Source organism: Eschrichtius robustus, chromosome 2 (genome assembly GCF_028021215.1).
Source record: "Eschrichtius robustus isolate mEscRob2 chromosome 2, mEscRob2.pri, whole genome shotgun sequence".
Taxonomy (NCBI): domain Eukaryota; kingdom Metazoa; phylum Chordata; class Mammalia; order Artiodactyla; family Eschrichtiidae; genus Eschrichtius; species Eschrichtius robustus.
The window spans coordinates 47,415,735-47,949,204 of NC_090825.1; the positions used below are offsets into that span (position 1 = coordinate 47,415,735).

General features: G+C 38.3%; 4 protein-coding genes and 1 non-coding gene across 11 annotated transcripts; 1 reads left to right on the forward strand and 4 right to left on the reverse strand.

Annotated features, from left to right (window-relative positions):
* Positions 1-28,187: 28,187 nt before the first annotated feature.
* On the reverse strand, positions 28,188-97,480 carry ELOVL7 (ELOVL fatty acid elongase 7). 3 transcript variants are annotated; one of them, XM_068535371.1, is made up of 8 exons: positions 97,354-97,480; positions 51,549-51,646; positions 44,507-44,697; positions 41,058-41,138; positions 40,111-40,167; positions 37,750-37,855; positions 32,690-32,826; positions 28,188-30,861 (listed from the first exon to the last, which is right to left on the reverse strand). In XM_068535371.1, exons 2-8 carry the CDS (start codon positions 51,610-51,612, stop codon positions 30,652-30,654), a joined length of 846 nt encoding a protein of 281 aa, XP_068391472.1. In that variant the 5' UTR covers positions 51,613-51,646; positions 97,354-97,480; the 3' UTR covers positions 28,188-30,651. The 3 variants fall into 3 exon arrangements, with proteins under 3 accessions (XP_068391472.1, XP_068391473.1, XP_068391474.1); XM_068535372.1 differs by lacking the exon at positions 97,354-97,480 and adding an exon at positions 90,450-90,521; XM_068535373.1 differs by lacking the exon at positions 97,354-97,480 and having other exon boundaries at positions 44,553-44,697; positions 51,549-51,559.
* Positions 97,481-116,161: 18,681 nt separating this feature from the next.
* Positions 116,162-116,267, reverse strand: LOC137760319 (U6 spliceosomal RNA). Its single transcript, XR_011073280.1, has one exon. It is a non-coding gene; the product is annotated as a U6 spliceosomal RNA (small nuclear RNA).
* Positions 116,268-123,962: 7,695 nt separating this feature from the next.
* On the reverse strand, positions 123,963-202,895 carry ERCC8 (ERCC excision repair 8, CSA ubiquitin ligase complex subunit). Of its 2 annotated transcripts, XM_068535374.1 has the most exons (12): positions 202,771-202,895; positions 182,622-182,717; positions 177,513-177,614; positions 173,817-173,940; positions 163,513-163,594; positions 161,989-162,057; positions 160,733-160,799; positions 157,070-157,170; positions 155,438-155,562; positions 147,264-147,461; positions 137,081-137,161; positions 123,963-132,341 (listed from the first exon to the last, which is right to left on the reverse strand). In XM_068535374.1, the coding sequence occupies exons 1-12, from the start codon at positions 202,845-202,847 to the stop codon at positions 132,273-132,275; spliced, it is 1,191 nt and encodes a 396-aa protein (XP_068391475.1). In that variant the 5' UTR covers positions 202,848-202,895; the 3' UTR covers positions 123,963-132,272. The 2 variants fall into 2 exon arrangements, with proteins under 2 accessions (XP_068391475.1, XP_068391476.1); XM_068535375.1 differs by lacking the exons at positions 177,513-177,614; positions 202,771-202,895 and having other exon boundaries at positions 182,622-182,710.
* Positions 202,896-203,033: 138 nt separating this feature from the next.
* Positions 203,034-385,319, forward strand: NDUFAF2 (NADH:ubiquinone oxidoreductase complex assembly factor 2). Its single transcript, XM_068535376.1, has 4 exons — positions 203,034-203,234; positions 309,563-309,652; positions 343,830-343,870; positions 383,668-385,319. The coding sequence occupies exons 1-4, from the start codon at positions 203,108-203,110 to the stop codon at positions 383,917-383,919; spliced, it is 510 nt and encodes a 169-aa protein (XP_068391477.1). The 5' UTR covers positions 203,034-203,107; the 3' UTR covers positions 383,920-385,319.
* A 3,271-nt stretch (positions 385,320-388,590) lies between these two features.
* On the reverse strand, positions 388,591-392,564 carry SMIM15 (small integral membrane protein 15). 4 transcript variants are annotated; one of them, XM_068535381.1, is made up of 3 exons: positions 392,484-392,564; positions 391,051-391,177; positions 388,591-390,139 (listed from the first exon to the last, which is right to left on the reverse strand). In XM_068535381.1, the coding sequence occupies exon 3, from the start codon at positions 390,125-390,127 to the stop codon at positions 389,903-389,905; it is 225 nt and encodes a 74-aa protein (XP_068391482.1). In that variant the 5' UTR covers positions 390,128-390,139; positions 391,051-391,177; positions 392,484-392,564; the 3' UTR covers positions 388,591-389,902. The 4 variants fall into 4 exon arrangements, with proteins under 4 accessions (XP_068391482.1, XP_068391481.1, XP_068391480.1 ...); XM_068535380.1 differs by lacking the exon at positions 392,484-392,564 and adding an exon at positions 392,353-392,477; XM_068535379.1 differs by lacking the exon at positions 392,484-392,564 and adding an exon at positions 392,105-392,477.
* Positions 392,565-533,470: the final 140,906 nt, after the last annotated feature.

The following is a 533,470-nucleotide window of genomic DNA, read 5'->3' on the forward strand; positions in this document are numbered from 1 at the left end:
TCAGCTTCCTGTGTTGTTCTTTTGGTAGAGTAGTCTTCCCCTGGAATTTGAGTTCTTTGTTTTTCGTATCTGACTGAAATTTTCAGTCCTATGCCACAGGGCTCTGAGTTCATTTTGCTGCTCAGAATTTTCCCCCTAGGAATTGATGGTCTGATTTGCAATTGTTCAAAGGGATAAATGAGGTCACCACTCTATGCCTACAAGTTCAAAGTTCAAATCTCGTCACCTCAGCGACCATTCAGGATGAGATATCATAAGAGATAAGGAAAGGATCAGATTCTCACCCTTTGTTAATACTCTTCCTGCATTTGCTGCCCTAGATATGTATTTAGCTGCATTTTAGAAAGACCCAAAAATTCCTGAGATGATACATACTTGTAAAAGTACATTACATACTTTTGTAATCAGAAAAAAGCAATAAAGATATTTTTTTACTTCCAATCCTTATCAGAACTTTCTCTTTTTTTTGGACCTCTAAACTCCATGGAAGAAATATTGCTTGTCCTTGACAAGGGACACCAATGGGGCACAAGAGACAGAAGGAGAAATTTCAGAGCCTTGTCCATCTGGGAATTGTCAGCACCTGCCACAGTGGTGGAACTGTGATCTGATACAAGACATCATGCCCTGCTTCCTGAACATTCTCCCAAGAGTTGGTCATGAGCCAAAGACAAGATAGTTCCTTTTTCTGGAAAGGCGTATCTCCCAATGATCTACATATCAGAGGCCACAAAGACAGTCTTTGTAAATGTAGTTTAAATTAGACAGCTGATCATCTACCAGTCTTTCAGCATCACATAAGTCAACTGGGAAATTTCTCACCTTCTCTCTGCCCTAAAATGCCAGTGCTTTCCACCTTTCTGACCTATGTTTCAGCCACAGTGGTCCTCTTTCCATCCAAACCTCACAGTCCGCTTGGTTCCCCTGCTGGGAATGTTCTTTCCTCAGCTCTTTGCAAGGCCGTCTCCATCTCGCCATTCAGGTCTCAGTTCATAATGCTGCCAACCTTAGAAAAGCCTTCCTTGACTTTCCTGTATAGAGAAGCCTGACATGCCCACCCTACTCTTGCACTGTTTTATTTCCTTCTGAGCACTTACCTGTAACTAGAATTACTTATTTTCTTCTCTTCTACTTCTACAATAATGGTTGTCAAATGAAGGGGTTCCAGCTTCTGGGAGCATTTGGGCATTGAGGTTGTTTTCTGATCTTCTAAAAGGTAGGAAGGCCAGTACTGGTATTTTGTGGGCAAGGGCCAGGGGAGCTAGATGTCTTCTGGTGCTTAAGTCAGGCCACACAATCTACAATTGGCCCATGTTCTACATGCCTTTTTATTGTCCACTGGACATTCAGGTAAGTGAATAACCTGTTTGTTATTATCTGAGCCTAGAACCTAACTCTGTTTTACATGTAAAATAAAAAGTAGTTTTGGCCGGCTAGAGTACGCACTGAAGATTCCAGGAATATCATACCCTGTCCCATTTGGGATTGTACCAAAAGTTGCTCGCCATGTCACAAGAGCATCAGTAATGGCAACGCAGCTAATGGTATCTGAGACATGTATCTGTGTCATTCTGTATCTGCAACTGTTGAATTCATGAGAATTATGCATACAGGTGCTGTATACTTATTTAGTCCTTATTTCAAAATGTCAAATATAAAGGAAGAATGACAAGAATATTCAGTTGACTTTATCTTTACTTCTCTTTAATCCAAATTTATTTATTTATTTATTTTTGGCTGTGTTGGGTCTTCATTGCTGCACACGGGCTTTCTCTAGTTGTGGCGAGCGGGGGCTACTCTTCATTGCGGTGTGCGGGCTTCTCATTGCGGTGGCTTTTGTTGCGGAGCACAGGCTCTAGGCGCGCAGGCTTCAGTAGTTGCGGCACGTGGGCTCTAGACCACAGGCTCAGTAGTTGTGGTGCACAGGCTTAGTTGCTCCGTGCCATGTGGGATCTTCCTGGACCAGGGCTCAAACCCGTGTCCCCTGCATTGGCAGGTGGATTCTTAACCACTGTGCCACCAGGGAAGTCCCCCAAATTAATTTTTATAAGTAGATGCAAGTACTTGCCTATCTCATTATATCTTTCTGATGTAATCATGCTTAGGTATTTATTTAAATTTTGAAATGAATATTGCTTTATTATGAATTACTTCCTTTTTATTTCACCGTTATATAAAAAAATGTTAATTTTAATTATGTGTAGGTTGGTTACCTGTGAATTTCATTTCAGCAGAATAAAGAGTATTGGCCCTGATCCAGTTGTGAACCGTTGCTCTGTCTAGACTATAAACTCCATGAGATCAAGGACCTCTTGTTTCCCACTGTACCCCAGTTCCAAAAACTGTATCTGATACATAGTAAACACTCAATAAAAAAAAAATTAATATATAACTTTGTTTTAATGTAAAAATGTTTTAACTTACTCAAGTAAAATTGAAGCAGGAGGGAGATTCTACAGTTTATCCTCTGGCTTTCCATGCCTGAGCATACCATAATCTTCCTTCCAAATCAATAGGCACCGCAGTTGAATAAGCACAAAAAATGCTAGTTTATTTTTTTGTTTGATAGATTAACAACTATAAAGAATATAATGGTGCATTATTTCATTTTTCTACATTTATTTTCTATGTATTCTGTGGTATTATATAAATACATCGTAAGTTGACTCAGTTCCTTTTTGGAAAGAGTTACCCACTACTTCTAAGAAATAAATTACAATCCTTACAGTTGCAAAGCTGCTTGCAAAGCTTTGTCACATTATCTCATTTGATCTTCAGAACCATATGAATATGCAAATATGGATAATCCCATCCTACTGTTGAGGAAGCTAAACTTCAGAGACTAAGTGACTTGCTTAACTAGAGAGGTTAAGTGTCCCACAGCCAGTAATTGACAGAACTTGGAACTGAACCTATACCTTCTGCTGCCAAAGCCTGTGGAGTTTGGTTTGCTTTGGTTTGATTGCTTGGTTGGTTGGTTTTTACTAATGCCTTCACAAATCAAAAAGGATAATTTCCAAGTGTAAAGTAGAATTTCACATTTATATTTATGCAAAGACACATTTCAGGAGGGGGGAGAAGGATAGAAACCTTTCATAAGTTTATCCAAATGATCATTCCTAGGAATGAGTTTCATAAAAACCTGAGTAAAAAACTTGAGTTTCACAAAACACTTGAGTTCTTTTCAACCCTCTGATTATAGTTTGGCTTGTTACTATGTTTGTATTCATTGGGATTGATTGCATATGAAATACGTATTAACTCAGATTACTACCCCCCAAGAAAGTTGAACTCTCAGTTATGTCTCAGTTAAATAATTAAAATTTATTTCCACATTCACAGTGGAAGCAATTTTAATAAATTGCTGTGCATACTCTTCTTGGCATATATAAGTGTAAGGCCATCAAGATCCTGTAGCAGCTTTGCCTCAGCCTCAGAACATCTTTATAAAGTGAGTATTAGCACATTGAGAATGGGCAGTTTCACCATCACCACCTGACTTGTCACTGATATTAGGAAGTTCCAAGCTATGGTGCAAGAAAGCAACATAGGCCTCAAGTATATTGTGGGGTTGGAAGCTGTGTTTCTCAATCATGCCCAGTAGGGAACAGTTGGGAGTGGTGCCCTCACTCCCCAGGGGATTCCTGACTGCTACATGCAGTTCTGCTGCTGCCTGAAAGGTCTCCCAGCCGATTGGATGGGTCATTTTGAAAGAACTCCTCTGCTGAAACCCAAGTCACTCAGTTCCTACATTCAACTTGAGCTTTTCAGATTGTACTACAACTACATTCAGTTGTGTTTGTTGGCATTTAAGCCATCAAGACTGTCTATTTGCCAAGGTTCTTAGAAGTTGTAATATCTATGACTTGATTCCCATGGCTATTGGTCTGTACTGTCACTGTCCTATTAGGAAATGTTCCCCCAGAGCTTGTATTAACCCTATTCACTAATAGGAACATCATATTCTTTGGGGTATGGGTGAAGAAGAAAGGATAAAAATATATGGAAAACATAAAACCATACTATTTCATTGAAACTGTTGAATAATATTTTTATTTCAGTATTTAAAAAATAAATGTCCCAAAGAAATAGAGAATTTATATTCATTCATTCACTTACTCAACAAGTATGTATGAGTACCGACTATGTGCCAGGCACTGTTCCAATCACTGAAATACTGAAGTAAATAAAACAAAGTTCTCATTTCTAGAAGCTGACATCCTAGTGGGGAAAGGGATGACAAGCTAACTATAATACATAAAAATATATATAATATATCAGGTGGTAATTGGGTGCTGGGAAGAAAAGTAGAAGAAGAAAGAGAGGAGGGTGGAGGGAGTGGATGCTATTTTGGCTCAGGTGGTCAGGAAAGTTCTCTCTGATGAAGTGACATTGGGTAGACAATCTGAGTGGAATAGAGGGGTAGCTGTCTAAGGGAGGACCTTCCACGCCAGTGGAGCAACAGCCCATGTGAAAGCCTGAGGTGAACACATACTTGCCACGTCCAGGGAACACGGGAAGGAGGCCAGTGTTACTGGAATGGGGTGCGTGAAAGGGAGAGGGGAGGAGATGGGGTTGAATACAGAGTGGAAAGGAGCTTCTGAGGCCACATTATGAGCCACAGGATTTGGATTTTACTCTGAATTTGTTGCAAATGTATTAAAAAGTTTTGAGTGTGTCAAGATCTTAAATAGGGTTTTTTAAGCAGCACTCTTGCCATTGTGTGGATAATGGACTGGAATGGGTGTAGGTATGGAGTGGAAGCAGGAAAACCAGTTAGGGATACTGTTGCAATACACTTGCAGGAAAAATAAATAAATTTGGTTGGCACAGTGCTTGGCACATAGTGACATTCCACAAATATTTGTTGAATGAATAAATGAATGAGCAAGTGAAACTAAGCTTCAAAAAGTTATCTCGGGACTTCCGTGGTGGTGCAGTGGATAAGACTCCATGCTCCCGCTGCAGGGGGCCCGGGTTCAATCCCTGGTCTGGGAACTAGCTCCCACATGCATGCCTCAACTAAGAGTTCACATGTCACAAGTGGGGAGCCCTCGTGCTACAACTAAGGAGCCCACCTGCCACAACTAAGACCCAGATCAACCAAAAAAACCAAAAAGTTATTCATCTCCTAAAGACCGATTCATTTTATCTATAAGTGTATTTCTTATAGGTATGTACTCTACAATATAATAGCTAACTTTTATATTTTCAATTTAACCTATACAATTTGCTGCTGAACCTACTATTCTGGTAGGTCTTATTGTTAAAGGATTATCTATTCTTGCTTCTCCCTTTTGAGTCTGGTAAGATATAGGGTTAGCCAAAAAGTTTGTTTGGGTTTTTCATAAGATGTTACAGAAAAACCCGAACGAACTTTTTGGCCAACCCAATACAATCCATACCCCAAGCCTTGTGTTATAATCATGCACATGCAAACACACACACACACATGCACACAGACTTCCTGCCACCTCACAATCACACCATTATAGTTTGAAGTTAGCATAAGAAAATCTTTAGCAAGGACCTAACTGAATGGTTTCTCATATTTGGACACAAGTTCAGTTTCTGGCATATCATAGCCATGCCTCTGTGTTGCTATGGCTAAGTATAATTCTCTACATCTAAGAAAGTGATATGATAGAAAAAAAATTTTTAAACGAACATTTGTCTGGCCAAGGAACATAGGATTCGAGGAGGAAGATCCTAGAGACAACAATCACCAAGGTAGCTTGTTTAAAATCCTAGGTACCTAGATTCCACAGGTGATTTATGGTTTTGACTCCTTACCAGCAACTCCAAAGATCCATGTACGTATTTCTAATTTTGATGAGGCAAAACTTTAAAACTCCCACCTTGGAGGCTGGTATGCAAGAGAATGTCATCCAGCTTGTACATGAGCCTAGCCAACCCCTAGGATCTCATGTCCAATGTGACTTTGATATTCTCTACTGTTTGTGTTTATGTATCTTATGGGGACAATATTATGCTATAGTTGTATTTCAGAATTACCCAAGTCAATGGACCTATTCCTCATAAATGCTAAAAGCCAAAAGAAGTTGGAATTTGGATATGCAGCCTTTGACTGACAGTGAAACATCCAAATAGAGGTGACCCATGGTTGAAAATGTTAGGTGAAGAGGGCAGGGTAGAGTTGGGGAAGTTGAAGACCTACAGATAAATGAGGACTTTGAGGAAGGAAGAATATAGAGAGAAGAACAGAGGCCTTCACTGTCCCATTTCAGCCCTTTAGCTTACTACCCTGACTGACAAGTTTCTCTGGCCCTCAAACCTGCTGTTTCAATAGAAAACTTCTGTTGGTTCTTATAAGGTAAATTTAAATTTGCCTTGCCCCATGACAGTCTAAAAAATTATATGTCTCATTTATCTTCATAAAGACCAAACACTTTAACAGAGCAGCCATTTGTTGTACAACAAATTAAATTATTTTTGAACTATCTTCCTGTCGTCACCAAACATCTTTAAAGTCACCTTAAAATTAATGTTATCTTTTTGATAAACTTTCACAATATCTGCTTTGTTGCGGGGTTTAGAATATTTCTTAGATGTGTAGTTCTTGTTTCCATACAAAGAAGTGTGTGTAAAGTTAAATAGAATAAGATAGTAGTGAGAATTAACTGTTTGTTCTAGCTCTTAAAAAAAAAAAAAAAAAAACCTGCTGCTTCACCTCTGAGTCTAGGCTTGTCTGCCCACTCCAGGCACTTCATCTTCTGCGATTCCTCAGTCTGTCCTGGGCCAGGGATAGCTCAGTTAGGGGATTACCCCACTCTCTTGGTTCCCTCCCTAGAGGCTTCAACTCTGGGCATTCATCAAAGACTTTCTCCTCTATTTCACTGTCAAAGGCTCAAGATTCAAGTTTTCACCTCAGCAGAATTACAAATCATTACATGTTATTGAACTTTCGGGTAGCGAACCAATAGTTAAATGATAAATTCTAGTATCAGTACATCAGTTGTCTGACCCATAGCCCCTAAGCTCAGTTTTAAGAAAAATCTAAAGGTAGGATAAAATTATCGCACTTTTAAAAGATGCATCACAAATGGTCCCTGAAATAGCAAATATACTTAGGATAGCCCCCAAAGAATTCAATTTACAAAAAAAAAAAAAAAAAAAAAAAGTGGAGAAGGGGAAGAATGTGCAGAACTTTTAGAAAACGCTGCTGCCCGGTCTCACAGCCAGACGCTTGTAAGTAGTAAGGTGCCCAGGGCAGAGGTGAGATACTTAACAGGGAATCTCCTACTCCTGGAGGCAGCAGCAGAGGACCCTGGGAGCCAAGGCCCATGGACCACAAACAAACACAAGAGCCCAGAGAAGTGGGACAGCAGGCGGCAGCACCAAGCCAGAGCAGGATGAAAATGAGATTGGGAGGTGAAAGCAGTTGGGGAACAAGGAAGGTCTGTGAGCTGGGGCAGGGTGTCTGTTATGTGTTGGGCTATCTTGAAGGGCTAACAAAGGCAACAGTGGTTATTGTGTTCGCCTACGACACTGCCACTCTTATTTTCTTTCAGAGGCAAGTAGCTGAAACTGGCTTGGATATAAAAAACAAAGTTATTTTAAGCATTTTGTCCTTACCGATGATTACTTTATATTTTTCTTTGTTTATTTCTGACACAGACCTTTTTCTTTTCTTTCTTTCAACTTTTTATTGGGTTATAACATATGGAGAAAAGCACTCATTATCTGTATAGGGTTTGAGAAATTTTCACTAACTGAACCCATCCTTGTAACCAGCACCCCAATCAAGAAACAAAACATGACCAGGACCTGAGCAGATCTCCAGTCTCTACCTGCCTAAAGATAACTGGTATGGATCTTCTACCATGTAAGAAAAAAAGAAACAAGAAAGAGTTTACCCCAGACTAAAGAGGGAACAAGAGCCAACTCACAAATTACCAGGAATTTAGTCCATCTATGTTGTAACCCAAAAGCCAACTATAAAAAGTGGAGGGGGGAGGTGACAAAAGGATTTTATTTAGTGGACAAAACACAGCATTTGGTTTCAAGCTTGACCGGATATACCATCTGTGGATTTTTGTGGGGTTTCCCTTTTCATTTAAAATGAAAGAGAGGGGCTTCCCTGGTGGCACAGTAGTTAAGAATCCGCCTGCCAATGCAGAGGACACAGGCTTGATCCCTGGTCCGGGAAGATCCCACATGCTGCAGAGCAACTAAGCCTGTGCGCCACAACTACTGAGCTGAGCTCTAGAGCCCGCGAGCCACAACTACTGAGCCCGTGTGCCACAACTACTGAGCCTGCTCTCTAGAGCCCGTGCTCCGCAACAAGAGAAGCCACCGCAATGAGAAGCCTGCTCACTGCAATGAAGAGTAGCCCCCGCTCTCCTCAACTAGAGAAAGCCTGCGCACAGCAACGAAGACTCAGTGCCACCAAAAATAAATAAATAAAATAAATAAATTTTTTTAAAAAGGAAAAGCATTGAAAAAATATATCTTACTGTATGTAATATGGCAAAATAAAAAAAATTTTTTTTAATTAAAGAGAGACTTTCTGGACATTCAAACCCGCTTGACTACACTTCCTTATCCAGCTGTCTCTGAAAAGTCAATGACTGGGGACTTCCCTGCTGGCATAGTGGTTGAGAATCCGCCTGCCAATGCAAGGGACACAGGTTCGAGCCCTGGTCCGGGAAGATCCGCCATGCCGCGGAGCAACGAAGCCCGTGCGCCACAACTGCTGAGCCTGTGCTCTAGAGCCCGCGAGCCACAACTACTGAAGCCCGCGCACCTAGAGCCCGCCCTCCGCAACAAGAGAGGCCACCGTAATGAGAAGCCCGCGCACTGCAGCGAAGAGTAGACCCCGCTCACCACAACTAGAGAAAGCCTGTGCGCAGCAACGAAGACCCCACACAGCCAAAAAATAAATAACTTAAAAAAAAAAAGTCAATGATTGGGTTGCTCCTGGAATTAACAACAGGGCAGTGCTGTGATCCCAGCTCCAGTGAGGGATTAGGAGGGAGAGTAGCTCCTCAGAGCTCACTATGAAGTGACCTCCAGCCTGTCTACATGCCAGAACCCTGGACACTCTTACTTAAAACACAGATGCCAGGCCTGACTCCAGGTCTCCTGAAAGTAGCTCCCTCGGGGCATAGGGGCACCAGAGGGGTGACCACAGATATGCCATTATTATCTGATCCTCTCCCTCAGACAAGCTGAGGGCTGGAGGCGGGGTTCTGCAGGCCCTGCCAGGAGTGTCCTGAGGACCTGGGCAGCATTCTAGGAGAAAGTGCCTCTTACCTGTTCCTCTTTGCATGATGATGAAGTTCCAGAAGTAACATCCTAAAGGAATGTTAAAGGCCTTGAGGAGAGTCAAGTCAGGCCTCCCAGCGAGGCCAGGAATAATACAGAGCCCAAGGAGATGGGAACAGGGGGGTACAATGAGACAGGAGGTTTGAGGCAGAACCTAGAGTAACTACAGAGCTGCAGTGCAAATAGCTAGCATCAAGTTTTAGCCAGGAGCTTTTAAAGAGACAAGGATCACAGCTTCATCTACTAAGGATTCTTGCCCAAAAAATTGAAACTAAACCTGACCATACCTCATTTTTATGATGCAACTACCGATTTACAGGAAATGCAGAGGACGGAAAAATATGGGGAATTGCAATTGGCAACGTCTGGAATGTGGGGAAGTCTATAAGTGACCGGGTATTTGCAATTACAAGGAAGGGGGGTATGGAGGGTGGAGGGAGAGCCCATAGAGGTTTGAGACAAATCAACCATTCACAGCATGTGGAGTTATTTAGATCATAATTCAACCTACTGTAAAAATTATAAAAACTAAAAATTTTAAAAAGCAATTGGGAGACAATTGGAAGATGGAATACTGAACAGATATTTGAAGATAATCAAGAATTATAGTTTAAAATTGTATTGTAGTTATCTTTTAAAAGACTCAGTCTTTAAGGGCTGTAGTTTTAGAACTTTAACATGCATCAGAATCACCTGCAGGACTTCTTAAAATGCAGATTACTGTGCCTCACCCCCAAGATTTTCTAATTCTGTAGAACTTTGTTGGACCCCGAAAATTTCCATTTTTAACAAGCTGGATGATGGGTACATGAGGGTTCTTTATTCCTATTCTGTCTACTCTTGTTATGTTTGAAATTTCTATTTTAAAAGTTTTTTTAAGATAAGGGAAGAGAAAAAAATAGAAAAAGCATTTGACAATATCCAATTCCTGATTTTTAAAAAAAATCTATCAACGAACTAGAGAATACAAGGGAGCTTCCTCAACCTAATAAGAATCTATGAAAATCCTCAGGTAACGTCGTATCTGATGAAAGATTGAATACTTTCTCCCTAAGATCAGCAGCGAGACAAGGATATCTGCTCTCATCATTTCTATTCAACATTGTACTGGCTAGCTAGTACAATGAGGCAAGAAAAGAAAGAAAAAGCATCCAAATCGGAAAGAACAAGTAAAACCGTCTTTATTTGCAGACAGCATGATAGCCTATGTAGAAAATCCTTTGAGGTCTACAAAACAGCTGCTAGAACTAAGAAGAAGGTTTTGCAATACTGTGGCAAGGACAGACACGATGGCTGGGTAGGAGCTGGATGGCTGTGGGGAAGGGCTTTCTATCTTTATTTTCTAAAGCCCCTAGGAGCTTTTTTTCCTTCTGAGCTTGCATCCTATCACAACCTGGGGGCCTTCCCTGACTGATATTGAGAGTGAAGACTTATTCCTTACTTAATCGTATTTCTCCAAGGAGAAACTTCCTAAGAGCCATGGCTCTCAAACTTGTCTGCACACTGGAATCACTTGGGGAGCTTTGAAAACTCCTGCTGCCTGGGTTCCACCTCCATGGATTGTGATTTAATTATACTGAGGTATGGCCTGGACGTAGGATCCCCAATTCTGATGTACAACGTACCTTGAGAACCACTGCCCTACAGGAATATTTCTGGTCTGATAACTTCTCTGAACAGTGAGTTTAGGAGGTGAAACTGGGCAAGCATGGCTCAGGCTCTACTGGATTTTCTGTGGGATCTGCCTGCCTTTAAAGTTTACTGATTCTGTTCTGCTACTCTGAGCCATAAATTGTACGGCGAGGGGCAGAGGGAACAGGAGGTGGGAGAAGACTATGGCTGTCCAGGAGTGACTGACTATGACAAGGTAAATCTAGCTAGTTCAGATATAAGGAAGTCCACTTAGTCAACAGACTTAAAGCCATCTACTCCTAAAACCTTACCTCCCCAACTTTTATTTGGAAAAAGTTCAAAGCATATATACTCGCCACATACATTCAGTACATTCATCAGTTGTTAACGTTGTGTTCCATTTGTCATCTTTCTCTCTCTTTTTTTTTCCTTTTTTTGGCTGAACCTATATAGTTCAATAGGTATCTCTTAAGAACAAAGGCATTTTTCTACTTAATCATGATACAATTTTTACCCTCAGGAAGTTTAACATTGATACATTATTATCTATTATACATTCCATATTTATATTACCCTAGTTTACCTCAAAAGTTCCTTTATACCTGTTTTAAAGACCGCACACTGCATTTAATGGTCTTGTCTCTTTACTATCCATAATCTATAGAATAATCTCCCTCCTTTTCAGGAGACACTGACCAGTTTGAAAAGGCCAGACTATCTGTGTCATAAAATACACCATAATGATGCTTCCTTATGATTAATTCATGTTAAATATTTAGCACGAATACCAGGTTTGTGATGTCGTATGCTTCCAATTGCATCACATCAGGAAGAACACAATGTCAGTTTGTTCCAGTATCTCCGATGCTGGATTTAATCACTTTGGTTAAGGTGGTGCCCACCAGATCTCTTCATTTTAAAGGTATCTTTTCCCTTTATACTTAATAAGTAACCTGCTGGGTGATACTGTGAGCCCATACGAATATCCTGTTCCCCAACAAACTTATACCCATGGTTTTAGCATCCATGGATAATCAGTTATTACTGATTGCAAATAGTGATTTGCAATAGTGGTGTTTGCAAATAGTGATTTTCTAATTCTATCATTCCTTCTACATTTTTAACTGGAGTTCTTTTATAAAAAAGAGCTTTCCTCCGTTCCCCTCACTGCCTGCATTTCTGAGTATAATTATGGACTCAGGGATTCCTTGTTTATTTATCAAATTATGATCCATTTCTGTCATTTGTCTTTTTGAAACCAGCTCTTGTGTTGTTTCCATATATCCCCATTAGTTTTTAAATAGTGTCTTTATTTCTGCTACAAGATATTTTAAGCTCATGTAATATATTTCCTTCTCCAGACCTGGAAGCAGCCATTTCTCCAAGAAGTTCCCATTCCTTTTAACTGGAAATGGTATTTATTATGCCATTTCTCTTTGATACAATTTTTTTTTTTTTTTTATCTTTATCTGCCTGATTCCTACATCTATCTCCAAGTTTGTTCCAAACTCGGGCAGGTGAAAAATAAGGTGTTATGTATTAAACCCTTTACCCTTCAATACCTGACCCAGTGTAATATAGAATAGGCTCACAACTTATCTTTACAGTTCTATATTGATTCAACAAATATTTTTTGAATGCTTACACTGTGCTAAGTACCCGGGATAAAATTTGAAGCAAGACACACACAGTCATGGCCTTCCTGTGCTTACAGTCTAGTGGAGAAGGCAAATATGAATCAAATGATCATATAAATATTTAACTAAAAACACTGTAAGTCTCTAAAAATAGGCACACTGAGTTCTAGGCATACATCAAGGAGTCTGGCATATTCTGGGTTGGGAAGGGTTCCCTTAAAATAGGAACTTAGAGGGACTTCCCTGGCAGTCCAGTCATTAAGACTCTGCACTTCCACTGCAGAGAACACAGGTTCGATCCCTGGTCGGGGAACTAAGATCCCTCATGCTGCACGGCGCAACCAATAAATAAATAAATAAATAGGAACTGAGATCTAGGATCTGAAAAGTGGATAGGAGTTACTCAGTTCAAGGGGGAAAGGCTCGTGTGTGTGTGTGTGTGTGTGTGTGTGTGTGTGTGTGTGTGTGTTGGGGGTAGTGGTGCTGGTGGCAGAGGGTTTGGGAGTAGTGAGTCTAGCAGGTTCTGAGGTAAAGAGAGGAAATTGGAATATCTGAGAAACCAAAAAAATGCTGAGGTCTTTATTGTCATAAGCTAGGGTAAGGGACTGTGGGGTAGCTGGCAGGCTGGGCAGGTGCTCACTCCATAGGACCCTGAGGGCACAGAAGTGAGATTGGAGTTGATAATGGTGAGAGTTTAGGAACACATAGGTACACAAAGCCAACAAACAAACATGCTCCAAAAGCCTTCAAAGGCAGGGTGGAGGTTTCTGGAGGAAGAGAAAGAGATGGATAAGAGCTGGAATTTTGTTTGGATCTTTTGCAGGGAGGAGGAAGGGATGGGTGAGAGGTGAAGGGAGGGAAGAGTCTGAGCACAGGGCTGACCTTCACCCTGCCCTTACTCCGAAGGATCTGCCCTTTTGCTCTCCTAAGATGTGGCACCACTGAAAACCTGGTCTGTCTCAGCCCTGGAGAGGTGGAAAATTTTAGCAGTGATAGCTGGGAGGAAGGGAGTCCAGAGAATAATCTGAATGATTCCTTAAAGCTACATACAATCTGTGAGGCATGTGGAAGTGCTCTAAAAAAAAATTCTTTTTTAAGTTTTCCAACTCCTTTTACAATGCTAGCAGAACTGACACCAAATCTGATTGACATAGTAAATGCAAAGAGAAAGGAGTAACATAAAAGTTACCATCTTAACCATTTTCAGGTGTACAGTTCAAGTAGTGTTAAGTACATTCACGTTGTTGTGGAACCAATCTCCAGAACTCTTTTCATCTTGTGAAACTGAAACTCTGTACCCATTTATCCATCAATGGACACTTGCGTGGCTCCCACCTTTTGGCTAATGTAAAGAATGCTATGAACATGGGTGTACAAATACCTCTTTGAGTCCCTGCTTTCAATTCTTTTGTATATATACCCAAAGGTGGAATTGCTGGATTACATGGTAATTCTATTTTTAATTTTTTGAGGAACTATTATTCCAAACTTTTCTCCATTGCAACTGCAAAAGGATTTCAATTTCTCCAATTTACCAATCTTTATTGGTTCCTGTCTGGTTTTTCTTTTACATAGTGGCCATCCTAATGAGTGTGCATTTATTTTTAAAGTATACATGTTTATTGTGGAAATTAGAGATACAGAAAAATATAAATGAAAGAAAAAAGTAAAAACAAAACTTTTTAAATGTTCCATTTTAAAATGAGAAAGCATAGGGTTGCTATGTAAACATAAAAAGAGCCTTTGTTTAAAGAAATGCAAAGAGATTAATTAATAGAAGAGTGAGCAAAGGACAGCCACGGGAAGGTTGCCAGGGATGAAACAGAAGTAGCCAATATTATGTAAAAGGGTTGGTATCTGTTATTGGGGAGACAAGAGTGGGAGCCTGCCTAGTTCACTGGCTACTTCCACCAGGTGAGGACACTGTGGAAGGGGCCTCCTGCAGCTACCACAGCTGGAGGGGTGTCAAAAACACTCTGTTCTGCCCTGCACAGACTATAACCCCAACCGGTTTATCCACTGACTACAAAAAATGGAGGCTAGACAGCCAGAGGAAACATTTCCTTCCCTAATACCAAAACAAATGATATATTTGGAATGCTCCACAGAAAATACAGAAGAGAATCGAGCCCTTAAAAAGCTCTAAAAACACAAATGAGGTGGTCAAACTACACATTTTGTTTTAGAGATAAGAATGCTGGGAAAGAATTTTGGAAAAGCAAGAATATTAAAGCACTTTGTCCAGACTGCAATGCCAGACAATAGTTTACCCTGCACTCATTCAGTTATCATGCCGATAGTGAAGCAGCTCACCTGGGGAACTCTGAAGGTGCAGCAGCTCCCACTGGAATCTGAAGCTATGTGGTGGTTTTAAAACAGGCCCCAGAATGCTTGGAAACACCTCCCGTCAAGAGGCGGCCGCTCTGTCTCCCGAATGAATCCAGTGGGCTTATGACTATTTCAGCTGATAGAGTAGGACAGAAATGATGCCATGTGATTTCTGGAGTTGGGTCCTGAAAGGCTATGCAGATTCCCCCCAGTTTTCTTGGACCACTCACTCTACAGAAGTTTCTTTACTGGGTCCTCACTCTAGAAACCCAGCCGCCATGCTGTGAAAAGCCAAGCTTGGGAGAGGCCAAGTGTTGGCACTGGTTGATGGCCCAGCTGAGCCCAGCCTTGGAATCATCTCAGCCCAGGTGCCTCACATGTTAATAAAGAAGCCTCAAGATGATTTCAGCCCTCAGCCTTTCAAGGCATTCCCAGCCTTTAGAATCTTCAGAACAAGAGGCCTCAGTCATGGAAGAGAGATGAGCAGTATATGCTATGCCCTGTCTAAATTCCTGATCCACAGAACCTGTGGTAGTTTATCTTTCAACGTCTTTGGGATCATTTGTTGTGCAACAGCAGATAACCAAACCAAACAGTTAAATTACTAGCACTACAAAGAAAGTAATTTCAACTACTGGTTAAGACTATTAATTCACCTGTGTGTAGTAGAAGAATTAGTGGTGTTACAGGTACTTAAAAATCAAAGAACTTGGACTATTCAGCTAGCAGTCACTTTCTAGGAATGCTGTCCTCATTCCACAGATAGATTATTCTCATGGGTGAAAATCCTGGTAGGGCTGTGGAGGTAGATCACTCTTGATCTTATGGCTGAGTCTTCCATCAGTGGAAATTCCCTATGTCTGTAGGGATTTTGCAATAATGTTTGATGACAAAGAGGATGTCCTGTAAGAGTCCCCATGTGGGAAAAAGATTTTGTCCTAAGGGCTGTGAGCTTCCAAGACCTCAGTCTAGACCAGACTGTGATGAGCTAGCCCCTCATTGAGGACTTACTTTCTTAAATGCAGTGGTGGACAGAGCTGGCTGGGGTCGGGGTAGATAGCCCTTCTGCTCAGTCCCTTGGAGTCCTCTTGGGGTTTAACAGAAGGATGGAATGGCTGTTTATAGTGCTGATAAACCCTGGGAATCTGCAGTAAATACATAGCATGACAGATGGTCTATGAACAAACAAACTGTAGACTTACTTTGGATGTGATTATTTCTGGCTAGGGCGGGTGGGGGGCAGTGGCAGAGGAGGGAGTGGTGATCCTGGTATACCCATTATTAAAACATTTTCCAATTTTGTCTGCATCTATTATTGAACACACAGTGAATCAAACAAATATAACAAGTCAGGAGCTTCAATAAAAATTGATGGACCTTTGGAAGGATCTTAAGATGAGCTCATGACCATTACACGATCACAGGTTAGACACTGAATCCACAGTATTTGCTAACAAATAAAATGATAATAATAATAATATACACAAATATTAAAGGATTGTTATCAAAAGAATTTTCTAATAGTAAAAGCAGTATTTGGATACAAATTTAACTCTTTATTATGTAAAATTTTAAACATATGAATGAGTGGAGAGAATAGTATAGCAAACCCACAAGTTCAGTAATTAGCAACTTACGGCCAATGTTGTTTCATCTATAGCCCCACCCACTCTTTCCCAGCCCAGCTTATACCCGCTTCATACCATTTCACTGGAAAATTGTAGTACTGTTTCTTAAGCTGGGGCCCAAAATAAGTCACATGACATGGACTTACCCCAGACCTGTTGCTTAGAGCCAAACCTGAGCTCAGCCAAAATCAACCCAAACAACCCACAGACCCATGAGTGGAAAAATAAATATTTGTTGTTGTAAACCACTGAGCTTTTGAGGTTGTTTTGTTAAGTAGCATTATTTGTCGATAGTTACCTGAAATTTATAAAAAATGTTAACAGTGGACTTCTTTGGATGGAGGGAATATAAGTAGATTTTTCGTTTTCCAATTGTACTTTTTGTATTTTCCACATTTTCTACTTTTAGCTTATACTATCTTTTAAATTAGACTTGGAAAAATAATATATTTGAAAAGCAGCATTAGACGGAAAAAAAAAAAAATGAAAATAATGAAGTTGTTTCTTCTTCCCAATTCTGTACTTAAACTAGAATAAACTTGTTTACCTTCCACAGTACATGCAAGGTACAATCAACTAAGCATTGAAAGTTTCACATTGTAAACGCTGTAAAAAAAAAAAAAATGTGATGTCTTAACAACCAAATCATTATGGGCTTGTCTTGGTGCTCTTCTTCTTGAAGCCGTCCCTAATTAGACAGATGCACTGACCCGTCTTTCCTCCACTGCCTCTAAACCCATAAACCACATATTTCTGCCTTATTCTAACAACGTTTTCCATTTGTAAAACAAGGAAAGGAGAAACTGAAGGATCAATATGTTACTCAATTACCAAATAATTAGGGGTAAAGATTTGAAATGTAGCTCTTACAGTATTGAAGAATCCCACCATCTGGCTATTTATAAGCCATGGTAATACTCTGCCCCATTTTCTTACCTCATGTATCAGAGTAAAAAGTTATTTATCAGTATATCCCATGTCTTTTTCCATATTATCCCAGATTATCTTCGATTATTAAAAATTGTGTCATACGTATGTTTGCCAGCTGGCTATGTACAGCCATAAAAACATATCCCCTACAAGGACACATTTGAAAAAATTAGTGACAACGTGAATGAGCCTGGAAGACATTACACTAAGTGAAATAAGCCAGACTCAGAAAGACAAATACTGCATGATTCGCCGATATGAGGTATCTAAAGTAGTCAAACTCATAGAAGCAGAGAGTAGAATGGTGGTTGCCTGGGGCTGGGAGGGAGGGGAAAATGGGGAGATATTGGTCAAAGGGCACAAAGTTTCAGTTATGCAAGATGAATAAGTTCTGGATATCTAATGTACTGTGTGGTAACTGTAGTTAACAATACTGTATTATATACTTGATATTTGCTAAAAGAGTAGATCTTAAGTGTTCTTACCACAAAAAAAGCAAGAAAGCAAGAAGAAAGGAAAGAAAGAAGAAAGGAAGGAAGGAAGGAAATGGTAACTATGTGAAGTGATGAATTTGTTAATTAGATTGATTGTGGTGATCATTTCACAATGTATTTAAAACATCAAGTTGCATACCTTAAATATATACAATTCCTATTTGTCAATAATACCTCAGTAAAGCTGGAAAAAAGAAAAGAAAAATATGCACGCATACAACAATGAATTAGGCAAAGATAAACTCATTGTAGTACAGGTCTCACACATTTCTTAAGTGTTAGAGCCTATTAAGAAATGACAAGAAAGACTCCTGTACAAAAATGACAATGTGATTGTGAATCACAGATAAGATATTCTAAAAGTAATTGTGATATTCAGTTTGGGGATTCATGTGTTTGACTCTAGGAGGGAAGACCAAGAAGAATCTGCATAATTAGTCCATAGTAGTCAACAGTAGTCCAGAAGAAAGAAATTGGAACAGTCACTGAAGTGCCGAAGGAGGCCACTAGATACGAAAAAAAATCACACATCACACCACCAGCACCACCACCATCACCACCATCACCATCACCACCAGCCAGCAGAAACAGGTGCTCCCTTCCCTCCTATAGCCAGGGACACAAAATTAGATACTACTCCTTTGGAGTAACTCTGATTCAACTAGGACAAAATATATTGCAGTTTTATGCAAAAGTGCTCTCTAGTGAAAGAAGTAAATAATGGCAAACGAAATGTACTTTAAATGAGGAATTGCCATACTAGGCTACTTTGCCTGTAGGTATGAAATTGATTTATATTGTTAAAAATCGAAGTCTTAAAGCTTCTCTCTTGACAACCGTGATTACTCTTACAATGGGTAGGGGAATTGCAGAAAGCATTTATCTTGATTCACTTTGCAAAATGGTACAAAGAAGAAAGCTGGAGAGTTATACAGTACACAGGTGAGGAAAATACATGGAAAAGTACCATAATGTAAGCAATCAGTTCACATGACACCACAGGGCTATCTACTAATGAAAATCAGAAACTGCATTGATCTGTGAATCAGTAGTCAGGTTGGAAGGCTGATTCAAAGACATCCAAGATATGAAACCCTGAGCAGTTTATTTCAATGACATGGATCAACCTCTCTGTGAGGACTAGACGTAATTTTACCTCTATATGTCAGGTATGATTCTTAGCCCCAAAACTCATGACTCCAAGAAATAGAACTGCTTCTGTTTTTTACAAGTCCAACTTAATTTCTAACCCTGACCTTTATCCTTATTTGCTTGATCCTATATAACAGATAAAAATTTACCCTCAGTTCTTTCCACAGTTTTCTGAAGGTATGGGAAGGTGGGGTGAGGGAGCATGACTTTTGTCATCTGACCTTAGACATGGCCCTCGCTATGCCCACTGACCTTCCCTCCCTCTCCCCATGGATTCAACATCCCCTTTCTACAGCCTCAAGGCCCAGAAATCTTTACTAGGCTCTTTTTGGACCTGTCTGACCAGATGCCCCCTGCAGCCGTTTCTCCCCAGAGATACTATCAAAGGAAAGTGAAGGTCCCTTCTGCTCTCAGAAGCCAAAGGTTATCTCTCAGCCTCTTCAGATCCATTTCCTCCCCGTCCCTAGAAAATTAAAAATACCATTACTCCCTTGAGGATTACTAAATGTAACCTAGGATGTTTTTGAGAAGAATATGTGGTACATGTACAGTATATTACTTAACATCACAGTAGAGCTTTGGGCAGCACTACATAATCAAACACATCCATATTTCTGCAGTAAAATATGTGAATATTCACTCTGTGTGGATGAATAAAAAGATGGTCTCTCATTGCCCAAGTCAGGTTTGGCCACCAAATACATGTGCTGCAAACTTAAAACTTTGGGTTTCATAATCACAGACAAAGATTGTGGATCTGTAACTGAATTTGAGCAAGTTAGATATGAGTATGATGTAACTCCGCTATAGTGCAATAGAAAGTCAAAAAAGGAAGGTGATGTTAAGGGCTCATAAGGTTTGTAAAGACATCACGGAGGAGAAAGCACTTGAACAAAGGCTGGATAATGTGTGGAATTTGCAAAGATCAGAAAATAAAAAGCATCCCATGTGAGGAATAGAAAGAACTTGATTATACTAAATATCATCTGTCATGAGGAAAGTGCAAACTAAAACAATACTGAGATAACACTATATACCTACTAGAATGTCTAAAATCCAAAAATCTGAAAATATCAAATTCTGATGAGAATATGGAGCAACAGGAACTCTCATTCATTGCTGGTGGGAATGCAAAATGGTACAGCCACTTTGGAAGACATTTTGGCAGTTTTTTTACAAAGCTACACATGGTCTTACCATACAATTGTGCTCCTAGGCATCTATCCATTCGATTTGAAAGCCTATATCCTCACAAAACCCAGCATGTGAATGTTTATAGCAGCTTTACTCATAATTTTCCCACACTGGAAGCAACCAAGATGTCCTTCGATAGGTGAATGCATAAAGAACTGTGGTACATCCGGACAATGGATTATTACTGAGCAACAGAAAGGAATGAGCTATCAAACTACACAAAGACATGGAGGTATCTTAAATGAATATTTCTAAGTGAAACTATCTAACCCAAAAAGGCTACATACTGCATGATTCCATTCATATGACATTATGGAAAAGGCAAAACTATAGAGATGGTAAATAGATTAGTGGATGTCAGGGGTTCAGGGTGGGGAAGGGTTGAACCGGTGAAACACAGAGGATTTTTTAGGACAGTGAAACTATCCTGCGTGATACTGTGATGGTGGATATATGGCACCATGTATTTGTCAAAACTCAAAGAGATTTAAAGCACAAAGGGTCAACCTTAAAGGAGGCAAAAAAATTTTTAAATTGTTTAGAAGGTGAGAGGTTCCCAGGATAGAAGGTAGAATGTGACAAAATAATCTATTACAAATATATGAAACAACCTCATTGAAGAGGATGAAGGGGAAAGGTGCTGACTTAAGTAATTGTGGAAATGAGTGGAGTCTGTAAATGAAAGGCAAAAGGAACTTTAGTTGATCAAGTGGGGTATGGGTTAACAGTTCTGAAACCACTAGCCATGTATACTAGAATTGAACTATTAAGTAAACACATGGCAGATGTTGGGGCAAGGTTTCTCAGAAGCAGTTACAGATAAGCAAGGAGCAAAGGCTAGAGTGATCTATTTAGTAATGGATTAGAATTGAAGATATTAATATGAACTTATGCTTATCTTAATATAGATACAGATGGTTACATATAGAAACATTTATAGATATATGCATATGCACTGGTTAGTATACACACATATACTTCCTTGCTCTGTCAGCTGATAGGGCCTAGAAGCAATGACATCCCAGTAGCAGTGAGCACACCTGGTGCCAGCTCTTGGTTTCTAATACCATTCTCCAGTCAAAGGAACCAGGGCCCCTTGGAGAATTGGCTGATTCCAGGACTGGGGCAGGAAATATGCAAGATAAGTCTGGAGCATCTTGTAGTGCCAGAAAGTAAGGAAGTAGAGATATGTCAAAGTGATACAGGAGCCACCTGGAAGAGCTCCCAGTGGTGAAATCTGGAAGAATTTGAGCAACAAAATAAATGAGGTAGTATTAGATTATAACCCAGAGTATAAAGTAGATATTCATGAGTCCATACTACTGTAAATAAATGAGAGAATGAATAAGTGGGACAGAATAGGTAACTTACTCAAGCAGAAGAATTCCAAATAATTTATGCAGATACTTTGCCCTTAAGGGGGTATCCTTAAGTATGACTGTACATAGTCACTCCCTTCCAAAGAATAAAGTATAAAAGGAGAAAAAAAAGAGTAACATTACCTCAACCAGGTGATCAGGGTTAATATCAACAGTGAAAAGTCACGGTGATAGTATGTACCATTTATATGATAAAAGAATGATACTTTACCTCTATTGTCTTCCTTCTAAAACCTAACAACACATGTAATCATGAGAAAAACATTAGACAAATTCCAAAAGAGGCACATTCAACAAAATACCTGACCAGTACTCCTCAAAACTGTCAATGTCATCAAAAACAAGGAAAGCCTGAGAAACCATGACAGCTAAGAGGAGCCTAAGGAGACATGACAACTGAATGCAGTGGTATCTTGGATGGGATCCTGGAACAGAAAGGAGCATTAGGTAAAAACTAAAGAAATCTGTCTAAATAAAGTATGGACTTTAGTTAATAGTAATGTATCAATTTTGGCTCATTAATTGTAACAAATGTACCGTACTTATATAAGATTTTTTTTTTTGATGTGGACCATTTTTAAAGTCTTTATTGAATTTCTTACAATATTGCTTCGTATTATGTTTTGGTTTTTTGGCCGCGAGGTATGTGGGATCTTAACTCCCTGACCAGGGATCAAATCCTCACCCCCGCATTGGAAGGCAAAGTCTTAACCACTGGACCGCCAGGGAAGTCCCTATAGGATGTTAATAATAGGGAAAACTGGGTAAGCATTTATGGGATTCTCTGTACTAACGTTGTACTTTTTCTGTAAATCTAAAACTATTGTGAAGTTTATTTTAAAAAAGAACCTAATTCCTGCATATCCCAGATTTTGAGGCTTTTATCACTTTGCTTTTCTCATTACTGTCATCTATTGTCTTCTTGGCCATATACCCCTCCCTATTCAGAGCACTTTGTCACCTGGCTAACCTTTATTCCAAGATTCTTCATCATCTTTTTTTTTTTTTAATTTATTTATTTTCCTTTTATTTTTTTGGCCGCACCAGGTCTTAGTCATGGCACACAGGGTCTTCATTGAGGCGCGCGGGATCTTTCATTGCAGCACGGGCTCTTTGTTGTGGCACGCGGCCTTCTCTCTAGTTGTGGTGTGCGGGGTCTGGAGCGCGTGGGCTCTGTAGTTTGCAGCACTCGGGCTCTCTCGTTGAGGCGCACAAGCTCAGTAGTTGTGGGGCGGGCTTAATTGCCCCATGGCATGTGGGATCTTAGTTCCCTGATGGGGGATCAAACCTGCGTTCCCTGCATTGGAAGGTGGATTCTTTACCACTGGACTACCAGGGAAGTGTCCCAAGATTCTTCATCATCGTGAGGCTCTTCAACATTCACATGGACAACCCATCCAGCCCATGCCTAACACTTCCTCATCTGTTCAATTCCAATAACCAGCATACAGTTTCTATGTCAGTCTCTCACTTCCAGAGCCATCCAGTGCTACCTCCACACTTTGAATTTCTGACCGCAGCCTACATCCCTCGCCCATTCACCTTCTTCTTCCATAGTTATAGAATCTCTGGTTTTAGCTTGACGTAGAGTCACCTAAAATAAAAACTACACTTCCCGGATTACTCTCTGCTACATGTGACCCATATGACTAAATTCTGGCCAATGAGTTACCACTTTTGTTATTTGTCCTTAAATGGAGAGATCAAGTTCTTCTCTTATCCTCTTCCTCTTTCATGCTGGCTGAAATGTGTATATAATGGCTGGAGTTCCAACACCCATCTTGGATCATGAGATAACTATGGAGTGGAAGCCACATATAGCAGAGTCACCAGATAGAATGTTCCTGGGTCTTTGATACTATAGTGTAACCAACTCAGCTCTGACTGCACATCTCTGGAACTTTACATGAGAAAGAATTTCTATCTTGTTCAAGTAACTGTTATTTTGGGTTTTCATCATTCCTAGTTGAACTTACAAATCAGTTCACTCCCTTATTCCATCAACCCCTCCTTGCCCTATAGCACAGTGGTTAAGAGTAAGAGCTCTGAAATCAAGCAGATTTGGTTTGATACCAGCCCTACCACTTCATAACTGCATGATCTTGGGCAAGTTACTTAAATGCTACAAGCATCAATTTCCTTATCTGTATCTTCCTTATTGTACCTATCTTATAGGGATATTGTGAGGATTTTACCACATGAGACACATAAGGAGCTTAGCAAGCACCACTGTCCTTTGAGAATCTTGATTTCAGCTCCCATAATGCATCACTTCATCTGCTCTTACTGGCATTCTCAACATCCTCCCTTCCTTGTCCTGCTGCATCTTTCTTGCAAATCCCCACCTTGGTCAATGTAAGTCTTCTCTGTGCCCACACGATCATGGGCTAACACAGTTATGGCACATTGAGACCACTACAGATGTATGGTCTCCAGACTCAGCAGGGCCCTGCTGGAGGCTGGGAAATATTTGACATCTGTGGCTAGGCACATCCATTCCCCACTGTATTTATGCAACTTTTCACTCTTCTCCTCAAGCCATCCCTAGAGGAAATAAACATGTTTATGCAATCTCCTTCTTTAAAAAAAAATTTCCCTCAATCCCTCATTTCTTTGCCTACCACCCTTTATCCTCTCCTCATCCTAGCTCCTTGAAAGAACAGTCATCACACTACTGCCTGAGGAAAAGGAGAAGATTTGATGGAGGGATATCCCTCAAACTCAACATGGCCAAAAACAACTCACCATGTGTTCCTTCTTCCTGAATCCCAGTCAGTCCTGGTCCTGGGCCTGCACTCTTGAAGCTGAAACACTGGGTTCACCTTACACATTTCCTTCAAGTTCATGCAGGCCATTTCTTTCCCTTTCTTGACTGGAATTATCTTTTTGGGCACACTCTTGTCTTCATTTTCTGTCTAACAAACAGGCCCTCATCTTTCATGAGTCATATGATATTACCACTTCTTTCAAGCCTTTTCTGAGTCCTGCCATCAGCCAGGGAGAACTATCTCTCCTTTGTGTCCCTACATTATGCAGATTAAAAACCACCACTTTTGCAGCTGGAACACTTGACTTGTTTACATGTTTGTCTCCCTCCATCCAAGTGTAAATCTCTGTGGGGATTGCTATTATTTGACTTGTTTTTTATGCTCAGTGTCCAGCACAAAACCTGGTACATACTAGCTATTTAACAAACTGTTGGGACTTCCCTGGTGGTGCAGTGGTTAAGAATCTGCCTGCCAATGCAGAGGACACAGGTTCAAGCCCTGGTCTGGGAAGATCCCACATGCCGCGGAGCAACCAAGCCCGTGCGCCACAACTACTGAGCCCACATGCCACAACTACTGAAGCCCTCACGCCTAGAGCCCGTGCTCCACAACAAGAGAAACCACCGCAATGAGAAGCCCGCACACCACAACGAAGAGTAGCCCCCGCTCGCCACAACTAGAGAAAGCCCGCACGCAGCAACAAAGACCAAACACAGCCAAAATTAAATAAATAAATTTATTAAAAAAAAAACAAAACTGTTGTTGAATGAATGAATAAGTCAGTAAAAAGTGAGCAGAGGAAGAGAACCTGTAACAATAGCAAACACCTATTTGGTGCTTCATGCATTCATTCAATACAAATTTTTTGAGTTCCTGTAATACGCCAGCCGTTGTTTTAGGCACTTGCAGTGAATAAAACGGACAAAAATGTCTACCCGCAAGGAGGTTATTTTCTAATGAGAAAGGCAGTCAATAAACAATATAAATAATAACTAAGCACACTGTATAGCATGTTAGAAGGTAATAAGAGCTGTATGGAAAAAAAGAGAGAGCAAGGCAAAGTGAGGTGCCAGTTGCAATAGTAAACAGGGCAGGCAGGGCCTGCCTCATTGAGAAAGTGAGATCTGAGCAAAGATTGGAGGGAAATGAGGGGTTTAGTCAAGGGCAAGAGCCCCCGAGGCAGAGGCAAAAGCTAAACCTTGAGGCCTAAGATGGGAATGTGCCTCGTACAGTCCAGTGAACACAAGGAAGCCGGTGTGGCTGGGCCAGAGGGAGCCAAGTGGGAGATGAGGACTGAGGGGCAATGGCAGGGGAGACAGACCATGGAAGGCCTTGTAGACCACTGTAGAGACTTCGGCTTTTTCTCTGGGTGAAATCACATGCCATTGGTGGGTTTTGAGTATAAGTGTGACATGATCAATTTATGTTAAGAGATGACTTTGGGTGCTATGTAGACAATGCATTGTAGAGAGGCAAGGGCAGAAGCAGTGAGTCAGAGAAGAAGCTATTTCAGAAATCCAGGCCGACATGATGAGGGCCCAGAAGTGGTCAAATTCTGGTGATACTTTAAGAGGAAGCCTTTGATGCTGAGTGAGAAGGAGGAGTTGAGGATGACTCAGGTTTTTGGTCTGAACCAGAAGGAAGGCGCTGCCCTAAAAGTTTTCCCTGTATTAACTCATCTAATCTCCAGAATGAACTGATGAGGGAAGTAGTGCCAGGGTTCCTACTTTCAGTGGGGACACTAAGACAGAGAGGTTGTCCGGGTCACACAGTTCATAAGTGACAGAGCCAGGAACTGACCAGGTGGCTGGTTCCAGAGTCAGTGCTCTCAGCCACTGCACCAAGCTCCCCTCCATGAAAGCAGCCTAGTTGGATAAAAGGTTCTTATAGTCGGTCAAAATGCAAAAAGACCAAGGGTAATTCTCTCATCTGGGCAAAACTATTTGGGCCTGAAGTAGGATATTTGGCACGATAAAAAGAGAGAAAGGAAAAGATTCGTGGGCACAATAACACAAAGCAAGCAGAAGACACGCTGACCAAGATTCGTGCAGCTTTTAAGATAGAAGGCAGCAGGTCTGCACTCACGGCCTTCACATTCAGGTAGTCAGATGCTTACATCATGCCTACTGAAGTTGTAAGTACTAAGCACAGAATGTCCCCTTGGGCAGCCTGGGCACTTGAAGCCAATACTACCTTGTACCAAGCCTTCTCTCTTAGTAACCAGACTGTCCCCTAAATTAACTGAATCCTGTCGGCTTTAGAATATACACAAGGTACAGCAATATTTTCAAAATGCTGCAGCTTAAATATAGGCACAAATGCTCTTTTAGATGATAAGGGTGTTGCAGTCTGTAAAGATTGTTGGGCCATATGTGCAAGTACAGCCTGACCTGATACCAGCTGCCAGTGAAAGCCGTGACCACACCCAGCTAGCCACATAAAAGTAAGAGCCCTCTGGTCTTCTCTCTGGGGCAGGCTGGTATAACAGGACATGTTGTGAGCCTGCTGCATTGTGATTGCATCTGCTGGAAACGTCTAGAAAAACTTTTGTCCCCACCTCCTCCCCAGTCAACACATATACTTACGTCCTGAAGTGGAGGTACCAAAACCCTTGGTCTCTCTTGGGTAAGGATCCACCTTCTTTTCCTCCCCACTCAAATCTGGTAAATCTGTATTCTTTATGCTTATGTTACTTCATATTTTCACCAGTTACTACAGAAGGCTTTTAAATACATTATCTCATTTAAGCCATACAACAATCCAGCAAGGAGAACTTGTACTATTATTCTCATTTTACAGATGAAGAAACAAGCTGAGAGAGGTTAACTGGCTTGTTCAAGGTCACGTGGCATCTAATATCCATGCCTCACAGCTTCAGATTCAGCCTCCTTTCCACACTCCCACACTGCTTCTCTGAACCATGCAGCACATCTCATCCTTGGTCCATCAGTCGCCAGATTCAACACTCCCATCAGAAGCTCTCTCACATCAGCCTCTTTCTTTCCAGTCACACATTCCAGCTCTCTTCCCCTCACCCTAATCAACTAATTTATCTCTGCCTTTAGTGTCTCATGCCTCCACCCCACCCTACCAGGTGACTCTTCTTAAGTTACCACTTTGGTCATACCTCTCCTCTCCCCCAAATCTTTGAATGCTCCTATTTGCCTGGGGCATCAAGGGCAGATGCTGCAGCAGCACATCTCCAGTGTCAGAGCCCTCCTCCCTACTGGCCTCATCTCTCTGTGACACCTACAGGATGCCTCACTCAATTTGGTCTGTTGGCCATTCCCTTCACTTTCCTAATGCTTTCCTTCCCCTGGGCCTTGAGTTGTTATTTCTTTTCACTTAGAACACCTTGCCCACTAACCCACTCCCCATTTTGACAACGTGCACATCTTAAATACATGACCCAAATTTAAATACCTTCATGGAGCCTACCTGCTTGCTAAGTGCCACGACTTTCAATCGTATGGCACCAATCATATACTTCTCTGTAACATAATCTCCTCTGCCAGCCTGCAAGCTCCAGGAGGTCCCAACTATGCAGCAGGCATCTTTGTATTTTGTATCACTCTAATGTCTAGCACAGGGCTCTGAACATAACAAGTGTACAACAAATGTGTAAAATGATTTGGTTAAATGAATATTCATATTAAAAACCATCTATCCATGCAAGCATATGCAGTTAGATTCCAAAATGAAAGACACACACATGTACATGTGATACCACAAATTTATTATAATACACACACCAAAAACCAAACCCAAACTTTGACAGTATCCACAGAGTTTTCCAAAGTCGTTAAAAGTAGTTAACAGAGATAAGGGATAATTGAAGAAATGTAACATCATAATCTTATAATTTATGTAACAATGTAGTCTGCTCAATTAAGAATTCTACTCAAGACTTTAAAATGGCAATGTCCCACAGATAATTAAAATTTTACATTTGCATTTATTTGTAATATAGATATAGGTTCTAAAGGATTCATAGAGCTTTATGTCATAAGCCAGATTTTGCAGCTGGCCTTTTTATTTGTTAGGTAAGCAAACCCAAAGGCAAGGAAGTCCTGAAAAGTGGGATGAAACTCCAACAGAAACTCTATGTGACCCACAGAGCTGTTTAATAAAACAATGCCCATCCAGTCCTACATCCAGTGATACCCATTCTACTCTGCTGATGGTCATACGGAGGTTACCTCTGCCAGCTGTGATTTCTTTTCATGTAACATTCTAGCTCTCCATTCCTATTCATATAATGTAGAATGTGATTCTGTCACATGTTGCTGTTAGTTTACAGGCACAGCAAACATTTTAAAGACTTTTTAAAGGGAGACAAGGAGGGGTTGTACAGTGCAGGGCAGAAAGTATGCAAGAGAAGAAACAAACTCTCCTGTTTTCTCGTCTTTTAGTTTTGCTTCCTTTTGGTCTTTACCCTACTGGGGTCTTTGGGAATTGTGCGTATGTGTAACAGCATCTACCATACCTCCTCATTTTAGCACAGGCTGGATTTGAAGAGAAAAATAGGAAAACACTTAAGGAACCCTGAGACTCTCACAGAGAAATACATTAGGGCTGCTGTTTCTTTTAGCTTTGCTCTCCTGTTTTTTACTATTTATTAAAGAAAAATGAAATCTCCCCTTTTATCAACCCTCAAATTCTCATAGTGTAAGCAAGTGAAATCACTAAAGGCAAATAACCTTACTAATCTGCTGAGTGTGAAGAGAAAAGGCCATGGTACAGATTAATGGATTAGGAGGGAGACACCTAACTCTAGGAGTTTACAGTTGGTAAAAACTCAGGCTTTGTTGTACAATAAGTATCACTGTGTGTTACACAATTACTGGGGTACTAATTGCTTATAGTCATACAAGCATAAGCAATCCTTCAAAATCAAGTAAAATAGAACAAGAAAAAAGACACTGTGGAAAAATTCAGAAATGTCCAAATACTGCTGTTCCTTGGGCAAAACTCTACTGATCAGTAGTTGGGTTCTCCAACAAGAAAATATGACTTTTAGAAAGTAGCAATTTTAAAGAAACGAGAGCTATGCAAAATGAATTTCAGTCCCTCATTATATAGTTTATAAGTTTGAAAAAAAGAATTCCAGGCTGTTAATTCATAATTCTGGAAAATATTTTTCCATGCAGTGAATCTATAACAATAACTATTATACAGTCTCTCTCTTGCTTGTTCTCGTTATGAGAGAGACCCTTATCACCAAATCTTCCCTGGATAATCTCTGTGCCACCATTTGCTTCCAGTTGCTTCACAAGCCACTCTTAACCCATCCCTGGGTGGTCTAAAATCATTTAATGTGTGCCAATGATATGAACATTTACACATCTAACCAATATATATTTAACCAAGATAATCCTTTAAACCATGATATGAGAAAGTGACATTACAATACTACAGACGACTATTTTTTCCATTGACAAATTCACCTCTTTCCTGAAATATACAAAGTTCATTGCAAAACAGTAATAGCAAAGTGTTCATTAAGCCATCAGAACAAATCACCTTGTTTTCAAAATAATAACTTAACCTTAGTTTCAAATGCATCAATGTACTACCCTAAAGGATTGTCACTTTTAAACAGTTTACACAACAAAAGCGTTGTGAGGAAGTGTTACAAGCAAAACTGGTGCCGGCTACTCAAGAGATCCATTAAAACTTACCATTAGTGATTTTAAATGATAACTGATCAAAAATACACTTAACGTTCACCCTATTAGCTCTTTAGAATGGGAATTCAAGTTTAGAGTAAATACAGTGTCTTCTGAATATAGTCAACAAGCAACAAGGCCAGAGCCCACAGTTAAAGGTTTCCAGACCCGACAGAAGGAATCTACTGTACGGCATGAATCTCTGTCCGTGCTCAAAATATCTAACGATATTTTTCATCTATACTGGACTTCTTTGAAGAGTACTATACTGTTTCACATCCTTCTTTCAATCTTACAAAATGTGTTAAATAAAACCTTTAGATTAGGTTTAAAAGCAGCTGAAAAACTGGCTGCTTTAGGCTCTAATTATCAGAAGACTGTTATCTGGGAGCTTTGGGCTCTCAAATATCAGAAACCCCAATAACTTATCATAAAAATACAAGCTCTTGGTTTTGAAAAATATACAAAATGCACTGCACATGGAAATATCTCTTGATTGTCAAGGAAGACAAGATATCAGTCTTATTCATAGATTTATGCTGTGCTGGAATTTCAGTGATCTTTGTTTTTGCAGACTCCATTTTTCACTGTTTTGGGTAGCCTCTGACCTTTGGTGTAAGCACGGTACCAAAAATGGAGAAAGAGCAGCAGAAAGATGCACCCGTAACTCATAATGATGTACAGAAAGACTGGAAACTGGTACTTGCAATCCTCCATGAAAAAGAACTGGCCTATGTGTATCGTGACAATAACGAACTGGACCTAACGGACGGAAGAATGAAAAGTATTGTTTAGCTATGAAGAGTCACAATGGAGCAATTATTTAATGCATTCTTTGTCTGCTTATGTTTAAACACCCTCCAACCACATCTAGGCTACTGTTGGACAGGGAATTTTATCTTTCAATCTAGCCTCTATGGGAGTGACAGTGGGTGGAACAATGTCAAAATGCAGATGGGAATTTGGAACCACTATTCAGTCCTGCCAAAGGGCACAGCTCCAGGGGGAGCTATGTAAATGTCCCTGGAGCAGGGCAGTGCAGCAGCCCTTTCACACTCAGAGAACCATCAGTCTCTGACTTGAGTCCTTGACTGATGAAATGCATACAGGACCACTACCTTATGGCCTAATTTTCTAGGGCAGTTTGATTTCAAACATTCTGTCCTGTTGTTAGACTGGATATTTCCGTTGGTGGGGAGGGGAATAAAAACATTCTTATTAGAGCCCGGCTTATTCTGTAGGAGCCAAAGCATCGCTAAGTCCTCATATCTGCCACCGGTCCTCCACCGTCATAGATAAAAAATACATCCTATCTGCCAACTGCAGCAGAGAATCTGCAAGGGGTGAGAGAGCATTGGTGACCCTCCTAGTGATGCCCAAAGGCTCTGTGTTCTAGAACATTCTACACAGTCTCAAAAGGGACATGTTTTGGGCTAACATCCAGATTTTTTGGATATATTTTTTCTCATGATTAAAAGGCAACATGCGTTCTGTGGAAATTTGGGAAAATAAAAATCTATACATAAAAAAAATAATGATTACCCACAATCTATCCTGTTATAACCATAGTTAAGATTTTCACATTGTTCCTGTTATAATCATCAGCTTTCCTTGCATTATCTTAAGGAACTTTTAGAACATTCCTGTGCAGTAGATACAATTATTCCTCTCAGTTTGCAGACGAGAAAATGAAACCTTAGAAAGCGTAAGCAGCATCCTCAACATTCTATGCAGGTGTGCTTGTATAAATATTATCAACATATTTGAAAAAATAATGAACAACATGTATTCTTTTGCTATATAAGTATTTTTCCACATTATTAAAAAGTTTCTACAACATTTAAGAGTATGTTAAGTGAAAAAAAAGCCTGATACAAAATTCTACATGCAGTATAGATGTTCTAATTTCTCTGCAATGAGGACATATTACTTTACAATCATAAAAAATGCTTAAAAGGAAAGGACTTGTGAATAATTTTCATGACTTTGTAATATTCCTAAGCAGGAATTAAAATAATTTACTTCTTCATTTCCTTACGGTTGGTTATTTAGGGTGTTGTCACTTTTGTCAATATGTATATTACACCACCATTCTACACCTTTAATTCCCACAGTACTTATACTAGTTGGAGGAAAAATAGACTTATAAGTGTTAGGACTAGGTAGGCAGGCACACAGAAAGGCTCATAATCCTCTCAAAGTTACATTCCCTCAAGGTCATTTAGATCTAGAAAATGGAATGTCTAACTTCTAATTTAATATTATGTATAATGAGGTTCACATAATTTTGAACATAAATATTTTTATTTTATATAAATGCATAAAATAGTATAAAGATGGTATAAAGATACACACGCTAGTTTAATTGTCTGAGCCTCTTGGCTACCAAATATGCTTTGCTTTCAATAAAGTTCCTGACAAAAGTTCACATAACAAAGAAAGGACAATGATGGGATGCCATAAGAGGCCAGACAATTTATATCCCTGTGCTTTGTAAACTTTGCTCTTTAGTTAGTATCCTCATTCGTAAGGAAGACAAGGGACTCCAGTTTAGTTTCGTATCTGGTTTTAAAGAAAATCAATTACTCACAAGCTGTAATGATGTCAAATACTTTTTCCACCACAAATACTTCTGGTAGGCTGGCCCCAATGCACACAGTCCATAGTAGGAATACATGACCACATGTACAGCTGTATTTAGAAAGGCATGGAATGTTCCCAAACCACCTGGAAAAAAATATTGTAAAATAGGGGCACCGTTCCTTAAAATGAGACATATTTTTGTCTGAACTGAAATTTTAGTATAATTATTTCTTTAATTTTAGTAGGAAGAAAAATATATACGAAATATCACTCTTGTTAAATAGCTATAAAATTAGAGGGAGCTGGATAATACATCCAGTTAGTAAAACTAAAATACAAATCTTGTAAAATAAATTAGCATGACTTTATTCTGTGATATCTTAACCTTAAAATAGTCTTCTGATTTGGGTTTACTTTAACAAACCAAGTTGACTTCCTTTTAAATATAATATATTGCTAAGTAATAGTAATCAAATTCATTTTTAGCGAGAATTAACATATATAAAGCACACAAAGTACACCAATCTTAAGTGTACAACTTGATGATTTTTTACATATGTACACACCTATGTCACCACCGCCAAATTCAAGACATAGAACATTGCTGATGCCACATGAAGTACCCGTGTGCCCCTTCCAAGAATGTACACCTCCCAATGTAACTTTTATTCTGCCTTCCAGCACCAACTATTAGTTTTGCCTGTTACAAAACTTCATATAAATAGAATTACACAGGATGTATTCTTTGTGGCTACATTCTTTCAGTCAACATACTGTTTTTAAGATTCAACCATGTGATTGCCCTTTTATTGCTGTGTAGTATTACGTGATAGGAATGCATCACAATGTATCCATCCTCCCATTAAAAGACATTTGTGTTGTCTTCAATTTGGATTATTATGAATAAAGCCTCTAAGAATATTATTTTACATAACATTGTGTGGAATCAAATTAACTTTTTCCATTCTCAATAGTTTTCCATAAATACTTTTAGTGCCACAATTTTTTTTTTTTTTTTTGCCGCACTGCGTGTGGCATGCGGAACTTCCCTGACCAAGGATCAAACCTGTTCCCCTGCAGCATGCAGTGGAAGCGTGGAGTCTTAACCACTGAACCACCAGGGAAGTCCAAGTGCCACAAAATGTTGGCAGTAAAACCACTGGCTTTCATTACCAAGCTGTGCTAAGTTTGCTCTAATCAATCATTGTTTTTCCAAAATAAACATTAATTGTTAAATCATCTTTCCTTACTGCTTCTATTTGACTGTTATCAATTGTGCCTTCCTATCCTGGTTTTCCTCTTCTAATCTCACCACATCTCCCACTGATCACTTTCAATTTAGAATAGAAGAAAAGGACCCTGGGGGGAATACAAGCAAAGATTGTTACAATTGTCTTTAGCTGGATCAGTAGTACAGTGGAAGGGGTAACAGAGTGTTCAGTTGATCGTAGGGAAAAAAACCAAAACTCTTCCCTAGTGTCTCTTTCCTAAGATGCACAATCTTGAAGAATCTTCATTCTCTATGCACAGCCTGATTCAGCTTAGTAATGCTGACCTAGAATTTAAATATTTCTCCAAAATATGCTATTTTATTTATTCTAATATTCCTTAATTTCAGAAATTGAGCAAAACCTCACAGATTTGCCTAACTATGTTAGAGGAAGGACTGAATTCATGAACACTATGAGTTATAGAAAGTTTAAAGCAAAATACAAATTTATTACTTCAACCACAATCTTCTAAGGAGAAATGTCATAAAAACTGTTTCATGGAAGAAAGAATTATTTTTTTAAAAAATCATTCATAATTGCAGCAATGCTAGATTCTTCTAAATACTACCACTGCCAAAGTACACCCTTAAAATAACCTGTTTTAAATAATTACTTTTAAGTAGTTTAAATATTCCCCTAAAGTCTCTTTTACGCTATACTGTGCTTCATAAACTTTCCTCTCCTAAATAAGTAAATCAAATTTCAGCTAATCCTGTAATTATCACAAATTTCAAGTCAGAAGAAACTGAATTAATGAAGCTTATTAACAACCTCCCAGCTTTTATTATTTACATTTGGATTAGTCTTATTTCCCAAAAGAAACTTGAATAAATAAATTAGTATGGTATGAAAACACCTTTTCTAGGATGATTTAAAAATAGAATAGATTAGGAGTCAAGCTGCTTAACATGGGGACAAGCCAAATACCTCTCAAGTCCATTTGTCTCACAATTACATATACACAGGAAATCTATTTCACGCTTGATAATGGACTACATTAGACTGAGCCTTTCTCCCTAAGACACCTCTCCCATTTTTTGGTAGAAGAGTTCTATTTTCCATTCAGAAACTTTCACCATTTAAATGTCCTAAAATGAGGCTCCTACGGACAGGAATTTAACAAAGCACTAGTGTAGCTCAGAGTGTTTAGTAAGGGTTACTGATCAAAATAAGCTATCAAATCAAATTAACTTGCTTATTTTCTCTAGTAATGATTATTTTCTGATGTTATTTTAATGTTTGTTCACAGAACAATCACATTTTAATTAGTAATGCTTTTCATATCTTCTTTGGAAGGCTTTTCTAATCAAGTATTTTCTAAGCTTGTTTTCTTCTTTATAATAGTTCTGAAAAGCAAACATCTCAGGATGAATTATAATTAGTACCATCACATTTTACTCCTTTGGTTTGGAAAAAAATAAAGGAACCACCTGGGTAATTATCACAACTCTCCATATCTATGGGAGGGAGTATATACATAATTAATATAAAAACCTGCCTCAGAAATACTTCCATCACGTTCAAAAGAAAAGCTGGATTGCTATTATCCCAGGGAGGAGTACAATAGTCAAACAGGAAATTAAATACTAGATAGAGATCAGCTGTGCTCAAGTTTTTGAAAGGACAGTTTAAACTGGACAGTTTTATTCTAGGAATGAAAGCCAATGCCACACCACGCTTCTGGGAATACCTCAGCTCTTGTTGTTGTGCTTGTCACTGAATAGATATCAGGTGTGCTGTACAAGTGTTTACTAGGTTCCACACATGAGATTGAGCAGAAGTGCCAACTCATGGAACATGTGAGAGAGAAGAAAACATTATTTTCTACCACTTACATTTTGTAAAGCAGAAGGGGAATTGAGGTGTGGACAATGAATCCATTACAAAGTGCTTAATGTACATGGTAACATTGAAAAATTGGGAATATTATATGTTTAAATGTTCATTATTGAAAGCATTGCTTGTTTTTTAAATGGAAACCAGACTATCAATGGACTCAAAGAGAGAAATTAGAAAAATGCTCAACTCTATTCTACAAATAAAATTTTTTTTCCCATTATAGAACCAACAGATATTCAAACTAGAAAAATTAGAAAATGCAGGGATGGATAAAGAAGGAGAGGGAGACCACTTTTGTGTCGATTTCTCTAAATCACTGTTTTGGGGGTATTGTCTTCCTATATATTTTTAATCTATATTTATTTTTCAGTGTTGTAATAGAATAATCTTGTCTCAGGGAAGAAACCTGAATAAATAAGTTCTAAGGGTGTGAAAACACCTTGTCTAGCATACTTTAAAAACAGAATAGTAAGAATAGTCATCTATTTCTGATAATTTAGGAGCCAAGCTGCTTAACAAAAGTTTGAGCTAAATGTCTTTCAATATCATTGCATTTCACAGTTATAAACACAAGAGATCATAACCATTCTATTACTGGTTGTTTAGGTATTTTTTAATTTTCACCAAAAAAAATAGTGTTAAGAAATATCACTGTAGAAAGAACTGAGAGGCACAATATACATGTGAGAGAAAATAAAAACATAGAAAGCAAAGAAAAATAATGGAGATTAAATAATATAACTACCTTCAATTTGTGAAATGGACACAGATGAGACTATCTTGTTATAATGTGAGTTAAATTTTTAAATTAACACATATACATTATAAGAAAAACAACTACATTTCCTTTAAAAAAAAATCCTCAACAGATAAATGCCAATTTTGGGCAAGGAGCTACTTTACATGCTGGAAAATCTGATGCCCTTAGGCCAAGGTAGGGACAGCCCTTCCAGCTCCCCTAGGTTCTGCCATCTTCTTCTAGCCACTGGCTTATCCATGTCCCCTCATGCTCTGAGACATGCAGAATTTTTCCCCATGCCTAGAGAGTCTAAAACTCAAACAAGAGTTCCTCAGTTGTGGTTTCTCTTTCCTTTTAGTCTTACCAAGTCAGAATGCCCAATAGAGTTGAGCTCTTCACAGAAATGTTAAAGCTTTGTCTAGTATGGGCTGCAGGCCTATATGAAGACTTCTTAAATTAAAGAAACTAGCATACATAAATCCCCCAAACAACTTTTGCTAGTAAGACTATATCCTTCAGGGTATCACTTATTTAAAAATTTAGGATAGGTAAAATTACTTACCTCTCTGTTTTCTCATATTCTAGATGTTCAGAAGCATAAAATCAAAACCAACAAAAGAACCTGTTTGCCAAGCTTTTGAGTTAAACTATTTTTGACCTAAAAGACAATATCAAAACATCCTTTACTATGGTAGGATGTTTAGGGAAGGTGGGACAACTGCAATTTGACACATCTTTACAGAGTTGTTAGGGGCTGGCATGTGTGTCAGTTTTTGGAAATTTGAAAGCAAAGAAGACATGGAACTTGAGATAAACATTCTAACTTCCTGGAAACACACAAGGAATAAGTTATCTAACTATATTCCTATAAAACCAAGGATTTTGCCATTTTATTTGTTTGTTAATTATTTATTTAACAATAGTTACAGAACTATATAGGAAAAGAATAAAATCCAAACAAAACAACTAAAGGATATGTGTAGAAGACTATATACCCAAAGGTCTTACATATTAAAGAGTATTGGGGGGTGGAGGGGAGATCTAGTTAGGAGTCCTATGTTTATGTTTCAGATAATTAATGAAAGTCAGAAGTTTGATCAAAGTGATTCTTCGATGTTTTGAGATTCTTTTAAATCACATTTAAGGACAGAATTTATGCTTATAGCATACAGAAACGTAATCAATTATACCACATGATCCCAACTCTCCCTTGGCTACCTGCAGCAAATTTGACTCCAAACCACCAGGTCCATGGCATGATGGTATGATGGAAGACATGCAGGAAAGTCACTTGACTACTTTTCTTACGCAGAACAAAAAAGATCTGAAATAATTTAAAGAAAATCAAGTTCATATAAAATCATGCAATAATTTATCTAGTGTTACAAAACTATTGGCAAAGTGCAAACTATTCCACGTCATAATGTGCTTTGAAAGAGTTGCCTTACAGAATGCCTATAGAAGCAGCTGATTCTCCAAGAGGCAGCTCAAAAGCTAATACATATGAGAGAACTTAGGTACGATGCCTAGTCATGCAAGAATCAGTAAAAAGGTGAAAAGATATTGAATGAAGATTTAAAAATCAAAGATATAAAGTGAAGAATATGACCAAAAATTATTGAAAAAATGTTATTGGTTTAAAAAAAAAAAACCCACGTGGATTTTGAAATATATGGGGAAGCAGAGACTTTTAAGTCCTAGGGCTGAATTTCTACACTGCTCCCTAACACATGCTACCAATTTAGATAATGGATTAAGCAAACTAAAAGAGGACTTGTAGCAAATCAGAAGTTAGCAAATTATTATTAAAGAAAGAGGAAGAGGGAAATACTTGAAGAGTTAATTGGGGAAGTAGGGTGGAAAAGAAAGCAAAGCAGCTTAGGAAAAATGAGAAGGGCAACAAAGGCACCATCCAGATTGAATGTATCCAGTGGTTTACAGAAGCGACAAACAAAGAGGTAGAATAGGAAGGCTTTGTGGAGGGGGGAGGGTTCAAAAAAATATTCAAAAGCAGAATTAAATGTTCAAAAATATTCAAAATGCAGAAGACCAGTGATGAGTTAGACTTCTAAGTACAAGACTAAACAGAGTAGCAGAAACAAAAACATTCCTAAGAGTAGTTGAGAAATGTGGTTCAGGGAAGAACACAGAGCAGTAAGTTTCCTTATGGAAGCTGAAACTGAGAACATGCAAAGCAGGAACAATGAAGTCAAAACGCATTAGCTTATGCACGTGGAGGAAGGCAACACGGTGCTACAGAAAAAGCCATAAACCAGCAATCTGGGGTCCTAGTCCTAGTCAGTAGCGGCGTTCCTCTGGACGAGTCTTGTAACTTTCTGGCTTCCATTTCTCTTCAGATTTAGTGCTCCAGGCTAGGTCAGTGGTTCTCAACCCTGTCTGCATATTACAATGACCAAGAAGGTCTGTTTTTTGTTTTTAAATAACCATGCCTGGTCTCTAACTCCAGACCATCTGACACCAAATCTCTGGGGGTGAGGCCCAGGTTTTTGTTTTCTAATGCAGTTAGGTCCCCAGCACCACAGCGGTTGAGAACCACTGGACTACGGCAGGGGTTCTTGAAGTGTGGACCCTGGACCAACAGCAATAACAGCACTTGAGAACTTGATAGAAATGCAAGTTCTTGAGCCCCATCTAACACCTACTGAATCAGAAAGTCTGAGGGTGGGGTCCAAGCACACGTGTTTATGAGTCCTCCAGGTGATTCTAATGCATGCTAAAGTTTGAGAACCACTGGATTCTACACTCACTAAATTCTCCTTTCTAATTCTAACATTATGTGTAGCCAGCTGAGAAGGTAAAGCATGTTGAAATTTGCTACCAGAAATGTAGTGGTATATATTCTAAAGAGAGAAAACACGCGTCAGTCTTAGGCCCCGCACTGATTCCAGATAAATAAGATCCACATGCCACAAAAATAAAATAAATAGCCAGCTTTCCTTTGTTTCTGGAAATAAAGGTGCATGGCTTTCTCCTCTCATCATGGATCCTAATCCATGGCACTTGCTTTTCCCAGGCCTAGTCACTCAAAGTCAGAGTTGATACTCAGGAAGGGAGAAGACCAGTAAACATGGACTTCAGAAAGGCAGATGGAAATAGTTTTGATGTTACCAAAATTACTGATATTCCAGGGATAAGCTAACATTCTAGTGTAAGTTTATGAATTTTGAAGCATTTATCCTCTTAAAGGAGTATGGATGACACAGTGTTTTGTTATAAAGAACCAAAGGCAACATATTCTCTGCTCTTTGCTTCTTGAACTTACTTCACAAAACAACTGTCATCCAGCTATATAGAGACATAGCTTTGTAGTGTATGTGTTAGTTACATTCTTATCTTAACTAGGTGGTAGATATAAAAGAAAACATTTTGGCATTTGCAAAAGACTGAAAAATAAGTTTATCCTATTCTCTAAAATAACTGATAATAAAAAGTAAAAGATAATATGAGGTCTGCCTGAGGAAGAGAGATAACCAAAGTTATAAGGCAACTGAACACTCACAGTTTATTGCTTTCATTGAAACATCAAACATTTACCAAATGTGGTGATTACATACTCACAGTATCTAAGAGCTCAATAAATTTGGAGAAGTAATAAAGCCAGCAGGTGCGTGCCATCTGCAGAAACACACATAGATATGAATTTATTTATTTTTACATGGAAGAAAATTTTATTTTTTCTAATTTTGGCAAAATTCACATTACATAAAATTTACGATCTTAACCATTTTAGAGTGTACAGTTTGGTAGCATTAAGTACATTCACATTCTTGTGCAACCATCACCACCATCTATCCACAGAACTCTTTTCCTCTTATAGGACTGAGACTCTGTACCCATTAAACAGTAAGTCCCCATTGGTGAATCCAGCCCCTGACAACTACCATTTTACTTCCTATTTCTGAATCTGATTACTCTATGTACCTCGTATAACAGAATCATACAGTATTTGTTTGTCCCTTTGTACCTAGATTATTTCACTTAGCATAATGTCCTCAAGGCTCAACCACATTGTAGCAGTTGTCAGAATTTCCTTCCTTGTTAAGGCTGAAAAATATTCCATTGTACGTATATACCTCTATTTGTTTATCCATTCATCCGTTGATGGACATGTGGGTTGCTTCCATCTTTTGGCTAATGTGAAGAATGCTATCAACACTGGCATACAAATATCTCTTTGAATTCCAGCTTTCAATTCTTCTAGGTATATACCCAGAAGTAGAATTGTTGGATCATATGGTAATTCTGTTTTTTGAGGAACCAGACATAAATTTACTTTTAAATCCAAGAAATTCAAAAGAAAAAGCACCAGTTTTCATTTTACAGAAAATTACACACCTGAATTTCTTTGATTTTTTTCTTGTAATTATTAGCTTTTTCTCTCAACACATATATTCTGAAAATTGAGTCATTTACTCATTCTGATTTCACATTCAGTGTTTACAAATAGAGCCCAAAAAGTTTTAACGTTGATTTTGTGTTACAAGTTTTTCCAAAAAGAAACTTACCCTCAATGCTGTAGGCGAGCGTGAATAGTCAACAATTTCACATCGAAAGGAATAACCTGTACCCCAGCCAGACATCACAAACTGCAAGAGAGCACATGCATATTAAAGAAGGAAATATTTGCTCAACGGCTACAATGAAGGTAGTTTTGAGTATGCCTCTTCATTACATTCTCAGCTGAGTCAGCAGTCAGTGCAGAGGGGAAGGTGGGCTAGAACAGTTTCAAACCAGGAACTCGCTTGATATCAAAGCATCAGGAGTTTTCAAAATTGTAAAGTCACATTTATATAAACTGTGTACTAACTAAAATGGCTATTTCTTGGAATGATTATTCTAATATAGTGGAGAACACAATACTAGGAATGTTTTGTTTGAACAGCAAATACTGGTAAGTGCTTGACCTTATGTACATCTCTATGTGCCTGTGCATATGTTTGTGTACTCTCAAAGGGGTGACTAAGTCTGAAATCAGTCTTTTCTGATAATTTCCAGCCTTTGCAATTAGTCAACAAATAAATGAGCAAAGCAACTTTCTCAATGTACTCATCCGATGGCTGCATCAACTGGGTTTTTCCAGTCTCGACTAGTGGATGTAACGTGAAGTGATAGTCCATAGCTTTTAAATCAAGATCGACCAAATACAAGACTCACGTATTACTTTTGCTTTGGATTCACATGACAAGTAAGAGATGAAAATACTAACAAGAAAGTGCAGTCTGGCAAGCCTTAATTCCAACACACCCACAAAGTGACCTTAGACTAGTGGTGAGAAGAAAAAGCCTATTGTTGATAAATCTGGACCTTAACTCAAAGATTACATTGACATTCTTTCAGTCTGACGGTGGGAAGGTCTCCTTTTAAAACAGTATCTGAAAATGAAAAGCTAAGGGTTCTAATTTAAAATTAACATTGATATTAAATGGTTGGCTTAATTTAGGGTTCTGACAATATGACCAGTTCTTCTCTGGAGTCCTATTCTCACAAATGCCAACATCTTCCCTAGGATGTCTTCTTTCTCAGCATAAGGATTATATCATTTTCTATCACATTACAAGTATGCACTTTTAATTACTGTTAAAGCTGAAATGACAACTTTACAGTAAATTAACTTCTAAAGGCAAAAGTTTATGAGGCATAATCAGAATGACATTTTAATGGTAAAAAGAAACGAAGGAGAAAGAAAAACTACTTAGACCGTGGTATTTAAAAACACTATCCTTTTTGATTGATACTAGCTCCTAGCTTGATTTGTAATATAAATTAATCACACTATTAACTTGGTAAATTATGAAATCTTGAGAATTAAGATTCAGAAAAGTATAAGACATATTTCATGGGTGAGAAAAGTATCTTACAAAAACAAGTCAATGAATTTTCTCAAAGGAACAAGGGAATGTGGTACAGAAATAGTTAAATCTGTTTTACAAAATCCTGATCTGTCAGTGAGCACCTTCCTATTCTTTTGCACTTGGACTCACTTTTGACTGATGCAAGTAACACTCTAAGTCCATCCACTCAGATGGGGATGACTGATTCCCCATGCTACCCTACGCCAAACAAGTGCTGCACCAAATACGAGAAGCTGTGGGATGTGGCCTTCTGCAGGGTCTTCACTGGTCTCTCTTTATTTCTTGACTGGTGCCAAGTAACTAGCACACTCAAACCATCACTATAAAATGAGGCATGTGGGTTCTTTTAGTCTGATGTACTTCCTCTCACCTTATTCATATTTGCCCTAACATCCCTAGTAGAGGGGTTCACTCTGTAGAGCAAATGTAATCGTGCCCCACCCAATAAACCATGTGTTTGAATGTGTCCTGGGGGTGACGTGCTGCTCAGCTGTCAAAAGTCTTTGTTTAAACAGAAAGTAGAACTTAATGCTTTCCTGATATTAAGTTTAAGAACATTCCAAAAGCCTGCAGAGCTTTTGACATACATGTCTATATTTTAGGCTTTCACAAAGAAGAGTAATAATTTATATTTGGCAGGTAAAAAACCCCAAAACTGCATATAAGTTACTCTAGTATTACTGGTTAATGGGAGATGGAAACTCTCAGATTCAGACATTCTCAAACCTTTTATGTTGTAATTGCTAAAATAGAAACCAAAACTTACTGGTTATAACTTGGATTCCTTCCCGAGAAATATATTTGGGGACATCACATTCAATGGTACAATCAGACACAGAGCATAAAGGGATCTGAGAGACAAGGTCAATCCTGACTCTATAAAATGAGAGAAGTGAGGCCCAGAGAATTTAAATGACTAGTTCAAAATCAGGTAGCTAGTTAGTAGTGCAACTGGGACTAACTAGTCCCTGGTCTCCTGGCTTCCAGGTCTGTTCTTAGCACTGTCCTACAGTAGGCGATATCCTATCTCTGATAACTTGCCCAAAGCATGTATTTTTTCTGCTCCCTAGCTCTATTCTATTACTCCTTCCCTTTCAGTTGCTTATGCTCCAGAAAGGACAGTAAGGTGACCTGTGAGTTAATTTTGGAAATAAAGTAGAAGGCAGCAAAGGAAGTCCAGACTTCAGGAAGGCCGTGAGAAATGAGGCCAGAGCAGATTTAAGGTGATCTGATCAGACGGATCCGTGGCAGGAATCAGGTTGGAAGGATGCACGTGCAGAGGCCATGGTGTCTAGAGAGGCTGGAGAGGTCATGCGAGGCCCTCCTGGGACGCAGCTGTGAGGAAGCATAGCCTATGCTGCAGAGGAAGTAAGTAAGGAGAATAGGATGAGGAAGCCAGCCAGCATTGGAAGAGAAGCAAGAAATCCCAGCAAAGCAGGTAAGGGAGGGTGGCTGAGACTTGTAATCAGCAGAGGGGAGAGAGAGAATTCATGAGTCTGCTTTTGGGTCCTAGAAGTTCTCCACCTCTCTTATTGACAGTTAAGGGACAGCTTCCCTCACCTATTGCTTTGTATGAGTCTAAGTTCTCTGTCCCCCACAAAGCCCAGCTAAATCAAACCAAACAGTCTACCGCCTAATAGGTCATCAGGGCATGCAGAACCCAAAGCTGCTACCATGATGATGTCAACTCATTAGAGTCAGGATGAGCTCTGGTGTCAGACCGACCTGGATTCAAATATCAGTCCTCCACTTACCAGCTACACTACTTTGGGTAAGTTATCTAATTTCTCCAACTCTGAGTTTCCTTAAAATTTAACATTTATGGATTCATTCAATCATCTTTTATGGCTAACTGCGTGCAAGTCCCTGGACTTAATTTTTCTCACCACCTGTGAGGCAGACTATACTGAGATCCTCTAAGGAGTTCAATATCTGGTCTATATATAACAATTTTTTGACAAACACCTACTCTAGTGAGCTAAGTTTCTGAAATTTCTTAAATCTTGGAGAGTTACCCTTACAGTCATAACAAGAAACATCATGACAGACAAACATAAAGACTCAGGCAAAATTCTCCCGTTAGGAATACTGAAGACACTTGCCTCATAACACATATACACAGAAAAGAGTACTATGAAAAAATTGTACGTTATCATCGCTTTCTTGAGTTCAAAGGGCTTTCGATTCTCCATGAGCTTTGGTCCCAGGGATGTGACAAAATAGACATAGAGTCCCAGGATGATGGTTTGTGGCAGAGGTGAGGACATGAGGAGCCAGTCTTCAACTCTTGGATCTAAGAGAAAAACAAGGTGTAAGTGCACAACCATTTAGCCAAGAGGTAACTGACAGTAACCAGCATTTAAGTGAGCACCTAGATCCTAACGCTGACGGTGGACTATTTGGTCAGTGATCACTGCTATCTTTAGGATGTGCCAAGGGAAATCACCAGGGGTTGTGATGGAGCTCAAAACAGTGAGGCTCAAAGGGCAAAAGGAGGTAGTGGTTACCAGAACCCAGGAGAGAGCCATATGGAGAAGCCCTTCTGGTGAGGAGCTGTGACCTTCAGTTGAGTGGTTCAGCCAGCAGGGCAATCCCGCAAATAAGGGGCCAGGGAAATCAATACCCCAGCCTCACCCTCCTCCCTCTCTCTCCAGTCGCCGAACTCAACCAGAAACCCGAGGGCAGGGGAGCAAGCCCATGGATGTAGTTCACCCTGGTCATTCTACCAGGGGTACACAGTTGAATCTGGAGAACAGAAGACACCCAGCAAACTTTTATCATCTGTCTATAACGACTAGTAACATGTTAGAGTTTCTCCATCCAGACATGCTTTTATATATATAAATGTGTTTGGGTTTGCTGTTTCTTAACTTTCTTCTTTCCCCAAGAAAACTGGGGGAAAGTTTTCTGTATACTGTATCATACAATTGAAAGGGGCTTTAGCATCATTTAAGTATCTAAAATGTGGGTTCTAGGTGTCCAAAATGTGGGCTAACCAATCTGATATTTTAAACAAAAACAAACAAAAAAGTACTAGCCTCACAACCATGTAAAAAAGAAATTCACGTGGTCCCTGCTAGTTCCAGGCCATGAGAATTAGATCAATTAAAACTTGCAACTCAAGATGAAATGTGATTAATTCTATAATCTTAAGTAGTTCGGGTGTAATTTTACTAAATTGCCTCATGAAGCCAGAATATTATAAAGGAAAATATGTATGGACAAGTTTCCAAGTACATCTGACTCAAAATTGAGTCTTGACTAACCTTAGGTTGCTAAATACCATCATTCCTGTTAACTGGGAAAAAGGGTGGGGGGAATACAGCCCTTGCCCACTGAAACTGCTAATGATGTGGCCAATTACCAAAAAAACGTTGAATATCCCTTCAAGTCTGACTTCCTACCCAATGCAAAAACTTCTTCAATAGACTCCACACCTGATGACTCACTTGGCCTCAATTTTATTGCTGGAAAGTTCACATTTGATACTCAGATATAGCAGGGCATGGCTGTAGCTATTAAAGGTGATTTATTCTATACTCAAATGGGCTTCCCTCAAAAATACTGACAGATGCCCTATCTCGAAATAATACTTAAGCCAAAAGTCAGCTCTAGGAGGGACCCCAAGATATTTAGAAATTTAATGTACGATAAAGAAAGCCTCATAAGCAAGCAGGAAGGGAGAGACGATTCAGTAAATAGGAAAACTGACTACTTGGGAGAAAAATGAGTTTGTGCCTTACCTTGTATCCTATCCAAGCATGTCCCAAACTATGCAATGTAAGAAATATTTAAAGTCTTTCCACAAAAAGCGGGGAAAGGCTACTAGAAATGCTAGGTTAAACAAACAAGTGCCTTTCTGCAGGATTTCTTAGTGCTTCATGTTTGTTGTGAATTGCCAAGATGAGAATGGTGGTATGCAGCATTCCCCAAACTTACTTGGCCATGGAGCCCTGATTTTTTGTAGAATACTATTTAACACCTTGTGGAACTAACATTCTGTGGAGCACCGTTTAGGAGAGATAGCCCTTTGTCAAAATAAATTTATAAATGACGGATTTTTTCCATCAGTGGGTAATCCAAACCTTAAATATATGAACATCATAAACCATATTAATATGTCCAGTTTTTATCTCCAATGAAATAAAGACTTAAAACCAATACTAAAAGAAGGCTTCTGGAAGAATGTTAACATTATCACCTTTGGATGGGGACAATATGGGTGATTTTTATTTTTTTCTTTTTCTTTATAAGAAATTTTAAATGTTTCTGTTAATAATGGACATCACAGGCATGATTGAAAACTAGTTTTTTTGGCTTTTGTTTTTGTCAGCAAAGGAATTCCTGAATTAGAAATATTTTATTGTACTCTTTCATTAGCTCAGTGGTGGCAGGGGCGGGGGAAGGGGTGGTACGCGGGTATCAGATGACCTCGTATTTCTGTTCTTCTGCTGGTAGCAGTAGGAGAAACAAAAAGCCAGGAAACGCATGCTGGGCTGGCTCATTTTATTTTAAAATGATTTAAATAAATCATTTTTCCTGTAATTTAACATTTTAAGCACACACCTTTTTTTAAGAATCCTGAGTGTGACTTTCCAGTTCTACAGATTTAAAAAAAAATCTTATCTTTCAGGAAAAGCTAGCTAATTTAATTTCATATTATTTTCAAAGCAAATAACAGAACAAAACACCAAGCTTTTTCATCCTATTTCAGTCTGCGCTCTGATCCTGGCTCTCACGTAACTGACTTGTTGTGTGACCTGGGGCCACCGACTTAACTTCTCTGTGCTTAGTTTCCTCATCTGTGAATTGGGCATAAAACAGCATGTAGCTCAGAGAGGATTTAGTGAGTTATTTTAAGTAAAGAGCCTGGCACAACCTCAAGTTGCTCAGTAAGCATGGCTACTATTATTTCAGCAGATCTCAGTTTTGTCAGCACAGCAGAATCACCTCTGGAATATTTATAAACCAGATAGCAAAAAAAAAAAAAAAAAAAAAAAAGACTCGGCATGGGTCCCAGGCATCTGTATGTTGAGAAAAGCTGCCAAGGTGACCGTGATGAACCATCAACGTTATAAACCAGGGCTTCAGTGCTTCCTTCACCTACACTGAGGTCCTCAGTGCTCCTCACTAGGTGCTCTGCAATAATCTTTTATGTGATTTCCCTGCCTCCTGACCCAATCTGCTACGTCTTGTCTCTATACAACTGCCAAATTCACTTTCTAGAAGTAAAGCTTTGCTCAGATTATTCCTCTGCTTAAGTTAGCTCTCCCTGCTGAGCGAATAAAATTCAAAGTCTTAATATGTCCACGACTCTGACGACTGCTCACTTTTCCTGCCTTCTCTCTCGGCAACAGTGATACCTTTCTGAATAGGGAGCCCACTTCTATGTGAGGCAGGAGGTTCCTGGCGATGAGACGTCTACAAGCCAGGTGTGGCTGGTGACTCGATAAGGGGGTTGTAGAGGGGGCTGCTCGACAATGTTTAATGTTAATTCTGCCTCAGTCTGTGATCCCACGAATTGCAAAAGGATCAGGGGTCAAGTGAGCTCTGTTTTCCTTAGAGAGGGAGGGAGAGTTTCATGTACCTTGTATTTAGCATCGGAGTTGGGCTTAAGTGTTACGAGCAGAACCAAGATAAAGGCAGAGGATGGGAGGGCAGGCTGTCTGAGAGCCCATGACTCAGTGATTACCAAAGTTCTGACTTATTACTAGCCCGATAATGCTTTTCTAAGAGCGTTCTAAAGAGAGAGAGTACAGGAGAGTACGAGGGCCACATACATAGAATATTAATGAACTTTTCCACCAACTACTTTTAAGAGTGTGTTCGCTTCTTAAGTAGCATGTACTAGCTCAAAGAGTACACCCTTTTAAAAGTCTAAGCACCAATAAGATGAAGAGGCTGGAAGGAAAAGCAAACATGTACCTCTCATACTTTGTGAAGTACTAAAGGTTCAGAGTGGCAGCAAATCTTACTCAGACGCCGTCTTCTTGCAAAAAGATCACAACTATGTCTGAAAAGTCATCATCATTATTATCCAAATGCAAGGAAAGCTGCTTTTCAAACATTAAAAATATTATAGCATTGTTTCAAGGTTTGACATCTCATATCTAAGAATCACAATAAACCCTCTTACAGCTTAAGTATTAATTAAACCGTTTTTAAATTCTGTAGCTGTGGAATTTTCCACATGAAATAACTATGCATGACCCCCACTTCTCTAGCAATCAGAAAACCAATGAATATCATTAAGTTTTCCGAAGTCTACTCAGGATTAGGGCCAAAGCCAAGAATATGCTTGAAATTCTTGGCACTTGATTATGGGCTCAGACCTTTGGAGGGTAGGCAAAGCAAAACTGGACTAAGATGGCCAGAAATGATTCCTAATGGCTCTCAGAGATCAATACCACACTAAGCAGAAGCAAAAAACCTCTCCTGTTACACGCGATAGTGTTCTCATAAAGTTATACATCTCAACACAAAACATTTTAACCCTTCTAGATTTTGACAGGAAAAGAAAATGTGAAGAACTTTTTTAAAAAAATGATATGCTATATTAAAAGTGTCTGAAGATGGAAATGCTCTATCAGTCATCAACCACCACCACCTTTTGTGTTGGGATATTTCCCAAACAACAGAGCATCTTCATGCATATTATCTGGTAGCTGGTGGATACCATTCTCATCTCTGTTTTGCTAACAAAGAAACTGAAACCCACAGACAATAAATACTTTGTTCAAGATCACCTAGCTGGTTCCCAGTAGCGTCAGAACTTAAAACTAGGTCTTCTCACTACACATCCCTATGCTCCCTTTTCTCTCAAGACTTTAAATTAGCGTAGCTTCAGACAGGTAGCATCACCTGCCTCTTTCTCTCCTCCACCCTGCACTGTCTGCAACGCTGCTTCCAGGGTTCTCCTTGCCTCTCCCTAACCACCCCCACCCCTTTGTCGTTCCTTTTTCTGACCTAATATTACTGAGCTTTCCAATGTAAGTATTCCTAATAAAAGTGTTGACCCATGAATAAAAGTGGAAGTGGAATTCAGAAGAAGTGGAATTCATCTTAAAACATTTTATACTTCTAGCACTATATAGATACTCATCATCGTCTAAATCTATTTGGCTCTTGAGTTAGGATATTGATTACCTGAATCTCTTGGGTTCCTGCAATTGGGATAGTTAATAGCAAGAGTTGGACAGCAAGGGATCTATTCTTCCAAACAGGTCTATTTTAAAAAAATGTACCCAAATCTACTTGGTTTTCAAGGTTAAATCGTGAGAGTTCAGGTAGCAAGTTACACCTCTACTTTGAAAAGAAATTAAAATATTCATATTTTTTAAAATAATAAATAAAAATAAAAACCATTAGAACAAAACAAAAAAATTAGTTTTTAAATTACTGAATTTATGAGAACTACTGTAAACCTTCAGAGAAAGATGACCTCTAAAGAAACCTACAGTTCTCTGCACCATTACATAAGTTAAAAAACTAAGGAAAAAAATGAGAAAATATAAACATTCCCTTAACTCTCCATTCACCAGAGTGAAGCTTCTCTATTTATGGGATCTCTTTCAGGTCCTTGGCATTCTTCAGGGGCAAAACTGTTAGGACCTTTTTCAGTGAAATAAGATTGGTCTTCAGTAGTCTACTGAGAAAGACAGCAATCATGAAACAGTGTATCTTTGCTGAAATCAGTGTAAATTGGAATATAATTTCAATTGTGGTAGGTATCAAGAGGTGACACTTTTCCTCCTGAATTTGGTGAACATGTGATTTCTAATTGATGGGTAAGAACTAATCTGAAGTGGTGATGGTGGTGAATATGTGGAAAGTAATTCAAATGTGAAATGTCAGAATACTAATCCTAATCAGGAAACATAGGTTCTAATCATTTCTGCTAACAACTGACCATGATGTTGGGAAGGTCACATCTCTGGGCCTCAGTTTCTCCAACTCTAACATGAGGAGGTAGCTTTCATGATACCTAAGTCCATCTCAGCTCTAAACTGTGCTGATTCCTGTTTATTTAAAAAAAATTTACCTTTGTTATATTATTAACACATTTTGTAGTAGTTATAAAAGCAACACACATTTGTATGGTTTAAAAACACCTAGACAGGGCTTCCCTGGTGGCGCAGTGGTTGAGAGTCTGCCTGCCAATGCAGGGGACACGGGTTCGTGCCCTGGTCTGGGAAGATCCCACATGCCGCGGAGCAACTGGGCCCGTAAGCCGCAATTACTGAGCCTGCGCGTCTGGAGCCTGTGCTCCGCAACAAGAGAGGCCGCAATAGTCAGAGGCCCGCGCACCGCAATGAAGAGTGGCCCCCGCTTGCCACAACTAGAGAAAGCCCTCGCACAGAAACGAAGACCCAACACAGCCATAAATAAATAAAAAAATTAATTAATTAATTAATTTTAAAAAATTATAAAAAAAAAAAAAAACACCTAGACAGACATAGATAAGGAAATAGAAATTACCCATAATCCTACCACACGGAGATAACTGCTAACCCTCACAAAAAAAATACATGTGGTGTTTTATAAGTTGCTTTCATTTAATGTATTTTAAACTTCTTGCTATGGCATTAAATGTTCTTCAACAACATTGATTTTTACTTTTTTAATGGGCAAAGGGAGAATTACTCTGGGCATTCTAGAATTACTCAGAGGTTACCCTAGGAAACGCTCTCCATCCTTTCTGATACGCCCCTGGGGGCTGCGGCCCTTCCCACTCAAGAGTCACCCTGGACAGAGCCATTGTTGGCAGTAACTGTTATTTCCCTTAGGAGCATTAGGGCAGAATCAAGCCTAAGAGCCCCGTGCCTCCAAAATCACTTCTAATGGCTACTGAGTTGGAATGTACCATCATTTATTAACCAATTCCCTTCCTTGGATATTAAAGCTATCTTCACTATTATAAACATCGTAATGAACTTCATCTGTGTAGCTCTATCTTTGTACATATCTTCAGTGAAATCTTTGACACTTCTTCATTAACTAGTAATAAAAATCAATATGTGGGGTGTCAGTGAGGGAGTGTTAAGTTGCAAAGTCTCTCATTCTGTTTCAATGAAATCCTATTAAATATGGGAATCTGATAGGAAAAAGAAGGATGAGCCATAGTTAAGAAATTTGGTTACTTACCAGCATCTTTGATCCAATTGCCATAAAGACGCACGGTCCTCGATGTAAGATCACTGAAGGCCATTTTCCACAGGATTTACTCGCCCTTACAATGGGTTCTTCAGTAAAACAAAAAAGAGATGTGTTTATGATCTATGGATGCAAATAAAGCCAAGTTTCTAGTAATACAATATTAAAAATGTTAAAAATTTAATAGGAATAACTGGCAAAACAACAAACTTACTGAGGGTAAATGCATTAGTGAACCACATTAAACCCTGATGCAGTTGCAAACATTTAAGACTTTTCATCATAAGGACAATGCTTAATTCACTCAAAAAGGCTCATGTTCTATGTACGAGATGCAAAAGGAGTAGGTGATTCTAAGAACTGTCATAAGAGCATCTATCTCCCTTTATGGAAACAATATAGGTCAGGAATGGACTGTACCTCTCATGGCAATGTTGAAGTAAAAACCCAGAAGAAAGTCAAGACGACAAACTTGCAGAAAAGATACTCTGATCTAGACTTTTAGCTGATCTTCAGGCGTAAGAAGATCTATATTCAAGTGTTTATAATTTAAGTGAAATAGAGGTAGAGAGAGGGAGGAAAAGAAGATCTACAAGAGCCAAGGAGAAGTTGCCTAGTTTATCTGGACTGATGACAAAACAGTTGGAAAAAGAAGTCTTTTGAAAAAGAAGACCAATGAGGGAAAACTAGCTCTATCATGTATTAAAAGATATTCTAAATATTCAGTAATTAAAACAGTGTGACACTAGCACATGAGGAGGCAAACCAATGGAATAGAACAGAACATCCAGAAACACACCAAAAATTTTGGGGATTTTAGTACCATATTTCATAAATTCTAAGATGTACACCTTCCCAAATTTTAACATCTCTGAAAACAGCACACACCTTACAAAGGAATGGTGCATCATAAAATGAATAGTAGGTTTGATTTCCAGTCATATGGTGGGAAGATGAAAAGTTCTGGAGATAGCTGGTGGTGACGGTTGCACAAAAATGCAAATATACTTAATGCCATTGAACTTTACACTTAAAAATGGTTAAAATGATAAATTTTACATTATGTATATTTTACCACAATAAAAAATAAACCCTCTAGGTCTGCAACAGAAAAATTCAGACTTTATTCTAGCATTCTAAGATAAAGACATTTTAGAATATACATATATAAAGTATATATGTATTTTTTTAAAGACATATCATATATGATAAAGGTGACAACTCAAACCAGTAGGCACTGAATTACCAGCAATTACTGAGTAAATGGTGTGGTACAACTAGATAGTCAACTGTAAAAAACAAGTTGGATCCAAAAATTATACTATAAACCAAGATAAACTCCAATAGATCAAAGATTTAAGTAAAAATTTAAAAGAACCATGAAAGTACTAGATGACAACAGGGAGAACACTTTTATAACCTTGGAGTAGAAAAACTCTTTTTAACTTTGACTTAAAATCCATAAGACATAAGAGAAGACTAACAAATTTAACCATATGAAAATCAAGAAGAAAAAAGGAAAAAACCAAATGACAAACAGAAAAAAAAAAAAAAATGTTCAACTTAAAATACAGACAAGTGCTACTCTCCCCAATATATTAAGAGTTCCTAGAAACTGATGAGAAAAAGACCTATAAGCCAAGAAAAAAACGGGCAAATTTCACAGAAAAGGAAATACAAATGGCTCCTAAACATACGAAAAGTTGCTTAACTTTAACCATAGTAAGAAACGTACGGGGCTTCCCTGGTGGCACAGTGGTTGAGAATCCACCTGCCAATGTAGGGGACACGGGTTCGAGTCCTGGTCCAGGAAGATCCCACATGCCGCAGAGCAACTAAGCCCGTGCGCCACAACTACTGAGCCTGTGCTCTAGAGCCTGTGAGACACAACTACTGAGCCTGCATGCTGCAACTACTGAAGCCTATGTGCCTAGAGCCCACGCTCTGTAACAGGAGAAGCCACCGCAATGAGAAGCCCGGGCACCGCAACAAAGAGTAGCCCCCACTCGCCACAACTAGAGAAAACCCGCGTGCAGCAACAAAGACTCAACGCAGCCAAAAATAAAATTAATTTTTTTTAAATGTTAAAAAAAAAAGGAATCTACAATATTTTATTGCATTGGATGGACTAAAGTCCAAAAATTTTTATCAATCAGATGGGCCAAAATCCAAAAATGTGTTCACTCTGTTGGAAGGACTGTGGGAAACTCATACCTTGTTGGTGGGAGTGAAAATTAGTATAACCCTTGGTGCAATTTGGCATTATCAGTAAAAAAATTATAAATGCATATCTTTAAGCCAGCAATCCTATTTCTAGAAACTTCTCCTATAGACATATGACGTATATTCAAGCTTATTCATTGCATCAGTCAGTAAGAGCAAAAGACTGGAAACAAGCCAAATGTCTATTAAAAATGGACTGATTGGTTAATGGTGATATGTCTCTAACACCAGGAAATACTATGCCATTGTAAACAAGAATGAGGAAGCTCTCTGAGCGCTAACATGGAAAGATATCCAAGATAAATGTCTATGTGAAAAAAGCAAAGGAAGGGACAGAATTTTTTTTTTTATAAATTTATTTTATTTATTTATTATTTTTGGCTGTGTTGGGTCTTCGTTGCTGCCCACAGGATTTTTCTAGTTGCGGCGAGCGGGGGCTACTCTTCGTTGCGGTGCGCAGGCTTCTCATTGTAGTGGCTTCTCTTGCTCTGGAGCACGGGCTCTAGGTGCGCAGGCTTCAGTAGTTGTGGCTCGCGGGCTCTAGAGTGCAGGCTCAGTAGTTGTGGCGTGCAGGCTTAGTTGCTCCGTGGCATGTAGGATCCTCCTGGACCAGGACTCGAACCCGTGTCCCCTGCATTGACAGGTGGATTCTTAACCACTGAGCCACCAGGGAAGCCCAGGACAGAATTTTTAAATGACTACCTTTTATACAGAAAAGGTAGAAAGGAATAAGAATATAAATTTCCATTTATTTATATTAGCATACAAGGAACTCTGAAAAGATATCCATAGAGAAGGGATCGGGGTACAAACTGGGCCGAAGGGGTGGAAGGAAGACCTTATACTGTTTGGGTCTTGACTCATGTGACTATATTACCTATCCAAAAATAAAGAATTAAAGTATTTTAAATAAACAAACAAAAAAGAATGGAATCAGCTGCACTTTTGCTGGGACATCGTTGCTTGAACACCCATACACACATGCACATAAACACAAAAGAGGGATTTTAATCTTAATGCCTCAAGGATCTGTCCACTCCAGAGGATCTCTCCAAGTCCAGGGTGGTATCTCAGCATGGCCTCTGATCTGATACATCCAGTGTCCTCAAGCTGAGTTCAGACTCAAATTAGCTATGGTGATGCCAGGAACTTGCCAGAGTCAGCCTGGACTCTGGTTTTCCTGTGGATGATTTCTGTAGTGAAGGTGTGATATGGGGATAGGAGCAGAAGCTCTGGGATCGCAAAGACCTTGGTTTGAATCCCACCACTGACTAGCTGTGTGACCCTGGGCAAAATTAAAGTTCAATTTCCTTATCTGTAAAATGGCAATTCTACAACCTACCAAGATAAAATAAACTCACAGAGTTGTTTGGAAGACTCTATGAGATAACATATATGTATAAAGTTTAGAGCACAGACTCTGATAAAGAATGAATATTCAATCAAAGTCAGACATTATCATTTGTAGAGATAAGTTGTACCAATTTAAATGGAAAACATCCAGCCCAACTCAGTTGAATGGCAGTATATGGCACCAATCTAGAGAAAAGTCTACTACTTTCATTATAAGAGCTGGTATGTCACAAATTATAAATGATTCTTCCCTTGATGTTTTCCAGTGGTTTTGGTAGGAGTGTTTTAGACCACGATAAAAGCTACTTTCCAGCTCACCTTAACTACTGACGTAACAGACCTCGAGCCATTATTCTCATAATTAAACTGCCAAAATAATGCTGTTTAAATTATTCAGAATCAGAGTGAAAGATTCTACTTTATAGGGCATATGGTGGGCTTACATTTCAAAGTATTAAACTGTTTTCTGTGCAAGCCCTGCCTCCTCTTTTCCCCCCACTCATTCCACATAGGCCTTTTTCCTCTTGCCAGCCCTCACGAAAGCACAAAGCCTCAAAGAAACCACAGTCTAATGCAGGTCAGTAATATTCACAGGCAGCAAAGAGAGTTGGCTTTTCTAATCCAAAAGACTATACAAGACTGAGATGTTGGAAGAGGGAGAAGGTCGTCAGAGGAGTAACTCACACGGGGGGGGGGGGTTGGGGGGGTGGGGGGGAGGGGGCAGGGAGAGGCAGAAGTAGATGCCCTTCAAGCAGGTGAGAGGGCGGACTGGAGAGGCAGGAAAGGCATCTGTTGTCTCAAGCTTACTGGAGTGGAACTCTCTCACGGATCCTTTCCTTGTAAATAACCTGCCATCCAACAGTCCTTAACCCTTGTGGGCCCACCAGAAGAGAAGGAACCTGCATAATTGTGTAGGGATGGGGCATGAAAAGAAACCTAATCCATTTAGCTTGTTGCAACTAAACAAACTGCTGAGAATTTCCTTATAAGCTGGGACAGTGATGGACTGGACACCAATATTACATTATAGGGACTAGACTAGAAAACTGTTGATAAATGAATTGGGGGCAACCTGAGTTGTCCTATAAATACAGTGTTATCCCCGGGCTAGAGCCAGGCGTATCTCTCCCGTCCCAACCCAGACCTTCCCCCTTAACAGGGACCCTTGATTGCTAGGCAATGGTACATAGATATGGGGAGAAACTTATTCTATGTGGTGAAGGTATAGAGATATCTTCTAGCTGACAGCAGAACTAGGACCTTAATAACTGATTTTAAATACTCAATGGCATAAAATTTCAGATCTGGAGATGCCAGAATAGTCAGGGCTCTCATGGATGTGAAGCAGAGACTTAAAACTCAAAAACAGTAGACAAATTACCAAACCTTCACTATGGGTGGAAGAGACAGGCAGGTGCTACAGGGGAAGAGAAAAAGGCTCCCTGCCAGAGCTCAGCCCATTTCCAAAGGCGTCAAATATATGTGGCAGGATTAGAGTAAACAGGAGCTCACTGACAGGAAACTGGTGCTATTTCATTGACCAGCACCTGCAACTAACCCATGAATTCCACTCCTTGTTTTGGACAGTATCACATGGCAACTGGACCACTTGGTAAAGAAGGGACTTAGGGACTTCCCTGGCGGCGCAGTGGTTAAAAATCCGCCTGCCAATGCAGGGGAAACAGGTTCGAGCCCTGGTCCTGGAAGATCCCACATGCTGCAGAGCAATTAAGCCCGTGCACCACAACTACTGAGCTTGTGCTCTAGAGCCCGCGAGCCACAACTAGTGAAGCCCACGCACCTAGAGCCTATGCTCTGCAACAAGAGAAGCCACCACAATGAGAAGCCCACTCACCGCAACGAAGAGTAGCTCCGGCTCGCCACAACTAGAGAAAGCCCAACGCAGCCAAAAATAAATAAACTAATTAATTTAAAAAAAAAAAAGGGGGACTTAATCTGCCCAGACTAGCTTCTTTAGACCTAAATTAAAGATGTCAAGTTCAAATGTGAGAAATGTGCCTGACACCTACAGCTTACCTGGAAACTCTTCAAAGCCACGTAGATGCTAACACCAGGACACAGAGTGAGCTTGAGGAATCTGATCACTTTGCAATCTATCTCAACAGGACTCACAAGGCAGCACTCAGCTGGGAGGACTTCTTGCTGGAATTTACTCAGATGGGGATATGACCTTAGGGTTGCCTGTGGTGGGAAGGACCTGGCAGGAGTCCAGAAGTCGAAAACCATGGCCAACCATTTACAGGTGAACCCTCATGTGTAAACATTTGTCCAAACCCTGCAAAATACGCTGGGACATTCTCCCTGAGGGAAAGGAGGATAGAGACAGCGTATGGCTTTCCTAGGGCATGCCTATCATCCCAGAGCAGGGCCCTATGGTTTTCCCTTTCTCGTTTGATGTTTCGGAGGTTCTGGGCTCCCCGCTGATCTCTGCTTTTTAAATCAGACACCAGGGACAAACCTGCAAGAACACTTCTGGCTAGCCCCAGATGCTGCTCAGGGACACATAAACTGAAATGAGCTAAGGAAGGTACCAGCAGAGGGATGGAGGTCTGTAATGGAAATAGGGCAGCAGGGTAAGAACAAAACAGCTGACCTGCCTACCTCTGAGGGAAGGCGATCAGAAACTTTTAAGTGCATTAAAATGTGAGCAATGACTATAAAGTGATCATTTGTTTGTTTAAACCAGGGTTTTCCAACCTCAGCTTTCTCGACATTTTGGCCGAACAATGCTTAGTTGTGGGGAGCTGCCCTGAGCAGTGCAGGATTCTCAGCATCAACCCTGGCCTCCACCCACCAGACACCAGGAACACCCCTTCCCCAGCTGAGACAACCAAAAAGGTTTCCAGAAATTGGTGAATGTCCCCTGGTGGGGGGCAAAGTCATCCCTAGTTGAGAACCACTGGTTTAAAGTGAACTACCAACATTTTTTCATCTAAATAAAAGTAGTTTGCTTCAGAGTAATCACTTCGGCAATTATATATTTATTTCAGTGATACTGTTGTTCAGCGCAGTTTTTGAGTTTTCCTTTACAAATCAACATCAGAGTTTTTCAGAATTTCATTTAATTGGCTTTAAGGGAGAAAAATCTTTGTCTACTGCTTCTAAAAATCAAGCTCATAACTAATCATAAGAATGGTTTTGAAGGTAAACGGATCAAGCTGAGCTACATACTGATAAGTGGGGGTGGGAATGGGGGAAGTGGAGGTGGGATTATCATAATTTACTAACATTTTCAACTTACGGTTTGTAAATTGCAAAGGAACAAATCCAGAAATGGTTAGGGCTATGGCAATATTACTGGAATAAATGTAGAGTAGCCTGAGGTAACTATGTGGGAAGTGTACTTTCTAGCATATTATACTAAATCCTTTTTCCCTTTGTCATTTATAATGAACGCAAATTAAAGGAAGTAAATCTAGAACATGAACAGACTCGGGGAAAAATTATTTCGTACAGATTTTCAATTTTATTAATTACTATATACATGTGTGTACTGCAAGTACACGTACACACACACACGCAGCAGAAGAAAAAAACACGTCATGGGGCTTCCCTGGTGGCGCAGTGGTTGAGAATCTGCCTGCCAATGCAGGGGACACGGGTTCAAGCCCTGGTTTGGGAAGATCCCACATGCCGCGGAGCAACTAGGCCCGTGAGCCACAATTGCTGAGCCTGCGCGTCTGAAGCCCGTGCTCCACAACAAGAGAGGCCGCGATAGTGAGAGGCCCGCGCACCACGATGGAGAGTGGCCCCCACTTGCCGCAACTAGAGAAAGCCCTCGCACAGAAACGAAGACCCAACACAGCCATAAATAAATAAATAAATAAAATTTTAAAAATAAATAAATAAATAAATAAACAAAAAACACGTCATGTTCCTTACACTTACCATACAGGATTTTGTGTTTTATTTTAATGCTTCACATACATATATGAACTTGTGTTTCTCTTTGGTATTTCCTTTATCAGCTACGTTAATGCAAATCGCCTTAGGAATGAAACACAACATAGAAGGCAAAAAAACAGAAAGTTTAATCCTAGATTTTGAGTTATAAAAGCTTAGGTACTTAGCCATACAGAAGAACTCAAGGGCATAGACAAGAGATCTAGGAGGAAACCTCTGAGGTTTCCATGCCTCCTAGCACAGAAGAGCGTGCTTCAGGCTTCGGAAAGGAGAGAGTCAGAGGGAAAGCAATTAGTGCAGATCTCAGAGAAAAGGGCAATAAGCCCTGGTGAGGTGCCAAGTAGTATTATGGAAACAGAGGAGAAGGGGTCAGGCTCTGCTGCCTGGGTAGAGCGGGAAGAGGCGGCTGATGGGGCCTTAGGCATCCATAGAGAGTTTCTCTTGCTCCAGCGTGGTGCAAGGGCAGCAGAAAGTCTTCTGAGTACACTCAATAGATGTGGAAGTATTGCAGAAGAGCTGTAAAAAGTGAAGGAATCATGTAGCTTAGCAACAACACAGACCTGTATGGACTAGTGGTCAAAGATCTGGTAGGACCCTGGCCATCTCAGGGGATGGCAGTGTGGACAGCGGACAGGGAAACTAAAGGACCCCTGCTTCTAACTTATGCAAAAGCTTTTTCTAACTTGCTGAGAGGTGATGGACAGAGGGGTGGTCACATTTAGAGTTCACCGAAATAGGTTTCTACCACGCCCAAAGAATAAAGAAAGCTTTATTAAAATTAAAAATTAAGCTGTAACAAAATAAAATTTTGTTCTTATATGCTGACTTTGTCAAGGGAGGTTTGAAACCATTTACTTTAGGTATGGGATCAGGTCAGTACAAATTTCCTCTCTTCTATACCCCTAACACAAGTGGCTGTCAGACCTGGTTGATTGTCATAATTACCTAGAGAGAGATTTGGATTCAGTTAGTATGTCTGGGGAGACTCTGATGATGGGCCAGGTTTGGCAACTTCTTAATACTGCATAAACCATTCTCTGACATGACAACACCCACAATATGAGGAATAGGCATGATTCATGACAAGGGGTTCAAAATGAATGTCACTAGGATATGATAAGGTATCTGGGTCAAGAAGGGCAGGAACAGGAGGTGCAATCAATATTGGAAAAGATTTCTCTGGTGATTCAAAATAATTTCAACAGATGTGAAATCTGGAAGATCTTTGAGTCAGCATACACACCCAGAATGTAGGGAAACCAAACTCCTATTTCAAGGGTGAAATAAGCTTGAAGTTCTCAAGCATTTGTGAAAAGAGAAAATTATTGCTACATCTTAGGTCTTAGTAAGTTACAGAAAATTAGAATATAAGCCTTGTCTTTTAGGCAAACAAAATTGATCAACACAAACATCAAATAAAGATACTAAACGCCTAACTTTCTGTTTTTCAAATGGGAATGTTATAGTATCAGGGAGGATGCTTTCATTTGCAAATAACAGAACACAACTCAAAATGGCTTAAGCAGTAAAAGGACGTGTTATCTCACAGAAAAAGAAGTCCAAAAGTAGGAAAATTTCTTCTGAAATTTCTGTTTTGTCATTTTTGTGGAAAAAGATGGTGACAGTCATTCCAAATATCACATTCTCATACACCTTCTTCCAGAGTAGTAAAAGGGTCTTTTCTTTGTGCCTCTTTTTAAGAGGTTTAAAACCTTTCCCGATGCTCCCAGAGGCCCCTTAAACACCTCCTCCCAGGATTGTATCAAGTGCCCATATTTAAACCAAGCACTGAAAAAGGACTGGGCCTGCACTGGTTTCTATAGGGTAATTGGTATTGTGCTCACTCCCACCCCGCACATGTGGGAAAGCACATGGCTTCAGGGAGGAAGGACGAGCCTGAAAAAGGCAGAAGACTGGTTGGTTAACCCACAAGGAGGAAAGGGAGGTTAGCTTTGAGAAACAATGTCTGCTTAAATTGTGACTTGAGGTGATTACTCTGGAGTGATATTTCAGATGTGAACCGAAGGTCTGAGAGGGAACCCACCCATCTAAGTGCTCTCTGCTCACCCTGGTGATGTGTGTTCAGGATAGACTAATCTTGATTGTTTTGTTTGTTTAAACAAAACACGATTAATAAGTTAAGCATGTGTTGCAACATCATATAAGACTTTCCAGTGACTTTTACATGTCTGCTATTTGGAATTACCTTGTGCCACTGCCTCTTTGATGATACAGATAATATGCTATAAGTCGATAAACACAGACAGCATAGAGTTGGACTCACACTTGTAATTGCTATTACCACTTCCACAAACTTAATGTTGTTCTCACTGGTATACAGCATGTTTAAGTAAAATGAGTGTTTCCTACTCCCAATAACAATGACATAGGAGTACATATTAACACTCTCTCTGTATAAATAGACTCAGATCTGCCCTTCAATCAGGTTTAAGAGTTCTACTTTCCATGTCAAGCAGGACCTCAAAACAAATATCCTTCCATCCCCTCCTTTCCTTACAATTCTATTATTTCATCTTGATTTTCACATCTTCACTTTCCCTTGATAGAGGGACCTATTAAAATTAGATGCCTCCGGATAATATAACACTATATATGCATGACCCACCAGACTGGTTTACATTATATTTTATATATATATATATTTATGCACACACACACACACACACACACACACACTATATGCATTATTAAATACATTAGATTACATTCCTGTTTTGGCTCTGAAACATAATCCTGACTCATGAGTATGTACGAGGCAGACAGACTTTAGTTTAGATATTCATTTAACAGCCTCAACATGTTAATATGACAACTTGTTAGAAATGAAAGCGTCCTAGAAACCAACGATATTAGCAAAAAGCCCCACTAGGAAATACAATTCATGTAAAACCTTTAGCAAAATGCTAAACGCACTATTTATTGTGCTTACTATTACTCTTATGAAAACAGAGGGCTTCCCAAGCTAAGCAGAGTAATCAGTGTCTTTGCCACATCTCAGGTCCCAGGACAGCATTCTGTAATTGGAGAGACAAGGCAAACTCAGAGAAGAGTCAGAGAACATTTAGGGTAAATAAAGGACCTGCTCAAATCACCAGCAGCTGTAAACTCAGTGCTAGGCAGTAGGGAATAGGAGGATGAAAATAGGGCCCTGCCCTCAGGCAGCCTCAACACGTGGGAGAATTCTAGAAAATTCGATAAATCTGAGAAGAGAAAAGCATCTGAAAAACTACAAATTAGATGCCTCTGGAAACTATAACACTATATACGTATGACCCACTAGACTAATAGACTAAAGAGACCACCAGGACCAATAGGACCCATTTTTCTGTTAGAAGAAGTGATAAGTACCTCAAGGGCAGTTTAATTCCTATTTGTAATCTAAGTCCTAGTACAATGCCTTGAGTAAAATGGGTAGGTGTTCAATAAATATCTGCTGAATTAATTTTGAAGTATAAACTCAGAAAAACAAGGCAAGGCAAGGGGGCCAGACCAAATACTCCATCCCTTAGGCCTTCTTCTCTACTTTGTTTCAAATGAATGAGATACCCCTCTCGTTCATTTTCTCTTCAAACAAAAAGTATTTTTTGAGCATCCGTTGTTGTGCAAGGAAGTGCTGAACAGGATACAAAATTATTTTTAAAATATGGTCCCTGATTTCAAACAACTTTCAGTTTGGAAGAAAAAATAAACGCCTAAACAGATACCCAAAATGCAAAGCAGAATGCAGGGTCACGTGAACAGTTCACACAGACAACTACAGCCTCTCGGAATGAAGGTTCACATCTGGGACATGTGACCCAGAAGAAATGCATAATGGAGGAGAGCATATGAGCTGAACCTTGAGTATAATATTTCAATAGGCAAAAATGTGTGCACCTGGGACAGAGGAGAGGCACACATCACAAGCAGAGGGACCTCCAGGGGAAAGTTCTTTCATTTGCTTATTCAACCAATATTCTTAAGTATCTGTTATAGGTCAAGCACTGCTTTAGGTGCCAGTGATATAGTAGAAAACAAAACCAAAACCTTGCCTTCACAAAATTATAGAAAATCTCCAACTGCGTTTCCAGAATGTTTGTTAGTCTGTTTTGATAATGCACAGAGTGAAAGAGGGGAACAATAGAAAGGTCAACACAGGAAAGGTAGATTCCAGGGTTGGTACTTGATTGTGGACGACCCAAAAGCCAAGCTAAAGAATTTTTTAGACTTAGCTCTGTTGACAAAGTAAGAGTCATTACAGGTTTCTCAACCGAGAAATATCTTAAGCAAAGTGGTGCTTGCAAAGATTATCTGGGTGGTGGAGTCCAGGGCTGGGTGACTGAGGGTGTGGTTTGGAAGCAGGGAGAACGATAATGCAGTGATTGCATTCTGTTGGGAAGAATCCAGCATAAGCATTGCTTCCTCCGAGATGCCACCCTGATTCAATCAGTCGGGCTTAGCTGTACCACTAAGGTGTTCTCATAACAATTTGTCTCATCTATGATAACACTTATTGTACAGTATTGAAAATGCCTGTTTATTAATTCTTATCTTTTCGCTCATCAAGAGGAAGAGATTAGGCCTAATTATCTTTATGTTCCCAAGCGCCTAGACCACTGCCTGGCATGTAGCAGAAAATATTTGTGGCATGAAGTGAACAATCAAGTGTTACGGGTTGAACTGTGACCCTGAAAATTCATATGTTGAAATCCTAACCTCCAATACCTCAGAATGTGACCTTATTTGGAAATAGGGTCTTTATAGAGGTAATCAAGTTAAAACGAAATCATTAGGGTGGGACCTAATCCAATACAACTGGTGTCCTTATAAAAAGGGGAAATTTGGACATAGACATGCATATAAGAACCTAATATGAACATGAAGATGACCATCTACCAATCAAGGAGAAAGGCCTGGAACAGACCCTCCTGTCTCAACCTCAGCAGGGACTAACCCCACCAACCCATTGCTTTTGAATTTCTAGGCTTCAGAACTGTGTGACAATAAATTTCTGTTATTTAAACCACCCAGTTTGTGGAACTTTGTTACAGCAGCACTAGCAAACTAATACAATAAGTGAAAATGTTCAGCCAACTTGGAGAAACACCCAGAATCAGAGCTCAGGATTAAGGTCATCATTAACTGTAAATAAAGAGAGGTGATAACATGGGAGCAGAATACATTTCTGTGATAAATAAACACGGAAAGGCTGTGGAGCAGAGTAGCATCCATAGGATGGCAGAGCTCCTAACCCAACACGGCCTCTTCCCCAGCTGTACTGCTGTTGCAAAAAAGAGCCTGAGAACTTGCACGAGCACCCCCAAATCTGAAGAGAAGCAAATGGACTAATCCTAATCTTTCCCTTCTCCAGCTCGAGAAGGGAACAATAGAGAGACTCTGATGATGGAGGCCCCACACTCAACTGGTGAGCAGAGAAAGGTGCCTTAAAGGTGTCCCTTGGGAATGGCACACACCTTTAAGGTGGAGTGAATCTTGGTATAGATACTTAACAACACCTTAAAAGTGAGAATACAACCTGAGTATATGAGATGTATTTGGGTATACCTTATACCCAGAGATCTCATTCAGCTCTAAATCCCCTATCTACCAAGGCCTCAACCCCACCAAAAATGTTCCAAGTACACAACTACCTAGTCCCGCAAACAGACAAAAAGTCAGTTCATTAAATTGCAACTCACATTGGCTAGATACAGGAAAGAAAAGAATTTCATGATTATTCAGAACAAGAGAGTAATTCTTAAACTTTAATGTGCATTAGACCTTCCTGAGATACTTGTTGAAAAGGCCTATTTCTAGGGCCTCCCCAGAAGGCGATCATATCATTCCAGGGGTCCTTCAATTACAGGTAGGGAAACACTGCTTGTTAACACAAATGGATTTTTAAGTGAATATTTTAGGTACTTAAGAAAATGAAATAAAGCATTTCTTACAGTATGAAGGAAAACGTTTTGGGGCAGAACAACAGAAGCAGGATGGCCCAGTCTGGGGCAGTGCCCCTAGGATTTTTGCTCTGCTATGTATTAATACTTAATACACGCCTTCATTTCACACTCATGGGTGAAGACAGTGACATTAGTATCCCTTCTGAAGGGGAAGAGAGAAGATGAATTCATCCATTCATTCCAGGCTTTTCACACATGAGTTTTTCTAAGCCTACTGCTTAGCTATTGTCTACTGCTTATCTAAACATCTGCTTAAAGAGATTCTGTAAAGAATTAGTGATGTTAGAAATATTGTTCTGTCCAAAACTGATGATAGATTAGCCCATTATCATATACTACTATTCAGCTGAATCAATTATGGAATTATCCAAATTATATGTAATCCTACAGCACAGTATATATAACCAGTACTAGTATTTCGCTCTTGTGCATTGGGATGTCCAGGTCAGTTTTTCACGGGTGGCATTCTATCTGGTGGGTTGGACATTCATGCCAAACTGGTTGTCAATTATTTTGACACTCCTGCTTGTCAATTATTTTGACACTCTATATTTGGTAGTCCTCACACTGCATTTAATTTTATTTGTAGACATGTTTTGCATCACTTAAAACTCTTGTAAGTTCTTGTGGAGTAGGGTGGGAGGGGTGTCTTATGCAGATTTATATCTCATACAGAACTAAACCAGGGGAGAGGAGGCAAAAAAAAAAAAAATCCATGGTATTAATCAATCAATCAATCAAGTAAATGATCAGAGCTGATGTTTACATTTTGTTGCACTAGCTAGCAGGAAGATCCAATTTTCTCAGCTTCAAATTAAGTTAAAGCATAAGGAAATAAGCCATATTTATCTGTAAATATCTCACATGACAAGGTCAGCTTCTCAATTACTTAGTTTAATTGGATTTATTTATGCTTTTTGCCTTTTACTGAGAGGCTGTACTTGATCGTCTCAAAAGATTTCCTTTAATGGGATTTGATTCTGAAAAACTTGAGGAATGTGTTTTCATTAAAGGTCAGCTGTACTTTTTTTTTTCTTTTTAACTCTAGAATTAAGATCACTTGCATTTTACTCATTTGAATTGTGACCTTTTAATGAAATCCTCGTGGCTTGAAGGAATTCCCTTGACAAATAAACCACAGCGTGTGCAGCACCATCTTCTAGAACTGCCATATGTCCAGGAATAAGAAAAGATAAGCCTGTTTTTATGAAAGTTAATACAGACGACTGTCAGTTGCCAAATTCTTGATCCTGTGAGACGTGTAGTGTTTGATGAATGTCTGAGTAAAGTGCTGTGTCCGCGGGCATCGTGGTGTCCACCGCACCCTGTTGAGATGTGAAATTAAACAGAAACCTCAACGTGCCTACTGGTGTCTCAGTGTCGCACAGAAGGAGGCCAGGCTCCACCTTTGGGGTACCAGGTGCTACCACCAGTTCTGACAGACTTAAAAACTTGAAATTCACTTCTGGGGGAAGATACTGAAATGCAGAACTGAGAATAGCTGGTTGGGGAGAAATAGCATTTAAGGTTGGAAGTTGTGTTTGGAAATATTATGTATTATATAGTATAGAAGCTAGTATAGTTAAATTAGCTTTAGCTAATTCTGAGCTGTAGAGTTTGTGATTCCTCCAAATAAAATTTAGGAATATAACCTTGACTCATGCTTTTATTAAGTGTGTTGATCTTACACCTCTCAGTCAAACACCATTCACAGAGTTCTCGAAGGCTGAGGATAGTAACAATGCAGCCTCTTTTCATTACTCTGTAAAATCCCTTCCCAGCCACAACTATCAACCTACCCTTCTAATGACCCTAGCTCTCCTTTATTCTCTTCTAAGAATGCTTCTCTATTTATCTAATCTCAATCTTAATCCAAGACAAGTTCTAGGAAAAAAAGGAAAAATGAGAAACATAAACAATAAAAACTTAAAAGGAAAGAGCATAAAGTAGCAAAAGGAGCCTTGCCAATAAGTTTGACAACAGAGAACCAAACTTATTGTTTGGTATATATTTAATTTTCATCATAAGACATGTGTTGTGATAGGAGAAAGTTTAACTGGTGTGGCCTCTGTTGGTAAATCAATAACAACAGCGACAAGCCCCTGGCCATGCTGGGACACAATCCAAATGGAAAAAATAAGGGCTAGGCCTATGATAATGAAATAAGAGAGAGGGACTGTTCTTGAGTAGATCTGACATACTGTGATTCATCACGGTGGAGATTCTAGACCCTACTGTCTCTAAAGGGTGCTTGATGGAGGGTGTGACTGTCCTCAGACAACCATCTCTCTTGGTTAAAGGTGTCCTTGCTCACAGGAGCCATACACAAAGGTTAGAGACCCCCCCTTTTGCTAAACCCAAAGGCTTTTCCTGAGTTCTTATCTATGCTGATTTCCCTGCCATCCCACAATTCTGACTTCGTCCTTCCTTCCTGAAACCCTAACCTCGGCTTTCAGAACATAGCACTTTTCTAACTGGCCTCATGCCTTTCCATCAGTCAGCTCTTTATCATTTTGTTCTGCTGGTTCCTATCTTCACACTCCTGCACTGGGGCTTTCTGCCCTCAATCTGTGGGATTTTCTTGTTATCTGCCTGCTCTTACTACTGTGGTAATGACTTTCAAATCTACACTCTGAGCTAACCTTTCATGTATGCCAGAGGCTGCTATTTGCAACTGCCCATAAACATTATAACTTGGACATACCACTGTCACAGAAAACCTAACTAATCCCAAAAGGAACTCATCTTGCCCAACTTCTACTTTCCACCAGTTGGCTTCTTTATCCAATACCTACACCAATGTTAATGGCTTGACTTTTCTTCCGATATAAAACACCAGACTCATCTTTGACTCTGCTCTTTCATCTCTAACTTGCAAACTGCTACAAATTAATCTGATTTTTTTTTTAGATGAAACCTTTCTCCACCATTTTCATGCTAACAACCAAAACTCCACTTCACCCTGTATTACTGCACCCAGGCTGGGACAGCTCCTGCCTCCATGCTTATTTCCTTTAGATTCATGCTTAGGGTTAATATTATTACCAGAAAAAAAATCAGCCTCAAATACCACTTTTATTATATTTTCTCCCTCCTCAAGAACCTACAGGGACACCCCAATATAAATCACATCAAGTCCCAAGTTCTCAGCTCCATTATCTGATTCCAGTTTACTTCCCACCACTCCCTACTACTCTAATGTTAAAATCTTTCTCTCCCTCTCTCTCTCTCCCTCCCTCATTCCCTCTCTCTCTCTCTTTCCAGTAAGCTATTTCCCACCTGTCCTCTCCCCTCTCTCTGAACCTCAAAAGTTATCAGCTGTTTGGTTTTGCTCCTATCATTTTTTCTACTAACAGAAATGGGGACTTGGAAATTTCAGAGGCTGCTTGTTAAAAAACCATTAGTCTAGCTGTATAGTACACAAGGATTTGTTAAGAGGGGAAGAGGCAGATAAAACCGGACAGTTAGGGGCTTCCCTGGTGGCGCAGTGGTTGAGAATCTGCCTGCCAATGCAGGGGACACGGGTTCGAGCCCTGGTCTGGGAAGATCCCACATGCCGCAGAGCAACTGGGCCCGTGCGCCACAACTACTGAGCCTGCGCGTCTGGAGCCTGTGCTCCGCAACAAGAGAGGCCGTGATAGTGAGAGGCCCGCGCACTGCGATGAAGAGTGGCCCCCGCTTGCCACAACTAGAGAAAGCCCTCGCACAGAAACGAAGACCCAACACAGCCATAAATAAATAAATTTAAAAAAAAAAAACCGGACAGTTAGACTGAGGCTGAATAATGACTATCCCTATGGGCAAGTGTGTCTTATTTATTTACTTACTTATTTATTTATTTATTTATTTATTATAGCTCTCAGGTAAAAACACTGAAACAATTGTGAAATCACCATAAAGCATGAACAAGTAAAACAAAATACCAAAGTCTCCCTTGTGACCACTGTGTATGAGATTTGTAAGGACAAACATTTCCTGCCACAGGAACTCAGCCACTGTGTGTCTCAGATGAAAGCAGTTCCTTTGCTTTCATAAATTAACCAAGAGGTTCAAAAGCAAGATGGCAACAAGTTCTGCTAAGCAACTTCTCTGACAAAGGTCGGAAAGACTTTTCTCAGTTGCCCAAATCAACCCGTGCCAACCTGGAATCCTCATTATCAGGGATTTTTGCAGTTAAAAAGCTGCTTTTATTAAAGTTTTAAAAACTGGTACTTCTGAAAGGAATGCCCTTTTAATAATGAGTTAATAGAAGCAAGCAAATCTATGAAATGGGTCAGTTAAACCTTAAGCAGAAATTCCCAAGGAAGAAGCAAAACCACAAATGACAGCTATCTCATCAGACCTCAGTAGTTTTACTCAAAAACTGAAGAGGTATTAACAGATCCTGTGAGGAGATTTGCAGGGAGTTTTCTTGAAGAGAGAAAGGGAGCTGACCCGACATACCACAGGCAGTGCAACTAGGCACATCTGAAATCAACTGTTGCCTCTATGTCCTGAGGCAAGGGAGTAGGGCGAGCTGCTACCCAAGTTATCCAAGAGAATAACAACAGAATATCAACAGTGTCCACTTATCAAGGGCTCCGGGTCAGGTCCTGTGCTAGATGTTTCACTCACATTATCTACTTAATCCTCATACCAACCCTAGGAAAAAGGTATCATAATCTTCAGGTCACAGATACGGAAACTGAAGCTGGAGAGATGTTAAGTAATTTGTTCCTGATCACACAGTTACTATGTTGCAGAGCAGGTATTCAAAGTTCAACAGGACCCTGGTCTATGCTTGTTTACTGCAGCACACAGCTTTCCAGTGTGGAGGGTGCTAAGACGAGCAAGATGGCAAAACATACTTAGGGAATCAACCAACATTTATCAACACCATAGCAGGCCCTATGCTGGGATTCCGAAGCAGACCAGACAACCACCCACTAGGATGGCGATCATCAAAAAGACAGACAAGGACTTCCCTGGTGGCGCAGTGGTTGAGAATCCGCCTGCCAATGCAGGGGACACGGGTTCAAGCTCTGGTCCAGGAAGATCCCACATGCTGTGGAGCAGCTAAGCCCGTGCGCCACAACTACTGAGCCTGCGCTCTAGAGCCCGTGAGCCACAACTACTGAAGCCCGCGCGCCTAGAGCCCGAGCTCCGCAACAAGAGAAGCCACCGCAATGAGAAGCCCGCGCACCGCAACGAACAGTAGCCCCCGCTCGCTGCAACTGGAGAAAGCCCGCGCGCAGCAACGAAGACCCAACGCAGCCAAAAATAAATAAATTAAATAAATAAATTTATTTTAAAAAAAAAGACAATAACCAGCACTGACGAGGATGTGGAGAATTTGGAACAATCATATATTGCTGTTGGAATTGTAAAATGGTGCAGCCACTGTGGAAGACAGTTTAGCAGTTCATCAAAATACAGGCATACCTTGTTTCATCACCCTATATTCTATTTTGCTTCACAGATACTGTGCTTTTTACAAAATGAAGGTTTGCGGCAACCCTGCGTTGAGCAAGTCTATCAGCGCCACTTTTCCAACAGCACTTGCTCACTTCGTGTCTCTGTGCCACATTTTGGTAATTCTTGCAATATTTCAAACATATTCTTTATTACTGTATTTTTTATGGTGATCTGTGATCAGTGATCTTTGATGTTACTATGTAATCATTTGGGGGTGCCATGAACCCTACCCAGATAAGATGGCAAACTTAATCGATAAATGTTGTGTGCGTTTTGACTACTTCACCAACCAGCCATTCCCCCATCTCTCTCCCTCTCCTCAGGCCTCCCTATTCCCTGAGACACAACAATATTGAAATTATGCCCATTTATAACCCTGCAATATTGTGAACCTATCAGTACAATGACCCTACAATGGCCACTAAGTGTTCAAGTGAAAGGAAGAATTGCACATCTCTCACTTTAAAGCTGGAAGTGATTAAGCTCAGTGAGGAAGACATGTTGAAAGCCAAGACAGGCTGAAAGCTGGGCCTCTTGTGCCTGTTGGCCACAAGTTGTGAATGCAAAGGAAAATTCTTGAAAAAAATTAAAAGTGCTACTCCAGTGAACACATGAATGATATGAAAGCCAAACAGCCTTATTGTATATATGGAGAAAGTTATAGTCGTCTGGATAGAACATCAAACCACCACAACATTCCTTTAAACCAAAGCCTAATCCAAAGTAAGTCTCTAACTCTTTTTAATTCTGTGAAGGCTGAGAGAGGTGAGGAAGCTGTGGAAGAAAAGTCTGAAGCTAGCAGAGTTTGGTTCATGATGTTTAAGGAAAGAAGCTGTCTCCATAACACATTGTAAAAGCACCAGGTGAAGCAGCAAGTGCTCATAGAGAAGCTGCAGCAAGTTATCAAGATCTAGCTAAGATCATTAACGAAGGTGGCTACACTAAACAGGTTTTCAATGGAGACAAAACAGCCTTATATAAGAAGATGATGCCATCTAGGACTTTCACAGCTACAGAGGAGAAGTCAATACCTGGCTTCAAAGCTACAAAGAACAGGGTGACTCTCTTGTTAGGGCTTAATGCATCTGGTGATTTTAAATTCAACCCACGGTTCATTTACCATTCTGAAAATTGTTAAGAATTATGCTAAATCTACTCTGCCTGTGTTCTATAAGTGGAAAAACAAAGCCTGGATGACAGCCCATCTGTTGAAAACAGGATTTACTGAATATTTTAAGCCCACCACTAAGACCTACTGCTCAGAAAAAAAGATTCCTTTCAAAGTTATTAATGCTCATTGACAATGCACCTGGTCACCCAAGGGCTCTGATGGAGATGTAAGATGAAATTCATGTTGTTTTCATGCTTCCTAACACAACATCCATTCCGCAGCTCATGGACCAGTGAGTAATTTTGAATTTCACGTCTTAGTATTTAAGAAATACATGTCATAAGGCTATAACTGTCATAGTGATTCTTCTAATGGATCTGGGTAAACTAAGTAGAAAACCTTCTGAAAAGCATTCACCATTCTATATGCCATTAAGAGCATTTGTGATTCATGGGAAGAGGTCAAAATATCAACATTAACAGGAGTTTGAAAGAAGTTGATTCCAGTTCTCACAGATGACAAGAAAGCGTTCAAGACTTGAGTGGAGGAAGTCCCTGAAGATGTGGTGGAAACAGCAAGAGAACTAGAATTAGAAGTGGAGCCTGAAGATCTGACTGAATTGCTGCAATCTCATGATAAAACTTTCATGGTTGAGGAGTCGCTTCTTCTAGATGAGCAAAGAAAGTGGTTTGTTGAGATGGCATCTACTCCTGGTGAAGATGCTGTGAAGATTGCTGAAATGACAACAAAGGATTTAGAATTACATAAACTTCGCTGATAAAGCAGCAGGGCTTGAGAGAATTGACTCCAATTTTGAAAGAAGTTCTACTGAGGATAAAATGCAATCAACCAGAATTGTGTGCTACAGAGAAATCGTTCGTGAAAGAGTCAATTGATGGGGCAAACTTTATCGTTGTCTTATTTCAAGAAAGTGCCAGTGCCACCCAACCTTCAGCCACCACCACCCTGACCAGTCAGCAGCCATCAACACGGAGGCAAGACCCTCCACCAGCAAAAAGACTATGGCTCACGGAAGGCTCAGATGACGGTTGGCGTTGTTTAGCCATGAAGTATTTGTTAATGAAGATACATCCATTTTTTAGACATAATGCTGTTACACACTTAACAGACTACAGTATAGTGTAAACATAATTTCTATATGCACTGGGAAATGAAAATATTCATATGACTCCCTTTACTTCCATATTCGCTTTATTGTGGTGGTCTGGATCTGAACCTGTGATATCTCTGAGGTATGTACACCTGTAGGTTGTGACAGTTCTGTTTAAATTAGTGAAGGTGATGTAAAACTGAATGCAAACTGAACAACAGAGGTCCCCTCAAAGTCTCAAAAACACAGTTGGCAAAGCACTTACTAGGTTTTCCAGCCCTGCATAGAAGGGTGTTGTGAATGAAGGTTTTAAAAGAAAGAATCATCTCTAGAGAGGAGAACAGAATTAGATATTTTTGCTTTAATTTTACCAAACAATCTTCTCACCTAGACCTGGATCTCCTGAGCAGGATTATCCACTTGCACATTTACTCCATCTTGGCTTTGTCTACGTATATGACCAGTTTTAAATGAATGACTTGGGATTCTAGTTTATGAGCCAGTTTCTTGGGTGTGGCTGGCCTTGTATTAATTCACTAGACCCTAAGAATATACTCTTCCCCACCAAACACATGAAATGATTTATGTATCTAGATATCCAAATTGGCCAGTGTGAGGACTGTCCATAGCGACCACACACAGATACGGCTTCCAAGAGAAGTGGGCAAAATCATCTGGAAGACCTTACTTTGCTACAGTGATCATTCTTAACATTAAGTGGAAAATTCAGAGCTGGAGACTCACCTGCTTTACTTGTCCTAAAATCCCTATCCCATGAAAAGCATCACATGGACTACACTGCAGCTAACAGAAATTGTAAGTGGACCATACAGGGTGTGTGAATTGATAACCTTAAACTCAAAGCACACAGACAGTTTTAAAGGGTGGCCTTTAAATATATGCTAGCAAGCCAATGTAATGAACTGAAATCAAGACTCCTATTATATTATACAATAACCAGCCTACAGGACTTCCCCTAACAGATGTGATTTTAATTGGATTAAAGAATTTCTAGCATGTTTTCCCTCTAAATAACCCACATGAAAATACTTGTCATTCTTTAAATGCTTTTGTTCACTCCCTCCTATATAGGCACATAAAACTATGGAAAATACTAGGCAGATAAAAAACATATATCTAGAATCACAGAGCTGAGAAAGAATTTAAGAATTATCTAAATCTACTCCTTAAATTCAGATAACTAAATAAGCAGATGAGTATTTTATTTTTCCTTTAGCATCACTCAGAGTGAAATCAGAAAAACCTTGGAAAAGTTATGTCTTCGCTTAGTCTTTTCATTGGAAAGCAAGAACTAAAAACGGTGATTTAGGTTTGCTAAGGCAGAGATGGAAAAATGGAGTTATGTTGCAGCCTAGAAGTTATGTCGGTTTTTATCTCAGATCCATGGAGTAAAGAGACACCTCGGGCAGGTCTGAGGCATGTCCTGGAACAGTGTGGGATAACACTAATCATAAGGCCAGAAGCTGTCTGAGCTCTGACAACTTGCTCTAGACCTGAGGTCTGGGCAATTTTAATCTGAGTCGCTATTTCCTATCTACAAAATGGAGGTAATATACATCCCTCCGAAAGTTTTTGTGAAGTTAATTGCATGATTTAACCTTAAGCACTACACAGTCTAAAGGCCTTACTTCAACAGATTGGGATCAATTAGATAAGATGATCTCCTGGAGGCCAAGGAGTGAATGTTATTCACCTGAATCCCAGCACAACCCACAGCACTACAAAGTTAATTCTAGACAAACAGGCCAAATTATACCATAACAGGATTCTGAAACAAGGCCAGCTCTGGTCATCTCAACATGTAGCTTTTGGAAAAATATACAGTGACAGTTCAGTTTCTCTTCAAGTTGTGATACTTTAAAAATTTGAAAGATTAACCAGTATATGCAGGAACTTAGCACATGATTGATATGTATGCATTTTCAATTACTGGGGAAAATATAGATGATTCAGTAAATAAAGTTAGACAAATGGGTAACCAATTGGAAAGAAATAAATTGGAATCCACAGCTCATACCAAAATAAATTTCAGATGCATCAAAAACTGAAACATAAAAAAATGAAAGTATAAAAATACCTGGTGATTGAGGGAAACTCAGTAAAGGGTACACAAGATCTCTCTGCACTAATTTTGCAACTTTCTGTGAATCTACAGTTATTTCAAAATAAAAAGTTAAAAAAATACTTGGTGAACCTGAGATAATTATTTTATTATACTGAAAAGAGGAAGGCCTTTCCAACCGTGACAGTTGGAAGTTTGTAAAGATGTAAAACCCACCTAAAATTAAATATTTGTGCATGTCAAAAGCCTAATTATATACAAAATCAAAAGACAAGTCAAACAGAAAGAAAAATAGATGCATCTCATCTCCCAAAGGGCTAATTTCCTCAATATATGAAGACTGCCAGCAAATTTTTTTTTAACATCTTTATTGGAGTATAATTGCTTTACAATGGTGTGTTAGTTTCTGCTTTATAACAAAGTGAATCAGCTATACATATACATATATCCCCATATCTCTTCCCTCTTGTGTCTCTCTCCCTCCCACCCTCCCTATCCCACCCCTCTAGGTGGTCACAAAGCACCTGAGCTGATCTCCCTGTGCTATGCGGCTGCTTCCCACTAGGTATCAATTTTACATTTAGTAGTGTATATATGTCCATGCCAGTCTCTCACTTTGTCCCAGCTTATGCCAGCAAATTAATAAGAAAAAAGCCAACAACCTGACAGAGAAATGGATAAAAGATATGAATAGTTTATAGAAAAGGAAGTAGAAATAACTCTAAAATATAAGCAAAAAAGACACCCAACCTCACTCAGCAATGTAACAAGTTCAAAGTTAAATTAGAGTGAAATACCATTTTTACTTTATTAAATAAAGTCTGATAACATACTTTGCTGGCCCAGGTATAGCAAAACAGGCACCCCTGTACATTGCCGGTGGGAATTTAGACTGGTACAACCTCTGTCGGAGTGATTTGGCAATATCTGTTGCAATGCAAATATTCTAGGTATATACTGAACACTTGTGTGAAAGGTACACATAGAAGATTTTTTACAATTTTTAATAGCAAAAGAAGTGGAAACTAACCAAATGCCCACCAATGTGAGACTTGTTAAAAAAGTGGCATATTCATACCAGGAAACACTATGTAGATATAAAAAGGAATGAAGTAGCTTTATCAAAGCTGCTATGGAATAATCACTAAAAAACATAATTAATGCCAGGTACAAGATAAATACTTCCTTATCTCTGGAAAGGTTGGTAAGATATTGGTAACAATGGTTACTTATCTTAATAAAGTTAAAAATTAACACAACAATCATCTATATTTATTAATGTTCCCTAAACTTTATGGCCACACATAGAAGGGAGTGAGCCAAGCAGTAATGATCATAATCACGCACATTTACTGAGTCCTTGGTATAGGGCTTGAAGCTAAAGCATGCTAAAAACAGATTCACTAAGCAGGGAAGAAAACACTATCCAAACAAGTCAAACTCATCAGTAGATGGTATGGATTTATAAAAACTTGATGTAGACTTCAATATACTGAAAACCAGCTGACAGAAATCAGGTGTCATTTATCTTTGTAGCTCACTCACTTCCTCATTTCCCAACCTAGCATACACTCTTAAAACAAAGCAGGCACTCAAATGTTCATTAATAAATAACAGATTGAAAGGATGACTGGATGGGATGGATGGGAGAGATGGATAGATGGATAGATGGATGGATGGGATAGATAAAAAGATGAATGATTGGAAGAACGAGTAGATATTGAATGACTGTGATCTCTCTCTGCTCCCGTTTCCTTCTGACCCTGGGCCAGCCTTAGTCTCCTTGTGCTCCCCTGTACAAATGGGAGGTGCTGGAATTTACAAATAATTAAGAAACATGATCATAACCTCCGCACGACTTGGTGGACAATTACTAATAGGGTTGGCAAAACAATGCTCCCACTTCCCCGCCCCCCCCGCCCCCCCCGCCCCTCCGAAATGTCCATGCCTTAATCCTTGGACTCTCTAAGGGACTCTACAGATCTAATTAAGGTTACAGACCTTAAAGTAGGGAGATTATCGTGGATTATCCAGGTGGGCCCAATGTAATCACACGAGCCGTTTCAAGCAGAGAACTGTCTCTGGTTGGAAGAAGAGAGGAAGACAGAGAGATTGGACGCAGGAGGATCCAGTGCACTGTTGGTGGCTCTCAGATGTAGCAGCCCACATTCAAGGACTGGAAAGAGCTCCCCTAGGAGCTTAGGTAGCTCTTGTCGACAGCCAGTGAGGACACACAGACCTCAGTCCTGAAACCACAAGGAACTGAATTCTGCCAGCAACCTGAATGAGCTTGGAAATGGGTTCTTTCTAGAGGCCTCTGATAAGAGCCAAGATGGCCAGCACCTTTGAAACACAGAGCAGAGTGATCACCCTTGCCAACCTGGACTTCTGACCTACAGAACTATGACATAATAAATTTGTGCTGTTTTAATCCACTAAGGGTATGATAATTTGTTATGGCAGTAATAAAAAATGAAGACTCTTCCTGTTCAGCTTAAGAACCATTTGTGGAGCCTGTTCCACGTGAGGCCCTGCGCCAAGTGTTTAGGGTAGAAAAGTGGGCACACGTTCTCAAAGAGCTCGCAAGCTCAGAAACCATTAAACAATGCTAGGATACAGTTTAGCACAGCACACTGCAGGAGTACAGAGAGGGGTGCCTAACTGTGTGACGTCCTCAGATGCTTGACTTACTACTCCTCCAATCCCTCCCTCTTCCAATGAATTGGACCACCAACCTTTTTACAAGTCAGAAACGGAAAGCCATCCTAAACTCCACTGACCCCTCCAGATCTGTGATTTATATCACCCTAATAATACTTCTCCTAAAAGTCCCTTCTCTTTCCCATTTCTTCCCCATTTCTTCCCCCAACCTCTGACTGCTACTTTCTGACCTTTATCATCTCTTACCTAGATTACTGTAATGACCTCTCGATTAACTTTCCTGACTCAATAGCCATCCATTTCCCCAAATCCATTTCCCCCAATCCACCAGGGTCATTTTTCCAAGGATTAAATTGAGCATGCCATGTTCCAGCTCAAAATCCTTCAAAGACTGCCTGCAGTTAAAGTCTAACTCCTTGGCTACTCTTAGCAACCCCTCTAAGCTCTACTAGAGCAAAAACTGTCTCTGCTTGGCTTCTAATTCCAGCGCCTAGGAAGGGTCTGGCACGTACGTGTTTCTTGGAAAGTATTTGCTGAGTAAATAAAATCAACCCCTGCTGACGCTGCAGCCTCACTGCTTCCCTTTCAGCAGCCCCTGTTCACTATGCTCCTACCGCCCTAGTCTTCGTAGTCCCAGCCTACTCCACCTTCCCTCTCTCTTTATGCTCCACTTTCCCCTCATGGCTAAAAAGCCTCGTTCACCTGGCTGGTAAGCAGATCTCATTTTTGTTAAATTTTGCCCTCCTCTAACAGGGTTATGCTCCTCTTACAGCTCTGTCTAGTCTCTTCTGAGCCCCTGATATAACTGTCTCCTCTTCTACCACAGCATCTGTGGCAAACCCTCAAGTACAACGCTACTCAAAGCTGGCCTGTGGACTGGTGCTGGTGTCCAAATGGTTTATTACCATTCTGGTCCAAGGTAAGTCCAGAACTCAGGTGTAAGTACTTAGAAATGTTTATGGCAATTTGACATTGCAGGGACATCCAAGTATGTGATACTTGTTGAACAAGGTATACACCAGTTTGGATGTTGTTGAATTAGTGTGGTGAGTCACACGTGGTGCAAACTGTATTTTAATCATGTGCAACAGGACCACTCATTGGTCCGTGATAGAGCAAAAACAAAGAACAACTCAATTGGTCCACCATCACAGAAAGTCTAAGGAACACTGCTCTAACTCTAACTCGTAAGATGGTACGTTCCCATCTTCCACCTTTTGGGATGTTGTTGGCTGCCTGAGACAATGCAGATGTTCCATAAATCTCAGTGAATAAATTAATAAAGATGCGACTGATAAGAAGACTTTCTAAAAGACATGAGATCTGAGCTGCTTCTTAGTGATTGGCAGGAATTGAGCACTTTGGGGTAACAGCATGTGCAAATGCACTGAGGAGGAAGTGCAAATGAGGAATAGCAAGAAAAGATGGTAGGACTTCCCTGGTGGCACAGTGGTTAAGAATCCGCCTGGGGACACGGGTTTGACCCCTGGTCCGGGAAGATCCCACATGCCATGGAGCAACTAAGCCCATGAGCCACAACTACTGAGCCTGTGCTCTAGAGCCTGCAAGCCACAACTACTGAGACTACGTTCCACAACTATGGAAGCCCACGTGCCTAGAGCCCATGTTCCACAACAAGAGAAGCCACGCATTGAGAAGCCACGCATTGAGAAGCCCACACACCGCAACAAAGAGTAGCCCCCACTCGCCACAACTAGAGAAAGCCCACATGCAGCAATGAAGACCCAATGCAGCCAAAGATAAATTAATTAATTAATTAATTTTTTTAAAAAAGATGGTGCACAGGCAATGGAAAGCTTTCAGAAGGTGAAATATTACGCTGAAGCATAATGATGTCGAAGAGCTCAACCAGACGGTTCTGCCAGAGTCCAACCACCCTGACCCCCTCCCTCAAGCTTACCCCAGCAGCACCCTCTCAGTAGAGTGTGCAAGCCTTAGCAAAGGCAGAGGGAGTCCCTGAAGGGTTTTAAACCAGTGTTGTGACCTAGCTCATGAAGGATGAATGTCAGGGGGTGAGAAAGGCAGGGAGACCAACTAGGATTTAACTGCAATCATCCCAATGAGAAATGCTGAAAGCCCTCAACAAGGGCAGAGATAATTTAGTGACGTGCAGTGGTGGTAGACACAAAGTCAAGAAATATTTGTGAGGCAATACAGGAGGGGTTTGGTGATTCGCTAGACAGGATAAAGACACAGGGTAGCGTGACTAAAGTTTCTGGTTTGGTGGAGTGACTATGTGCATGGTGGTGTCACCAGAGGAGATAAGGATCACAGAAAGAGGAACAGGTTTAAGAGGCAGGAAATTCATAAATTCCAGTGTTACAAGCCTGTGGGACATTCAGGTGGAGATGGCCAGCAGGCACTTGGGAGAAAGGTCAAGGCTGAAGATACAGATTTGGGAAGCTTTCACATCTAGATGGTGATTAAAACCAGTTATGGATGAATGAGAAGAATAGTGATCTAAGCATTTCTCCGAAGAAGACATACAGATTGCCAACAAACACATGAAAGGATGCTCAACATCACTAATCATTAGGGAAATACAAATCAAAACTACAATGAGGTATCACCTCACACCAGTCAGAATGGCCATCATCAAAAAATCTACAAACAATAAATGCTGGAGAGGGTGTGGAGAAAAGGGAACCCTCTTGCACTGTTGGTGGGAATGTAAATTGATATAGCCACTATGGAGAACAGTATGGAGGTTCCTTAAAAAACTAAAAATAGAACTACCATATGACCCAGCAATCCCACTACTGGGCATATACCCAGAGAAAGCCATAATTCAAAAAGAGTCATGTACCACAATGTTCACTGCAGCTCTATTTACAGTAGCCAGGACATGGAAGCAACCTAAGTGTCCACTGACAGATGAATGGCTAAAGAAGATGTGGCACATATACACAATGGAATATTACTCAGCCATAAAAAGAAACGAAATTGAGTTATTTGCAGTGAGGTGGATGGACCTAGAGTCTGTCACAGAGTGAGGTAAGTCAGAAAGAGAAAAACAAATACCGTATGCTAACACATATATATGGAATCTAAAAAAAAAAAAAAAAAAAGGTTCTGAAGAACCTAGGGGCAGGATAGGAATAAAGACGCAGATGTAGAGAATGGACTTGAGGACACAGGGAGGGGGAAGGGTAACCTGGGATGAAGTTAGAGAGTGGCATGGACATATATACACTACCAAATGTAAAATAGATAGCTATAATAGCTATAATATAATAGATAGCAGCCGCATAGCACAGGGAGATCAGCTCGGTGCTTTGTGTCCACCTAGAGAGGTGGGATAGGGAGGGTGGGAGGGACACGCAAGAGGGAGGGGATATAGGGATATATGTATATGTATAGCTGATTCACTTTGTTATACAGCAGAAACTAACACAGCATTGTAAAGCAATTATACTCCAATAAAGATGTAAAAAAAAAAAAAAAAAACCTGACAGAAACATCACCCTGAATTCTTAGCATCGCACCATCTGTGTTTCATCCTTTTTTTTCCCTCACATGTATTCCTTCATTTGTTGAGCGTCTCCCCCGTGCTTGCATATAAACTTTGTGAGAGTAAAGAAAATAAATAAATAAGTGCCAGGGATGTAATATACAACGTGATAAATATAATTAACACTGCTCTATGTTCCATATGAAAGTTGTCACGAGAGTAAACCCTAAGAGTTCTCAACACGAGGTAGAATAATTTTTTATTTCTTTAATTCTGTATCTATATGAGATGATGGATCTCATCTAAACTTATTGTGGTCATCATTTCAGGATGTATATAAGTCAAATAATTATACTGTAAACTTAGAGCTTATGTATGTCAATTATATCTCAATAAAACTGGAAGGGGGAAAAAAAAAGAAAGGGAGGTGTAAGAGAGCTGATAAACCAGAGGCTGTGGTTCGAAGAAGGGATATTAGAATTGATGATTTTTTTCTTGGCACATTTCCAGGTGAAGAGGCCCAGAGATGTGTTATGAAAGCAGGCAATTACAGTCTAGTAGGGCTTATCACAGTTGGGTCAGACAACAAACTTTGTCTGATGAGGCTACTCATAGTTGGCCTCTGAAAGGGTTTTGAAGTCTCCCAGAGAGACAGAGTATGGGGAGATGCCAAATCAAGTCAGGTGCCAAAGTCCACAATGTGTGTGGGACTGAAGAGGGAAATGATGGACAAAGAGGTTTAAGAAAAGCAGAGAGCAAAGCTGGAGAGGGAGGCATCCAAAAAAGGAAAAGTTTTGTTTCACTTGCCCATGGAAGTGAAAAAGTAACAGTTGGATTCAGATGTGGCAATGGGAAGATAGGGGAATTCTGGCCAGTCCATCCAAATGTGTAGTACCTTTGAATACGAGAAAAATCCTCCATTTCTCTCACCCCCTACATCAAACCCATCAGCAAATCCTGACAACGCTGTCTCCTAAATATATTTTTAGAATCCAAGCACTCTTCACTCTACTGGTGGTCCAAGTCACTTTTCATTCTACCGGTGGTCCTCCCTTATCTGAATTACTGCAATAGCCTCTCAACTGGTCTCCCCTGTTTCACCTTTGTCCATCTCCAATGTATTCATCACGCTGAAGAAAAAACAAAACAAAATAAAAACACCCAACGCATGTCACTTTTCTGCTTAAAATGTGCCGGTGTCTTCCCACCTCACTCACACTAAAAGTCAAAGTTCCTGTAAGTGGCCCTGACTACCTCTCTGAGCTTTCCTCCTCTCACCTCTTCTCTTACTTAGCTGGTGTCAGCCACACTGGGCTCCTTGTCCTTTCTTGAACACGCCAAGAACACCCCTGCCTCAAAGCATCTGAAACCACTGCCCCGACAATGTGGAACTCTCTTCTTGCAGATACCTGCATGCTCCTTCATTTTTTTCGGATCTCTGCTAAAATGTCACCTTCATCACCCCATCAACATGCACTTCCCTGTCTTTATTGCTGTATTTTTCCCCATAGCACTTTTCATCATTATTTTTATATATTTCACCAACATTCTATATTTATTTGTTTATTGTCTGATTCCCTCCACTCCCCAATAACACTCTGGAATATGAGCTCCTCGGGGGCAGGGATCTTTTTCTGTTCTGTGCATTGCTGCCTCTCTAGCACCTGAGATGGTGCCTGGGATGTGTCAGAAATATAAATATTTGTTGAGTGGATGGATGGATGAACCTTTTCATAAGGAGTGTGTGGGCATGGGGTAAGGGGAAGAGCCATGATTCAGTTATTTTTGGCAGGTGATAGCACTGAAGATATAATAGAGTTTGAACACAGTGGAACAGGGTTTCAAAGGATAAAAGACAGAGCTGAAGGTGTGGTTAACAGTAGGAGGAGACAACAGAAAGGCTGTAATACCTAGTAAGGCGTATCTCTTATAGGCCGTAACCACGAATCATGAGAGGAAGGGTGGAAATCAACTGACCTCAAATACTTCGCCTTTGAGACAAGCCAGAATTGGCAGTAACAGGTTCATTCTGGGTGGGGATGGGAATAGGGAATGGAGCCTCATCAGGGCATGGAGATGGTACCCAGAGTAGATGGGTAGGTCATGTGGATTGATGACTCCTAGAGAGAACAAAAAATCTGAACATAGGGAAAGTATTATAACACACATGTACATAACAGCACACATCCCTAAAATATACAGATAAGCCCATAAAAGGAAGAAAAACAAATGGTCCTCAAAAAGAAGTGTGGATAAGAAAAGTAACCAACAGTAAAGACTAAATTAATTCATCCTGCTTTCTATTTCTGGATACAATTCATTTATCCAGCCTCATCCAGGATTGCAGCGTTCCATAGAAGTGAATGTTTTAGATACTGATATGCTTATCTGTAGGTGTAATCACTTCAAAAAATGCTCTGGTAGAAAAATGTAAGACATTCTTTAAAAGATTTCAACCATCTTATACACTGAAACTTTCTGGATGATTCAGGGATATTAGTAAAAGCAGCAGTATCACAGCACTGCTCTCTGGGCCTATCCATGTCCACAGCTATGGACCTTTGCCCTACACTAAAAAGTTCCAAAACCCGTGTCTGCTTCTGATGTATTTCCTGTCTCCTCCCTATCAGCTTGTTAGCCACTACATTGTCTGTTAACAGCATTCCCGGTTCTATAAGACCCCATTCATTCTAACTCACTGCCCTTAATCTGCTATGGGATGAGACACTAGATAACCAATGATGTTGGAATGTTTAAAATAATGCTATATGGGCTGTGATTAAAAACCAGAGGATCTCCCTATGGGTCAAGTACACATTTACTCAATGGACTTCAGGACACTGTCTTCTCTGCTCAGGGATGAGCTCCCTGCTTTCTTACTGATTTTCAATAGCATTTTGCAAATGAAACTTCATAATAAATGGCCCCTGGGTTAGCAGACTTGTTCCTGTATCTACACCATATTCTTTATTCAGTTCTAATAAAATGTTATTAAGGTGTCTCAGTGCTGTTTCACAAATTAAAAAGTAACACAGATTTAGGACAACAGAGGATCTGCATTTATTCCATGCCTGCCAAAGACATCTCCAATTGAGAGCAAAATTTATAATTTGATTATTTTAGCTGAAGACAAGGTTTTCCCAGGGAAATATACAGTTACATTCCTAAGCTAGGAGACAAATAGATTTAATGCATAATGTATGTAAAATACAATACATTTATAATAAAGTATAGTATTGCTAAATAGCATTACTTAATTTTTAAGTTAAATAATTTTGATATGAATGATTCTAGAATTAACAACTTAGAAAGACAAACATATCCCCCCACTATTTATCTGGATAGAAAAATAGAGTTTAGTTCAATATTATCTCAGTGTGGGCGCCTCCAGCTATGGCCCTTTCAAACAATAGCTCAACATCAAAGAGAAATTGCAGACCAATGCAAGATTAAAACAGTGACTGCCCTATAAAAGTGGTCACAGCAAATATTTACAAATGTCTTTCTAAATAAACGAAGAAAGGCTTTTCCTTTCCAGTTAGTTTTACCGAAATACTTAAATGATCTCCAAGGATTTTTCCCTTGGTGGGGGAGGAGAGGCAAGGGAGAAGTTCTAATGATTCTGGCTTTATCTACCATTATGAGTTTCAAACATCTGATCTTTGAAATATATCAACAATTGCTAAATCTCTAAATGCCCCATCATGAAGGAATTGCCCAGAAAAAGCCACTGATTAAAAGTCTCAAATTCTACAAATGAGCGTGTAATTTGTTCACTTAACCTGCAATGATTACCAAGGAATAAAAACAAAGGAATTACCAGAAACTCAACCAAAACCTTCCCCGATCCAGTTTCTCTGGATTTGACACCACAATCTACCCATGTTTCCAGGCTCCAAACCTTGGACTCCTACCCTTCCTTCTTCTAGATCTTCCTTTTCTTCACTTTTCCTTCACTTTCTCTGCCTTTCTCATTCCTTTCCATCCATACAGCAGACACCTGTCCAGGCTCTGTGCTGGACCAAGGGATCAACCTTCCCTGATTCACACCCTAGTTTCCTCTCCGCTGACAGTGACAAGCCAGCAACCTGAATCGTCCAGCAATTCTCTTGGCCAAGTAAATTTTCTTGCTATTCTCTAAATTCTCTCTATTACACCCTCACAATAACTGAAATAGGAATACATTCATCAGAGACTTTTAGGATTTTGCTTTTTTTTCTTTAAAAGTTATCATGTACTCTTAAGAGCATAAAGATTATTTCTACTACTCATAAAAACCCAGATAAATAAATGGTTTTACTCTGCTTTATTAATATAACAGAGTTTATGCCTAAAATTGTCTTGTTTTTATTCTACTTCGGATGAAGTATTTATAGTTTTAGGAAGATATATTAAATGTACATAGTATGGGACCTTATGAGAACATTTTAAACTGCTGACTTGGGACTTCCCTGGTGGTGCAGTGGTTAAGACTCCACCTGCCAATGCCAGGGCACACGGGTTCGATCCCTGGTCTGGGAAGATCCCACATGCTGTGGAGCAACTGAACCCATGCGCACAACTACTGAGCCTGCGCTCTAGAGCCTGTGAGCCACGACTACTGAGCCCTCGTGCCACAGCTACTGAAGCCCATGCACTCTAGGGCCGTGCTCCACAACAAGAGAAGCCACCGCAATGAGAAGCCAGTGCGCCGCAACTAAGAGTAGCCCCTGCTCGCCGCAACTAGAGAAAGCCCGCACGCAGCAATGAAGACCCAACGCAGCAAAAAATTTTAAAAAATAAATAAATGAAATAAACTGCTGACTTTTATGTACCCAGTTCACACTTTTGCCTTGTACTAGCCCCCAAAATAGATGAGTTTAAAAAATTCATTTGGTATAGGTGGACAATGCATTTTAAATTGAACACTGAGAACGCAGAAATAGCAAAGTTATGGAAATATATTGTCAGATTATTTAATAACATATTAATACTTACCTACATGAAATAAGCACTGCTAAGTAAGTTTCTGTTGTTTTTAATCTTTTCTTATAACTGTTTGTATAGTTTGTTAAGTGGACTGTATATCATCCTATTAGCCAAGAATTTCTACACTATTGCCCTTTTAGTCATAACCTGATTTATACGTATTTTTTAAACTTCCTGCTGATTGGATATTTGATGGCATTAATGGATTATTTTTAACTTTTTAGGTGTGATAATGGTACTGTGGTAATTTTTTTAAACTCCTTATCCTTTGGAGATACACCGAAATATTTACAAATGAAATAAGAGTAGCCATGATCCTGGGTGATGTGTACATCTAGTTCATTATAGTATTCTCTCTGCTTTTATAAATGTTTGGAAATTTCCATAATATGAGTTTTTAAAACAAGAAAGAAAGAAAATTTCCATGTTAAAAATGCTTATAAGGTGGTGGTGGTGGTTGTTTTTTAAGTATACTAGGAAATGGTTTGTTCTTCAACTAAATAGTTCCCAATTTTTTTCCCCAAGAAAAACTTTGACAACCTTTGAAAAAATGCCTACAAGAGGCTGCAAAGTAATTTACCAAAATGTTAGCAATGGTAATTTCTGGTTGGTGGGATTATGGGTGATGTCTGTTTTCTTTTTGTTACAAGTTTGTTTTGTTTTGTTATTTTTTGTTACAAGTCTTCTATATTTCTAAAATCAGCCTACAATCTATTATCGTAGTCAGAAAGTAGTCTAATTTTTCTGATTATGTGAAAGTATGATTTTCCATGTCAAGCATAGAGAATCTATCTATAACATAAACTTTTTCCTATATTTACCATGAAAAATATTACTGAAAAACATGAACACAAAAGTCCAGTTATCCATGCACAAAACTACCTTGGTATGACAGCAGGATGGGAAGGGTGAGTTTTGACTGTCACCGGGGAAACGCGTGCTAAAGAAGGTAATATTGGAGTGATAGAAAGATTGGGAAGATTTTTGTCTCATTTTCGCAAGACAATTTGATTGACTAATACAACTGAGTGCTCATAATGGATCCTCTAAGAGCAAATGGTCCAGGGGAGTCAGGTGTTTCTGGGAATGTGATAAAAGATATCTTACATGATTTTCATTTTAAGCTTGGCTTGGGCAGGGTTCATGCCTGAATATTGATACGTAGCTATAGTGTTGTTTTCTCATATTTTTCTTTTAGATGGGGAGGGAGATAGAAGAGAGGAAAAGTTTCTCTCCATCCTTGAATGAGAGGAAACAGTTGATGTGTTTTTGACCCTTTTGGCCCCCAACATCATTCTCTCCTTCTCCTTCCCCACATCACTTTATTTGGGGCAGAACAAGTTGCCTATTCGCCATGTGAGACCTCGCTCACAAGCACAATTCAGGGCTCCTGAGACTCAGTATCAGAAACTGCAAGGTCCTTGGAGGAAGGGACCACATCTCCATTCACTTATTCAATAAATATCTGGGTACCCACTATGCGCCAAGCACCCTTCCTGACACGAGGGATACAGCAAGATCCCTATTCTCATACAGTTTACTTTCTTGTGGGAAGACACATAAGTAAACAAAGATAAACACAAACATCAGACAAATGTGGCAAAAGTTATGAAGAAAGGAAACATGACAGACTGATGTGATAGGGTCACCAGGGGCAGAGGGCAGCAACACTAGAAGGGTAGCCAGAAAGCTCTAGAACATTTGAGAAGATCTAAGGGCGAATAGTCCTGCAGGAGACAACAGCAAGGGCAAAGGCCCAGAGGCAGGGACAAACAGTATGTCAGAGGAACGGCAAGCAGAGCACAAGGAGGAGGTGGATGCTGGCTGACTCGGAGAAGTGGGCATGCAGGGTCTTGAGGCCTCAGTGAAAGAGCCAGGGTTTTATTCTACGTACAAGGGGAAACCATCAAAGACTTTTTGTTGTTGTTGTTGTTGTATAACTATTTTTTTTCAAGATTAAATGTGTTTATTTCGAGTTAGTGGATACAATGGTATATTAGATATCAGCACTCCAAGCTACACGTATGTATTTGCCTCTAAACCTTCACACATTGTCAGTTGCCATTCCTCTAACATTCCATCACTGGGCCTCCTATTTCTAGCAAAATCATAGTTCAAATGTTTTAAAAAAGTAAAAGCAAGATGATCACCACATTGTGCTTCCAGTGCCCCCAGAAGGATTATAATTGTTTTAAACAAATGTTTATTGTTTTCAGTAAAGGGGGAAATTGATAACATGAGCACTATTAATGGCACGACTAGAAGATAAAGAACAGAATACAGATTCAAAGAAACATTTTAGGCTGGACGAGTTAGTTTCCCCTTAGCGAAAACTCCACATAATATCATGGATATGATGTCAACATTAAATTGTTCGATTTGTGGGCCATACACTTAAGCGTATGGGCTCGTACATTTTTGCACTAAAACAGAAGCAGTACAAGCTTTATGTTCTACCATTACACTTCCAGATTTTTCACTTATTAATATACCTGCCAACCTAATGATCCTTGCATGCATTAGAGTTTGCTTTTGTAGAGTTAAGTTTATTCTCCCCATCCCTCCTGCTCCCGTAAACATTGCAGTGCGAACTCTTTGCCCAATTTTATGAGAATGTTGCAAAGGACAGCTCTGTGCCACCTCGGGACAGGAATTCCCCGCCCCCTCCCCAGTCTACACATGAATCAGTAATATTGATCACATCTCATCTTACATGCAGACACTGCTCCCTTAATTTCCCCATGCCAGAGGCATACGAGTCAGCAGGTATGCATACAAAAATGGAATTAAAAGGAAAAAAAGAAAGAAAAAGCTTTCTTGTTAAAGCCTACTGTCCTAGAAGGAATCCATTGCTTTGAATTCACTTAAAGCCTATACACACGAAATGTGTTTCTTCTGAGAACCTCGTCTAACTCGTGTGTATGACTATTTTTTTAATTATGGTAAAATACACATAAAATTTACGAACTTAACCATTTTCAAGTGCCCTGTTCAGTGGTATTAAGTACATTCATATGGTTGTACAACCATCACCTCCATCCATCTCTAAAACTCTTTACATCTTATAAAACTGAAACTCTCATCAGAGGCTTTTAAGCAAAGCAGTGACATGATCTGACTTATGATTTAAAAATTAAGTTGCTTGCTTGGTAGAGAATTGATGGTAGGGAGGCGGCAGGATTAGGAGTTTACTGAATAATGGATTCAGGATACACTTTGGGGACGGAGCTGACATGACCGCTGCTAATTTGGATGTGGGCATGAGATAAAGAAAGAAATGAGAAGAGGAGTTGACTTCTAGATTTCTATATCTCCAGGGTCTAGCACACAGAAAATAGACAATGTTTATTTCATAAATGAGTGAATATTGATTTAACACTTAATAAGTAGAAACCTTTCTTCCCAGAGAACCAGGAAAACAGAAATGAAAACTACCATGGATGAAGGAGATATCTCTTTTCTAGGGCCTCACTATCGGTACTGTGTCCTTGTAACATGGATAAAGTCTACACAGTTGGTTCATGTCAACATTATATGTCTAATTCCAACATTAACATTAAAAGCTAATCCTTGTACATATATACAATAAGTTAAACTTTATTAAGCATTTTATATATTTTATGTCATGTCTTTCCTAAATCAATAGATTTAACCTCTGAGACTATGGTGCTATGTGCTACCTCCCTAGAGATGATGTGTATACATAAATCTGATGTTTTGGAGCGTTTATGGACCCTCTAATGCCCATTCATAGACCAATCTCAGGTCTAAAAATACCCTGATCTACCTAATATGAGTTGTTATTGTATATCATTATAAGAACCTAAACTTTATTAGCCTAGCCCTGGCACCTTTGGAGCTTTCAAAGGGTTTACCTTCATTCATGTCCATAATAAATGAGTTACCAAGAACCAACATTAATTTACGGGACTTCCCTGGCAGTCCAGTGGTTAAGATTCCATGCTTCCCCTGGAGGGGGCACGGGTTTGATCCCTGGTCAGGGAACTAAGATCCCACATGCTGTGTGGTGCAGCCAAATAAAAATTTAATTTAATTTAAAAAAAATTTTTTAAAAAGAACCAATGTTAATTTAAAGAATATCCTTCCATCTTTACCAAAACTGTTATTGAAAGTATTATACATGAAGTGATTCAAGATCCTCTTTATAAGAATCTACCTCATAAATAAATCCCTTTTACAATTCATTTCTAGGGGAAAAAGTACTACCTTAAAAATTGATGTTTTGGGCTTCCCTGGTGGCACAGTGGTTAAGAATCTGCCTGAAAATGCAGGGGACACAGGTTCGAGCCCAGGTCCAGGAAGATCCCACATGCCGCGGAGCAACTAGGCCCGTGAGCCACAACTGCTGAGCCTGTGTGCCTAGAGCCTGTGCTCCGCAACAAGAGAAGCCACTTCGATGAGAAGCCCGTGCACCACAACAGAGTGGCCCCTGCTCGCCGCAACTAGAGAAAGCCCACGCACAGCAACAAAGACCCAGTGCAGCCAAAAAAATAAATAAAATAAATATTTTTTAAAAAATTATGTACACCCCATAAACACGTACTTTACCTTGAGACATATAAGTATGCATTAACTGCCAACGTTCCAAAGTAGTTCCAAGATTTTCTTTGAGGAAGAATTCCTCCCCAATATTTTTCTCATGTAAACCATACTCAGAATTTATTTTCTACAATTTCCACTTTTAATGTTCTAAGTGGATTGAAAACTAGAAAACAAAAACAAAACTTGTAAAGCAAGCTCAGGATATTATCTTTCAAGTTTTCACAATTTTCTCTCCAATTCTTTACAGTTAGTTCTCCTGCCCACTTTTTAAGTCACTCACTTTTATGGAATCTTTTCAAAGAATTCAACATTCCTTTCACAGAAGCAATAATACTCTTTCCCTTTTGCACTTTATAGATTTACACACATTTAAATTATCTAATCACAATAACAAGCATAACTGGCGCCAACAAGTTTGCAATAAATACAGCCACTGAGCCAGCCATCAGAGCAGGGAACAGGCTGCTAGGAACTGGTGTTCATCACGCCTGGGCAGCATTTGGTCTGCTTTTTGGGGAAATGAGAAGCATGGGCTTGTAGGGTCAACTGGTTAGATGTCAAGAGGATTGTCTTTATATTAGGATGAACCATATGTAATTGCCAATATACAAACATTTCTCCTAGAGAAACGGCAGTTGCATGTGTTCAACCTAATATTTCTATTTTTTAATTTAAAAAATATTAACTATATTTAATGTTTAATATCACATCTATTATCCTTTTTTTCCCCTCCCTTTAAACAATGAAGAGTGGTTCTCACAACTTCATTTTTTAAATTCCATGTTTGCTCAGGAATAAGCTATTAAATAATCAGTAATTAAACTCTGGTTTCCTAAGAATGTGATTTCTACCTTCTTTCTTTCTTCAGGTTAAAGTCACACCTGTTAGAATTTCAAAGAAATTCTTCAAAGACTGAAGGTATAAGCGTGTGCCTTCTAGTGAACTGAAGGATGAAGAGCAGAGGGATTAAAATGTGAGGTCAGCATTCATTAGTTTGTTTGCTTCTCAGACATAAAACTTTTTGGCTCACGGGATCCAACACAGCACTCTCTGCCTAGAGAAGGCAGGAAAAAGGAAAGAAGAGGAGAGGGCAGAGAAGCCCCAGACAGACTTAGGATAAGTCCCCCTTAAATACAAGCAGCCTTTCCTTTTGTTCTGTCCATGTTATGCCACTGAATTATAATAAGCAAACAAATACATCACAAATGTGCTATTAAGACAAAATCCCACAACTGGGGATGGAAAGGAAGGAGCAGAAGAACGGAGGGGCTGTATTTAGTTGAGGGACAATAGCCAAACCCTCTTTTTCTAGTTCTCACATTTCTACCACTGACCCTAAAAAGTCTAAATCAGGTTTACGTTTATGGTTGTCCTTATGCCCTCACAAAACTATCGTTGGATATCAGAGCCCTAGTGTCTCTCATACCCTCTAAATCATCAACCCACAGAGTTAGTACGCAGAGGGGGAAGAGCCTGAACTTTGTAAACCATACCTGCGTTTAAATCCTGGCTTCGCACTTGTAACCGTGTACCCTAGCTGAGCACCCTTTCTGCTCCTTCACCTGAGCACCTTTCTTCACTTTTCTGCACCCATGTGTGCTGTGAGGATTCTGGTGCAGACCTTGCTGGCTTTAGACAATTCCTGAGAAAATGCACAGAAAGTGCCTGATTGCAACTATGACTGATGTCTAAAAGATGCCCAAACGTTTCACCTCATGATTTTCAGCAAGCAGGTAAAAACTTAAATGCAGGCTTGAGCTTTCTATAAACATGTGGCACAAGCTCGTTTTCTATTCCCAAATTGTTATGTACACTAAGCATAATCAAGGTATCTCATGTAAATAGTGAAGGTAGCTGTCCTTTCCAGGTCAGATAGAGAAAGGAGATAAAGCCTCCAAGGGAGAAGGGGAAGTTCCAGAAAGGTTAAGTTGCACATGCAGACAGGTGCTTTCAAAATACAAATCTTGGGCTTCCCTGGTGGCGCAGTGGTTAAGAAATCGCCTGCCAGTGCAAGGGACACGGGTTTGGGTCCTGGTCTGGGAAGATCCCACATGCCGCAGAGCAACTAAGTCCGTGCACCACAACTACTGAACCTGCGCTCTAGAGCCCGCGAGCCACAACTACTGAGCCCGTGTGCCACAACTACTGAAGCCCATGCGCCTAGAGCCCGAGCTCCGCAACGAGAGAAGCCACCGCAATGAGAAGCCCGTGCACCGCAATGAAGAATAGCCCCTGCTCGCCGCAACTAGAGAAAGCCCACACGCTGCAACGAAGACCCAACGCAGCAACAAAGATCCAATGCAGCCAAAAAAACAACAACAAAAACTACAAATCTTAACAGGTCCCTTCCCTTCTTAAAGGGTTCCACTGGCTCCCCATTGTCTGTAGGATAAAATCCAAAATCTTTACTAGGTGAATCAAGGCTCTCAGTAAGCCAGCTGTGCATACCTAGGCGACCTCTTCTCACACCCTCCTCTGCAGTGATTTTACAGTGTTTCCAATTCTCTGAATGCACCTGCATTCTCTCAGCCTGAATTTGATTTCCCACCCTCATCCCATTTCTCTGCTGCCCCAACTCCCAGTCTTCCTTCTTTCGGCTCAGGACAACTTTGTCTGCCTTTCTCTGCTCGGCTTCCTCAACACTCTGTGTTAATCACAGTTTTAAGTGTTTACCTCCCTTGAACCCACATAGATCTGGACGGGCTTCAGCACCCTGCCAACTACTTTGCCTGCCGCAAAGCTGACACTCAAATGTTTGTTGAGTATGCAACTTCTGAAACTCCCTAATTTTGGCTAGGTTTTGCTCTATACCTTATATTAGAGGGGACAAAGGAGCTGGGCTGCTGGTGTTCAAGGCCTGTGCTGCTTCTCCAAGTGGATGAAGATTTGTCTTTAACATGGCACATTTATGAGTTATATGTTATACGGTAACTTAGTTCCTCTGAATCATGGTCTGTTTAGAAATATTTATCACTAACAAAAAGGATACTTTTACTTGTCAAGGCAATAACATGTGCTTTTAATATATCTAAATCAATTAGGAATAATTAAAAATCTCAATTTTTTAAAAAAAGACCAATCTTATAAAGTGCTAAATTTGCATTAGTGTTCAGCTATTTCATAACATGTGAATGGTCCAAATTGGATGAGTCACAGAAATACATCTAAGATATATTCCTCTCTAAAAATGTGTTTATGGCATGCTTCTTTCCAAGCTATATGGTGTGTTTTATTGAAACCCAAGATTAGTTCTCAATTTAACACGCTACTGTATATACAAAGGCTCCAAAATTATTTGTTTGGTAAATAGCATTCTTCTATATTCTAAATATTCTAAATATTCTAAAGCTGATGTTTGCACATGTAGCACACCAAGGAGAATAAGCAATTAAACAAATTAGAAAAAGTCTTATTTCTTCAACTTGACCAGTAAGTACCTGAGGTCAGAGGCTTTAAGTATATTCCACTGTCTAGCGTAGAGAAACAAATCCCAATTTGTAAAATGACATAACTGCAAAGGTAAGCATTACTGTAACTTAAGTTGTTTATAACTGTTACTAATATACCTATCTAACAACAGAGGATTAGTTAAGGAAATTACATTATAATTTTTAGAATATAAGGCAGACAATAGGAGTTTTGGAAAATATACAAGGTGAAAAATGCTTACTATGTTTTATAAGGAAAACACAATATCCTAAAATTCTATATGTAGTAGGATGTAGGAAAACATGCATTTAAAAAATGAGAGAGGGGACTTTCCTGGTGGCACAGTGGTTAAGAATCTGCCGGCCAAAGCAGGGGACATGGGTTCGATCCCTGGTCCGGGAAGATTCCACATGCCACGGAGCAACTAAGCCTATGCGCCACAACTACTGAGCTTGCAGGCCACAGCTACTGAAGCCCGTGAGCCACAACTACTGAAACCCGCAGGCTCTAGGACCCATGCGCCATAACTGCTGAGCCCGCGTGCTACAACTACTGAAGCCGCGCGCCTAGAACCCGTGCTCCACAACAAGGAAGCCACCACAGTAAGAAGCCCACGTTCCGCCACAAAGAGTAGCCCCCACTCGCCGCAACTAGAGAAAGCCCGCGCGCAGCAATGAAGACCCAACGCAGCCAATAAATAAATAAATAGAGACAAAGGTAAAATGGCAAAATATTTATTGTGGTCGACTCACGCACAGGGGGTCAAAACTGTCTTCTTGGCTCCCCAGTCTCACCGTTTTGGTACCTCCTTCCAGTTTTCTTTTCTCCTCGCCTCAAACCTCCCCAAACACAGCCAATTCTTCCTTGACAATGTCTCTCAGGATTAGTCCAGGCCCACATTACCTTATACAGAGGTTTTGAGAAAAGATTCCCATTTGGCTTTTCTGCAGTCTCATTCAACTATCATATCTACTGCCAGAATAAGACAGTCATTCTACTGCTAAATATATCTACTGTGGTAATCTCTTCATTTATGTTTTATGCATTTTTGTGTATGTGTTATATTTTTCAATGAAATTGGGTTTTTCTTGTAACTCTGTGTGGCTTCATATTTTGTTTTGCTAGGATGAGGTTAGGATTCATGGCTCTCTGCTGATATGGCTCTACTTCCTTACCCTTCTAAATGGAATGTGTAGCCAGGGTAGCTGGGTTCCTATCTGCAGCAATGGAGTTGGCAGAGGCTTCCCTGCCCGTCCTCTACAAAGCCTGCCAGGTCCCCCACATCTACCAACGCATCCTTAACACCCTGTAAAACCCGGCTTAAAAATTTCAAAAAGTTTTCCACCATCATTCAACCCACCCAATATATGCTACATTAATTCATCTTGCATCATATTCCGCAAACATTTATCAAGCAACTACTAGTTGTAAGGCTTGAAGAGTTAAAGTCTTAAGTTGTTAACAATCTTTCTGTGGACCGTGAACATTTATGAAAGATGCTAACCAACAGTAAAAAGAAAAATGACATAAGTGATAAATGAATGTTCAGGAGTGGGGAAGAGGGAGACTGGTGAAGAGGAGAAGGGAACGGGGGTGAGAATGAGGAAGGCTAGAAGGAAGAGACAAGGTAAAAGCCAACAGAAGAGGTTTCATGATTGGGAGAAGTGTGATGTGAGACATGACTGCTGTTTTGCACCTGGGTGACTACAATACAGGGGAGGGAGGCTGACATAAATGACGCTAACTAGAAATGCTTTGGGGCAAAGCAGGGCAAGTCCAAATGGAATATTACAGTATGCACTGACATATGCTACACTAAAACTGAATAAGATACACGGAAAGCACAGAATCTTTAAGTGGGTAAGTAGCAGTGATAACCTAAGTAACAAAATTCTATGAAAAGAAAACCTAAATGAGTACAAAGTCACACAAGAAGGAAAAGAGGGACCTGAGACAGAGAGCCTAGTCAGTGAACATGAAAAAGCACAGGACTTCAAGAAAGTAAGGATGAAGAAAGGAACTCTAGGTGAGGCAGTATGCACAGTGGTAAATAGCCTCAACACTGGACCAGGGCCCCTGAGTTGGAATCTCCTCCTGCTACTTGTGCGTCCTGGGCAAGTTCCCCTGTCTCAGTTTCCTTATCCGTAAAAGGATAATGTTATCATTTATTTACCCCCATAGGATTGTTGCCAGGATTAAAAGAGTTGATACAAGTTCTTAGAACAGTGCCGGGCACAGAAGCATTCGATAAATGTCTGCCATTGGGGGAAAAATATTTTTTTTAATCCTCGGTGACCTTGAGGAGAACAATTCCTGGCCAGTAGTAGAAGCAGAAACTACAAAATAAGGGAATTAACAAACAAGTGATGGCTAAGAAGGCGGAGGCAACCCCAAAGCATCGAAGACTCTTTCACAGCAGTTAAGCAATACAAGCGAGAAGTGAAATAAAGAGTAACCTGCGAGTACAGGGTTAAATGAAAATGCTTGTCGAGGGAACAGATCAGCAAGAGGAAAAAGGCTTGGCTCGCCAAAACTATTCTTCAGTCTTTGTGAGACTTGTTTTCCCAACCACACAACGAGAGGACAGGGGTAGAGACCATATCCTTCCTGACGCAGCTTTCCCAAGGGAGCTCGAAAGAGCGTTCTCTCGGCATCCGGTAAGTTTGAATCAGCGCTGGCTGATTAGGGGAGAAGGCCCATTTCCTAACCAACGATACCCTGTAAGATGAAACAACAGGCTTTCCGATTTCCATCTCCGGCACGACCTGTTCCTCCGCTGTGTACTCATCACTCTCCTCAGCCAGCAGCTGCCGCCGGGACAGGATGCAGCTCGGGGAGCCAAAGAGGCAGCGCCCGCTGCAAGAGCAGCGCCCCAAGTTCATTCCGGCCTCGAGGACACAAAAGCGCCCCAGAGGGGAAAAAGCAGAAAGAAAGGGGCTCGGGGATTCTGGGGGGGTCGGGGGGGTGGGCGAGCGAGCCCAAATCCAGGAGCTGGGAAAGTGACCTCGGAGGTCAAGGTCGAGCAGGTCCCTCTCCCTCCCAGTCCCACCCGCAAGCACCTTTGTCCTCCCGCCCGGAACAGCTGGGCCCTGTCCCGCGGGAGCGCTCGGGAGAGGCTCAAAGCCCAGGGGCGGCGGGGACCACCGTCCCTTTGGGATGCTGGGGGCGGCGGTGGACTCCCAGGGAGGGCGCAGGTGAGCGCGGCGGCCCCTCCCTCCGGCGGGAAGGGCTTCGACCCTGGGCACCCGCAGACGGCGCGGCGACAACTTCCGAAGCGCCCGCCAGAGTCCAGGCAGGGCCTGGCCGGGCTCCCGAGTCTCCGGGACACGTATCCCACTCCCCGCGCACCGCGCCCAAGTTCTTTCCACCGGGCTGCTCCCGACCCCTGCCCCCCGGCGTCTCTCTCCCTCCCCCCATCTCTTCTCCTCCGCGCCTCGGAAAAGTTTGGCCCCGGCCCACCGGCTGGGAGCCCCGCACTCACCCCGCGACGAGCGGAGCCCAAGAGGGCGGCGGCGGGCGGCGGCGCGAGCGCGGAGCTCCTCACAGCGGGCCCTGCTGCCCCGGCCGCCGACCGAGCTGGAAAAGGGGCGGAGGCCGCCGGGTGTCACCTGCCCGCTCTCCCACCCGCCCGCTCTCCCACCCCGCCGCGTGACGCCGCAGAGCGCCGCCCCCTGACCGCCCGCCGCCGCCGCCGCCAGGTACTCGCGGGGGACCGCGGGGAGGAGCCTCCCTCCCGGGAGGGATCGACCAGGAAGGGCGCGCGGCCTCGGTCGCCCCACCTCCGCCTGGCTCGGCGCCCCGCAGCTCGGAGCGCGGCCGGGACGGGGTACCGAGGACCGCTCGGGGAGATCCGGACTAATTACATTTCTTTCTGAGCACAAATGTCATCACCTGAGGTCATCTCGAGGCGTAACATAAATAGTGTGAAAACTGTCGTCATGCATGACTCAGGATTGAGTTGCAGAAAAATCTGAAATGAGGAAAACCTGGCCCAGGGTGAGGCTGGCGGCGGAGAGGGAGAAAAAAGGGGAGTTCTTGCTCCTGAAAAGGCTATTCCGGAGGGTTAATTCATTATCTGAAATGGAGGCCAGACCCAACGGCGGCGAGAGGCCCAGTTTGGGTCAGCTCCATCCCCTGCTTATTAAAAACTGGAGAATTGCCGCAAATATTGGGGAGTGAAGGGGGCTTTTAGAGCAATGAAGAGGAAATTGTATATAATCTAAGTCAACTTTTTTGCCCTGGTTAGTAACAGCTGCTGCTGCAGCCAACACACTCGGGCACACTGACTTTTCCTCATCCACGGCTGGCTTGAGTGTGGGGTGAGGATGAATGTCAGGCGTGTGTATGTGCGCTCCATTATTTTTTACCTTACCTGGCTTTGTGTTTGATCATGAGCCTCCTAACCGCTCTCGTGTTTTGGAATCCTGGCATCAATAGCTGGAGGGCAAAATAAGAGTCGAAAGAAGTTACTTGTTCAGGAGGCAAAAACCAAGAACTAGAGTTGAGTTGTCTTCTAGAAACTGGAAAAATAACCTCAGGGGTTGCAGTCCTGGCCCATGCACCTCACAAACATGGCCTGTGAGTTTGTGCTGTGAGTTTTAAGCATGAAATCACAGCAAAAGGGTCCAGACTACCGGGGAGGGAGGGTAGGAAGAAGAACACTCAGTGGGCCAGAAGCATGTTTTCCTCACATGCAGGTAGTTGCCTACCATCACCTAATCCTACTGCATCAACAAGAGATTTTAAATGTTTTATACAAAATGTGGAGAGACCCCATAGTAGCCATTCAGGAAAAAAAAAGAAAAAGCAAAAATCATGAAAGCTCAAACTTAAGAGAATCCCAGCTTCAATGAAACTAAAGATTTCTCCTTCCTTTTAGATAAACTTTGCTTTCATAATAAAACCATGTCATTTAGTAGTCTTGGCTACTGGGAACTAGAGACAATTGCTTAACAATATTTGCCTTTGCATTTGTCACTATCTGCCCATCTATATACAATTATGAAATTTCAAGTATGCAAAAGATCAAATGGATTCATTCATTTAACAAATATATATTCAGTGCTTGTATGTTCCAGGCTCTGAAGATTCAACAGCTAACAAAACAGACCAAAAAAAAAAAAAAACCTCTGCTCTTGCGGAACGTACTTTCATTTACCTTCGTTCTAGTTGGAGATGACAGACCACAGATGAATAAGCAAGTAAAATATGAGTGTTCATGTAGTGATAAGTGCTGTGAAGAAAAATAAAGAAGGGATGGGGATAGGGACTTCTGGAGGTGGGGAGGTGAGGAGTTGCACTGTTAAAGCAGCTAGGGAAGTCCTCAGTTGAAGGAGGCATTTGAGCCAAAATTGTAAAGAGATGAGGTGGCAAGCCTGTGTGTCTACCTGGGTGACAGCCTTCCAGTCATCGGGAACTGTAAGGCCAACGGCCCAGGGCATGAGCATGCCCCAGATGATCACGTTCACAGAAGGGCAAGGAGGTCAGAGCTGTTGGAGTGGAGTGGAAGGTAATATCAACAAGATTTCGCAAGGATCTGATGTGGGGTGTGAAAGGGGGGGAAAAAAGGTCAAGGATGACTCCAGGGTGTTTTCCTCTATCAGCTGGAAGGAGAGCTGCCATTTACTAAGAAAAGGAAGACTGAGAGAAGACAGTTGGGTGGGGGGGGTCATCAGGAGTTGTTTGTGGGACTGACTTAATTTAAGATGCCTATTAGATATCCAAGTGGGAATGTCAAGTAGGAAGTTGTTTATGCCAGTCTGGAGTTCAAGAGAGAGGTCCGGCCTGATGATATAAATTTGGGAGCTTCCACATGATATTTATTTATTCTCTGGTCTGAGAATGGCTAAGAGCACCGTGAGTGAGACTAGAGAAGAGGTTTCAGAACTTCGTCCTGGGGCACCCCACTATTAAGCTATCAGGGAATGAGGAGGAATAGTCCTGAGATTTGAGTAAAATCAGGAGAGTGTGGTTTCCTGGAAGGCAAGTGTGTTAGTCAGCTATTGCCACAATAGTTCTGTGTAACAAATCACTCCAAGGTCAGTGGCGTATAGCAGTATACCTGTTCTCATGCCCATGAGTCAGCAGATCGGTTGCAGTTCAGCAGATCTAGGCTGTGCTCAGCTGGGTGGCTCTGCTTTAGGTTGCAGATTTAGCTTAGTCTGTCCCATGTGTGTTATTTCTGGAGCCCAGATTGAAGAGTCAGCAGCCACCTGGAGAAGATCAGTTGGGGTACAAGAAGCAGTCCAAAATCCACATGATTTGTGGGCCTCTGCTCACATTATTGAAGCACGTTTAAGGCCTCTGCTCACATCAGGTTGGCTAATATTCCATTGGCTAGAGTGGGTCACATAGCCAAATCCAACATCAGAGGGGAGTGGGAAGCATATTCAACCTACAGTGGAAGGGTGAAGAGAATGAGTATTTGCTGAACAATAATCCAAACTTTTATCATAGCAAGGGAAGAAAGTGTTTCAAGGTGAGGGAAGTGATCGCCCAATAAGCTAGGAACCAAAATTGGCCCTTGATTTAGCAATATGGAAGTCTTTGGTTGACCATGACAGAACAGGTTTGGAGAAACAGAAGGAATGAAAACCCACCCCATTTGGGTTTTCAGATCTGAACATGCACATTCACCAATAGGCAACAGAGGGAAGATAGAGTTATGGGCAAAGATTGGGGGGAAGTAGGAGCTTGTGTTGATAGATTGTTTTAGGTCAGATTTCCCAGAAGCAGACCTGAGGCAGAAAGTTGTGTGCAAGTGATTTATTGAGGTCAGTAAGGGATCCAAAGGGATCTGGGTGAAATAATAATATTGTTCACTATGCGAATGTTAATATTTTCCAAATTTAGCTTTTTTTTTTTAAAGAAATAAAATGTTACAGTTAAAGCTCCACCCTATCCTAATCCTTTTCTTTCTCCTAAAGGTATCCTGAAGTAGCTATGTATCATTTCCATGCATGCGTTTATACTTTCATTAGTATATCTATCTCAATATATACTGTAATTTTGTATATGGTTAAATTTTATGGAAATAGTATCATACTGTATGTATTCTCCTACAACTTTGTTGATTCATGTAGCTCACTCATTTAATCACTCTAGAGTATTCTGTTGTATAACTAAACCATTTATTCATTTGCCTTCTAATGAACAAAATTGGGTTAGTTCTAATTTTTCCCTTCTGGAGACAATGTGTCAAGGAATATACAAGTAACTATTTTCTTGTACACATGGAGAAAATGTTCTAGGGTTTATACTTAGAAATGGAACTGCTGGTCATGGAATAGATTGTTCTCTTCTACGGACATTTGCTATTTTTTGGCTGCCCTGTATCTGAATCCTCTGTCTATGTTTGAGGAAGTTCCTATAACGACTTCGTAGAGGCAGAGCTCACCTCCGGTTAAAGAAGCTGAAAACGCATGATACTCACTTTGCCACCGGCTTGGGCAGCTAGAGCTCACAGTTGCTGCAACTCCCTGACAACCCTCCTCCCAGGATTCTGAAATTGAAGCTAGTGACACAGAAGTTGTGTTTGCTAGTGGCATGGGTGGCTTCCCAGACTGATTCACTGGCATAAATTTAGCTCTAGTTTGTCAGCAAAGGTTGACTTTGTTCCTACCTTTTCCAAGCCTATTATCCAGCCTTTGTGGAGATTCTGTAAGCTCTCAATAATTTTCAATAAACACCTTTTATGTTTAAATTAGTTACTTTGTTTCTATTTCCTGCAGCTGAGGACCCTGACTGACCGACTCTCCTTGACTGACAGACTTTCCTAAGTGGTGCCAATTTACACTAGCACCACATTGTATTAATAGTTCCCGTTTCCCTAAATCCTTGCCAACATTTGATGTTTTCAGACCTTATATTTTTCCCAGTCAGATGGGTGTGAAATGATTTCTCACTGTTTTTTCTTTTTTGTTGTTGTTGTTGTTCTTTTTTTTTTTGATGTGGACCATTTTTAAAGTCTTTATTGAATTTGTTACAATATTGCTTCTGTTTTATGTTTTGGTTTTTTGGCCACGAGATACGTGGGATCTTAGCTCCCTGACCAGGGATTGAACCCAAACCCCCTGCATTGGAAGGCGAAGTCTTAACCACTGGACTGCCAGGGAAGTCCCCTCACAGTTTGTTTTTTTTTTTTTTTTTTGGATATTAAATTGCATTCAGTTTAAAGTATCTCAGAAGAATGTTAACTCTTTTATTTTTGGTCTGGACATAGAGGTACACTGCACATTAATTCAAATCACAGATGATACTAAATTGGGTGATGATATGAACACCCAGAGAACACAAACAGACAATAAAAAGAGATCCACAATGAAATAACCAAACAATGTTCACACTTCTTAATGCTATTTTGGATATATATATGGAGAAACACCCGAACACTGATTTCTAATAGCTGGAAAATATTTTCTGCATGACTACCTTACAAAGAAACTTGTGGCTGAGAGAAATAAAAACAAAGTAGGTACAAATTTATAATAAAGAACAGTATCAAAGAAAGTTTAACAAATGTGATTAGCATATACTGAAGCATCCCATCAGAGTCTAAAGAAGTGAATGTTCCTTTTAAAATAATCTGTTTAATCAAGCTGTTGTATTGATGCAGAAAAATCATCAATGTGGGGAGATATAGTCAACCGGTAAACAGAAGTTTTAGTGCTGTTGTAAGTAGAAATAGAAGAATTACGTGGAAAGAGCATAACAAAATTTAAGTTCATAAATGTCAAAAACGGAAATGTAATCCAAGGCAAGGGAGAGATGCTTCATCACTAAACTATTATAAAAGTGGAAACCAGTACGTTATAAAGAGAACCTAAGAGAATTCATATCTCTGTCATTGATTTCTCTAATCTGTATTTCAGTTTGGATACATTTTATTAGTTTGTTATATTGCTAATTTGTCATTTTGAAATGAAATTATTATAGGCCCTGGTTAGAATTTCTCCATTAATATTATTATAAAATACAAAAGGATGCCACATAATTTCTGTATTGACCAATTCTTCTTGCTTTCGACTTCTTTATACAATGCAAAAAAAATTGAATGTGAATCACCATACTTATAGATTCTAAGAGTTAGATAAAAGCTTCTTGGAGTGGATGAGAAAGTGAAGCAGGCTCTAAAAATCAGGAGCTCAAATGAGTCATTTAAACTATTCTCCAGTTAAAGTTTAATGCTCTCCACACTCACTGAAAGTCCGTAAATTCAACCCGTGATTATGAAATGCAAACTCTTCGTCCTAGCAACAAACAACACGTCAACAAAAAACCAGAATAAACCACATCTTTAAAGGTTATTAACAAGCCATTTAGCATGCTTCAAGATCAAGGCACAAATAAGGGAGCATGGTTATTCCTTGGTTTGGGAGGTAGGACTGAACCTCAAACACAGCCACTCATGTGCTTCCTTGTAGTTATAGTCACGCACACATGATACCAACCAATCCATCATCAACTAAATACAAGTCAAGTGTTTATTAAAGTACTATTAAATTTTAATTAATATAAAGTCATATTAAAAACATTAGACCATTTTCACCTCAGATTTTAGTTACTGTTTCCTAACCTGTGCATATTTGTAAAGCTTGTTGGTTTTTTCCTTCTCCTTCTCCCTATCTTCACCCTGGTCACCAGGCCTCCCTCTCTTCCCCCTCCCCCTCGCCTCCCCTCCCCCTCGCCTCCCCTCCCCTCCCCCTCCCCCTCCTCCGCTTCCTCCTCCTCCTCCTCCTCCTTCTTCTTTCTCACTCTCCCCCAACCCCTCTCCTCTCTCGCTGAATATACCTTTTCAGAAATGCTCATCTTGTTGAGGGGGGAATCAAAGACAGCACTCACTCAGAATCAGAACTGCGAAAGCCACACCGAAGTTCCAATTAAGCAGCAAGGATATGGAGGAAGGGCTTGGGGTCCTATTGCTTCCCCTTTTTTCTTTTTTTTGATGTGGACCATTTTTAAAGTCTTTATTGAATCTGTTACAATATTGCTTCTGTTTTATGTTGTGGTTTTTTGGCCACGAGGCATGTGGGATCTTAGCTCCCCGACCAGAGATCGAACCTGCACTCCCTGCATTAGAAGGTGAAGCCTTAACCACTGGACCGCCAGGGAAGTCCCCTCACTGTGGTTTTAATATACATTTTCAGGATTCCTAGTGATACTGAACATCTTTTTATATTTTTTTTTAGTCATTGAGATAGCTTCCTTGAATTCCTTTTTCATATCATTTGCTTAGAAAAATAAGCAGTGGCTTAGTCATACGTACTTATTTTATATTTTTTTTGTTGACTTGTCCATTGCATGTTTTATAATATCTTTTCTCAATATAGGACTTATACTTTAATTGTACGAGGAGTCTTGTTATTCTTAAATTTTAAAAAATTAAATATAGTTAAGTTTATCAATATTTGTCTTATGCTTTGTGCCTTTTGCCTCTCAAATAAAAAATGGTTTCTTTTTCTGAGGTTATAAATATACTCGTTTTTGTTTTCCAAAATCTTTTTTTTTTCTTATTAAATTTAGATCTTTAATCCATCTGGAATTGTTTTTAAACTGGTATGTTTGAATAGGTAATACATTCACAGGCCTTGCATATCAAAAAGTCATACAGTGAAGAATCTCCCTCTATCTCATCTCTCATCTATGCTTTTCTGATATACTTTTAGAGGTTAAAAATAATTTTTTTAAACAGCATATTCTTCCTGTTTCTGTCTTTTTTAACACAAATAGTAAATTTGTGTTAAAAACACAATGCTGCACCTATTTTTTTCACTAAACAATATATATTGAGATACTTCCATAAAAACCTTATTCCTCTCTATGTTGTATGACTCTACTGTGATTCATTTAACAAGTTTCCTATTGATAAATATGTAGGTTGTTTGTAGTCTTGTGATGTTACTATCAACAGCTAACACATGTATAGTATGTGCCAGGTACTGTTGTAAGTACTGTTTATATAGATTAAATCATTTAATCCTCACGCCAACCCAAAGAATACATACTATCATTACCTCCATTTTACAGATGAAGGAACCGAGGCACAGGGAGATTTAGTAACTTACCCAAGAACATAATGTTAGTAAGTGGTAGAGCTAGAATTTAAAACTATGCTCTAGCCTTCATGCGCATCACCACATACAGTGCTACGGTGAATACCCTTGCATACACTATGTAAGTTCCTAGAAGTGGACCTGCTGGTTCAGAGAGCAAGTACATATGTAATTGTGCTAGCTATTACCTCTATATAGGCTTGCACTAATGTACACTCCTGACAGCAATGTATAGAAGTATCTTTTCCCCCCATAGCCTTACCACAGTTAAGGTAACACTTGTTATCAAATGTTCGGATGTTTGTCAGTTTGATAAATGAAATACAGGAGATTGCTGTAGTTTCCATTTGTGTTTCCCTTCAGGTGAGTGAGATTGAGCCTCTGTTTCATATGTTTAAAAGTCATTTATATTTCCATTTCTGTAGACTGTTTCTATTCTCTAGTTTTCTATCAGGTTGTGGCCTTTTTTTTCCCCCTTATCAATTTCTAGGAGTCCTTTAATATATATGTAGGAAGATTAGCCCTTTGCTGTGATAGAAGTGGTAGGTATCTTCCCCCCTCCCTCCACATTTGTTAAGATCTCACACACATGTCTTTCTGTGTAAGCTCTCTGTTCTATTCCACTGTCTATTTGTCTTGCCTTGGATTTTCTCTTTTACTCTTCTGCGTAAATTTTAAGAACAGCTTTTTTTTTTTTTTTTTGAACGAAAAGCTATGTTAGGATTTTGATTTGAATTGCCTTAATGTTTAAAGATTTATTTAGAGAGAATTGCCATCTTTAGAATATTGAAGTGACCCATTTATGAACATGATATTATTTCTCTATTTATGTAAATCTTCTCTGTTTGTTAATAAAGTTTTGATTTTTCTCTGTTTTGGTTTTTCACATATTTTGTTAGATTTATTCCTAGGAGCCCTATAATTATTGTGGCTATTATAAATAGTACATGTGTTTTTAAGTTACATTTTCTAATTGTAAATATAGGAATGTTATTAATTTTTCTGTAATTATTGTGTATCCTTCGTCTTTATTAAACTCAGTAATTTGTAGAATTTCTATGATTTTTTAACTGAGACAATAATATCTCCTGTGAGTAATTATAATTACTGAATCCTTAACCTGCAACTTCTTACTCTATGTCAGTCTGTTAGGGATTTAACTTTTACCAGTGATTCACAAACTTTACTGAGAGCGAGGATTATCGGGATGTTGTTAAAATGAAGATTCCTGGAAATGTGTCTCCAGAGATGCTGATTTAGTAGGTCTAGATAGTGGGATACATAATCTGCGTTTTAACACACACTGTATATGACTCGAATATAGTTGCCCAGAGAGCAGCAGTTTGGGAAACTTCTTACATATAACCTATCTCTTCTGATATTTATTATTGCCTCCACAATGAAATGATAAACCCTTGATGGCAGAGATTTTATCTAATCTCTCTTGTATCCTTTGTGCCTAGAATAGTAGCCTACCAACAGTAGATGCTAAATAAGTGTGCAGAAGGTAAAAAGGAATTTTAGGAAAGTCATTGGAAGTACTTTGTGTGAAGCTGCTATTTAAATGCTTTAAAAATGTTTTCTCATGTGCATTTTATACACATTTAAAAGATATCTTTAGGGCTTCCCTGGTGGCACAGTGGTTAAGAATCTGCCTGCCAATGCAGGGGACACTGGTTCGAGCCCTGGTCTGGGAAGATCCCACATACCGTGGAGCAACTAAGCCCGTGCACCACAACTACTGAGCCTGTGCTCTAGAGCCCATGTGACACAACTACTGAACCTGTGTGCTGCAACTACTGAAGCCCGTGTGCCTAGAGCCCGTGCTCCGCAACAAGAGAAGCCACCGCAATGAGAAGCCTGCACACCGCAACAAAGAGTAACCCCCGCTCGATGCAACTGAAGAAAGCCCAGGTGCAGCAATGAAGACCCAACGCAGCCAAAAATAAATAAATAAATAAATAAACTAATTAAAAAAAATAAAAAATAAAACAATAAAAGATATCTTTGGGACTTCCCTGGTGGCGTGGTGGTTAAAACTCCGCGCTCCCAATGCAGGGGGCCCAGGTTCAATCCCTGGTCAGGGAACTAGATCTCACATGCATGCCGCAACTAAGAGTTCGCATGCCACAACTAAGGAGCTGGAGAGCTGCAACTAAGGAGGCTGCAAACCACAACTAAGGAGCCTGCCTGCAACAACTAAGACCCAGCACAACCAAATAAATAAATAAAATAAATAAAAATAACAAAGGTTTATTAAAAAAATAAATAAAAGATAACTTTGCTATCATCAGAGGAAGAACAATGATTGCAATGTGATAGGTACATTGACTGGGTGACTACCAACCCTTACCCCAATGTGTCTATATCTTGCCAAGCTTAATGGCATCATTTCTTTTTGGCACTGAAAATGCAAACTATGAGTTTCAGACAAGTCATTTTCTTTTTGGTATCCTTCTGTGCAGATATCTAAGACGTCTGTAAAATTTATATCCCCAGGACAGGATATAAGTGAGATATGGAATGCGAATATCCCTTAAATTATCATAAAAATCAGTATTATAATTATCTTCCTATAAACCCCAATCATTTGAAAATGTTAATACAAAGGCTTTTCCACCGTGAAGGATTGTCACTTACTGTGATTATGACATTAGCTATGATTAATTTGATTTTAAATGTTATGGAATTGATTTCTTTTGTTTTTTAAATACATTTTATTTATTTTTGGCTGCATTGGGTCTTCATTGCTACACGAGGGCTTTCTCTAGTTGCAGCAAGCAGGAGCTACTCTTCATTGTGGTGTGCAGGCTTCTCATTGCGGTGGCTTCTCTAGTTGCAGAGCACGGGCTCTAGGTGTGCGGGCTTCAGTAGTTGCAGCACTCGGGCTCAGTAGTTGTGGCACACGGGCTTAGTTGCTCCATGGCATGTGGGATCTTCTCAGACCAGGGCTTGAACCCGTGTCCCCTGCATTGGCCGGCGGATTCTTAACAACTGCACCACCAGGTAAGCCCTGGAACTGATTTCTGAATCAACTATATTATCTGAAACTAAAGTGCAGTGGTTTATTTTGTGTATTCGACCAATATCTTTTTTTAAAAAAAATTTATTTATTTATTTTGGCTGCACTGGGTCTTAGTTGCGGCACATGGGATCTTTAGTTAAGGCATGCGAACTCTTAGCTGTGACATGCATGCGGGATCTAGTTCCCCGACCAGGGATCAAACCGGGGCCCCCTGCATTGGGATCACAGAGTCTGACCTACTGAACCACCAGAGAAGTCCCTCAATCAATATCTTGATATCACAAATTCCTGTGAAGGCCAAGTCTAAATAATATTTAATTAAAATTCTTATATATTTCATTTCATAATAAAATGTTTCTCAAATAGATAGGAGAACTATCATAATTTATATCTTATTGAATGACTAAATAATATACCATCAAGATAAGGTATATTTTAATGATGTGATTGAAACAAAACAACAATTAAGAAAACAAAAAATTTTACATAGTAAAACTATTTAGCAGTCATGATTCTTCTGGAATTTTTAACATATACTATATTTGTACTATGTTACTCTAAATTTTATGTATTGGTAACTGTTCAGTGTACCTTGTAGGTTTGTTTATTTATTTATTTACTTAGGCTGCGCCGGGTGTTAGTTGCAGCACGTGGGATCTTTGTTGCCGCCTGCCGGATCTTCATTGCTGTATGCGGAATCTTCAGTTGTAGCACGTGGTATCTTTAGCTGTGGCATGCGGGATCTAGTTCCCTGACCAGGGATGGAACCTGGGCCCCCTGCACTGGGAGCGCAGTCTTAACCACTGGACCACCAGGGAAGTCCCGTACCTTGTAGGTTTACAAAACAATTCAGCAGATGGAAGCTCTGTCTTCTTGGAGGAGTTACCTTTGTACTTGGTTGATGTTTCACAAACTTACCTGATTTGCATAATCACTGGAAACAAATGTTAAAAAACACAGATTTTTTTAGGTCCCTCAAATAGTGGTCCAACCCTACCTTGGACAGCTATGAAATAACCAATGGTAAGAATCTTGATCAGTTTTTTTTTCTCTCTCTCCCTCTCTTTAAACATTGCATATCTTTTTTCCCCTAGATATACCTGCTACTGAAGCGATAACTTGTATAATTTATTATACATTGAGGATGACTGGGTAATCACTTAATTTTTGTGAAAGGCTTATCAATTTGAGGTAAGAGAAGAAACTAAGGACACTTCTATTAATAAGGTATCACATAAGATTTTGTAAAAATACTAGATTCATCATTACATTTTAAATCCTATGTGATACACTAACAGTTTAAAAAAAATTTTGTTGCTTTTTGGGTATTTTCCAGGAGACTGCTACTATAATAAAATTGTAATAAGTAAGCAGAAAGAGGCACCAGGGATTATGTTCTATCAACATGTGTGAATCTTAGCTGCCTACAAGAATATCAAAACAATCAAATTGTCTTTAATTGAAATGGGCATTTTAAACTCTTACTGGAATGTTTTTATTTTACAGTTTCAGGATATCTTCCTATGACTGTAACCTGTAGTCAGTTAGTCAATGTTTACTGATCATTTGTCATAAATGACAGTAGAGGCCAGCTCTGAAAATCAGACTGAGTGGAGATGGGCATATATGTGTTAGTGACTAATTTCTAAGTGAAGAAAAGATGTGTATTGCTTTATATTATCCATATTTCTTTTTCTTTCGCACAGATCATTAAGAGCTGACTGTGCACACAAATGTAATTTAAAAGGCGTATCTTTCATCTCTGTTGTTCTTGGTTTTACATATCCATTCTGTTGCATGTAAAACGAGTTCCCTATCTATTTCTAAATGATAAAGCAATTGCGCAGATAAAGTAGTCTAGGAAATGAGTGTGGGGCAGTTGTGGACTATATTCCCCAAAGCAGTTTGTTAGTCATTTGGTTTGTTACAACTTCATTCATTTCAGCTTTTTTCTTCTAGACTAGGCTGAAGAAAAATTAGACTTTTTCAGAAAGCTTAAAGAGTTGGAGGCAGGTAAGTGAAAACAGTGGTGGACCCACAAATAGCCAGCTCCTTGTAATTTAAAAATCTGCAAAGGAATTAGCTCTTGGTGCATTGAAGAAAGAGGTCTTGGAATGTGTGGTGATGAAGAGCATACCCATTCACAGCTGGAGCAGAAGATGGCTAGCTCTTCACTAGGTCAGCTTCTTCTTTCTCCTGGGTGCACAGCGGGGCTCTAATCCCCAGCCTTCTTTGCAGTTTGGGTGTGGCCATATGATAGAGTTCTGGCCAATGGAATTCGAGCAGAAGGGCTTGGCATTTCCTGGTCTGGCTCATTCATACTTACCAAGTAAGATCCTTTCTGCTGTTTCCCCTGAAGCATAAGGAAGCCTTATGTTGAATGTGGTGGAGCCACAAGATGGAGGGATCCTAAGTTCTCAAATTACCATTTGGAGGAGAGGGATTTTATATGAGCTATAAACAAATGTATATTGCATTAAGTCTCAGAAATTTTGTAGTTCATCTGATACCACAGTTAGCCTGCCCCAACTGATATAACAGAATAGTACTGTTGGTCAAGGATTTTGCCTCTCAGCCAGCAGAAAGCAGAAAATGGTTGCCTCTTCCCTTGGCCTCTCTGGTATTTTCTGGATAAGACCTGGCAACTTCTTTGGCATTCTACTTTGGACAAGTTTTCCTAACCCCACCTTTGTTATTGCAGTTGCCTCCTAACTAGCTCTCTGCTTCTGCTGGTGCCCTCCTCTACAGTTTATTATCCAAACAGAAACCAGAGTGACCTCATGTCATTCTTCTCAACCCCCTCCAAGCTCTCCATTTGTTTCAGAGAAAAAACTAAAGTCTTTTAAAAAATTTTTTTAATACTATATTTTATTTAACTCAATATATCAAAAATTTTCATTTCAACATGCAATCACTATAAAAATTATTAGCAAGCTATTTTACATTTTTTTATACTGTCTTCGAAATTCAATATGTGTATTACACTTAAAGCACACCTCCATTTGACTGTCCACATTTCAAGAAGCTAAAGTCTTTTCAATGACCTATAAGACCATTTCTGATCTGCCACCTCTCCTCATACCCTCTTTGTCCTTCTCTCCTAACACTCTCCCTTTCCCTTACTCTGATCTAGCCTCACAGATTTCCTTGCTATTCCTTGAACAAAGCAGGCATGCTCTTGCCTTAGGGCTTCTGTGCTTGTTCCCTCTGCTTGGAATGCTCTTCTCGAAGACGCCCCCATGGATTGTTCTCCCAGTCTTTGCTCAGAGAGGCTTTTCTGGGCACACTATTTAAAATGACAACTCCTTACACTCCCCATCCCCTTCCCTCTATTATTTTTCTGCGCAGCACTTAGTACCTTCTAACATGCTATACACATTTTTCTTTTTAACATTGTTCACTGTCTGTTCCCCTCCACACCCCTCTTAAAACGAAAGCTCCATGAGAAAGGATTTTTGACTTTTTGTTAAATTGCCAGCCTAGAGTAGTACTTGGCAAATAATAAATAATAGATAAATTTTTGCTGAATGACTAAATGCTCTTATATAGATAAGCATCGTGTGCCAGAGGAGCACTAAAGGGAAACTCTTAATTCACACTGGGATCTGGCAGGGAAAAGTCTTCTGGAGAAACTTACTCTTCTTCCAGGACCGGAAGCTGATGCAGTTGCTGAGCGTATAAGCCAATGGTCACTTTTTAGTCCTCCTCTTAACTGACCTATCAACATCATTTGACACCATCGTGACTGTCTTCTTGGAGTGCTGTCTTCACTTGCCTTCTGGGGTACCACATTTGCCTGGCTTGTTCTCCTACTTTCCTGGCCATCCCTTCTCAGGCTCTTCAGCAGCACCTCTCCCCTCTAAATGTTGGAGTGCCCAGGGTTCAGTCCTGGTCTTCTTCTCATCTTTCTACACTCATTCCTCAGGGGATCAAAACTTTAAAAAATATCAGGGCTTTAAATGCCATCTGTATACTCATGACTACAGCACATATATTTCTAAACGCTCTCTCTTTCCTGAACTCCAGATCTGTATATCAGGTGCCTACTGGGAGAGCCTTTTGGATGTCTAAGTATCGCAGAGTTAAATGCCCACAATAGAGCCTCTGATATTTCCCCCTTGCCATGTGTTCCCGACGTCATTTAATGGCAGCTCTATTCTTTCGGTTGCTCAGGCCAAAAGCCTCGGAGTTATCTTTGATTCTCCTCTTCCTCTCTGCCAATTCTACCTTCCCAATTTAACCAGAACCACTTCTCACCATCCCCACTGCCAGCACCCTGGGACTGCTTGGATTTTACGAGCCTCTTTGCTTCTGCTGTTGGTCCTCTTCAGCCAATCCCCACACGGACACCACGTGATCCTATTAAAACCTAAGTCAAATCATGTCTCTCTTCTGCTCAAAACCTTCCAATGGCTTCTTATATCCCCTCAGAGACCTGCAAGGCCTTTCTTAACCTGACACCATCTCCAACCACTATCCCCCTAATTACTCTTCTCCATTTAGCTGTCTTGCTGATCCTTGGCTATTCCATGTATGCTCTTGCTTCAGAGCCTTTGCACTTGATATTCTTTATCTAGAAGATGTTCTTTCCCCAGATGTCTGCTTAGCTAGCTCCCTCACTTGCTTCAATCATTACTCAAAATTCATCTTTTTCAGTGAGGATTTTCTTGGCTGCCCTATCTAAAAATTTAATGCGGGTTCCTGCCCCCACTTCTCATTCCCTTTGTCTTTTTCCTCCTTTGCACTTTTCGATAATGTATCTTATTTTCTTATTTATTGTCTTTTTCCTCCACCTCAGTATAAGATCATAACTCTCACCTTTTAAAAGATGCATCTCTCTCCTCCCATTTCCGTTTCTTCAGTCACAGTTTTAAAGTCATGCTAATAACACTCACTCGCAATGGAAATGTTTGAGCATAGCAAAGGATTTGGTCTGTTTTGTTCACCAGCACATAGTTTGTGCTTAAACTCGTTATAATGAATGGATCAAGAATTAATTAGATCCGGTAAAACTGTTTCCTTAGCGAGTAAGTGTTCTTCCAAACCCAGGAAGAGTTAAAATTTTAGAAGATGCTCAAAGGGGTCAAACTCGTAGTTTGATACTTTCATGTTAAATGTAGGAATAAGTTAGTAATTATTGATAATGATTATATATAATATTGTAAATATTAAACATCTATAATTATGATAGATACTTGTAATTATAGATAATGAGTATTTAAGGTTTAAAATTTTAGTGTTCAGGAGAATCAGTCATATTAAGGAATTCGACAGATCAGGTTTATGATTCCATTTTGAGTTTTATCATTGAATTCAGACTCATGATTTAAAGGTTAGAGATGTAACCATTTTAAATGTTTATAATCAGTATTAAATGCCTGAAATGAAAAGTTGTTTTATTGCATTTGTACGTTTAATTTATCGGATTTATAAGAGATGTTTAAATTATTGGAAGCTTTGCATGTTCATTTGTCTGGTAAGGTATTAGAAGTGCTTAAAAACATCAATTATTAAAATTATCAATGCAGTTTAAGGGAATTTGAATAGGTTTGTGAATAGGACTTACGGTTTAAGAGAAGCTGAGTTCTACAGTGAGATACCACTCACACCTACTAATATAGCTATAATAAAAAAGACAGACGATAACAAATGTTGGCAAGAATGTAGAAAAATTGAAGTTGGAACTTTCATATGTTGCTTGTAGGAATGTAAAATGGTGTAGGCACTTTGTAAAACAGTCTGACAGTTCTTCATAAAGTAAGATGCAGTACACCTGAAACTAACACAATATTGCAAATCAACTACACTTCAATAAAAAAAGGTAAAATGCAGAGTTGACATATGACTCAGCAGTTTAACACCTATATGTATACCCAAGAGAACTGAAGACATATCCACACAAAAACTTGTACACAATGTTCATAGCAGCATTATCCATAATAGCCAAAAAGTGTAAACAATCCAAATGACCATCAACTAATGAGCTGATAGATATAATGTGGTATATCCATACAATGGAATATTATTTGGCAATAAATAAAGCATGAAGTGCTGATGCATGCTACAATATGGATGAATATTGAACACATTATGCTAATTAAAAGAAGCCTGTTACAAAAGACCATATATAGTAGGATCCATATACATGAAATGTCCAGAATAAGAAAATCTATACAGACAGAACCTATAGAGGTTGCTTAGGGCTAGGGATTTTTAGGGGATATGGGGAGTGACTGCTAAGGGGTATGGGATTTCCTTTTAGGGTGTTGAAAATGTTCTGGAATTAGTGGTGATGATTGCACAACTTTGGCAATACACTAAAACCACTGAATTGTTTATTTTTAAAAGGTGGTTTTTTAAAATGGTGTGTGAATTATATCAATAAAAAAGAGAGAAGTTGAGTTCTTTAACTTCAGTTGATTGATATGTTATGCTTAAAATTTACTAGATTTACAAGTAGAATAACAAGATTTATACGATGAATTTGCTGTATTAAATAAAACAAGGTTTTAAATTTGCAACTTTAGTAACTTTATTATTAACTTTAAGCTCAGTCTTAAAAATGCAAAAATGTCTTAAAAATGTAAATTTGAAAGGAAGCTTGTTCTGAGTAACTCATTCATTTGAGACAGTTCTAAGGAGAGAGGTTAGGAGGAAAGAGGAAGGAGAGTATATATGAATACAAAACAGTACAACAGGCTCTAGGTTAGATGTGCTTATATTAAATATTAAAGAAAAACACAGCTTTTAAAAAATGTCAGTCAAAATGGATCTTGAGAAATACATGCTTTAAAACTCTTTCCTGGGACTTCCCTGGCGGTTCAGTGGTTAAGACCACGCTTCCACTGCAGGGGGTGCAGATTGATCCCTGGTAGGGGAACGAAGATCCCGCATGCCATGCACAGTGAAACAAAAGCTTCTGTGCTTTCCTTTAGTTTTTAATTTGCCCTTTAGAGCCACACATAAATCTTTATACTACAGGACTGTTCTTCAGATATTGAATGATAGTTGTCATGTCCACAGCAGACTTTGTTTTCTCTGGGTTAAATGGCTCTTGATCCCTTTGGCCATTTTCATATGACTTGATTTCATGTCTCCTGCTCATCCTAATTGCAAATGTACTGCATGGAATTAGAAACGAGCCACAATACTTTATATGTGATATTATTTTTTCTTGTTTATGAATATTATATGTCTATTAAAGTAAATTAAGAGAACACTGGCTTGGTATATTAGGCTTCTAGTTAACCACCAGATTTTGCCTCATAGTTGTGAAGTTTACCTCCTTTTGCAATTGGTATTTTGGACTTGCGTCAGGAATGCGTTCTGCTGCAAGTAACAGAAAGCCTAAAGAAAGGCTTAAATAATTAGGGGTTTATTTTTCACACACATTAAGAAGACCAGAGGTACATATTGCTGGTATATTGTTAGTTCAGTGGCCTAACAGTGTCAAGCCCTATTATCATTGCCATTCTCTTCTCCTTTCTTGTGTGCTTGTCCCCCATGGCTGCAAGTCAAATATCACCTCTGATACTGAAGGCAGAATGAAGGAAGAGAAAGAAAGGTGCCAGTTGTCTCTGACCTCTTTAGAAATGCAAAAGTTTCCCCAGAGAAGTCCCTGTATGTTTCTGCTTATGTGTTTCCAAAAGTGTGACATCTTGCCATTCTAAATTGCAAGGGAGGTAGGGAAAGTGAGTATTGAGCTGGATACATTGATTCCCCAAGCAGAATTTGGGTTTCTCAAGAAGGAAATGGAAATAGATATCAGGTAGACAAAGAACAGTGTCTGCCACAGGTCTCCAGAATAGGATTTGACATTTTCACTTTCAATTAATTGAATTTGGCATATCATTTGTTCCAAGCTGTTAAAATAATTTAGATCCTATGTCTGTCATCCATGATATTTGTCATACCTCATAGCTTAGTGTCATATGCAAATATCACCACTGCCATTAATATCTTTATTAAAGATCTGGTGCTGAAGAAAACAGGGCTGAGAATGGAGCCCTCTGGCTCCTGATCTTTTGTCATAAAAATGTGTAGATAAGCTTGGCATTTACAAGGTCCTCAATAAATATGTTGAATGAATAAAAGTTGTAATGACAAATAACTAGAAATTGGTTTCGAGATTGGTTTAATTGCCAAGCTATGTTACTTCCCTGAGCAACATGGGCTGTTGGTTTATGTTGAATCACTTCATTTCTTCTTCTTTTCTTAATATGAAATGTTTCACAAATTTTTGTGTCATCCTTGTACGGGGCCATGCTAATCTTCTCCACATTGTTCCAATTTTATTGTATGTGCTGCTGAAGCAAGCACTGAGTCACTTCATTTCTGATAGCCTCATCAAAAGCATGCCACAAATTAGTATGGATATATTTCTTCCCTGTGTCATCACCTGGTAAGGAGCAGGTGAATGTCACCCCTGAGAATACATGTGTTAATACCTGTAACTTCCCTCTACCATAATAAATCCCTTTTTTCCTTTTGCATAAATGTTGAAACATGAAGACATGTAGCAGATCTCTTGTTCCTGATGTTCTATACTTTTATCTACACAAATGGTCACAAGTAGTACACTCAGGTAGGATGTAGACCACTTTTTGAATCTCCAGCCATAAAAGTTTTTGAATTGTCAACATCTAAAAATTGTATTTTCCCATAAAAATATGGATTTTTTCACTTCTCTTGAATAATTAGCATTTCTAGTTTTAATAGGCCCACATTCACACATGGCCTAAGTTAGCTGGAGCTGAGTAGTCATATGACATGGGCTGTTAGTTGTTCTCCTATATTTGTTTTCCTTTTTGTCAACAGTAATTGAGTTCCCACTTTTTAGCTGAGCACATGGCCACTGAAAGACCCAGCTTCCTTTTCAGTTAGGTCTGACCAGGAGTTCTGGCCAACAGGATGTTACTGAAAGTGGTGTGTGAAAGAAAGAAGTGTCCTCAAAGGGAGGATGCCATCTTCTTTGTTTTCCTTTTTCCTGTTCGGTGGAATGTGAATATAATGGCTAGAACAATTTTGTTGTATCTCAAGGGGGAAGATGCTGATAGAGGATATGAGAGCGATAAGAAAGTACCTAGTTTCCTGATGATCTCAGAATCAGCATACTGCTGAGGACTGCCTTCCTGGACTTTTATCAAAAGAAATGAATTTATATTTTATTTAAGCTGTGTTATTTGAGTTTTCAGGCAAATCTAATCCTAATCCATAAAAGCTACTGCCTTTGAGCAGGTATTCCAGGTTTATCACAAATCCCACCACTATGTAATAACTCCCTAATATTGACCAGGAGCTGCCATTTATCATATCACACTTTCTCTCACCATTAAAAATGGAAAAATGAAAAACTGACATAGTCATGTGTTTCAAAGGAAGTTGAAGAGCATATGTCATTGTGGAAGTAGAGACTATTCCTACATGACTAATACTGCACACCAACTATTAATGCACACTGTATTAAATATGACTTCAGAAGCTATTATGAAACCAACCACAGTAAGAAATATACCCAGCAAAGCAAAGACATGTTAATGACAAACTTAATGAATAACTTAATGGACTGAAAACAAGGACTGGAATTACAGCAATGATAATGGTGTAAAATGTATTAAGTAAAAAAAATGTTCTTGGCATTAAAACCTTTTGCCAATGGGTTTATGAAAAGGTTGATTGCAGCAGAAATTGTGTCCTGAATAGAAACTAACATTTGCAAATATAAGTTTAACCTCATGTAGTATTTCTTACCATGCTGAAGCAGGAGTGAAGGGATTTACAGTATGAAGCATGAAAAGGTTAAATCATTTAGTTTTTTTCCCCTTCCAGCCAATGAGTGTACAGATATAAAAGATATAAATACCACCCAAGTAGCTATAGTCATTTGTGGTGTCTGGAAGGCTTTAAGTGCTTTTGAACTTTGTGCCAGTAATAGGCATATCAAAACATTATTTTTGCGTGTTGAGTGAAGTGGGTAAACAGGGCCGCAGGAGGTGCTTCAGCAAGTCAGAGCTAATACTGGACTTGTTTTTCAAAACTTAAGTCCATGCTGGCAGTTTGCACAAGTTATACAATAATATGTTTATTTCATAATTAAATAAGAATAAAATTTAATTTAGAAAAAGAGAACATAAAATGAATATAGCAATGAATACTATGAAATGAATGTGCTACTGTGGTTTGAACCACAGGAGACACGTCAATACTTTCCTTCCTTGGTGAATTGTATGCAAAGCAGATGTGGTGTGAGAATGAAGGGATTTTTTTTTTTGGATGTTTCTAAGAAATTGGTTTGTGTTATCTAAAGAAAGTGTCAGCTGAACCCAACAGTGAAGACTTATTCAAAGATTGGGACTCCGGTTGACATTCACACTCTATTTCTCTACAAGTGTGTTCGCAATCAATTACACAAACAAATCATTCCTTTTATTCATCTAATTTCTAACCAAACCGTGCCTTTGGGAGACTCACTAAGCCACAAAAAAATCTGGCCTTTAATATACAGAAATCATTTTCCAGAAATTTAAGTGATGATTACCCCTTGTGGAGCTAAGAAGTGAATTCTAAGTTATTTGATTTTGAAATTTATAAAAATAAACTTAGATCATTTTGCCTTTTCTCAGCTAATATTGATAATGTGAATAAAGAGCTAAAAAATGGAAGTTAGTATACTAAAGTGTAGTTCCAAAAACTAACCAGGAACTGAATTCTATAAATAACTCAGATATTTTTAAAATGCAAAAAAACCCCAAAAAACAAAAAACAAAAACCTGACTGAGGAATCTATGTTTTGGAAAAACCATATCTGTGAAAAACTTACATTATTATTTTTTCTTTTAATTTTTTAATTAATTATTTATTTATGGCTGTGTTGGGTCTTCGTTTCTGTGTGAGGGCTTTCTCTAGTTGCGGCAAGTGGGGGCCACTCTTCATCGCGGTGCGTGGGCCTCTCACTGTCGCGGCCTCTCTTGTTGCGGAGCACAGGCTCCAGACGCACAGGCTCAGCAATTGTGGCTCACGGGCCTAGCCGCTCCGCGGCATGTGGGATCTTCCCAGACCAGGGCTCGAACCCGTGTCCCCTGCATTGGCAGGCAGATTCTCAACCACTGCGCCACCAGGGAAGCCCAAAAAACTTACATTATTAATTTAAATAAAATTAATATTGCTCACAGATGATGAAAAAAGTCACATTTCTCTGGTTCAAGATAAAAAAATAATGAATTATAGAAGAAATGCATAAGCTTTTGCACAGCAAAGGAAACCATAAACAAGACGAAACGACAACCCTCAGAATGGGAGAAAATATTTGCGAACGAATTAACGGACAAAGGATTAATCTCCAAAATATATAAACAGCTCATTCAGCTCAATATTAAAGAAACAAACAACCCAATCCAAAAATGGGCAGAAGACCTAAATAGACATTTCTCCAAAGACATACAGATGGTCAAGAAGCACATGAAAAGATGATCAACATCACTAATTATTAGAGAAATGCAAATCAAAACTACAATGAGGTATCACCTCACACCAGTTAGAATGGGCATCATCAGAAAATCTACAAACAACAAATGCTGGAGAGGGTGTGGAGAAAAGGGAACCCTCTTGCACTGTTGGCGGGAATGTAAATTGATACAGCCACTATGGAGAACAATATGGAGGTTCCTTAAAAAACTAAAAATAGAATTACCATATGACCCAGCAATCCCACTACTGGGCGTATACCCAGAGAAAACCATAATTCAAAAAGATACATGCACCCCAATGTTCACTGCAGCACTATTCACAATAGCCAGGACATGGAAGCAACCTAAATGCCCATCGACAGACGAATGGATAAAGAAGCTGAGGTACATATATACAATGGAATATTACTCAGCCATAAAAAGGAACGAAATTGAGTCATTTGTTGAGACGTAGATGGATCTAGAGAGACTGTCATACAGAGTGAAGTAAGTCAAAAAGAGAAAAACAAATATCGTATATTAACGCATGTATGTGGAAACTAGAAAAATAGTACAGATGAGCTGGTTTGTAGGGCAGAAGTTGAGACACAGATGTAGAGAACAGACATATGGACACCAAGGGGGGAAAACTGCGGTGGGGTGGGGATGGTGGTGTGCTGAATTGGGCGATTGCGATTGACATGTATACACTGATGTGTATAAAATTGATGACTAATAAGAACCTGCAGTATAAAAAAACAAACAAAACAACTAATACTAAACTTTCATTGGGTTATTTGTATGGAAATATGTTAATATAAATGTTTCAGACATTATGTGAAATTTCTAAAAATCTTATATGTTCTGGTATAATGTTATAAGTCATAATTCTAGTTATTACTTTAAAATGTATATCTCAGAAATAACTAAATTTCCTTGTCAATTGCACTACTATGAACTTTCATCAAATCTTTAACTGTGGTCATTTTAAAGTCTTTTGTCATTTACAGACAGTTCTGGGTGTACTCTGATGCTTTTGCAAATATGTTCCTATAAAAGGGGTTCATCTTCAAGGAATTCATAGAAAAGACTCTGACAAGTACAGGTTTCTGGTAACTGTACTGCTGAACTGAATGAATAAGCATTTTCAGAACTCTAATGAAAAACTGATGAACTCATAAAAGTGCTAACAAAAGATCAAGATGAAAAAAAAATTAATTACATGGGACTGAGTGAACTGATGAGGATGATTTTAATTTTTGTGACTTTCTGTTTGAATTAAAAAAAAAAAACTCCCACAAGGACTCAAAGGCAAAGAATATACAAATCAATTTACTGCAAAGTAAAGGAGCTGTTACAGTGGAGGATTACTGGACTGAATGTCAATATTATGACATAGTATGAGTGTGTTTCGTGTTTGGTAATTGCAATCATTGTTGCTTTTGTTGTGGTCATCCATTTACAATGCTTGGTGTCAGTGTATTTATCTCTTGTAAAAATAATAAAAAAAAAGAAATGCATAACTAAAATGTTTATTAGTATTTGAATTTATATCAAAATTTAATCTCTAATATCATATATTTATGTTACATGCTTATAGCAAAGTGCAATAAAAATAAATGATATAATTCTCATATTTGATTCCCATTACACCACCCCTTCACTCATTTACCATGTTCTCCTGGCCTTTGTAAGCACTTGAGACTGTGAGCCCTCGTCTTGCCTTTCTTGCATTCCTTCTGGATACAAAGATAATCAATGCCCTGAGCAGGTAAAATTTCCAAAAATATTTGTCATTTTTCCATAAAGGAGGTAGACAAGAAAAGAAAGCCCAGAACTTTAGAGCCAAAGGCAATGGAGAAATTCAGTGTAACCATAATATTACCAGGTGGAAATGGACTAGAGTTGGAGAAGACCATCTAAAAAATCTGAACTCAAGGTTTCATAAAGATCCCCTAATTTTGTTTGGCTATTGAGATTCACATAGCAAGTCTCTGGCATAACAGCAGCCCTCTAAAGGATTCAGGGAGGATCTATGATAGGTGTACAGACCAATAGCAACCTTAAGATAGGACACTTTGCCATTGGGTGAGAAGAAAGACTACAAGATTAATGCAATACCCAAGTTGTTAACTAATATTTAATAACAAAACTTCATACATAGTAAACCTTAAAAATAGCATAATCAAGCATTTTATCATTTGCAAATTATGAAATTGTTGCTCTGCACTTAAGTGCTTGGTAATGGTGGTGTTCACTAATAAATTACACATATATATGGCATCTTCTATTTGCCAAGCAGTGTTCTAAGTACTGAGGATACAGCAGTAACTAGAACAGACAAAATCCCTGTCCTCATAGAATATACATTCTAGAAGGCAGAGAAGGATAAAATAAATAAGCAGACCATGTCCTGAGGAGGTATAATTTGAGAGAATTTGACAAGACCTCAGAACCCAATAATTATGAGATTTTAAGTAACAAGAGTTCTATTAGCTGAACAATTATTATATGTAAGAACTTTATTTCATTTATCTTTACAACTCTGTAAGGTGTATTTTATTCCCTTTCCACAAATGAAACTAGCTCAGGGAGGCTAACTTGCTAAATCAAGTGGTGGTTCCATAATAATTTGGATGGGAACTTTACAAGTTTCAGTTTAGGCAAAATACATGTTAATTCCATTAAAATTTGAGTGTTTATTCAGTATAATTCATGAGTCTTTTATAAAGACACTCTACCTTTGCCTTCAATGAACTTCAGTTAACCTTGAATATAAACCTCTACTTATTTATGTATTTCACACAGTGAATACCATTTTAAAATGCTTTCTAAATATTACAATGTGTGATTTTGGAACAGGAATGAATTTGACAATTTTCTACTCCAGTTTTCTGTCCCTTCCTTTTTTTTTTTTTTAACTAATGGAAAAAAGAAAGTAAAAAAATAGTATTCAAATTTCACATGTTTACTTGGTAGTAAAACTAAGATGAAGACTCAGGTCTTCTGATTTCCAGTCTATTTTTTATTATTTATTTCTTTATGAAACCAGTACATTTTAAAAATAAACTTACCATTCTTTAATGTTCATAGTGATCATCACTGAGTTGTTTTTAATACATTTTTTCCACAGTACTTACTGAAACTCAAATTTTTTCATACATAATATATAAAAAAACATTAAAACCGTACAATAAAAATAGTTAATAGCTCAATTCTCAAAGACCTATTAGGAGTACTATTTCCTCATTTTAGCACAATATTAACAGTACATATATATAGATGATATATAGTTTCACAGGACAGTGGATAACGCTACTATACAGCTGAAGAGAAGCTGGAGAGTGGAGTGTGAGCCACCTGGGAAGTAGCAGCTCTCCTGTTCCTGCTGGTGTTTGAACAGGAATGGGTTAGCAGGCCCTAGTTTAGTACTGTTGCTAACTCTTGCTGTAATGATTAGATGAACAAAAGAGAAGTGGCTTGTGCCAATCACTCTTGTGCCACACTCAGACAATCATTTGTTGCCTTCAAGAGTTGACCACCAGTGCCTAGGAAACAAAGTCACTGGTTAGGCCCAAGGCTACAGATTCTCTGCAATAACCACTGGACAGACTGTCAAGGCATAAAAAATAAGAGGAGCTTGAGGAATTTGGTATTAAACAGTGACTTGTGTTTTTAGTGATAAAATAACAAACCAAGTTAAGATTGTGACATTTACTTAGTTCCAAGCCTAGGGAGAGCAAAGACTGGGAGAGCTGTATTAACCCACTAGTACAAAGTTTATGAGTATCCTCATAAGGATAAAGAGGAGTGGTTTGTCAGGAGGATACAGGGCATTTGTAGATTCCTACCCACAGAGAATTAGAGAGGTCACAACACAGTTGTTTGTCTTATTATTTCCCTTAGATTTTTTCTATTTTTTAATTGTCCAATTTTAAAAGCAGAAAAATAAAGAACTAGATGGCAGCAAAAGAACTATGCCTCCCGTATTTGAGGATGTTGCTGATATTCTAGTAAGATAGATAAGCTTGCCTTACCAGAAATGACTTGTAATAAATTCTAGGCACTAGGGTTTAGTACAGTGATCAAGGCAGCACAGAAGGACTGTACATATTTTTTGCAAAGAAAAGCCATATTCATGATTGAGCTTTGTTAGATATGTCCCCTAAATTTAATATTTTTTCCAGAGCTAAAACAGAAGAAACAACTCTATCTTAGCAACAGATTTAACCTTCAGATGTCTAGAACCTTCATCACAATCCAAAGCAAAGTGATTATTTTCCTTTCTGTAATTAGCTTTCCCTGCTATACTTTTTGAAAGGAAAAATCTCAAGCATGCTAGGCTTTTTGCCAATTTCAATTCTGGCGTGGTTTGACTGATTTTAAGTTTACTGTTCTAATGATACTCAAGAGTTTAAAAATTCAGGCTCAGTAAATAGGATCTGAATATAGAGAAAAAATTATGTTGGAAAAAAGGAAATTTATCAGTGTGTTTGTTTATAAAAATTATAACTTACAGAAATTCTTTTCTAATCTTCAGTAGTTAAGCATTTTTATGGAAACAACCAAGTATTAGTATATGACAGAACAGTAATGAAGTATGAGTTAGAACTATGCAGCCATTAGGTTTAGTGACTTTTCTTTGAAAGATAATTGAGATTAGTTTGTTGAGACAAACTGGTTTTATTATTGTCTCACTGAGACTTTAAATAACAGAGCTAAAGGTTTTTGTTTTCTAGTGTCTTATCAATAGTAGGCTCTCTATACCTTTGTGTTCTTTACTGAAGAGTCTTCATTTTGAGGTTATTTCTATCTGTTAATACAACTTTTACAGTTTAAGGGTTTGTCTTCAGAGCTTTCTTTAAAGGTTTTTATCTAGTTTAAATGGGGCTTTTTAGTATAAACTGAAGAGAAAGAATGCTTCAGCTGAAGATATCTTTTTTTTTTCCTCTATTAAGGTATTTCCTCAATTAATTGTAAAGAAAAGACTTGGCAGGAAATATAAAAAGCTTATCTATGATGCTGTTTTTGGACTTCCTGTTAAAACATAGATTTAGGGCTATGTCAATAAAACGTGTGTTTATTCATTCTATATATTTTTAAAAACTAGGCATTTCACAGGTGTACCATAAATGACTTTAAAACTGGGATCAATTTGAGGTGCAGTAAACAACTGGCATATGTGTCCTTTGAAATATGGCAGGATACAAGCACTTTATATGACTAAAAGACATATACTGTTAGCCAAGTCACTATGGAAGGAAAATCTGTAAAATGTAAAAGGCAATGGAGAGAAACTGCAGGTGATTACTACCTTTGTAATAGGTTCATTGATATATACTGTCACTAAGATTGGACAAATACCAATTGAATGAAACAATTAAAAAAAAGTTTCAAGTAGAAGCCTCTATAGATCGTTCCTATTTCTCCAAGTGTTTAAAAACAAAACAAAACAAAACAAAGGTGTAGGGTGGGGAGGAGAATAAAACAATAATTAAAGTCTCTCCTGATGATCACAGTCAGGCCTGAATTAGTGACCTCACAGGTCAAGTGCAAAATCTCGAAGTACAGAATAGAAACCACAAAACAAGTATTTACTGAGCACTTACTAAGTAGCAGGAACTGTTCTAGGATTAAAAAAAAAAAAAAAAAAAAAGTGAGCAGGAAGGATAAGATAAGACTATGAAGGAGAGAGTAGAGTAGACTTCACATGCAATTATTAGGTCATTCAGAGAAGAAAAAAAAAAAAGAGGAGAAGCAACAATTAAACAAATATTAGAAGAAAATATTCCTGAGCTGAGAGAAGGCTTGAGGCTTCAGATTGAAAGAGCTCACAAGAGGTCCAGGAAGTGAGGGGGGAGGGGTAGACTTATCAGACATCTGATAAAATTAAGGAACTCTAAGGATAAAAAGAAAAAAAGAAAACAAAACCCTCATAGTTGACAAGCTTTTAGCTATAAAGAATGAGTTCCCCACAAAGGGGAAAAAAATCAAACTGGTTTTATTATAAAATCCTAGTCTGCAATAATAGAAGCTAGAAGACAGTGGACGTAATAGTTACAGGCTAATGAAAGAAAAGGACTACAACCCAAGAATCCTACCCAGCAAAATTACCATTTCCTCTGCCAGAGGAAAAGATGATATTCAATAACTAAAGTGTATCACCCAAATACATTACCTAAGGAAGATATAGTGCAGTTCACAATCTTTACCACTGTACATGTGGCCCTAAACAGGGGAATGGCTGGAAGCAAATGGTGGTGCATTCACAAGGTGGAGTATTGTGAAGTTAATAAAAAGAATGACAGTGTTTGTAGCTGGGATTTCTTCTAAGACATGCAGACATGGAAATGAAGGACAGTTTGTACTCAAATATCCCTAGAACCAGGAAGCATGGCACACCATGCCATGAAGAGCCACACGGGGAAAGACCAGGATCAGTCAGGAGGCAGAGAGGGAGAGGGTGCAGCATGGCCTAGAGTCTTTATTAACATTTTTTGTGGGAAGGAATGGGCGAAGCAGGGCAGGTACACTGAGTAAGTTTGGGATTGGATATTTTGAATAATTTCAGTAGACTGGGCTACAGGAGTGGTTCCTAGCTGTCTGATACCTGGCTCTGGGGTGATTTAGGGCAAGGGGAATACTGGCTTGGCGTGTGAGAATTTGATAAAGGAGATGGTTGGGGGTGTGGACTCTGGATTGGTTGTCTTGTATATTAAAGGCATGCTTCCAGGGGAGTCCTTTGCTATCTCTGGGAATTAGTTCTGGAAGGGGCAGTGTCACCAGGATCGATCAAGGATCCAAATGCCAGAGTATCAAGGATACAGAAAATAAGAAAATGTAGTCAATACAATTGGCCCTGTGACGCTCTGGCATCATATTAAGGAATCCCTGGGGGTGATACTAGTGGAGACTTATAGCAAGCAGGGCATAAGTTGCACTAACAGTGTAGAAAACATTTTACTAAGAGAGTAGAAAGGAAGAACACAAGTAGAGGTGTAAGGAGTCCTTGCAGGCCAGCCTATAACTAGATTTTCTATTTATATGGCATTAACCAAGAAATAGATAGGAAATTCTTGGAGTCTCCAACAATATCTAAGTGGAGTTAGAAAGTGTGCTAAAGGTATGATATATCAAGGTAGCAGGTCCAGCAGTTGTTCTGTTGGACAGTATGAAATGATACATTAGTAAAGTATATGTAAGATTAGTGGGATTGTGTATAACCAAGGAGAAAGAGTGGTTGTGGCGATCATGGTGGGAGGCACAAGGTGAGAGTAGGAAAACGCCTTGGGAACTAGGTGGTCCTCTCCCCAAAGTGCTGAAGGATTTGACTAACATGAGGCAAATGCCTCCAGGGAAAGCAATAATCTCCATTAATTTAGAACACAGATAGCAGTAACCTCTACTAGATTTCTCTTTAGGCACAGGTGTGCGGGGTGTGCCTTTTGGCAAAGAACAAGGAGTAGGATCATGGGCTAGGCAGACAGTAGCTCAGAAATGTAATGGGATCCTTAGTATCGAAGGAAGAAAAGCAAAAATGTCCTGTGTCCAATTTGTGCCTTAGGAGAGGCAACCCATATGTGTTGCTGGAAGCGAGGTTTTAGTGTCAGAGTGAAGTCATCTCCAATGATGAGCACTTGGACTAGGAGATGCCCTCTGGGATATGGGGCTGGGGTATCCTTTCCAAGAGGGTAGCCACTCGAGGTGATGTGGGGTCTCACATTTACCATGTTTGGGTCTTCAGATTGTAAATTAATGAAAGTATACAGACCAATAGCAATAAGACCAACAGTCAACAGGAAGGTGAGCAGCTGCACTGAGAGGGCTTTTGTTTTTGGTGGAAGTTTCAGCTCAAATGGGTCCTCTATCAGGTAAACAGCTGTCTGGTATATGGACAATTTGGTTAATGCGCCCCTTGATCTGGCCTCCAGCCCTTCTGGGATGAGGGAATGATAAAACATTTATAAAGGTACGGGAAGACATTATAAAAAGGTTCTCATTTACAATGAGTCTTTATATACATGGAGGCAATGCACATCCCCTTTAAATATAAGGGGGATAGAAAAATTTTAAAAGTTGGTGTGAGGTGTAAACTGGCCAAGGGGCCTTGAATTAAGAGAGATTAAGGCCTAGAGCAAGATAGAGACCCATTTAGGGGTCCATTTACCTGAGTGGAATTTGAAAAAGAGCTGTGTGAGACCATTATGTCTCTTAATTAAACTGGCTATCGGATACCTACAAGGGATGTGAAAGTTCTATTGAATACCTTTTCCAAGAGATTAGCATTGTGTATTTTTAGAAGAAAAATGTGTATCTTAGTTATTATCAATAATGTCTGTAACTCTGAAAGTAGTATGGCGTGCAATGGCAAGGCCTTGTATTGTGGCCTAAATATATATGGAGATGTGTGATTTTGACTTATATTTTGAACATCTGTGAGGCAAGAGAGTCCCAGTTTTGTTAGTTTTTTTCTCCCTTAAAGGGACAATTTTAGGCAATGACCCAGCAGTTTATAATAAATGTGAAATGAGGCTACTTGTTGGCCAGGGCATCCAGCAGTTTGGTTGAGTGTGTTGTTTCTTGGGTCCCATCCTTTATTAGGGACATCCTGGCTAAGAGATGGAAAACAGCAACATTTCATTGAGCTCCATCATGTATGATGGTTAGCAGTGCCATTTGCATAGTCTATGTACTCCCATTGCTGTTCATTCAGTTAATCCCAAGTGGATTCTGGGCAGCCAAGTGATCTGGGGGAGGGGTGACATCCTCCGGCACCATGGCATTTAACAAGGGACTGAGGACAGGGGAAGCCACCTCCTCCTGCAGGTGGAATATGCCAGAGAGCTCAGGCTCGGCTCCATCCTGTCTAAAGAGGCCTTGGTAGCTGTGCCGAGTTTCTGGTGTATTGTTTCTATGACCCAACACTTAACAAGCGGTTGGGTATGAAAGGTCACAGGCTCCGAGTCTGTGAGAGCCTCTATTTTCCAGAGAGCTCAGCATGTATTTTATTTGTTGTTTTACTGGAGCATAGTATGAGGCTGAGAGGGCAGTTTCTTGCATCATAAGCCCTTGGACAACTTATGGCCATCCTAAGTGGTCTAGAGATTCCAGGAGGTATGACAAGAGGTTGCCAAAATTTCCTTGGTGAAAGAGTCCTTCAGGGCACTAAAGGGAGTACCTACTGATTTTAATTTGGAGGTAAAATTTGTAAATAAAGAATATGTTGCCTTCAGAACCCCCAAAGTACTAAAACATGTTGGACCTGTATACCTTAAATGTATATCAAATGAGTCTCCTTGGAGGAGGATGTCACCAATGCAACATCACACCTGTGCTCCTGGAAAAAGGTGGATGCAGTTGAGATCTTGTCTGCCTAGATTGTGATGGCAAAGCTGCTGAGGTACCCAATGGACAGTCTGGAAAAGGTGTATTGTGTCTCTTTGAAGTGAAGGCGAACAGCAGCTAGAGGCTGGTGAAATAGGCACTGAACAGAACATGTTAGCCAAATGTACAGGGGCAAAATATTTACCGGTTGTTGACTGAATAGAATCAGTAATTTCAATAATATCGGATATACAAAACTACAATGAGGTACCACCTCACACTGGTCAGAATGACCATCATTAAAAAGTCTACAAATAATAAATGCTGGAGAGGGTGCGGAGAAAAGGGTCTTACACTGTTGGTGGGAATGTAAACTGGTGCAGTCGCTATGGAAAACAGTATGGTGTTCCTCAAAAAACTAAAAAAATTGTTGCCATATCATCCAGCAATTCCACTCCTGGGCATATACCCAGACAAAACTATAATTCGAAAAGATACATGCACCCCTATGTTCATAGCAGCACTATTTACCTAAATGTCCATCTACAGATGAATGGATAAAGAAGATGTGGGATAAATAAATATATATATATATATATATATATATGTATACACACAGACACATATATATACACACAGTTAAAAAGAATGAAATAATGCCATTTGCAGCAACATGGATGGACCTAGAGATTATCATACTAAGCCAAGTAAGTCAGAAAGAGATAGGCAAATACCATATGATATCACGCATATGTGGAATCTAAAATACAACACAAATGAACATATCTACAAAATAGAAACAGACTCACAGACATAGAGAACAGACTTGTGGTTGCCCAGGGGGAGGGGTGTGGGGGAGGGAAGTATTGGGAATTTGGGATTAGCAGATGCAAACTATTATATATAGGATGGATAAAATATAGGTCCTACTGTATAGCACAGGGAACTATATTCAATATACTGTGATAAACCACAATGAAAAAGAATATGAAAAAGAATATATATATGTATAACTGAGTCACTTTGCTGTACAGCAGAAATTAACACAACATTGTAAATCAATTATACTTCAATAAAATTTAAAAGAAATAACATTGGATATTGAGTATGGGGGCCCCAATGGATGGGACCACATCATTAACATTGTAGTAATCTATCATAAGGTGCCATTTTAATCTTATTGTTATATAAATTCTTTAGTATATTCATTTAGTATATAAATTTTGGATTTTCAATTGGATCAAATTATAAAACTTTGCTTTAATATTATATTTATGTATATATTATTCAATTACCTTTTATTTTCTGTTTTTGCTTTTAAATCTTAAGTAATCTACAATTAGCATTATGTTTGCTAGACTGGTGTTTGCTTAGTACCTAAGATTTAAAGTTCCTGTTTTTTCTCCCCTTGAGCTTGTATCCACCTAAAGTGGCAGTCAGTTTTTCTGTTCTCTTCCTGTTTCAGGCTTTTGCACCCTGAAGGTGCAGTCTTTACTTTCTTTTTCTGGCTGATAAGAGGAAAAAAGGGAGGGTGAAGGGGCCAGGTGCTTCTGGGCAACTTACCCCCGGGATTGCCCCTGTCCATGGAATCATCAGTCCCTTCCTCACACTGCCACTTTTTTTTTTAAACTTACAGAATGGCTTGTACCTCTAGATGACTAAAACTTTTCCTTTTTTTTTCTGTTGGGTGTTTACCTGATAAGCTCCTATTGGTCGCTAGTGGCCTCTCTGTAAGCAGCACCCCCCTTCTCTAGGGTGTCCTAATCAACCTTAGAGGGGCTAGGGTCTACATCTAGGAAAGCAACGGTGGCATCAACTTCATCTTTTACATTTTTTGTTTTGAGCATGAGACTCTGCATGTTGATAAGTAGCAGCTCTTATGAAGGCCCATATGCATGGACCAAGGCTTTGTATTTCTAAAATTAATTGGATCAACTCTTCAGGTTTTGGCGGGGGGCATGCTGGAACCAGGTGCTCCTTTCCCCTCCTCTCCTTCTTCATTAAACACTGAGCCACGGTCTCCAGGGATGGGACCTCTTATACCCTACTAGGGTGGGGAACGGATTGCTTGCGACAGCAGTAGGCAGACATAGCAGAGAAGCTTGTGACCTGAACAATGCTTGTGGGGAGCCATGATCTCCTGAGAAGGTCCTCACACCAAACCCACAAATGGCCCACAGCACATAAGCGAGTGCTCAGGTGGAGCCATCTCCGACTACTTTGAGGAACAGGCTGAGATTTGACTCAGAAAAGCTCAGAGGGGAAAAGGAAAATGGTTCATGGATGCCTACAGGAACATGTAACGTCGCAGACACTAGGTACTGATATGGCCTCACTGGTTGTCAGCGCTGCCCGGTCAGTGGATTCAACTCATCCCATGGCACTAGGAGGGTAGTCATTCCACATCCCCAGCAGATGGACCTTTTCGAAATGTACCAGTTACCTATATGTATTTGCAGTTTGGAGAAAGACTCTTTTTTTCTTAAAATTAAAAAAAAATTCCAATTTCAATAGCATTCTCAAAGATTGTAAGAATCCTCACCAAGTGAGAAAAAGTGAGAGTAAAATGGTCAGGGCTTAAGAAGATCAATTATAAAGTAAACGTATGGAAAATGTTTGGCCAGAAAGGTCTGATATGAGGCCTAACGCACACTTAAAAACTCAACAACTGTATACTTGGTATTCAAGCTCGCAAAAACCTCTTTAACTAGTCTCCTATTGATAGACTCAGAAAGAAAGGGAATATAAGATTAGGTTCATGATAATCACTTGTGGGTTATGACACAAGAAGAGTAGAAAATAAAATAGAAATTTTATGACATTTCATGTTTAAGCCAGATTCCCTGCCAGGATATTTTCTGCTTTGATGAATGAAGTAGGACTTGGTCACATCTTAAAGAGATTCATAGAAGAGTAGTTCAAGCTGCCATCTGATGCATTAAAATAAAGGAAATATGGTATTTTCCCTAAGTTAAATACCTCCTGTGATGCACTTTTTAGATTGTGGAAGGCAATGAGTTCAAAAAAACTTAACATAAAGCTAGACAACAGTTAAGTAAATGAAATCATTGCAAAAACGGAATACATAAATAAGAATAAACAAATTCTGATGCTAACTTTTCAACTAAACTTTTTGATATAATCCTTAGTAAAATCATTCTTGAAAGTGAAAATGAGCAAGGTGATGGTACAACCAGCAGGAGAAAGTCAGTGCTGACAACCTCTACGTGCTCATCCTCCAAGACTGCATCTTATTGTTCACACAATCTGCTCAAGTTCCCACAAAGGGGCTACCATGACCTGTCTCCTTCTACTATAGCTATACGGGCTGCGGCAGACAACAGCAACTGGGATCAAGGAGACATGTTCTGATTAAATAAACTATATGGAACTCTGCTGCAGGATTTCATGCAACTATTAACTTCATTTTAAAACAAAAGGAAAAAAACCACCCAAATTCAGGGCTAATGTAGCTGTCACTGGACAATTAAAAAAATAAAACAGTCCTGTTTTAAAAGTTTCATCAATAGAGACAAAAAGGTACTAAGAATGATAGTCATCCTTCCTCATCACTGCTGCTCCAGGCATCTTCAAATGCTGGATTTAACTGTGATCTGGTTGAAGTCTAAAAAAAGGGGCAAAAAAGAAAGACTCAATTATTCTACCTCATAATTTTAGGCTCACAATATAGTTATGAAATATATCAGATAAAAAGCAACTAGATTATTTTTGAAGAAACTATATAATTGTTAATTTCAAACCAAAAGTTAACAAAAGAAACACCCCGCATACAATATAAAATAATGTAACTTCATTTTAAATAGACATATCAGACTTTATCCAAATTATCTGTTTCCTTCAAAGTAGTTACCTCATACACACACGCAGACACGCACAGACACACAGACACAGAGACACACACACACGATGCTGCTGCTATTACTTAAGGCATTTTTACACCTCTTCGGAGTTACCTGGAGAAGAGGGCACATTAATATCCATGTTGGCTAAGGCTGGACTCAGGTCTATAGTCTGACTTGAGAGCCCAAAATATTAATGTGAGCAACTTTTTACTGCTTGGATGGACCTGAGTTTTATAAATAAGCAAATATCCACATGTGGGGAATAAGGTGTTCATCAAACGGAGTAATATTTTTGGTATTAAGTGGCGAGGTTTATTTATTTATGTATTATGTATGTATGTAGCTAGGGAAGCAGTTGAAAAAGACAGGCAAAATGTATTAGAAACGGTAACATTTTGTCATTAGCACATAGGTTTCCCTGGGAGATTTCTGTGAAAGAGAACATGCATTAGACAGTATCTATCTAAAATAACAAAACATCACAGTACTCTTACAACTTTAAAGCTGTACCTAATAAATGTAATCAGCAATAGAGGAATTTTAATTACCTGTGGTATTTCAGATCAATTCACTTGTTTGGGGAAATTTTTTGAATGGCTAACCTTCTTATTCTTTGGCAAATGATTAAAGGACTTTAAAATGATCTCTTTTTTTTGAGTATCTGGGCATTATGAGCCACGTGTGCTTCCTACTCTGCAGCTTTTATGTTTGCTGCCAGTTTGTTCAGACTCCAAATCCAGTAATGTATTAGTTCTTAGATTATTCTTAAATTATCTTAGATATATTACCTTTTACAACATATAGCAATATTTTATGTTAAGGGTAGCCCCTACTGTATGTCTGAGAATGTTCATTTCCTTTTGATGAACATGATGATTTAGACTCTTAAAATTCAAACAATGATAACAGTAGAAAAAGTGGGTGTTTCCAGGAAAAAAAAAAAAAAGAAACAAAAAACAAAACAATATGTTAATTTAGGTATTCTTTATAGTTGTTAAAGCTTAGATCTGAGTCCATTACTTAATCTAATGTTGGTATTGTCACCATTACTAAACCTAATATTGGCTATTGTCACTTAGTTGTACAAACAAAATTCCATTATACTTGGTGTCCAGATCCAAAACTATTATGAAACCTCAGCAAACTATTCACTTATTTCTAGTAGCAGTCCACTGATTTGCAAGAGTAGCATACTGAAGACTGTTCATTTATTCTTTCATCCAAGTATTTACTGAATTTTCTACCTTTCTGGGTTTATAATTTAACTACCAAGTTAGGTTATTTAGTGACAGTTTATTTAAAGATGTATTGTCCTTAGGGGTTAGGTGATTATTCTTCCCTACTCTAGCTCTAAAAGCCTTTAACTCTGCCTTAGATATCTACCAAAATGTCCCTGGGTAGATGAACCACACAAAGGCCATGCCTTCTAATTTCACTATGGAAGCCCAATATGTAACGAATTAAACATTTAAATTTCATTTGAAGAATCAACAGAGAAGCAAAATTATATTTTAATGTAAATTATTGTTGCTATGGTAAGCAAACAAAAAAAAGTGAAAATTGGAAAGGCAGTTGCATATAAATTTTACTGTTTATAGCAGTAAAGGATAACAATATGAATATATTACAGTATTATTAGAAGTACATTTTATTGTTAAAAAACACAAAACATCTTACTTGTAATTGAAAGCTGCAGTAAAAATATTATATATGATGTGGTACACATATACTGTTTGAGACCTACTGATCAAGTTAACTACCATCTATTACTGCAGTTTTCTCTACAACATCTCCTCCTAGTGGACATTCTTTCTATGCTTGAACATAACCATCCAGCCTGCCTGTTCTACTGACAGATAGTTGTGAATGTTATGGAGACAGGGAAGCATGAGTTTAAAGGGGATCTAGTTCAGATCTATATAATGGGAAGGAAGAACAAAACCAAACTGGACCATCTTCCACACATGCATCTTGATAAATTCTAAATTTCTCACTGGTAATTAGTGGAAAATCTTTATAGGTAGAATATAGGGTTCTCTCAATATAGCAAGTGATAAGTGGTAAATAAAACAGCTACATATTGTGTAACTGTCAAAATAAAGTAAGATTCTTGATGAGAGGTCAGATTTAAACTGTAATATAGTCACCCTAGAGATCTCAGACAGGAAAAAGTGAGTAGGAGTTATATAGGCTTGCTTTGATTGTGACCAAATGTTAGGAAGAGGGGGCAAAAGGAAGGCAGATTCCTCAGAATATAACAAAACAGCCTGCCAATTAAATAATAGGATTTGGGTTTCCCTGGTGGCGCAGTGGTAGAGAATCTGCCTGCCAATGCAAGGGACACAGGTTCGAGCCCTGGTCTGGGAAGATCCCACATGCCGCGGAGCAACTAGGCCCGTGAGCCACAACTACTAAGCCTGCGCGTCTGGAGTCTGTGCTCCGCAACAAGAGAGGCCACGATAGTGAGAGGCCTGCGCATCGCGATGAAGAGTGGCCCCCGCTTGCTGCAACTGGAGAAAGCCTTCGCACAGAAACGAAGACCCAACACGGCCAAAAAATAAAAATAAATAAATAAATAAAAATAAATAATAGGATTTATGCTTAAAGATCATAAAACCTGTCCCTATTGCCCAATGCCCTTCAATTTCTTATGGTAGAACTAAATTCCTCCTCTATCTTGGATATCAGAAGAAACACCCCTAAGGGATTGTATCTTGGTTGATGGAGAAGTAAATCTCATCTCAAGGGTGGATTTGAAAGGAAACCTAAGAACAATTTTGCTTTGATGATTCTGATGTTTGAAGATATCATAAACTTGTCTCAGATCACTAATGAATGGCAGAACTGGGATTCGAACCCAGTTACCAGTATTACTATTATTTAGTTTACCTGAAACTACAGACAAAGTGAGTGTGTGAGTATGTGCATGTGTATGTTATGTTTTGTGTTAAGTTGCCTCTCTGGGGAACTGCAGCAGTCATTCATTTGATAGGTGAGATGAAAATACTTTTAAATATGAGTCAAACAGTAAATATACATGTAAGGAACAGGGTCTTGTGTAGACGGACTTCTCTTGGGATCTGCATCGCGATCATATTCATGTTCTACCTACATTCACAGAAATCTTTCAAACTAAAATTTTGTGGAAATAATCTTAGCACTTACATTTTATATTAATTTGAGAATGGTGCCTATCTTAAAGCATATACACAGTGCATTTTAAAAGGTCAGGTTTCATAGCTCTAAAGCTTAACTATAAAGCGAACTTATTTTTTGTGTACCTCTGTTTGATTTCTACTTGTTCAGCTTAATTTCCCATATACAAAAATTCTTCTAGATGGGGAGTTCAAACTATCACTGTAACTATATAATGAGGAAATAAACCATCAGAGTCGCATACTCTCTTTATAAAATAAGCAATTTAGTTTTCTTCTAAATAATATCCTTTTTTTATACATAAGTCAAAGATGATTTATTTCTAGTTTTTTTTTTTATAGTTTTCATTTGGTGAATGATTGTTAAACTTTCTAACATGGCCTGTAGTATTATGAGTTGGATTTAATGTATATAGTAATTCCCAAACAGCAGGACACAGTAATTAAATAATAATGCAAAATCAATGGCTGAACCAAATTATTTGAGCATATTAAGCTTTGTACAAAAAAAATTCAGTATTTAAAGCAGGTGTACACTAAAACTAATCAAAGCCATAATAAATCAAATTAGACACATGATGAAATCTGGAAGATTTCACCTTTAGATAGCTTGACAAAAAAGTAAAAAAATTCAGAGGCTACTACCTAAGACCAGAAATCATGTCTTACTTATCTTTGTTTTCCCACCACATTTTTCAGGTTCTTTATTCACACTGTCATAGCTGTACCAGTTTATGCTCTGAGATAGGCACTAACAGACTGCTGGTAGAAGTGTAAACTGATAAAATTTGATAGTGTGAATAAAGAACCTTAAACATGTCATACATGATAACTCAAGAGGTAACACTACTTCTAGGAATCTAACCAAAGAAGTAATCAGAAATGTAAATAATTTTTGAACAGATATTTACCTCGATGTGTTTATAATGATCAAAAGAAATGTCTTCCAATAGGAAAATATTTGAGTAAATTATGGTAAATAAATGACAGAATGTTATATTATTAAAAACAATATTTACAAATACTTATTAATGACATGGAAAAAGTCTTAAGCAGGATGCTAAGCTGTATGTTCAAGCATAATATTAACCATGCTAAAAAGTATGCACAGGAAAAAACAAGAATGAAGTAAATCAAAATGTTAATAGTAATTAATAAACTTCAGAAATTTATGTTCTTCTCTTAATATTTTTTTGAATTTTCCAAATATATTATAGAGGCAAATTATTTTTACAATCACAAAATAGCAAGAAATGCTTTAAAAGTTTCTCTCATATAAAGTAAATTAATAATAACTTTTTTTATGATTTAGAAGTCACTGTACAATTTGTATAAATAATATTTACCTCCTCATCATCAGGAACTGATTCATATAAGGATGGTATCCAAGCAAGAATATTGCAGTCTCTGCTACCACTATAAAGTTCCTATAACACAAAGCAAAGATGTAATTGTAGGTCACTTTAAAGCTGGTGCCAATCTGAAATAAACGACATCAATTTTTAAATGATTAATTCTTAGGTTAGATTAATTAAGATTAATTCTATTTCTACTCCCCAAAGAAACTGGGCTGATGTTTTTTTCTGTTTGTTTAAGATGTAGTAAAGCCTTGTTTTGTATTTAAAAATAGTATTAGGATATGTTAACATGTTGCTAACATGTTAAAATTCACAAAAACAATCATTGTAATTTTTAATCATAGTATCCATTTATTTCAAGTGTCAGAGAATGAGAAAAAAATGGAAGAAATAAATTTTGTCCTTTTCTGTCAATAACTGAGCTTTAATAAAGACTTCAATGAAGAAACCATATGAGTTTCTAGCTAAAATAGGCCAAAAGTTCAAAAAAAGAACTCAACTAAAGAGCATTAAGACATATACGCCATGCTTGCTGAGAAGCTTATTTTATAAGAAGCTTGGGTTGATGCACAGTCAATGTCAATGTCTTTATGGATATGCTGTCTGCACATGCTGAACAATGTTCATTTGCCTCCCCACAAAACTTCAGAAATATGTTATATTGGCTACTACTGAAAATATTCCTATGGGGCAGTGAAACAGATATGCTCCCATACAAAGGGTATAAATTGCTATAATCTTTTCAGAGAATGAAATCTCAACATGTGTCAGAAGTTTCTGTATGCATTTCTAAAAAGTCATGCCAAAGACACACATGAAATTCAAGGATATTATCATCAATATTATATTTATAATAACAAAAATAACAATAATTTTCCAAAAATTATTGTCCAGGGTAATGATTTATATATAAATTTATGCTGCATTAATATGATGTGATATTACATAATCACTAAATTTATTTTTGAAGAATATTTAATGACAGTGGAAAATATTCATATTGTCAAGAGAAAGGAGTAGGATGTAAACCAAATAGTCATAGTGTGAGAAGAAAAAACAGGATGTAAAATACTAGGTCAATTTTTTTAAAAGCTGAATGGCTGCAAAAATACTACTCTCCTTTACTTTTATAATTTAGATTTATAATTATTTTCCTTTTCAGAAATCATAATAGATGAAATGGGATAAGAGTTGGAAGCTTTCTGATGTAATGCAGTGATTCAAATCTTTCTTAGTGCATAGCACATATAGAAATGGTATTTGTCGGACTTCCCTGGTGGTGTAGTGGTTAAGAATCCGCCTGCCAATGCAGGGGACACAGGTTCGAGCCCTGGTCCGGGAAGATCCCACATGCTGCGGAGCAACTAAGCCCGTGCACCACAACTACTGAGCCCACGCACCACAACTACTGAAGCCCGTGCGCCTAGAGCCTGTGCTTTGCAACAAGACAAGCCAGCGCAATGAGAAACCTGTGCACTGCAACAAAGAGCAGCCCCTGCTCGCCACAACTAGAGAAAGTCTGCGCACAGCAATGAAGACCCAATGCAGCCAAATAAATAAATAAATAATAAATTAAAAAAAAAAAAGAGGGGGGTCTGGGCAAGATGGTGGAAGAGTAAGATGCGGAGATCACCTTCCTCCCCACAGATACATCAGAAATACATCTACACGTGGAACTGCTCCTATAGAACACCCACTGAATGCTGGCAGAAGACGTCAGACCTCCCAAAAGGCAAGAAACTCCCCACGTACCTGGGTGGGGCAAAAGAAAAAAGAAATAACAGAGACAAAAGAATAGGGACGGGACCTGCACCAGTGGGAGGGAGCTGTGAAGGAGGAAAGGTTTCCACACACTAGGAAGCCCCTTCACGGGCGGAGACTGCGGGTGGCAGAGGGGGGAAGCTTCAGAGCCACAGAGGAGAGCGCAGCCACAGGGGTGCGGAGGGCAAAGCAGAGAGATTCCCGCACAGAGGATCAGTGCCCAGCAGCACTCACTAGCCCGAGAGGCTTGTCTGCTCACCCGCCAGGGCGGGCGGGGGCTGGGAGCTGAGGCTCGGGCTTCGGTCGGATTGCAGGGAGAGGACTGGGGTTGGCGGTGTGAACACAGCCTGAAGGAGTTAGTGCACCGCAGCTAGCCGGGAGGGAGTCCGGGAAAAGGTCTGGACCTGCCGAAGAGACAAGAGACTTTTTCTTGCCTCTTTGTTTCCTGGTGCGCGAGGGGAAGGGATTCAGAGCGCCGCCTAAATGAGCTCGAGACGGGCGCGAGCCGCGGCTATCAGCGCGGACCCAAGAGACGGGCATGAGATGCTAAGGCTGCTGCTGCCGCCACCAAGAAGCCTGTGTGCGAGCACAGGTCACTATCCACACCGCCCCTCCCGGGAGCCTGTGCAGGCCGCCACTGCCAGGGTCCCGTGATCCAGGAAAAACTTTGCCGGGAGAACACACAGCGTACCTCAGGCTGGGGCAACGTCACGCTGGCCTCTGCCGCCGCAGGCTCTCCCCGCATCCGTACCCCTCCCTCCCCCGGCCTGAGTGAGCCAGAGCCCCCGAATCAGCTGCTCCTTTAACCCTGTCCTGTCTGAGCAAAGAACAGACACCCTCAGGCAACCTACACGTAGAGGCAGGTCCAAATCTAAAGCTGAACCCCGGGAGCTGTATGAACAAAGAAGAGAAAGGGAAATTTCTCCCAGCAGCCTCAGAAGCAGTGGATTAAAGCTCCACAAACAACTTGATGTACCTGCATCTGTTTAATACCTGAATATGCAACGAATCATCCCAAATTGAGGAGGTGGACTTTGGGAGCAGGATATATTATTTTTTTCCGCTTTTTCTCTTTTTGTGAGTGTATATGTGTATGCTTCTGTGTGACAGTTTGTCTGTATAGCTTTGCTTCCACCATTTGTCCTAGGGTTCGGTCCGTCTGTTTTTTTGCTTTGTTTTTTTTTTTTACTTAAAAAATTGTTTTTCTTAATAAATTTTTTCTTAATAATTTTTCTTATTTTTTATTAAAAAATTGTTTTTCTTAATAATTTTTTTCTTGTTTTTTATTATAATAGCTTTATTTTATTTTTCCTTACTTTATTTTATTTTATTTTATCCTCTTTCTTTCTATTTTTTTCTCCCTTTTATTCTGAGCCGTGTGGATGAAAGGCTCTTGGTGCTCCAGCCAGGCATCAGGGCTGTGCCTCTGAGGTGGGAGAGCCAACTTCAGGACACTGGTCCACAAGAGACCTCCCAGCTCCACGTAATATCAAACAGCGAAAATCTCTCAGAGATCTCCAACGCAACACCAAGACCCAGCTTCACTCAACGACCAGCAAGCTACAGTGCTAGACACCCTATGCCAAACAACTAGCAAGACAGGAACACAGCCCCATCCATTAGCAGAGAGGCTGCCTAAAATCATAATAAGGCCACAGACACCCCAAAACACACCACCAGACGTGGAAGTGCCCACAAGAAGGACAAGACCAGCCTCATCCACCAGAACACAGGCACTAGTCCCCTCCACCAGGTAGTCTACACAACCCACTGAACCAACCTTAGCCACTGGGGACAGATACCAAAAACAACGGGAACTACGAACCTGCAGCCTGTGAAAAGGAGACCCCAAACACAGTAAGACAAGCAAAATGAGAAGACAGAAAAACACACAGCAGATGAAGGAGCAGGGCCAAAACACACCAGACCTAACAAATGAAGAGGAAATAGGCAGTCTACCTGAAAAAGAATTCAGAATAATGATAGTAAAGATGATCCAAAATCTTGGAAATAGAATTGACAAAATGCAAGAAACATTTAACAAGGATGTAGAAGAACTAAAGAGGAACCAAGCAATGATGAAAAACACAATAAATGAAATTAAAAATACTCTAGAAGGGATCAATAGCAGAATAACTGAGGCAGAAGAACGGGTAAGTGACCTGGAAGATAAAATAGTGGAAATAACTACTGCAGAGCAGAATAAAGAAAAAAGAATGAAAAGAACTGAGGACAGTATCAGAGACCTCTGGGACAACATTAAATGCACCAACTTTCGAATTATAGGGGTCCCAGAAGAAGAAGAGAAAAAGAAAGGGACTGAGAAAATATTTGAAGAGATTATAGTTGAAAACTTCCCTAATATGGGAAAGGAAATAGTTAATCAAGTCCAGGAAGCACAGAGAGTCCCATACAGGATAAATCCAAGGAGAAACATGCCAAGACACATATTAATCAAACTGTCAAAAATTAAATATAAAGAAAACATATTAAAAGCAGCAAGGGAAAAACAACAAATAACACACAAGGGAATCCCCATAAGGTTAACAGCTGATCTTTCAGCAGAAACTCTGCAAGCCAGAAGGGAGTGGCAGGATATACTTAAAGTGATGAAGGAGAAAAACCTACAACCAAGGTTACTCTACCCAGCAAGGATCTCATTCAGATTCGATGGAGAAATTAAAACCTTTACAGACAAGCAAAAGCTGAGAGAGTTCAGCACCACCAAACCAGCTTTACAACAACTGCTAAAGGAACTTCTCTAGGCAAGAAACACAAGAGAAGGAAAACACCTACAATAACAAACCCAAAACATTTAAGAAAATGGGAATAGGAACATACATATCGATAATTACCTTGAATGTAAGTGGATTAAATGCTCCCACCAAAAGACACAGGCTGGCTGAATGGATACAAAAACAAGATCCGTATATATGCTGTCTACAAGAGACCCACTTCAGACCTAGGGACACATACAGACTGAAAGTGAGGGGATGGAAAAAGATATTCCATGCAAATGGAAATCAAAAGAAAGCTGGAGCAGCAATTCTCATATCAGACAAAATAGACTTTAAAATAAAGACTATTACAAGAGACAAAGAAGGACACTACATAATGATCAAGGGATCGATCCAAGAAGAAGATATAACAATTGTAAATATTTATGCACCCAACATAGGAGCACCTCAATACATAAGGCAAATACTAACAGCCATAAAAGGGGAAATCAACAGTAACACAATCATAGGAGGGGACTTTAACACCCCACTTTCACCAATGGACAGATCATACAAAATGAAAATAAATAAGGAAACACAAGCTTTAAATGATACATTAAACAAGATGGACTTAATTGATATTTCTAGGACTTTAGACCCAAAAACAACAGAATACACATTTTTCTCAAGTGCTCATGGAACATTCTCCAGGATAGATCATATCTTGGGTCACAAATCAAGTCTTGGTAAATTTAAGAAAATTGAAATCATATCAAGTATCTTTTCCAACCACAACGCTATGAGACTAGATATCAATTACAGGAAGAGATCTGTAAAAAACACAAACACATGGAGGCTACACAATACACTACTTAATAACGAAGTGATCACTGAAGAAATCAAAGGGGAAATCAAAAAATACCTAGAAACAAATGACAATGGAGACACGACGACCCAAAACCTATGGGATGCAGCAAAAGCAGTTCTAAGAGGGAAGTTTATAGCAGTACAAGCCTACCTCAAGAAACAAGAAACATCTCAAATAAACAACCTAACCTTGCACCTAAAGCAATTAGAGAAAGAAGAACAAAAAAACCCCAAAGATAGCAGAAGGAAAGAAATCATAAAGATCAGATCAGAAATAAATGAAAAAGAAATGAAGGAAACAATAGCAAAGATCAATAAAACTAAAAGCTGGTTCTTTGAGAAGATAAACAAAATTGATAAACCATTAGCCAGACTCATCAAGAAAAAAAGGGAGAAGACTCAAATCAATAGAATTAGAAATGAAAAAGGAGAAGTAACCACTGACACTGCAGAAATACAAATGATCATGAGAGATTACTACAAGCAACTCTATGCCAATAAAATGGACAACCTGGAAGAAATGGACAGATTCTTAGAAATGCACAAACTGCCGAGACTGAACCAGGAAGAAATAGAAAATATGAACAGACCAATCACAAGCACTGAAATTGAAACTGTGATTAAAAATCTTCCAACAAACAAAAGCCCAGGACCCGATGGCTTCACAGGCGAATTCTATCAAACATTTAGAGAAGAGCTAACACCTATCCTTCTCAAACTCTTCCAAAATATTGCAGAGGGAGGAACACTCCCAAACTCATTCTACGAGGCCACCATCACCCTGATACCAAAACCAGAAAAAGATGTCACAAAGAAAGAAAACTACAGGCCAATATCACTGATGAACATAGATGCAAAAATCCTCAACAAAATACTAGCAAACAGAATCCAACAGCACATTAAAAGGATCATACACCATGATCAAGTGGGGTTTATTCCAGGAATGCAAGGATTCTTCAATATACGCAAATCAATCAACGTGATACACCATATTAACAAATTGAAGGAGAAAAACCATATGATCATCTCAATAGATGCAGAGAAAGCTTTCGACAAAATTCAACACCCATTTATGATAAAAGCCCTGCAGAAAGTAGGCATAGAGGGAACTTTCCTCAACATAATAAAGGCCATATATGACAAACCCACAGCCAACATTGTCCTCAATGGTGGAAAACTGAAACCATTTCCACTAAGATCAGGAACAAGACAAGGTTGCCCACTCTCACCACTATTATTCAACATAGTTTTGGAAGTGTTAGCCACAGCAATCAGAGAAGAAAAAGAAATACAAGGAATCCAAATTGGAAAAGAAGTAAAGCTGTCACTGTTTGCAGATGACATGATACTATACATAGAGAATCCTAAAGATGTTACCAGAAAACTACTAGAGCTAATCAATGAATTTGGTAAAGTAGCAGGATACAAAATTAATGCACAGAAATCTCTTGCATTTCTATACACTAATGATGAAAAATCTGTAAGTGAAATTAAGAAAACACTCCCGTTTACCACTGCAACAAAAAGAATAAAATATCTAGGAATAAACCTACCTAAGGAGACAAAAGACCTGTATGCAGAAAATTATAAGACACTGATGAAAGAAATTAAAGATGATACAAATAGATGAAGAGATATACCATGTTCTTGGATTGGAAGAATTAACATTGTGAAAATGACTCTACTACCCAAAGCATCTACAGATTCAATGCAATCCCTATCAAACTACCACTGGCATTTTTCACAGAACTAGAACAAAAAATTTCACAATTTGTATGGAGACACAAAAGACCCCGAATAGCCAAAGCAATCTTGAGAACGAAAAATGGAGCTGGGGGAATCAGGCTCCCTGACTTCAGACTATACTACAAAGCTACAGTAATCAAGACAGTATGGTACTGGCACAAAAACAGAAACATAGATTAGTGGAACAGGATAGAAAGCCCAGAGATAAACCCACGCACATATGGTCACCTTATCTTTGATAAAGGAGGCAAGCATATACAGTGGAGAAAAGACAGCCTCTTCAATAAGTGGTGCTGGGAAAACTGGACAGGTACATGTAAAAGTATGAAATTAGAACACTCCCTAACACCATACACAAAAATAAACTGAAAATGGATTAAAGACCTAAATGTAAGGCCAGACAGTATCAAACTCTTAGAGGAAAACACAGGCAGAACACTCTATGACATAAATCACAGCAAGATCCTTTTTGACCCACCTCCTAGAGAAATGGAAATAAAAACAAAAATAAACAAATGGGACCTAATGAAACTTCAAAGCTTTTGCACAGCAAAGGAAACCATAAACAAGACGAGAAGACAACCCTCAGAGTGGGAAAAAATATTTGCAAGTGAAGCAACTGACAAAGGATTAATCTCCAAGATTTACAAGCAGCTCATGCAGCTCAATAACAAAAAAACAAACAACCCAATCCAAAAATGGGCAGAAGATCTAAATAGACATTTCTCCAAAGAAGATATACAGATTGCCAACAGACACATGAAAGAATGCTCAACATCATTAATCATTAGAGAAATGCAAATTAAAACTACAATGAGATATCATCTCACACCAGTCAGAATGGCCATCATCAAAAAATCTACAAACAAACAAACAAAAAAACAAACAAAGAAACAAAAATCTACGAACAATAAATGCTGGAGAGGGTGTGGAGAAAAGGGAACCCTCTTGCACTGTTGGTGGGAATGTAAATTGATACAGCCACTATGGAGAACAGTATGGAGGTTCCTTAAAAAATTAAAAACAGAGTTACCATACGACCCAGCAATCCCACTACTGGGCATATACCCTGAGAAAACCATAATTCAAAAAGAGTCATGTACCAAAATGTTCATTGCAGCTCTATTTACAATAGCCAGGACATGGAGGCAACCTAAGTGTCCATCATCGGATGAATGGATAAAGAAGATGTGGCACATATATACAATGGAATATTACTCAGCCATAAAAAGAAATGAAATGGAGTTATTTGTAGTGAAGTGGATGGAGTTAGAGTCTGTCATACAGAGCGAAGTAAGTCAGAAAGAGAAAAATACAGTATGCTAACACATATATATGGAATCTAAGGAAAAAAAAAAAAAGGTCATGAAGAACCTAATGGCAAGACTGGAATAAAGACACAGACCTACTAGAGAATGGACTTGAGGATATGGGGAGGGGGAAGGGTAAGATGTGACAAAGAGAGAGAGTGGCATGGACATATATACACTACCAAACGTAAAATAGATAGCTAGTGGGAAGCAACCGCATAGCACAGGGAGATCAGCTCTGTTCTTTGTGACCACCTAGAGGTGTGGGATAGGGAGGGTGGGAGGGAGGGAGATGCAAGAGGGAAGAGATATGGGAACATATGTATATGTATAACTGATTCACTTTGTTATAAAGCAGAAACTAACACACCATTGTAAAGCAATTATACTCCAATAAAGATGTTAAAAAAAAAAAAAGAAATGGTATTTGTCAGGAGGCAACTGGCCCCAGCTCTCTGGCTATCCTAGGCTTGTCTCAGCTATTCCAGGGACTGAAGGGAATCAATTATCTTGACATACTTTTAATACATTCTGGGAAGCTCTGATTTGGTGGAAAGCAACAACTGGTAGTCAGAATACCTGTGTTAAAATCTTGGCTGTGTCTCTAAGTGACTCTGGATAAGAAAAGAGGTACTGTATTCTAAGAATTTCTTTGAATGGATAATCATGCTCTGTAAATCTACTTGCAGATTTGAGGCAAGTCACATCACCCCTCTTGTTGCCTTAGTAGCGTTTTCCCAGAAGTAACACTAAAAATATTTAATAAATGGTACATCAGGACACTGGCCAATCAGAAGAGATACGGGACATAGAGAGGGAGCAGGGTCTGAAGGTCCCTCTTAGTTACTGGGTGTAGGAGGCCCCAGGGAAGGGGGTGAAGCTGGAGGTCACTTAGGGGGCTTAGTGCAATAGCTATGTAACAAACAGCAGGATATGAATTTGAGTATTTTAATAATGGATACTGCCATGCTGACGTGTGCTGGCTGAAAAACCAGCCCTGTATATCTTACTTCACAGCGTCAGACACAAATTAAGTAATGAGTATTAATGAATGAATGAATAAGGTGATAAAGTCCCTCCTAGCTCTAATAACCCATAATATTCATTCTTTCAGTATTTAATTTTCACGAGCCTCATTTTCATTATCTACGATGCAGGGAAAATACCAACAATCTTGCTACATTAGAGACTCATTTAAAGGAGCATATGAGGTAATCTATGCAAATGTTCTATGGAAAAAACAATCTGCTCCATTGGTGAGATGAAAGAGAAAGGTTAGGATGTTAAACAAACAAAAACCATAGGTATTTAAGAAATTATGTAAGTTGCATCAACACTAAAGTAAACATATTAGCCATTGGCAGAAAATAAGAAAAAAATAAACTAAATTTCAGACATATTCACACATATGTAAATCAAGATACACAAACTATATTTTGAGATGAGACACATATGTTCCATTTTTTTCCCAAAAGCTCATTTGCAAGAAATTATTTTAATTTGCCAGAGATTTTCAACTGCCAAATAAATGGAGCCCATATACAAAAGAAAGAATTTATCCCAGTCAAGTTGCACAGTATTATATTGATTCACAGAGACATACTATGCCACCTAAAAAAAAAATCTATCCTCTATTTAATAAACTCTAGCTCAGATGTGGATAAAAAGTATAATTCCTTAGAATGAAACTGCAATTTACTCTTTTATATACAACTACTCTGGCAAGCTAGCTACCTGAACATTCTAAATTCCCCTAAATATCATTCTTACCTGGAAATTAGACTGAAATACACAGCAGTCAACACTTTTATAATGTCCCTTAAGCATAGTTATCTGTTCTCCTGAGTAAATTGTATAAACAGCAATGGTGCTACCATATGGTACAAAAACAAATTCTGAACTGCAGCCACAGGAGACAGTGAATTTCAATCCTTTTCTACTGTCATTACATACTTTTCCATAGTTCACCTGTAGGATGTAAAAGCATAAAGTTACTCACTTAAATCTGAATTAAAAAGACAACAAAGACAGGAAAAAATATTTACTTAAAATATTCTACTATAGAAACGACTCTAGTAAGTCTAAAAAAAAATGATCAATGTCCTAATAGGAATAAGGGCCAATGACATAAATGTACATTTCATATACGAGGGAAATACAAATAGTAAAAAGACCCACAAAAACAAATGTTCATGTTTCAACTGTGATAGAAATAAAAATGCAAATTAAGGCAACATTGAAGAATCATTTTAGACCATTTAGCAAAAATTTTAATAAACCATTGAGACACTCAATACTAGTACAAGTGAGGTAAACGTGTAGGTGGCACCACAATTTGGTCATTCTTTCTAAAAGGCCAAATGGTTTATTATGCAACAAAATATAAAGTATACTTTATATATATACATATATATATATATATACACACACACACGTATGTGTATATATATTCTCCCTCCAAAAAAAAATTATATATATACACACATACATATATAATATATATATATTTTTGGAGGAAGGATAACTTTCTTTTTATTTATAACATTTTAAATTATGATAAAATACACATAACATAAAATTTGCCATCTTAACCACAATTTAAGTGTACAGTTCAGTTACATTAAGTATATTCACACTGTTGTGCAACCGTCACCACTATCCATTTTCCATCTTGCAAAACTGAAACTCTGTACCCTTTAAACAACAAAGATATTCTTATTCCTTGACCTAGTAACTACTACTGGGAATTTATCTAAGGGAAATAATTAAACAGCAAAAAGGTACATGCCGAGAGAAATTCAATTCCACACTATCTAGAATGGCAAAGTAACTGAGAATAGATGTAAATTCCTAATAGTGTTATATTAACTCTACAGTTTATATAGCAATTAAAAAATCATAAGTATGAAAATTATGCAGAAAATAGGGGTAAAAACTAAGTATAAAAAAGCAAAGAACACAAATACTGTGTATACTACAATTGCAGCTTTTTATAAATAATTATATATTTGGGACAAAAACAAAAATTCTACACCTGTAAGTCAAAGATGCAAGACCAACAACATCAGCATCACCCGAGCAGTTAGAAACAAATTCTAGGCCCCATCCCAATCTACTGAACTAGAATCTTCATTTTAACAAGATCCTTAGATGTTCTGTAGGTCCATCAAAGTCTGAGAAGCTTGGGGATAAAGGTTTACTTCCTGGTGATAATTTAGATAAGCTTAGGGTAAGTGTAAAACCAGTATCTAATCATTTAGAATTATGAGCAAGCAGATCACCAATATCTCCCTTCACTATGGCTAATACTGGAGTTTAAACAGACAGTGAGTGATTTGCCTTTTTCTCTTTTTCTAAAGGTTGGGTGGGGTGGGAGTGTGTGTGTGTGTGTGTGTGTGTGTGTGTTTCTGTGTGTAAACAAACACTGAGGCTCAAATGGATATATGCTGATAATTGTGGATACTACATTCGGCTTACCCACCCTTGAGGTTAACATGTGACAGAAATGAGCACATGTGTTCAACTATCTCAATGCAGCAGCAGTACAGTGAAATGTTAAAACATTAAACTTATAATCAGTAGACTTGGGTTTTTGAAACCCACTCCACCTCTCCTTTTCTTTTTTTTTTTGCCTCTTATGAGTAATGAATGATTTAATCTCTGAGTTTCATTCTTCTAATCTGTTAAAAGGAAATGACATCATTTACCAGAGTTATTGTGAAAAATAAAATGAAATAATGCAGGGACTTGCCTGGTGGCGCAGTGGTTAAGACTCCACGCTCTCAATGCAAGGGGCCCAGGTTCAATCCCTGGTCAGGGAACTAGATCCCACAGGCACGCCGCAACTAAGAGTTTGCATGCCACAACTAAGGAGCCTGCGAGCCACAACTAAGGAGTCTGCCTGCCACAACTAAGACCCAGTTCAACCAAATAAATAAATAAATATTTTTTTAAAAATAAAATAATGCGTAAGAAAACACTTACGATACAGAAGTATTCAGTGAGTCCCTAGATTTATTAATTCCTATATATTTAAAAGAATAACATTCCCTCATTTGTGTCTTTTGATCCTCCATGTACAACAATTTGTAGAATAACACTGTGGGGTGGGGAGGTGGGGTGGAGAAAAAACACAAATCTCAACTAGCAATTCTCTGTTCCTCCTGGAAAAATTATGAACTGCTAGAATGTGATGGTCTTATTCACACATCAGAACACCTACCTACAAAACCTATTTTCTTTCCACTATACCACATTCCTTCCCAAATGTGAACTGGAAAGTGATCAATGAGGTATAAATACTGAACCAGCTAATTAACTTTTGTCTTTGTCCTTAGGCGCTCCCCCTGTAATCCATCTTGCAACTTACTGCCCTATTAATCTTGGTAAATCACTGCTGTGATCAAATCACCTGTGGGCTCAAAACTATCAATACCTTTTCAATGCCTATGGAATGAAGTTCTAGTAACAGATTAAGGAAAGGAGAGATCTACCAATTACTAAGTGCTTAGTGTCACACACTGTGCTAGGTGATTATCTAAGCTCCCCGTTTTATGACTATAAACACTTACCATAAAAAGCAGTATGTGACAAATATCATGCTATATATTATGAAAGTACTGAAGAAGAACAGGCTACTTTTGGTTATGATGTCTTAAAGGTGGTATGTACAGTCTTTGAAGAGATTCTGATAGGGGAGGAAAATTTCATAGATGTGGGATAGGATGATGGCAAACACAGTTCCCTATCTTATGAATCCCTTTTATTGTCCCAGGAAATATATACATCTAGTCACTGAATAAATACCTACAGTGATGCCAAGATTCCGTCATAAGGCAGCCCATTTCACTGTCAAACAACTATCAGCATAATTAATAATAATGACAGGTAATGTTTACTAAGTGTTAACATTTGCTGTAAGTATCAGACAATGTGCTAAATATTTTACATGCATTATTTCATATAATATGCAAAACAATACTATGAGATAGGTGGCATTATTAAACAAAAAGAAAACACTTAGAAAGGTTAAGTATTTCGATCAAGATCTCTTGGCTAGTAAGTGACAGAATCAGAAACTGAAATCTAGACTATACTAAATCAAAAAGCACCGTGCCACACTGCGGTGAATTATTTTTCTTTAATTCCACTAAGTGATGATCACAATCTATTGTAATACAAGTGAGCACTGGGTACTCTGGAAGCAGGTAAGCTAGACTAGAGGAGTTAAAAAGAGATTGTGCCTGAAATGAATCTTGAAAGCTGAGAAGCAGCTAGGACAGGAAAGAGAAGACGGTATTCTAAAGCAAAGGCAGCAGTCGACACAAAGAATGAAGGGTGAGAGAGCGTATATTTAAAGACCTTTAAGTAGCTCAGTATGGCTAAGGACAGGGAAAAAAATGGGGAAGTGGCAAGATATAAAGCTAGTGAGTTAGAAGGGACAGCTTATGAAGGCCTTGTGCACAACAGGCAAAAATATTCAGTTTTCATAATCTGAAAGTTTACTGAGCAAACACTTTCACTGGGAGATGAGTTTGGGAAAAGTTAGACGGACGTTAGAGTAATTAAAGAGAGAGACCATGAGGGCCCAAAGTGAGGCTGGAAGGGAAGAGAGCTAAGAAATAAATTATGAAGAAACAATTAAGAGGACTTGTAAATGATTTAATAGCTGGGATAAGGGAAGGGGAGAATAAAGGATAGACTCCCACTTTCTAGCCATTGGTGACTGGGTGAATGATAACACCAATAACTATAACAGTAAACACCAGAATAGCTATTTTAAAATTTCGTTGCTGTGCCAAAAGCTGTCTCTCTGTGAATTTTCCCTGTAGGTAGAGTTTTTTGTACTCTAAGGGAATGGTTTCCAGAGTGCAGTTGGCACCTCAAAGAGTCTGTAAGATGATCCATTAAGGTATGAGGGGAAAATATGAGAATTTCTATTTCATTTTTAACTAAAAAATAAGAAATTAAGCTTTAATAAAATATATAGACCCACAACAGTACGTGTATATAATTTATAAATAATTATACATATATTGGAAGCATGTACTTACACATTTTTCTTAAATTATAAGGGTACTACCAATAAGGCCACACCATACAATAAAAATAGTTATCATTTATGATATGCCTATTATTTAGCAGGTACAGTACTACTCTTTACATACTTCCATTTTGCCCTTACTATTACTGTTTAGGTACCTAATAATCCTGATTTACATGATGGAGACACTGAAACTCTGATGATAGTCCTTCATGATCTCACCTTAAATAAATTGCCTAATATCCCCAAATTACTAATGGCAGGACTGAAATTTGCTTACTATTCTGTCTGACAGCCCTTTAAGTGTTTGAATACATTGTGCTTCCCCTGAGAGTTACTTTTTCTGGGATCAATGTCCCAATTCCTTTAAGTGTTCTTTGTAGGTGAGTTTCTGGGCCACTCTAGTATTTTTGCGTGAATGACCTTTCCTTTGATCAAGTCCTTTTTAAAATGTATTATCCATTCTAAACACACTATTCAAAATATGGGCTTACTAGCAAAAATCCATAGACTATGAGTATCACCACCTTCAAGATGGAGAGAAAAATGGAATAAAATCACATTAACAATTTATGTATGTACTCAATACCATTTATTTCTATCACATTCACCTTTGATGCACATGTCAACCTACTTTTCCAAAATGACCCTGTCACTTCTCCACTCAAAAGCCTTGAGTGGCTTTCTATCTCACGCACAGAAAAAGCCGAAGCCCTTACCAAGGGCTACAAGCCTGTAAGCTCTGGTATCCTGTTCCTTCTGTTGCTTATCTCCTATTACTCTCCCCTTTGCTTAGTCTAACACAAGAGCCACATACACGCTCCTTGGGTATCCCAAGCATGCTCCTGCCTCAGGGTCTTTGTACTTTCTTCCTTCCTCTTCCTGGAATGCTCTCCCTCCCAGATGTTGGATGGCTCACTCCTTCATTTCCTTAAGGCCAAATGTCATCTTCTGAGTCAGACCTAGCCTGACTGCCCTAGGTAAAACATCAACTCCAGCTTCTTAATATTTTCTAGGCTCCCTTCCTCGCTTTGCTTTTCTTTATAGTACTTACTGCACCGAATATACATTTTACCCATTCACCCATCCATCCATTCATTGACTGATGGATGTCTTTCTTTCTCTCCCTGGAATGTAAGCTCCACAAGGATAGAACTTTTCTATGTTTTGTCTATTGCTGTATAATACTGCCTGGAAAATAGGAAGTACTCAATAAATACTTATTAAACAAATGAATAAAATGAGAAAAAGGAAGGTGTGACCTGATTAGGGACATGGTACAATATAATGAGTGGGAGATTCTAAATTAAAATTTGCAATGCCTGAGTTTTTAGCATGAGACATGATGGAGAAGCATTTCATAAAGAATAAGAGGGATTAGCAAACCCTAAAGTAATCTGGCACAAACAATTCTGACCTTAAAGTTAGTTTTTAATAATAAAAGTGATACCTAGAATATCTAAGAGAGAATTAGCTAGAAAGGATGATTAAAGAAAGGAATACGATTAACATTAATATGAACCTTAAGGTAGTTAATAAATGCTTTAAGGGGTCTGGGTATAATCAGCATTATAGTAAGAGTAGAATCTAGAGTCAAACTCTGTTGCTTTCTAGCTATGTAAACTCAGGCAAGTTACCTAATTTTATGTCTTATTTTCCTCATGTGTAAAATGGGTGTTATAAGAGTAACAACCTTCATAGTGTTGATGTGGTGATTAAACAACACCATGTATACTTGGCGCATATATTAAATGTTAATTTTTATTAGCATAGTAACTGGCACATAAGCTCTCAATAAATATTAGCTATTAGTATTATTGCCAAATTATAAACTTTTGGTAACTTATTCTGAAAGTGACTAAACCAGAGGTACATCTGGTAAGGACTATAACATAAATTTTTAAAAAGACTAAAAATTAATTACCACATAAGAATCTAGCACTTGTATGGAGAGGGTGTGGAGAAAAGGGAACCCTTCCACACTGTTGGTGGAAATGTAAATTGGTGCAGCCACTATGGAAAACAGTATGGAGGTTCCTTAAAAAACTGAAAATAGAGTTACCATATGATCCAGCAATCCCACTCCTGGGCATATAACGGGAAAAGATGAAAACTCTAATTAGAGAAGATACATGCAGGCTTCCCTGGTGGCGCAGTGGTTAAGAATCCGCCTGCTAATGCAGGGGACATGGGTTTGAGCTCTGGCCAGGAAGATCCTACATGCTATGGAGCAACTAAGCCCGTGAGCCACATCTACAGAACCTGTGCTCTAGAGCCCGCGAGCCACAACTACTGAGCCTGCATGCTGCAACTACTGAAGCCCGTGTGCCTAGAGCCCGTGCTCTGCAACAAGAGAAGCCACTGCAATATGAAGCCCACACACCGCAACGAAGAGTAGCCCCGGCTCGCCGCAACTAGAGAAAGACCACGCAGCAATGAAGGCCCAACGCAGCCAAAAATAAAATAAATAAAAATTAAAAAAAAATAAAAAAGAATTAAAAAAAGAAAAGAAACATGCAACCCAATGTTCATGGTGGCACTATTTACAATAGCCAAGACACAGAAGCAACCTAAATGTCCATCGACAGATGAATGGATAAAGAAGATGTAGTATATATATACAATGGAATATTACTCAGCCATAAAAAAGAATTAAATAATGCCATTTGCAGCAACATGGATGGACCTAGAGATTATCATACTAAGTTACGTGAGTCAGACAGAGAAAGACAAATATTATATGATATCATTTACAGGCAGAATCTAAAAACTAGTACAAATGAACTTATTTACAAAACAGAAACAGACTCACAGACATAGAAAACAAACTCATGGTTACCAAAGGGGAAGGTGAGGGGATAAATTAGTTGTATGGTATTAACAGATACACATTACCATATATAAAATATATAAACAACAAGGATTTACTGTATAGCCAGGAAACGATATTCAGTATCTTGTTATAACCTATAAAGAAAAAGAATCGAAAAAAAAGATATATACATATACATATGTATAACTGAATCACTTTGCTGTACACCTGAAAGTAACACAATATTGTAAATCAACTATACTTCAATTAAAAAAAAAAGAATCTAGCACTTTTAGAACACATCTATTCCAATTACTGTATGTTTTGGTACTATAACATTCATTTTGGATTTTATTTATTTATTTATTTATTTATTTATTTATTTATGGATGGCTGCATTGGGTCTTCGTTGCTGCATGCGGGCTTTCTTTAGTTGTGCTGAGTGGGGGCTACTCTTCGTTGTGGTGCGTGGGCTTCTCACTGCGGTGGCTTCTCTTGTTGCGGAGCATGGGCTCTAGGCACACGGGCTTCAGTAGTTGCAGCACGCAGGCTCAGTAGTTGTGGCTCACGGGCTCTAGAGCGCAGGCTCAGTAGTTGTGGCTCATGGGCTTAGCTGCTCCACGGCATGTGGGATCTTCCTGGACCAGGGATCGAACCCATGTCCCCTGCATTGGCAGGTGGATTCTTAACCACTGCGCCACCAGGGAAGTCCCTCATTTTGGATTTTGTTTAAAAGTCAGATATAGTATAAAATTTGACTGACTTTATAGCTTTAATTTATATCAGTTGTTCTCGATCTTTTATTCTTCTACAATATACTTGAGAGAGATGGCACGCTCCCATTATACCCAGTGGCTCAGTAGAGCAATGATTCTCCACTAAGTGGGGAGAATGTGGTGGGGTGAGGTGGGGTGGGTTGTCCTGAATTGAGAATTACTAGTTCACATAATGGAAAAATATTATATAAAGAAAGCTGTGATTCAGAGGCAAGAAACAAAGTCAAATCTATAGAAAAACACCAAGTGTTAAGTCACAGATTCACTTCTTTAATGTAGATCCAAAACATTCAAGGTACTTAAAATGTCTTACTAGTGTGTTTTCTCCATTGGAACTATTCCAGAGCCTCATTCGATTATCTGTACCAACAGTGAGGAGGTGAAGCCCATCACTTGTAAAACATAAGCCATTAACTTTCCCATTATGAGCAGTGTTTGCTGCAATGAAAAACACAATTCAGTTTATCTGTTCTTATAAATTCAACACACACTTAATGCTTGATGATATAGTTATTTAAACATATTAAAGGACAACTATCTGAATTATCTAAAATATATAAGTTGATTATATTTAAAATTAATCATCCCTTTGGATTACTTGAACATAAGCTATATAAATTAGAACCATAAAAGCAGAGGAAAATAGGAAAAGCAAAGGGAGAAAATCCTGCCAAATATAATTTTTCTTCAGAGAGTAAGCTGTGCTATCAAACTCACTTAACTGCATAAACCTACCACTAAAATTTTAAATTGAAAATTAAACTTCTTATATACTATTTCCATTTTCAATCTAAAAATCATTCCATGGACTATTAAAAATCAATAATACTAGTATTTGCCACTTAAAGAAGTGTTCTAGTCTCAATCAAAATTTATATTACTTTCAAAATGAACAGGTTTGAGAAAGCATAATTCTCAATAACCTGATTAATTTAATTTACAAGATTATTAAAACAATCATAGGTTTTACATAGTTCAACCTAATGTATTTCTGGTCCAAATTTAATTCTGAATCAGAATTTTAACCTACACAGAAATTAAATTCTATTATAAAAATGCAATCGAAGTACTTTGTCACCTGGATTGCAGTGGACTCAAATTAAACACAACTTGCAAATTTTGTGACAAAATGGACACAAAATATTACCATTTCTTTAATTTATTGTAACTTCCTAAATGGCACTGAATTTGTATTAGTTGGCCTCATGTGAGGAAAAAAATAAAATAAGTTAATCCAGAAAAGTTTCTACATTCAAAAATTCAGGGGCAGAAGAAATGCCATACTTACTTGCATCTTTTAGTTTTTTTCTTTTTTTTTTTTTTAAAGGCTGCGCCACACAGCATGCGGGATCTAGTTCCCTGACCAGGGATCAAACCTGGGCCCCCTGCATTGCGAGCACAGACTCTTACCCACTGGACCACCAGGGAAGTCCCCCTTACTTGTATCTTAAAGAAAGACAACCATAACTTATATATACTACCAAATGTAAAATAGCTAGTGGGAAGCAGCCGCATAGCACAGGGAGATCAGCTCAATGCTTTGTGACCACCTAGAGGGGTGGAGTAGGGAGGGTGAAAGGGAGACGCAAGAGGGAGGAGATATGGGGATATATGTATAGCTGATTCACTTTGTTATAAAGCAGAAACTAACACACCATTGTAAAGCAATTATACTCCAATAAAGATGTTAAAAATAAAAAAAAAATTTTAAAAAAGAAAAAATAAATTAAAGCTCACTGGAATCCTCAGTAAAAAAAAAAAAAAAAAAGACAACCATAATTTAGTTGATATAAATTTAGAAACTTATTTGTTGTGAATGCCTTTTTAAAAAAAACATAAAATCTACAATTTGTCAACATACATTTATTATTTGGTTTCAATTCAAAAATTTCAATATAAAAATACTATCAATGCCATATTTCTATATTAATGTGTTTTTCATTACCTGATTCAACTGCTTGTGACTTTTTCCCATTATGCTGATCAAGAGTAATCAAACATCCTGATGCTCTCCTCACATCCCATAATTTTGCTTTACTGTCAGCACTGAGAAGACATAAATGTTACATTAACGTATATAGCTAGGATAATGACTGTACTCCTCACCCACCTTTCCAGTATTATGGCATACAGAGGTCTCAGTATATTAGCACAAATGTATCTGTACATTTGGATGGTTGTACTTTTGCCTTTCCAGCAAATATTCAGTAGTCAATAGCAGCACAAAAAAGTGAAAAAATAGAAAAAAAAAAAAAGTAAATCACAAGGATGGAATTCTTCTGTTTTTTCTGTTGTTTTTAATGACATGAGCATCTTCCTCTCCAAAGACTAGACAGGCTTAGAGCTTTGTTCCTTGGCAAATATGTTACTGTATCTGTTCTACTGTTTGTTATTCAAATGTTGCCTAGATAATCAAGCAGTGAACTAATTTCACTTTGCTTAAGAATCCATTTGGTAGGAATATGGTTTTTCTTTTTTCTTTTTATATGAAAAAAATTGAGAATAAGGTGAATCATAAGGACAAAATATTTTTATTTGGTTTCCTGTACTCAAATCAATCTTTGCCAGATATACAAGAAATAAATTTAATGTCTCCTAGAAATTCGACACTTATTTTCATTTTATTTCAAGTGAAACGAAAAAAGGTAAAACCATGATCACATATCAATTTCAGCTTCTAAAATACTACTAAAGAAAATATAAATCAGTTCAACTGATGCTATCATATCCTCACAAAGCCCTCAATAATATTCTAACCTGTTGGGTTTATCCAGGTCATTTTAATTAGAAAGAGCATTACGCTGCATTCTACAAGCTTATTTCTCATTTATCAACCTTTTTAAAAAATATCTATACAGGGTTTATCTCTTCCCATAACTTTGATTATTTTCACAGATCACCATCAAACGTAGCCAATTAGAATAGTCGGCAAAAAGTTAGCATTTCCCATTCTCAATTTGGTTTTCTTTCTTTCCAGCTGGGGAATAGGTCTGCAATGGGAGGAGTCTGAGGACTTAAGTCTCTTCTGAAACAGATTAGATATGGACATATCTGACTCCTAACATTGATTACTAGGTCCATTCTGGTACTGATTCAAATTCCTGGGGTACTCTGAGAATTGAAAGCCTCTTAGTTTCCCTCTTGATTTGAGGAAAACCAAATTAGAAACAAACAATGTAAATCGACTCTAGCATGGACCCACAAGCAGTGCCTAGCTCCTCACCTTCACACCTCTTTGGCCAGCCTTCTTATGGCTACATTCTAGACTTTGTTCTACTTCAGAAATCATCAATTTCAATGTCACATTCTGCAAACTATTAACAGAAGCTTCTTTGGGGAATAAACTGTGACAGAGAGGGAGAGCTGGCTGCTTTACAAAAATTGAGACACATTTCTCTATAAGACTAATAAAAGTAGTTTTTGTAATAATTCTTCTGCAAAAAGTTTTATTAAAATGTCTATATCAAAATTTGATTACTACTTCCTGTCCCTTCAGTTTTTAAATTTTCTTATCAACACTCATGTTTCTATCTCATTAGGTCCTTGATCCTTCCTATAAGCCTTTTGGTGATTTTATTTCTTTCCTTATACCTGTGACTTGAACAATTTTTAGACAATTGTTAAGTCTGTGTCATTCAAAGTTTTGATTTCTGTGGCTTAGTACAGCTGTGGGCTACACCTTCGATAGAGCACAAAATACTGACCAGCAATCCTATGTGCCCTTAATCAGCTCCCTCTTCCATTCATTAAAACTGTTATTCCAAATCTTTAACTACCTTCCCTGAAAATTGCATCCCATTCCAGTATTTTCAATAGATGACATCAAGTTTTACTCACTAAAAAACAACAGAGGCCACTGGGTTCGCATTTCTTGAGCTTCTCTGCCAAAGTCACAAATTTAATTGTATTCATGCCTTTCTCCTCCTTCCATTTAGTCTCATGATGCCCTTCATGTGTCAAATCAGTGTCCCCTTCTTTTGGGACCCTTGATATTATCCTCTCTTGTCTAGTCAAGGTCCTGATGTACCAATTATTCCATTTCTTCCTTTTTTAAAAAAAATTTTTTATTTAGTTGTTTATTTATTTATTTATGGCTGCGTCGGGTCTTTTCTGCTGCACGCGGGCTTTCTCTAGTTGCGGCGAGCAGGGTCTACTCTTCGTTATGGTGCATGGGCTTCTCATTGTGGTGGCTTCTCTTGTTGTGGAGCACAGGCTCTAGGCACGCAGGCTTCAGTAGTTGCAGCACGCAGGCTCAGCAGTTGCGGCACGTGGGCCCTAGAGTGCGCAGGTTTCAGTAGTTGTGGCGTGCGGGCTTCAGGAGTTGTGGCTCACGGGCTCTAGAGTGCAGGCTCAGTAGCTGTGGTGCATGGGCTTAGTTGCTCCGCAGCATGTGGGATCTTCCCAGACCAGGGCTCAAACCTGTGTCCCCTGCATTGGCAGGCAGATTCTTAACCACTGCGCCACTGGGGAAGTACCCCCTTCATTTCTTTCTTTTTTTTTTTTTTTAAAGAATTTCACTTATTTATTTATTTACCCATTTATTTTCGGCTATGTTGGGTCTTCATTTCTGTGCGAGGGCTTTCTCCAGTTGCAGCAAGCGGGGGCCACTCTTCATTGCGATGCGCGGGCCTCTCACCATCGCGGCCTCTCCTGTTGTGGAGCACAGGCTCCAGACGCGCAGGCTCAGTAGTTGTGGTGCACGGGCTTAGTTGCTCCGCGGCATGTGGGATCTTCCCAGACCAGGGCTTGAACCCGTGTCCCCTGCATTGGCAGGCAGATTCTCAACCACTGCGCCACCAGGGAAGCCCCCCTTCATTTCTTATCTTCACTAATTTTTCTCCAGCTATACTTTTCCGTCAGCATTTAAATATGTACGACTCTTCCTTCCAGCAAACAAAACCCACAACCCCCTTGATCCTCAATTGTTAAGTGCTTTTAACACAACAATGTAAAACAACTATACCTCAATTAAAAAAAAAAAAAAGAAAAAGAGTTAAGTGCTCTTGTTCTTTTTTCCCATATTATACCTACCAGAGACATATCTCTATTAAAGCATTTTTCAGGATGTCCTGAAATCACTGGTTTTTCTGACTATACCCCCTCATTAGACTATTAGCTTCCTGAAAGGACTACGCCTGTGTTACCTCTGTGTCCCTAGCACAATGCTCAGCACATGATAGGAGTCATTAAATGTTAGTAAACTGAATCAATGAATGGATGAATGTGCTGAATCAGATTCAAAATAATCTTGGGTTAAAGAAAATGAATTAAATGCTACTATTCTTAAATTGACAGAGTGTTAAACTTTTGTAAGCAAAAATGACACAACACAGTTGTTTCATGGGTAGTACTAGTAGATTTGCATTGCTACATAGATTCTGTTGTTTTCTCTGTTTTACAAAGTGAGCACCTTCAAGATAGATAGTGAGGATTAAGATTATGATGCAAAAGAAGATTTCTTTTGGTGATACGAATTAAAATCTGTAACTCAATTATCTTATTTTCCAGGACGTACTTAACAACTAACTATGCATCTAACATAAAAACAGTCTTTCCAAAATGCTTATCATTAATTATTAACTTCAAAACCAAATAATTTGCATTTTACCTTGCAGTTGCCAAGATATACTCATAACGTGGTGACCAGGAAACTGCCAATATTTCTTGTCTGTGACCTGGAAAACAACTGTATAAAATGACTTGCAAAATATTTGAAAAAAATCAAAAGATACAGTGCAATTAATTTTGCCGGATTATGAAGAAAGCATAGACTAAATCTTAAAAATAAACTGATACAATCATGATTTTTTTTCACATTTATAATAATCTATATATAAATATTAATGTGAAGTCTATGGGGCATTTCTCACAATGCTATTTTATTATAAAAGGTCTGGGTTTGCTTTGGAAAAAACAGTCAGAGCAAGTGAGTCTGTCTTTTTAAATACAGGTGTTAGCCTAGCAAGTCTATCCATTAATAAGTGATATAGCTCAAGCTTACTTACTTATCTCTACAACAAAATCCCTGCAACAAACCACCATACAAGATAAACATTCTAAAGAATAAAAATGTTCTCTAAGTTTTCAGAAAGTTATAACAGAAAAAAATTATTTTAATTCATGATTGTAAAAGGCATTTATATAAAAATTTTTATCTAGAAAGCACAAGTGATAAGTTCATGGGATAAGTGATTTCAGCATTTTAATTCACTTCTACCTAACTAAACTATTCAAATCATATATTTTCATCTACCTAGCTTATATTCATAGAAATTCATGATAATGTAAAACAAATGTTATCCATCTCACCAAGTTTTCCTGATATATTTATATGTGTTTCTTAGAGATGAATAAAAATATTATATCTGAATTACATCCCATTTTTTCATTGTTTAGAATTAGACGATCTAATACTAATAAACAAGTAGCAAAAATAATTTAAGCTAGTAAAACTTTACCAAAGTATTATTTCAATACCTTTTTCTAAAATATTTTTATTGAGAAAAGAAGCACCTAAATATTAAGAACATTTACTCAGCCAGAACAATATTAAAAAATGTTCATGGAGACAAATGTACTGATATAAGTTTCATAAGTAGTTCATTTTTTTCAATGTAGAAATAATACAAGGTTTTGAGTGAGACTTTCTATATTCTTTGAGCTTCCCCTGTGGCTACTGTACATAAAAATGTCTCTTCAATAGTTTGGTTTTATAACAATAATGCACAAAAGGATCTTTATTTCCCTGTTGACTTCTAACAACTAGCACAAAATACATCAGTCATGTCACTTATAAAGAATACATTGTCAATAATGTTTCATTTTGTTGAATGGTTTACTCAGAGTAGTTGTTGTTTCAAATACCCTGTAGAATGTGGGAACAGGATCCAGACTTTAAGTCACAAAGTTGTACTTTGGGCCCTCTAGTACCAACTATAAAAACAAAACAAAAAAAATAGTTTAAGATAATTTTACTATAAATCATCACCTAAAGGAAACAAGAAACTACCATATGAGTCATGACATTTTCACTGTATCCATGCAGAAATATAAAAATGTATGCTAATAACATACTTTAAATAGTTATTAATGTTTATAACTAGGAAAATTCATTTTATTTTAATAGCTTAGCTTTTCCATGTTAATGATATACTTCCAATCACTAGTAACGGATTCACAGAAACTCTGGACACAGACTGAGTGGACCTCAAAGACAAGTTAGTGCCCAAACTCTTTAAAGATGAAGCAGCTGACTGATGTCTGGAGGTGAGGAGATTCATGAACTGCCACAGAAATAATATCACAGGGACCTGATACCTGATACCAGAAAAACATTTTTTTCTTCACACATGAAAATTTTTGTTGCAGGTGCTTTCATAAAAATGGATGTTTAATTTGAATCACACATTCTAGAGAAAAGGAAATCATTTCCTTGTTTTACTGTGTCAAAATGAAAAAGCTGCCAAATTTTGTTCACGTAAAATCTTTGAAACTTTGGTGGTTTAAAAGTAACTCTTTCACGTACCACAATGTTCACTGCAGCTGTATTTACAATAGCCAGGACATGGAAGCAACCTAAGTGTCCATCCACACATGAATGGATAAAGAAGATGTGGCACATATATACAATGGAATATTACTCAGCCATAAAAAGAAACAAAATTGAGTTATTTGTAGTGAGGCAGATGGACCTAGAGTCTGTTATACAGAGTGAAGGAAGTCAGAAAGAGAGAAACAAATACCGTATGTTAACACATATATATGGAATCTAAAAAAAAAAAAAAAAAGTTCTGAAGAACGTAAGGGCAGGACAGGAATAAAGACACAGATGTAGAGAATGGACTTGAGGACATGGGGAGGGGAAGGGTAAGCTGGGACGAAGTGAGAGAGTGGCATGGACTTATATACACTACCAAATGTAAAACAGATAGCTAGCGGGAAGCAACTGCATAGCACAGGGAGATCAGCTCTGTGCTTTGTGACCACCTAGAGGGGTGGGATAGGGAGGGTGGGAGGGAGACGCAAGAGGGAGGAGATATTGGGATATATGTATAGCTTATTCACTTTGTTATAAAGCAGAAACTAACACACCATTGTAAAGCAATTATACTCCAATAAAGATGTTAAAAATTAAAAAAAAAGTAACTCTAAGGGAACAGAAATGTGCTTTCTTAATCTTTGAATCCTAGCCACTTTGAAACCTAGCACAGTGCCCAACTTGTACAATATCTGTTAAACTGAATACAAAGAGTAATACACACAAGTTTTTTTTTTTTTTTTTTTAAAGAATTGTGATCTTCATCAGGGTTAAAATGTTTATATCAAAACTAACTAGATACTAAAAGGGAGAAAGTTTTCAATATGTTAAAAAACAACATATGTACAAACCTGCTACCAAACAGTGCTTGGTGGCAACTGGAGACATATGATGACTATAAACTGTTTCTTCAAAATTAAATACATCTGCAGTCTGATAATCAAAAGACATTTAAAATAAGTGTAAGTTCTAATTATAATCACAAAAGCAACAAATTTTCTATTTACTTATTTTCACACTGTTAGCAATTTTTTAATTGACTGTTAGCAATTTATTTATTTTTCTCTAATAAATCCCAGAGATCAAGACAAGACAACCACTTGGTTCACCATCTTCCCTTCCGCTCCATTCTAGGGGACTTCAGCATCTACACAGATGATGTAGCCAGTACTCTGCCTCTCAGTGCCATACAACCTCAGCTACCACACCCAGGATAGTCGCATCACCTAGAACTGCTTCTCCTTTAAAATCACCTATTTCAGTTATATATGACCAAATTTTGTATCATTTCAGCTTCCCCCCCCCCCCCACGCAGCTACCTACAAGACACCCAAATAAAGCCCAGAAGTCCCATCAGTTCCTTTCTTCACTTCTTTTCCTTCTTCAGCTTGGATTCCAAGTTTCAATACTTCAACTGCCAATATCTTTGATGTTATCATTGCATTTGTCAAGACCTCAACCTGACTCCAAATGTCTGCCTGCACCTATATCCAGGTTTAACTACACCAGAGGTCAGCCAACTTCTTCTGTAAAGGGTCAGATTGTAGGCTTTGAGAACCAACTACTCATTTCTATCACTGTAGCATCAAAGTGGCCATAGACAATAAATGAGCATGTCTGTGTTACAGTAACACTTTTTTTTTTTTACAAAGAGTCCATGAGAAGCCTTGGCCCAGAGCCCAGACTTGGCCTATGGGCCGCAGTTAGTTGACCTCTGCCCTATCCAGGTGAAGAAAATCTTATAATAGAGAAGACTAGTATCACTATAAAAGATCATTCATCTCAACTGGGCTTTAGTACTGACTGCCGGTCCTACAATTTCAATAGCGTTGTCTATAAGATTTGCAGGTATTTCAAACCTTCTCCACTCTCCACAAAAATCGCCACTTCATCACTACAGGTGATCTGATCTTTCATTCCAAAGAGAAAATAGGAGCCATTCAATGAGAATTTCCTTATTGTCTTAACAACAAACTTATAAACACATTTGCTTCCGCTTATCTTTTTTCCTTCTTCATTCCTGTTATCATGAAAAAAATGATCCTTCCTCATATTTAAAGTTAATTTCCCCACCTGTGTTCAGATCACTTTCAGCACTGTCAGAAATCTCACCCTATACATTATTGCCTCTATCTCGCGAGAATGTATAACTGCTCTCTCCCTACTGGCTCATTCCCATCAGCACTAAAACATGTTCAAGTCTCTTTCATTGTAACAGCACTCCCCTCCCCAAGACAAAAAAACAAAATCCTTTTCACCCAAATTCCTCCTAATTAATCTTCTTCCTCCCCCTTTAAATCCAAATTTTGGCTGTCTCTAATTTATCTCTTATGTATTTCTCAACTCACTGCAAACATTTTTTATCTCCACTACTCCCGCTCTCACCACCCTGCCAATACCACTGATTACCTTCTATCACCAAATATAGTCTTCATCTTACCTAATCTGTCAGTAGCATTCAACACAGCTGACTATTCTACCTTCGTTAAGACAGTCTCTTCCACTGGCTTCCATTATATCACATACTCCTGATTTCCCTCTTATTCTCTCTGGCTAGGCCTTTTCATTGTCTTCAGCAGGCTTTGTTGTTCCTTCTCCTGTCCTATTAACCTTCCTCAAGGTTTTGTTCTATGCACTCCTCTCTTCAACTGCCACCTATATCCTAGTGACTCACAAATCTATATTTTCAGTTTAGACCACATTCCCGAATTCCACCTATGTATAGCTCAATTCCTGGATTATCTCCACTCGGCTCTACACCTTAAAGTTAAATAGAGAAGACTCTAGAGAAGACATTCCTCTAAGCCACATCACACGCTCAAGCTATTAAAACATGCTCATGGAAAACTGAGATGAAGGTATGAAAAGTACCTAATATATACATTAATAGGAAAAACTAATGATGGGAGTAGAGGATGGAGAAAAGGACAGTATCTTGCCTTCCTTATTTTTCTTTATACATAGCAGATGCACAACTGTCTCTTACTGAATGCTTTCAAATTTATTATCAATAAAATATTGTCATACATTTATTTCAAACAGAATTATGAACTCATGGAATACTGTTTTAAGTTAGCAAAACATTTATGTTTTAAAGAAAATTTAAATCCAAGATGTCAGAGTTTTAATAGAAGCCAATGTTAAGGAAAGAAAATGTAAATGTATGGCTTATTAATTTTTAATTAATTAAATTAAAAAATTTTAATTAAAAGCCATACTTTTAAATGAAGTGTAACATACAGAAAAGTACACAAAAATCATAAGTGTACAGCTCAATTAATTTTCACAAAGTGAATTTTCACAAAGTAATGACCACCTGTATTGAAAAACAGAACATTACAAACATTACAAATACCCCAGAAGGCTACTTAGAACCCCCTTACAAATCTCACCAAGAAAGATAACCATCATATAGGCCTCTATCATCATTAGATTAGTTTTGTCTATTTTTGAACCTCCTATAAAGGGAATTATATATTAGGCACTCTTTAGTTTTTGGTTATTTTATCTAATATTATATAAGATTCATACATTTTGTTAATACAGAAGTGTTCCCTTGTCATTGTAGGAGAGTACTCCAATGTAAAATTTGCCAGATTTCATTTGGCTGTTAATGGACATTTGAGTTGTTTCCAGTTTTTGGTTATCATCAACAGTGCTGCTATGAACATTCTTACAAATATCCTTTAGTACACATATACATGCATTTATATACCCAAAAGTGTAACTGCTGGGTCAGAGGATATGCACATATTTGGGTTCAGCCAATACCAAATATCTGTACCAATTTGTGATCTCATCAGCAACATATGTAACTGTTATCATCAACCTCTTTTAAGTTTGGCCATTCTGGAGGGTACAGAGAGGTATCTCATTATGTATTTAAATAACACATCCAGGTGCACAATTAATAGAGTTGAACACTTTTATTTATTGGCTATTTGGATATCCTCTTTCTTGAAGTGCCTATTCAAGTGTTTTGCCTATTTTTCTATAGGGCTGTTTTAATTTTTGTTGATTATATAACCTGTACATCAGTCCTTTTTCAAACATATGCATATGTCAGATATATCATCTCCCATTCCATGGCTTACATTTACACTTTTGTAATAGTGTTTTTTGATGACTAGAGATTCCTAATTCTAATGTAGCTCAATTTATCTATCTCTGCCTTTTTGGTTTGTATTTTTTGTGTCTTTAACTGTCATAAGCAACAAACACATTTTCTTTTTTCATCTTTAAGTTGTATCATTTTATCTTTCACATTTATACTTGCCACCTGAAATTGACTTTTGTGTCTGGTGTGAGGTAAGGGTCAAAACTAGTTTTTAAATATGGATACCTAGTTTATCCAGCACCATTTATGAAAAAGGTTATCTTTTCCCCAATTCACTGCAGTGTTATTTTTATCATAAACCAAATCATTACACAGCTATGGGTGTGTTTCTTGATTCTCTATCCTGTTCCCCTGTGTGTGTTTATTTTCACTTGTACCAATATCACACTGCCTTGATTAGTGTAATTAATTTATGGTAAAGTCTTGGTTACAGGTGGTGAAGTCCTCAAGATTCATTCTTCTTCAGGAGCACCTTGTCCCTCTGCATTTCCATATATATTATACATTAGAATTACCTAGTCAATTTCCCCAAAGAATTCTGCAAAGATTTTGATCAGAAATGCATTGATTCCATAGATCATACTGGGTAAAATCATTATCTTTATAATATTAAGCCTTCTAATTCTTTTTTTTTAAAGATTTATTTATTTATTTATTATTTTTATGGCTGTGTTGGGTCTTCGTTTCTGTGCGAGGGCTTTCTCTAGTTGCGGCAAGTGGGGGCCACTCCTCATTGCGATGCGCGGGCCTCTCGCTATCACGGCCTCTCTTGTTGCGGAGCACAGGCTCCAGACACACAGGCTCAGTAATTGTGGCTCACGGGCCCAGTTGCTCCACGGCATGTGGGATCTTCCCAGACCAGGGCTCGAACCCGTGTCCCCTGCATTGGCAGGCAGATTCCCAACCACTGCGCCACCAGGGAAGCCCAAGCCTTCTAATTATTTTCCTTTTCTTTTTAGAATTGAGGTATAGTTGATATACAATAACAAAGTGATTCACAGTTTTTAAAGGCTACATTCCATTTATGGTTATTATAAAATATTCGTCATATTCCCTGTGTTGTAATATATATCCTTGTACCTTTCTTATTTTATACATAGTAGTTTGTACCTCTTAATCCCCTACGCCTATCTTGCCCCTCCCTCTTTCCCTCTCCTCACTGTGGTAACCATTAGTTTGTTCTCTATAACTGTGAGTCTGTTTCTTTCTTGTGATATTCACTAGCTTGTTGTACTTTTTAGATTCCACATATAAGTGATATCATACAGTGTTTGTTTTTCTCTGTATGACTTATTTCACTTAGTATAATACTCTCCATGTCCATGCATTTGATGCAAATGGCAAAATTTCATTCTTTTTTTATGACTGAGTAGTATTCCATTGTATACACCACATCTCCATTATCCATTCATCTGTTGATGGGCAGTTGGGTTGCTTCCATATCTTGGCAATTGTAAATAATGCTGCTATGAACATTGGGGTACAAGTATCATTCTGAATTAGTGCTTTTTTTTTTTCCCAGGAGTGGAACTGCTGGGTCATATGGTAGTTCTATTTTCAGTTTTTTGAGAAACCTCCATAATATTTTCCTCAGTGGCTGCACCGATTTACATTCCCACCAACAGCACCCGAGGGTTCTCTTTTCTCCACATCCTCACTAACATTTGTTATTTGTGGTCTTTTTGATGATAACCATTCTGACAGGTGTGAGGTGATATCTCATTGTGGTTTTAATTTGCATTTCTCTGATGATTAATGATGTTCAGCATCTTTTCATGTGCCTGTTGGCCAGCTGTATGTCTTCTTTGGAAAAATGTCTATTCAGGTCTTCTAACCATCTTTTTAATCAGGCTTGTTTTTTTGATGTTCAGCTGTATGAATTGTCTATATATGTAAATATTAACCCTTTATCAGTTATATCATTTGCAAATATTTTCTCCCATTCTGTAGTTTGTCTTTTTGTTTTGTTTATGGCTTTCTTTGCTGTGCAAAAGCTTCAAGTTTAATTAAGTCCCATTTGTTTATATTTGCTCTTATTGCTTTGCTTTAGGAGATAGATGCAAAAAAAAAAAATTGGTATGATTTATGTCGAGAATGTTCTGCCTGTGCTTTCTTTTAGTTTAATGGTTTCCAGCCTTACGTTAAGGTCTTTGATCCATTTTGAGTTTATTTTTGTATATGGTGTTAGAGAATGTTTTAATTTCATTCCTTTACATGTGGCTGTCCAGTTTTCCCAGCACCAGTTATTGAAGAGACTCTCCTTTCTTTTCTTTTTTTTGGCCATGCCATGGGGCTTGTGTGATCTTAGTTCCCTGAGCAGGAATTGAACCTGGGCCCTCGGCAGTGAGAGTGCGGAGTCCTAATCACTGGATCACTAGGGAATTGCCAAGACTGTCTTTTCTGCATTGTATACTCTTGCCTCCTTTGTCATAGATTAATTGACCATAAGGGCATGGGTTTATTTCTAGGCTCTCCATTCTGTTCCACTGATCTACATATCTGTTTTTATGCCAGTACCATACTGTTTTGATTACTGTAGCTTTGTAGTATAGTCTGAAGTCAGGGTGCGTGATTCGTCTAGTTCTGTTCTTTCTGAAGATTGTTTTGGCTATTCAGGGTCTTTTGTATTTCCATACAAATTTTAAAATTATTTGTTCTAGTTCTGTGAAAAATGCCCTCGGTATTTTGACAGGGATTGCAATGAATCTGTAGATTGCTTTTGGTTGTATGTTCATTTTAACAATGTTAATTCTTCCAATCAATATACATGGTATATATTTCCATCCGTTTGTGTGTTCTTCAATTTCTTTCATCAGTGTCTTATAGTTTTCTGAGTGCAGGTCTTTTACTTAAGTAGGTTTATTCCCAGGTATTTTAATTTTTGATGCGATTATAAATGGAATTGTTCCTTAATTATTCTTTCCGAAAATTCATTGTTAGTGTACAGAAATGCAACAGGTTTCTGTATATTAATTTTGTTTCTGGCAACTTTACTGGAATTCATTGATGAGCTCTAGTAGTTTTCTGGTGGTGTCTTTAGGATTTTCTATGTATAGTATCGTGTCATCTGCAAACAGTGACAGTTTTACTTCTTCTTTTTCAGTTTGGATTCCTTCTATTTCTTTTTCTTCTCTGATTGCCATGCCTAGGACTTCCAAAACTATGTTGAATAAAAGTGGCGAGAGTGTGAATGTGACATATCCCACCATTTATTTAGGTCTTAATTTCTCTCAATAATATTCTATAGTTTTCTGTGTAGCGTTGAGTGGTCTTGTACACTTTTCAATTTCTTACTAGGTATATGATGACTTGTGCTGCAATTATAAACTACATTACTCTTGAAATTTCATTTTATAATTCTTTGTGCCTGGAATTCAGATACAACTGACCTTATATTCAGCAACTTTGCTGAATTTTCTTATATTATAATTTGGCTAAAGTTTCCTTTGGATTTTCCGTGTTCATAATCATGTAATCTGTAAATGCCAGTTTAAGGAATTTCCCTTTTATTCCTACTATGTTAGGAATTTAAAAAAAATCATGAATGGGTATTGACTTATATTAAGAAGTATTCATTATTTTCCTCAATAAACTGGGGATAGAGCGAATGTACCTCAACATAATAAAGGCCATATATGACAAGCTCATAGCTAACATCATACTCAACAGTTAAAAGCTGAAAGCTTTTCCTCTAATATCAGGGAGAAGAGAAGGATGCCCACCCTTGCCACTTTTATTCAACATAGTGCTGGAAGTCCTAGCCAGAGCAATTAAGCAAGAAAAAGAAATAACAGGCATCCAAACTGGAATGGAAAAAGTAAAATTGTCTCTATCTGCAGATGAAATGATATTATACATAGAAAACCTTAAAGACTTCACCAAAAAACTGTTAGAATAAACAAATTCAGTAAAGTTGCAGGATTCAAAATGTTAAAAAAAATCAGTTGCATTTCTATACACTAATAATGAACTATCAGAAGGAGAAATTAAGAAAAAAATCTCATTTACAACTGCAGCATAAAGAATAAAATACCTAGAAATAAATTTAACTAGGGAGGTAAAAGGTGTACACTGAAAATTATAAGACACTGAGGAAAGAAGCTGAAGACACAAATAAATGAAAAGATATTCCATACCAGTGGATTGAAAGAATTAACAATGTTAATATGTCCACAGCACCCAAAACAATCTGTAAATTCAGTGCAATCTCTACCAAATTCTCAATGGCATTTTTCATAGAAATAGGAAAGAATAATCTGAAATTTGTATGGAACAACAAAAGACCCCAAATTGCTAAAACAATCTTGAGAAAGAAGAACAAAGCTGGAGGCATCACACTTTCTGATTTCAGACTATACAGCAGTCCCCTTTTTATCTGTATTTCACTTTCCTTGGTTTCAGTTATCTGAGGTCAACTGTGGTCTGAAAATATTAAATGGAAAATTACAGAAGTAAATAATTCATAAGTTTTAAATAATACACTGTTCTGAGGAGCATGATGAAATCTTGCTTGTCCCACCTGGATGTGAATCATCCCTTTGTTCTGTGTATCCATACCATATATGCTACCCACACATGAGTATAGGAAAAAATATTGTATATACAGGGTTGGTATATACTATAACCATGGTAATTTGGTAGTATCCGTGGTTTCAGGCACTCAGTGGGGGTCTTGGAATGTATCCCACATGGATAAGGGGGGACTACTGCATTACAAAGCTACAGTAATCAAAACATTATGGTACTGGCATAAAAACAGACACACAGATCAATGGACCAGAAAAGACAGTCCAGAAATAAAGCCAGGCATATATGGTCAATTAATTTACGACAAAGGAACTAAGAATATACAACGGGGAAAGGATAGTTTCTTCAATAAATGATGTTGGGAAAACTGAACAACCATATGCAAAAGAATGAAATTGGACCACTATCTTACACCATGCACATAAATTAACTCAGAATGGACTAAAGACTTGAACGTAAGACCTGAAACCATAAAACTCCTAGAAGAAAACATTGACAGTGGTCTTGGTGAAGACTGTTTGGATTTGATACCAAAATCAAAGGCAACAAAAGCAAAAATAAACAAATGGAACTACAGCAAATTAAAAACCTTCTGCACAGCAAAGGAAACCATAAACAGTATGAAAAAGCAACCTAAAGAATGGGAGAAAATATTTGAAAATCATGTTAAAGGGTTAATATCCAAAATATATAAAGAACTCATACAACTCAGTAGCAAAAACCCAAACAATCCAAATAAAAAATGGGCAGAGGACATGAATAGACATTTTTCCAAAAATATAAGAATGGCCAAAATGAACATGAAAAGGTGTTCAATATCACTAATCATCAGGAAACTGCAAATCAAAACCACAATGAGGTATCACCTCACATCTGTTAAAATGTCTATTATCAAAAAGAGATAAGTGTTGGTGAGGATATGGAGAAAAGGAAACCCTTGTGACTGTTAGTGGGAATGTAAATTGGTGCAGCCATCATGACAGACAATATGGGGTTCCTCAAAAAATTTAAAATAGAACCATATGATCCAGCAATCCCACTTCTGGGTATATATCTGAAGGAAATAAAATCACTGTCTCAAAGAGATAGCTGCACCCTCATGTTTTTTGCAGCATTATTTATAATAGCTAAGTCATGGAAACAACCTAAGTGTTCATCAACACATAAAGGGATAAAGAAGATAACACACACACACATACACACACACAGGAATATTATTCAGCCATGAGAAAGAATGAAACCCTGCCATCTGTGACAACATGGATAAACCTTGAGGGCATTATATTAAGTGAAGTCAGGCAGACAAGGACAAATACTGTATAATATCACTTACATGTGGAATCTTAAAAAGCCAAACTGATAGAAACAGTGAATAAAGTGGTGATTACCGGGGCTGGGGGGTGGGAGAAATAGAAAGATGTTGGTTAAAGAGTATAAACTTCCAGTTATAAGATGAATACGAGAAGGGAGAAGTTTCATAGGGAAGGGGACCTGAGGCAGGGAACATAACACATAACATGTGTTCAGAAGGCAAAAGGAGATCAATTTAGTGGCAGTACATAATTTCGGTTGAAAAGAGGTAGAAGCTAAGGTTGAGAAAGTGGGAAGTGAGGTTATGGAGAACTTAGAAGGCCAGGCTGAATTTAGACAATGGAGTCACTAGAGGTTTTGTGTTGAGACAGGATGAAACTGCTTGATTCTGATTAATTCTGGGGTAAACTTGCTGTGGAAATGTGGAAGAAAAATAATGCAGAGAAACCAGTTAGGAGTTTTTAGGAGTAGTCTAGATGTACAGTGATGGTGAGGAAAACAGAAAAGGGAAATCTGAGAGTTTGAAGGAAGAATTGCTAAGATTTGAGGACTAAATGGATGTGAGGAGCCATCATGTTCACTTCAGTTTGGAACATGTTAAGTTTGAGAAGATGACACTACATTTAAGTAAGAGAGGTTCTGAAGACAGGTGGAGACATATGGGACTAGAGCTCAGGGAAAAAATTAGCATGAGAAAGAAATATAAATTTGATCAAATATAAAAACTATTATCTATTGTCTACCTTTACTAAGCTATAATATTAATAACTTTCTTTTCCTTTAAGTCTTTAGGCCAATAGGAGATAAATCCAATTTTCTTCCCTACACCACTAGACCGTAGTAGTTTTTGAATAATAAAGCAAATAATAATAATAGCTAATGGTTTTTGAGCACTTACTATATGCTAGGCACTGTTCCAGGTACTTTACATATATTGACCTATTTAATCCTCACAACCATTCTATAAGGTACAATCATTACCCCCTTTACAGATAAATAGAGAGGTTCAGACAAATATCACATAGATAGTCAGCAGCAGAACCAAGATACGAACTCAAGCACTCTAGCTCTCCTTAACTACTATACTAATTTCACATCTAATATATATGACATCTTAGCAAATAATCACACTAAAATGGTTTAGGATTAAGTTCTCATTTATCGCACAGAGCAACTTGGAAAAGTTTTTAACGTACTTACTTGTAAAGTATTTGTATCCCATACTTTCAGAGTTTTATCAAATGAGCTTGATGTGAACATGCCAGTGTCATGAGGATACCACTGTACAGTCTCCACACTGTATTTGTGAACATCAGGATGGCTTCTACAAAACAGTAATCAAAATTTAGAGATAACTGATTTATTTGAGTTTCAAAACTGATACTATATTCACAAGTAGCAGTCTCAGGAACGATGATATGAATGGCCAAACCTAGATCACATGCCATGTCCTAACTGTCTAGAGAAAGAGAATATCTAGGCATCTCTAGTTTTAACCTTTCACAGTATGATGCGGAGGCCTGCTTCCTACTAAGGCTCATAAAATGAGAGACTTCTGATTTCAATACCATATCCTGGAGGGATCAGCCAGCTACACTGGACCGCTTCATGGAGAGTGATTTTTCCTTACTGGAAGAGATACTTATTCTGGTTTTGGATTTGCTTTTCCTGGCCATCATTTTATCAACACCATCATTCTTAGAATTGTTGCCTCACATACCTCCATGGTGTCCCACACAGTATTGTTTCTGATTAAGAACCTTACTTATACAACAAAAGAATGCAACTGGTAGATGCCCATGAGATTCACTACTCTTATGTAACACATCACCCATAGAATCATGATCTGTTGAAGGCTCAGTTATGACATGTTACAATATACCACCTTGTGATGATGATGTGCTATCCTGAAGGATACAGTATATGCTCTGAACCAGTGATCAGCACAGTATGTGTCCTTTACTGAATCTTAATTCAAAGACACTGGCTGTTTAGGAACACTTAAGAGACAATGGTGGGACATTTCAACACCAACTGTATACTTAATATCAGGAATTATTGTAGATGTGAGATAGCGGTAGTGGGGTTATGCTTATAAAACACCTTTTACCTTTTAGAGATACAAGTCATTATGAATGAAATGATATCCTTCTGAGATTTGCTTCAAAATAATCCTCAGAGTAGGTGGGTAGGTTGGGGTAAAGATAAAACAAGACTGGTTATGACTGATAGCTGCTGAAGCTGGGTGATGGGTACACAGTTCATTATACTACTATTTTCATGTATGTCAGAAATTTTCAGTAAGATAAAAGTAAACAGAAGACTACTGCAACCCTATGCAGATAGGACCATCATGAGTTCTGATTCCTTAAGGTGAAGGTTTGGATCACAATACAGAATAAAGGGCCTTGACACATGTGGTGCTACCTGAAGACCTCAAGCTGGCCTTGAGACAGCTGCAAAAAAGGACTGTAGTACCTATTCATATTTCCTTACTTTCTATGTCATGTATATATGTATATATATTAACTAATTTCCTTTCTTTCCTCTTTTTCTTACCTCCATTATTTTATATAGGTTAACTATACAATTGAGCCCACAGATTGCATAATCCTGATATAAGATCACGTAAAACCAGTGGAAAAATAGACATCATCCTGAACTGGAGATGGATGTGGTAAATAAATAGACTTAGGGTCATAGCTCTTTGGGGAAGGGGATAATTACATTTTTTTGTCAAATAATGGATACTTGCATTAGGTCAGGCTGAAACTTTTTTTTTTAAAAGGAAGGGTAGGTATGGGAAGAAAGGTATACACTGATATTGGACAGCCAAATGTGTGGACTGTAGTGGACATGCGCCCTTTTCTTGGCTGAACATCCAAACTTCCTTTTGGGGGGAAATTCCCTTTGTTTGGTTGAAAGACAGTGCCTTGCCTCTTGTTACATAAAGCAAGGGGCTCCAGATATTCTCTTTCCCTTGCCCTTGGCAGTGGGGGCATGAACATGTGTCCTGGGCTTCATCAATACTGCCTGGGACTCTAATAAAACTCCAGCTAGTAATGCAAACCAAGGATAGTTAGCAATTATTCATAGCTGTGGAGTTGAGAATCTGTGTTTGTGACATGTAGCAGAACCCAAACTAAATTGTTCCTGTGGTGTGACCTTGACTGTGTTCTCTTGTCCTAGTTTCTCTTGCTTTTCTGCTCATTTTCTACATTTGATTCTTCCACCTTCCTGCCATTATGTGAGATATTAAATTTCTTTCCGATAAATTTCTGCTTAAGATAAACAGAACTGATTTCTATCTGTTCCTAAGAATCTACACAGAGATTTTTTCAGTTCTAAATAAAATAAATCTTTAATGTAGTGATCACAAATAAAAGCTCATTTATATTTTAGATTTTAAAATAGGACAAAGTATTGTATTATTCTCTTACTATGTATGATCTGTCATTCTCATTCACATTTAATAAAAATTTGGGTACAGGAATCTTTTTGGTGCTCAGAACAAACACATTAAGTAAAGCAAAAATAAGTATCAGGAAACAGTCTAAGCCACATTAACTTAGTAACAATTTTTATTGAAATTATTTTTTAAAGTTAGATTATAAAGTCTTTGAATGTAAAATGCTACTTTAACTCATTTTGTAAAGATGCTTATATGCCCATTTACCAAAGTCATGGTTTTGAAGTTAAGAGTTTGAATCTAAGAAGAAAGTCATAATAAAGTAAGATTGATGTCCTAAGCATTTACTTGACATCACACACCAGAAAAGCAAATCATAGCCACTCATGGAATAACATTACATAGCATGTGGTATATATAAAAATATTATTTTAACAGTGTTAAAACGATAGCTAAGATAAAATAAGACAAAGATGAATTAAACTAATTAATGACTGTCTTACACTTTAGAATTTAGATTTTTTGTTTGTTTGTTTGGTGGGAGTGGAGAGAATATAAAATGGTATAAGCCTCTTAGGAACCAAGTTCCAGAGTACTTGAAGTGGTATCTTGTTTTGTACCAAGTGTATCTATAATTATATTGCTTCCTATTTATATAGTGGCTTTACAATTTTTAATATGCTTTTTAAAAGATAGTATTTCATTTAAGTCTTACAGAAAACTTACAAGAGTAACAGGGCAAGTATAATTATCTCTAAGACAAAATAGTTTTTTCAGAGGCTCAGAGAAATAGTTTCCTTAAATCTGTATTTCCAAAGTGAAGCACCAGAGCCAAGAAACATTTGTAAATCTCCTCACAAATATTCCATGAACTTATGCATCTATCTGGTGCTTTGGGAACAGCTTTAATACAGAGTGGTTGCTGATATGAATGTTCATGAAGTTTTTCCTCTTGAAAACATTTTTTCGACACCTATTCTCTATGTTAATTCAAGGACTCCTCAAAATCAGATCAAATACAGGAAATGAAAAAGAATTAAGTGATGATTATGAACAAATTAAAACAAAATCACAAAACACTTTATTAAAAACTTAAAAATAATTCTCACAAGATTGGAAAGCCAGTAAATAGTCAAAAAATTCAAGACAAAGAGAAGTATGTTAAGTTAGGCAGCTTTGAGTAAATAGAAAGGTAAGGAAGGGGTGTGTGTGTGTGTGTGTGTGATTGTTAGTACATTTATGGCTTCTAGCTGTTAATCTTTTTGTTCTATTAATGACAGTTGAAAAATCTAATTTGTGTTTATATTTAGCTGGAAAGACTCAAATGAGTCTTATGCTAAGTAGTCTAAAAACTAAAATTAGTTACTGAGGTGTGCTATGTAGGTGGAGAACAAAAAGAACATAATCAAAAGTTTTTTCATGTTTTGCATTTGATACAAAAATACTCAAATGTTTATAAATTCATGAATTACATTTTTAATACACACCTGCCAATGGAACACACTGCTTTACATGTGTAATAAGGTTGTCTGCTGGAGTTCTCAAGATCATAAAGCACAATCACACCATCTGAACCACCTGATAACATGCTAATAATAAAAAAAGTTCACATTAATTTATCATTTTATATAGTCCATTTATGACTATGTATTTCTGAAAATTACTGATCTACAAACTCAAATCTATCATGCCCATAAATACAGAGTAAATCTTCATTAGTATAGACTGAAATAAACTAAAATTTTTAACCTAATGTTTGTGGAAGAATTAATATAGAAAGATTCAATCTGTGATCAGTTAAAATTTACCTTCATGATTCCAAAAAGAAAGGACAGTAGAAAGAAGATGGCAAAAGATACTTCTTATTTAAGGAAGTGAAATATTACAGGGTCATTTTAAATGGCCTAGTTATAAATGGAATCAGACAGACCAGTTATTACTGATGCTAGCTATCTGACCCTGGGCAAGTTACTTCACCTAAGGTTTTTCATTTGTGAAAAGTGGGACATTTTCACCTAAATCATAAAGTTGATATAAAGGTAAGTCATATGCAAAGGCCTTTTATACTGCCTGGCAAAAAATAGGGGATCCATAAGTGTTAGATTTCTTCCCTCCATTATGAATGCATTTACTCAACTCATTCAATTTTGAGCTTCTGCAATATGCTAGGCATTATGCCAATTCAACTATGAACAAGACAGGCATGATTCCTGACTCCCCAGTTTACAATCTAATAGGGAAAACACATAGATTTGTGAATTTAATTTATATATCTATATATGTAAATATTTATGCATCTATATAAAGTATTGCTATTTGTTAATATTACTGCTCACCATCAATTCTGGTGCTGTCTCTATTCATTCTTGTTCTGATATTATTCTCTGGTAGATTCTTAAGAAAGGCCTAATGAGAACAATACTCCCTGAATTTTTGTATGTTACTAATAATTAGTCCTTTTGTACTTGAAAATTAGTCTGGTTGGATATAAAATCCTTGACTCACATTTTATTTCCTTGAACATCTTAGAAAGGAAACTTCATTTCTTTGAGCATAAAGCTCAAAATCAAAGTCTGGTTACAATATGATTCTCTTTCCCTTATATGTAGTTTCAGATTTTATTCATTCTAGGAATGTTTCCTTGGATTATAGTTTTAGTCTTTATTCCATTCTCTTCCTTTGGGTTTCTTCTCTGGAAACTCCTATTATATGTATGTTAGATCTTCTTTGCCTATCTTCTACATACATCTGTATCTCAAATACTTTTCCTTTCTCCATTTCTTTTTGATTTTTAAATGTTTCCTCTTATATTTTATTTGCTTGTATTCCTTATGCTTTAGTCTTCATTTCTGAAACTTTCTTTTCTAATTTTTTCTTGAGTTTGATCATCTCATTTTTCAGTTTTTCTAATTCCTACTTATGTTACTCTTTCATACACTGTATCTTTTAAAAATGACTTTTAGGGACTTCCCTGGCAGTCCAGTGGTTAAGACTCTGTGCTTCCACTGCAGGAGGCACAGGTCTGATCCCTGATCGGGGAACTAAGATCCCACATGCCACACGGTGCAGCCAAAAAAATAAAGAAAATAAAAAACAGAAATGACTTTCAGCTAGTTTTAAAATATTAGGTTAGAGTTCTCATCTATTTTGTGGGCATATCTTTCTGGCACAACTACACTGTCTAAAGGAACATTATTCTATTTATTCTCTTTGTTCTTAAAATAATTTTGTATGGGCTTTGATCTTAATCCTATTCTTTTGCTCATTTTTATGTAAAGTTAATTTTCTTAAACTTTTAAAAGGGAGGCTTCATTTATAACAATATTTAAAATTTATATCTCTAGAACATCCTCCTCCTCTTCTTTTTCAAATAAGATGCTCAAAATATGGCAGCTAACTTTCAGAGATTTCCTGATTCTATTCACCTCCCCAATTTTTATCTGATCCATCTTTTTCCCTTGTTTCTTTCTATTGTCCCCCTACTGCTCACTTTGGATTCTATTCCAAACAGTTTCTCCTCAACGTAGGGTTCTGTCCATTAGGGCATCTTTAGGTGATTAGCTGGAGAGATTATAGGGCCTAAAGCACTCCAACCCCTTTGGGTCTTACTGTGAATCCCTTGAACAACTAGAGTACACAATTCTTTCCCAGTTTCAATGTTTTAGTCAAATTGGCTTGCTGAGCTTTCAACTAACTGTCAGTTATTTTGAGTTATCAGGTCTATTAAGATGCCCCATTGGTTTTTATTGCCTCCCCTGGTATAGATGCTGATACCACACTGATTTTGTAGTTATCAGTGTTTTGCTCCCATTCATCCATATTTTGTGGTTTGTTGAGATATTTGATCACTTATATTTGTTTTAAGTGTTGTACATTGGTTTTTTATTTTGCCATCTTTAGTTTCTTTGCTATTTATAGTACAACATAAAGAGCTTGTGCCAGAAATGAACACACCTCTTTCTTCACTGAGATAGTCTTGCTACAAAAAAAAATATAGCTCATCTAAACTGTGTGCTTAGTGACTTGTACCACATTCTGGTACAAGTGCCTTACCTTGTTGTGAACCAGATACAAAGGGTTCATGAACTAGCAGCATGTCCAAGAAGCACTGATTTATAGACTTGTTTTAAGAAAAATTCAATATCAATTTGTAGGACAATTAGGTTAATTTAAAAGTACTTCTTCAAAGTTCTTTGCTCAAATAGTCCTAAATCTTACTGATGATGGGGCAGTAAAGAAAGATAGCAAGTAATGCCATGCTGAAGGTTTTTTTTTTTAATACTCAGCGTTAGCTTCATTACAAAATTTTGTGGTTCAGTTACTCATTGTGTATACAGAGAAATCTTTGTAAATTTTAACAACTACAGCTTTTATTTTGGTTGATAACATGTTGCAGCTTGTTTCAACACAGTTTTGAGTTACATGTGTACCATAACAATTCCAAAAACATTTTGCTGCATATTTGTACTTCGTGAAATACTGTTTTTTACCATGGCATTACATGTACTATCAATGTAAAAACAATCGTTTTCAAAGCTGAACTTTTAGACTTAACTTAAATTGTATTTACAATAACATAAGATGTTTCATCTTTGCTAGAATGACTTCCAAAAGCTTTCCTTTGATTACATTAATTGGGTGAAAAAATTGAATATTATTGTAATTAATGGACTTTGTAGTTGAAGTATCTGATGGCAATGATGTTACTTAACTCTACACTTATTATCCTGCTAATAAAGTGAACACAGTAAAAGACAGGACTTGATGTTTTTATGTGGACAAGAAAACTCGGTACCAAAGATGCATGGAATTAACTCAGAAGAATTTAGAAGACATAAAAGAAAATCCAAGCTTCACAGGATGATATTCAAATGTACTTTATGTAGTTGCACTTGTTAAAATGTTGTTTTCAGATAGACTTCTTCAATTAACTCCTAACTTTGGAAATAAATGCTTCTTTACAAGATTTATGTATTCTATTTTTCATTCTGGTTTTCCATGGTATCACTACAGCTCTCACAGTGTTTGGTAAATATTAACAAGTATTTTGAGCAAGTTACATGTGAATTGATTTTTCTGAGAAAAAGAAGACCTATATTTAATTTTCCATTAAACATTCATTTTGCTTTTTATTTCTCTTTCCTGCCAAAAGGGTTTAATGCAAAATACAAATCTTAGCAAACAATGAAATAAATAGTTGTAGATTTTTACTATGCAAAAAGGGGGAAAAGGGGGAAACCACCGTAGTGAGAATCTTGACTTTTTTGTATATGCTCTGCAAAGACTCCTCAGTCTGTTATTTCTCACACATATTTAATGCACATGTAATCTATAACTTCCCACATTTCTCACTAACTCTCCCAACTGGTAGCCTACTGGATTCATGTACTTTACAGGTCAAACAACTGATCACTACCCCAAATGATTGGCTGGAGTATTGAACATTTTTTTCTACCAGCACCTAAGGCCAAAAGAAATCAGCTATCCCTTGCTGCTCATGTCTGGATTATTTTATAAGCAAATGTCCCACAGCTGTCCTTAATTGGGAGGTGTTATGTTGAGCCTGGAAAAGGTCAGGAGGAAGAAAAGAATTATCACAGGTCATCTTTTAGATTTAACCGTGTGTTAAAGTGAGCATTTGTTCACCGTACATGTTTCTCATATACTACTAGGTGAGACCATGACAGAGGCTGGAAATAAAAAATGGATTTCTATTGAACCTACTCTGGCTTATTTTAATGTAAATAATTATACTTCATTATAATATAAAAATTTGGGGCAAATGCTAAACAGAACATGATAAGACAAACTTTTCTTTAGTTACTTTTACACTTGTCTTAATTATAGACCACATGAAGGGTTTTGAACTTTCTTGTAAGAGTAATGTGGGGTAGATGAGTTTTAAGTGGGGGAGATGGCACATTTTTTCTAAGCACTTCAGTTGTTGTATGGAAAATGGATTGAAAGGAGTAAAACTATAGGTAGGTGATAATGCTTTTGATTAACAACAGTGGTGGCAACCATTTACAGTATGCCATGTCCTATGCTAATCATGTTATACATATTATCTCAATTAATCTTCACAACAAACTTGTTAGATATTGTTGTTACATTGTGTAGCTAAGGGAACTGTGAATTAGAAAGGTTAGATAAATTGCTCAAGGCCACATAGCTGATAAATATAAAGCCAGGAGGAACTCAAACACAAGTCTGGTGTGCTTCAAACTTAATTCTCCAAAATATACTTCTGCTTTTTATATTTGTTTTCCCACTAGACTCCTTGAGAGTAACAACTCTGTTTTGAAATAGTACCTAAAGACATACCTCAGCACTTACACACTCTCTGCATCCAAAAAAGTTCAGTATTTGTTGATTTAACAATGAATATATTTATATTAAAGTAGTTTGGAAATGTTTATTTGGCAACATTTCATAGGTTCAATGTTCTGTATTTATTTGAAATTAATAATGCCAGATTTAAAATGCTACAAATTTAGAATTCTTATTAATTTGTATGAAACTTCACAAAATTAATCTGAAAGCAAGATTTTACTGGATCTCACTTAGGAACAAAAATGATTATATAATAAACTTACTATCTCCCTTCAACAGGGTCAATGTCAAGGGTGTTAACTCCACTGCCATGGATCCTTTCAACATCTCTGTCTTTGTTTAACTCCAGTCCCAAAACCCTGCAAAACATAAAAATTAAAAGGAGGAAAAGGAAAAATAAAAATTAAACAATAAGAAAGTAATTTAACATTAAAACGTCCTTATTTCACCAAAATTACATGGAGTCAAAAATCACAATAATGCTTAAATCTCCTAACATACATCTAAAGGTATTTATAGATTATTAAAGACCTTATACAAATTTTTAAAATAACAAGAGTACTAACAATTACATGTAAAGAATTTCTCCTGAAGCACTGCCTTAATTATCTTATCTCTTATTTAAAGGGTGTATTTTATTAATTTTTAATTTAGGTAGCTAGAAACTGAAACAAATTTTCACGAACAAAAAGTTAAATTCTGATAACTTAAACTTAGCTGAGGACATCTAGTGGACAAAAGCTTAAATTACAGTTTTTTTAAAAAAATTCCCTTGTTTCTTAAGCCTTATAGAAGTATAAAACGAGCATGTTCAACTCAACAATTAAGCACATTTAAATAAATCAAATTAAATATAAATAAAAATGATTAATAAGTACTCTCACAAATTAAGATGAATGAAATTTCTGATATTCAATAACTGTAAACCATCATTATCCTGGTGAGGACGTTAAGATTAAATGAGTTGAAACATAAAAAGTGCTCATAACAATGCCCAGCATATAGTAAGTGCCTAGTGAATGTTAACTATTAGAATTTGTCTCAATCTTTTGGATGTCAAAAAGCATTTACATTAATTTAACCAAATGATCTCTAAATTCATTATTGATCAAAATAATGTTAATTTAAATAAGATTTTTCCCCCAGTTTTACTGAGAAATAAATGAATACATCGTTGTATAAGTTTAAGGTATATAGCATGATGGCTTAATTTACATATATTGTGAAATGATTACTACAATGGGTTCAGCTAACATCTATCATCTCATATAGATACAACAAAAAGAAAAAAAATTTTTCTCCTTGTGATGAGAATTCTTAGGATTTACTAACAACTTTCCTATATATCATACATCAGTGTTAACTATAGTCAATATGCTGTACATTACATCCCTAGTACTTATTTATCTTATAACTGGAATTTTGTACATTTTGACCACTTTCCTCCAACTCCTCCTGCTCCCACCCCCTCCCTCTGGTAACCACAAGTCTGATCTCTTTTTCTATGAGTGTTTTTTTTTTCTTTTAAGAGTCCACATATTTAAGTGAGATCATACAATATTTGTCTTTCTCTGTCAGACTTACTTCCTTTAGCATAATGCCTTCAAGGTCCACCCATGTAGTTGCAAATGGTAGGATTTCCTCACTTTTTGTAGCTAAATAATATTCCATTGTATATATATACAACTTCTTTATCCATTCATTCATATGTGGACACTTAGGTTTCCTTGTCATGGCTATTGTAAATAATGCTGCTATGAACATGGAGGTGCAGATATCTTTGCGAGTTATTGTTTTCATTTCCTTTGGATATATTCCCAGAAACGAAACTGCTAGATCATGTAGTAGTTCTATTTTTAATTTTTTGAGGATCCTCCATTCTGGTTTTCCACAGTGGCTGTACTAATTTACAAATCCCACCAACAGTGCACAAGGGTTTCATATTCTCCACATCCACTCCAGCATTTGTTATCTCTTGCCTTTTTGATAATAGACGTTCTAACAGGTGTGGGGTGTTGTCTCATTGTTTTTGCACTTCCCTGATGACTAGTGATGCTGAACATCTTTTCACGTACCTGTCGGCCATTTGTATATCTTCTTTGGAAAAATGTCTATTCAGGTTCTTTGCCCATTTTTCAATTTTTTTTTTTTTTTTTTGCTATTGAGTTATATGAGTTCTTCATATGTTTTGGATATTAACCCCTTATCAGATAAATGGTTTGCAAATATTTTTTTCCCATTCTGTAGGTTGTCTTTTCACTGTGTTGATGGTTTCTTTTGCTGTACAGAAGCTTTTCAGTTTGATGTAGTCTCACTTGTTTATTTGTTTCTGATTTTTTTTTCTGTTTTGGTAAGAGTGCTTATTCCATGTTATATAACACTGTAGTTGGTAGGTATGCAGTAACCAAAACCTATCCTATATTGAAAAAAAGCTGTTGAAATGGACAAAAGTTTCACATCACTGCCCTGGTGTTTATTTCCTACCGTTCACAGTTTGCTTTCCTTTGGCCTAAGATCCACCCCTCTCCACTCCTCCCCACCTTTGGAGTTTTTTCACTTGTTTATTTTTGGTTTTGTTGCTTCTGCTTTAAGTGTCATATCCAAAAAATCATTACCAAGGCCATGTCAAAGAGCTTTATTCCTATGTTTTCTTCTAGGATTTTCATGGCTTCAGGACTTACATTTAAGTCTTTAATCCATTTCAAGTTAATTTTTGTGAGGGGTGTAAAATAGGGGTCAAGTTTCATAAAATGAGAATTTTTAACCTATCAAGTTATCATACTTTTTAAAAAAAAAACAATGCACAGTGCTAGGAAAGGTACATACTGATACTTTTATGCAGTGACAGTAGCAGTACTATTAATTCCCATAAACATTTTGGAAATCATTTTAACAGTAGCGAGTGTCTGATTTAAAGATATACAAGTTCCTCTTTTTCTCTTGGAAGACAGTTTAGCCTTAGATTCAAATATCCAGTCTAACACTTACTACTTGTCTAACCTTAATCAATAATAAAAACAGCTAATATTAATTAAGAGCCTACTATTTGCTGACATTGTAATCACTTTATTAAGTGTAATAAATGGTAATCCTAAGTGGTAACTTTCCTAGTGGTAGATTATATTATTAAACACTTTACCTGATTATAAAACTAAGACATAAGTAATTTGCCCAAAATCACATAATAACTGGTTGAACTACATCTGAACTCTGACATTTTTTTCTCCAGACCATTATGCTCTACCATTTCTAAACTTCAATATTTCACCAGAAAATAATATTTTACATTTTCTCCACTGAAATGTCTATTTCCTCTTAAAATATTTTTCCATCTGATGACTTTTCAAATTATAACAGTAATATTTGCTTCTTATAACAAGTAAAACAGTATCATAAAAACATGTGCAAAGAGAATCATCCCTTCCTTGAGCTCCCTCTCCTAACAGTGAAAACATGGTCTCTATTATCATTAATATACTTATTTGATCAATCCCCCTGTATGTAACCATCTCCCATCTCCACTACTACCCCGTCCCCCAACAAGTATGCTGCTTACCAGGCTTAGGCTTTGATTTCTGCTTCTCTCAGCACTCTGATCAGCTGAGCTTGCCTGTCTCCACCTCTGGACTACCTCCTCAACCTGCTCAGCCAGTGAAATCTCACTTTAGGCCAACCTAATCCCTTCCTTTTAGGTAGCCTACCTCTACCCAACCTAAATACTTTAGGTCTGAATTGTTTGGGAACCAGAAGGAGGGGTTAAGATGAAGGGAAAGGGGGAGGGTACTACAATAGGGAAACAGGGGTGGGGTTTGTGTGGAAGGAGGCAAGGTGTGAAAAAGCAGTTAAAATGGCAGGCCTGAGACTGCTATCTTTAGAAAGGGCTGCTTCCAAGACTGGCCCTTACCTGCCTTCTGGGATTTCAGGAGGGTTCCCATCATTTCTGGATAAGAATGGCTCACTGTGCCCAAACTAATATTTGGAGCAAACAATGTACATTATGAATACCTACATTCCTTCTGGGAGTCTGGAATTTTGGTACATGCTAAGCAGAAAGTGCCTAAGTGGCCAGTTCTCAATTAAAAACTCTAGGCACTGAGTCTCTAATGAGCTTCCCTGATAGACAGCTTCACCTAAGCTGTCACAATTCATTGCTAAAGAAATGAAGCTTATCTGTGTGACTCCACTGGGAGCTTGTGCCTGGTTTCCTTCACAAGTCACCCATGTGCCTTTCCCTCCACTGATTTTACCTTGTATACTTTTGCTGTAATAAATCATAGCCATGAGTAATTTGGTACAACTGTATGCTGCATACTGAGTCCTTCCAGAGAATACTCAAACCTGGGGGTGGTCTTGGGGACTCCCCCCACACAAAAGCATAGAAATAGAAGGAAGAGGGGTAGGGAGAATATGGGAGAAAAGAGGGAGGGGAGAAAGTGAAGGAGAGAGGGTGAAGGGGAAAGGAGTGAAAGAGAAGAGATATGGCGAAGGCAGAGGAAATTGGGGTAAGGAGGGTAAGGAAAAGAGCGAGTCCTTTTAACTTTTTGTTCTAACGTCTTAAGATGGCTTAAAAAATTTATTATATCCTTTCATCTTCTTCAATGATGAAATACTTTCATTTTTATTTTTTTAGTCTATGACATTTTTTTTGAATACAAGTTTCCCTGTTTCCCCTAAGCTGTAGAAATAGTTTTCCTTTCTCTCTAGATAATTTATAACTTCAATTTTCATTCCATCTTGGACTCAAGAGTTATCTGGAATGTAATTCCTAATTCTTTAAACATTGAATTAGAGGTGATGGTGATGTTCTCATTAATTAATTTACTTCCAATTTCTTTAGCTTATGATTAAAGAATATGACCTGTAAAGATGGCTACCTTTTTGAATTTGTTAAAGTTTTCTTGGTAGCCAAGTACATAAAAATTTTGGTAAATGTACCACTGACATATAAAAAACACGCACATTCTCTAAGAGATGTAAAGTTATATATGTCTATTAAATTTGGTGTGCTGTTTATCCATTTCCCCCATATGTATGTATTCTCTCTCTACTAAAGCAGGACCATTCTGGAAAAGAAACTAGTGTCAAATTTTCCTTACATTTTGCTTTATATATTTAACTGTTTGAATACATGTTTTATTACACCAATTCTTCATTAATTGTGCTTCAAATAATATCGTCTATTACAGTGTTTGGTGTTTTTAACCAAAAATCTCACCTTAACTAATATTAACAGTGACTTCTGCATTTTGTTAACAATTGTCTAATATCTTTTTATCCTCTACTTTAACTTTTAATATTTAAGAATTTTGTAAACTATTTAAAAATATTTTAACTTGAGGTATTTCTGAGCAACAGCTTTTAGCTATATTTTATTTAAAAATTAATCTGATAATCTGTGCTTCTTAATGGGAGGAATCAGCCTGTTCACCTTTGGTATGACATCTGATACACTTGATATTATTTATTGTTTACTTAATGTCATAGTTCTATCTTTAACTTTTCATTTTGCTAGTTCAATGAAGTTGCTGTTCATTCCCCTTTGCTAATTTTGAAGCGTGTCTAAAAAGATCTTTATCAGCCATGTTATATATTTCCAGCTTGTTTATTATTATATATTTAGATTTAACCATACACATACTACAAGGTTCATTGCTCTCCTCTGTTTCCTCTCCTCTTCATCATTTACGTACCCTGGGGCCTTGTTCAAATACATTTATTCATCAATTAATGTTGTTCCTTGGGTATTTTTTCTTGAAGGGGAAAGGGGTGAAATATTTCTAGGAATTTTAGCATATGCACAATATTGGACAGATTGACTAAATTTGGATTCCTGACTTGCAGTCCTTTTTTCTTATTAGTAGATATCAGTCCAGATTGGCTAAATTTGGATTCCTGACTTGCAGTCCTTTTTTCTTATTAGTAGATATCATTCTAGGCTCTAGAACTGCTAAGATGTCTAATGTCAACCTGTTTTTCTTTTATGAATAAATTGTTTACCATTGGAAGCTTTTAATATTTTTTTTCTCCACTCCTAGATATATTTACTAGGGTATTTGTAATTTTATGTCTTTTTCATCAATCCTATTGTACTGCAGTGAACCTTTTTAGTCTGTGAATCTAGTCTCTGCTTGTTTGTTTTGTTCTCCCTCTGGAATTATTATTGCCTCTGAGGTCTTCTGGATCTACTCTCCAAATCTCTTATCCTTTCTCTCATACTTTTTATACTTGCTTTGTGATTTGACATATTTCTTTCGTTTGATCATCCACTTCATTAGTCAATACTCAAAAGTAGCCACTCCAGTTTGAGGTAAAATAACTAGCACACTTTACCCATCTCCCTAGAAATACAACTATAAAATGTAAACAAAATGCATGGAATACCTATTTGAGGACTCCAAAAAGTAAATAGCAGCAACTGGACTGGGGGAAACACCATATCCAACATACCACCAAAACAATGGCCAGTTTATTATTTTCTTCTCCTCTGTTACTTCCTGGCTGGAAACCTGGAAGTGAGCACTGTGGCACAGACAGAGAAAGTTCCAGGAGCAAAAAAGGGAACTCCAATACTCAAGGACATGTAGAAATCACCCATCTATATTTTTTCTCTCTTTTCTCCATTCTCTTGTGGCCCAGCCCCTAGGCAATCTGATAGCAACACTGGCAATGGCTGGAAATAGTGACCTGAGGGAGCCAAAACTCTGGGGGAAGGAATCTGTTTTCTCTGTTCATCAGAGCTCTGATCCCAAGAGAGTGGGTCCAATCACCACTGTTTTCTTCCTCTGTCTTCTCACTTACAGGCCCAGAACTGGGCCCAAACACATTAGTGTATGGTAGAACAGGGTAACTAGAGCCCAATGTTTCCGGCAGGAGGACCAAAAGGGAGAGTCCCAGTGATGAGAGGTACCAGAAAGATCACTGAGAGAAAGAAGCTCAGGAAGGCAACCTCATAAAGTTATTTATGAACTCCAGGACTCATCACTGAGCAGAGCATGCATGGAGCTGACCTTAAGTAGCATACAAAAGATTCTGAAAACTAAACTAACAAGAGTACCACTCAGGTAACAGACTACAGAGCGGCACACATTGGGGGCAGATTTGAAATGGCTTTGAAAACTGAATTGACATTAGAACCATGGCAAACATAACAAGGTGAAAACTTTCAGCCTGAACCTAACTTCGCCAATTGCTTCTTAAAACAAAAATATCAACATTCTTCATAGGACTGAAAAAAGACCCAGAGTTTCATGACATTTAAAAATGTCCAGGATACAATCCAAAATTACTCTGCATATGGAAAACCATGGACATTTCAACTTGTATGGGAAAAGACAGTCAACAGACACCAAAGCTGAGGTGACACAGATGCTGGAATTATCTGACAAAGACTTCAAGGCAGCCATTAAAATATGCTTGAGCAAGCAATTGTGAACATAATTGAAACAAATGTTAAAAAAGGAAAGTCTCAGCAAAGAAACAGAAGATACAATTAAGAACCAAATGGGGGGGGAGAGAAGATGGCGGAAGAGTAAGACGCGGAGATCACCTTCCTTCCCACAGATACAGTAGAAATACATCTACACGTGGAACTGCTCCTACAGAACACCCACCGAGCGCTGACAGAAAACGTCCGACCTCTAAACAGGCAAGAAATTCCCCCCGTACTTGGGTAGGGCAAAAGAAAAAAGAAATAACAGAGACAAAAGAATAGGGACGGCACCTGCACCAGTGGGAGGGAGCTGTGAAGGAGGAAAGATTTCCACGCACTAGGAAGCCCCTTCGCGGGCAGAGACTGCGAGTGGCAGAGGGGGGAAGCTTCGGAGCCACGGAAGAGAGCGCAGCCACAGGGGTGCGGAGGGCAAAGCGGAGAGATTCCTGCACAGAGGCTCGGGAACGAGCAGCACTCACCAGCCCGAGAGGCTTGTCTGCTCCCCCGCCGGGGCGGGCGGGGCTGGGAACTGAGGCTTGGGCTTCGGTCGGATCGCAGGGAGAGGACTGGGGTTGGCGGCGTAAACACAGCCTGAAGGGGTTAGTGCACCACAGCTAGCCGGGAGGGAGCCCGGGAAAAAGTCTGCAGCTGCCGAAGAGGCAAGAGACTTTTTCTTGCCTCTTTGTTTCATGGCGCGCAGGGAGAGGGGATTCAGAGCGCCGCCTAAACAAGCTCCACAGATGGGCGCGAGCCGCAGCGATCAGCGCGGGCCCCAGAGACGGGCGTGAGACGCTGGGGCTGCTGCTGCCGCCTCCAAAAAGCCTGTGTGTGAGCACAGGTCACTCTCCACACCGCCGCTCCCGGGAGCCTGTGCAGCCCGCCACCGCCAGGCTCCCGTGATCCGGGGACAAGTACCCCGGGAGAACACACGGCGCACCTCAGGCTGCTGCAACGTCACGCCGGCCTCTGCCGCCGCAGGCTCGCTCCGCCTCCTCTGTACCCCTCCCCCCCCCCGCGGCCTGGGTGAGCCAGAGCCCCCGAAGCAGCTGCTCCTTTAACCCCGTCCTGTCTGGGTGGGGAACAGACGCCCTCAGGCGACCTACACGCAGAGGCGGGTCCAAATCCAAAGCTGATCCCCAGGAGCTGTGCGAACAGAGAAGAGAAGGGGAAATCTCTCCCAGCAGCCTCAGAAGCAGCGGATTAAAACTCCACAAACAACTTGATGTGCCTGCATCTGTTGAATACCTGAATAGACAACGTATCATCCCAAATTCAGGAGGTGGACTTTCGGAGCAGGATATATTAATTTTTCCCCTTTTCCTTTTTTTTGTGAGTGTATACGTATATGTTTCTGGGTGAGATTTTGTCTGTATAGCTCTGCTTTATAATAGCTTTATTTTACTTCACTATATTATAGCCTCTTTCTTTCTTTCTTTCTTTCTATTTTTTCTCCCTTTTACTCTGAGCCGTGTGGACGAAAGGCTCTTGGTGCTCCAGCCAGGCATCAGGGCCGTGCCTCTGAGGTGGGAGAGCCAACTTCAGGACACTGGTCCACAAGAGACCTCCCAGCTCCACGTAATACCAAACGGCGAAAATCTCTCAGAGATCTCCATCTCAACATCAAGACCCAGCTTCACTCAACGACCAGCAAGCTACAGTGCTGGACACCCTATGCCAAACAACTAGCAAGACAGGAACACAGCCCCATCCATTAGCACAGAGGCTGCCTAAAATCATAATAAGGCCACAGACACCCCAAAATACACCACCAGACGTGGACGGGCCCACCAGAAAGACAAGATCCAGCCTCATCCACCAGAACTCAGGCACTAGTTCCCTCCACCAGGAAGCCTACACAACCCACTGAACCAACCTTAGCCACTGGGGACAGATACCAAAAACAACGGGAACTACGAACCTGCAGCCTGTGAAAAGGAGACCCCAAACACAGTAAGATAAGCAAAATGAGACGACAGAAAAACACACAGCAGATGAAGGAGCAGGGTCAAAACACACCAGATTTAACAAATGAAGAGGAAATAGGTAGTCTACCTGAAAAAGAATTCAGAATAATGATAGTAAGGATGATCCAAAATCTTGGAAATAGAATAGACAAAATGCAAGAAACATTTAACAAGGACGTAGAAGAACTAAGGAGGAACCAAGCAATGATGAAAAACACAATAAATGAAATTAAAAATACTCCAGATGGGATCAATAGCAGAATAACTGAGGCAGAAGAAAGGATAAGTGACCTGGAAGATAAAATGGTGGAAATAACTACTGCAGAGCAGGATAAAGAAAAAAGAATGAAAAGAACTGAGGACAGTCTCAGAGACCTCTGGGACAACATTAAACGCACCAACATTCGAATTATAGGGGTCCCAGAAGAAGAAGAGAAAAAGAAAGGGACTGAGAAAATATTTGAAGAGATTATAGTTGAAAACTTCCCTAATATGGGAAAGGAAATAGTTAATCAAGTCCTGGAAGCACAGAGAGTCCCATACAGGATAAACCCAAGGAGAAACACGCCAAGACACATATTAATCAAACTGTCAAAAATTAAATATAAGGAAAACATATTAAAGGCAGCAAGGGAAAAACAGCAAATAACACACAAGGGAATCGCCATAAGGTTAACATCTGATCTTTCAGCAGAAACTCTGCAAGCCAGAAGGGAGTGGCAGGATATACTTAAAGTGATGAAGGAGAAAAACCTACAACCAAGATTACTCCACCCAGCAAGGATCTCATTCAGATGTGATGGAGAAATTAAAACCTTTACAGACAAGCAAAAGCTGAGAGAGTTCAGCACCACCAAACCAGCTTTACAACAAATGCTAAGGGAACTTATCTAGGCAAGAAACACAAGAGAAGGAAAACACCTACAATAACAAACCCAAAACATTTAAGAAAATGGGAATAGGAACATACATATCGATAATTACCTTGAATGTAAATGGATTAAATGCTCCCACCAAAAGACACAAGCTGGCTGAATGGATACAAAAACAAGACCCATATATATGCTGTCTACAAGAGACCCACTTCAGACCTAGAGACACATATAGACTGAAAGTGAGGGGATGGAAAAAGATATTCCACGCAAATGGAAATCAAAAGAAAGCTGGAGTAGCAATTCTCATATCAGACAAAATAGACTTTAAAATAGAGACTATCACAAGAGACAAAGAAGGACATCATATAATGATCAAGGGATCGATCCAAGAGGAAGGTATAACAATTGTAAATATTTATGCACCCAACATAGGAGCACCTCAATACATAAGGCAAATACTAACAGCCATAAAAGGGGAAATCGACAGCAACACAATCATAGTAGGGGACTTTAACACCCCACTTTCACCAATGGACAGATCATCCAAAATGAAAATAAATAAGGAAACACAAGCTTTAAATGATACATTAAACAAGATGGACTTAATTGATATTTATAGGACATTCCACCCAAAAACAACAGAATACACATTTTTCTCAAGTGCTCATGGAACATTCTCCAGGATAGATCATATCTTGGGTCACAAATCAAGCCTTGGTAAATTTAAGAAAATTGAAATTGTATCAAGTATCTTTTCCGACCACAACGCTATGAGACTAGATATCAATTACAGGAAAAGATCTGTAAAAAATACAAACACATGGAGGCTACACAATACACTGCTTAATAACGAAGTGATCACTGAAGAAATCAAAGGGGAAATCAAAAAATACCTAGAAACAAATGACAATGGAGATACGACGACCCAAAACCTATGGGACGCAGCAAAAGCAGTGCTAAGAGGGAAGTTTATAGCAATACAAGCCTACCTCAAGAAACAGGAAACATCTCGAATAAACAACCTAACCTTGCACCTAAAGCAATTAGAGAAAGAAGAACAAAAAAACCCCAAAGCCAGCAGAAGGAAAGAAATTATAAAGATCAGGTCAGAAATAAATGAAAAAGAAATGAAGGAAACAATAGCAAAAATCAATGAAACTAAAAGCTGGTTCTTTGAGAAGATAAACAAAATTGATAAACCATTAGCCAGACTCATCAAGAGAAAAAGGGAGAAGACTCAAATCAATAGAATTAGAAATGAAAAAGGAGAAGTAACCACTGACACTGCAGAAATACAAAAGATCATGAGAGATTACTACAAGCAACTCTATGCCAATAAAATGGACAACCTGGAAGAAATGGACAGATTCTTAGAAATGCACAAACTGCCAAGACTGAACCAGGAAGAAATAGAAAATATGAACAGACCAATCACAAGCACTGAAATTGAAACTGTGATTAAAAACCTTCCAACAAACAAAAGCCCAGGACCAGATGGCTTCACAGGTGAATTCTATCAAACATTTAGAGAAGAGCTAACACCTATCCTTCTCAAACTCTTCCAAAATATTGCAGAGGGAGGAACACTCCCAAACTCATTCTACGAGGCCACCATCACCCTGATACCAAAACCAGAAAAAGATGTCACAAAGAAAGAAAACTACAGGCCAATATCACTGATGAACATAGATGCAAAAATCCTCAACAAAATACTAGCAAACAGAATCCAACAGCACATTAAAAGGATCATACACCATGATCAAGTGGGGTTTATCCCAGGAATGCAAGGATTCTTCAACATACGCAAATCAATCAATGTGATACACCATATTAACAAATTGAAGGAGAAAAACCATATGATCATCTCAATAGATGCAGAGAAAGCTTTTGACAAAATTCAACACCCATTTATGATAAAAGCCCTGCAGAAAGTAGGCAGAGAGGGAACTTTCCTCAACATAATAAAGGCCATATATGACAAACCCACAGCCAACATCGTCCTCAATGGTGAAAAACTGAAACCATTTCCACTAAGATCAGGAACAAGACAAGGTTGCCCATTCTCACCATTATTATTCAACATAGTTTTGGAAGTGTTAGCCACAGCAATCAGAGAAGACAAAGAAATAAAAGGAATCCAAATCGGAAAAGAAGAAGTAAAGCTGTCACTATTTGCAGATGACATGATACTATACATAGAGAATCCTAAAGATGCTACCAGAAAACTCCTGGAGCTAATCAATGAATTTGGTAAAGTAGCAGGATACAAAATTAATGCACAGAAATCTCTTGCATTTCTATACACTAATGACGAAAAATCTGAAAGTGAAATTAAGAAAACACTCCCGTTTACCATTGCAACAAAAAGAATAAAATATCTAGGAATAAACCTACCTAAGGAGACAAAAGACCTGTATGCAGAAAATTATAAGACACTGATGAAAGAAATTAAAGATGATACAAATAGATGGAGAGATATACCATGTTCCTGGATTGGAAGAATCAACATTGTGAAAATGACTCTACTACCCAAAGCAATCTACAGATTCAATGCAATCCCTATCAAACTACCACTGGCATTTTTCACAGAACTAGAATAAAAAATTTCACAATTTGTATGGAAACACAAAAGACCCCGAATAGCCAAAGCAATCTTGAGAACGAAAAATGGAGCTGGGGGAATCAGGCTCCCTGACTTCAGACTATATTACAAAGCTACAGTAATCAAGACAGTTTGGTACTGGCACAAAAACAGAAATATAGATCAATGGAACAGGATAGAAAGCCCAGAGATAAACCCACACACATATGGTCACCTTATCTTTGATAAAGGAGGCAAGAATATACAATGGAGAAAAGACAGCCTCTTCAATAAGTGGTGCTGGGAAAATTGGACAGATACATGTAAAAGTATGAAATTAGAACACTCCCTGACACCATGCACAAAAATAAACTCAAAATGGATTAAAGACCTAAATGTAAGGCCAGACACTATCAAACTCTTAGAGGAAAACATAGGCAGAACACTCTATGACATACATCACAGCAAGATTCTTTTTGACCCAGCTCCCAGAGAAATGGAAATAAGAACACAAATAAACAAATGGGACCTAATGAAACTTAAAAGCTTTTGCACAGCAAAGGAAACCATAAACAAGACGAAAAGACAACCCTCAGAATGGGAGAGAATATTTGCAAATGAATTAACTGACAAAGGATTAATCTCCAAGATTTACAAGCAGCTCATGCAGCTCAATAACAAAAAAACGAACAACCCAATCCAAAAATGGGCAGAAGACCTAAATAGACATTTCTCCAAAGAAGATATACAGATTGCCAACAGACACATGAAAGAATGCTCAACATCATTAATCATTAGAGAAATGCAAATCAAAACTACAATGAGATATCATCTCACACCGATCAGATTGGCCATCATCAAAAAATCTAGAAACAATAAATGCTGGAGAGGGTGTGGAGGAAAGGGAACACTCTTGCACTGTTGGTGGGAATGTAAATTGATACAGCCACTATGGAGAACAGTATGGAGGTTCCTTAAAAAACTACAAATAGAACTACCATACGACCCAGCAATCCCACTACTGGGCATATACCCTGAGAAAACCATAGGTCAAAAAGAGTCATGTACCAAAATGTTCATTGCAGCTCTATTTACAATAGCCAGGACATGGAAGCAACCTAAATGTCCATCGACAGATGAATGGATAAAGAAGATGTGGCACATACATACAATGGAATATTACTCAGCCATAAAAAGAAATGAAATGGGGGTATTTGTAATGAGGTGGATGGAGTTAGAGTCTGTCATACAGAGTGAAGTAAGTCAGAAAGAGAAAAACAAAACAGTATGCTAACACATATATATGGAATCTAAGGAAAAAAAAAAAAAAGCCATGAAGAACCTAGTGGCAAGACGGGAATAAAGACACAGACCTACTAGAGAATGGACTTGAGGATATGGGGAGGGGGTGGGGTGAGATGTGACAGGGTAAGAGAGTGTCATGGACATATATACACTACCAAATGTAAAATAGATAGCTAGTGGGAAGCAGCCACATAGCACAGGGAGATCAGCTCAGTGCTTTGTGACCACCTAGAGGGGTGGGATGGGGAGGGTGGGAGGGAGGGAGATGCAAGAGGGAAGAGATATGGGAACATATTGTATGTGTATAACTGATTCACTTTGTTATAAAGCAGAAGCTAACACACCATTGTAAGGCAATTATACTTCAATAAAGATGTTTAAAAAAAAAAAAAGAACCAAATGGAAATTTTAGAACTGAAAAATGTTAAATTATTTTTCATCAAAAATCTAATTTTCATTAAAAAACTATTTTTCTGATAGACTAAATTGCAGACTAGAGACGACAGAGGAAAAAGTCAGTCAACCTAAATACAGATCAACTGAAATTACACAATTTAACAACATAGGGAAAAAAGACTAAAAAAAAAAAAAAAAAGAAGAAAGAAAAGAAAAGAAAAGAACACAGCCTCAGGGACCTAAGTAACAATTATAAAAGGCCCAACGTCATCAGAGTCCCAGAAAGAAAGAAGAAAGTGGTATGTAAAAAATATTGGACAGAAATAATGGCTGAAAACATCCTAAGTTTGTGGAAAGATATAAATCTGCAAGCAAGAAGCAGAATAGACTCTATGATAAACCCAAAGAAATCCATGCTGAGACACATTATAATCAAACTGCTGAAAATTAAAAACAAAGAAAATTTCAAAGCAACCGGAGAGAATGACAAATTACCTATAGAGAAACAAGTGATTGAACTAACTGCAGATTCCTTTTCAGAAACCACAGAGCCATCCAGACTTGTTCTAAAAGAATTTCTAAACAAAGTTCTTCAGACAGAAGTGAAGTGATATAGGAAGGAAAGTTGGGATATCAGAAATGAAAAGAGAACACCAGAAATGACACATATCTAGGTAAATAGGCTATTCTTTCCTTTAAAATCTGTTTGATGGTTGAAGACAAAAATTGTAACACTGTCCAATGGAGTTTACAATGTATGTAAATCTAATATATAAGGCAACAACACATATGGTGGAAGGTAAAGGGTGATAAAGTTTCAATATACCAAATAGAAGGAGTAAAATATTGATTCTAAGTAGAAAATGAAAAGTTAAGTAGGTGTTTTATATTTCCTACAGCAATAACTAAAAAATACTATACAAAGAGATATAGTCAAAAACACAATAGATAAATTAAAACAGAATATTAAATAATGTTCAAATAACGCAAAAGAAAGCAGGAAAGGGTAAATAAAAATGTGAAGCAATCAGTACTTTCATTCATTGCTGGTAGGAATGTAAGCTTTTAGAAAACTGTTAGTTTCTTAAAAAGTGAAACATATACCTAGTCATTCCACTGCCAGGTATTCACCCAAGAGAAATAAAAGCATATGCCCATACAAAGACTCGTGCATGAATCTTTAGAGCAACTTTATATGTACTAGTCCCAAAACAACTCAAATGCCCATCAAGAAATGAATGGATAACAAGTCATGGTATATCCACAAAATGGAAAACTCCTCAGCAATAAAAAAGAATGGATACATGCAACAGGATGGATAAATTTCAAAATAATTATTCTGAGTGAAAGAACGCTAAGAAAAAATAATTTCATTTATATAAAATTCTGAAATATACAAACTAATCAATAGTGACAGAAAGCAGATTGGTAGTTTCCTCGAGTAGAAAGAATGTGAAACAGGGAAAGAAGGGAGAAAGGGATTACAGAGTCTCGATGAAATTTTGGGGCTTATGGATGATTGTTATCTTGATTATGGTGATGGTATCAAAAGTGTATATATATGTCAAAACTCATCAAATTGTATACTCTAATGTGCAGTTTAGTGTATATCATTGTACCTCAGTAGAGTTATAAAATAAAAAAGGAGGGTATGAATTATAAACATTGCATTTTAGTGTTCGTATCTTTGCCTGTAGTCAACGACAAGGAAGAAACTGGGGCAAATGACAGGAGACATCTTCTTTGAATAAAATAGGACTGTATGTTTGTTTAGTTAAGCTAAAATATCATTAAAGAGGGGAATCTTAAAAAAAAAACTACCTTACACACTTTAACTTAAATATACAAGTAGTCCTTATTTTGCATTGTCTGATACACACAAATTTCAGTTACCATGATTTAGTTAATACCAGACCACGACAACATGGTTGAAATCTCAGTTACCATGGTAAATTAACTGTGAGTAATAGCATAAAGTGCAGTGTTCAATACTTGCTTTTCAGTCCACAAGATACTATGAAAATAACATGTACATCAAAATTAGTGAGCACTTTGCATGACTTCTTTCAAAGTCTGCAGATGATCACTGTGCACTTGTTATTCAGTTCACACACAGCATTTAGTTTTGTTACCTCTGTGCCCCTGAGATAAACCCACAAGGAATTCCACAAAAATGGATAACTGAATGGGGGAACTGGCAAACATAATTAAAGTGCATGAAAGCAATACAAAGTGATGATAGTGGAAGTGAAACTCAAATTGAATGCAAATGGAATTACAAAAGAAATATCTCACTGTGGGAATGTTGACATTGCTGCCATTTTAGAAACTCTAGATATGCAGACTGAAGAGATCAATGAAGGTGAACTTACCCACATAAATGAGGTAAAGTGTTTGTGATGAAAAGGCTGAATATGTCCCTGAAGAAGTGATGCTGGCAGAAATCTTCACATTAAAAGAACTCTCAAGGACTTCCCTGGTGGTCCAGTGGTCAAGACTCTGCACTCCCAATGCAGGGGGCACAGGTTCGATCCCTGGTTGGGGAACTAAGATCCCGCAGGCCGCACCACATGGCAATCAATCAATCAATCAATCAATCAATCAATAAGAGAACTCTCAGAGATATTTCAAGCCATTGAGAATGTAAAGGATAAAATGTTGGAATCTGACACAAATTTAGAAAGGCGTGTGATAATTAGCCGAGGTAAAGAAAAGATGCTCAACTTGTAAGTGTACAATGAGAAGACAACCACTGCTCAAACTACTCTTGACAAGTTTTTTTTTTTTTAAACAAAGAAATATACTTTGGTTCTCATCATTTCTAATATTTTACATTACACAGATAACTGACAGTGACTACTAGTGTTTCCAAAAAAAATTTTAAAGGTCACAGAACAATTTGAATTTTCCTCATTAATTATTAAGATCACTTTGCATAGGTTTTAGCTTACACAATCAGTTTTATGGATGTGCACTACAATGCAAAGCAAAGACTGTCTGAATATTAGCTAATTTTCTGAAGAAGAATGAAGTGTGCTGAACAGAGGGCCATATCATCTTTCTTCCATAAACCATACCCATATTATATATAGTCTATGATTTTCAGGGATTGTTAAAACTTGTTTTTTATTTATTAATCTATGTATTTTAGTTGGGTGAAAATTTAAGACATATGCAAAGCAACTGAATATGGAATCTAAGACATATGCAAAGCAAATGAATGTGGAATCTTTCTCAAGCAATGGTTCTCAATTCTAGCTATACATTACAATCAGCTAGGGCACTTTAAAAAATTCCAGTGTCCTTGACCAATTAGACTAGAATCTATGGGGTTGGAACTTTAGCATGAGTATTTTTTCCAAATACCCTATGTTATTTTAAATATTCTGGCAAAGTTGAGAAAGACTGTTTCATCTTTTTACACTTTCCCCAAATCTTTTATAATAATTGTCTCAATCATGTCTCATTTTGTTTTAAGCCATTTGTTTGCACTGAGTATTTCAAAAGTGGTCCATCTAGTTTTGTAAGAATAGCAACTTTTGTATTCATACTTCATCAGCTCACACTAAAGTGACATCATCAGAATAATAAATAAAACTAGCATTAATAGGGTTAGGGACAAATAATGACTTTTGATAAGCACACAAAGCAACTGGTGGGAGAGATGTGCATGGGATCACTAGAGTACAGGTTTGTAACCCGAAGTGTTAAGTATGCTTGGGGAATCAGTGTTTTACAGAGGAAATGAAATCTATTTACAGATGGATGAATCTGGCAATTTGGTTAGGAAACCTTCACTGTTTTGAATTTTTATTTCTTCTAATGAAGTAAGAGGTTTAGGTCACAGAATTGTGACTGTGCTAAAGAGCTATACTTAGTTGCTTCCGCAGACCAAGGACTTTTTGGAATTAAAAGACAACAAGAAACCAAATTTTTCAGACCCTCAGTGGTGCACACGATTTACATTATTACTGATATGATAAGACCTCTGATCATATGAGGGAAAAAAGAATAATGCTGTTTCTTTTCAAAAAAGTACCGCTACTGTCACTGAAATTAAAGATAATGGACAACGTCACTCATTTTCCAAACTTTGCTGATCATTAGGGAAGAACTGCAGATCTACTTGGTGGAAACAAGCCACATAGTCAAAGCAGACTGACAAATTTAAGCAGACTGACAAATTCTGATACATACAAATTTTGCTTGAGTTCTTGCAGTTACTGGAATAAAAAACTCTGGATATGTCTGTATGCTTTTATTAGAGTGGATGACCTAGCTGAAAAGGAATTACTGTCAACTGTGCACTAACGGGGGTTGGAGGACAGTAGGAGATGCAACCCCAATCATGCTTAAAACTAACCAAAACATAGTAAAAAAATTAATACTTAGTTAAAACTGTATGTACTATCTAGAAACATATTTACCCATTCTAAAAGCATAATACTAAAATGTAAGGATAATACATCTTAGAACACAAAACATCATACAAATTGTGCCAAACCCTCTTCTAGGCAATGGGAATACAGGGTTTTAGAAGACAATAAACCAGTAAAAAAATAAGTATATAATACAATTTCAGTGGCAATAAATTGAATGAAGAAAATAGAGCAGAATAATGGGATGGAGAACCATTGAGAGCAAAGGAGGGATTCGGGGGCAGCAACTGACACATTTGATGGCTCCCTATTTAAACAGTCTTTCCTCAGCATCCATGATACCTCACCACCCTGGTTTTCCTTCAATCCCTCTGGTTACTCCTTTTCAGTTCGTCTGCAGTCTCATCTTCTGCCTAACTTTAAGTGTTGGTATTTTTCAGGTTTGTAATCACTGAACTGCTTCTCTCTTCTTACTCCACAAACAGTGCCTGGGTGATCTTATGTCCTCCTCACTTCACGTATCATCTTGCATTAAACATATCTAAATTTCTCCTGAGCATCAAACATATACTATATGCAACTGTGTCCTGCACCCTCCAAGTGAAATCTTCACAAGTTCCTTGAAAGCAATATGGGAAAAGTCAATATGAGCAAAATTAAAGTAAAACTTGCTCCCTCTTTGGGGAGAGATGTTACCATCATTCACCCTGACATACAAGGCACATAGCTGGGAATCATTGCAGATGCTTCCTTTTTCATCATTCATTATATCCAATTAATCTCCATGGCTGGTTGATTCTATTTCTTAGATTTTTTTCAAGTATCTTCACCCTCTTGGTCCCAACAGCCACGTCCCTGGCTCGGGCTTCCATCAACTCTCTCCTTGCAACAGTTACCTAACTTGGCCCCCAATCTTGCTCTCAATTTCAATCCATTCTCTAAGCAAATGACAAAATGCAACAGTTCTCACCTTATTCTCATCTTTTTACCTGTTAACCAGGCATACAAGGCTCTTCCCCATCTAGCCTCCCCTACTTCTTCAGCTTCATCTCTTGTCAATGGCCCTCTCTCCACAATTCTCTGCTCTAATCATGCTAAACTTTGTTCAATTCCTGGCCTATGCTCCGCCTTTAACATATTGCTTGGCACATAGTAACAGCTCACTAAATACGTCGACTAAATGAAAGAACGAATTCTTGGAAGATAGTTATTCCTTGGTAGTCGGGGAGAAGGAATAAAGTAAAATGAAAATATCCTCATTTAGATTTACACCGCCCTCACTCGAGCCCGCGTGCGCACCCACCTGCCTACAGGTATATAAAAGCTATCCTATTTTCTCGAGCCACAGAACAGAAGAGAGAGTAAAGCCCAGTTGTGGTGGGAGGAAAGTGGTAATGAGGCGGCCAAGTGTGAGGCAAAGCTAACAAGCCATTGGCCCAGATTTTAACCGGAATATTAGAGAAAATAATAAGGTTTTCTTTACCTCCGTGTGGACTCCGCTCTCCGAAGGCGAAGAGGGTCGTCCAAACCCGCTTGTCGTGCCGACAAAAACCCTAGCATCCCGTCCCTTCACACCGGCTTGTGAACTGGACGGCGCCATGACAGAACACTGAAGCTGGGGTGTAGAGCGGAGTCTCCCATTGGTCAAGCTCGATGCCACCCGGCCAATGGAGAGCGTCGTTACTTGAGGGTGTACGGAAGGAGGTGGGTGGGACTCCTCTGAGCCGGTGGGCGGGGTCAGCTGCCGGGGCGTTCTCGCTTTGGTCTCAGGGATCCGCGGCAGGTCACGCGGCGACCTGCGCTGGAGTCGGTGGGAAGGCATGGGTTGGTCTCAGAATTTGTTCCGTGTCTTGTGGAGAGCGCTGTCAAAGGAAGTGAAGGAGCAAGTGGGCACAGACCGGTTCGGGAACAAATACTACTATATCCCAGAATACAAGAACTGGAGAGGTGAGATGAGAGCTAGGGCAGCGGTTGGGGGGTCGAAAAACGATGTGCTGCACTTGTAATCACCAGAGTAGACAACCCGAGTTCGTTCTGCCCACAGCCCTCTCTACTCTGGCCGCTGGTTTTCAGACGGGCTCTCGCTGAACGGCCCCGCGGGTGCCCGCCGTCCCTGCGCCGCAGCGCCCGTGTCCTGAGCCCGGCCGCGGCCGCGCTAGCGCTGTATCTCCCAGCGCCGAGAGCCTCGCCGGCGGAGGACCGCCCCCCTCCAACCCCCCCAGTGTGGGTCCTTGAGGTCGGGCGACGTAGACGGGGACAAGTCCATGGACGTCTTTTACCAAAGGGTCGCGGGAGGGGTAGGAAAGTGCCTTTCCTCCTCCCGTGACCCCCTTGCGACCAGGCTGGCGCGGGGTAATTGAAGAGGTGTATTTTGAGCCCCTCCGCTCTCCTCTTCCGTGGTGTTGACCTTTTTCAGTGGCTCCGGCGTTGGCCCCAGGCGTCACCTTCCTCAAGGCCAAAACTGTCAGAAGTAGGGCCATGCACGCTGACTGTGTGGAAAAGAGATCCCCGCAAGGCTCCACGTTACTTTTCCCATGAGTTTGCACTCCCAAGACCCTGTTGGCGCTGACTTGAAGATACAGGTCGCTAACCGTGTTTCTGTGTAGGAATCTTGCGAAGTCTTGATGTTTGGGGAGGTAGGGGCCGTTGCTGGTCTTTGAGATCACACCACGTGGCAGTCGTCGTAAACTCTTCTGTGTTGTTCCAGCGCCGCGATGCAAAAGATTTCAGGCTTTGGGGTCAGAAAGGCATGGGTTAGAATCTCAACTTTGAGATCTAAGAGGGATCACAGACAAAGTATTTGTCCTCCCCAGGTCTCAGTATCCTCACATGAAAGTTAGAGATGATAATAATAGCAATAATATTGAGAAACACTAAGACCTTTCAAAGTTGTGTTCCATTCATTTCCCATTACTCTTGAGGGCATTTCTTCCTCTTCGTAGAGGATATGTAAAGTGTATTCCTTGATTTATTACTCAAAATTGTTTTGCCTAGCCCTTTTCTGTAACTTATTTTAATATCTTAGACTTGTTTCCCTAATGAGCATTTAAACTCTATCAGGGCAGGAAATAAGTCTTAAAAAGAAAGTCCACAAAGAACCTAGAATGGTGGTGAAGTGTTTCTTGACAGAGGAAGCAGAGGGAAAAATGTTTCTTTTCCATAAGTTGTCAGGTAACATTAAAAAAATACAAAAAAATCAGATTGACCTTTTTAAATTGAAGTATAATTTACATACAGTAACGTTCATCTTTTTTGGTGTATGGTTTTATGATTTTTGACAAATGCATACACTCATGTATCACCACAATCAAGATATAGAACAGTTCCATCACCCCCAAAAGTCCCTCCTGCCCCTTAGTATTTCATTCCCTCACCCTGCCCTTGACAACCACTGATCTGTTTTACGTTCCTACAGTTTTGCCTTTTCCAGAACATCATGTATAATAAATGGAGCTATACTGAATACAAGATGCAGTCTTTTGAGTCTAGCTTATTTCACATGGCATAATGCAGCTGAGATTTATCCATGTATCAGTAGTTCACTTTTGTTACTAAGTAGTATTCCCTTCCATTATATGGGTTTACCACAGTTTATTTATCCGTTCACCAGCTGAAGGACATTTAGGTTGTTTCTACTGTTTTTGGTGATTGTGCGAAAAGCCTCTATAAACATTCCCATATAGGATTTTGTGTGAACATAATTTCTCTAGGGTGAACAGCTAGGAGTGGAATTGCTGAGTTGTGTGGTAAATGTATATATAACTAACTTCATAAGAAACTACCAAACTGTTTTCCAAACTGGTTGTACCATTTTGCATTCCTGCCAGCAACACATGAAAGTTCTAGTTTCACATTCTCACCAGCACTTGGTTTTGTCAATTTTTTTGTTTTTATTTTTATTTTAGCCATTCTAATAGGTAGATAGTGTTATCTCATGGTTTTAATTTTCATTTTCCTAATGACTGAGGATGTTGAGAATCTTTTCATGTGCTTATTTGCCATCCATGGATCTTTGGTGAAGTATCTGTTCAAATCTTTTGACCATTAAAAAAAAATTTGTATTAATTTCATTTCATTGAAAATACAGTATCGTTAAAGAAAGACTTAAATTAACAAAATCATGTGTATTCTAAAATGGTATAATTTGTGAGTCACAGGTTATGTTTATCTTATAATTTTATTATTATAATACCAAATTGTTTTCCAAAGTGCTTATGCCAGTTTATGCTTCAATTAGCTTGATATTTTGAATCCATGTACTCTTGATTGTGAGAAAATCAGGCTTTTATCAATGATGTAGTAGAATCACTGTATGCTGCTGTCTAATGTCTCTGTGTGTCTCAGTTCTTAGATAATTGAGGACTGTGGTACAGATGTGTTGTACAGTCTGTAAGTACCATTACACATTTCCTAAGCCTTCTACTATAAAGCAAGGGAAAATATTTTTAGTTTGTTTTCAAGCAAGTTTTCAAAAAATAAGCCATCTAACTTTTCTATTTCCTTGATATGAAAGGTGGTTCTTTAGAGGTCTCCTTGAGTTTTCTTTGAATTGCACAATTGAACACCATCAATGAAGAGTGTTTAAGAACCCTTTAGAGGAAATTAATTTTTCTTTTAATTCAGTTGATTACTGTGGTGCCAGTCATCAAAGAACTACTATATTTTCCACATAGGGTTTTATTTAGTAAGAGAAAATCTGTTGTTATGTAATTCAAAATAAGTCTTGAGTATTGTCTAGTCAGCTGAATTTAAGTTTAGAACTGTGGAAATTTTAACTTTTTTAAAAAAAGCATATTGGTATTTCAGGATAAAAAGATTATGAGTATAGCATGTACTCGGCATTTTTAATAGCAAAGTGTTGATCAACATCTTTTTATTGAAAGCTTGCTTGCGCTATAGTAGATTGTTTAGTAGAAGATTCCTCAAACTTGATCTAGAAAATTCCTTAGTTATTGCACCCTTCTTATTTGTAATTTCCCTGAGTTTTTATCCATACGATTCCATTTATGTCATGCTTCAAAAGGTAATTCTCTTCCTTTCTAAGATAAATTCTTGTATTTGTATACTTGATTCTGGCTGGAACCTCTTTGAACCTTGTTTTATTATTTTCATCTCCTTCTTTTGCACATTTATTAAACATCTGCACCCCTAAAAACTAACAAATTTGTTAACTGAAGAACTATTTTGAGTTGTTATTTGCTAATTGACATTGTGAATGTCCAGATTTTGGGGGTGGGGTGAATATTATGCATAGTATGCGAAAACACCTGCTTGGAGTATTGTGTTTGGTTCTGGACACCACAGTTTAGGAGAGATGCTTGAAAACCTACTGTCCAGACAGGGATAGTTATGATGATAAAATTTTCTAGAAATTATATACGTGAGTATTATTAGCTGTGAGTCTTGAGGAGGTTTACCCTTTGAAGAGAAGATTTATGAGGAACTTCAAGTATATGAAAAATCGTGGTATAGAAAAGGATTAGGCTTGGGACTTACCTGGTGGTCCAGAGGTTAAGAATCTGCTTTCCAATTCAGGGGATGCAGGTTCAATCCCTGGTTGGCGAACTAAGATTCCACATGCCACAGGACAACTAAGCCCGTGCACTGCAACTACAGAGCCCGTGCGCCACAACTAGAGAGCCCAAGTGCCACAACTACAGAGCCCACACACTGCAACTAGAGAGAAGCCTGCACACCACAATGAAAGATCCAGCATGCCGCAACTAAGACCCGACACAGCCAAATTTAAAAAAAGAAAAAAGGAAAGGATTAGGCTCATCTGTATAGCCTTTTAACTCAGAACTTAGATCAGAGGGTAAATGTTTACCTTTTTATAAGAAGCAACTTTCAGACTGTTAGGGCTGTGCTAGAAAAAGAAGAGAGTGCCTTATGTTTGATTGTAGCTGGGAGAATTTAGGGAGATAAGTAGCTGGAAACATTTGATCAGCACCTTGAAGGATAAATACGATTTCACAAAGAGTGGTAGAAAAGTATTTCTGGTTGGCACCTGGAAGGGATAGGAAATACCACAGAGATTAGAAGGTAGTCCCATGTGGGTAGACTTCAGTGTAAAAGAACAATAGAAGCTGTTCTAGTGAGGGGATAGGCAAGGTCAGATTATAAAAGGCCTTGCATAGGTTTGAAATTTATGCTTCATTCTGTAGGTGGTAGGTAGCCATTGAAAGCTTTACAACAGAGAAAAATTTGTGTCATAATTAGAGCTATTAGAGAAATGACTCTGGAAGCCCTGGGAAAGATGAGCTAGAGGGGAAAGGGAGGGAACTAAAATTCTGTTAGGTGGGAGCATTGCTAGGTTTACCGTGATCCTGGATAGAGATCTATTTGGACTGAAGTGATGGAAAGAAAAGTTTGATTTGACAAAACTTTTGGACTTGGTAATGAATTGGACTGTTAGAAGGGGAAAGAAAAGAGGAGAGGACAAAGTTGATTTTATTGTTTTAATTCTGGAGAACTGGTGGATGGTGGTGTACCAATTCATGCAAATAGAGGCTATAAGGGACTAATGCAAATAGAGAAGCAGGCCTTAGGCTTGGGTTGGTGGAAGAGTAAATAGAATTTGTTGCTTATAACAGGGCAACTGTATAATCAGGCAATTGTATACTCAGATCTGCAGTTCCAAAGATGTCAGTGATTAAAATACAAATTTGGAAGCCATCTTAATAGAGGTGATCACTAAAACTGTAGGGATAGTTGGATTCAAGCAGGGAAAGAATAATAATAACATGATATTAAGAGACAGGTATTTGGGAACCCTGTCATTTCAGTGGCTTCCTGTTACCTGAGAATAAATCCAAACTACCTGGCTGGCATTCATAACCTTTGAGTCCATCTTGAAAGTGCTACTTGTTTTTAGTCTGATCTTTAGATCAATGGTTTTGTAAGAAGCCTAGATATTTATGCTATTAGGAGAGCTCAAACCTGAAAGCTTACATGATTTCCTATCAGGGAGTTGAATCAGATAGTATTTAATTTTCAGCATTCAAAAAATAACATTAAAATTAATTGAATGTAGTTATTTAAGCATTGCATCTAGTCTGTAACGTTGATGTTCCAAAAATGGAATCGGTTGGGGGCCAGGCGGGGTATCAGTGGACCGTAGGTAACAGCGATGCTTTCTTTTAGAATTCAGGACAAGTATTTCATCAAACATGGTAGATTTATTTTTGGAACACATTTTTTAAAATTGTATAACCTTCATTAAGGCTTTTTGTAGTGAATTGTTTACACTAGGCTACTGCCAGTGATTTTCAAGCTGTTCATAGTTTAATAATTATAAAATAAACCTATTCAAGTTCAGCATTTTATTAGAAAATCTTACATTCTAAAAGATTTTTTTCATTTTGTGCTCAGTTTTTAAATGAAGCATTATTTGTACATTTATAGAAATTGTGAGCAAAGAAAAATCTGTGCTAAGATTTTAGTGAAAGCATTATTGCCAAATTATATTTTCTGTACTTTCTATATTTATATGAGTGTGTTTAGATTCACATATATCTAGATTATCAGTGTGCCAGACACGTTGTTTATAATAACATTTCCTGAATTTTACATTTCATGCTTTTTGGTTAAAAGAAAAAAAAAGATGGCCTTTGAACATGGCGTTTCCAAACACTTTTGGGAAGCCAAATCAGAAAAGGTATAAACCGCACTTTAAAGGTGATCGTTTAAAATTGAGGTTTGTCAATCTAAGATTGAATTTTGTTTAAAATTGAAGGTTATTTTATATCATTTCTATGTGCTTCCTTTTTAAAAAAAATTAGTTGGATTTTACCTTTTTTCTAACCTGACAATCATTTGTTTTATTTATTTATCCATTTATCTTTAACTATTGAATTATGAAATATTTCAAACATAAAAAATAGAATGATAAACAAACCTCCATATACCCATCACTCACTTTAAACAGTTATCAACTCATGGTTAATTTTTATTTTCTCCCCACCCTGCCACCCAACTCTCCTCTTATTTTGAAGCAAATACCAAACATCATGTCTATTTACCTGTAAACATTTTCAGTATATATCCCTTGAACACAGACTCCTTTTTTTAAATATAGCAATAACACCATCATCACATATAGAAATCAAAAATTCCTTAATATCATCACATATTCTGTCCTTCACATTCCCTTGGTTGTCCTATAAAATGCTCTTATTTATTGGTTGATTTGTTTACTTAGTTTTGCAGTTGGTATAAATTGACCTCCAAACAAAATCTTTACATCATGATCACTAATATGTTTTTTAAGTCTCTTGTAGTTTATAGGTTTCCTCTTTATGTTAATTGTTTTTGCTCTATCTCTCTCACACACATACCCCTGCTTTTTTGGGAGTGGGTGTTAACAAAAAGTTACTTTTTTTTTTTTAATGGCATTAATCCATTCATGTTTGTTGTAAGAAGTGGTATATTTCATCTTTGGTCATCTTATTTTTTATGCTTTGTTATTTATGTCTTCTTATCCCTACCTTTTTAGATGTCTTTTGTAGTATAGCCCTCATTTTACTTGAACTTGACTGTACTAAGTGAGACCTGAGTGAATGCTACAGGCCTGTGGCTTCCTATAGGGTTCTGGTAGAATTTCTCTGGGAGAACTGTACTCAGTACTCAGGATGTCTTCACTTTCAGCCCCTGCAAGTGGGAATCTTAAGAATGTCAGTATCAGGTCAGAGTTGTAGTTGCCTATGAGAAATAGGGAAGGGACTCATTGGGATACTTAGCACATAATATTGTTTGGAGCCTTTTAAAAAAGATCTTATTTTGTGACGTCTTACAAGCTCTTCACATCACTGATAACTAGGCCTTCCTGTTCGGAGCACTGGTGGCATTCCCAAATTCCTTTGACTTGACCCTTACCATTTATTTGCCCCTTGCTCTCATACTTGCTGCTCTAAGATTGGGGTTTTCTCAGTACTTGTTTTTGGAAAAACCCATAGAAATTCTTTCCAGTGTGTCCTGTTATGTCTGTGCTGATTTACAGACCAGTCAGCATTGTTGGTTTTGCCTTCCATTCATCTTGTACCATTCATTAATTTTCTCATGTGACAAATATTTATTCAGCACTGCTTTATGCAGAACATATCTGTTTTGTGTATTTCAGGTCTATTGGCTTCAGTTTCTCACTTTTTGATGTTTAACTGTATCACTTGTCCAGTTTAGCTGGACATCCTATATTCTTTAATAAACTCAATAAGATTTGGGAAGATAAATGAGGTAAATATAAATCAATGGCAATTTTAAACTGAAGTTTACATATTTAATTTGTAACACAAATTAGCAACACATTTTTTCCTCCATTTTGTTCTCAATTCACGATAGCCTCCAGTCCTTTTAGCAGTACTTCCATTAATGATAGCTGTCATTCATCGAGTGTTAACTGATTAGTTCATGTTTTTACAGCAGCCATATAACTAAGGATTATTATCCTTATCTTAAACATGAGGTGTTTATTTCATTTTGAATACTTAAATGAACTTTATGTGTATGTGCCTGGGTACAGAGTAGGTACTCAAAAAATAGCTGTTCATTGAACTGAGATATTTATGGACCCAGAATTATAAAAGCAAAAATAAAGCAAGATTTTTAAAAAATGTAGGAAATGATGTAGTTTTACAAAATCTTAAAACAGTGATTAAGGCATATTTTTCTTTTTATTTATTATAAATGGGCCAAATTATTCTTCAGGGATTGAAATATTCTCATTAGAAATAAGACTGTCTTTTCCATAACTTTTCTAGTGTGGTTCCAGTTTGAACTTAGCTTAGTTGCGAGCATCAAACTTCTGTTAAAATACCGAGTCATGGGCTTCCTTGGTGGCGCAGTGGTTAAGAATCTGCCTGCCAATGCAGGGGACACGGGTTCGAGCCCTGATCTGGGAAGATCCCACATGCTGCGGAGCAACTAAGCCCGTGAGCCACAACTACTGAGCCTGCGCTCTAGAGCCTGCGTGCCTAGAGTCTGTGCTCCTCAACAAGAGAAGCCACCGCAATGAGAAGCCCGCGCACTGCAACGAACAGTAGCCCCCACTCGCTGCAACTAGAGAAAGCCTGCGCACAGCAACAAAGACCCAACACAGCCAAAAATAAATAAATAAAATAAATAAATTTATTAAAAAATTTACTCCAAAAGATACCCAGTCATATTTTTTTCCTTTCAGGATGAATGAATCATCATCTGATAATTCAAAACCTGCATCATCCAACTGTTAACGTGTGATTATAGAGCTGCATTGTTTTATGTGTTTTTTTTAACATCTTTATTAGAGTATAATTGCTTTACAATGGTGTGTTAGTTTCTGCCTTATAACAAAGTGAATCAGCTATACATATACATATATCCCCATATCTTCTTCCTCTTGCATCTCACTCCCACCCTCCCTAACCCACCCCTCTAGGTGGTCACAAAGGACCGAGCTGATCTCACTGTACTATGTGGCTGCTTCCCACTAGCTAGCTATTTTACATTTGGTAGTATATATAAGTCCATGCCACTCTCTCACATCATCCCAGCTTACCCTTCCCCCTCCCCATGTCCTCAAGTCCATTCTCTACGTCTGCATCTTTATTCCTGTCCTGCCCCTAGGTTCATCAGAACCATCCCTCCCTTTATTTTTTATTTTTTATTTTTTTTAAAACATCTTTATTGAAGTATAATTGCTTTACAATGGTGTGTTAGTTTCTGCTCTATAACAAAGTGAATCAGTTATACATATACATATGTTCCCATATCTCTTCCCTCTTGCATCTCCCTCCCTCCCACCCTCCCTATCCCACCCCTCTAGGTGGTCACAAAGCACCGAGCTGATCTCCCTGTGCTATGCGGCTGCTTCCCACTAGCTATCTGTTTTACATTTGGTAGTGTATATATGTCCATGACACTCTCTCACCCTGTCTCATCTCACCCCTCCCCCTCCCCATATCCTCAAGTCCATTCTCTAGTAGGTCTGTGTCTTTATTCCCGTCTTGCCACTAGGTTCTTCATGACCTTTTTTTTTTTTCCCTTAGATTCCATATATATGTGTTAGCATACGGTATTTGTTTTTGTCTTTCTGACTTACTTCACTCTGTATGACAGACTCTAGGTCCATCCACCTCACTACAAATAATTCAATTTCGTTTCTTTTTATGGCTGAGTAATATTCCATTGTATATATGTGCCACATCTACTTTATCCATTCATCTGTCGATGGACATTTAGGTTGCTTCCATGTTCTAGCTATTGTAAATAGAGCTGCAATGAACGTTGTGGTACATGACTCTTTTTGAATTATGATTTTCTCAGGGTATATGCCCAGTAGTGGGATTGCTGGGTCATATGGTAGTTCTATTTTTAGTTTTTTAAGGAACCTCCATACTGTTCTCCATAGTGGCTGTATCAATTTACATTCCCACCAACAGTGCAAGAGGGTTCCCTTTTCTCCACACCCTCTCCAGCATTTATTGTTTATAGATTTTTTGATGATGGCCATTTTCACCAGTGTGAGGTGATACCTCATTGTAGTTTTGATTTGCATTTCTCTAATGGTTGGTGATGTTGAGCATCATTTCATGTGTTTGTCGGCAATCTGTATATCTTCTTTGGAGAAGTGTCTATTTAGGTCTTCTGCCCATTTTTGGATTGGGTTGTTTGTTTTTTTGATATTGAGCTGCATGAGCTGCTTGTAAAATTTGGAGATTAATCCTTTGTCAGTTGCTTCATTTGCAAATATTTTCTCCCATTCTGAGGGTTGTCTTTTTGTCTTGTTTATGGTTTCCTTTGCTGTGCAAAAGCTTTTAAGTTTCATTAGGTCCCATTTTTTAATTTTTGGTTTTATTTCCATTTCTCTAAGAGGGGGGTCAAAAAGGATCTTGCTGTGATTTATGTCATAGAGTGTTCTGCCTATGTTTTCGTCTAAGAGTTTGATAATGTCTGGTCTTACATTTAGGACTTTAATCCATTTTGAGTTTATTTTTGTATATGGTGTTAGGGAGTGTTCTAATTTCATTCTTTCACATGTAGCTGTCCAGTTTTCCCAGCACCACTTATTGAAGAGGCTGTCTTTTCTCCATTGTATATTCTTGCCTCCTTTATCAAAATAAGGTGACCATATGTGCGTGGGTTTATCTCTGGGCTTTCTATCCAGTTCCATTGATCTATATTTCTGTTTTTGTGCCAGTACCATACTGTCTTGATTACTGTAGCTTTGTAGTATAGTCTGAAGTCTGGGAACCTGATTCCTCCAGCTCCATTTTCCTTTCTCAAGATTGCTTTGGCTATTCAGGGTCTTTTGTGTTTCCATACAAATGGTTAAATTTTTTGTTCTAGTTCTGTGAAAAATGCCATTGGTAGTTTGATAGGGATTGCACTGAATCTGTAGATTGCTTTGGGTAATATAGTCATTTTCATAATGTTGATTCTTCCAATCCGAGAACATGGTATATCTCTCCATCTGTTTGTATCATCTTTAATTTCTTTCATCAGTGTCTTATAGTTTTCTGCATGCAGGTCCTTTGTCTCCTTAGGTAGGTTTATTCCTAGGTATTTTATTCTTTTTGTTGCAGTGGTAAATGGGAGTGTTTCCTTAATTTCTCTTTCAGGTTTTTCATCCTTAGTGAATAGGAATGCAAGAGATTTCTGTGCATTAATTTTGTATCCTGCTACTTTACCCAATTCATTGATTAGCTCTAGTAGTTTTCTGTTAGCATCTTTAGGATTCTCTATGTATAGTATCGTATCATCTGCAAACAGTGACAGCTTTACTTCTTCTTTTCCAATTTGGATTCCTTTTATTTCTTTGTCTTCTCTGATTGCTGTGGCTAAAACTTTCAAAACTACGTTGAATAATAGTGGTAAGAGTGAACATCCTTGTCTTGTTCCTGATCTTAGAGGAGATGGTTTCAGTTGGCTGTGGGTGTGTCATATATGGCCTTTATTATGTTGAGGTAAGTTCCCTCTATGCCTACTTTCTGGAGGGTTTTTATCATAAATGGGTGTTGAATTTTGTTGAAAGCTTTTTCTGCATCTATTGAGATGATCATATGGTTTTTTTCTTTCAATTTGTTAATATGGTGTACCACATTGATTGATTTGTGTATATTGAAGAATCCTTGCATTCCTGGGATAAACCCCACTTGATCATGGTTAATGATCATTTTAATGTGCTGTTGGATTCTGTTTGCTAGTATTTTGATGAGGATTTTTTCATCTATGTTCATCAGCGATGTTGGCCTGTAGTTTTCTTTCTTTGTGACATCTTTGTCTGGTTTTGGTTTCAGGGTGATGGTGGCCTCGTAGAATGAATTTGGGAGTGTTCCTCCCTCTGCTATATTTTGGAAGAGTTTGAGAAGGATAGGTGTTAGCTCTTTAGAGCTGCATTGTTTTTGATGATGTCATTTCAACCTATTTGTATTTAGTATTTAAATACACTAAAAACCATAATTAATTGGTATTCAATTAAGACATAGTTATTAAAAGTCAGAAAAATAAAATGGTCAGAATTATTAAGTAAGGTGTGTCTTTTTTCTGTGGGTAATTGGAAGATTATGATATATAGTTCTTTAGAATGTGATATTTACTCTAACATTTGGGAAATATTTTTCCAGCAGGTGGCAGCATTGTCTTGAAAAACATAGGTTGCCAGTTTATTAAATATTTTTCTTTGAGCCGATTTGAGGAAGGAATCTTTTCTTTAAAATAATTGAATTTATATTTTTTCTTCCAAATAAACCCAGCACTACTGCTTTATAAAATGCTAATCATAAGACAAGGATTTCAAAATGACGCTATGGATTATTCCTAGTCAGTAATGCACAGTGATATAAGTGACAGTCATGTTTTGAAGAATTGACCAAAATTTTAAAAGATCATACATACAATTTTTCCAACAGTAAGTAATATTCTGTCTTGAGTTGTTGGAGATAACATAATGTAATCATAACCATGGACTTCATCACATTCATAGAATATCCTAAAATGTTTTATGATTTTACTTAAACCATGCCTTCTGTTTAGAAATACCTGAAAAAAGTTGAACTTCTTTTAAAATCCTTTGTTGAATATAAAATAATAAAAATGATTAATTTTTTATATAGGTTATCTTAGTGTTCTTTGAATGTTGGAATTTTCATTTTCTTATCTTCATTTTAAAGTTTCATTTCTTAATTGTGTTTTCCTCTGAGATTATTTCAATTGCTTATTGAACTTCCTTAGTTTGTGTGTATATACATGCATGTACTTAAACACTTAATTGTATTTTGGTGAAGGGAAAATATAAACATTTTCCCTGTAGTCCTTGATTGCATTCCTGCCTCATACCAGTGGAATCACATCAGAGTCATACTTTTGTCCAAGAGAGATACAGGAGCATGAAATTATTCACAGTCATACAGGCAATCCTTTATACTGTCTTTAAGAATTTAAGGAACTATAATCTTCAATTCTGCCTTTCCCTGCCAGGGAAATATGGGACCTTTTGATCAGAAATGGAAACTAATAATGAATTAGTGACTAAGCTAGTTATATCTATTTCTAAGTGAGGCTGAAAATGTTTCATGTAAGAGAAAAAGAGTTATTGTCCTTTTTTGCTTTGAGGATCTCATAATTGCTTTACATTAAGAGTAGTAATGTCAGTAACGGCAATCACTGTAATTAGTATTACTAAATCCTGTGAATTAGACACTATTCCTAGCACTTGTCATGATTCACTGATTTGTGGAAGAATTACAACAAATGAGGAAAAATAATATATCTAGTGTTGATTTGTCAAGGTCATTTAGTGGTGAGCTCCATTTTTGTTCATCATTGAACCCAAGTTGCTCTGTCCAGGTAAATAGTTGAAACTGTTACTTTTCTTACTTAGCCCTCTCACTTTCCAAAGTACTACTCAGTTCGGCAGTTCATTTTTGCTGCTATTTGGAGACTGTCTAAGTGTTAGTTACTCTACAAGAATTACAAAATCAAAAGAGGAGATCAAGATGTTGGAGTAGGAGGACATAGGACTCACCTACTTCCATGAACACATCAAAAATACATCTACATGTGGAAAAATTTTCACTGAAAACTAACTGGAGAGTAGCAGAAAGACTCCTGTACAACCAGGGCTGTAAGAAAGATCCATACAGAATTGGGTAGGAAGGGAAGAGAGGTGAGAGGGTTGGGACCTGTGCCCCTGGGAGGGGACTCAGAAGAGGAGATCCTTGGGAGTGAGCGGTTCAAGCCATATTTTGGGTGCACCAGCCCTGGGGTCTGACACTGGGAAGCTCAGTCCCCTTGGCCAGTTGGATGGGCAGTGGGACTAACAGGAGGGCTCTTGGAAGCTTGGACTCTATTTGTGAGGAGCGCACATATGCTTGCTTACTCCTGAAACAGGGCAGACTGAAACTGCCTCAGTCACTGGCTGGTTTCCCATGACTGCCCTGGCATATGCCCCAGCCTGAGCTGAGCGATTGCTGTAGCCCCGCTTGCTCCACGATGCAGCTCCACATTGGGGTGAGGGCTGCCATAGCTGAGGGGAGAGCTCCGATATGAGGCACAAAGGTGGCTCAGACCTGTAGTGGCCTCTGAGCAGGGCAGGGGCAGCGTTGTGGGCACTTACACAAGCAGTGCATCAGAAGCAGTCTGGGACTCTGGCTTTGGCTGGACTGCCACAGCCCATGCCCCCAACCCACTAATTGCCAGCACCTGCCCCACCTGCTCAGTGGCACAGCTCCCTGCCATGGCAAGGGCTGCAGCAGCTGAGGAAGAGCTCAGCTGTGAGGGACAAATGCTGTTCAGACCTGAAGTGGCATCTAAGCAGGGCAGGGACAGCCGTTACTGATGCTTACACAGGGAGCTCATCAGAAGCTGTCTGGGTTGCTGACTGCAGCCGGGGTCAACACAGCCCACGCCCAGACCCACACTAAGGGCCTGCACCAGCCCCTCTCTCTCCAGCACTGCTCACCTCTGGGGCAACGGTGCTGGTACTGGGAGGGAGAAGAACACACACTTAAAGGGAATGGAGGCAGCTCAAACCCGACCCTCAGGGCTTCTGCTCCAGCAGCTTGGGACCCACCACCCCCAATAGAGTGGTTTTGGATGCTAACCAAAGGAGAAGCCCCAGCTCTCACTTGGCTCTCTAGCATCTCCATCTCCAGCACCACCTCCTACCAAGGTGAGTGCTGCTAGCTAACCCTGGGGAAAGGTGTGACTTGCTCTCCCACCAAAGCCACTGGGCACATGCAACATGTATAGGGATGTTCCTATACAAGGACACTGCTTTAAGATTGAAATAGCTAACTTTTCCACCTAATTTCATAGAGACAAAGAAAGTTAAGCAAAGTGAGAAGATATGAGTTTGTTTCAATTGAAAGAACAAGAGAAAAACCCTGAAAAAAACAACCAATGATACAGAAATAAACAATTTATTAGATAAAGAGTTCAAAGCGTTGGTGATAATGCTAACTGAATTAGGGAAAAGAATGGATGAACACAGTGAGAATTTTAGCAAGGAACTAGACAATATAAAAAAGAACCAGTGAGAACTGAAGAATACAGTAACTGAAATGAAGAACATACTAGAAGGAATTAACAGCAGATTAGGTGATACAGAAGAATATATAAGTGATCTGGAAGATAGAATAATGGAAATCACCCAATCAGAACAGCAAAAGAAAGATAAAATTTTAAAAATGGGAACAATTTAAGGGACCACTGAGACAACATCAGGGCATACCAACATTTGCATTAAAGGGTTCCTAGAAGGAGAAGAGGCAGAGAAGGGGGCTGAAAATGTATTTAATGAAATTATGGCTGAAAATTTCCTGAATCTGAAGAAGGAAAAAATATCCAGTTACAGGAATCACAGAGGATCCCAAACAAGATGAATCCAAACAGATGCACACATATCTTAATTAAAATGACAACAGTTAAAGAGAGAATTTTAAAGGCAACAAGAGAAAAACAAAGAGTTATATACAAGGGTCCTACTGTAAGGCTATCAGCTGATTTCTCTGCAGAAACGTTGCAGGCCTGAAGGGAGTGGCATGATATATTAAAAGTGCTAAAAGGGAAAAAACTGCAACCTGGGATTCTCTACCCAGCAAGATTATCATTTGGAATTGAAGGAAAGATAAAGAACTTTTCAGAGAAGCAGAAATTAAAAGAATTCATCAATACTAAACCGACCCTAAAAGAAAGGTTAAAGGGTATTCTGTAAGTGGAAAAGAAAAGACTATAACAAGAAATAAGTATCTATAGGAAAGGCAAATCCCACTAGGAAAGGCAAATATATAGTAAAGGCTGAGGATCAACCAAGTAAGTAAGCTAGTACAAAAATTAAAAGATAAAAAATAATAAAACCAACTGTAACTACAATATTCAGTAAAGGGAAACATGAAGATGTAAAATATGACATCAGAAACACAAAATGTAGGGAGGGGAGTAAAAAATGTAGATCTTTTAGAATGTGTTTGAACTTATCTACATGTTTAAAACAAGTAGATATAGTTAGAAATCTAAGTATATGAATCCCATGGTAACTGCAAATCAAAAACCTACAATAGATATACAAAAACTAGAGAGAAAGAAACAGAAGCGTAACACTAAAGAAAATCATCAAACCGCAAGGGAAGAAACCGAAAGAAGAAAACAACAGAGAGCTACAAAAACAACTAGATAACAAGTAACAAAATGGCAATAAGTACATGCCTATCAATAATCACTTTAAATGTCAGTGGACTAAATGTTCCAATCAAAAGACATAGGGTGGCTGATTGGATAAAATGACAAGACCCATTTATATGCTGCTTGCATGAGATTAACTTCAGAGATAAAGACACACACAGACTGAAAGTGAAGGGATGGAAAAAGATATTTCATCAAAATGAAAATGACAAGAAAGCAAGGGTAGCAATACTCATATCAGACAAAGTGGACATTAAAGTCTATAACAAAAGACAAAGAAGGGTATTATATAAGATAAAGGGATCAATCCAAGAAGAGGATATAACATGTATGCAGCTAGTACAGGAGCACCTGAATATATAAGCAAATATTAACAGACATAAAGTGAGAAATTGACAGTAATACAGTAATAGTAGGGGCCTTTAACACCCCACTTACATCAATGGACAGATCATCCAGACAAAATCAATAAGGAAAATGGTCTTAAATGACCCTTTAGACCAGTTGGACTTAATCAGTATCAACAGGACATTCCATCCCCAAGCAGCAGAATACACATTCTTTTCAAGTGTGAATGGAACATTCTCCATTTAGATCACATGGTAGGTCACAAAATAAGCCTCAACAAATTTAAGAGGATAGAAATTATATCAAGCATTTTTTCTGAAAACAGTGGTATGAAACTAGAAATCAATTACAGGAAGAAACATGGGAAAAGTATAAACACATGGAGACTAAAACAACATGCTATTTAAAAACCAATGGTTCAATGAAGAAATCAGAAAATACCTCAAGACAAATGAAAATGGAAACACAACTTTCCAAAATATATGGGATGCAGCAAAAGCAGTAAGAGGGAAGTTTATAATGATACAGGCCCTCCTCAAGAAGCAATAAAAATCTCAAATAAACAACTGAACCTACCATCTACAGGAATTAGAAAAAGAAGAATAAATAAAGCCCAAAATAAACAGAAGGAAGGAAAAAATAAAGAGGAGAGAGGAGAGAGGAAATAAATAACATAGAGACCAAAAAAAAAAAAAAAAGATCAATGAAACCAAGAGGTGTTTTTTTGAAAAGCTAAACAAAATTGATAAACCTTTAGCTAGGCTCATCAAGAAAAAAAGATAGCGGGCCCAAATAAACAAAATAAGAAATGAAATAGGAGAAATAATAACCAATATCATAGAGATACAGAAAAAAAATAAAAGAGTACCACCAACAGTTGTATGCCAACAAATTGGACAATGTAGAAGAAATGGACAAATTCCTGAAATATACAGCCTTCCAAGACAGAATCAGGAAGAAACAGACAATCTAAACAGACCCATCATTAGTAGTGAAATTGAATTTTTAATTAAAAAAAAAAAACAGCAAACAAAAGTCTGAGATTTGATGGTTTCATGGGGAAATTCTACCAAACATATAAAGAAAAGCTAATACCTATTCTCTCAAACTGCTCCAAAAAATTGATGAGCACTCCCAAATTGATTTTATGGGGCCATTATTAACCTGGTACAAAAATCACACAAAGACACTACAGAAAAATAACATTACAGGAGAATGCCTCTGATGAATGTAGATGCAAAAACTCCCCCCCCAAAATATTAGCAAATTGTATTCAGTAATAAATAAAAAATATACGCCACAGTCAAGTGGGGTTTATTCCAGGGACACAAGGATGGTTCAATATTTGCAGACCAATCAATGTGGTCTACCACATTAACAAAAGGAAGGATAAAAATCACATGATCATCTCAACAGATGCAGGAAAAGCATTTGACAAAATTCAACATCCATTCATGATGTAAACGCTCATCAAAGTGGGCATAGAGGGAACATATCTCAACATAATACAGACCCATTTATGGCAAACTCACAGCTAATATCATACTCAACAGTGAAAAGCTAAAATTCTTTCCTCTAAAATAAGGAATGAGACAAGGATGCCCACTCTCACCACTTCTATTTAAAATAATACTGGACGTCCTAACCACAGCAGTCAGAGAAGAAAAAGAAAAGGCATCAAATTGGAAGAGAGGGAGTAAAATTTTCACTATTTGCAGATGACATGATACTATACATAGAAAACCCTAAAGTCTCCACCAAAAAACTACTAGAACTAGTAAATAAATTCAGTAAAGTTTCAGGATACAAGATTTATACACAGAAATCTGCCACGTTTCTATACACTAATAATAAACTATCAAAAAGAGAAAGCAAGGGAACAATCTGTTTAAAATCACACCAAAAAGAATAAAATACCTAGGAATAAACTTGACAAAGGAGATGGAAGACCTACACTCTGAAAACTATACAACATTGATGAAGGAAATTGAAAATGATACAAAGAAATGGAAAGATATCCTGTGTTCTTGGATTGGGAGAATTAATATTGTTAAAATGTTCAGACTACCCAAAGCAATCTACAGGTTCAGTGCAATCTCTATCAGAATACCCATGACATTTTTCACAGAACTGGAACAAGTAATTCTAATATTTATATGGAACCACAAGAAACCCTGAATTGCCAAAGCAATCTTGAGAAAAAAAGAACAAAGCTGGAGGTATCACACACCCGGACTTCAGATTAGACTACAAAGCTGTGGTTATCTCATTTCTTTTCTTGCAGTGCTTCTGCTGCTTTTTTCTCTTAAGCAGCAGCAGCAGAATAAAGAGAAAAGTAGTCCGTTTGAGAGTATAAAAGCCCTTGAGATGGTTTTACTTTAAACCTAAGAGATTTCTTGTCATTTTACCTCTAAAATTTGATTTTCTTTTTCTAAGATGTTATTTCTGAAGCCTCCCTTTTTGCTTTTGAAATGAACCTACATTTAGTGACTGTTCTTAGCAGTGTCTTTTTTTAAAAAAAATAATCAGATATATTGTTTTATGCCTATGTGCCATCTAGGGAGACAGATGGTATAATAGGAGGAGAAATGGGCAGTTCATAAGACTAGAACCACCTCCCACCACTTTCATTCATCTCTTTAATAGTCATTGAATATTGTTTATGTATCAGGCATTTACTAGAAGTGTGTGTTTAAAGCAGACCTTATTTCTTAGAAATGTTATTTTCATAAATTTTCTAATCATATTTCTGTTAAGATCTAGTTTCTAATCAAATATTTTGACTAATTTAGTTAATGATCAAAATCATAAAATAATATAATACAATCAAATATAGGCATTTTTAAAACTGAAAATGCTTTTCCTTAAGGATTGGAGATTACTATATATTGTCAGTGAAAGTCAAAAGTAAAATTATGAGCCAGTGAGAAGGTGTTAAATGTAGAAGTGAGATATTTAAATTTTATGTACATTTTAATACAACTTTTAAAAACAACCAACTTTTATCAAAGCTAGAGCATATGCAGAATACTTCAAGTCTATGGTAAAATTTATGCAGATGCAGGAAATGTACCTTTATTAAGCAGACTCTCTCGTGTAATTGTATTTTATTAATGACCTGAATTATGGAATAACAGATATGATAAATATCATAAAATATTTGGAACACATCATTAGTAGACATTCACCTCACATGTATTTTCTGTATTTTCTAAAGTATTCTTACCCTCAAGACTTCTTTTGACCACTCAACCATTTGTGCCAAAGATAAGTGCTTCCTGGTAAGATAGCACACTCATGTCTAAATCGGTTACTAATAGAGACACCTCGTATATTTTTCCTTCATGACTCTTACATAGGTATTTTCCTCCTCTGAATCTTAGATTCACTTGCTTGATCTTTACATTTTCCACATGAGAGCATTGAGTGTGCATTTCTACTTTTCCAAAGAGCAACTGAAAAGTAATCTAGCATAATTTATATTAAAAAGTATTTCTAACTTAAATAATTCCTGGATTTTTTTCTTTTCTATCTCTGTTTAACACTAAAAGCTACTCTGATAGAAAATTAGAGTTAAAATGTTTTCAACTCTGATTTTATTATATCAGTAACCACATGACCAGCTTGAAGAGCAAAGATAAAGAAATCATTAGGTTATTTAAATTTTTAACCTTGTTTGTCTTTGTGTGTGTACATGTGTGTAACTTTAAGACACTGTTATTGCCTCTCATATATAAATTTTAAATGGGGGGCCTTTTGAATGGGTACTCTTATTCATTTACAGATGAGACAACTGAGGTCTGAAAGAGATTGTTACTGGCCCAAAGATCCTCAGGCTGTATTTTCCCAGTGTAGTTTAACAAAAATGATCTTTGAAGTGATTTTGTAGTGTGCTTTTTATTAATGTGCACCACACAATAAATACTTTACTCTTCTTTTATACCAATTGAAGTTCCTTTAGTGCTATTATTACTTTATACACACACAAACACACACACGCACCCATACACCACATCTGCTACAGTTATAGCTCTTTATCTGTTTTTCTTTTGAAAAAAATCTTCTATTTATCAGAACCAAGTCAAGCTTTATACTTAGTTCACAAAACTATGCAGCAAGGTTTTATTATTGAAGCAATGACATATAGCAACAATAGTAGCCCAATACTGTGTTATAAATGTGGCACATGTTCATCAAGACAGAGGTTTGGTGATTGCAGTGTAGACTCCAATCAGTCTCTTTTGAAACTCATGGAAAGATCTGTCTGACCCTGTTGTGCAATATTCCTGTAACTGTGTCTGACTTCACTAAGATGTTTTCACTTAGGCAGGATGTCCAAATTTGAGGAAAATAACTGAAACATTGGAAATACTATAAAAACAGTTGATTAAGCTATAAGAAAGGAAAATGGGTCAAAGCCACTTTAAGATTTTAATCAGCTATATAACAATTTATCTATTTCAAATTAGGTATGCTGAAAAGGCTGCTAACATTGGAGTTAAAGACTTAATAGTCTTTAACAATAAGTTAAAGACAATTAACTTTCTTTTCAGGTTACTTACTTTTGATTCATAATCTAGAAAATAAATCTTGATAGCTTGATGTGACATTAGAATGTAATTAGAAAATAAAAGAATTAAGCATAATTATTTACAACTAATAAAATTTTATTTTTCCTTTCTTTTTTTTTATTACTTTAATGACCACCATTTTATACCCATTAGCAAATAAAATCTTTTCAGGATCTCCCTTTCCATTCTTACCTTTATTGTGCTTGGATTCCTTCCTCCTTATACTTTTAAATTATATGCTTGTTTAAGAACAAAAATTTTTAAATGTCTAAAATAGCGTCTAAATGAGGTATTAGCATCTTGGAGAAAGGCTTATTCTCTGGCGACCTGCCAAGTATCCTGCTAAATTATTGGCAAGCAAATATTTAATATGATTCTCAGCCAATGAGTGGCACCCACCTATATCTTTTGTGAGGGGGGTGGTATAGAAGGTAGTCAAAATTTTAAACTCTAGGAGTCTCAGAAATGCACCTAGGTCAGCAGAATTAAATTTGTAGCTACTGCTTAAATTGTTGAAAAGCTAACATATTCAGGAACATTTTGGGCAACTATAAACTTGAATGAATGAATAATTAAACCAGTAAATCTAAAGCTTTAATTTTAATAAGGACAATTTTAATCATTAACATTTAACTGTGTCCTTTAAGAAACTGATACTGAAGGAACAAAAAATTTAATCACTTTCTTTTCTTTTCGGTATGTATCATTTTGAAGGATTATTCTTATATGATAGCTGTTTTCTGAAAATTATGAAATAAGATATGTGAAAATCCAAATAAATTGTTTTAGCAGTAAGAAATTACTGCTGTTTTGGAAATGTAGTAGCTTCATGACCTTTAAAAATGTTCCTTTTGTTTAATAAATATGTGGAATAGACTTGTAAAATTTTATTTGATCTCAACATGCTGAAAACATACTTTATCCTATGAATAGGCATGAATATTGGACTCAGAGACTTAACAAAGGCTTTGGTTATTAATGAGTAAACCACAAAAATGTTATAGAGGTTTGAATCATGTGCTCCCTCCAAAGTGAAAGATACTATGACTCAACTATAATCTCTATGATCATCCTTTCTCTCTACAAAAATCCCATTTTTCTCTCCTTCTAATAGTACCCTACACAGCAGGCGATACCTTTCTCTGGCTCCCTTCCCATACTATGACCTATCTCTGTAAAATTCCTTACCAAACCTTCATAAGTCCCTTAATTTTTTTTTTCGCTATATAATTTATTACAATGAGATTTTTCAGAATAGGAGACCCATTATATTCAGAGGTTTATGATTTAAAATTTTGAGTATTTGAGTGCACTGTATCACCTCCTGTTTTCAGTATACTGAGAAGTATGAAGCCACTTGACAATGGTAGAGGAAGTGAGATTGGAGGGTTTGAGGCTACATGTTCTTAATATAGACTCTATGTATTTAAAACCCTTCCAGACCAATTAAAGTTGAGTGGAAATAATACTGTGTTACCAGATGAATAGGGAGCAGAGGATCTTGAAAATATTTTCCACATAGCAGTCTCCCTAGTAGATATGAATGTAGGTTGATAAGATAATCTTGATTAAAATACAAGTGCCCCTTTGGAGGAGCAAAGTTATCAATTCTCATTTTAGTCTGTATTGCTTTAACCATTAAGGATAACAATATGCTTTAATCCAATAACAAATTGGACCAAAGGGCAGTTAAATTGGGAGTTGTTTTAGAAGATTAAGGTGAGAGATCTTCCTCTCTCTTACTTGAGAGGCTTATCTCTATGAGGTAGAAGACTTTTTAGATACAGAAGGAATGAGGAACCGTAAAATGGGGGAGACATTTGGGAAAGGAAGTAGAATGGTTGACATAGACTTCGCAGTTTTGTTCAGAGTCCTGGTAGTGTCTCCCTGAAAATCACCTTTCTCTTTGTCAGATACAATCTGTAGAATCTCAGACGCCATCCCAGACCTACTGAATTAGAATATTCATTTTTACAGGATCCACAGGTGATTCACATGCATATTAAAGTTTGAGAAGCACTGCTCTAAGTGACTGATATCTGAGTTAAGCAAGCATGGTTAGTTTAGAAAGGAGCCCTTCCACTCTCCCTGTCCCACTCCGCCCCCCAACCCCTTTAAGTTGATCTTCCCAGTTCAGGCTACTCTAGACTCTTGTTTTTCTAGCTCAGTGTTATGTATCCTTGGTAATTCCCTGTTGAGACATGGAGAGAAAGAAGAGAAGATGTGCTAAGGAATATACCACCTAAAAGAGGTTGATGAAATAAGTCAAATTTCCCTCTCATATGACCCTCATCACCTAGCTATGATTTATCAGATGGTAGAAAAGTTTCTTATGTACAGCCTTTCAGAAGATATTCCTTATAAATTCAGAGAGCCTCTCATGTAAGGAAGTGAGATTATTAGATCCTGGGGCACTCTGGAGTAGAGCTTTTGCATGGTAGTATTATCACAGTACCTAATCCAAGGGCTGACAGCTACCAGCCAGATGACCAATTCTTCCGTTGCTCTTAAGTGTTCTGCTTTTCTGGCTGATATGAAGAAAGAAGCAGACTTCCAATATCTCATGAGTAAAGTTCAAGCACCATCTAATTCTAATGGTATATTTGGCCCCAAAGAGGCTACCTCCCTCCCTCTTAAAAGTAAAAATGATGGCTATTTCCATGATCATACCACAGTTTAAAAATTTATGACCCTCTGCCTACCTTTTAATGTCATTGTACTGTGTGTTGTAAATAAATCCATTAACAGTGTTCATTGTTGAGAACTGTGGACTTGGTAGGTCAGGGCTAGCTAAGTTATATTTTTGCTGCTAGAATATTAGAATAAAACAAGGAAAAAAGTAATTTCCTATATTGTTTGTTTCCTGTACTTTTTCCCTGTACTTTTTAAAAATAATTCCTGAGACTTTTCTTCTTTAAAACTATCTTAAAAATGAGTCTTAAAAGTAAGTTCAAAAAACATTTTTGGAACTAACATAAAACGGTATTTTACCCCTTCACTTCCTTCATTTGCCCATTTCCATGTCTGTTTCCTTAATTAATAAATCAAGAGAACACGTGTGTCATTTGCAGCAAACACCAAGCATTCACACAATTTCCAATGAAATCTTTATTTGTGGCTGTGTGGTTACTAGTAATCATTGCAGATGCTTATAGGTATTTGGTAAACTGGCTTCTTGGTCGCTAGACTCAAGTTTATTAGCTGTTGCTAACAAGATCTATTCTACAGATCTCCTGAGAATAGAAGCTGTGCCTTCTTTTTGTCACCTTTTTCCTTTTTTATCACCCTTTCTGCTCCCAGTAATGATGAACTACACAAAGAGGAAGGTTGGTAGTGCTATCTCAACCACATACATTTACGATAAGTAGGCCTCAAATTGATTTGCAAGAATCTAAGGAATCTCCGTCATTCCTCATGTCAGCTCCAGGAAGAGGGTGCTTAAAATCAGTGCCAGTTCAGGGTATCATCCCTACCAAAGATATAACTCAGTTATATCTGAGTATAGTTTCCCAATATAGTGGGAAACTTTAAGTCAAATTAAAAGATCTTAGAGTAGTGTTTCTTATCCAAGCTCTTTTGTATTTATGCTTTGAGCATGTAGAGAAGTATACAGTTCAAATAGATAACTACAGACCAATAGAATAGAACTGGAAGTCAGAAATAAACTCATACATCCATGGCCAATTATTAGTAAGAAAGGTGCTAAGACCGCTCAGTGAGGGAAAGAATAGTTTCTTTAACAAATGGTGCTGAGACAATTAGATATCCACATACGAAAGCATGAAGTTGGGCTTCCACTTCACATCACATACGAAAATTAACTCAAAATGGATCAGCTATCTAAATGTAGACACTAAAACTATAAATCTCCTAGAAGAAAACACAGGGGTAAATCTTTATGACCTTGGATTTTGCAGTGGATTCTTAGATACGACACTGAAAGCACAGTCAACAAAAGAAAAAATGGAGAAATTGGACTTCAAAATTAAAAACTTTTCATTTATCAAAAGACATTAACGAAGTGAAAAGTCAGCCTACAGAATGGGAGAAAACATTTACAAACTATACATCTGGTAAGGGTCTAGTATTTAAAACAAAAAAGTAATAACCAAATTTTAAAATGAGCGAAGGATTTGAATAGACATTTCTCCAAAGAAGATTTACAAATAACCAACAAGCACATGAATGGATGCTTAACATCATTATTCATTAGAGAAATGCAAATCAAAACAGTAAGATACCACTTCATAACTACTAGGATGGCTGTAGTCAAAAAAATGAAAAATAAACAGTGATGGCAAAGATAGGAAGAAATTAGAACCCTTCTGCGTTGCTGGTGGGAATATAAAATGGTGCAGCTTCTCTGGAAGACAGTTTGATAGTTCTCAAAAAGTTAAACATAGAGTAACCATATGATCCAGCAATTTTCCTCCTAAGCATATATCCAGAAGAATTGATACAGGTACTGAAATACTTGTACACAAATGTTGATAGCACTATTCACAGTAGCCACAGGGTGAAAACAACCCAAATGTTCATCAGTAGATGAATAGAAAAACAACTTGTGAATATTACTCATCCATAAATAGAAATGAAGTACTGATACATGCTACAACATGGATGACCTTGTGAACATATTAATGTGCTACATGAAAGAATCTAGACAAGAAAGGTCACATATTGTGTGATTCCATTTGTATGAAAATATCCAAAAATAGGTAAGTCTATTGAAACAGGAAACAGATTGCTGGGGCTAGGGAAAGGGGAGAACGGGGAGTGACTGCTTAATGGTTACTGGGTTTTCTTTTGGAGTGATGAAAATGTTTTGGAACTAGACAGGGTGTTTTCACAACATTTTAAATGTACTAAATGCCACTGAATTGTGCACTTTAAAATAGTTAATTTTATAGACAACTAACGAGAACCTACTGTGTAGCACAGGGAACTCTACTCAATGCTCTGTGGTGACCTAAATGCGAAGGAAATCCAAAAAAGAAGGGATATATGTATACGTATAGCTGATTCACTTTGCTGTACAGCAGAAACTAACACAACATTGTAAAGCAACTATACTCCAATAAGAATTAATTAAAAAAATAAAATAAAAAAATAGTTAATTTTATCTTATGTGAATTCCACCTCAATTTTTTAAAAAAAGGATAATTAGTTACACTAGTACACAGGGATAATGCTGTTAATATCAGCATCTTCAAATACAGTGTATTTTGAAAAATGTTTGCTGTGAAGTCAGAGTACTTATTCTGGAACTATTTAAAGGAAGTTCGAAAAACTAGATGCACTATTATTTTACCTTGTTGGATGAAGTGGTGTTTGTTTCTGTGCTTTCCCTTTTACAGAAAATCTAACAATGTTTAGAATTCCAGATTGAGAGAATTTCTTTCTTTATGGCTGAAATTTGCATAATGATTTTTGATGGGGAAAAATAAAAAATATTAGAAGACAATATGATAGAAGAAAAACATTAAAATTGTTGTAAATGATTGCGGAAGAGCATAATCTTCACAGTGTTGAAGGATCCAGTGCTTAACAGAGTATGTAATTTGTCAGCATTGAAAATGTGCTAATCATCTGCCCAACAAAAAAGATGAACAAAGGGATTAAAAGAGCTTTAGTCTCTAGTGCTCCTTTTCAATGAGAGATGAGTAGATTTAATGTTCATTTGCCACATATGGTTTCATTAATAGCACTTCGGCTTTTCTCTGCCCCATTTGAGGCTTTACACTTAGGTAAATCCAGCCTACAGTCAGACTTGCCAGAGTTTCTGTATGTACTTACTGCTTATTCAGAGGTTATGTTTCAACACGTTCTAAACCATATTAAAAATGCTTTATTCATAAATTAGCTTACTTCATGTTTAAAGTCAATAAATGATATGCTGTTATTGTGTTTGATAAGAAAACACATGGATATCAAAATAAGAATCTTAAGTATCTGTCTCTAATGACAATGAAATGCAGATAGAGGTAGACTTAACTTCAAATGAGAACACACTGCTTCCTTTAGGTTAGCCCTTTCCGTGCTGTTTCTGTCCTCATTTAAGAAGACCTGGAAAACAGATAGCTAGTGGGAAGCAGCCGCATAGCACAGGGAGATCAGCTCGGTGCTTTGTGACCACCTAGAGGCGTGGGAGGGAGGGAGACGCAAGAGGGAAGAGATATGGGAACATATGTATGTGTATAACTGATTCACTTCGTTATAAAGCAGAAGCTAACACACCATTGTAAAGCAATTATACTCCAATAAAGATGTTAAAAAAAAAAAAAAAAAAAAAGACCTGGGACTCCTACCTGTTCTCTTGCCCTCTGGATTAGAAGTTTTCACCTGGCTCCTTGGTGATGATCCATCAGTCTCCTCTGTTAGTCCCATGACCAGTGACCATAAAACATCTGAAAATATAAAATATTTTGTAAAACCTTTTGTTTTAGTTTATCTTTTAAATTAAATCTCTGCTAATATTAATTTAAGGATGATTACAGAATGACAGAGATACAGCTAACAGAGAGTGGGTAATAGAGTGGCTGGAAACATAGAGCATCAGAATGAGTCAGAGGAACAAAATATTGATATGATTCCTGGTCCACTTCTTTTTCTTATCCTTCTGTGAATCATTACCATATTATACCATGGCCTTTTTCTAGCAACAGACTCTCTTTGGGCATCCAGCCACCACATGATACTATTCCTGAAGGTTCTATTCTTATTCTCCTTCCTTGGCAGAAACACCCCAGGGAGGGAGCCAACTTGAGTTCCCCTTTCCCAATTACCTTCTAACTATTTCTCCTATCCCATATTCCCAGTTATTCCCCTCAAGGCTTTTCTCTAATAAGTCCAGATGGACCCAACCTCCTTATAGTTTTACTTTTAAGTTATATTTGTCTTTCTCTGTCTTTAATGAGCTCTGCTTCACATTTGCTTGTGTTTAAAAATGATGGGGAGAATGCAAAGAATGACTTCCCTGTGCAACTTTATTTCTAGAGGGAAAACCATTGTGAATACTGTACACCAGTACAGACTCGTAATTCATTGTGCCCATGATATCTGCTCTCCATTAGTATTTTGTAGGGCTGGCACTGAACTTATTTTTCTCACCTGTGCTGTTCTAGTAGTCTTGTGAGACGTATTTCAATTGGTCTTCAAGATAGTGAATCCTTGTTAAATATAGTTTGATTGGAAGTCATATCTGATAAAATATTCTATCACTATATTATTATTTTTTTTAATTTATTTATTTATTTTTGGCTGCGTTGGGTCTTTGTTGCTACGCGCAGGCTTTCTCTAGTTGCGGCACGCAGGCTTCTCATTTTGATGGCTTCTCTTTGTTGTGGAGCATGGGCTCTAGGCGCGTGGGCTTCAGTAGTTGTGGCACGTGGGCTCAGTAGTTGTGGCTCGTGGGCTCTAGAGCGCAGGTTCAGTAGCTGTGGCACACGGGATTAGTTGCTCTGCAGCATGTGGGAACTTCCTGGACCAGGGCTCGAAGCCATGTCCCCTGCATTGGCAGGCGGATTCTTAACCATTGCACCACCAGGGAAGTCCCTATCACTTTAGATATTTGGAAAATCTCATTACATTGTGATGAATGACTTAATAAATAAAAAGAAGTCAGAATTTCTGTTATTTAACTATAAAATCTTTTTATGTTAGAGGCATTTTTCCTTTTGCCTCTTTCCCTTTTAGGTTCTAACCTCAGAATTTATTCTGCTGGCATCCTCAGGCATCATCTGCATCCACTGATCAGACCGTATACAGTCACCTTATAATGCAGGAGTGTTGCTGGCCCAGTGCCAACCGAGATTATACCTTAAAACAAAATAACAACCTGCTTGTTTACCTACCCTCTAAAGCTGGTATCTCATATTTTCTCTGCAGCTAGACTGACGATTTAATGAGTTGGGAAAGAATGGAAAGGATTGATAGGAAGACTGTGGTGCAAGTGTAGGATGGTGTAAGCTGCCTGCATGGATCAGCTCTGTCAAGAGCTGGCTAGGAAAGCAGTGGGAAAGTACCAAAAAGGACAGTGTTGTCAGAAAGTGGAATTGGGACTTATAAAAGAGTAAAAAGGAGTTCCTCACCCCATTTCCTTAGTTCACAACTCACGGGATCAGTTATTAACTTTAAATGATCAAATAAGTCTGATTTGAGTTACCTATTCTGTGAATCCTCTCTAGTCATGGTTTAAGATAAGGAATGTAGCTTTAGTTTAATATGTCACTCACTTCTCTGTCAACTCAAGCGAGGTGGGTATTCAACCCTAACTTCTTTAGAGTCTTAAGTAGTCATATATATATTTTTTTATTCATTCTGATTTAAGATTATAAAAGTCTTGAAAATGTGGTTTTATGTTTCTAAATCTACTACATTTAAATCAATGTATAAGTTCAAGGGTATTGGAGTCAGTATACTTTATGGTTCTTTTTTCATCTCAGCATGAATAACTTCAAATTCAGTGAAGTGTTGTTTGGCTTTTCTTACCCAAATGGTATACTTATCTGATTCACTTCACTAGTTGCCTATTTTCCCTTTCAGAAATGTCTGTTCTCTCACCAGGAGACTAAAACATTGTGCAGATGTACAGTTGGATACAATGATGCCAATATAATATATGCACTGTTCAATAATTTATTTTGTATCTGGAGTGATGCATCTGTTTCCTTCTTGTGGGAGGGGATTTGAGCTTCATTTCAATGTCATTTTAGGTACTGGTCCAATTTTTCCATCCAGTTAACCAAAAATGAAAATTTCCATCTGTTCAATTGCCATTCAGAGGAATGTTTTATCTCTGAAGCACATTATGACAACTAAAATTGACAGCATAATCTGTTTGACTTTTTTCTCTTTTATTCCCTCTTCAGATTCTCTTGAGCTTTAACAAGAGAGTATTCTTTTTTATAGCTGCCTAAGATTATAGGACTTACTCTTTCTTCTCTCTAGTAACTGTAGACCAGTAGAGTATGAATGGCTGTCCACCATTCACTGCTTTATTATGTTTTTTTTTCTGTCCATTTCTGATCCTACAGTAAACATACTTGTTAGCATGCTATTAACAGAACAATGCAAACATATCATTCTCTTTCTATAAGAGTAAATGTCTGGCAGTACTATTTGGCATCCCATTGAACACAGACTCTTTCCAATTGATATTTGGAAGATACCATTACAGGCTGATTTTTATTGATCATTCTGTACTTTAGGAAATTGGCTAAGGAGGCCTTTGGAATATACTGTCTGTAAAGTTTTTAACTCTTTACTTAAAGAACTAAGAATATTGCCTCAAATAAGTTTTATTGCTAAAATGGCAGAAAGATTTCTTTCTGTTATTAATATTTCAATTTAAATTAGCCCTCTCACAAAAAGCCCTTTCTATTTATGGACCAGGTAAAAATTTTAGGTGCAGTGAATTAAACAAGGTCCTGTCTCGCAAATGAAAGGTTATATCCTTGAAGCAGCATGATCAGGTTAAAATAATTTTTGTGACAATGTAAAATAGACATAGCAATACACTAAAACTTCTGCTCTGCTGAGCCCCAGAAAAAAATTATTCTAGATAGCTGGGTTTCTTCATAGTGTCTGCACTGATAATAAACATCTCTGATACCCTGTACGCTTTCTTGTCTTCTTGAAGATATTATATGATGGTTTATATTATAGTAATGACCACCGCTTACTTTTCTATCCTGTAAAATATTTGTGCCCTCATAGCCCTTTTGAGGTATATTGGGTAGTTTTCATCTATGTTGTTTATCCTTCACGCCTGTGTTCACTAAGTTTTTCTGTTCTGTTTTTTATTTTTTTCTCTTTTCCCATGCTGTTGGCTTACACATATCCCTTTTACCTTCCTATGTCTTATGTACCTTCCTATAGCAAACATGATCTCCTGTGGATCAAATCAAATGAGTAAGTTAGAGTACTATATACCAATGATATATTATGCTACTGAATGTAAAGATAATACTTTAAAAACTGAAATTGATGTGTTCTTACTGTGCAAAGTCTTTTATATAATGGATAACTAACTGTAGACTACTCAATATATGGAGTATTTCAAAAGCTGTGATTGTGAAATCCAGTGGAATATCACTTAAGGGAGTAAAAGAGCATTCTTGAGAGTGTTAAACATCAGAACTAAAAGATTTCATATCTTAGATGTTTTTTAGCTATAATAATATGAAAATTTATATATGCTTTTGTGTATTTATGGGAGGCCGAGTAAATTTAAGTCTAGTATATGAGTTCCTTGGGATCTCATGATCCTAGAAATTCTCCTATTAAATTGTTATTGGTATCTCAACTTCATTGGGAATGCTTTAATTTGTCAGAGTCTACCCTATGGACAGTTTTCTTGGAGAAATGTAACTAGTTGACATTTAAGACATAGTCACATCATTTGAAGCATTATAATTTCTTGTAATGTTAGGACTATAAATGTTCATTTTTTTAAAAATTTTTAATTTTATTTATTTTTTTATACAGCAGGTTCTTATTAGTTATCCATTTTATACATATTAGTGTATACATGTCAATCCCAATCTCCCAGTTCATCACCCCACCCAGCCCCCCGCCGCATTCCCCCCTTGGTGTCCATACGTTTGTTCTCTACATCTGTGTCTCAATATCTGCCCTGCAAACCGGTTCATCTGTACCATTTTTCTGGGTTCCACATATATGTGTTAATATACAATATTTGTTTTTTTCTTTCTGACTTACTTCACTCTGTATGACAGTCTCTAGATCCGTCCACGTCTCTACAAATGACCCATTTTGTTCCTTTTTATGACTGAGTAATATTCCATTGTATATATATACTACATCTTCTTTATCCATTCATCTGTCGATGGGCACTTAAGTTGCTTCCAGGACCTGGCTATTGTAAATAGTGCTTCAGTGAACATTGGGGTGCATGTGTCTTTTTGAATTATGGTTTTCTCTGGGTATATGCCCAGTAGTGGGATTGCTGGGTCATACAGTAATTCTATTTTTAGTTTTGGAAGGAACCTCCATACTGTTCTCCATAGTGGCTGTATCAATTTACATTCCCACCAACAGTGCAAGAGGGTTCCCTTTCCTCCACACCCTCTCCAGCATTTATTTTTTGTAGATTTTCTGATGATGCTCATTCTGACTGGTGTGAGGTGATACCTCACTGTAGTTTTGATTTGCATTTCTCTAATAATTAGTGATGTTGAGCATCTTTTCATGTGCTTCTTGGCCATCTATATGTCTTCTTTGGAGGAATGTCTATTTAGGTCATCTGCCCGTTCTTGGATTGGGTTTTTTTTTTTTTTTAATATTGAGCTGCATGAGCTTTTTATATATTTGGGAGAGTAATCCTTTGTCTGTTGATTCGTTTGCATATATTTTCTCCCATTCTGAAGGTTGTCTTTTCATCTTCTTTGTAGTTTCCTTTGCTTTGCAAAAGATTTTAAGTTTCATTAGGTCCCATTTGTTTATTTTTGTTTTTATTTCCATTACTCTAGGAGGTGGATCAAAAAAGATCTTGCTGTGATTTATGTCAAAGAGTGTTTTTCCTGTGTTTTCCTCTAAGAGTTTTGTAGTGTCTGGTCTTACATCTAGGTCTTTAATCCATTTGGAGTTTATTTTTGTGTATGGTGTTAGGGAGTGTTCTAATTTCATTCTTTTACATGTAGCTGTCCAGTTTTCCCAAGACCACTTATTGAAGAGACTGTCTTTTCTCCATTATATATCCTTGCCTCCTTTGTCATAGATTAGTTGACCATAGGTGCATGGGTTTATCTTAAGGCTTTCTATCCAGTTGCATTGATCTATATTTCTGTTTTTGTGCCAGTGCCATACTGTCTTGATTACTGTAGCTTTGTAGTATAATCTGAAGTCAGGGAGTCTGATTCCTCCAGCTCCATATTTTTCTGGCAAGACTGCTTTGGCTATTCGAGGTCTTTTGTGTCTCCATACAAATTTTAAGTTTCTTTGTTCTAGTTCTGTAAAAAATGCCATTGGTAATTTGATAGGGATTGCATTGAATCTGTAGATTGCTTTGAGTAGTGTCGTCATTTTCACAATGTTGATTCTTCCAGTCCAAGAACATGGTATATCTCTCCATCTGTTTGTATCATCTTTAATTTCTTTCATCAGAGTCTTATAGTTTTCTGCATACAGGTCTTTTGTCTCCCTAGGTAGGTTTATTCCTAGGTATTTTATTCTTTTTGTTGCAATGGTAAATGGGAGTGTTTCCTTAATTTCTCTTTCATATTTTTCATCATAAGTGTATAGGAATGCAAGAGATTGCTGTGTGTTAATTTTGTATCCTGCAACGTTACCAAATTCATTGATTAGCTCTAGTAGTTTTCTGGTGGCATCTTTAGGATTCTCTATGTATAGTATCATGTCATCTGCAAACAGTGACAGTTTTACCTTTTCTTTTCCAATTTGTATTCCTTTTATTTCTTTTTCTTCTCTAATTGCTGTGGCTAGGACTTCCAAAACTGTGTTGAATATTAGTGGTGAGAGTGGATATCCTTGTCTTGTTCCTGATCTTAGAGGAAATGCTTTCGGTTTTTCACCATTGAGGATGATGTTTGCTGTGGGTTTGTCGTATATGGCCTTAATTATGTTGAGATAGGTTCCCTCTATGCCCAATTTCTGGAGAGTTTTTATCATAAATGGGTGTTGAATTTTGTCAAAAGCTTTTTCTGCATCTATTGAGATGATCATATGGATTTTATTCTTCAGTTTGTTAATATAGTGTATCACATTGATTGATTTGTATATATTGAAGAATCCTTGCATCCCTTGGATAAATCCCACTTGATCATGGTGTATGATCCTTTTAATGTGTTGTTGGATTCTGTTTGCTAGTATTTTGTTGAGGATTTTTTCATCTATGTTCATCAGTGATATTGGTCTGTAGTTTTCTTTCTTTGTGACATCTTTGTCTGGTTTTGGTATCAGGTTGATGGTGACCTCATAGAATGAGTTTGGGAGTCTTCCTCCCTCTGCTATGTTTTGGAAGAGTTTGAGAGGATAGGTGTTAGCTTTTCTCTGAGTGTTTGATAGAATTCGCCTGTGAAGCCATCTGGTCCTGGGCTTTTGTTTGGTGGAAGATTTTTAATCGCAGTCTCAAATTCAGTGCTTGTGATTGGTCTGTTTATATTTTCTCTCTCTTCCTGCTTCAGTCTCGGAAGGTTGTGCTTTTCTAAGAAGTTGTCCATTTCTTCCAGGTTGTCCATTTTATTGGCATATAGTTGCTTGTAGTAATCTCTAATGATCCTTTGTGTTTCTGCAGTGTCAGTTGTTACTTCTCGTTTTTCATATCTAATTCTATTGAGTTGAGTCTTCTCCCTTTTTTTCCTGATGAGTCTGGCTAATTGTTTATAAATTTTGTTTATCTTCTCAAAGAATCAGCTTTTAGTTTTATTGATCTTTGCTATTGTTTCCTTCATTTCTTTTTCATTTATTTCTGATCTGATCTTTATGCTTTCTTTCCTTCTGCTACTTTGGGGTTTTTTTGTTCTTCTTTCTCTAATTGCTTTAGGTGTAAGGTTAGGTTGCTTATTTGAGATGTTTCTTGTTTGTTGAGGTAGGATTGTATTGCTATAAACTTCCCTCTTAGAACTGCTTTTGCTGCATCCCATAGGTTTTGGATCATCGTGTTTTCATTGTCATTTGTCTCTAGGTATTTTTTGATTTCCTCTATGATTTCTTTAGTGATCTCTTGGATATTTAGTAATGTATTGTTTAGTCTTCATGTGTTTTTGTTTTTTACATTTTTCCCCCTGTAATTGATTTCTAGTCTCCTAGCATTGTGGTCAGAAAAGATACTTGATATGATTTCAATTTTCTTAACTTTACTGAGGCTTGATTTGTGACCCAAGATGTGATCTATCTTGGAGAATGTTCCATGCGCACTTGAGAAGAAAGTGTAATCTGCTGTTTTTGGATGGAATGTCCTATAAATATCAATTAAATCTATCTGTTCTATTGTGTCATTTAAAGCTTCTGTTTCCTTATTTATTTTCATTTTGGATGATCTGTCCATTGGTGTAAGTGAGGGGTTAAAGTCCCCCACTATTATTGTGTTACTGTCGATTTCCTCTTTTATAGCTGTTAGCAGTTGCCTTATGTATTGAGGTGCTCCTATGTTGGGTGCATATATATTTATAATTGTTGTATCTTCTTCTTGGATTGATCCCTTGATCATTGTGTAGTGTCCTTCCTTGTCTCTTGTAACATTCTTTATTTTAAAGTCTATTTTATCTGATATGAGTACTGCTACTCCAGCTTTCTTTTGATTTCCATTTGCATGGAATATCTTTTTCCATCCCCTCACTTTCAGTCTGTATGTGTCCCTAGGTCTGAAGTGGGTCTCTTGTAGACAGCATATATATGGATCTTGTTTTTGTATCCATTCAGCAAGCCTGTGTCTTTTGGTTGGAGCATTTAATCCATTCACGTGTAAGGTAATTATCGATATGTATGTTCCTATGACCATTTTCTTAATTGTTTTGGGTTTGTTTTTGTAGGTCCTTTTCTTCTCTTGTATTTCCCACTTAGAGAAGTTCCTTTAGCATTTGTTGTAGAGCTGGTTTGGTGGTGCTGAATTCTCTTAGCTTTTGCTTGTCTGTAAAGCTTTTGATTTCTCCATCAAATCTAAATGAGATCCTTGCCGGGTAGAGTAATCTTGGTTGTAGGTTCTTCCCTTTCATCACTTTAAGTATATCATGCCACTCCCTTCTGGCTTGTAGAGTTTCTGCTGAGAAATCAGCTGTTAACCTTATGGGAGTTCCCTTGTATGTTATTTGTCATTTTTCCCTTGCTGCTGCCAATAATTTTTCTTTGTCTTTAATTTTTTCCAATTTGTTTAGTATGTGTCTTGGCATGTTTCTCCTTGGGTTTATCCCGTATGGGACTCTCTGCGCTTCCTGGACCTGGGTGGCTATTTCCTTTCCCATGTTAGGGAAGTTTTCGACTATAATCTCTTCAAATATTTTCTCTGGTCCTTTCTCTCTCTCTTCTCCTTCTGGGACCCCTATAATGCAAATGTTGTTGCGTTTAATGTTGTCCCAGAGGTCTCTTAGGCTGTCTTCATTTCTTTTCATTCTTTTTTCTTTATTCTGTTCCTCAGCAGTGAATTCCACTATTCTGTCTTCCAGGTCACTTATCCATTTTTGTGCCTCAGTTATTCTGCTATTGATTCCTTCTAGTGTAGTTTTCATTTCAGTTATTGTATTGTTCATCTCTGTTTGTTCTTTAATTCTTCTAGGTCTTTGTTAAACATTTCTTGCATCTTCTCAATCTTTGCCTCCATTCTTTTTCTGAGGCTCTGGATCATCTTCACTATCATTATTCTGCATTCTTTTTCTGTAAGGTTGCCTATCTCCACTTCATTTAGTTTTTTTTCTGGGGTTTTATCTTGTTCCTTCATCTGGTACCTAACCCTCTGCCTTTTCATCTTGTGTATCTTTCTGTTAATGTGGTTTTTCTTTCACAGGCTGCAGGATTGTAGTTCTTCTTGCTTCTGTTGTCTGCCCTCTGGTGGATGAGGCTACCTCTAGATGTTCATGTTTTAAAAGCATTTTAAACCTCTCTCCTTAATCACCTAAAAATAAAAGAAGGGAAGGGAGAGAAGAAATGGAGAATTAGGGAGAGAGAGGAAAAAAAGGAAAAGAAAAAAGAGAGAAGGAAGGAGTGATAAGGGAAGGGAAAAAGGGTTGGATTCAGGTCCTTGACTTAACTCACAGTCTTGTGGAAAAAATCAGGCATAATAAGAGTAGGAAAAAATTGCTACCAGCATTCAGAAGTTGTATGTCTAACTATTTCTTTCAATGCCTGGAAAGACTGAAAAAAAAACCAAGTTGTGGTTCTTTAAAACAAAGTAAGAATTTTTTAATGGAAGAAGAAAAGGATGGCATTAGAGATGTGTTCTGGGAAGAAGAAATGGTGTGAATTGGTTCTGTACCTACAGATACTCACATACTGTTTTTGTTTGTTAGTCTAGTACCTAAGAACTTATAGTATGAAATCTAAATGTTATTTTATTCAGTAAGTATATATTGATAGGATATATTACACACAGCAGTGTACTAGGGGATATGGAAGATATGAAAAATAAGTCAAATCCAATCTTGTCCTCACAAGCTGTCTGATACAATGGACAAGCTCTAAGGATGGGCACCCAACCAGTCCTGGATTTGAATCCTAGCTCAACCACTCAGTCCTTTTATGATTCACTGGCAAGTATTTGTTGAGCACCTACTATGTTCCTGGTATTATTCTAAGTGCTTAGATACTGTGGTAAGCAAGATGTAAAAGGTACAGTTCTCTCATGGTATTTTAATTTTTTCCGCCAGCTTTGTTGAGATATAATTGACATAGAACATTGTGTGAGTTTAATGTGTATAACATGATGATTTGACACATAAATGTATTGGGAAATGATTACCACAATAGGATTAGTTAACGCTCCATCACATCACATAATTACTTATTTTTTTGTAGTGAGAACATTTAAGATCTACTTTCTTAGCAATTTTCAAGTGTATAATACAGTATTGCTAACTCTGCAGTACATTAAGTTCCCAGAACTTTTTCATCTTACAACTGGAAATTTATACTTTGACCAACATGTTCCATTTTCCCCATCCACCACTCCCTGGCAATCACCATTCTACTCTGTTTCTATGAGTTTGGCTTTTTTAGATTCCACATATTAACTGAGATCATGCAGTATCATCTTTTTCTGCCTGACTTATTTCACTTAGCATAATGCCCTTAAGGACCATCAGTGTTGTTGCAAATGGCAGGATTTCCTTCTTTATCATGGCTGAATAATATTTCATTGAATATATATGTACCACATCTTTTTTATTCATTCATCCATCAATGGACACTTAAGATTGTTTCCATATCTTGGCTAATGCTGCAATAAACATGGGAGAAGAGATAACTCTTTTGAGATACTCATTTCATTTCCTTTGGATATATACCCAGAAGTAGAATTGCTGGATCACATAGTGATTCTATTTTTAATTTTTTGAGGAATCTCCATATTGTTTTCCACAGTGGCTGCACCAATTTACATTCCCACCAACAATGCACAAGGGTTCCCTTTTCTCCACATCCTTGCCAACATTTGTTACCCCTTGTCTTTTTGAAACTAACTGGTGTGAGATGTCATGGCATTCTGATTTTAGAAGAGGGAGGCACAAAATAAACAAATAGATAAACAATATTCTGTCAAATAATGAGAAATGCCATTAAGAATTGAACTGGGTTATGTGATAAGCAAGGCAGGGACAGGGACATGTGGATTTTGCTTTTGATTGAATGATCAGAAAAGGTCCTAAAGCAGGAGTGGTTTTCTATTCCTAGAACAGAAAGAAGGCTTATGGATGGACTCTAGTGAGCAAAGGGGAGAGTAATATGAAATGAGATCAGAAGCATCTAAGGCAAGATCAAATGGTAATGAGTTTGGTTTTTATTCTAATTATATTTGGAAGCTCTTGAAAGATTTTAAGCACGTTTTCCTGCTTAAAATATAATGGCATGATAGGATTTGCCTTTTAGCCTTTCAGTTTTTTTAAAAAATCCTTTTTGTTTTGTTTTATAAAATTTGATGTCCAAAATGGAAGTAGAGAATGAGTTATACCATTTGACTTTTCTGTTTAATCTAGAAAACCAAGAATACAAAATAAAATTGATATTAATTAGTAATCTCAATGGTAATAGTGTCTTCCCTATGAGACTGAGTGTTCCTTGAAGATAGATGTTATATCTTATTCATTTTTGTATCCCCAGCCCCTTATCTTGGTAACTGGCACTTTCACAGGCAAATCACTTTGTGCCTATGGAAGAACACATAGGGTCTAATTGATCAAGTACCACCAGCCATGGAGAGAGACATACAAAGAGCTGTTTCAGATCAAAAATATGTTAAAATTTAAAGCTTTTCTGAGATAAGGTGGGTTTCCCATAGCACTGAACCCGAAATAGTCCAGTCAAGTCCCTAGGTCCTCCTTTATTTCAGACACTGGAATACTAATCCTTTATGGCTATAAAATGTCTTTTACCTCAATAGGACTTCAACATTTATTCTTTTAATTAGAAAACTGTATTTAACCATAATTAATCATTCCTGGGGATGTGTCTAGAGAGTATACTGGAGTAAGGGTATTACCATCTAGTTAGTTAATATTCTAATAGAAACATGACCCTTTATTTATTTAAACTGAATGATCATTTAGGTTAAAGCATTTGACTCATCAGAACTTCCAAAAATACTAGTAACACTAAGTGTCTGGTTTTGAAATAATACAGTAGAAAGAAGCTGTCAATCAGTGTTTAGTTCCTGAGGAACTGAGGTTACCTTTCTCAAACCTTGATAAATGGTATTACTAAGAGCAGTCTTTGTAAGAAAGGTTAATAAGCATGTGTACACAAATAACAAAGGTATTTATATACATTTTTATTTAATAGTGCCTAAAATTTGTATGGCACTTTACAGCCTTCAGAATACTTCATTTACACCTTATTCCTCTTGATATTCAAAATGACCTCTCAAGATCTTAGAAAAATTGCTTACATTCACTGACCCTCAGTTTCATTACCTATAAAATTAGGATGATTCCACCTATCTTAAAGCATCTGTGAATAGTAACTGAGTATGTAAAGGGCTTGGTATGTAGAAAGTGATCAATAAATAGTAGTCAGTATTATTATCATCACCTTCATCATTACATTCATGAAACATTTTAGGCACATATTGGCTAGTTGACTTAGCTCATAAGTGACAGAATCAGAATGTGAACATGGGTACTTCTCATTCCAAAGCTAATGGTCATCTCTTTCTATTATCTTGTCATAGAGGCAGATAATATTAAGTCTGTAGAGAAAATAGCATTAAACAGGGCCGTGAAAGATAGGTTGCATTTGTAGCATCCAAGGCTTTTTATGAACTACCTTTATTATCTCTCACCAGTTTTTCAAATTTTATTACTTATTTCCCTAAGTATGTCTTCTACTTGAGCTTCTTCATTCCTACTGTTTGTGTCTTTCTACATTATCATTTCTACATGTCATGTGCATATTTTTATGGGGTCTTCACTACTAATCCATACCTTTTATCATTATCTTCATGGTTTACAGCGATTCCCTATATTTTGTTAAAAGTCTCTAGCAGTGTTTTCAGATCACAGAGTATTCTTAGGTTTTACAAGATAGAAGTATGCCAAAGCCAAAACAGTTGAGGAACAATTTGTTCAATAGAGTTACATAGATTACCCAACAAAACACAGAACTTCTTGTGCTTTTTATTTGCTGTTGTGCACTGAGAATCTGCAGGAGGGAAGGTGGGTATATAGTGGGCAGGATATAGTATCATCTCCAAAACTAATTTGGCCAAGGAATCCTTTTTTTTTTCTTTCCCCCGCTAGAGCATTTCTAGAGATTAATTTCATTGGGACACACAGATCTACAGCAATGATTGCCAGAAAACTCTGGACCCATTATATCAGAATTGGTTAGGGTTTTTTAAGTTCCAGGATTCCTAGGACTCACCTCAGTCCTATTAAAACAGAATCTTGGAGAAGGGAGGTAAAATGTCTCCTAGTTTTTCTTTTCCCATCTCTTAAATGATTGGGCTAATTGGAGCTCTATTCCCAGCTGTCTACTAGTCTTACTGTACATCTTCTTCAAGCCATGGAATTCACTCCCATGGCTTCAGTGCTCATTGTTCTAAAACATATTAGATCCATTCCCCCTATTTTCTGACTTTTGATAGAAACAACAGCATACTGAACAATTCCTGTGAGATACTTCAAGGAGACCTCACACTCAGTGTTAAAACTGAGACTAATTATTCCCTTCCTCTAAACAAGAACTAAAAATTGCTTTTCCTCTAGTATTTTCTCTCTTAGCAAATGATGCCTACCCTCTATCTAGATATCCAAGTTAGAAACCCGAGAGTCAGTTTTCTCCCTTATTCCCAGTATCCGTTCAGTTACCAGGCCTGCCAATTATACTTTCTAAATAGTTCTTAAAGTGGAAGGCCACTTCTTTCTACCGTCAGTACCTCTACCCCAGTCTAGGCCTCTGTCACTTCTCTCCTGAACTACAGCTGCATCTTGATTTTCTACCTCCAACCTGTTCTCCTCTAATCCAGGCTCCACACTACAGTCTTACTGATATTCCTACATTTCAAATCTGATTATAGCACTGTGTTGCTTTAATCAGTGACTTCATACCATCCTAGGATTAAGTCCAAGATGCTGAACTTAAGAGGCCTTTCACAGAATCGGGACCCTGCCTCTCTGACGAGCATTATCTCACTCCATTCTTCCCCTTACTCTCTACTATAGCCTTCAGCCCATGAGAGACTTTTCTGTTCCTTCTCTGTGTATCATTCCATGCCTTTCTACATGTTTCCCTCGCCCCTAACTGCCGTCTCCTTCTTCTCTCCTTTCTGCCTCTAACCTTTCCATCAGCTAAGTACTCATCCTTTACTTTTCATTTAAATACATCTTCCCCAAGGAGATCTTCCTCATTTTCTGGACCAGGTCAGAATCCTTTGCTCTTCATTGTTATTACATATCTTATTGTAGTGGTTTTTCATTGTAGGCCTACTGTGGCTGATGCTGCTATTTACCTCCCATTAGACATTCATTCCTTCTTTCTTAGCAATAAGAATTCTTATTTTTAGCTGGGCACATTGCTGAATAACAATGACTGTATTCTCTCTTTTCCTTTACAGCTCCATTTGCCTTATGATTAATTCTTAGGAAATAAGTTGAGTGTGATTTCTGAAAACTATCATTAAAGGGAAGGCACATGCTCTTCTTTGCCCCTTCCCTTTTCTCCTTCTGCTGACTAGTATGTGAATGTGCTGACTGGCACTTGAGTGATACTCATACTGGGTCATGAGTGATACTCATACTGGGTCATGAAGTGGCACTGAGGACAACAGAGCAGCCAGATAGAAGGGACCTGGATTCCTTATGACTGCAGTTTACTACCATATCAACCCTGAACTCTTGGCTTCCATATTTCCTTTATGTGAGAGAAAAATAAGCTTCCATCTTTTTTTAAGCTAGTGTTACTTACTTACTCCAGTGTGTATTTTTACTCTGATATAGCTGCTTTTCATCTGAGCCTCTTCTTGTGTTTGGATAATTCTGTACCTTATGAGTCTTACTAGGAGGCAGAGCCCCTCCCACAGTAGAAAAGTTGTGTAATCACTCCCTCAGCTTCCCTTGTAGCTGGGGTATGATGTACGATCTAGACTTAACCAAGCTGAAGTGTCTGTCTCACTTTTGAATTCATGAGTTAGTGATACAAATAAGTGGAGGCAACAGTGAATTCTTCCTGGCAGTGGCTATAGTAGGTAGAACTTTGGGGGCGGGTGGCAATAGAACATTCAGGTTGGAGGTGCCATCCTTTGTTTAGGGCCAGTGAGATGCCAATTGTAGCAGCTAAAGCTTGGTGACAGCAGCAGTAAGGTCTTCACTGGACTAGTTCTGTGGTATCATTTTCCATGCTTTTCTCCTTCATTACATAGTTTCTGAGCCTGTTTCTTCAGCATGCCAACAATTCTGTGAACTATCTAACATTTCATTTTTGGTTGAAACTAAACAAAGGTTTCTATTGCATGCAGTTAAACTCTTTACTGATATAGTCATGATTGGTCTTCTCTAGCAGATTATAAATGCTGTCAGGACGGTCTTCTCATCAGTATATCCCCACAGTGCATAGCATCTCAGTGTAGCCTAGCTCAATGCCTGGTACATTAAATAGGTGCTCAGTTTTTGTTTGTTTGTTTTGTTTTGTTTGTTTTTAATAAATGAGGAATCCATGCCTCTGATCTCAACTCTCTTACCTACCCCAGTAATTTCACTTTAGCTCCAGGAATCTTCTGAAATTGCTCTTGGTAAGATCACTGCCAGTATTCTGCTTTCCAAATCCAGTGTTTCACTCTAACTTGATTAACTTCTTTAAAGCTTTGAACACACTATTCCTTCCTGGTTCTCATTTTACCATTCTGATTATTTTCTTTTTAGGTTTCTGAAGTTATTCCTCATTATCTGCCAGCTGTTATATTTTAGTGATCCCCCAGAATTCTTTATTCAGCTCACCCACTCCTATGGCATCAGTTACTATACATGATGATGATTACCAAAAGTTATCTTCTACCCAGACCTCTCTTTTGAGCTTCAAACCATTATATCCAGCTGCCCACTCAATAGCTCCATCTGGATATCCCACAAACCTCTCAAACTCAACATATCCTACATGCCTAAAATTAAACAAGTTTTGTTGTCCTTCCCCAACAGACAGATACTATAGATATGGCTATTAAATCATTTGCTTAATCTAATTATCAACGGATTAGTTGAAATTAAGTTAATGTACATGGTGCAAATTCACAGTTAAGATTTATTCTCAGATATTTTTTCTTTCTTTAGTACTTTCGTTTTTTTGGTTTTTTAAAAGTTTATTTTATTGAAGTATAGTTGATTTACAATGTTGTGTTAATTTCTACTGTACAGCAAAATGATTCAGTTATATATGGTATATATACATTCTTTTTCATTTTAGTCTAGTACTTTCTGTTTTTCTATCAGTGTACCATTAAGACTATTGATAATTTCCAAAAGTTCTGTTTAGTACCAGGACTTTGCTACTGAGTGTAGACACAAATAATATTAGTATTGCATGTTGAATAGACCTAAACTAGAATACATTTGCATCTATATTAGTCTATATTGAGAAATCATTTTAATTACATTTTAAACAATTTTAATTTACCATTTTTATTTAGTAGAATTTTTAATCTTTTTGAAGTAGAATTTAGCTTTCAGAAAAATGTGATATAAAACATACAAAGAAATGGGACATAGTAATTGAAAAGTAGTCAAACTTTATTTCTTACATAAAAATTTCACCTATAATCTCACTTATTCACCTTGACATTTCCAATTAAGTGTTTTGAAAATTATAACAATAATTTGCTTTAACCAATTTGTATATTGCCTGAACTCTCTAGGTAGCAATCATGTAAATAGCATGACAGGCAGTTTCAGTTAGAAACCTCTTCAACAGTTTGGTTACCTTGTAAGAAAAACTTCTTCATATTGGAGAATTATTAAGCCACATAAACAAATAAAAATTGGTTGTTAATGTTGCAAACATTCAAACAGAGAAGTTAAGAAAATTATTGAAATTTGCACAGTAGGTTTTTATATTTAATCACCCTCAGAAAACAGCTGATGCAAAAAGTATGTTAATGCAGTTTTATTCATTTGAAACCGTTAAGCTGAATTAGATTTTTTTTCAAATAATTTATGGAAGCACGGTAGTTTCTTTTGGATTTTAATTTTGTCTAATGTCCTATGTTCAAAAGTACATAAAAAGAAATTTTTCCCTTTATGATAATTTCTTTCAACTCTCTTAAAATAAGGTATTTTAAGAGTTCCCTGTGTTGATATATTAATAAAATGCTCTGTGCGTTGTATACTTGGATTATATTACAGCTAGTGGATTTATTTCTAACTATTATTCTTTTCTGTTAGACATCTGTTTGAAGGTTTAAAGATTCTTTTTTTTTCTAAATTTTTTTATTTATTATTTTTGGCTGCATTGGGTCTTCATTGCTGCATGCAGGCTTTCTCTAGTTGTGGTGAGCATGGGCTACTCTTTGTTGTGGTGCGTGGGCTTCTCATTGTGGTGGCTTCTCTTGTTGTGGAGCGCGGGCCCTAGAGCGCATGGGCTCTAGGGCACTTGGGCTTCAGTAGTTGTGGCATGCAGGCTCTAGGGCATGCGAGCTTTAGTAGTTGTGGCGCACGGGCTTACTTGCTCCGCGGCATGTGGGATCTTCCTGGACCAGGGATCAAACCTGTGTCCCCTGCATTGGCAGACGGATTCTTAACCACTGTGCCGCCAGGGAAGTCCTGAAGATTCTGAATAAAGCCGGTTTTTAAATTCATTGCTGTGAATCGTATGACATTGAATATGCTTGTACAGTCATGTATTCTATGGACAGTTGCTGTGCATCACTGGAGCCTAGCCAAGATATCTTTTGGTCCTGATTGTTCCCAAGTTTATCTCTTCCTTTTGTAGAGTTAGGAATTCATGGGAGTAAAATCAGAATTCATAGGAGTAGTAGAAAACACAAAGCTAGAAATTTGAAAAGGTACTGAGAAGTTTCAGTGAGGTTTGTATAACTTATGTGTATGTCATGTACAAAGCATCTTTATAGGTATTCTGTTTTATACAGTGGACCTTGGCACAGTTCCTGTTGGAGATTGTTGAATTTGATTGTAGGCCATTTTTCAATATTTATTTTGGCATAGTTGTTAACTCTTATTTGAGGCTAGTTTGGAAATGCCAAAACTGATAAACTTTCTATTATTGTTAATTACCTATATAACAGACCTTGGGTTTTAAAAGTTTAAGATAATGTTAAACTCTAACCACTTACAGGGAGAAGAGAATTTCTTTTGCATATGTTTAATATTCATTGAACACCCATGATATAGGCATTAAATAAGAATGTGGATTCTTTGTTTCTCCACAACTTTCTTGTTCATTACCTGTTGAGACCAAATTGAAGTAAAAGAACTATCACAAGCAAGATTGATTTTTTGGACATTTTCTGACTTTGTTCTGAAATAGATATGCTTAGGTATGAACTCCTATTAACCCTGAAAGTGTGTACTACTAATGGTAGAATTTGTTTTAAAAATTGAGTGACTGAACCAATGTATACTTACCTGATATACTATTTTTAATTACTTTAACAATGCTACTAAATGTAATACCCAATCTCTTGTATATATTTTTATCTTTAATAGGAGATTCATGGAAACAAGTAGATTGTTTAAATATTTCTTGACCTTCACCACTACTCAAAAATCTTTCCACATTATTGCACAGAAAATTCTACATGTCAGAATAGCAATTGTACTCTAAATTTCCAAGCTTCTATTTAAAGGACGATTTAAAATCTCGAGGGTAGAGGTTAAACAACAATAATTATGAATTATATTTTAATAATTAAATACTTTGCTAGTAGGATTTTTTAAATGATTCATACAGAAGTAAAAATAATTTTTGTGTGTGTGTAAAAGCAGAAAAAGGTGAAAGGCAGCAGAGGTAGGGAGTGGGATGCTATGTAAGTTGGGGACGCAATAGGCTGAAATTACATAACTATATGTTGGGGGAAATAGGACTAATTTCAGTGAAATCCTGTTGGATGGTTGCTGTGGTTGCATGTGTATTGAAATTATAATAATGACATTTCTGGTAGGTGGCAGCCAAGTAGCGTGAAAGCTGGTAGCAAATAACTGTGAAGTGGGAAAACTATGGATTAACTGTCAGGAGGGAATTTGAAGCTTTGTTCTTTTTTGACTCATTTTGCATTCTATCGCACTAATATATTCTGTCTTGAAGTGCTGCATTTCTTAAGGTGGTTTATACTTAAACAGTTGCCGTGGTTTCCCCTGCTGTCATGGTAGGATTCTCTGGGACAGTTCTCTCCTCAAAGCTGGAGGCTCCCAAATCAAATGCTACTTTGTTTTTTAATCATCTAAATGTAACCTAAAGTGGCTAAAGCTTGTAGTTTTAGATATGAACTTGACTTATGAATATAGATTATAATAAGGGAGTTTGAGTTTAGGGGCCAATGCTATGTTGGAAAGGTAAAGAATAACAATGACTCTTAGGTGTGTGTTTTTTAAAGGATTGGTAGGTTGCTTGTGCCTGGGTAGCCTGTACTTCTCACTGTACCTCTGATGTATCTGGGATGTCTAGCCTCTGAGTGCCTGGCCACTCTTGATAACTGTCAGCACTATCCCAGCAAAAGTACTTATTTTTTCCTCTCTATCCCTCTTTTGTAGTTTAGGGGTTCAACATTTGCCTCAGATCATAAATATCTTCTTTTCTCCATTTTTAATTCTTCTTTTTTTACTCCTCCTCTGTTAAGATAAGTTAAGCATGAGACAGCCTACAATAAATAGTAGGTTACAGTAAATCAACTATACTCCAATAAAAATTTTTAAAAAATAGTAGGTTCCACAAGAATTGACTATGTGCTAATAAAATTATTTTGGAATAGCACAAATTCATATTAATGTTATGTTGACAGTGCGTATAAGAGCAAAATAAAAACCTCATACTCAGAGAGTTAAGCATGGGAGTCCTTTCTGTATAAACTTATAATCTAAATTAAAAATCTTTGTAGAAATTTTGAACTAAAATGTAATCAAATAGATTATTGATTTGGATTTTCTTTGGACATACCGGTAATTTGATATAAATTGACTTTTGCTAAATCAGATAACTGCAGAATTTTTGAACGAAGATAGATGTGTGACTTTATGTGAAATTTCAGAAACAGCAGTAGTAATTACAGGTGTTTCAAGGTGTACTGGAGCCAGCTCGCACTGGCTTATAAGAGCTAATTGTTAACTTTTCAGGAATTTTGTGTGCTGGTTATTCAATACAGACATTATTAAAAATTAAATCATATCAATGTATCATTAAGTTATATTAAAAACAAAGATAATAAATACTTAAAATTCATTACTTTATAATTAATTGACTACATTTTACTATTATCTGTGCTCTTGAGATTATTTATGCCTATTGTATCTTTACGGTAGAATACTATATAATGGTGGGCTACTGTGCATCTCTTCGAACTCCATGTTTAGTGACATCATGTTAGTAGCTTGAACTTGGCCATGGTGGGAAGTTTATACCACAGAAATTAGCAAATGCTACAAATCAGAGTTTGATATATTGTTTTGTTGATTGCACTTAAAGTAATAGAAAAAAAGGTTAATAAATGCATAGTGTACCTATACTCATTATATTGTAAATTGCATAAAAATTGAGGAAATAGTCTTTCAATATTAAAAAACTGTAATCCAATCAACATTCATGGAATTATACCCGGAGAGCTGGTTGTTAAATATTTGCTAGCATACCACTGGTTTAAATTCGTCAAACTTTGTTAATTTTTTAATTAATAAGTTAGGATTTAACATAAATGCTTTAAATTTAAGCTACACAAATGGCAATAAAATATATTTTTATTCATCTAATATGTTACTACCAAGAGCATGAGGTATATTTATGCATTTATGACAAAAAGCTAGCTTGTAGTTTTCTTAAATTTTAATATCCTCAACAACCTTTATATTAGAATTTCCATAAGTGACTGATCAAAGTAACAGAAACTTTAAAAATAATGACAGCAGAAACATGAGTTGTATCCTGGAGATTCTGATTCCATAGGTTTATGGATGGCCTAAGAACCTGGCATTTTAGAAACCTTCCCTGGTGGTACCAATCATCAGCCAGGCTTAGGAATCACTGTATGACATAATTTCCAATGCCTTTTTTGCATACTGAAGACCTTTACTTAGAACAAATAAAATAAAAAAGATAGAAGGAGCTTTTGCAACCTTTGTGCTGTTCATCTGTTGAGTTTGACACTATTGCATGTCTCATCTTGGTACTATTAGAAAACCATGAGCAGTATACTGTGAAGATCTTTTTAGTTTATCACTAAGAAAGTTTTATCCAAATAAAGTATCCGTACACACACAAAGAGTCTGAAGATTTGCTTTCTTGTCCTGATTCTGTCATTTTGGCGTTCTGTTACCTTGCATGTGTAATTCTCATTCTCTTTAAAAGCTTCCATTTCCTCATCCATTATATAAAGAGATTATACTAGATAATCTTTAAGACAGAAAAGATGATCAAAATGTTACCTTTCATTCATAGGGATTTATTTTTCAGTGCTGCTTCTGAGTCCACTGAGTATCTTAACCCACAAAGAAAATTAGAGTGATTGCAATTTTTCACTTATTTCTTTTTCTGTATGATGGGGATAATAATAGTACACATCATTTTAGTGTTAGTTTTGAGTTTCGGTAAGTAAATTTATTAGTGTTTAAAAGAATTTCTGGCACAAAGTACGTGCTGTATAAATATTAGCTGCTATTCTACCTTCCTCCTCTTTTCCTTCTCCTCCCCCTTCCCTTTACTTTTCCTGCCTCTACTTCTTCCCCTACTGTAGCTTACTCTTCATTTTCTGTCCCTTTCCTTTTCATGGAGGGTTGATGGTTCATATTAAACTACCACCCTTTTCCTTCTTCACAAGTGGAGTATTGAGAAATAGTCTTTAAAAGTGCAGTATAATTCAATAAGTTTATAACAGATTAAGAACTTTAAAATCTCCTTGTAAGACTTCTTTTTCCAGCAACAAAACAGACTAAACCCTGAAAATCTCTTCTGCTACAAAATATTTTGTAGTGCTGGATGAAATATAACCTTTTTTAAATGTCCAGCTGAGATACATATACATATGTATTTTTTAAATAAATGATTTTTACATATACCATTATAAATGAGATTAGCTTTATTTTTCCCTTTTTGTACTGGCCTCCTATGCTTTTGGTATCAGATTATGCTAGCTTCTTAAAAAGAACTGAGGCATTTTTCCTCTTTCTCTATTCTTTGGAATAGATTGTATGAGAAAGGGTTTCCTTTTCCTGTGTGTCCTGGAAAATACACCTGTTAGACTTTCTGAGTTAGTGGTTTTTTTTACAGGAAGATTTTTGACAATTAATTCAATTTCTTTAATAGTTGCAGGTTCTATTTAGTTTTTCCAATCTTCTTTGATTCATATTTATAATTTATATATTTTAGAAAATTGTTCAGTTTAACATTTCAAATTTATTGGCATAAAATTGTTTATAATATTTTCTTACACTTTTACGTGTATTTGTATGTATTTAATACTATTTATTTATGCCATCCCGTTTAAAACTTGACTAATTAATAAGAAATTTGTCTATAATTCTTTGAAGACCCAGCTTTCAACTTTATAGTTTCTTTTTTATTGTTTATTTATTTTGTATTTCATTAAACATTAATTCTCTTCTTGTTATTTCATTTATTATCCTTCCTTTGTTTTTCTCTCCTGTTGATGTTATTTTTATAATTTCTTGAATTAAATTTTAGATCATCAATTTTTACCTTTTTGTTTTTTGATATAAACATTTAGGGCTATACGTTTTCCTATAAATAATAATTTGGATACATCTCTCAATACTTGGTACACTATACTGTGCTCATCTGATAAAATTTTTAACTGTCTTATAATTTCCATTGTGAATTCTTCTTTGACCCACTAATTATTTTGAACTTTTTTTTTAAGTTCCCAAGTGTATTAGGACACTTGATTTGGTGCTCCTTTTATTACTGATACCTCATTTCTAACATTTTGGCACAGTATTAATTTCCTATTGCTGCTGTACAAATTACCACAACTTCAGTGGCTTAAAACAACACAAATTTATTTTCTTACAGTTTGGTCAGAAGTCCAAAATCAGTCTCTCTGGGCTAAAATCACGGTGTTAGTAGGACAGTGTCCCTTCTGGAGGCTCTAGAGAAGAATCTGTTTTCTCTCCTTTTTTGGCCTCTGGTGACCACCTGCATTTCTTGGCCTGTGGCTCCTTCCTCCACGTTAATATCGCTCTCTGACCTTCAAACCTCTGCTTCTGTACTCATATCTCCTTCTCTTACTCTGACTGTCCTGCCTTCTTCTTATCACTCTTGTGATTTTTTTGGGTCTACTAGGTAATTCAGGATAATCTCCCCATCTCAAGGCTCTTAATTTAGTCTACAGGGTCCTTTTTGCCATGTAAGGTAACACAGGTTCCAGAGATTAGTACCTGGACATCTATGAGGGGAACATTATTCTGCCAATCACAGACACTATGTTTAGAGTATGTTCATGTGACATATACTTTTTGGTATTTTTTCAGACTGTCTTTGTAGCTTAGTTAGTGTGTCATTAAATTTTATTAAGATTCCGTATATGCTTGAAAAGAACCTGGTTGTGGATATGTAGTTTTCTGCAAGATCATATTTACAAAATCAAGCTTGTTATATTTGTAGTGTCCAGATTTTTCAAATCTTTACTGATTTTTGTTTCTTCATTAGATTATGAGAGAAGTATGTTAAGATTTCTCATTTTTTTCAATATTAATATATATTGGCTTGTAGTTGTATCAATTTTTGCTTTATGTATGTTGAGACTCTGTTGGTAGATGTGTTTAGCTTCAGGATTGTTCTGCATTCCAGTAAAATTTCCCTTTTATCATTAATGGCCCTTCCAAAATCTATTAATGCTTTTGTCTATGTTAATACTGCCTATACCAGCTTCATTTTGGTTAATATTTGTCTGGTATATCTTCTCTTATTCCTTTATTTTCTTTTTTGTGTGTGTATGTTTTAATGTTTTAGGTAAATCTCTTATAAACAGCATAAAAGTATAAATTTTTAGATATTCTAAGATTTTTCAGTCTTTTAATAGGTGAGTGTAATCTTTTTATTATTTATTATTTTATATTTTATGATATTTTTGGACTTATTTCTATCACTTTATTCATGTTTTCTCTTAATCATGCCTTTACTTCTGTCTTTACCAGCCCTCTCTGACTGATACATTTTTCTGTGTTATTTCCCCTCCCCAACCTTTCCCCTTTTACTGTTTTGGATGTTATACATTCTGTTTCTCTTCCTCAGTATACTATTTGGTGTGTAACTTGGATGTTTGACTTAAAAAAGTCTGAAGTTAATATCTCTGTTGAGCCTCTTCAAAACAAAATAAAGACCTTGAAATTTCATCTTTGGATAGCACCCTCTTTTGCACCTTCCTTGTACTCTCTAGCATTTTAGTTTCCCTTTGTTTTTAAATGCCTTCCATATTAGACAGGGTTATCCAGAGAAACAGAACCAACAGGAGAGAGAGAGATTTATTTTAAGAAATTGGCTCATACAATGTTGGAGGCTTGGTAAATCCAAAATCTGCAGAGTAGGCCAGCAGGCTGGAGATCCAGGGATGAATTACAGTTCAAGTCCAAAGGCAGTCTGTTGTCAGAATTTCTTCTTGCTTGGGTGAAGTCAGTCTTTATTATGGTCTTGAACTGATTGGATGAGACTCACCCACATTATGGAAAGTAATCTGCTCTGCTCAAAGTCCACCAATTTAAATGTTAATCTCATACAAAATGTGCCTTCACCAAAACATCTAGAATAATGTTTGGCCAAATATCTGGGCATCATGGACTAGTCACGTTGACACATTAAAATTAACCATTACACTCTCCAAATTATTCAGTTTCACTGTTACCATTCTTAAGATTCTGTGCTTAATTTAGCTTTACCGATACGTTTGCCAATATTTGCTCACACAATTTATTCTTGCATTTCACTCTCCTTTTTATGTTCGATTTTCTTTCTTTAATGGATCTTTCCTGAGAGTCTGTGGGAAACACATTCTAAATTTTCATTTTTCTGAAAATATCTTTATTATGTCCTCAAACTTGAATGATGGTTTACCTGGGTATAGAATTCTTGGTTAACATGTCTATTTCCTCAGCCCTTTGAAGGTATTGTCTGTTGTTTTCTAGCATTTGTTGTTGCTTATGAGGAATCTACCTTCAATGTAACTGTCTTTTGTAGGCATTCTGCCCTTTATTTGCTGATTGTTTTCAAGATCCTTTCTTTGTCTTTGATGTTCTGCATTTTTCATTACAGCTTATTTAGGTGTGGACTTCTTGTTATTTATCCTGATTTTTCTCATTCCTGGACCTGGGGAGGGGCTCATGTGGCTCATCAATTTTGGAAACTATTGGCCATTATCTTTTCAAATATTGCGTCCTTCTCCCTTTCTCTGTCATTTCCTTCTGGAATGACTATTAAAGATATTCATTCTCTATATCCCTTGAGGTTTTCTTTTTCATCAATGTTTATTTTATTTATTTGTTCGTTAAGTTTCTTTTTGGTGCTTTTAAAAATATGTTAGTTCTTTTTCCATATGACCAGTTTTTTCATTGTTTTTTCTCTCCTTTTAAAAATCTGTAATCATTCTAAACATTCTTATTGTTTGAGTCACTTTCACATTATTCTGTTTGTAGTTTTTGGAGGCTCCTTTGTATCTTTATTTCACCAGCTAAAACTCTCCCTTCGTGGTGCCTTCTTCAAGGTGTAATTTTTTTATGATGAACTCATCTTTAGTAGGAATTATTTCTTTCATGGAAATCCAGTGTAGTATCTGAGTATCACTATAGGGCTATTTACACTTACATTTTCTGGATCTTTAACGATTTCAAATATCCAGCCAGATTTTATGTTATTTTTAAATTTATGAAATTCATACTGTGCAATTGTGTAAATTTGAAACCCTCACATACATGCGATACTCCTCTAGAGTTTTTGATTTCTTACTGGTGACTCTCCCGCACCCCACCCCCCCCCAATTAAAGGCCTCAAACTAATGACTGGCTTCTTTGCTCCTTCTCAGAGTTCATGGGGCAGAGTTTTTTGCTTACTTTTTCATGAGTAGCACAGCTCTTTGGTGCTGTGAGCTTTATGCAGATGCTCACAGGTAAAGTTATATCTCCTCTCCCCCTCACCACCTCACTTCCCCACAAGAGATTTTTAAACTATATATCCAAGCCTTCAGCCCTTAGGGTTTAGAGCTGGGTCTGAAACCCTGTGCATTGCCACTGTTTCAACTCAAGCTTAGGGCGCTGGCTTTGATGTCTGTCTGTTTCCAGCACTTGAGGAACTTTCCTTTCTTTAACTTTTTAAAAAAAATTTTTAGCAATGTATTATTTTTAAAGCATTTTATCTATCATTTTTATATGTTTGAAGCAGGAAGGAAGCCCCTACACATCAGCTTGGACTAGCATGTTGTAAGAATTGTCTGTGTCGTTTTTGAAATATTGAAGACATTTGATTGAATCTTAGTGTCTTTATGTTTTAAGAATGTTGATTGATTTTCTATATTAATATTTTTTTTAAAATTTTATTTATTTATTTATTTATTTATGGCTGTGTTGGGTCTTCGTTTCTGTGCAAGGGCTTTCTCTAGTTGCGGCAAGTGGGGGCCACTCTTCATCGCGGTGCGCAGGCCTTTCACTATCGCGGCCTCTCTTGTTGCGGAGCACAGGCTCCAGACGCTCAGGCTCAGTAATTGTAGCTCACGGGCCTAGTTGCTCCGCGGCATGTGGGATCTTCCCAGACCAGGGTTCGAACCCGTGTCCCCTGCATTGGCAGGCAGATTCTCAACCACTGCGCCACCAGGGAAGCCCTATATTAATACTTAAAAAAAAATCTATTTTAGAATTATTTTAACTTTTCCCCTTCTAGTGGAATTTTTAAACTTTATTTTTTGCAAGTATCTGTACATAAATATTCAATAAATGTTTTCTAAGTGAAAATAAGTTGATGTGTAGTTTGTGCCAAACAGTGTTCTAGATGATTTTAATTAGAGTATTTGCTTTGGGACTCTTGTGTATTAGAGTTAGGCCTAAAGACCCTACCAAACTATATTCTCATGCCTATCTGTGGTATGTAGTATTATTATCACTGTTTTACTGGTGAGGTAATTAAGACATTGAGAAAGAAACTTGCCCCAAATCATGGCCAGCAGGTAGCAGAGCTGGATTTGAACTGAGTCTCTCTCCAGGAGTCTGTATTCCTTTTTTTTTTTTTTTGACATCTTTACTGCAGTATAATTGCTTTACAATGGTGTGTTAGTTTCTGCTTTATAACAAAGTGAATCAGCAATACATATACATATATCCCCATATCTCCTCCATCTTGTGTCTCCCACCCACCCTCCCTTTCCCACACCTCTAGGTGGTCACAAAGCACCAAACTGATCTCCCTGTGCTATGCGGCTACTTCCCACTAGCTATCCATTTTACATTTGGTAGTATATATAAGTCCATGCCACTCTCTCACTTCGTCCCAGCTTACCCTTCCCCCTCCCCGTGTCCTCAAGTCCATTCTCTACATCTGCATCTTTATTCCTGTCCTGCCCCTAGGTTCTTCAGAACCTTTTTTTTTTTTTTTTTAGATTCCATATATATGTGTTAGTATATGGTATTTGTTTTTCACTTTCTGACTTCACTCTGTATGACAGACTCTAGGTCCATCCACCTCGCTACAAATAACTCAATTTCGTTTCCTTTTATGGCTGAGTAATATTCCATTGTATACATGTGCCACATCTTCTTTATCCATTCATCTGTTGATGGACACTTAGGTTGCTTCCATATCCTGGCTATTGTACACTGTGGTACATGACTCTTTTTGAATTATGGTTTTCTCTGGGTATATGCCCAGTAGTGGGATTGCTGGGTCATACGGTAATTCTATTTTTAGTTTTTTAAGAAACCTCCATACTGTTCTCCATAGTGGCTGTATCAATTTACATTCCCACCAACAGTGCAAGAGGGTTCCCTTTTCTCCACACCCTCTCCAGCATTTATTGTTTGTAGATTTTTCGATGATGGCCATTTTCACTGGTGTGAGGTGATACCTCATTGTAGTTTTGATTTGCATTTCTCTAATGATTAGTGATGTTGAGCATTGTTTCCTGTGTTTGTTGGCAATCTGTATATCTTCTTTGGAGAAATGTCTATTTAGGTCTTCTGCCCATTTTTGGATTGGGTTGTTTGTTTTTTTGATATTGAGCTGCATGAGCTGCTTGTAAATTTTGAAGATTAATCCTTTGTCAGTTGCTTCATTTGCAAATATTTTCTCCCATTCTGAGGGTGGTCTTCTCATCTTTTTTTATGGTTTCCTTTGCTGTGCAAAAGCTTTTAAGTTTCATTAGGTCCCATTTGTTTATTTTTGTTTTTATTTCCATTTTTCTAGGAGGGGGGTCAAAAAAGATCTGGCTGTGATTTATGTCATAGAGTGTTCTGCCTGTATTTTCCTCTAAGAGCTTTATAGTGTCCAGTCTTATATTTAGTTCTTTAATCCATTTTGAGTTTATTTTTGTGTATGGTGTTAGGGAGTGTTCTAATTTCATTCTTTTACATGTAGCTGTCCAGTTTTCCCAGCACCACTTACTAAAGAGGCTGTCTTTTCTCCATTGTATATTCTTGCCTCCTTTATCAAAGATAAGGTGACCATATGTGCATGGGTTTATCTCTGGGCTTTCTATCCAGTTCTATTGATCTATATTTCTGTTTTTGTGCCAGTACCATACTGGCTTGATTACTGTAGCTTTGTAGTATAGTCTGATGTCCGGGAGCCTGATTCCTCCAGCTCTGTTTTTCTTTCTCAAGATTGCTTTGGCTATTCGGGGTCTTTTGTGTTTCCATACAAATTGTGAAATCTTTTGTTCTACTTCTGTGAAAAATGCCAGTGGTAGTTTGATAGGGAATGCATTGAATCTGTAGATTGCTTTGGGTAGTATAGTCATTTTCACAATGTTGATTCTTCCAATCCAAGAACATGGTCTATCTCTCCATCTGTTGGTGTCATCTTTAATTTCCTTCATCAGTGTCTTATAGTTTTCTGCATACAGGTCTTTTGTCTCCTTAGGTAGGTTTATTCCTAGGTATTTTATTCTTTTTGCTGCCATGGTAAATGGGAGTATTTCCTTAATTTCTCTTTAACATTTTTCATCATTAGTGTATAGGAATGCAAGAGATTTCTGTGCATTAATTTTGTATCCTGCTACTATACCAAATTCACTAATTAGCTCTAGTAGTTTTCTGTTAGCATCTTTAGGATTCTCAATGTATAGTATCATGTCATCTGCAAACAGTGACAGCTTTACTTCTTCTTTTCCAATTTGTATTCCTTTTATTTCTTTTTCTTCTCTAATTGCTGTGGCTAAAACTTCCAAAACTATATTGAATATTAGTGGTGAGAGTGGGCAACCTTGTCTTGTTCCTGGTCTTAGAGGAAATGCTTTCAGTTTTTCACCATTGAGAATGATGTTGGCTGTGGGTTTGTCATATATGGCCTTTATTATGTTGAGGTAAGTTCCCTCTATGCCTAGTTTCTGGAGGGTTTTTATCATAAATGGGTGTTGAATTTTGTTGAAAGCTTTTTCTGCATCTACTGAGATGATCATATGGTTTTTCTCCTTCAATTTGTTCATATGGTTTATCACATGCATTGAATTGCGTATATTGAAGAATCCTTGCATTCCTGGGATAAACCCCACTTGATCATGGTGTATGATCTTTTTAATGTGCTGTTGGATTCTGTTTGCTAGTATTTTGTTGAGGATTTTTGCATCTACATTCATCAGTGATATTGGTCTGTAGTTTTCTTTCTTTGTGACATCTTTGTCTGGTTTTGGTTTCAGGGTGATGGTGGCCTCGTAGAATGAGTTTGGGAGTGTTCCTCCTTCTGCTATATTTTGGAAGAGCTTGAGAAGGATAGCTGTTAGCTCTTCTGTAAATGTTTGCTATAGAATTTGCCTGTGACACCATCTGGTCCTGGGCTTTTGTTTGTTGGAAGATTTTTAATCACAGTCTCAATTTCAGTGCCTGTGATTCGCCCGTTTATATTTTCTCTTTCTTCCTGGTTCAGTCTCGGAAGGTTGTGCTTTTCTAAGAATTTGTCCATTCTTCCAGGTTGTCCATTTTATTGGCATATAGCTGCTTATAGTAATCTCTCATGATCCTTTGTGTTTTTGCAGTGTCAGTTGTTACTTCTCCGTTTTCATTTCTAATTCTATTGAGTTGAGTCTTCTCTCTTTTTTTCTTGATGAATCTGGCTAATGGTTTATCAATTTTGTTTATCTTCTCAAAGAACCAACTTTTAGTTTTATTGATCTTTGCTATTGTTTCCTTCATTTCTTTTTCATTTATTTCTGATCTGATCTTTATGCTTTCTTTCCTTCTGCTAACTTTGGGGGTTTTTTGTTCTTCTTTCTCTAATTGCTTTAGGTGTAAGTTTAGGTTGTTTATTTGAGATGTTTCTTGTTTCTTGAGGTAGGATTGTATTGCTATAAACTTCCCTCTTAGAACTGCTTTTGCTGCATCCCATAGGTTTTAGGTCGTCATGTTTTTATTGTCATTTGTCTCTAGCTATTTTTTGATTTCCTCTTTGATTCCTTCAGTGATCTCTTGGTTATTAAGTAGTGTATTGTGTAGCCTCCATGTGTTTGTGTTTTTTACAGAATTTTTCCTGTAATTGATATCTAGTCTCATAGCGTTGTGGTCAGAAAAGATACTTGATACGATTTCAATTTTCTTAAATTTACCAAGGCTTTTTTGTGACCCAAGATATGATCTATCCTGGGGAATGTTCCATGAGGACTTGAGAAGAAAGTGTATTCTGTTGTTTTTGGATGGGATGTCCTATAAATATCAATTAAGTCCATCTTGTTTAATGTATCATTTAAAGTTTGTGTTTCCTTATTTACCTTCATTTTGGACGATCTGTCCATTGGTGAAAGTGAGGTGTTAAAGTCCCCTACTATGATTGTGTTACTGTCGATTTCCCCTTTTATGGCTGTTAACATTTGCCTTATGTATTGAGGTGCTCTTATGTTGGCTGCATAAATATTTACAGTTGTTATATCTTCTTCTTGGATTGATCCCTTGATCATTATGTAGTGTCCTTCTTTGTCTCTTGTAATAGTCTTTATTTTAAAGTTTATTTTGTCTGATACGAGAATTGCTACTTCCGCTTTCTTCTGATTTCCATTTGCATGGAAAGTCTTTTTCCATCCCCTCACTTTCAGTCTGTATATGTCGCTATGTCTGAAGTGGGTCTCTTGTAGACAGCATATATATGGGTCTTGTTTTTGTATCCATTCAGCCAGTCTATGTCTTTTGGTGGGAGCATTTAATCCATTTACATTTAAGGTAATTATCAATATGTATGTTCCTATTACCATTTTCTTAATTGTTTTGGGTTTGTTATTGTAGGTCTTTTCCTTCTCTTGTGTTTCCTGCCTAGAGAAGTTCCTTTAGCATTTGTTGTAAAGCTGGTTTGGTGATGCTGAATTCTCTTAGCTTTTGCTTGTCTGTAGAGGTTTTATTTTCTCTGCTGAATCTGAATGAGATCCTTGCTGCGTAGAGTAATCTTGGTTGTAGGTTTTTCCCTTTCATCACTTTAAATATGTCCTGCCACTCCCTTCTGGCTTGCAGAGTTTCTGCTGAAAGATCAGCTGTTAACCTTATGGGGATTCCCGTGTATGTTATTTGCTGCTCTTCCCTTGCTGCTTTAATTTTTTTTGTGTATTTAATTTTTGATAGTTTGATTAATATGTGTCTTGGTGTGTGTTTCTCCTTGGATTTATCCTGTATGGGACTCTCTGCACTTCCTGGACTTGATTATTTCCTTTCCCATATTAGGGAAGTTTTCAACTATAATCTCTTCAAATATTTTTTCAGTCTCTTTCTTTTTCTCTTCTTCTTCTGGGACCCCTATAATTCGAATGTTTATGCGTTTAATGTTGTCCCACAGGTCTCTAAGACTGTCTTCAATTCTTTTCATTCTTTTTTCTTTATTCTGCTCTGCAGTAGTTATTTCCACAATTTGATCTTCCAGGTCGCTTATCCGTTCTTCTGCTTCAGTTATTCTGCTATTGATTCCTTCTAGAGAATTTTAAATTTCATTTATTGTGTTGTTCATCATTGTTTGTTTGCTCTTCTAGATCTTTGTTAAACGTTTCTTGTATTTTCTCCATTCTATTTCCAAGATTTTGGATCATCTTTACTATCTTTACTCTGAATTCTTTTTCAGGTAGGCTGCCTATTTCCTCTTCATTTGTTTGGTTTGGAGGGTTTTTACCTTCCTCATCTGCTGTGTGTTTCTCTGTCTTCTCATTTTGCTTAACTTACTGTGTTTGGATTCTCCCTTTCACAGGCTACAGGTTCGTAGTTCCCGTTGTTTTTGGTGTCTGCCCCCAGTGGGTAAGGTTGGTTCAGTGGGTTGTGTAGGCTTCCTGGTGGAGGGGACTGGTGCCTGTGTTCTGGTGGATGAGGCTGGATCTTGTTTTTCTGGTGGGCAGGTGTGCATCCGGTGGTGTGTTTTAGGTGTCTCTGACTTTATTATAATTTGAGGCAGCCTCTCTGCTAATGGGTGGGGTTGTGTTCCTGTGCTGCTAGTTGTTTGGCATAGGGTGTCCAGCACTGTAGCTTGCTGGTCATTAAGTGGAGCTGGGTCTTAGCGTTGAGATGGAGATCTCCGGGAGAGCTTTTGCCATTTGATATTACGTGGAGCTGGGAAGTCTCTGGTGGACCAATGTCCTGTACTCGGCTCTCCCACCTCAGAGGCACAGGCCTGACACCCGGCCGGAGCACCATGACCCTGTCAGCCGCACAGCTCAGAAGAAAAGGGAGAAAGAACGTAGGAAAGAAAGAAAAAATAAACAAAAAGAAATAAAGTTATTTAATTAAAACATTTAAAAAATTTTTTTAAATAAAAATATTTAAAAGTAATAAGAAAAAGAGAAAAGAAAGAAAGAAGAGAGCAACCAAACCAAAAACAAATTCACCAATGATAATAAGTGCTAAAAAAAAAAAAAAAACAGAAAGAAACGGACAGACAGAACACTAGGACAAATGGTAAAAGCAAAGCTATACAGGCAAAATCACACAAAGAAGCATACACATACACACTCACAAAAAGAGTAAAAGGAAAAAATAATATATAAAAAAAAGGAAGAGAGCAATCAAATCAGTAAACAAATCTACCAATGATAATAAACTGTAGCTACTAAACTAGGATAAACATAAAACCAGAAACCAGTCAGTCACATACAGCAAACCCCAAGTCTACAGTTGTTCCCAAAGTCCACTGCCTGAATTTTGGGATGTTTTGTTGTCTATTCAGGTATTCCAGAGATGCAGGATACATCAAGTTGATTGTGGAGATTTAATCCGCTGCTCCTGAGGCTGCTGGGAGAGATTTCCCTTTCTCTTCTTTGTTTGCACATTTCCTGGGGTTCAGCTTTGGATTGGCCCCGCCTCTGCATGTAGGTCACCTGAGGGCATCTGTTCCTGCCCAGACAGAATAGGGTTAAAGTAGCAGCTGATTAGGGGGCTCTGGCTCACTCAGGCGGGGGGAGTGAGGGGTTCGCATGGAATGCAGGGCGAGCCTGCAATGGCAGAGGCCGGCATGACATTGTAACAGCCTGAGGTACGCCGTGTGTTCTCCTGGGGAAGTTGTCCCTGGATCACAGGACCCTGGCAGTGGCGGGTTGCACAGGCTCCCGTGAGGGGAGGTGTGGATAGTGACCTGTGCTTGCACACAGGATTCTTGGTGGCAGTGGTAGCAGCCTTAGCGTTTCTTGCCCGTCTCTGGTGTCCGTGCTAATAGCCGTGGCTCGCACCCATCTCTGGAGTTTGTTTAGGCGGTGCTCTGAATCCCCTCTCCTCACGCACCCCGAAACAATGGTGTCTTGCCTCTTAGGCAGGTCCATACTTTTTCCTGGACTCCCTCCTGGCTAGCTGTGGTGCACTAGTCCCCTTCAGGCTGTGTTCACGCAGCCAACCCCAGTCCTCTCCTTGGGATCTGACTCCAAAGCCCAAGCCTCAGCTCCCAGCCCCCACCCGCCCCGGCGGGTGAGCAAAGAAGCCTCTCGGGCCGGTGAGTGCTGGTCGGCACCGATCCTCCGTGTGGGAATCTCTCCGCTTTGCCCTCTGCACTCCTGTTGCTGCGCTCTCCTCCGTGGCTCCGAAGCTTCCCCCCCTGCCACCCGCCGTCTCCGCCAGTGAAGGGGCTTCCTAGTGTATGGAAACTTTTCCTCCTTCACAGTTCCCTCCCAGAGGTGCAGGTCCCGTCCCTATTCTTTTGTCTCTGTTTTTCCTTTTTTCTTTTGCCCTACCCAGGTCCGTGGGGACTTACTTGCCTTTTCGGAAGTCTGAGGTCTTCGGCCAGCATTCAGTAGGTGTTCTGTAGGAGTTGTTCCACATGTAGATGTATTTCTGATGTGTTTGTGTGGAGGAAGGTGATCTCCACTTCTTACTTCTCTGCCATCTTGAAAGTCTCCCCCCCAGGAGCCTGTAATCTTAATCATTATACTTTTAACTTTTATATCCTGTTGAGAGAAATCATTCATTATTGTTACACCTCTGTTTAAAATCCTTCAGAGGACCCCCACTGCCTTCTGCATAATGTTTAAATAAATATTTTAACATGGCATTCATAGCTCTTCATGACCTTATTCCAGCCTACCCTATTCTATCACATCACATATCAGCCCTGTTCCCTATCTCCGATTACTAACAATTTTCCAAAGGCACTATGCTATTTCATCCTTCCTTTTTTTTTTTTTTTTTTTTAATTATATTCTTCCCTCTGGCTGGAATGTGCCTTCCTTCTTTTTTCTCCTGGCTGACTCCTATATGTCCTTAGAAACTATAACTCTTTCTGAAAGTTTCCATAACTGCTCATGAGATAGTCGTCTCTCTCCTCAGTACTCTCCTAAATTTTTCCTTCCTTAATGTACCAGTTTATAGCACTTATTTCACTATGTTTTAATAAATGATCTTCTTCTCTCTCAACTCGACTAACTTCTTTTTTTTTTTTTTTTTCGACTAACTTCTTGAGGTAAATAACTGTGTTCTGCACATCTCTTTGTCCCCATGGCCTAGTAAAAATTACCTGGCACATAGGAGATGTTCAATAAATGTTTGTTGAAAGAATTAATGATTATTTCATTACTTGTTTTACAGATCACCCATAAGGTTTGCTTACTGCGATGTCCTGTTGAATTTTTATTTTATTTTATTTAAAAAATTTTTTTGGTATTTTCTAGTAAACGTGATTTTATTGACTATAAACTCACTCACATGTAACTTTTAACATTTTCATTCTTGTTGAATTTTTAAATAGTGCTATGAATTATTTTGTTAGTGACATTAATGAAAAGATGTTTGTAAGAACAAGAAGTTGCTGTCTCGGAATGCGAGTGAGTTAATGGGTTTCTTGAGATATCTTTTTTAAACACATAATATTTTTGCTTATTTAGTTGTAAAATAATATAGGTTCCTTAATAGTGAGTTATTTAAAAGCAATTCTATTTAGCTACTCAGTTGAAAATGATTTTCTGGTAAAAAAGTTAACTCACTTAAAAGTATGTGTTAAGAAGAATGCCTAGGGACTTCCCTGGTGGTCCAGTGGTTAAGACTCCAGGCTTCCTCTGAAGGGGGAGTGGGTTCGATCCCTGTTGGGGGAAGTAGGATCCAGCAGCATGCTGTGCGGCACAGCCAAAAAAAAAAAAATGCTTAGTCTAGCTGGTATAGTTCTTTGTTTTAATATTTTTACTCTTATCAATACTTAATGAAAATATATCTCATTAAACTTGAAGTTACTAGTAATTATTTTGTGACTGCATTTCATTTATGTACTATCTTGACATTGTATATAGAAATATTAATTTTATGAAAGCTCATAGCATTATTCACCACCAAAAACGATAGAAAGAAAGACAACCATATAGAACAGGTAAGTCTCTTGAGAAAAAAAAAATCTCTTTTAAAAACATATAAAACATATTAATGGTTTTTGTATCCTCATTTTATATAATTGTATAGAAAATTTAGTTGTTTAATTTGGGAGGAAATATTTTGTTTCATGGCTTTTAAAAATATTTAACTCTTTTAACAGGCATGAAGGGGTAAGAAAAGAAAATTACTTGTTTCAGCCTGGTTGGCAGTATATCTGGGCTAGCACTATTTTGCTGCAGCTGAAATTCAAACATGAGGAAATTGGAGAAATTTACAATTCAATGTGTGTTTCATCAGGGAGAAATCCACAGATTGTTTTGACACTCAGTTAGAAATTCAGCATGAAGATGGACGTCTCATGAAATTTGCAGCTGCTGATTGAATTTATATTTCCATAAAGGCCATCAACAGTAGCAGCCTGCAGGGGAAGAGGGGGGAGAGAAATGACAAAAATTGTGAGGCTAGCATTTTTCCTCAGCGTTATAGTGGCAAATTACTGGTAATAAGGGTTTACACTGACCAGGATTAAAGAAAAATATGGACAGCCAGAAGGGAAGGACTTCTCAGTTTAATTGATTTTAACTAAATATGTCTACATTTGATATCTAAATATGTGTTTAGTCATACGTAGAAAATGTAATATGTACCTAAAAGTCAGTTTATTCGTCTTTACTATTTAAATAGGAAAAATAAGGTATTTCTTGAAGTTATAGAAGGTTTTATTGTGTGGGTTATTTTCATAAGAGCCTTTCAAGATAAAAGATGAGTATTGTAGGAACAGAGTACAAGCTTGTTTTTTATACGATTGAAAAATCATTTCATGTTCTTGCAAATAACACACAATTCACTTTTTGAGAATACCAACTCATTATTTTAAATATTAAAAAAATGTTTTGAACAGACAGCCAAGTAACAATCACAGATAACAAGTTGCCTTTTCAAGGAAATTATTTCATTCTCATTTTAAAGTGTTTTTTTTTTGAGCAAAATTGGCAAAAAGTTAATTCTTTTGTTCAATGCTTGTCTTGTAGAGATTTCATATTGTACATGATTTTAAAATATTCATGGATTGTAGGTGAACTAAACGACTCAAGAATGTGTTCATTGTTCCCGCAGAGTTCTTTGTCTCTGTGGACAGTGTGTGTTTTAACCATAACACGGTGCCCTCAGATGGCTTTATTGGAAAATTAGCATTTGCACAATTGTATGTAAAAATAGTATCCTTACTGTGAAAAAAATTACATTTTGTTTAAAATTATGTAGTCTAAATATAAAAGTGAGATTGTTACCAAGAAAATATATACGTAATTGTTAGCCTTTATTTTTTTTTTAATGTACTAGATTATTTAAGAATATAAGAACATAGAAACTGATTCCATTAATTTAGTTATATTTAATTATATTTGAGAACATCTACTATATCTATATTGTAAACTATTTTAATTTGAGAAGAACAGTATACATTTCTGATATTTGTGCTAAAATATACACATGGACATTTTTCGGAGTTTCAGAATTTGCTTTAGGTGTTAAATGAGCATCTTCAGATTACATAACAAGAGTGTGCTTATTCTGCTAGGAGTTTATGAAGGCTTGCTTTTTCAACATCACTTGCTATTGTTTTACTGTCTGTGTTAATACCAGAATCTGCCACTTAAGTATATTTTTACTTCTTATGCATTAGTTTACAAACCAAAGCAATGCTATTTTATGAGAGAAGTACCACTGTGTCCAGCATAGATTTCGCAGGTATTTGGAAAAACTATTTTCTCATTTGTGCTTTTTCTTCCTAGCATTACTCAGGCATACACATTTTTGGGTCATTCATTCAAGAAGTCATTCTAGACTTCTCCCTCTTTCTTTCTTCTTTTCCCTCCCTGCCTACCCATTTGAGAATTTGCAGTATTCAGCATTCCAAAATACATGAGCCTAGCTAATTTAATTTACTGCTTATTAAAAGTCACCTTTTTCTTTAAGTTGCTACCAATTTCATCACCCAATTAAATCAGTATCTTCATTTGCTATTTTAGCGTCTTGCTTCTGCTCATGTATATTTTTAGTTTTTATCCATGAGATATAATTTATTCTTTCTTTATTCAACAAACATTTATTACTGATACCTATGTATCAGAGACTGTATTAGGTGCTGACAACACAATAGTAAACAACACAAAGCCCCCTCTCCACCTTCATGGAGTTTGCATTTTAGTGGGAAAGAGAGAGACAGTAAATAAATGAATATGTAATATAATGTTACTCATGAATATGAATTAACTATAAAGCAAGATAAGGGGCTAGAATGTGACAGAATGAGGATGTGGTGACTAGATAGGAAGTTCTAAAAGGATCTCTCTGATGATGTTCCATTTGAAAAGAAACCTGACTGAAATGAAATAGTGTGTAATACTTGGGAGTTCTACATATTTTCCCTTTACTTTGTATAGCATGAGCATTTCCCCCCAATTTTGCTGTATGAGTGTTTGTTTTTCACTTATCCCCATCCTCTAGTCACACTCAACATTAGTAGTCTAGAATTATGCTTCCACAGCTCCTATAGCTTTTCCATGCTCATACAGTTTGTATATTTATATACAAATATGTAGAAATAAGGTTTTTTTGGAGGGAATATTATCTATTTATTTTTTTATAAAAAAGGGAATCATTATATTTACCTTTCCCTGGCACTTTTGTTTCTTACTCAACAGTAAATCATGACCATTACTTAGATCAGAAGATACAGACCAAAAGCAATTCCTTTTAAAATTCATATTTTCATAATATGGATAATGCCACAGTTTATTTAGCCTTTGATTAATACATTAATGGACATTTCAGTTGCTTGCAATTTTTTTTACTACTACTGAAAATGCTCCAGTAAACATCCTGTACAAATATCCTTTCCTACTCATGCTTTTACGTCTGTAAAATAAATTCCCAGAGTTGGCATTGCAGTAGCAAAGGATATGTCCAGTTTTTATTAATGAATATTACCAGAGTACTTTCCAAAAAAATCTTAACAATTCACATTTCTCACCCCAGTGTAGGGGAGTGTCCCTTTTCTCCACAGCCTTACTAGCACTAGGTAACTTTGTATTATGTTTTGTGTATTTCCTCTGACTGTTTTTAACCCATCAGTCATCTGTCTCCATGACGCTCAGCTTGTGTGTACCCTGGGCATGCTATTTGGAATAATGGAACACTGTGCCCTTGCGGAACTGTACAGATCACTTTTTATCAATCTTACCATGTTGGGTTTTAACACATGTTTAAGTATATTCTTCACCCACTCTGACCCTCAACACTTCAGTAACACAAGGCCTGACACACTGTAGGAGAGCGGTCTGGGTAAATACTTGCTTTCAAAACTAAATGTACGAGATCTTTGCCAAGCCTGTTGGATTATCTGTGCCATTGATTTCTCTTTGACAATGCACATAAGAGTTCACTACATTTAGAAGTTGTTACCTGAGAGGTCAAACATATTCTTTCCTTGACACTATTTTTCTCTGGGGTTTGAGCAAGCATTTTTCCTACGTTACATATTGCTATGATCAAGACACAGTTCTATTTGTCAGATTGTTGCTTGGCTACTGTGCATTTTTTTCTGGATCTGAAATCACATGCACATTCTAGGCCTATCCTCTGAAATTTTTTAAAGTAATATTGTTGACACTTTACTGGGCAAGTGTCTTCATCCCAGAATGTGATGTGCACCAGTGAACAGAGGTCAAGTAAGGGGCAAAGCTGTTTGTCATTTGCCAAGCATTTGCCAAGCAGTTTGCTACAACCAGATAAAAGTGTATTCCTATTTTCAGATTTAAAGTATAAACAAAATACATCTCTAGTCTCAACCAGTCTCTTCTTTTTAGAATCTTAATGTTGAAATGTCCCTTTGCTATCAGCTAGCTGAATCTTTTCACAGCCACCCATTCTAGAAGGTTATGTTTAGAGAGTGTTTTGGTTTCTGCCTTTATTTATTCTTTATGTGAACTGGGAGCTATGGTGATCCAGCAATAGCCTGAGTGACCATAGACTGCATTAGCAGCTGGACTCTAGAGAAAAGGGAAAGTGAAATCCTGATGAAGCTCTGATTGACTGAGATCATGCCTTTAAATGGTGGGTCTAAAAGATTATTCAGTGTTCACAAGTGTAAAGAGCCAGATGGTGTTTCAAGTTTTTAATGTAGGATGAGCATAAAGGTCTTTGAATTAGATTTTAGTAATAGGGCATGTATAGGAGTCTTAGGGGATATACTATACTGTCTTTGATGGGTAGTTACGGAGAGCATATTGGTTAATCCGAGACTTCTGACAAATAGAGTTTTGAGAATTTAGGTAGAATGGGCATGACAAGTAGGGAAACTTATCAACTCTTCAAGTTAAGTCTGGAGTTGCCTTATATAGAGTAGCCAATTCTATTTTGCTTTCCTATTCCCTGTTTTCCCATTCCCTATCTTATTCATTCTTACCGTTTAAATGTGTTCAGAGTATGTATCTATTGCTCTTCTACTATTTGTTAGAGATTCATGGTGTGGTTCAGAAACTGAGATTTGGAATAACACTTTTGCAAGCTCTGCTGTCACCAACAGACCTCAGCTCTTAGATCCTTTATTGAATCTGACTATTTAGTTTGGACCACATTTCTTTTGAGGTATCGACCTCTTTTTTTAAATTTATTTATTTATTTATTTTGGCTGTGTTGGGTCTTCGTTTCTGTGCAAGGGCTTTCTCTAGCTGCGGCGAGCGGGGGCCACTCTTCATCGCGGTGCGCGTGCCTCTCACTGTCGTGGCCTCTCTTGTTGCGAAGCACGGGCTCCAGACGCACAGGCTCAGTAGTTGTGGCTCATGGGCCTAGTTGCTCCGAGGCATGTGGGATCTTCCCAGACCAGGGCTCGAACCCGTGTCCTCTGCATTGTCAGGCAGATTCTCAACCACTGCGCCACCAGGGAAGCCCTCGACTTCTTAATTTAGATTTTTTTAATGTGTAAATTCGTTGATTATGTTTTCTAATAGTTTTTTGCTTTAACTGTTTTCTTTCTTAGCATTTTTAAAATGTGAAGTGTTTTCAATCTATTATAAGATTAATAAATCTAAATTTACAGGTAAGATACGTTATATAATATCTAGATAGTTTAACAATTAATTTCCTCTGTTTTCCTCTTCCTTCCTCTTTTTCTTTTTTTTCTTTAATACTTGAAAGCGTATTGAAGATTACTTCTAATTCCCCAAATAACTGATGAGGTTTCTTATAGCAAAAGGTCAAGCAGTTTAAGGTTAAAGTTATGTAACCTTTCTATTTTAAACTAGAACATTAAGATTTTTCCTGAACCTACTTCTACCAAACACCCATTCTTTAGTTACCATTATTCTTTGCCTTAGGTACACCATTTCTCTGCCTCCTTAGCTCCTTTTCCTGGCTGCCTTATCACTGTCATCTCTTCTGGTTAGTTCCTTTGACTGCTCTTTTAAACTTAGTTTTGTATAGACTCCTTTATAATATTCATTATACTTATCAACCACTTCAGCTCATGTGAGAGTCATGGATATAGGTGACAAGTTCTGTACCTCTCAGCAATCATCGAATAACCATCATGCTTTCACATAGATAACTTCTAAGAAATTAGGTTTATATAAGGTTTTTTTGAACCTTAATTATTACACTATATGAAGACAGTGATGTAGATTTTTTATGCTATCTATGCCAATACATAATTAATTTATTACAGTACTATGGAAAATATTAAAGATATCCTTTCAAGTAGGGGCTTTATTATATATTATCCTTCATGATACAAATCTGTTTTATAGTCCATATGATACCCATTTTGTGGTATAGATTTAATTTTTATCATAAAATTGTTTACATTTTCATTTAATGGTACCTATAATTAGTAAACCTAGAATGACTTAGGACAGTTCTTGTATGATAAGTATTGAACCTTCTCTTATACTTATAAGTACAATTTATTTATAAATTTATTCATTCCAGTATTTGTTCAACAGAAATTCAGGTTGTTCTGGCACTGATAACCTTAAACTCTCCTTAGATAGAATTATTCTTTCTTGGAATGTTTTGGTTCATCTGTATTTTTAAAAATCAGAGTAGGGATAAACCAAAGCTATACTAAGTAGACCACTTAGAAGGACGTTAAGCTTCTCACAAAAAAAGGAATAGGGAGAGGTTAGACAAACAAAAGGAGTGTCTTTATATTTAACTCTATAGGAAACAATTGTACGTAAATAAATAGTGCATACGCGTGCGCACACACACACCCCTGCTGCATATGATAAATCATTGGCTGAGGTTCTCATTTGTTTTGTCAGAAGGAGAGTGAAACATCTACTGTTCGTGGCCTAATTCTGATCATTAAGGAGAAAATTGATCAGTAAAGTAGAAAATTGAGAGAAGTCAGTATATAATTTTAGAGTTTATGGTAGCTAAGGAAAGCAGTGCTATAGAGAGTTAGATGTATATTCTAACCCATACATTAGAAGAGGAGTCTTCAGAAAGCTCTGCAGGAAAAATAGGTAAGTATTTATATTTCAAGAGGAATGGAAAAGGTCTAAAAAAAAATACTGACAGTATATCTGTTACTAATCCTAATGAGGAGATGGAGATGGAAAGTCTGCTAAAGGCAGTGCTCTAACTAGTGTTTTAAAAGGGCAAGAACACAAAAATGTCTGTAACTGTAGCCACAGGAAATGTAATGGCAGCAAGATAGGGGGCCTGATGTGTTCCCACATAATCATCAAAATTCAACAAAACAGCATGTTCAAACTATGAACAGAACACAAAGCCAAGGACAGTTGCTCAAATCAATGAAACATACTCCTAGAAAGACTAAACCTCATAAAGATGAGACTTTTAAGTCTCACAAATGACACAAAATGGCCATCTACTTTTATGTATGAATTTATGTAAGTGTATATATTTGGTTTTTCTTAGATGGGTAAATATATGTAGGTAACAAATATGTTCTTCTTTGATAACATTGAATATGAGTATTAAGTAGACACAAAAAGCTAAAACATTTGGAGCATAAAAATTTCAAAAGCTTAACCCATTACTTAAGAAAATAGTATATTTTTAATAGATGAAAGAGAACAAGACAGCTCTGTTCCCTTGTTTTTCTCTTATTTTTTGAGAAATGCTTTTAAGCTGAAAATATAAAACTTAACATAGGCAAGAGGGAACATAAAGAAAATACTTAGGGAGACTTCTCTTGTGGCACAGTAGTTAAGACTCCTTGCTCCCAGTGTAGGGGGCCCGGGTTCGAGCCCTGGTCAGGGAACTAGATCCCACATGCATGCCTCAACCAAGAGTGTGCATGCCACAACTAAGGAGCCTGCGTGCTGCAACTAAGGAGCCAGTGAGCCACAACTAAGGAACCCACGAGCCACAACTAAAGGAGCCCACATGCGTCAACTAAGGAGCTGGTGAGCCGCAACTAAGGAGCCCTTGAGCTGCAACTAATGAGCCCACGTGCCGCAACTAAGGAGCCAGTAAGCCGCAACTAAGGAGCCTGCCTGCTGCAACTAAGACCCAGTGCAACCAAATAAAAAATAAATAGATTAAATAAATAAATAAATGTTAAAAAAACAAAAAGAAAATACTTAGAAAATCTGTAAATGTTCCAAACTTCTGGAAAGACCATTCTTTATGCCTTCTTTTTTCAACCACAGAACAGCCCTTTCTCTCCTCTTCACTATAATGCCAAGAGGAACAAGACATGGGCCTGCTCCTGGAGTCTCAGCCTGGAATTAGAACTCCTCATATCACAACACCTCATTTTACAGTTATCTTTTTTTTTTTAATTTATTTATTTATTTTATTTATTTATTTTTGGCTGCGTTGGCTGTACCTTGCTGTGTGCATGCTTTCTCTAGTTGCGGCAAGCAGGGGCTACTCTTCGTTGCAGTGCGCGGGCTTCTCATTGCGGTAGCTTCTCTTGTTGCGGAGCATGGGGTCTAGGCACACGGGCGTCCATAGTTGTGGCTCGCGGGCTCTAGAGCGCAGGCTCAGTAGTTGTGGCGCATGGGCTTCGTTGCTCTGCAGCGTGTGGGAACTTCCCGGACCAGGGCTTGAACCCTTGTCCCCTGCATTGGCAGGCGGATTCTTAACCACTGCGCCATTTTACAGTTATCTTATTCTGAGGCTTTCTTAACGCCGAACAAATGAAAAGAATGCCTTCAGTTCTTTTTTCTGTTTGTCAGTAATAATTAGACATTTATTTTCATTCATTGTATAGTCTGGAGCATCTGATTAGTCTTATGATGAAAAAATTCATGAGAAAGCTATCATATCCAAATAGAAGTTAAAAATCAGTTGTTATTTAAAATGCAAAATTGTTATAAGTAGGGGATACTTGAACTCAATTAGATAAATAATAAATAAGTTACAAAACTCAGTGGCTTAACACAAGCATTTATTTCTTGAATCAGGCAGCTGTCATTTATTTTATATTTTCATCACTTGGACAAAATCTTCAAGGTTGACAAGGGGAGAAGAGAGCTAGCTGAAAGCTCACTTGGGATGATTTTAAGGGCTGGGCCTGGAAGAGGCATATGTCGCTTCTACCCATATTCCACTGACCAGAACCCAGTCATGTGACCTCCACAAACAGCAGGGGAGGCTGGAAGATGTAGAGGAGCTTGTGCATAATTGGTGAGCATGAACTATCTTTGCCACAGTTGGTTAAATCCAGTTACGTGAATGTTTATTGTGAACAGTGTGCATGTGACTTTTCTAGGCACAGGGTTAGAAAGATGAATAAGTCATGGTTTCTTCCCTCAAGTGAATCATAAACGAGTTCTAAAACTCATTGTAGACTATAGCCTGTATTTAGTTTTAGATTTTCAAAACAAATCCATTGCCTATTCTTAGTATTATGAGACTAATAAGTATTTTTTAAAACAGCCAAAAGATTTGTATACCATCTGTATCACTTAGGATTCAGGCAAGAAACAGATGGCACATTCAAATTAGATAATAAAGGGACTATGTAAAGGTGTGGGCAGGGTCTAGGAGGGAAACCACAGGGTGTAGGAAACCACAGGTGCAATACTAGAGGGTTAACAGCAGGGTGTCTTCACCATTTCCAAGCCTAAAAGGGTGAGGAGAAGTGGTTTCTTGGGCCTGGAGTTGTGACCTTGAGTAAGGGAAACAGCCAGCCCATTTGAATTTGTAGGGAATGCGCCAGCAAAAGAAATTCTCTGACCTTATTCTCCTCCTTCCTTCTAGTCTCCTGTTGGTATTCCCTAATATCTGAATCCCAGTAGAATCCAGAGGGCAAGGGAACCTTTGAAGTAATCCATATAGGTCAGCTTCCTAGGGCAGAGGGCAGAAAGGCAGGGACTGGATCTAGAGGGGCAAACAGCACACTATCCTAAGAAATCTTTTTTTCGTCTATTTAGCCGATATTTTCTAGGCCCTGTTCATTGCAAAGCTGTAAATACTATGGGGCATATACAAAAGGTATGCCTTTTCCTTCAAGGACCTTGCTTTCTAGTGAGGGAGGGGGAACCACAAACAAAAACTAAATTCAAAGGCAAGTCTCTAGAAGCTTTGTGTTCAAGCAGTGGTCGAGTGCCACATGGAGCATTAGATGAAGTGTAAGTGGTGTAGTTCAGAAGAGAAAGAGATTATTGTGCCCTTGAATTGTTAGAGGAAGTTTTGTGAAAGAACCGAAACTTGAACTTGGCTATGAAAGGTTGACAGAGTTTTTATAGACAAGGAGGATAGAGTCATACATACATATAGCTTGCTCAGAGCACACTGAGTGTGGAGTCTAGTTGAAGGTGGAAATTCATACAGAAGTTAGTAAGAGGTAGGTTTAGAAATAGTTTGAGGTCAGACGTTAGAGAGTCATAAAGAGCAAACTAAGGAGTTTGTGCTTCTAAAAACCATCATGATGTTCTAGGACAGATTACAAGGTATTGTGTGGTAGAAGAGTTATGCAATGAAATAAATTTGGGAAATGTATACTCTCCCACCCTTAGATATATATAATGTGTCTTTAGTATGTTGAAAGCTCTGAAAAATCTTGTACATAAACCACTTTTTCTGCTAAGCTTCACATGGCAAAAGAATTCTTTTTTTTTTTTAACTGAAACATGTTAAGATCTTGTGAAACTCTATTATTCTATAAAACCTGTTTTGAGAAATGCTTCTATAGGTAACGGTAAGCCTTTGAATAGTTCTGAAAGAGTTATGACATGATTAAAGGGGTAATTTAGGGAGATTATTCTGGCAGTGTTATGCAAGATGGATTGGAGTGCACATGTTCATTTAGGAAGCTATTGCTACTGCAGTAATACAGGCAAATAGTGCTAGCCTGAAGTAAAGGGTGGTAGTGGGCTGTAAAAGATGCACACTTGGGAGGGGCATTTAGAGGAAAGAAATGATAACATGACTTTGACTGAATGTGGGTGATAAGAAGTAGGGAGGGAAAGTCAGAGAGAGAGGTAGAGGTCAGTAATGACACAAACTATGACTTTCAGGCCCAAATCTTCTAGTCTGTGTGAGTTTGTTAAACTGCAATCTATAATGTACACAGACCATCAAGAAGGAAGTATAAAAAAAGACATTTGAGAAGAATGTGTGACAGTACACAAAGGGCAACATAATGCCTATTCTGAAAATCAGTTTAAAAGAATGTGTCCTGGGAATAATTGTGCATCATCACCATGGTATACAAACTAATTGTGATTCAGGACTAGAAGAGCAGTGTTCTGATCAAACGAGGTTGATGGACCAGACCATTGGGATTATGTATACAGAGCCAACTCAAACTGTATACTTATTAGTTGTACCTGTAAACTTAGGATTTTTATTAAACTTCCCCCCTCGCCACAATTTTTGGCACAGAACCAGTCTAGAGTTAAGAGCCAACTGTATCTTGTTTATTTGAGGTTTTATTAACAGTATTAACCTAAGAACACTGCTAATTTTTATAGCACGTTTCTCAACACCTTTTGAACCCCAATCATGTTAACAACCAGCTGCTGGCCTAGTGTTTGTTTAGCGCCACATACTAAGGAAACCAGTGTTGGACAAAGAGAGAAATGCTATATAAATCTTTTAAAAATTTTTTGTTATTAGGTCATAATCAATCATTCAAAAAGGGGGAAAAGCCCAGCAACAACTCTAACATTGTTTTCGGGAGTCATAGTTCTTAATTGATGCTCTCCTTGCAGCTGTAACTTTCTTTTCATTTCATACGCTCACTGTCATTTGCCCATTTCTCTTCTGTGCTTGAGTGCTTTTCCCTTTATCTTCTTATATTGTGTTTTTATTTAGAGAAGACAAAGTACAATGTGATGCTTCTTCCTTATTACTTGCTAAATTCCTTGTTTACATGCTAAATCCCTATTTTAATGTAGTTTTGGGATAAATTTACTGAAAATATTCAGTGCTTATATTTTCAGTTTTGAATTTATTCATATTTTGACAGTAATTGGTAGAAAACTGTTTCTCACAGCTGACAGGCCAAGAGAAAAAAAAGCTTGGGGACAAAGCTAACACATGCCAGAGTGCTGAGGACCCATCAGATATTTAAAGAAGTGGCATTTGTACTTGCATTATTTAAGCTACTGTTGAAAAAGGGGGTGGGAAGAGACCATATTTGTAGCAAGCGTATTATAGAATTCATTTTCTAAAGAATCATGTTTTTGAAGAAGGTATAACATCTCTCAGGCATTTCATGAAGCACACAAAACAAGTAGATAATAGTTCTCAAAAAGAGAAACCATGAATGTTGTGACATAAATCTTTTTTTTTTTTAATCCCAAAACTCAAAGAAATATATTTACCTCCTAGAAAATAGTAATTAAGCCCAACTTTCAAACTGAATGTTAGTGAATAATTTTGTCATTTTCTACCACGGAAATACTATTTGGTAAACAGTACAAGGAAAGATATATTTAACCTGTTTTGCCAATTAGCTTAGATGTTAATTGTCAGACTGTGATTTGGGGGACTTCTGATGTCTTTAAGAATCCCTCAGGTGATGGGATAGCTGGTTCTTTTGGTTTAATGATTGTGACTGTATTTCTGTTCTTTCTGGCAAGTATGAATAATTACATTTAATAAAAATCAAACATCTCACTTATGTCTCATCAAAGAGAAAACCCACCTTGCCCTTAATTCGGATGAGATACACGCTGCTGCAAGCAGAGATGGATAGAACAGTCATCCCTACTTTATTTTGTAATTTTTCATAGTACAGGGTGAAATTTTGAAGGGCCGTTGATATAGATCAAGACACAATAAGTCTTTTGGACTTTGAAGATATTCTATCAAATCATCTCAGATCCATCATTGAAATGAAGATTTGCACACAGAACAGAACACTTTAAGAACTTTTAAGAAGTTACAAAGTTGTCCTCTTTCCCTGGCTTCAACCATGAAACACAAATTGTAGAACACTTTAACTTGAAGTTTACACAGTCTGACAAGTTTTTTGTTTTTGTTTTTGTTTTTGCTTTTTTCCCTCATACATGGTCAATGTAATGGGTTGAATAGTATCCCCTAGACGTTCTTGTCTGCCCAAAATAAGGTCTTTGCATATGTAATTAGTTAAGGTGAGGTCCTACTAGATTAGAGTGCGCCCTAAATTCAATGACTAGTGTCTTACAAGGAGAGGAGACAACACACAGAGAAGAAGGTCTTTTGAAGATGGAGGCAGAGACTGCAGTGATGCAGCTACATCAGAAATGCCAAGGAATGCCAATACCACTAGAAGATGCAAAGATGGAATCTTCCCGAAGTCTTCAGAGGGAGCATGGCCCTGCCTACACCTTGATTTTGGACTTCTAGACTCCAGAACTGTGAGAGAATAAATTTCTCTTGTTCTAAAATACCCAGTTTGTGGTATTTTGTTATGACAACCCTAGGAAAGCAAGACAGTATTCCTAACCATTCTCCTGTAAACGTATTATGTTTTACTACTTGCTTTTACATATTTGTCCTGTCTAGTATACTGTGAAGTCCTCGAGGACAAAACCATGTCATACTCATCCATAGTAGGCACATGATTTAGTGTCCCCCAAATATTTATCACAGAAGTCTGTGGGCACATTTATTTTTTAAGGTTCCCAAATGTATTCTTCCTGAATAAACATGTTAGTTTTTTATTAAGTTTGCATACTTGAGGAAGATAAGAATATAAATAATCATAAGGATATTCTGTATGGAAAAGGTTGGAGATAATTGGCAGGCTTAGGCTTCTGTAGTTAGCAAAGGTACGCTAGCTGTTACTACCACTTTTAGATCCCATTCATATGAAAGATAAGATCTGAAGTGAATTTTAAAGTAAATGACATTTCTAAAGGGCTGTCAATCTGAATTCTCCAGAGAATATTCAGTTTGTCACAATTTTGCTCTAACATTATAGAACACAACTGAAAATAAATGATTGCTTAACTATCAAAATTTTGTCCAAAGCACATATCATTTATAAAGATTACATTTTAGTAAAAAGACTAAAAAACGTAATTTAAAGTAACATGGTATTTTATGAAGAACTGACATTTCAAAATAACATCTAAATGGATATATAAAAATTTAAAATTTTTAATCTTAAAGGCTTAGCTTATAGCCTAAATTTCTAAGATATGAAAAATGGTCATTAAATAATATTCTTATGTCTCAATTTAAATATATTCTCCATTTGCTAGTATCATTTTTTTTGTCTCTCTTTAATTACAAGTAGTTTTAAATTGTCCCTTTGAATATTTCTTACTCAGTAGTTGAAATACTGCCAACAGAGGCACTAATGACTCTTTGAGGTAGTTGTAGGTCGTTTTCACCTGTCCCATTTTTTTTCACGAATTTTAACATACAAGAATTCCTAGTCTTTGTATATTAAATTCTCACCCTTCTTATAGAGACTGTAAGTAAGAAATATTAATTTAACTCATTACAGGAAATGGACCAGTACTAGAATAAGAGATTGCCAATTTTGAAAACTGGCAAAGACTTAAATGTATGTATTTTTACCTACATAAATAAATTATGAATTATAAGCAAAATTTAGTTTATCCAACTGGGTGAATAAACATCTTTTGTAATGGCTAAATCTTATGGGCAGTCACTCAAATTATCTTCTACTAATAAGGAGAAAAGAGTCATTGTTTTTAGTTAGTAGAGGACATCTTTTGTTTTTAGTTAGTAGAGGACATCTTTTTAGAGATTTGTTCACCATGTTTCCTAGAGGAAAGTGATGATTTTAAGGGCCACTTGGTAATTATTTTCTTTCTGCTTTCCAGTGATGCTTTCACATGCCATGAATCAAAATAAAAATCTCTGTGGCAGCCATGGGCAAACTAGGTATGCTTCTTGAAGCCTGACAGTTTCCCTGACATATCTTGTGAGTGAATCATGTGGATAAAATTACCCATAATAAACTCAAATTAAAAATCTAGATATGAGCAAGTAGATTTATAACTATTACTATGCTGGAGTCTTCTTTAGAAATGTATTTTTACTTTTGGACTTAGTACTATTATTCTAAGTACCCAAATGAGCCCAGTAACCTTGATAATGCTGTTTTAACCATAGGAGATTTTTACCTTCAGTTTGAAATTTGTTGGTCCTTTATAAACAAATAATTCCATGATTGTAATTTAAATTCCTCTTAAACCCAAGTGCTTATCATTAGTGGGCCAGTACCAGAAACTGTACATATACACAGTGGATGCAGCTGTAAAAAATAGTGAGGGTATGCTTTGTGTATTAATATGAAAGGGACTTCCCTGGTGGTGCAGTGGGTAAGAATCTGCCTGCCAATGCAGGGGACACAGGTTTGAGCCCTGGTCCGGGAAGATCCCACATGCCACGGAGCAGCTAAGCCCGTGTGCCACAACTACTGAGCCTGTGCTCTAGAGCCTGTGAGCCACAATTACTGGGCCCACATGCCGCAACTACTGAAGCCTGTGCGCCTAGAGCCCGTGCTCCGCAAGAAGAGAAGCCACCACAATGAGAAGCCCACACACCACAACGAAGAGTAGCCCCCGCTCGCTGCAACTAGAGAAAGCCCGTGCACAGCAACAAAGACCCAACGCAGCCAAAAATAAATAAATAAATTTATATTAAAAAATATATATATGAAAGAAATTCCAATATATGTTACTAAGTAAAAGGAAAAGTGCAGAAAAGTTTGTAGAGTAAGTGATTTGTGGAGAAACAAAAGGGGTAAAATTATATGTGTGTGTATGTGTATAATATACATACATATAAACTCTTATATTGACTTTTGTGCATAAAAGTAATTTCTGGAAAGATAAACTAATAAAGAAGGGTTGCCAGCTGTGTGCAGGGATGGGAACTCAGCCAATAGGACATAGGCATAGGAGGGAGTTTTTTCACTGTAGACCATTTTATGCTTTATGTTTGAACCATGTGAATATATTACTTAGAAAAGGAGGGAGGGAGGGATGAGGAAGGAAGGAAGGGGAAAAAGAGGAAAAGAAAGTGGGGGAGAGAAAGGGAGGAAGGGAAGAGAAGGAAAGAAAATTCTGTTTTTAAAAGTATGCTGGTTGAATTCTTCTTTAAGAGAAGCCCAGTAAGCAAAAACAAACTTTAAAAACAGTTGCTTTTGGAGATTGATGTGAATTAATCATGAAAATATATAGAGCACCTGTTAGGTATAAGTTGCCATGTATTGGCAATTAAAGATTCCATGTACTGTCCCTTTGAATCATGGTATGACTCTGATCTCCCTTCAGAGTCTTTCAATCAGTAAATTAACTTCATCGTTCTTCCAACTTTCCTGTAGAAGTTGTAGTTTCTAAATTTCATATTGGGGATATCTTTGTCAAAATATGGACAACTATCAACCTTTGAACCTGCTGCTCTGCCTTTGGGCAGGATATGTCTAAGTAGGTCCCTGCTCTCTAGGGCAGCATAGCAAGCATGCAGTTTTATTCCACAAGATATTCTCATCTACTCCATGAAGATATCTTTCCAAAAAAGGACCTGCCTATTATTGTGAGACTTGATGAAATAGAGTAATCCTATGTAACCCTTTCCTGTCTGAAACACAAGGCCTTCTAGCAATCTTACCAGTTACCCAACTCTGTCTTCCCAATGTCCATTCTTGAGTTCAGCTCAGGCTAACTTCACCAGTAAACCTGCCTGTCTATCCCCAGTGCAGATGAACTGAGCCCTAAAACTTACAGACTTCCCTACTATGAAGAACCAGTTGTATAGGCTCTTAGATTAGATGAGCTTGGATCATCAAGTGTACCATTCCATTGAGAACAGAAGCTTGGACATAATTATATTTCATGTATTATGCTCGTATGTTCATTTGGCCGTTTGCAATGATGTATGCTTTGTAGTGATTAGAATTCTTTCCTAGGTTTTAACCACTTGGTACTCAAAAGATGCACCTTAATGTGGCACCTTCTTTCATGCGGGTTGATATTTTATGTCAGTATCTTCCTACAATCACGATTTTAGATGAAGCGTTTTCTATCGTTTAGCTCCAGCTCATTTCTTCAGACAAAATGTTATTTGGCCTACCAGTGGAAAAAAACTAAAAATGGAGGTCTTTTGGTTGAAGTGGAGGATTTGTTGGAAGAAGGAAGGGATTTCCCTGGAACCTTGTCCCTTCCAAGGCTGCCCTTGAAATATTGTCATGGAATCCTTTAGGTTTAATTTGACTTCCATTGTTGTATCTAGAAAAATCAAATTAATAGAAGTAAGGTTAGATTGGCCTTATTTGACAGTCTTAGGAGGATGTTGTAGAGCTTTCCATTTAATAGGATAGTAATTTTGATTACCAGCAGTTTAGGTACTTTCTTAATATGAACTTATTTTTCTTATCAAGGTACTTACTCGTCTAGTGAAACATGGCCTTTCTTTTTTATCTTTGAACATTTTTCTGTGTATCCCACCCCAATTCTGTGTATTCAATGGAAATAATCATCTTTGGGGCCTGAATGTTGGTAATAAATCCAATATGGCCCTACCAAAAGCCATTTATGAATAGAAGGATGCCTTCTCTGTAGGCAGTCTTTTAGAGAAGGATGTGTTAACCTAAATAAGAAATAATTCTTCAAATGAAGTAGTGCACATCTGTGGGAATTGTTACCAGTGTTTGTATTGATACTTTGGATGTCAGTGTTTTATTCTTATATTTTTACCTTTTAATTTTTTTCTAATTATAAAAGTAATACAAAAATAAAAATATTTAATATAGACGTCAGAAGTCTACCATAATCCTTCCTCAACCCCTTGAAATAACCACTTTGCAATTTGGGGTGTGTTTATACAAGTTGGAACAGAATAACCATTGAAATTCCAGTGATTTATATGACAGAGATTTCTTTCTCAGTTGCCTACTCCAGGTTGGGGGTGAGAATGTTGTCAGTTCCACTTAGGGATCCAGGCTGATGGAGAGATTCCACCATATTGTTGCTGCAACATCTAGAACATGTTGCCTCTTCAGATACTTTGGTAGGGAAAGGGCTCTGGAGCCCTGGAGGAGAAATTTCTTTTTAATCTATGCTTCTTTAATTTTTAATGAGGTTGTGCATCTCTATCTGCGTATTTATATACTTCTCTCCTATATAAAGACTATTAATGTCCTTTGTTCATAATTTTATGTTTGTTCTCCTTTTTTGTTCAACCTATTTGTATATTAGAAACATTTAGCCCTTTGATTTTTTTTTTATTGGAATATAAATGCTTTACAGCCCTTTGATTTTTAATTGGTTAAACATCTTTTTTTTTTTTTCCAATTTTTTCTTTGGTCTTTTGACTTTGTTTGGTATTTTTTTTTGCTCCCTAAAAGTTTTTTATAAAGAAAATTGTGCAGCACTTTTCATTAAAGTTTCTGGGTTGTCATTTATAGAAAGGCCTTTCCCAATTGAAGATTTTTTTTTTAATATTCAAGTCTGAAATATTAAACTTCAAATAAGGCATCCCCAAAATATAAGGGTTTGCTTTCCCTAGGCCCCAGAGACTATTTTGTGGGTTCCTCTGCACATTTTGACTTCTTACAGTTATATTTAACCGTAGTCTCTGATATCCATTTTGCTATATATTTCTTATCTGTCATAGCATATAAGTGAAATAATATTGACTGTATTCCCTAGGCTGTGCATTAAGTACCTTGACTGATTTATTTTATAACTGGAAGTTTGTACCTCTTAATCTCCCTCACCTATTTCGCTCATTCCCCCATCCCTCTCCCATCTAGCAACCACCAGTTTGTTCTCTGTATCTATGAGTCTGTTTCTCTTTTGTTATGTTTGTTTATTTGTTTTTTAGATTCCACATATAAGTGGAATCATATAGTATTTCTCTAATTTCACTCTGCATAATACCTTCCAGATCCATCCATGTTTTCGCAGATGGCAAGATTTTATTCTTTTTTATGGCTGACTAATATATTGTGTGTTCTTTATCCATCATCTATCGATGGCATCTGGTCCTGGACTTTTGTTTGTCAGGAATTTTTTAAATTACTGATTCAGTTTCATTACTGGTAACTGGTCTGTTCATATTTTCTTTTTCTTTCTGGTTCAGTCTTGCGATATTGTATGTTTCTAGGAATTAATCCACTTCTGTCATCTATTTTATTGTGTATAATTGTTCACAGTAATCTCTCATGATCCTTTGTATTTCTGTGGTGTCAGTTGAAACTTCCCCTATTTTATTTCTGATTTTATTGATTTGGGCTCTCTCGCTTTTTTTCTTGATGAGTTTGGCTAAAGGTTTATCAGTTGTGTTTATCTTTGCAAAGAACCAGTTTCATTGATCTTTTCTATTGTTTTCTTAGTCTCTATTTCACTTATTTCTGCTTGATCTTTATGATTTCTTTCCTTCTACTAACTTTGGGTTTTGTTTGTTCTTCTTTCTCTAGTTGCTTTAGGTGTAAGTTTAGGTTGTTTATTTGAGATTTTTCTCGTTTCCTGAGGTAAGCTTGTATTGCTGTAAACTTCCCTCTTAGAACTGCTTTTGCTCTGTCCCATATGATTTGGATCGTTGTGTTTTTACTTTCATTTGTCTCTAGATATTTTTTGATTTTCTCTTTGATTTCTTTAGTGATCCATCAGTTGTTTAGTAGCATATTGTTTAGCCTCCACGTGTTTGTGTTTTTTGCAGTTGATTTCTAGTCTCATAGCATTATGGTTGGAAAAGATACTTGATGTGATTTCAGTCTTTTTAAATTTACTGAGTCTTGTTTTGTGGACTAGCTTGTGATACTGAGGAATGTTCCATGTGCATTTGGAAAAAAAATGTGTATTCAGCTGCTTTTGGTTGAAATGTTCTGTATATATCTATTAAGTACATCTGATCTAATGTGTCATTTAAAGCCAGTATTTCCATATCAATTTTCTGTCTGGATGATCTGTCTATTGATGTAAATGGAGTGTTAAAGTCCCCTACTATTATTGTGTTACTGTCACTTTCTCCCTTTATATTTGTTAATATTTGATTTATGTATTTAAGTGTTCCTATGTTGGATGCATATATATTTACAATTATTATATCTTATTGGATTGATCCCTTAATTATTATGCAGTGTCCTTTGTTTTCTTGTTACAGTCTTTGTTTTAAAGTCTATTTTGTCTGATATAAATATTGCTACCCCAGCTTTCTTTTTGTTTCCCTTTGCATGGAATAGTTTTTTCCATCCCCTCACTCTCAGTCTGTGTGTGTCTTTAGATCTGAAGTGAGTCTCATGTAAGCAGCATATATGTGGGTCTTTTTTTTTTTTAATCCATTCAGCCACTCTGTCTTTTGATTGGAGCGTTCGGTCCACTTACATTTAGAGTAATTATTGATAGATATGCACCTATTGCCATTTTGTTCATTGTTTTCTGATGGTTTTTATAGTTTTCTTGTTGTTGTTGTTTCTTTCTTCTTCTGCTCTCTTCCCTTGTGATTTGGTAACTGTCTTCAGTGCTGTGTTTGGATTCCTTTCTTTTTTGTGGGTTTGTATCTATTATAGATTTTTGGTTTGTGGTTACCATGAGGTGTGTGTGTGTGTGTGTGTGTGTGTGTGTGTGTGTGTATGATTATTTTAAGTTGGCTGATCTCTTAAGTTTGAACATATTCTAACAATTCTGCATTTTTATTCCCAACACGTTTAATGTTTTTGACAAATTTTACATCTTTTTGTTTTGTGTATCCCTTGACTACTAATTGTGGATATAGTAGTCTTTTAATTTTACTAATTTTTTCTTTAAACCTTCCTCCTAGCTTTATAAGTGGTTGATCTACTATCTTTACTGTATGTTTACCTTTACCAATGGGATCTTTCCTTTTTAAATTTTCGTTATTTTTAGTTTTTTTTTTTTTTTCTTTTCCACTTAAAGAACTCCCTTTAACATTTGTTGTAAAGCTGGTTTGGTGGTGCTAAACTCTTAGCTTTTGCTTGTCTGTAAAATTTTGATCTCTCTATCAAAGCTGAATAAAAACCTTGCCAGGTAGAGTATTCTTGGTTGTAGTTTTTTCCCTTTTATCATTTTCAGTACATCACACCACTCCCTTCCAGGCTTTTTTGCTGAGAAGTAAGCTGCTAGCTGTATGGGAGTTTCCTTGTACATAACTTGTTGTTTTTCCTCGCTTTTAAGATTCTCTCTTTCTCTTTAATTTTTGCTATTTTAATTATAACGTTTCTTGGTGTGGACTTCTTTGGGTTCATCTTGTTTGGGACTGACTCTCTTTGCTTCCTGCACCTGGCTGTCTGTTTCCTTTCCCAGGTTAGGGAAGTTTTCACCTATAATTTCTTCAGATAAGTTCTCTTCCTCTTTTTCTTTCTCTTCTTCTTCTGGGATACCTATAATGTGAATGTTAGTCTCAGAGGCCTGTTAAACTATCCTATTTTTTTAAATACTGTTTTTCTTTTTAGTTTGGGTGATTTTCACTTCTGTCTTCCAGTTTATGAATTTATTTCTTTATGTCATCTAATCTACTATTCTTTCCAGTGTATTTTTTATTTCAGCCATTGTATTGTCAACTCTGTTTGGTTTTTCTTTATAGTTTCTAATTCTTTGTAAAACATCTTGCTGTGTTCATCCATTCTTCCTAGTTCATTGAGCATCATTACCTTGAACTCTTTATCAGGTAGATTGCTCATGTCCATTTCGCTTTAGTTCCTCTGGGGTTTTGTCTTGTTCCATCATTTGGAACATATTCCTCTGTCCTCCTCATTTTGCATAAGTCAGTGTGTTTATTTCTATGTATTAGGTAGGTTGGTTACATTTCTCAATCTTGGAGAAATTGCCTTCTGTAGGAGATGTCCAATGGGGCAGAGACATCCAGTGGGGCTCAGTCGCACATTCTCCTCTCGTTACCAGAGTTGTACGCTTTAGGGGTGCCTCCTATGTGGGCTGCATGGGCCCTTCTGTTGTGCAGGGCTGACTACTGTGGGTGTGTCTGTAGGTGGTATTGGCCCCTGGCCTGGTTGGCTGCTAATACCTGCCTTGTGCTATGGCTGCTGGCCCTCTGGTGGGCGGAGCTGCATCACAGCACCACTGACTGTGGGGGCCTGGGGGGTCCTGGGGCTAGCGCCAGCCTTCTGGTGGTCAGGGCTAGATTGCCATGCAGCTGGATGCTCGACCCAGGATAGTCCGGAACTGGTGCTGGCCTGCTGGTGGACGAGTAAGCCCCCATCACTAATAGTCTAGAAGGAGGACTCCAGGATGGTGCTTGCCAGCCCCACTGTCCTTGTGGTGGAACAGAAACTCCCCAAAATGGCTGCCGCCTGCATCTGTGTGCCCAGGGGGAGTCCCAGTAGCCTCCTGCCTCTCTAGGAGCTCTCCAAGATCTGCAAGTGTGTGTGACCCAAGTATCTTTATGTTTTTTCCTATTCTTTTTAAAAAAAATATTTATTTATTTATTTTTATTTTCTTTATTTTATTTTATTTTACTTTATTTTTTTGGCTGCGTGGGGTCTTAGTTGTGGCACGTGGGATCTTTCATTGTGGTGTGGGCTCTTCGTTGTGGTGCGCGGGCTTCTCTCTAGTTGTGGCATGTGGATTTTCTCTCTCTAGTTGTGGCGTGCCGGCTCCAGGGCATGTGGGCTCTAGTTGCGGCACACAAACTCTCTCGCTGAGGCATGCAAGCTCAGTAGTTGTGGTGTGTGGGCTTAGTTGCCCTGCAGCATGTGGGATCTTAGTTCCCCGAACAGGGATTGAACCCACATCCCCTGCATTAGAAGGCAGATTCTTTACCACTGGACCACCAGGGAAGTCCACCAAGTTTCTTTAAATGACTGCCTCTGTGCTAGGACTCAGAGAATGTGAAATTTTGCATGTTCCCTTTAAGAGTGGAATATCTACTTCCTACAGCCCTCTGGCTTTCCTGTACACAAGCCCCACTGACCTTCAAAGCTGGATGTTCTGGGGGCTCATCTTCCCAGTGCAGGACCCCAAGGCAAGGGAGCGCACTGTGGGGCACAGACCCCTTGCTCCTTGAGGAGAACCTCTACAATTGTGATTATCCTCCTGTTTGTAGGTCGCCTACCAAGGACTGTGGGTCTTGACTACCACATCTCTACCCCTCCTTCCTGTTTCTTCGTGGTTCCTTATGTCTTTAGTTGTGGAAAATCTTTTCTGCTAGCTTGCAGGTTGTTCTCATAGATAGTTGCTCTGTAAGTAGCTGTAATTTTGATGTGTCCATTTGGAGGAGGTGAGCTCAGGGTCTTCCTTCTTCTCCATCTTGGCCACCTCACCTTTGAGCTTCCTACCGACTTTTCTGAGTTGCTCCTTTGATCCTGAAGTCACCAGACTCTACAGGGCACCAGGCTAATCAGAACTTCAAGAGTGTCAGAACTTTCCCTTGCCTACCACTCCCCTTCAGCAGCAAAACTGCCAGTTCTTAAACATAATCTTACACTCTGGTGAAAACCTTCTACTCTCACTAGCCTCATAACACCCTAGGTAGAGCACTAAAACTTCTGTGTTGCTTCTCTTTTGAGGCTTCATGCAATATCTGAATGTTATCTCTTTAAGTTCAATATAAAAAAACTCTTTATTTGGCTTGTAGTATGATTTTTAAACTATAATCAACCAACAGAATAATTTATAGTAATAGGTAATACATGTAATACTAAGTGCCAAGTCACTAAATTATCCTGTTATCATATTTTATCTTATTTTTCCTGTTTTATAGATAGGGACAGTGGGGCACAGGGAATTCAAGTAGTACTAAAGAATATAACCTGGTAAATTGCAGATCCATGTGGTCTGGCTCCAGTATCTGTGCTCTTAACCAATTGCCTATGCAGTGTAAAAAAAAATCTACGTTTATTCAGCATTTGTTTTTCAGCTTAGCTGGTGTCAAGGTAATCTTAGCTATTTGTAGAGACCTGCAAAGTAAAACACTGCCATAACTGTTTGAAATGAGGGTAGACCTCAGTAATTTCTGAACCAACCCACAGTTTGTACTAGATGCATACTACCTGTGAACCTCAGTGCTGTAACAACCACATTTTTCTCTCTGATGTTTCATGTTGTTTAAACCATGACTAGAACATTGTCTTTGTCAGGTAGGATTATAACCTTCCGCAGAGCACACAACCTAAAAAAGAATCGACCCAACTATTCCCAGAATAGTATCTCATCCCAGTAGGGTTTCCTACTGAGATATTAAGGTCAGGTCAGGAAAAGTAAAGGGAGTGAAATGGAGTGTTTGGTGGTGCTGTGTATGCCTAGAGTCAGCTTAAGTCGCATTTATGTAAGGGTATATACTGTCACTGTGGTTAAAGGAAAGCCTTTCTACCCATTTATTAATGATTTTATAGTCCTTATTTCATGGAAGATGGAATAAAAGAACAAAGAAAGTTTACTTTCAAAGCAATTTATTAAACAGGAAGTGAAAAAAATCAAGATAGACTTGTTTCTTTTCATATTTTTCCCTGCAAAATTGCCTTCTCATTATTGACGAATGAATTCATTTCTTTTTCATATCACAAATTTAAGTGTGTATCTGAATAAGACCTAGTTCTAATATTTTTTAAAATTCCTAATATGTTCTGGAACTAAGTTTAAAAATTCATTCCCTTGGCTCTTTTTTCCCTTTACAATTTGGAGAGTTTTGAAATTATGTTTGAATGGCTTTCACCTGAGGAGATATGTTTTCTTGTTTATCCATTTTAAATTAAAAAACAGATTAAAAAAACATAAATATTCATATCGTTTCTTGCAGAATAACTCAGTTGTCAAATTATTTTTGTATCCTGGGGTTAGTGCTTACTCAGATTAAACTTTTTGAAAAGGAGATTCAGTTTAAAATGTGGATGCTCTTTAATCAGATAGGGTGCCTTGAACTATTTCAAAGGCATGGACAGGTTTTGTTTTATATGAAGTGAAGAATGAGGCATTAGGAACTTCCCTGGTGGTCCAGTGGGTAAGACTCCACGCTCCCAATGCAGGGGGCCCAGGTTCGATCCCTGGTTGGGGAACTAGATCCCACATGCACGCCGCAACTAAGAAGTCCACATGCCGCAACTGAGAACCGACTCAGCCTAAATAAATAAATAAATATATATATATATATATATATATATATTTTTTTTTTTTAAAAAGAGTGAGACATTAGAGTTATAAAATTAAGATTCTTTTTGGATAAATGAATCTTCCTAAGGGTACAGGTAATGGAAATGTTTAATAATTTGCATTGAGAAGTTAGTGTTGTCAAAAGCTATATCCTAGGCAGCTCTCTTCACACCATTATACCTGGGCTAATCACCTTATTTCTCAATCTAAGAAAAGTTGATCTTGATCCTAACACCTGAATAAGAATTCTTCCTGTAACCTTTGTGTTTTTTTCTTGAAGATGTTGTAGTGGAGAAGTGTCATTCCTCATTCTTCTTTGTGATTTAGATGTTACTCATCCTTTTGGTAGAAGCAATGAGGCAGTGCAAAATATTACATCATCTTTGAGACTCTAAGGACACCAGAGTCTAACCAGAGTGGATTAAGATGGGTGATTTGAGAAGGGAGTGGTGGCAGAGGAACATTCACAATCGGATCTGCTTTTTTAGGGTTTGTGGGTTGTGTCTCAAGTTGCTTTTGACACAACATGCAAAGTAAAACTATCCACCCCTACCATCTCTCTGTGGGAGCCAAGGTATATTAAAAAAGCCTATACATATTAATCTACAAAATTAAGCATTTTGGACTTATATCAGAATTTTGTATTCTTTGTAATATATATAGAAAGGATTTTAATTTGGCAATTTTAAAGATCAAATATATCCCTGTGGTATTATAGCCTCTAATTATATGCTATTTGAGTCAGTATATTCAAGTAGCCCTTTATTAAAAATAGTATAAATATGTCACAAGAGGACATAGTAATTCTTTATAAACCCAGTCTTCCTTGATATAAAGAGTTTCCTTTATTAAGAAAGATTTAAATAAAAAAAACTCACTTCTAGGGAAAAGTTGTTTTTAGTCCATGTAATTTAGGATCTCATCAAGTGCTAAAAAGGTATTTAAGGAGTAAGACGTGGATTTTTATCCTCCATCACAGCTAACTGTGCTCTTGACAAGTATTCAATATACCCAAACTTACATTTTAGTTATATAAAGCAGTTTAACTATTTTGGTTGTATATTTGTTGACACTACAGGGTAGTAGAAAATGGTACAGGCACAGGCTTTAAAGTCATGTGGACCAGAATTTAAATTCCATTTTTCTCTGCCAGCGAATTGTTTGTCATTGACTCAAGTTTATATTTAAGTGGCATTTAGTTAATTCACATTGTTGTGCAACCATTACCTCTGTCTAGTTCCACAACATTTTATGAGGACATTTTTTAACCTAATGCATAATGTCTTTGAATGAGTGATGAAGGAATAAGTTTCCATTCCTTGGTTTTTAAGAGCTTTAAGAAATGGCTTGATGATGATTCTATTAGGATCTCCCAAGTTTCCTTTCAGTTCTAGTGTATTTTAAAATTATATGGTGAAAATTTGGAGATATGAGTAACATGCTACCCAAACATTCTTAAGTCAACCAGCATTAATTGCTTTCTATTTGCCTGGCATAGAATATTGACTGTCTACAATAAGCAGAAGACCCTGTGTTTATACATAGGAGTTTGTAATTCACTTGGAGAACAAGCTACAGATGAAATATATAGAAAAACATGCTTGTTCTTACTTCTGTGATAAACCCCAAACCTTTTAAATGTGTCCGTTCACTTCCTTTGAGGGGACTGCTCCTTAGTTACCAAAAGTTGAAGAATTGTCAAAACAGGGCTACAAAACTGTAAATTTTATATGCTTGTGCACACACACACACACACACATATATATGTAACTGTGGTAAATACACATAATATTTACCATTTTAACCATTTTTAAGTGTACAGATTAGTAGTAGTAAGTACATTCACATTATTGTACAACCAATCTCCCAAACTCTTTTCATCTTGAAAAACTGAACTCTATACCCATTAAACAAAAACTTTCCTTTCCCTTCCTTCCCCATTTGTCCCTGGCAACCACCTTTCTATTTTCTATTTCTATTTCTATGAACATAGAAGAAAGTAGATACCTCATATAAGTAGAATCATACAGTATTTGTCTTTTTGTGACTGGTTTATTTGGTTTATTTTGTGACTGGTTCATCAAGGTTCTTCCATGTTGTAGCATGTGTCAGAATTTCCTTCCTTTTTAAGGGTGAGTAATATTTCATTGTATCTGTATACCACAAATGTTGTTTATCCATTAATCTGTCAATGGACTCTTGGGTTCTTTCCACCTTTTTTCTGTTGTGAGTAGTACTGCTATGAACACGGGTATACACATATCTCTTAAGACCCTGCTTTCAATTCTTTTGGTTATATGCCCAGAAGTGGAATTCCTGGATCATATGATAAGTCAATTTTTAATTTTTTGAGGAGAACCATAATGTTTTCCATGGCATCTGTACCATTTTACATTTCTACCAGCAGTGCATGAGGGTTCCAGTTTGTCCACATCCTTGCTGACACTTGTTATTTTCCATTTTTTTGTTTATTAGTTTTTTTGGGGGGGTGTTAATAGTAGCTATCTTAATAGGTGTGAGGTAGAGTAGTATATTTTAAACCAAACTTTAACACAGAGAACATTATTATGGAGTGTACAATCTTGTTTTGAGATTATGGGAAAAGTCTAAATTTTAATATCATGCCAATTGACTCTTTTCTAATCCATTATACCCCAAATGATAGTCCTTGAGGGAGGTTTATGAAAGCTTGAGAAGTCAGGAAAACATGCCTGGGTATTGACCAAAACAAAATCTTTTCGAGGTAGTGTGAAAAAAAGTAAATCACAAAATTTATGTATTTTGAACATTATACAGAATACAGCTATCCTCAGAGCAGAGCTGCTAACTTGGTGTAGTGTGCAAAAACAGATTAGCGATTTAGCAAGCTTGATAATATTCCTTTCTCTGCCAATTTTCCCCATAATTTTCTACACATAAAAGATAGGTAAAAAGGTGATAGACAGTAGTTAGAGGCGGTAATACTGATTGGCAATAAGAAATAACTGGATTATTATAATATAGTGGGATAGTTTCTAAGTCAAAAAACCAATCTCAGTAGGACCTACTTATGTTAAAGTACGATATACAGTTGATCCTTGAACAACATAGGTTTGAATTGCACGAGTACACTTATATGTGAATTTTTTTTGATAGTAAATACTACAGTACTATACGTGATCAATTGAATCTGCAGATACAGAGGAACCATGTACATGGAGGGCAGACTATAAAGTTATATGCCGATTTTTGACTGCACAGAGGGTTATGGTCCCTAACCTGAGCAATGTCCAAGGGTCAACTGTATAATGACTTATTTATAGTTAACGTGAGATCCAAAGAGAAAGTGAGTACATGGAATGGTGTTTAATTTACTAAAGCAGAAAAAAAATCCATAAAGTATTTAAACATTATTTTCATTAAAATGGTCAGATGGGAAATACTTTGGTTTTCGAAGGAATGGGCTTCGTTTATCTAAAAATGGTATCATATGGATTAGCTGATTTTTTTAGTGATGCTAGAAAGATGACATACTTTACAAAGTAGCGTATATTCAAATGCCCAGAATTATTTTCACCGTCTTCCCTGTGTAAAATCCAATTGTCCTTTATTTTACTTTATTTTTTCCAGTTGTCCTTTAAACTTCCCATTTTCTGGAATGATCCTTCTAATCTCAGTTTTCTTCCTCCTTTGCCTGCCTAACACCTGTTTGATAGGTATCTCTTATCAAAAGTTTTCCATTCGTCTTTACTCCACAGTTTTGAGTACCTTATTTTTTTGTGTGTAGTATAGCATAGAGCATTTTCTCTCTTATACTTGTCTCTCTGTGTTGTAGTCAATCTCTGTTCTTAACCATCTGACCCCTGAGACCACCAGTATGTCTCAGATCAGTAATAGCCAAAGAGAAAAGTTGTTGCTATCATGCTGAGAATTGTACATACCATGTGTCTTGATATGCCTCTGGGAATGTGAGGCCATTAGGTTGTCTGATGTGAGTCATAGTGAAAAAATATTGGCACCACTGAACCAGACTGTGAGCAACTTGAACCTTCTTTTTCTTTCTCCCATATATAGTAAAGTGTTTGACTTATGTACTTTGTGTGTGTGTGTATTTATATAAATAAATATTTATTATATATAACTATATTTATAGTTATATATATTTTAAATGAGGTGAAGAATTTGGATTTTTGCTTTTAAGAAAAATACATGCTGGGACTTCCCTGGTGGCACAGTGGTTACGACTCTGCGCTCCCAGTGCAGGGGGCCCGGGTTCGATCCCTGGTCAGGGAACTAGATCCCACATGCATGCCGCAACTAAGAGTTCTCATGCCACAACTAAGGAGCCAGTGAGCCGCAACTAAGGAGCCCGCAAGCCACAGCTAAGGAGCCCGCCTGCCACAACTAAGACCTGGCTAAACCAAATAAATAAATAAAATATGTACATAAAAAAAGAAAAATACATGCAGTAGGATCTTAAGTTTTGTATAGAAAGAGTGATAGAGTTGTGATACAGTAAAACTGTGTTAGAAGATCATTCTCTTCTTTCTTCCAGAAAAGACATGAGATTGAAGACTCAAAGATGAAGATAGAGGCATAAAATTGCAGTGAAAGGAGAAAATAAAATCAGGGTGAGGGAATAGTGGAGCCAGATATGAGGCTTTAATATAAACTCTAATTACCTGCACATTTTCTAAGAGTGGACCACAAACGCAACCCTGAGCTTTTTTTTTTTTTTAATATGTTTGCATATTCTTTTTTTTATATATATATAAATTTATTTATTTTTGGCTGCATTGGGTCTTCGTTGCTGAGCGGGCTTTCTCTAGTTGTGGCGTGCGGGGGCTACTCTTTGTTGCGGTGCGTGGGCTTCTCATTGCGGTGGCTTCTCTTGTTGCGGAGCGCGGGCCCTAGGCACACGGGCTTCAGTAGTTGTGGCACACAGGCTTGCAACTCTGAGCTTTGTAGCAGCTGATTCAAAAGGAGACAACCTTCCAGTCAGAACTTCACGATGGCTATGAGATCAATCGTCTGTACAACTATTTTGGAAGAGTATGACTAATTTTTGATTTATAAAAATAAAAATAGCTTCAGTCATCAGGGTGTGTTCTCTATCACATAACTCTACCTTCCTCTCAATTGGTTTCATTCATAGGTAGGTTTTCTCCACAATGTAGCATAGCTGGCCTCAGCAGTTCCAGGTCTGTATGGTCTTTATAGCTCATGATCACAGAGGTTGGGAGTCTTTCTTGGAAGCTCCAGCAAAAGTTCTAGGAACATGCTGATTGGCCCAGCTGGAGTCATGTGCCCATCACTGACATACTTTTTGGGGCTAAAAGGATGTAATACTGTGGCCAGACTTAGTTTACATTCCTACTTGTAGATGGAGGGGTGATAGCCCCACCCAAACTCAGTGGACAGAGCAGGATCAAAAGGAATGGAATAATGAATGGTTTCCTAAAGAAAGGATTTCTGAACAATAAAGAACAGACATCAATATAGTATGATTAGAGAGGTTTTTCTATTAATATAGGCATGAAACAAGAAGGGCCTGGGTGAGGGTGGTGGTGTAATAATGAGATAAAAAGAATAAATTAGAGGAAGATTAACATGTGTATATGTATTTTGTTGAAAGTTTGCATTGTTGGGGAGGGGAGCAGTAGTAAAATCAATTGAAGTTGTTTTAAAATTTTAAAAATTGAAAAAATTTTTGTGATGAAAAACACAATACTGACCAATTTAACCATAAAAATGTAATGTTAAGTATATTCATATTGTAGAAACAACTGAAGTTTTTGAATTAAGAAATGAGTAAAATAATAGTACTATCAAAAGATTTGAGAGATTTAAAAGGAAAAGCAGTTGAGGCTCAGGAGAGGTGGATGTCATAACTACTGATTAAACAGGCCGGACCATAGGTTTCCAAGTCCTGGGGAGCCAATAAAAGAGTCCTGGACAGGTAATTTGCAAGACAAAAGGAGGTCTTGGCAACCTGGGCAGTTGACATCAGCATTAGTCCATAAACAGGTCTCAGTAGACCATGGAATCAGTGTAAGGGAGTAGGGTCTGTCTTTCCACCAAGAATAGACTCTGTCCAGACAGGTGAGAGCAGTTATGGTTACAATGTATATATGGGGCAGAAAGAAGCAGCCTTTCCCTGCCTGTAACAAATTGGGCTCAAATCAGGATTTCAGGAGCAGTTTCTAGAACTGAGACACAGGGAAAAGGCCAAGGGACAAAACCCTTTGCTATTTGATTAGTACTGGCAACAAAAATGACTTCATATTGATCAGTTAGCTTGGGGTATCTTACATGTTTCTCTGCTTCAGCACAAAATTCCCACAGATGAGAACTTATAGGGTTTACCATGAAGATAGGACAACCTCAAGGGCTAGATACTAAGGATGTATTACAGAAAGATATAGAACTCTGCGTAACAGAAGTGTAAGGACCTCCAAGTTCATGATTGGAGCTCATTAAATGGTTAGGGTTATAGATGTAATTCTGGTAATTTTCATCATAGAGATAAAGTTAAAATAATGGGATCTAATGTTCTCTCCTATATCACTGGTGTACCTTTAATGAGCCACTGCAAAATAGCAATACATGTCATCATTTTTGAGTGTTCCACTGCGTGTAGTGCAATATTCAAATTCCACAAGACAAGGCAGATGTTCATCAGCTCTGAAAAGGGGGAAAGGTGTATCCAATATTGCTTTGTATCAGAATTCTATTCCTTTATTTGCCTTGGAAACCACAGTGAGAGTCTTAATGCTTTTTTATGTTTGTGTATTATAGCAAGTTCCCAACCTACAAATTACTTGAATTCCAAAGTTCCACATAAGCAGCTTGCTTAAATTCAATACATTTTTCAATAGTAATTGTGTTGTAAATGACATTTCATTTTCCAGAATAATTCACAAAACCCTTTTAATCCTCAGTTTATCTGAATTGCTGCATGTTAACAAAAACACATTGGTTAGCAATGGAATCAAGAGAGATGCAATAACTCTACAGGTTTTTAACAGGAGAGATGAAGAAGAAAAAAAGAGACGATATATATGAGAAAATAATTTTTTTCAAGTGGGTTTAACTCAGCTGAAATTTTTTTCAAGTGGGTTTAATAATAAGTGAAGAAAAAAAGAGCCCAAATTATGCGTTAGTCTTTCTGAAGGGCAAGGAAGCAGGTGGTATTTTGGATTATTCCAATCCCTTTGCCAGCCAATAGGTGGTGCTATTGTCATACAGCAGTTAAGTTGCTCTAGGCCCAAAGCGAAAGGAGGATGTGGGAAGTATAAGTGTCAACTAAGAACCATACATATAAATGTTGCTCAATAAATATGATTCTGCTCATCTTCTAAATGAGTCAGATAATACTGATGAATAAAACCGCATTAACAAAATGTTATTGATATATTGCTAAATTAGACTAAATTATATGATCTCTAGATGCTGGAAACTTAAAAAGAAGTAGCAAAGAGCAGGAAAAAATATTAAGCTTTATCATTTATTACTACTAAAACAGAATTTTTAAGTCCAATTATTTGATTCTTTTGTAGGTAATATCCTGACATGCATTACCAGTATACTCTTGAATAGAGGCAGTCCCCACTTTTATGTACACAGTAATTTTGGAGATACCCATCTTAAAGTAATATTACCATTTTGCAAATCTTCACTATTTGTTACTTGTTTTTCTTTATCTTTTTTAATATCAATGGAAAATAAGGAATAAGTAGGTAAAAATAGCAGAATGAATGGTCTTTATTGCAACCCTGACAAGCAAAATGAGACCAGTCTCACCTTTTCATGCTCCTAACAGCCTTCCTTTTGGTGATATCACAGTTTATTAGCGTGTCTTTCTATCAGTGAATCTGGAGTAGAGAACGAAGGTAAAATTTATGTCATCTAATTTTTTTTAAAAATAAATTTATTTATTTATTTACTTTATTTTTGGCTGCATTGGGTCTTTGTTGCTGTGCGCGGGCTTTCTCTAGTTGTGGCGAGCAGGGGCTACTCTTTGTTGCGGTGCGCGGGCTTCTCATTGCGGTGGCTTCTCTTGTTGCGGAGCATGGGCTATAGGCGCACGGGCTTCAGTAGTTGCCGCACACAGGCTCAGTAGTTGTGGCTCGCAGGCTCTAGAGCACAGGCTCACTAGTTGTGGCACACGGGCTTGATTGCTCCGCGGCATGTGGGATCTTCCCGGACCAGGGCTCGAACCCGTGTCCCCTGCACTGGCAGGCGGATTCTTAACCACTGCGCCACCAGGGAAGCCCTATGTCATCTAATTTTATAAGTTATTAGCCAAGGTAAAGTTTTGTCATAGAGAAAGTTTAAACTAATGACTAAAATAATAGGGTACTATAAATAAGTTGCTCATGCTGGAATTTTCCTTCCTGTCTTTCCTTTCACTGCTTGTGATTGGCCTCAGACTACCGCAATCTCTTCACCTTCACAGGGGCCTCCAGGTCTGAGGGACTGAAGGAAGTATTGAGAATGCTTCTCTAGTGGAGCTGTGCTTCCTTGAGGACCTGTGAATTGAAGAGTTGGTTTTCAGACTCCTTTGTCTCTTCCTAAGGACTTCTTGCTCCAAAGTGAGAGAATGATTTCTTACTGAACTTAATCCTGTCTAAACACTGGAAGCAAGCCTTAAGTCAGGTTCTAGCTTTAAATCATAGCTCCACAACTGAAGTAGACCTATATCACCTTGGGGTATGGAACTGCAGGAAAAATCCTATATTGTCTTACACCTGATTACTCAGGAGTTTGTGACAGATCACACGATTAACTATGTGAAAGGTATGGTAGGGAGAGAAGCAGTATGATGGTCTTTCTGCTATTCACAAGATCTTGATTTTGTTTAGAGAACCAATATATGTTTATGGATGGATTTCACAATTTCAGAAGTGCAGTACTTGGTCTGAATCAGTGATTTTCACAGCACTCCTTAGGGCTCTAACAGTGTGAGGAGGTTGCCTCCAGGGAAGGGGAGGAGAGAAAAGGTAAGTTGTACTTTGGACGCCTGCCTGCCTCAACCAGAGAAGCTCTGCTTTGAACAGTTTCATAAATTCGACCTCTATTAAAGAAGGTATTTTTAGAGACAAGAGTTTGAAAATTATTGACACCTCTGCCTCTTACCAACTGAGCCTAATTTTTATACTCAGAAATCTGGTTCACAGATACTAGTACAGTTCCTGTTAAGCTGATGAATATCAGGCTTTATTAAATGATTATGTGGTCTCTTTCTATATCAGAATAGATTTCTGTTCATTAGTAAGTAGTGCCTGATGATAACCAAATTAAATAGATTAATGAAGGGTATTAGTAATTTCATGGACTAATAAATAAATATGTATATTTTAAAATTAAGACTAATGTATCACAAAATGTACTTTATTTATTTTCACTAAATTATCCATATTTAAAACTGTCATATATTCTGTGAGTTAGTAATGGTAGCTAACAGTGAAGTCCTTGATGCTTTTAAGATCTTTGATAGATGACCAAGTACTATTTGATTTCTGTGAAACTGGATCTAGAGATCAATCAAATAATCAGCCATATCATATACATTTCAAATGTGAAAATAAAGTTTGGGCTAGGCCCAAGCTTTACAAGTGGCATAATTTTATAATTCTCTAAATTCTGATAATATTTGCCACTTTTAAAAATTAATTCCTTCAGTTTCTCTCTTTACCTCTCTATTGACAGCCCCAAGTGTTCAAGTTGGATTCTCAAAGTGGAAATCAAATACTTGATTATATTGGTTTATACCACACTGTGAGTGTTTGCTTGCTTGCTTGCTTGTTTGTTTGTTTATTTATTTATTTATTTATGGCTGTGTTGGGTCTTCGTTTCTGTGCGAGGGCTTTCTCTAGTTGCGGCGAGCGGGGGCCACTCTTCATCGCGGTGCGCGGGCCTCTCACTATCGCGGCCTCTCTTGTTGCGGAGCACAGGCTTCTGACGCGCAGGCTCAGTAGTTGTGGCTCACGGGCCTAGTTGCTCCGCGGCATGTGGGATCTTCCCAGACCAGGGCTCGAACCCGTGTCCCCTGCATCGGCAGGCAGATTCTCAACCACTGTACCACCAGGGAAGCCCAGTGTTTGCTAATTTTGAGAGGAGAATATACTCTTCCTTTTTTTATTAAGGGTGTACCATATTGGAATTTGCTTGGTTTAGTTAGCAACTTTCACTATAAAATGAAAATTTTTTCCAGTCAGTCATAAATTTCCTCGTTATAAGATAGTCTTTTTAAAACCTGGAATTTTTATATGATAATAGCTTAAAGCCTATTTAATTTGGCTACAAAAATTTTTTACCCCCCCTTTATTTTCCTTCCTTTTTTATGTGTATTTAAGACATTTAACTCATTTGTCATGATTCAGATGTAGTCACAGCAGAATCACCTAATGTTAGTTTTTTGTGTTATTTTCTTAAATGCTCAAATTCTCAATATAAATATACTTTATACATTGAAGATAATTTAGCTTTACAAAGAACTGTAGAATGTATTAGATGAATAAAGTACTTTCAAGATACTGATTTCCTACACATCAATCAAAACCTGAAATGGCTGCTTCTCTTTCAGCTCTTCAAAGTGAACACATTGTTACACGGATTAAATAGTATAAATCCATCATTTGAATTTTTCTTTTTAATGATTACCTCTTTTGGGGGGTGAGGGGCAAGTGTAATACAGCGGCACTTTTTCTGAGAATCAAAAATTCCTTGCAGTTTAGAAAATAAATGATTTTTTACATAACATTTAAGTGTTTTTATTTTTAAAAACATAATAATTTTCAATGTGTGATTTCCACAGTAATGGAAAGGCAGTAAATGAAATAAAATACTAGACATTTCTAAGACTTATGTGCTTGATTTGGGACTAGAATCAGAAATCAGAAAACCTATTTAATTTTTGACTTTGAATCTTTCTAGATTATTGTAATAGACTCTTTTAATATACATTTGTTGGTTGAATAACATTTTGGAACTTTAAATTTTTGTTTGCTTATAATATTACCATGGAACTCTTAAAAAAATAAATAGTAAATAAGAGTTTATTGTCCATGTGGAAAGCACAGATACAATTTGCATTAGATTCATCTTTTTTCTTAAATTGTGATATTCTTCCTATGTACTTTCAGGCCTAAATTTTATTTGTGGCTTTTGAAAAATTGATGAAGTCAGATTTAAACAAAAGAATATTGGTGTGCTATAAACTTGCCACAAAATGTTTACGCTAATACAGGAAATAGGTCCCTTGGGATTTTTCTGCTGTTTTTCTGGGTATAGTTTAAGACCTTTCAGCTTTTGGGTCCTGAAAAGTTAAACCATATTATATAAAGCATTTTAGAATAACCACGTGTTTTATATAAGTTTGGATTTTCTAAGATAGAAGAAGCTGAGATTCCTTATGGGAAAACTGTAAGAATGGGAAAGCTAATAAGATTTTAGGTAGTCCATTGAACTAGCTGGCAGTCTTAAAAATTCTGAAAGCTTATCTGGAAGTTCTCTTTAATTGCTTTTAAAAAAGTATTACCTGCTGAGACCTGCTGAGATAGTCTTCCATGCTCACATAAATATATGTAGAATATGTCAAATTATAGACTCATCACATTTTCAAGTAGGAATGCCTCATTTGATCACTATGGGAAAATAATAGCTTATGATAGTTATGAATAAAACGTTAGTTTTTAATTGGATATCTGTAATGATACCATGTGCAAACTTTGTAAATTCTAATTTTAAAATCTTAAATGGAAAATGCGTACTGTTGGGAGTCAGAAAAATGCTTAGGTACAAATACTGTCTATACTACTTTAATTAGCCATGTATATTTGGATAATCTCATCACCCGATGCCTCTTTTTCCTCATCTCTAAAAGACTGTTTTAAAGATAAGAGATAACATATGAAAGGCACCTAAACATTGCCTGGTACATAGCAGGTTCTTAATTAAAAAAATGCTACATCTGAGTAACTTCAGTCAGATTATGCTTTAAGTCATATGGGAAAATGACTTTCAGTGTAAGGATTCTTATTTTAGTACTCTTAATTGATGTTTTTAAACAAAATTTACAAGGGTTCAGAATAACAAGGTTTAAAGTCCCCATATCTAACATATGTAGTATGGTTCTTGACTTTCAATAGCCCTCACTTTCATATATTATGCATTGACACTTCTAAGCCTCCTTTCGTATGCAAAATTCAGTCTTTTATACATCACCACACAAACTGATTTAGAATTATCACCTGGTTTGCACTGATCTCTGCCACTGGGGTAAAGGGCCAGACATCAGTCAGACAGAAAGGGTCTTACCTTGGCCATCCTACCTACTTCATTACTATTCCTCCAAGCCAGGGGCTCCTGTCAGGCATCAAAGGCCTGAATCTTGCTTGTTTTCAGGGAGATAGCTGTCTCAGAGATGTGTCACTTTACTCAGCCCAATCTCTCTTTCCACCCCAAAGTCACCTCTGAATTCCATTCATCTCTCCTCGCAGTGCCCCACCAGTGGGAAATATTGGGCTGGAAGTAGACAGCTGGTTGAAAACCCTCACCAAGATCACACGTACTAGTGGGTCACGACTAATATAGGCCTTCACCTTTGATTTGGTACTGATGGAAGAAAATTCCTTTTCCACTATAATAGATACCTTGTGAGTTCTGATGCTTCAAAATTTAAAGATTAAAGCCTGCTTAAATATTTTCCCTGGCCTGTGTGGATGGATTAAGGAAGGAGCAGTGGCCCAGGGAAGGAGAGATGTCTGATGTCTAAGTCTGCTGTTTCATTCTTCTGGACCATTGGTGTCACCTGCCTCAGACTGGTACCTGTCAAGGGTCTTACTCATCAGTAGGGTCACTAAGACCCTAGGAAGGCAGTATTTGTGGTACCAAATTAGAAATTTTATAAATTTCTAACCCAACCATCCTTTTAATGTGTAAGTCTTGTTCAGCTTTCAAATGTGTAAGAACACACTGTAGGTAGAGGAAAGGGAAATTATTTCTAAATAAAAAACAAAAGACAAAATCTCCTGCCATTAATGATTCTTGCAAGAACCATTCTTTATCAAGATGGTTACAAAATGATGATTTTCCAGCTCTGGCACTTGCTACACATTTACTCTTTAGCACTGTGGTAAGCAACAGCTCCTTTATCTCTTTATTTATTTATCCATCTATTTATCTATATCTTTAGTAGTTTGCCTTTATGGGTTCCTTTTTTTTTTTTTTCCAATGGTATATAGTTCTTAAGCATTTTGGTCTCAGGATCCTTTTAAACTCTTCACGATTATTGAAAAAGCTTTGTTTATGAGATATGTATTAATATTTATCATATTGAAACTGAAACAGAATTTTTAAAATGTTTAATTCATTAAAAATAACCCTAATAAATGTAATAAATGCTTACAGAAAGAATATATTTTTGATCAGAAGTAACTATACTTTCCCAAACAGAAACATTTAGAGAAAAGAGTAGCATTGCTTTGTTTTACAGATCCCCTAATGTGTGGCTTAATAAAAGACAGCTAGATTTTTCATATCTGTTTCCTCATTTAGTATGTTACTATATCACATATCATGTAGCCGCTGGAAAACTCCACTGTACATTCATGAAAAAATCAAAGTGAAAGAGAAATAACATCTTAGTATTATTAAAATAGTTTTGGCCTCACAGACACCTTAAAAGAGTCATAAGTACCCCTCAGACTTCCCTGTCACACTTTGACAATTGCTGGTCCATAATTCCTGGATTATTTTGGTGCTGAGGTTATCCCAGATTTAGCCAGTGTCGGCTAAGCTGGCCCTTAAGCTGGCCCTTAAGTCCTTGTGATAGGCCCCTATTATCATTATTATCATTGTTTTTTTCTTTCTTTTTTTTTTTTTTTGAGAACTCTTGTTTTCTGACATAGCAAGATGCTCCAGGCTCATCTTGAACCCACTCTGCCCTAGGCCTGGAATCAGCCATTTTCCTGAGGAATCCTGGTTTCTTTTGGTGGATAATGGCGTAGAGGCCAAGATTTGGGCTCTAGGGGTCCTTATTGCTATTAGGGTCTTTGCTTCTAGGCTCTTTCTGCAAATAGAACCAGGAAAATATATATATATGTATACATGGAAGTACATATATCTGTGTATCAATACTTATCTATCTTATTTATCATAAGTAACTGATATCTCCAGTTTCAATCTGACCCCTGTACTTTTTTACCTTTCCCCATTACATATCTGTATGTCCTTCCACAATGAGAACCCTGCTTCCAATAACATTAACACATTTACTCATTTGCTGAATCATATAATATATCTAGAGTAGTTTCAGAATTGCCTCGCCCATACCACTACAGAAAACAAACATACTACAAACAGTTCAGGATGTGTTTGTAGTTCTTTTCCTTCCTGAAACTTAGGGTACATAGGCACATACCACTTTCTTTTCTTTCCCCATTCAGTGTGGTTATGTTATTAGTCTGAAATAAAGTTGGGTTTATTTGTTTCAGTTTGCTTTCATTTCCTTTTTTTTTTTTCCCTTTCAAATCCATGTTGATTTAATTTTTTGAATATACAGAACATTAACATGCTTTCAAACTTATTGAGAAGTATATACTCAGACAAATACCACTCCCTTCCTACTTCTAAGATCTCTGCCCTCTTCTTTCAAACCTAACATAAGATTGTACATAACATAGGACTTTGTGAGATGAAGGGTAAACACAATCCAAGCAAGACTTTGATGTTCATCAGCCGTTTCCTATCCGCAGGAATTTCTTACTGGTATGTTGGTTCCTATGCCCTGTATCACTGTATGTTCTGCTGGGCCTGTCTCTGTAGACCAGTGTGGTTTTCGAAATGCGGTCCACAAGATGACTTCAGCAGGTACAAAGACAGCCTGTTACATTTTTAAGATATATCTGTTTTATGTATGTTTGAACACAAAATACAACTAGTGTATTTAGTCAGTGATTTCATGGGGTTTTTTGGGGGGGGGATAAAGTAAAAAGTGATTATTGAAGAAAAAAGCAAGCCAAATTAAAGAAAAATATTAGGAATGTAATACTACAAAGTGTGACCAAAATTGCAAAGCTGGCACTTGAATGACTGAAGTTGAGGACTCTCTGCTCTAGCTCCTCTTTCCCGAGTCTGTGTCTAGGGTTCTTACTCTATCCCAGAAACCCAGTAGAACAGATGAAATCCATCTTTTACCTAAACCCATCATCTACCTGATACCTGAAACGGAATCTTACCTTTTTTTCTTTTAACTGAATGGATTCCATATTTTTTTAAATAAAGGAATAGGAAATCTGCTATCCTCATAGGGCAATTAGTTCAATGGCAGGTAGCTTTACATTTTTTTAAGTTTGGGAAATTGTACTGTTACTTACACAGTCTTTAAATCCGTGTACCATTGATCATTATGATCTACCTGAATTCGAACTTTTATTTTGACTGTTTTAATTAAATCTAATATTGTTTAATATTAAGTAAAACACCATGTAAATATGGTGTTTTACTTAATACTCACTGAGTACACCACTGTCAATTGTTTATTGTTGTATTAGGACTTATTAAACCTATTCATATATTAGATTAAAAGTTTTTGTTATTAAGTTAATTTTTTAAATTTATTTATTTTATTTATTTATCTTTGGCTGCTTTGGGTCTTCATTGCTGTGCACGGGCTTTCTCTAGTTGCAGCGAGTGGGGACTACTCTTCGTTGCAGTGCGTGGGCTTCTCCTTGCAGTGGCTTCTCTTGTTGAGGAGTACAGGCTCTAGGCTTACGAGCTTCAGTAGTTGTGGCTTGCGGGCTCTAGAGTGCAGGCTCAGTAGTTGTGGCACACGGACTTAGTTGCTCCGCGGCATGTGGGATCTTCCCGGACCAGGGCTCGAACCCATGTCCCCTGCATTGGCAGGCGGATTCTTAACCACTCCTCCACCAGGGAAGTCCCTAAGTTAATTTTTAAATGTAAATTAGACCCTAAAATTTTGACACTTGAGTTAAGTACTTAAATTTGCTTCATTTACTAGATGGCAATTTTTTTTGCTATGAGAAGTAGGATTGTCTTTACAACTCTTGTGTGAAAGCATATTAGAATGAGCAAGTGTACAATTTGTGCATAATTTCTTACTCAGTGGGAGGCATAAGTTTTATTCCCAATTCATAAAAATTGTACAGAATGGAGTAGTCTTAAAACAATTTATTTGGAGGGAAAAGCCCATATCTGATTACCAAGAGTTTATTCAATAAATTAATGGCCTTATTTTATATTACTAAAGATGTGTACATGCATTTCATAAACCTTTGATGTCACCTATTTGTAAACAAAGGTTTTTTTCCAGCTATTATCTGTGACTATCTCATGAATTACTCTTCCTGTCTTTCCATATACACACAAATAGGTATGAATTTTGATTCTTAAAACTCTTAGGATACCTTAAATGAAGTTTATAAACTTGAGGGTAGGAATAAAAAGTTAATTTTTATGTCACAGACATATAGATATACTTACTTATATATGCATTTCGTGGTGCTGCTGGACTGGTAGACCTCTCTGTTCTCTCCCTATGCACTAAATTTCATTGACATACACTTAAAAGCTTATAGAACACACATGTACTTTCAGAAGGCCATCTGTTAGCATTTCGTATTTTAGACGATAATTTTCTTTTCTGTACTTGTTATTGCTAAAAAGATATACTTACATCCTGGTATTTAGGTAAGGAATATATGAAGACACAGATATTTTGACTCTTTCAAACATTTTGAAAATTGTCATGTAAACATACTTTAGTAAATTTAGTCTATGCTAAGTTTATGGTAACTCTTGTTATTATGATGTGTTTATATATGTGGATATAAATAGCATTTTAGTAAAAATATATGTATATATGTTGAGCCTCTGCTGTGAGAGTAATGCAGCTGTCATTGTTAGAGGCTCCTTTTACCCTAATTCTTGCCCCTTCAACCTGGGGACTTTACTACTAATCCCTTGTCCTACTGTGTATTTATTGGATAAGATAAGCAAAAGGTAACTCCTCTTTATAAAACTTGGAGAACCTCTGTATTAGCATTAAATCAGCCCAGTTAAATGAGTCCATAATAAAATGCAGAGATTCCCTGAGCTCATCTCAGAGTTATTAGCCATTAATGGCTTGTCTAGGAAATCCTAGCCTTTCACTTACTATTACTAAGGCAGAGGAAATAAAACTAGCCACTCAGTATTCTTAGGCTACCTTTTGTGACTCCCTTTCTCCTGCACAGTCACTCCTAGAAATTTCTTTGTCTGCAATTGAAGGATTTTTTTTTTTTTTTTTTTTTTTTTTTGCCACACCTTCCTTGCGGCATTCGAGATCTTAGTTCCACGACCAGGGATGGAACCCATGCCCCCTGCATTGGGAGCGCAGAGTCTTAATCACTGGACTAGCAGGGAAGTCCCGAACGAATTTTTTAATGTAGAATTTCAGGTAGTTTAAGAGAGAGATTTGCAGGCAACAAAGTCAATTTCTAGAATTATGTGACCCAGTCTATTTGGCATAGTGTAAGGTTGGCCTAAGAGTGGGAAGAGAAAGTGGTATTTTGCAAGGCCCAGATTTCTCTCCCTGACTGGTCTGACCATTGTTAAGCCATACTTCTCCTCTCATCATTACCTACCAATACCTTCTCTGTTTTAGCCTGCATTCCCTGGAGTAGGCAAGCACATTTGTTAACTGTTGGGAAGTAGAAACTTACCTGGTTTCCTCAGGATCAAAGTTTCAATGACAAAGTAATATGTTTTGAAATCACCATTTTGACAAAGCTGCTGCTGCTTTGAAAGGATATAATCAAGGCTTTTTTTTCTAATTGACATATAGTTGTTTTACAATATTTTATTAGTTTCAGGTGTATGGCAAAGTGTTTCAGTTTTATATATATATATATATGTATATATATATACTTTTCAGATTGTTTTCCATTATAGCTTATCATAAGATATTGAATATAGTTCCCTGTGCTATACAGTAAATCCTTGTTGCTTATCTATTTTATGTATAGTAGTTTGTACCTATTAATCCCATATTCCTAATTAATCCTTCCTTTTCCTCCCTTTCCCCTTTGGTAACCATAAGTTTGTTTTCTATGTCTGTGAGTCTTTCTGTTTTGAAAATAAGTTCATTTGTATTCGTTTTTAGATTCCACAAATTAGTGATATCATGTGGTATTTGTCCTTCTCTTTCTGACTTACTTCACTTAGTATGATAACCTCTAGGTCCATAGTTGCTGCAAAAGGCAATATTTCATTCTTTTTTGTGGCCAAGTAATATTCCATAGTGTATATGTATACCACATCCCCTTTATCCATTCATCTGTTGATGGACGCTTAGGTTACTTCCATATTTGGCTATTGTAAATAATGCTGCTATGAACATTGTAGTATATGTATCTTTTCAAATTAGAGTTTTCTCTAATTTGGATATATGCCCAGGAGTGGGATTGCTGGGTCGTATGATAACTCTGTTTTTAGTTTTTTAAGGACCCTCCATATTATTTTCCATAGTGGGGCCATGAATTTGATTCCCTTAGGCAGTAGCAGCAGCCACTGGCACCTCTAATATATATACCTGCAGAGTTTGAAGGAGTTAAACATTCTGTTGTTTATTAAAATGTTTTTTATTGGCCTGCAAATTAATTGGTTTCTCTTTTTCTGTACACAGAGTCTAGACTTATTCTACCAAAATTAATTTTGCATACTATGTAGGAAATTTAAAATTTCTGAAGTAGTTTAGAAACTGCTTTTTCTAATATACCTAATTCTAAATGGAATCTATTCTTTTCCCTGTTAATTCTCTTATCATAGGAGGAGGTGTGTAATATCTAAAGAGAAAATATCTCGTGAGTAACTACTGTGTCTTGGGTTCATTTAAAAATGTAATAATCACTTTTGCCTTACAGGACAAACAATTCGAGAGAAAAGAATTGTAGAATCAGCAAATAAAAGAGAAATAGACTATGAAGTAGGGGATATCCCAACAGAATGGGAAGGTAAGTTTCTGCTTTTAGTAGTGTCTTCTGGAAGGCAAATAGTTTATATACAAAATCAATAAGAGCATAACATTATTTCATGTTCTTTGAAAAAACTTTCACAATCTGAATCCATGAAACTTTTTTTAAACTTTGTATTTCTTTGAAAGTTGTGAAGGTGCCACATTTTAGTAAGGGAACATAGTGAAAAGAACTGTGAAGCATTAGCAGAGCTGAGACTAGGGTGAGGCAAGCAAAGCTTCTTAGATGGAGAATTGAAGAAGGCATTCACTTTGATATGCTGGCCCTGCACTTATACAACCTCAGGATTTGAATTCTGTTTCTGGCAGTCTACCCACATGAACGTGGGAAAGTAACTCATACCTCTCAGTCTTAGTTTCCTCTTTTATAAATTGTGGATAATACTTGCTGTAGATGCCATTTGGAATATTTGTTCAACTTACAGTGACCCCATTAGCTGCCCCCATGTTTAGACAAGGATGGACACTTGATCCCTGTCAGGACTTTGGAATTAAGGTAAAATAATGAAAGAAAGAGAAAATAGTAGCAGTCTTTCCATACGGCTGGAATAGTATCATATGAACTTGGTAGCACATGGGTGGCTATCTTCAATCCACTATCTAAACTTTGTTGCAGAAAAAAAACTTCTTTATCTGCTAAGAAGAAAATGGAAACCAGTCTGCAAAGAGAAGTACAGTTAACCCTTGAACAACACAGGTGTTTGTTTTTTGTTTTGAACAACACAGGTTAGAAGCAGGTCCACTTAAACGCAGATTTTTTTCAGTAAGTTCGTACTATGGTATTACACGATCCGTGGTTAGTTGAATCTGCAGATGTGGAACTGCAGATATGGAAGTCCAACTGTTAAGTTATAGGTGGATTTTTGACTATGAGGGGGTCAGTGCCCCTAATCCCTGTGTTGTTCAAGAGTCAACTCTATGTAGCAAGGCAGAGAATATTTCCTAGGTTTTCAGCAACTTTCCAATTCCCAGTTCCATTTCTTTCTGAATGAAGTTCATCTGCAAGTCTGCCTTCAGGTTCTAAGTGCCATCCCACATCTGTGTTATAAATTTCCCCTTTTTTCTTACCAGTTCTTAGCCTAGTGCCTGGCACATAGGAAGGCACATAGTAAGTGCTCAGTAAGTATATATTAAATACTTGAAATCTAGCTTGAGTTAACCCTTGTTATTTGGAACTAAAAGAACCTTAACTAAAATACCAATACCTATCTTATATATCACTTAATATTTGTCAAGTGTTTACCTGTATACCTGGTATTATGCCATTGCTTTACAATCATTACATTGTTTTAATTATCACAATAATCCTATGAGGTAGACATTGTAGTTATACCCATTTAATAGATAGGGAATCTAAGTTCTAGAAGGATGAGATAAACTGCCTGGGTAATACAGCTACACACTGTAAGCAGTGGACCCTTTGCTTCCTGGTGGGTTTAGCATTATACCTAACATATGGTAGCTATAGGCACTGAGTTATTTTTATGTCAGCATGTGAGTGTAAATATTTCCCTGGGCATATCTTTTCCATTTTTCTTTATTAGCTATGAAAATAGTAGAACTATGAGAAAAGAACATTAAAATGGGTAGATACCAGGGACTTTTTGAAGAAATGCAGAATATAAACTGGCAATGTCCAGGAGTAATTGAGCTTTCTTTCTTTCTTTTTTTAAAAAATTTATTTATTTAATTTATTTCTTTTGGCTGCGTCGGGTGTTAGTTGCAGCATGCGGGATCTTCGTTGAGGCATGCGGTATCTTTCATTGCCGCGCAGGCTCTTCACTGTGGCCCGCAGGCTTCTCTCTAGTTGTGGCACGCAGGCTCCAGGGCATGGGCTCTGTAGTTTGCAGCACACAAGCTGTCTCGTTGAGGCACGTGAGCTCAGTAGTTGCGGCGCGCGGGCTTAGTTGCCCCGCAGCGTGTGGGATCTTAGTTCCCCTACCAGGCATCGAACCCATGCCCCCTGCATTGGAAGGCAGATTCTTTACCACTGGATCACCGGGGAAGTCCCTGAGCTTTTTTATTTTAACAGACTCTCCAATGTTATAAGCGACATTTGCAATTCTCAAATAATGCTTGCACCTTCTTATAATGAACCTATTTTATCATTTTTTCCAATAGTAATATAGAATTAAAATGTTTATAGAAATAAATTAAGTTATAAATAAACAAATAGGTAGTGACTCATTTTTAAGCTTTTGAGACTTTCAGAGAATTAAAATGAAATTCTAATGCCTTTTTGGCTCTGTCCTGATCTTAATAATTCAGCATAACCCTCCCATGGGGCACACCCTTAAAACAAATGTATCAACCAAACATTGAAACAAAAATTATTTTTATAGTGTTGCATATCAATTAAATGTAAAAAATAAGAACTCCATACCATGAAAAAGTAAAGTAAAATATAAATAAATACACAGAACACTGTATACAGGAAAGGAAAGAAAAAAACGTAAAGTGAATAGTGTCAACCCCAAGTGAATCTAAAGTATTTTCAGGTCCAGACGAATACTGTATTTGTCAATTGTTAGTAGCAGAATACAGGTACCCACAGGCTGCATTTCCTGCCATGATATGTATTAAATGGTTCACCCTTTTCATTCATTTATTTAATAAATATCTATTGAGGACCTCTGAATTTATGGAGTTTACATTCTGTAGTGGGAGAGTGGGTGGAAGAAAGATAATAAATCAGATAAATAACTATATAGTATGTTAATGGCCACAGAAAATAAAGCAGATAAAGGGACTAGGAAGTGTTGGAGAGGGTTTTAGAGTTTTAAATAGTATAAAGAAATGGCCTTGTTGAGAAGATGACTTTTTTTTTTTTAATAAATTTATTTATTTTAATTTTTGGCTGTGTTGGGTCTTCGTTGCTGCACACAGGCTTTCTCTAGTTGCGGTGTGCAGGCTTATTGCAGTGGCTTCTCTTGTTATGGAGCACGGGCTCTAGGTGCGTGGGCTTCATTAGTTGTGGTACGCGGGCTCAGTAGTTGTGGCTCATGGGCTCTAGAGCACAGGCTCAGTAGTTGTGGTGCATGGGCTTAGTTGCTCCATGGCATGTGGGATCTTCCCCGACCAGGGATCGAACCTGTGTCCCCTGCATTGGCAGGCGGATTCTTAACCACTGTGCCACCAGGGAAGCCCTGAGAAGATGACTTTTGAATAAAGGCAGAAGAAGGAGCTGGTCATGAAGATAAGTAGCAGAGGAGCATTCCTGGAGAGCTAGTGCAAAAGCCCTGAAGCAGGAGCATGCTCAGGGTTTTAAGGAACCGCACAGAAGCTAGCGTGACTGGAGTAGAGCCAGAGGGAAAGTAATAGATGAGGTTAGAAAAGTAACAGGATGCTCAACCTTGTAGGCCTTATAGGCCATTGGAAGCACTCTGGCTTTTACTCTGAGATTGGAAGCCACTGGAAGGTTTTGAAAAGAGTAGTTGTATGCTCTGAATTATATTTAACAGGATCAGTCTGGCTGCTGCATTGCAAAGAGACTGAGTGGGGTCATAAAGAAAACTTGGAGACAGTATGCTCTTGTAATAACTCAGGCAAGGACTAATTGTGGCTTGGACCAGAGTAACAGTGGGAGTGGAAAGAAGTAGTTGCATTCTGGATCTCTTGTAAAAGTAGAGCCAATGAGATTTGCTGGCAGATTGGATGTGCAATGTGAGAGAAAGAGAGCAGTCAGTGATGACTGTTAAACTTTTGGGCCTCACCTGGAAAAGTGCAGTTGCCATTGACTGAGAGGGGCAAGACTGGAAGGAGCACATTTGGGGGGAAAATGAGATCAAGTTTGAAAATGAAGTTTGAGATACCTATTAGATATCCAAGTAGAGGTATTAAGTTGTTTATAAGCTAAGAATTTGGTGGAAAAATTTGGGCTGGAGATAAAATGTGGAAGTTGACAGCAAATAAATGGTATTGAAAAGCCAGGACACAGGATGAGATCAGGGAATGTGTGTAAATAGAAAATGAGAAGTTCATACCATATGATTCAGCAGTCCCACTCTTGGACATATATCTGGAGAAAGCCATAATTCAAAATATACATGTACCCCAATGTTCATTGCAGCACACTTTACAATAGCCAAGACATGGAAGCATCCTAAGTGTCCAACAATAGAGAAATGGATAAAGAAGATGTGGTACATATATACAATGGAATATTACTCGCCATAAAAAAGAATGAAATAATGCCATTTCCAGCAACGTGGATAGACCTAGAGATTATGATACTAAATGAAGTAAGTCAGAGAAAGACAAATATCATATGATATTGCTTATATGTGGAATCTAAAAAGATGGTACAAATGAACTTATTTACAAAACAGAAGTAGTGTCACAGATGTAAAAAACAAACTTATGGTTACCAAAGGTGAAAGGGGAAGGGGGAGGGATAAATTAAGAGTTTGGGATTAACATATACACACTACTATATATAAAATAGATAACCAACAAGGACCTACTGTATAGCATAGAGAACTCTACTCAATATTCTGTAATAACCTGTATGAGAAAAGAATCTATAAAAGAATGGATATATATATGTATAACTGATTCACTTTGCTGTACACCTGAAACTAACACAACATTGTAAATCAGCTATACTCCAGTAAAAAAAAAAGAAAAGAATTATAAAGAAAAAAAAGAAAGAAAATGAGAAGTTCCAAGACTGACCCCTAGGCTATAACAGGGTTTAGAGACAATGAAGACAAAAAAGGAACAGCCAGAAAAGTGGGAGAAAAAAGAAAAAGTGTCAAGGAGGAAGAAGTGATCAACCATGTCAAATGAGGACGAAGAATTAATTCTTTGCTTTAAGAACAGGAAGTCACCAATCCTGACAAAAATAGTTCTGCACAGTGTTAGGAACAAAAGCCTGATTAAAAAAAAAAGAATAGCAAGAGAGAATTTGGAGAGAATAAGTATAGATAATGCTTATGCGGAGTTTATCTGTAAAAGTAAGGAGAGTGTTGAGGCAGTACCTGCATGGGAAAGTGGAGTCAAGAGAGGAATTTTATTATGTTTTGTTTTAAAGACAGTAGAAGTAACCAAGTTTTGTAATAGTGATGAGAAAGTTCCAGTCAAAAAGGAAGCATTAATGATGCAGGAGAAAGACCTTGAGAAAGCAAGATGGGACAGGATCTAGTACACTTGTGGAAGAATTGGCCTTTGACAAGAGCATGGAAAGTTCATCAGGGGTAATAGCAGAAAAGTAGAGTATATAGTCATAGATGCAGGTAGATCATGTAGTGGTAATAACTTGTATAAATTCTCTCTTGATTCCTCCAAATGAAGCACAGAGAGATTAAATAACTCCCTAAATACAAACAGCAGCTATAGCCAAGAACCAAAATTATCTGTCTCCAGAGTCTTTACTCTTAATAATTATATTGTATTGCCTACTCCATAATGACCAGGCTAATTCCTACTTATCCTGCAAGTATTAGGGTAGACACGGATTCCTTTGGACATCTTTTCTGACCCTACCTGTCACCCCCTAGTGCTTAGTAGGATGTTCCTGTTTTTGTTTTTCATCTCACTTGATGCCTCTCCACAGCATAACACCACACACTGTAGAGTATTCCCTGTTTACTTATCTACCTGGACTTGAAGATTCTCTAGTGTAGAGTCTTTACCTTGCTCATCCTTGTATTCTTAGGGCCTAGTTCAACACTTAACATAAAATAAGTGCAAGCTCAATCAATATTTGGTGAATGAATGCACTTAAAATTGAAACTACATAAGGAAGAGACATTTTGGGGACTTTGCTGATTTGCTGAAAATAGTCCATTTTAAAAAGAAAAACATGGAATGGCACACCAAAGCAGTTGGTTCCTAACATAAAGGACACTCAAGGTTCAGATGTGGGAGATAGTATAGTACTAGCTAGTATACTACTAGCTACTGAACAATCTTATAAAGTTTCAGGGAACCTTTTAAGTTTAATCCATGGCATGATGTGTAGTTCTTATACAGAGCCTTTCAAAAGCTTCATCTTCATAATTCAGATCACAGTTTATCTTCCATTTTTTTCCTTTTTTGTTATTTTGGTAAGTTTAAGCTAGTTTTTTGTTGACAGTAATAAGCGTTATTAATGAGAACCCTAAAATACACGCCAAGTAGAGTATAATAGGAAGAGACAGAAAGGCTGTGATCCAGTATTTCTTTTTAATGGAATGTTAATCTTTACTTAATCACACATACTCATTAAAATGTAAAACTAAATTTCAGAATAAAGTCAGGTAAAAATTAATTTTTAGACATATTAGACCATACCTGTCTATCATTAACACAATTAATAATGAGTATCTCAGTATAAAATATCATATGCACTTTTATTGCTTTATTATTAATAATTAATAATTGTTTAACATGCTTTTCTCAAGCCACAGGAGCTCCCCACCAATAATTTTCAAAATAAACTTCATAAAATAATATGTATGGCATGATGCTATCCTTGTCCCAGCATCAGAAGACCTGGGTTATGCTCAGGTCCTCCAATGTGCATTTACTACCTTGGTCATTTTGGGCAAATCTATTTACCTCTGTTTTTCATCTGTCAGATTAAAAGGCTGGGTTCAGTATCCTTTAAGGCCCCATCTGTCTCTAATGTTCTATGATTATATGACTCTAGAATTATCTCTAATCAACTTATGTCACAACCCAGAGTCTCTGGACCTACTGTAAAACCAAATTGCTTAGCTGGGACTTGCTGAGAGTTGATGGTGATCTCCTTCATTAGAGGATAAGATAGCTGCATATATTAATTATCTATTGGTGCATAACAAATTACCCCAAAAGTTACAGGCCTAAAACAACAAACATTTATTATCTCACAGTTTCCGTGAGTCAGGAATCTAGGCAAGACTTAAGCAGATCTTCTGGCTTAGGGTCTCTCACAAGGCTGCAGACAAGGTGTTGGTCTGGGCTGCAGTCATCTCAAGGCTTCTCTCAGGGCTCATCTACTTTCAAGCTCATTCACATGGTTTTGTCAGGCCGTAGAAGTTTTATTTCCGAGCTCACTCAAATGGCTATTGCCTGGTTTCAGGTTCTTCCTGGCTATTTGACTTAGGGCCTTAGTTCCCTGATAACTGTAGCTTTCTAAGTCTTGATATCAGGTACTGTTAGCCCTTCTTTTTTGAAGTTGTTTTGGCTATTCTAGGTCCTTTGCATTTTCATATGGATTTTAGGATCATTTTGTTAATTTCTATAAAAATGCCTCCTGGGATTTTGGTTGGGATTGTGTTAAATCTATAGATCACTTTGCAGGGAGCTGACCTCTTAACAATAAGGATCTTCTGACCCTGGACATTATATATCTCTTCATTTAATTTAGGCCTTCTTTAATTTCTCTCATTAAAGTTTGTAGCTTTCATTGTACATATATTGCACTTCTTTTGTCAGATTTATCCCTAACAACTTCATATTTTTGATGCTATTGTTATGATAATGTTTTTCAAGTTTAACTTCTGATTGTTGCCATTGAATAAATATTCAGTAGGTTTTTGTATATTGATCTTCTATCCTGTGACTTTGCTAAACTCAGTTATTAATTATAGTAGCTTTTTTGTCAATTCCATCACGTTTTCTATATAGAAGATCATATTGTCTGTGAATAAAGACATTTTTCTTAATTCTTTCCAACCTGGATGTTTTTGTTTTAATCTCGCCTTTTTGCATTGGCTAGAACCTCCAGTACACTGTTTAATATAAGAGATAAGAATGAACAGTCTTGCCTTATTCTTTATGTTTTACTTTTTAATATATTTTTGAGTTATCTAAAATTTTGTTTAGACTTTTTATATCTGTGTTCTTGAGGGATATTAGTTGGTAATTCTTTTTTTCTTGTCTTTTCTTGGTTTTGGTATCAGGGTAATGCTGATCTCATGAAATGAGTTTAGACATATTCCTTCTTCAAAAGTCTGTAAGAGTTTGTGTAGAGTTAATATTGCTTCTTCTTTAACTATTTGATAGGCTTCACCAGTGAAGCCATCTAGGCCAGGAGTTTTTATCTGCAGATTCAATTTCTTTATTAGACAGGATATTCAGATTATCTGTTACTTCTTGAATGACCTTTGGTAGGTTGTATTGGGTCGGCCAAAAGTTTGTTTGGTTTTTTCTGGACCATGGCTTTAGTAGAGCTTAGTTGTCTTTAACTTCATTTGAAACAATTTTGTTAGAATGTATTGTGACAGCTGTCATATCAGCATGCACTTAAAAAAAAAAAACATTAAAATTGGTGGATTTTTGTGTAGCCATTTTAATATTGAAGATGGAATTTAAAAAGCAACATTTTCAGCATATTATGCTTTATTATTTCCAGAAAGGTAAAAACACAACCGAAACGCAAAAAAAAGAAAAGTTTGTGCAAGGTATGGAGAAGGTGCTTGACTGATTGAACGTGTCAAAAGTGGTTTGCAAAAGTTTCATGCTGGAGATTTCTCGCTGGACAATGCTCCATGCCCGGGTAGACGAGTTGAAGTTGATAGTGATCAAATTGAGACATTAATTGAGAACAATCAATGTTATACTACGTGGGAGATAGCTGACATACTCAAAATATCCAAATCAAGTGCTGAAAATCATTTGCACCAGCTTGGTTATGTGAATCGCCTTGATGTTTGGGTTCCACGTAAGTTAAGCGAAAAAACCCTTCTTTACTATATTTCCGATGCAATTCTCTACTTAAATGTAACGAAAACGTTACATTTTTAAGACAAATGATGATGGGCGTTGAAAAGTGGATATTGTACAATAATGTGGAACAGAAGAGATCATGGGACAAGTGAAATGAACTACCACCAACCACACCAAAGGCCAGTCTTCATCCAAAGAAGGTGATGTTGTGTATACGGTGGGATTGAAAGGGAGTCCGCTATTGTGAGCGCCTTCCGGAAAACTAAACGATTAATTCCGACAAGTACTGGCCCCAATTAGACCAACTGAAAGCAGCACTGGACGGAAAGCGTCTGGAATGAGTCAACAGAAAATGCATAATCTTCCATCAGGATAACGCAAGACCACATATTTTTTGGTGACCAGGAAAAAACTGTTACAGCTTGGCTGGGAAGTTCTGATTCATCCGCCATATTCACCAGACATTGCACCTTCGGATTTCTATTTATTTCGGTCTTTACAAAATTCTGTTAATGGAAAACATTTCAATTCCCTGGAAGACTGTAAAAGGCACCTGGAAAAGTTCTTTGCTCAAAAAGATTAAAAGTTTTGGTAAGATGGAATTATGAAGTTGCCTGAAATATGGCAGAAGGTAGTGGAACAAAAGGGTGAATATGTTGTTCAATAAAATTATTGGTGAAAATGAAAAATGTGTCTTTTATTTTTACTTAAAAACCGAAGGAACTTTTTGGCCAACCAATATTTTTCCAAAGAATCTGCCATTTCATCTAAGTTTCCAAATTTTTTTGGCATAAGACCGACCATGATATTACCTTATTTTTCTTTTAATATCTTCAGAAACTGTGTGATGTTACCTCTTTCATTCCTAATTGTTATGGCTGCATTGGGTCCCCACAAATTCTGTGTTGAAGTCTTAACCCCCAGTACTTCAGACTATATTTGGAGACAGAGTCTTTAAAGAGGTAATTAAGTTAAAATGAGGTCCTTAGGACCAGTCTTAATCCAATATGACTAATGTCCTTATAAGAAAAGGCTATTAGGACACAGATTTGAAAAAAGGAAGACCTTGTGAAGACACAGAGAGAAGACTGCCATCTACAAGCCGAGGAGAGAAACCTCAGAAGAAACCAACATTGCCAACACCTTGGTCTCAGAATTATAGCATTCAGAATTGTGAAAAAGTAAATTTCTGTTGTTTAAGCCACCAAATCTGTGGTACTTTGTTATGGCAGCCCTGGTGAACTAATACATTAGTTCTGAGGGGTTTTTTTCTATTACGTTTTTTTTTAATTTAAGTATAGTTGATATACAATGTTGTGTTACTTTCTGGTGTACAACAAAGTGACTCAGATATATATATATATATATATATATATATATATATATATATATGTATGTATGTTTTTTCATATTCTTTTTCATTATAGGTTATTACAAGACACTGAATATATATAGTTCCCTGTGCTATACAGTAGGATCTTGTTGTTTATCTATTTTAATATATAGTAGTGTGTATTTGCTAATCCCAAACTCCTAATTTATCCCTCCTCCCCTTTCCCCTTTGGTAACCATAAGTTTGTTTTCTATGTCTCTGAGTCTGTTTCTGTTTTGTAAATAAGTTCATTTGTATCATATTTTAGATTCCACATATAAGTGATATCGTATAGTATTTGTCTTTATCTGATTTACTTCACTTAATATGATAATCTCTAGGTCCATCCACATTGCTGCAAATGGCATTATCTCATTCTTTTTTATGGCTGAGTAGTATTCCATTGTATATATGTACCACATCTTCTTTATCCATTCACCTCTTGGTGGAAATTTAGGTTGCTTCCATGTCTTGGCTATTGTATAGTGTTGCTATGAACATTGGGGTGTTGTATGTATCTTTTCAAATTAGAGTTTTCTCCAGATGTATGCCCAGGAGTGAGATTCCTGACTCATATGGTAACTCTGTTTTTAGTTTTTTCAGGAACCTCCATACTGTTTTCCATAGTGGCTGCACCAATTTATATTCCCACCAACAGTGTAGGAGGGTTCCCTTTTCTCCACACTATCTTCAGCATTTATTATTTGTAGACTTTTTAAGGACGGCCATTCTGACCAGTGTGAGGTGATACCTCACGGTTGTTTGACTTGTATTTCTCTGATAATTATAGATGTTGAGCATCTGTTCGTGGGCCTGTTGACCATCTGTATGTCTTCTTTGGAGAAATGTCCATTTGGGTTTTCCTGACCATTTTTGATTAGGTGTTTGTTTTTTTTTCTGATACTGAGTTGTATGAGCTGTTTGTATATCTTGGAAATTAAGCCCTTGTCAGTTGCATCATTTGCAAATGTTTTCTCCCGGTCCATTGGTTGTCTTTTTGTTTTGTTTATGGTTTCATTTGCTGTGCAGAAGCTTATAAGTTTGATTAGATCCCATTTGTTTATTTTAGCTTTTATTTCTGTTGCCTTGGGAGACTGACCTAAGAAAACATTGCTACAATTTATGTCAGAGAATGTTTTGCCTACTTTCTCTTCTTGGAGTTTTATGGTATTCTGCCTTATATTTAAGTCTTTACGCCATTTTGAGTTTATTTTTGTGTATGGTGTGATGGGGTGTTCTAACTTCATTGATTTACATGGAGCTGTCCAGCTTTCCCAGCACCACTTGCAGAAGAGACTGTCTTTTCTCTATTGTGTATTCTTGCCTCCTTTGTTGAAGATTAATTGCTGTAGGTGTGTGGATTTATTTCCGGGCTCTCTGTTCTGTTCAATTGATCTATATGTCTGTTTTTGTGTCAGTATCATGCTGTTTTGATTACCGTAGCTTTGTAGTATTGTCTGAAGTCTGGGACAGACTTCAGCTTTGTTCTTTTTCCTCAGGATTGCTTTGGCAATTATGGGTCTTTTATAGTCCCATATAAATTTTAGGATTATTTGTTCTAGTTCTGTGAAAAATGTCATGGGTAATTTGATAGGGATCGCATTAAATCTGTAGATTGCTTTGGGTAATATGGCCATTTTAACGATATTAATTCTTCCAATCCAAGAGCATGGTTATCTTTCCATTTCTTTAAATCATCTTCAGTTTTCTTTATCAGTGTCTTATAGTTCTCAGTGTGTAAGTGTTTCACCTTCTTGGTCAGGTTTATTCCTAAGTATTTTATTTTGATCCAGTTTTAAAAGGGATTTTTTTTTTTTACGTTCCCTTTTTGATATTTCATTGGTAGTGTAAAGAAATGCAACAGATTTCTGTATGTCAATCTTGTATCCTGCTACCTTTCTGAATTCGTTTATCAGTTCTAGTAGTTTATGTATGGAGTCTTTAGGGTTTTCTATATATAGTGTCATGTCATCTGCATATAATGTCAATTTTACCTTTTCCCTTCCAACTTGGATACCTTTTATTTAATTATTTTTTCTTGTCTGATTGCTGTGGCTAGGACTTCCAATACTGTGTTGAATAGAAGTGGTGAGAGTGGGCATTCCTCTTTTGTTCCAGATTTTAGCAGAAAGGCTTTCAACTTTTCACGTTGAGTATTATGTTGGCTGTAAGTTTGTCATAAATAGCTTTTATTATGTTGCGATATGTTCCCTCTATACCCACTTTGGTAAGAGTTTTTATCATGAATGGATGTTGAATTTTATCAAATGTTTTTTCTGCATCTATTGAGATGATCATGTGATTTTTGTCTTTTCTTTGTTGATGTGGTGTATCACAGTAATTGATTTGCGTATGTTGAACCATCCTTGTGACCCTGAGATGAATCCAACTTGATTGTGGTGCATGATCTTTTTTATATGTTGTTGGATTCGGTTTGCTAATATTTTGTTGAGAATTTTTGCATCTATATTCATCAAAGATATTGGCCTATAATTTTCTTTTTTGCTGGTGTCTTTTTCTGGTTTTGGTATCAGGGTGATGATGGCTTCATAGAATGTCTTTGGGAGTGTCCCCTCCTCTTCAGTCTTTTGGAAGAGTTTGAGAAGGCTCAGTGTAAGTTCTTCTTTGTATGTTTGGTAGAATTCCTCAGTGAAGCAATATGGTCCTGGACTTTTGTTTGCAAGGAGTTGTTTCTTATTACAGATTTTATTTCACTTCTAGTGATCAGTCTGTTCAAATTATCTCTTTCTTCTTGATTCAGTTTTGGTGGGCTGTATGTTTCTAGAAACTTATCCATTTCTTCTAGGTTGTCCAATTTGTTGGCATATAATTGTTTATAGTATTCTCTTATGAGTTTTTGTATTTCTGTGGTATCGGTTGTTATTTCTCCTCTTTCATTTCTTGTTTTATTTATGTGGGTCCTCTCTCTTTTCTTCTTGGTGAGTCTGGCCAGAGGTTTGTTTATTTTGTTTACCCTTTCAAAGAACCAGCTCTTGGTTTTATTGATTTTTTTTTAATCTCTATTTTATTTTCTCTCTGATCTTTATTATTTCCTTCTTTCTGCTGACTTTAGGTTTTGTTTGTTCTTCTTTTTCTAATTCTTTTAGGTGGTATGTTAGCTTGTTTGAGATTTTTCTCGTTTTTTGAGGAAGGCCTGTGTTACTATGAACTTCCCTCTAAGAACTGCTTTTGCTGCATCCCATAGATTTTGTATGGTTGTGTTTTCATTGTCGTTTGTCTCAGGGTAGTTTTTGATTTCCTCTTTGATTTCATCATTGACCCATTAGTTTTTTAGTAGCATGTTGTTTAATCTCCATGTAATCATTTCTTTTCTCATTTCTCTCTCTGTGGTTGATTTCTAGTTTTATGCTGTTGTGGTCAGAAATGGTGCTTGAAATAATTTCTGTCCTCTTAAATTTGTTGAGACTTGTTTTGTGTCCTAGTATGTGGTATATCCTAGAGAATGTTCCATGGGCACTTGAAAAGAATTTATGTTCTGTTTTTTGTTTTTGTTTTTTTGGAGGTAATGTCCTGAAAATATTAATTAAGTCTAACTATTCTATTGTGTCACTTAGGAGTTCTGTTGCCTTATTGATTTTCTGTCTGGAAGATCTGTCCATTCATGTCAGTGGGGTGTTAAAGTCTCCTACAATTATTGTATTCCAGTCAATTTCTACGTTTATGTGTTAGTATTTGTTTTACATATTTAGGTGCTCCTATGTTGGGTGCACATGTTAATGAGTGTAATATCCTCTTCTTTATTGATCCTTTTATGATTATATCATGTCCTTCTTTGTCTTTCTTCATGAGCTTTGTTTTAAAGTCTATTTTATCTGGTATGGGTATTGCTACCCCTCCTTTCTTGGCATTTATGTTTGCATGAAATGTCTTTTTCATCCCCTCACTTTCACACTATGTGTGTCCTTCACCCTAAAGTGGGTCTCTTTTAGGCAGCATACTGTAAGCTCTTGTGTTATTATCCAACCTGCCACTCTATGTCTTTTGATTGGAGCATTTAGTCCACTGACCTTTAAGATAATTATTGATATATATGTATTTAACGCCATTTTAAACCTTGTTTTCCAGTTGATTTTGTATATCTTCTTTGTTCCTTTTTCTTTTTGTTTTTCCTTTTGTGTTTCGATGATTTTCTTTTGTTTTACTCTTGTGTTCTTTTTGGTTTTTGCGAGTCTACTGTATGTTTTTGATTTGTGGTTACCCTGTTTTTCAAGTATGTTAACCCATTACTATATCTACTTGTTTTAAACTGGTAGTCATATAGGCTCAAACACATTCTAAAGAAAAAAATCTACATTTTCTTACTCCCCTCCCCTGCATTTTATGATTTTGATGTCCTCTTCTACAGCTTCATGTTTATTCTTTTGCTGTTCTTTGTAGTTATCATTACTTTCTCAAAAAAATGTTTTTAATCCATGTACTAGCTTATTTAAGTTATTTACTTTCCAATTGTGGTTTTCTCTTTCCTATAGATTCTTGCTTCTTTGCTATTTAGAGAAGACCTTTCAATATTTCTTTTAGGATAGGTTTAGTATTGCTGTATTCCTTTACTTTTTGCTTGTCTGAGAAATTCTTTCTCTCTCCTTCTATTCTAAATGATAATCTTCCTGGGTAGAGCGTCCTTGGTTGCGGGTTTTTCCCTTTCAGGACTTTGAATACATCTTGCCACTCCCTGTGGCCTGCAACATTTCTGTAGAGAAATCAGGTGATAGCCTTTTACGGGTTCCCTTGTAACTAACTCTTCATTTTTTTCTTGCTGCTTTTAGAATCTTTTCTTTATCTCTAACTTTTGCTGTTTTTATTATAATATGTCTTGCTGTAGGTCTGTTTGAGTTTATCTTGTTTGGGACCCTCTGTGCTTCCTGTATCTAGATATCTGTTTCCTTCTTTTCAGCCATAATTTCTTCAAATACATTTTCAATCCCCTTTTCTCTTTCTTCTGCTTCTGGGATCCCTATTATGCATAGATTGGCTTGCTTTATATTATCCCATTGGTCTCATATATTGCTTTCATTTTTTAAAATTTGTCTTTCTGTTTGCTGTTCTGATTGGATGACTTCCACTGTTCTATCTTCCAGATCACTTATTCGTTCTTCTGCATTATTTAGTTTGCCATTTATTGCCTTTAGCTCGTATTTTGTCTCAGCAAATGTGTTTTCTAATTTAGTTGGCTCCTCTTTATATTTTCTAGTTCCTTGTTACAGTGATCTACATTTCTATCTATAGCCTTTCTTAATTCCTTCAGTACTTTTATTGCCTCTTTTTTTTTAATTAATTAATTAATTAATTTATATTTAGGTGTGTTGGGTCTTCGTTTCTGTGCGAGGGCTTTCTCTAGTTGTGGCAAGCGGGGGCCGCTCTTCATCGCGGTGCACGGGCCTCTTGCTATCGTGGCCTCTCTTGTTGCAGAGCACAGGCTCCAGACGTGCAGGCTCAGTAGTTGTGGCTCACGGGCCTAGTTGCTCCGCGGTATGTGGGATCTTCCCAGACCAGGGCTCGAACCCGTGTCCCCTGCATTGACAGGCAGATTCTCAACCACTGCGCCACCAGGGAAGCCCTATTGCCTCCTTTTTGAACTTGGCATCTGGTAGACTGGAAAGGTCTGTTTCATTCTTTGTTCTTTCAGGGGATTTCTCTTGTTCTTTTAATTGGAAGTGGATCCTCTGCTTCTTCACTTTACTTCTACTTCTCTGAATCTATGAATTTAGGAGAAATAGTTATCTGCTGTGGTCTTGAAGGGCTATTTTTATGTGGGAGCACCCCGGTGTAGCCTTCATGAGTCTAATATTGGGTTGGCCAAAAAGTTCATTTGGTTAATGAATATGTTGTTCAATAAAGCTCTTGATGAAAATGAAAAATGTGTCTTTTTTACTCACAACCAAATGAACTTTTTGGCCAACCCAATATTTTTGGTGTGAGGGCTGTTTTTAGAAGGGATGCCTGCCACATCTTTCCTCAGTGTGTGCTGGCCATTATCCCCTTGATAGGGGGTGTCATTGGTGTTGTGGTAACCAGAGACTGCACTGGATATTGAGTTGGGTCTCCTCTTTGCTCTGTGGTTGTCACAGCCCTGTCTGGGGCAGGGTCTGCTCCCCACTTGTTGGAGTAGAAGCTCCCAGATCCGCTTCTGAGCTGTGGTGTGAGGTAGACAGGACTGGAGCACTTCCAGTGGGAGAGGAGCTACTGAGTATTCCTCCGCAGAGGCTGTCCACTGGGAAGTGTGTTCTGTGGTGTTGCCAGTCACCAGCTGTGTGTGCTCACAAAGTACACTGTTGTTGGCACTGCCCTGGACCCCACCTCATCCATGGGAATACAGGCCATCAGCCCAGATGTCCCTCAGGCACTGTGCTCACAAAGCCACCATCACAGATCCATTGGCACAGATCCGCTGAAGTTAGGTATCAGGACCTGCCATAGTTGCGTGTATTCATGCACCTGGCCCCATCGTGGGAGCTACAGGGTCAGCCCAGACCCCAGCCACGCCTCTACGTGCACATATCTGCAAAGCCTGTAGCTGCTAATGCCAGGCCTGCCCAGCCACAGGAGTACCAGTAATTCACTCGGATATCCTGAGGGCACTGAGCTTACAGAGACACCAGCACGTAAATCCTCCAAAGCCACCAAGACACAGCTCAGATTTCAGCCCCACCTCCACATTTGGGCAGCCCACAGGTGCTTTGCACACTCCCAGAGCTCCTAGAGACAGAGCCACACCTGCTGTGAGTACACCGAGAATGAGAATGAGGCTGCTGTGGTGGGGCTCCGCCCCTTCTTCCTGTGCATTAACAACAGGGCTCCAGTAGTGGGCTGGGCTCCATCCTGTGCACACCCTCAATTGAGGCCTGGGCCACACTTCAGCCCCTTGGGACTGTCTCCAGGTAGCCAGCCCAAGTCCTCTCCCCAGGTCTGTCCACTGAAGCTTGACTCTCAGCACACAACCCCCATGCACACCAGCAGAAGATGTGCATCTTGGGCTGGGTAGTGCAGTAAGTTGGTCAGGACCATCTGTGCTGGTCTCTCTCTGCTTCTGCCTGCCACAAGCCAGCTGCTACACTTTTCTCTGAGCCTCTGAAGCTCCCTATCTGTCCTGGCTGATCTCCCAGATGTTGAAGGGGGTTCCCGGGGTAAAGGAACCTTTCCTCTTTCACAGCTCCCTCCCAGGGGCTCAGGTGCCATCCCTATTCCTTTTTTTTTCTCTCATCCTACCCAGTTACATGGTGGTCTTTCCTGTAGCTCTGAATGTATAGATCTTCTGCCACTGTTGTGTAGGTATTCTGTGAGAATTTTTCCACATGTAGATGTATTTTTGATGTATTTGTGGGAGGAGGTGAACTGCACATTATTCTATTCCACCATCTTGATCTTTCCCCTCTTCTAGTTCTGAGTATTGTTTATGATTCAGTTGTATTTCCCTTTGTGGGTTATCAGCTATATTTCTTTGGTTTCTTATTTTACTGGTTGCTTCAGGTTTTATAGACTACCATCTTCAACATATCAGAGTCTTTATGTGGTTATTCTACTTCATATAGAGTACAAGAACTTTATAAAAGTATACCACCAGTTTTTCTTTCTAACATTTCTGTTATTGTCCTATATTTTAGTTCTGCATATGTTACAATCTACAGTCTACATCATTATTTTTATTTAAACAGTGAACTAGCATTTAGAGATATTTAATTAATAAGAGAAATATAACATTTATCCATATTGTTAGCATTTCTAATGTTCTTCATTCCTTTTTGTAGATCCAGATTTCCATCTGGAATCATTTTCTTTTAGTCTGTAAGGCTTCCTTTAACATTTCTTTAAATGTGAATCTACTGATGTTAAACTCTTTCGGCTTTTTACATGTCTGAAATATATTTAAAAAAATTTTTAAAGATATTTCTCTGGATGTAGTATTCTAGGTTGGTAGTTGCTTTCCTTTCAGTAATTTAAAGATATTCTACCTTACATGGTTTCTGTTGAGAAATCTGTTGTCATGGTTATCTTTATCCCTCTGTATGTAATGTGTATTTTTTCCTTTGGCTGTTTTAAAGTTTTTCTTTTTTTAACTGGTTTTGAGCAATTTGATTATGATGTACCATGATGTAATCTCTTGTGCTTGATGTTTCTTGAGCTTCTTAGACCTGTGGATTTGGTTTCCATCGAGTTTAGAAAAATTTTGGCCATTGTTTCTTCAAACATTTTTTTCCTGTTTCCCTCTCTGTCCTCTCTTAGGTACGCCATACACAGTTTTAGTCTGCTTGAAGTTGTGTCACAGCTCATAGATGTTCTGTTCACTTGTAGAGACTTTTTTCTCTTTGAGTTTCAATTTGTATAGTTTCTCTTGCTGTGTCTTCAAGTTCACTAATCTTTTCTTTCACAATGTCAAATAACTATTAATCCATCCAGAGTATTTTTCATTTTAGGCATTATAGTTTTCATCTCTACAAGTTTGATATGGGTCTGTTTTATATCTTCTAGGTCTCTACTTAACATGTTCAATCTTTCCTTTAGCTTTTTGAACATATGGGGTGCAGTTATAACTGTTTTAATGTTCTTGTCTGCTAATTCTACCATCTGTATCTGTTTTCAGTTGATTTTGGTAAGTTGATTTTTTTCTCCTCAATATGGGAAGTATTTTTCTGCTTCTTTGTTTGCTCGGCAATATCTGATTGGATGTCAGACATTTAAAATTTTTGCCTAGTTGGATACTGGATATTTTTATGTTCCTATATATATATTTTTGAGCTTTGTTCTGAGACACAGTTAAGTTACTTGGAAACAGTTTGATTCTTTCAGGGATGACTTTTAAGATTTGTTAGATGGGACTAGAGCATAATACAATCTAGAACTAATAATTCTGCACTGTTGATGCAAGTCATTTCTCAGCACTCTGCTTTGCCCCATCAGTCATGAGGTTTTCCACTCTGGGTGGTGGGAATTGACATTACTCTTGCCCCTGTGTAAATCCTGAATACTGTTCCTTCTGATCCTTTCAGGTGGTTCTCTTCCTGGCCTCAAGAATTCCTCACTCACCTGAACTGAGCAGTGCTCTGCTGAATACTTGGTCTTCTGCTAATCTCCATCCAGAGTGTGCTCTCTGTAGCTGTCTCCTGTCTGGTAGTCTATCCTTTGAATTTTAGTCACCTTATCCCTAGACTTCTAGCCCCATCTTCATAATTTAGGCAGTATGGTGGGTTTTGGCTAGATCCCCTCCCTGTGCCACAACCTAGAAACTGTCAAGGCAGTAAGCTGAGGCAATTGTAAGGGTAACCTTTGTTTATTTAACATTCTCAGGGACCACTGTATTCATTACTCGATGTCCACTGTTTTGAAAATTGCTGTTCCATAATTTGTCCCTGTTGCTCCATCTTGGCCAGAAGAAGAAGGCAGCTTTCTTTCAATTAGCTTAATGCATTTGAAATTCATTTGTGTGCTTGCATGAATCAGTAGTTTATTCCTTTTAATTGCTGAGTAGAATTCTATAATATTGATATACCAGTTTGTTTATCTGTTCACCAGCTGAAAGACATTTGGGTCTTTTACACTTGATAGCAGTTTTTAAGTGGAGCCACTGTGCCATCTGTATATCTCTTCTTTTTGCCCAGATATTTTTTATTTGGTTGGCTTTTTTTCCTATTTGTTTAGCTTTGAGTGTTTCTTATATATCCTCGATACAACTCCTTTACCATATATGTGATTTACAAATACTTTTTTCCCAGTCTGTGGCTTCATGCTCTTCACAGTGCTGCTTGAAGAGGACATATTCTTAATTTTAATGAAGTCAAATTTATCATTTTTTCTTTTATGCCTCATCATGCTTTTGGTGTTGTATGTAAGAAATTTTTGCCTAACCCAAGCTCACGAATATTTTCTTTGGTGATTTCTTCTAGAAGTTTTAGAGTTTGCAGTTCTACATATATGTCTCTGATTCATTTTGAATTAAATTTTGTACATGCTGTAGATATCAGTCAATTTTATTTTTTATATGGATATCCAGTTTTTTCAGCACTAGTTTTTTATTGTGTTAAAATACACATAGCATAAAACTTACCATCTTAATCATTTTTAAGTGTACAGTTAAGTGGTACTAAATACATTAACATTTTTTTGGAGCCATCACCACCATCCATCTCCATAACTCTTTTCATCTTCTAAAACTGAAACTCTGTACCTATTAAACAATAGCTCCCCATTCTTCCTTCTGCCTTGGCCCCTGACAACCACCATTATACTTTCTGTCTTTGTGATTACTCTCTGAGGACTATTTTTTGAAATGACCATCTTTTTTTCCATTGAATTGTCTTTGCATCTTTGTCAAACATCAATTGGCCCTATGGGTGTGGATCTATTTCTGCATTCTCTATTCTGTCTATGAATCTGTATCTGTCCTTTTGCCAGTGCCACACTGTCTTGATTACTGAGGCTTTGTAGTAAGTCTGGAAATAAGGTAATTTGAGTCCTCCAAATTCTTTTTCAAAATTGTTTTAGTTATTCTGGGCCCTTTGTTGTTACATATGATTTTTAGTATCAGCTTATCAATTACTACCCCCAAAAAAATCCTTCTAGGAATTTGATTGGGAATGTATAGAATCTGTAGATCAGATTGAAGAGAATTGAATCTTCTAATCTACGAATACAGCATATTCGCTCCACTTTTTTAGGTCTTCTTTCACTTTTTCATTGGTAGTTTTCATAGTTTTCAGCTTACAGGTCTTGCATATATTTTATTAAATTAAAATCTAAGTGTTTCTTAGTTTTTATGGGTTCTTACTGATTGTTTTTTACTTCAGTTTCAAATTATTCACTGGTAACACATAGAAATGCAGTTTTTTTTATATTAACTATGTACCTTACACAATCTTGCTAAATTCACTTACCAATTTTAGTTTTTCTTGCCTTACGGTACTGATGATTTAAAGGATACAGGAGCCCACTCTCACCACTATTATTCAACATAGTTTTGGAAGTTTTAGCCACAACAATCAGAGAAGAAAAAGAAACAAAAGGAATCCAAATCGGAAAAGAAGTAAAGCTGTCACTGTTTGCAGATGACATGATACTATATGTAGAGAATCCTAAAGATGCTACCAGAAAACTACTAGAGCTAATCAATGAATTTGGTAAAGCAGCAGGATACAAAATTAATGCGCAGAAATCTCCTGCATTCCTATACACTAATGATGAAAAATCTGAAAGAGAAGTTAAGGAAACACTGCCATTTACTATTGCAACAAAAAGAATAAAATACCTAGGAATCAACCTACCTAAGGAGACAAAAGACCTGTATGCAGAAAATTATAAGACATTGATGAAATAAATTAAAGATGATACAAACAGATGGAGAGATATACCATGTTCTTGGATTGCAAGAATCAACATTGTGAAAATGACTATACTACCCAAAGAAATCTACAGATTCATTGCAATCCCTATCAAACTACCAATGGCGTTTTTCACAGAACTAGAACAAAAAATTTACAATTTGTATGGAAACACAAAAGACCCAAATAGCTAAAGCAATCTTGAGAAAAACGGAGCTGGAGGAATCAGGCTCCCTGACTTCAGACTATACTATAAAGCTACAGTAATCAAGACAGTATGGTATTGACACAAAACAGAAATATAGATCAATGGAACAGGACAAAAAACCCAAAGATAAACCCACACACATATGGTCACTTATCTTTGATAAAGGAGGCAAGAGTATACAATGGAGAAAAGACAGCGTCTTCAATAAGTGGTGCTGGGAAAACTGGACAGCTACATGTAAAAAATGAAATTAGAGCACTCCCTAACACCATACACAAAAATAAACTCAAAATGGATTAAAGACTTAAATGTAAGACCGGACACTATAAAACTCTTAGAGGAAAACATAGGCAGAACACTCTATGACATAAATTACAGCAAGATCCTTTTTGACCCACCTCCTAGAAAAATGGAAATAAAAACAAAAATAAAGAAATGGGACTTAATGAAACTTAAAAGCTTATGCACAGCAAAGGAAACCATAAAAAGACAAAAAGACAACCCTCAGAATGGGGGAAAATATTTGCAAACAATGCGATGGACAAGGGATTAATCTCCAAAATATACAAACAGCTCATGCAGCTCAATATCAAAAACACAAACAACCCAATCCAAAAATGGGCAGAAGACCTAAATAGACATTTCTCCAAAGAAGATATACAGATTGCCAACAAACACATGAAAGGATGCTCAACATCACTAATCACTAGAGAAATGCAAATCAAAACTAAAATGAGGTATCACTTCACACTGGTCAGAATGGCCATCATCAAAATATCTACAAACAATAAATGCTGGAGAAGGTGTGGAGAAAAGGGAACCCTCTTGTGCTGTTGGTGGGATCGTAAATTGATACAGCCACTATGGAGAACAGTATGGAGGTTCCTTAAAAAACTAAAAATAGAACTGCCATATGACCCAGCAATCCCACTCCTGGGCATATACCCTGAGAAAACCATAATTCCAAAAGAGACATGTACCACAGTGTTCATTGCAGCACTATTTACAATAGCCAGGATATGGAAGCAACCTAAGTGTCCATCGACAGATGAACAGATAAAGAAGATATGGCACATATATACAATGGACTATTACTCAGCCATAGAAAGAAATGAAATTGAGTTACTTGTAGTGAGGTGGATGGACCTCGAGTCTGTCATACAGAGTGAAGTAAGTCAGAAAGTGAAAAACAAATACCATATACTAACACATATATATGGAATCTAAAAAAAAAAAGGTTCTGATGAACCTAGGGGCAGGACAGGAATAAAGACACAGACGTAGAGAATGGACTTGAGGACACGGGGAGGGGGAAGGGTAAGCTGGGATGAAGTGAGAGAGTAACTGACATATATACACTACCAAATGTAAAATAGATAGCTAGTGGGAAGCAGCTGCATAGAACAGGGAGATCAGCTCAATACTTTGTGACCATCTAGAAGGGTGGGATGGGGAGGGTGGGAGGGAGGGGATATAGGTATACATATAGCTGATTCACCTTGTTATACCGCAGAAAGTAACACAACATTGTAAAGCAATTATACTCCAATAAAGATGTTAAAAAAAATGAAGGATACAGAAGGATATGCATAGATTATATGCAAATACAACTCCATTTCATATAAGGGAGTTGAACATTTGTGGATTTTGGTATCTGTGGGAGTCCTGGAACCAACCCCCCATGGTTACTGAGGGATGACTGTACTTTAAATCATATCTGAATTACTTATAATACCTAATACAATGTAAATGCTGTATAAATAGTTGCTGATTAATGGCAAATTCAAGTTTTGCTTTTTGGAACTTGGCAGAATTTTTTTTTCCAAATGTTTTTGATCCATGGTTTGTTGAATTTGTGGATGCAGAACCTGTGGATATAGAGGGCCGACTGTAACACATTTTGTTTATCATTCATCCATCAACGGGCGTTTGTGTTTTTTCCACCTTTTGGCTATTGAATAATTCTGCTATGAACATAGGTATACAAGTATCTGTAGATTTAAACCTAATTATCTAAATAGTTGCAGTAAATTTAGATGGTCCAAAACCTACATGTAAAAAGCAGTAATTGTCAGGATGATATAGAAGACAACTATATCAAACAACTTGACCTAATTGACATTATAGAACACTCCACTGAGCAATGGCAGAGTAAACATTTTTTTTTTCCTATGCATGTGCAGCACTCGCCAGGATGGGCCACAAATTCTTTCCAAAATGTGGAGGAATACTTATCTACTCATTTTATGAAACCAAGTTTACCTTGATACCAGCTCTTCACAGAGACAATAAAGAGAAGAATACTACAAACCAATATCTCACATAAACATCAGTTGCAGAAATCATTAACAAAATATTAGCAAACTGAATCCCAGAATATATAAAAGGGGTAATATACCATGACCATGTGGAGTTTATGTCAGTAATATAGATTGGTTTAACATTTGAAGATTAACATCTCCCCATTTCCCCCACCTCAGCGTCCCTCCTAACCACCATTCTACTCTCTGCTTCCATGAATTTGACTTTTTTTTTATGTTCCACATAAAAGTGAAACCATGCAGTTTTTTTTCTTTGTGTCTGGCTTATTTCACTTAGCCTAATGTCCTCCAGGTACATCCAGTGTTGTCACAAATGTCAGGAGTTTTTTCAAGGCCAAAGAATTTTCCATTTTGTGTGTGTGTGTGTGTATGTATGCCACAATTTCTTTACCCATTCATCTGTAAGTGGACACACGTTGTTTCTATATCTTGGCAGTTGTGCATAAGGCTGCGATGAACATGGAAACACAAATATTTCTTTGAAATAGTGATTTCATTTCCTTTGGTTATACACCCAGAAGAGGCATTGCCAGATCATATGGTAGTTCTAGTTTTACTTTTTTGAAGAACATCATACTGTTTTCCATAATGGCCATACCAATTTACATTTGCACCAGTAGGACATAAGGGTATCCTTTTCTCTAGATCCTCGCCAGTACATGTAATCTTTTACCTTTTTGGTAATAGCCATCCTAAAAGGTTTGAGGTGATGTCTCATTGTGGATTTGATTTGCATTTATGTTCAACACATTAATAAAATAAAGGAGAAAAACCGTAAGTTAATTTCAGTTGGTACAAAAAAATTGACAAAATTCAACACACATTGATGATTAAAAATTCTCCACAAACTTTGGAATAAGAAGTTCCTCAACCTATTAAAGGACATTAAGAGGAAAAAAAAAAAAAAACTTTTATGTAACCTCATAGTCAATGGTGAAAGAACACTTGTCCCCTAAAATTGGAGATAAAACAAAGGTATCTTTTCTCACTTTTTGTTTCATATCATTCTGGAAAATCCAAGTTAGTGCAATAAAGCAAGAAAAAGAAATAAAATGAATATGGATTGGTAAGGACAAAGTAAAATTCTGTTCACAGATGACATGATTGTGCATGTAGACAATCTAAAAAAAACTACAAAAATTAATGAATGAATTTAATAAGTTTTCAAGATATAAAGGCAATATGCTAAAATCAATTATGTATCTACACTCTAATACCAAACAATTGCTAAATAAATTTTTCAGTTACATCATCTTATATGCCATTAAAAACATGAAGTCTTTAGGGATAAATTTACAGAAATATGTCTCTAAGACCTATACATTGAAAAATATAAAGTATTGCCAAGAGAAATTAAAGAAGATCTAAATAATTGGAGAGATTTATAACTTCCATGGATCAGAAAAGTCAATATTTAAAAGATATTATTTCACCTCAAATTGATCTGTAGATTTAGTGCATTCCCAATCAAAACTGATATACTGATTCTAAATTTTGTATTAAAATGCAAAGGACCTTGAATACCTACAACATTTTTGAAAAGACCAAGATTGGAAGATTTAACTTTAAAAAGCTATATTTATCAAGACAGTTTAATGCTGTTATGAGGATAGATATAAAATTAATGAGAACCACACCAAGAGTCCAGAATTATTTCTACACTTATATGGTCAATTGATTTTTCTATGGCAAAAGGAAATTCTTTTCAACAGCTAGTGCAGGATATCCATATGAAAAAAAATAATCTTTGATCTTTACCTCACTTCATCTCTAAAAACTTCAGTTGAAAATGATCACAGACCTAAATGTAAAAGTTAAAACATTTAGAAGAAAACATTGGACAAAATCTTTCAATCATGGGATAGTCAAAGAATTAGATAGGATACACACATAACAAATATAAAAGAAAAAAAATGATGAATTGGACTCCACCAAAATCTTAAAAATTCTATTCTTTAACAAAAACCTTTGAACAAATGAAAAGACAAGACAGATAGGGAGAAAATTTGCAATACATATCGGTCATAGAACTTGTCAGAACGTGTGAAGAGCTGTCATGACTCAGTAATAAGACAAACATCAGAATTTTTAAAAGTGGGCAAAAGATTTGAAAAGACACTTCACCAAAGAAGATACATAATATCAGTAGTCATCAAGGAATGTGAATTAAAACCATCATGAAATAACACTACATACCACTAGACTGGTTAGAATTTAAAAGATTGACAATATGAAGTGTTAATGAGGATATAAAGCATATGAAACTTTCATAAATTTCTGGCTGGAGTGTAAAATGGTACAAGTACTTTGGAAAACAGTTTATCAGCTCTTTATAAATTTAACTGTCCACTTACTCTACAACCTGGAAATTCTGCTAGGTGTTTACCCAGAGACATAAATAAGTCTACCCAAATACTTGTACCCAATTTTTTCATAGCAGCTTTATTCATAACAGCCCAACACTGAAAACTGCCCAAGTCGTGAGTGGATAAACACATTGTCATTTTGCCATACAGTGGAATACTACACAGCAGTAAAAAGAATAAACTGCTGCTATGCTTGTTGTGTTTGTTTTTTTATTACTCCATATCAATATTACCACAAATTTAGCAGCTTAAAATGGCACACATTTATCATCTCCCAGTTCCTGTGGTCAGGAATCCAGGCATAGCCTATCTGGGTTCTCTTCTTAGGGTCTCACAAGTCTGCAATCAAGGCGTCAGCCAGGGCTGCATTTGTTACTGACCAGGGTTCTTGGACTCCTTAATCACTAGAAATTGGTAAGCGACCAGACAAGAAATTCAAGCAAGGTTTTACTGGGACTAGTGCTGTAGCACAAGGGAGCAAAAACAAGTAACAGGTTCCCTTGCTTCCTCCTCGAGTGGGGCAGGCAGCTGGTTCCTTATATGGGATGAGGGTAGTAGTGTGTCCAGGGCTCAGGCCATAGGGGTGACTAAGGTGGTCTGCCCACGCCCTTCGTGGTGTTGTGTGCAGGGTTCATGTGCAGTACTCTGCTTTTGCTCCAGGCTCTCCAGAAGTGGCAGTTGGGTTTATGGTCTTTTTGTATCTTATTGTTCATAATTTTCCCCAACTGTGCAAGCACGCAGTTATTTTTAGTCCCTTATAGTTTCTTTGTATTTTGTTGCTGGAGGAGACCTTTGTCCAGGTGCAAGCACTGCAACAAAGGGTCCCAGGTCCCAACCTGTCTCACATTCTCATCTGGAGGCTTGAGTGTGGAAGGATCCACTTTCCCACACGTGTGGTTGTTGACAGCATTCAGTTCCTTGCAGTTGTAGGGCCGTGAGCATCAGTTTTTTGCTTGATGTTGGCCAGAGACCACCATAACCTCCTTGAGGTCGCCAGCAATTTCTTGCCACATGAGATTCCCCAACATGACCTTCTTTTTCCTTACAGCCAGGGAGGGAAAGAGAGACTCCAAAAAGAAGGATGCTATAATCTTATGTAACATCATCATGTAATCACATACATTCCATGACCTTTGCCATATTTTCATAGTTAGAAGTAAGTCACAGGTCCTGTCCTCACTCAAGGGGAAGAGATCATACAGAGGCATGAACACCAAGTGGTGGGGGTTTTGGAGGTTACCTTCAGAGTCTGTTTTCTATACACATTAACAGGGATTAAGATTGTTTTATATTGAGTAAAATAAGCTAATGCAAAATAGTACATACTATAAGATTCCATTTATGTGAAATTGTAGATAAGGCAAAACTAATCAACAGTGACAAAGAGTATTGATATAGCACTCACTGGGGGCTGTGGGTGAATTAAGGTGGGTGTTTGCATGTAGTCAGACACTAGGGAACTTTTGGAGATGATGGAAATGTTCTATACACTGATTGTGGTGCTGGTTACAAGGTTGTATACATTTGTCAGAACTCATGGAATTGCACACTTAAAATGGTTTCACTGTGTTGTATGTAAATTATACTTCAATAAAGTTGATTAAGAAAAAAGAACAGTAATAGCCAGCCATGAGCATCACAACATTTGTAACTTAATTGTGCCAAGTAAATCTAATAATATCCTTAAGAAACTGTTTAGAGCCGGTAATCAGAAAATAACTTATTTCGTAATATATCATTTGAAGAATTTTCAACGTGAAAAAATGTGGATTTTTTTTTTTTATATTCTTTATGATGTGTCAACACTCAGAACTGGCAAAGATCGTTTTTTGAAAGATGAAGCTTTATTAAAATGTTGTATTTTCCTTTAGTAGTGTAAACACATATTTCTAATGTATCCTTTGGATGCAAACTGTTGATAACTGATCTATAATTTCATCTCTGAATGGTCACCTACTGAATCTGGTGATAAATTTCTCATTTACCTTAACCCCTGTTGGTACTACTTCTAAAAGTGTATTAGCCATTTTCAGTTCTTATAGAATTTTGAAGAATGTATGCTTCATGAAGTATTTAACTTGCATGTTCACTTTTACGCTCATTATACTGTGTTACATTCCAATAAGAGTATTAAAGTTCAGTGAAAATCTCATGCCCACTGATGAGAATGCAAATGAACATTGATGAAAGAATGCTAGGATCTTAAGGCATAAACTCTCCAGTTATCTTGCTAAATTCTATTCAAACAATGGTTACATTATAATCAAGACTGATACAGAGCCCACCATACAAATATAATTAGCAATGGCAAAATCATTATATAATTCGTAATTGAATAGAGGTTCAGTTCCAGATTGTTCTGAGGTTAAAAAAAAAATAAATGTAATGATTTGATATTAGCGCTTATTTCTGTTCCTTCCTCCTCCTAACCTTTGCCAACCATCAGCAGGACATTTCCTTTGTTGTATGTAGTGACTGGGAAACCAGGGATGATTATATAAATGAGTGATCACATTGAAAATTTCTAGCTGTAACCTTTATTGGATACATAACAGTGAACAGGCATCAATTATCATCTCAAGAAGACATTTCAAGTATCTGGTTATTGTAGAATTATAAATATTGTAAATTATATTGTAGAATTATTTATTTCAGAAATTGCATTTCTCTATCTAAACAAAAATCTTCTTCCTTGAGCCATTTAAAACAAAGCTAAAGGAAGCCCTTATATCTTTCCTTAGAGAATAGTGTCCCATGAGAGTGAATAGTCTAGGTAGTACTTATACATTATCTGAATTTTATTACTTTCTTATATCTATGAATGAATTTTAGAAACTTATACAAAACCAGTAGGGTTTAGAAAACACATATCAGAGTTTCTTCAACCTATTCATCCACCGTGGAATTTTAAAAAATTATTTGGATTCTACGGAAGTATTTTTATTTTCCCAATCTTAAAAAAAAAACTGAAAATGCTGTTTTATAGACTCATCAGTAAGGCAAATTGTTGTTTTTCTCATGGTGATATTAAGTGTGCATTGTGCCATTATATTTTTTAACATGGTCTGATGCCAGTGGTAATGTTCATAGAGTCTAGAATACATGGCAATCAGGTTAAAAAGTGTAATAGGTTTATTTGGGTTTTTTTTTTGGTTGCTTTTTAATTTTTATTGGAGTATAGTTGATTTATAATATTGTGTTAGTTTCAGGTGGACAGCAAAGTGAAAAAGTGTAATAGTTAATAATGATTTTTATTTTAGATAATATGGAAGTGTTTTGCTTTTTTAAATAAATTTATTTATTTATTTATTTATTTATTTATTTATTTATTTATTTATTTATTTATGGCTGCCTTGGGTCTTTGTTGCTGCGTGCAGGCTTTCTCTAGTTGTGGCGGGTGGGGGCTACTCTTTTTTTTTTTAAACATCTTTATTGAAGTATAATTGCTTTACAATGGTGTGTTAGTTTCTGCTTTATAACAAAGTGAATCAGTTATACATATACATATATCCCCATATCCCCTCCCTCTTGCGTCTCCCTCCCACCCTCCCTATCCCACCCCTCTAGGTGGTCACAAAGCACCGAGCTTATCTCCCTGTGCTATGCGGCTGCTTCCCACTAGCTATCTATTTTACATTTGGTAGTGTATATATGTCCATGACACTCTCTCACTTTGTCCCAGCTTACCCTTCCCCCTCCCCATAGCCTCAAGTCTGTTCTCTAGTAGGTCTGCGTCTTTATTCCCGTCTTGCCCCTAGGTTCTTCATGACCATTTTTTTGTTTGTTTTTTAGATTCCATATATATGTGTTAGCATACGGTATTTGCTTTTCTCTTTCTGACTTCACTCTGTATGACAGACTCTAGATCCATCCACCTCACTACAAATAACTCAATTTCATTTCTTTTTATGGCTGAGTAATATTCCATTGTATATATGTGCCACATCTTCTTTATCCATTCATCTGTCGATGGACACTTAGGTTGCTTCCATGTCCTGGCTATTGTAAATAGAGCTGCAATGAACATTGTGGTACATGACTCTTTTTGAATTATGGTTTTCTCAGGGTATATGCCCAGTAGTGGGATTGCTGGGTCATATGGTAGTTCTATTTTTAGTTTTTTAAGGAACTTCCATACTGTTCTCCATAGTGGCTGTATCAATTTACATTCCCACCCACAGTGCAAGAGGGTTCCCTTTTCTCCACACCCTCTCCAGCATTTATTGTTTGTAGATTTTTTGATGATGGCCATTCTGACCAGTGTGAGATGATATCTCATTGTAGTTTTGATTTGCATTTCTCTAATGATTAATGATGTTGAGCATCCTTTCATGTGTTTGTTGGCAATCTGTATATCTTTTTTGGAGAAATGTCTATTTAGGTCTTCTGCCCATTTTTGGATTGGGTTGTTTGTTTTTTTGATATTGAGCTGCATGAACTGCTTGTAAATTTTGGAGATTAATCGTTTGTCAGTTGCTTCATTTGCAAATATTTTCTCCCATTCTGAGGGTTGTCTTTTCGTCTTGTTTATGGTTTCCTTTGCTGTGCAAAAGCTTTGAAGTTTCATTAGGTCCCATTTGTTTATTTTTGTTTTTATTTCCATTTCTCTAGGAGGTGGGTCAAAAAGGATCTTGCTGTGATTTATGTCATAGAGTGTTCTGCCTATGTTTTCCTCTAAGAGTTTTATAGTGTCTGGACTTACATTTAGGTCTTTAATCCATTTTAATTAATTAATTAATTTATTTATTTATTTATTTTTGGCTGTGTTGGGTCTTTGTTTCTGTGCGAGGGCTTTCTCTAGTTGTGGCAAGCGGGGGCCACTCTTCATCGCAGTGCGTGGACCTCTCACTATCGTGGCCTTTCTTGCTGCGGAGCACAGGCTCCAGACGCGCAGGCTCAGTTGTTGTGGCTCACGGGCCTAGTTGCTCCGTGGCATGTGGGACCTTCCTGGACCAGGGCTCGAACCCGTGTCTCCTGCATTGGCAGGCAGATTCTCAATCACTGCGCCACCAGGGAAGCCCTTTAATCCATTTTGAGTTTACTTTTGTGTATGGTGTTAGGGAGTGTTCTAATTTCATTCTTTTACATGTAGCTGTCCAGTTTTCCCAGCACCACTTATTGAAAAGGCTGGGGCTACTCTTTGTTGCAGCGCATGGGCTTCTCATTGCGGTGGCTTCTCTGGTTGTGGAGCACAGGCTCTTGGCGCACGGGCTTCAGTAGTTGTGGCACACGGGCTCTGTAGTTGTGGCTCACGGGCTCTAGAGCGCAGGCTGAGGAGTTGTGGCACCCCGGTTTAGTTGCTCCACGGCATGTGGGATCTTCCCGGACCAGGGCTCAAACCCATGTCCCCTGCATTGGCATGTGGATTCTTAACCACTGCGCCAGCAGGGAAGCTCATGAAAGTGTTTTTGAATCAAGATATATAGTTGTTGCTAAAAGGATTATACTTAATGGTAGCCCTAGCATGGGGGTTGGCAAACTTTTTCCTTAAAGGGCCAGATGGTAAATATTTTAGACTTTGTGGGCCATATGGTCTTTGTTACAGCTGCTCAACTCTGCCATTGTAGCCCACATTGTAAAAGATAATATGTAAATAAATAAGTGTGACTGTGTTCCAATAAAACATTATTTACAGAGGTTGAAATTTGAATTCTATTTAATTTTCATGTGTCATGAAATATTGTTCTTTGTTGGTTATTTTTTTCAGCCATTAAAACAAAAAACAAGCCATGGGCCGAATTTTGCTTGCAGGCTATAGTTTGACAACCCTGCCATAGCAGTTGATTTTTCTGAATTAACTTTCTAATCCAAATTAGAACTGAAGATTTATTGCTTAAAACCTTTTTGAGGTATATGGCTCATCGTGAATTATTTTAAAAGAAGTCTCTTTCCTGGGGAAAAAAAAATGCCCATAAACATAGACAAGTACCCCTTATTTTGACCATAAAGAGGCAGTTGAAAACTTCCATAAACCACTTATTTCCTTGATCGTACAGCGGAATCTTGCTGTTGCTAAGCTGGGTTTTCTAATACAGGTCAAAATCCCATTACAATGAATATTTTTATAGTGAAAGTATTTTATAGTGGAAGTATTCATTCAACAACTGTATTTAAGTACCTACTCTTTTGAGGCATTTAGGTGGTAGAAAAATAAATCTCCCGTGGATGCATCCTGCCTTTGACAACCTTCCAGCCTAACAAGAAATATAAAGTTTGTGCAAGTTGTGACTAGAAATGGACCAAATAGAGCTGGAAGCTAATAAGAAGAGGATGCAGAAAATAATAACAGAGATAGAAGTTCAGAAACAGAAATAGAGAAGGCAAAACACTGGGTCTGTATTGAAAATACACGTATGGGGTCAGTGCAAGAGACAACAAAGTAGGGAGAAATAACTCATCACAGGCCCGCAGTTGAATGTTGCTCTTTGTACCCCCACAATCATTCATTACTGGGCTTGTCATGAGGACAGGTCCCACTGCTATTACCTGGATGACAGAAGGCAGGCTAGCAGAGCTAGCCTGTCAGAAGAGAAGGTGGCTGCTGAATGGGCAGAGCTCAGATTTTAGAGCCGGTTCAACCAGCATTTGATTCTCAGACTGTTACTTGCTAAATATGTGAGTTTCGGCAAGTTGCTTAATCTTCAGTTTCCCAATCTGTAAAATGGGGTGAATCTTATTTTTTGACATGTAGTCAGTGTTGTGACCTGTTCCTCTTCCTAGTTTAGTGTTCTTTGCTTGTTGCTTATAAACTTTGAGAAACTGCTTAGTACAGCATGGATGGTTTTTGGATCCAGAGACAGGGTCAGATCTGGATTCAAATTCCACCATTACTACTTAATGTATAAATTTGGGAATGTCATTGAATTTCTCTATAAAATAAGCATACTTCATGATTTTGTAATGAATATTGAATTAACTAAAGTGATAAAATAGTAGTTTCTACTTTTCAAAGACTATATTCCTTACAGTGTGTTTTCTCACAGTTTCCTATATATCCTCATAGGCCAAGCAGGTTTTGTTGATCTTTGCTTTTTTGAGTCTGTTATAAAAAATACAGGTTAATGAATAATAGTGATAGTGATAACTTAGACTTGCATGTTTACTCTATGCCAGACTCTGAGCTAAGAATTTATATATACTATTTCATATAACTTTAACAATGTAGATACTAAAATGTAGATACTAGTATTATAATTTTACAGATGCTTAGAAAATTAAATAACTTGCCTCAGGTAACACAGCTAGTAAGTACTTAAGTTGGGATTTGAACCCCCAAAATCTGCCTCTGCTCTGCTAAGTACTATACCATGTCCTCATGTGATTCTGATATACTTCTCTAGAGGCAGTTACCCCACTCCCTTCCTATTGCTAAAGCATCTAGCACAGTGCCCAGTGTCCAGTAGGCACTTCACAAATACGGGCTCTTTCTACTCTGCCTCTCATCTCCCAAATGTTGGAGCTAAGATACCAACCATATGAGATAGACTGCTTGCTAGAACAGATTAGAAGAGAAGTCTCTGTAAATGAAAACTTTTCTACATCCATTCTTTTACATATTGAGCAATAATTGGTTCACATTTCCAGGATAATATAACTTTAATATTGCCATGAAGTTTACTGTATTATGATTTGGCCTATATGCCGTATATACCCTAAATTTAATTCAGATGATTATGGGGTATGATTTTAGTTATGAAACTATCCCCTCTACATCCTCCCCACACTTAAGTATTTTTTATGACACAAATCATTACCTATATGTTTCTTTTCTGTGCCCCCTTCACTAATATATATGCTACAGGAGAGGAGGGAACTCATGTGCCTAAAACAATATATAACAGGTGCTTAATACATATTTGTTTCATGCATGAATGAATAAAATATGCAAATTATAAAAACCTTACATTTAAGTATTATTTTTCTTTCTAGCTTGGATCAGAAAAACAAGAAAGACTCCACCTACTATGGAGGTAAGAATACTCAAGGAAAATATTCAAATATGTGTTTATAATGCTGTGTTTCTCAATTGGGAGTTTGTACTCTCAGGGATACGTGAAGCCTCTAAAATATATGTGATGCCACCTCTCCAAAGCATTAATTTTACCCCATAGAAAATAATGTCAAACATTTTTATAATAAAATAAATGCACAAATTATGGGATGTAACAAAATCCATATAAAATTTTAAATGAAATAATAAAAATTTAAAGCAAAATAAAAACACTTTAGAGAATGTTTGGACTTACAGCAGCTTGCATCAGGTCATTTCCCTGTCCCCTGGGAGTTCTCTGTTCTGATACAGGTGCTTTGGTGGAAAAGTTTGAGAAACACTAAATCTCTTGGTCCTCTCCAAATCATGCTCTGCTTATTTTGCCCTTAATTTTATATAAAACATAAAATTTTATAATTTTATATAAATTTAACACCATCTAGTATCTGATGAAACTTATTACAATTAGCATGTAATATGTAACACTCGGTAACTAATAGTTGAATTGAATTTTTATTTAAAACTTAAAAACAGGGAATTCCTTGGCAGTCCAGTGGTTAGGACTCCGCGCTTTCACTGCCCAGGTTCAATCCCTGGTTGGGGAACTAAGATCCTGCAAACCACGTGGCACGGCCAAAAACAAAATAAAATCTTTAGAAACATAGTTAGGGTGGGATGCAGAATAAAAAGCATAGCAATGCTGTGGTATTTGTGTTTTAAAAACATGATTATTTCATAATTTTTATTTTAAAACAATAGCATAAGATGTTCTAAAGTTAGTTTGTAAGAAATAAATGTATTTCATAAAAGGGAAGTTTTCAAATTCATTAATATACTACCTATTCCTTTTTCTCTGCTACTGAGAACTCCTCTTTTCCCTCCCCTATTCCCTCACTACTGCAACCCTGCTGACAATGTAAATGGGCTCCGATACTCAGGCCACACTTTTTAAGAGGTGGGATACTCCAGGGCAGAATTTATGATGACCTATAAATTGGCATACCTATCTTTACTTGTTCCATTCCTCCTGGACTGACCCCATCAATGTGTGTCTGCCTGGGGTCTGAGTGAGCACATCTCTAAGCCTATTTCTAGCTTTGTATGTTGCTTCTACCTTGACCTTGTCCTACTCTTCTCAGACCCTTTTTTCTAATATCAGTGAACCTTGGAATAAAAGCGAAAAAAAGTCAATGTGATCCAATATTCAGAAGTATCCCCTGTGGTTTCCAGTGGTAGGATGGATCAAGGAGTCTTTCTGATTCCCCTTCTCTGGGCCATAATAAGAGCTACTGTTCTCAGAGAAAAAGGTGTTTCTTCTATCCTCCAGACTTTGAAAGCCTTCTTCCATGGAAACATTGATACTTGCAAAGTGATTAGATGGAGGCAACTGCAATAATCAGGCCTAAGGCACTACTCCTATAAATGTTAGGTGATCCCACTATCTCAGACAAGATCCAGTCAGAACAGTGAGACCAAGTCATTCCCTCCATGGTGCTCACATTCTTGAATATCGAAAAAGGAGCCCTCTGTTGCCTCTTTTCTAATGTACTGTTAATCACATCGTTCTTTATGCTCTTCTATACCTCCCAACAGACACACACACACACACACACACACACACACACAAATGCACACACCCTTTTCTCTCCCTCCTGACCCTTTCCATTGTGTTTCAGGAATTTCCGTTTCTTTATTAGCAAATTACCCTTCACCTTTAATATTGTCCTAGGAACTTTCTCTACCACAGAGCCTCAAGTAAAATCTATCTGTGTCTAAAAGATAATGAGTCTCTTTTTTCCTTGATTGCTCCTACCTTCCCCCAGTCAGTTCCAAAATATTATTCCATTTTGTGAGCCCAGGAGAGTGTGGTACCTTTGCAATCCAAGTAGATTTCTCTCGACCTGTTCATCATTTTTATCTTTGCTAGCCTCTAGGGCACTCTCCCACACTGATGGCAGAGATTAGAACCAGACTTGTGGTTTTTTCCCGTCAGTGTCTTCCCAAGTCTTAGCCATTTACTTCTTTGACTTCATCCACACCAGTATCCCTACTTCAATAAACAACCACTTCCATAGCCACACCTTAGTTCGTGTCATCCCCAAACATCATTCTATCACTAAAACTTATAAACTCTTCAATCCCAGATTTTACATCTATCATGTTAAGAGGGAGGAAAAACCTATTTACTGTAAAAATAAGTCATGTATACAGAAGACCACAAGAATTAAATGTATTGTTTAATAGGTTATTGTAAGGCAAATTCCACCCAAGTCAAGAAACAGAACTTTGCCAGCTACTCATGTGCCCGATCTCAATACAACCTCCTTTCTCCCCACAAAAGCAACCCTGAACCTGACTTTTATAGTAATTGTTTACTCGCATGTTTAAATAATCTTCTCAGCCAAATGTACACTATAGTTTAGACTTGCCCATTTTGTAAAAACTTCATATTTGTTTTAAATCTCTTTCAGTTTATATGTTCTTCCTCCATCACTTTTATTTCCTTACAAATTTATCTGTTGAAAAACCCAGCCCATTTGACTTAAAGAGTTTGCCACAGTCTAGATTTTGCTGATCTTATGCTCTCTGTGTAATTCAACATGTTCCCCTGCTCCTCTGTCTTTCTTCCACATTGGCAGCTGGATCCAGAAGCTAGATATTGATGTGTGATCCTTTTGTTAAGAATGTAGAAAATGTTTGGCAAGACTACAGGAGAGCATTATGTCTGGTTGTCCTTCTTTTTGTGATCTTTGTAATTGCTCATGCTTAATACCTATATCAATTCATTGGAAACAACCTCCTATTCTTGCATATCTGTTGAAACTAGTGTGTTTTCAAGATGCTACCAGTAATTTGAGTTCTCTACTTTTTTTCATATCTCTTAGTGAACTCCCACCCCCAAATAGACTTCCGCCCATATCACCTGTAGACTATGGCTGAAGGTTAGCCAGTAGCCAGTAGCAATTAGAATACCATTTACAATAGCATCAGAAAGCATAAAATACCCTGATATAAATTAAGCAAATATATGCAACATGTAGACTTTTTTTAAAAATTAATTAATTAATTAATTTATTTATTTATGTGTGTGTATGTATTTATGTATGTCTGTGTTGGGTCTTCATTGCTGTGCGAGGGCTTTCTCTAGTTGTGGCGAGCAGGGGCTACTCTTTGTTGCGGTGTGCGGGCTTCTCATTGCAGTGACTTCTCTTGTTGCGGAGCACGGGCTCTAAGTGCACAGGCTTCAGCAGTTGTGACACGTGAGCAGTTGTGGCGCGTGGGCTTAGCTGCTCCGTGGCATGTGGGATCTTCCCGGACCACGGCTTGAACCCGTGTCCCTTCCATTGGCAGGCGGATTCTTAACCACTGCACCACCAGGGAAGTCCCAAGACATGTAGACTTAAAACTATAAAACACTGGTGAGAGAAATTAAAGAAGACCTAAATTAATGGGGAGAAATACCTCTTCATGGATTGGAATATTCAATATTGCTAAGATGTTAGTTCTCCCAATTTATTCACAGCAATAATTCTTTTTTTTTTTTTTTTTTCTGGCCTCGCAGCCTGTGGGATCTTAGTTCCCGAACCAGGGATCGAATCTGTGCCCCCTGCGGTGGAAGTGTGGAGACTTAACCACTGGACCATCAGGGAAGTCCCTCACAGCAGTGATTCTTATGCTTTGTCATGCACCAGTTACAGGGAGGGCTTGTTAAAACACAGATTGCAAGGCCTTATTCCCAGAGTTTTTGATCCACAAGGTCTGAGGTAAGGCCTGAATATTTGCATTCATAACAAGTTCCCTGGTGATGGTAATGCTGCTGGGCAAGAGCCCTTACTTTGTGAACCACTATCTATAGACTCAATCAAATAAAAATCCAGTTAAAATCCCATTAGACTTGTTTTGGTAGAAATCAACATGCTGATTCTAAAATATATATGGAAATGCAAAGGACCTAGAATAGCAGAAAGCAATCATGAAAAAGGAGACGACAATTAAAGGACTTATGCTGCCTGGCTTTAAGACTTACTCTAAAACTATAATAATTAAGAAAGTGTGGGGACTCTTCTGGCAGTCCAGCACTTAAGACTTCACCTTACAATGCACGGGGTGCAGGTTCGATCCCCAGTCAGGGAGCTAAGATCCCACATGCCTCGGGACCAAAAAACCAAAAAATAAAATAAAATAAAATAAAACAGAAGCAATATTTTAACAAATTCAATGAAGACTTTAAAAATGGTCCACACCAAAAAACAAAATATTAAAAAAAAAGGAGACAATGTGGTACTGGCATAAGGATATATAAACAAATAAATGGAAAAGAATAGAGAGTTTAGAAATAGTATACAGCCAGTTGGTTTTTGGCAGTAGCACCAAATGAACACAATTAGGAATGGAAAGTCTTCATAACAAGTGGTGCTAGAATAACTTAATATCCATATGGAAAAAGCTGAACCTTGATCCCTACCTCACATCATACACAAATATTAATTAAAGATGGATCATAGACTAAACATAAAAGCTAAAACTATAATGCTTCTACAAAAAGACATAGTGGAATATCTTCACAACTTTGGGGTAGACAGGAGACAGAAAGCACTATCCATAAAGGAAAAACATTGGTAAATTGAACCTAATCAAAATTAAGAGAACAAACATATGGACACCAAGGGGGGAAAGGGGAGGTGGGATGAATTGGGAGATTGGGATTGACATATATACACTATTGATACTATGTATAAAGTAGATAACCAGTGAGAACCTACTGTATAGCTCAGGGAACTCGGTCCTCTGCGGTGACCTAAATGGGAAGGAAATCTAACAAAGAGGGCAGATATATATATCTGATTCACTTTGCTGTACAGTAGAAACCAACACAACATTGTAAAGCAACTATACTCCAATAAAAATTAATTATAAAAACAAACAAACAAAAAACTAATGCTCATCAAAAGAGAACATTAGGAAAGCAACAGACTGGGAGAAAATAATCACAGTACATGTATCTGACAAAGGACTTGTATCCAGACTATATAAAGAACACTTCAACTCAATGATAAAAGACAGAGCTAATAAAAAGGGGTGAAAATCTTGAATTGGCTTTAATAAGATTCAAGAATGGCCAGTAAGCATATGAAAAGATACTTAACATCACTAGTCACCGTAATGGGATACCACCACACATCTATGAAAATGGCTAAAATTTAGAAGATTGACAATAACCATAACTAGAGCAACGATAAACATTCATTATATAACCATACAGTGCTGATTGGTGTGAAAATGATATAACCATGCTCAAAAGCTGACAGTTTCTTATAAAGTCAAACGTACGCCTACCCTATAACTCAACAGTTTCTCTCCTGGCCACCTTGAAGGCTGAAGGAATCAATTTTTAGGCACACTTCTTGGGAAGCTCTGGCCAAAAGATCTAGTTCCTTGAAATTCCATTTAAGCCTCCTGCCCTGCCCAACTTTCTAGCTTTCCTCCTTATATTTGTTATACCCATCCTACTTTCCAAGGCACTCCTTGCTCTTTTTCAAGTTGAATATCTTCTTTCTCTCCCATCAGCAGGACACTTCTGCTCATGCTTAATTCTGTTTAAAAGGCCCTTTAAAATTCTGTGATACTTTCCTTAACTTTTTTCCCAACTTCTTAACTCATAGAGTTAGTCACTTCTTTCTTGATGTAGCTACACTGCCTTGTGCACTTATATAACCCTTTGAGTTCAGTATTATAATTACTTGTTTTATTTGTCCATCTTGCTGACTATGTTGTGGGCTATATGGCACAGGGATTATGTCTTATTCATTTATATGTCAGACGCACCTAACACAGAACCTGATTCATTATTAGTTAGATAGGCTTTTATTGACAGACTTGAAAATCTCAATGCCATGTAAGTATATTACATGGTTTGTATGACACAGTTTGAATTTCCAGCAACCAACTATAAAATAACCCTGAGAAACTGAACATATTTTGAAATTGAGCATTGCTTTTTTCATGAAAATTCAGTTTTACTGCAGGTTGCCAATATAGTTCAACACCTGTTCATCAGTTCAGTACAAGTTGAATTTACATTTCACAAAATTAATGAAGTAGACTTTTCCTAGTCTTGACTCTATCCCGTTAGAAGCCATATGCAGCAAGTATTCTGAAATATTGCTTCTCCTTTCATCCTGACAAGATAGTAGGAAACAAAGTTTTCTGTTTGAAAAAGTAAATAAATGTATTGCCAAGTATTGACAAAATACATGACTCAGCAACAGGTTTACAGACAGTAGAAGAAAGCCATAATATTAGAGCTCACTCACTTCATTTTTAATACATATGCTCCATGAAAGAGGAAGAGGAAATTCTAGAAATCAGTAGAGAATGGAGTTGGATGGTGATACTGTAGTCGAAGGAGAGGCTAGGGCAGCTAGGTAGGACCATACTGCACAGCACCTTGTTTACTTGACCATGTTCTCAGATCTGGGCTGGAGGCTCCAAAGACTCATTTTCTGTCCACGTCCAAGGTGATTTGGCTCTAAAAGATATCACAGTGACTAAAACACAAGAGAATTTGAAAGTGTTGCCAGAATTCCAGTATATTAATTTATAGTAAGAAATTAAGTTGGCATAGGAAAAAAACAGTAGAATATCTGGTGAGTGCAGCATTAGGATAAGGGAAGTTAAGTAGTAAAATAAGTGTTTAATTGCATCCAGCCTAAAATCACCTGTTGTGTCCATCTCACAACAGGGATTGTCTGACTCATAGGAATGGAAATATTTAAATAGAATTGACCACAGTTCCCAATATCTGTCTTTATCCTAGGAATAGCCTTATGATTTGGAATAGAAAAATATTGCCACATGCGTATTAAGGTTTTTGCTCCCATGAACAGTGTTTTTATGGATTGCCAGCATTTGTTTCTATGATTATCCTTTTTTCTCTGCTACTCCTTTCTGATTGACCTGTTATTTCTTTTGCTATTACACTAGTTATATTATGGTCAAATGTTGCTGGCCCTGCAGCCCTTCTTTTGTTTTACTCTTTTCATATCTCTGCCCTGGCCCATAATGTGTTGGTCTTGCAGTTTAACTTTCAGAAAAGAATCTTATTTCTGAATTTCTGAAGCCCATTTCATTGTTGTCTCTAAGTGACTGACATTTATTGAGTGAGTTCTCTGTGCCTAGTATTATCAGTTCATTTTATAAGTTACAGAATTGAAATGTCTTAAAATTGACATTTTGCATATATAATCCTATTTTCCTACTGACTTAAATGGGGAGTGTATGTTCTTATGGAAAAATAGACCCCTACCCCAAACCTCACAATCTCACTTTTGGGAATATAGTCGAATTGGATAAGAAAATTATAACATGTTCATACACTGCATTAAAACATCATTCATTAAAAATGAATGAACTAGAGCTGCATGTATCAACACGGATAAATCTCAGAAACATAATATTGAGTAAAAAGAGCAAGTTGCAGAAGATTTCGTACAACATGATACCATTTATATAAAGTTTGAAGGCAGGGAAAGAAAAAGGAATTTCAAGTAAAGTTAGTCAATTAAACACACGAGTTTACTTTCTCTTTTTGAGCCTAATGAAAATGGTAGTAAAGGGGGTCACTTTTAAAAGCATAAGGTCAAAGAAAAATTGAAGAGGCAAATGAAGCAACAATGTTTTGGAAGCTGGAAAGCAGATGAGCAATGTTAACAAATTTAGCAAAACTGAGAAGTACGACCCCTAATCTAGCAGAAGAGAAAGCTCAGAAGAAACCCAGTTTAAACCACAGAACCCCGGAATGCTCAGTAATTGGCAGTGCCAGGAAACTGAAAGTGGAGTTGAGGCTGGTGCTAAAAACAGTAACCTGGTTGAAAATCTATTTAAGAAGCAATTAGATATTAACCAATAAATGTAGAAGAGATAACAGAGTTGGAAAATCACCATTTTTCAGCTGTCATTGTGATAATCGATTCAGGGGAAAATCATTAGTGGATATTAAAACCATTGGATCAAATTTTGTTGGGGAACAGGGTATTTACCTGGTCTCAAGGTACCTCCCTGAAGATTACTTATTAATTACAAAGGGGAAGAAAAAGTAACTTTATAGTGGGCAAATCTGGCCATACCACCGTAACCAGCTAGTCAAAAGTGCCAAGTAGAACAGCCTTGACGTCATGTTTGCCTCTTTGTATGATGCACTGAAAGTAAGACATCATTCATGTAGTATTTTCTTTAAATGCACAAACTTAATCTAATCACGAGGAAGTAACCAGAAAACTTCATGAAACGCCAGGCCAGTCTTATCAGTGTAATGAACAACAAAGAAAGACTAACCAACCTGACGACCAAATATGACATGTGATCCTGAATTGAGGGAAAACCTTAGCTATAAAGGACAGTATTGGGGTATTTTAAAAAATTTGAACATGAACTATATGTTAAATAATAGCATTGTACCAATGTTAAATCTCCTGAAGAAAAAGAAAAGGACATTGTTAAAAGTCCCTTTGTGAAAGTCTGAAAACCAGGCAACTTTTCTACCCAGTTGAAACCTGGAGGTTTATTCATGGCAAAGGGAAAACAGTACAGACTGTTTTCCAGACATATTTGAGGGAAGAGGTACATTTGGAAAAATAGAGGGATTAAATGAACACATATATACTGAACATATCAAGTTGAATTATAGATAAGTATGTGGAAAATGAACAGACTTCATTTGTTATCTCCAAAAAAGTAAACCTTGGGTAGGAGAAGGAAAAATAATTCTAGTATACAGATAACTCACTTGTTGATAGTGTTTACTCATAATAATATAAATTTGAATATTGATTTACAACTATACTGAGGATATGGGATGGGATAAATCCTCATTTTCAGTAATGAGAAGTTAATATACAATGCTTGAAACTGAATAATAAAGAATGATAATATAAGAATGTTATGGAAGGGTTGGGGCAAAGTCTGTTTGATAGCTGTCAAACACTTTTGTGGCTCCCTGGTTTGGCCTGTACCATACATATCAGCTAAAAGAATATAAAGTAGTTGCTTCTAGGGAAAGGGAAATAATATTTTTCATAATAAGCCTTTTACGATGATGTGTGCTTACAAACTATGTGAATATATAACTTTAATTTAAAGAAAAGAATTTGAAAAAACACATACACAGTGCTGTAGATGAGGGGTAGCCAAGTTTTTCTTTAGAGCACCTGATAGTAAATATTTTGGCCATTGTGAGACAATCTCTGTTGCAACTATTTAACATTGCCGTTTTACTGTGAAAGCACTTAATGGACAATATATAAACCAGTGAGTGTGGCTGTGCCCTATATAACTTTGTATACAAAACAAGTGGCAGCTGGATCCTAGTTTGCCAACCCCAGCTGTTGATCAGTGGTTTTCAAATTGGGATACCTGTACCCTGGGTACACAAAGACTTCCTGTGGGATATACAGGTATGAATAGCTTTAAAGCAATTAATTTCCATATTCTCTCTTTCCATATGTAGTCCTTCCTAAAAAAAGATCTGCCTGAGAACTCCTTCTGGTCTGCCAGTTCTCCTTTCTGACTTTTTTCATAATCATCTGTCTTTCAAAACAAAAGCTTACTTCTTGTCCATCCTAAATCTTACTATGGTGCGTTGCCTTGGGGTTTAAAAATCAGGGCAGCAAACAAAGAGACTATCGGAGAGTCTCTTCTGAGAGAGAGTCCCTTGAGAACAAAACAGAGAAAGCGTCAATAAAAATTATTGAAAGGGGCAACACGTTATTTCATCCAGGTGACAAACTCATAGTAAGGCTCCATGCCTTATAGTTTCTCTGTCTACCTAGCTAGCTAGCTAGCTATCCATTTATCTATCTTAAAATTAAAATTCACAAGTGAGAAAGTTGTCATGGGGACACATAATAACACATTTATTTGAATTTAAAAATTAAGTTAGAATTTTTCTGAGCGTAAGTTGAATTTGGGTGATTGCATTTGACAACGAGGACTGGCTTTGCCAATTAAGTTATATGGTTATATTCTCCGTAAATTGAATAAACTAAACTGCAGCTCCAAGGCTTTGACAAAAACATATTTAAAGCATGCATTTGATATGCAATAAACTGGAAAATACATCCTTTGCCATTATTTAAGTGTCAACTTAAATATGCAAGGCGGTACATAGTTTTTAAAAGTCTTAGGAGATAAGTATGTAAAAAAAATTTTTTAAATCACTGCTGTTTCGTTTATTGATATATAAAGATGTAGTGAAAGTATAAAAACATGCATGAATAAGTAGGTATTACCGCTGGGGAAGGAGAATGTAGATGGGGGGGTCACAGAGCATTTTATTGGTCACGTCTGTAGTGTTTTTTTTCTTAAGTTGGATGGTGGTCATATCTGTAGTGTTTTCTTTCTTAAGTTGGTCATATTCTTAGTGTTTTATTTCTTAAGTTGGATGGTGGGCACATGAGTGTATATTATATTATTAGCTATATTTATTTATACACATGAAACAGTTCATTTAAAAAGAATACAATGAAACCTCGTAATCATATATTTTAAGAGAACATGTTGGATCCCTGATAGAAAAATAAGATATTCAGAATAAACTGAAAAATGAAATCCTTGAAATTCTGAAATACCAAAAGCACTTAAGGAATTACATAACAATATGAGTAAGAAATAATCAGTGTGGTTTAGGTTTTGGAATTCCTTTTTAAAGACTTAATGCTTATATAGCTTTATTGTTCATTCAGTTATTTATCAAGCATCTAGTATGTGCTTAATAGGTAATATAATTTATTTGTAGACGTATGTTGTACATAACAACTTGTCCTAGATATCTTAACTCTGTTAAATTATGTGTAAACTGCTTTTAGTATCATCTTTTTTCCTCTGTGAAACTGAATTAGTCTGATTCTTTACAGTTGCAAGGAAAAAACATTCACATATTGCCTTCAGAAATTGGATCTTATTGCAAGTTTACACAGGAGCATTATATCTTTGGTGGTACAGTCATTTTGAGATCTTTGGTTTCCAGGATTGGAAAGGATATATCCTGAGCTTGATCAACATACCATTCTTTATTTACCTACTAGCATTTCTGCCTCCCCAAAGGAAAAGTTGTGGTTGAATGGGTTTACCACCGTCCACAGTGAAAGGTCCCTGTTGGGCCGAGTTTTATGCCAGTCTATTGACCTCTTTTATCCCTAACTCATTTGTGGCTGCCTTTAAACAGACGGAGAAGCAGGCTTGTCCCCATTCAGGAGTGCCTGAAGCCCAGAAATTTATACCTGCCAGTGTAATTCTTGGGCACTTTTGTGACTCTCTGGCTTGGCCTATTCACTATGACCTTACTTGATTTTTTTTCCTTTGTTTTATTAAAGAATTAATATAACAATAATATTTAATAGAAATAATAAATTACCCCAAATTCTATGGCTGCCTGCACAATTCTTAACTTTAACAAGTTAATTTACCCATGTATACATTGGCAAATAATTGTAATTTTGGTATGTTTATTGTTTTGTATTCTGATGTTTTCGTTTAACTGTCATGATAAAAGAATTTTAAAAAGCACTTGAAACACAATAGCATAACACATAGATGCTTTTTGTATGTACCTTCTTTGGTATTGACCTCTAGCTTTGTAAAAACTGAGAAAATATGAAATTTGCCATGCTCCTCTAGAAAAATGTGGTAAGAAATGAAAGTGAATCATTTGAGTGTTTTGAGCTCCTCAGAGTCTATACTTGTAACCATAAGCTAGTGAGCCTCCCTATCTATAGGTATTTATTTATTAATTGTGCAAGAAATTTTTACGCTACTTTATGTTGTAAATCTTTTTGGTTTTCAAAAGACTGATTTTAGGTGGGTCTTACTAAAAAGTAGTATCTCAAGTTTCAAGCATCCCACCTTTCTCGGTCTGAAAGGATTGCTTCTTATATACTTCTGTACAAAGCTGAGGTCTGAGTTTGGCCTTAGTTTTGGCACATATTTTCTTCTATTTTGACCTTTATCTGACTTTTAAAGCAGAATGTAAAAGTTTTTTTTTAAGTTGTATATAAATAAAGTGCTATTATTCATTATTTTTAGATATACATGTGGTCAGGTTCTTCTGAGATTCATCATAACCTACTGAATGCATATTTTAAAGTGTACAGAATTAGTCCTGAATAGTTAACCTTCTGATTCATACCATCAGTCACTAAGACAAGCCCCATTTAGGTTTTAAAACTGGATTTACATCCAGAGTGAAAAAGGTTAAGGGAGTTAAAAATGAGATTAGGGTTTTTTTTTGTTTTTGTTTTTTTGTTTTTTATCCATACTTTTTCTCAGTTATCTCACCAAAACAATTTCTTGTAATTTTCCTCTTATTCGTTATTGTGATATTCTTCATAATCTAAATTTTAGAAAAATAAATTGCTGCTGATCACTTTTATCAGATGTAATTTGATAATTTAATTTACTCCCTGAAGAGCAAAGGGTGTGGGTGCCACATTTAGCACCACAACTTTTAAGACTCCCACCTAAGGAATGGGCCCCCCAAACACATAGCTCTTAAAGCCAATGGAGCTTGTATCCATGAGACCCACAAGACTATAGCAAACAAAGAAGCAGTCGTTAATGGACCAGAGTACTCACCACAGCTGTGCAGAGAGAGCAGGTAGAAATGCCCATTTCCCTGAAAGGGCCCCATCTGCATACTTTGAAAGCTGCTGCCTGTGGGTCAGTCTTCTAATTTAGCACACTGTCTAAGGGATGGCTGCAATCCTCCCTGGACACCAGGGAAACCAGCAGACACCTCCCCACCTTCTCCCTCTAGACCACTCCAAGTTGCTGGTATCTCCCTGCCCAAAGCTTGTACATGCATCTGGTGCCCCAGCTTTTGCATCAGCTGCCCAAAGGGACAGGTCACTGGATCACCTGGCTCAATAGACACTGGGGCTTGCATTTATGAGCCCCACAGGGCTACAGCAAACAAAGAAGCAGCTCTTAATGGGCAGAGGAGCACCCTTCTCTCCCCACCCCGCCTCCCACAGCTATATACCTGGGCCCAGCACAGAGGAAACAGGCAAAAACACCCAACTCCCAGTTTCTCCCTGGAAGAAGCTTAACTACGTACTTTTGAAGCTGCTGCCGGAGGGTTCAGCTTCCAGTCATCCTCCATCTAGGTGCTCAGTACAATTCTGCCTTTTGGGACATTGATGGGTCTTGACACACCCTCAAATACTGGGAGCCAGTAAGATTAAAGAAAGTGGCTTGGACAATCAGAGCTTTGAGAGACAACCAGGAGCTCAGGCTGTGCTGATTGATGAGGTTCATCTTATACATGAGACCACTGTGTCAAGACCAGGAGAGGTGGCTGTCTTATCTAATAAGCAGACACCAACATAGAGATTCAAGGAAAATGAAGAAACAGAGGAATATGTTCCAACCAAAAGAACAAGGTAAGTAACCAGGAACAGATCTTAATGAGATGCAGATAAGTGATTTACCTGATAGAGAGTTCAAAATAACAGTTATAAAGATGCTCACCAAAATCAGGAGAGCAGTGCATGAACAAAGTGAGAATTTCAACAAAGAGACAGAAAATATAAACAAGTACTAAACAGAAATCAAAAAGCTGAAGAATACAATAATTGAACTGAAAAATTAAATAGAAGTGTTTAACAGCAGACCAGATCAAGTGGAAGAAAGGATCAGTGAACTTGAATACAGGGCAGTGGAATTCTTTCAATCAGAGGAGCAAAAAGAAAATAGAATGAAAAAAAGTGAAGCGAATTTAAGGGACTTGTGGGACACCATGATGAAGACCAGTATACACATTATAGGCATCCCAGAAGGAGAAGAGAGAAAGGGGCAGAAAGCTTATTTAAAGAAATAATGGTTGAAAAGTCCCTAACCTGGGGAAAGAAACAAATCCAGATCCAGGAAGCCCTGAGATTTCCAAATAGAAGGAATCCAAAGAGACCCACACCAAGACACATTATAATTAAATTGTCAAAAGTTAAAGACAAGGAGAGGATCTTGAAAGCAACAAGGGAAAAGCAACTTGTTACATGTAAGGGAACCCCCATAAGACTATGAGAAATTTTGTGGGCTAGAATGGATTGTCATGATGTATTCAAAGTGCTGTAAGAAAAAAATTGCCAAGAACTCTACCCAGCAAAGTTGTCCTTCAGAATTAAAGGAGAGATAATGGATTTTCCAGACAAACAAAAGCTGAAGGAGTTTATCACCACTCTGTGGGCCTTAAAAGAAATGTTAAAGGTAGTTCTTCAAGCTGAAATGAAAAGATATTAATTAGTAACAGGAAAACATAAAAATATAAAACCACTGGTAAAAGTAAATACATAGTTAAAATCAGAGTACCCTAATGTTGTAATAGTAGTGTGTAAGTCACTTGTAACTCTAGTGTGAAGATTAAAAGACAAAAATATTAAAAATAACAATGGCTACAATAATTTGTTAATGGTTACCCAATGTAAAAATGTAAATTGTGATATCAAAAACAAAATGTTGAGAGGGAATATAAAAATGTGGAGCTTTTTTATATGTGTGAAGTTGTCAACTTAAAACAGACTGTCATAAATATGTTATATGTAAGTATAAAATATAAGATGTTTTATGGTCACCACAGAGCAAAACCTATGATAGATATACGAAAGATCAAGGGAGAGGAATCAAAGCATAACACTACAGAAAAATCATCAGAATACAAAGGAGCATAGCAAGAGAAAAACAAAGGAATTACAAAACAACCTGAAAACGGTGAACAAAATAGCAACAGTAAGTTCATAATTATCAATAATTACTTTAAATGTAAACAGACTAAATTCTCCAATCAAAAGACATATGGTAGAGTGGCTGCCATATGGTATGAACTACCATACGACCCAGCAGTCCCACTTGTGGGTATCTATCCAAAGGAAATGAAAACCTTATCTCAAAGGGATATTTGTAGTTACGTGTTCATTGCATCATTATTCACAATAGCCACTTAGGGAACAACCTAAGTGTCCATCAGTGGGTGAGTGGATCAAGAAAATATGGTATATATACACAATGGAATATTATTCAGCCATGAGAAAGAAGTAAATCCTGTCATTTGCAACAAAATATATGAACCTTCAGTATATTATGCTAAGTAAAATAAGCCAGACAGAGAAAGACAAATGCTGCATAGTATAACTTATATGTGAAATATTTTTAAAAAAAGAAAGGAAAGAAAAGAAAAGTCAAACTCGTAGAAACAGAGAAAATTGGTTGCCAGGGCCTGAGGGATGTGAGAAATAGGGTGAGACGGGTAAAAAAATACCAACTTTCAACTGTAAGATGAATAAACTCTGAGGATTTAATGTGTAACATGGTGACTATAGTTTATTCACTGTATTTTGTATAATAGAACTATGCTAAGAAAGTAGAACTTAAATGTTCTCACAAAAAGAAAAAAGTTAAATATTTGGGGTGGTGGATGTGTTCATTAGCTCAGTTGGGGGAATCTTCTCACAATATATATGCATATCAAATCATGTTGTACACCTTAAATATGTTACAATTTACATTTGTCAGTTATACCTCAATAAAGCTGAAAATATTTTAATTTAACAAATGCAAGGAATCTAAATAACTAACAACAAAAAAATCAATTGCATATTTTAAAAAAAGCTTGTTGCTAGTTGTATATTAGTTATGAGAGTTTATATATTTAAAATTTAGAAGTGACTAGTTTCATTTGTTATGGGCCAGTTCTTCTGCTTTTGATCTTGGATAGCCTTAAAGCCTGGCTACAATGATAATAAATAACCAACACATTATAAAATAGTATTACAAATCAATGCATTTTGCACTAAGTGTGCCCCAAATCCTGTGACTCTAATCATATCATTAGCTTAGAAATTTGATTATACTAAAAGCCAAAATACAGTAGTACTAAAAGAAAGTTCCATTTCTGATGGAAGAGTAGAAGTGCTTTTTACTTAAAATAAATGCCACAAATTTAGGTATTTGCTTAATTTAATTTCTTTTATATTAAAAAATGTTTTTCTTTTATTTGTATTTACTTTTATTGCATTAAAAATTGCTTTTTACCTTGAAAGTATGAAGTTCTTGATATGCAGTAATAAGGTTTAAATGTTTTCTAAATTGCACAATTGGTGAAATGTTAAAGAGGAAAATAAAGTTTTTTGTCCTGTCTTCTTTTAAAGTATTTCTAGTTCTATAATTATTTGTTTTGACAGTCTCTCTTCTTAAGACAGGGAAAAGGTATAATTTACTGAGGACTAATAAGCATAAGGGTTCAGTAATTGTCTCCCCCACAAAATCAGACTAATTGCATTATCTGTGGTCACCAAATTACATGACAGTTTATCATAAAAACATTTCCTTTCATATGTGTTTGTTGAAAATAACCTCACTAATAAGATTTTCTATTGAATTATTTCCAAATTTTATCACCAGATGGATATTTTTGCCAAGAAATTTACATTGCATAGTAATTTAAATGGAATAATTATAAAAACTCATGGCATATTATCACACTAGAGTAATACTTGTTAACAAAATTCATTTGTGTATTGGAAAATGCATGTAGTAAGTACAATGATATATTCAGTGAAAGTTAATATATTATGTAATCAACAAAATATCACAGTTGCCTCTCAATTTAAGAAACAAAAGTAAATGATAATCATAGAATGTAAATACTATTAACCTATACTATGAAAATAGAACTCAGCTTTTAAATTTGTATTAGACTTTTGAATCCTAATATACAGGTATTCTTGAAAACTCCTAGATAGGAACTTTACTAATTCCTGCCACAATTAAAAGATATTTTAGTCTAAAAGGAAAGAAACATTCTTAAGAATTATCATTAAAAAATATCCATCTGGGCTTCCCTGGTGGCGCAGTGGTTGAGAGTCTGCCTGCCAATGCAGGGGACATGGGTTTGAGCCCTGGTCTGGAAGATCCCACATGCCACGGAGCAACTGGGCCTGTGAGCCACAACTGCTGAGCCTGCGCGTCTGGAACCTGTGCTCCACAACAAGAGAGGCCGCGACAGTGAGAGGCCCGCACACCGCGATGAAGAGTGGCCCCCACTCGCCGCAACTAGAGAAAGCCCTCGCACAGAAACGAAGACCCAACACAGCCAAAAGTAATAAATAAATAAATAAATAAATAAATAAATAAATATTTTTTAAAAATCCATCTAACCTGAGTATCATAGAGTTTTTTCTTTCCAGAATGAAAGGGTCCAACCCTCATATCTTTGAAGTGAACTCTTTTGTCTAGCAAGTGACAAAACATCCTACCCTAAGCTTCAGTCTGTGTCCTTATGAACTGATACTGTTCAAAGAATTGACTGTTGCTGAAGCTTGTGCCTAAATACCTGAAAGAAACTAAGTTTACAAGTTCCTAACTTTTGGAGTGCTCTGGCATCACAACACTTCTCCTTTTTGTAATATGGTGTGTATTCATTTTTGAAAGTGAACTCTAGTGATAGATTTTGAAACCATCAAAAATTCTTCAAATATGGGATGTGGATGCACTCTTGACTGTCATAAAAACAATATTGCAAGTCCTTGAATCAGAAGAATTTCCTCAAAGATCACATATAACTTGCCTGACTCAGTAGCTACAGTTGCCATATTATTCCAGTGTTAATAGAACTTATACTCTAGTGGGGGAAACAAACTTGTAGCAAATACCAAAAATGGACCATTACAGACTGTAAATAGAGCTCTGAGGAAAAAAGCAAAGGTTCTAAGAATACAGGGACACCTTTCTTTAAATGAGATGTTTAGGGAAGCTACTCTGTGGAGGTTATATTTAGGCTGAGACCTGAAGGATAAAAAAGAACAAGCGAGACAAAGAGTGAGTGGCATGACAGCTAGGCCAGATACAATGACAAATTTGACAGCATAAGAAATTTTTACTTTTTCATTAAAAAATCCTAGACAAGGTTAGAGGCAAACCAAAGATAGGGTGGGGGTAGCTTTTAATCACAGTACAGATAAGGACTTTTTTTTTTTTTTTGTATTGACAGATTTGTGAGAAAACAGGTATTCTCATTCACTGTAGGTACAGATGTAAGTTGCTGTTGACTCTTTAGAAATCAGTTTTCCAAATAAAGTTGGCCCTCCATATCCATGGGTTTTGCGTCCATGGATTCAACCAACCATGATCTGCTGTTGGTTGAATTCACGGATGTGAAACCCTTGGATACGGAAGGCCAACTGTAAGAGACTTGAGCATCTGAGATTTTGGTGTCTGCAGGGATCCTGGAACCAAACCTCCCCAGACATTGAGGGACAACTATATATGGGAACCTTTTGATGTAGTAGTTTTGGTGTGAGAAGGTATCCTGAGGAATGATTGAAAAGTGTGTAAAATTTTATACAAGAATGTTGTTTGTAGTATTGTAAAATGTGAAGCATCCTAAACATCAGTCTACAGGGGATTGAATGAATAAATTATGTTATCTCTGTACAATGGAATACAAGCTACTATGCAGCCATTAAGAAGGATAATGTACACAGCGGAGGGAACCATCAACAAAAGGAAAAAGCAACCCACTGAGTGGGAGAAGATATTTGCAAATGATATGTCTGATAAGGGGTTAATATTTAAAATATATAAAGAACTCAGACAACTCAATATCTCCCCCCAAAAAATGGATTAAAAAATGAGCAGAGGACCTGAATAGGCATTTCCCAAAGAAGAGACACAGATGGCCAACTGGCACATGAAAAGGTACTCAACATCACTAGTCATCAAGGAAATGCAAATAATGCAAATCAAAACCACAAGATATCACCACACACCTGTCAGAATGGCAGTTATCAAAAAGACAACAAATAAGAAGTATTGGCGGGGATGTGGAGAAAGGGGAAGCCTTATGCACTGTTGGTGGGAATGTAAATTGGTGCAGCCATTATGGATAACAATATAGAGGCTCCTCAAAAAATTAAAAATAGAAGTACCATATGATCCAGCAGTTCCACTGCTTGTTATTTATTTGAATAAAACCAAAGCACTAATTCAAAAAGATATATGCACCCCAGTGTTCATTGCAGCCAAGATAGTGAAATAAGTCAGACAGAGAAAGACAAATACTGTACGTTTTCACTTATATTGTGGAATCTAAAAGATAAAACAAATGGACGAATATAACAAAATAGAAACAGACTCAAAGATACAGAGAACAAACTAGTGGTTACCGGAGGGGAGAGAAGTACGGGTAGGAGCAAGATACATGAAGTGAATTAAGAGGTATAAAGTACTAGGTATAAAATAAATAAGGGGCTTCCCTGGTGGCGCAGTGGTTAAGAATCGCCTGCCAATGCAGGGGACAGGGGTTCGAGCCCTGGTCTGGGAAGATCCCACATGCCGCAGAGCACCTAAGCCCGTGCACCACAACTACTGAGCCTGCGCTCTAGAGCCTGCGAGCCACAACTACTAAGCCCGTGTGCCACAACTACTGAAGCCCACGCACCTAAAGCCCGTGTTCTGCAACAAGAGAAGCCACCACAATGAGAAGCCCAAGCACAGCAACGAAGAGAAAGCCCCCGCTCGCCTCAACTAGAGGAAGCCTGTGTGTGGCAAAGAAGACCCAGTGCAGCCAAAAATAAATAAAATAAAATAAATTTAAAATATATATATACCCCAGGATAATACACGGCACGCCTCAGGCTGGTGCAATGTCACGCTGGCCTCTGCCGCCTCAGGCTCGCCCCATACTCCGTACCCCTCCCTCCTACTGGCCTGAGTGAGCCAGAGCCCCCAAATAAGCTGCTCCTTTAACCCCGTCCTGTCTGAGCGAAGAACAGAAGCCCTCAGGCGACCTACATGCAGAGGTGGGGCCAAATCCAAAGCTGAACCCCAGGAGCTGTGCGAACAAAGAACAGAAAGGGAAATCTCTCCCAGCAGCCTCGGGAGCAGTGGATTAAATCTCCACAATCAACTTGATGTACCCTGCATCTGTGGAATAACTGAAAAGACAATGAATCATCCCAAATTGAGGAGGTGGACTTTGGGAGCAAAAATGTATATATTTTTTTCCTTTTTCTCTTTTTGTAAGTGTGTATGTGTATGCTTCTCTGTGTGATTTTGTCTGTATAGCTTTGCTTTTACCATTTGTCCTAGGGTTCTGTCTGTCTTTTTTTTTTTTTTTAAGTATAGTTTTTAGCACTTGTTATCATTGGTGGATTTGTTTTTTGGTTTGGTTGCTCTCTTCTTTCTTTTTTTTATTTTTTATTACTTAAAAAAATTTTTTTAATAATATATTTTTTTATTTTAATAACTTTATTTTATTTTACTTTATTTTATTTTACTTTATTTTATTTTATTTTATCTTCTTCTTTCTTTCTTTCTTTCTTTTCTCCCTTTTATTCTGAGCCGTGTGGCTGACAGGCTTTTGGTGCTCCAGGCAGGCATCAGGGCTGTGCCTCTGAGGTGGGAAAGCCAAGTTCAGGACACTGGTCCACAAGAGACCTCCCAGCTCCACGTAATATCAAATGGCAAAAATCTCCCAGAGATCTCCATCTCAACTCAAAGACCAGCAAGCTCCAGTGCTGGACACCCTGTGCCAAACAACTAGCAAGACAGGAACACAACACCATCCATTAGCAGAGAGGCTGCCTAAAATCATAATAAGGCCACAGACACCCCAAAACACACCACCAGACGTGGACCTGCCCACCAGAAAGACAAGATCCAGCCTCATCCACCAGAACACAGGCACTAGTCCCCTCCACCAGGAAGCCTACACAATCCACTGAACCAACTTTAGCCACTGGGGACAGACACCAAAAACAACGGGAACTACGAACCTGCAGCCTGCAAAAAGGAGACCCCAAACACAGTAAGTTAAGCAAAATGAGAAGACAGAGAAGCACACAGCAGATGAAGGAGCAAGGTAAACAATGCCCACAAGACCAAACAAATGAAGAGGAAATAGGCAGTCTACCTGAAAAGAATTCAGAGTAATGATAGTAAAGATGATGCAAAATCTTGGAAATCGAATGGAGAAAATACAAGAAACGTTTAACAAGGACCTAGAAGAACTAAAGAGCAAACAAACAGTGATGAACAACACAATAAATGAAATTTAAAATTCTCTAGAAGGGATCAATAGCAGAGTAACAGGCAGAAGAACGGATAAGTGACCTGGAAGATAAAGTAATGGAAATAACTACTGCAGAGTAGAATAAAGAAAAAAGAATGAAAAGAATTGAGGACAGTCTCAGAGACCTCTGAGACAACATTAAATGCACCAACATTCGAATTATAGGGGCCCCAGAAGAAGAAGAGAAAAAGAAAGGGACTGACAAACTATTTGAAAAGATTATAGTTGAAAACTTCCCTAATATGGGAAAGGAAATAGTTAATCAAGTCCAGGAAGCACAGAGAATCCCATACAGGATAAATCCAAGGAGAAACACGCCAAGACACATATTAATCAAACTATCAAAAATTAAATACAAAGAAAAATTATTAAAAGCAGCAAGGGAAAAACAACAAATAACGCACAAGGGGATCCCCATAAGGTTAACAGCTGATCTTTCAGCAGAAACTCTGCAAGCCAGAAGGGAATGGCAGGACATATTCAAAGTGATGAAGGAGAAAAACCTACAACCAAAATTACTCTACCCAGCAAGGATCTCATTCAGATTTGATGGCGAAATTAAAACCTTTACAGACAAGCAAAAGCTAAGAGAATTCAGCACCACCAAACCAGCTTTACAACAAATGCTAAAGGAACTTCTCTAGGTAGGAAACACAAGAGAAGGAAAAGACCTACAATAACAAACCCAAAACATTTAAGAAAATGGTAATAGGAACATACATATTGATAATTACCTTAAATGTAAATGGATTAAATGCTCCAACCAAAAGACATAGACTGGCTGAATGGATACAAAAACAAGACCCATATATATGCTGTCTACAAGAGACCCACCTCAGACCTAGGGACAAGTACAGACTGAAAGTGAGGGGATGGAAACAGATATTCCATGCAAATGGAAATCAAAAGAAAGCTGGAGGGCTTCCCTGGTGGCGCAGTGGTTGAGAGTCTGCCTGCCAGTGCAGGGGACACTGGTTCGAGCCCTGGTCTGGGAGGATCCCACGTGCCACAGAGCGACTGGGCCCATGAGCCACAATTGCTGAGCCTGCGCGTCTGGAGCCTGTGCTCCGCAACAAGGGAGGCCGCTACAGTGAGAGGCCCGCGCACCGCGATGAAGAGTGGCCCCCACTTGCCGCAACTGGAGAAAGCCCTCGCGCAGAGACGAGGACCCAACACAGCCATAAATGAATGAATAAATAAATAAATAAATAAAAATTAAAAAAAAAAAGTAGTCAACCTTTAAAAAAAAAAAGCTGGAGTAGCGATTCTCATATCAGACAAAATAGACTTTAAAACAAAGACTATTACAAGAGACAAAGAAGGACACTACATACTGATCAAGGGATCAATCCAAGAAGAAGATATAACTATTGTAAATATTTATGCACCCAACATAGGAGCACCTCAAAACATAAGGCAAATACTAACAGCCATAAAAGGGGAAATCGACAGTAACACAATCATAGTAGGAGACTTTAACACCCCACTTTCACCAATGGACAGATCATACAAAATGAAAATAAGTAAGGAAACACAAGCTTTAAATGATACATTAAACAAGATGGACTTAATTGATATTTATAGGACATTCCATCCAAAAACAACAGAATACACATTCTTCTCAAGTCCTCATGGAACATTCTCCAGGGTAGATCATATCTTGGGTCACAAATCAAGCCTTGATAAATTTGAGAAAATTGAAATCGTATCAAGTATCTTTTCTGACCACAACGCTATGAGACTAGATATCAATTACAGGAAAAAATCTGGAAAAAATACAAACACATAGAGGCTAAACAATACACTACTTAATAACCAAGAGATCACTGAAGAAATCAAAAAATAGCTAGAGACAAATGACAATGAAAACATGACGATCCAAAACCTATGGGATGCAGGAAAAGCAGTTCTAAGAGGGAAGTTTATAGCAATACAATTCTACCTCAAGAAACAAGAAACATCTCAAATAAACAACCTAACCTTACACCTAAAGCAATTAGAGAAAGAAGAACAAAAAAACCCCAAAGTTAGCAGAAGGAAAGAAAGCATAAAGATCAGATCAGAAATAAATGAAAAAGAAATGAAGGAAACAATAGCAAAGATCAGTAAAACTAAAAGTTGGTTCTTTGAGAAGATAAACAAAATTGATAAACCATTAGCCAGATTCATAAAGGAAAAAAGGGAGAAGACTCAACTCAATAGAATTAAAAATGAAAAAGGAGAAGTAACAACTGACACTGCAGAAATACAAAGGATCATGAGAGATTACTGCAAGCAACTATATGCCAATAAAATGGACAACCTGGAAGAATGGACAAATTCTTAGAAAAGCACAACCTTCCGAGACTGAACCAGGAAGAAACAGAAAATATAAACAGGCGAATCACAAGCACTGAAATTGCTTGTGCAGAAAAGGGAACCCTGTTGCACTGTTGGTGGGAATGTAAATTGAAATGTAAATCGGATCATACAGCCACTATGGAGAACAGTATGCATGTTCCTTAAAAAACTAAAAATAGCACTACCATATGACCCAGCAATCCCACTACTGGGCATATACCCTGAGAAAACCATAATTCAAAAAGAGTCGTGTACCAAAATGTTCATTGCAGCTCTGTTTACAATAGCCATGACATGGAAGCAACCTAAGTGTCCATCAATAGATGAATGGATAAAGAAGAAGTAGCACATGTATACAATGGAATATTACTCAACCATAAAAAGAAACGAAATTGAGTTATTTGTAGTGAGGTGGATGGATCTAGAGTCTGTCATACAGAGTGAAGTAAGTCAGAAAGAGAAAAACAAATACCATATGCTAACACATATATATGGAATGTTAAAAAAAAAAAAAAGGTCATGAAGAACCTAGGGGCAGGACGGGAATGAAGACACTGACCTACTAGAGAATGGACTTGAGGGTACAGGGAGGGGGAAGGGTAAGCTGGGACAAAGTGAGAGAGTGGCTTGGACATATATACACTACCAAACGTAAAATAGATAGCTAGTGGGAAGCAGCCGCATAGCACAGGAAGATCAGCTCGGTGCTTTGTGACCACCTAGAGGGGCGGGATAGGGAGGGTGGGAAGGAGGGAGACGCAAGAGGGAAGAGATATGGGGACATATGTATATGTGTAACTGATTCACTTTGTTAGAAACTAACACACCATTGTAAAGCAATTATACTCCAATACAGATGTTTAAAAAATAAATAAAAAAATAATATATATAATATATTAAAAAAACACATATAAGAACACTCTTTTTAAAAAAATAATAAATAAGTACAAGGATGTAATGCACACCACAGGGAATATACTCAATGTTTTATAAGAACTTTATTAGAGTACATAATTATAAAAATATCAAATCACTATATTATACACCTGAAACTAATATAATATTGTCAGTCACCTATACTTTAACTTAAAAAAGTAAAAAATAGCAAAGAATAAGTAGTAAAGTATACATTAATTTCAAAAAGATAATATACATCTATGTATTGACACCAAAAGATATCTGGAAAATATTAAGTGAAAAATCAGTTTATGAAACAGTATGCACATCTTATTTATAATTATAAATATACAGTTGTAAATGAGATATATTCATATTATAAATGTATGTGTATTATAGCACAAAGTATATAATTATATACTCCAGACTTTTCAACAGTGAATATGAAATTGTAAGTGATTTACACTTTGACTTCATAGATTTTTGTTTAAATTTCAGTGTTTGTTTCAGGATTTATTATTATAGAAAAAAAGTGATTTTGAGGGGAAAAAAGAACATTCAAAAGGAGCTAAAGAAAGATTTGTTTACTCCTTTGCTAGTTTACTATTTCAAGTTTCCTGTTTCTTAGTAAACCCAAAGGGCAGGCTGATTAAATGAGAAGGATATGGCAATAGCAGGCAGTTACCAGTTAGCTTATATTTGCTAGTTTATCATTTCTCTCTTCGTACTAGAATTTAAGCCTCATGAGAGCAGGAACTGCCTCGTGTCCCCTGCTGTATCTCGTGGATCTAGAACAGTGCCTAGCTCAGAGTAGGAGCTCAATCATATCAAATGAGTATGTAAATGAAAGTGAAAGAGAGGTTCCAGCTGAGGTCTCTTGGTGAGTGCCTTAGGAAGCCCCTTGCTTCTCTGCCCTTGATTTCCTTTTGCCTTTGTTCTTATTTCTCAGTGACCATTTGGCTGCCCTCCCCACAGTTCCCATAAGAATTCTCACCCCACCTTGTTTCTTCATTTTCCTGTCTCCATTAGGCTGGGACACTCCTGAGCCTTTCTTTTTCTCCTGGCACCAAACCTAAAGGAAGCCTGTCTCCTCAGCTACCACTGATGCCCAGTTGAATTTACACCTGCTTGCTCACCTGATTGCCTGACCTTTAGAAATCACTCTACAATCCTAATTAATATTCTAGCCTTTTCATTTCTCTCTTAGGAGAAAAAATGTTTCTGTGGTTCCTTCCTTTTATCGTCTCTCCTTCCCACCATGTCATTTTGGTTGGTTTCATCAGCCGCTACTCTTCTGGGAATTCCACCCTCCTCCCGGTATAATCGCTGCAGACAGCCCCAACTGCCTGTCGGTGCTACTCACATTGCCTGAAGTGGGTGTTGTTGTTATTGCTGGTGTCGTGGCGGTTGTTTATCTGACTGCTTTTTAGTTGGCCATGTGGTCACCTTCTCCCACTCTCTACCACTACCTACCCTTTCCCAAGCCTGTCCTCTTATTTCTACCTTCTCCAATCCCACAATAAGAAGGAAGATACTTGGACAGTCTTTGGAGGTGTGTGGACTGGAGAGCTCCATTTGAACTGAGGGTCACTTACCCATCTACCTCCCCACAGTACCCTTGCCTCTTTGGGGAAACAGTACCAGCTGTCCCTCTGAGATGTCAGCAGCCTGTTTTCAAGTCTCAGTCAGTTGTACTCACTATGGATGAGGTACTGTGATTCTATCACATTGTATTTTTTATTGCAAATATGCTACACTGTGGTTAAATTGCTTAATATATATACTAGGCAGGGAGTATAACCATCATTATAAAACCATTTCTCTGAGGGAAAAAAAGTGTTTTAAGTCCAAAATAATTGGTTTATTTTTCAACTTTCTTACTTTAACGCCTTACTAAGTTAGGAACTTTGTGTTTGAGTGGTGATATATTTTAAGTCAAATACTTACTGGTTGGCAGGTAAAAGGTACACGAAGAAAAAGAGAGAAATAATTTTTTCTCAATTTTCAAAAGAGCAAACTTAGTCAACTTTACTACATTGATTTTTTCAAAAACTAGTGTAAGCTTGCAGGAGTATAAATAAATTTGTACCTGTCTTTTCTCAGTTTTCAAGTTATTAAGACTTTTCTAGCATATGAAGAGAAGGGCTTTAAGTCACTTAGAATCAGAATTTGTTTTATTAATGGAATATGATTTATCATTGATTACTAGCTATTAAAGTTCAGATTTGGACTTATAACTAGCTATTGAAGTTTAGATTTGGACTTATAACACAATTGCAAAATACAAATTTAATCTGATCTTTCAGCAGTTAGTAAAGTGCATATGCAGAGCCAAATTCATTAATTCAACAAATATATATTGAACACCTATTATGTGCCAGATATTCTAGGCACTGAGTAATGGGGGGAAGAAGGAGGAGAGGAAGGAGGTAGAAAGGGCAGTCAAAAACCCATTCTCTTTGAGATAGCAGAATATATATATGCACTTACCCTGTGCCTTAGCAATCCAACTTCTAGAAATCTACTCAGAATTATCTGGTAAAAATACATGATTTGGCATAATTCACTATCTGTAATAGAAATAGTGAATATGACATAGTGAAAGTCTAGAAAACAACCCAAATGTCTATCTGTTGATAAGCCATGGTATGGCTATACAGTGTAGGCTGTCTGCCCACCACACTCCCTGCGCCTGAAGCAAGTCCTTTCTTGAAGGGGGAGCTAATCAGAGTATCTCCATGTCTGTCCTGGGCAAGTTTGGGATTTGTTCTAAGGACCCGTTAAAGAATTGTTAGTGGGAAGTGGCATGAAAGGTCAGCGGTTGCTACGTGGACATTAGATCATAGAGGACCAAGGAGACCTATTAGGAAGCGATTGTAATCTAGGCAAGAAATGTTGTTGGCAATGACGATGGAGAGAACCACACAATTCAAGATACATTTTTGAGGAAGAATTGATAGGATTTAGTGCTAGGTGGATGAAGGTGGTAAAGGAAAGTAGGAATAGTTTTAGTAAATGTAGTTGTGTAAGGGAGGCTGATTTAGCTACTGCTGGCAGAAGTGCTGCTTCCCACCATGAGGACATCCCAGTAGCCTCTTCCTCTTCCCCAGATCCTGCCCAGGTTTGCCTTTGATATGTCAGAAAGGCTACTTTAAGAGTATGGTAGTTAACTTTCAGAGCTGCCCGTTAGCTGGATGGCCTCTCTCTGTGTATGTGCAGTGGGACGTCACCTTGGAGCTTGTCTGGATCTCAATGTGTGAAGAATGGGAATAGGGTGAGGCCTGACTGAAACAAGGCACAGCTGCCAAGTGTCAGGGGAACAATGCAGTGAGGCAGACTCTACTGAGCCCAGCTGTATGCTGAGCACTGCGGGGGGCCTGCTGAGAACTGTGCAAAGCAGTATGAGTAGAGGAAAGAACGCAGGGGAGACAGAAGCTTCCGTTTCAAGTCTAGGCTAATTGTGTGACCCTGAGCTAGTCCTCTGAGCCTCATTGGTCTTGGATATATTTAATTTAAAATGTCCATTAGACATCCAAGTGGAGACTTCAATTAGATATTTGGCTATATGACTCTGGAGCTTGGAGAGTGGTCAGGCCTGAAAGTATAAGTTTGAAATTCTTCAGCATATATAGAAATAATTACCTAGGGAGAAAGTATAGACAAAGAAGATGGCCTAGAATTGAGTCCTGAAACGCTTCAGTATTTGGAGGTTTGGCTAAGAAGAAGGAGCTAACAGTTCGATACAGAATACTTGGATATTTTATAGACATCTCAAATTCGGTATGTCTAAGATGGAACTCCTCTTTTTCTCTGTTTCCTACTATGGTTAATGGCGTTATCCGTCATCGTTCATCAGACACTTGGGGATTGTTCTGGTCTCCTTCACTTCCACATACTTGGTGACCAAGACCTTTCTCCTTTTGAGTGTCTCAACAGTCTATCTTTTTCTCTCCCTCTCACTACCATTGCTTTAGTTCCTGCCCTCATGATTTCTCACTTGCATTTCTGCAGTAGCACCCAAACTGATTTCTCTAGTCCAGTCTTGCCTCCCTCCAATTCAGTTTCTACAGTTGCCAGAGTCATTTTTTTAATGCTAAGTCTCTTGCTATGGTTGCCAGATTTTACAAATAAAAATACAGGGCACCTAGTTAAATTTAAATTTCAAACAATAATTATAAGTGTGAGTATGTCCCATGCAATATTTAGAACATACTTATACTAAAGAATTATTTTTTGTTTATATGAAATTCAAATTAACTGATCATTCTACTCTTCTCTCTGGAAATCCTAGTCTTGCTTCGAAGTCAGAATATTTCAGGATAAAATCTAAATGTCCTAACATTGCATTATAAGATTCAGCGTGTTCTGACCTCTTCATGCCGTATGAACCGCTTACAGTATCCTGAATTTGCTGTGCTGCTTTACTCCTTCATACCTCTGAGTGTGCACTTACCTCTTCCCAGAATGCTCCCTCTTCTCAGTTTTCTGGTTAATTCCTGTTGTTAAGACTCAGACATCATCTTCTCTAGGAAGTCATTTCTAACCCCCTACTCCCCACCCTGTGGATAATAATAGGAACACCAACTTTTCTTCTGCAGTCTCGTAACATTCTTTGCTTGATATTATCACAGAACTTATCATATTGTAAATTTAATTAATTTTCCTAGATTGTGAGTTCCTTAAGAACAGGGTAAAAATTGTTTCTTTTAACTCTGTATCCTTGGCACGTAGTGGGCTCTCAATGTGTGAATGAACCAATGAATGAGTGAATGAGAAAATAGGAAAGAACCCATAAGCATTAGCCTGGTACTTGGCCATTGGTGCTAACTCAGCTCTTCCCTACCTTGAGTCCTCCAAAAGCCACCGCCTTTGCCTGTCCTCCTCTCTACCCACAAGGAAGCTTCATAAGAGTTGGAGCCAGGTTTTATCCTCTGTATCCCCAGGGCCTTGAACTGTAGGTGCTCAGTATATATTTATTGAATGAAAAATGCATGAATGAATGAGTATATCTTTCAGGGCTCCAGGTCCTGTTGTCCCTTTCATCGGGGGACAGTATCCCTGCATTAGGTCCTGGGGAGGGAAACCTCCGGCCATGACATTTTTGAATCTCTAGGGCAGATTCTGTATAGCGGGAGCTGCAGCTTCTCTAACTCTGTGTCTCACCTTCTTGCCCAACTCCTCTACTTCCCTTTCTCAACCTAGGAGAGAAGAACTCTTTTCTCCCTGTAGCAGCTGGCACATAACAGCTCGATTAATGTTAGCAGTCATTCACAGATGGAACCTTCTTTTTCCTCCAGGGCTCCAGCCTCTCTGCCATTTCTTTCCCACCCTCAAAGTGCATGCCCGGAAAGCCATGGGGACCTGACATTGCCTTCTCTTCCAGGGATTATGGTCTTTCCCCTTCTCACACAAGGGAGCAAGGTTTTCTTTGTCTCCCACCAGGGCAGTTCAATTAAATAGGACTAATATTAAATGACTCTAATTATTTTTTTATTAATGTTTAACTGCTAAATTCCTTTTTCAATTAAGCGATTGTGTCTTTATGCTCAAAGGTCTTTTTTTAAATATATATATGGAAGTTCATTTGTTTTATTAAGGGAAATACCACCTGCAAAATTATTAATGACTTGAGCTCTGTGATTAGTTCATTTTAGTGACATTTTGAGACTTAATAATTAATCTGGCTCAAGTTCAAAGAAAGAAAACTCAATGCCAGAAATTCCTAGCCAGCAAGGAATGTAAACAAACCTTAACAATTGTTCCCTCAAATAACAGGAACCATTGAGATCAACTTCTTGCAATTAGAAGTGTTTTGAAAAAATGAAGGAGAAAAGTTCAAGGAAGCATGTCAAAACAACAAAACTCAGTCTACATTTTCATTATTGTGATTGATCAAAGTCTGTTTGCAGCAGACTTGAATGTGAATAAATTAAAGGTGACATTGACTTGGCAGAGGCACACTAGTGATTGGCAAGAACACATAGTAGGAGCAGCTTCTGTAAGCAGAACTTGCTTGGTTGTTGTTTCATTCTAATAGATTTCTTAGCAACCCAGTGCTATCATACGAACCTACGCTCTGTCATTTATTTACCATTTTGGCTTCTACTCCCACCCGGGCAAGATTAAATTCATTTTTGATTACTAACCTAGCAGGCATCGCCTCTGGTCTGAGCACAGAGTACCTTTTGGTGATCTCATAACATTTTGGTGACCTCATAACCTCCCCTCTTTTTTTCTCTTCTCTCTTTCATACACTGAAAAAGGGTGATATAATAACTTACTATTTCATCCTGGCAGTTCAACTTGTAGAACTAGATAAAGTAGTTTAATTAAACAATTTGGCAATATTTTCAAGCTTAGGCATTGCTTCTGCTATTGTTAGGTCTAAATTGTTTCTTGGTATGTTATAAAGTTGACACTGTGAAAAGAATATTCATCTTAGAACATTTTGAAACAGTTACAAATCAAATTCCCCTTATAATCATGTTGACTGCGGGGTGGAGTGTGTGGCATATACTGGGAGGCTACTTTCTGGGGGAGACCATGTTACAGTAACCATATGTCTCTAAGGTTTGAGGACCTGTACCATACTTTATGTCAAGTCTTCACTTAAATCTATTTACTCAATCTTTTTGTATTCTTCAAAAATACTTTTAAATAGACTCAAAAGCAGTGTAGTCATACTTTAAAATTTTTAATGTTCATTAAAATAAAAATTATTCATTAGTATGTATAGTTTAAATTATGGAAAGAAAATGGGGCTGTCAAAGTCAAATATATTTATATTATGTATATCACATGGTCTAGTGAGAGGTGAAAATGTATGGGTAGGGGAGAATGTATTTAGTAATTTAAATATTTTAGAAAGTTGATCTGTTTCTAAGACCAAAACTTTCATTGTATCTTTATCTTATGTGTACTTTGAAAAGTATATATCTACATCCAGTAGTTATTAAAGATATATTTACACTAAGCTTTTGCCACAAATGTATTGCTAGTTTATAATTTTAAACTAAAACTTTAAAAAAATTTAGGTTCCTGTTTTTTGTATGTAATATAACTGGATCATTATGAAATGGCCATGGTTTTGTTCCCGTAGAAAGCTAAAAAAGAATTCAGTGACGTGGGCAATTTTATCAATATCTGTTAAGACTGACTCTTAAGTCTTTACTTGCTTTTGAATATAGTAACTTTCTAACAATGAAGCACTGTTGAATTTACTTTAAACTGTATTTAGATTCTTTATCTTGGGATTTCTTTTGTACTTAAGTTTGAACGTAGTTATATATGGTATACGTGGAATTCACAAGTACTTGAAACCAAATGGAGACCATTTATAAATACCAAACTCCAGAGGAGTGTGGAGCCAGACTCTCAAAGAAGAAATGGGTTGTTATGTATAACTGTATTCTGCCTGCCATTTTTCCTAGCTGGGTTCATAGCACTTTTAGAACAAACTTTATAATTCCCTAATAAAGAACTGACCATTAGCTCTATTCCATTTCCAGGTCTATCTGTATAAAAATTATAAAATAATTTTGAAGTCTATTATAGTGGAATTTTATCTTTAACATGAATATCACATATATGTGTACATAGAGTGTATTACTGAAATATTCCTTGACAGAAGAATTTTCGCTTTACTAGGCTGAGACTCTAAAGAGAGAAATAGGGTTAGGGGATTAAGCTCCTGAATTATGTCATGAAAACCATTTTTCCTTTTTATTTATACATACATGTGGCACATACAAATAACCACACTAAATTTAAAAATACTAATGATACTTTACATAAATTATTAATGATGGGTAATTTTTAATTTGTATTTATCTGCCCTTGTCCACAAGGTATATGTGTAATAATAGATATTCCTAAATGCTGTTGTATGTATGCTTAGATCTATATCCAAATACTCAATTCCGTTTAATAGCGTAGACTCAGAATTGTTCACTCCTTCACCTTTTGTCCAAGTGTGGCCCCAGAGATGCAGAATGACTTGGATACCTGAGACAGAAAAATCTTTGGGAAACTGTTTTAACTCACTCAGATATTTCTCAGCCCTTTTCTTTCTCCAGTACTCTCTGAGTAATTAAATTTTCTTCCAGTCAAGATGAGTTCATCGGAGAGCACTTGTGGACAGCTCTCTCTCTCTTCTCTCAGATGCTAGAGTACGGTTCCAAGGTTCAGGTTTGCATTGCCTCAGTGTCCTTTATCTTTCCCAAGGCATCATCGCAGAGACCTCTAGTCCTATTCTGCCGTTTGTTTCACCTCTTTTTTATAGTCCAAGTATCCAGATCTGTTATAGTACCTCCCGCAGCTATAACTGTATATTAGAGCTGATTTCTTCACCATTTTGGAAAAGTCATGTGTACTAGATTTTCACATAAGGGACTATATGATTAGAGTGGGATGATATAATTCCTAACGTCTTTGAGTCAACGTGTTTGAAGACTGCATTTTCAAGCTTTAATTTTTGTCTGTATTTTATTAGTTAAAAAAAAACAACTTTAAAAATGCTTTTGTGATTACCACACTTAGCAATTTGCAACATGTAGTACAACAACAGGACAGCTACCAAAAGGGCTCTTAAGCAGGGCTCTTAGCAAAGAAGTGGCACTGAAAAGGACTCGAGCTGCAACCTTTTGGTGGCTTGAGTTCTCATCACTGAATTAATAAATAGTACACAATAAATAACCATTAACTTGTCTAAACTACAAAAACAGGGTTAAGCTTGTTAAATGCATCCAGAGCTTTTTTTTTTAATCTTTTTTCAATGTAATCCTTCACAAACAATGGTAATTTATAATTTGACGTAGAAAAATATATAAATTCAAACATTTAACACAATACTTTTCGCAGCTGAGTTTGTCTATTTTTCCAATATTAAGGCTCTGTAAACAACTCAAGCCTAAGCTAATTTGCTCCAGCTGAACACCCCTGGTGCCTGTTGAAATGAGAGAGATTGTCACAGAACAGTAGTCATTCATAAACAATGTACTTAGGAAAAGTTCTGAAATATCAGATTTTGGTACAGCTTGTGCTTTCTCTATTGTCAGTATGGTTTCTTTCTCTTCTTCCCCGAGATTGGTTGAGAATGATATCCTTCAATACTTCACTCCAGGGGACTCTTTGATGTGACCTTCTCAGAAACGAGTTAACCTCATGCATGACTTTCTGATTGTCCACCCCACCAGATTCAGCTTCAGTGGAGAAGGGCCATTGTTGACATACTGCTTCAAATCCCAGGCCAGGGAAGCCAGGACAGTGGTGCAACACATGGAAGTTTTGGTGGGCAGAGGCTCTTTGTCAGGTGGGAGTAGGGAGGGAATGAGGCATCATCTGTCTCCCAGGTAGTACTATTAATCTGAGGACTGCATATGGTCATAATAGTCCTCTTGCATTTCAGGCTGTACTTCTCCTCTATTTAGTGGTAACTGACATCTTTGCAGAGCTTGAGAAGTCCTTCTGGTGGGGGTACAGTGAGGATAACCCTCAAAATCTATAGCAGTAGTTTCAATGCACAATGTGATGAAGTGCCTCATGGGCTCAAGGAGCTGGGAGTGGGTAGACATAAAGTCAAAGGGCATTGAGTACCTAGCAGAGTGTCCCAAAGTCTAACATTTTTCCCTGAAATGAAGTCCTTCATTCTGATATTTTTGGCACTATTCATTCCTTTATGTAGATTCAAGTTTCCATATTGTATCATTTTTTCAACCTAAAGTATTTAATACTTCCTTTAGTGTTCTTGTAAGAGAGGTTTGCTTGTGACAAAAACATCTATTTTTTTTTTTTTTTTTGTCTGAAAATGTCATTATGCCTTCATTTTTAAAGGATGTTTCCACTGGATATAGGATTCTAAATTGACAGTTTTTATTTTCTTTCAGTGTATTAAAGTCATTCCTTGCATTGTTTTGTACCTTGCATTGTTTTGTACCTTGCATTGTTTCTGATGAGAACTCAATAGTATTTATCTTTGTCTCATAAATGTCTTTCTTTTGTAGCTTATTTTAAGATTTTCTCTTTTATCATTAGTTTTTAGCAAGTTGGTTTTGATATGCTTTGGTTTTGTATTTTTCCTACTTGGAGTTTTTTTAGTTTCTTGGATATATAGATTTATATGTTTATTTATTTGATATATTTTTTAGTCATTATTTTTTCTCCTTCCTCTCTCTTCTCTTTCTGTGATTCCAGTTACATGTATGTGAGACTGCTTAATATTGCCCCACAGCTCACTGAGGCTCTGGTTCAGTTTTTAAGCTATTTTCTCTCTCTTTTGCTTCAGTTTGGATAGTTTCCATTGCCTTGTTTTCAGATTCATTTTTCTTTTCTTCTGCAGGGTCTAATCCGCTGTTAAGCATATCCATTACTTTTTTTATTTCATGTATTGTATTTTTCACCTCTAGAAGTTCCATTTGGTTCTTTTTAAATGTTTCTCCTTTTTTTCTCTTTATGTTAATTTTTCTTTTAAGTCTTTGAACATATTTATAGTAGATGTGATAAAGTCCTTATCTATTAATTTCATCATTTCTATCATGTTTCTGTTGACTGGTTTTGGATCACACTTTCCTTCTTCACTTCTTGATTGGATGATAAACATTGAAATAGTATATTGTTTACTGTCTGTGTTTTGTTGTCTTCCTTTTAAAAATGTTGAGGGTTTTTTTTTTTTTTTGAGTATATTAATTTACATGTGAATCAGCCCAAACTTTTGGAGGCTTTAGTTTTAAGTTTTGTTCAGGCGGCTATAGAGCAGTACTGTTCAATAGGAGTTTCTGCAATAATGGAAATGTTTTGTATCTGTACTTTTCAGTATGGTAGCCACTAGTCACATTTGGCTACTAAACACTTGAAATGTGCCTAGTACAATTAAGGAACTAAATTTTAAAATTTAATTAATTTAAATAACATTTGGCTAGTGGCTACTGTATTGGACAGTGCAGGTCTAGAGTTACCTCAACTCTTGTGCCAATTTATTCTTACTCCTAAGGAGTGATCTTTCTGAAGTCTTTATACTAAATGCCCTGCAGGTTTGGTGAGGCATCTCTGGCTGATTAGAACTTGAATGTCCCCTAGTCTCAGCTGCAGCAGGTGTTCAGTTTACAGCTCCCCAGTAGTTATTCTTTAGCCAGAAATTGACCTTCCTGGCCCTGTAGAGTCTCATCCTACCCACATACAGTTTAATACTCAGCTGAACACTCAAGGGTACCCCTATACAGGTTTCTAGAACTCTGTGTGTGTGTGTGTGTGTGTGTGTGTGTGTGTGTGTTCTGGTACTGTGCCCCACAAATTTCAGCTTCCTCAGCTTTCCTAACCAAGCATCTCTATCTCTTTAGCTCAGCGAGATAACCAACCTCTGCTTGGGTTCCCTGACCCTGTGCAACAGCCTCCAGCTGAGGTGATACAGGGCTTATCTCGTTTATTTCCCCTCTCTCAAGGATCACAGTACTGCACTGGCTGTTGTTTAGTATCTGAAAAGTTTAGTATTTTTGTCCAGATTTCTAGTTGTTTATGGCAGAAAAACTAGTCTGGCACCAGTTACTCCATCTTGTTTTCAAGCCAGTAGATTATGTCTTACTAACACCTCTGTTCTCAATCCAGTGGTAATGCTTGCTGCCTTTGTTGGAGACTGTAGCACATTAAATTGGAGATTTTTTCATCCTGGCAAAATTATGAATTTTGTTCATTCTTCATGAGGACAGCAATTGATGTAGGGATCCTGCTATTTACAAAATGTTCACAACAAATAGTTATTCAATGTATGTCACAAATTAGTGGGTTAAATTTTTAAGGACTTAAAGATATAAGTATTGAGACTACATTTCTACCCTGAGATGAGAAAGCGGGACAGATATAAGTTTGGTGTGTTTATTTTTAATGGAATAGAATAAACAATCACTATTTAAAAATCCACCTGTAACATCTTCTGTTGTACTATTACTGCCCAATAGCCAGTTCTTTCCCAGTCTTTACAACAGCCCATAGAAGAAGGCAGTACTGTAATCTCCATTTTACATGAGGAAACTGAGACACAGAGAGGTTAAGCAACATTAACAGGGTCACAGCTAGTAAATGGCAAAACTGAGATTTATATGCAGTTAGTCTTGCTTCAAAGCCCATGTTTTTAACTGCAAACTTTCAGAAGATCTAACAATGTGAACAGTATGCATATGAGTATTTGAGATGTAAATTTTATTTATACATAGTCACTGTGTTCCCATTTTCAGATAAAGAAACTGAAACTGAACAAAGTTAACTTTCTTGGTGTCACAGATAGTAAAAGGTAGATTTGAGATTGCAACTATGTGTTTGGGTCAAAGAACTATCTATGTGGATAGTCATGAGGGTTCTATTTTTTTTTTATGAAAAAGTGATATATTGGAAACAAAAATAGGGGTAGACATTAAGTAAGTCATGGCATAATGCAAGTGATAAAATCCATACAACTATTTTTTTTAATGTGAAAGAATACTGATGGAGAAAAGTGGTATGCAAAAGGATAAATATTTGCTTTAAACATATAAACATTTATGTGAAGACCTACTTACCCTTGGTTTATGCCTAAAATGCTGAAACAAACAATGTTTTTATTGATAAACATATTGAGACTTAAGGTGATATTTTTCCAAGGAAATAATGTAAGGGAAAAATCCTTGCTTTATAGTAATTTCTGCTATGAAATAGGCTTTGTTACAGAATTACTTCTGTTTCTCTTTTAGTCTACAAATTCCTATTTTTTCCACCTAACTACTTTCATTTTATCTATTCCAAATATTTACAAAACTAGATTTCCTTTCACAAATGATTTATGTTCTGTGTAATTTTTCTGGAAGCTGTTGGCAGGGGTCTGGTAACCATTAGTTAAAAAAAAAAAAAAAAGACATTCTTTTCTAGGAAAAACTATAGTCTCCATGTTTTTCAACTCCAAAATCTTTCATCTTCATATTAAAATAATTAACATATTCAGACTGGCTTTTTATTGGCCTAAATAGCTGTTATAAGAAAGAAACTACTTGGCAGAGTAATGGTGAGTAAAGAGGAATTATATGAAGGCAGGAAAAAAGAAAGAACAGCTCTCTGCCCTCAGTTTCCTTTTATGCAGAAGGCATAGGCTTGCACCAGCTGCAAGACTGCAACAGTAGAGCTGAAATCCCTAAAGGCAATGTGACTGATGCTCTTATACCAGGCCAAGCAAGCCTTATACCAGCTTCTCAGTAGTGTCTTGCTCCCTGTGGTGGGCTCCTAGTGCAAGTTCAACCCTCCTGAACCTTTCATTCTGCTCAGGAGAAAGAGCCTCCGGGCTGACACGCCAGTTCATAGAGGGTCTTGAAGAGTCTGGAGATGAAGTGAAGATGAGATGGCCTCAGACTGAAAAATATTTCCACCTACTTCCTTTATTTCCAGTATCACACTGAGGGATTTCTTTTGTGACATATGGTCACCCCACCTGAGAATTCTACAGGGTATATGAAAGGCAAAGCCTGACTCTCACCCTCACTCATAGCAGCTGTCCCTAAACTCATAGTTACTGTGGTTATTAAATTACTCATAGGGAATTGATCTGTTATAGAAATTACAAGAATATTTATAAATACGCCTTCCCTCACATGTTTGCTTTAGGAGAGGTTTCATTAGATGGGCCCTTCTTTGTGTCTAAAAGTCTGTAACACTACAATCTCCTCAAATCTTTTCCTGTAAGTGTAGACCATTATTCTAAATGTGATTTTTAAATATCAGTGTTTACCTTTTTGGAGAACTATTATTGCTTGAAATTCATGTTAGAAACAGATTGCATCATATATTTAAATAACCAGATGTGTCATTTTTTTTTAAAGGAACCATTTTTTTAAATAAATTTATTTATTTTTATTTATTTATTTTTGGCTTCATTGGGTCTTCGCTGCTGCGCTCGGGCTTTCTCTAGTTGTGGCGAGCGGGGGCTACTCTTCGTTGCGGTGTGCGGGCTTCTCATTGCAGTGGCTTCTCTTGTTGCGGAGCACGGGCTCTAGGCGCGCGGGCTTCAGTAGTTGTGGCTCGCGGGCTCTAGAGTGCAGGCTCAGTAGTTGTGGCAGGCGGGCTTAGTTGCTCTGCGGCATGTGGGATCTTCCTGGACCAGGGCTTGAACCCGTGTCCCCTGCATTGGCAGGCGGATTCTTAACCGCTGCGCTGCCAGGGAAGTCCCAGATGTGTCATTTTTTTAAATGTTGAAATTTAAAAATAACTTGGGAGAATTTGTTTTTGTCAGTGTTGTCAGATATTAGTTATGTTAACATTCATATTATAAATAACAAATATATTCTTAAAGAAAAATCAGAAAATACAGATAAGCAAAAAGAACATTTAAAAATTTCACCCAGGGAATTCCCCGGCAGTCCAGTGGTTAGGACTCTGCCCTTTCAATGCCGAGGGCGCCCATTCAATCCTTGGTGGGGGAGCTAAGATCCCGCAAGCTGTGAGGCGCAGAAAAAAAAAAAAAAAAAAAAAATTTCACCCATTTAGAAATAATTAAGATAGAAGAGGAAGAAGGAATCAATAAAGGTAAAAGACGTAATTACTATTTCATCTGTTTTTAAGATGCATATCTTCAAATTTTAACATCTCTGAAATCAGGATGTGAGGGAGTTTGCCTTTTTTAGTGGTACATATAACAGCGATGCATCTTAAATTTGATGGTCTTGTATTCAATGAAATACAGTAATAGATTCATTGTTGTTCGGGGTATAGATCCTTACAAATAGAATAGCAAATCTGAGTGACAAAACCGCATTGCACAAATTGCTTGCACTGATTTGAGGAAGCATTTCCAATAGCAAAATGCCTCTCTGGAACTGGTGTCTAAGGCTTGCTGAACTCTGATTCCGTTTCTGTCCTCCTCTTCACTGCCATACCACTCCAGAGGCGAAAGGGAAATAGATGGGACTTGGTCCTGGCGCTATAGAGGGTGGCCTTAGCAACCATGCTTTAAGTCCCACAGAGAAAAGACTGGCAGGAACATCTTTCTGAGGCCCTCTCACCTTCACTTCATCTCCAATAGAAAGTACAAATCACTGATTAGTTTTTGAGGTAGTAAATAGCTGTTAAATTTAGAAAATCTTTGATAAGAGTGACTTTTATGCTCTTGTGTAATATTTCATGTTAAGTGGTTTGTTTCACTTACTGGGTAGTAAATATTTCTATTTCATTATCCTTCTCATCTTTTTATTATAGTATACAAGGACATGGCTGTTTAATTCAAAATAACATCAATATATAATCAGATAGCTTTTTCAGACTTACCCTGTACATATCTATATATTATTTAAATGCAAGGCAAGTATGTATATATGTACTTTATTTTTCATTAGCTATTTTATTTTTATAAAACCTGTAGTTTGAGTTTTCTTCTAACTAGGACTTTAATGATTTCTTCCATTTATATATGCATGCAGGAAATAATGAAGAATGAAAAATATAAAGAAGAAATTAAAATGAAAACCAAAGACTTTTATGAAAAAGAAAAACTCCTCAGAGAAGAGAGCAACAAGGAACACTTGGCTCCGCCAGTTCAAACTCAGATTAAAGGGCATGCCTCCGCTCCGGACTTTGGAAAAGAAGAATCCTCGGTGGCTCCCACCAGCACTGGTAAAACCTTTCAGCCAGGATCCTGGATGCCACAAGATGGCAAGAGCCACAATCAATGAATGCACTGTGGTAAAATCATTTCATTTATATATGTATGTGACTATTTTAACAAGTAAAAGTAAAAAGTTACTTTGTATTTTCTGACTGTACAATAGCTCTCTATTCCAGTAAGCTTAAGAACTTGTTTTTACTATGCATAAGAAGTGTGAGGTTATGAACTATAGAAACCTAACTTCTTTTAGACTTAAATCCTTCACTTGATTTAGTCATCATTCTCTGTTTATGAATTTGCTTAGTTTTTTTTCCTCTTTGAGTTGCTCCCTTGAGAAGTATCTTGTAGCTGTAAATGCTCAGTACATTTTAGATCCTTACGATCATTTAGAAACCACCCAAAGTGTATCTTGGTAGAAAATGATAAGGGTAAATATTGAACTGTCCTAACTGATCAAATATAAAAGGAGAAGACTGCTATTTCTGTAGAGGCACTCTGTAAGATTCTAAAGGACTAATCAAAAACATGAACTTGGATAAAACACGTGGAGGCCAGGATAAAGCACGTGGAGGCCAAGAAAATTTATTTGATAAATGAAAAAAACCCTATGATATTGATGAGTAGATGGGACAAAAGCTATTTTATGGTGGGATTGAGGATGGAGTTTTAAAGAAGGAATTAGGACCAATGGAAGTAGACAATCTATCACAAAAGTCTGAAAAGATGGTAAACAGAGAAATGGTAATCGTAGTTCTGTGAGATTAAAAATTACTTGGAAGAAATAGAAAATAGGGCAGAGTTCTCAGAACGTGATTCCACTGATAGTGGAGATTACAGTGATTTCTATATTGGAGAAAATTATAGACAGATGACAACATTAAAACAGATTATATATAAAAGTGTCATACATTTTCTGAAGTGCACAACCAAGTTTTTGTTGCTAACAGAGTTCTAATTCTAATATAGAGGCCTTCTAACAGTGTTTGACATTGTAGCAACTACTCAATAAATACTGAGATTTTTACTTAATATTAGAAGGTAAAATTTTTAATTGCTTAGGAAATAAACTACAGAAAAATACAACTTTATAAAATGTTATACTAAAACAAGTAATCAAATGTAATCACCATAATACTTATGAAATGACAAAAAAAAGCCCCTAGGTGGTAATATTAACGTTCCAGCAGCCCTGTTAATATCAAGTTAATCATTCTGTCTCTTTATATTATTACAAAGTAGTATTACATTTTACCAAAGAGGCAAAAAAGGAACTAGCTATTAGGCAATATAAAAAGAGATAAAATTTGTTGTATAATTGACTGTAAAGTAAGATGTTCTTGAACCCCAGGTTACAGGAAAAACTGTAAATTCTAACATGCTAGAATAGAATGTTTCTACTACCAAATTCCTATCAGCTTATTAACTGTATTCTATATACATATTTTACAAAAGCTTGTCGTGTAGGCTGTTTATAAATATCTTAATGTATGACAGAATTTACGTTAATTTTAATTTTTATGGTTTTCATTTCAAAATACCTGTTTTACATAAAAGAAAATCTTAGCCAACAGTTACATTATATAAGAAGATGATACTGGCCCACCCATTATTAGTAAAGTATGTACTTTCAAAGTGATTTTGAGAGGTGGGAATAAACTTTGTAGTCATCCATCCACACTCCTTTCCTCAAGACTAACATCTTTAGGATGACTGGTTACACTGTTAGGTGGTATCAGAACAGAGTTGAGAACATTTAGTCCTACATAAAAACTGAACTATAATCTTGGCCTAATTAAGATTGCTTTTCTAAACAATCTTGTTTTTATATGTGGCTTTTAAGCCAGACACATGTAAAGCAGAATCAAAGTTTCACATAAAATATTCACTTGTCCACCATATTTCATATTTTAAATAGTTATATTTGGGGAATTTACAAGTTGTTTTTTTTTTATGAAAATGTTTTTCTTCATCTTTTCAAGACAGACTCCAAAACCCATGCAGTTTTTTTAATTTCAAAAGTTAAAATGTTCATTTTAAAATAATTAAAGTGCGGCTTCCCTGGTGGTGCAGTGGTTAAAAATCTGCCTGCCAATGCAAGGGACACGGGTTCGAGCCCTGGTCCGGGAAGATCCCACATGCTGAGGAGCAACTAAGCCCACGCACCACAACTACTGAGCCTGAGCCCTAGAGCCCGCGTGCCACAACTACTGAGCCCACGTGCCACACCTACTGAAGCCTGCGAGCCTAGAGCCCATGCTCCGCAACAAGAGAAGCCACGACAATAAGAAGCCCGCGCACCGCAACTAAGAGTAGCCCCCCGCTCACCGAAACTAGAGAGCCCACGCACAGCAACAAAGACCCAACACAGCCAAAAATAAATTGATTTAAAAAAATAATAATTAAAGTGTCATACATACCTTAAGTACTCTCAGATAAATCCTTCCTAACTTCCTATGCCTCTGCTATACATGCATATAGCATTTTTTTTCCCCAAAGGCCTTATTATACAAACTGCTCAGGTATACATGTGTTGCCTTTTGGGTTTAACCGTATAAATCTAGCCTATTAGCTATGCCTTGGATATCTGAAGTTAAAAATTTAAAAAAAAGGAGGAAATAAATTTTTCCCCATTATGTTATCCTTTTGCATTCCATTTTTACTAACAGATTTCTGGCTCTCATTTACTTCCTAATTTCATCAGCCTTGACCCAATACCATCATATTGACTTTTTTAATGCTATCTCATTAACCACACTATCTAAAATGTAACCTGAATTCATTTAGACTAGGCTTTCTCAAACTATTTGTGTTCTTCGGGGGAAAAGAAAAGAGAGTCTATGATAGTCAAAGAAGGTTAAAAGACTCCAAGAAATCATGCAGAAATGAATTGTCTTATCTTGTGTTTCCCAAACTTTTGGTATTTGAACACGGAATCCCCTTTAATGTTTGAGAAATACAGAATTTGTCCTTATATATTACAGATATGAAGTAAATCAGAGTGATACTATAATCAGTTGCAAACCTGAAAGCAATCATTCCTAAATAGGTATCAGACTTCCTCTAACTTAAAACCAGATGAGGTATAAAGTGCCCCTCACGATGGGTGAAGAGCTGTTCGTTATAGTGGATCTCAACGTTGGGTTTCTAGCTCGCAGCATCCGAAGCTTATTTCCAGTTTGCTCACTGTAATTTCAGGAAATAGGTTTAAAATCCCCTTGCACATCTGATACAGTAACACCATGCTGAAGTTTACCACATGGTAAACTATGGATCAAATTCTGATGCACAAACTTTTTGGTGGTAAAATGTTTGTTATAGGCAGCTTGTTTGTTTTTCCTTCAAAACCAGCCATAAAATGGTAATTGATTATATTAGTTCTAAGAACTTCAGAAACAACGTAATAGGTAGGCAGTTTTTAAAAGAATTATTCTGGGTAACAGTAAATGGGATTCTTGTAACCGTTAACAGGATGTTACAATAAAAGATTGATTTTTCTGAAGACTCTCAAACCTCATAATACACAGTCCCCAGCTTAATTTTTCAACTTTACGATACACATTCACATTCAACAGAAACGTTCTTTGAGTTTTAATCTTTTCTCAGGCTAGCAGTGTGCAGTAGGACACTTGTGATGCTGGGCAGTGGCAGGGAGCCACAGCTCTCAGTCAGCCATGCAATCACAAGTAAACAACTGATACCCACACAACCATTCTGTTTTTCACTTTCAGTACATTATTCAGTAAATTATTTTCAGCTTGCAGTGGGTTTATCAGGATGTAATCCATTTTAAATTGAGGAAGCTCTATAGTCTAATTTACACCACCCCCCAACACACACAAACATATAGACACATATTATAAAACCTTGTTGATCTCAAATGTATAAAAAGGCTCCATACATTTTGGGAAAAGCTGAAGAAACAATAAATGGCCTATGTCAAACAAATACAAAATTGTATTAAGACTAACAGGGACTATAAAAAAACCTATTTTAGTTAAATACCTTTAAATTGTCACAATGAACAATGAAACCATAGCTTTAGTGGATATAAGTTTTGTTTAAATTTCAATGACAATATAAAAAGCATATCCTAGATCGCCTGAATAACTAATTTGTAATTAAACACTGAATTATTTCAGTGCTTGGAGCTGCAATGTGTTGATCACACTGGCACCAAGTAGGAACTGACAACCTAAAACAACAGTAACAAGTATTGTTCAAACCAGTCCATAAACATTCTCAGAGGTCCTTAGGTTCTCATATTTGAGAAACATTGCTCTCAATTTTTATAAGTACAGTTGACCCTTGAACAACATGGGTTTGAACTGTGTGGGGTCACTTACACACAGATGTTTTTAGTGGTAAATACTACAATACTACATGATCCAGGGTTGGTTGAATCCACGGATGAAGAACTGTGGGTACAGAGGGACCTCGGAACTGCATATATGGAGGACCTGCATATAGGAAGGAACAACGTATAGGGAGGGCCCACTATAAATTATACAGGAATTTTCAACTGCAAGGGAGGACTCATGCTCCTAACCCCCACAAAAAAAAAACAAAGCCCAGGGTGGTGTTCAGGAGTCAACTGCATGCTTATCTATAAATGAAATTTGTAACCCTCTGAAAAGTCTAACTTCTGTAACATATTTAACTTGAATTATTACTCCTCCCCCCACAAAAAAAACCAAAGCCCAGGACCTCTTTATAAAAACGTATCAAATTTATTTCAATATCTAGTTTCATTTTTTTAAGTTAAAGCTTTTAGACAATTTTTTTGTAATTTAAGATTCATTATCAGGGGTGAGGAAAACATTAATAAGCTATTAATTACTGACAACAAATAAAATTATTAACCATGCATTTATAAAAGCCATGTTAAAGAGTAAAAAGTTCCAGTTATACTACTTAACTGAAGGAAATATCCTTCAGCCCTTTATTTCTAACTATAACACATTCTAATTTTGACATGATTTACACCTTTTTCACCCAACTAATACTATGCTAAACAAAATTTTTCCAACTGTTAAGCCTCTCTTTACCATTTATGAAATATGACTTAACTGTTACTCTTTAAAAGTTCCTTAAAAGAAATTTGAATTTTAATTTTCACCATGAACCTGTTTGATCAAAAAAGTAAAGGACATCACTACCACATGAATTAAAAGAATGGAATGAAAAACAAAAGTGGTATTATATAATCAGCAAATTATTTTATAAGACATTGTAACTACTTCACATTTCTACTTATAGCACAAGTGAGAATTAACTGGTTCCAAGGTACTACAAGGTTTGGCATTTTTACTCCAAGCTTTAAATCATAGTGTTCCTCTACTCAAGTCACCTCTAAGAAAATGGCAGTGTTCATAAGTACAAAAATTGTTATATCCAGTAAGTGGTATTCTACATAGTCAAGATAATAAGAGAATTCTTTATAAAATTAGATTTTTAAAAATGCAGAATGTCTGGTAATTACCAGTATCTCAAAAGCTAAAATGAGAAAAATACAGAAAATAGAAGTACTCGTTGAATAATAATACTTTGCTTTGAGGAAGCCAGAAATGATTCTATTTCAAGAAATAAGTAATAATGATAAAAGATGTGATTAGTACACTGTATCTCTTTTAAGCCAAAGCATGCTTTTCACCTCAGGACAATTCTGATTTTTACATTCTTAATCTCCTTTGTCCAGAACAGGACCCCATTTTAAGCCATTATTTGAATAGAGTCCATAATCTAAAGCCATTTTTCTCCACAGGATGTTTTCACTTTAGTACATACGCTGCAAAAAGGCAAATGACTAAGTCAGTTATAAAGAATCTGTAGCATAATAAATGCCAACTTACAGTAACTGTCAACAGACTTCTACACCGAAGCCTAAAAGTTGCTATAGTACAGGTGAGAACTAACATGATTCTTCCACATGCTCAGACTTCGTTTACTAAATAATACTGTCATAAGATGTGAAAAGAAACCTTAATGGGTCCTTCCAAAGCTGCATAATTTTCCAGACGATTTTCCTCTGGCTGCAGAGCCTGTTCATTCCTTCAATCCTTTTTTAGTCGTTTAGCTTTTGCAATATTTTCTTGACGTTTTTGTTTCTTCTTTTGCTCCTTTTCCCTGGCCTCGATCATCTTGGCCAATTTCCAAGACAGTACAGCACTTGCTAGAAACAATGGAGTTAGGGCCAGAATAACTGTTGTAAGGAAGCCATATGGGTCCTTTGCAGCCCATTCCACAACATACTCAGCCCAAGCCTTTATATCAAACATCTTTGTAGAGGCCTTAGGAAAGCAGGGGGTGGGGGGAGAGACAACAAGAGAAAAGACTATGTGGTTAATCAAATTTTGAAAAAGGTACCCCAAAAATCAGTTAACTCAGAATTCCATTATCACTCAGTAGTTTGGTTTGTTGTTTTTAAGAAGTACTAATTAGTACTATTTTAATAAGGACTAATACTTCTAGTAAGAAAAAATAATTCACCTAGGACAACCAGAAGAGTGACACTTAAAAGATGTGTAGAAGATAAAAGGAAAAACGATGTGTAATCTGTCATAAGGACTAGGCATTCTCATATGCCTCCTATATTCAAGACAAACTTTATTTAGCAGCAGAGTTTTAAAAGAATTTTGAGTTTTATGTGCTCATTCCAGGAAACAGCTAATCCCATATGTCATTTTTTTACATAGCCTTAGTACTATTAAGTGCTAATTAACAAGAGTACAATCATCAAATTTGCTATTTGAAAGCTACAGAATATGTGAAATGCCTGGAGAAAGGGAGGTAATGGATGGCTGTTTCCAGGAATGAAACGAGAGGGTAAGGGAACCATAATATCCATTCATATGCAAAGAGATATAAGCAAAAGGTGACATGCTATTTTATGCCTTCTTTCGGCTTTTGAGGACTCCTATTTGAGGACATAATTTAGTAAATGAGAACAACTTTAATAGATGAGAAAATTAACCATTACAGGTGCCATGCATTTTGTTCCGTTTTGAGTTGGTAAGGGAGGGCCATCTGGCAAATGAGGATGTTGTGGATTTGAGTGACATTTTCTATTTTGCCCCAGAGGCTTTTCAACCTTCATGTTTGTGTCGATCTCTATTCAAAGTGGAGAATTAGAATACCTGGGTAGGAATGGGTGTATATACAGTCACTTAAAATTTCAGCTGGGATTTAAAAAATCATCTACCTTATGCTTTAGTGATCTCTAACTTTGTCCTGGGATTATTAGCCAATCACAATTTCAGATGACCCTTGGTTGGTTGTCTTCTTTAGCTCTACCATACACTTCTGAGAGAATGCTTAAATTCTATATACTGGTTGGGTTGAAAAGAATAGATAAAAGAAAAACGTTAAAAGTCAACTTTAAGGAATTATAATACAATTTTAAATGGAAAATTTCTAAATTCTCTATATGCAACCTATAAATGACATGTAAAATCGCCTGGCACATTAAATACATTTAATATCTATTGCTTTCTAATTTTAAGAAAGAAATAATTACACAATGGTAAATGCCCTGTAAGAAAATCCTAGTTACTGGAGATCAAATATTTTACTAAATTACTTACTTCAACAATAAAATTATTTACGAAGTTCACTAACATATAAGTTAGCTCACTGATATGTTACAGCATATCCATTCCCAGATCTTGAACTTTTTATACTAAAAAAGTCAATTATTTGTTTATAGGGTTAGGTATACAATCGCAAAATCAAACACCGCTTTACTCTTAAAAGGTTTTTTTTGTCTCCCTATTATACAGTTTGTGTTCCTTATAGAAAACCCAGAGATAAGCAAAACAAAATATATATCACCCACAATCCCATCACCTACATAAAACTACCATGACTGGTTTTAATTATATCCTATCACAACTTCTTCATATTTTCAACTGAAGACACATTAAAGTGCCTAAGATATCGTTAAATATCCTAGCCTCCCCCCCCATTCGTAGGCTCCCACCCACACAGTCGAGCCTAGGCTCTACAGATATCCATCTGTTTCTTCAGCTTCTCCAGCCCAGTAATGAATTAACTAATGCAAGATTGAGAGATGAGCAAAAGAACTTTGCAATAAAGAGTAAAGCGGAAGTGAAGGACCCGGTTATGGCCGCGTTTTAGCCATTAACACAGAGAAAGGAGTTACCGTCCACAGGACACACGCCTCCCATGCACCTCAATTTCGGACCCCAAGCGCACTCGCCTCCCACACTTTAAGGAATATTTCTTTTCTTCCTTACGAGAAGGATCGGCCGCGCTTGATCTCCGGACCGGACCCGCGCGGCGCCTAAAGCTGCAGCTAATGGCACCTCACAGCCATCCGCACTTTCCCTCCTTCCTTGTGTTTTCCTCGCTCACCCTTCCTCACCGCCCCCGGCCGCCCGCCCCTGGGGCCACGCTCCCCAGACCCTCCGCCTCGGCAAGCGCGGGCCCGGCGGGGCTCGCACAACGGGCGGCCCCCGGGAATCAGGGGTCGTCCCCGTCACACCTCGGGCCGTCGGCGCCCTGGCCGCCTCCGCTGGGCACGGGGGCAAAACTGCGGCTGCGACCACCACCGGCCTCCCCTACATCGCGCCCGAGACGATGGGTCCTTAGACCCCCCCCCCACTCCCAACTAACCTTCAAGCCGGAAACAGGAAGGCGGAAGCCGCGGCTCTCCCGACCCGCCCACAGGCCGGCCCTTGCCTGGATCCGGCCTGAGGAAGTCGAGGGGCCAGTTTCCGGCTGCGCCATTGCTGTGTGGGGCCCGGGACCCGGACTTCGAGCACGCGGGGAGGGCGGGGCGGCGCCCGGGTTTCCGGGGAGCGGCAGGTGAGGCCGCGCGGGGCGAACGGTGGTGCCCGGCTGGTTGCTGGCTCGGAGCCCGAGCGTCGCGCCTCCTGTCTGGGTGGCGTCCTGCCTGAGGCTCGGGTGGGCTCCGCCCTCCGGGAGCCGGTCCGGAAGCACGGAGGGCCCCCTACCTTTGCCCCCGAAGTCAGCCGGGGAACAGCCGCTCCCCTGCAGGAGCCCGGCCGTGGGTGGAGGGCCCCGGTGGGTAAGGTCCGTGACCCCGGGAAACTCCAGCCAGAGAGCGGCGGCAAGAAAGGAATTGGTTCCCACAAACCGCCCAGAGTCAAGGTGAGGGTGACACGGCGACCCTTGAAGGATTCTAGCGAGTTCCTCTGGTTCACACCCCAGTCTTTGACCCCTCTCATCTTCGAGTTGGACAATAGTTAACGCCTCACGTCGAGGAGACAAAGCAGCAGCTGGACCGTGGTGGGTCCACCGAACCTTGTTACTAAGGGAAAATGCAGCCATGCTGTGTGAAGAGGGGTTTTTATTGTTTGGTTTTAATTTGAGAACCTAACTCTTCACAAAAGCATGATCGATACTTGCCCATAGTAAACTTGATAAATAATTAAACTGTCTGGGCGTAGAGTTCCCACCGAGGTACTTGTTCTTCCAATACACAAATAAAGGGATTCAAAAGTCAACAAGCAGAAAGAGTGAGTTAATATTGTCTTCTAATCTACAGGAACTGAGAGATTAACTCTGGTTTGGTTGGTGATCAGATTTTGTGGTCTCTTGCACTGAACTGCTCTGTTTGACTACCTCTTCAAATGTTGCAAGATCTCTTCACTGTTGCGTGCCAAATAAAGCAGGTTTTTATTCTTGAAACACTATAGAATGTTCTCTTTGAGGCGCAAGTTGTGACATGTATAACTAGTTTAGGTATAACAACAGTAACTATTATTTACCAGGGAACAGGCTTTTGGCAAATAAGCTAATGATCTAAAATACTGTTTGTTGGGCATATGTTAATGTTTGTATGTTGTATTAGCAGCAGTTGTTTTCTTACTCATTCTTGTTTGAAAACTTGGATGATGGTTTCAAAGCTTGTGCGCTTGGACCTAGCCTGTACCTGTAGTAGCCAGAATAAGACTCAGTTACTGGATTGTGTGTACTGAAAACTTGACTTGGTGGTGGCAGCTCTGTGTGGTTTTGTAAACTTGCCCAAATAGTAACTCCAGGAGAGGGTCAGAATTTATTTTAACGTCCTTCACTCCAGAGACCAATATGTGTATGTTTTAATCACGGTTAGACAGTTTTCCTCATTACTCCCTCCCCTGTAGCTCACTGTGCTGCATCCCTTGTGAAATGCATAGGAGTCTTGGGCCGGAAGAAAAGGCACAGAAGAAGGAAGCCTCGGTAGGTCTTTGGTTCTAGTGTAAATCAGGCTTTCACTGTCTAATATTACTGATCTAGCTTCCAGTTCCAGGGCAGGCTGCAAGCCCAGGAATAGCATAGCGGTTGGCGACAGCTGAGCTCCCTACTGCTACCTGCATTCCCTTAATGAAAGGTGGCCTCAAGATTGGTTCAGATGGTGCAGAATACTTTCTAGAGGAGTCTCAGCTTGGGAATTGAGATTCACAGGCCTTGTCTCTGCTGATCTGATACTCTGATAAGTCACTCTGAGCCTGTTTCCTCTTCTGTATGTGGAAAGCTATTAGGTTATCTCTGGGATTCTTTCAGCTTGAAAATTCTGTTGATTGGACTGGATTTGGCCATTTTTCTGACTTCGGCTTCATAAGCAGCAGCAGAATAAGGAATTTAGTGGAAATATCGTAGCCAGTTTTCTTAAGGGCTTAGTCTTTATTTGAAAGATCCTTAATTGGCTTTTTTATTCTCTCGCAAATGTCTTTCAGAATATCAACTTAGAATAACAAGGAAATAAAGTCTGCTTGTATTTATTTCTAAGAAATAAAATCTTAACCGTTCGTGTAGCTTTAACCAAAGTAACTGAAACTTGCACTATTAATTAAGGAGGGTTTGTCTTTGCATAAGAATAATTCCTTTGTAGCATATCGCATCACCATCCGCACTAGTTATTCTATTGCAGTTATATTTCGAAAATGGAGCCTTACTCCCCAGTGTTCATTGCAGCACTGTTTACAAAAGCCAGGTCATGGGAGCAACCTAATGCCCGTGGACAGAAGAATAGATAAAGAAGATGTGGTGCATATATACAATGGAATATTACTCAGCCATAAAAAGGAACAAAATTGGGTCATTTGTAGTGAGGTGGATGGACCCAGAGTCTGTCATACAGAGTGAAATAAGTCAGAAAGAGAAAAACAAATATTGTATATTAACGCATATATGTGGAATCTAGAAAAATGGTACAGATGAACCAGTGTGCAAGGCAGAAATAGAGACACAGATGTAGAGAACAAATGTATGGACACCACGGGGGGAAAGCAGGGTGGGGTGGGGTGGGGGTGGTGGTGGGATGAATTGGGAGATTGGGATTGACATATATGCACTAATATGTATAAAATAGATAATAAGAACCTGCTGTATTAAAAAATGAAATAGAATTAAAAAAAAAAAACGGAGCCTTACAAATTTCTAAGCTTTTTTCCTCTTAAAGAAAGGAAGTCCTAGTCTTTCATTAGTTTAAAAGTCTTTTTTCTCTTGAATGGTACAAAGTTACATTTCACCCTGACTCATGTCAAAATTGTGAATGAGTAAAGCCTGAATAAGATTCTTTTATAATAATCTAGACTTAACTAAAGATTTTAAGAGCTTTCTTACCTGCTGAACAATTTGTGCTTATTTCCTGCAGTAACGTTTCACATATTTGACTTATTTTGATAGAATTGGTTTCTCCCCTAAGTTATTTGTGAGTTTTTCCTACCATTAAAACACAATGCAGATACATTTCTTAATAGGTACATTTATGTAATTTAAAAAGTGATAGTCGGGTTTTAGTGATATTTGGAAGATCATACTGCGGAATAATAATTTTTAAAGGCTATTTATTGAATACCTGCTGTGTAGCAGGTACTAGGCTAGATGCTTCGCATCTGTTATCACTAATCCTTAGACCAAACAACTCTGTAGGATGGTATTCTTATACCTGTTTTACAGATAAGGAACCAGAGAGTTAAAAAGTAGGGCAGAATTCTAAACAGATCTGGCCCCAAAAATCCCTGCTTGTTTTTTAATGTCAAAGACTAGACGAAAATGCTGATTTCATAAAATGAAAGTAATTTTTTAATTCTGCAATTGTTAATTTTAACTAATAATCACAACTAAAATCTTCCCATACTTCAAAATTGTCTGTTGCCCAGGTGGTGGCAGCATGTCTCAAAGAGTTAGTGTGGTGTAGAAGGTTTTCTCCAACCTTGCCAGTTGATTTGCTTCTTCATCCCACATACACGACCTATCTATCAATCTCTACTTCTCTTTTGGGCACTTTCACTGCTATTAGACCAACCCATCAGTGATTCACTCAACCTTCCACCCTCCCTTCAGCTTCATCTGAATGGGTCATACTCTGCCAGTTTGCTTTCAGCCTATTTTGCCTGCAAAGAAAGCATCACCAAAGTATTATTTTCTGGAAAATTCATTTAGGCCTATCCAGTAACATGAAGACTTTTTTTGTTCCCAAATATTGTTATTTTTCACCCATTGTTAAATGTAATTTGGCAAAAGCACATCCTAAACTAAATAATTGGCTAATATTATTATGAAATACTTGTCTAAATTAGAAGGCATGCTTCTTAAACTTTATGGGATATACCAGTTAAGGAGGTAATGAAAAGCTTTTAAAAGATAGAATTTGTCTTCAAAATAAGAACAATAAGATTCAGTAGGGAGCAGTGAAAGGTCATATAATTCAGAAGGAGATACACATACATATATATGTGTGTGTGTGTGTGTATATATGTGTGTATATCAGAATAATTAGTTAAACCTACCTTAGCCAAAAATTGCTTGGAACATTATCTTTGCAGGGCTGTTACCTTCCTAGAGGTTTCGAATCAGATGATACCTCCTCACAAAAGCCCTCTCTACCCCTATTTTATTTTTCTCACAACACTTCAGTCCGACATCTTGTTTATTGTTTATTGGTTTATTGTTTATTTTTTCCCACCAGAATGTAAGCTATGTGAGATCAGTTACCACAGTACCTAGAAAGAATATTGTTTTGAATAATTGATTTCAAGATGCAACATTGCCACTTACAAATAAAACTGTTAGTGTTTGAATGAATCATGATATAATCTAAATCCTGGGAACTTGTAAAGCTCGTGTTAAAGTACCAAACTGTTATTGTATGTTTTGTTTTTTTTTTAATATTTTTATTTATTTATTTATTTATTTTTGGCTGCGTTGGGTCTTCGTTTCTGCGCGAGGGCTTTCTCCAGTTGCGGCAAGCGGGGGCCACTCATCGCGGTGCGCGGGCCTCTCACTATCACGCCCTCTCTTGTCGCGGAGCACAGGCTCCAGACGCGCAGGCTCAGTAATTGTGGCTCATGGGCCCAGCTGCTCCGCGGCACGTGGGATCATCCCAGACCAGGGCTCGAACCCGTGTCCCCTGCATTGGCAGGCAGATTCTCAACCACTGCGCCACCAGGGAAGCCCTTATTGTATGTTTTGAAAGTAATATGGGTTGCCCCAGTAAGAATAGGTCTAAAGATTAGTAAATAAGATGTTAGGGAAAGATAAAAATAATTGTGGTTATTTTGTTCATGAAAGAAAACTAGTTGCTTAAGGCTTTCCAAGTATATAAAAGTATGTTAAAGGAACATAGTGATTCATCATCTTCATTGATAAGATAAAAGGAATTAGTCCTAGACTGTAGGTGCTAAGATTTAAGATAAGAACAAGCTAGACTAGAGATCTAAATAGAGATCTTTGAAAATGGGGTGTGTGTATGCAGGCTAGATGCCCTCTCTAGATATTTCCCAGCTTTATGATTCCCAATGCAGATAGCAAAAGAAAGATTAGATAGCAGATGCTTCTCTTGTTGATTATTCCTTGCTGCCTGTGGCCTTTTCTGCACGTTTAAGAAACATTTCAGTGTGTTTGAGTGATATGTATTGCTGCTTTGGGTAGTTTATAGAAGTCTTTTCACGTAATACTAAAAATTGGGTGTTTCTGCTTTTTTAACACTGAAACTATTTACAATTCTGTATCTCCAGAATGTACTATACATACATATGCAGCAAACTAATTCCCTGTAATTAGAGGGCACCCTTTTGGAAGGGTAAAGTTTCCAGTAAATTCTTCTGAAGCCTTGGGTTGCAGTCCTGTTAAAGTGAGAGACAGTAAGCTTTCCTGCTGAATCTAGAAGTTCAAATATTAGGCTTATCCCTGAATGATGTAATAATATTAGCCATGTCAAGTCACCTTTAATTTCTGTGCTAGAGTCTCCTGGCCATTAAATAGGAGTTGCTGTCCAGTTGAGAAAACTAATCCATGTATAAGAATCCTTCAGTGTATATAGCTGATTCACTTTGTTATAAAACAGAAACTAATACACCATTGTAAAGCAATTATATTCCAATAAAGATGTTAATAAATAAATAAATAAAAAGAATCCTTCAGTGTCAAAACAACGTGTATTGCAAAAGCAGCCCCTAGCACCATCACCTTTGCTGAGTAACATTTTAATTTTATACATTCCACCTTCACCTAAGCAAGCTACTTGAAGTAACCATATCAGACATAACCATATTTGCTGTATGATATTGTCAGGTATGTTGTCCTCTGTGTCATACAGTGCCCTTTATATAAAGTCCCATATAAGATATTTTAGAATGATATTCTTAAAAAAAAGTTTTGGAAGCCACTTTTTCATAGGAAGAATTTTGCCTCTTTTTGATTTGACTGGAAGCTCAAGAGCCAAATTTGAAATTCATGTTTAACATCCATCCTGACTTGCATACTTGCATTTCTTTTTGAATATATTTTTCCTAGGACAGATAATCTGTACCTGTCATTATTTTATATGTTCATGTAGTAAGATTCCTCCAGTCCCTGGTGAAATAAGGCACAGTATACTATGCCTGTAGATTAAGCATTTGAAACCCAGAACATTACAAAAATGTTTGATATGTAACAAGTAGTTATTTGCTAGTAAAATTTTTCCACTGCTTCTAACTTTTATGTTTATTTTAAAATGTTGTACTATAATCATATCATTCAGAACTAGGGAACATAGGAAATCATTGTGTGGAACTGCATCCCGAAGTCTAATTCTGAAAGCTATCTTGTGCCTTTAATAGCCCTCAGAGTATAATGTGTATATTTGGAATCTAGATTTAGAAGTGAACAAAAATTTACTGGTGCCAGGCTATAAATATAGTTCCCTAAACCATCATTTAGACACATATCGTAGTCCCAAATTCATAAATTGCTTTTGCTGAGTTCACAGTTTATGTTTTTACACTTTAAGTCAGGAAGTGAAACAGTCTGAAATCCAGAAACTCCTTTCTGATTCACATATGTCCCCTTGAAGTGTAATAAATAATAGTGGTGCATATGATGAGTTTCTAGAGGCTTTGAATTTGGAGTTTTTCTTAATTTTTAGAATTGACCTTGATCAACTAATTTTCTGTTCTCTGTAATAAGATAATAATAATACCTGCCTTCATACAGAAAGTTGGACCAATGTCCTCCTGAGATTCTTTTCATCTCTAAGTTTCAATATTCTATTGTAGGACTTAACTGCAGTTGTAGACTTGTATTATTAATGAGTATAGGTGTATAAGAATCTGACTTAATCTCTTGTTCTAGGTTCATAATTGATCATGTTGTGTGGACCAAAGAAATCATTTAATATTTTTGTGCCTAGGTTCCTGTGTCCATAAAGTAGAATTAATAATACCTGTTTTTTGCAATACTAACTATTTAATAAACATGTAGCCTCCTTTTTTATAAGAGGTTGAATTCTATAGAATTCATTTGTAAATTGATTGTTGGGAGCTTATACAGATTCCCAGGGAATTATGTTATAAATAGTGGTTATTTATGGCTATTTGACACACAGCATAAGTGGAAAGAGTGTCTCTGCATAAAAATGGTAGAAGATAATTCTCAATACTAGTAATAAAATAGTAAAAATTAAATGAATCTTTGATCCCTTGTACCGCAGTAAGATTTTATAAAAAGTGATAATAATTGTAAATAGTGAAAATGAATTTGTCTGAGTCCATTTTTTTTTTCAAGTTTTTATTTCCTACAAGATGTGAATGCTTTGTCAGCACTTTCTGACCATCTTACCATATATGCAGTCCAGGAATCACTGTTTGTTGATCAAGTTGTTATCAAGTCTGCTAAACCCTTTTATACCACAAGAAACTAAAGCTACATATGGGTCTATAAATTATTCATGTGTGTATGCAATGCATATGGAATATATTCATATACAGTAATCTGTGATGTGCCCCTCTCCCCTCCTTACTGTCTGTAGAATGAAGTACAAACTCCTTAGAGGAGTGTAATGATTCCTACCAGTCTGGTCCAACCTGCTGTGTAAATTTTCGACATGATAGAGGACCATTTATTTCAGACCTCTACAGCTCTAAGAGATGCCTTCTTACTGCAGTGGTTGACATATAGACTGGGACCAAACTACCTGGTTTGAATCCCAGCTCTGCCTCTTGCTAGGATGAAGAGATGGCTATGAGAATGCACCTCACAGACTCCCACTATAAGGAGCTTAATTGTCCAAGGGCCCCAGCTGCTGTGCTCAGAAATCCATCACTATGTTTGTGCTAACTCTTTGCTTCTCTCATAGCTCCGTGACTGAGCGTAGTAGAGATACTAAGCCCTGCTTCTGGGAGACAGAAGACTCCTCTCATGGCCATTGAGGGGTCAGGGACTCCTCCATTGTCTTGCCGAGCCTTCCATAGGCTACACTGCAGTCTAGGACACTTCTACCCAGTCTTCCTCCCCTCTGTCTTTCACTTGGGGTCAGACTTGCATCATGGTGTGACAATTTACCCAGTCTTGCCCAGCTCCTTCCCCATTTTCTCTCACAGATATTTCCTCTAATAAAAATCTTACACATTTAATCCCATCTTGGCCTCTGGGATGGTAAAATTGGGATTCAGAACAGGTTCATTACCTGGCCAGAAGATGCCACCCTGGTGGGTAGATGGGGCACTCACCACCCCTGGCATAAAGTTGCAGATAAATTGTTAAGGTTTCACCAGTGTTGACTTGAGACAGTGTCCTAGTGGAGGGGAACTGTGGTAGGTGTGATTATGCAGGTATTTGAAAAATATGGGAGGAATAATACCTACAAAGAAATTAGAGTTGGCTGATTACTGCTAAGTTGTATTGGAGCACTGCTGAAGGAAAATGAGAAACAGAGCTGTTAACAAGCAGTTAACAGCTAAGTGTGAGAGCTGTAGAGCCTCTGTGGTAGCTTATGGAGAGGGCTTTATCACCTGGAATTGAAAGACAAGACTTGGTTGAACTGCAAGCTGAAGAGCCAGCTAATTGTTGGTGTCAGAGAGCTCCAAAGACATTTGAGCATTGAATGTTTTGCCAAGGTGGGTCTGTTAACATGAAGGTGGGGAAACCTGGGATCCTAAACATGAGATGGGGTCATCCAATGGATGCCCCTATGACTCCTTCTGGACTCTCAGGGCGTGCAGTGGTAGTAGCCTTTCTCTAGTGAGAACTAGCGTATTTGCTGTGCTGGAAGATGCTGGAGAAGCCCCTTGCCCCCAAGGCAGTAGCCCTCCCCCCCCAACACTGCCCTCCTCTTTCCCGGCTGTCAAGCCAATAATTAATTAACCAATAACAAATCCAGTCACTGGTAAATCCCAGCATAACCCAGCTGGGACATGCTGGGCCTGATAAGGAAGGAAAGAGACTATTCTCCTAAAAAAATTGCATGGTTTAACTGACATTACTGGCAGGAACCAGGAAAGGACTCCTGGGATTGGATTTTAAAGGTGTTTTTTCAAAGGGGCGAGAATATGAGATTAGATGAATAAGAATTCATTGACTTGGGCGCACTTTCTCATGTATGGGGGATTTAACACCCCGGCAAGAATTCTGCTATAGACTGAATGTGTCTCCCCAAAATTCATATGTTTAAACCTAATCCCCAATGTGATTTGGAGGTAAGAGGCCCCAGAGAGCTAGCCTGTCCCTTCTGTCACGTGAAGACACAGCAAAGAGACAGCTGTTTACGAACCAGGAAATGGGCTCTCACCAGACACCAAATCTGCAAGCACCTCCGTCTTGGACTTCCCGGCCTTCAGAACTGTGAGAAATAAAAGTTTGTTGTTTAAGCCACTCAGTCTGTGGTCTTCTGTTACAGTAGCACAAACTAAGTCAGACCCTAGTGTTCAGGGGAAACTTGCTAATGGGATGGCTTTTAGAAAAAACAGCCAGTTCTCAGCAAAGTGAAAAATGTCTGAGTAGTACTGGCAGACTATAGAGGAAGGAATAAAGAGGCTGAGCAAAGTGGGCATGCCAGAACAGAAGACCCATCAGAGGATTATGCTACATGGATGTGCCCAGAGGATACACCATTCACCCAAGGCCATCAGGAAAGCAGTGGTGAGAGAGGCACCAACATCACTAAGAAGTCTGCCGGCCAGGGATGGAGGTAAGAGAAGCAGCCACAGAGCTGGCTCATTAGCATCCATGGGAATAATAGAGCCCTGAAGAAAAAGAGGCCAGGTGGTGTTGCTTAACTGGCAGAAGCTAGAAGGCCACAATTACCATAATGACTGGCAAGGTCATTGCAGTCAAAGGAGCTTGACTCAAAAGGAGTTGTGGAGACGGCTAATAGAGAATAGTCTCCCTAGGGGGAAAATAGATGGGCAGTCCACAAGGGTGCTCATTAATGTCTGTTACTATAAAAAGCAAGAATAGAGGAGCTGGAGGCTGAGGGCGGTAATTGCAATAAAAAGTCATGATCCCTTGCTTGGTTCCCAGACCTAAGACAATTTTCAGATCCAGAACTGATATATGAACAGGTTCCTAGGAGGAAGAACCCTACTACACCATGGCAAGTACATAAATGCATGACAATTCTTCTCAAAGGACTCTATGGCTATCTGAGTGACCATACCCTGGGGAAAGAATAATCGGGTATTTTGAAGACTATTGATCACAGGATCAGCATTGATGTTTATACCCAGAGATGTAAAGCAACATCACGGCTTTCCTGTTAGAATGGGAGCCTACCAGACCAGGTATTCTTGCTAAAGTTAGTCTCACAGTGGGCACACTGGGTCCATGGACCCACCCAGTGGTCATTTCCCAGTCCCCAAGCGCATAATTGGAACTTATATTTGTGGCAGTGCGAGTAACTGCTGCAGTGGGTTCCAGGTCTGTGGAGGTAGGAGTTATCATAGTGGGGACTGCCAAATGGAGCCCTCTGTAACTTCCCATCACTCCTTCCAAGATAGTAAGTCAGGCAAAATATTGTATCCTAGGGCAATGGTGAGGATTAGTGCTTAACTAATCCTTTAAGACCTAAAGGACACAGGGGTGCTAATCCCAATCCTAATTTTGTGATTTACCAGTCTGGGCCCTAAAGAAACGGGATGGATCCTGGAGAATGACTATAGACTACTATGGATTTAACCAAGTAAAGACCCTGATCACAGTGGCCGTTCTGTGCTGGACTCTGGTAGAACAGATTGAATAAGGGCTCAGATACATGGTATATCACTGATTTGGCTATACTTTTTTTTTTTCCATTCCAATTGGAAAAGAGTATCAGAAACAGTCCACATTCATGAACAGTCAGCGATATTCATTTAGACTGAATTTTGCCTTGGGGCTGTGTTAACTCTCCCATCCTGTCATAATATGAAGAAATATGGACCACTTAAATATCCCTCAGAACACTACTTTGGTCCATTTTACTGATAACATCATGCTGATTGGACAGATGAGCAAGAGGTGGCTAGTATGCCGAAGACCTTGGTAAGATACATGCACTCCAGAGGATGGGAGATAAACACTATGAAGCTTCAGGGACCAGCCACTTCAGTAAAGTTTTTAGAGGTCCAGCGGTCAGAGGAGTATCAGGATATCCCCTCCAAAGTGAAAGACAAATTCCTGCCTCTTACAGCCTTTACCACAAAGAAGGAGGTTGGGCAGTTTGTAGGCCTCTTTTGCTTCTGGAATCAGCACATTCTACAACTAGGAAAAATGCTCTGGCTTAGGTACCAAGTGACATGGAAGGCTGCCAGCTTTAAATAGGGCCCAGAACAGAAAAGGGCTCTGTGACAATTCCAGGCTTCAATGCAAGCAGCCCTGACTAACAGTTGGACCATATGATCCAGCAGATCCTGGTGGTGTCAGTGATGGGAAAAGATGTGGTGTGGAATTTATGGCAAGTCTAGTGGAAGAATCATGACACAGACCCTTGGGATTCTGAAGCACTATCATGCCATCTGCAGCAGATAGTTGTGTGCCCATTGAGAAACAGCTCTTGGCATATCACTGTGCCCTGAAGAGACTGAACACTTGACCACAGGACACAAACCTGTCTGTCCCCCCAGTCCCTATCCAACTGAGTGACAGATTTTCTAACTCCATCATTCCATCTATATTTATTTGTTGACATTCTAATAGAAGGAAATGTTTCCCTTCTCCTTCACTCATTTATTTATAACAGATGGATTCATGGATTCTTAGTTAACATTAAAATCCATTACCATCATTATTTATTTTGATGTTCTCAGTGTCCTAGATTTGATCAATGGGAGTGCCAGGATGTGTCTGTCCTCTGTGTGTCAGGAGCCCCAGATGTGTCATGTCCTCATCATTCTTTAGGCCCTTTCTTACTTTTTGGTACAACCAGATGTTCTCAGCTCATCTTTTACTTTCCCTGCCCCAGCCCTGGAATCAATCATTTCTTCAAGGAGCTCTGCTTTCTTTTCATGGAGAATGGTATCCAGGAACCATGAGCTGAGTGCTAGGTTTGCTCATTGCTCCTCGTGTGTCATTGCTTGCAGTTCCTCTCAGCAGACGGATATGCATACAAGTATCTATATTTATCTCTGTACCTATCAAAAACTACCAGGTTATACTGATACCTTCAATTCCAGTCTATCACTACTTTTTAGTCTTCTGTTTTTTCATATTTGTAACTCCATCAACAGAAAGAAACCTGGCTACCATTTTCCTCAGTATAATTTGCTCAAGGTTAGAATGCGTGAAAGGTAGTTTTAGAATGGCTAACTCATACTACTGTGGAAAAAAAAAAAAAAACTTACTAAATTTTTAGATGACCTGTCTGTTTTCAACCAGCCTTTCAGTTTGGCAGCTAAAAAGCCACCTTTTAAGTAAGATTAATCAATTCAAACTTAAGCCCCATATAAGTATGTCTAGGCCATGAGCACTGAATGGCTCAGGGAATGAGTGGTTAAAGGGCTTCGACAGTCCAGGTCACTAGCGTTAATCCTCATGGCTGCTGTAACTCACAGTGGTTGAAACAGAATTGTTTATGTTGGGTAATAGTAGCTGATCATGGCTTTATCTTCCATGTCTTAGTAAAATCAAGTCATGAAAAATTGCTGCTTCAGCTAAAGGAAAGGGTGGATTTCCCCTCAGTGGTGCTCTTTTATCTTTTGAAAAGCAAACTACATAGATTGTTCATAAGTCATTTCTGCCCATGTATAAAGTACTTAAAACACAATTTCTCAGTTACATCTTTTATAACCTTGCATTATGATCATACCCTTTCTAAAAATCACATCAGGTTTTATGGGCTACTAATATTTTTGAACAAATATTTAGGAAATGATTCAAGGAGAAAAGTGCTATCAAAGGCAGTACTCTTAATCTGGAAGGCTAGCACTTTCTCTCTGCACCAAAAACCAATTGATTTTTGGGAGATGGCATTTTGTAGTTGGAATATAAATTAAAGTTTAGGATTTCGTGTAAATGTGCTGTCCATATCAGGTTCAAGGATGCAAGTCATTTGTGCCTTAACACCGATATTTTTGCTTTTATTACGTTGTATTGTTTTACTAAATGTTGTTAAGCCATTTCAATTTGCCATCTTAGCATTAAATGGTGAGTAGTCTGAAGACAACTGAAGTCTTTCGTATTGATGGGATCTTTAAGGAAAGCTTAAAGTTTGGTTATTAAGATCAGTATTCAGTATTGTCCAATACATTGGCTTTTCCCTCAAAAATATGAAATAAAATTAAAATTGATTACTCTGATCAGTGTAAAGTCTGTGCATTAACTTGCCTTTTTTGCTTGGTATTTTACCTTTAGATTTACTGTTGCCTGCCCTTCACTAAAAACAAAATTTATGTTAAGTACTTAAAGTGGCCTATTTTCTGTGAATTTGTATGACTGGGAAGATGTTCGGGAAAAGAGAGGAGCAATATCTTTGAAAAACACATTGACATACTTCATAAGGCTGTGTGAAGGCTGGAGTCATGCAAACTGACCTCCCTTGATATTGTCTTGTATAAATGGCCTTAAATTAATATATCTATAGTTAGATAATAAAACAAAAAATATAAATTTATTATTAGAAAGTATACCTGTCAGTTTACTTCTGGTTCATCTCTGTCAAAGCAGGTTGGATCAGTTTTACAAGGAAACCAATGATGTGCGTACTCCTAATGTTAAGGCAGTCTGGTTGGGATTCCTTTAAGGTAGGTTAATTTTTAAGCCAAGTATCATTAAATGTCTGTGGTAGGCAGCTTCTGAGATGGCTCCCAATGATCCCTACTTCCTGACATCCATGCCCTTGTCGTTATTCTCTCCCATTGAGTTTGGGGTAGACCAAATAACGTACTTTTGATGAATAGAACACAGCAACAGGATGGGATGTCACTTCCAGGAATAGGTTACGGGAAGATTCTGGCTTCCATCTAGCTCACCCTCTCCTGGCTCTCTCACTTGCTCACTTTAATGGAAACAGATTCCCAAGCTGTGAGCTGCCCTATGGAGAGGCAGGGGAACTGAGGAGGGCTTCTAGCCACCAGACAGTGAGGAACCGAACCCCGCCATAACCACACATGTGGACTTGGACGGAAGTTCTCCTTCACTGTCAAGCCTTGAGATGATGGCAGCTGCAGCTGACACCACAAATGCAGTCTCCTGAGAAACCCTGAGCCCTGCTGTGCCCCTATTCCTGACCAAGAGAAGCTGTGAGATAATCAGTTTTGGTTATTTTAAGATTTAAATATGGGAGTAATTTTTTACTCAGCCATAGATAATTAATGCAGTGTTCTTTTAAAAAATAAAAACTCACAGGAGACCCTCCAACTTCATGTTTTCTTGGTGCAGTTTTAACTAGCATTTCCTGAGAAATAATTTAGCACAGTGGTTTTCAGTGACTAACAACATCAGAATCAATAGGGAAGTTTAAAAAAAATTCAGGTGCCTAGGTTTGCCCTCAAAAATTCAATTTCAGTTGGTCTGGGGTAGGATCCAAGCCTCAGTCTTTTAAAAAATTCCTCAGGCAATTCCAGTGAGTAGTTGAAGAATCACTGATTTAGTCTAAATCAACGTTTTAAGCCCTTCTGAGTGCCAGGCGTAGGCGATATAACATTGAACAGGATAAGCAGCTCACCCTTCATGCATAGGTCAGGAGAGAAGACCAACATGTAAACAAACAGTGACAACACTGTGGCAAACCCTCTAGTAGAGTTATGTACAAGGTGTATAAGAAGCACAGAAAAGGAAACACCTAACTCAGTCTGATAAAGTCAGAAAGGGCTTGACAGAGAAAAAGCTAGTCAGCAAGAACATAGCAGGGGGGAACATTACAGGCAAAAGAGAAACAAGAGTAAAGGCACAAAGTTGTTAAAGAATATGTGGGGAGATGGTATGTTCATGTTTGAGTAACATGAACTCCAGAAAAAACTTCAGAAGGGTAGGGAGGAGTGTTGACAGAACACAAAATTAGTGTACAGAAACCAGTGAGGATGAGGACGTGACCTCTGGTGGTGGTATAAGGGATGGAGGGGAGGATTAATTTAATATTCAGGGTACATAATGGATGGGACTTGGAGGTAGGCACTGAAATGCAGAAAGAGGAGCCCGTGATGACTCCCAAGTTCTGGCTTGACCATTGTGTGGGTGGTAGACTGTAACTTTGGCAGCAAATATGGGGGAAGCAAAAGCAGAAGACAGGGAAATGAAGAGCTAGTTTCAAGACCTAAGTTTAAGGACTCAGAAAAAACAACTGGTTGCAGTTGGCACTAGAGATGAACACCAAATTGCCATGTCACTTGCCAAAAGAACACATCTTTGTGGATGATTTTGTGTATTGGGAAATAATCGAGAACATAGCTTCTGTTTCGTCTCTGTGTGCTTTGGTGATTTGCAGTCAGCTTTCAGTAAGACTGGGAAGATCTTGAGAATTAGCTGTATTCGCTTTTAGAAAGCGTTGTATTTCACTAAGCCAAACAAACCTTTAAAATTGAACAATAAAGGCTGCTTTTTATTGTTGATTTTTGTCCATTGTCTACAGTTCACTCATACCACAGGCTTCTCCTTGGGAGCCTTTACCCCACTTCCCACTTACGTGAGTAATGCCTTGGTTTGCCCAACTATTAGTAGAATTTTGAGCTGACATAAGATTACATTGTGTCATGAGGTGGGAAGGTTCGTTCTGATGTTGACGTCCACATAGCTTCATTATGATCTGGTCGTTGTTTTAATTTCAAAGGAGCAATACCTTCAGCTCAGTACTTCAGTCTATTTAAGGCATGTTAACCCCATGTATCAGAGTGAAATTACATGTTCTTACTATGAATCTCTGACACTGTAACGTGCTTTCCAGTGTCAATCTACTCACCTGTTCTGGGTGCTTTTTTTTTAAGGAGCAAAGATATCTAGTATCCCCATTATTCACTGTTGATAAACTGACATTTTTAACTTTTAAAACTATCTTCTTTCCCCTCTAGTCTGGACATATGCCCCCACAGGAGGCAGAGAAGCCACAGGGAAATAAAACTGAATCTTACTGTGAAAGGAAGAGATTGCACACTTGTCAAGCCTGCCTTGAGACTGGTGTAAAAAAATGCTAATGTCCGCATAGCATGTATCTCTAAGTAAATCAAACCTGTAATTCAACTTGGCTGCCTCTAAGTCATTTTGATTCTTGCCAACAAGAACATTAATGAACTTAGTATCTCTACAGGTTTATTCATGTGTGAGACCCAGTTCCTTATTCCTCATTCCAGCAGCTGCCTTTGCTCCATCTGATAAAGTGGGAAGTTGGAATAGGTCACACAAATCCAGATCATTCCTTAAGCACAGATTATTGTAGGCAGTGTCCTCTAAGTCTTCTGTCTGGTTTTAGGATAGAAAGCAATAAAGTTTCTAGGACTTGGATTTGAAAAAAAATCCATACCCTAGTCATTCTTGTCATGAAGAAACATTTTATGAAATTCAGCTTATTCATGCCTTTATTCTTCCTAGTTTTATTCTCCTTTTGACAATGATAAATAATTCAATTGTATTGTACAGGGTACAGTTGTGGGAGTATTCCAGAACACATAGTACTTCCATGGATTTCCCAAAATGGCATGAGACATATAGGAAGTATGAGAAAATGGACATGAATCTAATTTGTCAAAAAATTTTAAGATTAAAAGCATAAAAGAATATAGACCATTTGTTCCCAAATTTGGCCACACATTAGAATCATCTACGCCTCTTTAAAATTCCAAAGCCCAGGCCGCATGCAGACCAATTAAATCACTTTCTGGAGGTGGGACACAGGCATCAGGAGTGTTTTCAATCCCCAGGTGATTCTGATGAACGGACGAGCATGGGGACCACTGATCTCGACAACTCTGTTACCTCATGACTTCAAGAAAAGCCAACTGCAGCTTCTCCTAGACTACCTGCTCTGCCCTCGGTGGGAGGGTCTCTGCTCTGCAGCTTCTCCATCAACTTTGTCAGCTTTGAGCTTAAGCAAGGCCACTGCATGAGAGGTAATTCAATCACTGAAAGGCAACAATTAACAATCAAAGACCACAGGTGGATATAAAATAATCGATTCTAAGTTTTTTAAAATTATTGATATTTGCTGAAATTTTTCCTGATAGCCAAAGTTTTGTGTCTCAGATTTTCCTATTCCATTTTCATACACTGATAGCTTCTTATGCAGTTAGTTTTATGAAACTCTGGTCCACTAGGGTGACTTTTTTTCATGCTTTGGGTGATTGTTTTAGAATTCCTTCTTTGAATTAGTAATCTTTAAAATATCTAACTCAGAGGGAGCTATGCATTGAATGAGAATTGTTTGTTTGCCTTGTTTAACACAGTTTGACACAAAGATAAGTGTTTAAAATTTTATTTTCTGTGTCCACATAGTACATTACTTAAGCAATCACTGGCTGTCCAAAAACTGAAGGAGGCTTGATTTTACCTTTTTTTTTAATTGAAATATAGTTGATTTACAATATTGTGTTAATTTCTGCCGTACAGCAAAGTGATTCAGTTATACATACACACACACACACACACACACACACACACATTCTTTTTTTTTAGCTTGATTTTAAATATAACAACAGCTGTTTACTCATAGATGGTGAATTTCCATGGTTGGCACCCTTTATCAGAACTCAGAACTCCAGCATTTGTACAAATAACCATGCTGGCCTATAAATATTTTCTTAATTAATTAATTGATTTTTTGGCTGCGTTGGATCTTTGTTGCTGCACGCGGCCTTTCTCTAGTGCAGCGAGCGAGGGCTACTCTTCATTGTGCACGGGCTTCTCATTGCGGTGGCTTCTCTTGTTGCGGAGCACAGGTTCTAGGTGCGTGGGCTTCAGTAGTTGTGGCACATGGACTCAGTAGTTGTGGCTCACGGGCTCTAGAGCGCAGGCTCAGTAGTTGTGACGCACGGGCTTAGTTGCTCCGAGGCATGTGGGATCTTCCCGGCCCAGGGCTCAAACCCGTGTCCCTTGCATTGACAGGTGGATTCTCAACCACTGCACCACCAGGGAAGTCCCTGGCTATAAAATTTTAAAGCTAATATTATAATCTGATAAAATGATGGTTTTGCTATATGCTTATATGTATCTTGAGAGAGATTAATTAAAGGAAATAAAATAGCAGTTGAAGCTGCTGGATGGTTGAAATTATCTGAATAAGTGTGATCTTGACTTTAATGAATTAACAAGCTTCTTGCTGTATTTAATTAATTTTAAACCACATTTGATTTAGAAACTGTTTACACTTAATTTATGGTCTAGTGTTCAATTAAAATCATCTATACTATTATGTGCAGGCTCTAGATCCTATTCTTGCATTGGTTATGTCACTCTTTGGTCACTGACTACCACTGAGGAGTAGAAAAAGGAGGCATATGGCTGTGATCTTCTAATTTCTCGTAATATTTTTCAGGTGGAACCTTGAGGGAAAATGTTTGTGTAGAAAATTCATGTTTTTTTACTCAGATTTTATTCTGTAAGGAATCGTTTGGGAGGGGTGATAGAAACAAATGAGAATGCATGTTTGTCTAATTAAAAACAAAAGCCTGGGATGTTGCAGTTGTTTTCTAAAATCACTTTTTTCATATGAAGATTTTGGATAAGTCATTATTAAGGAAACTAAGTACAGCTGTGGTATGTTGAAAGCACACCAGCCATGGACTCAGAAGGCCTGGGTTTGAATTCCAGTTGCTTACAAATGTAAGGAGGATTATTTTTATCCCTCCTCTGTTAAAATGCTTTTTTAATATATGAAGTTTAAATATGGTCCCAGAACACATTTGTTTCTGCTCCATGAAAATAGTCATATACTGTATGTCAATCTTTTTTTAATTAATTAATTAATTTATTCGGCTGCGTCGGGTCTTAGTTGCAGTGCAGGGGGTTCTCTTTAGTCGTGGTGCATGGGCTGCAGAGCATGCAGGCTTAGTTGCCCCATGGCACATGGGATCTTAGTCCCGTGACCAGGGATCGAACCTGCGTCCCCTGCATTGGAAGGCAGATTCTTTAACCATTGGACCACAAGGGAAGTCCCTGTATGTCAGTTTTTAAATTTCATTATAAATGAGGGAAACCATGGTATATATAAGCCAAATGGTAACTACTTCCAACATAATGAGATTTGATTTTGAAATATCTTAGAATTTGTATTTGAATGTGAGAGATATTTTGGGAAACTCTAATTCAGTGTGACCCCATTTATAGCAGTGATATTGGGGAACAGGGTTACCAGTTATGGTCTGTACCTCTTAAATCATGTTCTTATTTTATATAGTTCTATTTGGGGAAATATCCTTTGACATATAGTATTTTGAGCCAAGTAATGAGCTACAATGTAGACATACTTAAGTAGAATAATTCAACTTCATTATAAGGTTGTTCTGTAGCTCTTTTTCCTTTCTTCCTTGCAGAATGCATTCCTAGTCTCCTTATTTAAAAATACAGCAATAAAAGGAAGTAGTAACTCAGGGTGAAATAAAGCACCAGCCTAAAAAGATTGCTTATCTTTGCCAGGCTAAAGAGAGGCAAATAATTATTTTGCCTTTAAGGCCTTGATTCTGGTTGTTAGATTAAATAGACAGAGTGTTGGCCACATGTGACTTGAGCAGAATTGGTTATTTTACCAAACTTTGGATCAAGGTTTGCTTGAAGTAAGCTGTGCTGTGGATAAACCTTTGGAAGATCAAGAGTGAATTGTATTGCCCTCTACATTGTTTCCACCAGGATATTACGTGGGAGTATTCATTTTGAAAAGTGAAATTTAACTTATAAGAGCGCAGATCATATTCAGGTATTCTTAAATGTAAAATTGATTTTGACCTACCCAGGAGCTATACAATAATAATGATCACAGAGGGGAGAACAAAGTTGCTGTATTTTTCTGTGCTCCTTTTAGAAAGTGTATCCTCCTGGAGCACAGAGGTGGGCAGTTGGTCAACCCAGTTTCCTTCTGGTGTGACATGTTAGAGTTGTATATTGTCAGTCTTTTAACCAAGATTTGTATTGGGATCATTGCTGAAAGAGGCTTTGAGGATGTCATATCACCAGTATTCAGGTATTGTTATAGGTTTCATCCAGGGCAGATGAAAAGGTAACACAATTACCTAGTGCCCAACTAATTCAGGAGCATGGAGAAAAATAGGTTGATGAAGGCTTAACTCAAGTCAGGTAACTCATATTATAGGTGGACACGGCTGGGTTAGCTCAGGGTTTTTGTTGAGTGTGGTTTTTTTTTCCTTCAAAGAAGCAGACTTTTTCTAAGATTAGAATCAACATTGCTGGCAGAAGCAGGAAACTTAGGGGCAGGCCATTAGGTGTAAGATCAAAGTACAGCTTCTTCTGTGTCTAAGCTGTAAGGACAGGAAGATACCCATTTTTCTCAAGAGCTGCTTCAGCATAGTTATATCAGTAAGTTATATCAATAGACAAAGGAGAAAATAGGAATATATACCTGCAGTTCCACCATCAGCCAAAAAGCCACATAAGTCTTTCAGACTCTCAGATAACATTCATGACAAGGAATGGTATATTTTGGTGTACTTTTAAGCCCTTATCGCTTTCATTTTTTAAGTATGTTTGCGCTCTTTTGTGCTCAGCAGAAGCCGGGGCGAGGGGGATGACAAGAGAAGTCTAATACAGAATCACTCTTCTTTTTTTCTCTTGAAACCAGTAGAGTTTAGTGTATGTATTATATACACACATGTATGTATATATGTATGTATTTAATATTTAGCATAGTAACCTGTGGGTTTTTTAGATGTGTTTTATTGTGAAGTATAATATACTCATAAAAAAGTGATAATGTGACATGTACAGTTTACGAATTGTTCTAAGAGTAAACACCCCTTGTAACTGCCACCTATGGTGAAAAAGAAGGAGGGGGAGGAGGAGTAGGGGAGGGGGAAGGAGGAGAAGGAGGAGGAGGAACAAGAGGAAAAGGTGGAAGAGGAGGAGAATTAGAAGAATTAGAATTTCTTCCCAATCAGAACCTTCTCCCCACACTCTTCCCTGAATAAGCTCTAGTTTCACTTTTTATGTGATCATTTCCTTGCTTTTTTTATAGTCTTACCACTTTGGTATGCACCCATATGCACCAGATACATCCATATAGTTTAGTGTTGTGTGTTGGGGAACTTTATGTAAATGAAATCATACTTGATGTATTCTGTAGTCTTGCTTCTTCCATTTGTCATCCATGTTGTTGAATGTAACTGCAGTTTGTTGATTTTCATTGTTTTGCAGTATTCTGTTGTAAACGTGTACCACAATTCATTTATCCATTCTTCTGTGTTGGACATCTGGGTTGATTATAGTTTGTCCCTACTTCAGATAATGTTGCCATGACTATTCTTATGCTATCTCTTGGGGCACAGGGCATGCATTTCTATTGGACATAAACCTAGTCAATACAAATAAAAATGTGACAGTGGGCAATGAAACTATCTTCTTCTAAACAAAGATGTAGTGAGCCAGTAATCTAATGAAGGAAAACAACCATTCTTTTGGTTATTCTAAGGTAGTAGGTGCTGTCTGGACACAGAGATGGCCATTTCCATCCAGGTGAGTAATAAAATAGAGTATCCAGGATTGTACCTTTGCTTAAGATTCATGTTTGCAAGTATGTTTCATCAGGAAAATAAAATGTTTTAGTTTTTAAACTATCTCTGGTATTATTTCTAGAATTCTAAAATTAATAGAATGAAATGTCCTTAGAGGGCAGAGAATATATCTCACATTTCTCTTAGGTTCTTCACAGACCATGGCAATGCTAGAAAGATGTTAAGGCCCCACTAATTATGCATTGCCTCAATAAATATACTGTGGAGTAAAATTATTTGTACAAATGGTTATAATTTCCAAGGGGCAGGCCCATAAAAGGGGAGAAGGGTGGATTAGTTTAACTTAAGACTTTTTCTGTTTTGAAAGCCTCTTTCCAGAAAAATAAAGAATAGTGTGGATGAGTCAGTCTTTTTTCTCCAGAATTTTTCTTACCAAATTCGTACATGTCCTAAGTGCAGGTAATATAAGTGTATTTCTGAAGCCTTTTAAAATTATGATTTGATCCTTTTGTTTGCCTTTTGAAATGGAAGACAAAATAGACAGTACACTAAGTTTATCACTTCTGATAGACCTGTGCTTCAAAGCATATATATTTTAGGCCTTAGCTGATTTTGCAAGCTAAGTCTAGATCACAGTAAATTGATTTCAGTATCTTCCTGTTTTTTATGGGCTTCGTTCTAAAGCTTCAGCCAAAGAATCAAAATGTTTGTCACACTATTCTGGATTAGCTGAAGTCTTGTTCCTGTTTATATGAAATGACCATTTGGCCTAATGCAGTCAACATGAACAATTTACAACTCATCCAAGAACATTTCAAGTATTGAGAAAAAGGCACTTTAACTGAAAAATTAGGGACTTCCCTGGTGGTCCAGTGGTTAAGACTCTGCACTTCCAATGCAGGGGGCGTGGGTCAGATCCCTGGTTGGGGAACCTGGATCTCACATGCTGTGTGGCGTGGCCAAAAAGAAAAAAAAATAAATAAAGTATTTAATTGAAAAATTACTTATCCAGTATCAGGCTGGGAGAGAACATTGCTTCTTGTGAATTCAGCGTACTACCCACACCACGATTCATTTTGCTCTTTTGTTATAACAAAAGTGTTTGTTTGAATTCTTTTTTTCAATGAAAAGATTCTTATGGTGTATCTACCTTGGGGATTGTAACTTTCAAAAGGTGCTCTTAAATATATTACTACCTTAACATATGGGCATCTAATTTACGACAAAGGAGGCAAGAACATACAATGGAGAAAAGACAGCCTCTTCAATAAGTGGTGCTGGGAAAACTGGACAGCTACATGTAAAAGAATGAAATTATAACAGTACCTAACACCATACAGAAAAATAAACTCCAAATGGATTAAAGACGTAAATGTAAGACCAGACACTATAAAACTCTTAGAGGAAAACATAGGAAGAACACTCTTTGACATAAACCACAGCAAGATCTTTTTTGACCCACCTCCTAGAGTAACGGAAATAAAAACAAAAATAAACAAATGAGACTTAATTAAACTTCAAAGCTTTTGCACAGCAAAGGAAACCATAAACAAGACAACCCACAGAATGGGAGAAAATATTTGCAAATGAAACAACAGACAAAGGAGTAATCTCCAAAATATACAAACAGCTCATGGAGCTCAATATCAAAAAAACAAACAATCCAGTTAAAAAATGGGCAGAAGACCTGAATAGACATTTCACCAAGGAAGACATACAGATGGCAAAGAGGCACAAGGAAAGATGCTCAACATCACTAATTATTAGAGAAATGCAAATCAAAACTACGAGGTATCACCTCACACCAGTTAGAATGGGCATCATCAGAAAATCTACAAACAACAAATGCTGGAGAGGGTGCGGAGAAAAGGGAACCCTCTTGCACTGTTGGTGGGAATGTAAATTGATACAGCCACTATGGAGAACAGTATGGAGGTTCCTTAAAAAACTAAAAATAGAAGTACCATATGACCCAGCAATCCCACTACCGGGCATATACCCAGAGAAAACCATAATTCAAAAAGAGTCATGTACCACAATGTTCATTGCAGCACTATTTCCAATAGCCAGGACATGGAAGCAACCTAAGTGTCCATCGACAGATGAATGGATAAAGAAGATGTGGCACATATATACAATGGAATATTACTCAGCCATAAAAAGAAACGAAATTGAGTTATTTGTAGTGAGGTGGATGGAACTAGAGTCTGTCATACAGAGTGAAGTAAGTCAGAAAGAGAAAAACAAATACCGTATGCTAACATATATATATGGAATCTAAATTTTTTAAAAAATGGTACTGATGGGGGCTTCGCTGGTGGCGCAGTGGTTGGGAGTCTGTCTGCCGATGCGGGGGACACGGGTTCGAGCCCTGGTCTGGGAAGATCCCACATGCCACGGAGCAACTGAGCCCGTGAGCCACAACTACTGAGCCTGCGCATCTGGAGCCTGTGCTCCGCAACAAGAGAGGCCGTGACAGTGAGAGGCCTGCGCACCGCGATGAAGAGTGGCCCCCGCTCGCCACAACTAGAGAAAGCCCTCGCACAGAAACGAAGACCCAAAACAGCCAAATAAATAAATAAATAAAATTTTTAAAAAAATGGTACTGATGAACCTAGTTGCAGGGCAGGAATAAAGAGGTAGACATAGAAAATGGACTTAAAGACATGGGGTGGGAGGGCAAAGCTGGAGCGAAGTGAGAGTAGCATCGACATATATATACTACCGAATGTAAAATGGTTGGCTGGTGGGAAGCAGCCGCATAGCACAGGGAGATCGGCTCAGTGCTTTGCGATGACCTAGAGGGGTGGGATAGGGAGGAGGGGAGGGAGGCTCAAGAGGGAGAGGATATGGGGACATGTGCATGCATGTGGCTGATTCGCTTTGTTGTGCAACAGAAACTAACACAGTTTTGTGAAGCAATTATACTCCAATAAAGATCTATTTAAAAAATTATATATATTACTACCTTATTTAAACTATCTCGTTCCAAGATGTGTAGTACTCTGCACAAAGAATAAGTCACAAATCCCCTGAACACACAAAAGGAAAATGCTCAGCTGGGTTTCCCTTTTTATTTTGTTTTTCTGTGGTGGGTTTATGACTCGATACCCAGCTTCTTTATAGATTCACCTCTCACAGGACACAATTCCCTTTAATGTGTTTTCTATGCTTACAGAAAGAAACACTGTGTTAGTATCTTAGTCTGTTCAGGCTACTATAACAAAATACCATAAACCGTGTGGCTTATAAACAGCAGAAATTTATTTTTTACAGTTCTGGAGGTTGGAAAGTCCAAGATCAAGTTGATGTCGGGTGAGAGCCCACTTCCTGGTTCATAGCTTTCTTTTTGCTATAACTTCACATGGAAAGGTGGGTCTCATTTATGAGGGTACTAATTCCATTTGAGACTCCACCCTTATGACCTAATCACCTCGCAAAGGCCCCACCTCCTAATGCCATGACCTTAGGAGTTAGGATTTCAAAATATGAATTTTGGGGGAACACTAACATTCAGACCATAGCAGTTAGCAAGCATGACGACCAATTTCATTTTTACTGCATGGCTTTCTTTTGGTATATGCAGAGAAGCACTTTTTTTTTTTTAATTAATTTTTGGCTGCATTGGGTCTTTGTTGCTGTGCGCTGGCTTTCTCTAGTTGCGGCGAGCAGGGACTACTCTTTGTTGCGGTGCGCGGGCTCCTCATTGCGGTGGCTTTTCTTGTTGTGGAGCACGGGCTCTAGGCGTGTGGGCTTCAGTAGTTGTGGTTTGCAGGCTCTAGAGCAGAGGCTCAGGAGTTGTGGCGCCCGGGCTTAGTTGCTCCGTGGCATGTGGGACCTTCCCGGACCAGGGCTCAAACCCGTGTCCCCTGCATTGGCAGGCGGATTCTTAACCACTGCGCCACCAGGGAAGCCCTGTTCTGTTCTTGAGGATATACAGAAGTGGGACTCCACAGCCATTCTAGTTACAGGCTGCTAGCATAAATTCTAACTTTAATGATCTCTTACTTAAATACACTATGCTATAATCTAACTTGGTGTTCCCTGAACTCTGTTCCTTAAAACACTAGCATCATTTGAAATATAAGGCTCTTCCTGTACCGTCAAGATGCCCATTAACATATTAAAAGTTCTAACTCCAGGGAAGAAATTGTACCCAAGGCTTTTTACTTTCATGTGAATTTTAACCATTGCTGTCCTATCGGGGAATTATTCTATATTTGCTGCTAAAAGCATTTTATTTTGACACACCTGTTTATTATTGCTTATATACTGTATAATATCTATAGGAGTTCAGAAAACAGCATGGTTAGAGCAGCCTGGGACAACTTGATGGAAGCATAGATGTTCTTGACCCTGGCCTGCCGCCAGTATAGCTTTCTTTTTTTTTTAATCAGTCATCAATTTTATACACATCACTGTATACACGTCAATCCCAATCGCCCAATTCAGCACACCACCATCCCCACTCCACCGCAGTTTTCCCCCCTCGGTGTCCATACGTTTGTTCTCTACATCTGTGTCTCAACTTCTGCCCTGCAACCCGGTTCATCTGTACCATTTTTCTAGGTTCCACATACATGTGTTAATATACAATATTTGTTTTTCTCTTTCTGACTTACTTCACTCTGTATGACAGTCTCTAGATCCATCCACGTCTCAACAAATGACTCAATTTCGTTCCTTTTTATGGCTGAGTAATATTCCATTGTATATATGTACCACATCTTCTTTATCCATTCATCTGTCAGTGGGCATTTAGGTTGCTTCCAGGACCTGGCTATTGTAAATAGTGCTGCAATGAACATTGGGGTGCATGTGTCTTTTTGAATTATGGTTTTCTCTGGGTATATGCCCAGTAGTGGGATTGCTGGGTCATATGGTAATAATATTTTTAGTTTTTTAAGGAACCTCCATATTGTTCTCCATAGTGGCTGTATTAATTTACATTCCCACCAACAGTGCAAGAGGGTTCCCTTTTCTCCACACCCTCTCCAGCATTTGTTGTTTGTGGATTTTCTGATGATGCCCATTCTAACTGGTGTGAGGTGATACCTCATTGTAGTTTTGATTTGCATTTCTCTAATAATTAGTGATGTTGAGCATCTTTCCTTGTGCCTCTTCGCCATCTGTATGTCTTCCTTGGTGAAATGTCTATTCAGGTCTTCTGCCCATTTTTTAACTGGATTGTTTGTTTTTTTTGATATTGAGCTCCATGAGCTGTTTGTATATTTTGGAGATTACTCCTTTGTCTGTTGTTTCATTTGCAAATATTTTCTCCCATTCTGTGGGTTGTCTTTTTGTCTTGTTTATGGTTTCCTTTGCTGTGCAAAAGCTTTGAAGTTTAATTAAGTCTCATTTGTTTATTTTTGTTTTTATTTCTGTTACTCTAGGAGGTGGGTCAAAAAAGATCTTGCTGTGGTTTATGTCAAAGAGTGTTCTTCCTATGTTTTCCTCTAAGAGTTTTATAGTGTCCAGTCTTACATTTAGGTCTCGAATCCATTTGGAGTTTATTTTTCTGTATGGTGTTAAGGAGTATTCTAATTTCATTCATTTACATGTAGCTGTCCAGTTTTCCCAGCACCACTTATTGAAGAGACTGTCTTTTCTCCATTGTATATCTTTGCCTCCTTTGTCATAGATTAGTTGACCATAGGTGCATGGGTTTATCTCTGGGCTTTCTATCTTGTTCCATTGATCTACGTTTCTGTTTTTGTGCCAGTACCATATTGTCTTGATTACTGTAGCTTTGTAGTATAGTCTGAAGTCAGGGAGTCTGATTCCTCCAGCTCCGTTTTTTTCCCTCAAGACTGCTTTGGCTATTCGGGGTCTTTTGTGTCTCCATACAAATTTTAAGATGATTTGTTCTAGTTCTGTAAAAAATGCCATTGGTATTTTGATAGGGATTGCATTGAATCTGTAGATTGCTTTGGGTAGTATAGTCATTTTCACAATATTGATTCTTCCAATCCAAGAACATGGTATATCTCTCCACCTGTTGATATCATCTTTAATTTCTTTCATCATTGTCTTATAGTTTTCTGCATACAGGTCTTTTGTCTCCCTAGGTAGGTTTATTCCTAGGTATTTTATTCTTTTTGTTGCAATGGTAAATGGGAGTGTTTCCATAATTTCTCTTTCAGATTTTTCATCATTAGTGTATAGGAATGCAAGAGATTTCTGTGCATTAATTTTGTATCCTGCAACTTTACCAAATTCATTAATTAGCTCTAGTAGTTTTCTGGTGGCAGTTCTAGGATTCTCTATGTATAGTATCATGTCATATGCAAACAGTGACAGTTTTACTTCTTCTTTTCCAGTTTGTATTCCTTTTATTTCTTTTCCTTCTCTGATTGCCGTGGCTAGGACTTCGAAAACTATGCTGAATAATAGTGGTGAGAGTGGACATCCTTGTCTCGTTCCTGATCTTAGAGGAAATGCTTTCACTTTTTCACCATTGAGAATGATGTTTGCTGTGGGTTTGTCGTATATGGCCTTGATTATGTTGAGGTAGGTTCCCTCTATGCCCACTTTCTGGAGAGTTTTTATCATAAATGGGTGTTGAATTTTGTCAAAAGCTTTTTCTGCATCTATTGAGATGATCGTATGGTTTTTATTCTTCAATTTGTTAATATGGTGTATCACATTGATTGATTTACATATATTGAAGAATCCTTGCATCCCTGGGATAAATCCCACTTCATCGTGGTGTATGATCCTTTTAATGTGTTGTTGGATTCTGTTTGCTAGTATTTTGTTGAGGATTTTTGCATCTATATTCATCAGTGTATTGGTCTGTAATTTTCTTTTTTTGTAGTATCTTTGTCTGGTTTTGGTATCAGGGTGATGGTGGCCTCATAGAATGAGTTTGGGAGTGTTCCTTCCTCTGCAATTTTTTGGAAGAGTTTGAGAAGGATGGGTGTTAGCTCTTCTCTAAATGTTTGATAGAATTCACCTGTGAAGCCATCGGGTCCTGGACTTTTGTTTGTTGGAAGATTTTTAATCACAGTTTCAATTTCATTACTTGTGATTGGTCTGTTCATATTTTCTATTTCTTCCTGGTTCAGTCTTGGAAGGTTATACCTTTCTAAGAATTTGTCCATTTCTTCCAGGTTGTCCATTTTATTGGCATAGATTTGCTTGTAGTAGTCTCTTAGGATGCTTTGTATTTCTGTGGTGTCTGTTGTAACTTCTCCTTTTTCATTTCTGATTTTATTGATTTGAGTCCTCTCCCTCTTTTTCTTGATGAGCCTGGCTAATCGTTTATCAATTTTGTTTATCTTCTCAAAGAGCCAGCTTTTAGTTTTATTGATCTTTGCTATTGTTTTCTTTGTTTCTATTTCATTTATTTCTGCTCTGATCTTTATGATTTCTTTCCTTCTACTAACTTTGGGTTTTGCTTGTTCTTCTTTCTCTAGTTTCTTTAGGTGTAAGGTTAGATTGTTTACTTGAGATTTTTCTTGTTTCTTGAGGTAGGCTTGTATAGCTATAAACTTCCCTTAGAACTGCTTTTGCTGCATCCCATAGGTTTTGGGTCGTCGTGTTTTCATTGTCATTTGTCTCTAGGTATTTTTTGATTTCCTCTTTGATTTCTTCAGTGATCTCTTGGTTATTTAGTAACGTACTGTTTAGCCTCCATGTGTTTGTGTGTTTTAAATTTTTTTTCCCTGTAATTCATTTCTAATCTCATAGCATGGTCAGAAAAGATGCTTGATATGATTTCAGTTTTCTTAAATTTACTGAGGCGTGATTTGTGACCCAAGATATGATCTATCCTGGAGAATGTTCCATGCGCACTTGAGAAGAAAATGTAATCCGCTGTTTTTCGATGGAATGTCCTATAAATATCAATTAAATCTGTCTGGTCTATTGTGTCATTTAAAGCTTCTGTTTCCTTATTTATTTTCATTTTGGATGATCTGTCCATTCGTGTCAGTGAGGTGTTAAAGTCCCCCACTTTTATTGTGTAACTGTCGATTTCCTCTTTTATAGCTGTTAGCAGTTGCCTTATGTATTGAGGTGCTCCTATGTTGGGTGCATATATATTTATAATTGTTATATCTTCTTCTTGGATTGATCCCTTGATCATTATATAGTGTCCTTACTTGTCTATTGTAACATTCTTTATTTTAAAGTCTATTTTATCTGATATGAGTATAGCTACTCCAGCTTTCTTTTGATTTCCATTTGCATGGAATATCTTTTTCCATCCCCTCACTTTCAGTTTGTATGTGTCCTTAGGTCTGAAGTGGGTCTCTTGTAGACAGCATATATATGGGTCTTGTTTTTGTATCCATTCAGCAAGCCTGTGTCTTTTGGTTGGAGCATTTAATCCATTCACGTGTAAGGTAATTATCGATATGTATGTTCCTATGACCATTTTCTTAATTGTTTTGGGTTTGTTTTTGTAGGTCCTTTTCTTCTCTTGTGTTTCCCACTTAGAGAAGTTCCTTTAGCATTTGTTGTAGAGCTGGTTTGGTGGTGCTGAATTCTCTTAGCTTTTGCTTGTCTGTAAAGCTTTTGATTTCTCCATCGAATCTGAATGAGATCCTTGCCGGGTAGAGTAATCTTGGTTGTAGGTTCTTCCCTTTCATCACTTTAAGTATATCATGCCACTCCCTTCTGGCTTGTAGAGTTTCTGCTGAGAAATCAGTTGTTAACCTTATGGGAGTTCCCTTGTATGCTGTCGTTTTTCCCTTGCTGCTTTCAATAATTTTTCTTTGTCTTTAACTTTTGCCAATTTGATTACTATGTGTCTCGGCGTGTTTCTCCTTGGGTTTATCCTGTATGGGACTCTTTGTGCTTCCTGGACTTGGGTGGCTATTTCCTTTCCCGTGTTAGGGAAGTTTTCGACTATAATCTCTTCAAATGTTTTCTCTGGTCCTTTCTCTCTCTCTTCTCCTTCTGGGACCCCTATAATGCGAATGTTGTTGCGTTTAATGTTGTCCCAGAGGTCTCTTAGGCTGTCTTCATTTCTTTTCATTCTTTTTTCTTTAGTCTGTTCTGCAGCAGTGAATTCCACCATTCTGCCCTCCAGGTCACTTATCCGTTGTTCTGCCTCAGTTATTCTGCTATTGATTCCTTGTAGTGTAGTTTTCATTTCAGGTATTGTATTGGTCATCTCTGTTTGTTTGTTCTTTAATTCTTCTAGGTCTTTGTTAATCATTTCTTGCATCTTCTCAATCTTTGCCTCCATTCTTATTCCGAGGTCCTGGATCATCTTCACTATCATTATTCTGAATTCTTTTTCTGGAAGGTTGCCTATCTCCACTTCATTTAGTTGTTTTTCTGGGGTTTTTTCTTGTTCCTTCATCTGGTATATAGCCCTCTGCCTTTTCATCTTGTCTATCTTTCTGTGAATGTGGTTTTTGTTCTACAGGCTGCAGGATTGTAGTTTTTCTTGCTTCTGCTGTCTGCCCTCTGGTGGTTGAGGCTATCTAAGAGGCTTGATGGGAGGCTCTGGTGGTGGGTAGAGCTGACTGTTGCTGTGGCGGTCAGAGTTCAGTAAAACTTTATTCCACTTGACTGTTGATTGGTGGGGCTGGGTTCCCTCCCTGTTGGTTGTTTTGCCTGAGGCAACCCAACACTGGAGCCTACCTGGGCTCTTTGGTGGGGCTAATGACAGACTCTGAGAGGGCTCATGCCAAGGAGTACTTCCCAGAACCTCCGCTGCCAGTATCCTTGTCCCCACAGTGAAACAGAGCCACCCCCTGCCTCTGCAGGAGACCTTCCAACACTAGCAGGTAGGTATGGTTCAGCCTCCTCCAGGGTCACTGCTCCTTCCCCTGGGTCCCGATGCGCACACTATTTTGTGTGCGCTCTCCAAGAGTGGGGTCTCTGTTTCCCCCAGTCCTGTCGAAGTCCTGCAATCAATTCCCACTAGGCTTCAAAGTCTGATTCTCTATGATTTCCTCCTCCCATTGCCAGACCCCCAGGTTGGGAAGCCTGACGTGGGGCTCCGAACCTTCACTCTAGTGGGTGGACTTCTGTGGTAGAAGTGTCTGCCAGTCTGTGAGTCACCCACCCACCAGTTATGGGATTTGATTTTATTGTGATAGTGCCCCTCCTACCGTCTCATTGTGGCTTCTCCTTTGTCTTTGGATGTGGGGTATCTTTTTTGGTGAGTTCCAGTGTCTTCCTGTCGATGATTGTCCAGCAGCTAGTTGTGATTCTGGTGTTCTTGCAAGAGGGAGTGAGAGCACGTCCTTCTACTCTGCCATCTTGGTTCCTCTCCCAGTATAGCTTTCTGTAAGCACCAGTTTTATTGCGGCTCTCCTCTGCTCATATACCTTCCTACACGTGCCAACTGTATACCACCACCATGGAAATTGGCATTTTTTTCTTATTTACTTTTCCAATTCTTTGCTCTAAATATCTTTTAAGTTCATAAAAGAATCTAAAATGTTTACCCCAGATTAATAAAAGCAGTAAGTTGTCAAAAAATATTTAAAAGCCACAGATGACATCAGTCAAAAAGATACTTTCACTTGATTGGTAGAAGTATTTTAAAAGGGCTTCTTGGGGACCTCACCACAACTACTGAAGCCCGCGCACCTAGAGCCCGTGCTCCGCAACAGGAGAAGCCACCGCAATGAGAAGCCCACGCACTGCAACGAAGAGTAGCCCCTGCTCGCTGCAACTAGAGAAAGCCCACGCGCAGCAATGAAGACCCAACACAGCCAAAAATAAATAAATTAATTAATTAATTTTAAAAAAGAACAGAACAGATAGTTGTCTATATGTTACTCCCTCTAAAACTGTGATTCTCAACAGTGGCTTCCCTTGACAGGATGGTAGCCGAATATCAGTTGGATTTTGTCAAATGTCTTTTCTGCATCTCTTGAGATGACTGTGTTTTTCTTTTCCAGTTTGTTAACATGATGAATTACATTGATTAATTTTCTATTGTTAAGGCAACCCTGCATTCCTGGGATAAATCCCACTGGGTTATGATGTACTATCCTTTTACTGTATTGTTAGATTTGATTTGGTAAAATTTTATTTAGAATTTTTGCATCTATATTCATGAGGGATATCAGTTTGTAATTTTCTCTTATTGTAATATCTTTGATCTTTGGTTTCATTGTAACGCTAACCTCATAGAATGAGTTGGGAAGTATTTCTTCCTTTTCTATTTTTTGGGACAGTTTGAATAGAATTGTTATTATTTTATCATTAGATGTTTGGGAGAATTTACCCTGAAGCCATCTGGACTTGGAGTTTTCTTTGTGGGAAGGTTATAAACTACTATTTCTTTAACAGATATGCAGTTCATAACAATACCCTCAATCCAACACCACAATGTTGACTTTAGTTTTCATCTTTTCCATATATGTAACTCCCTTTTCTGACAATGAGAAATCTGTCTCCCATTATCTTTAATACATTTACTTCTTTAACTCCCCTGTATATAACCAATCTCCCTTTGCTAGTGCCGCCCCCTTCCCCAAACAAATGCCCTCTTCATCCTACTTGGGCTGACACCCTGCCAGGGGCTGCAGCTACTACCTCCTCCCCCAGCCCCTACCTCACATGGAAGCCCTCCTCACCCCACCTGAGCCCCAAGACCCCACACTGGGGCTGTTCTGCTGCTCAGAAGCCCTCCTTACCCCACCCAGGCTTTGATACCCTATACCAGACTGCCCCATTGCAAGGACACCTCCCCACCTTCTCTTCTCATCGATTTGAGAAATTGTTCTATTTAAACTCCATATTATCTAGTATGTAATTGGTGATTAATAAATACTTAATAAGACTAAAAAGAACTACATTTTAAAATGGACACATGCTATGTTGACACTCTGAGAAAAGTGTTAGTATTGTCAGAATTGCTAGAGTTTGTATGTTTGACTTGATGTTGACTAATTTGTTGACTAACTCTGCATCCATAGACAAATTAAATGAACTTCTTTGAACTCATATTTCTTATTCTGTTAGATGGGATAAAGATAGAAATAATTCTAATATAACAGTAATGTTAATAGACAGCACATGTTGCCTCCTATGCACCAGGTGCTTTGCTAAGGACTTGACATATATTGTCATCTAATCTTCAAAATGGTCTTTTGGAGGAGATACTATTATATTCATTTTACAGAATAGAAAATTGTCACCTGAAGTAGATGCCATTATCTTTCTCATTTTACAGATGAAGAAACGAAGCACAAAGTAGTAATTCATCCAAAGTCATATAACTAATAACTGGTGAAACTGGAATTCATACACTGTACCTCCACAATCCAATATTGCCCAAAACATATGAAAATTTCTAGTACATAGTGGGCATTAGTAAATAATAACCATTTTGATGTATAGTGATTAATTATAACAGCCCTGAATCACTATTGCCAGGTCTATGACATAGGAAGAGTCATGGCACTTTTTGATGGGAGTAGGGAGGATGATCCATTTAAAAATTTTTTTAAATTTATTTTTTATTTTTCATACAATATTGAAAGGTTACTTTACATTTACAGTTATTACAAAAATTGGCTTATTCCCTGTGTTGTACAATACATCCTTGAGCCCATCTTACACCCAATAGTTTGTTCCTCCCACTCCCCACCCCATGTTGCCCGTCTCCCCACTGGTAACCACTAGTTTGTTCTCTATATCTGGGAGTCTGCTTCTTTTTTGTTATATTCACTAGTTTGTTGTATTGTTTAGATTCCATATATAAGTGATATCATACAACTTGAACATAAATTGGAAGTAATTTTTCTTACTAGGCAGAGTTTAAAAATCCTCCCTATTTATTCCAGATTGATAAAGGAGACATTTTTAGGTAGACTCGGAAATAGGTTATGTACTTAAATCTAAAAGGAAACTTAAGATGAGAAAAAAATGTTTCCAGTTGATAGAAGATGAGGGAAAGGGTTAACGGTACCCCAGAGATAAAAGAATAAACAAAATAGCTCAGAGCCGGAGGAAGTAGCCCAGTGGTTGCAAGGAGAACAATAAAGACTTGAGAAGCATCCATCATTCCAGTTCAGAATTTAATAACAGCCCAAGGCCCCTGGATATGTGAACCTGGCACCTGACAGGTGCCCAGTATGTGCTTGTTGAATTGACCTGACAATCCTTTAAAAAGCTTAAGTTGAATTTCTAGTTAAAGGCACAAACCTATAATAAAAGAACAGGAAGGAAGACAGCCTCAAAGTTTTGGAGGCTGGAAAGTATGTAGGTACTGACTTAGCAGACTAGAGAAAGCAATCCTAAACTGGCAGCGAGAAAAACTGAACAGAAACTCAATTTACATTGCAAAATCCCCCAAGACCCAAGCATCTCTGGAAGACAGGGGTGAAGATGGGGTTAAGTCTTCTCTGACAGTGTGTTAATGAAGCAATTATTCTTTTATTCCTTTCCCACTTTACACAAAAACTGCCCTTGACCTTCTCAGCTCCCAGACTGCTGGCTGTCAACCAACATGCAACTGGCAGAAAAATAGAAATCTTCTCTCAGGGAGAGAAAAGAACTAAGATCCTGACATCAGGATGTCCCCAAGGAGTAGAACTGAGATCTTGGCATTAGGAATCTCCCAAGGAATAGACCGAACTAGATCACCTTATGAAGACTACAGTCAACAAGCTACAAGTACGTACACAGAGTTTCTAATCAGCTTTCAGGTTCACAACTTTTGGTTTGAGCAAACAGCCAGGGAATGCCAAAAGGACAAGGAAAGCCTCTATGACCAAGATATTCAGAAAAAAAGAGAAGTTGTTACATTCACAAATGAAGAACAAGGTGATATGTTTAAAAAAAAATTCAGAGAACAAAGAAACAAGCTTTTGGCAATTAAAATTATCATAGCAGATATGAAGGGGGTATAGAAAAAGTAGATTATACAGAAGGTAGAGTTTAGGAAATACTTCAGAAGGTAAAATAGAAAAGCGAAGACATAGAAAATAGAAGAAAAAAGGTAAAAAAATTAGAAGACCACTCTAGGAGATTCAATGCCTAAATAATAGGAGTTCCAGAAAGAGGAAACAGAGAAAATAGAGGGAAGGAAATTATAAAAAGTAATTCAAGAGAATTTCTCAGAACTGAAAGGCATGCTTGCTCAGCATGATGGTCTAAAATAGACCCACACCATATCGTATTATGGCATTTCAAAGCACTAGGGAAAAAAATCCTACAGTCCCCGGAGGACTGGGGAAAATGTTTCATACCAGAATCAAGAATCAGAATGGTACCAAATGCCTGAAATATAACAGTAGAAGCTGTAAGACAATGAAACAATGTCTTTAAACTTCTGAAAAAATGATTTCCCATTTCATTTCCATCTATAAGTGTGAGGGCAGAATGAAGATCTCTAAAAATCTACCTATCTTGCACCTTTTCTCAGGAAGGTACAGGAGGATGTACTCCACCAGAACAAGGAAGTGAAGTAAGAAAGAGTAAGACCTTGATCCAAGAAACAAAGCAAAAAGGAGAGTCTCCAGAATGGGTTAAATGGAGACCTCCAGGTGACAGCCGTGCCTAGAAGGCAACATGTCCAGGATGGAACAGGTCACAAAGTTCCAGAAAAGATTTCTTCAGGAAGATGAGATTGATAAAATACCTAATTTGAATATTTCAAGTGGAAACTTGCACACTTTGGGAAGGATTTGGATTAAATTAGCAACAAGTCCATAAAAGAGTAAGTAAATTGACAGAAAGACTGCTGTTCATTTCAGAGAAAACTAAAAAGCTGTGCAGGGCTTATTAGAATTAAGAACTTGTGGGCTTCCTTGGTGGTGCAGTGGTTAAGAATCTGCCTGCTAATGCAGGAGACACGGGTTCGAGCCCTGCTCCAGGAAGATCCCACACTCTGTGGAGCAACTAAACCCGGGCACCACAACTACTGAGCCTGCGCTCTAGAGCCTTCGAGCCACAGCTACTGAAGTCCACGTGCCTAGAGCCTGTGCTCCGCAACAAGAGAAGCCACTGCAATGAGAAGCCCACACACCGCAACAAAGAGTAGCCCCCACTCGCCGCAACTAGAGAAAGCCCGCACGCAGCAACGAAGACCCAACGCAGCCAAAAATAAATAAATAAATACATTTATTAAAAAAAAAAAAGAATTAAGAACTTGTACTCATCAAAAGCAAGTGAAAAAAAAATAAGACTCTTGAGGAGATGTTCACAATATACATAAATGACCAATAATATCATGAATATAAAATAAACTTGTAAAAATCAATAGTAAGACCACAAACAACCCAATACAAAATAGGCAGGGGATATAAAGAAGTATTTCACAGAAGAGGAAATTACATATGGCCAATAAATACAAAGAGATGTTCAACATTACTGGTGATCAGGAAAATACAAATCAAGATCACAATCATATAGCCATTTCACTGGCAAAATTTAAAAGACTTATAATACCAAATATTGAATAATATGTGGATTTACAAAATCTTTTATGTGTTGCTGGTGAGATTAAAAAATAAAAGTATTTTGACATTACCTTCCAAAGTTGAAGAAAAACATACTCTGTGACCCAGCAATACTCTTTCAGGGGGAAAGAGGAAGTTTTAAATATATATAATAGGAGAAAAAAATAAATTAAAAAAAATATATATATAATAAGAGTAAAGTACAAGAAGTTTTACCACAGCACTGTTCACCAAAAACCTGGAAATAACCCAAAAGCTGCACATCAGTGGGAGAATGGATAAATAAACTGTGATCATTTAAGCAGTTAAAACAAATAAATATATGGGTGAATCAGAGTGATTCTATAATAAGTGGAAAAAGTAAATCTCAAATATTATAACCAGCCTCATGTATTTACATAAAATTTTTTTAAATGTTAATCTTCCTGCTTTCTAGTCAGTTATTAGTCATACTCTTTTACTTGTTGTGAGATAATCCCAGAGATTATAACTTGTATTCTTGATATATAAAACCTACTATAAATTAGTACTTCTATCTCTTCCTGGACACTTCAGAGACTTTCAAAAAAAATTTAAATCCTATTTATCACTCTCCTTCCTTATTTACCATTGTTTTGATGTATTTTAATTATCTCTATGTTTTTAGATCCACAAAACATTATGACTATTGTTTTCTGCAATCAATATTGACCTGGTTTATCCACATATTTATCTGTTTTTTGCTCTTCATTCCTCTCTACATTTCTGAATTTCCCCTGAAATAATTTTCCTTCTGCTTGATGAACATCCTTTAATACTCACATTTTTTCCTTTGAAAATCTATTTATTTTACATCCTTTTTAAAGCATTGCTTTTTCTGGGAATAGAATTCCAGGCTGGGATTTATTTTCTTTCTGCACTTTAAAAATATTGTTTCATTGTCTTTCCGTGTCAATTGCTCCTGTTTAACCGGATGTTCCTTTGAAGACCATCTATTGTTTTTTTCTTTCTCTTTGTCCTTAGCGTTTAGTAGTTATACTATGATATGTCTACGTGTGTGTGTGTGTGTGTGTGTATGTGTGTGTATGTATATTTATCTTGTTTGTAATTTATAATATGACTGAATCTGTGGCTTGGCATATTTCATCATTTTTAGAAAAATTTAAATTACCTCTTCAAATATTACTTCTGTCCAATTTTCCTTCTCCCCTTCTGTGTCCTCTATATTTCTTACAGAAAGAGCAAGTTACAAGAAAGAATAGAAAAATAATTCCTTTTTATTCTTTTTCTTCCTTACTTCATTTAGGATGTTTTTATCTGATCTATCTTCCAATTCACTAATTCTCTTTCCAACTTTGTTTAATCTGTTGTTAGATCTGTTCATTGGGGTCTTAATAAAGTTATTGTTTTTACAGTTTAGAATTTTTTTTCTATTCTTTCTTATAGTTTCCAGTTCTTTACTAGAATTCTCCATTTTGTCTTTTATTTCTTTGAACATATTAAGTGTAATTAAAGTCTATCTTTGATAACTTCATTATTTTGATCCTCTATTGTGTGTTGTTTATCTTGTTTTTTCATTATGTTTTCATATACTTGGTTATCTTTTATTAAACGCCAGGCATTGTACAGATACTTTGAGGTCTGAGATGAGGTTGTCTTACTCCAGCAAAGATTTGAGTTTGTTTGCAGAAGATTGCTAAGGGCATTGGCAATATTGGATCACCTTAATTCCTTAGAGGACTGAGAAAAATCCCAGCTGAGCTTCAATCTCTGAGGGCTAGTCTATTTCCAGTTCACTCTTTACTCCTAGGATTTAGCTTTTATGATCTCAATCTAAAACCTGGAGGATATCCTTGACACCATCCTCCTTGGTGGGCACTGAACTCCAGTTTTGTCTGCTGGTCTCATGTGTTTATCAGGAGCTTTGCTCCGCTATTTAGTTACCTCTTCCAAAATCAGCATATGACTAAGAGGAATATAGCCTCAAATTCCTCACCTCTCTGGGTTTCTTCTCCCTGATAATGATCTCACAATTCTTTACTGTTTTGTTATCTCTCTGATAACTTCAAGCAGATTTTTGAAAATATTTTCTCTAGCATTTCAACTTGTTCTTACTGAAAGGATTGGCCCCAATTACAAAGTTTGCCATTAAAGTGAAGCCTCAAAAGATACTTTTTATCTACTAGCCCTATGTATCCCTTTATGTGGAAATACATATAGATGCAATAAACTTTGATAAAAATGAAAGTAAGAAAATGACAAACACAAGATTCAAGACTATGGTTAACTTAGGGAAAGAGAGGCAGAAAGATGGATTCGTTGTGGGTAAGGAGAATATGGTTAGATGTAGGTTATTATTTTTTTTACTGAAGTATAGTTGATTGACAATGTTGTCTTAGTTTCAGGGGTACAGCAAAGTGATTCAGTTCCATATGTATGAATATATATATAAAAGAATATATATATATTCTTTTTCAGATTCTTTTCCATTATAGGTTATTACAAGATATTGAATATAGTTCCCTGTGCTATAGGTCCTTGTTGTTTATCTGTTTTATATACAGTAGTGTATATCTGTTAATCCCAAACTCCTAATTTATTGCTCCCCCCTTTCCCCTTTGGTAACTGTAAGTTTGCTTTCTATGTCAGTGAGCCTATTTGTTTTGTAAATAAGCGCATTTGTATCATTTTTTTAGATTCCACATATAATATTTGTCTTTGTCTGACTTACTTCACTTAGTATGATAATCTCTAGGTCTTTCCATGTTGCTGCAAATAGCAATATTTCATTCTTTTTTATGGCTGAATAATATTACAGTGTATATATATGTACCACATCTTCTTTATCCATTCATCTGTTGATGGGCATTTAGGTTGCTTCCATGTCTTGGCTATTGTAAATAGTGCTGCTATTGGGGTACATGTATCTTTTTGAATTAGAGTTTTCATCTTTTCCAGATTTATGCCCAGGAGTGGGATTGCTGGATCATATGGTAACTCTATTTTTGGTTTTTTAAGGAACCTCATACTGTTCTCCATAGTGGCTGCACCAATTTACATCCTACCAACAGTGTAGGAGTGTTCCCTTTTCTCCATACCCTCTCCAGCGTTTATTATTTATAGACTTTTTGATGATGCCATTCTGACATCTGATACCTCATTGTAGTTTTGATTTGCATTTCTCTAATAATTAGTGATGTTGAGCATCTTTTCATGTGCCTGTTGGCCATCTATATGTCTTCTTTGGAGAAATGACTATTTAGGTCTTCTGGCCATTCTTTGATTGGGTTGTTTGTTTTTTGGTTTGTTTTTTTGATATTGAGTTGTATGAGCTGTCTGTGTGTTTTGGAGATTAATCCCTTGTTGGCCGCATCACTTGCAAATATTCTCTGCCATTCTGTAGGCTGTCCTTTTGTTTTGTTTATGGTTTCCTTTGCTGTGCAAAAGCTTTTAAGTTTAATTACATCCCATTTGTTTATTTTTGCTTTTGTTTCCATTACTCTAGCTGCCAGCCAAAAAAATATTGCTGCAATTTATGCCAAAGAGTGTTCTGCCTATGTTTTCCTCTAGGAGTTTTATAGTATCCGGTCTTACATTTAGGTCTTTAATCCATTTTGAGTTTATTCATGCATATGGTGTTAGAGAAAGTTCTAATTTCATTCTTTCACATGTAGCTGTCCAGTTTTCCCAGCACCACTTATTGAAAAGACTGTCTTTTCTCCATTGTATATTCTTGCCTCTTTTGTCATAGATTAATTGACCATAGGTGCGAGGGTTAATTTCTGGGCTTTCTATCCTGTTCCATTGATCTGTGTCTGTTTTTTGGCCAGTGCCATACTGTTTTCATTACTGTAGCTTTGTGATATAGTCTGAAGTCAGGGACCATGATTCCTCCAGCTCCATTCTTCTCTCTGAAAATTGTTTTGGCTATTCAGTGTCTTTTGTGTTTTCCTGCAAATTTTAAAATTCTTTGTTCTAATTCTGTGAAAAATGCCGTTGGTAATTTAATAGGGATTGCATTGAATCTGTAGATTGCCTTAGGTAGTATGGTCATTTTAACAATATTGATTCTTCCAATCCAGGAATATGATATATCTTTCCATCTGATTGTGTCGTCTTCAGTTTCTTTCATCAGCATCTTATAGTTTTCAGAATACAGGTCTTTTGCCTCTTTAGGTAGGTTTATTCCTAAGGTTTTTATTCTTTTTGATGCAGTGATAAATAGATGTAGGTTATTTTCAAGGCTCTAACTTTCATTTTAGGTGTCGGTTCAAGAGATCTAGTTACATTATTAAAAATAGCTAATTAAATAACCAAATAAATGAGGACTATGCATAGACCAATGATAAGTATGTGTCATGAATTATAATTAATCCAAATCTGTGTACCTCAAGTTCAATTTTTAAAAAAGAAAAAAATTTATGTAGGAAAGGAAATATAACCATAGTATATTATGTGGCACAGATGAGGATAGCATTTAATAGTGTAAGTACTGAATAGTGATCTAACTGAAATCATGATAGGGCCAAATTTGGGGATTAAATGTGTGTATTTGTGTGGAGGAGCAAGAAGTAAAAGATAACTAAATCCTCATCTTCTGTATTGGGAAATCAATGGATAATGCCTAAAGTGGAAAAGTCACAAAATAATCACTTTATTTAGAATTAAGAAAGTAAACAAGAGAATCTACTACAGGAGTTCAAAATGGTTGCCTGGAGGTATGGTGGGGTTGGGAGTGAGAAATTAAGTTTATGATAAGGTTTTTAAAGTTGCTTCACTCTTTAAACTGTTTATAAAATCTGTAACATTGGTAAAAATTAAAAATAAGGGGTTATAGGAGCTAACTAAAAATAAGAGAAACATACAGTAGAAAATAATGGAAATGTGTATCTGAAGATACTTTGCCTAAAATTTATTCTATCACTTGATCTATTATTTCAACCAATTGTTTTTCAACCAAGTTCTTTGCCATTTTCCACATGTTAAATATTTTAAAAAGAAAGGAAGAAAGAAAAGAAAAAGCTTCTTAGAGCATGTGCTGTTTATCTGCAAGGATTTTTGTCAGATTGATGGCTATAGAGCACAGCCCTAAAATTCTGGAAAGAGATTACACTTTTATTTGGGAATCATGAGCTAAAAATAGAGATAAGATAATTGTTGAAAGGAAAGGAAAATCTCTGTAAAAATAATTGAAAGGAAATTATTGATTGAAAGGAAAACCTCTGTAAAAATAATTGAAAGCTTATCATTTGTTAAACTAAAGAGTAGAAAAATTATTGTCCAAATGATGAGACATTGTTAAACACTATGGAAAATGAGGATTTCTGCAGATTTTCAAAAAAAATTCTGTTCCATACTTCTGATGGAAAATAAACTTTTGTTCAAGCATGTTTAGTAGTTCCTAGGCTGAATTTTTGGCACTATTAGCCATAGACAGTGTGTATTATCTTCTAGTTTCTGTATATCAAGCTTGGTACTCAAATACAACTCTCAGATCCTAGAATGTAAGGATGAGGTAACATTCAGAAGCCGTCTTCTTTGGTCACTGATCTTACATCCAATCTGAAGCAAAACTATGTATAACAACAGTAAAAGCTGAGTTTGTACCGAAATTTAACCCACCTATACTTTAGTTTTTCCAACTCTAAAATGGGAATAGTCATTTTAGCTTACCTATTAGAGTTGCTCCAATAAGTAATTCAGATGATTGTCAAAGACGATCACATTAAAAAAAAAAAAAAAAGACTTTGATTGTTACATGTTAAAATAAGCACACAGGAGAAGTAAAGATGAGTTTAATATCAAGATAGGAATAGGATTGTTTCAGCTTTTCAGAGTGTCTACAGAGGCAGGTATCATTTAACTAAAAGGAATGAACCATGTGTATTATATAAATAAGCACATACATATTTTAAAATCATGTTATATTTACTACATACTTGTTATCTACCTGCTCTGTGTAAAATACAAAATATGTGTATGTTTTTGTGTTGACATATCCACAAAGTCCTAATTCAGGATTTTAGGTATAGCCAATGGACCAGCTACATTTAGCTTCCACCCACGTACATGAATATAGAACATATTTTGCCAATGCCATAAGCAGTGAGTTAACAGGCCCCATGACATTTTTTGGTTACATGTTTTCAGTGACCACATTTTGAGTTACAAGGCTTACCAGCCTCATGGCCATAAAATGTTCTAACACTCCCACCCTATTAGATACTGCATTTATATCTAGCTTATTCATTTCTGCCTCCACATTGGGTAACTAGGGAAACAGTGATGTCACTGCTCAGCGTGGTACTTATTAACTTCCCTATTTAGGCTCATGGTTTGGAAAGCCTATAGTTATTTCATAAGTCTCACCTCCACCTCTGTAATAAATTCATACAACTCTAATTTTTCTAAGGGGGAAAAGGGAAAAACAGTATCATTCTGTTTAATGCATTGTTTGAAGGAAAACATATATTCCTAAATGTACTCTTTCTGAAAACTCACCTGTGCATTTGCAGCTGTTCCACACTTCTGATGGAAAATAAACTTTTTTTTGATGGACCTTGACAACATTGAGCCAATTGTGTGACCCGAATTAAATATCCCCCCTCGGACCATGCTCCTTTGAGCAGTCATTCTTCAGCTGGCCTCCATTACCACCTTGCATTTGATTTGAGAGGCTAGATCTCTATCTTGCTCTTTTTCCTTGTAATCTTCATTCCAACTCCATCATATTGGTAACAAGATTTTTTTCTAGAAATTAGCAGTACCCAGGTGTAACCCTGGGCCTTAGAAAACCCACTGCCCCCAAAATGGGATAGAAGTGAGTTAGCAATCTCTCCAGTGAAGTAAATAAATGGACACTCAGTTCAGCTTGGCAATCACTTTCCTAATATGTTTGTGTTCTTTGTTTCCAAAATTATTTCCCTCCTCTTCCTTTCTCAAACTTGCTACACCCTCTGCTGCTCTCCCTCAGCTTTTGACCTGACAGTATAGTTCATTGGAAAATAGAAGCAGTCAGACATGAATTCCTTTATATCCCCAACATCTAAACCATCAAACCAACCCATCTCCATACCTGTCTGTACTCTGCCTTCTCTTCACTTCTTTGAATGAAAGGCCAACGCCAACACCTGGGCTTAAGATCCTACCCGCTCTCATTCTCAATATTCCCTTCTCTCTCTTTTGCCTGAGTTTTTCCCTCTCTGATTGACAGTCTCATCATCCCCATGGTCTACCGTCTCCTGGCTTTAAAAAGCCTTTCCTTAACCCTACATACATCTCTAGCTACTGGTCCATTTCCCTTCTCCCCAGTCACTGGCAAATGTGATGTATTTCAAAAAGGAGAGAATAGTCAATTGTATTGAATGCTGCTGAGAGGTCAAGGGTCCAAGAATAGGACCCATGAAAGAGCACCTGTAATTTACTGTGTCCATTCCCACATCTATTCTCTCTGGCCCCCCCGATCGAGCTTCTGCCCCATCACTCCACTGAAACTGCTCTTGTCAGGGTACCCAGGAATTCCATCTAGCCACATTCTGTGGATCCTTAACCTCTCGGCAGCATTCAACACAGTTGAGTCCTCTATCCTTGAAATACTGATTCTCCCAAAAGGAGAACCTGAGAAAAAACTGGTATGTAGATGGTCTATTTGGGGAAAGATTCCAGAGAGCTAAAGTGAGAGATCATAGAAAAGGAGAGAAAACCAACATAAGATTGTGTTATGGAGTGGACCATGCCTATAGGCGACGGCCGCAACCATCTGTGCTTGATTCATAAGACCCTCATTTATAAGACCCTGAAGAGCCTTATAAAATGTACCTCAGAAGTATCCGCCTGGGGGATAAAAGGGGAAGCATGTATCCATCGGATCTCATCCACCACAGCTCAGGAGTGGGACCCCACAAGTGTTACTGTCCCAGTCCCAGCTCATGCAGAAGTGCCAAGTAGGTTCCTGAGGATCCCGCTACATGGGTCAGAGAAGCTCCCCAGGGCAGGAAGGGGGAGGTACCTGATTTCCACCTGAGGCAGGCATTGTCTGATTGCACCTGTGCGAAGCCATTGAAACCTTTGTGGGACTTGTCATTACAGCAATGACTGGAGTAAACTTTGGGATTGAGAAGATTTAAAGGAGTCACAAGCTTCCCGACACCACACTTACCAAGTAACTAGCCACATTTTTTTCTGATTTCTCTGCTTCACATCCAAATGTTGACATTCCCAAGGCTCTGTCCTGGAGCTACTGGTCTTCTAAAAATCCAACCACTTTCATAGATGACCTTATTCAACCCCATAGATATAAATATCTTCTATTTGATTCCCAAATACAGCCTTGACTTCTCCCTAGAACTCCAGACTTGTGTGTCTGTCTGCTTGTCTCCTCTCATCTCATCACTTAGGAAATTATTATAAGGCTAATACCCTGTAATCATTACTCAGGTCAAGAAATAGACCAAAAGCCCTACCATGTGCTTCTCTAACCCTATCATGCCCTCATATGTCCCTCCAAAAGTAACCACTCTCCTGACTGTAGCTCCCTCTTCCTTATGTTTCTTTATGACATTATCACCCAAGTGTGCATCCTTAGACTCTATAGTTTAGTCTTGCCTGATTTTTTGATACGTCTTTTTATTTCCTCACAGTTTATCTGTTGAGTGACCTGGGCAATTTTGACCTTCAGTGTTTCCAGCAGTCTAGATTTTGTTCATGGTGCTGTTCATCATGTTCCTCTTTCTTCTGTATTTCCTGCAAATTGAGTCCAGACACTTGATCAAACTCAGGTTAGATGCCTGTAGTAAGATTTCAGGTGGTTGTCTTGTCTCTCTTTTGTGATGTCACCATTGTCTAGATGTATTAATTCCTGGGGCTGCAAAGTGGTGATATTCTTCTTCAGTTGTTTCATTTTCACTTACTAGCTAGAATAATTTTTTTAAAAGATGCTTCTTTTCATCTACTATTTGGTAATTCAGTGGTACAGTTTATGTAGGAAAGGCAAAGTAAATTCTTGATTTTCCTTGATTTACCAGACAAAGATAATGAACTGCTTCCCTGCTATCCTCTGGATGAGATAAGTTTTTAAGATATCATTATAAGCAGATGAATTGAATAGATTTGATAGGTTTAAATCCACTGCAATTCTTATCTTTGTCGAATCTCAAAATGTACCATTTTTGGCAGTGGGAGTCTCCTTAAGTCACTTTCTGAGTCCTTTTGACATGACCCTAGTGATCTTTGTTTGCTTCCTTACTCTCTGGTATGACAAGATGTTCCAGGTTCATCTTAAACATTTCTTACCTCAGACTTGGTAAAGGGTTCTGATTACCCCCCTCTTCTATATCTGTATCTCTGTTTTTCCACACCAGGAATCTTGGTTCTCAAGGATTCAAGAGATGATAGAATATCCCATAATAACTCATTTGTTTTAACCCAACTATACACACAAGAGTCTCAGAATAATAGTGCTAATAATACTAATATTAGTAATACTCATTACTAATATTAATATAATAATACTAATACTACTAATAATACCACCAACCATTATGATTGTTGAAAGCAGTTAAATTCTTTTTTGGCATATAGTATTCCCATTCTTACCACCCACCCAACCCCATTTTATGCTTATACTATATCCACATTGTCAGAGCATATAACTATTATATAATTTTTAATCTTTATGTAGTTCTACAAGTAATTATGTATTTAGTGCTCACCATCAATCCTTATGTAGCTGAGTCATTTTTGTTGTCTGAAGCTTATTCTCTTCTGTTTCCTGAAGAAGCACTTATGGGAACAACATCCCTTGAGTTCTCACATATTGATAACAGTTTGTGCCCTTTGTATCTGAAGATGTATATTGCTCAATGTGTATCTTTGGCTCATATTTTCTTTTCTTGAGTGTCTTAAATATGTTACTCAACTTTCTCTTGACATACAGCATGGCTATCGGAATGTCTGATTGAAGGTAATTTTTTTTCCTTTTGAGCTAGATGCCCACCCCCCTACCAATTTTTTCTTTTTAGTCCATTGAGTTTAAAATGTAGTTTCAGATATTTGTTTGTTTTAGGAAATTTTTTCTTAAGTTACAGTTTTTCGTATTTGTTCTGTTATTTTGTTCTGCTTTTCATCAAGAACTTCTATTATCCGCATAGTGCATCTTTGTTTTCAGTATTTGTCACTTTTTCTCAAATACTTTTTCTCTTTATTTTTACTTTAAAAAAATCTGCTTTCACTTTCTATTTCTCTTAAGGCATTTTATTTTGTATTTACTCATTCTCGTGCTCCTTCTAGTTTAGCCTTCATTTCTAAAATAAATTTTTTCTTCATTTTGAATTCTGTCACCTCATTTTCCTAATTTTGATTTATGTTATTCTTTTATGTCTTAACTTCTTAATGCTTCTTAGATCATTTTGAAATAGTTAAGGTTTATCTGTTTTATGGGCATGTCTTTCTGGCCTGCTGTCATTGACTATAAGGGTATTATTCTGCTCCTTATTTTGCTTTTAAAAATAATAACTTAGTATGGTATTTGACCTTGGTACATTTACGTTGCTTATTTTTATGTGAGTTTTCCTTAACTTTCAGAAGGAGGCTTCATGTAGATTTCCTAATTTCAAAGAACTCCTTCTTATTTTCATAAAGTATTAAAATATGACAGCTTGTATTCTTAAATTTCCTGGTTTTGTTTCTCTCTCCTGCTTTTATCTGGACCATCTCTTTGCATGGTCTCTATTGTCCACATTCTTCTCAAGTTAGATTCTTCTATCAACCATTTTGCTACAGTGTGGGGTCCTGACCTGGAAGGCAACCCTGGCTGATCATTTTCAAAAGTTCATAGCCTCTAACAACCCCTTCAGATGCTATTGTGCACCTTGCATTCACACACTATGGGAGTAGGTAAAGTCCTGCCAGTTTCAGCTGCTTTCTTCTAATTGGCCTCCTATGCTTTTAGTGAATTCCAATAGGCAATTTTGAGATCTCGTGTTCTCATATCTGGCAGATACCCTGTAGCTTTTCTGTGCTTCTCCTTATATAGATCCTGATACTAGGCAGATCTTGTGGTTGTTGGTGGTTTGAATCCCACTTATATCTTCAGGTTCATAGAGATACCTTGTCACCAAGTTTGGTTGTAAATGCAGTCCTTGGATTTTGAGTTTTGCTGTCTACTTGCTCTGTTTTTATGTAAGGATTTGGTTTTCACCACCACTTTATCTTCTTATGGAATTCTCAAGGAACTAGTAATTTTAGCCAATAAATAAACAAGCCAATTCTCTCTTTGAGTCAACTGTCTGGTTATTCTATTTAAAATGATAAAACTATTTGGGGGAATTCCCTGGTGGTCCAGTGGTTGGGAATCTGTGCTTCCACTGCAGGAGGCATGGGTTCAATCCCTGGTCAGGAAACTAAGATCCCACATGTCATGAGGTGTGGCCAAAAAAATTTTATTAATTAAAAAATTAAAATAAAATGATAAAATTATTTTGGGTGTACCAACATGATTAAATTTTACTTTTACAAGAGTGAAACAAAATGCATGTCTGCTTTCTGCTAAACCAAACTTCTGTATCTCTTTTCTTGGAGCCCTGTCAAAAATGACATCACAGGGCTTCCCTGGTGGCGCAGTGGTCAGAAATCCGCCTACCAATGCAGGGGACACGGGTTCGTGCCCCAGTCTGGGAAGATCCCACATGCCGCGGAGCGGCTAGCCCCGTGAGCCACAACTACTGAGCCTGCACGTCTGGAGCCTGTGCTCCGCAACAAGAGAGGCCGCGACAGTGAGAGGCCCGTGCACCGCGATGAAGAGTGGCCCCCGCTCGCTGCAACTGGAGAAAGCCCTTGCACAGAAACTAAGACCCAACACAGCCAAAAATAAATAAATAAATAAATTTATAAAAAAAAAAAAAAAAAAAAAAAAAAAAAAAAAAAAATGACATCACAGAATGGAATATATTGCTCCTAATTTAACACTTTTCGGTGATTAGATCACATAAATGTAAATGTTAGAGAAGTGATTGAATCTATGTAAATCACTGTGTTAAAATATATGGCTCCATTTAGTGCATTAATATTGTAAATGAAATTGTTTCTTTTTTTATTTTTTTGAATTTTTGAATTTTATTTTATTTTATTTTTTAAACAGCAGGTCCTTATTAGTCATCAATTTTATACACATCAGTGTATACATATCAATCCCAATCGCCCAATTCATCACACCACCACCCCCACCCCGCCACCACTTTCCCTCTTGGTGTCCATACGTTTGTTCTCTACATCTGTGTCTCAACTTCTGCCCTGCAAACCAGTTCATCTGTGCCATTTTTCTAGGTTCCACATATATGCGTTAATATACGATATTTGTTTTTCTCTTTCTGACTTACTTCACTCTGTATGACAGTCTCTAGATCCATCCACTTCTCAACAAATGACTCAATTTCGTTCCTTTTTATGGCTGAGTAATATTCCATTGTATATATGTACCACATCTTCTTTATCCATTCGTCTGTCGATGGGCATTTAGGTTGCTTCCATGACCTGGCTATTGTAAATAGTGCTGCAGTGAACATTGGGGTGCATGTGTCTTTTTGAATTATGGTTTTCTCTGGGTATATGCCCAGTAGTGGGATTGCTGGATCATATGGTAATTCTATTTTTAGTTTTTTAAGGAACCTCTATACTGCTCTCCGTAGTGGCTGTATCAATTTACATTCCTACCAACAGGGCAAGAGGGTTCCCTTTTCTCCACACCCTCTCCAGCATTTGTTGTTTGTAGATTTTCTGATGATGCCCATTCTAACTGGTGTGAGGTGATACCTCATTGTAGTTTTGATTTGCATTTCTCTAATAATTAGTGATGTTGAGGAGCTTTTCATTTGCTTCTTGGCCATCTGTATGTCTTCTTTGGAGAAATGTCTATTTAGCTCTTCTGCCCATTTTTGGATTGAGTTGTTTGTTTTTTTTAATAGTGAGCTGCATGAGCTGTTTATATATTCTGGAGATTAATCCTTTGTCCGTCGATTTGTTTGCAAATATTTTCTTCCATTCTGAGGGTTGTCTTTTCATCTTATTTATGGTTTCATTTGCTGTGCAAAAGCTTTGAAGTTTCATTAGGTCCCATTTGTTTATTTTTGTTTTTATTTCCATTACTCTAGGAGGTGGACCATAAAAGATCTTCCTGTGATTTTTGTCAAAGAGTGTTCTTCCTCTGTTTTCCTCTAAGAGTTTTATAGTGTCCGGTCTTATATTTAGGCCTCTAATCCATTTTGAGTTTATTTTTGTGTACGGTGTTAGGGAGTGTTCTAATTTCGTTCTTTTACATGTAGCTGTCCAGTTTTCCTGGCACCAATTATTGAAAAGGCTGTCTTTTCTCCATTGTATATCCTTGCCTCCTTTGTCATAGATTAGTTGACCACAGGTGCGTGGGTTTATCTCTGGGCTTTCTATCTTGTTCCATTGATCTATGTTTCTGTTTTTGTGCCACTACCATTTTCTCTTGGTTACTGTAGCTTTGTAGTATAGTCTGAAGTCAGGGAGTCTGATTCCTCCAGCTACGTTTTGTTCCCTCAAGACTGCTTTGGCTATTTGGGGTCTTTTGTGTCTCCATACATATTTTAAGATTTTTTTTCTAGTTCCGTAAAAAACGACACTGGTAATTTGATAGGGATTGCATTGAATCTGTAGATTGCTTTGGGTAGTATAGTCATTTTCACAATGTTGATTCTTCCAATCCAAGAACATGGTATATCTCTCCATCTGTTGGTATCATCTTTAATTTCTTTCAGCAGTGTCTTATAGTTTTCTGCATACAGGTCTTTTGTCTCCCTAGGTAGGTTTATTCCTAGGTATTTTATTCTTTTTGTTGCAATGGTAAATGGGAGTGTTTCCATAATTTCTCTTTCAGATTTTTCATCATTAGTGTATAGGAATGCAAGAGATTTCTGTGCATTAATTTTGTATCCTGCAACTTTACCAAATTCATTGATGAGCTCTAGTAGTTTTCTGGTGGCACCTTTAGGATTCTCTATGTATAGTATCATATCATCTGCAAACAGTGACAGTTTTACTTCTTCTTTTCCAATTTGTATTCCTTTTATTTCTTTTTCTTCTCTGATTGCCGTGGCTAGGACTTCAAAAACTATGTTGAATAATAGTGGTGAGAGTGGACATCCTTGTCTCGTTCCTGATCTTAGAGGAAATGCTTTCACTTTTTCACCATTGAGAATGATGTTTGCTGTGGGTTTGTCGTATATGGCCTTGATTATGTTGAGGTAGGTTCCCTCTATGACCACTTTCTAGAGAGTTTTTATCATAAATGGGTGTTGAATTTTGTCAAAAGCTTTTTCTGCATCTATTGAGATGATCATATGGTTTTTATTCTTCAGTTTGTTAATATGGTTTATCACATTGATTGATTTATGTATATTGAAGAATCCTTGCATCCCTGGGATAAATCCCACTTGATCATGGTGTATGATCCTTTTAATGTGTTGTTGGATTCTGTTTGCTAGTACTTTGTTGAAGATTTTTGCATCTATATTCATCAGTGATATTGGTCTGTAATTTTCTTTTTTTGTAGTATCTTTGTCTGGTTTTGGTATCAGGGTGATGGTGGCCTCATAGAATGAGTTTGGGAGTGTTCCTTCCTCTGCAATTTTTTGGAAGAGTTTGAGAAGGATGGGTGTTAGCTCTTCTCTAAATGTTTGATAGAATTCACCTGTGAAGCCATCTGTTCCTGGACTTTTGTCTGTTGGAAGATTTTTAATCACAGTTTCAATTTCATTACTTGTGATTGGTCTGTTCATATTTTCTATTTCTTCCTGGTTCAGTCTTGGAAGGTATACCTTTCTAAGAATTTGTCCATTTCTTCCAGGTTGTCCATTTTATTGGCATAGATTTGCTTGTAGTAGTCTCTTAGGATGCTTTGTATTTCTGTGGTGTCTGTTGTAACTTCTCCTTTTTCATTTCTGATTTTATTGATTTGAGTCCTCTCCCTCTTTTTCTTGATGAGTCTGGCTAATGGTTTATCAATTATGTTTATCTTCTCAAAGAACCAGCTTTTAGTTTTATTGATCTTTGCTGTTGTTTTCTTTGTTTCTATTTCATTTATTTCTGCTCTGATCTTTATGATTTCTTTCCTTCTGCTAACTTTGGGTTTTGCTTGTTCTTCTTTCTCTAGTTTCTTTAGGTGTAAGGTTAGACTGTTCACTTGAGATTTTTCTTGTTTCTTGAGGTAGGCTTGTACAGCTATAAACTTCCCTCTTAGAACTGCTTTTGCTGCATCCCATAGGTTTTGGATCGTCGTGTTTTCATTGTCATTTGTCTCTAGGTATTTTTTGATTTCCTCTTTGATTTCTTCAGTGATCTCTTGGTTATTTAGTAACGTACTGTTTAGCCTCCATGTGTTTGTGTGTTTTAAATTTTTTTTCCCTGTAATTCATTTCTAATCTCATAGCGTTGTGGTCAGTAAAGATGCTTGATATGATTTCAATTTTCTTAAATTTACTGTGGCTTGATTTGTGACCCAAGATGTGATCTATCCTGGAGAATGTTCTGTGCGCACTTGAGAAGAAAGCGTAATCCGCTGTTTTTCGATGGAATGTCCTATAAATATCAGTTAAATCTATCTGGTCTATTGTGTCATTTAAAGCTTCTATTTCCTTATTTATTTTCATTTTGGATGATCTGTCCATTGGTGTAAGTTAGGTGATAAGGTCCCCCTATAATAATAACACTATTATTGTGTTACTGTCGATTTCCTCTTTTATAGCTGTTAGCAGTTGCCTTATGTATGGAGGTGCTCCTTTGTTGGGTGCATATATATTTATAATTGTTATATCTTCTTCTTGGATTGATCCCTTGATCATTATGTAGTGTCCTTCCCTGTCTCTTATAACATTCTTTATTTTAAAGTCTATTTTATCTGATATGAGTATTGCTACTTCAGCTTTCTTTTGATTTCCATTTGCATGGAATATCTTTTTCCATCCCCTCACTTTCAGTCTGTATGTGTCCCTAGGTCTGAAGTGGGTCTCTTGTAGACAGCATATAGATGGGTCTTGTTTTTGTATCCATTCAGCCAGCCTGTGTCTTTTGGTTGGAGCATTTAATCCATTCGCGTTTAAGGTAATTATCGATATGTATGTTCCTATTCCCATTTTCTTAAATGTTTTGGGTTTGTTATTGTAGGTGTTTTCCTTCTCTTGTGTTTCTTGCCTAGAGAAGTTCCTTTAGCATTTGTTGTAGAGCTGGTTTGGTGGTGCTGAATTCTCTTAGCTTTTGCTTGTCTGTAAAGCTTTTGATTTCTCCATCGAATCTGAATGAGATCCTTGCCGGGTAGAGTAATCTTGGTTGTAGGTTCTTCCCTTCCACCACTTTAAGTATATCATGCCACTCCCTTCTGGCTTGTAGTGTTTCTGCTGAGAAATCAGCTGTTAACCTTTTGGGAGTTCCCTTGTATGTTATTTGTCATTTTTCCCTTGCTGCTTTCAGTAATTTTTCTTTGTCTTTAATTTTTGCCAGTTTGATTACTATGTGTCTCGGCATGTTTCTCCTTGGGTTTATCCTGTATGGGACTCTCTGCGCTTCCTGGACTTGGGTGGCTATTTCCTTTCCCATGTTAGGGAAGTTTTCGACTATAATCTCTTCAAATGTTTTCTCTGGTCCTTTCTCTCTCTCTTCTCCTTCTGGGACCCCTATAATGCGAATGTTGTTGTGTTTAATGTTGTCTCAGAGGTCTCTTAGGCTGTCTTCATTTCTTTTCATTCTTTATTCTTTATTCTGTTCCACAGCAGTGAATTCCAGCATTCTGTCTTCCAGGTCACTTATCCGTTCTTCTGCCTCAGTTATTCTGCTATTGATTCCTTGTAGTGTAGTTTTCATTTCAGTTATTGTATTGTTCATCTCTGTTTGTTCTTTAATTCTTCTAGGTCTTTGTGAAACATTTCTTGCATCTTCTTGATCTTTGCCTCCATTCTTATTCCGAGGTCCTGGATCATCTTCACTATCATTATTCTGAATTCTTTTTCTGGAAGGCTGCCTATCTCCACTTCATTTAGTTGTTTTTCTGGGGTTTTATCTTGTTCCTTCATCTGGTACATAGCCCTTTGCCTTTTCATCTTGTCTGTCTTTCTGTGAATGTGGTTTTTGTTCCACAGGCTGCAGGATTGTAGTTATTCTTGCTTCTGCTGTCTGCCCTCTGGTGGATGAGGCTATCTAAGAGGCTTGTGCAAGTTTCCTGATGGGAGGGACTGGTGCTGGGTAGAGCTGAGTGTTGCTCTGGTGGGCAGAGCTCAGTAAAACTTTAATGCGCTTGACTGCCGATGGGTGGGGCTGGGTTCCCTCCCTGTTGGTTGTTTGGCCTGAGGCAACCCAACACTGGAGCTTACCTGGGCTCTTTGCTGGGGCAATGGCAGACTCTGGGAGGGCTCACACCAAGGAGTACTTCCCAGAACTTCTGTTGCCAGTGTCCTTGTCCCCACGGTGAGCCACAGCCACCCCCTGCCTCTGCAGGAGACCCTCCAACACTAGCAGGTAGGTCTGGTTCAGTCTCCCCTAGGGCCACTGCTCCTTCCCCTGGGTCCCGATGCACACACTACTTTGTGTGTGCCCTCTTAGAGTGGAGTCTCTGTTTCCCCCAGTCCTGTCGAAGTCCTGCAGTCAAATCCCAATAGCCTTGAAAGTCTGATTCTCTAGGAATTCCTCCTCCCATTGCTGGACCCCCAGGTTGGGAAGCCTGATGTGGGGCTCAGAACCTTCACTCCAGTGGGTGGACTTCTGTGGTATAAGTGTTCTTCAGTCTGTGAGTCACCCACCCAGCAGTTATGGGATTTGATTTAACTGTGATTGCGCCCCTCCTACCATCTCATTGTGGCTTCTCCTTTGTCTTTGGATGTGGGATATCTTTTTTGGTGAGTTCCAGTATCTTCCTGTCGATGATTGTCCAGCAGCTACTTGTGATTCTGGTGTTCTTGCAAGAGAGAGTGAGAGCACGTCCTTCTACTCCGCCATCTTGGTTCCTATTCCCCTGAAATTCAGTTTCTGACTTCAAACACAAGTGTTAACGAATTGGCACATTTACTACTGATTAAATAAAAATAGCTTCCCACACTGACAATTGAACAGACCAGGGCTTTAGAGAATTGTTACTTAAAACTTTACCTGGCATTCTTCTCAACTTTCCATGAGATTTATTTTATGACTAATTTACCCATGGCTTTAAAACAATATTCATCCAGAACTAGTGTTTTTTAAGATAATTTAAGATTCCTTTGCCAGGCCACTCTGTCAAGTACATCTTCTTATAATATTTTTATTGTTGAAGAGATGATATCCAGTAGAATTTATTTTCACTTAGACTTTCTTGTTTAAATCCAAGTGTAAAATGTCTTTTAAAAAATAATTTAAAAAAAAATAATAATAATTATAATGCCACCATAGATTGATGGATGAGTGAATCGAGGAATGGATAGATGTACTGATACATGATGAAGCAAGTACAGAAAAACGTTACTGGTAGAATCTAGATGATGCATAGAGAGATGTTTATGGTAAAATTCAACTTTGCTGTATGTTTGAAAATGTTTGTAATAAAATATTAGGAAATACCATCATAAATGTTAAATCTCTATGAAAGAGAAATGGAAAACACTTTGAATTTCATTCTAGAATTTCCTTATTTAAAACCAAACTTTGTAAAAACTAGAAGAATTATACTCTGAATGTTTCTTCTATGTGTATTTAAGCACATTTTAATAACTTTTATGAAAGAAGAATTTCTTAAAAACAGGTTGTATCTGTTCTTCTTTACGGAAGTTCTCTATCCAAAATAGTTTCAGGAAGGAGGTTTCCTTGATACACAGGTTTAAAATAAAAACCAAATTTAAGAAAATTTTTGAACTGAATGCCAGATGCTGCTAGTGTAGACAACACTCTCTCCCCACATGTTCATGCACAGCATAGGGCTTTGTTTTTTTAGCTGGAACAGAAGGGATGTGTTTGCTTGGGGTTATATGCTGCAAGAGGATTTTAAAGGGATGGTATCAGCTTTCCCCCCCTACGCCTAGAAATGGGTTTGATTCCTCAGGATTAGAGAAATAAAAGTCAGAAACTAGACCTCCTGAAACTGTGGGCACAAGCAGAGCTGTTGTGGGGCCTACATCCAGGAAGTATCCAGTATCCAGAAAGTAAAGGTGGAAGCCGTACTACCAACTAGTATGGAAGTCAGGTCAGCTGTGGCATCCTGAGGACTGGCAGTTTAAGGGATATCCAAAAGCAGCATCCTTGTTATGGACATTGTTGTTCTCAGAATGCGAGCCTTGAGCAGAGACCACAGTGGGGTTCATTCAAGCAGATTCCTGGGCAGTGGTGAGGACATTTGAATGGGAGAGGGAAAGGTGGTGGATGCCCCATGAGGCTGCCGTGACATAGTGGCTATTAGACATAGATGAGGCTCCTTTGATGGCTCATGGAAACAAATGAGGGACACTTTGAGTAAGTTTATTGTTTGGGAATAAGTTCCCTGAAAGCAGAGCCTGAGGTGGGAATTCTTATTCAAGTGATTGATTTGAGGACTGTTCTCAGGAGAAGGGCATGAAGGAAGCATGATAGGGTGAGGATGCCAGCAACCCAAGAATAAGATCTCCGCTGGAGGTTCGCTTCAATCAGATCTCACACAAAAGCTCTGGAGGGTAGATTGCATCCCACAACTGATCTTTTGCTGAGTATGTATCAGGCAGTCATTGGCTGAAGTTTGGCCCAAATGTAGAGGGTTGGAACGGCCTTCCAAAGGAAGAGGCTTCTGAGGACAATTCTTTGGAGAAAAGGGAAGCTGTGCCTTGTTAAAATCCAAACCATAGTAGTGGGTGCATGCCAGTGAAAGGTAGCTGGTTGGAGCACCAGGACCATCAACACTGCTGCTATATTTCTCTTTGCAGGCGGGTGGTCTCGGATTTACTGTAAACGAGGTATAAATGTAAATGTGACCCTCATTTTATAGTCACAGGCTTATGAGACCAGCCATATTAACCAAATATTGATCTTCGATTAGCTTCAAGCATGTAGACCAAAAATAGGCAATGTGTTTTTCCTCTAGGGACTATACCTGATTTATCTATAACATTTGTTAGCTCCATACTCATGATTAGATAATTTTTTTTAACAATATCAGAGAAGTAGCAAAAGTGAAAAAAGAGAATTTGATTTAGATTTAGCTCACAGGGAATTCAGTCCTACTTCTACTACTTCTGTGGCTTCAGCCAAGTCTTTACACTTTTTTGGGCCTTTGTTAGATAAGGGACGATTGACATTTGCTACAACCTTATTAATATTTTGCTTGTTATATCTATGAGGTCATAGGGACCCATTGGAAGTCCTTAAACAGAGGCCAACAGTTTTAAAGTATCTTTGAGGAAGGGAAACCTAGTAACTGAGTGTACTGCCTGGAGGAATGAGAAGCAGGGAGACTCAGTAGAAGGCTGGAACAGAACTCAGGCTGGAGACAGTGAGGTAATAAGGTCTTTCCTGCCTCCTCCGCCACCCAGACTAGGTTGGAGTCCCTGCAGGACTCTCTCAAAGCACCTTGCAACTGTATGTGCAATGTTCATTTTATCCACTAAACTTTATTTGCATAAGCGTAGGAACCATGCCTATCTTATGCAGCATTGCATAACCAGAGCTGGACACAGTGTCTGGCACGTATTTGCTGAATAATTCAATAAAGTAGAGGAATGTAGTTTAATTCAGTAGATACTGGTCAAGAATAAATGACAAGTCTTGGTATCTGATGAAGGAGAAGAGTCACAGGTTAACTTCAGAGCCTCAGAGGACAGTAATAAAGTTGGGAAAGTAAGATATTAGTTTTCTATTGCTATAAAACAAATGATCACGACCTAGTGGATTAAAACAATACACAATTCTGTGGGTCAGGAGTCTGGGCAGAGCTTAACTGGGTCCTCTGCTCAGGGTCCTACAGACTGCAGTCAAGGTGTCAGCCAGGGCTGTTGTTTTCATCTGGAGCTTGGGCCTCTTCCAAGCTCATGCAGACTCTTGGTAGAACTCGGTTCCTTGCAATTATAGGACTGAGCCCCTCAGCTCCAAGAGGCTATCCTCTCACTAAGCAATTCAAGGTCTTCAGGGGAGTGTCTCTCTTGCTTTGAGTTTCTTCTTTCAAGGAAAGTCTGCACCCTCTTTTAGGTCAGGCCCAAGTACGACAATTTCCCTTTTGATGAATTCAAAGTCAACTGATTAGGGATCAGAATTACATCTGCTCAGTCTTTTCACCTTTGCCATATTCCGTTGGCTAGAAGCAAGTAACAGACTCTACCCACACTGAAGAGGAGAGGATTACACAAAGATGTGGATACCAAGTGGGGGGAATCACAGGGAGCCACTTTGAAATTCTGCAGCTCAGTCTTTTTAGCTTTGAGTGTTGGTGGGAGATAAAAAACTAGTGATGGGTGAAAAGTCAAAGTGGGCCTTGTGGATATGACACAGTTGAAACTATGAGAGAAGGTTTATTACCCAGAGAGAAAAGCAAAGGGACAAAGACACTCTTGGTTTTGGGAAAATATTTACTATTTAGGAAAGGAAAGGGACCTAGCAAAGTAGAGAAAGATGAGCAAGATGTAGGAGAGGAGCTTGTAATGAACGGTCACATAAGCAGGAAGGAATTTCAAGAGCCTGTTGATTAGTAGAGGTGAATGGGGCAGCACTCAAGGAGAACACTGATAAAGCCACTCATTTGACTATGCAGTGACCTTAGAGAAAACTGTTGTGGTGCAGGTGTAGCTAACGTCAGAGTCGAGGTGGTAGGAGGCTAATGGGGCGGGGGATGTTTAAGTGGTAGAAGAGGGGTGCTCGGTGCAGGCCTCTGAGAACTCCCACGTCAGTCAGAGGCACGGCTGGGCCAGGAGTCACTGCTTCCAGAAGAGGAGGAGCTTCCCCAGGTCTATTTCAGTCTAGCTCTGCCTACAAGGCCCTCAATTGTCTTTCATTCTGGGATGTGTGAGGTAGCACTACAGGCTGCATTTAGGCTGTTTCTGGCCTCTTCTGGGCAAGAAAAAATGAGACATTTAGTAGAAAACATGAGTAATCTACCAACTTGGGGAAATCTGAGGTAGGGAACCTTTCTGCTCTCTGAATAATTAAAAATTGACTCTTTCATCTAGTTCTGTGAGTTGAATTTTTAATGATGAGTAAAAATCCTTAGTGGTTTCTTTTTGGCCAGCCCTTATTTCTTTTAAGCCAGGAGCCCAGTTACCCTATCTGTTTTGCAGAAATCAAGTACAATTCCAAGGAAACGATATAGTAGGAAGCGTTAAGCAATTGTTCAAACCTAAGACAGATATTCTGAGGCTCTTGAAATAACCAGCATTGAAAACGGGTATCATTAATCAAATGCAGTGTTGCCATGTAGAAGCTAAATTTAATTCTAATGTCGCAAATCCATAAATGAGACTGTTTCTCTTTATGGTGTCCCGGGATTGTGTTCACCTTCTCTCCTTTCATTCAAAAGATCAACCTGAAATAATTTTGTTTTTATTTTGAGACTCATATAGCTAACAAAGACAAACACAAAGAGTATCATCTGATTCCATTAATATGGCAAAAACATCGTCCAACTTTCTTGTATCTCAATTTAATTATTAGTTACAAATATTTATTTCTGTCATAGAACAATTCCCATAAGTATTTTCACCATCTTTTTTTTTTCTTTATCATTTATCCCATGTTAAAATTTCCTGGATAAAAATACTATGCATAGAAAAATAGGATTAAAACCTACAGCTCTAAGAATTTGTAATCTTCTCGGCAGTGTGTTCATGTAACATTTTAAATGGGTTTTTCCATCATTCTAAACCAATGGGGTGAGTGCTGTGCACACTGTTGTAAAGTGTATTTCATGGCTCACTGGGCTTTTCTGTCTTTAACTTTCCAATATATGTAATTTGATTTAAATTTTTGGCTGGTCAGGATAAGGAGAAATAGAGAGAAATTGCTCTTAACGGAAGCTCCAGTGTGCCTGGGATTATAATTGAAGCAGAAAGTTGGACATCTTTCTCTGGAGGAAGTTAAAAAAAGGCTTTGTTCCATTTTTACATTGGAGATCATCTGTTATTGTAACCTAGACACCTAAGCCCACTCCAGATTCAGAATGTGCCCTTTATAAACATGCATGCCAAGTTTCAAATGCCCTTTTTGAATGTTTGCATATAATTTGGAGCTTGCAATGCCGAAGTAAAATACAGCCTCCATTGTATCACGTTACCCACACGGCATGTGAGCTGCCTCTTTTCTCTGACATTGCTTGAATAGACGAAGCATAGTTTGACTTCTTTCAAAAAGAGGAATGTTTCTCGGCTCAACTGAAATGATTGCTAGGTATAAGCTGCCAACTTCATTTTCCCCCTACAGGAATGTACATTTTTCCCTATTATAAAATGTACTCATAATAGAAATGAGACAGTTCCCAAGAGTGTGGTTATCCAGAGGTAATCTCAACCCAATCTGATTAGAGGCAAGTGGCTCATGCCTCAGAATGCTCCAGGGTATGATTATTTTATGATAACCATACTCTGTATCATGTCTTATTGACTGATAAAGCATCAACATTGCTATTTAGAGGAAAAGCTGAGAAACCAAGGGGGATAAATGGTTCTAGAAAGGAAGTGATTCTTTCGAAAGACCCAAGCTGCCTCTTGTGCCATCCTTTTACAATTTCAGGTGGAGCATGAAAGGTCATCAGTGGCCTATTTTAGTATCTCTTTAGTGCCAAGATCATTAATCTGATGCATTTATTTACATTTAAATGTATACTAAATGAATCTCTCTGCGTTGTGAAAGCCGAATGACATTCCTTTCGAGAGGATGCTGTTTTTTGTTCTCATCATCCAGATGACTTCATTGCACAGGTCCAGGGAAATACAGATAGAACCTAAAAAATATAGCTGCCAGCTTGCCTGTGGAAGCCATATGCTGGTAACATCACCTAGCATTGGAGTGAGAGGAGCATATAACTAGCAGGCAAGTATTTTGCACCGAGAATAGCTTTTGGACTATTGGTAGGAGTGTGTCCCTTGGCACATAAGTCCAACATTCAGGCACCCACAATATCCTTACCTCTCTCAAAGGCTATGACCACACATCTATAAAAAAATGTGGGGTGAAGGAATTGAAGCAATTACCTTAGGTGATTCAATTTGACTACCTATCTTGTCGCAGTTACTTTATGTTTTCATTGTAAATATAAACTTATAGCCTAAATTACCCAATCATTGCCTCAGGATTCCACTTCCTCTTACTATGTAGACATAGCTAATATATTCAAATTGAAAAATGTTCCACAAGTAATAGTGTCCAGCTCTGGTTCTTGGTGATGCATCTTTCTGATCAAATTTAACTTTGAGAAGTATAGTCTAGTTACTTCTATAATAATTGGTCAAGAGTCACTGGTTGCTGGGGTCAAGAAATCTCTTTCATTCCTCAGTCCATTTCCTTGGCTGTACATTATTGATGTGGTCTGAACAGAATAGCACTTTGAAAACATACATAGGATTACCTTAATTTATACTTGTCTGCTTTAACTACCCCACTATTCACAGAGCCAGTGGTATTTTTATCTTCAAAATCCAAATCTGCTAGAATGGAATTTCTGTTAATTTCCCAAAGAACATTTCACCCGAACCTCTATCTAAGATCTAAGTTTAGTGTTTGCCACAGAAACCATCTGAATGGTTTTCAAAAAGACCTTATAACTGATCAAACTGATCGTTTAACATTAACATCCCCCTATTAACATGATGCTATTTCTCTCCCTTTTAAAAGCAGGGTTGTACTGCTCATCTATTTTTTCTCCTATCATAGCACTTTTTAAAAATCAGACCTTTTGTTTGCATTGCTTGTTTCTGCTGGGTAGATACACTTCTTCTCAATTATCTTTAGACAATCTTGATGAGCAGGATATGAAGACCCTGTCCTCAGCTCTCGAAATTAAGGGAGCATGGAAACCCCAAAGACTGTTGATGGCATTTGTCCTAAGAAGAGTTGTCCAAGAAGAGCTTCCCCCCACAAAATAAAGAGCCAGCCACTTCGCTGGTTCTGCCGTCTCAGACTTCAGTGGATTCTGTGATCCTCGTGCTTTTCAGTATAGATGAGTGAGGGTTGATGTTCTCATGGTTTTTCTCTTCTGCATGCACTTACTTAAGGCATTTTTTATTTGTTCTTTGTTTTTGTGTGTTTGTTTACAATAAGGACTGGAAATAATTCAGGCATGTGACACCATGTAAGAGATTGAGTGTTCTCCTATCTTCTTATCTTCTCACGTCTGTGTCTCTGGCTGTTCCTTTCGGCTGTGTAGTTCAGTAATTCCCCATGGGAGAGCGTGGACTAAGTTATGATGCAGTAACAACTGTAAAGTTGTCATATCTTCAAATAAGATTTATTTTTCACTCTACAGGGGAAATCACAGGCCAGCAAGATAGGCTCTGCCCATGTAACCTCACTCTAGAACCCACGCTATCAGGAGCACTGCTGTGACTAGGCAAAGGGAGCTCTGGGGAGTTCTGCATTGGTCCAGTGCCCTGGCCCGGAAGTGATACACATTGACAAACACGATGTACATGGTCCATCTAACAAGGATTGCACCAAGGGGATAGGCAGTACATGGCTGTCATGGGTCTGCAGAGAGAGAGAGCTGGAAACGTTTGGTGAATAGCAGGAATGACTATAACATGCCCTCAACTAAAACACTAGAGATAATTTTTTTCAGCTGATAAAGGAGCTCATTAACTTCTTCTCCCACATTAGTAAATTCTCACTCAAAACCTCAGATTAGGGATATTGTCATCAAACTTTAAGGCTCAAGGATAGATTTATTAGTTTTCTATTGCTGTACAAAGTTAGTGGCTTAGATAATGTATTCATTATCTCATCATTTCCAAGGATCAGAAATCTGGGTGTGGATTGGCTGGGTGTTCTGCTCAGGGTCTCATCAGACTGTAATCAAGGTGTCAACAGGGCTCAATCCCATCTGAGGCTTAGGTTCCTCTTCCAGTCTCACTGGTTGTTGGCAGAATTAAGTTCCTTGGACTTGTGAGAGTGAAGTCCCCAGCTTCTTGCAGGCGATTGGACAGGGACCACTGTCAGTTCTTAGATGTCACCCTCAGGTCCTTGCCACACAGTGGTTGTTCTCTTCTTCAAGGCCAGCAGGAGAAATCTCTCTCTTAGAATCCCTCTGATGACTTTTTTTTTTTTAATTTTATTTATTCATTTATTTATTTATGGCTGTGTTGGGTCTTCGTTTCTGTGCGAGGGCTTTCTCTAGTTGCGGCAAGTGGGGGCCACTGTTCATCGCGGTGCGCCGGCCTCTCACTATCGCGGCCTCTCTTGTTGCAGAGCACAGACTCCAGACGCGCAGGCTCAGCAATTGTGGCTCACGGGCCTAGTCGCTCCGCGGCATGTGGGATCTTCCCAGGCCAGGGCTTGAACCCGTGACCCCTGCATTGGCAGGCAGATTCTCAACCACTGCGCCCCCAGGGAAGCCCCCTCTGATGACTTTTAAAGGCTCTTCTGGTTAGGTGGTCCAGGCCCACCTAGGATAATCTTTTTTGATTAACTCAAAGTCACCTAATTAGGGATCTTAATTATATCTGTAAATCCCTCTGCCATATAGCATAGCATGATTATGGGAGTGATATACCATTATATTGACAGGTTCCTCTCACAGTCAAGGGGAAGGGATTATATAGGGCACATACACTGGGGGCAGAAATCTTGGTGACCATCTTAGAATTCTGCTGACACAGAGACACAGAGGGGGCCACATCTGTGCAATTAGAAGCCAGTCTTGAAAGCTGGTAGTGTTTGGGACCATCTTAATAACTGGCATCGCAGAAAACATTTGTTGGATTGTCCAATGAATCAACGTTTAAAACGTAAAAAGGACAGAGTGAGGGAAGGGAGGGAGGGAGGGAGGGAGGGAGGAAGGAAGGAAGGAAGGAAGGAAGGAAGGAAGGAAGGAAGGAAGGAAGGAAGGAAGGGAGGAAGAAAACAGACATGAAGTAACTTCAAGTTGAGAGGGCCATGAGGCAGTGATGGGGTGGTGTGTGTATCAGATCAGCCTCCCAAATGCTATACCTCCAGTTTATTCCCAAGCGTCACACTGTCTCTTCAATAGAGATGTGTGACATTCTTAGATGGCACTTGATGGTGTGTTTCATTGTATCTCCTTCTGGAGGTAACATTTCTTTTTAAGGTTTACTTTAAAGGAACTCACTGCATTATTCTTTTCTAGAGAGAAGAACATTGGTTGCTCTGCTCAGCTGCCTAAGATGGCTCATTATTCTATAATATGTGCAGTATTGCCCAGAAATAATTTTCCTTTTATTTTTGCCCACAGGGTGGAAAATTAAAGTTGAAATACAACTTTATTTTTGCTTTTCCCAGAAGAGGTGACGGTGTAGTTTTTCCTGCCTGTTTTTCGGCAAGCAATGAAATATTATTTTGGCTACAACTGTTGACTCCTTCATCCTACTTTGGCAAATGTTTTATGTAGAGAGTCTCCTGCCCTTGTTTACGCCCCAGAGGCCCATCTCAGGGTCTTGCAGGATGTAGGGGGATTTCCCTCCCAGAGGCTTTGTGACCTGGTTTTTCTGCCTGACACCATACTCAGATATGCCTTTGCATGCTCTTCTTTTTCTAACTGGAGAGAGTTATTCCCAATCTCTTTAAAACATATCTGCCCAAGAAATACCACGTTTTGGACTTAAGAAATGGAGAAGTTTTAAAGAAGACTTGACCATCAATGGTTTTGATTTCTTTGGTCCTGAGTATTAACACAATAGTAAAATCATTGACCAAGGGAGACTCTGTACATTTTAAGAGACTTTCTCTTGATTTCACTATTTTCTGTCTCCTGTTAGCCCTTTTAAAATCCATTCCAGTGAAGAATTTAAAGAACTGTAATAAAAAACTACTAAGATTATCTTTTAGGTCCACTTCTATAGATCTTTTCTTCCGTTTACATTTAACATCATTTTGTGACCAATACCTAAGATGAGAAAAGTGTTATTTAATTTTTTTCCAGCTAAGGAAACTTTAAAGAGTCTATAGGGTCCTGAAACATCCATTCAATATTCATTCAACATATTTCTTGAGTAAGTACTTTGAGCACAACACTGCCCTGAGCATTTGAGACATAGTAAAAAGACCTAGTCTCTGCCCTTAAGGAAGATACTGGTAGAAAGAGCATCAGTTTAGAATCAAACAGACCTGAGTTTGAATTCCTATTCTGACATCTGCTGGGTATAAACCTTATGCATATTATGTTTTTCTCTAAGTCTCAGTTTCTTGTCTGTAAATTGGACATAATAAACCTTATCTCCTCAGATGGTGAGTATTCAAAGACTCTAGTGACATAAAAAAAATATTACATCATGACCAAATTATCCAAGGAATGAAATTATCCAAGGAGGAGTCATTTAGTATTAAAAATATATATAACTAAAATCCACAAAGAATACCTACCAAAAACCTGGAGTAAATATCTTTATTAATGATAAAATGTTAAAAGCATTCCATTTAAAATCAGTCATAAGTTAATACTAGTCATTATCACCACCTCTGTATTCAACATTATATTGGAGTTACTAGCCAACACAGTATAACATGAAAAAGAGAGAAAAGCATAAGGATTGAAAAGCAGGAAACATGACTGATAATATTTATGGAGGATATGACCACCTGCAAGAGAGCCCAAAGCAACCTATATACAAGGTATTGGGGGTTTTCAGGCTGGCTTGATAGTATGATCAATATATTAAAACTAATTTTATTTGTCTACTCTAGCAACAAATAATTGGAAAACATATTTTAAAAGATTTTCTTTTATAAAGAACCTAGAAATGAACTTAACAAAGGGCTTCCTAGGCCAGTATGGAAAAAATTATAAATCTTGTTTGAAGACCTTATCCAGATTATATTCCATGGCCGAGAACTATAATCACTAAGAATTATATGCATATCCTCAACTCCATTGCACTTTTCATTGCTTTAACATGCTGGCCTGCCTAACCAAAATCATGGTACACTTGTATATATGTACCACATAGTCTTTATCCATTCATCTGTTGATGGACATTTAGGTTGCTTCCATGTCTTGGCTATTGTGAATAGTGCCACTATAAACATAGGGGTGCATGTATCTTTTTGAATTATAGTTTTGTCCGGATACAGGCCCAAGAGTGGGATTGATGGATCATATGGCAGGTCTATTTTTAGTTTTTTGAGGAACCTCCATACTGCTTTCCATAGTGGCTGCACCAACTTACATTCCCACCAACAGTGTAGGAGGCAAGACCTACACTGTTATGTTTTATGGCTGAGTAATATTCCATTGTATATATGTGCCACATCTTCTTTATCCATTCATCTGTCGATGGACACTTAGGTTGTTTCCATGTCCTGGCTATTGGAAATAGAGCTGCAATGAACATTGTGGTACATGACTCTTTTTGGATTATGGTTTTCTCAGGGTATATGCCCAGTAGTGGGATTGCTGGGTCGTATGGTAGTTCTATTTTTAGTTTTTTGAAGAACCTCCATACTGTTCTCCATAGTGGCTGCATCAATTTACATTCCCACCAACAGTGCAGGAGGGTTCCCTTTTCTCCACACCCTCTCCAGCGTCTGTTATTTGTAGGTTTTTTAATGATGGCCACTCTGACTGGTGTGAGGTGGTACCTTATTGTAGTTTTGATTTGCATTCCTCTACTAATTAGTGATGTTGAGCATCTCTCATGGGCCTGTTGGCCATCTGTATACCTTCTTTGGAGAAATGTCTGTTTAGGGCTTCTGCCCGTTTTTCGGTTGGGTTGTTTGGTTTTTTTTGTCATTGAGTTGTATGAGCTGTTTGTATATTTTGGAAATTAAGCCCTTGTTGGTTGCATCATTTGCAAATATTTTGAGGAGACATTATTTTTCAAAATTATTTTTGAAAGAGAAAATTTTGATGATTACTAAGTTAGTTGACTACTTGATATATTTTTCTCTTTGCAAAATGCCAACTTCTCCCAGATTCTCTCTATCACCTGATGACCCTGCTTTCTATGCACTGAAGAAAAATGAAGCAATCAAATGAGAACTTACATGAACCACCCACCACATCTGCATACCCATTAGCATCTGCACCCACACGCTTACAATTCTTCCTGCTCCTGTAGATGAACTCCCCAAGCTTTGAACTAAACCCAAGCCCTCTGTTTATGCACCAGGCCCCATCCCTTCTTATCTATTCCAGTACATTGCTATAGCAATTTGACTCTCTCCTGCATCATCCATTGTTTCCCCTTTATACTGGGATCCTTCCTATTAGTATACAGATATGCTATTATTTTCTCTCATCCTAAAAACAAAAACAAAAACCCATCTTGATCTTTCCCTTCCAGCAACCACCCATTTCCCTCAACCCCTTTATATATGATTTTATAATTTATAGCAAAATTCCTGGAAAATGTTATCTATTCTCAATTCTTTGATTTTCACTTAGACCCACTTCAGTGAGGTCCCTCTCCCACTACCATTGCTCTTGTCAAGGCCACCGGTGGCCTCTGCTTTACTGTGTCCAGTGGTCAGTCCTCAGGCCCCATTTTACTGGACCTAATAACAGCATGTGACACACTCTCCTTAAAATCAGCTTCTTCACTTGACTTCTAAGACCCCATACTCTCCTGGAGATTTTTTCTGGTCACTCCTTCTCAGTACCCTTTGCTGATTCTTCCTTATCTGTCCAGCTTCTAAGAATTGGAATGTTCCAGAGATCAGTCCTTAGACCTCTCCTCTATTCTGTCTGCATACATTCCCTAGTCATCTCATTCAATCTCATTGCTTCAAATACCATGTTATCTGCCTGCTCCAGGTATCTTCTCTTTCCCTCTAGATCTGTTCTCCATCTTTCTCCCTGTTCTTTGCCTCAGGAGGTTGGCTTGTATTTACTTATCAACCAGCCTCTGTCCCTTCTGGCTTCTGGTTGGTTATAAACATTGGTGCACAGTGGCAGGATATTAAGGGGAGAGAGAAGCGTGAGGTTGGGGTATTTATTCCTTTGGCTCCTTCTGGGTAAGGGCTCTTAACTAAAGATGTCTCCTCTCGAGACCCCCCTTTTCTACCCAACTCTTTCCCAGTTCCTATGCCCCCCTGTTTCCCCTGTTCTTTTGGTGCTTGCAACATCCAGAGTTTTCCAAGATTCCTTGGGTTTCCCTAAGTGCCCACCTCTAAAAATAGTCCCTCTGTAAATAAACTCTCCTTAAATATTCCTAATTTGCACACGCTATTATTTTCTGTTGGGATCCTGACTGATACGGTTCAGTGACTTCCAAATGTATAACTTCAGTTGGTGTCTCGCTTCTGAACTCCAGCCTTCTGTATCCAGCAGGCCACAGAGCACCTCCTCTGTGCTGTCTAGAAATCTCAAACTTATCATGTCCAGTTTTGAGCTCCTGACATTCTCCCTCCAACCTATTTTCCCCTTCTCAGTAAATGGCAACAGCGTCTTTCCTTTGCTCAGGCATATCTCTTGGACTAATCAGTTCTTGGATCTTCTCCCACCTCACATCTCATTATCAGCAAATCCTCTTGGTGCTACTTCTCACCGGCCACTTCTCACCACCCCATTGCTATGACCCTGGTCCAAGCCACCATCACAGCTCATCTGAATTATTGTAGGAGCCTCATATATGGCCTCCCTGCTTACTTCCTGCTCTATGGGTTCTCAACACAGCAGCCAGGGCAGTCCTGTTATACACAGTCAGATCACATCCCTCCTCTGGGCATCAGCCCAGCCTCACTCTGACCCACGTGAGTGGGTCCCTGTCTCCTTTTTGACCTCATGTCTTACAACTCCTGCCTTTGTTGTCTCCACTCCAGCCATCCCAGACTCTTCATTTGTGGAGACTTGCTTTCCTTCTGCCTTACCCCAGACAGGCATGTGGCTGGTTTCCTTGCTTCCTTCTGACCTTTCACTTATTAGTTTTACTCATTTCTTATTTTTACTTATTTAGTTTTTCTATTGTCTTCTCCCTACCAGAATGTATGTTCCATCATGGCAAGGAATTTGTCCCTTGAAGTAAGTGTCTGGCACAGAGCAGTTGAATTTTTTTTTTTTTTTTTTATATAGTTGGTAGACTACAATGAGTCTCCCTTCTGGTTTCATTTACTTTTTTTTTTTTTTTTTTTTTAATTTATTTATGGCTGTGTTGGGTCTTCATTTCTGTGTGAGGGCTTTCTCTAGTTGCGGCAAGTGGGGGCCACTCTTCATCGCAGTGCGTGGGCCTCTCACTATCGCGGCCTCTCTTGTTGCGGGGCACAGGCTCCAGACGCGCAGGCTCAGTAATTGTGGCTCATGGGCCCAGTTGCTCCGCGGCATATGGGATCTTCCCAGACCAGGGCTCGAACCCGTGTCCCCTGCATTGGCAGGCAGATTCTCAACCACTGCGCCACCAGGGAAGCCCCAGCAGTTGAATTTTGAGTGAATGGAAAACATTTTATAGAGACCTAAATAAATGGAGATACACTGTTTTAATGGATAGGGAAACTCAGGATTATGAAGATGTCAGTTTTCCTCAAATTGATCTATAAACTCAGTGCTATTCCAATAAGAATCCCAGCAGAGGTTTTCAAAGAACTTGACAAATCGATTCTAAACATATATTGATGAGCACAGCCTAAGAATAGCTAAGCAGTCTTGAAGAAGAATAAGGTGGGAGAATTTGCCTTTCCTGATAGCAACATTTTTTTCATAAAGGTATGTTTAATAATACTAGGTGGTATAGGTTCAGGACTAAACAAATTGATGATAGAACAAAATAGAAAACCCAGAAGCAGACCTGTGTATATGGAAACTTAATATATGACAGAAATAGCATTGCAATCATTGGAAAAAGGGAGGATAATTCCATAAATTGTCCTGGGACACTTGCTTATACATATGGAAAACAAGTGAAATTGGATCCCTATCTCACACCATACACATAATGAATCTCAGGTGAATTAAACTTAAATGCGTACAGCAAAACTTTAACATTTTTAGCATAAAAGAAAAGAATATATCTTTATGACTTTGGAGTAGAGAACGACTTACTAAAAAGACCAAGCACGTACTAACCATGAAGAAAATATTGATGAATATGCCCACATAAAAATGAGGAACATTTGTTCATTAAGAGACACTATTAAAAAAGTGAAAATATGTTATACAAGATGGAAGAAGATATTTGGAACAAATACAACTGACAAATGATTATTATTATGTTATATATAAATAACTCCTAAAATCAATTAGAAAAATGCAAATATCTCAAAATGAAAATGGGCAAAAGTCTTGAACAAGCTTTCACAGAAGCAGAAACACAAATGAAAAATATTCATGATAATATTCATCAGTAATCAGAAAAATTCAAATTCATATTTGCAGTGGAAATCACTAGATTTTTTTTAAATCAAAAAATGCTATGAAGTGAAGCATGAGTGAGGATATGGAACAAATGGAACTCTTACACACTGCTGATGGAAAAGTCAATAGGTACCATCATGTGAAAAACAATTTGGTATTATCCTTTAAATGTGAACTTTCACATGGGTACCCAGAGACCTGCTTAGGAATATTTATAACAGCGTTGTTTATAATAACAAACATCAAACAACTCCGTTCAAAGAAACACAATTTTAAGAGACTAGAAATAACCCTGATGTCCCTTGACTGTATGAATGTATAAGTTGTATATATTCACACAATATAATATTTAAGAACACGAATGAACCACAACTACTCACTGGCCATGTTTCCAGTGTTACTGGCCTGTGTTGCTCCTATCCCAGCAGGACATGCAGCTCAGCTCCAGGACGAGACAGCCAGCCCTCCCAGGAACAACATGGACTTTCAGGGCAGGCCCTTCTCCCTTCCCCTGACTCATTCTGCTCCTGGCTTCACACTCCCTGCACCCTACCCCCCAAAGCAGTCTGTGTGTGTGTGTGTGTAGGGGAATGAGTGAAAGGAGGATTCCAAATAGTGTCAGGATTCTGCTAGGAAGAAGGAGGGAATGGGTGCTGGGTAGGCAGCCATTGTCCACCTGTCTGTCCCTCCTTATGCTACAAACTCCTTGAGGCGGGGGACCATGTCATAATTACCTCTGCATTCCCTGAGCACAGTGCCTGGCACACCTCAAGCATTCAAGAAATACTGAACAAAAGACTAGCCTAAGTCAGACCTAACTGGTCAGACCGAGTGAAAGAGAAAACAGGTCAAGAGCCTCTCACCAGCACCAGCACACTCACTGGGAAAGCTGGAACCTACAGGTAGGGAAATGGGTGGATGGTGAATTAGAAAGTAGAGGTGTTTTAAGGGCTTTATTGGACCAGCAAAAGAAAAGCTCACTGGTTGGGGCACCAGCCTCCCCTGGAGTGACAGGGTGTTGTTTTTTGATGCAAGTGTCCTGAAATCTTCAGAAGTAACTCCACAATGAGGTGGTATTTTCCCAATCTTAAAAGGAACACAGGAGACGCTTTCGTCCTCCAGTTGCCAGGGTGTGGAAAATAGCTTACCATTCAACTGGAACAATGTTTTTGGCAGCAGTGCCTTCAGTAGCCTTCTCAACTCGTCCCCTGCTCAAGCCAGCCACTTACTGGACGGGCCGGCTGGCATGACAATGCTTAGGCACCAGGTGTCCGTTAATGTTTTGCATCCCTCTGCTCATGACTGATTTACCAGCCCTGTGTCTGATGAGGTACAGAGAAACCCCAAACTTTCCTGACTTATGGTAAAAAAAAATCAAGATCTGGCCAGTATATTCAAACATCCAGGACAAAAATTGGCCCCCATCCCTGCCTCCACACCGGGGTCACCTTGTATGGATATATGCTTTCTGCCATGCACCAGGGCCCTGCTGAGGGACCAGAGGGGGCTAATCCAGACAGCACTACGCTCGCTAAACCTGTGGTGGGGTTCAATCCTGGGTCTGCCTGGAGGAGGGGGCCCTTAGGGCTCATAGGGCATCAGCTGCTTGCCTGAGGCACCTTTGTCTAATTGGCACAGGACCTAATATTTCCTTCCCATCCTGTCCTGAGGATGGACCCAGAAGCCTCGGACTGATTTGCGATTGCTTCCTGCCCTAGCTATGGCTGGGAATGAGACCATGTGCATAATGGTGTGATCCAGGCCTACCTTACTGGCCCTGTTCCTGGAGATCTGTGTCTCCCTGTGCTGCCTGTCTGCGAGCATCTGCTGGCCCAGGAAGCACCCTGTGCTGTGAGACCATGGCTGCCCAGCCTGCTACCAGCCTTCCCTGGCTGCTGCTGGTCCTGGCTTTCAGTCCTGACTCCTCAAAACTTAGACTTGGCACTGACAGCAGCCTCTGATCAGGACAAGAAGGGACTGTTTTCCATCAGGCCAAATAAGACATCTTTGAGTAGCCAGCCTTCACCCCCTGGGGCACCCTACACATAACCTTGTTTACAGATAGCCTCTTGGACCCTTCTGTTCCAGCACCCCTCCCAACCCGTTCTTCTGGTCCTCGGCCACCGAGTTCATTCCACTGTTATCTCTCATCCCATCTATCTAGATTACAGATCATCTTTCTCTATTATTTTCAGCAATGTGCTCAGACGCTCAATAACATTCTTCATAGCTTGACCCAGCTCCTGAGAGTCTGCCAACCTTATGCCTCCCCCCAGGAGTCACCCCCTTACACATACACACACACACACACACATATGCAGGCACTCACGCACAGAGTCTGCTTTGGGAGTGGGATCCAGAGACGATTTGGTCACTGAAGCCATATACAGGGTGAGTCAGAACCCTGCCCTGAAAGTCCACGTTGTTACTGGAAAGACTGGCTGTCCCATCCTGAAGCTGAACTGCTTGGCTTGCTGGGATAGGAGCAACACAGGCAAATAGGACCAGAAAGTCAGGACTGGGGAGGAATAAAAGATGAGGGGAAGTGGTCCAGTCAAAGATCACTCTTTGAAAAATGTGCTTGGGAGCTGTCATGCCCCCTGCTTCCTTGCTCTGCCCCATCCCCATTTCTCTCTAGAAACTTTGCAGAGAACAGCTCCCTTTCCCCCCATAATTTATTCTAGCCACCTACTCATTCCAACACACTTTTTGATCTGATTCCTATGGACCTGCTCCAGATGCTTGCTTCAGTCACCTTGGCAATGTGCCCACTTTGTACTATCCTTCCCCCTACCTGGCCCTCTCCCATGGGGAATCCTGGCATTAAGACTCCCCTGCACCCTGGCTTCAGGGAGTGTGAGCACCTTCAGGGCTGGGATCCCTTCATTATGTTCCTTTTCTATTCTCCAGAGCACCCAGTGTGATTCTGGGCACACATCATATGATTAGTTGATGTTTGTTAATTGACTGATGGACAGATTCATTATAAGCACACTTTCCATCACATCTTGTAAAGTGGTGTTTTTCAACGTGTGCTGTGAGGATCCTTTACACCAGAATCTCATTGGGTATTTTCTAAAATGCAGAATCTTGGACCCCACTACACACCTACTAAATCAGAATTTCTGGGAGTAGAACTCTGGCATTTGCATTGTAGTGGATAAAAGATGGCCACAAATTCTTTGACATTTCTCCCATTGAGAGGTAGGGTCTGTTTCTCCTCCCCTTGAAATCTGGCCATGGCTGCTCTGAACAATGAGGTGATGCTATGCCAGTTCCAGGCATAGGCTTGGTCTCTGGGAGCCCTGGACCACGTAGAGAGATGCTATGGCTACATGGAGAGCGAGAAGGTCCCAGCTGAACCAGATTTACGCTCATCCAATTTGCCAGGCATGAGGGTGGAGCCGTCTTGGACCCTCCAGGTTGAGACCAGCCACCAGCTAAAAACCAATGGGTAACCCCAGATGTTCACATTGAGCAGAAGAATCACCCAGCTGAGCCCTGCCAGAAGTCCTGACCCACAAAATCATGAGATATAATATAATGTTTGTTGCTGTAAGCCTCTATGTTTTGGGATAGTTTGTCATATTCCAATGTGATAGACAACAAGAATATACAGATGCCACAAATTCTCCAGGTTATTCTTGTGTATCCTAGAATTTGAATCACTGTTGTAAAGGGATCTGACATTTAATGAGTGAAATTTTATATTAAAGAATAGAAAATATGAGTACTTTCATAATTTGTTGTCTACATATTCTAGGGGAAGGAAGATATGGCAAAATAAAACCTCATCATTTATGTTGTTGAACTCATTTTGTTTATTGAGCAGTAGGCCAGTTCTGTTCATAGCACAAATAAAAGAGAGGGCCTCCAGCTCTCCTGAACTTTTCTAGACAATCCAGTTGCCACAGACAGTGTTAATAAACAATGTCACCCCAATGGAATAAAATTCAGCTTTGGATTTAAAATGTAGTGAGCCCTGACAACATTTGGTTTGGAAATGTTTCCTTAGTCTATGCTTGCAGGCCAACCATAAGAAGATTTTCTTTCTTTTTTTTTTTTTTTTTGGTTTTTCTCTTGGGAGTATATTTTAAGACTGAAGCTTGTGGATTTCTTTCAGGGTTCATAAAGAAACCTTTAGGCTTGTAAGTCACATGACCGACCTCTGCTTTTGCCATAGTTTTGGATGAAAACCACAGGATATTACAAACCCCACTGGGATTAGTGATTTTTGTTTTGGTTTCTCAACAAAGCAGTTTGGACAAATCTGAAAAATTTTTACAGACTCAGCAGAGATCGGTGTGAAACTCAGCATCTTCCTTGGATGCTTCAGCTCAGCTTCAGTGGGTTTGGACAGGCTCAGTGCTTAAAAATGGAACTCTAAAAGCATAAAACCACACAAGCCAAAAATATTTTCCAAAATGAGTTTAACTAAGCTGAAGCTGCTGGGATTTGTGCCTTTTCTGTACAGACAAGTAAATGTGCCCCTTCCACCTCGACTCCCAGCCTGCCTTCAAGCTCATTGGGTCTGTTGTGTCACATGCTGAGCATGTCCCTCTGGAACAGGACCCTGCCCTCTTCAAACACTCTTCAGAGGTGGCAGTGTGTTTCCAAAAACTCAGTAATTCAAAGTCTGGCAAGAAATCCATCTCACCATTTATTTCTATTTTGTTCTTCTGACAAACAAACTGTCCCATATGGTGGTATCACTTGAGGATAGCTGACAAATAAATATAATCATCCTTAAAGCCAGCGGTTTCCAAACAACTGGTCTGGTCCATGGCGGGGCTTCAACAACTACTTGAGCCACTGGTTAGAAATACAGATTCCCAGGTAGCCCTGCTGAATCCGAATTTCTGGATGGGAGCCCAGGAATCTTCATTTTTAGTGAGTTGCTCAGATGATTGTACACATCCAAGTTTAGGAAACACTTCAGTGTTTTAAAAATACGACACTTCTGCTTCTGGCCAAGATGGAATAATAGGGATTGGATTTATCCTCCTGCCTGAAACAACGAAAAAACTAAAAATGTATAAAAGAGTGTTTTTCAGACCCTGAACATAAGGCAGCCCATGATGGTGATCTCTGAGAAGGGAACGAATGAGTTTCCAGATGCCAGAAAGGGAGATGGGACAACACTTGGTGTATAACAAATGCATTTAAGAAAAGACATCATGAGAAGGTGATTTCATTTTACTCTACCAAGATTCTCATTCATGTCAGAGAAGAGTCATCACTCACTGGGGGCCTGGCTGAATAAACTGAGGTCCTTCCTTCCAGTGGGACATTGAGCTGCATAGGTGTGCGTGTGCTGATAAGAGACTGAGCCAAGTGAAGAATAGGTTTGCAGCATGCTCTTGTTTGTGTTTTAAAAAGAGAGATATTTATGTATTACAATATGCAGAATATTTCTGTGGGAAACATAAGAAAGTGGTATGTTGGTTGTGTCTGAGGAATAGGCCTGGCAAATTGGGATGGGGTAGGAGGGAGATTTGTTTTATAGTACCCTTTTTGTCTGTTAAGATATCTTAGAATGTTCATATATGTTTCATTTTAAATAAAAAAATCAAAATAAATGAGTCATCTTAAGGATTTCTTTAAACATTTTTTGCTTTTCCCAAACTCATCTGTCATATAACTCTTTAGGAAAGCATCGACCATGTCAAGCAATTATTACAATGTGACCCATGCAATCATTTATTCTATATGTCATTCACAATTTAGTTTGTCTTTTATTCATCTGGCGTGTAATACAGTACTACACACCAAAAAATGACAACAAATTACATCATTATTGTGTTTCAACTTGCTCAAAAGATGGGTTGTTGTCATTGTTGTCTGTTCATTTCCAAAATACGAGTTTACAATGATTTAATTGTTCTTGGAGTCTGGCACAGTCCCACACAATGCCCAGCATCAATTAATCTGGTTACATACACATTCCTGCGGCTATTTCTAAAATCTACCAAATAGTTCTACTTTAGACTCCCAAGTATCAGAAGAGTGTGATGTTCTAAGGCCCTTGTTTTCTCTTTGCATGTGTACATGTAAGACAAAGAAAAGCTTTCAGGTCAGAATGAATGTTCTTCCCTCAGGCCACGGTCAGCCTCCCCACTGGATGTCCACGGTCAGACATCCAGTAAGGGGACCCTGCACTGCACTTGCTACTGTACTTCTTGTTCTTTTCTTAAGGATGTGCCATATACATGTTTTTGTTGTTAAGCAAGAGATGAGCTATATAAATTATCTAAAATTTTGCTTGTGCAAACAATAAAGATTTTGTAAGTTTAAAGAATTAAGAGGCCCAAAGAATAGATTTAATCAAAGAACCAGTGGCGGGAATTCCCTGGCGGTCCAGTGGTTAGCACTCCGCGCTTCCACCGCAGGGAGAACGGGTTCGATCCCTGGTCGGGGAACTAAGATCCCGCAAGCCGCATGGCATGGCCTAAAATAAAAATAAAATAAAACTAGGAAGAAAAAAAAAAAAAGAACAAATGTTAAAGAAAGTGATTCAGAGAATCTAAATAACTGAGAAATCATTTCATTCTTACAAGTTTCTGATATCCCATTATGCTTTCTCTACTTCTGTATTCTCACCACTAGAGCAAACAAGGCCAGCTCTATCTCTCTTAAATTCCTTCTCAAAAACAATGGAAAAAGAAGGAAAATATGGATATGTTTGTGTTTGTATTAACATAAACACTGGGCATATACACAAGAAACTAACAATATGCTTACTTATAAGGAGTGAGTGAGAGTGGGGTGGGACTGGAGTAGATGGGGGCAGACCTCTCAGCATATACAGTTTATAGTGCTTTCATATTGAACCGTGACTGCATCACCTGTTTTTCAAATTTAAATTTTAAAATATTTCTCAAAGTTTATCTCATTTCATAAAACATTTATGTAGCATGCCTAAGCCTTGGTTGAATGGATTGAGATTGCGTAAACTGAGTAAAAGAACAGGAAGCTGAAACCCAACCTCCACCTCCTCCTCTACTTATCAATTTGGATGAAAAAAGATCTCGCGGAATTGTCTCACTGATTTTCTTCTGGCTGCCATTTTCCATGGCTTATATCAGATGAGTCTGTAGGTCCTTAGAACATTTTGAAAAATAAGAGACAAAATTCTACTTTGTGTAATCTTTCCTTTTGGAGACTTTTGGGCACCTCACTACAGAATCACCTATGTACACATTGGGATAAAAGAAGCGAACCAAACAAAGAGGATCCTGGGAAGGAAAAGATATTGTGCGTGTGTGTGTGCACATGAGCGCATGCACAGGGGGCTGGGGGAGACAGCAGAGAAGGACTGGAGGTATTTCCCAGTGTAAATATTAGAGGTTTAATTTTTGCAAAACAGCTTTTCTGGTGAAATATTGCTGACTGTATTTGGAAGTTGATAATATAATTCAGTTCTCCTCTGGGTATTGTGGGTATTCTATGATTCTCTTGGTTGAAATGCCTCCCTCCCCACCCCAGAATAGTAGAAAGACTGAATAATTTCATATTGGACACTTTCCCTTTTGGGGAATAATTTAAGCACTACCATATGTCTTTTTATTTTGTCCTTCTCTGCCTCTCACAAACCGCTGGGCTTTGAAAATGCAAAAACAAAACAAACACAAAGAAACACGCTGGAGAAGTGTGTGTGTGTGTGTGTGTGTGTGTGTGTGTTTAAAATCACTCTTGTGATTGCCCGGTCACTGGGCCATCGTAATTATCCAGGAAGGTGTTTGAAGATATGCTCCACTGAAGGGGAGTGATAACAACCTTCAGAAACCGTTTAGTCCCCAGGAACTAAGATCAGTCTGATGGCAGCTGCACAAGATGGGAAGGAATAATCATTGAAATTAGACCAAGGAAGAGTGCGTAAGGTGTGTTTGCTCTCAGCCACCAGCCTCAGAAGAGCTCAAGTCCGGGTAGCATACATTTTTCCTGAGATGAATTCTGGGGTGTTTTCCCTCGGTCATAGCCTGCTCCCAGGCACTCATAGCGAGTTGGTCTCTTTCCTGGGTGTTGTGTAGCATTATTGTCCCATATTCATAGTGAGCTGTCAGATTTCCAGAAGCAGAGGCCCATTTCTGAAGCATCCAAGTCAGTCTAGAAATAATAAGTCTGGTTATTTGATTTTTCACAGCTCTTTGCCTTTTCCCCACACTGAGGAGTTATAGAGCTGACTTTATTTGCATCAAACAGCTGTGGAAGTTAAAGTTATCCCAGATTGGAGCTGTATAATTTACTTGCAAAGTGCAGTGATTCTTTAAGTACATTCACTTCATAAGTACTCAGCAAGCCACATTAGTCAAGAAGCCTCTTATCTCAGAAAGCTGATTAAATTATATAAATTATCAAGACATTTATTTCAAAGATACTGAGAAAAATCAGAGCACTCTTGTCAGGCGCCTGTGGCACTTTTACAACTTGACCCCGACATTCTTTCATATCCTCTCATCAAGAGAAAGCGTCCCCCATACCCTCCTCTGAACCAGGATGGGCTGGTGACTGCTTTGACCAATTAAGTATGGTAGAAATGTCACAATGTGACTTCTCAGGCTGAGTCTGAGAAGGCCGTGCCGCTTCTGCTTTCTTCTCTTGGGACGCTTGCTCAGCGGGAAGTGGGCCACCATGCGGAGGCTACCTCCTCTAAGAAAGCCATGCTGGAAAGGCCTTCTGGTCACAGCGCCGCTGAGCTTCCAGCAACAGCCAGCATCCACTGCCAGCTATGTGGACAGGCCACCTTGGGTGTCCCCAAAAGCTGTGTGACAACAAAGCAGCCAAGACCTTCCTGAACTCGTAACCCACAAAATCGTTAAAAAAGACCGTTTTAAACAAATTGGTTTTTGGTTTACACCACTAAGTTTTAGGGTAATTTGTTTGACAGTGCCCATGGGAAAGCACTTTCTCCCCTTTGACACACCTCCTCACCATTTCAGCTGCCCACTTTCACTTCTGAGCGTTTGCGCTGTGGTTGCATTAATCCATTTCTCCTTGGGGTGATCTTTTCGTACTTTACACATATACACACACCACGTAGGCACAGCCACCCTCATGCACACAAAATCGATCACTTGGCTCAGTTTTACTCCCCAGATCGCTTCATTCAAACCTCACTTTTCAGCTGCAAAAACTTGGGTCTGCAGGGATTAAGTTTCTTGCTCAAGGTCACATGGCTAAGTAGAGGACCAGCTGGAAGTAAACCCAGGTCTTCTGACACCCAGTCCAGTTCTTTTCCCGCTAATTTTCCACTGACCTCATAAAATAAAATAGGTCAATCCTCTTCTACTCCAGAGGCCAGAAACTCTGAAAGTGCCAAGCAAGCCCCTGGGTGCGGCACCTTGTGTGGCCTTCTAGGGGTGACCAGTGGGCACCAGGTAAGCATGGCCTATAGCCAGACTGCCTAATGGGAGGAGAGGGGCATAAATGAGGAAGGGAAAATGGGAAGAGCAAAGGGGGCCTGGCCTACGCCCACCTCCTTCCTCCTGGGCCTGCATTCTGAAGGCCACACGCTAATTATGGTCAGAGTGTAGGCGGGGATTCCCGAATGTGCTGGAAAAATGCCAAACTCCCCCCTCAAACTTCTATGTTAGAGTCTTCTTACAAAAACAAAAGTGTTTTACATGGTACATGCATTTTTCTGAATCTGGCTTAAAAAGATGAGTGATTGGGGCAAAAGATTGGGAAAGTCTGTTAGGACTGGAGCTGGTTAAGTGTGCAGAGTGTGTATCTGTGTGTTTTATCTGCCACTCAAAGGCCCAGACAGGCTGTCATTAATACCTTCTCGGCCGCCCACTGCCCCAGAGTTGCCCCAATTTTTCTAAGCCCTACAGCATTGTCATTTCATTTGTCTGGCGAGGGAATTAGAGCCAATGAGTGAGAAGGCCACCCACCCCCATGGTAATGATATTTCCATTCCCCTCAGCTATCTTGCCAACAACTAACTCTCCCTCCCCCACCCCGACTACCACCATTCTCCTGCACCAAGGAATAAAGGATGATTAAAGGTCTTTTGCATGAGGTGTGGTTTAGATCAATATGTACTGTAGGTTCTGCTGCAAATATGCTGGTAGGAGGTTGACTATGCATGTTATGTGCCGTATGCCACTCTGTTGGCTGGCATGTAGTGGGAAGCCTGAAAAGCAAGGGAGGGAAATGGATATTCTTTCTGCTTTTGAAGCACAATCTTAAAAAAAAAAGAAAAGAAAAGAAAAAGAAAACAAACCCAAGAGTTTTAGAGAAAAAAATATCACGTAATTACAGTTTTGTTTATCCTTCATGGATTTCTTACACTGTACACAATTTGCCTCTCAAAAAAGCATCAGCATATTTAATCACCCTCCTCAGATTCATAAAATCATGTTCAAATAAGTATACCTCACTTTGTGTGCTTGATATATTCTTGATATATTATGTGTAAATTGAGTTTTTATAAATTTGGTCATATTTCAAAAGTTCTCAGGGTGCTTTCAGTTTAAATTCGTACCATTTTGTAAAACAAATAATTTTGTAATGCAAATAGTCACTCCCTAGCTTATTTGTTTTGTAAGTTTAGACTATAGTATTTACATTTTTTTCTAAAAGCCAGATACATCTGTAGATAATGGTAGGCAGGAAGACTTTAATTTGCAAGTAATAAAATGTAAAATTTTTAAACATAAATGAAAATATTTTTAGCTTCAGAAATTTAATCTAGGAATTTAGACTTTTTTTTAGAACTTTTATCTACAGTAAGAACTTGTGCCTACCCCAAAGTAAGGCAGTCTGGAGACAGGTAGCAAAATACTGAATTTATCCTAAGAATGTAAAACAACAATTGTGTAAAGATGTATGTACCCAAAAAGTTGATTGCAGCACTGTTTATAATAACAAAAAATTGGAAGTAATCTAAAACGTTATCAATGGAGAAGTCATTTAAATAAAAACCGATTATTTTACTCTCATGCAATGAGATATTATGCTGCTGTCAAAGGGGGCAAAAGAACCACAATGAGATACCATTTTCACCTACCACATAGGCAACAATTTGAGAATTTGATAACCTCCTGTTGGTGAGTGTAGGGTAATGAGGAGGTCAGAGGTGGCATGGACAGATACCTGAAACACTTCCTCACTGGGTGGTTTTTCCTTGGTGTGTTGATAGGTTTGGGTACCATCAATTTTGCCAGTTCACAAATATTCAGGAGAATATTGCGGTGGTATTATCAATGCTACCTTGAATAGCATTGAATTACTGAATGCCGGAAATAAACCCAGGTCTTCTGACACCCAGTCCAGTCCTTGAACTTGAACTATAGGGATAGGGAATACTCACCAATAATCTCACCATCCTTACTTAACAATTTTTTGGTCTATTTCCTTCCAAGAGTTTTTATCAGAGTTGTTATTCTTTTAAATATAAAATACTACAAACACACAGGAAATTATAATAAATTATGTAATAGGACTCTTGTTTGCTTCTGTATGGCAAATTGAACATCCCTCCACTAAAAACAACTAAAAATGTGAAATAAAATTTCAGAATTAAAAATTATTTTTAGGGACTTCCCTGGCGGTCCAGTGGTTAAGACTCTGCACTTCCACTGCAGGGGACGTGGGTTCAATCCCTGGTCGGGGAACTAGGATCCCACATGCTGCATGGCATGGCCAAAAATTTTTTTAAAATAAACAATTATTTTTAAGTGCATCCCTGAGCTAGTAAGAGAGTAAGAAATATTCAGAGGCAAATAAGGTGGAAGCAGGAATCGTGAAAGTTAAGAGTGCTCTGAATTTAGCCTTCTCCATGGAGGCATCAGTTGAGCCCTGCTGGCCTTAACCTAAGGTGTTAATGGTGGCAAGGGGTAAAATTGGCAGGTGACCAAGCCCAAGGCCCAGCCAAGGTGCATTCTAACAGGAGATCCCACCTGTAAAGCTTGAATCCCAGTGAGCAACACCTTCAGTACAAGGGTGAACTATCAATAGATATAAACCCACCCACAGATGGAGATAACAAAGAAACTTGCTTATCTTGACTGTTGTGCTGGGTGGAGAGGGGAACACTCTCTCCCAAAAATTCATAACCACAAGCAAACCTACACAGGGGTTTGTGGTCCAAAATTTACATTATCTATGAGGACCAAGAAACCTGAAGTTGAAAATTTTATTTTAAAGTGGTTTCAGGTTTTGTTAAAGTATTTGTTTTTATTTATTTATTTATGGGGTTTCAGGTTTTAATTGATTCCATGCACATGGCAGAAGTAAAAGCAATATAGTCTGGAGGAACCCACCTTTAAATCAGGCCTCAAAAAATTCCCACGATTAAACAGAAGAGAATCTGGCCCAACCATCAAAACTCACAGAACACACAAGCAATCAAGACACCATGGGGGATGTCCAGAAAACAAAATGGAAGAATCAGACCTCAAATGACATTAGATATTGTCATTATCAGTCATAATAAAATGAGTGTATGTCTATCTAATTGGCAAAAAATAATAATAGAGGGGATTAAAAGTAATGATCTTGCAAATTTGCAAAAGAAAAAAATTTTTTTAAAAAAAGTATTATAATTGAAACTTAAAACGCCAATGGATTGGTTAAATGGAAAAGTAGGCACATTTGAAAAAATAAGCGAACTAGAAGAAATTGTTCATAAGATAGAAAAGGGAGACAAAGAAGGACTTCCCTGGCGGTCCAGTGGTTATGACTCCACGCTTCCACTGCAGGGGGCGCAGGTTGAGTCCCTGGTCAGGGGACTAAGATCCTATATGCTGCACGCCTGGCCAAAAAAAAGGAGACAAAGAGATGAAAAGGAAGCCAAGAGGCTTACAGAGTAGGTAAGACCTTACATGGATTTAATAGGAGTTTCAGAGAACAGACTCAACTTCAATAGTAAACAGGGAACTGCAAAGAGAAACAGCAATGAGATGTCATTTTACCCTTCTTATCTTGGTAAAATTCATGATACCAAGTTCCGGCAAGGATGTAGACAAACAGGAACTATTCTGCATTGCTTATGGGGGTGTAAATTGGTACAAGCACTTTGGAAAACAATTTGGCAGTGTCTAGAAAGGCTGAGCATGTATCTAGGTGCCTACCCTAGAAACATTCTCATTCAGGTACCCAAGAAAATGCGCACAGGATGTTCATCATCGCACTTGCTTGCACTAGCAAAGGAGTAAAAACAACTTAATGGTTACGTATTTTTGAAAATCACTGCATAATCCCATTCTGCAGGAAAGGAGCACTTAACAAGAATCTAGTCATTTACGAAGCCCTGGGAGACAAGTTCTGCCTTGTTCACCTCTGGAGGCGGCAAGGGCACCTGGGAAGAGACAGTAAAAGTGGGGGCTGAGGAAGTTCTGGGGATCGTCTTGGTCATTCATTCATTCATTCAACTAATAATTACTGAAGGCCTTTTCTGTAGCAGGTGCTAATAGTTGAAAGGGCTCATCTTTCCAAGCTAGAGTCGGTTCTACCTTTTTGGGGTGTGATGATACACTATCTGTGCATCCTCGAATCTCCTATTTCTCCCTCTGGGTCTCAGTCTTCCGGCCGTTTTACTGCACCTTGGACCTCCCACTAGGGATAGTCAGGAGTAATGAAAGAGGAGCACAGTTCCTTCTGCCTTCTGTTGGGAATAAAAGGTGGAAACATGGTTGAAATTCTTCACTCTCCATCCTTCAAGGCTCTGCTCAGCTCTGATCTTTGCCTGACTACTCAGGCTAGTTTTTCTCAGTTCCCAGGCCTCATTTTCTATAGAGTCACTTGGTTTTTAATAATACACTTGTGATGAAGTTTCTTGCAATGATGTTTAAATTGAGAGGGACATTTTTCACTGCCCTACCATGGTTTTCAGTTGTTTGATGGCCAGAATGACTCTCTATATCTTCTCATTGAATAGCGCATACATACAATGTACTGTACACAAAATTAGTTATAAGTAACGGTTTCTTGAAACAAAAATGAATAAATATATAAGCGAATGAATGACTTAAGCAAAAATTTGGGAATTACTTGTGGTCCTTTGCTCTTGTTGTAGGTCCCTAAATCTGAGGTCATTTCATTTGTGGGACAGATACTTGTAACTGGAAATAGAGGAGAATTGCATACGTGGATCAAAATATATCATGCTACATGTAGCAAAAGCCTAGGTGGAGGTATTGGGAAGCACTTGTCCAATAGCTATGAAATTTGGTATTTATCTTCTTTATGATTCTAGCTGCATCTAGCAAAATAAGATAACAGTATCTCCTGAATTGATGTATCTATGCACTTGAATATACTCCCAAATAGGCCCATTCAAAGCATTTTTGAAACCTTAATTTTCCAATATAAGATCTCATTTCCAATTAGGACTTAACTCCCACTCTCCCTGGCATCTCCACAGAAGGATTAAGCCACGCCACATCACATCTGGCTGGGCCTGGATGTCTCAGGGATTTATGAATGACAGGCTATATTAGAGCTGAGATCCTGTGCACTCATCCTGAAACCTGAATGCTCCCTTCCCAGTGGCATGGGGTCAGGGTCAACAGGTCATCAAAGGCAACATCATCTGTGCTCTCTCTTTTTTCAGACTCTTGCTTCATGAAAATTCAGAACCAGAATCTTGTAGCAGTTTTTAATGAGTAACCTGTAATTTAAGCGAAGTTATTTTTTTCTTAATATTGATTGTGAAGAAGGTGAGGGAAGAAAGAGGCTGGAGTGGGTGTGAGGGGGAAGCAGAAGGAGATGGGGGGGCACTGTGAGTTCACCAGCAGGAGAGAGTGCCCTTGCACCCCGCCAGAGAGGTCCATGGAAAGACAAGGTCATGGGCCTTGTCTATCGGAGTTCCCACTAATAAGCTGAAAAATATGCAAACTAGAGAGTTCATACAGAAGTTCAGACATTCTTGGGGCATTAGAGAGAATTATTTTGAAAACATACAATAAGATTATTGAGGGGCTGGTTTGTCAGTAAGCAGCACCCGAGACTGGGTACATGGGAGACTTTCCTGAAACTGTTGTGGTGACCGCAGGTCATGGAGGGATGCTTGTCTCCCTGTGAGCAGGACTGTCTGTGTCCCGGTCATGAGACAGGCTGGGCAGCTTGGAGCTGTCTTCATTTCCTTAACAACTGATTCCACCGAGGCCATGTCCAGTAAGACTCCCGGGGTCATGCCCTGAATCCTTGAAGCCCCAGGCTTCTGCCTCTTCCAGAGGCAAAGTGCTGAAAAACAGTAAGGAGAAAAGCAGATATCCCAAAAGATTTAGCTGGGAGAGACAGAGACCTACAAACAAACACTCAACGGCACCATGGGGTGATATACGTGGAAGTGTTTTTAAAAATTCCAGGTGCTACATAAACAAAAACTAATACTATTTCTATATAATAGCATGGCTTAGTGGATCCACAAACTAGAAGCACTACATCATGGATAAGCTGGTCCTTAAAAATAGAACCAATAGTACCATCTTTTCTCAGTGCTCCTAATGCATAATTCAGCCTTGTGGAAATTCAGCTAGACTTTGTGATGTATGATTGTTGGTAACAGCAAGTAGAGTCAGAGACCTTTACTTCTTAAGATTGGTTATGGTCAGATAAGAAATGAGAGAACAGAAAGTGACATCTAATAAGTCACATCACTATGCATCCCTTTATAATTTTCGAAGCACTTTGGTTTTGTAGCCTTAGACCGTGTGAAATAGATGGGGATTATTTTCTCCATTTTCCAGGAGGGGAAACCGAGGCTCAGAGAGGTGTTGCCCCAGGTCACAGGGTTGCTGAGCAGGTCCACCGTGGCTGTGTTGTCAGTGGTCTCTAGGAAGCTCTAGAAGAAACGTGGCAGGAAATAATTCTAAACCCAGAAAGTTAAACCACTGAACTGCCGCACTGTGGAGGCTGAAGTCCTTTCCCTGTTTGTGGCTCCCGACATCACTGAAAGCGTGTCTGGGATAGGGGGTGTTTGACTTGCCTAAACTGCATCTCACCCGCCACCTTCTCTCTCAGGGTCCCCTGCTCTTGAACAAACCGGACAAAGGCACGCCTGCCCCAGTAGCAGGGTAATTGCAACATGGTAATATTTAGCATGGCTCAGCACTTTCCACCTAGATGTTATCTCATTAACCTTCCCCGTGTCCCAGCAAGGCATGTGCTACATGCAGGGTTGCTGTAGCCTCCACCGGTCTCAGGAAGATAGTCCTCTGTCCCCCGCGATTTGGTCCTTCGGCTCTGCAGCTGATTGGCTGCGGTCGTAGGCCCAAGACTGGGGTTTCCTTTGAAAGGAAATGGCTGGAGTACAAGCAGCAAATACTACCTATATTTTGAGCACAGGTATTTAGAAGTCTCTTATTGCTATACAAAAAGGGGTTTTGCTTCCCTATAATGACACTGAATAATAAGTGCTTTTTTTTTTTAATTTTTAAATTTTATTTATTTATTTTTTGGCTGTGTTTTGGATCTTTGTTGCTGCAAGCGGGCTTTCTCTAGTTGTGGCGAGCGGGGGCTACTCTCTGTTTAGGTGCGCGGGCTTCTCATTGCGGTGGCTTCTTGTTGCGGAGCATGGGCTCTAGGAGCGCGGGCTTCGGTAGTTGTGCCTTGCCGGCTCAATAGTTGTGACCCACGGGCTTAGTTGCTCCGCGGCATGTGGGATCTTCCCAGACCAGGGATCAAACCCATGTCCCCCGCGCTGGCAGGCAGATTCTTAACCACTGCGCCACCAGGGAAGCCCTAATAAGTGCTTTTTAAATGGCCCTTACTTAATCCTGACAACATTAGAAGTAGGTATTATTATCCCTCGTTTTATAGGAAACCGAGTTCTTAGAGATTAAATACATTGCTGGAAGACACACTGGTATTCGATGGCAGAGTAGGGTTTGTACCCAGGTCTGGATGACTTCAAAGCCAAGACGTAAGGCTGTGTCAGCATCCGGTGTAAGGGGTTGTTTGACCCCATGAGTGGAAGGGAAAGACTGAGGGCTCAAACAACACAATCTAATTGGCACCAGCTAAACTTGCAGGCTTCCCTCCATCCACTGCCAATGGCAGGGCGGATGGGGGGGAGGAAAGGTGTAAAGGGAAGGGGACAGGACGGCACTTCCCGCACAGCTCCTCTCAGCACCCTGGCGGGCTGTCGGGTGCCTTATCTGAAGTCCGGAATTTCTTTCAAAACCCAGAGGCTGTTTCCAGGGCTCCCCGGCCATCAGGGAGCGTGTGCCCAGTGCAGCGGAGAATTAGGCAGGGCATGAAGGGATTCTCAAAAGCGAGATGAAAGGAGAGGAGAGGAGAGGAGTCAGAGAGTCATGCAAGGGAAAAGGAGAAGCGGGGCTGGGAGGGGACCCTCATTCCCCTCGGTGTCTATCAGCTCATGCTGTTTCCATAAAAGTCTCAGCAGAACCAGGCCTGTATGACAGAAAGAGCACTTGTTGATTTGTGAAAGAGTGAGTTTCAATACATAGAATCTGCATTTTAAGATTTGTCCAACCAAATTTGGGAGGAAAAGAAACGCCCCACCAGCAATCTCAGTAAAACGAGGTGGTGATGTGCACATAACCAAATCAACAAGAATAAAACTTTCAAAACCGATTTGACTACGCCTTTATTGTATTTACATTAGCTTCTGGGGTTAATCTGAGAGATGATAGTTTTATGTAAAATTGGTTGTAAGGGGAGAAGTAGTTACTGTCCCAGGTTAATTGTGATCCGTGCTGTAATTTCACAGTCAGTAAATCAATTTGCAATATCGTTTGTTTGAGTAGTTCCGTTAACCTAAGCCTTGGACTCAGGAATGGCTGGCCCTGAGCCGAGCTGCTCCACACCCGGCTGCCTAGTGACTTGCATACTGTGTGTTCTTCAGCGTGTTGACATGGTCATAGGAACTGACCAAATCCAATACTCATTTTTACATTCTTCCATGGAAAAGTGGATTCAGATTAGGATCAGCCTTACTAATAAACACCCCGGAAATATTATCAGCCACCTTCCCCAAGGCTACATTTCTCATGCAATGTCCTCGTTCAGGGCATGTGACTAATCACAAAGCTCTGATAAGTAGTGTGTGTTCTATGTAACTTATAAACTGGATGTCACGCTGACATTTTGGCCTGATAGTGCTGAAGCAGGTATTTCCAGCTTTGTCGAATCAAACTTATACCCTAATGGATACTTTTGGAGATGTGGAGCTGATTCCTCATCTGCTTAAATTTCAGTAGCTTCTCTTCTCTAGATTAACATAAAATTACAAACTTCAAGGAGTCATTTGGTTATCCCCATTGCCTTAGGTAGGTGAATAATAAACTGCTCAAAGACCCGTGTTTTCCATTCTTGTCTTTTTCTAAAGGCACAGACTGTCATCTTCAGTGGACTTTGTCAGGGTTTTATCACTCCTCTGGCAAATTCTCCCTTATACCCATCCAGAACCTTTCCTGCTTTAATTCATTTTCCTCTTTCAGTTAGGTCTTCAGATGTTATGGGGAATAACTCTTTGATATCCCATCCATAAAACCCTCCATGTACTTGAAAACAACTGGGTTTATCCATGGGCTTCTCTACCATAAGATAAAACCTAATTCCTTTTAACTTTCCATGTTGACTCTATTTCCCCCAGTACAGGACTCCTAATGCCCCTTTGGTTTCTCCCTGTTTTTATTCAGTGTGGTGATGTACTGTTAGCTTGCCTTCAGGGGTTAATTATGTCTCAGTGAAAGTTTGCAGGCAGGTGACACCAGCCCAACCACAACACGGAGGATGCCTACGCAGTCTTTAGCAGGTTGGGGGTGTCCCCCTTGTGTTATAAGATGTCTGCAACAGTTCCAGATATCCCATGCAATACACCAATGACCAGTAGAAAGAGGCGGTCTCCTCCCATGGGTCTCTCTATACTGTAAGAAAAGCCTTTTCCTGAAGCTCCCCAGATGACTTACTCTCAGACCTCATTGGCTGGAATTGGGCCACAGGCCATGGGAGTGGGACTGCAGAGATTGACCGGACCAGTCACCATGCATGCTCTCCCCCGAACCAGAAAAGAGGAGTCATTTCCTAAGCACGTAGCTTTGTGGAGAGTGAAACTTCAAACAAAATCAGGGTTTCTCCAGCAAGGATAAAGGGGGAAGGGGCAGTGATGGCTGTTAGGTAGGCAATCAGTTGTGAAATAGGGAGCAAACTGTTCTCCATATCGTTCAACATATTAACAGTAACACAGCAAAACAAGTAATTACGTAGAACCCACCAAGTGCCAGGGACTGTGAGAGCTGGCAGGTGCACAAAGATGAACACTACGTGGTCCTTGACCCGCAGAGCTGGCAATCGAATTGGGGAGGAAACACATCACACCGTGTCATTTCAAAATTGTACAGTGAGTGATAGGAGAGAGCCATGCAGAGTGTTCTGGAAGCGCAGAGAAGAAACCCTTAACTCAACCAAGGGGTGCAATTCCTGGGAGAAGGCCACGTGGACCGGCTGTAAATGCTGAGAGTGAGTTAGGCTAAGAAAACGAGACTGGGGAGGAAATATGAGGTATGCGACTCTTAATTTTCTAATCTTTGTATAATATTTTATGTTTTATTACTATGGCTCATCTAAAGTTGATGAAATAGAAAATCCTTTCAAGCCTTGAGGGTGGTGTGCATTTCAAGGGTCATTTCCCATGAGTTCATCTTTTCATATTTTGTATCTGATGAAATCCACTTTATGATCAGTGAATTCCATACTTAAACAAGGAAGCCACTCATCCAGTAGGAAAATGTGTGAGGGAGTGAAAATGAGTGCAGTTCTGATCATTATGATGTCACTGGCTCTGTAAATGGGCTTGTTTTTAAGTATTATTAAGAAAACTCCAGTAATTTGGACTGAGGGGGGAATCAGTCAGAATGAGTGCAAGTCTACAGCTTAGATTGTTTTATTACTTTTATTTATGTGTATCTTAAGACAGAATAGCAAAGAGTTGCTTATGAGGAATGAGTGTTAAATAGATAAGAAATGAAGCAACTGACAAAGGATTAATCTCCAAAATTTACAAGCAGCTCATGCAGCTCAAAATGAAACAAACAACCCAATCCAAAAATGGACAGAAGACCTAAATAGACATTTCTCCAAAGAAGATATACAGATTGCCAACAAACACATGAAAGGATGCTCAACATCACTAATCATTAGAGAAATGCAAATCAAAACTACAATGAGGTATCACCTCACACCAGTCAGAATGGCCATCATCAAAAAATCTACAAACAATAAATGCTGGAGAGAGTGTGGAGAAAAGGGAACCCTCTTGCACTGTTGGTGGGAATGTAAATTGATACAGCCTCTATGGAGAACAGTATGGAGGTTCCTTAAAAAACTAAAAATAGAACTACCATATGACCCCAGCAATCCCACTGCTGGGTATACACCCTGAGAAAACCATAATTCAAAAAGAGTCATGTACCACAATGTTCACTGCAGCTCTATTTACAATAGCCAGGACATGGAAGCAACCTAAGTGTCCATTGACAGATGAATGGATAAAGAAGATGTGGCACATGTATACAATGGAATATTACTCAGCCATAAAAAGAAACAAAATTGAGTTATTTGTAGTGAGGTGGATGGACCTAGAGTCTGTCATACAGAGTGAAGTAAGTCAGAAAGAGAAAAACAAATACCGTATGCTAACACATGTATATGGAATCTAAAAAAAAAAAAAAAAAGGTTCCAAAGAACCTAGGGGCAGGACAGGAATAAAGATGCAGATGTAGAGAATGGACTTGAGGACACGGGGAGAGGGAAGGGTAAGTTGGGACGAAGTGAGAGAGTGGCATGGACATATATACACTACCAAATGTAAAATGGATAGCTGGAGGGAAGCAGCCACATAGCACAGGGAGATCAGCTCGGTGCTTTGTGACCACCTAGAGGGGTGGGCTAGGGAGGGTGGGAGGGAGACGCAAGAGGGAGGAGATATGGGGATATATGAATATGTAGAGCCGATTCACTTTGTTATAAAGCAGAAACTAGCACACCATTGTAAAGCAATTATACTCCAATAAAGATGTTAAAAAATAAAAATAAATAAATAAATGTATTCATTTGATTATAAAAAATAAATAAATAGATAGATAAGGATGATTTCCTTAGCATGTTCACTGTCTCCCTAAAAGTGCTCCTCAGATGGCAAGAGATACTGGAAAACAAGCTGTTCTTTCTTCCCGTGTCTTTTATTTAGTTATTTATTTTTTACACAGTTTACACTCTATTAGAAAATAGTTTTACTTTAACAGATGTAAACATCAACTTGGTCTCTGCTGAGTTTATTAGAGAATTATGAATATGTAAAGCATAATTGCCTTTTAAAAATCTTAGCTCCATCACTGGAGTTCTATAGGCATGTTTTCATATGACAATCCTCCTGTTGTAAATCGATAAGAAAAAGAGAAATATTCCGATAAACAGCCAGGCAAAAGTCAGGAACAGGCAATTCAGGGCAATGAAGCATATAAAATAGGGTTAGGTTCCATAGTAATCAAAGACATAAAAGTTAAAGCAAGATATCACTAATCAAATCAGCGACAGTTTCTGTAAAAATATAAATCAATAAATAAAGTATGCCAAATAAATAAATAAATAAAGTGCTAATGCCCAGGGCTGATGACAGTGTAGAGAAATGAGGACTAATGTTTTATTCTGTATGAGAGATGTGTGTATGAGGATGTTTATTCCAGCGCTCTTTTTTAGTACAAAATTTTAAAGCAACTTAAATGTCCATTAACACAGATGTAGAAAACAAACTTATGGTTACCAGGGGATAAGGTGGGGGAGGGATAAATTGGGAGATTGGGATTGACATATACACACAACTATATATAAAATAGATAACTAATAAGAACCTACTGTGTAGCACAGGGAACTCTACTCAATACTGTATAATGGCCTATATGGGAAAAGAATCTAAAAAAAGAGTGGATATATGTATATGTATAACTGATTTACTTTGCTGTACACCTGAAACTAACACAACATTGTAAATCATCTATACTCCAGTAAAAAAAATTGTTTTAATGTCCATTAATAGAAAACTGATTAATTAAATAATAGTACAGTCATACAATGGAATACTACACGTCCATTAAAAAGAATGAGGTATATCTATATATACCTCAAGATTCTTTAGAATGTCAAGATATATTACATAAAGAAAGCAAGATGCAGACAAAATAAAAGTTTTCTGTATGTACATATATGGAAATAGTAGTAATTATAGTTTCTGGAAGGATATATGGGAAACTGTGATAGCAGTTATAGCGACTACCTTTGAAGAAAAGGACTGGGCATAAAGGATGGAAGACTTTTACTTTTCACTTTATAGCTTTCTGTATGGTTTGAATCAGTGCAAGAATTGCTTTATTTTAAAGCATGAAATATGATTTTTTTTAAAAAAGTATAGGTTGTATCTTCATGGTTTGACATGGAAAACTATGGGCAATATAAGAGGAAAAAGAGCAGGTGCAGAATGATCAGAATGGGATGACTCTGTTAATGATTTTACTGATAGAGATAGCTGTAGACCTATACAGTATTTGTGTTAGAAAGTCTGGAAGGAAATAAACTGAACTGTCAGCATTGTGGCTCCTAGCAGAGTGGAGAAGTGGTGAGACTGCAGAAACCTTCACTTTCTCTGTACTGTTTAATTTTGTATAGTGCTGGTAAAAGAAAAATATAACTTTTTCCAACCAGGGGGGAAAAAGTAAAAAAAGAAAGGATATCCATTCGTCCCCCTCCCTCTTGCATGAAGGGCTCCTGTCTGCTCTGTGTAAAAAGGAGGGTTTGGCTATGTCTCTCACCTGGATGTTCTAAGCTTACTCTCATCTATTTCCCTTTTAAATCCCACCTGCTAGGGAAGCCTTTGTAGTAGAGTAGAAATCTCTCCTCTGATCCAACTTATCTTCCCAAGCCTTACCCAACTAGAAAAACTGGAAAATAAAAATCAAAAACAACATTCAAACAAGATGCTGAAAACTGGCCCAACCTGTAAATAAAATCAGCATGTTTAGTGAACCACCATTTTGTGCGAGGAGCTAGTAGCCAGCTCAGGTGCCCCCAGAGACCACCTGGGGGCATTCCCCCACAATTTGAACCTCATTGTTTTTCTCACCCACTCATCCTCTCTGTTGCCCTACATTGGGAGGTTGATATGAGAATCTGGTGGGGCAGGAGTGCTATGGAAATAAAAAGTGATTAACCACATTGATGTGTAAGCCCTGGAGGCTAAGACTTGTATCATGGGTTTGTTATGATTATTGCCTAGAAAATTAGGAGAACCCAAGATGTTCATTAACCCAAATATGCTCTGTTTTTTAAGAAAATGCTTTCACAATCCAATCCTAACAATTGATTTTTTCAATTACTTTTCATCTCAGAATTTTGAAACACTTAAATGTCACTTTCAGCCTTATATCACAACTGTACAAATGGGTGTGAATCGCTATGGGGCAACCAATGATACCTGTGTTGACACATCTTCCAGCACCTCCCACCCCTCCATCACTAATGAGGATACGTTTTTTGTTACTGGTGAGAGCTGCTGTTACAATGAGGAGAAGCAGCTCAGATGTGTCCCAGTGTTGGAGAAGAGCTTAGAAAAGAGAAACCTCAGTTGAAAGTACAAATCAGATTCCCACTTCATTCAGGGAAACCAGAAGAGGAGAGGGAGCAGGCCCACACAAGGGGAAGTGGCCAAGCAGAAGTTTCTAAAGCCAGGGCCGCTATTGAACCTACCCAGCAGCTCTTTGCCATTTGGTTGAATCTAGTTATTAGTGTAGTTACAGAACATTCCATAGGCTGACCCACAAAATAAGAGAGAGTAGTCTTTCTTGTAAGTTGGGAAAATGTTTAAACAAGGTAACCTACTGATATTGGCCAAACTGTGTCCCCCAAAATGAATATGCTGAAGTCCTAACCCCCAAACCTCAGAATGTGACCTAATTTGCAAATAGGTTCTTCGTAGATTTAACCAAGTTAAAAATGAGGCCATTAGGGTGGGCCCTAATCCAGTATGACTGGTGTCCTTATAAAATGGGGAAATTTGGATACAGAAACAGACACACACAGAGGGAAGAAGATGCAGACGCATGGAGAACACTGTGAGAGGACAGAAGATTGGAGGGCTCATCTGTAAGCCAAGGAACACCTGAGGCTACCAAGAAGCTAGGAGAGACATGAAACAGATCCTTCCCTAGCACCTTCAGAGGGAGCATGAAACTGCCAACAGGTTCACTTTGGGCTTCCGGCCTCCAGAACTGTGAGACAAAAAGTTTCTACTTATTAAATAGATACCCACCCAGTTTTTGATACTTTGTTATGGCTCCCCTAAGAAACTAATACATCTAGCATTAGTCACATGTCCTTAACAGTGGTCAGAAAATGGAGTAAGAGTGAAACCTCAGCGTATTCCAGCATGGGATGTTTGTGTGACAAAATGAGTAAGAGGAGTTCACGGCTTCTCTATTATGGTGGTGGGTTTTTCTGGGAACACTTGGCCTGGAGGTAGTTCTCTTCCTGTGGGATGCAGAGCAAGGAAACCCCTCCCTCTGTGGTGGAGCAGGGAGAAGCCATCCAGCGTGCAGCCCAGGCTGGCAGGGAACACACCATTCCAACTCTGGCCACTGCTTGCCTCTGTGCAGCAGCTAACACTGTGCACACAGCTGCTTAAAGCCCACCCTTTTAGCATATGGAGACAAGATGGTGACAGGGCTCCCCAAAGGGGATGAAAGCCTTGAGACCAGGCAGTGATGCTTCTAATGCCAACCCCAGAGACTGGAATGGGGGGCACGAGGGGCCACAAACAAAACAGAACCTGAAAATCTCAAGAATATCAGGAACTGGACTCTATCCGGCCAAGGATTTTTTTGTGTTCTTGTTTTATTTTTGTTACTTGTTTCTTTTTATTTTATTTTAAAACTTCCTTACAGGAGGGAAATGAGCATTAAAATTGGAACGCTTGTGCATAATTTTTGTATGTATATTTGTCCGAATGTAATTTATTCCTAACTTTGGGGGGGTGTGTGCTTGTGATTCTATTATTTGATTCAGTTCTCGGCACATCCTTTTTGTGATCTTTTTGAAACTAGGGGAAAAAAAAATCCTTAGATGTTATTAAAGAGAGGCCCCTGATTCAAGACGTCCCCACACGATGGCAGCCCTGAGTGGACAGACACCCCCACCCCCACCCCGCCCCACCCAGCGCCTGAAGCTGTCTTACAGGAAGGACTCCTGGCTGCCTGGGGACGGGCCCCTCTGCTCAGACCCAACCTCAATCAGTGCAGAGTTAGACAAAGGCCTCAGCCCTGAGACTTTGTTTTCATTTGTCCTACGACCCAGCTCTTCTCTCTTTTGTCTCAAGAGTAGGCCAGGGCAGGAGGCATGCCAGGACTGACCTCAGAGGGGATCCTAGCAAACAGTGTCATAAACTTAGGGTATTTTCCCCAATGTACCTGAACCTAAGAAAGAGAGACTTCTTTTGTCCGAATAGAAAACATGTGAAAAGTGCAGGTTTGTTGTTTTGAAGAATCTGAAGAGCAAGGTGTTTTCCCTGGGACTCAGTTTCAAAATCAACAAACTGACACCTGCCTGAACAAGGAGAAATGGAGTCAGCTCTGTCACCATCCGTCCTCAGCAGGGATCCCAAGGTCCCTGCCGTCCCAGACTGCACACAATGCCCTTTGGTCGTCACCCCAGGTGGCAGGAGGGGAAGGAAGAAAGGTCACGTTGTTTGTGCAGTTGGTTGTCTTACTGCTGCTGGGCTGGTAAAATTGTTTTTCTGAGAGCTTCTTGTTCATTTGGCTTTTAAATACTCATTATGCTTCTCCTTTTTTTTTTTTTTTTTTTTTTTTCCTGAGGGATGAGAGAGAAGCAAATTTTCCACAGTGTTAACTGTCACGGATTTTTCCTCCGCTGTACAGTTGGGTGGCAGTAAGGCAGTGTTAAGAGGCGTGATTTATTTATAAACATATCTGGAAATATTTTTAAAATAAAAAATGCCAAGGGTGGAGCTGGGTCAGAGCCAAGTCATGAGAAATAAGATGTTTATTTTGGAAGTGGGCTTTAGCACCCTCCCACAGGTAGTTTTAAAGTAATTCGGGGTCAAGTGAAAACATTCTGGTTATACTTGCTTCAGTTTTAGATGCAGAAGCGTAGATTCTGGCTTGCTGGGAAGCTGATCTGAGTGGTTCTGTGCTTTGAATATAATCCTGTTTTGTAGAGTTTCTGTGATGAATGCTGACCAGGCGGTCTGGTATTTAAAGAAGGCTTCGCAGTCTCCATGGCCCCAAGCCCTCACCTTTCCTCCTGCTTCCTTCCCGTTATGCTGCCTCATCCCGGCTGGGACACAGGCAGACAGTGGTGGAGACGGGCCCGGGACCAACAGAGGATGGGGAAGTCATTAACACGACTAGACACGCCCTTCCTAGGTTCAGTCAGCCACCTTTCTATTCTCTTTCTACTCTATTCTTTCTATTCCATTCTAGTTGGGAATGTTTCTTCAACTGCCTTAAGCAGGGGTAGAGAGAGGATGTTTGGTCAAAGGGCATCGAGATGGGAACAGGAGAATCAAGGAGAGGAAATAAGGGGCCAGAGATAAAGAAATAAGAGCTAGGAGGAAAGAAATAAATAGAAACGAAGATGATGAATAATACCAGGTACAGAACAGACAGGGAGCAGAACGAAAAAGGAGCAAGACACGGAGATTGTCCTGCAGAAAGAAACAATTCAAAAATAGAAAAATGTGAGAAACCTGAAAATAAACAAACTTAGAAGCCCATACAGGAAAGGAAAGAACCAAATGGAAGTAAGAAATAGAACCCCAAACAGGAAGGACGTCTGAATGAGAAATGTGATTGAGGGAAGAAACAGAGAAGCCTTTGTGGTGTGTTTGTAGATTAGAGGGAAAAGCACAGAACAGAGGGAATCCAGGAGTGTTTATTCTTCACACCTGGCAAACAAAAAAATTCATTATTTTTTACTCATAGAAGAAATACCTCTAAGAGCACTGGGCCTTTCATGCTATTGGCCTGTCTCTCACTCATCTTAATCCCTTAGGACTCTTTTAAAAGCATAAGGAAACCCAGCATGAGGAAAAGCACATTTCCATCCAGATGACTTTTATATAAAGTTTATTTTAGGGAGATAAGTCCTCACGGTACTTAGAGTTCAAGCTGGGCTACCTGTCCCCAGTGGTGAATTATCACGAGCATTTTAGTCCCTATAAATCCCAGGGTAAATGACAAAAATATCTTGACCCCCTTAAAAATACGGATAAAAAATGAAATAATTATTTGCATGACTCCCATTTCAGAAGGCTGCCTTACCATTAATAAGTTAGAGGTTGCCTTGTAAGTTTAAATAATTTAACAAATGGAGTAATAAAAAAAAATTGTAAGTAAAGCATAAAGCGATAAACACAACACATACCCAGGAGAAGTAAAGATTAGTTATTTCATGACTGCAAATTGCTGTTACTAAACATTATGATAAAATACCAAAAAGATGCCTCTCTACCCCCTTCCGTAACTTCAGGTTATTAATTTTATTCATATACAAGTAATTCTTTCCTTGTATGCCTCTCTTGCCCTGTTTCTCTAATGAGGAAACCAAAAAAAAAAAAATGCAGTAGATAAAATGCACAAATTGGGGCTGAAGCAAATGAAAAAAGATATCAGAAACAAATAACATTATCAGCTTTTAGCCCCATAATAAGCTCTTATTTATTTAGACCCTATTAATTTGGAATGTATAATAACTTGACTGGGATCTGGGCAGAAATTTTCCTGCATTTAGCAAACCCTGTCTTGCTAAGTAGTGCAGAAGAATGATGTAAATGAGATTACAAAGGGAATGTTTGAAATAAATCTTGGAGCACTTCAGGCGATCTCTTATATATGAATAATTAATATAAGAATACATATCATTCTTATCCGATAATTATCTGATAATTCAGAAGGAATTTATTAGGTCACCCTGCAGCAGGGAGGTGTGAGTTTATCACTAAATAGCTCTATGACCATAGGCAAGACATTTAGCTTTTTCATCCCTTACTTTTCTTACCTGTAAAATTAAGTTGATAATACCAACTCTGCCTAGTTTGAGGGGTTGTTATGAGCATGAAATAAGAGAATGAGTGGGAATCCATTTTGAAATCAATAAGGCATTCAGAAAATCTATTTTATTTAAAATGAATTTAAAATTCATACTTTCCACTAATTTAGTCTGACCTTCTCTCCAATAGTTTACACCAGTGAGGTTTTTCTCTTTACACAGCTTCAACGAAAGGAAATTCCCTAACAAACTGATGTGTGTGTGTGTGTGTGTATGTGTGTGTGTGTGTGTGTGTGTGTGTGACATACATATATATACACACATATGGGTATAAACATTTATCTCTCTTTCTACTCCCTCTACCCAAGCAGATCTTTGGAGTCATTCCTGGTATTCTGAGTACACTAAATTTATTTAACATGGCACAACCTTGAAAGCTATTGTGTGTACTTGAAAGAGTCTAGGTGTTGGAGTCTGACAGGCTTGGGTTCAAAGTCAGGATCTTCCTCATAGGTGAGTTAGCCTAAAGAATGATCTCTCTGAACTCCAGTTTCTCTGTCTGTAAAAATTGATAATAATACTGATTGTATAGGACTTTTTAAAAAAATTTTTTTTAATTTATTTAATTTTGGCTGCATTGGGTCTTCGTTGCTGTGCTCGGGCTTTCTCTAGTTGCGGCAAGCAGGGGGCTACTCTTTGTTGTGGTGCGCAGGCTTCTCATTGCGGTGGCTTCTCTTGTTGCAGAGCATGGGCTCGAGGCGTGCAGGTTTCAGTAGTTGTGGCACGCGGGCTCAGTAGTTGTGGCTCGCAGGCTCTAGAGCGCAGGCTCAGTAGTTGTGGTGCACGGGCTTAGCTGCTCCACAGCATGTGGGATCTTCCCAGACCAGGGCTCGAACCCGTGTCCCCTGCATTGGCAGGTGGATTCTTAACCACTGCACCACCAAGGAAGCCCCGATTGTATAGGACTTTTAATAAAGACTAGGAGAGATAATGTACATAGCACAGTGCCTAGCACAGAGCAGATACTCCAAAGTGATGATGATTATTAATATGAAACATAAGTTGTCTTGAAGTGATATTTGTATTGGAGAAAACACTCAAGACTCCTCACTTTGAATCTCTGGCTCCTATTACAACTTAGCTCCCAAAATATGAAGCCAAATAAAGAGTCATAATCACAGTGTCCTGTAGAATTTTTTTTTTTTTTTTACACACAGACAACCCATATTGCTTTTGGTGAAATGTATGTTGCAAAGTATTAAAATACTGCTTCCTCAGTTCTAAGACACATGCTTTTTCATATTTGAATGTTTTCGAAATCAGAATGAGCTTTACAATCATTGTCAAAATAAACATGTCAACTGCCAGGTAGAGGAGTTGCTAAGAGGAATTGTCATTTGCTCGTAATGGGTGAATTCAGCCAAATCTTTCAGAATAAAGAATTTTCAAAGCTAAGCGATGTTGGTGTTTACGCTTCACTCAGATGCAAAACATCTGTCTGTTAAGCTCTTTCAAGAGAATCTGTTGCACTTCCTGCAAGATGTAATCAATTAAAGAAAAAAATTTAAGATTCTAAATCAGGGGTGCTACAGAAGTCAAACTCACAGGCACTTTTATGAAAATATTGCCTCTGATTAGCAACAACTGCAAATGTTCTAGTGAATCCAAGAAATCTTTCGGATATGAGCGAAGACAGTGGGTAATTATATGAATAAAATGTATGCTATTTGCTGGTAAAAAATTGTGTATATTGAATATTGCATTTTTTTCTCTCTCAGAATAAACCTGTCTTAATCAGACAAATTAATCTCTTTTCTTCTACTTGTCAGATTCAGCAGAGAAAGCTTCTAGCTTTTTAAATCACCTAAAACAGGGTTAAATATAATTAAATTTATACTTAAGATGTCTGCACTCTACACGTTATACTTCAGTAAAACTCTGAAAAATTATAGATATATGACCGTGTGCATTTAGCTTGAATAGTTGAAGATTTATCAAAATATAACCAGTTACAGCTTTCAAACTAGTAGATGCAACTGCTTATAGAACATACCTTCTCAGCTAAGTCCTAGGCACTCTACACATGTTATTTAATGACAGCTAGCATTTATCCAGCATTTACTGTGTGCCAGATATTTGCAAAGGGTGTGCCAACAATCTCACTGAAACTTTAAAAGAACTTACAAGGTGGGTGTTATTGTTTTTACAATGAGGAAACTCATATTTAAGGCATATATAAGTTAGTTACTTACAAGAGGCCACACAGCTGGAAAGTAGTCAGGGAAACATGAGAATCTGGGTAGTTTGACTCCAAAGGCTTTCATTTATGTACTTCTTCACAGTCCCCTCAAAAATACACACGGTAAGTTCTGTTGTCCTTATTTCACAGATGTGCACCCTAAAGCTCAGAGAGGTTAAGTATCCTGACTGTAACACACAGCCTGTATGGGGGAGAGCCAGGATTCATACCTGGGCCTGTCTCCAAAGACCCTGTTGGCTCCTCTCTAACAATGTAATGCCCTTCTTAGGGAGAATAGTTCTTTAGACGTGGTTTTCTTAACATCACAGTACTGGATAGTCTAAGAGTGGGAAGGAATAGGGGTGGGGAGGGTGGAGGAGGAAAGAGAACAGAGGGAGCAGCTCCCAGGCCTTCAAGGGAGTTGCCATTGATCTCTAATCTCAGCACTGCAGAAATTGGAACTTTCCCCTTGAAGTCACCTTGTTTAGTTGCTCTGACTGTGGAGGCAGTTGCCAATGAAATTCAGTTCACATCCATTGGGATATTGTGCCACAAATTTTCTCTAACTTGGGAATGCATTTTCCTTTCTCCCCATCCGTTTCCTAGTTTGTCCCTATACACCTACCCCTCTTAAGAGAAAAAACAAAACATAAAAAGAATCCAGGACTTTAGGAAGTATATTCCTCAAAACGTAGAAACCTCCTGTGGGCCATCTCTGTTGTCTTGCTCAGAGGGGCCGACAGGAGTGGCCATGCTGTGCCCCTCGAGGCCAACCTGGAAAGTCAGGCCTATTTCAGCTTGCTCTCTGACTTGCTATTCATAAATTAGTACCAATCCTTTAGACTCCAAACATACCAATTTTTTAAAATGCTAGTTTCAACAATAATTTATTTGGGGCCATTTAAATTGGCTGCACTTTTCTTTATTAGGAACTAAAAATTATGATTGGGTCCCCTCCCCTGCCAGTGGAAAAAAACTTCATTTCCTCCTACCCTGAAGATACTATAACGACCTAGGAACTCACTGGTTAGAGAGCACTGAAAATCAAAGTACTCTTTTGGCATTTTTCGCATTTGAGACGCCATGCACTACTTGCAGCTTGAGAAATTTTGAAAGAATTCTCTAAATTTTGGGTTCTAGAGACAAAGGGGAAGCAGATATTGGAACCATTTTACAAAATTGCAGACCTTTAACGGACTGCAGTAGTTTTTACCCAGAGGAACATGTACTCATTGCTGTGTGGTTCTCTATCAATGTCCCTGGTAATACTGTGTGTTGTAAGGAAAGGTAGTACTTTCTGATCAGCATCGACCTAAACAGTAAAAGTTAAAACTTTAAAAATTTTTCCATGAGGCCTTTCATTAGAAACTTTTATGAAGTAAAAGGTTAAAAAAAAAAAAAAAAAAAAAAGACTTCCTCAGTCCACGTGTTTTGAATGTTTGCCTTTTAAATTGTGGGTTAGGGCTGTGTCATTTTCTTCTTTGTGTTCGATTTCCTTTTCAGCTGTTACATAGCTACATGTTTAGCACCTTTGGCCATCAAGAGGGTTGAAAAAGAAAACAAACTACCTCTCAGGATTCTAGTTATGGGTCTGTATCCCAGCCCCTGTTAACTCAAAGTGAAAGCTCCACCGATGCTAGGATTCTGAGCTTAAACCTCCACTCACAAGAGAAGGGGTCGGATAGGAAGTGAATACAAGAAATTGTTATTTTTTAAATTTTATTGAAGTATAGTTGACTTACAATGTTGTGTTCATTTCTGCTGTACAGAGAAGTGATTCAGTTATACATATATATTCTTTTTCATGTTCTTTTCCATTTCAGTTTATCACAGGATATTGAATATAGTTCCCTGTGTTATACAGTAGGACACTGTTGTTTATCCATCCTATATATAATAATTTGCATCTGCTAATCTGAAACTCCCAATCCTTCCCTCTTCCTTCTCCCTTGGCAACCACAAGTCTGTTCTCTATGTCTGTGAGTCTGTTTCTGTTTCATAGATATATTCACTTGTGTCATATTTTATATTCCACATGTAAGTGATATCATATGGTATTTGTCTTTCTCTTTCTGACTTACTTCACTTAGTATGATAATCTCTAGGTCCATCTATGTTGCTGCAAATGGCATTATTTCATTCTTTTTTATGACTAATATTGCATTGTATATATATATATTATATATATATATAATATATATATACATATATGCACCACATCTTCTTTATTCATTCACCTGTCGATGGACATTTAGTTTGCTTACATGTCTTGGGTATTGTAAATAGTGCTGCTATGAACATAGAGGTGCATGTGTCTTTTCAAATTATAGTTTTGTCTAGGTATATGCCCAGGAGTGGGATTGCTGGATCATATGGCAACTCTATTTTTAGTTTTTTGAGGAACTTCCATACTGTTTTCCATAGTGGTTACGCTAATTTACATTCCCACCAACAGTGTAAGAGGGTTCCCTTTTTTCCACACTCTCTCCAGCATTTATTATTTGTAGACTTTTAATGATGGTCATTCTGACCAGTGTGAGGGGGTATCTCATTGTAGTTCTGATTTGCATTTCTCTAATAATTAGCGATGATGAACACCTTTTCATGTGCCCGTGGGCCATCTGTATGTCTTCTTTGGAGAAATGTCTGTTTAGGCCTTCTGCCCATTTTTTGATTGGGTTGTTTGGTTTTTCCTATATTGAATTGTATGAGCTGTTTGTATCTTTTGGAAATTAAGCCCTTGTCGGTTGCATCATTTGCAAATATTTTCCCCCAATCCTTAGGTTGTCTTTTCATTTTGTTTACGGTTTCCAAGAAATTATTTTTAATTAAAGAAGTGGAGTCTAAAAGCAATGGTTATGAAAGTTGAAAAATGCTAGACTGCCCCATGAATTTGAATATTGGGAGTTGTAACATGAATGCCGCTTTTCATAACTATTTCAGTAGTTTAAGCAATCATCCACCCCCGGCAAGACCTTCGTCTGGTCACTAGACAGAGAAGCCCAACTAGACTCTGGTATAAAGTTCCTGTTTAATAAGGTCGTCTGTTTTTGAAAACCTGTGATGGGTTTAAGTATCCTGGGGCAGAATTCCTAGGCAGGCCTCTTTTTTAGGAAAAGCGGAATCTACAGAGCATTGAGAAACATGAAATACCAGTCAGTAAGGGCCTCCCTGGCTACAGCTGTGTTGATGGGGGATGAACAGGGGTGCACACCGAGGTCTAAGGCTGTGTTTACACATTTCCCACATTTAGAGCTAAGGTCAAATGCCTGCCTTGCCATTTACCAATCCTGTGATTTAGGGAAAGTTACTTAACCGCCCTAAGCCTCACTTTTGTCATCTGTAAAATGGGGGTAACAATGCTCACTACCTTATAGGGTTGTTGTAAGGGCCAAATGTATGTAAAGCCTTTTAGCACAGCACCAGGCACATCACATATGCTAACAAAGGATTAAAATGTGTTTCTATCCTTTCATTACTTAGGTCATTTTAACTGTATGATTTTTAACTGTATGATTCGTATGTGTGATAAGAGAGTTTACAAAACAATTCACACCACTTGGAGTTTTCATGGGTAGCAGGAAGCTGTAAGTTCTGCTCTGGGAAAAGGTGCTTTCTTGGCTTCGCATTGAGGAGTTTAGGAGTTAGAGTGGCCTCTCACACCTTTCAGGCCTTGAACCTGTCTGTGGGGCTCTGGGAAATGCAAAAGGGCGGAGGGAGCCGGTTACCTGCGGAGGACAGGGAAGCATCAGCCTCACCCTTCATCCTCAGCCTTCTCAGCCCCCTGCCCTCAGGCCCTTGGGCCTAGGACTGTGTGTGTGATCAAGGAGGGTGGCTGGCAGCCGAGGTGACAGTCTGTGTGTGAGGGCAGCCAGCTGGGGGCGGGGGCATCAAGAGCTGCGTCCGGGAGACTGGCATCTACCGGGGCTGGCATGGTTGGCTCACTCCAGGCCTGGAAGGACACACCCTTTGGATCAAGTAGGGGAAACTGGTGCCCAGAGTAAACACCAAGCCCAGCAAGGAGGCCCCCAAGTCCCTTCCCAGGCCGACTCAGGGATTTGAGCAACTTCTCCCCCACCCGCTCACAGGCCGACAATGGAACTCACAGAATGGGGGCCTTCCTTCCTTCCTTCTCCAACCGCAGGCCTGTTGGTCAGCAATAGCCTCAGGGAATTGTAATCCTTCTGGAGAAAGAAATCACAGGCCAGGGCTGCAAACAGGCAGTTCAGTGAAAACCTATTCAATTCAAGGAGTGCCTGCAGAGCTCTGTACTTAGCTCTGCTGCAGAGAGGGAGGAGCCTGGAGGCTGCCCCGGACACCAGCCCGCTTTGGCCCTTGCTTCTCTTCCATGGAGACTACTGCAAACCTTCTCCATTCTTAAAAATCGGTAGGAAAAAGACCAACAACCCAATAGAAAAATAGGCAAGGATATTGTATTAAGATTCTCCAGAGAAACAGAACCAACGGGATGTACACAGATATATAGAAAGAGATTTATTCTGAGGAATTGGCTCATGTGATTATGGAGACTGAGCAGTTCCACGATCTGCTGTGTGCAAGCTGGAGGCCCAGGAAAGCCAGTGGTGTAATTCAGTACGAGTCTGAAGGCCTGGAAACCAAGGGAGCTGATGGTGTAAATCTCAGTCCCAGAGCAGAAGAATATGAGATGAGATATCTCAAGTCAGGCAATAAGGCAAGAAAAAAATGGATGAATTCTTCCTTTCTCCTGTTCTATTCCGGCCTTCAGTGGATTAGATGAGGCCCACCCGCATTGGGGAACATGATCTACTTTACTGAGTCCACAGATTCAAATGCCCACCTCATTCGGAAACACGCTCACAGACAGCCAGAAATGATGTTTAATCTGGGCACCTCATGGCCACTCAAGTTGACCCGTAAATCTTTAGAGGGCAATTCTGTCCCTACACACGTTTCCTACTGTGAGCCAAGAAGTATGTACAAGAACTGGTTAAAGAAAGTATATTTCATAATGGGGTGGATTTTTTTGTGCTGATGTGGAACCATCTTCAAGATAAAATGTTAAGTGAAAAAATGTGGCTCAGAACAGGGCATGGACTATCTCTGGAAGGAGGTTCAAGAGACAGGTCCCTGGGGTTGCCTCCAGAAAGAAAGGCTGGACGGCTGGGCTGCTGGGGTACAGCACAGACTTACATTTCACTGTATACTCTTGGCTTTTTCAAAATCATGGCGTGTGTTTCTTTTTTAATTTAAAAAATACTCATTTTCTCTTAGAGGAAAACATAGGCAGAACACTCTATGACATAAATCACAGCAAGATCCTTTTTGACCCAGCTCCTAGAGAAATGGAAATAAAAACACAAATAAACAAATGGGACCTAATGAAACTGAAAAGCTTTTGCACAGCAAAGGAAACCATAAACAAGACGAAAAGACAACCCTCAGAATGGTAGAAAATATTTGCAAATGAAGCAACTGACAAAGGATTAATCTCCAAGATTTACAAGCAGCTCATGCAGCTCAATAACAACAAAAAAAAAAACAACCCAATCCAAAAGTGGGCAGAAGATCTAAATAGACATTTCTCCAAAGAAGATATACAGATTGCCAACAGACACATGAGAGAACGCTCAACATCATTAATCATTAGAGAAATGCAAATCAAAACTACAATGAGGTATCATCTCACACCGGTCAGAATGGCCATCATCAAAAAATCTAGAAACAATAAATGCTGGAGAGGGTGTGGAGAAAAGGGAACCCTCTTGCACTGTGGGTGGGAATGTAAATTGATACAGCCACTATGGAGAACAGTATGGAGGTTCCTTAAAAAACTAAAAATAGAACTACCATACGACCCAGCAATCCCACTACTGGGCATATACCCTGAGAAAACCATAATTCAAAAAGAGTCATGTACCAAAATGTTCATTGCAGCTCTATTTACAATAGCCAGGACATGGAAGCAACCTAAGTGTCCATCATCGGATAAATGGATAAAGAAGATGTGGCGCATATATACAATGGAATATTACTCAGCCATAAAAAGAAATGAAATGGAGGTATTTGTAATGAGGTGGATGGAGTTAGAGTCTGTCATACAGAGTGAAGTAAGTCAGAAAGAGAAAAACAAATACAGTATGCTAACACATATATATGGAATCTAAGGGGGAAAAAAAGGTCATGAAGAACCTAATGGCAAGAAGGGAATAAAGACACAGACCTACTAAAGAATGGACTTGAGGATATGGGGAGGGGGAGGGGTGAGATGTGACAGGGTGAGAGAGTGTCATGGACATATATACACTACCAAATGTAAAATAGATAGCTAGTGGGAAGCAGCGCATAGCACAGGGAGATCAGCTCGGTGCTTTGTGACCACCTAGAGGGGTGGGATAGGGAGGGTGGGAGGGAGAGAGATGCAAGAGGGAAGAGATATGGGAACATATGTATATGTATAACTGATTCACTTTGTTATAAAGCAGAAACTAACACACCATTGTAAGGCACTTATACTTCAATAAAGATGTTTAAAAAAAATACTCATTTTTATTTTTTTAAAAGAAAACCTCCATTCTCTTCTACCCTTTTAATCCTGCAAACTTCCCTCTCATGCTTAACCGATTATCTTGTCCTCCAGTAACAGAAATAAAACCCTCAGTGAGAACATCTTCAAACTCCTTCACATTTTCTATTCCTTTCCCAGTCCCTGGATGTCTTCCCCAGCCTTCCCCAAGACCAAGCCTCTTTTTGCTGAACCCTCAGCCCCTCTCTCCCTCCCAAGTTTTTATCATTGATGTTTAAATTCACCAGAGTCCCCTAAATCTTAAACCACTGCCAAGCAGCCACCCCTGCTTCTCTTGTCCCTTCTATGGTTAAACTTTTTGAGAGAGTTGTCTACACTGTTCCTTTCCCTGTGCTCACCCTGCAACCTGGCTTCTGCCTTCACCACCCCCTTGAACTTGCCCCTTCAAAATCACATGACCGCCATGTTGCTAAAATCACTGGACATCTCTTCTTGGGCACCTACAGCTCTTCTTGAGCACACTCATCTATTCCTTCAGCTAGCTTCAGTTACCATGTCTATATCTTTAGTCTAGACCCCTCAACTAACTAACTAACTAACTAAAGAACTAACTGTATACTGGTCATCTACTTTGGGTGTCCCACAGGTACCTCAACCTCAGCATGCTGAGACCTGTCTCCCCTCCAGTGTTCTCTCTCTCAGTGGACGGCTCTGTCATCCATCTGGTTGGCCAAACCCAAAACCTGAGAGTCATCCTGTCACCTTCCCCCTGCCCTGATTTCCCATAGCCAACCTTCCAGTTACCCTATGAATCTGCCCCCTCTGCTACTGTCCCTAGTTCCGGCCATGGTTTTCTCTGTGTCATTACAACAGCTTCTCCTCAATCAATTCTCCACACTCCCTGCTGTAACCCTTTTAATGGGCAACCTCTACCCTCAGGATAAATTCCAAATTCCTTAACATGGTTACAAGACTTTTCATGACCATTCACTATGCCTCATTCACCAACCACCCCCCTGCATTCTCAGATCCAGCCCTACTGAGCTTCTTGCGGTTTTTGCGTACCCTGTTCTTGCTCACTCTGAGTCTTTTGAATATGTGGCTCCCTCTAACTGGAGGTCTCTTTTCTTCTTCTCGTCTCCTTGATAACTTCTACTCATCCTTCAGGTCTCAGCTTAAAGCTTTCTTCTTCCAGAAACTCTGTAATGTAATTGTTTCTTTAGTTCTGATTCCTCCACAAGATTGAAATTTTTTTTTTTATAAATTTATTTTATTTTTATTTATTTTTGGCTGTGTTGGGTCTTTGCTTTCTCTAGTTGCAGCAAGCAGAGGCTATTCTTCATTGTGCGGGCTTCTCATTGTCGTGGCTTCTCTTGTTGCGGAGCATGGGCTCTAGGGAAGCCGGCTTCAGCAGTTGTGGCTCACGGGCTCTAGAGCGCAGGCTCAGTAGTTGTGGCGCACGGGCTTAGTTGCTCCGCGGCATGTGGGATCTTCCCAGACCAGGGCTCAAACCCGTGTGCCCTGCATTGGCAGGTGGATTCTTAACCACTGTGCCACCAGGGAAGCCCAAGATTGAAATTTAAGATGAACTTTATGCCCTCCTAGAACATCACTCTGCCCCCTGCCGCAGTCTTTGGCACATAGTACGTGCCAAAGGATCATTGCACGAATTAATGAAGGCACCATCAATGCTCATCTCACAATGCATTTTAACAAAGAAGCGTAAATGGAGTCTGGCTGCTTTTGTGGAATCATCAGGGGCAAATAGCTTAGCCAGAAGTACCCTACAGAGTTAAAATTACAATTCTGACTAATTTGTTAGAACTGTCCCTCTGGTGATATATTTTAGAATTTATAGAAATTTTGCAGTAGTACATGACTTCATCTTTCTTTTTAGAACTGTGTGTGTGTGTGTGCGTGTGAGAGAGAGAGAGAGAGAGAGAGAGAGAGAGAACAACTTTGCCAAATTGGCCTTTGTAGTCTAGTGGTTTGAACCAGAAATCTGTGAAAAGATTGTTCTTTAGGAAATTGTCCAAAAATTATCCTGGAGACAAGACTAAAGTAACTGTGTATTTTAAAATGTACTTTAGGGACTTCCCTGGTGGTGCAGTGGTTAAGAATCCGCCTGCCATTGCAGGGGACATGGGTTCTATCCCTGGCCCGGGAAGATCCCTCATGCCGTGGAGCCACTAAGCCCATGCGCCACAGCTAGTGAGCCTGTGCTCTAGAGCCCGTGAGCCACAACTACTGAGCCTGCATGCCACAACTACTGAGCCCGCGTGCCACAACTACTGAAGCCCGTGCACCTAGAGCCCGTGCTCTGCAACAAGAGAAGCAACCGCAATGAGAAGCCTGTGCACGGCAACAAACAGTAACCCCTGCTCGCCGCAACTAGAGAAAGCCTGTGCTCAGCAACGAAGACCCAACGTGGCCAAAAATAAATAAATTAATTAATTAAAATAAAATGTACTTTAGTGGCAGCTATAGACAAGTACGGTTTGTATTGTCTAAGAAATTTTAACATGTAGATACCTGAAGTGCATTTTTGAAATAAAGTGATGTATACATTCCAAGGCTCAGGGACACTCTGACCAGTGTCAGAATTAAGAATGTCAGTTGTTGGCAGAAGAAAGTGTTTGGAAGCTAGAAAACATGGCTATTTTTCTCTAATTCTGAGAAGCAGGGGATAAAATCAACAAGCATGTGAATCCAAGTAATCTTCAGACAGAATTTCTAGGAGTGCAGTCAGAGTGAAAGCAAAATTTTTAGAAACTAAAAGAATTAAACATCAAGTCGAATAAATAAATAAAGCAGGAAGAGAAATGGCATCTGTCTAGTTTTTAAAAGAAGAGACCTAAAGTCGTTAGTTCTTAGCAGATCTCATGGAATTCCCAGTAAGAGGAAGAGAAAGCAAGAAAACATAATGAATGCTCACAGTGAAGTATCAAAGCTGTTTTCTTTCCTTAGATCCAGAGCTGTAAAGAAGTACCCTCAACCAAATCATGCTCTCCACCTCAAGCCTGGCCCCTCACAGGGTCTCTAGACCCATAGCTGCATCCCCTCTCACCTTCTTACCCACACAGAACTGGGACTCCCTCCAGCCCCCCAAATTCTGATCTGAATCTTGTCAATTCTTACCACTTAATAGCTCCAGGGTCTGTCCACAGACACTAGCCTGGTGCAACCCCTGCTCCGTCTTCCACCTGGCCTGTGAGCAGGAAGGAGCCTCTGTGCTGTAGTGATCAAAGAGTGGACTCAACAGATGGACTTCCTGGGTCACAGCCTGGTTTCAGCACTTGCCAACCACCGTTGGCCCAGTTGCTCTGTGTCTCAACCTCCTCTTCTGTGAAAAGAGGGGATGATAGCCTCTAGGTCTGTATGAGGATTAGAAGAGATAATGTGTATAAAGTTCCTAGAACAATACTTGGTCCATGGTTTCATGTTTCCATAAACATTAACTACCATTACTCCTTATTATTTCCTCGCTTCCTTTCTTGCCACCTTTGAATCCATTTTCCTGGAGTGATCATTTTCAAATAAACTCTGATCCTTCACCTTCCTGCTGAGAACACTTGCACAAGTTCTCTGTGGCTTTGAGGAAAAGCCTGAATGCTTACAGGGGCTTCCGGGGCCGGGCGTGGTCTGGGCCCCATCTCCCTCTCCAGTCCCATCCTGCACCCTCTCCCCTTGTTCTCAGGGCTCCAGACACTCTGACCTTCTTTCGGTTCTCCAAACCCTCTGAGCTTCCTCTCACCTCAGGGCTTTTACACAAGCTACTTCCTCTGCCCGGAATGCCAACTCATCCTTCCCGTCTCGGCTGGACCCTCGTCACTTCCTCAGGGAGACCTTGCCCAGCCTCTCTAACTAGGTCAAACCTCTCCATGGAACCCTGTATTTCTCCTCCATGGCACTTCTCAGAGGCCTAATCTGACACGCTTTCGTGTGGTGATTAGATTACATCTCTCTCACTGCTACAGTGGAAGCTCTGTGAAGGCAGAGACCATGTCTGTTTTTCATTTATTCCAACCCTCAGAGCCTAGCATCATCGTTCCTGAATATAACATGGAGGTGCTCAACTAACATCTTTGAAATAAGGAAGGAGGGAGGGAGGGAGGGAGAGGGAGAAAGGAAAGAAGAAGGCACACCCGAGTGTCCTTGCCTGTGCTGGAGGCCGCACTGTCTTAAGGATTTGCACAAGGAACCATCTCACACCACAGGCCCCGTGTACTTTTCCCACCTCCCACGGCCTTTGATTCATTAAGGTGTTTAATTCTCAATTCAATTCCAACATTTATTCTTAGGAAAAATGGCCCTTGCATTAGAGTAACTGTGTGACCTCTGAATGCAATTTGTGACATATCTTTCCCAGTACAGACATTTGGTGGTCCCAAGAAAGGACAAGGTGACACATTGCAGAGGAAACACTTCCACCTGACCAGATCCAAATGGGATTCCTTGTCCAGCTCATCAGCTGCTTCCTGGCATTTCTGTCCCAAATTGAGGGGCAATCTACATAAGGAGTTCCAGCACAAGCAAAGCAATGGAAAGAAGAGAATGGGGGAGAGGAAGTCTTCCCTCAGCCACCATTTTCAACCTCCTAGAGAAAGCACCAGAGAATGAAAGTAGGCATAAACAAAAGGAAGCCCTTCTCTGAACTAAAAGCAGAGGAGAGGAGCATTCCTCCTGCTGCTGTGAGTGAACAAAGATGAACTCCAGAGGAACCAGAGGAGAAAGAAGGTCAAAGTTAAAAGGAATGTTTTGCCTTTAATCCACCCCCATTCTTGTATGAACGAGGCAACTGAGGGCCAGAGAAGTGAAGGGGCTTGCCTGAGGTCCCAAAGAGGCCTGCATTCTAGAGGGAGTTTGGAGAAGGTAACTGCGGTTGATTAAGTGACTAGCACTTTGAGCTCCTACACACAGTGTAGGTGCTTTGCTCTGATTACATCCTTATATAACTGTATGAAGTTGTTTCATTAAGTCCATTTGATAGATAAAAATATTTAAAGCTCAGGAAGGCCTGGCACAAAGATGAAAGCTGTTCCATAGAAACATTTTGAGACTGACATTACAAAGTACCCTTGATCCTGATTCTGCACCCGAGCCCCCTTATCTGTAGGGTGACCACATTCTCTGGTTCACTTGAGTCAGTCTTGCTTTACACCTATTGTCCCAGTGTCATTAGTAATAGCACCTCTTTTCTCTCTCAGAAGTGCCCCAGGTGGGATAATAAATTTACTGTATGCTCACTCTACTATCTACAAAATTGTGATATTAATATTACCTGCTCATGGGAATCAATGAGATTTTGCACATCAAGTGCATGGCATCTGGCACATAGTAAGCACTCAGCGGATGCTAGCTATTTTTGTTATTACTATTGAATATTATTAGGAAGCCATCTGAGGAGGGGGCAGCAGGAGTGAAGCCAAGCTTTCCCACTTGACATTCCCATCACAGGCTCTGTGAATGACGTTCCCATTCCCTGGAGCTGTGCGGCGCCAGCTTTAGTGGCTTCAAACTGACTCCCGGCGGAAGCGCCAGCCATTCTAGACTAGAGGCCATGTGGAGGCATCAACTCTGCCTCTTCCACCTCTGCACCAATCAGATTCACTGTCTAGGTCTTCTCAGGTCACATGGTTGAGACTGAAGTTAGTTTTTCTTTTACTCTAAAGTCTAGAGCCCATATTTCTTAAAGGGAAATTGTCAAGTGAAGAATCCTAGGGTGTCCCCTCCCTCAGCCCCAGCCCATGCTAATTAAGTGAGTGCCTTAAGGCACTTGCCTCCTCTTCAAGATTAAGAGGTGGGTGTGAATATTTTCCTCTGGCCCCCTTAAATGTTCTGGATCATGGTAATAAAATGCTAAGCTCTATTGCCTCTCCTTGGAGTGAAGGCAGCTGAAAACTCCTCATTCCCTGAAGAACGTAATTGTTGATTCTTGTGCGTCTAAACAGGTGTTCTTTAGATTGCTTTTTCTAATGCCTTTTCACTGAAAAGATCAATTTAAATGTTGTTTTGAGCTAATCAGTGATTGCTTCTGTATTCATCCAAATTCATATGTTTGATTCTGTGTACTAGGTGAGATATTACCTTCAAAGTCTATAAACTTAAATAAGGTGGGTGATTTTTACTTTAGCTCTTTGTCCCCCTCTGTCTTCCATATTTTGTGCAAAATATGCATATATTTCTTTTATTATTTAGAAACCTAGTTTAACCCTATATTTGAACTTCCAGAGACATCTTTAGCTGTCCTACCACACCAAGCATGGGTGTTCAATCAATGTTTGTTGAAAAGATAAATTAATACCTTAACCTGGATTGCAAACAAATTGGACTTGTTGTCTCTAGGTGTTTGAGTTCAGGAATTCTTTAAATATTGTCCGAAATTTCTTGGGTCTGCATCTGTGTTTATTCTGTTCTCTCTGCCTAGAATTTCCTCCATTTCATCTTTCTCTTTGGAAATCTCACTGTTCATTCAAGGTTCTCATTAAATGCCAGTTGTTCCATGAAACCCTGCTTGCAATCTCCAAACAAATATCATGGAGTCAGTCTCAGAACAGAAGAGCTGGAAAGGGTCACATCTGGGTTTCCAATCCCCACAGTACTCTGGGCCTCTGTGATCTTATCTGGTGGGGATTTCTACTCTGACTTCAGGTACCCATTTTGAGCATGCGAACTTCTTAAGATGAGACAGAGGGTATACTCTGCTGAATCACCTATGTAGACTTACGAGAGTAATTACTTAATGAATTATGAGTTTACAGTTTTAAAAAGTGACTTTATAAAAGTAGAATGTACCTGAACATAGAAATGATTAATGTGGCTTTTCTTTCTTTTTTTTTTTTTTTAAAGATTTATTTATTGATTGATTGATTGCTATGTTGGGTCTTCGTTTCTGTGCTAGGGCTTTCTCTAGTTGCGGCAAGCGGGGGTCACTCTTCATCACGGTGCGCGGGCCTCTCACTATCGTGGCCTCTCTTGTTGCGGAGCACAGGCTCCAGACGCGCAGGCTCAGTAGTTGTGGCTCACGGGCCTAGTTGCTCCGTGGCATGTGGGATCTTCCCAGACCAGGGCTTGAACCCGTGTCCCCTGCATTAGCAGGCAGATTCTCAACCACTGCGCCACCAGGGAAGCCCCTAATGTGGCTTTTCAATCAAGTTCTCAAAACATGAAGCTCTGGAACTTAGAAGTCATCTATTTGGACTCTCTTTCACATGTGAAGAACCTCTGGTTCAAAGAGTCCTGGGTCTGGCTAAAGGTCACCTGGCTGGGGAAGACCAGAGTTAAGCCAGCAGATCTCCTGAGTGCTCTTCCAGACATTTCTTCAAGCATAATTTAACATGTATCAGTTTATCCTTGAGTGTAAAGTACACTTCATGATTGAATATAGTAACTGGCTAACTATTCATAGTTCCCGCACTCCCTCCCTTTTGGTGCCTATTTCTAAGCAGCAAAGTTGTGGTTCAGTGACTTCTTCTGTCTGGATAATATGAAAACAGGGCACCCAGCCAATTTTGATGAGCTAACTATTTCCCTAAATTATCATGCCTAAGCAAAGGGCCCTAAACCTGCTGTTCGACACTTATCATTGGATCTGGGGGATGGGCCATACACAGGCATATCATCAAATAGCTGGAATTTTAAATTTAGGATTGTCAAGCAGTGAAAATTGTCATCCTTAGAAATGACTGACAGTTCCTCTGCCTCATTTCTGCTACACTGAGTTAGGTAAAGAAAAAAAAATCAACTTCAGTCTTTGTACAGATTTCTTGCTGAAGACACGTGTGACAGGACTATAAATTTTCACCAGAAATTGATGGGAGAATGGGCACTTCAAAGCGCCTGAAAGACTTTGCAAAAGGTCCCAATTAACAGAATGCCTCAAAAAATAAAATTAAACAAATGTTGCAGTGGGAATGAAGCTTGCTGGGAGTGCTGGGTTGTTGGCTGATTGCCTGGGGAGAGTGGTGGCCAAGCCTTGCCAGCTGGCTGATCCACATGCCTCTAAAGGATGCGGTCAGCTTACACCTTGGCAAACTATGATTTTGATGGAAGTCTTAGAGGTCAGCAGACATTCTTCCTAGTAGAGTGTGTTAGATCAGGTCCTTGCTTTTATTTGAGTACAGAAAATATCCTGATGGCCAGGATTAGTAGGATCAAGTCTGTACTCTGCTCCAAATGAGAGTTCATTACTGGATCAGAATAGATATATACCCTAAAGGCGACACAGGATGTAATTGAGGGTGGCACATTTGTCTAATCCCCAAGTTTAAACCAGTCGTGCCACTGAAGCAAACCAACTGGCTCACTAACAACCACACATCTTCCCACAAGTTCCACTGAACAACCAATTTTTTCAAATTCTGAATTCCAAAGCAACTGTAATACTATCCTATCCTCTTATGTTCACTTATATTCAACCATGTGTAGTTGTTGTTCTGTTTGTTCCTTTGTCTAGATCTGAGGACAGAGATCAGGTGTAAACATCCTAGTACCCCGCCCGTCCCCCCCGAATGGCTAGCTTAGTGCTTTTCACAGAGACACTCAATGAATGAAAGAACTGCAAGAGAGCTTCCAAATTCCAAGGTCCATACTGAAAATTACAGCCATTTGAAAACTTTTTAAAAGTTGACAAAATTTCTATGTCTCCCAAATGGATTTATTTATTTTTTATTTGTTAAAAACTGCTTCTAAGAGTATTTATTTTTCAAAAACAAGCATGCAAAAATAGAAAAAAATACTGTGAACAAATTTAAAAGACAAATACAGACTGGGAAAAGCATTTGCAAGTCTGTAGATGTAACTAACAATGAGGCAGTATTCTTACTATGTAGAAGTGGACAAAGAACATGATTTGGGAATTTACAAAAGAAGAAATGACTATTTAGCATACGAAAGCATTTTCTTCCTTACTAGTAGCCAAAGAGTAAAAATGGCAGCCAGATACCTCTTTTCATCTATCAGATAAGGAAAAATCAGAGTTGTCCAGGATGTTGGGGATTTGACATGTTCATACACTGCCCATGGCAATGCAAGATGAAACTACCTTTCTGGAGGACAAATTGTCAATATATATTTGAAGGCTTAAACATTTGACCTGAAGAAATTCATCCCAAGAAAACAATGAAATAAGTATATAAGGATGTATGTACAAGTAAAATGGAAGATCCTAAATGTTGAACAATAGAGGAATAATCAAATGAAGTAAACTATATCCATACTATTACACAGTCATTAAACTGGTAAGATTTATATCTATTAATTGGAATAAAAATCTATTTACAACATATTAAGAAAAGTATGATCAAGTTTTTGAAAAATATTTTATATATATACACATATGTTCATATATGTATACATAAATATATGTTTACATCTGCATGATAGACATGATTTATGACTTCCTTAGAGTTGCTTTCATATGGAAGGATTCACTGACTTAGCTCTCTGATAATAAATATGAGGGTTTTGTTCAAACATACTTATAAAGTTTTAAAAAGCAAAGATTTTACTGAGCTTAACAGAGGTTTGGACATACAAAGGAGTAGAGCAGAGGATTTGAAAGAGAACTTTTACAATGCTTGCATGATTAATGATGAATGCACTGATTGTTTTTTCCTTGCCAGAGATCAGACTGCGTTAGGTTTTTAGACTTAAATATACACATATGAATGGGGAGATTGGATTAGTGAAATCTAACAAGTCTCCCATGCTTTAGATTTACTGCATTCAAGCATGTACAGGCAACCCTTGACTTACACCTTAATTGGATATTGGAGGATTATTGGAATTGATTGTACAATTTCAAATATATGAAGGAGGGGAAATTGATGGAGAAGTGAGTTATAGTAAGAGAGTATGTGAGAAAAAACTATAAAGGAGAAAAAACGAAGAATCTGTTTAATACCATAGAAAATTAGTTGGTGGAGAATAGTTTAAAATTATTAAAGTTGAATATAGTAAATTAAATTAGCTTTACTATTTTGGGAGTATGTGATCATGAAAAGATGGACTAAATGACTAGCTAACTGTCTTTTTAAGACTATTGGTAATAGAATCAATTATAGTTCATTATTAACTGTATTAACAGAAAATTAGACTTTACTAGCTCCTAGAAATATGAGGTTGTTATAAGACTGTGGTCCCTTATCAACATATGTAAAACTTGAAGCTTTATAAACCAGCTCCCTTCACAGAACTAAACTAGATTAGATGATCAATTAATGGCTAAAATGTTATATCACTTTTTAATATTTCTCGTCAAAAACTTAGATATTCCTAATTCAACTTGTGTGTCTATTTGCGTAATATAATTTGGTCATTATTGGTTTCATTTCGATTGTCTTTATATTTGGGGTACTTATTATCTTTTCTCTCATCCACCGGGAATTCCAAGTACCAATTTTTGCTATTAAGCAAGTCACTAAGGAGCTTCCCACTGAGTGCCTTAATTATTGTTAATTGAATATTGCAAATGGTTTTTCAGGATCACCATCTTGGCAATCCATGTGGCATTTTTCTCAGCAAAAAGTGAAGCACCAAGAATTCCTTCTACCCCTTTCCAAAATCAAGTATCAGTTGTAACTGGTTTCCATAAAAAATTAGTCTCCTCTTTTCAAACGTCAGGTACGTGTATGCTTCATATGGCACTTAGAATATGGTGGCTGCTCAGTGAATATTAAATGACAGCTGTCCTTTTAAATAGAATGATTCCCAGTTCCAGTCTGAGAGGGAACATCCCATTTTGCTTTCCAGAGCTCCCACAGTGCGTCTCATCCAGCATGGCGGACCTGGTACTCCAGGAAAGAGCTCTTCCATCGTCATGCACCAGGACCAAGCTTTCTAGGACTTTTTGCTATTCTGTAATCAAAAGAAGAAAAATAAAGTAAATAAGGAGCTTCAGAAGATCTGAGGATGTCAGAAATGCTACAGGCAAAAAAAGCGGAGAGCAGAAAAATCACCGAGCCAGGCTTCCTGTGTATTTCTTGCCTTACAATGCACAATAAAAAAGAAATGAGGATTTTATGATCTGCCTTTTCAGCTTTCAGACTATGTCTCCAATTTTGCTGGGGGCTGGGGCCTAAGGCTTTAGTGGAATGAAGTTGTGTTAGAGGTTGGTTTTATCTACGTAAAATCTTGCCTTCTTAATTATTTGTTTTCTTGCTTGCTCAGTGAAATCACAACCATTGTTATGAAATGAGGACCAGAAGAAGCCTTGAGACATAATGTAGCGTCTCCTTCCCCACTGAGGTGGCGCGTAAGTTATCAAAAAAAGAAGAGAATCTGTCTCTTTGGAGGGACAGGCTTCCACAGGCGGCTTGGCTAGTAACCTGTTAGAACACAAATGACACTTTCTGCCAGGACTTTTCCCTTGTATTTAGCCACTTGCTATTAAGTTTGGCAGGTCTCAGGTTTCGAAACAAATTCAAGGCCCATCTTTTTTTTTTTTTTTTTTTTTTTAAATAAATTTATTGATTTATTTATTTTTGGCTGCATTGGGTCTTTGTTGCTGCACGCGGGCTTTCTCTAGTTGTGGCGAGGGGGGCTGCTGCTCTTCGTTGCGTTGTGCAGGCTTCTCATTGTGGTGGCTTCTCTTGTTGTGGGCCCTAGAGTGCGCAGGCTTCAGTAGTTGTGGCACACGGGCTCAGTAGTTGTGGCGCACGGGCTTAGTTGCTCCGCAGCACGTGGGATCTTCCCGGACCAGGGCTCGAACCCGTGTCCCCTGCATTGGCAGGCGGATTCTTAACCACTGCGCCACCAGGGAAGTCCTCAAGGCCCATCTTTAGCAATTTTCCAACTTTGAACGTTATGTACTCTGCAGTGATAATTTTGCCCCAGCTTTTAATTGTCTTATTCTTAGGAAAATAAGAATTTGCCTACATTTGTCAACCATTTGATACTTGTATATAGATTTTGTAAGTCACCTCAAACCTTTTATGATAGGAGATAGATTGGAATGAATAAATGACTGAATAGATAAAATAATAAAACACGCCCTCAAGCTGCAGTTTAAGAGCACTTTCACTAGTCTTGAAGAAGAGCCAGTTACCACTACATTTTAACAGAGACAGCAATCAGAGCGTGCTCATGACCAGCCCTTTCTGTTGAGAAATGCCCTGACCACATCCTCTTACCCCCGTCCCCTCGTTTGCTCCAAGGAATTGGACCAGTGGTGGGAATCTGACCTAAGGGCAACCATTGCACTGGCCAGACAATGGCCTATAATGTAACCTTTATCATTGGCACCAACAGGTGAACTGGGCCAATCAGATTCAGTCTCTCAAGAATTTAAAGTGCAGCACGAATGTGCTAGTTAGTATGAGGAAGATGGAACTGAAGGGTCTTCTTTAGAGAAGGGCCTGGGAGGCCATGAAGCCATGTGCAAGCTAGTTATGAGGGAGCAGAAGCTCCAATGAAGTCAGACTGGTCAGGAGAGAGAAGAGGACAAGTCAGCGTGGCCCAACAGACAGAGATGCTCCTCTTCCTGGAGGGTCCCACATCTACTTCCCGTCCAGACACATTTTCCTGGTAAACCTCCCATTTTTTCCAAGGAAACATGATAGAGACTTTGTTGTTTGCAGCCAAGATTTTCAGCATGTGTCAAAGCATTTTCTTTTCTTCCTGTTTTCTCTCAATTATGAAGTTTTTACTTGACCACTTTGGACTTTTTCATTTTTCCAATAAGATTTAAAAATTGTTGTCTCACGGAAAGATATTTGGGAGCAGAAGTTTAATAGAAACCAAACAGAAAGGACTAATCCCATTTTCTTGTCTCCAAATAAATACTGTGTTAAAAATTCCTAAATATTTATGGAAGGAGATTCCCAAACTTCCTCTGATGGCTTGCTTAATTTTCTCACAAATAGTAGAACTCATCTGTCATGAGGCCCCACTATCTGATATTTGCATATACTGGGGTTTTCTCCTCCTTTTCTAGTTAGTTTGGATAGAATATCTGACTTTTTGACTCTACTTCTCCCTGAGACATGCCCCCAGGCTCCACTCAGTGTGTTTCTTGGGTGAGTTGCTTCCTTTTCTAAGGTTCAGTTCCCTATGAGGAGCCTATTTATCTGAGGGGTATGGGAGGGGCATATCAGCCTGTTTCCATATGTGAGGAAGCTGAAACTTCTTAAATTTTAAACATTGTCAAACTGACATACTGTGCTATAGAGAGATCCAGAACTTTTGGTCATTCCACCACCTACAAGGGAAGACTAGTGATCAGCATGGTGGAAATGTCGATTCCCATGGGGGATCTGCTACAACGGATTCACCATGCTCAATATCGTCCTTTATTTATCAGAATCAAGTCAAGCTTTCAGAAGTATGCAGACATTTAAGCCCCTAGAAATATGTAATGCTCTTCATTTTCATTACTTTTACATTCTTTGGGCCTAGAATATCTGCCACATAGAGTTTGTAACTTTAAATAATTCATGAATTTATCAATGTCTAGTTTCTTGGGGGGTCATCTTAATGACAGCATTAACTATACAGCAAATCAAGTCAGTGTGCCTAATCCAATCTGGTCATCAGCTGAAAATATCAGAAGGACTTTTCAGTCTGAATATGCATGGATGCTGGATGTTCTAAGAAGTATCATTCTGAGTCATCATTGTCTGATACATGTTGGCTATGGTTGATTCCCACTTAATGGTGACTGGATTTGCCATATTATCTTTCATGGCAGGGTCTGCTTATTCTTCACTTTATGAACTGTTAACGCCTCCTCTATCAAGAAGCTTGCTTTGTAAATAACTCGCTTGCTATGGGAGAACCCTAGCTGCTTAATGGTAATCATGCATAGAAACGCCCCTCTGGCCAGACATTCATGCCTCCATGTGTCTCACATAACACTCTTATTCTGCTGAGCTGGAATGTCCTCCTTTTCCTGTTCAGCTCTCAAGGCCCAGCTTCAGTTTCCTCTCTCCAAATTCTTCTCTGATCTCCAGTTCTGAACTTTTACAGCCTTAGCCATTGATTCCAGCGTAACTCTTTATTATAATCTGCAGTGGATTGCTTCCTGCTATTTACCAGGTCAAAAAGCACAAGCTTTGAAATGGAACAGGGACCATGGCCTTTACTATGACTTTATGCTCCACACATCTTGCATGAGCACATTCACCCTGACACACACAAATATGTTTTGGTTGATTCACTTCATCGCTATTCGCTTCACATGTGGAAAAGCAATATGAAGCACAGTCACCATTCCTTCTTCTATAGGAAAAGCTAAAGGAGGCACAAACCTCCTTCCATATTTGAATCATTCTGGAAAAGGACCCTTTGTTCCCCCAGGAGGTGCCATTGCAGGAGGGCAGCCTGGTGAGAGAGGGCAGCTTCCCAATTCTTCATAAACTTGCTTCATTAAGTTGTTCTAAGGGAATGCTCAGATGCTCTGACAGGCCCATGTTCAAGCATAAGTATAAAAATCCATCCCCAAATCAACCCTAAATGATTTTTTAAATGATCCTTCTGAGAGTGGACAATTGAGCACTGACCACGGTAGAATTAGCCATTGTTAATGCCATGGTGTCGTCATGGCTGCCCCCCTCCCTAACTCACAGGGAGGAAATAGCAGTCACAATGAAAAAGTGATCCATAAATATTTGGGTTGAAATGTTACCAGAAGACCTTCTTCTTCTCAGTTTTTACATACTGTGGATGTCATGCAAAATTACTTCTACCATGCAGTTCAATGACTCCGGGATTTTTGACAATTAGGGTTACTGTGGCATTTGTTTGTGACCAATAGGTTTGAGCTTGTAAGGCAAGCCCTGTAAAGCCTGGCTAGTTTCACTTAAGCCCCAGGACTGGAAATTAGGTTGCTGCCACCAGGGTTTTCACAGGACTCAGGTCTTCTCCAAGCTCTCTCCTCTCTGCTGAAGCAAAGCAGTTAGCATACGATCCAGTCACTACCTTCAAGTGAGATCATGAATGTGAACGGGGTTTGTGAGTGTCCCCTTCGCTGTGAGGGCTTAGGACTGACAGCCGTGACCAGAGTAGCATAGGCAGTTGCTGCTGCTAACCCAGCCCACAGGATCCTAGGCCAAGGCCTTGGCTTTTCACTCTGGGGTGAAGGGAAACAGTACCTTTCTATATTACTGCTACCATTCCACAGAGTGGCCCAGGAGCCAGAGCAGAGGGCCCAGACAAGTCTCTTACACCAGCTGTAGGATGAGCAGAAGCAGAGCAGGGGAAGGGAGGGGCCGGGAAGTAGCCTCATTCAAGTGAGGAGCGGAGCAAATGCTGAAGACCTAGAGGTGGCTCCTGCTGAGGGCGGGTGTCAGTGGAGACAGGCTCGGGAAACACAAGGTCTGAACCGAGTTGCTCACTGCAGTTCTGCTCTGGGGAAATCTCTTTTGAAGGCTTGAAGCCCTGGGGCACATCTGCCATTGTTAAAGGAGCACAATTCGGAACTGACTACCTCACACCAAACATCTAGAACAGAAAAAGGAGGAATTTCGAAATGGAGTCGGAAGTCTTGGATGCACGTTCCATGCAGTGGGGCACTGGATCTGGCCCCTGAGAGCCAGTGCGGCTCTTCCCAGCTCCACGCTCAGTGAGGTCAGGTCGATGCCTTGAAATTGGCCACCACTGGAATACTTACACTACAGAAACTGGAAAACAATAAAATTCAGTGTAGGATTGTAGGATTTTTCCCGCCACCGCAGAAAGTCACCGCTGCATATCTGCCCCATCAGCCCTGTGGACCTGGGTAAATTTTTTAACTTCTCCAAACCTTGGGCGATACCTATTTCACAGGGGTATTGTAAGACAATTAACTTAGAAGTTCTCTGTAAATGTAAACGTTCTACAAGTGATCGTTTTAATTATTTGAAGTAAAAGGTTAAATATAAAGTTTTAACATTTATTAAAAGTAAAGCATATAATGAGTATGTTTAACTGCAAGCTTAAGATATGAAATAGGACAAGATTTTATTTAATTAATTAATTTATTTAAAATCTAAATTTTTTTTTAATTAATTAATTAATTTTTATTTTTGGCTGTGTTGGGTCTTCCTTTCTGTGCGAGGGCTTTCTCTAGCTGCGGCGAGTGGGGGCCACTCTTCATCGCGGTGCGCGGGCCTCTCACTATCGCAGCCTCTCCTGTTGCGGAGCACAGGCTCCAGACGCGCAGGCTCAGTAGTTGTGGCTCACGGGCCCAGTTGCTCCACGGCATGTGGGATCTTCCCAGACCAGGGCTCGAACCCATGTCCCCTGCATTGGCAGGCAGATTCTCAGCCACTGCGCCACCAGGGAAGCCCAGGGCAAGATTTTAGAAAGCACAAGAAGCAGCATATTTATGTCAGTTAAAACTATTACGTGCAAGTTACCAAACGCTTAACTCAAGCTGGCCTCAACAATGAAGAGAGTTCACTGTCACCTAGACTAAAAAGGCCTAAAGAGAGTGCCAGCTTAATTCAGCTAGCTTAATCCAGGGGCTCAGATGATGCCATCATAGAGCAGGATGACCATGTGTCCCTGTTTGCCCAGGCTAGTCCTGTTTATGCATCCGGTCTGGTTCAGCATTTTTCTTGTCCTGTTTCATTCTCAAAGTTGTCCTAGTTTAGAAGATAAACGATAGGTTTACTTAACCAAGGTTTACTCTCTCTGCTCGGTGTTTTTGTGTCACAGATTTCACCCTCAGGTATCACATGGTACATTTTTCCCCCCCTACTCCCTGTGGCTCCAGTCTCTTCCATGTGGATAGCAAAATATCTGCAGCAGCTGCAGCCCTCACAGCCTAATCCAACCCCCTCTACTGGGACAGAAAATCTCTTCCAACAGCACCTACACAAGTGCTGGCAATCACTGTCTGATTTAGATCACATGGCCACTCCTGAAGTACCCATTTGGGAAAATGGATTCACTGATGGGCTTAGTTAATGACGCTCCCGCTGAGAGTCAGCATGAAATAATTCCACACAGTGCACACAACTAAGAATGAGGAAGGGTGAATTCTCCCAAGGAACAGCAAGTAATGGCCGTAGAAGAGGTGAGTGGATACTGGAGGGGTAACAAGAATGATCTGTTGCATTGCAGAGCAGTAAAAGTGCTGGAGCACGAATCAGCTGACCCAGCTTTAGCTTTTCCACTAACTGGTGCTGGGATGGTGGGCAAGCCCTTGCATGCCTTAGGCCTCAGTTTCCAGTTGGGTCAAGTGGAAAAGTAGGACTGCAGGATTCTATTTGCTCAAAGTGTTTAATTTATGGCTATGTTCTCGCATTAGTCTTCAGGGCTATCAATTCCAGGTTTATTTTCTTACCTAACTTTTCTCACTGGGCCCAAAGAGAACTCACCCTGGCTTTATTCCTAATGCCAGAAACCTTCCCACTCCGGTGGAGATCTGAAATGTTCCATTGCTCCTATTAAGTAAGTCACATTCTTTAACCAGCTAACTTTCTCCACAGTTTACAACTTGTGTCAGGCCCTGGGAAGATTTGCTTTTAGTTTTTTTCCCTGTGAACCAAACAAGTCATAAAAACAGATTTAAATCATGCTTTCCTTACAGCTGCATTTCATCCTACATCAAGAAATTGACTAACATAATGGCTGAATGAATAAAACACAGCCACAATGAGTGACTGCCTTTAGCAATCTGAGAGGGAGTCATTATTTAAATGTTCCTGGTTATATTAAGTGGAGCAAAAGGCTTGAAATCGAAAGTGAGAGAAATAGGTAGCCAAGTCAAAAACGCCACCAAGCTGTAAATAAAATATAAAACTAGCTTAGAAAGGGAGCATTACATGGAAGTCAAACACTGATATACAGTCTCTAATTGTGGGATGTTTGCAAAAGGTGACGTGACACCTGTCAATTATCCATAGCGGCCAGGAAATGCAGGTTATATGAATAATTCACCAATCCAGTGCCCTTTGTCTAAGCCGTCTAAGCCCGGTCCATAAAACAACTGCTGATATGAAAGAGGAAAAGATATGTTCAAATTGCCAGAGCCTTATGTCACACACGGAAGTATTTTCAAGGCAGTTTCATTATAAGACTGTGTTCCAGTTAGCACCAGTGGCTAAATAATTAACATGTGAGCCTTTATCCGGTGTAACAAAGGAGGGGGCTTGGGCCCTGGAAACTTTATATGTCCCCAAGGGGAGGCTGCATAAGAGGATCTTCAGGATCAGAAACATATCGTCACGTATCTCATAATTTTCTCACTCTCCCAAGCACCATGCAACCCTTTAAAAAGGCCAAGTCTGAACTTCTGTTTTGGAATCATGGAATTATAGAATCATAAGTTTGGAAGGTCACTTAGAGACAGCCTACTCTACTGGTTTTTAGAAGCAACAGAAACCTTTGTTCAAAGAAAATCTTCAATGAAAGTACACAATGTAAGACAGATAAAAGTGGAATCTTTTTCATTGATTCTGTGGACGTGGCGAGGAGGATTACAGGAGATGGCTTCGATCTGCCTCCTCAGCAGCCCCCTGCCCCAGCACCTGCGGGGATCCAACTGTCCTGTTTCACAGATGAGAAAACTGAGGCTCCTGAGAGGCGGAGGGGCTCGCTGAAGCCCCAGAGCAAGTCAGCGGCAGAGCTGGGACTGGAAGCCAGGCTGCCACCTCCCGTGCGACACACATGCACACGTTCAACTGGAGTTACAGCTTGTCTACACAGCCGTGTGAGCAGCTGGGATATGGAGAAATACCAGTTCTGCAGCTCCCAGGACCTCACAAGTGAGCATGAGGAGGGAAACAACTGACTCTTTCATCTGTGGCCTGGGCCCCGACAGCCTGATACCTACACCCCCCGGCCGCCCCCATTCCTGTGTTGGCCACAGGGCCAAGGTCAGAGGTCATGGGCCAGGTGGAAGGTGGGGCCTTGGAACGCCCAGGGGACTAGGCTGGCAGCCACAGGTAACCAGAGCCAGCCATGTGCTCCATCTGCTTCCCTGGCTGCCGTGAGAAAAAGCCTCACTGGATGGAGCTACAGGGGCGGCTGATTCCACGAGCCCCTCCAGCAACACCTTGGAGAAAGATTTGCTCCCATCTACAAGCTTCCTTCCTTCATAATGAAGATCCAGCAGACAAAGAGGAATAAAAGGTTTCATTTCATAAGGTTTATGTAGAAAAGACACCTTCTTTCTCGTTTTAGGCTTATTTGCTGTCAAGGTTTGGTTTCGTTTTTGAAAGTTTGCAAGGAGGTTTCACTCCTGTGTAAACCCACTGGGCACAAGTGCTTTGGCCCAGGTTTTCCTTAATGTTTGCTATTTTTTTCTCTAATTGTCCCAACAGATAATTTACAGAAAGGAAACCAACTTTCCGGTGCAGGTCAAAGGCAAGTATAATTTCGAGGCTTTCTGAATTTGTCTCATTTATTTATTTATTTGGTTGCACTGGATCTCGGTTGTGGCAGGCGGGCTCCTTAGTTGTGGCTCCAGGGCTCCTTAGTTGCAGCAGTGTGGGCTCCTTAGTTGTGGCACGCAAACCCTTAGTTGCGGCATGCATGTGGGATCTAGTTCCCTGACCAGGGATCGAACCTGGGTCCCCTGCACTGGGAGCGCGGAGTCTTATCCACTGCACCACCAGGGAAGTCCCTCTGAATTTGTCTCTTTGTAATCAGTCATAACTTTTAGAATGAATACATTATATTTAGTTATATATAGAAATAATAATGTGCTGCTGGTTTTATTTGTGAAGAACTGAGGTCGAAAACTTCGTGCTTTAACTGTGATCATTCCAACTAGCGTAAAACAGGAGAAATTGGGCCTCTTGCTGTTACGGCTGCTAAGAGACGAATTCTCTCAGTGCATATGTCACTATATTCCTTTATGCGAGGACAAGAGAGTTTCTTTCAACAAATAGGGGTAATTATTAAGTGAATCAATGATTATCTGAATCAATTAATGCTCATTCCAATAATGCTTCAATGTCTCTCAAGAATGGCCTGGAACGCTCTTTCTAGTAAGAAACTGGTGGAGCTAGAGCAGCTGCGGGGGTCCTGGCCAACGGATGGATCTCCCTGAGCCTCAGTTTCCTATTTGTAACTTGAGTGTGATGATGATAGCAATGCCTGTCTCACAGGATGGCTGTGAGCATTATGGCTGCCTCACTGTCTGGCAAAATCCTTGCCCAGTTGGGTCATAGTCTGGGTTTCCAGAAAGCTGGGGCTGTGACAAAAGCTCCCACGCAAGTTCTTTATTGTGCCTGTGATCCCAGGGAGCTGGATGAGAGACGGGGGAGCCAGGCAGGGAAGGAAGCAGGCCTGTAAGAACGTGCGTCACCAGCGTGGCTACTGCTTAGGGGTGTCACTTTTTTGCAAAAAATAAAATAATAAAACACAGAGTGAACTTTGAATTTCCAATAAATAAAGAATTTTTTTTTTTACTAGAAGTATGTACCATGCAATATTTGGGACATACTTCTAGTAAAAAATTCTTTGTTGTTGATCTGAAATTCAAAGTGAACTGGGCATTCTATGTTGTATCTGGCAACCCTGACTCTGCTACCAGTTGCTGGACCCTGTGGGACTGCGAAGTCGTGTGAAATCTGTCTTGGGATTGAGCCATTGTTATTCCCCGTCGGCCACTGGTCAGAGTGGTAAGTCCTCGAAGCCCTTCTGTGTTGCTCCTGTGGGGCTGAGTGGGTCCCCACTACACTCAGCGGCGCCAGGTCAGAGGCCTACGGCAAGGGGCAGTCAAGCTGGTCCTGTGTGAGGCTGGGCAGAGGCAGCAATGTTCAGACACGAGACAGTGGACGGTGTGCCAGAGGCATCCCCAGATGGTGAAGGGCAGTGACAGAGAAAACAAGTCTCAGAGCCTGTGTTCGAATCTCAGCTCTGCCCCTCACGAAGACAGGTTATCTGAAGTTTCCATGTCTTACTTTCCTCATTTTAAAAATGGGGATAATAATAATACTCACGTAGTAGATTTGTTATGAGATTAAAAGCAAATATAAAGCTCTTACAATGGTTCTTGGGACATCCTAAGTGTTTGTTCTTATTATCCTGAGATTGGTAGATTTAACTACTGGAGCTTGGCAGCTGGTATATCTTGAACGCCTTGCAACTACCTATGTTGCCAAATTTTGATCAATGTCTAAAATATTTTTTTCCCATAGATGAGGCTAAATGTTATCATTTGGTTCATTTGGTTGTTCTTCAGCACTGGGAAGAAATATTTTCTGCCCCAACTGTGGTCTTTTATATGATCGGGAGGGAAAGGTTTTTCATGCCCCATTGAACTGTGGTCTCCCTGTGGAACCAGCTAGATACCCTGAGCCTCCCAGCCCGATGTATCCCCTTCATCCAGCGCCACAGCAGCCGGTCAGCTTGACACTGTCTTCTGACACAGAGGTAGACGTATGACTCCGTGCTTGCAGCAAAGATAAATCTTGTGTATTGATCAGAATATAAAATTGTGTATATCTCCATATACTGAGATTAATAGCAGGTTTCTTCAGTTCCCTGAAACTTGCTTCTTTGGCCTAACGTTCACGTCTCAATTTTTCAAGTGGCCTGCCAGAAATTCTAAAATTTGAACCTGGGCCTTAAACACAAATTGCTGAAAAATGCTGGTTTAAAGAGTCATTCAAACAATGCTTCCTCCACAAACCCATCTTCCTGCTCTCCTGCGAGTTAGATGCTGGCCCCTGCATGCTCTTGTGGGACGGCTGCCAGCCCTCCGTTGCAGCGGGACTACAGAGCAGCGGCATCGTGGAATGCGTGCTGGTCTGTGTCCCTGAGGCTGTTGAGCTCCTGAGGGGGCGGGAGCCACGTGTGTTCATCTGCATTTCTAACCCCCAGCCCACTCTTGGTGCAGGCTGATTTATGGAGGCACAGTAGGCACCATGCCCAGGGCCCATGAAAATGTTTCAGTTTCTCTTAATATCAGAAAAAAACCCAAGTTGTCAGAGTAGAAAAGGTGTTTTAATTTTTTCTCATATCAGAAAAAAAAGAAAAGAAATTTTTAGGGCCCACAAAAATCTACTAAGCTATTTTAATTTTTTTTTTTTTTTTTTGAAATGGAGGAAGGGGCCCAAGAAGGCGAAAGTACCTGGGGCCCACAAAAGTCATAATGTGATTCTGGTATTGAAAGAATAAGTAAACGAATGAGTAAATGCGTAGTGACTGTTAAAAAATGCTTTGCACATGACAAAGTGCCGTGAATATGTAGCTGATTATTAAAAGCTGACAATTTTATTTCTGTTGTAGAGTTCCCCTGCCCTTTAGGACATTAGACTTTAAGGAGTTTCAATTATTTTTCCAAATTGTAAGCTTTTCTTAGTCATATTCATATTCTGTTCCTATGGAATAAAATCTTTTGTTAATTTATTTTTATTGAAGTATAGTTGTATTACAATGTTCTGTTAATTACTGCTGTACAGCAAAGTGACTCAGTTATACATATATACATTCTTTTTCATATTCTTTTCCATTATGGTTTATCACAGGATATTGAATATAGTCCCCTGTGCTATATGGTAGGACCTTGTTGTTTATCCATTCTATATATACCAGTTTGCATCTGCTAATCCCAAACTCTCACTCCTACCCTCTCCCACCCCCTTCCCCCTTGGCAACCACCAGTCTATTCTCTATGTCCCTGATTTTGTTTCTGTTTCATAGATAGGGTCATCTGTGTCATACTTTAGATTCCACATATAAGTGATATCATATGGTATTTGTCTTTCTCTTTATGACATACTGCACTTAGTATGACAATCTCTAGTTGCATCCATGTTGCTGCAAATGGCATTATTTCATTCTTTTTTTACGGACGAGTAGTATTCCATGGTATATATGTACCACATCTTCTTTATCCATTCATCTGTCGATGGACATTTAGGTTGTTTCCATGTCTTGACTATTGTGAATAGTACTGCTATGAACATAGGGGTGCATTATCTTTTTGAATTATAGTTTTGTCCGGATATATGCCCAGGAGTGGGATTGCTGGATCATATGGTAACTCTATTTTTAGTTTTCTGAGGAACCTCCAGACTGTTCTCCACAGTGGCTGCACCAACTTACATTCCCACCAACAATGTAGGAGGGTTCCCTTTTCTCCACGCCCTCTCCAGCGTTTGTTATTTGTAGACTTTTTGATGATGGCCATTCTGACTGGCAAGAGGTGGTACCTCATTGTAGTTTTGATTTGCATTTCTCTAATAATTAGTGGAATAAAATCTTTATGTGGCTTTATATGAAGAATATTTTAGTGTGGATGGAGAGGGGGCAGTGAATGCACAGAATATAAAGGCCCCACTAATCAAAGAGCTATCCCAGTACAACACACTTAACGTGAACCCAGGGCATGGAGAGGTGAGCTCCCACAGAAGGTGAACCGAAGTGATTTGTTATTTTTCCAAAATAGGGATCCATGAGCCTTAACCTTCATATATATAATATTTTCAACACCCCACACCCATGGCTCACCTCTGACAAAAGTGAACTCAAGTATTTCTGAGGTGATCTGGTGCTATATTCTATCCTCTAAGTTGGTTGATTGCAAATGAATCCTATCACTTTTCTCTCTTGGGAAATATAGACACTAAGGACACTGACGCTCAGAATACCTCCCAAGGGATGCTGAGAATGTTCTCACCTGGAGATCCCTTGTGGAGATGACACTCTGGGCTTCCTCACGTTACCAAAGAGAATCTAGGCACATCTTTACTTGCAATCTTGAAGAGATTAATAATATAAGAAATAGTAATATTCCTTATATTATTAATATAAGTATTAATAATATAAGAAGGAATCTTCACTTTCTGAAATTATTCTCGATAGGATTCCTTTAAAGTATGAGTTCTTGTAGTATATTAAGATGTGAGAGTATAAAATGATCATAGGTGGTGAACTTAAGGAAGCAGTGTTTTTTTCCTTTTCTTTCTCTTCTAAGCTTTCTATAATGTGACTAGATCAGTCTTACAAGAATAAAACAAACAAGAGTTATAATTTATGGGGCTCCAAGACCTGCTCTAAGTTCTTTATATACAGTTTCTCATTTAAAGAGAGAAGTTAAATATGATGTGATTTGCAAAAGTCATTTTGCAGAACTATGCAGGAAGATGTCATTGTTCCACCTATAAAATCGGCACAAGAGCAAATCTGCTGTAGAAAACCTGCCACGTTACTCCCTTCCTATTTTGCTTCTTTAGCTGTATGTCTGTAAGCCAGGCTTCTCCATGGCTTGGCTTTCACTTGGTGCAAAGGGCAGAGAGAGTTCTTATGAAAATAGACTCTGGGCAGAAGGGTCATGATCAGGCTTCCCAGGAAAGGCACAGCCAAAGAGCAGAGAGCAAGGGGAACAAAGGTCTCTAGCAAGTGGGTAACTGCCACCGCTTGAGTGTCTCCAGCTATTCCAGGCATCTTACATCCATGAATAAATGTCACGATGGACAACTTTGGGGGAAGGCTCCTGTGTGCCAGGCACTATTCCGGGTGTTTTTATGTTTATTAACTAATCTTCTCAATACACCAATAGAGTAGATACTATTATTACCACTCTCATGTTATAAGCAAGGACACTGAGGCAAAGAGAAGCTCAGTGTCCTGGCCAAGATCACCCAGCTAGTAAAGCAAATAGGTCTAGAACCCAAACCCCAGAGCTATGGAGCCTAATGTAGGGCTCCCAACAATTCTAAGAACCAAGGACTTTCATTATCTAGGGATTTAGAGAGCCTAGGTGACTTCCTTGACCTCACCTAGTTGGTAAATAGCAGTGCCAAGAAGTTTACTCAAGCAGCTGGGGCCCCTGAGCCAATGCACTGAATCTTTTCAATGCAGAGTCTCCACGTTCAGGACAGCGCCTCCAACCTCTTTGCTGAGAATGGCTATCATAGTGACAGAGGCTGGTGAGCAGAGAAAGGAGGTGAAAAGGCACTTGTGTGGGGGGAGACTATGGAAGAGGCTCTGGGGAGTATGGAAGAAAAAGAAAGGGGACCAGCTCTGTGCTTTATGGAACAGTAGTGGAACTAGTGCAGCCTTTCAAGATACAAGAAGAGGAAATGAATCAGAAGATAGGAAAGGCAGAGAGATTGAACAGAAGCATGGAGGGGAGAGAAGGGAGGGCACTAAAAGTGGAAAGAAAGAGAAGAAGGTGAACAAATTATAGAGAAGGCTATAGTATAAGTGTCCGGGAAAGTCCTGACCACCAGCTTGCGGGGGACCAGAGCTGAGTGGGTGAAGTGACAGCTCATGGCACAGCCCAGCCTCTGGCAGCTCCGTGTGACAGCCACATGCAGCAACGTCAGGCAGGCTCTTTCTCGGTGGAGCTGAGCATTGTAAGACGAGGCCCTTGGGGCTCTGCTCACAATAAAAACATTGTACGGGCCTTCTACACATGACTCAGTGTGTATTGTGTGTCTGATTGAAAAAAAGATCGGCTTTACCTACAAGTGCTAACGTGTTGGCCAAGTTGAAACGAGTGCACTATTACATAAGAAATGAAAATACCTGGGGAGCAAGCAGTTACCACCTTGTATGGGACATGCAGGACCCTTAGAGGAAAAGTGCCAGGCGACTCTTTCGCCAACTGTGAGAATAGCTGTGGTTGGACTGGGTGTTTTGTTTTATTTTGTTTTGTTTTGCTTTTACCCCAGTGTTTGGCATGGAGTCCTGAACACCAAGTGGGGCCCCTGAACCCTGCCTGACACCAAACTGCATTCTCTAATGTCATTCCTGTTTTGCTTTGTTTGAGGAGTGGATAACAACAACACAGGGGAAAGGGAGAGAGTAATTAAAGTGTGTTTTGTGAAAACTTTATGCGCTAAGCCTGCAAGAAAGAAAGTGTAATGTTTAAAAGTAGGGACTCCGGGGCTAGACATAGTTTCAAATCTTGGCTCCATCATGTCCTAGCTGTGGGACCTTTGAAAAGTTATTCAGTCTCTCTGAGCCTTAATTTTTTTCATCTGTAAGATGAGTAAAACAATAGGACCAACCTCCGAGATCCCTTGTGAGAACTGTATGAGGTAATGCAGGCGAATAGCTTAGCTTAGAACGTGGCCCATGGTGCCTAGCAAAGGTTAGCTAGTATTATCATCTGTACAATGGGAGAGATAACCTCCCCCAGTTCCCTTAAGGGACTTTAAGGCTGAAACAAAAGGTTAGCAAGATAAGAGCTCTTTAAAAAGTACTTCTTATTATCTATTTTATACTACACAGTGTGGTAAAGGCAATATTGGACACAGAGTTAGAAGACTTGGATTCTGGTCTCTGGATCTTCATCTCTTCATTTAAGGAATGAGTTTAGTTAATAAAGTTCTTTTCAGCTCTTACATCTTGGGACTTCAGTGCCCATTGATTCCGCTGCCCATCTACAGCAGGAAGGGGGAGACCCTCACTCTGGTGGACTTGTGGCTGTAACTCCCATTCCCTGCTGGCCTGCCAGGGCTCCCACTGATCAACTTAAAAAAGAAAACAAGAAAAGTACTCACACATACCTGGGAAGATGTGCCAGATACCTTAAGTGAAAAAAGGCGAATTGAAGACCTATATGTAATTCTATTGCATAAATATTCTAGAATAATTTTAAAATACAGATTTGTGGGCTTCCCTGATGGCGCAGTGGTTTAGAATCTGCCTGCTAATGCAGGGGACACGGGTTCGAGCCGTGGTCTGGGAAGATCCCACATGCCACGGAGCAACTAGGCCCGTGAGCCACAACTACTGAGCCTGCGCGTCTGGAGCCTGTGCTCTGCAACAAGAGAGGCCGCGATAGTGAAGAGGCCCGCGCACCGCGATGAAGAGTGGCCCCCACTTGCTGCAACTAGAGGAAACCCTCGCACAGAAACGAAGACCCAACACAGCCAAAAATAAATATAATAAATAAAAAAAAAAAAAAATACAGATTTGTACATGCAAGGATTATCTGTTAGGCAGGATTAAGAGAATTTTACTTTAGACTTTAAACATGTCTGTATTGTTTGAACCTTATACTGTGAGCATGTTTTATTTTATAAGCAAAATAATAATAATAACAAAATGTAAACAAAATTAAAACGTATTCATTGTAGACAGTTTGGAGAAAAAAAGAAAGAAAAATCTCTTATAATCCACCCCAACCTAGAAATATTGCTATTAACATGTTAATTTATATTCTTTCAGTCTTTTTTCTATATGTAAATATCACCTAGAAATATATATATGTATGTACAAAATGTAATCATATTGTCCATGATGTCTTATAATTAGCTTCACTTAACCATATATTGTTTATAGGTTTCCATGTCATTAAAGTTTCTTCTACAATCTACAGCATGATTTTAACGTCTGCTTATTTTTCCATATTGTATGTGGCCAGTCTTCCACTGCTGTACATTTTGGCTGTTCTCCGTTTCCCCCCATTGTAAGTATTGACAGGCTTTTGGAGAGTAATGAATCGTTGAAATATTTGGCTTGATTTCTCTCTTTGGGTAGAGCCGGCTGCTGTGTCTTTTCTTCCTCTTCTTTGTATCCTTCAGCTTTTGGGTGGAGGCCCAGAGAGCTCCACAAGGGGTGGTGTGTGTTTAAGAAACTCAGCTAAAGAAACAAATGGATCGCAAAGAGCTCTGAACCCAGAGTGTTGGGAAAATGCTGAGCATTGTAATTGGCCTAATGTTGCTCCCGTGAGAGATGCCATCTCCCTAGGCCTCCAAAGTTCTGGCAGGAATTTTAATTTTTCTCATCCAGCTGATGACAGACGAATATTCCTCACTTCAACAGTTATGTGCAACCCCCAAAATGTTTCCTTGAGTCTGTCAAACACTCACTGGAAATGCCTACCAGCTCATCTTTGAAGATGGAAAAGCAGACATGGTGACATCAGCAAATCAGGACCGAGGGCTGTAGGTTTCATCAAAAAAGATAGCCTCTTAGACAGCGCTGGCCCCTGCTGCCTGAGCCAGGCTGTTGGTCCAGTTGCGACTCAGGAAGGAATGCCCCTGACAAGCTGCGGGCATGCCAGGGAATTACTCAGCACATGCCAACAAGTAACCTCATACGAGAGTCAAATGCGAGCCAATCTGCGAATGCTTTGCGTAAGAGCGTATTTGGATTTGGGGCTTAGCTTTCAGGGCTTGAGTTTCACGTTTTCCTGAGCACACTCCCAGGGCCCCTCCTGTGTACCCTGCCTCTGCGTGCGAGTGCAGACAGCAGTGCCTCCAAGAGCCAGAGCTTGGCTCTCCCCTCGAGGTAATGCAGAACCCTGCCAGGGAACAGCTGTCTCTCATCTGTCTGCACTCCTCACTCCGGCCTGCACTGTTTCTCCATATGCCCTGGTTCTTACCAGTTGGCCAGCAATGTGGGTGACGCCTCCTTTTCCTGTTGGGACACTTAATAGTCATTCCTGGTATTGTCCTGGCCTTTGATGCACCTTACCAACAAGAGAGAGGTTTGTTGACTGACAACTGCTGATATAACAAAACTCTATCCAGTCCTGGCTGTAGGAATCGGCAAAATATTACTGCATCAACAGGTCTTTGGGCTGTCGGAGAGCCTCCAAAAGGACCAAGAAGCTTACAGATTTTAAGGCCTCTCACTCCTGCATCTGGCGTTTCTCCTGAAGATATCGTGAGAACTAAGAGTTTGATGGATTTAATTTAGTATCCACGTGCTGGTGATGTGCTCTCTGCTTTTCTGCATGAGTTTGCTACAGAATAGCAGCCACAGTCTGGGATCCCCTTCAGCCAGAGGCCAGAGCCAAATGACTTGGCTGGCCCGCCCATCTCATCAGTACCCCCTCGATGTATGTCAGAGTTTCCTCAAGGCCTTGGGTGTTTGTGTACTCAAGGTGATATTGAACATGAAGTGTTCAAACAGCAATACCTTAAATGAGAGACAAAGGCTGGTCAATGATCCTCTTCATAATTCTCCCACTGAAGGAAGCAGTTACTTCAAACTCCAAGCAAGAAAAAATTGTTCCCATGAGATAGGGCTTTTAAATTGCCCCTGCCCTGGCCACAGTACTCTCAGAGAGAGAATGCTCATCTCACCGGGAGAATGTGGTTGTGACTGGAGTGCCCAGGTTAGAGATAGGAAGAGCTGCAAGTGACTCAGAAACAGCTATATTAGAGATACAAAGCCTCCCCCTGGAATAAGTTGATAAGGACTGAATACCTAAACACAGTACTTTAAAAAAGAAACGAATCAGTAGTTAAAGATCCTGAAGAAAGAAGCTGACATTCCGACACACACTTAATAATAAGACCCCATGGGATGTTCAAAAGTTCTCCAGAGTAGGTGTGAACAACTAGATTTCCCTTGCCCCATCAGTTAAGGGTTCCCTGCCTCTGTTTTTGTTTTTTTTTTTTAATTAATTTAATTCATTTCTTTTTGGCTGTGCTGGGTCTTCGTTGCTGCATGTGGGCTTTCTCTAGGTGTGGCGAGCGGGGGCTACTCTTTGTTGCAGTGCACCGGCTTCTCATTGTGGTGGCTTCTCTTGTTGCAGAGCACAGGCTCCAGGCGCATGGGCTTCAGTAGTTGTGGCTCGCGGGCTCAGTAGTTGTGGCTTGTGGGCTCTAGAGTGCAGGCTCAGTAGTTGTGGTGCACAGGCTTAATTGCTCCACGGCATGTGGGATCTTCCTGGACCAGGGCTCAACCCCATGTCCCCTGCATTGGCAGGCGGATTCTCAGCTACTGCGCCACCAGGGAAGCCCCACTCCCCCCCATTTTTTGATGAGGAAACACTGACGGTTGATATCTGAACCCATTATATAATGGGCTTATTACCAAATGTGGGTTCAGAAATACTCAAAAAAAAAAAATTCCCATTCCTTTCAGAATGAAAGAGAACTCCTCTAACTTCTGTTAACTATAGATATATTGGGGCTGGTAGAATCCTTACTGTGTCTCTAATTTTAAGCATGGATGGTAGAAAGCAAATGATACACAACCTAGGCAGCTATCAATACTTTCTGTAGCACTGGATATACCAGCAAGCCAAGGTCATTATGAAAGTAAAATTTCTTTCAAAGTAAAAAATGTACTACTAGTCTTTTACTAGTACAAGAGTAAAGCACAGTAGTTATCAGTGCTTTATTGGTAATGATAAGCCTCCAAAAGTCTCAACAAGTTGACCATACACTACCTATGTACAAGAACATATAGTGTGGCCTCCAGTGATAATAATGAAAGGAAAGAATAAATTTTGGAAATTCTTTGCATGGTTTGTCATAAAAATTAATCAATCCAAACCCCCAAATTATAAAGACAATTTTTGAAGGGTTAAGAGGTGTGCTTCAAAGAGCTGTTTCCTTAATATGAACTTTGTGAAGATCATTAAAAATTTTAAAGTCACACAACATGTAAGAACACCTCAGGCTCACAAGGAAGGTTGTGGAGCTTAGGGTGAAAGCCTCTGCTGATGATTTTTTTTCTAATTTAATTTTTATTTTATATTGGAGTATACTTGATTTACAATGTTGTGTTAGTTTCAGGTGTACAGCAAAGTGATTCAGTTATACATATACATATATCTATTCTTTTTCAGATTCTTTCCCCATATAGTTTATTACAGAGTATTGGGTAGAGTTCCCTGTGCTCTACAGTAGGTCCTTGTTGGTTATCTATTTTATATATCGTAGTGTGTATATGTTAATCCCAAACTCCTAATTTATCCCCCCGCCGACCTTTTCCCTTTGGTAACCAGAAGTGTGTTTTTGAAGTCTGTGAGTCTGTTTCTGTTTTGTAAATAAGTTCATTTGTATCATTTTTTTAGATTCCACATATAAGTGATGTCATATGATATTTGTCTTTCTCTGTCTGACTTACTTCACTCAGTATGATAATCTCTAGGTCCATCCATGTTGCTGCAAATGGCATTATTTTGTTCTTTTTTGTGGCTGAGTAATATTCCATTGTATATATGTACCACATCTTCTTTATCCATTCGTCTGCTGATGGACATTTAGGTTTCTTCCATGTCTTGGCAATTGTAAACAGGGCTGCAATGAACATTGGGGTACATGTATCTTTTTGAATTATGGCTTTCTCCAGATATATACCCAGGAGTGGGATTGCTGGATCATATGGTAGCCCTAGTTTTAGTTTTTTAAGGAACCTCCAAACTGTTCTCCAGAGTGGTTGTACCAATTTACATTCCCACTAACAGTGTAGGAGGGTTCCCTTTTCTCCACACCCTCTCCAGCATTTATTGTTTGTAGACTTTTTAATGATGGCCATTCTGACTGGCATGAGGTGATACCTCATTGTAGTTTTGATTTGCATTTCTCTAATCATTACTCTGCTGCTGATTTCTGATGCTGACTGGGAAAGAGCCATTCCCAGGAAGAACCCAGCAGCACCTTGGAGTAGTGCTGCCCTCATAGGCAAATCTCAGCTTTGTCACACCTGCTGAAGAACTGGCTTCCATTGGTGGCAGGGTTGTCCCTGGAGTTCCTTCTCAGAGGTCAGCAGGGGCATAGGTGTCCCAGTCGTGTTACTCCGTGAGCTGTACTGTGAGGGCATCCTCAAAGCAATCCACTTTCCAATCCCATGCCCTTCCACTGAATGAAACCCTGCAAACATGAGCGCCTATCGGGAGCAAAACATGGTGCCATCCCACCACCACTCTGCTATTTATCTGCTTTTTTCCTTTTGCTTGGTCTCCTTCTAATTATTGGGCTATCACCTTCAACTCCAGGGAGCCAATGTGTATTTTATTTTTCCAATCTAAAGATGAATAAGGAGTCTATCTTCTCTAGTCTGATGCACAAGATGAACTTTCTCAACTCATCCTCCTCAAGGAAAAGAAGTTGTTGGGTGAGTCCTGTGCGTGTTTCAGTTTATACACGTCTTAGAAATAGCATATACACACACAGATGCAGGGCCCCCTCTCTCAGGAAGCCTTTGCTCCTTTTACGTGTATCAAGTGATATAGAGGTTGCCATGGTTAGTATCTCTGTTTTGCTCATAGTGTTGGGGAAAAAGCACCCCAAATGGGCATATTGTAATTTAGAGAATTCCCTGGGTACTTTAAAGCACTGGATCACAATGTACATTTTTTTAAGTGTCGTCAATGACAGCCTATTGGTTGCCATTTTTTGAACACTTCTTTGTGGAAGGACTCATCCACACCTGGATCACTGTTTCTACTTTCTTAGATGCCTGCTTGTTTCCCACATTTAGGACTCATTTGGATTATCTCAGGTAAATCTACTGACAAGGGTGGGAGGAGGATGAAAATCGGGGAGGGGAGGTGGTCAACATGGGAAAGGGATGCGAAAGGCAAGCTTGGATATTTAAAAGTGTCAGTCATTCTTACTCGTTTCCTGGGTCTGCCACCTTCTGTCTGTGTGACTTTGGGACCCTCTCTTCCTCAGTTTCCTCATCCGTAAAACTGGGATGATAACAGGGCCAACTTCGAGGAGTTGTGAGGTGTAACAAGTTACTATTTAAGTGTTTAGAGCGCTGTCTAGCACATAGAAAGCATTCACTAAATGTTTATTCATCCTTATTCATACTTCAGTCAATATATAAGGTGTTGGGGGCTGGGCCTTTGGAAGGAGAATGATTCTTGATATCAACGCCACCATCACACATTATTGAAATATTTTGGTGTGAATGGGGCCAATTGACACCCAAACTTCCCCTCCACTGCTATCTCCTCTCCTCTCTCCAGGTTCAGTAAGTTCGTTTATCTGCTCTAAATCACAGATAACTTATCAAGTTACTGCTCCCGGGGGAATCTGTATTTTAACAAAGATCAAAACCTTAAGTGAAAAGGTGTCACTTGGTGGAATTTCAGAAGGTGAGGGTGGAAGGATGTTTCTAAAACCCTTCCAATCACACCCCAGGTGTGGTTGCTTCAGATGTCTACCAGTAGAAGCTGACTCTGGCAGGAAGTCACTTGCACTTTTCACTAATTGAGGTCCTGCTCTCCTGAATCTTGCAATCTAAAAAAGAGAACTTTGATCCAGAGTGATAATAGACCAAGTAAGTTACCCCTCTGTCCAGGTATTGGCTGGGAGGTGGAGGGGGGACAGTCAGGTGGAGCAAGAGCTCTTGTTGGGCTTCAAGAACTTCACAGTTTATTGGAAGGGATAAAACACATCAGATGGTGATAAGGAAATGTGTGTGAGTAAAAGGAAAAGAGGTGTGTTGACAGAAGACAGCCCGAGGAGTTTATAGAACAGGAATGTTTCTCAGGAACTTGAATGCGTTGGAGGTCTTTCGAAAGGGTTAGGATTACACTGCCTGGAGGCTGAGGTATGGCCTGGAAAGTGACTTAGCCCAGCCCTTCCTAGCTGGATGATTAACTGGATGATCTAGCACAGGGATCTTCACTGGAGAGAAACAGGAGCTCAGTATTGATGACTCATTCTCACCTATGTGACATCATTTTCAGATTTTCATTTAACTTTTCCCTTCCACATCAGATACCCCTAATTCTTGGGTGGTCTGCCACACCACTTCCTGCCAAGTCCCAGCTACTTTACTCTAGGTGGAGGGCTGGGGTACTGGATCTTATTTCAAAAGAAGAGAGGAAATTGAAACCAGAAAGTCTTTGTGATGAACTTTAAGAGATTCTTTTTTTCCTCCAATACAGGTTTCCCAAGGCTGCTATCTCTAGCTTAGGATATGGTCCCTTCTTTCCTTCTTTCTTCCTTCCTTCCTTTCTTTCTTCCTTCCTTTCTTTCTTTTCTTTCTTTCTTTTTCTTTCTTTCTTTTTCTTTCTTTCTTTTTGTGAGAGTTAACCATTCAAAATGGAAGTCCTTTTATAATTCGATCTAGTTATGCAAACATAGCCCATTGACGTTAACAAATAGAGACCGGATGCAAATAATCCACTCAAGCATAACATGGAATAATTAGTAGGAGCTAAAGC

What these genes read in the sequence shown, in the direction of transcription:
- ELOVL7 (XM_068535371.1), bottom strand. Translation starts at nt 51,612, where the DNA reads ATGGCCTTCAGTGATCTTACATCGAGGACCGTGCGTCTTTATGGCAAT. An exon ending in GCTCGCCTACAGCATTGAGG is followed by an intron (nt 40,168 to 41,057) that starts GTAAGTTTCTTT and finishes GTGTTTCTGCAG; the next exon opens with ATGGCACGCACCTGCTGGCT. An exon ending in TGGAGTCAAATTTGCTGCAG is followed by an intron (nt 32,827 to 37,749) that starts GTAGCCAAGGGA and finishes ATTTTTTTCCAG; the next exon opens with GTGGTTTGGGAACATTCCAT.
- ERCC8 (XM_068535374.1), bottom strand. Translation starts at nt 202,847, where the DNA reads ATGCTAGGGTTTTTGTCGGCACGACAAGCGGGTTTGGACGACCCTCTT. An exon ending in CAAGCACTGTTTGGTAGCAG is followed by an intron (nt 162,058 to 163,512) that starts GTTTGTACATAT and finishes TTGTTTTTATAG; the next exon opens with TTGGTACTAGAGGGCCCAAA. An exon ending in TATTTCAGTCTAATTTCCAG is followed by an intron (nt 137,162 to 147,263) that starts GTAAGAATGATA and finishes TTTGTGTTATAG; the next exon opens with GAACTTTATAGTGGTAGCAG.
- NDUFAF2 (XM_068535376.1), top strand. Translation starts at nt 203,108, where the DNA reads ATGGGTTGGTCTCAGAATTTGTTCCGTGTCTTGTGGAGAGCGCTGTCA. An exon ending in AGAATACAAGAACTGGAGAG is followed by an intron (nt 203,235 to 309,562) that starts GTGAGATGAGAG and finishes TTTGCCTTACAG; the next exon opens with GACAAACAATTCGAGAGAAA. An exon ending in TATCCCAACAGAATGGGAAG is followed by an intron (nt 309,653 to 343,829) that starts GTAAGTTTCTGC and finishes TTTTCTTTCTAG; the next exon opens with CTTGGATCAGAAAAACAAGA.
- SMIM15 (XM_068535381.1), bottom strand. Translation starts at nt 390,127, where the DNA reads ATGTTTGATATAAAGGCTTGGGCTGAGTATGTTGTGGAATGGGCTGCA.